At 39.4% G+C, this 537,889-nt stretch overlaps 3 protein-coding genes across 6 annotated transcripts; 2 read left to right on the forward strand and 1 right to left on the reverse strand.

Moving 5' to 3' along the window:
• Positions 1–37,117: 37,117 nt before the first annotated feature.
• Positions 37,118–110,319, reverse strand: SHPRH (SNF2 histone linker PHD RING helicase). Of its 2 annotated transcripts, none has more exons than XM_024551945.4 (30): positions 110,120–110,319; positions 102,485–103,264; positions 99,953–100,082; positions 97,822–98,040; positions 95,238–95,316; positions 94,230–94,380; positions 93,012–93,117; positions 92,141–92,397; positions 90,057–90,716; positions 88,508–88,759; positions 87,681–87,759; positions 83,202–83,365; positions 82,839–83,095; positions 82,177–82,298; positions 77,645–77,733; positions 75,193–75,285; positions 73,367–73,474; positions 72,284–72,426; positions 68,955–69,128; positions 68,603–68,665; positions 67,359–67,584; positions 65,202–65,345; positions 62,715–62,816; positions 60,454–60,525; positions 57,426–57,614; positions 48,239–48,331; positions 47,245–47,331; positions 46,376–46,554; positions 41,891–41,971; positions 37,118–40,531 (listed from the first exon to the last, which is right to left on the reverse strand). In XM_024551945.4, the coding sequence occupies exons 2-30, from the start codon at positions 103,121–103,123 to the stop codon at positions 40,435–40,437; spliced, it is 5,055 nt and encodes a 1,684-aa protein (XP_024407713.2). In that variant the 5' UTR covers positions 103,124–103,264; positions 110,120–110,319; the 3' UTR covers positions 37,118–40,434. The 2 variants fall into 2 exon arrangements, with proteins under 2 accessions (XP_024407713.2, XP_053769800.1); XM_053913825.2 differs by lacking the exon at positions 110,120–110,319 and adding an exon at positions 104,881–105,008.
• A 35,842-nt stretch (positions 110,320–146,161) lies between these two features.
• GRM1 (glutamate metabotropic receptor 1) lies at positions 146,162–458,148 on the forward strand. 3 transcript variants are annotated; one of them, XM_045189049.3, is made up of 10 exons: positions 146,162–146,203; positions 147,562–148,580; positions 249,939–250,188; positions 378,497–378,732; positions 405,100–405,346; positions 409,288–409,456; positions 419,621–419,747; positions 426,603–427,533; positions 449,871–449,955; positions 457,176–457,355. In XM_045189049.3, exons 2-9 carry the CDS (start codon positions 147,881–147,883, stop codon positions 449,929–449,931), a joined length of 2,721 nt encoding a protein of 906 aa, XP_045044984.2. In that variant the 5' UTR covers positions 146,162–146,203; positions 147,562–147,880; the 3' UTR covers positions 449,932–449,955; positions 457,176–457,355. The 3 variants fall into 3 exon arrangements, with proteins under 3 accessions (XP_045044984.2, XP_024407976.2, XP_024407977.2); XM_024552208.2 differs by lacking the exons at positions 146,162–146,203; positions 449,871–449,955 and having other exon boundaries at positions 147,881–148,580; positions 457,176–458,148; XM_024552209.2 differs by lacking the exons at positions 146,162–146,203; positions 449,871–449,955 and having other exon boundaries at positions 147,881–148,580; positions 457,211–457,355.
• Positions 458,149–498,906: 40,758 nt separating this feature from the next.
• Positions 498,907–515,453, forward strand: RAB32 (RAB32, member RAS oncogene family). Its single transcript, XM_024552092.4, has 3 exons — positions 498,907–499,304; positions 510,014–510,291; positions 514,197–515,453. Exons 1-3 carry the CDS (start codon positions 499,055–499,057, stop codon positions 514,344–514,346), a joined length of 678 nt encoding a protein of 225 aa, XP_024407860.2. The 5' UTR covers positions 498,907–499,054; the 3' UTR covers positions 514,347–515,453.
• Positions 515,454–537,889: the final 22,436 nt, after the last annotated feature.

The following is a 537,889-nucleotide window of genomic DNA, read 5'->3' on the forward strand; positions in this document are numbered from 1 at the left end:
GGTCGTATGTAGGGGGAAACCAGGCAGCTTTCCCTGAGTCTTCAGTGCTGCCTGCTAAACTCAAAGCGCCCAGGTCCCGTGGCTCAGCGCCATGACCCTTGTGGGTTCAACCTCGCCTGGGACTGAGCTCAGCTGAGAGGATTCAGGCATCTGGAAGCTTTTCTGGAGCCCTGGCAGGGCAGCCCACCAAGGTCTGCTGTGAAGGTCTGAGGACTCTCCACACAGACCACAGCAGTGAGGTTATCCACACGGACAAGGCGACGCAATCTAGCTGAAAAGATGGCGTGAAGCTGCTTTTGCAGGATAGTATACAAACCACTGCGGACTGAAGAAATATCACGTGGCCATATCAAACAGTTGGGTCCATTTACCCCACCACCGCCACCAAGCCTTTGTCGATGGTCGAGGAACGGAAAGGACAGTGATTCAAAGTGCAGGGTGATGAGTGACCCTTATTCCCTCACCCGTACCTCAGTGCCCTTCGCTTAGACTCCTGCCCAGCCCTAGCCCAAGAGAATTATGATGGAGAGGATAGCTGTAATCCTGGGGGGCAGAGACAGGAAACCTGTTATGTAATCCTATTTGGGGGTACATTTTTACCCCCAACTGATGTGTCTGGGGAAAGATAGATTTGCCATCCTTCAGAGAAATGACTCTGAGACTTTTAGATTTTAAAAACCAGTTTAAAATAAAAGAAAGCTTAAGAAGGCACTTAGATTAATAGCTGCTTCTTGTGCTAAGAAAGACAACATCGTACCACTCACATAAATACCGCAGTTCGTAAACCAAAGGAGGTTTTCACACCATTTATTAGGTAGGACATACAGATTAAAGGTCAGTTCTTTAAACGAATAAATTTAGCCTTTTGAAAAATTCAGTCTTAATTTCCTCATTTTGTCTAATTGGGCTGCGTATGGGCTGTGGTCCGCAGTCTAGAGTTTCAGACAGACTGTCCAGAGAACTGGCCAGAAAGAACAGGGAAGCAGGCGAGATGTCCTGGTGGGAGAAGATGTGAGTGTTGCTGTACTTTTGCCATAGTCTGCTCACTGTCCTGGACTGAGTCACTACTGTCCTGCATTGAGTTACACATCTTCCTCTGGCCTCACTCGCCCTCCTAAAGATGAAGAGGCTACCACAGATGATCTCTAAAGCCCTTTCCAGCTTTAAAAATCTCACGATTCTGTGATTATACTTACTGAAATCTGGGGCTTTCCCCTTTATGAGGTCTTCTGACACTGGGCCACCACTGCCCACTCCCTCCAGTTGAATCTGTCTGTGAACCTCACAGTCTTCCTTGCCCTTTCCATTTCAATAATTCCATATCCAGACACTCAAAGTCCTTTCTTCTTGTCTTTCACGTTTATTCCTAGTTACTATCCTAGACAAATCTGAATTTCTGCCATTGCCTAACCAGTCTTTCCTCCTCCCCTGGTTCCTGCTTCAAACCCACCACCGACATAGTTCTTCCAACGACATCCATTTCATCTTGTTATTTCTCTATTCACATATTTGTATATGTGGTGGCTATCTCATGTTCATGGGGTGAAGTCTCAACTCCGTCTTCCATTGCTCAAAGTAAATCTTTCATCCTTTGTTTCTCCAGAACATGCTGTGCACAGTCTAATTCCAAGTTGCCTGTGCTCATATAATGATAGTGTCTGAACTTCCTCCCTCAAAATTATACAGCTCTAATCTCATTACCTCTCTGAGGGACTTCCGTAGCGCATCCTATCTGTGTTGGGCACTTTGACAGGCGTGTCCTACCACTGTTACCTGTATGTCAGATTAGAGGTCATCCCCAAACCCATGGAAGCGTATTTGCATTGCTCTTATGTCTCCCCTTAGTATTTACTATACCACTGTGTATATGATAATGAATATTTGTCACTTCAAAAACAAAATGTGTATTTCTCCCATTTTATCCTATCCCCATTTTCATTTTCTGTCTTATATCCTAACTCAGAGAACCTTTTCTTGGTGACTTTTCAAGGAAATGTATCAGTGGCAAGCAGAGAGTATGTCAGGGATCATAAGCTTGTGCAAATATGCCCTCCTCTCTAATGCGCATGTATTTGACATAGGCTTCTAGAGCAAAGCTACCATCTGTGTGCCTGAACTATCCAGAGGGGTGGCAGGGATCCTGGGAATTTAGAGTCAAAGAGGAGGACAGGTCAGTAACGGGTTTGACTTTAAAGGGGAGGGTCTTGCATCTCCTCAGATTACCCCCTGCAGGCCGTCTCACGCAGACTTAGTTAAGGCAGAGCTCCTAGCAGCTTTTTCTAGAGGCCATTCTCAAGTTGGGGGAGGTACAAGAACCAAAAGAATAAAACCCACAAATAGAAGCATAAAGCCTAGACAGATTGTTAAAGAGAAAAGTTGTCAGAGAATGCAAATTCAGTTGATAAAGAAAGCAAATTCAACAACCAGACAAATTGCTCTTCCCTTCGTTCAATGTCAGAACAAATGGCATCAATGTTCGAGTAGGTTTTCTTTCCCAATTAGACCAGCCTGCACTCAGGTAGCCCAGCGACCGACGGACCGAGGCAACAGATAAGTCAGGACTAAAGCTTAAGTCATGTGCTAATTAAGGAAAGCATCATTAGCCAGAGACAAGTGTGAGAGGGTGATTTGCAGCTGTGGAATCATGGGACAATCAGAATTACCAACTGGGACTGCGGTGGGAAATACCATTCCCCTTTTATAATATGTTCCTAAGGACTTAGAAGAGAGAAAGAGCCAGTTTGAATCATCTAATTGCCAGAGCTCAGAATGTAGTAGCTGTAATTATATTTCCTATGTAAGTTTATTTGAGGTATGAAGAATATGACAATTAACACAATTATATATAGTAACTTAGAAACAGCCTGCCTAGGATAATATTCATAACCACAAATCAACCTTGCAATTTTATATAAATAATGAAGGAAATTTGAACCAAGGCAGCCTGGACTGTTGGGTAAGGTAGAAGACCCAGGTTTTGTTCCTGTATACCACAAGCTTGCTATAGGGCATTGTTAAAATGATCTATTGTGTGTGTTCCAATGTTTCACAACTTGAGCCACTATAATTAGATTCATTAACATAGTGCCTAGCAATAAGAATATATATCCACTGACCAAAATAAAGGAACAAATGAATAATTCTATTCCCAGAAATGCTGTTGAGTGCCTCTACGATGTTGTGTTTTCAATTCAGATACTATCCCTAGGCAGAACTAGTTAGTGCACACTCGGATAAGCAAGCAGCCTTCTCTCTGGTGGGGTAATAAAGATGTCTTCTTAATCATTTACTTTGCTATGCTAATAGCATATTCGGGGGTCCCATCCAATTTCTATGTATAAATTTCACATTATTCTAAGAAATTTGATATGTCAGATATCTGGGAGAAACCACTTTTAATTTACCCCATAAATGAGCTCATGATTCAGTTCTCAGTACTACTGTACTCTCTGCTCAATTGCAGTGGCAACAAAGTCAAATGCCTACAGCTAAATGCCATTCAAGTACAAAAAGTGAGTTGCAATCAGAAAGCACATTGTTACTAAGCTGTTACTTAGCTCTAGTCAACATCTGTTGCCACAGAAGTATGGGGAAGATAGTGTCACCATATCTTCTAATTAGTTAAAGCCACATAATGTTGTTTTCAAACTTTTCGAAAACATGTGTGGGGATTAAAATTAACAACCACAAAAAAAAAGCCTACATTTTCAGCAATCCTTATTTTAGTGGTGCATCCAAGAGATGATAAAATAGAAGTACATGCTTGTTTCTGTGGATAGCCTAGTTTCCAAAAGCATTTGATTCTTACTTTCCTTTAGAGCTAGATTTCTGGTGCTAAATACTGGCTTATTTGTCTGTTAGCTTCTAATCCTTGGGTGAGTGTTACAGATTGAATGGTTTTGTTTCCCCCCAATTTGTATGTTGAGACCTAATCCCCAATACGATGGCATTGGGAGGTGGGGCCATCAGGAGGTGTTATGGTTTGAAGGCAGAGCCCCTCATGAGTGGGATTAGTGTTCATACAGACGAGACCCCATAGCATCCCTTACTATTTCTGCCATGTAAGGTTATAGGAAAGCCAGCTCTTACCAAACACTGAATCTGCTGGTGCAATGATCTGGGACTTCCCAGCCTTCAGAACTATGAGAAAAAAAAATCCATTATTTACAAGCCACCAGTCTGGTATTTTGTTATAGCCACCCGGACAGGCTAAGACAGTAAATGACATACCCTCTCTGCATGAGGCATACAGACTCTAAGTGGCCCCCAATGACACATGTCTCCTAATATGCACACTTTTGCCTAATCTTTTCCCCTTGAGTGTGAGCAGAAGCTGTGACTTGCTGCTGACCAACAGGATATGTCAGAGGTATTGTGCTATCACTTTCATAATTAGGTTGCAAAAGACTGTGACTTTTGTCCTGCTGGTAAATCTCCCTCTTGTAGGCTGGATGAAACAAGTTGTCATTTTGGGGATGCCCACATGACATGGAGCTTAGGGTGTCCACTGGATGACAGCCAGCTCGGAACTGAGGCCTTCGATTCAACATCCCAAAGGAGCTGAATGTTGCCCACGATCACAGTTATGAGATTGGAGGCAGATTTTTTTCCACTTGGGCCTTCAGATGAGATCTGGCCCCTACACAACCCATTGATTGCAGACTCATGGGAGACCTTGAAGCAGAGGCCCACTAAGCCATGCTTCATAGAAAATGTGACATAATAACTGTTTGTTGTTTTAAGTCACTAAGTTTGCGGTCATTTGCTGTCTAGTAATAGATAACTAATACAGCGCAACTTAATTCTTGCATCTCTAAAATGGGGAAGATAATAGTACTGCCCACCCATCCCCACCCCCACCCCTAACACAGGTCATTGCGAGACTTAAATGAGTTAATTCACATAAAGTGCTTAGAACGGTGCCCGGCACATACACAGCTCATTAGTGTTGGCAACTTCTCAGTCTGATCCCAGAAGTGAAGTTGGGCATCGTAGCAAGAAATGTGTAGTAAGCAGAAGCTGAGAGAGCTATTTCAGTGCTGCTTCAAGCTCAGGTGACAAATTGTGACGTTGTGTTGGGCAGAGGGACATTCATCCCCACTTGGGAACTGTCACTGGGCAACTTAGCAGAAGAGCCTGACAGAGCTGCAGGGGTTCCCACGGGAGCCATGTCCTTCCTCATGGAGGGCAGAGGCTTGGCCTTTCTCTCAGCCTTTCTCTCAAGGCTCTGGGCAAAGAGGTAAAAGCCAGAGCAGAAGAACATCAGCAGATTTATTCCTGCGCACATGTGACAAATGCCTTCTGGGAAACCCCAGGAAGAACTGAGCCAGTCTCTGAGGTGAGACTGTGCTGGGTGGTGAGTCCTACCATTAAGATTTGCAGCTGAATCATTTCACTAAGCTTCGTAGTACCCATCTGGTTACCCCCAAAGGCATAGGGGCAGTTTGTTTCTTCCTGTTTCCCCAGAGCAGAGGGGAGTATGATGTAGTCGGTGTTGAATACATTTTTGTTAAATGACGTTTATGTTACACTGATAATTATAAATTGTTATTGCTTTGAAATGGAAGCACAGTTTTCACAGACCTTCCTGTTGCCTGACCTTGGCACATTTCCGGGAGCAGGGGCAAGCGGATCCTCAGTTTATTTTCCGCTCCAGTGAAGTATCTGAAGTAACAAGCTAACTTGTCATGATGCTAAGACAGAATAGTTTCTGAATGAGTAAGTTAACCAGTATCCCTTCAATTTCTCTTTAGTTATACAAACAATGTAGGATGTAGACACGTGTAAGCAAATCAGTGATTATGAGTTTATATTAATGATCCCGCAAGGTGCACCTTTGTAGTAGGAAAGCCTGTATCACGTAAACCTTGAACATAAAATGCAGCCTTAGGGCACTTTTCTGTACAAAAGGAGAATTAGAGAACCATAAGACCTAGAAAGCAAGAGTGGGCCTTTCTAATTCTCTTCCCAGGATCCAAAGGATTAAGGGATAAGAACGCTCTCTCGATTTTTATCAGCTTACATAGCAAAACGAGGGCCAGGCAAACGGCCCTGTGGTTCCTCTCTGGACTGGTCCCCTTGGAGGAGAACAAAACTCTAGGAGAGCCGTGAGTCTTCTTCCCTCCCTCCAGGTTGGGAAGTGTGAAGTCGAATCAGCTGAGTGAAAGAGAAGTCCTCTGGGTGGGAATCCAAGCCATCAGTGTGCTCCTTTGATGATTATGAGGACTTCTAGAATCAGTATTAAAAGGCAGATAATCCTGGAATAAGTACTTTAGTTAGTTACAAAGATTTATTAGAAGGATTATGGGTACTGGTTAGCAGAAGAAGATCGGAAGCATGCAAATAAGAGAGTTTCAGGGCCACCTGATGGTGAAAGGACTGAAGGGGCGGTGGAGGTCCCCAAAGTTAGATCTGAAGGGTTACCTTCCCCTTCCACTGTTCCCATGTATACACTGAAGAGAGGAGCTACATCTACCCAACAATCCTCAATCTCAGTCTGCATCTGTTTCTTTTCTTTTTTTTAATATGCGTTGCACATTAAGGTGGGGTAGAATCAGATCTGCATAGGATACAGTTCTGACATCACCATCTTTAATTTGCTGTGATATTCCTGAGCAAATTTTGTTCCATGTAGAAATTTTATTGCGCTTCTGGACACAAAGAAAGAACCCAAAGGCATTATGACTTTTCACATCACCCGTATTTTTTAAGTAGAAATGACAGTAAAACCAATTTCTGGTCCAGGATCGGAGTCGAAGACCGGACTCCCACACACTGTGATTTAATTAACAATTTATTGAAAACAAATGCAGTCATACAAAAACTAAATTAACCCTAAATTGACTTGCAGTTCACTTATGGGATACTTAATTTGATTTCCAACCTGAAATGGAATGATCCGAAGCAGGCCTACCTAGGACATTTGTTAAAGCCTAAGTCACCACAGCCCAAATGCCTCGTCATCCTTTCTGGGTGCTTCATCCATCCCCAAGTCTGTCTCAGAGTTGAACAAGCTTGCCACACTCCGATTCTGCAAGCCCACTTCTCGGTCCATCTTATGCAGAGAAATATCATAGACAACATATACTTCTACTTCTTCCCTTCTTCAGTGAGGTCACAGTAATGTCCCCTGGAGAAACCGAGCTGACCGATGCCCCAACACTAAAACAACTTTCCGTTGCTGCCCACATTTGGTTAAGTGTTTTTAATATAAGCATTCGTGAAACAGGGGAAAGCAGGCTTCAGAAAGAGACAGAAGGCAAACTGCACTTTTCAGGACTGGTCTCAATGCCAAGTATGACAAAAGCCAAGCACTTGATCTAACTGTTGTAGAAATGCATGGTTAAGAGGGCCCTGACTCTGCGGAGGAGAACAGCAACATCAAAGCAACCCGGAGAGGTCTGAAAAGATAAGGATCTCAGCATCAGGGATGGAGAGGAGGTGGTAAAAGAATTGACCAGCAGAGGGATCTGCTCTAGAAAGTCCTCTTCCCTCCCTATGGACCCCTGAGGCATAAGCAAACCTGGAAATAACCAAAATGACTTCCAGCCCTGAGCCAAAAGAATGGGACTGGCCCACACTCCAGGTCAGAAAAAAATATTCACTTTTTTTTTTTTTTTAAATTTTGCGTTCTTTCCATCCAATCCCCAAAATATTCTTAGTTTTGACTCTCTGTTCTTGAAATCCTGTCTTGGACACCATTGTTTTGCTTTGCTATTTTCACTAGCAGAGGCAAGTTCTTCCTCCCAAAATGTCAGGTGTTGAATTTATTTTGATAAGCACAGTGATCCTGATAAGCTACTTTTAGATGGAGAGCCCCAGCCCTCCCCCACATCATACAATACATTTTAAATTATTTCAAATTGTTTTATAACCCATTACTGTAACATCACTATGCATCTCTTAAGTTACCTCTATTAGCATTTGGGGAAATGGGGACAAAGAACATTTTAACGAGCTCTGCCCCCAGGGCCCACAGCTCAGAACTAGAGTAGAGCTGGGATTTGTCCTGTTTTGGGAACAGTGTGAGCAAATCAGTGGCACCCACAACACTTTGACGCAGCATCTTGCATTAAAAAGAGTGGTGCACCACGTGGAACCAATACCTCCTTTTTCAGTGTTTAAAGTGTTTTCTTTCTGAAGTAGTAAAGCTCACAACTAGCAATTCCAGATGAGGTGGCCCAGTATGCCTTATATCTGTATAAATACTACATATATGTATATATATGAGCTAACAAAAAGTCACGTTTTCCTGTTTGTAACTGAAATTATACCTTCTCAGAGTTACAATGAAATCGTTTAAATCTGGAGTCTCTGCATATGGAGAGAAGAAGAAAGGGGATGATGGATAATTACAGAGGACTGTGGTGATGAAAAGATTGGGAACTAGATCCTGAACCCACCCTAAAGGCTTCAGGGATTTGTGGGTCAAGGCCAAGGGGATTGAGTGGAATAGAAAAGGCATCCACACTGTTTGGGGGGTAAGTAGGTCCTAGAAGGGAAACAAGCAAAAACACTTTCTTGTATTTTTACAGCAGTGCTCAGATTAAGGTGGGTTAGAAAGATAGTTTAGAGTTAAGTGTTAGATTGAAAGGCACCTCATCCAGTCATCTATGGTATAATAATATTTTGCTGTATGTATGATTTAGAGAACACTGCCTTTATGGGCCCTACTTCATTCACAAATCCATTTCAAAAGCAAAGCATGTCACAAGGGGTTGTACTATAAACCACACAAGAAAGAAACACAGCTTACTACATTTTTTAAAAGGTTCTATTTATTTATTTTTAGAAAGAGGGGAAAGGAGGGAGAAAGAAAGGGAGAGAAACATCAATGGGTGGTTGCCTCTCACGTGCCCCCTAGTGGGGACCTGGCCTGCAACCCAGGCATGTGCCTTGACTGGGAATCGAACCAGAGACCCTTTGGTTTGGAGGCCTGCACTCAGTCCACTGAGCAACACTAGCCAGGGCCAGATTACTACTTGTCAATAAAAGGAACAAAATTCTTTAAGATCATATTTAGAGAGAAGACATTTAAGCTTAAAAAAAAATCCCACATCTCTCACAGAAGTTAGTCCAAAATGTTTACTGATTGTGTTTCTGCATTTTCCCCAATTAACAGTAGTTAAATATTTCCTTAATATTAATGTCAACTTTAGACTCAGAAGGAGCTGCTGAAGGGGCAGAAACTAAGGAATCTACTGTCATTCAGAAGCAGTGGAGGCAGGGAAGGAAAGGCAATGCAATTGGAGTCCGCAACTTGAAATACAACCCCTTTAAGAATGCCTGGTCACGGGGAAAGGCAGGGCCAGGGCCAAGCCTGCTGTCCTGTGAACTCTGAGAAACCGCATTCTGCTTTGACCTCCCCCAACCTGTTTGCCTCTGGCTGCATGACCCAAGCTCCCATGCCAGCTTTCTGGCATGGCTATTGCTGGCTGCCTCCCGCTCTGGCTGAGCCAGCTTGGCCCAAGTGCACTGGTTTGGTCATGACCCTCTGCCTGTGGCCCTGGCTCCCTCGTTCAGCCTCTTGTCTTCCCTGCTTCTCTTGGGAATCAGGAACAGAAGCATTTAAAAAGCGGCAGGACTTGTATATCCTGGGAGCATTCTTCTTCTTTTTTTTTTTTCCACTGATATACGTGACTCCATTATAAGGACCCTGTAGGATAAAATCATTAAGTACTCTGTAATAAGGTACTGTGCAAGTGTCTGCTGTGTTCCCCTCTGAATAAGTTCGAATGTTCAAGATTTTGAAGCAAGGTTGCATGAAATAAAATTCATACAACAGGTAATGTCATACTGAAGAGAAGAGAAGGACATAAAATCAAAAGGCAGTGAACATTTCTAAGAACAGACAGCAATACATGACAGAAATTTTCAGAAGTCTATGATTTGTATTGGAGACTTTGAGTTGTTTAGGTTATTGGGAGACTGTATGGTAATTCGGTGTTAATGATGGCTCAGACGCTCGGGACTACATACCCTAATATCAAGCTAAAACTAGCTTGGTGGTGGATCAAGTATCTGGAAGTCTGAACTGATGCCAGACATGCTGGAGCTCCAATTAAGATGTCAGCGGGTGTGCTCCAAACCATCTGGGAATTCAAAAAGCGGCTCATGCTGAGTTTCCATATTTGCCTTGGCTTCCCTAACAACGATATTTGTCCTGAATTAAAATTTTTTTCTATAAAATGAGGGACTTCTATTTTTAAAAAGATCATTGTATCTACAATTGAAATTTTTTTTCACTCTCTTGGACACTCCATGTAAACGGAATCACGCAGTGTTTGCACTGCAGCTGGCTTCTCTCACTTAGCATAGTGTCCGCCAGATTCACCCACGTTGTTGCGAATGGCAGGACTTTCTTCTTCTTTCTTAAGGATGAAAAGTATCTTGTTCTATGTATCTACCCCATCTTCTTTATCCATCCATCTGTCAATGGACAGGTTGTTTCTATGTCTTGGTTATTATGAATAATGCTGTAATGAACATGGAAATGTAGATATCTCTTCAAGATCCCAATGTCGATTCTTTCGGGTATATACTCAGACGTGGCTGCTGGGTGCTGTGAGAGTGGGAAATGACGAGTGGGTACCCAACAGATATTCAAGGTCAGTTATACAAGACGAGTAAGTCGCAGAGAACTGCTGTGAACATTGGTTAACACTACTGCACTGCGCACTTCAAATTCTGTTATAAAGCAGATCTCATGTTAAATGTTCATATTGCAAAACTAAACAAAAAGCCACCAAAATTGGAGTTCCACCTCTGCAAAGGAGTCAGTCCATGATTCTTGCGTTTCCTCGCCTTGGGCAGCAGGGCTCAGAGCGTGGGCAGAAAGGTCACACGTGAGTGTTATAAAAGTGATAGGTGGGATTGTTACTCGATAGTTAGTAAAAATCACTAGCCGTGGAAAGTAGCAAAATTTAAATTCTTTTAAATTAGTGTACTTATTTATGTTAACCAATATACAATGTACACCTGCATTTGTAAGAATTGCTAAACTATTAGACTAATTGGTATAGATAAAAAAGATTTTAAAAAATAAATGTTTTATTAGGGAAAATTTCAAACCCTCTCCTACCCTTCTCCCCAATAACTGTAACCTTGTGGACAGTCTTGTTCATCAGTGACCCCGCTCTACGCACCTAGATTGTTTAGAAGCCAACCCCAGCATTGTATCATTTCCCTATGTGTTATGAAAAGATACAGGCTATTTATGTATATACAGTCGTAATATTCTCACACCTTAAAAATTCAGTATCATCATGAAACATTAGGTTGGTGTTCAAATACTCACAATTAACTTATACAAACATTTTAAGGATTTTTTAAATATTAGAAACACACTAAGTGTATACATTGACATTAATTGGTATGTCCCCTAGATTTCTTTCTTTTTATTCTGAAATGGTGCTGAAATTTACCTATAACACAATTCACTATTCCATGGGTTTCAACAAATACACACAGTCTTATAATCACCATCACAACAAAGATTGAGAATATTTGCATTATTCCCAAAACTTTCCTTACCCAAATTGATTGTCAGTTCCTCCCCTCCCCTTCAATCTTTGGCTACCACTTACCTGCATTATATCCCTGCAAGTTTGCCTTTTCCCACACTTCACACAAATGGATTCACAACGCAGAGCCTTTTGAGTCTGGCTTCCTCCACTTAGTGTAATGAATTCGAGGCTTTCAGGCTTTGACAATTATGACTTTGAATGTGGCTTTCAGTATCTTAACCTCCCACAGAACAGAGGCCACAAGTTGAAATACGGAGAGAGGATCTCAGTGAGCACATACACTAAAAGCAACAAGAAATAATTGCCCTAGAGTCTGGTGAAAAGAGAAAGGGAGAAAAATTCAGGCAGAAAAACTAAAAAAAAAAAAATCTGTCTTGCAATTACACGCTGATGGGTCCTGAGAATAGTACTATAACTGATGTTCACAATAATGTCCTTTAGCATGTACAAAAGGGGGATATATTCAGTGACTTCTGTTTAAGAAAATAAAAGCATGTACATTTATTAAAATTTCTATTTACATGATTAAAATAAAACAAAAAACACAGCCATATCATGTTCAAGCTAAAAAAGAAGTAACCCCACTTTCCTGTACTATTAGGCTTTTTAGAATGTTTATTTGCCAGAGGTTTCTGGGTAGTCACATTTTCACTGGAAATTTTTAATAGAATTATCTGTAAACAGAACCAACAGTAATTTTTAGGTCACTTGATTAATCAACACAGGTTGACACAGATCCCTGGTGCCACTCTCAATCCAAAGTCAAAGTCACCTTTCTCAACTCACCTCTACGTCTGCACAAGGGCCCAGAAAGGCTCTTGAAGAAAAAAAACCTGTGTATGGTGTGAGCATGTTGTACGCGGGAGCCGTTATCACTGCGCTGGCTCCTCCAGAAGGACCTTTCGAGAGATTTGACAATTAGCCTTCAGCTTTTATAAGGCAGGAGTGTGAACACACACAATGCAACACACACAACACAACACAAGCTGCATGTGTGTGTGTCCGCACCCTTAGTAGACACATACATAGAAACAATTATTTACTACCAGGAACAAAATGTAAATAGGAATCATTCACCACAAATGGAATTTTGCTGTCATTTCCAAGAATCAGCTTTACTTCATTCGTAAAGAACGCGTCGCCTCAAGATAGGTCTTGCATTTTTTAAAGGGACGCAATTTATACAAGAATAAAGTTCACTTTATAAATGTCTTGATATATCTCTTTTCTCCAAAATGTTTTCCTCTGCTATTTTTCTCTGAAAGAAAGATAAAAGCCAGAAAGGTTTTCTGAGATAGGTTTCAAGTTTTGACTTAAACTAACCTGTGCCGTAGTCAGCCCGCAGGGCAGCCTAGGAGCCTCTCTTTGCGGTTCAGACCCTCTGGCCCCTGGAGAGCTTCTTGGGACATTCAGTGTCTGGTCCCCGTTTGACTCCAGGCTCACCCTGGGGCTATACACAATACTGAGGGGTAGGGAACTACTCTTGATTAAAAATAGAAAGTATATTCTGGTGGTGACACATATTTTCATATCCTTTTAAGTATGGTTTATAGAAAACATTTTGCATTTCCAAATTCCAGAAATTGTTTTCTGACAATTTTCTGAGGAAAATCAACCACACATTATCTCATCTCCTCCAGAATCAGCAAGCCTGAATGAGTCAATATAACTTTCTTGTTTATTTATCTACATCTCATTATTGTATACCTCAGTTGCAAGGAATGAATGGGCATGAATACTTTCCTAGAAGTGGTATCCTCTAAACTTGGACTAAACTTAAGGGAATTAATTTCTTTATGCTTTTTACTATTTTCGGAAAAAATTCTTCTCCGTGTTACTAATTTCAAATAATTTTTCATGGGTGTTTTGTTTTTATTTATATTACAAATATACTCTCAGCTACAAATACTTCCTGGCCTACGGCAATTAACTGTTAGCTGGGCTCTGAAAATCGAAACAAGACCAGAGCTGCATTAGGCTGGGGACCGAGGCTGCGAGGGAGAACTTCACACGCCGGCACTGCCCAGGTCTCTGGTGGAACAGGATTCTAGCTTAGCGCCTTTCAGCCTTTTTCATCCCATGGCACACATAAATTAGTTACTAAAATTCTGTGGCGCACCAAAAAATATGCTATGTTTTTTGACAATCTGACCCCCAAAACAGGTGTATTTTGATTTATTCACACCGGATGGCTATTGTCGTGTTGGCTGTTGTCATCTTCCGTTTTAATTCGCCAATCTCCGGGAAAAGAGGTCAAGTGCCCCTGACTGAACAGTCAAGTATTGCATGTTTTTAAAAAATTCTGTGGCATACCGGATGAAAGTTGCTGTTCTAGGTGTTTTGGGGAAGGTATTTTTTCGATTAAATTAACATTTAAATGAGTAGACTTTGAATAAAGCATATTGCTCTCCTTAAGATAGGTGGACCTTCCTCGTTCAGTGAGTTGAAGACCTTACTGACCTTTCAGCGGACGGCCTTTGGGTTTTAACTGCACCTTCTGCTTGGGTCTCCAGCCTACCAGCCTGCTTTGCAGATTTTGGACTTGCCAGCACAACTGTGTGCTTCAGTTCTTTAAAACCTCTCTCTCTCTTTCTGATTATATATCAAAATAGATATACATCATAAGAGATTTTATACATATTTAAATTTTATATATTATATAAAAATAATGTACTTTTATAATAAATTTGTATATGTAAATAGGAGGTCGGTCCAGAAAGTATCCATCCAAGTAATATGAAAAATAGAGACATTTATTGAAGGAGATACGAGATACAAGAGACATTGTATCTTGTATCATAGGACAATGATGCCTCAGTCCTCTTCAAAGTAGGCACCTTGGGACCTCACACAGCTCTCCCAGCATCTCTTCCACTGTTCAAACACTCTATAATCTTGTTGGCATCACCATCAGTTGCCTCAGGTCAGCTTCTAGTTCTCGCACTGTCAGTCGCCGATCCTCGTTGTCTGCAGCCTGTACCCACTCAACATTCTCAGGTGTTTTGCTTGTTGCAGGCCTTCCAGAATGTGGATCAATTTCAACAGATTCTTGATCATCTTTGAAGCATCTGTGCCACACTTTTATTTGTGCTGCACTCATTGCATCATCCCCAAAAGCCTTCTGAATCATCCAAATAGTTTCTGTGGAGGAATGTTCAAGCTTAATGAAAAATTTGATGCAGATTCATTGCTCAACTCGTTCAGTCATTTTGAATTCAACAGCCACATGGTGAACTTGCTCACTCAATGGCGTCTATGGCCCCACTGACGAGTACAGTGAAGTCACCATTGTTCACACATGCACATTCCAGTCCATTCTCCTTGGCTGCCAGGTTACATCATGTCGCACAAACTGTTCTTGTTATATTAATAATGACTGGGATTTTTCTGGACAGACCTTGTATATATGTATGTGTGTGAGTGTGTGCGTATATATACATTTTGTTGGTTAAGTTTCTCTGAAGAATCCTAATAAATACTATGACTTTTTATTCTCTTTGGTCAGTGAAATCTGAGCAGCCTCACGCAGCGATGCCAGGTAGAGCTTTTGTTTTATTGCTCTCCTTTCATAATGTGTTATAACATATTAAACATTAAGGAAACTAGTTTGTTTTGAGCCCGGAACAATTATTTCTGTAGTCAAACAATTTGGCATTTCTGTTATGGAGAAGGTCACTGCCTGCATACTGACCAATGTTCTTTTCTTTAAATTAACAAGTGTTTAATAATCGCTTTTCTTTCCTCGCTGCAATTCAAGTGACGATCACAGTGTTGAAGGTTCTCATGGTTTCAGTTGTGACGCTGAGTGTCCCAGCTGCCATTTAGGGACAGGACAGATCCACTGAGACAACCACCGTTCCGCCAGGAACTCTTTCCCAGCCTTCTCACCTGCACACTGGTCCTTCAGTTTGCCTTCTACTCTTGGAAGAAAACAGACAGAGGGGGAAGGATGGGGACACCAGGGACAGCTAGTCTTCGACGATTGGTGGATGGTGGGCAGCTATGTATTAGGCTTTACTGAGGCAACACAAATGGTTTTAACTTCCTTATCCTTCACCGCAGAATGTGACAGAAGAGCCAGGAGCAGCTCTAGGCAAAGCCAATAGGGTGGATTTCCTATCACCCCACCCTGCTCATCACTTTTTAAAATAACCTCCGTGTTGAAAACTGTGAGTTCCCTCCCAGGGGCCGGTACTCACCCAGCTCCTGTGGTTGGTGCAGGCCTTTCCCCTGGATGCCAGCCAGCCCTGTCGTCCTGGAGCACCTATGTGCCCGTCACCCATGACAGTAAGCCTAGGAGAACGGACATGCAGGTTGAGGGGAAAAACTAGAACTGTGCAAGGTAACAGATCACTAATTATTTATATAAAATGTTCAGACTTTTGATTTGTTGCAATGCCACTAATCAGTTATTATCAAGAATCTTTTCGGTATGCGACTGTGTAGAACCATATCTACACAGCAACAGTACCTTTAAAAATAGAGCTTATTTGTGGGGTGACCATATACTTCATCATCTACACCAGAAAATCTTTTGATAGTAAAAGCGACACTAAATTATTCCAGGCAAACCAGTATGTGCTTACATCTAGTTATTAGGCATTTGCTTTTCCTGCTTTCTCCACCGTTGGCTACATTTCCCTCAATTATACCATGAGGCTGCTCTGTGAATAGGAGGGTATTGTGATTATTCTCTATCCAAGCACTGAACTGTCATCTGCTTGGAACTGTTCCGAATAAAAGACAAAATGTAATCATTAAAGCCTATATTTGCAAAACATCCTCGGAGAATGCAGTGGGATGCACAGACCATGTTTCTGATTCAGAAACCTGTCTTTGAGTAGAGAGATTCAGGGAGATGGGAAATAACACTTTAACATAATTAGGCCTGTCCAGACGGTGGGGGTGGATGGGAAGGCCCACCTTGCATGAGTCACTTTCTTTTCAGACAGCTCTCCTCTGCTAGCTCTGTGAACCTCACTTTCTGTTTGGAAAGTGTCCACAGTGCAGCCCAATTAAATCAAAAAATAGAATAAAATGTGCTAAAAAATAAAATCCCCTTTAGTATCCTAAGAAATAGATAGTATATTGCAATTCTAACAAGAATTGGGGGGGCGCGTGGTTGAAGAGGATGCCACAGAATCAAACTCATGATAAGATTGACCCTGAGCCTCAAAGACACTGGGACTTTCTCCCTTAACCAACACCTCAAGAAGGGACACTGCTTCCTTTTTTAGTGTCTGGTCTCTTTCACTACGTGGACCATTAGGGGATTGTTTAACTTGTAAAATGCCTCTTACACAATCTGCTCTGGAAGGCCTTTGTTTATGGTTTGATACTCTGCCAGCTTCCTCAAATTCCTTTTTTTCCTTCCTTCCCTTCCCCCTTCCCTCCCTCCCCCCCTTCTCCTCGCCTTCTCTTGTTCCTTCTCATCTAACATGAAATCTTGGCTACTCTCTGTCCTTACAGCCTTTTCTCTTTCCACCCCTGCTTCTCCACTCCTCAAGGTGGCTACAAGGAAAATAGATTAAGAGTAAACACATATTTATTTAATGGTGATGGAATAAAGGGATGCTCCCCCTAGATAATGCATAAAGATACATTTGTCAGTATTTTATTGAAACTAGCTTATGTAAAGAAAGTGTTGATAATCCTAAGGATTTTCAGCAATAATCTACTGGGTTTTGGTCATATCACAAAAAAATGTATTTCAGAAACAGAGACTAGCCTTGTAATTTACCAAAAGGTCATTCTGATTCCTATTTGATTTATTTTATTTGCTTGCTATGTCAGCCAGTTAACTTCCATTAAAATGCTTTCTGAGCAAAGAGTTTTGGTTTTGCTTTTACTGGGAATAATATGTCAATTGATAATCATTTGAATTTATATTAAGCCAATTGTAAAATATGTTTTAATTCTTATACAGTACTGGGAATTTATTTGTGTTATTTTAAACCATATTTGTTGGTAGAAGGAGGAACAAATACTTTTTTTCCTTCTTACAGCATTATAACATATTCTTCAAGTATATGGGAAGTATTGTGGGAAATTATTTTCTAAAGATGCTTTGTTTTGGTCATCAATAAAGAAAGTTATTCTTTATTTGATTTGCCTGTGTAGAAGACATCTGCAACTTATTTTTGCATTTATTTATCTTTGCTTCTTCTGTATATTTCCTTCTGGAAAAACAGCCCATCCCCCACTCCCCATTCACTGAAATTCAAGGTGGTATGTTCTTAGACTAGATCAGTCAAGGGTCCTTCGCTGCCACGCACACAGTGATTGGTTTAAGGATAGGCAGGTAATTCAAGCTAGGTTGTTGATCGTAAGTCTGATGGTCAAGATGAAAGGTGCTCCCATTTCCTGGGACCTGCAGCCCTATGGATAAGGGAGCCTGGAGTGGCCAGGCACCGTCTTTGCCCGCACTTGGAAAGAGCCTGGCTAAGAATGAGGACAATGCAAAGGCGAGGACAGGCGGGGATGAAGAAAAGAGCCTGGTGACACTGCATGGTTTTCTGAATCTGTTCACAGCTCACCTGAGAGGGACTATCCAGGTTAAGACTCTAAGCCCCCCTCCCCCTTTTTTTGCTTACGATGGTTTAAGATAGATTTCTAACTTAGCTTTGAGAAAGTTCCAATATGCCCTTCAAAGTATAACTGAAATTCAGTATCACATAATTATATTTATTCTAAGACAGAATGATTTTTATTTCTTTTTGCATTCCCAACCCTAACCTTTTCTAGGTGAGAGGCTTACCAACAGCAGAACTGTGATATGTTTGAACTGTGATTTGGAAGACAGGTCAGTATAAGAGATTTCACCAAATCTGAATATTTGTTTTCTAGATTTTTTAATTCATCATTTTCTGTAATGTTTTATCCTTCTCAACTTAGGTACACATAGAAAAAGTGAGAAGACACCCTGCTGTTACTACATACTAACTTAGCAGAGTCTTAGACAATGTTTCATAAGGCCAAAGCAAGAATCCTTCGGCAAATGAGCAATAAATGCAAAGACTGAGACAGAGTTCATGTTATTTTTATATTACCTAAAAGGCTCTTTTATTTAGATTTAGCATATGTCCCATTTGGTGACGGGTCCCTCATATGGACAGGATAGCCAGCTCACCGCACCACTCATCGTACAAACGTTGTCCCTAACTTTCCAAACCTGTTGTGACTACACAGCTTGCACTCTGGGGAAAATTTGGTTTGTCATTCTTACTCAGTTAACTTCCCCATGAAGTGTCCGGATCTAATACGTTTGAAAATAGAAGCAAGAATTCCAGGACCCTAATTCTGTCGCATGAGTCACTTTTTATTTCTGCCAACGACCCCTTCGGGAATCATTCTAAAGTCTAAATCCTACAAGAGCCATGGATGAACTTCCTAATGGGTTAGGCAGAAGGGCGTGGAAATCTGTGGCTTAGGAACAAGTTGCTGGGTGCAGAATGAAAGGCGAAAGAACACCTGCTCCCGGCACTCCTCCCCCAGCCGCCTAGCATTTCAGTAGCAGGGGGCAGGCTCCTGAGCAGCAGACTGCACACATTTGCTCAATAAATGTTAGCAAGTCACTCTACTTTGAGCCTAAATTCCTCTTCTATAAACAACGATACCCTTTCTGACCATGGTTGTTTGGGGTTTTTTGTAGAAAATAAATGAAGATCCAATATATATGAGGAAAATATTTAGAAATTAAAGCGCAACAAACATATCCTTCCTTTACTATCTTCCTTCACTTCCTTCACCCCCTTGCCTCTGCAATCTTACCTTTTGCCATGTTCTGCCCTCAGTCCTCTAGACTCTTTACTTAGCCCTAAATACTGTCTGATTCCTCTTGCCTCTGAAACCTTTCCAAACACTATTCCTTCTGACCCAGAATTCCCCTGTCTCCCCTAACTCTTGCCAAAATTTCGCTAATCCTCACTCGTTGTTCAGGTTCCAGTTCATATCGTACTTTCCTAATCTCCCCAAACTGGATGTAGGTATTTCTTCTATGACTGTGCTTCATGTATGATGTGGTACTTGTCCTTTTTCCTATTTGTCCCTTCACTAGTGTTTCCCTCCAACAAGTTGAAGTGATAACCCCCCACATCTCAAAATGGGACCGTATTTGAAAAGAGGATCTTCAAGAGATGATAAAGTTAAAACGAAATCAATGGGGCGGGTGGGCCCTAATCAGATATGACTCGTGTCCTTGTAAGAAGAGATTTGGGCATCAACACCTACAGATGATGGCCATCGATAAGACAATGGGAGTGGCCTAGAGATCTTTTCCTCACAGTGCTCATGAGAAACCAACTTTGCCAACACGTTAATCTCAGACTTCTCACACACAGAACTATGAGAAAATAAATTTATGTTGTTAAGCCAACCAGTTTGTATTACTTTGTTATGGCAGCCCTAGCAGACTAATACACCATGTCAACAAACTCAAATGGAAAAACTGTGATTATCTCAATAGGCATAGAAAAATATTTGGACAAAATTCCACATTCATTCCTGATAAAAACTCTCAGAAAACTCTAAATAGAAGGAAATTTCAACTTCATAAAAAGTCTCTGCAAAAATGTTAGCGATAACATCAAACTTAATGATAAAAATGGAATGCTTTCCTTCTAGGTTTGGGAAAAAGACAAGGATGTACAATCTTAACACTTGTAGTTGATTTTATACTAGAACTTGTAGCCAATGCATTAAGACCAAAAAAAAAAAAGCATTGCCTTTATCTGAACACAACATGATCATTTATGTAGAATATCTTGTGGAATTTTTTTTAAAAAGCTCTGAGAATTAGTGAGTTCAGAAAAGCTGCAGGTACCATACCAATATGTAGACATCAATGGTGTTCCTATATACTAACGAAACAATTTGAACTTAAAATTTAAAAAGCAATAGCACTTGTAATAGCATCAAATAAGACCTAGGGGCAAATCTGACAAAAGATGTTCAAATCTAAACACTGGAAAAAACAACACAAAGCTGAAATTTAAGAAGACCTAAATGGATGAGAGCTATATGTTATTCATGGGTAGACATACTTAATACTGTTAAAATTGCAGTTCCTCCTCAATTTTTTATAGATTCAACATAATCACAATAAAAAATTGCAGCAAGCTTTTTCATAGAAATTGGTAAGTTGATTGTAAAATTCATATGGGATTGCAAAGAGTCTATTATAGCCTAAATGACTTTGACAGAAAAGAACAAAGTTGAGGGAACACAACCAGAAATGAAAATGAATTATAAATCTATAATTAGCAAGACGATGTGGTGTTGGTATGATAACTCATAAATAGATCAATGAAACAGAGTAGAGTTCAGAAATGTACTTACATATATATGCACAACTAATTTTTCACAACGATGAAAGACAATTTAGTGGCAAAATAGTCTTTCAGCAAGTGGAATTGGACAAATTAAATGTCCATATGCAAAAAGAAAAAAAAAAGAACTTTGGAAGGTAATCTATGAAAGCACAGGAAAAGGGGTAAAGTTTTTGAGATAAAGTGCTAGTTGTGTTGGGGCTTGAAAATAAGAGAAACGAATGGAGAAGTTTTGATTAAAGTTAACCAAGGAAGAAATCTTTAGAATAACATTTTAACATAACCAAGACTAGCCCAAAGAAATGCATGGACCAATGTGCTGTCTGGTGTGCTCAGTGGATTGAACGCCTGCCTGTGAACAAAAGGGTCACAGGTTTGATTCCCAGTCAGGGCACAGGCCTGGGTTGTGGGCCAGGTCCCCAGTTGTGGGTGCGCAAGAGGCAAGCACACATTGATGTTTCTCGCCCTCTCTATCTCCCTCCCTTCCCCTCTCCAGAAATAAATAAATAAAATCTAAAAAAAAATGTGTGGACCAATGCAAATAAATTGAGGTGCTTCTCCAGAGTTTAAGTTGTATAGGTCCTTCAAAAAGCAACAAATATTTTAAGCCACCTGGATGAAAATGACAGTGGCGGTTTGCCATTTTTCAACAGCCTTTTTTGTTCCAAACCCAGAGAAGGTGAGGAGAGCAGTCTGGGTAAAGAAGACAGTGTGTGCCATGGCAGTCGGGTATGAGGGGCTAGTGGGTTTAGTGTGAGTAGTTTTGCCAGGGCTATCACCTTAGTTTGCTTGGCATGCTATAACAAAATACCATAGACTGGAGGCTTAAACCAAAGAAATGTATTTCTCACAGTTCTGGAGCATAAAACCCAGATCCAGGCGCCAGCCAATTCAGTTTCTGGTGAGGGCTCTCCTCCTGGCTTCAAGACAGCTGCCTTTTCACTGTGTCCTCACATGACCTTTCCTTGGTGAGAAAAGGCATGTGTGTATGTGTGCATGTGTGTGTGTGTGTGAGAGAGAGAGAGAGAGAAAGAGAGAGAGAGAAGAGAAAGAGCTCTCTAGTGTCTCTTCTTATAAGGACAGTAATTCCATGATGAGGCCCCCAACCTCATGATCTCATCTACAACCCTAATTTCTCCTCAAAGATCCCATCTCCAAATATCATCATGTTGGGGGTTCAGGTTTAACATATGAATTATGTGTGGGGGGCACAATTTAGTTCATAGCAGTGGCTGAAGTGGGACTGGAAATGCGGAACTGGGCGTTAATAAGGGACAAAGGGGTCCTGTTCAGGACTACAGGACATGACCAGTGTCAACAAGGAGCTGGCTGCCTTTAGTGGCTGCTTGGGAGGAAGCAGGACCTACACTCAGTAGAAGGTGGCGTGTTAAAGAATTGTAAATATTCATGAAGTGTTATTGGGAAATTGTCGCTAAACAAATTGTGTTAAAATTTTTTGCGACAATCTTTTTGTTTTTACCTATTCTTTATTCACATGAGTAATTTGAATCATAAAAATGCTCGTCAGTAGTTCCATAAACCTACAAGCATTTCTTTATATGAGCAGTTTATTCTTTTATCTTGTTGAGAAATTAGATCACCTCTTCTCCTTTCCTAGTTGTGTGACTATAATTTAAGACAAATTCCTTAAAGCCATCATCTATAGGCCCAAGTCCTGTTTCTTTTCTTTTCCTTGTTTTAAGATTTATTTGACTATTTATTTCTAGAGAGAGGGGAAGGGAGGGAGAAAGAGGGAGAGAGACATCAAGGTGTGGTTGCCTCTTGCACGCCCCCTACTGGGGACCTGGCCCTCACCCAGGCATGGGCCCTGACTGGGAATTGAACCAGAGACCCTTTGGTTCCGAGGCCTGCACTCAGTCCACTGAGCCACACCAGCTAAGGCCCAACTCCTGCTTCTTTACTCTGTTTATTTTTTATCCTTCCTTGCTTTGGACCTTAATTTGGGGTTCTTCACACTTATTCCTTAAAACATGTATTATTGAATAAACACTATTTTTACTTGTGCCAAACATCTTTAAACTGAAAAATGTCCTTAAAAAAGAAATGGAGTATTTTTAATAATCAACAAAAGAAAAAAGCAAACAAAATATAACCAGAGACATTGTAGTTAAGAACAATCTAACAATAGCCAGAGGGGAATGGTGAGGGGACAGTGGGGAGAACGGATTACAGGAACTACTATAAAGGACACATAGACAAAAACAAGGGGGAGGGTGGAGGTGGGGGAGGGAGGTGGGTTTGGCTGGGGTGGGGTGGAGGGATGGGGAGAAAAGGCAGACAACTGTAATTGAATAACAATAAAAAGTTAAAAAAAAAGATACATAACTCCAAACAGTAAAAGCATGTTATAGTGGAGCTAAAGAGATTCATTTAAAAAAAAAGTAAAAACACAATTACAACAACGAACCCCCCCTACCCCCAAGAGTATCCTCTGTAAAGAGGTAGCGTTTGGCTGTCTGGTACAAAGATAGGTGTGGTTTTTAAGTCAGTTAGCTTATGAACAAGATTTTTAAAGACTTGGAGCATAGGGAAAGTAAAAAAATAAAAAAGGCACAGCATTCTTTCCAAGTGAAAAGCCCAAGGGGAACAAGGTTTGATGATGTCCTAGATTTCTGAGACAGTCTGCATTGAAATAACTATTTGTTTCTTTTTGAGTTGCCACATTTTTTAGGTCATTAGTGGAAGGCAAACTTGCTAATGCCCCCCTCTCTTTTTTTTTGTTAACGCCCCCCCCCCCCAGCCTGCCCCCTTTCAAAATTTAAAACCCAAACACAAAACCTGGGACTGCGGTGCCTTTGTATTTATTTCTAGTATGGAACGTTCAAAACGATAAACTGCCACGTTTTTGGAAACTACTATAATTTCATCATTCTGGGCTGCATATTTCCTTCCCCATAGTTAAAACCTTCCCAGGTCCCTGACTTAGCCCCTGTTTGGGTTCCCATACTGGTGCCTTTGACCCCTCTTATGCTCTTCCTGCCCGAATGTGAAAGGAAGCAGAGGGTTACTTTTCATTCCGATTCCAGCTTCTGTTGCAACCACAGTGAGAAGCAACACATATCTGAGCAGATTCCAAAGCTGCTCATTTCAGGATTTGTGCCCTGGTGTGAGGAGAGATTTGGGAACCCTCCCCCAGGGCCAGGTTCAGCTGCATCTTGGCTTGTTGGCTGCTTCAGTGAGCATTTTAAGACAAAACAGGACTGCGTGGGAATAGCAGGAAGTCTCTAACTTGTTTCTCTCTCACACTCTCACTTGCAATTTCAGGGGGTAACTTTATTTCACCAAATCAAGGCAACAAAGGAGTACCTCTCTCAGGAGCTGGGACCACTCTGGAGTGAAGTGGAACAAATTCTGAATTAGGTGCCAGATTGTCTAAGATTTACTTCCAGACTCTATCTGGGAAGCCCAATATATTGCCTATACATCTCTCCTTGAGTTATTTTATTTTGATTCCATGGGAGCTATTTTATACCCCCATACATTGTAACGGATGGGCATACCAATTCTCTCCTGCCTGCTGTGAGGGTTATGGATTTCCCTTCGCCTGTGCCCCAGAGTGTATGTGGTGGGGGGATTGCTTCCGTTTGCAATTCCCTTCAACCTTCCTTTATTCTATCTGTATCCATGCTATTAACATCTGCTTGCTTCCCTCATTGAATGAGTTAAAAACAATCTCTAACCCATGTCCGACTTTTTTTTTATCTTCATGAAAGTCACAATTTTACCTTTTCTTGAAAATGAGGATAATAATACCTCCCTCCTCTTTCTCCATGAGTTTGTGGGGCTGGATGAGTTATGAATAACTGGGTTGAAATGATCCCTAAGGGCTGAAAATGTGTCTTATTTCCCTTTGTAATTCTAGTATGTGGGCAAGAGAATCCGCACCAAAGTGCTCTTTATTATAAAGTACTAGACTAATAGGAGGTATTGTTAATACTATCAGATCTCATTGGCAGCAAAGGAGCCAACTACCTCTGACCTCATTTTGAAAGTGGCCGGAGAGTTCATCTTAGGTAGCTCTCAAAGAGCCTAAGGTTCAGAGCTCACGTGCTGGGCAAACGGGGACATGGACACGGTGGCTTCCGATTCCAGTGGAGAGGCCACTGGTGGCAGAAGAGGGTTAAAGGAGACTCTAAGAGTCGCCTCTTCTTTTCTGGGCACTTAGGCACCAGGGATTTGGAGGTCAAAGGTGCTTCCTCACACAAATGTCAGCTAGCCTATTACTTGTCACTTCTCTTGGCCTTTGCCTGTGCTGGCTGAGGTGGGACAGTAGATGGAGGAGATCTACTGCTGAGATGGAGGAGACAGCAGAGTTTCCAGTATGCAAAATCTTGCAGGGAGTATAAAATTTTATCAGAGCACTTAAAGGTTGCCAACACTTACTTGCCTAGGTCGGTCTCCTACTTCTTACATTCAAACCACCTATTTCACTTCCAAAATATAAACTCTAAAACTTTTAAATTAGGAAACTGAATTTTAAATTATAGGTATCTCTAGAACACATGTGGCAAACACAAGGCCCGTGGGCCAAATCTAGCCCTCCCCCTTGTTTTATCCAGCCCGGCACCTTGTTTCTACCTGGCAGCAGCGCCGAGCTCCTTGCCCCTGGTTAAAGAGTCATTACATTCATACAGTCCTAAAATTACATTCGGCCCTTTGAAGGCAACTGCGAGGCTGATGTGGCCCCTGGTGAAAATGAGTTTGACACCCCTGCTCTAGAAATATTCTGTGATGGTATTAAAGTTTCAACACTTTTAGCTTTTTATCTTTCTCTGATTGCAAACTGAACAGGTACAGTGAAATCTTGTTCATCAGGCATTACTAACTCACAGGTTCACTGGAAGGCAGCTTGCGTTTACTAAGTGAGTACTGGAACGCATCTTTCTAATACCTACTGACTGTATCAAGCTAAAGATTGGCTCCCAAAGATATCAGTTCCTAATCACTAGAATCTGTAACTCTTACCTTAAATGAAAAAAAGGTCTTTATAAAAGTGATTAAGTGAAGAATCAAGACAAGGGAAGATTATCTAGATTAACTGAGCAGACCCGAAGGCAATCACAAGTGACATTGTAAAACAGAGGTGGAGGGAGATTTGACACAGACGGAAGAGGAGAAGGTTCTGTGACCAAGGAGGCAGAGACTGGAGGGACAGAACTGTGAGCCAATGAACACCAGCAGCCCCACTGGCTGGAGGAGACGAGGAAGGACTTTCCCCCTAGACCTTCTGGAATGAGTGCAGCCCTGCCAGCACCTCGATTTCACCCCTGGGAAGGTGATTTCAAACGTCTGGCCTTCAGACTGGGAGTGAATCAACTTCCGTGGTTTTAAGCCGCTGAGTCTGTGGTAATGTGGTACAGCAGCCACAGGAAACTAATACAGATAATTAATTGTACACAGACTCTCTTATAGAGTCTTTAAAAAAAAGCCTCCCAACTTTGCCCCGTGTATTTGTTTGCTAGGGCTGCTATATCAAAGTACCACAGACTGGGTACTTAATGTCATAAATTTATTTTCCCATAACTTTGGAGGCGAAAATTTGAAGATCAAGGTGTGAGCAGGCTGGATTTCTTCTGAGAACTCTTTCTTCAGTGTGTCAGGGGCCGTTTTCCCGTGTTGTTCCTTCTGTGCACGCTCGCCACGTCTGTGTCCTGATCTCCTCTTACACGGACGCCAGGCACGTCGAATTGAGGCCAAACCATATGACCTCATTACACCTGAATTCTTTCTTTAAACACCTTCTTGTTACCTGACTAAAGGGTTCTGTTCTCCAGTGCACGTCGAAGTCCAACCAAATGCTAACAGAAGTTTGCACCCAAAAAGTGAGGGTTTATTATTACAATGGTTGAGGAAAAGGCAGTGAGCCTGAGTCGCATGTAAGCAGCACTCTAAGACCTGGCTGCTGCTGGCTTCAGGGGACAGGTCACAGAGGGGAAATCATTCGTATGGCGGCTAACGGAGTGGGGGTCCTGAGCTCTACTGATTGGCTGGGACCAGGGTAGGGAGTAGCTGATGATTGTATCAGGTCGTGATGTCAGCCTGACATCAAGATGTTACCTTTAGTGTGACTGAAACTCTCTTCCTGTGGTCCACAGACTGACGCTTTGTTTTAAGACAGTTCAGTACTGACCAGAATATGACCTGCTAGGGGCTTACTGATTCAGCAAGGGAATGGATGGAGAGACAGGAGAAAGGGTCGTGTTAAAGAACTGGACACTCTGCAGGGTTCCATTACATACAGATGCAGTCACATTCTGAGGTGTGGAGGGTTAGGACTTTGACAAAGACATGAATTTTGAGGGGGAACATAATTCAGTATGTGACACCAAGTAACATCATTATCTCCATTTCAACTCATGAGGAAAGCCCAGAGTCCAAAACTCTGCTTAACACCACACGGCTAAGTCCAGGAACTTGAATTTGAAATCATGTTGCTCTGACTTAATTACTGAGTTCTTAATAATAATAAGAAGAAGAATGAGAAGAAGGAGAAGAAGGAGGAGGAGGAGGAGGAGGAGGAGGAGGAGGAGGAGGAGGAGGAGGAGGAGGAGGAGGAGGAGGAGGGGGAGGAGAAGTCATTGTCTGGGATACAATTAACTTCTGTTGCACTTTAGTTCTCACTTGGAAAGCTTTGATAAGGTGACCGATTCTCAGTCAGGCTGAGATGATATCAAAGTTAACTTGGGACACAGAAAATCAACAGAAATGAGAGAACCACTGGTTTGCATGATTAAATTAAAGGCAGAACGACGTACATGAACTTCTAATATTTGTCCTTCAGAATATAAAGAGTCGAATGAAAAGTAAAAAAATCAGAAAAGGATAACGTAGCTGTCTTGGAAGAGCCTGGATTCCATACATCACTGCTCTAGCTTCTTGTCCAGTGAATTCGATGTGAAGCTGAAGAAGAAGCTGGAGGAGAGGCAGTCAGGATCACGACGATACCTTAGAAAGTCTGCTATGAACAATCACTCCTACAGCTGATATCTTGAAATATTATTTTTGAGACAAACATAAGTATCTGCAATAAATTATCACTTATTTTTAGGAGAAAGAAAAAAATCTTGCATTGTAATAGTTTGTATTCTTCCTAAGTAATGGCTGTCATATATACTATTTCTTGAGACATCTTCCTTTTTCTTAAAAAATTGGATCAAGTTCTAAAATGTTGCTTTTCAGTGGGGGTGAATTTCCAAACAAGACATCATTTGTTGAACAAATATTTATTAAAGACCACCTGCCAGATATTGTTCTAAATATTGGGAGTAAAGACCAACAACAATGACAAACAACATGGAAAAGTCCTTAATGAAGGTGGAGGAGCGAGGAGAAGGAACAGTTCTGGGGAAGAGGAAAGGGTTGGGTGGGAGATGTGGCCTCTGGTAGAGGAACATTGCTAACCCGTGTGAACCCCGCGGGGAGAGCGCTGGGGGAAGAAATCATTCTCCCAGAGGGAGGACCTGCTCTCGGTCCACCTCCAGTCTCCTGCTAGGGCTCTCCATGGGCCACACCCAGTGAGCGGCTAGAAGAGCAGGGAGCTCACCGATGAGAATGGAGCTGCAGAGACAGATGGAAAATGTTGAACACCATGGGTTAACTGGTTGGAAGGGCAGCCTGGGATCATGTCACTGAGGACTTTGAACCCTATACTGAGGATTTTAAACTTTATCCTTTAGGCAAAAAGGAATCATTGATTATGTTTGGAGCCATAATTGAGAAGGAATTCGGTCACGGGAAGAATGGAGGAAGTTGCGATGAGAGGAAATGAAGATGTGAATTTGACTAATGATTATTCAAGAGACATCTTTTGTACATAAAATTAACAGAATTTCTGTATGGAGTGAGGAATAAAGAAATTTATGAAGAGCCTGGTACCTTGATAAATGGTGAGAGAGAAAGAGAATTCTACAAGCAAGGAGGAAGATGGCTTTGTCTGGAATGGTGGAGTCATGGAATTCTAATGTTGGAATGGAGAGAAATGGTGAGAAATGGTCTATTCCAGGGAGTTTTCCCACCTGAGATGAATGTTTGCACTCACATGCAGCTGTAGACTGTCCAGATGGAGCGTAGACAATAAAAGGTTTGGGCTGGATGTTCCTCTGATCCCACCCGCACTCTCTCTTGGCTGATCAGAAAACACCGACATGCTGTTGAGGGCTGTTGAGCTAACCTCACTCTCTGGTTTACACGTGAGGAAGCTGAGAGAATAAACGTTTTGTTCAAGGAGGCCAGCTTGTTAGTGGTAAAGTCAGATCAAGTCAGATGGCCTTACTCTAAACTGAGGAGCTGCTGGATCCATTTAAAGGCAAGTTGGAATTAAGAGTTTGGGGCTGAAAAGGAAATAAAGAAGTAGAAATAAGCATTAGGGGATCATTTATAAATGTCATAGCTGAAGCTGAAACCATGACTATATAAGGCACAGCCTTGCTTAGCAGCAGCCAGTCCCACACCTGAAATCCACAGCTATCTAAAATGTAGGTCCTGAGCGTGCTAACTTCTCAGTATCAGCTGAGGCTTTAATATGAGATGAGGGTGATAACACATGATGTTGGTATCTCAAAAAATGTATTCTACATTATACTTTATGGAAAAATGAGATAAATTACAATGTTTTAATATTAAAAAGAACAATTTCATGGGCAGTCTTTAGAACCGTACTAACCCTTACTCCATCTATAATTTGGTTAGGGTAGGATCTTATTCTTTCAACAAGTATCTACTGAGTTCCTACTGTTTGCCAGGTGCTGGGCTACATAGTAAACAAGCAAAAGTTCAGCTCTTATGGAGTTTATTTCTGTTGAAGAAGACAGAAAAATGTATACAATAAAAGTCAGATCGTGATAAGAGCTCGGAGAAAATAAGGTAATAAGGGGGATAGAATGACAGTGGTGGGAAGGAAGGGCGCAGTTTTGCGTGACGTGTGATAAAGCCTCGCTGATAAGTTGACATTGGAGCGGAGGCTCCGGCGGAGTGAGGCAGTGGGCCAGGGCAGCATCCGGGGAAACCCTAGCAGAGGGAACACCCGTTTCTTTCTTTTTTATTATATTTTATTGATTGTGCTATTACAGTTGTCCTGGTTTTTCCCCCTTTGCCCCTGTCCACCCAGCACTCCCTCTCCCTCAGGTAATTCCCCTGCCATTGTTCATGCCCATGGGTCATGCGTGTAAGTTCTTTGGCTGCTCCATTTCCTATACTGTACTGTACATCCCCATCCATGGCTATTCTGTAACTACCTGTTTGTTCTTCTTAATCCCCTCACCTCTTCAAAGGCCCTGAATAAGCATGCCTGGCCATGTTCTAGGTACAAGAAGTACCCTGAGGAAGCAACAGAGGGATACAGAGGAGGGTAGGTAGGTGATGAGGACAGAGAGGCCAAGAAGCCCAGATCAGCTGAGGCCAACAGGCCGTCAGGAGCACTTGGTTTCCCTGAGTGCCTTGAGTAACCGTGGGAGGATTTTGTACAGAGGTAGGACATCACCTGCCGTGCATCTTACAAGGCTCACAGTGGCGGTTGTGTTGGGGAGACTCTAGGAGGCTGTCACAGTGACCCCGCTGACAGTGACCATGGCAGGGCCACCGTGGGAACTGCAGGGGCGGAGAAAAGTGGTTGGAGTCCAGATTATTCTGAGGGCGGCCTTGGCTGCTGGATTAGATGTGAGAGCTGAAAGAAGGAAAAGGCCTTACGATGAGCCCAAGGTGTTTGGCTTGAGCAAGGGAGGGATGGAGAGTGTCATTTATTGAGATACAGAAAATAGGCAGTAGGTTTATTCTTACACCATTAGTTAATGAAACCTCCAATTAACAAATGCATTTCATTCTTTTTAAGTTCTGGGAGAAAAACTTTTCTGTTGTTTATAATCTTATATTCCTTTAGTGGGCACCGGTAGCCAATACACGGACTTGAACTCCAGGGAATGGCTCTTAGCAGAAGCTCCCATCCTGTCACTAAGAGTGACTGGCTGCTCCACACTTCCCTGGAGTGTAATTGCAACGGGTGGGCGGGGATGTTAGCGTTGGTGCCTTAGCGATGCTCATTAAAGGGAGAAAGGAAAGGTAGGGCCATTTAACTCCATCTTCCACAGAGCAGAGGCATCAGGTCTCCTTAAGGTCCTTTTGGGGCAGGTGAAGGTTGCAGTGGGAAAATAGTCACAAAGTGATATCATATTCCTGTAAAGACATATCACAATCTGTGGGCAGATGCCATCTACACCATGATTTCGGAATGCAGTACATCCACAGCTAAAAACCTTCAGGTACAATGTATCAAAGCTTAAAATGATTACATCCTTCATTCTTAGGTGATTTAAATGATACTAGAAAGACAATGAAGGTGAACCCTACCACGCGCAGTTGGTGTGCTTAATGATAAATATATGTAGTGTATTTGCAAACTCTTTGTCAATAGATAGCAAATCCTTTACTATGTGGCAAAATTGATTAGAAAATTACCTTTCTATTCCTTTGAAATGTTTTCATTTATAAGTGTCCAAGGGCAGTCTATTACTATAATATAAACAGCTCATTTCTTCTGTTGCTCCAAGCTGGCATTTCAGCATTGGGTTCCAATTTTAGAGTAAAATATGAAAATCTTCCAAATAAACTTGGCAAAGAATATGCTCACCTAAATTTACTAACACAATGAAACTGCTTTTTACACGATACTCTATTTCAAATCAACAGAGCTCACACAAGTGAATTAGATCAAACGTGGATTTTTCCTTTTGTTGGGTTACTGGAAAATGGCTAAGTCCTCTTTGACTTACACCAGTGGTTCTCAATTGTTCCCACCAGGACACATTTGGTAATCTTTGGAAACCTTTTTGGTTGTCATAACTTGGGAGGTGGAGTGTGCTCTTGGCATCTACTGGGTAGTGGCCCGGGATACTGTTAAACATCTGAATGAACAGGACAGTTCCCACACAGAAGAGTTATCTGCCTAAAATGTCAAGAGTGCTGAGACTGTGAATCTGACTTATGCCACACCTCACAGTTCATTCCACAGCTCACGTCACAACTGCATTCTTTTAACTGAGCCTTGAAGTTCAATTGCTCAACTCGGTATTGGAGTGCATGAGGAGGATGGACACTATACTGTATTTCCAGGATGGGAAGAATGCACTACTTTGAGGTTACACGGTTTATAGTTAGGCATTCCTTGAGTTGGCAGACCACGTGATTCATTATTAGAAACTGGTAGGTGTGCCAGATTAGGGTTTTACGTAAGAGTATCATGGGGATTAATGATTTTAGAAAGATAATAGTGATCTTTGTTTTAGGCCTGAGAGCTCCAAGCACAGAAAGTCACTCCGGACCCAGGGCTCTATTCGGCTGAGTGTCAGTTAAAGCCAGCAGTTCCAGATGCTGCAACATTGTAGCTGTGGCTGCAGGACATCGGTGAGGGTCACAGGCCCGGAGTGCAATATTCTCAGCAATGTGTGACTGATTTTGAAGACCATCTGTCTCATTTTCATATGGAACAGGCTCTGCCAAAGATTCTGCGTGCCAAATGAATTTTAAAGAAACCAACCATAAAACCATGCTATGTCAAAAAAATGTTTTCAAATATTTTTATTGAAATACAATTCACATACCAAAAACCCAGCCATTCAATGTTTTTTTTTTTTTCCTATAGTCACAGAATCGTGCAACTATTACTGCAATCTAAGGTGAGAGAGTTTTCATCATTCCAGGAAGACACCTGATCCCCATCAGCAGCCACTCCACACAACCCAGCTTCGCTCCTCGGCCCAGGCAACCACTAGTGCGCCTTTGCCTCTATTGATCTGACTAATCTAGACCCTTCACATAAATAGCAGCACACGGTGTTTTGTTACGGTTTTTTTCTCTTAGACTGTTTGCAAGATTCATTCTTTGTAGCATGTATCAGTACTTCATTTTTTATGTCCAAGTAGTATTCCATTGTAAGTATAGACCACCTCTTGTTTATCCATTTACCCTTTGATGGGCATTTGGGTCATTTCCACTTCTGTCTGTTGTAAATGTTGCTGATAGGAACGAGTTTCAGGATGAGGCCCTAATCCAATGTGACGATGTTGTGGACAAAAGGGGACCACATTTTAAACCTGACAAGGTCAGGGGAGGCCTGTGTGGTGGGACTTACGAACTCAGAGACATAGAGTTAACAGATAGGATGGTCTGAACACAAAAATGCCTGCCTTAAAAGCAAGTTGGGCAGGTAGTCACGCCCTAGGCCTGCAGCTTTCTTGACAAAGGTCAAACTTTACCTTAAGCGAGCCTGTTTTCCTGTTGCATTTAAGATAACTTACCTCTGGAGTGTCAGAGGGATCTTTTCTAGAACCCTCAGGGCACCAGACCACAGAACCCTGGGTGTTATCTTGTTCCCCACATACCATCTGTGTCCAAAATGTTGATTATTAACTACCCTGCACAGTAAGAAAAGTAGGTGTCTGTCCATTTTACTTTTTATACAATCGCAGAGATCTCCCACCCCCAATTTTGCTTTCTCCCACCCTCTTAACCTGCCACCAATGGTTTTGATGTAATCTAACCCTCCTTACATCTCCTCCTTTGATTCTAACATATAAAACAAGTGGCAAAACTGCCATTTTCTGAATCCTTTGAGATTTTGCTTCCTGGCAATCGTTCAGTTTGGCTCATATAAACTCATAAAAATTCTCTACAGGTTTGGACGTTTCTTAAGAAGCGAGACACCTTGGGGAGGGAACACAGGAGAGGCTGTGTGAGGACACAGGGAGAAGGCAGCTGCCTGCACGCCAAGGAGGGAAGACTCGTAAAAACCAGACCTGCCGACACCCTGATCTTCAGCTTCACCTCCAGAGTTGTGAGAAATACATTTCTGTTGCTTTAGCCACCCAGTCTGTGGTATTTCCTATGAGAGTCTGAGCTGACCAATAGAGGTATGTGCCTAGGAGTGGAACTGCTGGGCCCTCCGGTGACTGTTTGACAATTTGTGGAACTGCAGGACTATTCACAGTCCTTATATGGATATAGGTTGCCTTTTCTTTTTAGTAGATACAGAGGAGGGGCAGAGCTAAGTGTATGTTTAACTTTTTAAGAAACGTGCAAAATGCTTTACAAAGAAAGTACCATTTTACATTCCACCATCAGTGTGAGGAGGGTTCCAGGTTTCTATATCCTTGCCCAAACACGTCATTGTCTTTTGGTTACAGTCTGGTGGGTATGAAGTAGTATCTCATTGTTATTATTATTTTTTTTAATAGACTTAACTTTTTGAGCTGCTTTAGGTTCACAGCAAAACCGAGCAGAAAGTCCAGAGTTCCTATATAGCTCCTACATGCCCCACCCTATCAGAATCCTGCACCAGAGTGGTAAACTTGTTATTTTACAACTGATTAAGCCTATAGTGATGACGTCATTATTATTCAAAGTCTACAGTCTATGTAGGGGTGCACTCTTGTGTGGTACACTCTATGGGTTTGACAATGTTTAACAATACATACCTACCATCATATCATCATACAGAAGTTCCGCTGCTCTAAAAACCCTGTCCTGCTTATTCATCCCTCTCTCCCCTCCCCCAGTCCCTCTGATGATGGCTTTGCTTTACCTTCCCCCAGTGACTAATGCTGCTGATCATCCTTTCATGTGCTTATTGGACACCTGTGCATCTTTTTCGGACAGGAGATACGGGTCAGAGGGAACACGCTTTTACTTGTATGTCCCGAGGTTATACTGTACGGCACGCGCCTGTGGTTAATCACACAGTACTATACATTTGCAACCTGCTAAGACCCTAAGATGTTTTACTGTGCACAGAAAAAAAGTGTTAACTGTGTGAGGTGATGGATGTGTTCATTATTTTGATGTTGGTAGTCACTTCATAATGTATAAATCATGTTGTACACCTTAAATATATAGAATTACATTTGTCAATTATTCCTCATTAAAGCAAGATTAAAATGGCTACTATTTTCCTGACTACCTGAACATCATTTTTTAAAGATTTTATTTATTTATTTTTAGACAGAAGGGAAGGGTGAGAAAATGGGAGGGAGAGAAACATCAATGTGTGGTGGTCTCTCACATGCCCCCAACTGGGCACCTGGCCCACAACCCAGGCCTGTGCCCTGACTGGGAATCGAACTGGCGACCCTTCGGTTCGCAGACTGGTGCTCAGTCCACTGAGCCACACCAGCCAGGGCAGGACAATCATTTTTGGAGGCACATACTAAATACAAAATACACACAATTTTTGGAAGTCCTATCATAAATTTCTAGATTTCCTATGCTTTTGACATTTTCATTTGCAAATAAAAATATTTCTACTGAAAACACCTACATCCTTTTATTGCATTGGGTTGTCTTTTTGTTGTTAAGTATCAGCACTTCCTAACGTTGAATTTGCCTCCAGCTGGAGGGAAACAACCCCCAATTTTGTCTCATATGAGAGAAACACAGTGACATCAGGCAATTATTCTGCAGCGTGGCCTGCTCAACAGGTCCACTGCCCCCTTAGATCTGGGATCCACGTCACTGAGGATGCCTCGTGATTTCAGGGCAGAACCACCCAATTTCTTGGTCGCTGGAGTCACAGGTGTCCAAAAGAAACAGCTTTAGGCAATATTAAATAAATCTTGGAGATAAAAGTTGTTCGGTTTGTTTAACAACTAGGTTCTAATAACCAAGTCCAAGAATAGGAATCAAACGGCACTTACTACTAAATATGAAACACATTTAGCACAGCTATGGGAGAATTTTGAGTGACTTCTCAGTGTTTATAAGCTAGGTCTCTTTAGTGGACAGGATGTTTGCAAATGTTCCACTAACCCACACAACTCTGCTCTGATGTGAGCCCTGTTGGCTAGTTGTCCCAACCAATGAAGTCCGACAAGTATTAACTGCACACGCAAGGGAAGACTATCCCTTTCTACTGAATTAACTGAAATCCTTACTAAATTTTAAGAAATAGTTGTATTTTCTTCGCTTACTTAACTTTTTAGAAAAGGAAATAGCTGCTCGCTTTTTTGGTATTTGTTATTCACATGGCAGAAGAGACTCTAGAACTTTACAATCGTGTATTTTGGGAAAGAGGGAAAAAAGCCTAAAATGGGACATACCATAGGTTTTTTTTTTATAGGACTCAAAAGAGCCTTAATGTTTACTTGCACTTGAAAAAAATCCTAGATTTCTTAAAATCTTTCAGAAACAATTTTGTTCTCCCCTTTGAGAACTCATTTTGCATTCTAAAATTCCTTTCTTATGGGATAATCAGAATTGTACTGGATACTGTAGGCTCCTGCTCACTGGCATCCTGAAACGAGTAGGAAATTCTTCATCACACCTTCTTTGCCTGATTGAGTAGCTCCTATATCCACTTACCTAGTTGACATGTGACTATTATCTCAGTGGATGGGAATGAAGGTGTTAGTGTTGACTGAAAAAAAATTCTCATGCCAAAAATATGTCCTTGCACAAAACTGTTCCTCAGATAGGCTCTATCAGGGGTGTGGAGCGTAAGAGGAGGTTTCCGAGAGAGAAGTTGCCAAATGGGTTTAAAGAGAAAGACCTTTGCAAGAAGGCTGAAGGGTTGGAATACTTGATAGGCAGAAAGAAAGCTACTGAGCCATTTAATAAACAACAGTCACCTGTATGACAAATAATCACCCAGATCATGGCGGTTACATTTTATTTCTATTTTGCAAGGAAAAGAAGCATAAGCTGCAGTACAAAAAGTTTGGTTTCAATAAACCAGTTCAGTTGCAATGAACAAAATCAGTCTCGAGAGTCACTGATATTAAATAACGGAATAAGATACAACGGATGGTGCAGGACCTTCAAAGGCAAGATATGGAGACAGCCTCCGAGACGCTGATGAAGGCACGGGAAGGCTAGAGATGGCGATCGCCCATGCCAAGTTCTTGTGCTGCCGCATTTTCTGCCTGGGACTCTTCTGTCGTATAACCTGGTGACAGCGTGAAATGCTCGGTCTCTCTGATGTCACCTTGTTGGGGCCTGAGCGCTTTCCATGGCCTTTGCGCTAACAGCTCTTGCTTTACACTTGATAATCATTACAAGAATTCAGCTTTGGACTTGAGTTTTTACAAAAACAGCCTCTCCTATTTTTCCTTCCCTGGATTTAAAGGAAGCCTGGACTTTGTGCTTCCTAAAGATAGATTTGAGGAACCTCTGAGTCCCCCATCTTCTTGATCAGGGAACTTCTTGACCAATAAACCTTTCCTTACTCCAAACTCTCACGTGTTGAATATTGGCCTTTTTGAAGTGTTGCATACACGAACTTTTGCACGGGGAACAACCTACTGTGAGAGCTGAATTCCCTCTGGGGTTATCAATCATTTGCAAGATCGGCTCTCTAAAGCAGCAATTTTCAACTGGTGGCTGCAAGAAATTTTAAAACATGCAACACCTGACTATTTAATCAGGGGCACTGACTGCTTTTTTCTTAGATTGTTAAATAACAAAAAACTGACAACAGCCAACACAATAACTATCTGGTGTGAATGAATCAAAATTATACCTATCTTTTGTCAGATCAGCAAAAACTATTTTTGGTGTGCCGCGGAATTTGAGGAGTTCGTGTATGTGCCGCGAGATGGACAAGGTGGAGGGTCGCCACTCTAAAGGAAGGCCTGCAAGAGGTCCACACGCTGTGCAATGCAGCCAAAGGATATGGAGATTCTCATGAAGTTTAAAAAATGTAGAGTTAATCTATCCTACTTGGAAGAAACACCATGGAAGATGAGCTTTCCTTTATCAGTGTAGCCAGGATTAAAATGCGTGGCTTGTACTGTACTGTTTTAATGACATTTCATTTTTATACTGGCGTGCCAGTTCAGATCCTGAAATGGCATGTTACTGTGGGACTCTGTTTAAAGTCTGGAAAAACAGTTGAAGATGATGCTTTGAGTTTAATAAACATCAAGAACTCCCACACACTCAGTCTTGGGACAACTAGTAAAGTGAGAGCAGGGGACGATTTCAGAGACATCACTTCTTCCTTTGTCCGAGGTGATGTTTAAATTTGCATCGCTAACTTCGGTTCCTAAACATTTTGCTAAGTACTGTTAGGCTCACTAATTACTTGTAAAGTACTGGTGGTTTGCACGGTGAATTATCATGCCTAGAGTATTTTTGGTTTGTTGTTACTGATGTGATATGCAAGGGGCCAATCACTGAAATCAAAGGATGGGCCATTCTGCAAGAACAGAAAGAGAGAAGTTGGAGCTGCAGTAAAACTGCAGCAAGGCTATCGGGGATGAAGCAAAGGATTATGGAATTAGGTACATGTATTCTGCATTGCATATAAATGCCTCTTCAGTATTATAAGCTCACCTGACTCAATAGAAAATGCTTCCCGACAACCAAACACATTTAAGCTCTCTTAAGGATTGGAACTATCTCACTATTGCTCACGTTTCATCAGCACAACACCCAGTTCAGACCAACGGTTTATAAGCAAAGTGGTATTTCAGAGAGTATGAAATGATGGAAGAAGGGAACAAAAAATCCGTTGTTTGCAGCTGAGAAGACCCATTTTTCTGTCTTCCTGGGTTAGATCTGTATTTGTTTTGAACAGTTATTTGGAAGAACTGTCACAACTATTTTAAGAAGTAACAAATGTCTGTAACATACGGGATTCTGTAGTATAGACAATTGTGACATCTTTTGTTCAGACCAAACCAAACCAAAAAACCAAACAAACATAAAAACCACCCCACACTGCATGTATTACAGTTCAGAATTTAAATAAATCTCCAAATTTCAACTTCCACTAAAATATGTATTTAATTGATGACATCTTACAGAAATGACTAAGAGCTGTTTCCCCCTAATACAGATAGGTATACTTGTATGTGTACATAGTTTTTTACAAAATTGAAGCATATCAAATTGCTTCCCCTATAACTGCAGCTCAAAAGATATACTAGGAAACAAACAGAAACACTAAAATATGCTCATCAGTAAATTCTAACACCACGGGCTTTCTGAATCTCAGCAACAAAAGTGAGTGAGAGAAAGAACATGAGCTCGGGAGCCAGAGCTGGGGACCTGAGCTCCACGCTCTCACCTGTATGTGTCACACACACGTTTCTCGGTATTTTTGAACCTCAGTTCTCTACCTTCAAAACAGGAGAGGTATGAATTATACCAACTTCACGGGGTCGTTGGCCAAATTAAACACATGAATGCACAGGAAAGCTCTTTATAGTATGTAAAGAGCTATAAAAATAATAGTTCTGCTTCATCTCATACAAAAGAATCAATGCATATCTCTCTTCGACTGAAGAATAAGCACCATAAGTGTGTGTGTGTTCTCTTCAGCTGTTTATGTCAAACCTAGAGGAAGAAAGTGCACCTTAACTAAGCACCAAAGCCTCTCGGACACGTGTGACCCAGGGGACATTTCTGTTAGGATTTGCAGGGTAGCCGAGCAGAAGCTAATGAGTCCTGAGGGTCATTTAAAACTTTGAGGGCTCACAGAAAACAGAACAAGAACAAGTGTATTACATCAAATGACTAGGATATAAGCTACTACTCCTTAGTTACCAATTTCGAAGTCCATTAATTCTTCACAGAAGAAGAAACACTACGTAATTAGCACTTGCAGTTATTTGCTTATGTAAATATGACATTCTCTTGCTTCGAGGATAAAATACTAGTCATGGACACGAGTACCAGTGGGATACGGTAAGGAGCCCGATCGCAAATCTATGTCTGTGGGTACAGCCTGCTTACACAGAGCATGGGAAGGGAGGGCTGCAGGGCGTCCATATCATACTGATTTCCACGTCATAATAAGAACTAGTGTTACAAAAACTGCAATATTTACAATCTTAAAACCTGTAAGAACTTAACAGTAAGAACAAATAAAAGTAGAGAAAGCAGGTTAGATAATTTTAAGGTAAACATCAATATGCTTAAAAACCCTATTTAAAGTTAACTGTTTATCCTCACACTAATCAACATGTAACAGCAGTGGGAAAAAGGCTCAGTATTTTGATTTTTCACACAAGACACAGAAAAAAATAATGGCCTAATACTAACATTGTTGGAATGGTATTAACTGTAATGTTACTATGTATGGAGTTACAGTCTGGACCTACCTAAGTTAACTAGGAGTCGGTGTAATTCATCATCTACTTAAAACATTTCTAACAAGATATTGCTGAATTATGTGCTAAAGATACTGAAGGCCCTTCCAAAAATGAGATTCATGTTGGTTGAAGAACCAGGTCATATAAAACTAGGCTAGCTTACTTTCTCTTAATCCATCTCTTTGTAAGACTAACCGTATGGAAAGAAAAGTACATACTACCTGTCTTAACTCCCTCAGATATAGATATTCTTTAGAACAAAAATAAATGTTTTATTAGGAGTGAAAAATTAAACATCTTTATAGATCTTCTGGAAACAGTATATTGAAAAGGGCCCAACAACTACTAGGGCACTGTACAACTGAAAAAGAAATTAATTCACTAAGAATAGTGTGTACTGACATCTGCTGGATACTTATAACTTTACTCTACAAGCTATGAAAGCTCTTAAATACGTTGAAGTTTGCAGACTGAGTCAAGGGTACTTCATTCAAGGTCTTCCGTTTCTTTGGTAAATAGGTCTGCTAGATCCGCCACGGTCAAGACGGAGGCCTCGGAATGCTTCGCCGATGAGTTCGTGTGACTGCAGCGTTTCCCAGTGAGCAAGGTCGGAAAGAAACCCCAAGGGATAAATTATTTTATTTGTATTATATGCTGTTTTAGTCTTACGAAATTAAGAATATAAAAATATTATATTCTTATAATAATATAAGGACATTATTTCTTCCTAAGTTTTTGTAACTGAGTCACATAAGAAACTCCCAGAAGAAAGTAAAGGGTGGGATCATTATGACATCTTGTTAAAATTAGTGAAGACTTCGGCATATTATTTTCAGGCTTTGTCATAAAATGCCTTTTCTCTGTACAACTAATAAGAAAAAGAACAACCCCCTGCCCACAACTGTTACTAATGCTCTCACCTTACAATTTATCTTACTATCCAAACTCAATTTGTTTCAAGAGAATTTCAACAGCAATTCTAATCATTTTATTCAGGCAGCTTAAATATAATCACTGAATTCTGTTACGTATAGAAACCACCACCACAAAAAGCCTTCATGTTTGGGGCAAAAGCTCTTGTGGTAGCCTCTTCCCTTCCCATAAACCATGGATGGAAGACAATTTCTGGTTTCGAATTGCTTCTCTGCTCACTCTGCGAAGTCCCCCAGAGACACGTTCCTGTGAACGAAACCTCTCTCCTGGGCATCCCTCACAAGGATGCAGTAAAGGCATTTGTTTGTTTGCAAAAGGACTTAAGGGAAAACAAGTTATGAAATAATTATTGGGAAGTTTTAGGGTTCCAAAGTTGATGTTTTAAAATTAAGGCTGCTCTGGTCTCTGCTGCTGTTCCGCCTTTGGAGTTAACGTTACAATTACCAGCGGAGTTTTAAGTCAAGACCTTCCTATCTGCGTGTGACTAACAAGGGAAGGTCACAACAGCACTCACTCGTATTTTTGCTGTGTGTAATGCACACCCACGTTTTAGCACTAATTTCCATGTATAATTCATTGTACAGGGGAATCAGTACTGCCCATGTATAATAATGTGCACCCTTAGTTTTCCCTGAAAAATCAGGGCAAAAAAGTGTGCATTATACATGACAAAAATAGCTAAGTTTCAGTTTGCAGATATCAGACCAAGGCTTTTGGGTTGGGCATGAAGATAGATTTCATTTAAAAATCCAATGTGGCAAAGAAATATAGGACAGTTTATATATTTTTACACATTACAATCCCTATTAATATGTCAGGTCGAACACAGAATGAGCATTAACTGGAAATTCTGAATGGGTGAAATGCTGTACCCTGCTTCCAAAAAGCATTTGCACTTACACCTTTTGGCTGACCAAGTGGCTGTCTCGGTGAAGAAGCTCTAAACACTCACACAACTTTATATACAAACAGAAAAACTTCCCCATCCACCAAGTGAGCTGTTACCCACCTCCTCTCGGCGGTTTTCAGCATCGCTTGCATTCTTTCTTCTATTGTCGCTTTAATTAAGAATCTGTGTACGATGGTAGGTCTAGGAGGTACGTAATAATTACAAGGTTAAAAACATCTTAAAGCTAATGAGAACAAACACACTTCATTTTGTATATGCTGTATGTCATCAGCCCGTTGGCAGGTACTAACGAAGGTGCTGGCAGGGGTGGGGGTTCAGCATTGAATAACACACTACTCATCCCCACGAACTAACATTCTAGGGAGGGGAGACAAAATACACACATCGACATTTACGGTACTTTCAGGTTCAGATAACGCCAGGAGGCTGGCGTGAGTTGAAACATGACTGATGGGAATGAGGCTGCTAAGCAGAGGAGGCGTGGGAAGGCTGTCTGCACAGAAGAAACAGTAAGTAAGAGCCCAGTCATGGAAAGACAGCACGCGTGGCACGGGCTTAAACCGTTCGAGGGGCAGAAAGGCGGCCAGCGTGGCAGAAGCACATTGTAATGTGGGGCAGGGAGGTGAGAATGAGACCGGAGGGGTGGCCACAGGTCACCATATAGGGTCTGGCAGGACATGGCAGGAGTCTGGGTTATGTTGTGGGTTTTATGCATGATCTGAGTTACACTTGATCACATTTTAGAAATCCCTTCGGCTGATGTGTGGAGTTGGACTGCTGGGCAGCAGAAGTGGAGACAGAGAAGCCCATTAAGGAGTTCTGCAGTCAGCCAGGGAAGAGGGTGGGTTGTACATGGGTCACATCAGCAAAGGCAGTAAGCAGTCAGTAGGTCTGGAATATTTTTAGGAGGTAGAGCTGACAAGACCTACCTAGATGATGGCTTGGATATGCGGCATGGAAAGGGAAATATGGAAGAGTCCTAGATTTCCGGTTTAAGAAACTATAGAGATGACAGTGCCACATTCTCAGATGGGGCAGCCTTGGGGTGGGGTAAGTTTTATGTTGTCCATGTTAATCTCGAGTTTTCTATCAGGCTTCCAAGGGAGCTGTAGAGTCTAAAGATACAGGTGCAGAGATCGAAGCAGGCATATGCACCTGGGGCGGGAGCTAAAGGGACACGTCTGCAATACATTGAGCCTCCCTACATGCGGCCACAGATGGCCTGTGCTTCTGCCTGAAGCTAGACTCTGCCCTGAGTATTAGTCGGCTCAAGGGCATTGTTCCGGCCTTCTTCCCACCTCCTGCTTCATTAGTGTCTGTTGCTAATGAATCATTCTATTATTTCTCCTGTACGAAAAGGAAGAAACCACCTCTCTTCATCCCACTCTCTTCTTTTTCTCTGCTCTCTGCAGCAAAACTCACGACTCCGGTCCTACGAGCTCCATAGAGGCAGCAGTGCATTGTGGTTAAAAGCATGGGCTGCCGAGGCAGAACGGCTATGTTTGAAACCTGCCACCCCCTTTACTAGCCATGTGACCCTGGGCAAGTTACTTAACCCTCTCTGTTATGTGTTTCTTAATAAATAAATAAACAAAATCCTATCCTATCTTACACGCCCATCAGGCCATTGCCTCCACCTCTCCACCCAAACTGGTTTTGATCTCCACGCTGCTACACCTAATGATCAATCCTCCATCCTTCCCTTACACGACACAGCTGGTCACACCCTCCTTCTCGAGTTCTAGGCTTTACTTGGCTCCAAGGACAGCTCTCCCCTCCAGTGTTCTTCCTAATCCACTGTTTGATCCTTATTTGTCCTCTTTGCTTTACTTGTCCTTTCTCCTCTTCACCCGGAGCTTAACTTTGGGGTGCTCTGGAGTTTCATCCTTGGTCCTCCTCTCTACCTATGCTCTCTCCCTTAACAATCACATGTAGTCTTGACTTAAAAATACTACCATTATATGCTGGTAACTTTCAGATTTTTCTCCGAACTCCAGACATCTTTACGGAATAGACATCTCCATTTGGGTGTCTTAATAAACATCTCAAACTTGTATCTAAAAGGAAGTTCTGCCCTTCCCCCCCCCCAAATCTGCTCTGCCTGATGGTCTTCCTCTGGTCAACTGAAAGCTGCTTCATCCTTCAGCTGTCCAGGCCGAACACCATGGCGCTAACCTGGACTCTTTCACAGACCATGTCCAGTCTGTCCCCAAACACTACTGATTCTACCTTTGAAATATATCCAGACCCTGACCACGTCTCACCATTTCCACTGTCGCTGACGTGGCCAGGTCAACTGCAAGGCCCACCAGGATCACCGCAGTCGCCTTCTTTCTACGTGCCCTGCGTCTAGTCGCCCTTGTTTCCCTCTCCCCGCGGCCCGAACACGGCATTCAGATGACTGTTTCAACACTGACATCACGTCACTCCTCTGCTCAAGGCCTCCCAACGGCGCTGGGCCCCGTAACCCCCCCCCCCCCAACACGCACACACCACTCCAGCCGAGCTCTGTGACTTCATCCCTATTTCTTTCCGCTTTGCTTACTCTACTTCAGCAACTCTGGCTCCTTCCTATTCCTGAAGCACACCAGGTACACTCCTGCCTTTAGGCCTTTCCACTAAGCGTTCTATCTACACGAACATTCTTCTTTACGGTATACCTCCTCAGCTTTCTTTATCTCACTTCTCACCTCTCTGCTCAAATACTACCTTCACCATAACAGCCTCCCCGGCCAGCCACCTGCACTCTTAACCCTCCTCACCACTCTACTTTTCTAACTCCCAACACAGCACACACTTTACTTACTATGTTTACTGTTTACCATCTGTCTCTCTACCAACTCCTTATAACCACAGTTTAAGCCCCATGAGGGCTTCTCAAATGCCTAGAACAGTGCCTGGCAGACGGGCGCTCAGTACAGACTGAGTGATGTGGTATCAGTACGGGAGGCTGTCCAAGTGGGTGATGGAAAGAAGAGGTACTTCTGACCTGATTGTATCTGTCTGCCCGTGTGAGGCAAGACCATCGTCAATGGGGAGGAGGAAGATGTAGAAGACTTAAGATAGTCTCCTTGGAAAAAAGGACAATATATTTACAATGGAAGCACAGAACTGTCAAGTAGTGTTAAATGTGTTTTTAGGCTTGTAGCCTTTCATCTGAGAAGGGTCCAATGCATGCTTTAGAAACACTGACAAGTCAAGAAGTATGTTTAAAAATGTAAGACAAAAAAAAAAGTAAAAAACCCCAAACGAACAACACATAGCTGCATTTTAAATGAGAAGTGGTAGCCTGTAAAGCAGGCTGCATATACTCCGTTACTTTGCCATAGAGTGCTGGGGGTCTGTTAGATGAACATGGGTCTTTCCTGCTTAAAAGCCAGCCATCATGTGTCCTCTCGGCTGTGGCTTGCGGAGCAGTCCACGTTTTGAGCGTGGCACGCAAGAGCTCACCCCTGCCATTCCAGCCTCGACACTCCATGCCCCGCAACTGCAGGCCCTTACAGTCACTAGAAAGACCATGTTGCTTATGTCCCCTGTGCTTCTGAAGAAGGAACTCTTTGGCTGCGTCAACAGCCCTTTTTAGCCCAACTTCCTTCAAGACTCAACCTGACAAAGTGCTTTCTGACTCTCCAGCACACAGTGATCACTCCCTTCCTTTGTTACCAGGTACTTCTATTGTACTTTTGCACATTCTACTACATTATGTTCTACTGCATGGTAACCTTGCTGGGGCAATACATTGTCTTATCCGACTTACCCTTCAGCATCCGGCACAATGCTGACATATAGTAGGTACTCAATCAATATTTACTTAAGAAGTTCTTCATATGGATGCATTTCTTTGAATAAAAGTAGTATACACTATGTAATATATACTATTTGGTTGCTTTGGGCCTTATAACTATATCTAATTATCTCTTAGAGTAGACCTATCTTAGAGTGGGGCTCTCTTTTCATAAGGTGACGAATTTAAAAAGGAGGTGTTTGTTTTTAGTCATGCATGAAACATGCCTTCTTTTAAAAATATGAGCTACCTGAGACAATAAAAAATCAATTCTTCCCAATGGTATGATGGATGACTCCATCTTTGCATTTGTCTTAAGTATTTTAAGAAGCTGCTTTGATGAAGCAGCATAGTTTGTGAAAGAGAAACGAAGAAAATCTAGAATTTGGGGGTTTGTTACTCGGAGGAGGGAGGGTTGGAAATCACTCAAAATGTTTTCTTAAAAAATAGATTTCATTTATTTATTTTTAAAGAGAGGAGAAGGGGGGGGGGAAAGAGAGGGAGAGAAACATCCATGTCACTGAGAAACACTGACCAGCTGCCCCTCCCGCACCCAACCGGGGACCTGCCAGGAATTGAACCAGGGACCTTTTGCTTGGCAGGACAATGCCCAACAAACCGAACCACCACACTGGTCAGGGCTCAAAATGTCTCTTGGTCAGATACTAGTACTTGAAAATTTAAAAAACGAGGAGGAGATGAGGAATGAACAGGTCATGCTGCACAGAAATGAGTTTAAACACGGACTGGTACCTTAGGAACTTGAAGCAATTGTGACCGACACTAATTTAAGTCCTTACTTTGTCTGTCCGATTCGGTGCACCCTTCCTATGGCCTGAAGCTCATGGGCAGGGTTCAGTATGGGCTCCACCAACAGAACGTGAGTAGCTTCAATGATAGTTAATCCATTAGAACCTGTGTGCAGGGGCAGCAGCAAAATATTGATTTGGGGATCATGTTTAAATGCTGAAAGGTTCTCCTAAAAAAGAAAGGTACATTTAAATTTTAGCTGGATCAGTTAAAAATAAGAGCAATACATTACAGCTAATGTTAAAATATGCCTAATGGCATCCATTTCATTGTGAAATGCAATAGCTAAGAAAATTCAATGTAAAATTACCAATTTTAGGAAATGTAAGCTTGTTGTGTGACTTTATGAGGATGTGTCCCATCAGCTTGAGTGGTATCACAAGATACACATATGTGATGTGTGCACATCAAACTACATGAGCCAAGAGAAAGGGAAGAGTGTGGTGGGCTGAGTCAGACTCAGTATGAGGTGAGAGCACGAATCCGCTCGATTTTCACTGGATCATTTTCTGTGTGTCTCTTTGGGTGCGCCCGGCGTTGTGCTGGGAGTGGCGGAAGGACATCTGACCACATGTAGTTCTGCCTGACGCAGTGTCTTTAGAACCTAACCCCAGGGACGCGAGGCCCCTGCCCGCTCCGAAGGTTTGTCAGAGGCCAGCTCTTGCTATACTGAAGAAATGTACCTCAGGTCAGAAATAACTGAACAGGAAGAAAATTACTACAGTTTCTCTACTTTGCTTTTTAACATTTTATAATTAATCAAGAAACAAGGCAATAAATAAGAATAACATGGTTAACAGAAGTTTCAATTTGCAACTGAATCCACTTCTACAAACATGAGAAAATCTTGCTGACGTACCTGAAATGTCTTAACACGACTGATCTGTGCGAACTCCATGTTGTTGTCGGCGAGGGCTTTGGAGATGATGTCCAGGACGTCCTGCCACTGAGAACACAGGAGACAGTAAGGAGGTGTCTGCACGCGGCTGTCACATAAAGAGAATCTGAAAAGAACCTAAGTCAAAACAGGACTCAGAATTAAGTAAACACAAAACCACAGAGTACCATTCATACTTAGTTACATCTTGAAGCGGTAGTGTCTGTGTATGTTTTAAATCAAATGCTGGTTAAAAATAGGGTAAAAAAAATAAGCATCTGTGAGAACTGAATTAAGATAAATATAAATAGAAAATAAATAATGGGGAGCTTAATAAATGTGGTTACTTACCTCTCCACAATGAAAACTAGAATTTTTATTCAATATGTTATTTAGTTGTTTTTCTTTTTATTTTCTTTTTAAAAAATTTTTTTTAAAAGATTTTATTTAATTATTTTCAGAGAGGGCAAAGGAAGGAGAAAGGGAAAGAAACATCAATGTGTGGTTGCCTCTTGGGTGCCCCTACCAGGGACCTGGCTCACAACCCAGGCATGTGCCCTGGCTGGGAATCGAACTGGCGACCCTTCGGTTCACAGGCCAGCACTCAGTCCACTGAGCCACACCAGCCAGGGCTGTTTTCCTTTTTCTTAAACAATCACGTTCATTTGTGAAATGAGACTTTCAAGGTTATTTATTCCAATTTTAAAAAGTATTAATATAGGAAAATTTCTAAGTAAAACTAATATAAAAACATGAAGTGCAGCTGTAGGAACTATCTTGTGAAACCATCACAAAATTCTATCAAAATAATTCTCTTGCATGGACATAGAAAAAAATCTGACATGGAGAAATCTATCAGTAATTCTAAACCTCACCTATACCATGGTCAACATTAAAAATTAGCTCTCAGATATACACTGATCAGGGACAGAAGGCCAGTCTGAGTTAACCCTGAGGGTGAAAAGGCTGGCTGTACCGTTGAAAAAACGAGGGCTTTAGCTCCTGGATCTCTCAGCTGGATTCTCATCAGAGTTCTGACCACAGCTTCCACTTTCGTAGAATGACTGCCCTTTGAACACAAAGAAGAAAACACATTACTACCAAATAAAATTTAGCGAACAGTGGAATGGAAAACAACATGAAGTACTTTTGTTATCAAAACTATATGATAGGTGCATATGTGTTTAACCTTTTAAATACTGTGCTTGTTGGAAATTTTCTTTAGTGTCAAAGTGTAAAAGTTACGGAATTTATACTCTGAGAGAACTGAATAGGAAAGCACACCAAAAATTCATACAGTGATATGACCTTGAAGATAAGATACTTTAGCTAAGTGGTTAGGTTTGGAATTACACAATTTTGTTACTTTGGATAAGCACAATTTATATCCCAAAACTCTACTCACTTCAGATATTATGGCACTGGAAATACTGAAAGTACAGTGACTCAAAACTCTAACGTAAGCAAACTGTGGAGCATGCAACCCACGAAAAACCCTTTCTTACAACGGCAGTGCAAAGGACAATGACAGCGGCACCAATGAGGTCCCCTCGGACGAGCCTTAAAGGAAGCGAGGTGAACACAAAGAGTGCTTTTTGCATAGCCATTTCCACCATCAGAGTATGACAGTGAGGAAAAAAAGGGAGAAACCGGACAATGAAGAAAGTAAGCAAGTGTTTTTATAGCCTCCACTGAGAAAGTTTTTCTCCTGGAATGCTCTGGGAGACGGTAAGACATGGAGGTTAAGGGCGTGGGACTTCAAGCAAGGCAAATCTAAATTCCACTGCCAGTTCTGCATCTCACTCTTTCCGGACTCTCGCCTTTCTAAGCCTCGGTTTCCTCCTCGTCCAACAGGGACGATCACTGTGTCTGTTCCCAAAGGTGGCTGTGATGGTTACATGAGAAATACATACCAAGCGTTTAGCTTGATACCTGGCAAACAACAGACACTCTGTAATTTCTCTCTCTGAGCCTTTAAGTAGGAGCACTATCATGGGAGTCTACCTTCATAAGAATCCGTAATTTGTTGTTAAATGAAAAGAAAAGTTTATACACAACAAAGGACGGCTGGTCTACAAAGGCAGGACAGAAAATGTAGTAAAAAACTGAATAGAAGTTAGATAAGGATCTAGTTTCTGTCCTATTTGCTAGATAGATCACGAGCACTTTCCCCACAACTTAAAAAATTACCAGAGGGCAATATACGTTAATTGGACAACTAAGCTAATAGAAGTACCTAGGATTAAAAATTTAAAAATGTTCATGTCCTAGTCCCTCTCAACACCACTAAGAATTTGGCACTGATTGTTAAACCTTCTTTGGCACTTTAGACGCCTACATAAAAGTGTATACGCCACCCACAAATATCCTTTAACATGGCCTTTCATTTGACATTGTGTCTTAGAAACCTTTGCATGTAGGAGTGGTTGAACAATACTTAGGGCATATTTTCTTATTAATATAGATTTAGCTTGATTTCTCATTATTTGCTGACTGTGCTTGCACGTGCAGCTTTGGAAATGTGCAAATATCAAAGTCGATGTAGGCACATCCAAGTAGAGCTGTTGTCAAAGGTGAAAGGAACTTTTCAGATATTTGGGTTTTGATAGATTCCCTATCAAACTGCCCTCTAAGATGCTAGAACTTTTAGCTATTAACAGTTAAATTGGTAACATGTGTACACTTGTTAAAATTTAACTTTTTGCCAACCTGATAGGAGAAATGAGGAACCAAATTTTTACCCAGTCTGCATGTTTCTGAGAGTGAGCTACATGTTATTTACAGGACATTTAGTATGTCTCTTCTGTGAACTGTCTATTCACATCCTTTGCCAATTTGTAAAAACTGGGTTATCTTATTTATTTCTAGGGCCTCTCATATGCTGTACACGTTAAGCCTTTGTAAGAGGTTTACACGTTGTAAATATTTTCCTGCGCCTTTGTATGTAGGTCACATTTAATGCGTTAAATGCAATAATGTAAGCCAAGGTACTGCATTAAATACATTGTTACAGTGACTCACAAATACTTGACGAATGACATCTGGGCTTAAAAACTAAGTGTTTTTCAAGTTTACTATTATATTCCATTTTTTTTGAGCTTGACATTTAAATTTGTCTTGCATAAGGGAAAGATGAGAAATTTATTTGGAAAAGACAGCTTTTTCCTCAATTGATTGCCCTGCCATGCTTCAACCTAGAATGATTTCATATGATGATTATAAAATATCACACCCCAGAGTCATTCATCAGTCCACATATTGTTTCAAAACAATGATCAAATAGCATTTACTTTTGTATCACCTAGAGCCTAGGTTTTAAATAGTACACATAATCAGTGTATTTAATGCAAAAAATTAGTATTTACATTTAGCCTTCTCAAACTCAAACATGACTGAATAAAACAAATAAGCGAAATATAAATAAAAGGGGGTTAGAATACAATTTAAAATTTTCACCATGCTTCTTATTCATTGAGAATGATCAACAAGGGACAAATAAAATCTTGTGATTAACCTTTAGCTTTCCCACTTAGAAAAGCTCGCGTGGCTCAGAGAAGCACCCACAGCCAACAACGGGACTTAATCCGACACAAAGCTGGTTCTCAGTGGGTTGTTAGGTGTCATGTAAGGAAATCATTGGAACTGGTCTTCAAAGAGGCCACCAAGGGGAGGGTGGTGTCATCTCACTCAGCTGATCCGCAGGGATGGTTCCCACCTCCCTACCTGTAAGCAGCTCTAGGGAAGCTTAGCCAACTCAGCAAACGCTGTGGGTCTTACAGGGAACATCAGAATGCAACTTTGTATATACCATTGACTGACTTTCTCTAGATATGGAAGGCATGTCTGTAATTAGGTAACAAAAGTGAATGTTTAAAAATTATAATATAAAAACGATACCACAACACAAATTAGCATGTGGAGAGAAGATTTCCTCATAATTTAAAGTGAGGAGTTGACATATACTGTCTAAAGCTAGTATTTCAAGAAACAAAACTTATTTATATTAATGAAAGTCACATAAAAGATCTCTATAACTAAAAATATAAATTGGTCATAGTGGCAAGGCAAAGAAAGAATGGAGGAAAGCATTACTTTTCATTGTGCACTTTTTGTGAATTATTTCTACTAAAAATAAATACAGGGTGGGGCAAATAGTGTGAGTACATGAAGGAGTTTATTCTTGTGTTATTGTTTATTAATTACTGTATTATTTTCCATTTGAACAACCGTAAACCTACTTTTGCCCCACCCTGTATTACACTTTTTGTCTACTCTTATTTCTTACAGATGAACAGGGTTTTAGGGGCATGAGAGGGAGGCCAGTAATTCTGGGACTTTTCAAACTTAGTACCTCCATGGGGATTGTGTTTATCACAAGAGAACTGCTCTTCTGAACTCTGCGAAGAGCCTGGTGCTCACGCTATTGTGTCTGCAGCATCTCTGGCTGCTCTAGGGTCAAGTGGACGTCTAGTCTGCGCCACCTGCCACGGATGGTGGGTTCAGCTTTGTTAGAGGTGGGGTGGTCACATCTAAAACGGAGCACAGATAATACTTCAATTTTCCAATTATTACTTTGATTTTTGCAATCTTTTAAACACTACAAGAATCAAAGGTCTTGAGACTAGAGATATTTTGAAGATTCATCTTACTGAAGAGCATCACTTTAAAGAAGGTAAATTTATACAACTTATCTCCCCTTCCCCAAAGAGAACTATGTTCCCCAATCAGTAATATGACCAATTGGATTATGACTTGGTGACAGGTAACTGATTTTTCCTTAGGTTTCCGTTGGTGGTTTGTAACTTGCAAATAGCAGGAATGTTTCCCACTATTGTTCAGTTGGGAGGAAGTCATTTCCTTTCGTGGTATTTTATTACTTTCATTACTTTTATTCTGGACGTCTCTTTTTGAGGCAGAGCTCTTCCCATGTGCCTGTGCTATCCATAGTAGTTTCAGCTAAGGCCAGTTAACATTGCTTTATTTCTGGTTGCACCTGTTCACCATGCTAAAAACCCATGCTAGCAGTGGCAGACACAACTCGGTGCTCTTATGCAGCTTGTACAACTGGTCTCCCAAAATGGGAGCACTTTCCCAGTAAAGGCCTGGGGCAAGTGCTGGGCTCTTTAGGCACCCACAGCTTACTTGAATGAAGTTCAACGGGAACACCGCTGAGGCTGTGGGAAATCCTCACACGTGCACAAGGACACCAAAATATTACCCTGTTCTTTTAAATACTTTGCATGATGATTTTTCAAGTTACCAACTGCAAAAAAATTAAAATTTTATTTGGACTCAAAGGGTCTTAGGGATATTATATGAAATACTATTCAATCGTCTGTCCGTCCACCCATGCACCCGTCTATCCATTGAGTCCCTGTTACACGCCAAGCATGACTCTAGACGTCGGGGACACTCTACTGAGTAAGACAAAGTCCTCACCTCAGAAACAATGTCTTTTCCACATTTTAATGAAGTTTACACTCCACAGAGTGTAAGTTCTTCATAAAGGCAATTTAATAAAGATACTTTATGGCTTAAATTGTAGAAGTCGCCATTGCAGGTTCAAGTTATCGCAGGCTGCTGTTCCCTTCGACACCACACTAACAACAGTTCAGAACTGCAAGTGCTAATTTGTCCAGTGATAGAAACTGGTTTTGTAATTATTAATATATCTACCCATGGCATTTATAACAAAAACACACAACTGCATTCTAAAGTTACCAGTTAATGTTCAAGTATAACTATATTTAAATAGAATCATTTGTGGATTGTATTTACCCAAATATCCTGCCAACTTTAAACTCAGTCAAAATTTTACAGTGTTTTTTCCACATAGATGTTTATTTTAATTATGTTTAGAATGTACAAGACTTCTTTTTCACAAGTCACCTCTGAACCAACTGAACAGAACCACCCCCCAACCAAAAAAAAAACAAAAAACAAAAAACAAAAGGAAAGGAAGCAACATGATTCTACACATAGAGTCTGACATATGGTATTTCTAGGTTTCTCTGGGAGTCTGAAGGCAGAAATACAGTATTTTGTTCCCCTACAGAAAAGGCTGCATAAAACATATCAATTGTCAGTAGATTTACCTGTTAAAAATGAATCCCCTATCAACTAAGGCAAAACCTGTGGGAATGGGCCTGAAAAAACATTTATTCTAAAAAGCAGGCCAGTGAATTATTAGACACTCCAAAGTGTGAGAAGGTGAAGCCCTGGGCACGGGGGTGGGATGGTGGGAAGGCGGCTGCTTGTGGTGACTACATCCCTGTAGTGTATTTTCTCCTGGGCAGAAACTTCTTACGACATAAAAACCTCATCTATTACAGGGTCAGGGATGCCACTCAGAAAATGCTTCACATGAAACCTAGCCAAGCTCAGGACACAGGGAACATGCCACGTGGGCACATGTTCTGCCAGGAGGCCTACTTCAGCGTCCAGAATGCTGGCCGTTGTCAGAACTTGCAAGGGGAATTTTGTTGACTCCGTGAAATGCCCGGTGTGTTCCAAGGGTCATTTAGGAATACTGTCACACTGCCGTTAGGGCAGGTACAGTCTCTCACTTCCATGTATCCACTAAAGAGAACACTTGTGACCTCAGTGTTCCATTTATTTCTATGGTCAATCAACGGAATTCCTTACACTATAAATTACCAGTAGAAAAAATGTCTTATGTTATTTAATACTACTTTTATGTTTTTTCAAATATCTATTATCTGAAATCAGCCACATAATTAAGCACTATGTATGACATATGATATATTATATTATTTATTATGTCCAAGAGTCTCAACTGTTGGTGTACAGTGAAATAAACATTTTAGATAATACAAAAACTGTAATGAAATAAAAAAAATTACTTCTCAGGGTTGTTTAATAAAAAGATCAGGAATTTGATAATCAATAATAAATAAAACCCTAAATTTAGAAATAGTTGGATCTAATAGTTACAAAATTTGAAAACAATGCCTAGATTATTCACCCAGAGCCATCTTTTTAAATACCTGATCACACCCTCAACTCCACGGCAGACGATGCGACCGTCCAGTGGGAGAGCGTTAGACAGAAGAGTGCAGTCAGTCTGGGAGAGCACTAAGCTGACGCTGCAAGCAGAGGTGGCAGACACCAGGGCCGAAATGTGGCAGGAGAAAAGGGGACAAGTGGCAGAAGTGGCAGACAGAAATGATGACAGGAAAGACATGAGAAGCAAAAGTAAAGGCAGCAAAGGGCAAGGCGAGGATGTGGGAGAGGGGTAAACCTTGCTTGCGTGACAGGTACGATATTCAGTCATGTTACACAATGGGAAGGAAATACAAGTATATACGCATCTATGACAGAAGAGAAATTAACTTTAGTGAGTCCTGCAGTCTTCTAACTTTTTACAAGAGGCTTCTACGAATTCGTGTGTTCATCAATACCCATGAAAGACAGGAAGAAGTCCGAGCACAATAAACACATTTGTACACGGATGTTCCTGTCCCAACAGGACAACACGTGGCACTGTCCTGTCCGAAGGACAGGTGTCTAGGAAAGCTGCCACAGGACAAGCAGCTGTGAGGCTTGATGGGCTCCATGGTTCAGTTTCACAGAGACTGGGCTGTTTACTGGTAGCCAGAGCAATCGCTTCCTGACCCTCAGTGCATTAGGCCTGACACAGCAGTTCTTTCCTATGCCGTTCCCTGTCCCGGGAATGCTTTCATCTACGAGTCAGCAGCCCTTCTTAGCCACAGATGCCATCTGTGGCCCTTGGGATGCCTGAGGCCAGAGGAAGAGATAGAGAGAGAGAGGGCTAGGGAAGACTATTTTTATGACCAGGCAAGGGAGGGAGAAACCGCAGGAGTGGGAAGAAAGGAAGAGCAGGCGACAGACAGAGAAGGAGGGCAGTTCTCCGAGTGGTGAGTAGCATGAGGTAGCCAACTTGAGATATTGTATAATGCCCACTTGGACGACCCTTCAGCACTCAGTCTTACCGCTTCGTCTTCCAGAACTCTTTTCCTGCACTTCACTTGGGTCACCCACGTCTACAGTCACATCTGAGTGCTGAATACCTGTCCTCTCTGAAAATGACTAATTAAGATCATCTATCCTCTGAAAAGAACATATTCGCTTATAGCTTATTTGCTCGAGAGTCCAACCTACACCTGTTACTTGGTTTCAATAAGTAACCTCTCTTCTCTTTCTACATCAACACTCTCCCTGTCTTTTTACAGATTATCCCTTCTCTCTCCCATATGTTCAAATCTATCCTTCTTTACTGCAGATTAAACACGCTCAAGAATCTTTCCTCTTAAACAAAATAAAAACAACACAGAGTCTGTCTGTACTTAATATCTGCTATGGTTACAACTCTCATTCTTCCACTCCTCAGCTACATTTGTGAAAGAGCTGGGCATTTTCTCTTCCTACTTACTCACTTCCTGTTCACTTCTCATTCCATACCAATCTGCTCTTGGCCCCTCCATTTCCACCGACAGAGCTCCTTCTGACGTTATTAATGACCTTCATTAGCTAAATTAGTATATATTGTGTTCAGCCCCCTTCAGCATCATTGGATAGTTCTGATAATTGCCTCCTTATTAAAGCTGGCAGCATATTCTCTTGGATTATGTCTCTAGTTGCTCCTTCTTAGCCCTCTCCCGCCCCCGCCCCCCAGCTCTGCTCCCTTTATTCCACCTTTAAAAAGTTATGGAGCTCTGCAGGACCTGATCTAAAGCTCACTTCTACACTCCCTTCCAGAAGTAATCTCATTCACTCTTGTGGTGGCAAAGATCACCTATGCCAATGACCGCAGTTTGTTTGCTTAATCTCTAGCTCCACATATTAACACTGCGTTGGATTGTTCTTACTTGAATATCTTAGGCACCTCAGAGACAGTATGTCTAAATGTACTTTTCTTCCAAGTACCCCAATATAGTAGCTGCCCCATTACCCACCTGATTTTTCACATCAGATACCAGGAGGTCACCTATGAAATCTCCTTCTTCATCAACCCCTTCAACATTCTATCTTACTAATCAACTTTCCTCTAAATATCTTTTGAATATATCCACTTCTTTCCTTCTCTGCTGACACCAACATAATCAAGCCACCATCACTACTGCTGTAGCCTCCGAAACCAAATTCTGCCTCCGAATTTTCTCTACACTGTTATTTTCTAGGGAGCAACAAGACTGGTATTTTCAGGTTTTACTCAAGTAACAGTAGGAATAAACAGCAATGAGATATTCTTTAATTCAGCTATAGTTTTCTCAGGAGGGGGCATCTTAATAACTGCCTAATATACTAGTATCCTAACTGAAACTGCCTAAGAGGCAGTTTCGAGTTGTAGTTAATTCTGCTACAAAATACAACCCTTAAACCTAAGTGAGAAGAGACCATCAAAGACCAGAGGAGGAGGAATTAAGGAAAAAGAATCTTCCACCTCTTGCTTAAGAGCACGCTCCACGCTTCTCTCGATTCCTTCTGACCTATGTCCTGTGCTATCTCCATACATTCACGTATTTATTAGTCTTTCATCTAAGTTTGGTTAGCGGAAAAAGAACACATTTAAGAAAAATAAAGAACAAAAATGTCTAGTACAGGCTTTTCATTAATAAATGTCCCTCAGGGAGGAAGTCTCGTTACAGATCCTGTTTGGATTGCAAATTATAGTCACTTTCTTAAAATTCTGAAGGAAGCCTGGGAGAAAAAAGTCGGGAAAATGAAGCCAAGTTTCAGCTGCACCCTGAAATAGTATCCGTGCCATGCGAAAGAGCACTAACTTTGGCCACCAATCTGTTTTCTCCTTCAGCCTGGTCAGGCACATCCTTTTCCCCTGATATCCAAGCCTACATGAAAAATGAGGAAGAAGCTTTCTTTAAATAAAGCTCTACACTACCCAGAGCTCTATTTGTAGAAATACTAGAGCAAATAGCAGGGAACTGGAATTCTAAGAAGTTCCTTTTTTGCCACAGTGGGCAGGACTATTGCTAACTGTGATGGAGAACGTGTTCTTGTGCTCCTCCCGCAGGAGAAGGGAGAGGGGAGACGGGGAAGTGGCGGCTTTCGGGCGGTGTGTCCATGGCCAGACAACAGTGGTTTGCACACATTCCCAGCCCTGTTCTGATCTTTACTTCCTGACTGCTCTGACTACGCCACTACATGTTCTTAACCAACTTCACCTTCACAGGGATGTCCTCTTCCTGGCTGGCTTTCTCTGAGGTGAAGACATAGGAGATTTCTTTGTGAGAGGTGGTCTGGCGGCAGATGGCACACTTGATGGAGCTTCTGTGAGACCCCACGCTGTACTGCTCGATGATAATAGAAGTGCATTCGTTGCAGAAGCAGTGCCCGCAGGTCAGGACCGCCCACTGCAAAAGGAAGCACAGAACCCGCCCCAGTGAGATGCTGCCAAAGACGCCTTCCACTCTGTACACACGCCAAAAGGAGGAGGGAGTCGTAATTTCAGTTCCTAAATATTTCATGATATTAATATTCTTTAAGTCATAAAAGCTAAGTTGTACGTTTAAATGAACGATTTTTAAATCCAACCAGAGTACACTTTCATGGTCTTTAGTTCTGCTCACCCTAATAGTAAGCACAATAGTCAGAGGGTCACTGTTATTTTATTAGTTGGGGTTCTCGTTTCAGTAGTTAGGAAGAATTTGAACCACCCCTTCAGTACTCCAATGGTAGACATATAGGGACTAAGAAGAACATTAATTTGAATATCATACTCAATACAGTCTATGCAACTTATTAAACAGATTTAGACTTTCACATGTTAAAGCACTTATTATATAGGGAATCAGACAGGCCGGTAACTCAATTTAGTTTAAAAGTGATCTGGATACGTTAAAAAAAATTCCCAAGTAAACAAATAAAAAGTTATTTTTGAAAATCCCCTTGTTGTATTTCAAGGACGGTACAATAATACATTCTGGAGCATATTCTGGGGACTCCTCCCCTTTTCGGCAGTGGGAGGGGGTGTAAAAGGGCATTACATTTAATTGAGTTGTCAGTTCTAAAAGCTCTGACATCTTCTGCTAATTATTTAACCTTTTTACCTGGTGAAAACCAATGACGATAATACAAACGGAGAGGTACTTTGAGTGAAATGCTCCTAAGGCCTAAGCTACGATGTGTATGAACTTGTATGGAATGATGGTGTGCACCTGGCCTTCCCGAGGTACTTTGCGGGATAGACTAGGAAGCCCCTTGGAAAAGAACCCAAACTAAGGTAGAGAAAACTTGGTCTATACGCTTGGTTTTAAAACAGTGACTGGGAATGAGAAGGGGTTATTCAAGATTCACAGCTGATGCCATTCAGGCTGCTCTCCAGCTGCACCTCTGCTCCCAAGGAACTGTGCCAGAGTCCCCAAGAGTTGAGGCTGACGGAAGTGAAAGGGCTGTGTCACTGGCGTTTCCACAGACGGAGAAGCACTGTTCTGTACCCTGTGCACCTGCAGTGCCGCTGGGGACGAAGGGCATGTCCTCTACTTGAGAGGACCTGTACAGACGTAAGGGCTCAGATGGACAAGCTGAAGAGCAGGACAGGTCCATCTGCACAGGAGGAGAAACCAGAGACATCTGGCACCAGAGCCTGAGGAGTGCCGAGAAGTTGATTGAAATGGCCCACCCAGAGGAACAGGAATGGCACTGTCCCGGGGCAGTAGCCTGTGCCTGTGAGTTATCTCCAACAGGCTCTTCGAGGGAGGAGGGGGGAGAACTGGAGCGCTAAATGGAAAGGTTCTGGAGTTCCTACAGATCTGGGATATAAACAGAGTTAGAAAAGGGATATTTTGTTGTTGTAATCCAGTATGAACTCCTAAGTCTAGGAGACCTGGGTTCTGCTATAATTAAATGTATATAAAAGAACTTTAAAAACTGGAAATGTTTAGGACAAAAATTAAATAAAATTTCTGAGACAATTTGGTCACATGAATCTCACCAAAACTAAAATCAAAGAAACTATACTTATACCACGATCCTTTCCATTTTAACCAGAAGTTATATCACATTTTTATCACTGACTTTTATCAGAAATTACCAGTATATGTACATCACTATTCTTCCACTCAGTTTCCAATGTAGTATCTGTCCCTTTAACATTTATTACCAATAAAGTATCCTTTAAAAATCTTACCTACTTCATAAATCATGGAAACTAAAGACAAAAGGTCTTTTTTTAAGTCCTCACCTGAGGACATGCTGATTGACTTTAGAGAGAGGGGAAGGGAAGCAGAGCGGAAGACCAACATCGATGGGTTGCCTCTCGCCTGCGCCCCAACCTGGGACTGAACTCACAATCCAGGTGTGTGCCCTGACCAGGGATAGCACCGGTGACCTTCTGGTTTACATTCCAACTCACAGGCGCCCCCTCCTCCTCCCCGGCCAGGGCTAAAGGTACTTTCTTTCTGGTTATTGCTGGTCAGACTGTGGAACTCGTGTATTCAACTTCCCACTCTCCGTTTCAGAGGAAAAAACTCCCAAGAACACTTACTGATTTAATAGTAATAAACTTACCTTTCAAATTTTGAAAAGCAATGAATATCCTGATATCATAGATACTGACCATACAAAGCTGGAATTTGTAGTTTCAAAGATCAAAGTTGGTAGGGTAAAACTAAGAACTTTTTCCTCTCACTGAGGAGAATAACATGCCATCGAATTTACAGACCTCTGTATACTAACATACAAAGAAATACACTTAACTGTCATAATGGTCTCAATTCGCCTAGGATTGCTATTATTTGTACTTTAAATCCTGGTATTACTAGATTTTAATAATGCTAAGTAAAAGCTATGTTACTGTACCTTTGAAATACTTTCTTAAGTAAATCAGTGTGTGCTATATTACATTTCTGTATAATTACCAAATAACCATGTTAAACTGACAAAGTCAAATGATCTAGACCCAATCTTGTGACTGGAAACAGTATTCAAAGCTATGCATCTTTAATCAAAAAGATGGAGTTATCCTAGAAGTATGTTTTCACCTCACTTACGGAAAACATCGCTCAAACATATGCTGGCACTAAACAGGTCAGTGCAACTTCGGCCCCGACTTTAAGACAAAGATACTATTTGCCTTGCATACAAAGTCGTCGAGAGAGAGGTGGCTGGGCAGGTGGGGAGAGGATGAAGGTGTAAGTCTTTGAGAACCGTAAAGTGTTTTAGAAAGGCAAGTGATGTCTATTATAGCTGTACCTGTTTTCCCAGCTGCCGAGCACAGATTGGACAAGGCTCTGGATTAATACCTCCTGACGTTTTGTCTTGAGACTATCCAAAAAAGAGAAGAATTTGAAAATATGTTAGTTTCATTTTAAAACTTGATACATATTTTACAATTCATTTATAGAAGTAATTTCTGGCAACTGCAATTTTAATAGCTTGATAATTGAGATGACCTAATAATTTACATATTATTACCTAATACTATCATTCCTGGGATTTACAAGTAATATTCACTCAAGAAGTGAACAAAAAAAGTGAAGCAATTTTTACCACAGGACTTTAAAGTTATAGTACTGCAGTTGTGATCACCACAGTAGGCAAAATGAAAAGTATAACTTAGCTAAATTCTCAAATTTTATTTTCAAACTAGATTTTGTTGTAAAGAAATTATATATTCTGCATGTCTGCTTAGCATGGGCTCGCAGACACGGGGAGAGGCAGCATTCATTTACGTAACTCCTCATTAATGCTGGTTTCTTCTCAGTGCTCTTCCTAATCTCATTGAGGCAAAGCCAATAACTAGAAATTAGAAATATCACTGATTTGAGACCTATCTAAGTCTGGGAATTATGGTGAAGTGTCGCAGTGTCTCAAAATTTCCTTAAAACTATTTCAAAAATTAGAAGGGCTTCAAAAAAGTCATCGAATGGACAGGTTTTAAAACTGAAGAAAACATAAAGGGAAGTAAATTAGACTGATAGATCACTGAACTTTTTAAGTCTGTGGTTTCACTAACCAAATAGTTTTTTAAAACGATTGTTCCTGATTATCCTTGACTCTCTTAGCACCTTTCACATATGGGACACAGTATTAATTACAGTCTCAGGCAGTACATTATGTCCCAAGACTTATTCTTCATGTTCTGTTGTTATTTTTATTAGATTCCACATAAAGGTGAGATTAGATGGTATTTGTTTTTCTGCCTTATTTTACTTCCCATAATGCCCTCAAGGCCCACCCACTGTGTCAAAAATGGCAAGATCTCATTCTTTTTAATGGCTGAACAGTATTTCAATATATACATACCACGCCTGCTTTATCTATGCGTCTGTCCGTGGACACTTAGGTTGTTTTCACATTTTGGCTACTAGGAGCGATAGCTTGCCAATACCTGTTTCTTCTATAAAGAAGTGGGATCCCCAGCAAGCAGTAGACTCTCCATAAAAGAGTCTATGTGGTTGCCTAATAGAGTTCAGAGAACTTCTTCTGGTGACCTTCTTTAAGATTTGAGTCCCACTGGAGCTTTCCCAGCCCCTGACATTGAAAAAAGCTGACTGCCAACACAACATGTTAACCTTCAAGTTTCTGCTGCACTCTTAAGCGCAGTCCATTCTGCTCCAAGTGACTTATTTGCCTTTAATCTGTCAAGTTTGGTTGAACTGCTAATACCTCATTAACCACTACTTGTTCTAGTCCCTATGATATGCCCAAATCAAATTACTTAAAATTCCTTGAGGCCAGGAACCGAATCTATTTCAAACTCCTAGCACAATGCATAATTATATAGCAGGTGCTGAGTACTATTTGTTGAATACCAGAAAAATTAAATGTCAAAAACTTATTTTCATTATTCTTTATTTACTTCAAATAAACATAATCACAAAAAATGAAATTATGTTCCATTTATAATTTTAGTTATTTTTTTTGTCTCAACTCTTTAACATGAGCATTTTCTTATCTCATTCACAGGAAACACCATTAAAAATATTTATATGTCACAAGAATAATCCATGATTTATTTATTTTAAAGATTTTATTTATTTATTTCTACATAGAGGGGAAGTGAGGGAGGAGAGGGAAAGAAACACCAATGTGTGGTTGCCTCTCATGTGGCCCCCACTGGGGACCTGGCCTGCAACCCTGGCATGTGCCCTGACTGGGAATCGAATTGGCGACCCTTCAGTTTCGCAGACTGGTGCTCAATCCACTGAGCTACACCAGCCAGGGCTAATCCATGATTTATATAACTGTAATTTTTGTTGGACCTGTTTACACTGTTCTATACTACAGAGCACACACCTTCATATTAAGTGTATCATATTTTTTATAGATCTTCATCATCTTCTGTGATATTTGTAGCTATTGCAGATGTAGGTAGTATTCTGACTCATATAACTAACAAAAACAAATAAAACACTGATTTAAAAAATCCAGTACCGTTAATTATGGGACTAAAAGATTAAATGGAGTCACTAAAGTGGTTTATTGATATACAGTATCTTTTAAAATGATACCTTTTCCAAGTTCGTTAGGTAAAGAAGTTGCCCAAGTTTTTTTTGAAGCTGTGATGTAGCAACAGCTTTATCATTTAGTAGCTTTATCCGATTTTGTTCCACCTAAAAAAAACAAACAACTTTATTCTCTACCAGAACAATGATTAAAATTATATTAAACACGCATAATCCTTCAATAACATAAATGTGTCCTCTTTTAAGAAAACCCATTGACATATGAAAACTCAAATTAGCAAAATGTATGTGAGATAATATATTTCAAAAGGAAATGTAGATATTTTTTGCTTTATAGAAAATTCAATGTAGAATTGACTTGTATGTCTATTTTCTTCACCAAATTAGGTAAGTTTTCTTTAATTATTTTTTCAAATAAGTTTTCAATTTCTTGCCCTTTCTCTTCTCCTTCCGAAACCCCTATGATTCAAATGTTGGTACATTTTAGGTTATCCGAGGCTCCTTAGCCCATCTCTGTTTTTTTGGATTCTTTTTTCTTCTTGCTGCTCTGATTGAATGTTTTTTATTTCCTTATGTTACCACACCGATTAAATCCTGGCTTCCTCCACTCCACTGTTGGATCCCTATAAATTTTTCTTTATTTCACTTAGTGTAACCTTTATTTCTGCCTATGTCTTTTTTATGCTGTTGAAGTACCTAATGAGTTCCTTGAGCAGGCTAATAACCGGTATTTTGAACTCTGCCTCTGAGAGATTGCTTATCTCCATTCTGTTTAGTTCATTTTCTGGAGTTTTCTCCTTTTCTTTCATTTAGGCCATATTTCTTCGTCTCCTCATTTTGGCAGCCTCCTTGTGTTTGCTTCCATATATTAGATAGAGCTGCTTTGACTCCCCAACTTAGTAGTGTGGCCTACTGTAGGAAAGTACACCAGTAAGTTGGATGGAGTGGAGCCTTAGGTAATCGCCAGGGCGGGACAATCTGTGAGAACCAGGTTGATGCCAGTCTCGACATGGTGTTGCCACTCTGTGGCTCTGTTTGGGCAAGAGCTCAGAAAGGGGACAATGCCACTGCCTGGCCTCTGGAGTTTTGTCTGGGAGGAAGCTGTCCCCTGGCACTTGCCCTGATGTCAGATACTTCAATTTCTCTCTGTATGTCACTGGTGACCTTCCAGCTGCTGCCCAGTGCTGAAGCCAAGATTGAGTGAGTCTTTGTAAGTCCTAAGTCCACTGTGGGCCTTTTAAGAGGAGACTCCTGAGAATTCCAGAGTTTCTTCCACCACCCCAACCACCACTGGTTTTTATAGCCAGAACTTATGGGGACTTATCTTCCTGGCCCTGGAACCCTGCGCTGGGTGGTCTAGTGTAGGGCTGGGGTCCCTCACTCCCAAGGTATCCCCCCCGATTTTTACCCACCACACATGGGTGTGGGACAGCCCGTTCCACATTTCTGCGCCTCTCTGCTTCTCTGCCCCTCCTACCCAGCCAGATGAAAGTGATTCTTTAATTCCTTGGTTACTGGACTTCCATTTGACTTGATTTTCTGATGATTCTGGTTGGTACTTGTTTTGTAGTCTAGTTGTAATTTTTTCTGTGGTGGTGTGAGGAGGTGAGCTGTGTTCACCCACACCTCCATCTTGACCCAAAGTCTAGAACTGCTTCACACAGGAAGCTTTCCTACTTGAAGTCAGATTAAAACAGAAATCAACCAAAATTCTATTTGTGTACCATTCTTCAGTAATACATCCATGGGATAAAGAAAAATGAGATAATATGCTACTCAGGCCACAGTGATTTCAGGAAATCCAGAGAAGAATCTCCACGCCCCCACCCTCTCTATGGCCTCCCTCAGGAGAATATAATAGCCTAATAAATAAATAAGTAAAATAAAGAGGAATTTGTTTTCATAGAAAACACTTATTCTCAATTCTATTTTAAAAGTAAAGTAGTATATCATGAATATTACCAATTTTTCCAAGTTACAGTCTCCAAACTTTATTGAAGAAAAAGTTTAAAAGATTAAACACACAAAAGGAATAAAAATAAATTATTAATGAAAATTAATATTGTCAATATGGAAGAGAAAAGGTTGGTGGGGTTATTTTTTAACCCTGAGAAATAAAGGGACTCATTAGAAGGTAAGTTGTCAATGTCTACTCTTCATTAGCAAAGGCAAACACTGACGCGGGTTTGGTTGTCCTTTGGGAAGATTTTTCTAGTTCTGATAAAACCGATGTAATAGAACGCATGCCTCACAACTGCCCAAGAATATCTTTTAGCTTTTGGCACATAGGAGGTGTTCAAACATAGATGAATATGCAATCTGGAGAGAGACAAATGCACCAAAATGGTGAATTTTGAGCGAGTATTCGATATAAAATTGCTCATCGTTGACCACTTTTGGCCTGGGTCAAGCTGAGAGAGTGATTAAATACATACTTGTTGAAGAGACCGCTGCCCTGACTCTCTCTCCTGTGAATGCTGAATTTGTGTGACGCCTATGTGCTGTGCCCTCTGTGGTTTCCGTGCACATTACCTCATGCGGTTCGATGATGTGAAGAACGGGCGGACTGGGCTTTGGCTCCCTGGGGTCCCGAACCCTTAGACGCTCTGTCGCCATGGCCAGTTCATCAATGGCAGACACACGATTCCTCAGAGCCATCCAATACTCATGAAGCAACTGGAGGGACAGAAAAGACAAAGACACTGGTAACGCACACAACTGAAACTGGTTAAAACCACCAAGACGTGCCTTGGTGAAAAGTCTTCAGTGAGGTCTTATGACATATCCACTTTTTTATTGTGTCTAAAGTACCAGCAAGTCTTAGGCCATTTTTAGGATAAGAAAGTACAACTGCCAGTATCCACAGGACACTGCAGAATGCTGCCTTTTTAGATTCTTAGAACAGAGTACCCTACCACTGACCTAAGATCTTTATAGCTCAATACTAGGCTGGTGGAATCTCTGCTTTGTTTTTAAAGAACTATTTTTTATTATAAAGTATTTCACATATTTAAAATGACATGTACATATGAAAATGAGAATACTAAAATACACGAGTGAGTGCCATCATCCAATTTAAGAAAGAAAACAATACCAATTTCTTAGAAAAAGCCTCTGTGTTCCTTTCTCAACTGTATTACCCTTTCCTCACACATTTTTCCTTCGACCCCTCAAAATGGGGTGACCATCATTCTGAGTTGGGCTTATTATTCCACACTTTTCATTGCCGTATACTAAGCTACACACCCTTAATAACCTGGATGTATATGTTTTTGAAATTTACAGAAGTGGCATCAATTACTTTAAAAGTTTTGATACGCCTTCTTCACTAACATCCTACCTTGCGGCAGACGCTGGCCTACGCGTGCGGCAGTAGCTCACTCGTTTATATTGCTGCGAAAGAGCTGCCTGCAATGCTGTGGGGAAGGAAAGCACGCAGTTCTGGGAGAACTACACGATAAACGTCTCTCTGACACGGAACCTGTGGCCAAACTGGACCCCACGGAAGAACACAAGGCCAAGTGGACACCATACAGTAGTAGCTTCTTTCATGGCTTGGTGTAATTAATCTTGTTAATGTGCTTTTGCATTAAAATAGTAATGTGAAAAAAAAATGATTACAAACCAATGATTTCAACACTACAGAAGTGTTGAAATTTATCAAACATATGAACTGGTATTATAGACAGCATGCTTTCTTTTTCTGTATAGATATTTTTATCCAGCTTTAAAATGCAAGAACTTGCCCTGGCTGGTGTAGCTCAGTGGACTGAGCATGGGCCTGCAAATCAAAGGGATGCCAGTTCGATTCCCAGTCAGGGCACATGCCTGGGTTGTGGGCCAGGTCCCCAGCAGGGGGGTGTTTGAGAGGCAACCACACCTTGATGTTTCTCTCCCTCTTTCTCCTTCCCGTCCACTCTCTCTAAAAATAAATAAATAAAGTCTTTTCTAAAAATCAAGAACTTTAGATTAAAAAAGATACTAAATGGAATTATAAATAAAACACTTCTTTCACTCCCTCACCCATTTCACCTTCAAAGTAGGATAATAAATCAATAAATTCAAATATATAAGAAAAATTCATAATGAGTTCTAGAATCTCATCTCAAAGACATAGTTACAATATAACAAAATTATTAAAGTATTACTATGAAGGGTCACTTTGTACATTATTAATTACAATGGTTTCTAGTCTCGTATAATGAGAAATATTATATTCTCCAATCTTCATTCAAAGTTGTTGATGGTTGGTTGTTATTTACAGAGCAAAGCAAAACAAAATGAAAAATGAAAAAAAAATCCCTACTCTAATTTCACAGACTAGCAATATAAGATCAACCTGAGAACAGAATGACTATTTTGACAGCTAAATAAAAAGTTTCATATATTTTAACTTTAAAAATAACTTTCTTTGAGCAATTTAATAAATAAAAGTTCCTTATCTGTTCAGTATTACTGTATTTATTTTTCATCACTACAATCATCAGATCTCAGGGAAATAGAAATTATAATACCTCAAGTCTCTAAGCAGATTTTTAAAAACTAAAGAGAGAAAATGAAAAGTAGCCATTAAAATGAAGGTAAAGGAGAACTTTTAATATTGGTAAAAGGCGAAAGATTTATACGATCTGAAGAGAAGCCAGAGTATGAGGACTTTTAATATTGGATGAACGTTTCAAAATACTGGACCTTATATTCCTTCTTCCAAGCTTCAAAGAGATCCATCGAAGTGCTTCCTTCATCAATGAATGGAATATCAAATCTATGTGATTTTGCAAACGACAGCAGAGCTTTCATAGATCGCTCTGTCTCACTTATTGCCCACAGACCCCGGCTGGTGGTAGGTATTCGATCATCCACCAGTCCTTCTTCGTCTTCTATCATCTCCTCAAATATTGCAGTCTGGCCTTTGACTCTGAAGACATGTAAGAACAAAATAACAGTAACTACTGTCCGCAGGTAGAAAAGCACCACAAAAGTCACACTGGCAGAGCCAATAGAGAAACAAGGTCAGTAATGAAAATTTCAACAGTTTTTACAAATATAAAGCCTATATTATATGAGCCTATAAGCTCCTATTTGCAAGCCTTTGGAAAAAATTATAGCAACTCTGAAAATGCTTGAGTCATCATAAATTTGACCCATGTTTCTTGAGAACCATCTAGAAAAGGCTATAAATTCCAGGCTGAAATCTTACTCTGAGAATTAAAACAATACAAAACACAGACTATCATCACTATCAACCATGCAAAAAAAAGAAAAAAGAAAAAAAAATCTAAAAAACCCCAAACCACAGGATGATCTAAAAATACACTGTCAATCTCTCTTTTTTTGAGGCAATCAGAACTTGGTCTTTTCTCAATTTCCATTTTTGTAAAACAGAAATAATTTTGCCAACATCATGGCTGTATGTACTTACTAAGTAGCTTAATTCCTTACACAGGATGAATAATTCAAATTTGTGTTGGATAAAGTATATTAATAATGAGAGCTGACATTTTATAGGACATTAACCATGTATCAAACACTATGCTAGGCAATAACAAGCATTTTCCTATTTAATGTTCAAAAAAATTCAGTGAGGCACATGTTGTTATTGTATGTGTTTCATAAATGCAATTACCGAGGCTTAGAGAAGCGATTTGCTCACACCAGCGGGCAGGGATCTGAGTTCAAACACGTTGGACTCGAGAGCCTGTTACTCCCCTAAACGATCTCTGTTAGACATCGCTACTCGACACGAGCATCTGAGGCTAAGCCTGCTCATGGGTAAAACTGAGCATGTTAAGTGATCAAATGCCAAAGTCTAGTGAACTGACTTAATAAGAGAAAAAATATATAAGATTACGGTAAGGAAAATATAGTCTTCTAATTTAAGACATCACTCTTGTAAATGTCTCACTGTCCTGATGGGAAATAATCAGGGAACTTACGTGTGAGAAAACAGCTTCGATTCGTACTCTGTGAACAATTCATCAGCCTTGCAAAAGACACAGCTGGAAAAGGAGAAACTGTCAGTGAAATGTTCACAAACATAAGCAGCAATCAGGTAATTTCTAAGAAAGGCTTAGTATTCTACACCTTACTTTTTCTTTTTAACAGACATGCCATTTTAGGGGAAAAAATAGGTTTTCAGTATGTGGTCACTGAGTTTTTTCTTTTTTCAAGTTATATCAATAATACATCTCTACTTCTGTTTGAATTCGAATGAAAAAACTTTTATTATGGGAAATCTAGCTTAATGGAATGATGCCAATCTATTGACTGATTTCCCCTAGTACCTACCAGTTGAGAGGAAGCCTGGCTGGTCGGAGGTGGCAGAGTGTTGCAGACTCAATAACGCTACGAGACGGAGGTGCCTCCAGGCTTTTTACAGCCTCTCTTACTAGCTTCTGGAATTTAGTTAGTTCTTCCATTTGTGTCGTCAGTAAGAACTGAAGACCTCTGCAATCTCGGAACCTAATTCCATATCAGCACCAAACACAACACAAAGAAATGAAATGAATCGTAGGTCAGTATCTTCAAAATCAGAAAATGGTTGCTAAACAAACAATGTAACATTTTACCTAGTCACACTTTAGTGAGTTTACCTTAAGAGTGTATTCTACAGGTATCTACTGGTAGACAAGGAAAAATAACATTGGATTGTCTACTATAGAAAGTCTGATAGTCCTTGCTCCCAGGAACTAGAAAACAGTACCCCAAATCTTCTGTCTCTGCCTCAGATGTCTTTGAAAGATCACGATCCCATGTTCTTTCTTTTTAATGCTGACTGACTACAGGTGTCCCTCTGGACATCCTGGCTCTATGTGGGGAGGTGACTGCAGGAGGAAAGATAAAGACAGAAAACTGGGAAGAAAGCAAAATAGCCAAGAGATATGTTAATTGTTACAAGATTGTATGCATATGTATAGTTTATTAAGCATTTACTATATATCAGGGCAATCTGCCAAGCACTTCTTCTATATAATACCAATGAACACTATGCCCACATTATGGAAAAAGCTTAAGAAATTAATTTGTTACTATGTGGCAGAGTTAGGAGTTAAACCCAAACAATGATCTTAACTATTTTGATAAACTATGGGTGAAAGGGCTAAGAAAAAAATTTATGGATATGTGCATACAGATTTATGAAAGGAAAAAGAAAGCCCAGAATAACAAGAAATTAGAAAATGGAAAATACAAACAATCTGTTTGCTTTTTAAGAGTATATCTTTCTCCTTAAAACGCCATATGCTTTTCTGTTCAAATTATTCACGAGAGCTCGCTGTTCTTCCTGAAGGCTCCACCATTTCACAACATAGGTCTGTTCCTTTCTGTCCATGGAATTTATTACAAATATAATTCATTTTATACTTTGTTATGTTCAGTTTTTATCCATACTCACTTTTCTCAAATTATTCATGGGTATTGTCTTATTAAACTAAATTTTAGAAGGTAAGAATTAGATCATATCGCTCATAGCCTTTTTTTAAAGAAGCGTATGTAACAGACACAAACTAGCTGTTGAGTAATTTCTAAAAGAATTTGCGTAGTGATAATTGAACAAAGCTCACACAAAGAAAGCAACTGTTTTTCTTTCTAACTTATTAAAAATTTAAATCACTCTTCAGTAATTAACTTTTGAACCAAAGGAAAGAAGTGGCTTTGAAAAGATTTCTCTTTACTAACTCATGTCTGAGCCATGTGACTAGGGCCTGAAAACTATCACAGATCAGCATTTAACAAGTCTTAGCAATGTTCTCTCTTGCAGGCCCTTTAAATGAAAGAGCAGAACACACAGCAATAGAAGGTAACTCTTAAGCACCATACCAAACAGTAGGTACCATTTTAAGTAGCACTTGATGAATATTAATTTTCGAATCCTTACAACAATGTTGTGTGGTTTTACAGATGAAAAACTAAGGCACAGAGATTATATTTCTTTCCCAAGGTCACAGAGCCAGTAAGTGATGGAGTTGAGACATGAACACGAGCAATCTGACTTGAGAACCTACCTGTGCTCTTAATCACTAAGCTATGTAGCCTTTCCCAAGATTCATTAACAAGCAAACACAAATAGTCTGGCTTTTGAGATACCTTAATGTGTTTTATTACTTTCTATTTATGTCTAACTTTTTTGTTTGTTTTTAAAGGATGCTTATATAATATTAATGGTTCATTTTACATCTCCTATTGGTCCTTTTACAGCCCTGGGACCTCAAAGAATAGGAGATATGTTCTAATATGGGATTTACAACTTTTAAGTAATTTCTGTATGATTTAAGAAAAACAAGTTCAAGATATTTTATGTGTTCTTATCAGCTGATTCTACACTGTTGGCAGAACATTTTAGGATGCAGTTGTGTGTGTGTGTTTTAAGACAAAGGGGAAGGGAGGGAGAAAAGAGAGGAAGACAAACACTGACGTGAGAGGGAAGCATCAATGGGTGGCCTCTTGTATGTGTCCTGACCAGGGACCAAACCTGCAACCTAGGCATGTGCCCTGACCTTTGAACCAGTGAACCAGTGACCTTTCACTTTGCAGGACGACCTCCAACCTACTGAGCCACACTGGTCAGGGCAGGATACAGTGTTTCAACTGGATAAAATGAACCACGCCATGAATGACAACTTATTCTGGAGCAGTGATTCTTGAGCTTAACACGGAAAGAAGAAGTGCACTCAGAATCTAACGCACTGCGCGTATTTCAGAAAGCAGCAGCCCAGCAGGTTCTGTGTGGGGAAGAGGTAATTGCAATAAATTACATCCAAGTGATAATGACGTGTGGAAAATGTAGCATATCTCTTCAGGGTTTTAGCAGACATCCGGAACAATTTTTAGAAGAGTAAATTAGAACACTTTAAAACATTTCAAAGATATTCTAGCGCTGAGTTCTTCACTGCAAACTAACGTTAACCCCAAGGCTGATCTTACTGCTGGGACGTGATCTAAGACTTGGTAAGTGCTCTCTCTGGTCCCCCACCTAGAATCAGCAGTTCTGCCACAACACCTGGACTCCCCACAGCAGGCAGAGATTCCTTGGGGTCATGCCACCGACAGTACTTCTGATTTAAAGAATAAATCCGTCCTTTGGGAATACTTATTCACTGTTTCTACATCTAGATCAACAATCACTTTACCTATGAATGCTGAAGAACGGTATGTGTTGATGAGAAGAAAGCTGGGGAAGAGAGAGCAGGGAACTCTACAATGTAAAACCCGCCCCTGTGGCACCATGACGCTTAGAACTTAGGGAATGGACTATACAGGGAAGTATGAATGCCTTACTTTCTTATCCCAAGGACAAAATTCTCCAAAGCAAAGTCTATTTCAAATATTTGCTTAAGAAACTAGTCCAACAAAGATACAAAGAAAATACTTCAAATTTTTTTTAAAAGAAAAGCAGTAAAAAAGAGAATATTTTTAAATGACTAATACATGGGGAAAAAGGTTTCTCTTTTAGACTTATACCTAATATTGTGGTTTGAAGTGTACTCTTAATGGCATATAAAATCCAGATGTTCATAATCACAGTATGTTCCTACATTTAATTGTGCCTCTTAATCCCAAATGAGCTGAGTATCTGGGGTGCTACTCCTACAGTATTCTACTTTGCACTACGTTCTTACTTCTCTGCCATAGAAAGCTTGCTAGTTTGTTGCTTGTAGTTGCTGGTTATTTCATTTCGCACTCGTTGAACAAGCTCCTCATCAATAGAAAATTCTATTGCTCTGTGGATCACGTTTAGCCACCAAGGAGAATTAGAATAAATCTGTAAAATAGACAAGTGCTCATCAATTAATGTTGCAGGGCTCACTATGTTGCCAGCACTGTTTCTACCATTTCTATCTGCTGTGAAAAACGCAAAGGCAGTGATAAACGCTCCTCCAAAGGGAGTTGTATACATTTCTCTATATTCAGTAGGTGAGTACAACTTTTGCATCATACAATTACAGAGAAAACCTGCTTCCTCACTGCTCTGGATGCATGGGAACTTGCTGTGCACACTTGTGTAACAAAGCTGTGCTAAAAATACTTTACCGAAACGAAAATTCCGTACTCACTCCACACGTGTGAAAAGGTAACAGGTTTCTTTCTCAATATAAAGACATGCTAATACTCAACTAACTGAACTAGATTCTACTCTATGAATAGTCTGTGATAACTAAGAAAATTTTATGCCTGAATATTAAATAATTAATGAATTAGGAAGAACAAAATGAGGAGTATTTGGTAAAAATAAAAAAGGAAATGAGAATGTATTTTTTGTGGCCTCCTCTTTAGACTTTGCTACTAATTTCATAAAAGGAAATTTTAGAAATGGCAAATAGCTTGTATTTCATAATAAAAATACCTGTGGTTCTAATGTTCTGACATCTTAATAGAAAAGATTTTGGCAACGCATACATTTAAGATCAAAAGAAGGTTATAAAAGTCTTTACTTTCTTCAACAGACAACCCAAGGTAAAAGAAACCCCTTAGAGCTTAAATGAAAAAGCGTAACTATACAAATAGGTGATTTATCTATATATCTGTTCATTCAATAAAAGAACACTGCTAACAAATAAGTTTTTCCTGTGGGACAGGTGCTGTACGAGGGGCTCAGAATTCCAAGGTGATTACATACACGCAAGCTTCCCCCCACACCGGAACAAAAGCCAAAATGCTCTGCGGAGACCAAGACCAGTGAGGGAGTCAGCCTGGGGACACACCTTCCTCTGGAGCTCGCGGATGGTCTGCTGCACCGGCAGGAGGGCCTGCTGCGCTTCCGCGACCTCGGTGTTGCACTTGCTCATGTAATGCTCCCGCAGCTGCCTGGCCTGGGTGACAACAGCAAACAGCGTCAGCTCTCACCGCAGGTCCAGAAAACCATTTCATGTGATGTGTCAATAACAAGGCGCTGATTTTTACATATTTAAAGCTACTTTACTCCACTTAAGCATAAAACTCTACAAGTATACTGCAGAGGAAATAAAAGCCATGCCAGAAAGTATCAGGATACATATATTCAGGAAAACACATTCATCTGTGAAGTCATAAAATTTAAGAAATCCCAAGTGTTTGCTCTCTGAATTTTTAATTAAAAAACAAAAAAGGAAGGGAGAAGAACAGTGTCATTTAAAATTATGACACCTTTTAGAATCTGTTGTCTGATTACGTGATTTCAATTTCTTGGAATTTATTCAGTTTGGAAATAATACTCGAGAATACACAGTAACACAGGTGTTACAGAATGACTTGTGATCTCCCAAAATCCATACGGCGAAGCTCTCACCCCCAATGGGCCTACATTTGGAGACGGGGCTTTTAAGGAGGCAAGTAAATGTGTAAATGTGTTAAATGAGACCATAGTTGTGAAGCCCTAATAAATATAATAACTGGTCTCCTTAAAAGAAAAGAGAGACAACAGGGATTCAAGCAAGGAAAAGGCCTGGGGAGGACACAGTGAGAAGGTGGCCATGTTGAGGCTGAAGAGTCTTCAGGAGAACCCAACCCTGCTGACCCCTTGATCTTAGCCCGCCAGACTCCAGGGCGTTAAGAAATGCGTTTCTGCTGGTTACGCCGCCCAGTCTGCGGCGTTTTGTTATGGAAGTCCTGGCAGATTAATGCGCTGACGCGTGGAAGCACGTCCACGTACATAGTGTGAACCCTCCTCCTCACGCTGCACGCTTCCTTTTCTTGTCACGAACTTCCAATTAACTTTTTAAAGTTAATAATTAGTTGGTCACTAAAGCTGCCTACTAACAGGCTGGACTGTCTCCCAGAGTTTCCCGTCACTAAAGGCACTGATACAAAGAGTGACTGAATATACGCAAAGACCGGACGCAACGGGGGTGACAGCTCACTGGGAAATTTCTAACAGACGGCCACCTGACACTCAGAAAGGGCCTCGCAGGCTTCACAGTCTCATTTTTCACCTTGCTGATTCAGATAAAGGCTCCACGTACAAGTTCAATACATTTCAAACATAGCTACTACTTTTTACATTTAGGCTTTGCATCTCTGTTTAACCTTGGAAAAGGTAAAACTCGATGGGGAAATTAGCATAATAAGCTTATTAACAATTTATAGTGAATTAATTTATAATGTCACTCTTTCCAGAGAGAATCAGTACTCGTTGCAGAGGGAACTTCTCTGAGAACATAAGAAATTCTACTGAATCTGAATTTCCTGCCATAAATAATAAATAGAAAGGTGTCCGAAGTATAACATTTTTTTTATTTCTACTAAACTACGCCTTCTGCAGATCTGTCAAAAGATCAACAGGGTCTCCTTTTCGAATGGTTTTCATTTACATCGTGTGCTGCTGACTGTCAGCAACCACTCTACAACAAGCCGTATCCTACAGCTACGGGCAGATCACCAGAGAGCACAGTAAGCATCGCCATTCTCCACCTCCCAAGTCTCCACAGCGAAGTCTGAACCGTCCAAGCAGCAGGGAAACACTGCTACCTTTACTGAAATAGCAATTAGGTGGAGCATGAAGTCTGAAAAACATATTCTTCTTTTAAAGACAGAATGAAAAAGTAATAATTACCTCTTCCTCAAGTCTGCTGTCTCGCAAGGTAGGAGGTATCCCTGGGTGCTTGGCTACCAACAGTTCCATCAGATTATGAGTAGCATGAAGTCTCTACAAACACAGGAGAGGCAGTAATTATGAGCCATGCAGGGAATTCCAGGAGAGAAGCTACTGTTGATATGGCACGCAGAGCATTTCCACCACATACTCACACCACTGATTTGAGGACTCCTTTCTCGGAGAAAAAACAAAGTCAGTTTTACAGTAAACGTCTTAATTCACGACATAAATTTTCTTCAATTAAAAGTCTTATGAAACATATCTACATAGTTAGCAGAGTATGTAATATTTTTTCTATTTTTCTCTTTTTTCTATTTCTAGATGTATGTTTTCTATTATATATGCATTTGTCTGTATGAGGAAGAAGGAGCATGCCAAGTTAAGTGCAGTCAAATAAAAATGCAGACCGCAGAGACTTGATTCCTCTTTTGGGAAATGATCCTAGCAATTATATTATGATAAAAATAGGGATAATTAAATACATAAGAAAACAGGGCTGGGACCTGGACCTGCCGAACTTAAGGGCTGAACAGGGGACGGCTGGAGGTGAAGATGGTACAGGAAAACTCTATCATATATCTCTGTATTCAATGTAAGCCAAGCTCCTCACTGTGGCATTAAGTCTGCAACTGGTGAGAGACTCCTGCAGTGAAAGGTTATGAGAAGAAATAATGTGAAAGTAATTTCTATCTGTTAACTTGGGAAAATAGGTAAGGGCTAAAGGATCAGGCAATGGTTTTCTGGAAAGATCTGATTTGGGGCCAGTGATTTGCGACCCTAAAGGATTACTCTGTTTGGCTACAGATTGAGCCGTGGTACAGATCTTTGTAGAGTTAACCTTTGAAAAGTTAACTCAACTGTTCTAAGGTCTTTTCAGTTCGGCTTCAGAGGTAATACAGTCGGTCACTAACACTACGGGATGTAATAACAACAACAAAGGTGCAACTGACAGTAGAGAAACCACGGGGCAGATGGGTGGCTCTGTCTGTGTGTGCTAACAGAAGAGGGCTTCTGGGGCTTTCTGCACAAGGCTGTGGAATGGATGGGAGAAATGCCTGTCTCTCTCCATCCTTTACACATTTTATTCCAAGGGAACAGAGGGGCCACTCTGACTGGACAGGGCAAAGTATCCAGTGGGCCGAGCTTTCCCAGTACGTGGGGTTGTTATGATAAACGGGGAACAACCCCAGGGGTGGCCTGTTCTTGCCCTTAGGCATTCTGGACTTTTGTCTTGCTTATTGTTCTACCTTCCTTTCCTTTGTTCGGGAGCAAGACACCTTTGCATTTCCTCCTTCTGGCAGGAGGCAAACACATTTGCTTAAGGTCAAGGGCCTGCCTCCTGTACTCCTTATCCATGAAGAACATAAGCAGACTTGTATTTAATTTCCCCTCTTCTTCTCTCTCCCCCAAACACACCTCCTACCATCTGCTGAAGCACATGGGAACATGTAGGTCCCAGAGTCTAGATTCTGAATGGTGAAGAAGTCTCACCAGGGACTCAAGCCTAAACTTACCATGATTAATAAAAGTGGTCCTTATTCACCATTCAGACAGCCCTGTCTATATAACCCACCTGACATAACCAAGAACGGGGAAAGACGCAATGCTTAAATGTTATAATTCAAATATCCAAATACCCAAATATTCCTAAAAGACCTCCAAAAATTAAATTACAAGATCACTGGATAATATTTATTGTTACTTAGTTACATTGCTGACTTTAAGTCATTTTCTCTACTTTTTGGTGAAAACCACATGAATAAATATGTTGATATACATATGCAAAAAGTGATAAAAGTGCTCTCACTCTTTGAAGCACAGGTAATTCAAGCTATTTTTCTAATGTAGGTTAGATTTAGCTGGTCAGCCTTGTGCCAATATGAGCCTGAGCATGTGGGATAGTGGTGATTCTCAAACTCTCATGTACAGTCAGCCCTCCACATCTGAGGGTTCCGAATTTGCAGATTCAACCACAGACCAAAAATATTAAAAAAGAATTCCAGAGAATTTCACAAGGCAACACTTGAATTTGCCACGCACCGAGCACTATGCTGAATACACAATATGCTGAATGAAGCGATGTGTCGGCATACCCTGTGGTCGCCTATGTGCAAATACGGGTTATAGGCAAAATGACACCATTTCATGTAACAGACTGGGGCATCTGCAGCTTTCGGTCCTTGAGGCAGGGGTAGCGGGCTGTCCCGAACCAGTCCCCCGAGGACACGGAGGCAAGGCTGGATGTGCAAATCATCTTGGGTGCTTATTAAAAGCACTGAATCCCAAGCTCCATCCCCAGACATCATGACTCAGTCCATTTGTTACCCTTCACCTTCTTAAATATTCAGAAAAACTATTTCATAAAAAAACAAACAAAACATGTGCTTGGAACTGTTTAGTCTGGACTCACTTGGAGCGAATCGGTTTTGAGTTTCCCTTTGTGCTCCTCAGACGAGCGCAGCACTTCTCTGTACAGTTCAGCGGCCAGCGCGTACTCGCCTAAGGATTAAAGCGCACCCAAAGCATAAGGAAGTCAAGTGTTGGGCTCCTAATGTGATCTAGTCACCTATAATTACAAATGTCTGTAAAAATACGACTTAGAGATCATAACTCGCTATTTTTTAAAGAAAAGAAATTAGACTTGAAATGAACATACTGCCCCAATAAAAAAGCTGATGACAGGTCTTTTGTTAATTTCACAGAACAGAACAATGATCAAATGCATTTACGATGTTTTAAAATTATACTGAAAAACAAACTCTGAATTAACTTCTAATTTAAACACATGTTTTTCCTCTCACCGAAGTCAGAGTACCAATTAATAGTTATTATGTTTGAAATCAGGACAAGTGACATAGGTATTTATATTTTAAACAAATATTAAAAACACTATGACCAACCAACACATAATTCTCAGAAAATTAATATAGTCTTCTTGATAGATGATGTTCTTCTTGGTGGTTAGAGTAATTTGCAATTAAAAACTACATTTCAAAAACTAAGAGATTCTTCTTTCCACTTCTGGTCACACAAATCACAATTAGTCTGAGATTTATGCTGCTTTATATTGTTCCTAATTAGCAACTCATTCAAATAACATAATTCAAAAAGTATCAATTAAAGGTACAGGTTGGCAAACTATGGCCCAGGGGTCATATCTGACCCTCTGTATTTTTGTAAGGACCTTGAGCTAAGAATGGTTTTTACAATTTTAAATAGTTGAAAAGAATTCAAAGGAGTAGTACTTGGTGACATGTAAAAAATGTGACACTAAATTTCGGGGTCCACAAAGACAGTTCTGTTGGACCTCAGCCTGGTCATCTGTTCATGTCTGCTCTGCACGGTAACGGCAGAGCTGACTAGTTGCAACAGGGCTGTGGCTTGCGAAGCCTAAGTATTTATTATCTGGTTCTTTCAGAAAGAGTTTGATGACACCTCAATGAAAGGAGAGATGAGATGTTTTTCGTGGCATAAGTAATGAAACCCTTGTAAACCAAGTAATCTTACTTGCCGCCTAGGGAAAAACCTTAATCCGGTAACTTATAAATACAATTGAAGTGAAAATCTACAAGTGGCAGAATCATGAAAATAAGGCACAGAAATGTTCTAGTTTCAGTTTATTGAAAAAAAAAACAACCTTTGTGTCCTGTTCGTTACATGTACTTGCTTTCTGTCCCTTTAACTTCCACCTAGTTTTATTACTATTGTAGATTTAGAACTTTGCTCAGAACCACCGCGAGTTTTCTCTCTCTGTGTACACGGCTTTGTAAATGTTGTCATTAGTTCTCTCTCGTTAGTGCTGATTATGTATAAATATATATTTTCACTGTAAAACACACGTAACACGAAATTTACCCTTTCGACCATTTCTAAGTGTGCAGCCCAGGGGCGTCGGGCACAGCCACACTGCTGCTCTACACTGAATTCTGCCAGTCACTGAGCACAGAGCTTCACCAAGCACTCATTTTCACACCGCGTTACCGTCAACCAATTTTGATTCCCTTCGACAAAAAAGATTATTTTCACAAATCACACTATAATGTAGGAGTAACCCTCAACTGTCATCACATAATGAGCCCGCTTTTTTTAGTTTTGAAGATTTTTGTGAAGCTCTTCAAATGACTTATGCATTCTCTTGGTATTTATGCTGTCACTGATAGAGAATAATTCACTTGAAAATTTTCCCTTTATAATTACTATACCTTTTAAAGGAGGTATAATGACTAAAATATAATGTAAGCAGTTGAATTTGAACTGTTCAACATAATACCTATTTTTTATGCTTATTAAAAAAAAGACAGCTTTCTTGGGAAGGCACAAAAACATGCGTATTTATAAGTTACGTAAGTTTAAGTCAAATTTGGAAATACCCACCCCTGGCCACTCGAGGGCAGTGACATTTTCCAGTAAACAAACTATACTGCCTTTGATACTGCCAACCCGATTTTCTCCAAAACATATGCGCAGTAAACATACTATACAAAACTATAATAATACCATGTTTTTAATGTAGTCAGTGAGGACTTAGAAAAAATGTACGCCGTTTAACACAGTACTGTGAAGTTAAACAATGGAAACTAAAAGCAGTAAATTCATCACAATTAGGTTTATAATTACAATTAAGAACGGACATGTCCTCTCCTAATGGACTTTCTGATAGAAGTTTCCATTAACAGAAGCACCGTGGGAAGGCAGTGGAAACTGTCTGGAAGGAGCAGCGATGCCCCTCCTGCGGGGCCGCACCACGGTATTTTGCCCCCCAGGAGCCGCCGCCTCCAGGCTGATCCCCCCGGAGTGCGACAGCGTCTGGACATGGTCAGGGAAAACCCTTTCCCCCGGTGCCCACGGCATGTATAACAACCTCACAGGAGACAAAGGAGACAATAAGTCTGAGGAGACTAGAGAAACAGGGCAAGTGAAGAAATTCATTAACTGCCTAAACTTCTGGGTAATAACAATGCAGACTAAAATCAGAAATGCAGTTTTAGAACCAAAAGGGGAAATGTGAATTTTACTTTTCTTATCACGACACACTACAAGTGATATATTACTCCATTTCATAAGTTTTGATGGTGAGTTTTAACCTACTATAGGTAGCATAATATTGAGGTTTATAAATGTGTATTTGATGAAGAAGCAGATATACTATAATAAAAACATTAAAATTTGATCTGAAATCCAAAGATCCAGGGCAAATTCTCTGCCATTTATTAGCTACAATCTTGAGAAAGCAACTAAGCTTTCTGAATTCCAGTGTTCTTATACAAAATGGGGATAATAATACCTCAATCACCGGGTAATTACGAGGATAAACTGGAATATATACATGCAAGTGTAATATAATATGTTTGTAGTATAATGATAATAATACAATAATACAATAATATAATATGTTTGTAGTAATATGATCACTTCTCAGATGTGATGCTGGATTTAATGACCTAAATATTTTAAGGAGTGGATTATTCATGTATCTCAAAGACCAAGCACACCCATTTTTTACCTGCGGTAGTCAAGTGTGCTGTAGATTTTCAGCATTAACTATCCCCCTCCATCAGTGTGGGGCTGTGACACGTTGGTATAAATATGATATATCATTGCTCAATTTCTGCCTGATTATTTCCCAGTCAAAATAATTTACAAAGTTTAATTAAAAAATAATTTCTACTAAAAAGTTTCCTTACTTAGTTGTTCGCTTTGGCTTATAAAGCACAGACCGCTTTAGCCTGCGGACAGGTGCCTGGAATGCTCCCGAGTCTCAGGCACACCCGGCAGGCGAGAGGCAGTGACGATGACGGGGATGGTTAAGAATTACTGGAGCAAATCCAAGCTGGCCAGCACTGCTAGTAAACTGCAGGTTTCCAAGGGGATGTCTTCAGGGACAATTTGCTCACAAAAGTGCATGTGTTAAATAATTTGTCAAGTTTATGTAATAATATGCCCCTTTCTCCTACTATTAGTTATTAATAAAGTTTGCATTGTGAGCAAGTGGTAAGCATTTGAGGTCACTCCACATTACCACAATCGACAACACTGTACTCTACCTATACGTTTCTATCAAGTTTTCAATGGGCACCACACTTCTAAGAACACTTCAAGGCACATGGGATTATCTCTATTTTATTGCTAAGGAAACAGATTCAGAAACCTTGAAGAAGATCCTCAAGTTCACAGGACTACAACTATAGCAAACAAGAAGCCTCATCTTTATTAGTTCTTGTCTAGAGTTACTTCTCAGCATCTGTGAGTCTTTCTAATGCTACCCAAGTATCCAGGATTGTAAGAGACACTTTCTAGTTCCAGTTCTGTTATGCTTAAGAGCTAGCAACTAAAGATATGCCACTGCATTTATGGAGACCTGGAATATTTCCTTGGATTCCACAAAAGCACAAATTTTTTCTGGGCAACTGATTTATTTAAAGTCTTATTATGCAAATGAGAATGGTAAATTTTCTCCACGACAGTGGACCCAAATAAACTAATGGATTAGTAATCTCTGTGGGAAGGTTAAAGGGACTGAACTTTATCATAAAATGTCTTTCCAACTCAAATGTCTTTCCTGGCCTAAAACTATAATCATGAGCTACTTCACAGTTTTTTATAAGAAATGCAGAAACAAAGAAGCATTAGTATATCTTAAATTATCAAAATGCTTAAAGTTATATATTATTCCACCTTACGAATACTTATGCAACTTTAAGGACTATATTCTACTTAGCTTTAGAGGGAATAAGAAAGCTCCTAAGCGTCACTACGGTTTATTATAAAGGCTACAAAACTGCACAATCTCTTATTGAATTAGGAATGCGGTAATGGATTGAAGCAGTTGTTGAAGACAGCACTCGATGACTCATTACAGTTGCCGAAAGCAATGCTTGAGTGTGAACAGTCAGAAGTGTCACGGGAAGAAGAATCAGACACAGCCGAGCGATCACCCCCTACCTTTAATGATGTGGATGCCAGCCAGGCCGTTGAGAGCGCAGACTAGCTGCCGATGCGCCTCCTCACACTCAGTCGCGCATTTCTTCTGCAGGGACGTGAGAAGCTCCTCCATGGTCATGGTGCTGCAAGGAGAGGCAGGCTGCTCAGAACCGGGAAGAAGACCCGGGTGACAGCAGCGCGTCACGTAAAACCATCAGACTCCTACGGAGTCTCTGTGGCACCTTCAGCCCCTTTCTCTTCGCCTCCACTTTTATCACGATCACTTTGAACTCTATTACAGTCATCCTCTCTTCTCTGTGAGGATACATTCCCAGACCCTAAGCAGATGCCTGAAACCATGGGCAGTACTCAACCCTACAAGCCCAAATATGTAAGAACAAAAAAGCCTTTCACACCTGGAAGGAAGCAAAAAACCCCAAACAACAAAACTCTACAAAACCCCAAGTTTGAAAAGAAATGTTCAAAACCATAAAAATAATTTTGATGATGTGATTCTCTTTCACAAATGGGATTCCATACCAAAGAAAAACCACCACACTGCTAAAAATAACTGAGAACTCAGGGACAAGGCCGTGAAACTCTGGGCTAGGGAGTTAATTGCTTAAGTATCATCTATTGCTACTATATTCTCAGTTGCAGCAGAAAGAATTGGATAGTAAAACCTCTTTTGGAGTGGCAGGAACTCCCCTCGAACCGCCTGTGGGTGGCAGCAGGCCTGTCTGAGCCTCAGCAGCGGGTAGAGGATGGAGGTGACAGTCCTTCTGTCCAGGCTGCTGAGCTTCAGAGCCCAGTCGGAAATCTTCCTGAGTTTGACGACGGCGTCCTGGCAGCACACCTCATGCTGCCGGTGATAGAAATGTCTCTCCACTGGAGAAAAGTGGAGCCAGTGGGTTTCTTCTGTCTGAGGAGGTATCTGAATCTGCAGACGGGGAAAAGAAAAGATTTCACCTGGAAATTTAACTGTCCATCCCATCCCTTCTTTTCCCTTTGAATACCACGAATCAACAGAAACTTAGTGTACTGACTTGGTCAATCACATCTTTCTTTGCAGACCTCCACAGAATCTTGGCAATGAAGCTGTAGAGGGGCTGAGGATTTTTCTTGCAGTAAGGGTGATAGAGAAGTCGAACCCACCAGTGTCTGACACAGAAAGGTTCAACCCCAAGAAAGACCACTAATCCAAAAAGATCTGAAAGCAAGAAAAAAAGTACATTGAGAATAACTTCTATATTTCTGCATTGCTATTTTGAATAACCACCTGCATAGACATTACATAGCACATAGTACTTTCCAGGAACTAACAGGCAGATTGTGCAGGCTCTTGATCTGAAAGTCAATTCCAATTCAACTTACATTTGTTAAGGATTTATTTTGCTGTACATTTTGTGCTAGGAGCTAGTTTTAAACACACACACACACACACGTATCATGCACTAAAACTTATAGATATAACGTTTGCTAGATCAGAAAAAAAGATAATTACTAAGGTGGCATGGAAAATATTCTCTGATCTAATAATCTTCAAACTCTTTGATCTAATTATTCTACTCCCAGGAAATAAGTTTAAGACAATGATAGAAGATACAGACAAGATATATCTACATAGTGACAGTTACACTAACAATATATAGAGTAAAAATCAGTCAAATAAAGGAAATGACTAAATAAACTATGGTCTCCCCGCCACCACCATAACATAGAACTGCCCCCAAACCCCGATCCAGCAGGTCTTGTGTTTGTTAGTTGTACAGCACGGTATTTCTTACGTATTTCTTGATGAGACAATATTATATTAGCCCCTTTTGCCCATTTAACATTATACTCTAAGCAGTTTTTCAGATACTCATGATGAATTTTTAAACATGGAAAACATCTTAGGATACATTAAGTAAAAAAATAAAATAAATGGAATAGAGAATTATGCATGCAGTATTAAGTGCAAATACATAAACATTTAAAAGACTGGAAGAGTGGTTATGTTGTCAAATGAAGACTATAGCTAAGTGTAATTTTCTTTATATTTTTCTGCATTGTTAAGTATGTTCATAACCGGCATATATTCTCTTTTAGAAGCCATACAAAGATGACCAACAAATACTTAGGTTGAATTAAACTACTCTGATGGTTGCTGAGACTTAGTAATATCTGAACCAAACCACTGCCTAGATGCAGGTATCCACAGATCTCCATTTCCTGCTCAAATCAATCCAACTGCCTACGTGTACCTCTTCTTTGAGGTCCCAGAGATACCTCAAACTCAACCTACCAGAATCAAATCCATAATTTTTCTACCCAAACATGCTTCTCTTCTAGCGCTATTCACTGGTGAGGATTTCCACTATCCTTGGAGTCACGCAAATCAGAAACCTCGGCATTTCCTGGTCTATCAGCAAGTCTTGTCTGTTTTTCCTTATCCACTTTGTTGTATTTCCTCCAGACAGCCTGGTCCAAATCCAAACCGCCCGCACTGCTTGCCTAGATTACTTACTGTACCCAGTCAATGCAGCGTCCTATCCACGGTGCCCACTTGTAAACCGTTCTCCACATTGCAACTAGTGATCTTTTGAAATATAAGTCTAACCATCAGATGATCCCTAACCACTTTGTTTAAAACCTTTCAATATCTCCTACTGTTCTTAAGAAAATTAATACACAGAAACCTTTATCATGACCTGCAACACCCTCCATGGTGCAATGTGTATCTGTCTATTCAATCTCTCCCCCTCCCAAGCTTCCCCAGCGGTTTGTGCCCCAGCCACACCGCTACTCTTGTGGTCTCCACCTGCCATAGGATCTTTAGATTTTCTGTTTCCTCTCCAAAGAGAATTATTGCCCCCTCTTTACCTAGCTCATGTCACTGGTTCAGACCTTCACGCAGTTTTCACCTCCTTCTGCATCCCTTTGATGTGATGTCATGGAAACAGATGTCTTTTTTGGAAACTGTTATAGCTAGAATTATTTGCTTATCTCATGTATGAAAGTTATCTGGATTGCAATCTTATCTTTGTCTAGGTAGTTAATAAGTATATCTTCTCCCCTAACCTGCAGGCTTCATGTCACGGATGTTGTAAATCTTTTTGTACATCTCTACATCTCAAAAAGAATAAATGAAGCAATGAACCATACAGTACTTAAATTATAGTATATATTTTTAGGAAAACTAAAATAAATCAACAGATAGATGGAAAATAAGAATAACACAAGCAGCCATCATCATTGAATATTTATTATCTGCCAGGAACTCTGCTAAATGCTTTGCAAACTGTGTTAAAATTAATCTCTAAAATACCTTATTTTACAAATAAGAATTTGAATAATTAGGCAATTTGTTTATGGACATACAACAAATACGTCAGGATGTAAACCTAGGTTCATGTACCTCCCCAAGCCAAAACTTGGTACAAAACTATACAAACAAGCATGTTACATGGACATGGGGTGTGGCGGGTGGGCAGGGGACAGTGCTCTTGCTTGTCTGACTTTCCAAGGGTAGTCTGACCTTCTATCAGCCCGCCTGTAGAAACAGACAAAAGGCCTGGCAAACTATGGAATGAAAATATCCTAGCCTCATTTTCTTGCTCAATATGTGGCCAATCTGGAAGTCACAAGACCTCTGGGTTGTTGTTAATTAATATACTATCAAGTCTGATTTATCTCTATCAGTCCAACAAACTGGTTCTCAACTGAGGGGGAGGTAGAAGGGGTGAAATTTTGCCCTGCAGGGGACATTTGGCAATGTTTGAATCCATCTGTGGGTGTCACAACTGCAGGAGTGCAAACAGCATCTAGTGGGTAGAAGCTAAGTATCCTAAAATGCACAGGACAGCAGCCAAAAAGAGAGAGGGGGAAAAAAAAAGAACTATCTGGCCCAAAATGTCAATGGGGCCAAGGATGAAAAAACGCTGATCTAACACAAAAAGAAAACGAATGAGCTTCCGCTTCCAAGTGCAACGTAGTAACTCACAGCAGGCCACCACAACCACAGAAAGAACAGACGTACCACCAGAGCCAGAGCGTTAAAGGCATCACAGACCTACGAGAGCAAGGAGGAGATATAAGCTAAAATCCCAGGCAGTCTGGGAAAGCTCTTCTTTTAGGTAAGGTGGGCAGGAGGAAACTTTTAGAAGTGATTATCTTGATCACGGGAATAGATTCATGTGTATACACATATTTTGAAGGTTTCTAAATTTTACATTTAAGTATTTACAGTTTTACGATATATCATTTATAACTTAATGAAGCTGGTTTTAAAAACGTCACTCAAGAATTTGCTGAATGGTGACACGTGTCCAAAGCACCTGCCAACATCTCATGTATCTGAAATAACCTACCCAGGGAACGAGGAGTTTGCTCACATTCTTTCAAAAAATTGAGATTAGAAAAAAACAGTCATTTTCTTTTTTCTGTACCATCTAAGCTAACTTCTGAGCTCAGTGAGATCTTAGTAACACCTAAACATCTACAATTTGAGCAGTTTCCAAATGTAACATCAGACCACGAAATCAGGCCTTTTAATTACTCTGATATTATAATATAAATATATTTTTTATGTAAGTTACTAAAATTATTCAAATACTTAAGTAGGTATTTATAAAATCTCCCTAGGTAACCTTCTCCTTCCTAAAAATAATTTTCAAAAAACATACTATTTCTCAGGTCACAGTAATGGATGTTGGTATTTTTACTTTAGCAGAGTGATAAGTTTCCTGATGAACACAAATACACAAAAACTTAAATTTTCAGGATGATAATTTTTGAGGATGGTATTTGCCATAGGACTACAAGAATATTTATGTTTTATAATTTAACTACATTTTAATGACAGCTTTTTAGGAAATTTCTTTAAGAACATTTAAACTTTTAGTTTTAAATATTCACAACTTGAATAAAAGTTTAAAAAATTCATGTCTACTCTTGGGAAAAGTTAAGTTATACAGATGAAATTATGCAGAAACCTGAGTTATAATGTGTGTGTGGGAGGGAGGGCGAACTACACAATCTAAATGTCTGAGGAACAGTTGAAGGAATAATGGTGTGACCATACGGTAGAATATTACAGAGCTATTAATGCTTTATACTTTCACAATTAATAAATTATAGTCCACTGCGGATTCAGACAATGAAAATTATGATCCTATTTTTATAGATACAGCCAATTAAAATTAAATGCCCCCCACCCCCCGACCAGGCTCTTTGTGTTTTCCACCCACTACTGGGGAACTCTGAGTTCAGCTCTGACCTGTATCTGCCCTGTTGAGACAGCACAGTAACTGTTCAACTTAGGGCAACGGGACTTCTCACTACACATTAGTCCTCCCGTCTGCAAACAAAACCACCCAATTCCATTTAAAAAGATACATGCTTGAACGTACTAGCAGTCAAGTATAAACACATGTATCATCACTTCAGTAAGGATTTTAGCAAGGGTTAAACATAACAATACTTTTTCTTCAAAAACCTAAGCTTCTCACATACACGCCCAGCGTGAGGAACCCATACGTTACCCTCCAGTCCTCTCTGTACCGGAGTGCCGCTGATGCACCAGCGATTGATCCCACTCAAGCGCTGAGCCATTTCTGCAGCCTGACCGGACAGACACATGGAATAAGAAAGAAAAAATGCAGAAGTCAGACGTTAGCTCATGAAAGCAGCCCGTGGAACGCTGCACTTCGGGTCAGGTGCACTTGTTCTCACTGAGCGGTTTTCACGCTCAGTGTCCACTGCCCTGTTCCACGGGCCAACATACAGCAGAGTGTTTCTCATTAGATGCCACGTGCCCCCCCACGAAAGGAAGGGTAGTTCAAGTATACGCAGAATGAAAAGGTTCCCTGAATGACTGACACATCACAGCCTTCAGATGGGAACCACTGTAAAAACAGATGTGATTCGCAAATTTAGGACAGGTTACAAACTGGCCAAAAGAGACAGAATAAAGACACGTATGACAAAGGCTAAATCAAAATTCTACCTTCTAAGGTGGCATTATCATTACCATCTAGTCTCTTTGATAAAACTGCCAAAGTCAGCTTCGGCCCAAAGCTATCAAAGACTACGTGATGCTTACTGAAGTCCCCAAGTACAGTTTACTGTTAGAGCCGTGTACATAGCCATGTACAATGCTTCACAGAGTACCGAAATAATTCCTGAGGGTTACGCGGTTCACAGCATAAGAGAAAAGTAAATGTAAGAGTATTTAATAACAGCAAACTCTGGCAACAGCAATACTGTGGCTTAATTACGCTGAAATTATTAAATTTTCTATGGACAGCTTCTCCCAATCCCTGCCCCCCGTCTCTTCCCCAGTCTCAAAAGATTCTGCAGAAATTCTCACCTTTACAGCAGGACATTCAACCATCTGAGCTTCATCGAGGCAGATCCTCCACCACTCCACAGCTACGAGGGGGCTGGGAATGGCCATGTAACGCTTCTGGTTGCGTAAGCGACGCCCATCCTCGCTATTGCTGTGTGGGATATCTACGTAATTTAGCTCTGAACGAAGGACATCATAGGTAATGATAACTATATCCTGTTCCGCCAAAAAATGAGGCTGTAAAAAGCCATCTTTCTTCACTCCTTGATATACCTAAGGAAATAATCAGCATAGACACAGAGAGTTAACTGCAGAAGGGCTCTTGACAATAACTGCAATAACCATTCACTTATACCCTCACTGAGCCCTCTCCCCTTGTTTGGGAACAAAGATGCTTTGAGATACATTCCATTCCTGTCTAGAGAAAGACACATTTTAGTGTGGAAGACTAATAACAGAAGCAACGGAAAAGGAACTGTAAAAGAAGTAAACGTGACAGCATCTCTGTGGAAGGACCAGTTCTGTGGCTGAGAAGGTAAATTTGGAGCGGAGTTAAAATTGGAGGTGGATCTTGAAGAACACTTCGGAGTTCTCAAGGGGAAGAAAACGGGACAAGGACATGACACAGGTGGGCAGGCGGATGGAATCAACAGCATGTGCAAAAGCACAGGGGCATGAAAAACTAGGAGAGTGAGAGCTATTACTTATGGAACACCTTTTATGTTTCAGACACTGTGCTAAGCTTTGGCTATCTTCAACAACAATCCTGTTAGGGGTTGTTACTCTTCCCACCCCACACGTAAGAAACAGGAAGTGACCTGCTCACAACTGGCAGAGCCATGATTCAAACTAAGGTCTGTTTACCCCACAGGAGAGAGCTCCTCAATCGCAAAGATGGTGTTTTGCTTATTACTGCATTCTCGCTCCCTGCCTATGGTAGAGACTGAAATATACAAAACCTGCAATATGTTTGAATGGAAAGAAGCAAAGAAGAACTGAGTGTAGAACACTAATGCCAGTAAACAATAACACTGAATGACCATATACCATGTGCCAGCACTGTAACAAACAATTTAATCTTCACAGTAAGTTTGTGAGGAATACTGTTTTCAGAACTTGCACAGATCCTGGTACAAAACAGGTGCTCAATAAATTTTTGTTGAAAAAGGAAATTCTTATTTTACAGGTGAGGTAACTGAGGCTTCAGGGGATGGCTCTGGAGCTAAGCGATGGTGGATCAGACAAGTAGCTGCCATCACAGAACGCCGCTGTTGAATTGCATTTCTCTCTGAGTACAAATGCTCAAAGACTTCTCCATTTACATGATAAAGAATTTTTTCAGAAGCTTTCATATCTTTCTGCTCAAGTACTTTAATTTCTGAACTTCTGATATCAGAAAAAAATAGTCCACTGTTCTATTCATATTCTCAATTTCCCCTTCAAGTTCTGATTTAATATTATCTCGTTAATTTCTGAGATGGACAATAAAGAGACCAATACCATAAAAACTATCCTAAAGAAGCAAAAATCCACACTTTCATATTCCCTGAAAGAGCCCAAACGGCCTTACCAAGACTCGAAGGGACGAGGACCTCACGTGCCTGTTGATCTCATCCACCCACTGGTGGCAGATGGAACTGGGCGAGATGATCAGGGTGGCTCTCGTTGACACCGGCTCCATTGCAACGAGGCAGTGGGGGCAGTAGAAAGGCTTAATCTTCAGATCCTTCTCCTCATAATTCACACACTCTGCATGCTGCCACAGGTGGCAGTTCAGGCACTGAACACGAGGCTTCCGGTCCACGTGGTCGAGTTCACCACATATACACTCAAAGCGATAATCAGATGAATTACAGACACTCGTGACATTAGAATGTGGTGCGTCACCGCCTGCAGGGTTGAGAGGTTCAGCCTGGTCCTCTGTTGCACGTTCTTGTTGGACTTCAAGGACACATGTGCTTTCGGACGTGGTAACATCAGTAATACCAGAGTCACCAGTGGCTGGACCGTGGTCTTGTGAACTGAGATCGACGCCAGGCGGACTTTTCCCCTTCTTCGTGGACGAAGCAAGCTTTTTCTTCATCTTACTACGATTTCTCCTGGGCTTATCGTAGTAATAGTAGGGGTCCTCGTCATCATCAGAGGTGTTTGATGGCAAGTACTCGGAGTCCGTGTCCTTGCCCACTGACTTCCTGGGTTCTTTCTGGATTTTCCTTGGGCTCCACACTGCCTATGAAAACCATTATTTAATCAATTTATTTCAACAAGTTACAGTTCTGAAATTGAATTCCCAACTTTATTTATGCGCTTTACATAAAAATCCTGCTATTCTTCGTCCTGAGGAGAACCACTCCTGATCAGTGGCTTTCAAAGTGCCCTCTGTGAGAACCCTCCCCACAGCCTGCAGGTCAACAAGAAAAGGAAGGCTTACTGTGTGAGTAAGATTTGGAGAAAACCAAAATTACAAAGATAAAGGGAGCTACTAATACTTAGGTCTTAACTGTTTCTCATTTATGGTCTACCTAAAACAATAAAAAACTGGTAGTTTATAATATATAAATATAGAAACTAGGGCAATTATAAAAATACCAAGAACAAAAATACAGCATTTGTAAAAAGGGAAAGTGAATTTACCAGTTACTGCACTTAGCAAACAAAGCCAGCCTTTCCTTTCTACGTGTGTCACCTCCTGCAATTACTCACTGAATGACAGTTCTGTGTGAGGTTGGGGACACTCACGTGAGGCCCCTGCTCGCAAAGGGGTGTGTTGGGAAAGAGGGGACAGTAAAAAGTAAAATGACTCCACAGGAATGTGTAAGAGGGGCGCATCACTGCAAGGAGCTGTGATGCACAGGCAGGTGCCAGCAATGGCTTCCTAAGAGGGATGTCAGAGCCAGGGTGGACAGAGGAGTTGGGATACTTCACGCGGAGTGAGTGATATCGATGGAAGCAGACTGTCTCTTTTTGGTGACAGAAGAATTAGTAAAAGCACAGAAGTTCAATGCGGTCTTCTTCTACCCTGGCTGAGGGAAAACTGTCAAGAGTCCGAAGAACTGTCGGAGACTCCCTACTCAAGGAAATGAACTTTCTTTATGTAACATTCTTCATGGTAGCCGAGCCAGTAGCTCCACACTTGGACTTGTCATTAGTCTTTCCTTAGTTAATGTTTACAAATTTGTAACTATCTTCTTAGGAGCAAACTGAAATTAACTGCCCCAAAGAAGCAGTTTTATAACAAAATGTAAAAGTTTTATAAGATGATGGATATGGAAAAAGTGAGAATTTCTTTAAAAGATTCAAAATGTACATAAAGAGCTATGTACATGTAAGGTATCATTAACATTTTAAAAATACAAAACAAACTTATACTGCAGACAAAAGCACAGAGAAGTTAAACTTCATAATATGCTTAACCAACTAATTTTATAATTCAGCCAATAAATATCTGAGTACTTGCTGTCTCTGGGCTTAATGGTAACCAAAATAGTTTTTACTCTGATGGAACTTACACTCAGGAAGCAGAAAACATAAGCCATAGCCCAAAGTGATGTTCCTACTGGTTTGTTTCAGACTGTGAGAGCTACACTGTCAACATGGGATCTGCCAATTCATTCTGCAAGGCCTCACATATAGCTACTTAATAAATGCTGTTACCTGCTTTTTCGTTTTATCATGTATATCCTCTTCCTTGTAATTCTTCCCCAGTGTAAAAGTCCCAGAAAAACCATGGCCTTTGATCTGTTTCACAAGACCTTCAAAAATTAAACACTTGAGCATCCGTTTCAGAAGACTCCTGTTACGCTGAACATCGTATCGGTATATGGAACTGACATACTTATAGATGGAAAGGATGGAAACGCCCTTTTTCCCATTCATTTCTTTCACAGCTGTCAGGATCATCACACGTGTAGCTAAATGCAAAAAGATATGCTAACTCAGTCAAAACAGTTAAAAAGAAAAGAAAACTTGGTTCATCTTATTGTACATTGAGGACCAAGTTAACAGAAAATAAATCAAAGATCTGTTGAAGGTATGCTATCTATACACCGTCATTTTGAAGGTAATAAAAATTTATCTCAACACATTAAGAAATAAATGTCTATAGTGGAAATAACTTAAGAATTACCCATGAATTTGTTAATCTTTCAAAGCAACTATTGTTTAAGATTATAAAACAAAACCTCTTAAACTTATCTATGTACATGCTATTATTACTAAGGGAAACTTCATTCGCTAGCAGAAATTAAAGTAGCTATGCTTGAGAAATACAGTCTGGTTTAAAATGTAAGTTAAAGAAATTTAAATATAATTGTAAGCAAAAACTACTTAGACCAAGGTGAACAAAAAAAAAACTTTACTTTTGTTAAGATACTATGATGTGTAACTGAACCCATTTACGCGAAGTATAAACAACTATATAAAAACAATTACTTATAATAATTACAAGATATCTATCTAAAGATGACAAGAACTACATCAGAGAACACTGTAAAAAGATATTTTCTTTAAGAGACTTCATACTTACGGGGGCACTGAACCTTTTCTTTTGGTTCAATATCCGTATTTTGAGTGTCTGTGTTTTTTACTTTTCCTCCAGAATGTGATGGAATGAAATAATTCACCACTTTTCCCTGATATAAACAACATTCAGTAGTCACACAGTGTTTTGCTTTCAGTATTCTGAGTTGTTTATTAAAGTTAACCTTCCTTCTATTAAGAAGAAGCCAAAGAGTTGTAAAATGTTATGAAAAAAAGGGGTCTAAATATTCTATTCATACATACAAAACTTATGTTTTATTTCAGGGCTTATAGCTAGCTATCACTTTTTTAAACTGTTCATATTATCTTAAGTTATCTAAATGTTAAGTGTGGACTTCAGCAATTAAGTTTTTAAGGCTTATTTAAATAAAGAATTAGCCCACTGAATTTATAATAATGCTAAAAATAACTTAGAATAGAAGAAAATGCCAGAAACAAGTCACTGATAGTTACAACTGTATACTCCAACTCATTTTTGTACAAAGAAAATAGACATTTTCTATTATCTTCTCAAATTGGAAAGGCTAACTTCCCAAACTTGACCCCATCAAAAGATAATACAATCACTAAGGTTGAGGGCATGGTGAGCCTTACAGGTAATTACAGTTGTACCCTTAATTAACAGCCTAATTTCAGGATATTTAATTTTAGTTTAGATTTCATTATGGAAAAATACGAACTCTATTTCCTCAGTGGAATTTTTTTAAAACTCAAAAATTTACACTTTGACACACGTATGTATTTTGGAACAAGGACTTAAAAGAGTTTATTTCATCTAGCACTCTAATTACTAGCTATACATCCTGTAAACAGTTCTAATTATTATATTCTTGATTTACATATCTGAGATTTGTACAAATTTTAAAAAACAGTTCTCAAAAGTATTTAGTGGCAATATGGAGACTTGTGGTAGCGAAAGAATAATTAACAGCATTTTCCTAAGGGAGTTTCCGTGGCAACTAAAACAAAGCTTGTTAAGTGACAGAACATCCCCCTTCCCAGTTGGCCAACATCACTTAGAAAAACCCTGCCAGGTCACAAACATCCCATTCTCTGTGCCCACTTGAAGTTAACTAACAACTAATATGTCCCTAGTTGCAGCATAAATTGTACGTGTTGACTTAAGTGCCAAGCGAACGTTCAACATATGATGATTCATGAGAACGTAAGTCCCCATCTTTCCCAAGCCCTACAGCAGTCCTACCTCAGGCACAGTCAGAGCATCTTGTTTGACATCTTGTCGAGTATGTGTCAGAATCAGCGCCAAAACCTCCACTGTCTTTCCAAGACCCATCTCATCTGCTAAGATTCCCCCAAACAACTGTGGCCCAGCACTTGGGTACTCACGGATAATGCTAACAGAAGAAAACAAGAAAAACACATCACAGGATGACAAATAAAAATACTGTTCTTAAAGAGAACAGGCTAAAATGCATAACTTTTTTTTAAACTACATTTTAGGGTGAAGCAATTCAAATCCCTATTTCATGAATATAAGAACTGTGATAATCAAAAAAACTGTCTGAGCAGTTAACTAAGTCCGCAGAAACAAGAGGGGTATTGGTAAATAGCCATCATTTTCCTCTTCTAAAGTAGAAGGTAGCATGCCTGCCTTCTTTCTATGACCTTTATGAATTTGGGGAAAAAAAAATAAGACCGGCATTAACTACTGATTCACTAATCATGTTTAGTGATTCCTAAAACTCTTTTATAATAGGCACTGAAAAATTTAATGAAAAATATAAAAACTGATCCCTAATAAGATGACTTTTTACTTAGAATTATAATCTATTTATGTATCAATAACTAAGCTCCTTAAGTCTCTTGTATTACATTCATTTACTAAAAAATGACAAGTGTTATTAACTCTATAGCTATTCCATCTATAAAAATGTCTAGTAAGATTTTAACTTAGTATTCCTTCTTGAGATACTGCCAAGGCTAGAGACATACATGACCAAACTCATCTAGATTTTCATAATATTCATTCATTCATTTATTAGAGAGAGGGGTAGAAAGGGAGAGAAATATCAATGTGTGGTTGCCTCTCATGTGCCCCCCACTGGGGACCTGGCCCGCAACCTAGGCATGTGCCCTGCCTGACTGGGAATTGAACCGGTGACTCTGGTTTACAGGCTGGTTCTCAATCCACTGAGCCACACCAGCCAGGGCCATAATTTTTTTTTACCAAGCACATAAAGTTTTGCCTTACCAGCCTGTGTATGGATTGTAGTAGAGTTTCAAACCCTCAGATGTAATGATCTCTCGCCATAGGAAGTGCAGGCCATTTTCTAAAAAAAAAAAAAAAAAAAAAAAAAAAAAAAAAAAAAAATTACACACACACACACACATATATATAAGTATATATATATATATATATAAAACCATAAAACAAGTTTTGTTTTTTTTTTCTTTTCTGCTAGATCCATGATATTAAAGTAAAAATAAGTTAATAGACAGTCTAGTCTGGTAAGCCACATACACATGGGAAAAAGACTAGGTAGGATCCCCTTTAGTCTTTCTTCAGATATTCTTTAGCTTCCTTTGCTTTGGGCACAAATATTTTCAATATAAGCAAGTGGTAAGACAGAAAAAACAAAGAATAGCAAATAACAGAGGATTAACAGTAAAAGAGACCTAGTACATGTAATCAACTCCTACCCAATAAAGAAAAGCAGTGTATCTTTTATAAATCCTTCAAAAAGTGGCCTAAAGTCTTTAACTCAACAGACAGATGCTACTAGGACAATCCATTAATCCAAATCAGATCTCGCCTTTTATATGGGCCTAAGGGTGAGAGGAAAGGCTTACTTAACTAAGAAAAAACATCTAAAACTGTAATACTGGTTTCAACCAGAATTTTCCACTATCCTTTCCTTTAATATTTTAAGTTGTTTAAACCAAATGCCAAATAGGAAGTATGTCTCCACCAACCAGTGAAACACAAGTAATTTTGTTGCCTTCATTAGGGATTAATAGAGGAAATAGGAATATAGATACACAGGGTTTAAAAACTGGAACAATTAAAAGATAAAAGCTTCAATTTATGGGAACCATAGGGAACAGAACTACTAAATAGCACATGAGATTTAATCCACGAAATCCAGTCGGTGGACAAAAAAGAATGAATTACTTATACATGGAGCATGGGCGAATCTCAAAAACATTATGTTGAAGGATGTCAACTCCCCCTCCACCCCAGGGGTTCCTTTTATTGTTTCAAAAGCAGGCAAACTACTCCATGGTGACAGAGGTGGTCTCCTGAAGGGGGTGAAGTATGAGACCTGACTGGGCCATGAGGGAACTTTCTAGGGTGTTAGAAATATTTTATGTCAGCACTGTATGACATAAATAGAAAAAGAAACAGGTGACCAATTTTAACAGTCTGCTTTACTTAGCCCAATAGGACCAAAATAGTATTTCAAATGTAATCAATATAAAAATTATTAAGGAGATATTTCACACTTTTTTGCACTGCTTGAAATCTGGTGCCTTTTAAACTTAGAGCACATAATTCAGATGACCACCTACCAAGTCTCCACAGGCATGTGTGGCTGGTGGCTACTGTTGGCAAAGTCCAGTTCTATGTCTTAACTGGATTGATGGTTACAGAGATGCATCGATTTGTCAAAACTTATCAAACTATGCCTTTAAGATCTGTATATTTTTTATGTAAGTTATACCTTAATAAAATTAATGAAAAATGATTTTATTTTGGAGAAAAAAAATAATCCAGTCTGTGGGAAACTCTATAGAGCTAACAATTTCTTCAACACCAAGTTATATGAAAAAAAAAATAGAATGAGGGAGAGGAGATAAAATCTAGGTATTAAAAGAAACTTGTGAGGCAGCAATTAATTCCAATGTACACATGTTATTTGGGTTCAGAGCTGAACAAACTGTAAGAAGGAGAGAAAGGGGGGCATGAAAGGATGGGAAGGGAGAAGAGAGAGTTGGGGTTATTTAGGAATTACTGGGTTTTAAAACTCATCATTATACATGTATTTTATGTGTTTAAAAGAACCCTTATCTTTTACTGAAATAAACTGAAATATTAACAGATGAAATGATACGATCATTAATACTTCAAAATAACTTAAAGTATGGGAGGAAGAGAAATGGGAAGAAATGACATTGGCCATGAAGTTTAAACAAATGAAGTTTGTTGGATAAAAAAATTGTAAGCGTAAACTCATGGTATAAACAAGAGCTGTTCATCGTTAACTAAAATAAATCTGTAGAGGAAGACTGAGAAATAGTCATGTAAAGACCTCACATTACGCCCATCCCTTTGGGTGACAATGAAGTAATGTTTTATTTTGTTGTTCACTTTGTGTAGTAAATAAAGTAAATGCACACCTAGGAAAATGAGATTAGTCCCACGTCTCCCTCTTTTGTAAATTTGCTGTCACTAATATTCAGCATCAAATTGTGAAGCCTCTTTCAGATGATTAGCAAGATTCCCATCTGATCCAGTTCTAAAAGCAGTTCTTAGTTGTAAAGACGTGTAAAAAATTGCTATGTTTTTAAAAATTCCCATCAAGGAGGTCTTTATTTTGCCTGGAGAAACCAGCTCGAACATTTAAGGATAAGAGGACTCACAGATAAATTTCTTTAGACTTCAACTTGAGGGATAGCTCAGAAAATCATTCTGTTCACAGTAACACCCATTTTACCCTATCGTTTAAATATGAATTTTTCAGTGATCAACTCCCCCTCCCCTGCCTAACTATCTCCCACATAATCCCTCTGATCAATACGCCTTTCTCCAAACATCTTATACATCTTATACTTGCCACTGGCGGGAGCGCTTCGGAAATGCTCTTGCTGCAGCATCCAGTTGACAGCCTCCCTCTGGTACGGTCTCAACACCGGAATCAGTGCAGGGTGCTGGACATCCACTTGGATGGACTGTGTTTCTTGCTGATGTGTTTGCTTCACAAAGTGATAGAGCCCGTCAATGTCCTGTCCCTCTGGCTCGCTATCGGACTCTTCCTCATCCTCTTCCAGCACATCTGTATATCCAACAACAAGGCACTCAGAACAACCTGATCCACTGATTGTAACTACAAAGAATTCTTATTTCAAAAATATACCACGCACTCTCTCAACTCTGGGGAGTTAATCAGTTTTTTGTGACTGGAGGACCCTACCCTTAATTCACTGATCAAAAATCTACCCATCTGACCCCAACTGGTGTGGCTCAGTGGATTGGGTGTCAGCTTGCAAACCAAAAATCTACCCATCCATCGTTCAACTGCCACTTTTTCTATGGCATCTCCCCCCATTGGTTAGAATTAATGTTCTCCTCTGTGTTCACTTGGTATCTTTATACTTTGGATACAGCACTGCACTGTGTTCTGCCTGAAAGTGCAGTCACCTCTGTGCGTTGTCCCTTCTACACTGAACTGTGATGTCCTTGGAGGGCAAAGGCTGTCCTTTGTTTGTATAGCTCCTTAGAGCGGGAACATGCTTTGCCCATGGTAGATATTTAATAAACATTTGAGGAACTAAATGTAAATATCTACTGCAGTTTATAAAAGGATCATTTATTCCACTTTTATATCTTCATATAAAAATATCCATACACTGACATAATTTCTCTATATCTAACAAGGTAAGGGCTCCCACTGTATATCTGATGCTAAAAAAAGGCTTTGGGATCAGCTGTAGCCAGTTAGGAGATAAATGTGTAAACTGGTAACACAAGTTTGTAAGAATATCTTGTTCATTTGTTGGGCACAACTGCCATGGGCAAGATTTGTGTCCTTCTATAACATGAAAAACAATTCAAGATCTTGAACAAGTTAACAAGCCCGCATTAGCTAATGATTTATTTTTGAATTGTTTCTAAAGGCCTATAAACTGTTACAAGACATAACGTTATATCCGCTACAATGAAGAGAGTGTGCCACAAAACACATAATTTACTTTTCTCAATAAAAAATATGTCATGTAAGGTTTTAAAACTTTAAAATATATAATTTTTTATTGTATTTGCTAAACATTAATTAATATTTAGTTACATGCTCGGCTATTTCAGACTGTTATACTATAGTCGTATAATCTAGTATGGAACTAAATTGAAGTTTTCCTTTGAAATCCTTTGAAGTTTTCCTTTGAAAAGTTCATATTGTATTAGTTTTAAAAAATGAAATAATGAATTTCTTAACTTTTGGAAGTCTAGATGTATTTAAATCATTCCTTCCAATTCTGAAACCAGAGATTTTTCCTTTTAAGTTTTTAATATGCAAAATGATTTCCCTTTATTAGCATTGTGGAGCTTTACAAAGCATGTCCTGCCGAAGCAACTCAACAACCAAGCTAGAGACTTATTTTCCGAATATTTCAGTATGAAGATTTGCTTCCGAAACAACACTGTCCCACCGCGGGCAGAGCTTGGAGAACCGGCCGTTTCCCCCTAGTGCTGACGGGCTGCACCACACCATCCGCACTCTCCCTTGGGAACCGACGGCAGACAACTCTGAAGCTGTAGTCCTGACCCAGGATGCAACACCTCGCCAAGAAACGGTAGCAAAATTAACTGGTCTTTTGGGAAGCAGACTCTTGAGACTATTTGTCAGACTGTGGAGAAGTGGAAGAAAGGCCAGCCAAAAATCTCTGGCCACAGCAACACAAAAGCACAGGAATAGTGAAAAAATTCCAATCAGCTCAGATCCCTTTAGACTCTGCCTATCAACTCGGCAAACATCTCTTGACTATTTACTATAAGCTAAGCACAGTATTAAGCAAGTAAAATCACAAATTATATTAGAGGAGTCATTTCAAAAAAGTATAATTTTGTCACACAGAGATTTTTATGGAGGTTTTTAAATTCTTACTATGGTTTTATTAGCTGTTTTAGAGTTGGGGGGGAACCCACAACACTTAAGTAACAGCAACGTTTAAGTTTATTTTAAAAATTACCTGGAATAATAAAATTATATAACTTTTCCATCACTCTCTTCATGAGTTGATTGAATTTTTTCATTCTTGAACTTGCATCACTCAAAAAGTCTAGTTTCGCTAGGCCATCTTCCAAAAGATAAATTCCAACCTACAGAGAATTGATCAACATAAAAACATTTTAATTGTACTAAGCCACTCTTTATGAGGATATAAGAAAAACAATTTTTACCATCAGCGTTTTAAAAACAGCCACAATATTTGCCCCACGACCACCAAATATATGCTTACTAAATCTCCCTCACCTACTTTCACTTTCAGTAACAAACTCATTCCACAAATGCAGCGCCTACTATGTGCAATGCACCATTCAATTTGCTAGAAAAAAAAAATACTTAACTGGAACCAAACCTGGGGCATGTGATGAGAAGACCAACTCTGCCCACCAAGTCAGTGACTTCCGAACTTGATGAGCATCAGCAGAATCAGTGAGACTGGCTAAGAAGGCAGATTCTCCCAGATGATTCGGACACACAGGACGGGAGTTAGATTTTGGAATCCCTGTTACTAGATCAAACATTAAATGTATGGGAAAACTGAACCTGATTAATGTTTTATGTCTTGATTCCGGTGAAGGAATGCAGGATGAAAGTTTATAGTCAAAATACTTGAATTTGACAAATGACATTGGCATTTAGGAGCTAACTCAACAGCAAAATAATACATTGGTTTTGGATCTAAATGTTCTCATTTGCAACATGGATAGAAGCCTCTATGACGTAGCCTAGCTGATATAATTTAAAAACTTCCTAATTGTAGATACCCAGTTAAGTGAAGTTTCCCACATTTCCCCCTATTTTCCTGGGCCTGATTCCCTACTCATTGAGATTCTCATATTCTTCACTAAAGAACAAGAATCCAATCCAACATTATGTAGGAATGTGTGGCAAAGATTATACTTCATTAACATTTTTACTCTGGCTTGTGTTCGCTTAGAGATGGCTTACTATAGTAGCAATAAATGTTTAAATAGTTATAAAAAATCAAGATCGAGGAACAAAGAATAGATCAAAACTTGACGGTGAAGGAGATGGACAGAACACAGAGGCAAATCCACGAATTCTTACTTGTTATCGCTGGGCCACAATTTGGACACTCACAATCTACAAGGGGAGAGAACGCTAGGCTGCAGACTTTCATTGTCTAGGGAAGAATTAATTATATTTTAATGCTTCTGAGTTTTCTCCTTTCTTACTGTCAATTCTGAAACTAAAATAGGGCTACAATGTAATTGCTTTTCAATGTGAGAAATGCCTAAGACACAGTTTTCATTGAACAAAGGTGAATTCAACATATTAGAATTTCAAGTTTAAGCATGAAGGAATATTGACCTGCTTCACAGTTTACAAAGTATAATTACTTACATTATCTTACCTGATTCTCAACACAATGGTATGAGGTAAAAAAAAAAAGGGGGGGGTATTTTTTATATTTCATACAGAAAGAGGCTACAATTAGAGCATCTAAATGATTCACAGTGCGACTTATCTAGTGACTAGCAGAGCCTGAAATGAATAATAAATGTATTCACTCATTTACTGAAAATCTCTTCAGTATCAGGCATTTTACTAGGCTGTGAAAAGACTTCAGAGTCCAATGAATAAGAAAGGTCTAAAATGTAATTTTGCTGTAAGAGACCAAAGCCACATTAAACATACGCATCAGGCACGAAGGGAAAGAGCACACTAACACCATCCATGGAGTTTAAGAGAAGTTCTACCTAGATGAAGTAAACTCTAGGCTGAATATTAAGTAGTAACTAGGAACTATCAAAGAAGAGGAAGGGGACAACCTGGACAGAGGGAACAGCGAAAGCAAAAGCAAAGATGCAGAAAGACGGCAGGGAACAAAGCAAGTCAGAACTTCTGGGACACACTAAAGAGCAGAGTGATAAAAGATGAGGCTGGAGAAGAAGATGAGAGTTTATCAAAGGAAGGGCTTACATGCCAGATTATACTTAATTTTATAAGTAGTAAAGAATAGAATTCCACTTGCATTTGGTATTACACTATTCCAGAGATAAATAGAGTGGAAAAGGCAAGCAGGGAAATGGTTAAAGGATTTCTACAGGAAGACAAAGACATAATGAGGAACCACACAAAAGTCATTAAGAGTAGAGCTGGAGCCCTGGCTGGTGTAGCTCAGTGGATTGAGTGCAGGCTTGAGAACCAAGGGGCCGCCTGTTTGATTCCCAGTCAGGGCACATGCCTAGGTTGTGGGCCAGGTCCCCAGTAGGGGGCATGTGAGAGGCAACCACACACTGATGTTTCTCTCCCTCTCTCCTTCCCTTCCCCTCTCTAAAAATAAATAAATAAAATCTTAAAAGAAAAAAAAAAAAGACAGCCTGAAAATAATTAGGCTATAATATAGATATAAAAGTGTACTTTGAGACTTAATGATAGGTTTATTGCTGCCTTTTCAAATCTTCCTTCTAAAGTGACTTCAGAAAACAGTGCATGAAGACCCTGAAAAGACACCACAAAAATTGAGTACCTTAATAATGTCATTTCCTTCTGGTTTCTGGTAAAGTTTTATTCTTCTCTTCTTTTGCAGCCACCCCAAATCCTCTAACATTTCACCACTGAAGGATGATTCCACTCGGATACCCTTGTGGCAAAGACTGACTGGCTCCTTGAGTCCTTTTCCTTGTTTCTCTACATCGATGCCTTCTGGATGAACATACATCAGGAACTGACTGCTGGACTCGGAACTCATCAGTGTAAAACTCCTTTTGGAAAAATTTTCAGCTAAACTCTGTTCAGAAAGAAGCCGAAGAGCGAACTCTCCTAGAAATGCTTTCCAAGAATTATCAAAGTGACAGGGGAAAATCACGATATTCAGCTTTGCAGATGAAGGAGAAAAACTGTCAGCAGTCTCTTGTCTATCGATTGATTTTGAGATGTTCTCTGTCTCTGAACACCTCCTTTTGTCTCTGTGAGCCACTTCTTCTGTTGGACCATCATCCAGGATGATGCACTGAGCAGAGGAGGGATCTGGACCTGCGTCGGGCTGTTCATCGTCAGTGAAGATGAGAGGCTCGTTTCTTCTGTCCTCGTGCATGTTCCAGCAAAGCTGCTGCTGCTTTTCCTCATCTACTCTCACCGGAGGAGCACGTTTCCGTCGGCTGCTCATCTTCACGTTGTCTTGGCTGGTAAATGTGAACTCTAGAAGACCAATGCAACAGTAGGCCTTCCGAGAGAGGAGTTTAGTGTGAAAGTGCTCCCAGATGAGAAATTCAGCACAAACCAATAGTCCATACACATTACATGAAATCTGCAGAGATACAAAAAGCAATGGATAATATTTTAAAATAAGTCAAACACAGCTAAGGAACACACTGACGATACATAATCTCATGTAGTATATGAATTCTGATGGCCTTACTGGTCATTAATGTATAAATTTAATAATAGCAATTTGTTACATAAAATAATACATCCTAAAAATACATTTGATGAGCAGCATGACAGTAAAGTAAATCTCAAATATTCTAGAAATGCATATTTAAAGAATTTTAGTAACACATAAACTCTTTTTTTCTTTCATTTTATTTTTTTTATTTTTTATTTTTTTTAAATATATTTATTGATTATGCTATTACAGTTGTCCCATTCCCCCCCCCCTCACTCCACTCCATCCTGCCCACCCCCTCCCTCCCACATTCCCCCCTATAGTTCATGTCCATGGGTCATGTATATAAGTTCTTTGGCTTCTACATTTCCTATACTATTCTTACCCTCCCCCTGTCTATTTTCTACCTACCATTTATGCTACTTATTCTCTGTACCTTTCCCCCCTCTCCCCCTCCCACTCCCCTAGTAACACAGAAACTCTTATCATTACTACAGTATTTCAAATTTGTTTTTGTGTTAAAATCCCAAACGGTTGACAAAACTTCACTTGATCCTAATGTATCTGAAAAGTCCCTAAAAATATACCCTTTCTTTCAAAAGATGAAGACAAAAATATAGACATATATGTCTTTTTGTGGATTAGCAGAAAAAAGGGATGAGGGATACCAGGGCAAGGCACAAGGCCGTGACAGCAACCAGGGGGAATGAGCAGACAAAATAAGTGACACTGAGAATGTATGGAAAAAAGGAAAAGAAAGCTTTGCTAGCTCAAAAGAGAAAAATGGTCTGAAAGCAGCCTATGTGAGGTAGGCCCCAAAAGTGCACTTTTTCCAAAATAATAGCCAATACCTACATAAAACACAGAACAACTCAGAGATTAAATCATAAAGTTGTAATGATGGTTGGTACCTATTTCAACCTATTCCAGCCACGTAGCTGGAAAAAAAAAGATGTATAAATGATTAAAAACTGGCTTCAAGGGCAGTTTTAGAAAGGTTTCTGACAATTCCATTTTTCGATAAAATCCAATCAGGTATTTGCAGAGCCCACATTATATATTCAACACTGTGCTGTATTTCAGGAGAAGACTCAGGGGTTTTAATTCAGAACAGACAATCGACTGTGCTCTGGTTTCTTCAATCTGAGCACACAGTGCAGTCCACACCCCTCTACCTCCACCAAGCCCCCAACCCTAACTACTCCATTCCAAATCTAGGAGAGAATGAGAAACATGTTTTAAAGAAACAATACGGAAATACGCAGCCCCATTTAAAACTACAACAACAATAAGCAAGAACAACAACAAACCACCAGGGAAAGTCCCAGTTGATCAGAAACTTAGAGCAATCATTAAGAACAATGCACGGGGCATCAGACTGAAAAGCTAAGTGGTGGTGTAAATTAGCACCAAAGAGGGAGCATCACCAAGAGGGCTTCCACATGCTATGGTGGCAGATCTGGTACTAAACCCAAAGTGGGCCCAGGGCTAACACAGTTAATAATGGAGCAACAGAGTGGGAACTGGCAGGTCCTTACCTGCCCTCTATCTCACAAAGGCAAGGCGGTGTGGTGCAGGTATCTGTTTTCTGGGAGGCCAATGCCTAAACTAGAAAGATACCCATTGTTACTGAGTATAGAAGAAAAAGCTTGTGACAGTGGACTCTGCCTAGAAGAGAGCTTTTCCACATTATCTCTGAAAAGAATAGAAAACAATTCCCTTCTGACCATCCCCTTAAGCAAACTGTACAAGCCGAAACAATGAAAACAAGGCAGGGAATCTGAAACTGCAAAGATGAGCTCATAATGAACAATCAAACATTAAACGATCTTCAACAGGAAAATAAATCAACAAACTTTCGCTCAAGGAAACAGATGAAGAAACCTAAACAGGACTTTATAATTCATAAAATCACCATATCACATCCTTAGGGAGGTAACACACTGTTATCTTAGGAATGATTTGTATGATGAATATATAAAGAACTCTGGCAAATCAGCAGTAAGACAAATAACCTTATAAAAAATGGACAAAAAATTTAACACATCAACAAAGATGATGTGCAAGTAGCAGGAAAGCATATAAAAATATCTGGACCATCATTAGTCATTAAGCAATGCAAATTAAACCCACAAATTACTCGAGAAATTACACATCCACTAGGATAGTCAAAATAAAAGACTGAGGGTGTAGAACAACCAGAATCGAACTCTCATATATCCCAACAGGAAAAGTTTGTCAATTTGTTATAAAATTAAACATACACTTCCTGCACAGACTGGTAATCCTATTCCTAGGTATTTGCTGAAGAGAAATAAAAACACAGATTCACCAGTAAGACCCAAACTTGAATGTTAACAGCAGTCTCATTACTGAAAGCCCCACATTGGAAAACTCCAAACGTCCATCACCCGGTGACTGGATAAACAATGGAAAACTACTGTGATAAACTGCTGATACAACATGCAACAACATGGATGGATTTTTAACACATCATGCTAAGTGAAGGAAGCTAGATGTGAAGGACTACATACTGTATGATTCTACTAATTCTAGAAAAGCAAAAACCAAGTGATAAAAAAAGCTGATTAGAGGTTACTTGCAGCCAGGAAGTAGGAAGAGGTGATTAACAGGCAAGAAGCAGAAAACTTTGGGGTGACAGAAATGATCTAATGTGTTTGTCAAAACTCATGAAACTGTATACCTAAAATTGATGAATTTTATTGTATGTAAATTACACCTTAATAAAGCTGACTTTAAAAAGCAAAAAAAAAATGCATGAGGGATTAAAAAATTATGAGAATATTAAGAACAGCTTTATTCTAATAAACTAGAAAAATCTAAATAAAAGGGGTAGTTTACTTACGAAATATAAATGGATAAAGCTGGCTCAAGAAATAGAAAATCTGTGTAGAACAATAACCATAAAAGAAACTGAGATAACAGCACTCACCTACCTAAGATCTACCCTACTTCCTTGCTCTTGCTGACGGAATCCTTCCTTTACTTGGGAACATGGTGGACTTGTGACTTAAAAGGACGGTTTCCCTGGCAGCCCCAAGGAAGTTGCTCTGTCTGTGCAGTCCCATAAGGTTGCCCTAGCAGCATGTGGCTATTTAACCATAAGAGTAAATACTATAAACTCAGCTCCTGAGTCTCAGTAGCGACACTTTCAGCCCTCAATAGCCATGTGTGACTAAAGGCTACTTTATTAGTGCAAATATAGAACATTCTCAAAAGTGCCAAAAGCCTATCGAAAAGTGCTGGTCTGTGTCAATTATGAGAAGCCCACTCTGTACTCAGTGCCTGGCTTGTGAGTGTGTAGGTGATAAGAGTATAATCAATCCCTGACTTCAGTTAACTACTTTCGAGCACCATCTCCCCTTTTACCTTGGCAAAACAGTATGGCAAGCCTCGCATAACCTAAGTGTTCATCTGTCCAGTTCTCCGCAGAGCACAGGCAAGAATACCGGAATTTGGTAATTCTGCTGGAACTTCGAGAATGTGGGCTATATCAGCTATCAGTTAACTACAGCCACAGGTACGCTGTGTACACACCGCACCGAAGCTCAATGCTGGAAACAGAGCAATCATTTATTCCCACAGATACACAGGCGAGCTGAGGGTCGGCTGATCTGGGTTGGTTTCTGGATGAGCAGTTTGGCACAGCTTAGTGTAGTTTTCATTCTCCTTGTGGCATTGGCAAAGCAACCCACGTTTGTTCTTATTGCCGATGGCTGAGGTATGACACTGCAGACCCAGTCGCACATGTATTTTCACAAAGGTCGGTCATAGCAGAACCACTGAGTTTCCATGGGCCAAAGTAAGTCACATGGATGAACCCCAGTCCAGAGGTGGGAAAAGGCACATGCTTTTTTTACTGGGTGGAACTGCTCAAGGCAAAGAGCGTAAATGTGACATAAGGGGTGGAGAGGGAACTGGGCCAGTGATACAATCTATTACTTCAACCACAAAGTAACACGGTAGTTATGGAATCATTAACTCTAAAAACCCAAAAAGCAACGGGCTATACAGTCTCACCTCTGCAAAGAAATGTGGTTTGCAGGAGATTCTAATTCTAGCTTTGGTATTTACTGTGTGGCCTCGGAATAGTTACTTAACCTCTCTGCGCCAGTTTTCTCATTTGTAAAACGGGGATAATAGCAGAATTGTGCTTACAAATAAAGCATATCACGGGGATAATAGCAGAATTGTGCTTACAAATAAAGCGTATCAGGGTAATAGGAATTTAGCATATACTCACTAAGTGGTAGTTGTTATCACTAACATCCTAAGAGTACTATCAACTACGTTTTACAACAGCCAAACTTCCATGTGGCGGGACGGCAGACCATAGATCAGTGTGTCTCCAACTTGACTGCACATTAGAATCACCTGTGGAAATTTTTAAAAATCCCAATGCCCTGGTACCACCCCAGCCAATTAAGCCAGAACTGAGCATACATTTATAAGTTAAAAAAAAAAAAGTCTCATTTTGGTTGAATCTTTTCCTAATGGATATCTATCCAGGGCTAAGCTATTTATAACCATTATGTTAACTGGAGGTAATAAATTGAGTACTGGTACATCTCTGATCACATTCCAAATCCTTCTCCTGGTTTTCTTCATACCACATGAATTCCCAATCCCCCCTTGAAGGTTCTACTTCTTCTGTCCCCTTAAATATTGGTGTTTATGTAAAATATATGCAGTTTTCTATAGGGACCAAACTTTTACTGTCCTGCATTTAAATGCAAATTCCTTTTGCCTGAAATGCTCTTTCACACTTTTCTGACTCTTACCACCCAGTCTTCCCCCCAAACCCTCCATGACAGGCCTGCTGAGTTGAGCGCCTCTCCTCCTGGATCCCAGCCGCTCCGGTGTTCCCAACTACATGACTATGAACTACTTGAAAGCTGCGCAGGAATGGTACCCTATTCAGCGCTGTGCCTCCAAGTCAGTGCCAGGATGGAAATGATATACAAAATAAGGGGAAGCAAAGATCTCGAACTCCATGAATACCCTCCCTTATTTAAGGACCTAATAGTACTTTACTCATATTTCTTTTTGGATAAGAGTCTCTTAACCACATTCTAGAAGACTATAGGTAATGCGAAACTATTCTTTACTATTTCTGGCCAAGAATGAGACAGACTAAACTGACTGACCTGTATCTTTAATAGAAAACAAAGATAAACTGCTAGGATAATAAACAAAATCTTAAGTTAGTAAGATAATAAAACAAACGAATATCAATTAGACTTATACTTGTATTTTTTTCCCACCAAATTATAGTCTCATTAAATGACACAAATCCTGAATTCCAATAACTCTACGGGAGACCTGGGTTCCGGCTGTTAAGGGCACAGGAATATACATTTGCTACATGTGTAGGTCCAAGGTGAGCTCTATACAAGGAAAGCCCAGTCACTACTTACGACTGAAAAGCTCTCAACAATCCAACACTACCACGATCCTTTTCTGTTTTATATCTCCAGCAGGATGAGAGTATTTTCATCTGTTGAACCTTAAAATGTTAGTCACATAAACTTGAAAAATGCCTTACTAAGTCAATTTTTTCACCAGCAGATTGTTTCCTCCCGATCTTCCTAGCCTAAACTCTTTATGAGTTGAAAAAAAAAATCTGTATTACAGTTCTTTTAGGCTGAGCAAAAAGGTGATACACACACATATATATGTAAACTTTCTTTCAAAGTAAACTATTTTATTCTCAACTGCCAGTTAATTGGCTAACTGGTCCTCCAAAGCTCCAGGAAGCACAGGCTACCCAGTAAAGGCCCACCTATCCCACTACTGCTCATTACTGTTCTGTTTTCAGCGTGGTCCCTGATCATAAACCAACTAGTCTTTTTGGTGACAGTACAGATAATATCATGGGTCGTTTTTATTCACAGGAATTTCATCATTCTTGCTATTACCCAACAGAATAATTAAAAATAGCTGTAATGACTAAAACATTGTTTTATTTTGTTCAGTTAGAGCCTTAAGTTAATTTAAATACAAGTTGGAAAACACCAAACATCTAGGATTTCTACCTCGTGGCTAATGTGAAGTCACTTAGGAAAAAAAAGGCCCAAGCTTAACAGTCATTATTTAATAACACTGCGTATCTGACAGTGATCATCAATCATCAGATAATACATCTTCGTTCATAAAACCCACCAAGTACCGCGGAGTCAACGTGCAAGGGTGGTTTTCAATGCGAATGTAATTAATCTGACTCCAAACGTAACCGAGAACTTGCAGACTAACTTAGAAGCCTCAGCCTCCCCTTTCACAGCATTACAACCTCGCGCCCAAGCAGCTTAGGCAGCTGCCCAGTTCCAAGCCTCCAGGGGCATGTCTGCGGCGCACAGTGATACCCACTCAGTTTGCTTCCCAGAGACCCGAAGGCAGTGCGAGGAGTCAGAGCAGGGCTGTCAGCCCCGATCGCTCCCAGCAGCAGTCCGAGCAAACAAGCTACCACGAGGCCGAGGGGCACGACAATACCCCTCAGACGCTCAAACAAAACACTGCACGCCCAAGTCTCCATGGAGTACAGCCTCCTTTCCCACCATCCCATCTCTTCCCGGGAAGCGGTGGCGGTCCAGAGGCCCGCACGTCCGGGACTGAGATGGGCCAGGGGAACTCGGGCTGCGGCTCCATCTTAGCCCTTTAGCTTTCAGGGATCCAGAACAACCGAATTCTCTTTGGGGCTTCCCTCTCTGTCCAGGGTCGTTTTCCAAACCCGACCTCTGACCCCTGACCCTCCATCACCTGAGCGCCTTCCTAGAGAGGTTCTCCAAGCATCTTGAGCCTCTCTGCACCAAGGCCCTCTAATGTTGTCGCAGGTCCCAGGCACGCAGTCACCACCCACCGAACACCCGCGTGAAGTGGACACGCGCGATTTATGCTGGTTTTTGTCGGAGTTCCCGGGGGAGCCAGACACCCCAACTCCTAGCTGCCCGGAGCGCGCTGGAGCGTGGGGTCAATGTGAACGAGCACGTCAAGTTGCCCCGCCCCCTTACTCCGGCAGTGGCTTCAAGAGCCCCTTCTACGCAAGTCCACACAATTAAAAGACTGAGAGAGGTTACAGTTGGAGTCTCGCGATAGTTCTGTCCACAAGAGGTGTTATACGATTGGCTGGAGCCGCTGAGGAGGCGGGCTCTAAACAAATATAAATACGGCCACGCTCGGTGAGGAAGGTCGTTTTGAGACGGGCGGCCGAAGTGTTTTGCGGCTTAAATGAAAAGGCAGAACAGAATTCTGCAAGCGCACTTTTTTTTTTCATTGCTTCCAGAAAGTAGATACTAATTAGCTTATCTTCCTCCAAAAAGTTACTTTAAAAGAATTTCCAGGGAAATATGAGTAAATATTTTAAGTTGAGAGAAAAACTACATGTACTGAAGGTGGCCTTCGAATATCTTGTCATTTTCCCTTCTCTTCAGTGAAAGGTAGCCTTTCTCCTGACATAGGCTGACGCTTAGTCAAGTTTGGAAAGCTCCGAGAGGCTTCAGCGCTAAGAGCCTATAAAATAACCCCCAGGAATCAGTGGGCACTGGGTGATTGAGTACCCGATAAGGACTCCGTGTTATGCTTAGAGGGGCAAGCCAGCAGGTGTGATCACAGAAGCACGAAAGGAAGTTCTTGTCCGGGGGAACATTCTTTGCAGTTGCAGAGACAATCTAAAGTAGTTTCATATCCTACTTTGTATGAACCTTCATCACAAACCTCTAGGAGTCTGAAAGAGGTCATTTGCATAAACTAAACCTTGTAAAATTGGATGCAAATCAGTTACCTTATCCCAGGTTTCAAGAGGCAAGTTGAGAAAGTAGTGCTAATGCTGGAGCAGTGGGCAAGCAGAGTCCTTGTGCATTGAAGAACCAATGATTTTATTAAGTACAAGACACTGTGTTATTGGACAAGGGTCTGGCCCTGAGTGGGTCTGCCCAGGGGCAGCTGTAGAGTGTGGGTTTTTGACTTTAGGGAGGAAAGATTTCACAACACAAGTCCAGGTGACAATGAGGATACATTTATCAAAGCTGGGGACAGTGACGCAAGGAAGGTCCTAGCATAGAAGCAGCAACAGGAGAGCCTAGGCTGGGCTGCTTTGGCTCACTGGGAAATCAAGAGAAAACACAGTTTTAGGGACAGGTTCAGGGGACTAGCCTGGGACAAGCTGCCAGCTTCCCATGGCCTTACAGTTGAGGAGACAGGTACCTGTGAAGAAAGAAGTAGGGGAAGAAGGGATTGGCCTGGTACTCCCCAGAAAAAGAGCCATGTGCTGGGTCCTCTGTCTTGAGGCTTTTATCTCTTTCTTGCGGGTGAGAATCTCAGTGGAGGTCGCAGGGGAGGGCTTCAGTAGAACATTCATCAGTTTTCCATGTGTGCCCTTTCAGGGTCATGGTCTCCACAGACTGATTGATGGGTCAGTGACAGGGCAGGGAGTCTTGGTCATAGCAATTGGTTCTGGTAACCCACCTGGTTTTGCTGCTTTTCTGGGCCTGGAGCAGAAATACAACTGAGGTCTAGATGTTATCTCCAGCGAAGAGTGGTTAGCCTGCGGGTGAGGTTCTTGTCTGCCCAGGTTTGCCCCCAGGCATGCATGGCCTTCAGCCCTGGTGACCACCTGCACCTGGCCGTAAATTGCCCAGGGGTGGTGTTCGGCTGTCTGTCTCCGTTTTCCTATTCTACTTACCAAGAAATTTTTCTAGCTTCTCATATCCTGTCTCAATGGAAACTTTCTTTTGGAAATGTGTGTAATTTGAAACTTGGTATTTAAATGTGTATTGTGCTGTAAAAGGTTATCTTTGATAGTTTTATATCATTTCTCATCATTGGAGCAGAGATTTAAACTCAATATTTTGACTGAGTCTGGGTGGTGCCAGGCAGAAATATCTAAAAAAAGATATTTCCTTTGTTCACCTTGACTGGTAGAATCAAGCTCTATAGATATACTTATTATTATCCTGTGTGAAATGTCAAACTACAGGTCCAGCTGTATTTGGAGATGTAATTTCAGCTAGAGAGGTGGAATTCTGTACAGTATCATTCGGTGGTTACAATGAAAGAAAATTCTTTCTCTTCAATTACCAATGGTATGTTTAATCCTGTATTTGCAAAGAGCCCTATAAAATTTCTCTATGGAGTGATATTTTAAAATATTAGATTTATCAGAGTTACAGTAATTTAAGAAAAAGGTTCATTTTCGTACCTTAGGTCTCTAGAAGCTCCCATCTGTGAAATACCTGTTTATCCCTGACAACACTGACTGAGTTCATCCACCTAGCAGATTCTAATGATCTAAAAGCATTCCACAAGTGAGCATTAATTTATTAGACATACACCATTCAGTTCAACTGTTTCTTCTTGAAACTTTAAGCTTCACAACAGACCACATGCTTCTTTGTGTGGTCTCACTAGGCCAAGGCTATAGCTCCAGCTCCTTTGGGGGACCTTTAGCTCTATTCTAGCCATAGCCTAACTCAGGTCATCTGTTTTAGAAATGAATGTTATAAATTGTTTTCAAGGAGATGAACCGGTTGAGAGGAGGTAGACGAGTTAATGCACATTTAGGTCCCTTTGAGGGCAGACACAGTGTAACTGGTGATTTATGAGAACTTTATATCTTGTAAAGCCCTTTAATGTTCACTTGCTTTTCATTTTTACAGTGACAGTGTTAGATATTTAAAATTTTCATTTTACTGTAGAAGGATATGAGACTCAGAGAAATTTGGTGATTTGCCACAGTTTAATTCTAAGAGAACAGGAGAAACTAGAAGTCCTACAGACTCCTCCTTACAGGCTGTTGCCTCTTGTTACTAAGCCATGTTCTCTATCACGTAAAAACAAACAACATATCACCAACCATCCTAGCTTGTATGGGAAAAATGGAGGCAAGAGGTGTGTAATTATTTCATGAACCAGGGCTGTGTATATCAATAATAAGGATCATTCAGGCCCAGCACTATTTTTTCCCTTAAAAATCTCATTAATAAAATTGCTTGTGAAATTTATTCTGTATTCTACTTACGTTTACCTGCTTTCTGGAGTTGAAGTTGACGGCCACTCAGTATAACTGAGGCTTTCCCAAGATGAATCTTTGTTGGCGCTTGCTCCACTCCCAACTTGTTTTGGGACTGCTTTCCCTCCTTCTGACAAATTGAAAATATGAGGGTCAGGGTTACTATTCCAGAATGAAACCCAGTGTCTGAATCCATTGTTAAAATATGTGTAGTACTCACAGAGAGTAGGAAGAAGAAAATGGTCTTCAAAAATTGGTGCTGGCAGATATAATCAGCTGTGTTAAAGGGAGTGATTCTAGGTCAGACAAACAAGAAATGGTATCAGAGGGTTGGGCATGCTTTGCTAAAGCATGAGCAGGCCATTTTGAGGGTAGGAGGTGTGTAACCTGAATATATATCTTCTTTTTTTCCCTTTAAACCCTTACCCAAGGATATGTTCACTGGTTGTAGAGAGAAGAATGGAGAGAAAGAGACATCAATTGGTTGCCTCCCCTACACACCCCAACCAGGGTTCGAAACCGCAACCTAGGTTCAAATTGCCCCAACTCACAGCTTTTTGGTGTAGAGGGCTGATCCTCCGACCAACTGAGCCTCCTGGCCAGGGCCTGAATACAAATATTTAAGTTTAGAATTCACAGCTTTTCCTCAGGCTAACCATGGATAGGTTTAATTATTGCCTTTTAATTTTTATTTTTCCTTGGTGATCTGCAGGTCAGATTTATTTCAAAGTCCAAAGTTTGTTCTATCTCCCTACTGCAAGCTAACCCTGCAAATGGTAAACTCAATGTGTCCCTTCTACCTCTCATATCTGTAAAGCAAAATTTGTAATCTGTACCCAAAATGCTGCATCAAACATGAACTCATGTCGTTAGAAGGGGATTCACCATTTCTTTCTAAGTGTTTGTTTTGGCTGTCAATAAAACAATGCTTGTAAATCAGGTAAAAGCAAGGCTAAGGTTGAAGCTGAATCTGTTGGGTGAGGAAAGATGTGAGATTATATTCAGTGTTTATCAGTGAAGATAACAATTTGTATCCTTGGTCTTCTTCCCAGCCTCTCCCCTCCCTCTATTCCCAAATGTTACATTTTCTAATGGAATATTATTTTCCAACTAATTTTGTGAATATGGTCTTTCAGTATTAAGGAGCAGGAATTTGTAGATGAGTCATTTAATGCTTGTGACTTAAGTTATATTTATTATGCAGTTTTGAGAAAAACACAAGTAAAATATTTTTGAATATTTCAAGTGTCTGATGTATCATTTTAATGTACAAAAATAGTGATGTAACACTTTCAAATTAATCTAAAATCTCAAGGAAGCTTAGTCATACTAGCATTAGCATAAAATGAAGCTTGCCAGAGAGTAAGAACCTTCCCAAAGCTACATGTACTAGCAGGACAGCTCTATGCCCACTCAGACTTGAGCATTGGTCTACTGTTCAGGTCAATTCTCTGGACAATGGCAAAATTAGAGCTCAGTTCCACTTTCTTCAAACCCTGGTAAACTTTCAAATTCCTCTTTGTGTCACAGGTGGGCATAGGTAACCAGGTTCTTGGTGATCAGGACAAAGAATTGAACTGAACACACAGAGTTTATAGCAGAGAACATGGGAGCAGGCCAGCTCCAAGCAGAGACTGACCCTATGGGCTGGAGGGATTCCATTCTTATAGGGCGGATCCTTCCTGGCTAGTTTTGGCGGGCTTTTACTGTTCATGTACAAGTAGTTGTATTACTTTAAAGCTACTGTGCATGTGGTCTCCCATGATTTTCCCTGATTGGCCACTGGAGGAGGGGTTGCACAATGTTACTGAATGGACCCCCCCCAGTTCTCCTGGGGTCCCCCGTACTAGGTTCACCTTGCCCACTGCCAGGAAATTATAGCTCTCCATGTCAGAGATTGGTGAAAAGGAAAGGAATTACTTATTCAAAAGTTATACAGACTTAAGAGTAATGACTTAATGTCTTCATTAAAATCCCAAAGTCCCTTAAAACACCCACAAACACACACAGTCCTTCCTTCCCCACTTTGCCCGGTCCAGGGTACCGTATCTTAGGAAAAGAAATGGAAGTCTGTGGCTCTGGTGGTCCCCGGTTCTTCCCAATAATCGGTGCTCAGGTGGCTGGCCTCCCTCAGTTCCCAGCACCATCAGCTGTGTCGCCACCCTGATCTTCAGTTCTTAATCCAAACCCACATGGTACCTTCTCCTGGTCCATCAGCAAGAGTTCCTTTCACCCGTTTCCTTCCCTCAGCGTCTCTCCTGCGTTCTTCCTGCTAAGAAAGAGTTCTGTATCGCTGCTAATCTTGCTTTCTGGCTTCCTAAGCAGCATGGCAAAGGGAGACCCAAAGCCGCGTGGTCCTCCTCTGCCAAAGCCGCATGGTGATACTTGTCATGGCCGCCATGCCTGGGTTTAAATCCTAGAGCCAATCTTCCTCTGTAGCCCCATTTCCGACTCCTCCCACAATTGGCTACACTTGCCAGCATTCCCATATTTTCCCAGCTTTTCTGGGCCATAGTAAGTCCAGGCAGGTGTGGCCCTGTGGTGTGGACCAATCATCTCCAAGCCCTCATGCAGGTGTTGTAACCAGGGGGAGTTGCCTCCCAGTTGTATCCTGGGTGGAAGTCACTCACTTCTCCCTGGCTTAAAGCATGGCCACAGCTATTTAACATATCTATGAAACCAGTTAAAGGTTATAGATATATTAAATGACCGTCCTAGAAGTTATCTTCAAAACTGTTGCCATGCAAAACCACTCAATGGCCCTGCTCCATGTGTTCCATCCCCCAGTTCAGACTTGTGGGGGTGCGGACATCCCATATTTTTAATATTTCCTGGACACCCTGAGTTCTGGATCCTATTACAAATCCTTCTTTTGGGGGACCCTGGCTGCACCCTCCTACATTTGGGCCCTTAAATAAACTTAAACACCTTAAATACTACACTTCAATATATAATAATCAATTTTGTTCATATGCCACAACATCCCTATCGTAACTATTAGCTTCGGAGAATTAATGTATAAAAACCAAAGCGGACCATTTAATCATTACAGATAATTCTAGTGAATTCCATTTAAAGACAGATGTTTGGGAACCACTTGAATAGATGATCTCCAATTTATGACCTAAAAGATTAAAAGTCAGCGATTAAAAGGCAAGCTCATATAAATCAAGCCATTATTTTCTATAGCAACTGTAATAAACTGGGGCTGCAAGCTTGGAAACCCATTTCATACCTTAAAAATAACAAAATTACCTTCAAAAAACGAACTCAAATGGATTGCAGACCTAAATGTAAAATGAAAAACTATAAAACTTTTATAATGTAAAAGAAAATCTAGATGATCTTGGGAATAGTGATTGTGGGGGAGCTTTGCCCGCAGAGACCCCCATCCGCCACAGATGAGAGTAAGTCTACCAAGACATGATCTGCTTGGGGAGGAAAGGTGGCCGATCTCTCAAAGGAGAAGGGCCAGGAGCCTTTTCCTCAATGGGCTTTTAGTGGGTTCAGTTTGCACAGGAATACAGGTAAAGCTCATCAATCATTGTCAGGCAGTAAAAGATACCATACAAAGAACTATAGGGGCTTTTTCTGAAAAGGGTCAGTTAGTTAAAGGGCTATAAGACTTTGGGAAACAAACTCATTTCCTGCTTGGACCCTTATCAGAAAATTGAGGGCATTCTTAGCAAAGCCGGTTTCACAGGATTTTATCTATTCTTTCTGAGGCCTGATTGCCCCAGGGACCACCCATTCCTGCCCAGGGCTGCACCTTCCTCTGTCAATGTTTCAGGCTTAAATCAGGCAGGGGAAGTAAGGCAGCCAAGAGATTAGGAGACTTCTCGCAGGCAGAATGAGGACTCAGGCTGTGTCAAAGCTGAAGGGGAAGGGCCCATCACCCCCTTCTTCTATAGCCCCCCAAGTCCTTCCCTGAGGGCCCCTTCACGACCATGCCTGTCTTAGGTCATCCCTCCTTTGAGGAATCTTACCCATCATTGGCTAACCCATCACCCACCTGGGCCAAGCAGGGTGAAGTAAAAGGGGGCAGAACAGCACCCCTGCCAGGGAGATAAGCTTTGTCTCCTTAGCGGCTTAGGGTCCCAGGGTCTCTCACTCAGCCTTAGCCATGGGGGGTTACATCTTCTGTAACCAGGCAGGGTGGTTCCCAACAAGTGATGACTTTTTATATGCAACACGAAAAAGCATGATCCATGAAATAAATAATTAATAAGTTGGACTTCACTGAAATTGAAATCTTCTGCTTTGCAAAAGTAGAGCTTTAGAATGCAATCAAACAAGTTATTATTAACTTAAAATAGACTGTTATAGATATCAATTATTACATATAAGCCTGCTTTTAACCACAAAACAAAAACAAATATTAGATATAGAAAGCTAAAAAAAATGAATTTAAGTGTACCACTAACAAATGTCATCAAGTCAGAGAGGAAGAGAGCAAGAGAAGAAAAAGGAGCAAAAACAGCCATAAAACAATTAACAAAATGTCAATAAATACACACATATCAAAAATTCCTTTAAATGTAAATGGACTAAATTCTCCAACCAAAACACATAATGTGGCTGAATGGACAAAAAACAAGTCCCATTCATATGACGCCTGTCAGGAACTCACTTCAGATGTAAGAAGACACACAGGCTGAAAGTAAGGGGATGGAAAAGGTACTCTTTGCAAACAGAAATCAAAAGAAAGCTGAGGGAGCTATACTCGTATCAGACAAAATAGACTTTAAGACAAAGACTGTCATGAGAGACAAAGAAGGGTGAACAATGATAAAGGGGTCAATCCAACAAGGGGATATACATTTGTAGGTAATTATACACCCAACATAGGAGCACCTGAATATATAAAGATATATAAAGCAAATATTAACGTACCTAAAGTAAGAAATGTACAGAAGTACAATAATGGAAAAGGACTTTAATATCTCATTTACATTATGGATACATCATCCAGAAAGAAAAAGTAAATAGCCTTAAATGACACATTAGATCAAATAAAGTTAAAAGCTATGTAGAGAACATTTCATCCAAAAGCAACAGAATATACATTCTTTTCAAGTGCACATGGAGCAATCTTCAGGATAGGTCATATGTTAGGTCACAAAACAAGTCTTAATAAATTTCAGAAGGTTGAAACCATATCAAGCATATTTTCTGAACATATGTGAAACTAGAAATAAATTAAAAGGGGAAATCTCAAATATTTGCAAATGTATGGAGATTAAACAACATGCTCCAGAATAAGCAATTGGTTAAAAAAATAAATCAAAAGAGAAATAAAAAAATACCTCGAGACAAATCAGATTGGAAATACAATATACCACAATTTATGGGATGCAGCAAAAGTAGTTCTAAGGGGGAAGATCACAGCAATAAGTGCCTTACAAACTCTCAAATAAACAAAAATAAGCAAATAATATATAATAATAATTTATAATCGTACAATAAATATATTATAATTATAAAATAATCTTAATAGATGCAAAAAAGCATTTGACAGTCCATGTATAATTAAAGCTCTCAAAGAAATAGGTACTGAAGGTACTTAACCTCAACTCAATAAGGCTATTTATGAAATGCCCACAGCTAACATTATAGTCAATGAGGAAAAACTGAAAGCTTTCCTTTGAAGATCCAGCATAAGGCAAGAATGCCCACTCTCACTAGTTCTATTCAACATTGCACTGGAAGTCCTGGACAGAGCAATTAGTTAAAATAAATAAATAAATAAATAAATGGCATCCAAATTGAAAAGGAAGAAGTAAAATTATATCTGTTTGAAGGTTGCATGATCATTTATGTAGAAAACTTTACAAAGACTTACCAACTACAAAAAACTGTTAAATTAATAAATTTAATATAGTTGATTGATACAAAATTGACATAAACCAATCACATTTCTATATACACACAACGAACTACCCAAAATAGAAATTAAGGAGACAATTGCATTTGCAATAGCAACAAAAGAATAAACCACTTGGGAATAAAATTAACCAAAAAGCTAAAAGACATTGAAAATTACAAAACATTGATGAAATAAATCAAAGGAGACACAGATAAATGGAAAGACATCCTGTGTTCATCAGTTAGAAGAATTAACATTGTTAAAGTGCCCATACTACCAAAAGCCATCTATGGATTCAACACAATCCCTGTCAAAATCCCAATGTCATTCTTTATAGAAATAGTAAAAACAATCCTAAAATTCATATGGAGCTACCAAAGACCCTGTATAACCAAAGCAATCTTGAGAAGAAAAGCAAAGATGGAGGCATCACACTTCCTGATTTCAAAGTATATTACAAAACTATATCAAAACAGTATGATACAGTCATAAAAAACATATAGACCAATGTAACAGAATAGAGAGCACAGAAATAATCCGTGCATCCAATGTCAGCTGATCATTGGCAAGGGTGCTCAGAACACAGATGAGGAAAATATAGTCTCTTCAATACATGATGTTGGGAATAGTGGATATTCGTGTGCAGAAGAATGAAATTGGACACCTTTCTCATACGTTATCCAAAAATCAACTCAAAATGGATTAAATAAACATATAACATAAAACTATCAAATTATTAGATGATAACATGAGAAAAAGCTTCTTTACATTGTTCTGAGCAATGATATTTTTGAATAGGACACGAAAAGCATAGGCAATAAAGCAAAAATAGGAAATGGGATTTTCTACTTATTTATGGGATCACATCAAACTAAAAATGTTTCTGCAGAGCAAAGGAAACAGTCAACAGATTGAAAAAGAAACCTACAGAATGAGAGAAAATATTTGCAAATGATATATGTGATAAAGGCTTAATATCCAAAATACATAAGGAACTCAAACAACTGAGTAGCAAACAAACAAACAAAACCCAAAATAACCTGATTAAAAACTGAGCTAAGGACCCAAACAGATGCTTCTCAAAAGAGAACATAAAAATGGCCTACAAGTATATGGAAAGGTGTTCAAAATCACTAATTACCAGAGAAATGCAAATCAAATCCACAATGAGATATCACCTCACACTAGTTAGAACGGCTATTATAAAAAAAAAGGACAAAGATAACAAGTGTTGGTGAGGATGTGGGGATAGAAAAGAACCCTGATATACCATGGGTGCAATGGTATAGCCATTTATGGAAAATAGTAAGGAAGTTTCTAAGAAAATTAAAAATAGAACTACTATATGATTTCATCTCTGGGTGTATATCCAAAAGAAATGAAATCAGCATAGATTATATCTTGTAGAGATATCTACACCTCTATGTTCATTGCAGTATCATGCACAATGTCCAATATATAGAAAAAACCCTAAATTTTCATTAGCAGATGAGTATTATTTAGCCTCACAAAAATCCTGCCATTTGTGACAACATAGATGAATGGATGAACCTGGAGGACATCGTGCTAAGTAAAATAAGCCAGACGTCGAAAGACAAATACAACACAATCTCATTTCATGGAATCTAAACACATTTGAACTCATAAATAGAGAATAGAAAGGTGTTTGCCAGGGTCTGGGGGATGGGAGAAATGGGAAGGTATTGTTCAAAGGGTATACAGATTCACTTATGTAGAGTGAATAAGTTCTGGAGATCTAACTTGCAGCATGGTGGCTATACTTAATATTGTATTGTATACTTAAATTTGCTAATAGAGTTGATCTTAGGTGGTCCCACTACAAAAATATAGTAACTATGTGAGGTGATGGGTATGTCAATTAACTTAATTTTGGTAATTATTTCACAATGCATATGTGTATTTGTAAATGCACTGTAAATATATACAAGTTGTATTTGTCAAAATCACAGTAAAGCTGAGAAAGCGTGATAATTGAGAAATTTTAACAGTTTGAACTGCCCTCATCAAAAAGTGATTCATTTATAATCAAGTATTATAGTATATATTACATTGTATTTTGATCCTTTGAAAGGTTATTATTCATGTAGAAGAAATTCTTAGCCAAATAATATGCCAGAGATAGAACATTTGCTTACCCAAATATTTTTAACAAAGAGGTGGGAGGTAACAGTTTTCCTGTTCCACCAGAAGCCAATGAAGGAGTACTGTTGCTTTAAGTCTATTTTTTCCTGTGCAGAATATTTGTTAAGCTTCTTTCAGCTAAATGTGATATATTAAAATTAACCTGAAAAGCACAAATTTGTATCATTAAGGAAGGTAATTTGTAATGAATATATTGGTGAAATGAAATATTTAATCAAGTATTTAAAATAAATTCAAATCATTGGTGATTATTACCTTGATTATAAAAGAGGCATCTTCTTATGTAAATAGAATATTTATGAATGTCTGTTTCCAGTCATTTTGAATACAGAGTTGCATTTAAAAAAGTCAGACTTAAGGAAGTTCTTCTGCTTTAAAGTTAAGTTTTTCATCATCCTCATCCTTTTTGTAATGCAAGCTTAATGGAGATGCAGTAGAATGTTTCTTTAGTGACTATTAACCATAGGATCATCAGAAAATTCAAAATATTGAAACGAATAATGGAGAAAATCTGTTCAGATGTAAATACATCTTGCTTTTCGATTCTCTGCACTACATTATTTTCTAATTAAATGTAAATGTAACTGTGGAAGCAACAACAAAATGTTTCATTGCGATTGTTTTGTATGGGCTCCTTTACTATTTCAGAGTGTTCTTTTCTAAACTGGTACTAGAAATAAACCCACATGAATATGGGCAAATAATTTTTGACAAAGGAGCCAAAAACATACAATGGAGGAAAGAAACCTCTTCAATAAATGGTGCTGGGAAAATTGGAAAGCCACATGCAAAAGGATGAAACTAGACTACAGTTTGTCCCCATGTACAAAATTAACTCATAATGGGTCAAAGACCTAAATATGATATCTGAAACAATAAACTACATAGAAGAAAACATAGCTACTAAATATATGAACCTTGGTCTTAGAGAATATTTCATGCATTTGACCCCAAAGGCAAGGGACATAAGGGCACAAATAAATGAATGGGACTATACTGAACTAAAAAGTCTTCTGCACAAAAGAAACCGGCAACAACAACAAAAAAGGCAACTGAACAAATGGGAGAAGATATTTGCAAACAGCTCTGACAAGGGGATAAGATACAAAATATACAAAGAATTCATACAAAACAATGCCAAACCAACCATTAATCCAATTTTAAAAAATGGGCAGAGGACCTGAACAGACATTTCTCCCAAGAAGACATACAAATGGACAACAGATATATGAAAATGTGTTCAAATTCACTAGCTATTAGGGAAATGCAAATCAAAACTACAACGAGATACCACCTCACACCTGCTAGAGTGGCTATTTTCAACAAAACAAGAAATAATAAGTGTTAGAGGGATTGTAGATAAAAAGAACCCTCATTCACTGCTGGTGGAAATGTAGACTGGTACAGCCACTATGGAAAACAGTATGGAGGTTCCTAAAAAAATTAAAAATAGAGTTACCATATGACCCAGCAATCCCTCTTCTGGTTATCTACCTGAAAAATTTGAAAACATTTATTCGCAAAGATATATTCACCCCTATGTTCACTGTAGCATTATTCATGGTTCCAAGATATAGAAATAGCCAAAGTGTCCTTCAATAGATGCTTGGGTAAAGAAGATGTGGTACAGCAGATCCAAGATGGCGGAGGAGTAAATGGAAGCTACACTAACCTTCTCCCAGGACCAATCTGGAATTACAACTAAATTATAGAGGAATCATCCAGAATAACCAACTGAACACTACCTGGAGAAAAGCCTTATAACCACGGACAGACAGAAGAAACCACTGCACCACAATGTAACTGGTAGGGAGTGTGGAGACATGAGAGGGCTGGCTGGGTTCTCATGGATGGCAGCTGAAGTTCCAGAAGGATATTTCAGCAGCTGGGGAGTTCCCCTTGAAAGTTGGGTCTAATCTCCAAGCTAAGTTCCACAGACTTCAGCACCAGAGCCAGAAAGGAACCCAGATAACATCCAGCTGTGAAAAGCAGCAATGTTTCTGTCTGCCAGGGAGAGATGGCTGTAGATACAGAGAACCTCTCAAAGGTCCAACACACAAAATTTTGTTTGCAGCCACCTAGCCTGGACACTGGCAGGGGGAGACCAGAGTGGACTAGAGATGCTTGAGGAGGGCCTGGGGCTGTGGCTCTGGGGAGAGAACGGAAGGAATAGCTATGAGGATCCCTGCGCTAAGTCATTCCCCATACTGCAAGAGCTATCTTAGGCAGAGCACTCCTGTCTGAATGGCAGGAATTACTCTGCCCCTACCTGTCTTGCTTAGGCCTAGTTGTTGATCACAGCCTGATTAAATTAACAATGGATCAGCTTGATGGCTGATTAGTTTAGAAAATAAGGTGGAAAATACAAAGTAGCCAAAATGGGAAGACAAAGAAACAGACCCCAAATGAAAGAACAAGAGAATTCTTCAGAAGAACTCGATGAAATGGAGGCAATCAATTTACCAGAGAGAGTTTGCCACTGTGGAAAGCAGTACGGAGATACCTCAAAAAATTAAAAATGGATCTGCATTTTGACCCAGCAATTCCACTTCTAGGAATATATCTGAAGGAACCCCAAAACACTAATTCTAAAGAACATAAGCACCCCTATATTCATTGCAGTGTTATTTACAATCACCAAGATATGGAAGGAGCCCAAGTGTCCCTCAATAGATGAATGGATAAAATAATTGTGGGATATTTACACAATGGAATTCTACTCAGCTATAAAAAAGAAGACAATTTATGGAAGCATATACTATGTTATTGGATTGGAAGAATTCACATCATCAAAATGGCCATACTACACAAAACAATTTGCACATTCAATGCAATCCCTATTAAAATACCAATGACATATTTCACGGATACAGAACAAACATTTCAAAAATTTGAATGGAACCATAAACAACCCCAAATAGCCTCAGCAATTTTGGGAAAGAAGAACAAGTAGGAGGAATCACAATACCTGATTTAAACTATATTAAAAGGCCACTGTAATCAAAACAGTCTGTTTCTGGCATAAGAACAGACTCATACATCAATGGAACAGAATAGAGAGCCCAGAAATAAACCCAAATCTCTATGGTCAATTAATATTTGGCAAAGGGGGCAGGAGCATAAAATGGAGTAAAAATAGCCTCTTCAACAAATTGTGTTGGTACATCTGGACAGGTGCGTGCAAAAAAATGAAACTTAACTACCAACTTACACCATACACAAAAATAAACTCAAGACAGATAAAAGACTTAAATATAAGTCATGACACCATAAAAGTTCTAAAGGAGAAGGTAGGCAGGAGAATTTCAGATATTCCATGAAGCAACATCTTCACCAACATGTCCCCTAAAAGAAAGAATAAACAAATGGGACTACATCAAATTGAAAACCTTCTGCATGGCTAAAGAAAACATCAGCAAAATGAAAAGGGAACCAACTGTATGGGAAAAAATATTTGCCAAATATACCTTGGACAAGAATTTGATCTCCAAAATATATAAAGAACTCACACAACTCCACACCAGGAAGACAAACAATCCAATTAAAAAATGGGCAAAGGACCTGAACAGGCACTTCTCCAAGGAGGACATACAGAGAGCCCAGAAACATATGAAAGGATGCTCAGCATCATTAGCCATCAGAGAGATGCAAATTAAAACCACAGGGAGATACCACTTCATACTGGTCAGACTGCCCCTCATAAAGAAATCAAACAAGTGTTGGTGAGGTTGTGGAGAAAAGGGAACCCTAGTGCACTGTTGGTGGAAATCCAGACTAGTGTAGCCACTGTTGAAAACAGTATGGAAATTCCTCAAAAAACTAAAAATGGAACTGCCTTTTGGCCTGCCAATTCCATGCTGGTATTATACCCTAAGAATCCTGAAACACCAATTCAAATGAACCCTGAAACACCAATCCAAAAGAACCTATGCACCCCAATGTTCATAGCAGCACAGTTTACAATAATCAAGTGCTGGAAGCAACCTAAATGCCCATCAGTAAATGAATGGATAAAAAAACTGGTACATTTACACAATGGAATTCTACACAACAGAGAGAAAGAAGGAGCTCCTACCCTTTGCAACAGCATGGATGGAACTGGAGAGCATTATGCTAAGTGAAATAATCCAGGTGGTGAGGGACAAATACCATATGATCTCACCTTTAACTGGAACCTAATCAACAAAAGAAAAAAAGGAAGCAAAATTAACTAGAGACATTGAAATTAAGAACAATCTGACAGTAAGCAAAGGGGAGGTAGGAGAGGATAAGGGGGAAAGGGGGGAGGGTTTTCAGGAACAACTATAAAGGACACATGTACAAAAAAAAGGGCAGGGAAGCAAGGGAGGGAGGAGGATTTGGGTGGGGTGGGGGGGAGTGGTGGAGAGTAAATGCAGACAACTGTAATTGAACAACCATAAAATAATTTTTAAAATGTAAATAAAAGAACCTATGAACCCCAATGTATATAGCAGCTCTATGTACAACAGCCAAGTATTAGAAACAGCCTAAGTGCCCATCAGTAAATAAGTGGATCAAAAAACTGTGGTACATTTACAGAATGGAATGCAATGCAGCAGAGAGAAAGAAGGAACTTGTGACAGCATGGATGGAACTGGAGAGCTTTATGCTAAGTGAAATAAGCCAGGTGGTGAGGGACAAATACCATATGATTTCACTTATAAGTGGAACCTAATCAACAAAACAAACAAGTGAGTAAAACAGAATCAGAGACATGAAAATAAAGAACAAACTGACAGTAACCAGAGGGGAGTGGCAGGAAGGATAATGGTACAAAGAAGGGGACGGGTCAGGTCATCAAGGAACATGTATAAAGGACCCATGGGCAAAGACAGCGGGTCGGGTGAGGGTTGAATGTGGGAGTTGAGGGGTGGGTAGGGTGGGGGAGAGTAATGGTGGGGCAAATGGGGACAACTATATTTGAACAACAATAAAAAACAGAAGAAGAAAATTTTACCCTTTGCAACAGTATGGGTGGACCTGGAGAACATGCTAAGTGAAATAAGCCAGTCAGGGAAAGACAAATATCATATGATTTCAATCATATGTGGAATCTGGTGAACAAAGTGAACTAACAGGGAAAACAGAGACAGACTCACAGATGGAGAGTAGATGACAGTTAGTGGTGGGCAGCAGGGGGGAGGTTAAGGCATGGAGGGATTAAGCAAAAAGGAAAAAGGACTCATGGGCATGGACAACAGTGTGGTGATTGCTGGGTGGCAGGGGGTATAAAGGGACTAAATGGTAATGGAAATAAAAAGGATTTTATATTTTGAATTTCAGTTTGTGAAAATACGACTGGTTTCTCTAAAGAATAACCAAATATAAAATAAATACATCTTTGCTTCCTGGGCTGGGGCAAGATGTGGTACATATATACAGTGGAATACTACTCAGCCATAAGAAAAGATGAAATACTGCTGGTATGGCAACATAGATGGACCTTGAGAATGTCACATGGAGCAAAATGTCAGACAGAAAAAATTAAGAACTGTATGATTTCACTCACATGTGGGATATAAAACTGAAAGAAGAGATGAGCAAACAAAACAAACGAACAGAAACTCACAGACACAGACAACAGTACGGTGGTTACCAGACGGAAGGGGTGGGGTAGGAGGTTATTAAAGGGTAAAGGGGGTCAAATATACGGTGACAGAAGATGATTTGACTTTGGTGGTGAGCACACAATGCAAAATGAAGATCATGTGTTATAGAAATGTACACTTGAAACCTATATAATCTTATTAACCAGTGCCACCCCAATAATTTAATAAAACATAATCTGTGGTAGTTATCAAAATATAAACCTAGACAAGTTTTCTAGCTTAGTTTGAACTTCTCCTTATAATTTAACATACTTCCATTTCTTGGGTAATCATGAGTGCCTGCTACTGTGGGATCATGTGTCATGGAAAAATGTTCATTACCTACATTTAGAATGAAAATGCTATGGCTTGGTAGAGACCCTGCCTGGAAGTTATGGGAAGCTTTGCTAGTTTGAATGAGGTTTTCAATAATACACAGAAGAGGTAAAAATAGAGACCAATTTCTATACGGAATTGACTTCTCTCCTACCTTATTGTTAATAAAAGATATATCAACGTAGGTTTAGACTTGTTCATATGAAAAGTGATATAATAATTAATAAATAATAATATAAAAATAAATTCTGTTTCACATACTCACAATGTAAACCTACTTTTGCTCAACCCTGTATAATGAGAAAAAAGTTATGAAGCCCGTGAGGCAGACACAGTAGGAGTACTAGCAATGTGAGAATAAATAAGGGTTACAGAAATCAACTTCCCACTCCTCCATCTCTAAAATATCCTCTCATATGCCTTGGTACTTGAAAGTATATAATTAGGTATTTATTTCTTTGGATAAATATGTCACACATATAGGAATCCTTTTTTAAACTTTACATATGGCAAATTCTGTTCAGTAAATGTTTCATAAAATCTTTGGTCAAACACTTCCCCATTTGAATGAGGTAGAATCATTGTCAATTTGTCACTGTCTAGTTAGAAAAGATAGACATGTTAAAAATAGTATAACAAAGTTTTGTTTTGTATTTGCTATGATAGAAGTGAAAATTGTTGCGAGGGCACAAATGAGCAAATGAAAAACTATTTGTTAGGATGCTTAAAAACTGCTTCATAGAGGAAAGAATAGTTGAATATTGAAGGCTCAATGGGTATGTTCCAGGTAGAGAAAAAGAAAAGGTATCTTTGTTTAAACAAATCTCTTAAGCGCAAAGTCCTAGAGAGTTAAAGCAGACTGGATTATTTGAAGACAGTGTAGACTGTTGGATGTGGGTGGAATAAAGAGGGAAAGTGAAAAAGTGGCGAGGAAAGAGCAAGAAGTGAAATCAAAAGGGGAAGTAGCCAAGAGTTTGATTATGGGGAACATTTAATACTTTGATAAGGCATTTGACATTTATTTCATTAGGAATATAGGGGGCATAGAGTGATTTTAATCAGGGAAATGAATGCTCAGATTGTGTTTCAGGTGATCTAGTCATGCTATGGAGGATGGAATGGATGGGGAGATTCTGGAGACAGAGACACCATTAGAACACCACTGCAGCCGGTGAGCTCAGATACAAAAAGGATTAAAAGAGTATCCAGAGGAATGGAGAGGAGGGAGCAACCTGTGGGTCATGTAGTGACTTTTATAGAACTAAGGAGTACATCAGCAGGTACAATTTGGAGAAAAGATGGTTTCTGTTTGGGTCTTGTTGAGTGTCAGATGCCTGTGTGCAGATGTGCACCTAAAGGGCACTTGTTTAGATGAGCTGAAAGAGTGTATGAATGACTGCAGGAGAATGAGGCTAAGGACAACATCTGGCCCGGAGATAGGAATGATAGATAGGCGGTAGATGAAGTTAAAAGAAAGGATAAAATTCCCCAGAGGCAGTCATAATGGAGGAATAGATGAGGGGTGAGAATAGGACTCTGGGGAACACTACCATTTAAAGAGCAAATATAGGAGTCAGTGCTGAAAAGGAGGCTGAGACATGTGGGCTGAGTGTGAAGACGGGAAACCTATAAAGCATAAAGGCGCAGAAACCAAGTGCAAAGAGGGTTTTAATGTTGAGGGAGCATTTGGCACTTAAATACTGGAGAGAAGTTAAATATGCAGAGATCTTAAAAAATCCCATCAGTCTTTTAGGAGATCGTCAATGCCTTTAGCTTGAGGAATTTAAGTAGTGGTAAAGGGGAACTTGCCAGCAGAAGCTTGAAGAAGTGAAGAGAAGCGGTCATCCAGTGCAGTTTCCTTCTCAGAGTTGGTCGTGAGTGGAGAGAGATGCAGGAGGAAGAGAAGAAGAATCTAGGGTCAAGGGAGAAATTTTTATTAATTTTTTAAATTGTTTATTTTATTTGTTTTTTGACAGTTTCATTGAGGAATAATTGACCTATGAACACTGTATGTGTCTGAGGTGTATAAGTTTCTTGTTCCTGCCTTGTGTTTGATGTCCATCCCTGCCTTCAGCACCACTGGCTTCTCAAATAGGGACCCATTCTGTATTACCCATTCTGTTCCCCCATCAAATCTTCCCCCGAAAAGCACTGAACTAGGAACGAGACTTAGATTCTAGTTTCATGTCTTGTCCCGAATTTCATGATCATGGGCAGTCACTTAATTTTTATGACTTTCAGCTTACTCAGTTTTAAACTATAACATTTGAGACAGCCCTTTCCAGCTCCTCCTTTCTATGTTTCTTTGACCATTCTGGCATACAGTGGTGTAAACATAATTTGTTTTTTTTTTTTATTTTTGTTCAATTACACTTGTCCCCATTTCCCCCCATAACTCTCCCCCTCCTTGCTCACCTCCCACCTTCCACCATCAATCCTCCCCCCACCCCACAGATAACCACTTAAGCTGCATCTGTCTTCAGGGTCATTTGTGTTATAATAGTATTCAAATCTTTTAAGACACATTCTAACAATTTAGATGTCCGATACAAACAAGAGGTGGGGGATTTTGGAGAGCACGTACCTTCCTAGTATCTGGAAGTCATGCCACATAGACACCTTTTCCATGTCTAGAACTGACCCTTCCTGATTATGTTATTTAAGGTGAGAAGCTAGCTAAGAAATAGTCAAAAAAATTTTAAGACCCTGTTAAGGAGGCAACTTTTAAAGCTGCTGTACAATGTAGTAACAGTCGACAGCAATTCCAACCTTTTAAGACCTCCTTGTTAAACCAAATATCTTGCAGTAATCCTAGATTAATGTATATATTTTAAAAATTCCACTACACATTCATTCCTTCAAAAAGACTTGTTGGCTCTACCAAATAATCCTTTGGTTCTTACCAGAGCCTGACCATTTCTCACTATTTCTGCTGTTACCAGCCTGGTTTCACCCAGCTATGATTCTGTTTTTCTGATTTATTGAAATAGTCTCCTAGCTAGTAGTCTCAGTGCTTCCACTCTTACCTCCCTGTAGCCTATTGCCAGAGTAGTCTTAAAGCATAAGTCATATCATGTCACTTTTCTGCTCAAAACTGTTTAAATGACTTCCCATTTCATGCAGAATAAAACCCAAATTCCTTTCAATGGCCTAAAAGGTTTCTAAACAAACTGGTTCGCCCTTTGTTCTCTGACTGCTTCCCCTGCTGCTCTCTCCCTCACTCACTTTGTTCCAGCCAGGATGATGTTCTTATGTGTCTTCAATTATACCATGAACTCTCAAACCTCAGGACTTTTCCTGGGTGTTTCCTTTGCTTGGAACACTCCTATATACGTTCAAGGCTCATTCTCTCACTTCTTCAAATCTTTGTTCCAAGTTCACCCTCTTACTGAGCCCTGAGTATCCAATTTAAAATCAATTCCCACTCTCTAGTCTCCAACTTACACTTATGTTTCCTAATTTGCAGTTCTTATTTTCAATAGGGAGCTTGTGACATATATAATTTACTTGTTTATTATGTTTAATTTTTTTTGTTTCTTCCTAGTGGAAAGAAATCAGAGATTTTGTGTGTGTGGTTAGATGACTGATGCATTCCAATCACTTTGAAAAGTGCCCGCCTCACAGGAGGCACTCTATGAGTATTGATCGTTGTTGAATGGACAAGAGCAACAAGAACAGCAAGAACAGCTGTTATGGCCTGAATATTTGTGTCACTCCCCCTCCCCAAGGTCATATGTTGAAACCTAACCCAAAAGGTGATGAATGATCTTAGGAGGGTGGGGCTTTCAGTAGGGGATTAGATCAGAAGGGTAGAGATCCCATGAATAGAATTCACCTTTTAGAAACGAGGTTCTATTTTGAGCTTGCACTGCTCCTACTGTGTGAGGAGGATACAAGCCTATATCACCTGGAAGAGGCTTCTCACCAGACTATGCTAGAACCTCAAGTTTGGACTCCACCAACCTCCAGAACTGCGAGAGAGAAATTTTTGTTGTTTAGAAGCTAACCTATCTCTTGTATTTTGTTAGAGTATCCTGAAAGGATTAAGACAATAGATGCTTACATTTACATAGCAATTTAGAGTTTTCAAAATATATTTACTTTTTTTTAGGAGTCTCTAATAAATATGGACTCTGTGGGGGCCCTCCCAATAAAACGGTTGTCAGGCAGTTTACTAGGAGATTTGCTACCACCTGTGGGACTGGGTGAGAGCACACACAGATGATAAGCAATGACCCCACAAAATCCATTGTACTCAGGTGCTTTTGTGAGAATGGCCAGCTGGGTTAATGATTTATTGGCTGAGGCTATATAAAATAGAAAGTATGTTTCCAGAGATGAGGTTTAAAAAAAGAGGTATTTAAAAATAAGCATTACCTAAGATGCAATTTCATCTGTATTTATTTGTTCCTTTTGGAACATTATAATCAGAGAACATTGTGTTGGACTGGTTAAGACATCAATTAAGGAACAGAAAATTTGGTTCTCTTATCAAGGTATGCCCAGATTTATGCACCTGTGGTCTATGCACTGAGAGTAAAATAGGGAAAATACCATGCGAGCAATGTGATAATTATCAATGAACAGGCCTAGATATACTGGAAGACTAGGGCCTTCCTTTTGGAACATGCACATTTATTTGTGAAGCACAGCCTAATGATTCCTTAGCAGTAACAGAAGAAAATCCAAATCCAATTTTATTTTTGAAATATTAGCAAACTCAGCTTTAGAATAGTAGCATAAAAAGTATCTCATGTGTCCTGTGGGAAGCAGAGCTGCTCAACCCTGTATAAGCAAGCAAATGTTTTACTAGTCTATGGAGTAAATGAAGGGTTAGGATAGCTCCCTATGATGGTGAGAGAAGGAGGTTGTGTTTTTTAAGTTTGACCTATGGTTACCTGACACATTTAGCCAATTTAGTAAAGTTAAACAAACATGACTTTTAAACTAAAACACGTTGTGAATGGGAGATTCAATATGAAATAATTGGATTTCAGGATATGGGAATATGCTACTGTCTCTAAAGTAAATCTGGATATAGAAAATATATGTTTTGTTAGAAAGATATTAATTATATATTTATGTAATGAGAATATGGAAAATAAACTGAAAATATATGACTAATATCATGAGTTAATAACTCTATTGTTCTCTTCACATACATGATAGACTAAATTTAATTTATAAAACTTTTGCTTGCAAAAATATGTTACATGAAACTGTTTTTCCAAGCTATTTTGAAATACTGTAGAATTTACCTGTAGAGCAAATAATAGTAACAATCGAAGTCATGTAGCAGTTTCTTCCAAGTTTTACTACCCATATCTCTGCAAGGACAGATGTTCAAATTATAGGTGGGTTTTAATGTGATATATTTACTTTAAATCTAAAAGTCTAACTCTTATTTTTCCATTTGTAACACCCTTTAGAACTTTATTTCAATCTTTTTCATTATCTAGCTTGAACCATAGGAACTAGATGTTCAATAACTTAGGAACTAGATGTTCAATAACTTGATAATGAGCCTTTATTTTTAAAGAAAAATAGTTATTTTCAATCTCTTAAAATCACAGCCATCGAAGATAATGATACCAATGAGTAATTGTTCCAAAAAGTAGTATTTAGCCTCACACTGGTAGGGATATTGTCAAGACAGAGTGTGTTTGTATGCTGTAATATTTGGGAGGAAATTACCTGGAGGTAAATATAATTTTTTAATGAAAACTGCATGGCCATTAATAATTTAACTGTGCATTATTAAAGCAATACTTTTATCAGCTGGGAAAGATTTTATATGCAATTAACAGAATTCCTGGTGAATTATGGCTTAAATAATAAAGGCAAGAAATCTGGGCAGAGGTGATTACAGGTTGGCTACAGCAGCTCAGTGATAACATTTCACTTTGTTAGCATCTTTGTGTTTTCACTGGGCTTCCCTTCATGGTCTCAAGATGGTTACACCAACTCTATAGACAGCAGCACCACACAACCAGTATCGTGAGTAGAGACAAAGAGGAATGGACAAAAAACTTTCTTCTTGCAAGGACTATATCCATCAGATTACCTAGAGAAGCATCTTCCAATCTCCTGCACAGAAGACACAAAACTGAATGCCAATTTTTGAAGAGATGAGTAGTGGAGAAGGGCAGGGGATTGGGTCTCATCATTCAGATCTCTACCTCCTCGCCTGCAAGGGGAGGGAGGAGGACCAGTTACTTGTCTAAGTGGACCACAGAAAGGGTCCTGAGGTTCCATCTGCTCCTTACACTTTTAACTAATTCTTTTATTTTTAGCTTCACCCTCTACTTTTAGAGATAGCCAGGGCCTCTAAATTCTGAATGTGGGTTCTGTGGTATAACTGAAAATTGCTTATGGATTTTCTCACAGCCAATTTAGGATTCAATTTGTTTAAATCTTCTCAATCAGTTGCCTTTCTTCCATACACTTTTTTAGATAAGTTTTATTTCTGTTTTCTCATTTTCTGTTCTTATTGCCTTATAGATTTTCACCTTAATTTTTTCTTTATTGTCACTTTAATAAGATTTATTGAGCGAACAGTAGTAAATTAATGAGTTCAGTTTGCCTTCTTTGCTTAGATCTAAATAACATTTTTTCCACTTATTCTTTTTGTTACTTGTTAGTATCTAGGAATAAGTTTGGTTTTGGTATATTGGTTTTATATACAGCAGCTTTGCAAAACTCTCTTATTAATGCTAAAAACTAATCTGTAAATTCCCTTGGCTTATTCTATGTCTAATTAACTATTCAAACCACTCCATTTGGCTTCTGCTCCCAAATACTTGACCAAATTGCTCTTGCTAGGGCTACTAATTTCCTCCATATTGCTAAATTCAGGTGATAGTTTTCTGTTCTATTTTTAACTTGTGTGTTTCTGTGACATTTTCCATGATTTACCCATTCCTCCTTCTTGAGGTACTCTTCCTTTTCTAAGCTTCTTTAACATATTATTCTTCCAGATTTTCTCTTACTGCTCTGGATGCTCTTCCCCTTTAATGGGTTCCCCTCCTTCAGCCACTTAGAGTTTCTTATAGTTTATACCTGGGCTCTTTACTGCTACTATTATTATCATCACTATCATCACCAACAACCATCATTGTTATCAATACTACCACATATTTAGCTTTCACAACTCTCACAAGTCTTTTAAAATTAAAAAAAAATTCATTGTTTATGCTATTACAGTTGTTCCATTTTTTTCTCCTTTGCCCCACCTCCATTGAGCCCACCCCCATTCTCTCAAACAATCCATGGTTCATGTATATATGTTCTTTGTCTAATCCCTTTACCTTTTTTTCAACCAGGCCCCACTGCCCTCTTTCCTCTTATAGCTATCAGTCTGTTCCATGTTTCTATGCCTCTGATTGTATTTTGCTCATTAGCTTTTTTTTTTAATCAGATTCCACATATAAGTGAGATCATGTGCTATTTGCCTTTCACTGACTGGCTTAGAATAATAGTCTCCAGGTCCATCCATGCTGTTGCAAAAGTTAAGAATTGCTTCTTTTTACTGCTGCATAGTATTCCATTGAGTAAATGCACCACAGTTTTTATCCACTCATCTACTGATGGGCCCTTAGGCTGTTTCCAGATCTTGGCTATTGTAAATAACACTGCTATGAACATCGGGCGCATATATTCTTTTGAATTGGTGTTTCAGGATTCTTAGCTGCATTTTGACCCAGTGATTCTACTTCTAGAAATAAATCCCAAGCATCCCAAAACACCACAAGACTTTTAGAACAGCAGGTTTCTAAACCTGCTTGAAAAATCAAGACTCTATAAATTTTCTACATGTTAAAACAATTGACAAATCCATAAGCATGTCATGCCTTGTAGGGTAGAAAAAAATGAAGTGTAAGCAGGAAAAACGATTAATTACAACAAATGCAGAAATTTTCTAAGAAATACTTGTACTTCAACCTTCGAGAACTTGGCAATAATAAGCTTACTTCTAAGTTCTAATCTGGCTTTATAGGTGGCCAACCAAATTAGACAGTATATTTTGCTGGGGCCAGATACCAGGATTGATCTGACTATCCCCAACTCTATGAATTATATAGCATAGTATAGTGATTGTTAAACATTTGAAAGGTGAACTAGATTTATAGATTGGTATATATGAAGGATTTATATATTGGTATAAATCCAATGAATCTAACTGGCTTAAAGGATCTTACTCAAGTACGAAAATGGCTTTATTATTAAGCCTACAAAACAATTGTTTTCATGAAAATGTTGAACTTTAGTTAATTACTCATGCTCAAAGAATAGACCTGTTTCAACCAAATGTTACCTTGATTAGCACCAAAGGACATTTTTATTAAGAAAAATAATCCTATTTGTCCTTATATAATAGTAATAATAATAATAATAAAATATCTATCATTTATTAATATATTGAAAACTATTAGTCTACTAAGCAATTTCATTTAATTTTCAAAACAACTTTACTAGTACAAACATGAATATATTATTTTCTTGAAAAGGAAACTGGGTTTTGGAAATGTCCCTTTATTATGGTCTCAAAGTTAATAAAGAATGGACCTAGAATTTAAATGTAGATCTTCTTGGTGTACAAATCCTTCTAATTTGTCAACTATATTGCTTTCCCTTCTTTTACATGTAGCAGCAGAAAAATACTTGTGTATTCAATATTTCCTCTAGGTACTCTTTGTTTATAGTTAAATTTTATATTAGGGGACCCATTTGCTTTTTTTCTGAATTCATATCTGTAATTTGACCTGAAATTTGCATTTAGAAAAATAATTCTGGCTCACTTTTTCCCTTAGTATGAATGTTTTTCTCTTTTGGTGTTATTTATAGGAGTATAATTCTAAATCTCAAATAACTATCACTTATGTGTAGACTTCTCTTTGTGTATGCAGTTATTCTTGTTGTAGTTCAGTTGTTGGTAAATAAACATAAAGGCATTCAGACACTGAACACAGTTTGACTCACCTTCTGTTTCCTCAGTCCCACACCCCACAACCTGACGCCATTCCTTCTCATCACACTGATAATATCACCATGGAGTTACTTTTTAATAAATCCAATGAACTATTTTTGGTTCTTTGCCTTCTCATCTCTCTCCTCAGTTCTTAGCACTCCTGTCTGCTCCCTCCTTCTTGAAGGACTCTTTCTAAAGTACTCTTTGATCTTACTTTTTTTAAAATATCTGTTTCTGCTGCTCCTTCTCAATCAGCTTTGTGGGCTCTAATTTCTCTACTTTTACCGTAACTAGCATTTTTTCTTACTCTGGATATTCTGTAAGTCGCCATTATCAACTCTTGTGATTTAATTTATACCAGGTTTCCCCATAGATATTTCCTTGGCACATATATATCATTTCTTATCCCCATACTTGTATACACAATTGCTTATGAGATCTTTCCCCTGCAATGTCTAAAGGCACTTAAATGGATCTCAATTGGAACTCATCATCTCCTCCTACTCCACAATTCTTCTTTCTCCTGTTTTCTTTTTTTTTTTTAAGGTTTTATTTACTAATTTTTAGAGAGGAGGGAAAGGAGAGAAAAAGAGAGAGAAAGAAACATCAACATGGGGTTGCCTCTTGCTCGCCCCCTACTGGGGACCTGGTCTGCAACCCAGGCACATGCCTTGTCTGGGAATCAAACAGGTGACCTTTTGGTTTGCAGGCCTCCACTTAATCCACTGAGCCACACCAGCCAAGGCTCCTCTGTTTCCTATTTCAGTAAATGGCGCCACTCTGTGTTAAATTGGACTGAACTTCAAAGTGGGGAATCACTCTTCTTTCTCGTACCCCATTTTCACAACATCCTCTTTCTATTGCCATCCCTCCAATGTTGTCCTTCTATCCATGCTCACTGTCAATGCCTTAGCTTGGTTCATCATCACCTCTCACTTTGATTACTTGTAATAACTTTTTAAGTTAACTAATTTGATTGACATGTAATTTATATACAACAAAATACACAGATCTTAAGTATATAATTACAGATTTTACAAATGTATTACAAATGTATATACCTGTGTAAGCAACAACTTTGTCAAAATATGGAACATTTCTATCACTCCAGGAAATTTCTCCTTTCTCATTTGCAGTTAATTTCCTGCCTTACTCCAAAGGTAATTACTCTTCTAATTTCTGTTTGTGTAGATGAGTGTGACTGTGTTTGAACTTTATACAAAAGGAATAAAACAGTGTGTACTCTGGTGTTTTTTACTCCAAACACTGTTTTTGAGATCCATCCATGTTGCTTCATGTGTCTGTAATCTGCTCTTTTTCACTGTGGGCTAGTGTTCTACTACTGTGTGAAGACACTACAGTTTGTTTATTCATTCTCTTGTTGATAGATATTTGAGTTGTTTCCAGTTGTCTAATGTGAATAAAGCTTCTGGGAACATTGCTATAATTTGGAGACATATGTTTTATTTCCTTTGGATATATATCTAGGAGTGAAGTTGCTCAGTCAAGACAGGTGTACATTTAAATTTATAAGAAATTGTCAAACATTTTCTAAATTTTCTGAATCATTTAACACTTCCTTCAGTGACTGACAATATTTCTGTTTGATTCATATTCTTACCACCATTTGGTGGTTTCCATTTTTATAATTTGTACCACTTCAAGTGTGTGAGGTGGTGTCTTCCTGGGGCTATAATTTGTATTTCCCTGGTGACTCATCAGTGATGTCATGTACCTTTTTATGTACCTCCTGACCACTTGGATATGTTGGTGTGTGTGAAGTGGCTGTTCAAACCTTTTCTCACTTAAAAAATTGGATTATTAGTCATTTTATTATAGATTTGTGAGAGTTTAGATATAAGACTTTTGTCATATGCATCTCTATTTCTATATCTGGTACACAGTTTCCATCTGTTACCTGCATTTTCATTTTCTTAGTGATGTCTTTTGAGGAGAAAAAGGTTTTAATTTTGATGAAGTAAAATTTGTTATTTTTTCTTTTATGGTTAGTGCAATTTTTTGTGTCCTGTCTGAGATTTCTTTTCATACCTCCAATTTACAAAACTACTATTCTCCGTTCTTTTCTTAAAAACAATATAGTCCACCAGCTTTTAAACTGTCCTCCTTGCTTTTCACATTGGTCAGGTCCGTACTTTCTTTTCATTGTAGTCAGAGTCACTTTTCTAAATCTTAATTATAATGTCGTTACTTGCCTTTCCCTCACTAATTTCAACCTTCTTAGCGCTATTTGATGCCATTTTTGCAAACTCTGTGACATGGTTTATAAAGCCTTTCATCATGTCTTTCTCTCTCAAAAGACCTGCCTACCCTTACCTCCCTCCTCCACTCTCACCCCACTGTTTTCTGCATTAGCTTCACCAAACCATTTATATTTCCCTCCAAGTACTGCACTTTCTTTTACTTCTGGACTATGGCAGTTTCTAGGCCTAGGCTGTCTTTTTCCTACTCATTCCCCCTCTTCACCTAAATTACTACCAGTCTCTCAGTCTTCATTTCAATGTCACTTTCCCCGGGGAAGCCTTTCCTGATCTGTGAGGATTGGTGCCCCTCCCACATGGTCCCATATACTTTAGGGTTTCTTCTATCATGGTAGTTTCAATGCTAGTCTGTACTGGCTGTGTACCAGCTGTGTTTCTTACTAGGCTCCGTTTCTGGAAGGCTAAGGTTGTATATTGTTCACTCTGTTGCCAACAGAGTTCTTATTGCATTAAAAAGGCAAAGAATCTCTTGTATGGTGGATAAACCTGGTGAAGTTAGCAGCTGTGACCTAATAAACTTTGATTCCTTGAATTCATCGTCATTTATAGAAGATATTTGATAACTATTTGATTTGTTTTCCATCTTAGTATACCATTTTAATACCTTAACATATGTTTATTGAAGAAATGTTAGAAAAGGTACAGAGAAAATGAAATTATTCTATCTTCTATAGCTAACAACTGTTAATATTTTGATGTAATTTCCTTCCAGTCATTTTTTAGTTGTATATGTGCTTTGAATGCTATTTTAAAATAAAACTTAAATCAAATAATATGTGCAGTTTCAAATTTTAATACCTATTTATTAAATTACCACCAAAATAAATCCATACATGAGCACTGATGATTTAAAAAATACACTTATATACTATATCCAAGTGATTGTTCTTCCCTTCCAAAAGACAATAATTTTTCAGTTACTTAGATGTTTAAGATTTGTCTGCAGAGCCAAAGAAATATAAATTTTTCAGAATCACATCTTATTTTTGATCCAAAACATCCAGATATTCAACAAGTAACTATTGAGTTCTAGGTACTATTTTTTTGGTTCTGGAGGTTCAATTGTGAGCAAGACACAGTTGTCATTCTATAATACAAGAATTTTGATTACTTTTTATTAGTTAAGAATTTTGGTGATAATTGTCCATTCCCAGAAAATTAAAGTTATACTGAAAGGGTGATGATTTGCTATGATGAATAAAATTAAAAATAATGCATTGCTATATATTAAAGAATTTCATAACTATTCTAAAATATGTTTATTAGTGGCAACATAGTTGACATAAGTTATCATTTTGAAAGTAACTACAGCAGTTGTGAGTGAGGCTGGGTAAAAATAGAAATTAGTAAAGAATCAGTAATGTTATTGCACAGTAAGTGTCATCTGAAATTAAAGTGCCAAATAACACTTTTTTTCATGATTTCTTTCAGAACTGGAAACTTTCATAAATAAGGTGAATTTGAAATGAATTTTGAAGATGGGCAAATAAACATAAAAGAAACAAAAGATGGGTGACTTTTTTTTCAGAGTGAGAGTTATGAGCTGAGGCATGAAAAAATGCAAGGCTTATTTGGTTAGAAAAAAAGCATGAATAGGAGAACAGGATGACATTGTATTAGTGACTTTCAGTTAAGGGTACATCAGAACTACCTAGGAGACTTTTCCAATGTGCCTTCTCTATTTTGATAACTCCTTTGACATTTTTGAATCAGAGTTCTCTTACTCCGGTCAGCTCCTCATCTCTGGCTTTCCCCACTTTAGAGAATGGAAGGGTAGGATATGAACAGTTACCCTGTTTGTTTGCACAAAACCTCTCCCCAGTCACTGGTCTTTGGGTGCCAGATTAAGGCCTTTAACTTTATTCTGTTAACAACTGAGATATATTGTAGATTTTTGAACCATGGAATCAAAAGAATAAGGGCTATCTTTTAGATTAATATTTTGGTGGTGTGCTGGATGATTAATAATCATGTTGTAGATATTTTTGTTACAGTGAGGCAATATATTGTTGTTTTAACAGGACTAAGAATTCAATTTGTTGTGCAGCTGAAACTGTAGTAAGATAATCCTTTTCTAATGAAAGCTTTTATTGGATCTGAAAATTTAGATACTTTTTTTTTGCCTAATTGTTTAAAAGTTGACTGTGAGACTGTGCAAGTAGGTTACTGCCATTATTAGAACTGTTATAAAAGATGTCTATTTTAAGCAAATAGAACAATCACCTGTAATGCTTATGCCCTCAACAGATAAAAGGCCCAAAGGAGAGGATTTCAAATTCATGTTCTTTCTTTATTACTTCAGTATTTTCTGATGAAAGCATCAGTTCAAAGCTTAAGGAAAAATAAAAATAAATAACACAACTCAGTTCATATGACCAGTTTTCATGAACTTATACATTTGGAATTAAAGGTAGTATAATGTGTCAGTGCCCCTAATTTGTTCCCTAAGCTCAGGCAAGGAACAGATTCTTTGGTGTCTCAGTTTCTCCATCTATTGGGTTGATATTATATGTATATTATGCATATGATGATTCTGAAAATCTTTTCAAATGGTTATTTCCAAATTATATAGCCAAACATTGGATAAAGGTGAGCTTGCATTTATGTATTATCTTCTTGTTTCCTTTGTAAAATATCTGTTCTATTTGTTATTGGTCAGCACAGTAATAAATTATACCCTATGAATCCTGAACCACCAATTCAAAAGAACCTATGCACCCCAATGTTCATAGCAGCACTATTAACAATAGACAAGTACAGGAAACAGCCTAAGTGCCCATCAGGAAATGAGTGGATCACAAAATGGTACATTTACACAATGGAATACTACACAGCAGAGGGAAAGAAGGAACTCCTACCCTTAGTGACAGCATGGATGGAACTGGAGAGCATTATGCTAAGTGAAATAAGCCATGCGGTGAAAGACAAATACCATATGATCTCACTGATAAGTGGAACATAATCAACAAAACAAACAAGCAAAAAAAAAAAAAAAGAACCAGAGACATGGAAATAAAGAACAAACTGGCAGTACCCAGAGGGAGGGAGGAAGGGAATAACAAGGGAAAGAAGGGGAAGGGTTGTCAAGGAACACGTATAAAGGACCCATGGACAAACACAAGAGGGGGGGGGACTGAATGTGGCAGATGGGGTAAGTAGGGCAGTGGGAGAGTAATAGGGGGAAAATGGGGACAACTGTATTCAAACAACAATAAAAAAAATTAAAAAATGGTTTCTTGACATTTGGAACAAATTAAATACTTTAAGTGTAATACAGTTTGTAGTATAACTATGTTCTGAATGGTTTAATACTAACTAGTTACTTGCACTTGAGAAACAGTTATAACATAATTACTCTCCCTACATTATTAAAAATGCAAATTAAAAATGCAAACTTCTTGGCTTTGATCTTCTTAAAGGAACATTAAAATAAGATGGTATTTTTAATGTTCAAGGAGAATATCCATTCATTCATTTAACAAATATTAATATTTTAGCATCTACCATTGTTTTAGATACTGGGGACAGCAGGGAATAACACAGACAGTAACTGTGGGCCTCACTATGCTGTCAGAATAATTGTGTTTGCTGCATTCTCCTCAATTATATTTTAATGCTTCAGAAACAAAAGTTCGGACAGTTACAGCTGAACAGTATGTGGCCAGCTGTATAATTTCCAGTCCATCTGCCTGAGTCCATGGAGCCACTGATGAGTTGCAGTTGCTAATGGAATTTGATGCTTTTCATTCAATCTCTGCCTATATGGTTATAGCCTAATTAATCAAACCAACTATATATGTAAATATTATATAAATATTATATACATATTTGGTTTCTTTTTATTTAAAATATTTGGTTTACTTTATTAATCAACCATGTTTCATAAAAATGTTTTGAGTTTCTGAAAGGAAGACATTTCATTTTATTTTAAATTTTTTGTTGCCTTTGGTTCAGGGCATAAAGATATGGTAATTTCCACCTTGATTTAAGCAATGTGGATAACCAAACTGGATAAATACACTAAGATTTCACACTGGGGCTTAATTTATCCTACTGAACCCATGAGTTAAGTACATGAATGTAAGAAATGTCACACTAGATTAACTCAATTGTCCATAGAGCAAGTAGTTTATGGAAAAGCAAAATATTCACTTCCCACGACATTGGTCTACCTTGAATATTCATTAGTGATACATTGCATATCAATTCTCCACAAGTCACTTTTCTTCAAAGACCTTTGATCTCATTTCTATTTTCAGTCAGTAATACCTCTCCATTCATGAGTTTTTACCTCTTGTACATACTTCACTTCCATATTTCAATGACTGTGTAAACTTTATTTTTCAAAACATCCTGTAGAGTACGCTGAAATTTGGAATATATGCTTAGCTTATACATTCCTTTATTTTTTCAAAACATATTCTCTATCATGTCTTAGCTGTCTCATTCAGAGTTTGAATTTTCAACTGATGTTATGTGGAAAACATTACATCCTTTTGCTCATGTATAATCTAAACTAGTTTCTCTATGATGTCCTTTATGACAAAGACCAATGAAAATTGTACACATATTTCTAAAGAGAGTGATCACAATTTACAGATAATATTTAATTTATTACCATATAAGGACGATGAGCATTTTGTTGCCCTCATTGTCACAGCAGCATAATTTAAATTGTCTTGAGATAATATATTGGGTATTCTCTTGCTTTATCGCCACTTTATTTTGTTTTAAATGGGTTTCCAAAATCAAAATACTCCTAACACTTCTGACCCCACTGTAAATCACATAGTGAATTGTAATGCACTACCCTCCCAGCACAGATTCCTACTGGCAGTGCTTCTGAGCTTATGCACTTTTAACATTCTTTATATTCTTATAGATTAATGTATTGACTTATATTTGTTAATTTGTATGTAATTTATCCTTTTAGCAATTCTCTTCAATCCTGCTAATAAAGCTTTCCTTAGATGTCCACACATGTGTTACATCCTACCTGTCTTGGTAGAGTCTTAATTCCCAGAAATATAAAGTATATATTGAATGATCTTGTCTTCTCCTTTCTCAATGCCTTCTTCTTGCCTTACTTTTGTCCTTGTGACTTTTAAAGTTTTGTTTGAAATAATTATCAATAAACTTAATTGATAATTCCAAATTGATGCATTTAAAATTAATTTTTCTCCTAACACATGTAATATATAATTTATGCATATGAATAAATCTTCCATTATAATACCCAAGTTCATCCCCCTCTTTAAAATTATTTGTTTCAGCCAACCTGAACATGTAGTTTTTACTTGGACTATATTGAGAACAAGCAAATCTTTTTCTAAATTGTGTCATTTTGATATATTGAAATATTTAGTTTCAAGGAGCACATATTGAAGCTAATGAGGACTGAGGAGACATTACATTCTTTTATCCTGCAAATCATATTTAATGGTCTATATATGCACAGAACTCTTTGTACACTTACTATGTGTATAAAATATGCCAAGAAAATCTTATTTAGGACTTATACAAGATCTGTCCAGAAAAAAGTCCAGCCATTGTTAATATAACAATGAGAACTGTTTGTGTGACTACGATGTAACCTGTAAGCTAAGAAGAGTGGACTGGAATGCACGTGTGTGAACAGTGGTGACTTCACTGTACTAGTCAGTGGGGGTGATAGATGCCTAAGTGATCCTGTGTACTGTCTGGCCATTGTATCAGAATGACTGAGTGAGTAGAGCAATGAATCTGCATGAAATTTTGCCTTACCTTGAACATTCCTCTGTGGAAACTATTCGAATGACTCAGAAGGCTTTTGAGGACAATGCAAGGAGTGATTGGCAGCTTCATCACAGTAATGCATCTGCTCATGCATCACGTCTCGTGCAGAGTTTTCTGGTGAAACATCAAATCACCCTGGTGACTCAGCCCCCTTACAGCTGAGATTTGGTGCCCTGTGACTTCTGGTTTTTCCCAAAACTAAAATCATCTTTGAAAGGGAAGATATTTCAGACTATTGATGAGATTCAAGAAAATATGACTGGTGAGCTGGTGGCGATTGGGAGAACTGTGTGAGGTCCCAAGGTGCCTACTTTGAAGGGGACTGAAGCATCATTGTCCTAATTACAATGTTTCTTGGATATTGTATCTTCTTCAATAAATGTCTCTATTTTTCATAGTACATGGATGGATACTTTCTGGACAGGCCTGGTATTATTAGAATAGTATTATCTAAAATGGAAGTTAAATGGCTAATAAAGAAGTGAGATGGGACACTGTGAACAGCTGTGGCTTGCTCTTAGAACAGACATCTTCCTTAGGGTACATACAGAGAACCATTTTACCATATGCACGAAGACAGGAACTTACCTTCTGTTTTCCTTGAGTAAATATATGGTTACTTCCTAGTGAGAGTTGTTTTAGGACTAGAGGGTGTGTAGCTAGTTCAGTGCATTATTAATGGAAAAAGAAAAAAATCCTATTCTTTCTACATTGTCTAAGAAAAATACAGAAAATATGACATGGGGAAAAAGACCAGAACCAAATAAGAATTAGCTCCTGTTCTTGACTGGAGACATTGTTTCCCTTTCTAAGTTTCATGGAACTTACTAAAGAGTGTTTAAAGCTATCTCATGTGGTTTGTCCCCTCCAGGCTGGCATGGCATTATGTCATAGCATAATGATGATACGATCTCTCATTTCTTTCTACAGACGACACAAACAGAAAGCTTTGAGCAAGAGTGGAAATGCACACTGTCACTTGTCTGTCCCCTCCGAAGACACTGGGACACATTCTGCTCAGCCAACATGTTCCCAGGGGAATGTGACTTAACTTCCACTTCTCACACAGTAGTAAGAAGCAACACTGTAGACCTGTCGGGAGGGTGATGGCAGCCTGGGAGGAATTTGGCTGTTTTTCACTCCAGTGTTTTCATGTGACCTGACTCTCATTCTCAATTTAGTTACATCTTGACCTGGAAAATGTAGACACGGTTTGCCTCTCCTCATTTGGCTTACCTTGATCATGGTGTGCATCCACCTTTTCCTCTCACCCCCACCGGATGCAGCCTCTCCTCCTTCCCCTTGACACCTACTCATAAAGACTTTTTCTAGCTGTCTACACATGTATTTACTGCTTCTCTCAGAAGGTGCTTTACTTCCAGGGAGAAAGAATGCATTTGGGTCCTTCAAATACAAACAAGGAATGACCACCCAAAGCAGCCCAAGCCTTTCCCCACTCCTTTCGTCAGATCTGACTGTCCATATATCTAGCAGCTTGCTTAAGAACGCTGTTGTAGTAAAGAAGTTAATATTCCTCACTTTTCCCTAGCTTCCCTTCCCCCCATTAAACGACTGATTTTTATGCCTGAGCTTATAGACAAGCCTTGGGTGACCTGTTTTTTAATTTTTTCCCTCCCTCCTCCCTCTTTTTCCCTTGCGGTAAAATAGTGCTGAAGAAAGAGGGCACTAGAGTACAGCCCAGATAGCAGCCTTGCACCGTCTGGATTGGAGCTGAGGCGTCTGCTTGTCGAGTGTGGCCGCGGTCCTCTGGCCTGGGGACCACAGCGCTGTCTACCCAGACTCAGGTACGTCTCAAGTCCAAATTCTCCAAGCAGGCTCAGGTGAGCAGAAACCTCTCAGCGGTGAAACCCACCCCCAGTGGCAGACAGTATCAATCTATGGGATTTTCCTCCTGGTCCCAGGGGCACCCTCGCTTATTTATTTTAGTCCCGCATCCCGGGAAGCGTCGGAACCTATGGATGCCTGGCTTGTTTTGCTGCTTTTGCCTTCCTCACCCCACACGCGTCTTTAGCTCTTTCCTCCACCGACTCTCACCTTGAGAAAGGGAGCCGAAGAGGGACGAGAAAGGGAGCCAACTTCAGCCCCTCGGGCGCCTGGAATTTGGCGCCTCTGATCCCCGAAGCGGTCGGGTTTGAATATACTTGCAAGAGCACTGACTGCAAGGGAGAGAGAATGAGGACGGAAGGATGGTGAGGAGGCGAGGGGAGGTGTGTGTGTGTGTGTGTGTGTGTGTGTGTGTGTGTGTGTGTGTGTAAAGAATGCAGGGGGTGGTGGTTGAAAGAGCGGAGTCGGGGGCGGAGGGTGTGGGTTATCAAACAATGGCAACTCCCGGGTCAAAGCGTCCTCTCCAGGCTCTGCAGGGGCACGTCTGGGTCTAGGGACCGAGCACTGTCCAGGGTGCTGAAGGCGGCGGGGCTCGGCTGCAACCCGGAAGCTCCGTTTCCTTTCTAACAACTGTGCACAGCCAAAGATCCCAATTTAGGCAAGTGCAGGGCCCCCTCCACCTCTCCCTCCACCTCCCCCATCTCGGGAAACAAGTTACCTTATGCGCACCCTTTCTCCCTCACTCTCTACTGTAAACCCGACTTGTTGGGAGGAGGTTAGGAGGGGGCGTACCAAACTCCGACGTGCAGGACTACCAGGCATTGCCTTAGTAACTAAGATGGAGTTCCTCAAGCTGGCACATTTATATTTACTACTTGGATTGTACGTTAGGGTGTCTGCAACCCCTCAAACTAAAGTAAAAAGGTGCATTCTTTGTTCGCATTCATTTTGAAGTAGCGCTTTATAATGAGTTTCCAAATTGCTTCTGGGAAAAAGTTGATCTTTTCAAACCCTGAAAGTTCTCTTAGGGTGAAAGATCTAGCTCCCCCTCCCCTGTCTCCCTCCTCCCTCCCAAATCCGCCAGTGTGCTGTGGACTGGGGACTGGGAAGAAACATGTGGCCGGAGGAGGGGGCGGGTCGGCTGGGCTCCCGAACCTCCCCGGACAGATGGGGGCACTGGCGACGGGACCCATCACTTTCCTCCTGGACCAGAGCTGCCTCCCAAGCTATCTCTCCAGCCGACGTCCTCAAGTGCTGAAATGAGCTGGACCGGACATCTATTAACATCACTGACCCCTGAGTTTTGACACATGTGATAACGGAGCTTTGATTTTTTTTCCTCTCTTGTCGGCAGCTTCCTGCTCACCATTGTGATCAGGACGTCCACTGTACCCTTGAACAGTTTACCTTGGTGCGCCGGTGAAGCAGGAGGACTCGAATTCCCCTAGAAACGCCTCCTGGGAGTGGAGGTGGTCGTGGAGGACCAGGGGGAGGAGGCGGAGCTGAAGGAGGCGGTGGTGCAGGCGGTGACAGCGTTGGAAGAGCGGTGTTGGCGAGCGGGACCGAGCCGGGAGAGACAGGCGTGGGGCCGCCCCGCGGTGCGCGCCCACAGCCGGCTGGTGGGACTTGCGTGGAAACGTGGCTGGCGGGCTGTAGATCGCGTCCTCATCACAATGGTCCGGCTCCTGTTGGTTTTCTTCCCAGCGATATTTTTGGAGATGTCCCTTCTCCCCAGAAGCCCCAGCAGGAAAGCGCTGCTGGCGGGAGCCTCATCTCAGCGCTCGGTGGCCAGAATGGACGGAGATGTCATCATTGGGGCGCTCTTCTCAGTCCACCACCAGCCTCCAGCGGAGAAGGTGCCCGAGAGGAAGTGCGGGGAGATCAGGGAGCAGTATGGCATCCAGAGGGTGGAGGCTATGTTCCACACGTTGGATAAGATCAACGCGGACCCGGTCCTCCTGCCCAACATCACCCTGGGCAGTGAGATCCGGGACTCGTGCTGGCACTCATCCGTGGCTCTGGAGCAGAGCATTGAGTTCATCAGGGACTCTTTGATTTCCATTCGAGATGAGAAGGATGGACTCAACCGGTGCCTGCCTGACGGGCAGCCCCTCCCCCCAGGCAGGACTAAGAAGCCCATTGCCGGCGTGATCGGCCCGGGCTCCAGCTCCGTAGCCATTCAAGTGCAGAACCTGCTCCAGCTCTTTGACATCCCCCAGATTGCATATTCCGCCACAAGTATCGACCTGAGTGACAAAACTTTGTATAAATACTTCCTGAGGGTTGTCCCTTCTGACACTTTGCAGGCAAGGGCGATGCTTGATATAGTCAAGCGTTACAATTGGACCTATGTCTCTGCAGTCCACACGGAAGGTAGGCATTGCATCTGGGAAAAAAAGGTACCGAGGAAGTCAGGACATTGCATGATGCGTGCTTGGGATCGTAGTGTCTTCCCTTTTTCTTTCTAGCTCTGTGGGGAACAGACTTTGCCCCTCTCAGCACACGACCGCGCAGGTATTGCCTTTTATCCCCATTCCGGTATAATTATAGTTTAGGAAAAGTGTCCCATCGTGTTTCTGGGGATAGCAGGAGCCTTAAAGATGCCAAACTCTCCATGAACAGTGTCCTATGTAGATTTCGTGTGTACATGCTTGTTAGCCCTCATTTTCTGAGTTTGTGTTTGGAAGGCTTATTTGCCCAAGGTGGCATCCCATTCTTAAATGATTGGCTCCAATTTTCTTAGCTTAACAGAATAATCCAATGTGAGCAATTAGGAAAAACACACACAAAATCTCTGTACCCTGAACTGGGACTGAAAGCTTTATCTTGTCTTGAACAGCTGAAGCTGCTACTGGTGTCTCCTTTTACACACACGAGCCTTACCTATGAATGGGGGATCAATGCAGTCATCTCCCCAGTATGTCAGATACTTATATTTTAAATTTGGGTTGCCTAGATACAAAGGAAAAGGAAATAATTTAAATCATTTAATTATTTTCTTCCTACTACCTATGTTAAGATTGTCCATATGTCCTCAGTCCACCCCCACCCCCTGCCCCAAGAATGAGCTTGTTTTATGACAAACAGCACTGATGACCTCTTTTATTTGAGTTTTGGTTTCTAGTCTTTTTCTTTTTCTTTTTTTTTTTTTTCTAGTCTTTTTCTTTTAACACAATGGCTTTGGTCATTAGAATTTAAAGTTAGACCAGTTATAAATTATGAATAAAATGATAGTAGATATTAAGTTTAAAATGGCTCGGATATTTAGAGTCTTATAGACATGAATTCTTCAAGAACTTCTTTAAATAAAGAGTTACTTTATTCTCTTCATCCTAGCCTATATAAATTTTTGGATAAAGTGAGATTTTTGAGTTATCTGCTCTTAAATCCCTTATTAGTTTATGAAGAAAATGAAAGCCTTGTTCTACATTCATGTCTAGGACACTTCACATGTATGTGCTGGCATATGAAGAGGATCTTCAGGAGATTGCTGCATCCATATTTCTTAATATAAAGTTATCAAAAGAAAGTCCACTGACATGATTTCATAGTCTTATAACAGTCACATGACATTCAGTTATGAGTGTGAAGTCTGATGATAGAAATTGGTAATCATTCCTACTGATGTGGTTATGTGGTTATTGTTAATGGAAACTGATGCTTTAGAATGGGAACAGAGTTTTCACAACAAACATTCAAAAAATAATGTAGAATTATGCATCATAAATTCAGACTTTGCTTTTGGAAAAAAATTTCTGCTGCAATATTATGACTTTTAACAACTGACTCATGTTTCTGAATCTTGATTTTTTACTAGTGAACTGCATACCTCTTTATCAGCAAAAATCTCACTTTTTTGAGATGGCAAATTTATCCCCTATATTTTAATGTTTGATATAGTTTCCTCTAGTGCTTAGATGAAACATCTTGAAAGCACAAGTTAGAAATTGTTAATTATCAGTATTAAAGTGATCTCTAAGGGAATGGGAAACCTAGATTGAATGTGGTTTAATTAAATATTTAATAATTCTCCCTTCATTGAACTAGGTAATTGATTATAGAGTTTAGAAGTGTAATTTGCTCCTTCAAGAAGAAATAATACTTCCTCATTTTTATACAGTAGTTTTATTTCCCACACTTTATTATCATCTCATTTTGGGGAATGGAGAAGAGTTGAGAAAAGATCTCTTTCCTTTTTTTCAATCTGTTTTCCAGTTGCATAACTTTGCTAAAAATAATTGTTAATAGTGGGTTGCCTTCTGACAACTAGAATTATGTTTTTGAAAAAATTAATTGGACTTGTGCTCGCCAATTCTCTTGAGGAAGGCCTTACATTAAAATTTCACCCTTGCATTAGCTTGGACTTCGTTTACTTCCTATCTTCTGACTGGTGTTGTGTGGAGAGATAATGTCTCTATACTATTACAGTAGTTGATTCCAGACTAGACTGTGTTCCTAGATCATAGATCTCATTTTGGTGACTGCTATATTACCATAAGATCATGCCATTTGCCTTGTCTTTTATATATGATGTCTTATTTTTCTCAGACAGAATTTGTTTCTTTTCTTACTAGACCTAATATCTGTGGAAACCAAATTGCTTTTATTTTTTCTATCTGCAAAGAAATATCGCAGCCTGCTTGTGTAACCTCCAAATGGAAATTTGTTTTTCCTGAGGCTCTGCCCTCTTGTTTCTCAGGGACCCATGGTATACTGGCCTGCAGGCATTTTCTTGCATCATTTAGTAATTTTCCTGCTTTCAGGCCGACGGGGTCACCTACTGGTGACATTCTCTGTCAAAAACCAGTGAAGACCACATATCAGTGTTATCTCTGCCATCTGGGCACATTCAGGGAGGAAGTCAGTTTGTCTGGATATTAGCCACTTGGATCTTAGAAATTCTGGAACCTCCAGTGACCTTCACCTCTCCTTCCCAAATTAGCCATTCTCTAGTCAATTTACCATCATCATTTCTTTTATTAGAAGTTAGTTTAGTACAGATAACATCAAAATAATTAAGTGACTAGACTAGTCTACTTTATTTTTAGAGTTACTTTTGATATACTTTAAAGTGATAAATGGAGCAACCCTATCCCTCAAATGCCCCAGTTGTTTTTTTATCCCTGTATTATTTCATTTATGTCAAAGTTGAGCTTGGAGGTATTTTCTGGTCTTGCTTTTTAATGCGCTAGAATTCAGTTGTTATATTTTTTTGCATACTTTCAAGTCTTCTGTCATGTCATTTGTTTTATCTTTGTCTTCTGGTCATGACAACTGTCAAGGTTACCTGACATAAAGGTTACCTGCCATAGGCTCTCTATAAATTTTTTCAGATTCGTTTCTGAGGAGAATATTGAAATAAGATCTGCCAAAGGGCGGGGGTACTAAATCAATATTGCTTTAACCACAAACAAAAATTGAATGTGCTTTGGAGAAAGCTGCTCACCTAGAATGTGTATCTTTAAATATGCAAATTTCCTTTTTCTGTGAAGGACATCTTAGCCAAGGACACTGTATTCCAACCTTCTGGTAAAATGCGCATTCCCTATCAAACATGAAATTTATCATTCTGAAGGATTGTAAAAAACAGTACTTAAAAATAATTCTAGTTGATTAAATTCAGAGCTTTGGACAAGTCCCATAAAAATATCCTTTGAATTTGTAGCTTCAAAAAGTTTTTTGAGGGATTGGGTACATTTTCAATCATTTTAAGGTTTTCTCTCTTAATATTTTGTCTTGTAGTGTCTGATGAGTACTGATATGATAAAGGCTTTAGTGAAGTTATTTCTCTTTTGAAAGTATCCACTATAAAGTGCCCTTTTGTTTATAATTGTTTGCATTGTGATGCACCTTTTTTGGACATTTGCTTACATTTTATATGAAATTGGCTTTTTGGGGTTTCTTTTTAAAATCCAATCATTTTCTTCTGAGAAGCTTTCTTTTTTACTATTTTACATAAAAACTTATTTAAAAAGTATAATGGCATCAGAGGAAAATCCTTCTAAGTCAAAAAATACACTGGGTTAACTATGACTTTAACTAATGAACTTACATATAAGAATTTTATTTCTAACATATATTTTTCCTATTTATGCACCAGTAACTTTCTTAGCTTGATTTAAACCTGTTTTACAGTAAGTTGTCTTAATGAATTGTTGCATTTTATCACAAAATAAGGGATTAGAGTACTTTGAAAAGTTCTTTAGGCCAATCAGTTAAAGGTACTTAAAACACCATTATTACATCTTTGCCAAGAAGTAGTTCCCATTTGCTCTAAATTGTGACTAGGGTTTCTAATGAGAGGGGAAGAATATAGGACTTAAATTCAGAAGCAGATTTTTCACCTGACTATTAGTAAGTTTTGCTATATAATGAACTATCTCCCTGAAATTTTGACCAACTCTCCAGCAGCCACTGGGAATCGTCCCTCTTCTGTATGATACTTGCATCAATGAATCTTCTCTCTCTCGTGCCATACCTCACCACTTCCCTCACCCCTATACTTCAGTTTTTAGTTTCTTCATCATCACGGAAAACTCAAGTGCACCTTAGACCAATGATTATCCATAAGCTCTTTTAAAAATGTGGGCTGCTACTAGGCCATATCTCCTTTTTTTAAATGCTTGAACCATTATTATTATTATTATTATTATTATTATCATCATCATCATCTAAGAGCAAGACTTTGTTTTTTATTTCCTTTTAAATGTAAAATTATTAGCTTAAAACTGCCTTATCATTAGTTCTGGGATTTTGATTATTTAATTTACCTTAGCTTTCCAGCCTTGTGTTCTCAGGATTTAATTGTATACATTAAAGCTGAGTAAGAGAGGGTCAGGTGTGAGTCCCATAGCCCATCAACAGCAGACTACTCCCTGGCTAACTCCGATGGCCATTCAGCCTGCTGTAATGGTTATACTGCTGCTTGGTAGTATGATTTTCCATCACCTTTTGTACCTCTTTCTAAATAAATAAATAAATGAAATTAAATTAAAAGCCATCACAACAGATGTTCAATTCTAATGGAAAATTTACTATGCCAAACATGGTATATAAGAAATTTGAAAACTTGTTCTTAGTTACTAAGTACTTTACACTCTAAAGGGAATGTAGTTAATGGACACCTATAAAACAAATAAAAACAAGTAAAAATGAATTATTGGAATATAAACATTTAAAAACATGACTTTATCTAATTTAGAGAATACTGAAAGAAATATCAGTGAGTATAATTAGCTAGAAAGATGCTAGTGAAAGAGGAATTTTGATTAGATTTTTTGACTGTGGAATTTGTAAAAGTTAGACGCTATAGTAAGAATGCCCCCATTGGGGATAAAATAAGCAGGTGTGCTTGGCTGGAGTAGAGAGTATAGGCCAGGAACTAATAATAAAGATATCAACTCAAATATGGGTGCTTATAATTAGTTATTTTGTGACTCTTTATTGATATGAAAGGCAAATTAATGGAGAATCTTGAAGCATATGTCAAAGAGCTTTAGTTTCAATAATGATATGTCCAAGCAGAGCTTGATGTGATTCAAAGATAATTAGAAGAGAGTGAACTCTTACTGAAATGTGTAAGGGAGGTACATTAAATGACAAGGGGGAAAACTAACTTTGAAAAGCTTAATTACTGTGAAATTCTAGGTACTGGCTTATTAAAGTAATTGGGAAGAATAAAAGGTGTTCCAAAGGAATATTTTACAGGAGAATTTATTGCAGCAAAGAGTTAGGGACAAAAAGGGGATGAAGCTTCCTTCATTGTTGCAATTCTGAAGCAACAGGAGGACTTTGGTGCACTTTACAGACCTGTGATAAGTAGGTTTCCAAACCATGATCTCTAGGTTTAAACAGCATGGACATAAGAGTTGTTATGTTAAATTTGATGTGAACTTTGGCTAAGAGCACATTCATGATTAGCAAGGGTGGGTGTGTGGACAGAAGAAAAGCCAAAGATAGTTGTGAGATTCTATATTTGTAATTAAAAAAAAAGTGTTCACCTCCAAGTAAACCTTGTTTACCCAGAACCTTGATTCTGTAACTGACTTACCAGGGAACTTGAGAGTTGGTCTCTCTAAACTCCAACCTTTTACATTTTAAACGTTTTACAAGGTGATTTTTGCAAACTATATTATATAGTTTCCTAACTTTTAAAAAAGAGATTGTTGAATTTAATAGATACTTTTCTTGCATATATAAAGTCATCATTATGGATATCAACTATTACATGTTCTGGGGTATAGGGATAATCTTGAAGCAGTTGAAAAATTTAAAGCTGTTTATTTCTACCACAAATTACCCCAGATTGCCATACTTTTGAGGTTTTATATTTATTTTATCCTATATTGTCTAGACTTATTAAGCCCATTTCCTAAATTATATAATTGATATTTAGTGAAGAGCTACTATGTGCAAAGGATTAAGGTGAAAAGCAAAGATAAGAAAAGAGACAACTTCATTATTATGAAAGAGCTTGAACTTTCTGAATTCTTTTGCTCTACCATCACTCCCTCCGTGACTTCATTTGCCTGGGAACAAATGGCCTGCGTGGGGTAGATGGTGGTGGCAACATCTATTTTATGTTTCTATCGTGTGGCTTGCCAGCTGCCATTCTTCTTCAGGCACTAAATTTTTTTTCCTAGTGATCTATGGAACTAATCCACAATGACTGTTTTATGGCTTTTTCACAAGTCTCTGGACAGTGGCCGGGTTGGTGTCATCATAAAGAGATTTTTCGGAAGCCATATTTCCAGCACGACCTTTACTAAGACCATAGAGGGTGGGGAAGCCGTTGGCGAGGACAGAATAGTTTAATGAGCACCTTACAACCACTGCAAAAACAACTCATACTGCACACGGTTCCGATATTAGATTGGAAGCAGTATCTCAGTAGGAGAAGGTTGTCAGTTTTCAGGGAAGCTCTAGTTGAAAACCAGAGTCAAGCTGAGACATGAAGCCTTGTCAAAGTGATGTGCTGTCTTACCCATCAAAGAGCTACCATTAGGTTTTGAATTTTATGTAGAAACATTCATGTAATTTATGTGTGCAAGTTCTACTTATTTTTTACCCCTCATTGTTCTCTTTGAATGTCTACAGCATTTTACATTTAGTATAAATGAAAAATTATCATTTAAATTTTCTTCAGTCTCAAACTTAAGGCATTATGTTACCAAATATAGCATTGATGTTTTTATGAAGAGAATTTGTTGGCTCAAGCAGAAACTTGGTGATCAGAGATCCTCATTTATCAATTTTAACATTATCTATTTTAGTCACTTTCTGGCCAAGAAATTGAAGATTCAAAGCAGTTATCTGAAGGATTCAGATAATCAGCCTTAACTGTCAATTGAAATACAAACAGATTTGGGGGAGCAGTTCTTTCATCACCATGTGATTTATTTTGCTTTCTGACGAAGACATACCAATTATTTATTGATAAACACACATGTCTGCTATGTGTCAGACTCTGGTTTGGTGTTAAGGTCACGTAAATTAAAAGAATAACAGCTATTATCAGTAGTAGTACTTTTATTATTATTATCTTCAAGGATCCCCTAGTCTGTTGGAAGAAATATAGAACTATAGAGGTAGTTATGGGCTCATGGGTTACAAAAAGTACACTTGTTCACTTTTTAAAATAAATGCAATGCACAAAAGACTCTGGGAAATACTCTTTTTTCATCTTAGTTTTATTTGTAAAATGTGAATCATAATTCTTACCATATGTTTTACCTAACAGCAGTGTTTCAGAGAACAAGGAGATGGTATGTGTAAGTAGCTTTCATCTGCTTTTGTTAAACTGTCACCAAAAGAGATGAATTCTTAAGGTATTAGCCCTCCTTAACTGATGAGTATTGAGCAAATTCATGAAATCACTTAATCAGGTATAGTTTTTTTTTTACCCTAAAATCTAGTAACATAAGATAAAAATAAAATGTATGGTTAAAATAAAAATGCTGTTTGCCATAGGTTTTAGAAAGCTTTCTCATGTTGCCAATGAGAAAACAAAGATCCAGGGAAATAAAAATGACTTGTCCAAGACCATAATATTCCTTTGTAGCAAAGGCAGGACCAGTACAGCTTTCTGTTAGATACTTCTTAAACCAAGGTTGGTTGGTTTGTTTTTAATCACATGATCCACCCTCATGCTTTCCTCTCTCCTGCGAAGTTTTATCAACTGCTCAACTATGTTCTTCCCAACTTTGCTGCAGTCATTTAGCAGCTTCCAAGAGACTCTTCTGTCACTGAAAATGCATTCTTATTGCTGGCAGTCTTCCTTTTCATTTCAACTCTTGCCATACATTTGGGTGATTTTAACGTTCAAGTGTGTGACCCATTGATACCTATCCTCATAGTTCGTTCATCTCAGTTGTGAGTCCTTTTCCTCCTCTTCAACAGCCCACCTACTCTGATCATGGTCTGGCATCTTGGCAGGGTCAAGAACTGTTCTGTCTCTGAACTTGCAAACACCAAAAAGCCTTTGAACAATAGAAGCTTCTTCCCTTCCACTTCCACTCTCAACTTACCTGCTCTCCACATTTTTCCGGGAAGTCTGGAAAAAGACATTTTCTTACTTGATCTAATTTCTGCTGTGGATCTGAGCAACTCTACCCCGACCTTTGTGCTTGTTACCAGGTTGTAATAAAGCTCCTTCTGCAGAGAAAATGAACTTCCCACTAAAAGTGGCTACTCCACATGAAGGTCTAGTTGAGGAGATTGTTTGTCATTTCTCCCCAGCCCTGTCCGTGCAGAAAAATGAAGATCAGAAAGGAGCACTTTTTTTTTTTTTTTAATGAAAGAGTGGCTGGGTAGTGAACCCCTGTGGGGGCATGGAAGTCCGGAAGGGCAGGTCATTTTGCTCAGAGAGCCTTGTGGTGCCCTCTCAACAAGCAGGGTGCCGTGTGGTGGGTGAGGATAAAACATTAGAAAAGAATGGCTATGGTTGAATTTCAGTGGTCAGGGGTAAGATTGACCCAAAGGGTTAAGGGAGTCAGCCATGCTTAGAGAGCCACCAGGGTAAAGTGTACAAAAACGGGCCCTTAAGTTTATTGTAAAGATGAGATTATATGGAACTGTGTATAAAGTTAGAGAAATGTAAGGTGTTTTTATTGTTGTCAGGCTATTCTAGTCTTAATTAAGAAGATGTCTAGGTGGGCCTGCAAGAAATAAATACAGAAATGTTCTGGGGCAAGGGTGTGCAAATGAAAAGAGAAGATGTATACAGTGCATGTTTGCTGGTTTGAAGAGCACATTTGGGTTCCCATTCTCTCCTGTAATGACAATGGCACTCACAGCACGTGGCCCTAAGTGAAAGCTCTTTGGCTGGACAGCTTATTGTACAGTTATTGCTGGACACTCCGAGGCAGTTCCCTCTGTTCTCTGTGGTGTTCTAACACATTTTAAAATTTGTATGTTATAAAGAGTAGAACAAAAAAATCAATAAACAAATTGCTGACAGTATGTTCAAAAGGAGAAACTGTTTACAGTAGAATTTAAAAGGTAGTATGAGGATATTGAAGCAGTGGGAACAACTTGCCACAGACAAATAATAGCTTCTTTCCCCAAATAAATATACTACTATGTTTTCACTTTTTGTTCAACAGGTATTATTAATTTGTTGGTAAGGAAGAAGATATATTCAGATCTCTATCTTTTTTCTTTTATCATTTTTATTGTTATTCTATTACAGTTCAGATCTCTATCTTAATTAAATAAATATTTAGTGAGCACCTTCTCTGGGCCAGACTCTCTGCTATAGTTATTGATGACCAGACATAGACGAACTATAATCCCTCTATCAGGAATGTTTACTGCCTAATGATTACCAGTCAGTTTGATAAATGTAACCATAGGAATAGATATGACTTAGAGAGATAGCCGAGAAATGTGACTAGCTCTCTCTGGAACAAGGAAAGAAGTGATACAAATTCATAGAAGCCTCTGGACGGAGGCGACATTTGAAGTTCACTCCATTGGAGGGACAAGAGGAAGACACAGAGAGGAGGATGTGAGTAAAAGTCCTGACATAGAAAGTAAAGAATGAGCTCTACATACAGCACCGATTCTGAGATGTATGTTCAGGGATGAGCGGTGGGGAAACCAACCTGAAAAGGAGACGGTCTGGGCTACGAAGGGGCAATCTTGTCAAGCCAAGGAGTTTAGATTCTATTCTATAAGCATTGTGATCCACTGAGGAATTTTAAACAGTGAAGAAACACGATAGATTTATACTCATATTTTAGAAAGGGAACTCAGAATACTTTGGAGAGGACAGATTAAAGAAAAGAGATTCGAAGCTAAGACACAAGTTGACAGGCCATTGATGGTTGTGGGAATGGTGGGAAAAAGGTCAATTTAATACCCAATTTAGTCAAGGGTCAATGGGGAAGGAAAGGAAAGGATGGGTTTGACAGACGTTTAGCAGGGGAATTGGGCTTTAGTGACTGATTGGCTATAAGAATCAAAAAGAAATAGAAGTTGAGGATGACTGTCAGGTTTCCATTTCATAGAACAAAACAGGGAATAAAAGAGGAAGCACAGGTCATGGAAAGAGGAGTTTTAGACTGGTTGAATTTGAGGTACCTGTGGAGCAATGAAGTTGAGAGATCCCATAGGTCAAAATCTAGAAAGGAAGGTCAGTTTGAGATTTATCAGCAAAGAGCTGTGGTTAAGACCACAATAGTGGGTGAGATTGCCAAGGCAGAGGGGATAGCATGAAAACAATGGGACATGCTTGCATAGGAGAAGGCTTTCCTTGGGGTGGTGATGAGTTTGGGGAAGAGGAAAAAAGAGGTTTAAAAATAACACTTGGTACTCTTTGGTTTCTCAATTATTTAATGAGAGGGATGGAAAGGGAGAGGGTCTGTCTGGTCAAATACAAATACAGCAAATATTCAGAGAGCCCAAGTGAGATTGGAAACCATATATTTCTACTAGGCCAGTTCATATTATTTTGATATTTTCTTGAATGGTGTACAATGCCATCAACAAATGAGAAGTCTCAGCTTTCATAGCAGTTCATTAACTTGGCCACCTGCTGGCCTGATGTCTCAAGCCCTAGGATGTTTCTTTAATGAATTACATGGGATACCAGGCGCTCTCCAGAAATGATAGCCTAGAATTATCCTTCACCCAGCTTTTGTACCAAGGCCTGATGAGGAACTGATATTTAAGAGTATCTTCTAGGAGATCATTAACAACCAGTTAGCATAACTAACTACATACCTGACTTTTTTCATATTTTTGTTAATAATTGCCTATTGTGTTGTTCAGTGCCCCTTGTATAAAGCCCATTGTTAAAAGTTCTTTTTAGACTTCAATACTATAAAATTGTTTATCTCTTTTGAAAAACTGACATGTTTCATCTTAATTGGTAATGAGAGTATAGTGTTTTCCATTTTTCTCTTTGCTTACGAGGAAGCTCAAAGCTAAATTGAATGCTCAACCATAGAAAAAGTTTAGATTACATGCGTAGACGTTTGCTTCTCCCCCTTTACTTGGAGAGCATTCCTTCATACTTTTCATACTTATCAAATTTCTCAACCCTGTTTTAGGAGGAGATAGGATATTAATATTCATGTCAATGGAAGTGGCCCCATTGTAGGTATAGATCCCTACTGAAGTTTTATTTTTTTTTAATGAGGGTCATGGACAAGCTTAGGGGTTTTTGCTTTTTAAACTATGAGAAGTAGGGATATGGAGAGGTTACCTTATACTCACAGTTGAAAATGGTAAGCATGGAAAAAATATTTCTAGGTATTTGATGTGTAGAGAAAAATCTTTGAGCATTGAACATGTACTAGAGGAGAGTCATGCTCCTGCAGTTAGTGAAAAAGCCCACCCTCTGGCTCAGAGATGCTCTGCTTGCTGCTGTCTTCTTCTGTGCATTCTGAGGTGTACCATGTGGCTGCTCTGGGATATTTTGCCTGCTTTGGCTGCATGTGCGTGTGGATGAAACATTCTCCTCCATGGTCAACACTGAGCAGGGCTGGTCTGCTTCTGTAGTTCATCACTGCCTCTTTTCCTGTTTTCCCTCTTCTTATACACAGGGAAAAATGAATCTGTTTGTACAATGCCTGTTCAGTGACTAATGGAGAAAGACCTGGCTTTGTACCAACTTCCCAACTTTTCTTGATATTCTCATCATGTACCTTCCAGACCATCATTGCTTGTAGGTTGGTAGCTGGTTTTGCTGAGTGTTCTAGGTGGCTCCACACCCACGATGATGTCCTCTGCTACATTCTCCTTTGAGCTAAGGTCAAGATGATTTAACTTGGGAAACTGAGATTGATGCAGGATGAGACATCCAAAACACCCAATGTTTCTACTCCTGTTAGTATAGATAATCTTTAAATCAGACAGTAGAAGGAGACCAGATACATTGATATATGTGAAGGATGAATTACCCTTTGTTTTCAGCTAGAAATGCCAGATTAGAAACTGTGAAATGCAAATTTCACTTGTTCTTCTATGTTGGTATATGCTGAAGCAAAGCTTAACATGCAATTTCCTTGATATGTCATTTTAAAAGTAAAATTTTACTTGAAACAACTTTTTAAAATTGAAAAATATTGAGTGAGTGATTAATTTTTGAAGTACTTATATTCTCCCTTTCAGGAGATTATTTTTAGGCTCTCCTAGAACAATGCTCTTCAAACTTCAGATGCATACGGATCACCCAGGAAACTGGTTAAATGACAGAGTCTGATTTGGTAGGCCTAGGAAGGACCCAAGAGTCTGCATTTTTACTAGGTACTGAGGTCATATGGATGCTTATGGACCACAATAAGGGCAGAACCTCTGCAAGACCCTTCTGATAATGTACATTTTATGATGGTGCATTGCACACATTTTCTCATACATTTATGAATTATTTCCTTCTGAGTCATTTGTATATGTCTCAAGGCAATGTTCTATGCTCCTGAAATAGGTGAAGAATGGCTTTCAAAATGTGCATATTTAGAAAATTAGACTACAGATGTTTAACTATTCATTTCTTACATTCAATGACTTTTTAAAATATGCATTAACTAGCCTGAATGATTGCTGAATGTAGTAGCATTGTAGTTAATTAGATTTCTCATACAGGTGCACCTTTTCCTTCTGGAATACTCTGTCCCAGTAGAACATCTCCCCTAACGGGAAATAAATTTCTGGAGGGTGGGATCTTTGTTTTGATTTGTTCACTAATGGACCCCTAGCAATTAGGAGAGTGCCTTGCACATAGTAGACACTCAATAATTACTTGCTTAATTGATGTAAGTTAGAAAGGCTTTTGTTTCAATGTCTTTTTTTCTGCCTGAGTAAGGGGTTTGATGATTTAAGAGTTTGCAGGCTTCTCATCAATTCTCATTGCCTAGCACTATACATGTAAATGAAGCAAGATAGCTGACTTATTATTCAAATTCCAAGAACCAACAACCTTGGAAGTCTTTGACTTTTTACTAAATTATTCATAAATAATTCTTCTTTTTATTTTCTTCTTTCTTGTAGTAGAATAAAACAAAGAAAATATTTAATTAATTTCAAGTTTCATGGGTAGACTCCTCTTAATTAAAATCCTTCCTCACCTTTTACCTTTCTAATAATTGAGGGAAAAAGTCACTACATTTATAGTCAGTTAAAACTGTCAAGTTGTTATATTTTTCTCACTTTCTTCCTTTTTATGAATATTGGTGTCCAGCACCGTTTCTCCTCCCTTAGACTTTAGCGCCCCTGTGAAGTGGGAAGTGCACTGGGTGGGAGAACCTCGGTTTGATCTCACTTCCTCCATCAGCTACCCCTGTGACTCTAGACCAGACACTGACCCACTTTAAGTCTGTCTTCTCATCTGTAAGGGGTCTGTCATGTCTTCCTTCCAGACCGCCGTTAAAAACCGATGTGGTACTCCTAGTTGTATCGTTGCATTCTACTGTAGCTTACATTATTTTCTCATTTTGGTTATTCATAACTGCCTCCTGGACTCTGCTTTTTCCAAAAGTTATAAGCAACCATTTCTACTTAGCATTTACTTAAAATGATGGATTTTGTATTGAAAAAACATTTATTTAAGTCCATGACTTGAAAGCAAAAATTAGAGATTTGGCGACTTGCCTGAGTTTGCACACAGACAGTTCCTACAAGAGCAAGGACTCCTACTGCAGCCCAGCTTTTCCGCTCTGTCACCCACGAAGCATCTCTAGGTCATTCACCTTCATCTCTTCAAGACCTTTGTCGACTCTCTGATTTTCTGTCACCCTTAATCTCATCTATGTTGGCTTGAAGGGCAAGCCTTAGCTTAATATCAGTGAGCCAACCAGTTAATTCATTTATTCAACAAACACAGATTCTACTAATCATGCAGCAGTGTGCTGGACATCAGATATTAAGATATGTCAATGAAGTTTGGTAATATAGGCAAATATCTGTAAGAAATTATAAAGATATTATAGTTAGAGTAAAAATATTCTCATACATGAGAATATATAAAATATTATTATATAGTAAAATTATATTACCTATGCCCCTAGACTTTATGGAAATTCCATAATCTCTGAAATTGCTTATTGTCCAGAAAGAGAGATAGAAAAATAATTATTGCCACATCAACATGTGGATGAGGAGAGGGTGTGGAGATTCAAGAAGGGGAAGATTAGGTATATTCTAGGAGGGGACACGGGTAGATACCTTGGGATAAGTGGCATTAGAGCAGGCCTTGGATATTAGCTAGCCTTGGAAATGAAAATATTGATGCAACAGGAATTTCCCATGAAGGTGATTATGTAATCAGGACTCTGACTAAAATGCTAACAGACGTACAGATTGGTAAACTGTTTACTTTGTCCGAAGCAGAAGTTACCTCAAAAGGGGTTGTGGAAAAATTGACTGGAAAAGTAGACCCAGATGTCAGAATTCTGAGAATGTCAGAGTTTGAATTTGTGTTCTATTTGATAATTTAGTCAAAATAGAGTAGACCCTCTTTTGTAAATTTCTTCCAATGACTGGTAAATAGGGAGTTATTTTTACCTTTCCCCGCCCACTCGTTTAGTTTTCTTCTTTTCTTTTTTCTTGCTCCTTTTAGCATTTGTGCTAGAAAGTGACACCTTTGTGGGAAAGCCACCTTTTTTGTTTGTCTGGCAAAATGTCATAAACCTGCCCATTTCCATTTCCATAGTAATATAAATATTTGATTATAAGAAGGATACTGGAGAATGTGTGGCAATGTTTTGCAGCTAGAGTGGCAGCCTCTGTGGACATGTGGCCCACCTCTCAGCAAAGCAAAAGGCATATTACAAGCTGGTTTTTCAGCTGTGAAATGCCACTACTTAGGTCACATGCCTCTGTTAATGAAACTGCCAGGAGCAACGCCTTCTCCTTGGCAGAGAGGCATGCCACCTGTCACCCAAAGCTGCCGTCCCCTCTGGCATCATGCAGGGATAACTTTGATTCACTTCTGCATATGGGGAGGTTGTGTTCTCTGCCTTTTGCAGCGTGTTCCTCCATGGTATTTATCCAGTGTGGAGTTCATTCTGGAATTCATCTAATGGGGAATTATCACCCATACTTATTGGGGGTCAAATCTTAATCTGGCAGAATTGTTGTAACCTTGGGGATAGCAGTTGAATAAAGTGTGAATTGTCTTACACATGAAAGATGGCATATGACAGGTGTATTTCCACTCAACACCTAGCCTTGAAACCGCCCTTGGTGACATGACAAGATCACACCTTATGTCACTCCTTACTAGCATACAAGGATTCCTGGAAATCAGCCTTAGAGAGCACACACTTTGGAACCATTACAGACCATGTCATGTAAACTTTAAAGGCATACAAAACAGGAAATATAATTCATATCTTCACAGAGGTGGGTAAAAAATTCCTTACAGTATCTACCTTACTGTAGATTTTCCCTATATCTGTGAAGTAGAACAAGGTGTTAAGCACCAAGTTAGTGCTTAATTAACACAAGTAAATAAATAACCAAATAACAGTGCAATGAAAAGGTAATCTAAAAGGCTTTTGGGCTGAGCATGATATTAGAATCCTTTGGGATTCTACTTCTCTACAAAGGATAAATTCAAAAACCAATAATGCACTACCTTCATGAAGAGATACAGGTTTCTCCTGCTATAATAATGTCGTCTTGGCACAAGTGCTGTACATAAGAGCTTATAGCATGTTTTCTGTTGCATTTGTGCATCTGTTGACTGGCTCAAGACAAAACTATATCAAAATGCATACACTCGAAAATTTCAAATGTTATTCTCATTTTTTCCATTTGTTCTTGTCCTCTGTTGAATCTTGTTCCACCAAAAAGGTTTGAATTTTAATGCTCAGTCCCTCAGAATGTGACCTTAATTGGAGATAGGGTCTTTGCAGAGAAGATCAAGTTAAAATGAAGTCATCAGGGTGGGCCTGAATTCAGTGTGACCGATGTTCTTAGATAAAGAGGAAATTAGCATATACAGACATGCATACAGGGGAAACACCATATGAAGATGAAGGTAGAGATTGGATGATGCATTTATAAGCCAAGAATGCCAAAGATTGCCCGCAAAGCACCAGAAGCTAGGAGAGAGGCATGGAACAGATGCCGTCTCACGGTCTACAGAAGGAATCAACCCTGTTGACACCTTGATCTTGGACTTCTAGCCTACAGAATTCTGAGACAATAAAAATTTATGTTATTTAAGCCACCTATTTGTATTTTGTTACAGCAGCCCTAGGAAACGAATGCAGTTCTTCTCAGGTCATCATATTGCTGAGAAAAATCAGTCTTTACGGCACACCTGATGCTCACCTGTTCAGGAACAGTTGCTTAATCTTAACCTTCCCCCATGTCTGACCCACCACCTTCTACTCAGAACCAGTAATTTGATGCAGATGTCTGTTATTGTTATTGAAAAGTAATAACAATGACAGCAGCATTGAATGAGCATTTATTGTTTGCCAGGCACTGTGCTGAGTGTTTCATGTAAAGTTATTCTGGAAAGATTAAAGATGTCTTTCTAAGTAACAAAGGTAAAAAATGACAGACACAGGGTCAAAATGAATCAGTCTCATTCCAAAGTCCACGCCTCTGGCCACTACATAATCTGCGTAAAGAGGCACTACCATACTTGTTACCAGGCTTATGACTTTGGGGCTAGATAGTGTTGGAATCTGAATGCCTATTTCAATGTGTAAGAGAAATGTAAATTACCAAGACAAAGACTATATTACTATGAGTCGCCATTTTGTGCTGGTCTCTCAGCCTATCAATAACCATCATTGTGGTTAGACCAGCCTTTGTGATTCTTGCTATGGTTGCAAGAATCTCTCAGCAATAATCATCAGGAAACTTTGAAAAGGTAGTTTTATTACTTACATCACCTGGAAATTACACAACACAATAAGGCCGCACAGTGAGGTCATGGAGAGAGAGAGAGAGACAGAGAGAGCAGGGGCCTGGAGTTCTGTTTTTATTGGAGTGGAGGGTGGAGGTCTAGGGCTTCTCAGGTTCACTCACTGTTGGTGAATTTAAAACACAAGAGTGGGAATTTAAAATGCGGGAAGAGAAATAATCAAGTAGCCCGAATGGCAAGTTGTTGAAGTCAGTCAAGATCTCTAAAGCAAAGGAGCCTCAGTGGAGGAGAGGCATCCTGGCCATGTCTGTAGTGCAGGGGCTGCATTGTGGATGCCTTTTGAAATAGATGTCTCAGGCAATCAAAGCTGAAGTGAGGCATTTGTATTACAAAAACAAACCAACCAACCAACAAAAAAAACACCCACCACTTTCAGGTTTTACCCTACAGTCAGACACTATCTTAAAAAAAATCAGGTCTTTGAGTCATATTGTATCCAATATGTATTGGATAGCATTATATCCAATATCTGTCCTTGTCGACCAGGAGTACCACTTAGCCTAGTTCATCACCACTTCAGAAAAGGATAAAATAAATTTAGACTGGGTCTTCCTTTTCAGTTCTCTTTATGTTCTGAGATATGTATCTCTCTAGAAAAGGTGGTCTACCCTAAAGCTTGCTCCTTTTGGCTGTAAGAAAACATACAGAGGGACATACTGTCCGAGCAGTAAGACAGCTGCATATTGATTAAAGAATACCTGAAAAACCTTCAAGTTTGCAACTCCGGAAATGAGGATAAAACGACATGCCTTCTTTCTTCTGTGTTCAGAAAAAGCTTGTAATTAAGAAGGAAACAAACACATCTATATTTCTAAAACAAAGGAGATTTCTTGGTGGGCTAAAGGGAAGAAAGTCTTTATCCTCTTTCTGGAAGTTTCTAAGGCTTTAATACTGGGGAGTTTACTCCATTTAAAAAATTTGACAGTACTCTGAACAGACTCATTTTCAAAAGCAGAATGTGTGCCCTGCTGATAGATTTTCCTGCGGAGTGTTAGTTCATGTAGAAGCCAGCGCCCTTGCTTGGGTCCCAGTGTGATTATGGGCATGTGTTTATGCGGTTCTTGGATTATTGCAAAAGGAATTCAGATGTTAGATGTGGTTGGACTGAATGAGCCCCCAAACCTCAGAAGCTATAATTCTATGAGTAGGGGTTCACAGAGTCTATGGCTTTGTAACAGGGCAGTGTTTTACTGAACAAAACAGAGATTCTGCTGCCTATTGCCCCAAAAATCCAAACTCGTGAGGCAGGTGTTGGTGCAAAAAGGAAAGAAGTTAATTCAAGTGCTGCACAACCTGGGAAAATGGTGGACTCCCCGTCGCAAAGACCATCTCCATCCTCCTGCTCCAGCCCACAGTTCTTATAGAGATAGGGAGGGGAAGGCTTTTTTCCTAATCCAATTCTCTCTCTAGCTTTTGGCATGCTGGGGGCCCTATCCACTGAGCTTTCTAGCTTTTAGCATGCTCAGGCCTTCTCCATTCCTTTCTCTTGCTTTCTGTACACTTCATGTAAGAACCTCCCTCTGCCACCATCTTGGCCAAAGCGTGGAGACTCCCCTGGCACTGAAACTGACTGTTTATGGTGACGGTGTGACCATTCTTTTCCAGGAGAGGTCTGCCAATGACTGGCTTACCAGTGAAGCTATCAGCCTTTTCAATTTGGCTCCTCCATTTGTGGTTAGTGTTCAAGCAGATGCACAATAAGCAGCGTGGGTATAAGGAAGGAGATTAACGGTTAAGGGGGTGGGTTTTGGAGTAGGATCTGGCTTCTTATCCCATCTCTGTCATATTTGAGCTGTGTGACTTTAGGCAAGTCACTTAACTTCTCTAAGTCTCATTCCTCAAATCCATAAATGGGAGATTTTGATTGGACCAACTTCTCATGGGATTAAATAACATTTGGCATAAAATCAGATCTCAATAAAATTCATACATACATATATATATATTTATGTATGCTAATAAAGTGGTGGTGTGATGTGGTTTATTCTACTTTGGTTAGTTTCTGTTGAGAAGACCTTTCCTCCTTTTGTAAAAATGATACCTTTAAGGGGTAGCATGTAATTTATTGGGAGACCTAAAAAAGGATGTATATATATTCCTCATCTGGAAAATTTTGAGTGCTGAATAAACTTCTGTTTAAAGGCAGTACCTTTGGAAAGTGTAGCACTTAAAACTCTTTTCAGTTATTATCTCAGGGTTATCGGATAAATTTTTAGAGTGGGCGTGGCACAGTGGCCAGGAAGCGAGAGCCAATCCTGTACAGGCCGCTTGGAGGACATCAAGGTCATTCCTATTTCATCATTTTTGGTTGGTTCTAGCTGTGATAGAGCATGTGTTTCCTGAAGGTCCCTGCTGGTCATCTTTAATCATCATCACTATCATTTCCTAAGCGCCCTTACATAATCTTGGTTTATAGAAAGTAATGGCTTCTATTCTCTAAGAGGTTGAGATATAAAATGGATGGTGCCAGGAAGAACGCCGTGGCTGCACAGGTGTGGGGTTCAAGACCTGCCCATAAGGTCATGTGGCTGAAAGCAGACACGTATAGTCCTGCTTATGGCTTTCTTGAGGGTAGGATCCATTCTAATCATTTTTGTGATTCTTGTAGCATCTATTTCAACTCTTTCCACAGAGACGGCAAATGTTCGTTGAAATAAATTCACCTTTGTAAAGTAGGAATTGTTTCTCAGAATTGTGAGGCAGTGAGGAGAAGATCTTCTTTATTTGTCTTAGGAAGGGAGGTAGGGATTTGAGGGTGTTTTTTTAATACCTAAACTTTCCTAGACATATTTACTATATTACATTCCTTTTTCCTACTATTTTCTGGGCCATAAACTCAGCTATATCTTAACTCTTCACGTTTTGCCTAGTGCAATGTTTTTCACTTCTGCTTGTGCATTATGATCACCTGTGGTGCTTTAAAACCTATAGATGCCCAATTTTACCTGTAAGAGATGATTTCTGATGGAGCCTGGAGAGCCCTGAACATGGAAAAGGTGAGCCTGTTCTGGTGTCATCTGGTACCACCTGTCTCACCTTTCTTCACACTCGAGCCTTGGGCCTTCCTGCAGTCCTCAAGCACTTAGAGGGCCCCCTCTTGGAGGGCTGCATCAGTTGTTTCCTTGGCTGGAATCTACTTCCCTCAGGCCTGGGAGTGGCTTGCTGCTGCTTTTCACTCAGCCATTGCTTGGTTGACATGTTATTTCCTCAGGGAAGCCTTCTCTACCGAATAAATGTATCACCCTTCTCCTCTTAGTTGTTATCCTATTACTTCATTTTATGTATATAATTCCATTTATGGTTATTGGAAATTATCTCATTTATGCAAATTTTTTCTCATTAGTCTCACCTGCTAACAGTATGCTGTTGTATTGGCAGAGCCTTGAACAGTGTCTGGAACTCAAAAGTCTAGACATTAATTTTTTTTTGAATAAATAAACCCAAGAGTTTATTTTTACAATAGGAATGACAAATACTGGCCTAAGCACTACTGATTGACCGTAGTATCTTTTCTCCTGGATTTAGTAGCGTAGTTCTCAACAGAGTTCTCAATTACCCGCAGATAGCTTTAAGATAAAAAACCTGTTTTATATCCTTGGTTTAATAAGTAATTTCTGTATATATCTTTTTTATTTGAGAAAACCGAGGCTCAACTAGTGAGCAACTTCTACTTGTCCATTTAGTCTTTCACTCATTTATTCAAAAATAGTTATTAAAAATTTGGAATACAGGAAGCAAGATTTGTTTTTCTCCCCAACATGCGTCCAATGTTTGGATCTTTTTGCTATGCTTGGTTACAACATATTTTTCAATATATATTGCTGAAATTAATTCAAAAGGAGTCTCAAACAGGTAATATAAGGCTGCATATGACAAATGCAAGAGGTATGATTTTAGTGCAGATTAAATGGTAGAGTTAGAGGGTGAAGGGATTTCAGATCATCGGTTCCAATAGCCTAATTTAAGACAAGGAATTGAAAGCCAGACAGGACAATAGTTTGTTTTCCATGAATGCTTGTAGGAGAAATAGAGGACAGGCAGATTGAGTGGTTTGTGCTCAAGGCCAAGTGATTATTTTGTGATGCAGCATACACGAGAAGCCAGTTTTCAGTCGAGGACTCTTTTGTCCCTTCCAGTGATCACCAAATATGTGCGCTTAGTACCACGTGGGGATGTGGCTAAACACGCTGGGGATAGGGTTCTGGGACTTCACTTTTTACCACCCCCCCAGGCAATTCTGTTGTACAGCCAGATTTGGGGTCTGTGTATACCACAAGAATAATACATGAATTTCCTTCACCTGTAACTGCATATATAAAGCCTGGGGAATGCCATTGATAGGACTTTCAAAAAAACTCTTCTAACTTTTGCTTAGATTCACAGTATCTGTCTTTGAGCTAAATTTCAATAAACTAATGACTTGCTTCTGACATTTAATTAAATTCAACAATTATTGAGCGTGAAAATGAGATATAAAAATGAGTAAGAAATGTTTCTTAATATAGACTCTTTAGATCCTACTTAAACAGAGAGAAATAAATCAAAGAATCCTGATATTCCCTTGAATTTTAGATGATCATCATTTGCCTGGCTATTGGTAACTTCTTATACGTTGCAAGGTACATAGGAATACTTAAATTATTCTGATTTGCTGTTCAATGAAAGCATCAGCTTTTTACTTAGCCAAAATTTGTTGAATTATCTACCATGTTATAAGTACTCCAAGTACTCTCTCATTATTTACAATCTGTGGGTGACTGCAGGAGGGAATGGGAAGGAAGCACTGTATTTTGTCCCGCCCATACTTTCTGATTGAACAATAACATAGTAGATTTAATTATATCATACATGTAATGATTATATAACAAATGTCCATTTTTTATGAAGGCAAAACCTCCATAACAAGCGCTACCTTTCCTAACCAGTTTTTACTTTCTGTGCCTTGTATTTTGTCCTAAGGGGTCTGTCAGCTGTAAAACATCCTATCTGTAATCACTTCTCTGTATGCATGGCACAGAAGGTTGGGCCTGGCATGTTTTATGTTAGGGGATAGAGAAATTCAGTTCCCACATTTGAAAAAAGAAAGGTGAAAAAGACATTAGAGATAGTCATTCGACTCAAAGAGGCATTGGGAAATTCAATGTACACTGGAGGGCAATAAGTGTTTTAATATTTGTTTTTTTTTAATGATCTCCCAGGAATGTTTCATAGCAAGAGTAGGACAAGGAACCAACTACCAAACCAGTGAATATGTGTGTGTGTATACACATATATAGTCTGTCCAGAAGGTATCCAGCCTCCAGCCATGTAATATGAAAAATAGAGACATTTATTGAAGAAGACACAAATACAAGAAATGTTGTACATAAGACATTGACACCTTAGTCCCCTTCAAAGTAGGCACCTTGGAACCTCACACAGTTCTCCCAATTGCCATCAGCTGCCCCATTGTATTTTCCTGAATCTCATAGACAGTCTGAAATTTCTTCCCTTTCAAATGTGATTTTAGCTTTGGAAAAAGCCAGAAGTCTTAGGCCACCAAATCTGGGGCTGAGTCACTTGGGTGATTCGATGTTTCACCAAAAAACTCTGCATGAGATGTGATGCATGAGCAGGTGCATTGTCATGATGAAGCTGCCACTCACCAGTTGCCCATAGCTGCAGCCTTCTGAGTCATCCGAATAGTTTCTGGGGAGGACCGTTCAAACTTAATGCAAAATATGATGCAGATTTGTTGCTCTACTCGCTCAGTCATTTTGATGCGATGGCTACACAGTACACATGCTCCCTCAATGACCTCACTGACTAGTACAATGAAGTCATCATTGTCCACACACGCGCATTCCAGTCTTCTCTTCTTGGCTGCCAGGTTACATTGATGTCGTGCAAACCGTTTCCAGACAGACCTCATATGTATATTTTTTGCCAAAGGCTTACAAGACTAGGGAGTTGAAAGAGAAGGATGTCTGTATGTCTGGGTTGTTATTAGTGTCACCAACAGTCCTCTTCCTGATCTACTATGACAGGGAAGATGTGAGGGTAGGTGTGGAAGCAGAGTGACCAGTGGAGATGATTGTGATGGGTGGGTGAATGGAGAGAGGTGAGCACTGGCTAAGTGAAAAGATAGGAATGAGAAGGAAAAGACTTGCCTTGGGTCTAGACTAGGCTTTCAATACAGGTAAGAACCTGCCTGTCCATCTTCTTTATGCTTTATTCCTGGAGACCAATACAAGTGCCTGGCACTTATCAGCATTTTTAAAAACATGTTAAATAAATGTATATATAAATAAGTATTTGCATAATTTTGTCAACTATTTTGAAAAGTTGAGATGTAATGAATAGAATTAGTAATGTCTAGATGAGTTTCTTTAGATGGTTCTAGCATAATATCTTGCACATCTCAGGCACATAAGGAAGCTTATGGTCAAGCCTCCAGCACTGATGTTGAGATAAGCTCTATAAATTTTAATACTTTCTAGGCAGTAGAGAGGACTGAGAATGTGGATTTAAAAACTATTTTAGGAAAGCGTATTTCTGTTTACATTTTTTATTTTAAAAATAATAATTTTCCTGAGGAAAAGAGCTCATTTCATTCAAAAGTAAAATTAATCTAAAAGCACGATTCCCAGTTCCTAAAATAAATGGCTTATTTCTTCTTTCGTAAACACCGACTTTTGAATTAAAACTCACGGTATGAATCTAGGGAGCCTGTCATGGCGTGGTGTGTGAGTGTGCTTTGTGGGGACAGAATTTAAGAGTGGGCTAGGTGTGCTTATTTTCTGACAGCATGTAGAGCAATAAATAATTTCCTGCAGCAACTGTAAAGGTGGATAATCTTTGATTTTGCATTTTTAAATAACATAAAGTAAGGTGATTGCCAACAAAAATGGGAACACAACTGTAAGAAAATAACTTAGGAAAATGGATGCTGGATTGGCAATGGTAAAAGAAATGCTTGTTTATTTAGTGAATTTTAATGATTTTTATTTATGCATACAGCTCACTACATAAACAAGGCAAAATGATTGAATTTAGTCAATTACTAAATTTATTTCAAGGGAAACAGACTGATCAGTGACAAAAACCTTCCTAGTGATTAATTAGTTATTAACATATTTACTGTTTACATGAATTTAGCCTCACTCAAAGCCATTCAAAGAATGCTTCCAAACAAATAGGCTGTTGTAGTTATAGTTGTCCCCTTTTATCCAGTTTTGCTCTCTGCAATTTCAGTTACCTGTGGTCAACCATAGTCCAAAATACCAAATGAAAACTTTCAGAAATAAATAATTTATAAGTTTGAATTGCACGCCGATCTGAGTAGCACGATGAAATCTTGTGTTGTCTTGCTCCGTCCCTGTCCGAGATGTGAATCATCCCTTTGTCCAGCGTCTCCACGCACGATATACCCTCCTTGCTCATCCATAAGTCACGTAGTAACTGGCTGGGTTGTCAGAACTACTGTTGTGGATGGTAGCCCTTGTGTTCAAGGAAGCCTTACTTTACTTAACAATGGCTCCAAAGCGCAGAAATAGTGACGTTAGTATGTTAAAGTCATGGCTCTGCGATCCAGGATCAACTGAGGCAGAGGATCCTTCTTCAGACCTATTGTCACAGCATCAGTGCTAGTGCAAGGCTACGTTACATGTATGTCATTCACCTTTGTCATCTCGGCACATAGGCACTGCATCATCTCACATCGTCTCCAGGAAGGGTGAGTGCAGCATGATGAGATATCTTCAGAGAGACCACATTCACATGACTTATAGTTGTTCTATTTTCATTATTGTTGTTCATCTCTTACTGTGTTTAACTTACAAATAAAACTTTATTGGAGGCATGTAGAGTATAGGAAAAAGTATATGAAACCACTCTCTGTAGTTTCAGGCATCTACTGTGGGTCTTGCACCATATGCCCTGCTGATAAGGGGGGCGATAGCAGTCCATTTTCTCCCCAAACTAGCTTTTGTGTGTATAATCACCATTAGATTAGAACTCCTATTTCTCGTCTTTGTGGAATAATGGAAAAGTTGATAGGTTGGGAATGTAGTATCTTTCTGTAAAATAAATTTTTAATTTTGTTTCCTAAAATCATCTTGCATGGCATCAAGGACCACAAAGAGGGGACAGACAGGCAGGTGAGGTTAAAAGGGTGAGGCTGACCACGTGGGAACCAGAGGCAGCAGAGAGCAGGAGCCATATCATTTCCAGCTGAAGTGTTAGCAGCCGTGGAGGGCGTGGGCCTGCTGGTGCCTTGTCTAGTATCTCAAGAAAAGCTAGAGATTGAAAATTCTATGTGAAATGTTCTTATCTTTAAATTTGGGCAACCAGCTCATTTTTTAAAACATCACATGGACCAAACAAAGCCCCACTGTGCCCTGGCTGCCCGTCTGTGACTCTCTTTGGATAATCAGGCATAGAGGGAAAAGCACCACCCCAAGGTCTGGGTACTCTGGGTTCTAACAAAGCAAGAACCATATGTGAGGCCTTGGGCAAGTCACTGTCATTTTTAACATCAGGGATTTGGGCCAAGTGATATGGAATTGAGTGTCTTTTCAAGTTTCACCACCTCTATGATTTTAAGGAACAGTAACTGTTCTTCACATTCATTACCATTCTTATTTTCACTGTGACTTATGTGATTTCCCCAAATATTTGAAATCTTACTACTGTTAGCCTCTCTGAGAGTTGTTTATGAACATTTGTTGAAACTGACCAGAGAAAATTCTGTTAAGTTGTCTCTTGGTTTAAGCAAATTATTAACAGAGTTCCGGAACTTGGCTTTCTCCTGCGGTAGTAAACACATTAATAAGCTCCCACCAGAAGAACTGCGAACAGATGCAGTTTTTGAAAACCCGGTGTCCTTGTCACATTTACTTGTCTGTCTCGCCTAGTGAAGCAAGACTTGCTTGTGGGATCCTAGTAAGTACCCTCCTATTTGTCATGGCCAAACCACAGTTCACGATAAGGGAAGATACACAGTGACAGAAAATGTCCACTTTTTCCTTCTTATTCTATCACATAATTTCTTTTATTCTGTTATACAATTCCTTGGAGCAAGACATAAAAATAGTACGATGCCTTTGTAACCGCTTTTCAGTCTGGAACTTTAGGAGTCTTGAATACAATCAATATATCCACGCAACATCTTCTGTGGTGACCTGGGAACCATCTCCAGTGTCGTGAAACAGTTTAATCTTCACACTGAAGCACCTCTATCTTTGCTGATAACCAGCTGGGTAACCTTGAAAATGGCATACCTTTCTGAAATTTCCATTTCCTCACCTATAAAGTTGCTGTTTAAAAAAAAAATCCCCATCATGTAGAGGTGCGAGGATCACAGGAAAGCAATTAGATGTAAAAGTGCCACGCAAAACGTCAAGTGCTGTGTGTCGGTGAGATAACATGCTAATCAATCACTCGCCTCATTCAAACGTGAGACAGGGAAGTACAAGTGGAAGACAGCAGCGGGCTGGATATTGTGTGCTGCAGCTCTCATTCTCTGGGGTCTGGGATGGGCCTCCCAGCTCTCTCCTACCAGTCCTGCTTTCTTCCATTGAAACCGTCTCAACAATGTAATTACTTTGTGTCGCAGGAGAGATGGAATCAAACCTGGGATCTTAGAGAGAAAAGATCTTGCCTGTCGCTTGAAGTACCTTGAAAATAATCCTCTGGGTTTATTCTTTAAAGAGAGTTATATGTTTAAGGTCTGTTCCCTGCTCCCCAACCCCCAGGCTTCTTCCATTTTTTTCCACATTAGCGTTAGAATTGAGGACCTTGGGTGATAGATAGTACACAAGTTTTTAAAGAACACATTATCATCCTCTTTTTACTTAATCTTACATAATAAACAGTTTTCTAAGTTTCTACCTGGTGTCAATACCTATGATTGAAAATGATGGCATGATACTCAAAGCTGTATGTGCTAAAATTTCCCCCATTTAAACATTTAGGACTGTTTCTGGTCTGTTTTGTTCTTGTTTTTCCTCAAATGCATTTAGTAGTGTGCTGCTCTCCAGAAAACTCATCAAAACCCCTGATTTGTAGCATTTATTGACCTGACGGTGTAAATACTCCCCTTGTGTTTGATTTCTAGCTAATGGTTTTACGTCATTAGTCACAGAGCCGAACCTGGAGTTGGGAAGAGGCAGGTCTAACGGGGGCTTCCGGGGCGGTATGAGCAGCACCAGCCCACCACCACACGGAACACTGATCAGCCCTGCTCGTTTAAGAAGGGCTGGCCTTCGGCAGGCCTCGCGTTTCATTAGTGAACACAGAGAGAAAGAGGTCTAAGTATTATTTTATTCTTGACTACTTATTTTTAATATTCTACTTACTGCTTATATAATATTTATGCAGTATGATATATACTTATTAGTACTCTGTAATAATTCTACATGGTTATTATAAGAAGAATAAAATAAATATATCACTAGACTTTCAAGATTAACTTTTTCATTTGACCTTTTCCGTCATTACAAAAATTATATTCACCAGTTTCAATCTTTGTCTAAGTGACTTGTTACATCTTTAAAATATCGCCAAGCTTACTTCACTCATGTTCAATCATCCGTTTCTTTTTAAAGTGGTCCTTTCTTCATTTCATGGTGTACATCGATGAGCAATTTTTTTTCAGCAGAAAACACATTTTGGTATATAGCTTCTGAAATGTCACACATCAAAGAGCCCCCCAGACCTCTGAACGTGGGGCCTCATTGTCCTTTGGTAGATATCGTCATAGGAGAAGTGCCAATCCCAATGCGAATTCTTTTGAAGGTGAGTGTGTCTCCAGCCCGCATGAGGGTAGCATTCTTTATCTCTGAGCTAAGACTAGAATTTAGCAGTGTATTTCCACATTGTCAATTCCCACCCCCCACGTTTTGTGCATAACCTTGTAAATCCTCTCAGCTCCTGCGTCTCCCATGAACTGTGGGTTTTGCCCTTCCTTCATGACCATTTCTACTGCCCTGTTCCCTTCCCTGTGGGCAGCGATGGTTATTCTATGTCTTGTTCTGCATACATCTTTTAACTTTTGTGCTTTATTTTTTCAACTCTCTTGATTTATTTTTGTTCTATATTTTGGTTTGTCCACTGTATCACCAATGTAGTTATACATTTTGTCTGTTTTGCATTTTTCCATCCAATGTGATTTTTTTTGATCTGTTACTCTATTTTTTATTTGGCTATAATCTGTTCCCATCCTGGCCTATTCGCTTACCTCCAGTCTATTCTTATTTAAGAGATGATGTCCTTTTAAAATACCTCTTTTTATTTTTATATTTTATTTAAAAATTATCTTTCAATTAGAGTTGATGTTTAATATTATTTTATTTTAGAGTCCAGTGTACAGCATAGTGGTTAGACAGTTATATAATTTGTGGAGTGACCCCCTGATGATTGTAGTACTCACCTGGCACCATGTATCGTTATTATAACATTACAGACTACATTCCCTGTACCGTACTTTACAGCCCCATGACTATAAAGTCTTAATTCTTAAACATCGGGTAAATATTTTCTTTCTTTTTTTACTGTTGTTTGATTGGTTGTCCCCATTTTCCTCCCATTACTCTCCCCTGCCCTACCCACCCCCCCAAATCCCACATTTAATCCTCCCTACCTCCACTGTCTTTGTCCATGGGTCCTTTATACATGTTCCTTGATGACCCTTCCCTTTTTCTTCCCCATTATCCCCTTCTCTCCTCTCCTCTGGTTAATGTCAGATTGTTCTTTATTTCCATGTCTCTGGTTATATTTTGATTACATGTTAGTTTTATTGATTAGGTTCCACTTATAGGTGAGATCATATGGTGTTTTCCTTTCACGACTTGGCTAATTTCACTTAGTATAATGCTCTCCAGTTCCATCCATGCTGTCACAAAGGGTATAAGCTCCTTTCTTTCTGCTGCATAGAATTCCATTGTGTAAATGTACCAGTTTTTTGGTCCACTCATTTACTGATGGGAACTTAGGCTGTTTCCAGCACTTGGCTATTGTAAATAATGCTCCTATGAACTTTGGGGTGCACAGGTTCTTTTGAATTGGTGTTTCAGGATTCTTAGGGTATACAATTGCTGTAGTGGAATTGCTGGGTCAAAAGGCAGTTCCATTTTTAGTTTTCTGAGGAAATTCCATACTGTTTTCCACAGCAGCTGCACCAGTCTGCACTCCCACCAACAGTGTACTAGTGTTCCTTTTTTCCACAACCTTGCTACAGCACTTGTTGTTTGTTGATTTGGTTATGATGGCCATTCTGACCAGTGTGAAGTGGTATCTCATTGTGGTTTTAATTTGCATCTCTCTGGTGGCTAGTGATACTGAGCATCCTTTCATATGTCTCTGGGCCCTCTGTAAGTCCTGCTTAGAGAAGTGTCTGTTCAGGTCCTCTGACAATTTTTCAGTTGGGTTGTTTGTCTTCCTGGTGTGGAAATCATGTGAGTTCTTTATATATTTTGGAGATCAAACCCTTGTCCAGAGTATCTTTGGCAAATATACTTTCCCATATGGTTGTTTCCCTTTTCATTTTGCCTATGCTTTCTTTAGCCATGAAGAAGCATTCTAATTTGATGTAGTCCAATTTGTTTATTCTTTCCTTTACATCTCTTGCTCTAGAAGACATTGTGGTGAAAATATTGCTGTGTGAAATATCCGAAATTTCCCTGCCTATGTTTTCCTCTAGGACTTTTATGGTTTTGTAACTTATATTTAAGTCTTTTATCCATCTTCAGTTTATTTTTGTGCGTGGTGCAATTTGGTGGTAGAGTTTCATTTGTTTTGGTGGTCATTTCATTTTTTTAAAAACATCAAGTAAATATTTTCTAAAATTACCTTACATTTTTGCAAAAAGAAAAAAAAAACACCTGTTTTTGAGGCTGCCTACCCTCTGCCGTGACTGTGGGGAGTTGTTCCTTTTCTTTCTGTGCTACAAATTTTATTTCACGGACTCCTTTCCCTATTGCCTGTCTTTGAGTTCAGCTAAGTCTAGCCAGGTCCGAGAGCAAGGCAACCAACAGTTCCTTTAGAACTGCTACTGTCTGCTTCTCTGTTGGCAACTTCCAGGTGCAGACCTGAAATTGGAGGGCAGGCTGCTGGCAGGGTACCTGCACAGCCTCCAGCTCAAAGCACCGACAGAGCAAGCATCCAACAAATGTTAATTTCTTCTCCTAGTTACGAAATGAATGATTGGAATTCAAGTTGAGGGGAAAATTCTTTGAAACGAATGAAAAGGCTTCAGATTGCTACTTAGGCTGTTTTCTAATCCAGTTCCATCAATCTGAGTTTGTAGAAATGTTGACTGGATTCTAGGAGACCAATTTCTTTGTGTTAGTTGGTTTCCGAACTTATTAAGAATTTTTTCTTCATTTGGACATTTTCTTGGATATTTTAATGGACATTTGGAAAGGGTATTTTCTGTTACTTTTATTTTCTCATCTATATAACCTCTGTTCTTAGTTTCTACTTAGAAAAAAAATCACTGAATTTTGTTTGTTCTGTTTTCTTCCTCACAATATTTTATTTTCTTAGCTTCACATACACCGTGAAGCCAGATGATTTTTCTCAAAGCTATATTTTAAGCTTTTATTTCTGCACAACAGCCACTTGTAAACCGTGAAACTTTACATAAGTCATGTATCAACATTATAGATCCTTATTTTACCTTTTATGTTGCAAGCTAAGGTCAAGAACAGTCAAACATACCACACTGGATGCATTGCAAATCGTGTATTAATAAGATAGAGTTAATGATATTTAAATACATGGCATCCTCAAGTGCAGTCAACCTATTACCTGTGCCAGTTAGGAGGTGCCCTGTCACAGAAATATAAAGCAATCCTAAAACAGTTTATGCATTACTTTGAATTCATATGCATTACAACTTTCCCGTTTCATATTTAAATAATTACAACCTCACCTGAAGTTGTATGCAAATTAGCTTGGATTCTTTGAGAACATACCAATTGCCTAGATTAGAATGATGGGTAATAACCAAAAAGAAAAAAAATACAAAATTTGAAGTGGATAATTTTTAAAATGTGTAATCTGCACTTAGTTAAGAACTGGCAAACCTTTCTCAGAAAGCTCTTCATAGTGCCGGAATGATATACACATGTGCGCCCATGGATGTGTTTATGTTTGTCAGTAATGAAGGTGTAATTAAAATTATACTTATCGCCCTGGCTGGTGTAGCTCAGTGGATTGAGAACCAAGGGGTTGTCTGTTTGATTCCCATGCCGGGCACATGCCTGGGTGTGGGCCAGGTCCCCAGTAGGGGGCATGCAAGAGGCAACCACACATTGATGTTTCTCTCCCTCTCTTTCTCTTTCCCTTTTCCTAAAAATAAATAAAATCTTTAAAAAAATTTAAAATTATAGTTATATACTAAAATAGTTAATATTAGAACTAATTGTAATAATTATAATTAATTAACATGAAAATTGGAACTACGTATTTTTCCCATAGTGTCAAATCGAATGATAGAGTTGTTACATGGTTTTCATTTAAATTTATGAAGTCTATTTTTATATGTTACTTTGATCTTATTTAAAGATCTTTGATTAATAAAACATTAAGTGATATAATGTTTAACACTAAACTGTAATTCTGTACTAATGTTCTTTCCATTCTTTTTCCACTTTCAAAAAATATTCAAACACACGACACTGTGTCCAAATCCATTAGAAGGTTTTTTTTACTAAAATGCGATACTTTTTCTGATTCTTAGTGCATAATATCTATTCAGTTGCTAAATCTCTCTTTAAGCTCCTATCATCTGGGGAAAAAAATATTTCAGTTCTGGACTCTTCCTTGATCTTGAAATAACTAAATGCAGAAAAGAACATTCTTAATGTGAACCCTGTAAAAATATCTTCGAAATTTTCTTTATAATAATAAACTATTCAGAGTTAATTTTGGAGGAGAAAGTAAAGGTGCTGGTATGGACCCAGGCTGCATAGAAACCGCATGCGGATGGGGCGGCACTCTGTCCCAGGGTGGGAGTGGCGAGGCAGCTCTGCACAGCAGTGAAAAGCGCAGTTCAGAAGCCAGGTTGCCTTCGGTCTAAACTCGACTCTGCCACTTATTGGGCAGAGTCTTTAACCTCCTGTGCTTCCATTTCCTTATCTATATAGTAGAGATTATAATCATTTTACCTGTAAGGATAATTAACTGACAATTAAATAAGATAGTGCTTGGCACGTAGGCATTGTTGTAGAGTTTGTTCCACTAGCCATTCCGTAGAAGTGAGATACTCTGCGTAAATTATGTAGCAAAAGAAAAAAAAAAAGGCACTTATTAACTCTTGCTGCTGGGGCTGGCAAGAGAAGCAGTGGAGTCTACCACTCCTGATCCGCAGGGAATGGGATTCCCAAAGGTAAGAAGGGAGTCGTCCAGCCAGGAGAAGGCAGAAGGAATGTTGGGCCAGAAGAAGTAACAGGTTTCCATTCCTTGTAGGGAAACGCTATCGGACTCAGAAAGGAAAAGAAGAAAGAATAGTTGTCTTTGTTATCAGAGCTACTGTTCTGTGAGAGATACGACAGTCTTGTTCTATGTGGTTTTAGAGGGCAAGTAGAGGTCAAGAATAGGACATATGGATGGCAGTTTTAGGACATCAGATTTCTCTAATTCATAGCAGTGGTGGGGAGACCAATTAGAATTTTGAAATGGAATGAACTGTATTGTAAGGCTGTGAGAAGCCTATTGCCGGTAAAGACTTTTAAACAGAAGTCTAAAATCACTTGCTAAAGAAAGGGTTGTGTATAATAACAGAAAGGAAGGGAGAGATAACAGTAAATATGTCTAATTCTATGAGTTCTACAAATGTGGAACATTAAAGGAACAATCATTCTTTGAGACTTTGTTCTGTCAATTATGGTTGTATGATGCTCGGTCCTCCGAATTTATAATGAAAATGTTGATGCTCTCATTAACATTTGATTTCTGTGAGCTATAGTTTAGATGTAATTTCATTTTTGTTTTTTATATTTAATCATGAACAGTTTAATCCTTGGTAATCCATGTTACTGGAGATTGGGAGGGCCCAGAAATGTTATTTCTCAAAGCCCATTTTGCCTAATAATGGCAACTGGACTAGTGAATGAATAAATTTCTGCCAGGATTCCCCTGACTCTGGCATTAATGAATTTCACTGAAAGGGTAATTTGATTAATTAATTGATCTCATGTTAGTGAAATAATCAAATTTGCTCATCAGCAAAGAGAATGAAGTCCTTACAGAGTGTAATATGAGTAGGAAATTTGGTTATTTGTCCATTCATTGCTTAACTATGTGTTCAGTATGATCCATGCTTTAAGTCTGTGAAAGGAGGCAGTGTATGCACTAAATTTGCATTTCATTTGAGACATATTTCAGCCACTATTGTGATAAAGGTGTTACAGACATATTTAATTTTTATCTTGGTAATACTTTGACTATAAATTAGACAGTCAGTTACCAAATATAGAAATGTCCTTTTGGAATGTTTAAAATTTATTTGAATGGGAAAGAAGTTAATAGAATAGCTATTATCCAAGTAGGAAAGAGTTAAATAAGCAATCAAACAATCCTTAGTAAATTATTTCAAATCATCTTAACCTAGTTATATGGTTTCAAAATAGGTTATAATTAACCAATCTACTACAAGTTCTTTTTATAAAAACAAAAGCATAAAGTAAGGACTAACTTTTGATTTTCCTTACTAAATAAAATTCCTGTTAAATTCTTTAAAAACAAACAGACAATCAAACAAAACAACCCCCTCTCCCCAAAACAAAAAGCTTCTAAAGATGAAAGGCTTGGAAAGAGAATCCCATAGGTAACTCTGCAAATAATTTTTAAAGGGCTGTTTAAAACAGTTCACCAAACCTTGTATGTTTATATATAATTACATAATAAAATGAAAATGAAGCATGACTTTAAAATTTTAATAATAGGGAAATGATCTGGTTTTACCTCTCGTTTCAGTGATTTGAGTTTTACTCCACTGTGGTCACACTGTCCAGGGTGTGAAGGGGAGAAGTAGTGAAGCTGTTTGTGTTTAAAAGATGGTTTGTAGCTTCCCTGCAAAACCACTCTTAATTATGGACAATGATTGAAAGGATTCATGGAACATGAGATTTAAACACCTTTGAATCTCCAGATAACTTTTTTAGATTGTGATAAATGATATCACTGCACCCAGTTTTTCTGTTTTCACCTCTTCCTCCTGAGGCAGAGATTATAATTTGTAAGATTGTGAGGAAAGACCCAGGAATGTGACAAGTAGTGAGGAATGTCCATTTAGAGTTAAAATTTAGGCCACAGCTAACCTACAAAATGGATTATTTGTTTGAAAAATACAATTGTAGTGAGCCCATGATGCAGCCCACCCAGCTGAGAGCATTCCGGAAGAGGATGATCTGCATCGCGAACGAGTGAATTTAAAACATACGGTAGTAAAGGCAAATAATTGGTTTGAATATCTTGAGATTCTAATTCTATTTTGTGATTATAATTACTTACCTGAACAAAATATGATTTTTACCCAACAGCACTTCCTTATTTAAAGTTACCTATTTAATCCATTTAATCAAACAATTCTTAAACATTAATTGACAATTACATATTTAAAAATTGTACTTTGAAAATGTAGGCCACACTTTGTTTTAAAATTTTAATATAAAAATTTATATAAAAAGCTTCTAATTTTCTAAAAGTCTTTGAACACTTGAATTTATGATCTTTCTGTATTAGTGGGTTCCACACACCAAAATCATGTGAAATTTTAAAATGTAGAGATTATCCGACATTTTTGTTGACCTCTTGAAGGAAGGTATCCAAAAGTAGAGTCACAAATTCTATTGTTTTGTTTTAATAACTTTCTGGTAAATATTATCACTTCTTACATTTCAGAACTCTTGATCCTATCCAACTGTTAGGGCATTTACCATAGCTTAATTTAGTGGTTATTATTGGGCATTTTATTACACCTCTATCAGACTGAAGATTCTGAATCTGGTAGTAGTCATATTACATAACATTAATACTGAATTGCTTTTTTATTGAATTTATTGGGGTGACATTGATTAATAAAATCATATAGGTTTCCAGTGTACAATTTTCTAATACATCATTTGTATATTGCATTGTGTGTTCACCATCCAAGTTAAATCTCCTTCCATCACCCTCTGTCCCCCCCAAACCCTCTTTTACTGTCCACCACATTTTCTAAAATAACTTTTACATAATAAACATTAGAAATATTGTATGACTGATTCTACATTGCTTTGAATCATAAGGATAGGAAAGTGTTTTTTTTTAAATATGCAGACAAGAATCTAATGTTAAAATGTCTCCTATTCCACTTTTAATTGTTAACACATTTTATTCAGATTCCCTGGAAGCCAGTTATAGTTCAACTGGGTTTCCTGGTAGTCAGTACCCAACCCATTGAATTCTTTTAATGAAGTCCGTGAGTCAAATTTCTTTCTACCCTTAGTTGTATTTAAATAACAGCTATGATTCCATGTTAATTAAAAATGTGGACTCAGCAACGTCATATGATGAAAGAGTTTTAACAATGTCTTATCCCAGTTGTGGAAACTTGGGAGGCCAATGAAGCAATCTGCATTGAGGTTTAGTGTGCTTTTTTATTTTTTATTTTGGTATCACCATCATCATTACTGCCACTGTCTCCCCTACCACCATTCTTGACTATATGTGCAATGCCATGCAAGGTGCTTAAATAGATAAGCTCATTTAGTCTTTGTAACAACTCTAGGAGGAGGAGGATATTGAAGATTGGAGACTTTAACTAGCTTGCTCAAGTTCATGGGGCAATAAAGCAGGGGCATTGGGATTTGACCCATCATCTCCAAAGCCCATCTTCACCCTACGTGTTCTGTCATCATAATCAAACCCCAAACTTAGTAAAAATGTCTTGTGCTATGTTCCAGTTTCTGGGTTTGGCCTTGGAAAACCAAGATAAATAGGATCTCATGGCCAATCTTGAGGAGAAGTTTGTCAAAATACTTTTCCAACTTTCCCCCAGTGTTCTTAAAATTATTATTATTTTCTCTAATGAGTTTATTTCATTGTAGTCACCATGACCAACCTTTACACCCATTAAAAAACAAAAGAACTCTCATAAAGTTTAAAGCATAAAAGATTTAAGTGAGAGAATACAGTAGGAAGAGAATAGGCACATTTTGAGTACTTGATACATGTGATTTTATTTAATATTTAGAAAAATCGTGTGGTGAGTATGTTATATAAGATTTATAAAGGGGAAAATGAGATTCAAAGAGGTTAACAGAAACAGTGAAGGTCACTTAACTTGCAAGTAGAAATGCCGGGATTTTAATCTTGTCTGGCAGCATCCAAAGTCTTTGTGTTTTCTTTGGAATCACGCCATCTCTGTCCCCCTTGGGGTTTTGGTGCCTGATTTCTAGTCTGGCAACCACAAAAAGGGAGGGTTCCTCAGGGGATCTAAGATTTGTAAAGCAGCAGCATGTTTGCTGTTATACCAGGGAGATTAGTAAAATCTGTGTTTAAACAATTTTTAGATAGAAAAATAAGAGGTAGCATAACCAGCCTTAAACCTGGTTTGACACCCATCCAGAAATTCTTGGTAGCAGAATCCTGACTTTACTAGTCATTCAGGGATACAGTTGGTTCAAATCTCTCTCTAAATGATTCTCAGGAAGGACTTACTGGCTTGAGGCCTTATAATTTAAATAGTAGTTGGAAATGCCCAAACCTACACCATGTAATGAGAACCATATACCTTAACTGAAGTGTAAGTATATGCAGCAATTGTAAGTACTATAAAGCAGGATTTGACATAAATTTCTAGTTCTAAATCACTGTAGCTATTGAAATATTTAGTTTCATGGGCCTGGAGAATCACCTGCTTTTGGTCTATCAGGATTTCTCTTCCAAATTGGCAAGTCTTTGTTTTGTTAATGCTGCTCTTGTCTTATCCTCATTGGCTTCTTTGCATGAAGGTTATTATTACATTGACAGGAAATTCTTGGACTCTGTCCATGTGATTATTATTCAGAGGTCACTTTAAATATAGAGTCTTTATTATTTTAAAGGACATTGCTTCTCCTAACGTATTTTCTGTTAGGTAACTCCCTCTCAGTTCTTCTTTCCAGTATAGTGCTGTAGAGCTACCCTGGGCCGTCACCAACTGCCTCCCCACTGCCCCCTCCCCATTCTTTTCTCTGGCAGAAGGATGGGATGCTACTGTGTGTATTTTCTGGCAGAAAAAATTCCAAATAGAAATCTAAGCTAGAAATGGATTTCATGTTACACAGAACCAAGGATTCCACAGCCCTTTATGCTTCATATTGTTCAATGCCTTTGTTCACTTTGGCAGGTCAAAGTTTTATTTTATTTTAATCATATTTATCTTAAAATCACTTGGACTAAAAAAGTAAGACTTTTTGGGAAAAGATAGCATCACTTTTAAAAGAGGAATAAAGTATTACTAAGATCTATTTCTTTTTAGTTGTCACATGTTGGATTCCCAGGAAGCAGACTCTGATTACCTGCAGAAAGTTTATGACAAATTCTTTTGGGATCCACACCTATGGGGGAAGTGAAGGAAGGAAACAGGATTGAGTAGAGGGATGCAGTGCAGCCACAGCAAAGCCCTGGTCAACTGGACAGAAGGCTCTGCAGCTGTGGTATGGTACCCATCAATGGCATTCAGTTGGGGCGAGGGCCTGGACCTCCATAGCTCTGAGCTGTTATTGGTTGCATGCTGCCCTTGAAGTTCCATGACCTTAGGTGAGGAAACTCTTTCAGTGGAGGCAATTCTGGAAAAAGGTTGACAGCTGTGAGCTGTCTCAGTAGCTGAGGAATAAATCTGTCATTGCTAATGACAGGAACTTGGCAGCAGAATGCGGCATCCGTGACACTAGTTTTTTCATGGAGAGGAAATAATGACATCTTTCCCAACCTTTTCAAAACCGTTCCAACTTTTCATAAACATAGAATGTGATTCTGATATATTTACCCAAGGGAGCTGTGGCACGGCTCCTGGTTGATAATCTGCACACTTTGCATATTTACACTGAGCAAGAGTGTATCCTGAGCCCTGCTGTTTATCAGGAGATACTTTTCTTTTGATTTCCTCATCCCCAACCTCCCTTTACAGCCTTTTGTATGCAGGAGCCTGAACTGTAATGTCTGATATTTTCTGCAAAACATCAGGCTCAAATGTGCTCAGCTCTGTTGTGATATTCCTCCTTTCTTTTGTGCATTACTCTGTAATATCCTGCCAGGACCATACCATATGCTCACAAAAGACCAAGTGATTGAAATAAAAAGGAAAAACCAATGGATAGTATTTGTTTTGACTTCCAAAATTTTTAGCAAGGGTCCACATCAGAAGCAAAGTAATTGAATATACATAACCTAAATTGATTTTTTTGGTTCAAAAACATTGAATTAATACTAATAGTGAAGTCAAATGGCATATATGGCTACCAGGTACATACCATGTCTCAACAAGAATCCATGTTGAAATGTGGGGATTACTCATTTGTCTTAAAGAGAGGAAGAAGAGGTTGTGTGGGTGAAAGAATATTAATTCTAAGCAAAAGACAATGACTGTTGAGGAATCAAAAGCAGTATTGATGAAGACACTTGACACTTTCACCAGTGAGCATCGATTCAGTGTTTACCATATGCTGGGTCATATGCCGGGTGCCTAGGTTACACAGATGAGTAAGGGATACATACTGTCAACCAAACTGCTGTCTGGGAGCACTGCACAGTGAAGATGCGTGCACGGGTCTCTGTGGCCACCTGAATATGTATGTCCAGGTGATTGCTCCCTTCCCTAATACTCCTCCAGATCTCTCACCTCCTCCTCTGTCCATCTTTGAGATTATTATTTTTTCTAGGTCATTTAGATACTTATAGAGTAAATGCAATTATCTATTACATAATAAGTATATTTACAGATCTCAGGGTGTGCTTTCTAGGACTGAGGATATTTGTTACTGTGACTGGAGAAACTGGGGAGAAATTGATGGATCTGTAGCAGAGATTAACTAATCGATGAGCATGCCAAGTGCTTTGTTAATTTGCTGACCTTAGTGGCTAGAATGGGATATTTGGCACTAAAGCTTAAGAAGTTAAGATGTTTTAACAATGGGTTAGAACATTATAAAGGTTTAGAAGAGAACATTTCAAAGTATCCTTTCTTATAAAGGAAAGGCTTGCATTTTTTAATAAGGCACAGTGTAATAAAATGTGGAAGTGGGATAAGGGTCAAAAGACGCCACCACTTATTAGCTGTGTGAGTGACCAGGTTGTTGAACTTCACTTTTCATTTGTATTTAGGGGCCAATATTCGGCTGATTTATATCACAGGATCAAAGGACATGACATACATGAGTACACTTTGAAAACTGTAAAGCAACATAAAAATGTAGTAAGTTATTATAAAGTGAACTTTTAGCTATCACATGTGAGCTAAAAAGGAAATCTGAGAGTCATTGTAGTTTGTTGCCAGTAAAACTGGTGATGACAGGGGGAAATGCAACTGAAAATTTTTACAGATATTATAAATAATTTTAATTTGCTACAAGAATATTAACTACCATATGGAAAGGCACTGGGAAAATAGCTATAACTGAACAAAATCTTATGTATTTGCACCTGGAATGGTGAAATTCTAGAATTAAATTTTGAGAAAAAAAAATAAACATGACTGGATTGCAACAGGAACCAACCTTGGAGACAGTCAGTCAGGTGTGTCCAGGGATCTCCATCCATGAAGTGAGTACAGATATGGATACATTTAGTGTTGGAAAGTTGATGGTTAGTATAACCTATGAATTAAAATATGTAAAAGTCATCATGATTAAGGATCATATGAAATCTGATCAGAAACTTATTGCAATATTCCGGGTGAAATAAATGGCGGCTTGAATGGCTGCCTGGAAGCCTTCACACAGGTTCAGCCCTGCCTACATCCTTGCAAGGATGGTGTCCAGTGGGCCGTTTCTCCTTTCCCTTCTTCAAAGCAGAGGCAGATTCTTATTTTTTTACTCCTCTCAGTCAGAATGACCTTGAACAAGGTGTGCAGAATGTGGGAATGTCAAGGCAGAGAAAGAAAGGGACTGATAGTAGCACATTCTTTCTAGGGAGGCAGAGGTGGGGAGAGGTTCCCCGTGGCTGGGGGACTGGTTCAAACAGCAAATCTTTTCTTTGTTGGAGTCTGCCAATGACACCCACAGTTCCAGATACTCTCATTTTCAAAATTATGACTGAAAGATATTTACTGGTTTCTTACAAAATGTCACGGTTACTAAGTTTTGGTGATAAACTGAAGCAAGCGCATCTCCAGGCTTATCGAGAACATACTAAAGAGTGTTGTGGCTGGGCAACACTTGGCAGCTTCCCAAGCCTCTTCTAAGGAAGTTCTTGCATGCCTTACTGGGCTTTAATGCAGATTTCAAGGAGGGATCTTTGCTCTGAATGCATTATCAGTATCGTCCCGAGTTGGTCGTGCTTGTCAATTGCTGTTCTTTTGGCATGGTGATAAAAAAAATCATCGTTGGTTTACCTTTCTCATTTTCAGTTAAATTTGTTATGATTAGTTTTGTGATTTAAACCACGGTATGGAAGGAGTGATACTTATTTAAGAGAAAAATATTTGGAGTCCAATTTTCCAACCGCTGCGCTAAAAGACTGCTGAGCATCGTGGTTGAGGTAGAAATATGACTTTTCCACACCAGCGTTGCTGAGGCATGCATAGACAGGCACACAATGCATCTCTTCCTTCCTTCTTTTCTTTATCTTATTTGGATAGTGGCGTTTACGGTACAGGGGATGGGAGAAGACAGCAGGATATTTTGCTTGTACCCACGTGGGTTTCAGTTAGCTGCTGCCTTGATCCAGAGGCCACTCTCATCCTTCTCTTCCTTCCCGCCTCTCCTTTCCCACCTCCTCCAGCACTGCTGTTCCAACCCAGCCCGGAGGAGACAGGCATGTCCCCCAACACAGAGGCAACCTTAAGAAGCAGAGTGGTGCAGGGGAATGGGCACTGTCTGGATTGAGCATCAGCGATACCAACAGATACCTACTATGTTTCAGAGGAACAGAAATAATTGCCAATTATCTACTGCTTATAAAAATTCGAAAATTAATTGCATATCTACACAGTGAAGGGTCCAAATCTTACTTCACTTAAATTTTCAGTAGGAAATTCAGAAGAACGCTCCTCCATTTCAGAAATTATTTCTAAATTATCTGCCTCATGTTGTATATCCGCAAGTGCTTACTGAATGCTTTCATGTACCCAGCACCAGTGTGGACACAGAGCTGGTTTTCTGCTTCACTTTGTCAGAAGAGCTTAACTAAGGGGTCAGAACGAGGCAGAGAGACTCCGCGCTTGCTGTGCTGCTTGCAGGAGCCTTTCAGGCAGCTGGAGAAGAGCTGGGGACCGAGCTGGGGATACTAAGCTGGGGATGGGGGAAAAATGCAGAGAGTCTGACAAAGGTGTTCATATTAAAATGAGGCACTGAGTTTTGCTTTTATTCCTTTGACAAAGCAGATGCTAGTTTGGCTGACACACTCAACAAAATATAGGCAAATGAACATTATTAGGGAAAAGATTTCCTTTTCTGTTCTGTATTATGAGAGGAGGAGGCATTGTCAGCGAAAACTTTACACAGGCTGGAAATGTTTCCTGGGGTTTAGTGCCACATCACATCTAAAGGGTCTTCATTGTCATTCAGGTGGCAATCTGCCGCTAGGATGGGAGATGAAAGACAGGATTGTTGCTGCTCAACTCTTCCCCGTGCCATCTCTGAACTGGCTACTCCGTGTGTTGTTTTGAGCGGCAGTCTGAAAGACCTCCAGATGAATAACTCATTTGAGATAGCAGCTGTGAAAATATACACTGTTTAAAAAAAAGGATTCAGGCTGTTCAGCACAAGTGCCAACTAGGACTGGCATGTGTTGGTTTAGCCAATGTCTTCAGCGAGTCACTGATAGCTCTAAAATGCTGGCACAGAGAATTTAGAGAAAACGAAGCGAGCGTATTGATCACCATTTCCCTGGCATACATTATGGGTAGAGAGGTAAAGGAAGACTTTTGTTACCACTAGGTTTAATATAGTTGTATGAACCATGGGGCAAAATTATCTTACAATTTACAGACTATTTTACAGTATTTAAAATGAAATATTTCATTCAGAAACTAGAAAACCAATGCGGTTGGAGCACTTTAATATTTCAAATCACACATTTGGTTCCCTAGAGCCTTTTGCATGACTGAGAACATGGTACCGGAGCAATTATCATAGGTGTTGCATATAAACGCTTGTTGGAAAGCCCATGTGCTGGAAATCAGGATGAGTAGCATGCAGTTCCAGAGGCAAATTTTTGTTTAAAAGACACACCCATTCAGTGTCTTAGATTTGAGCTTTGTGCAACTTTGAGGTGACGGGTGGGATGGGAAGGCAGGTCATCTATGGATAAAATAGGAGATAAGAAAGGGGGAAAGGAAAAAAGGAGGCAACTTCCTCAAAGACTCAAAATTAATCTTCCTTATTGGAGCATGCTGTTGGAGAATAGCTTTCATGGTTTTTTTGTTGTTGTTGATGTTTTTAAGTTGTTGAAACTTTGTAAGAAACACTCCCGTTCTTAAGAACTTATTATCTTGTTCTCACTGTTTAAAAGATAAATAATATTTTTTATCTCTATGAGGGAAAACTTAAGCACAAAGAAGGAATCTGTCCAGTGCCCCCTTCCCTTCTGTACTGGAAACACAGCGTCCCTCTGGAGTTCCAAAAGCATTGAAATGTCCTTCTCTTCTTACGTAATCGACAAAAGAATCATGAGTTCTCAATTGTGGAGAGGCATAACGTTGATAAATCATTGGTTATCAAAAACCAAAAGCAGACTGACATTGTCTTTTAAAGCCAAGAATTAACTGGCTCTGACAGCTGGAATTTTCTGTGTCATTACTCTCGGTGCACATTCATCACATCTCAGCTGTGGATAGGTTGAGAGCTGGTTCCGGGGTTAAACAGATGCCCGGGTACCGCTCTGTCCTTTGTTCTCATTCTCTTCATTCAGAATAAGACTTCAGAGACTTGCAGAATTCTTCATTACAGATTCACCACAATGCCTCATTGTCAAGTGAGCATGGCACTGGGTGACTGTCACCAATAACTAGGTAAATGTGATTCTGGTGGCTCAAAGAGCCACAGTATCTTCCAGAAACTACTAGTCAGAGACAGTTGTAGCTTCCCCTGGGGGTGGAGATTTTGCTTTGTTAGTATGTGTAAGAAGCTGATGTTGACGTCTACGCAGAGATTAAGTTTACTCATGATTTTATACATTTTGCTAATATGAGAATTTTATGTATACTATGGTATAGGTGGTGTGATAACACTTTGAAATATCAACTAATTACTTTCTCTCTTCTGCTGAGCGTACAAGCATCTGCTTCACTGCTCCAAGGACGAAAACATTAAACCAAAAGTGAAAACAAAGAAATCAGATCTGACCTTTTGCGGTTCCAAAGCTTAGGTCCTGAGGGGACACATGATGCAGAATTACATGTGGTCTAAGGGAAGCCAGTTTTTCTCTCCTAAAACTAAAAAAAAAAAAAAAGGCTTTTTTTGCGTCGCGACAGAAGGGAGAATGCTACAAGGTAAACAAAAGTTAGCTATGGATGATTTCTGAGTAGGGCCCCTTACCATCCCCCGACCCCAAACCTGTGGCTCTCAGATGGTTTGGGGGGATCTGAGAACAGAGAGGATCTAGGCCTTGGTGAGGTTTGCAAGGATGGGGGCTGGACACAGGGGGTGGGAGGAATGGGGAAGTGCAGGCAGCAAGACAACTCTCTTTTCAGTGTTTGCAACCGTGGCTCAGAAGCAATAGACCAGAAATGGCCACATAGTGTCCGGACCTACGGGGCCGAGACAATTTCACAGTTCTCTGTACCTCAGTGAGGGTGAGGACAGCGCACTTTTATCTGTGAGCTCAAACATAGTAAGGAACTGCCTTCTACATTGTCCCGGGATTTCCCACAACCCTCAATGGAGCGGGAGCTGCTCAATGTTTCCCAAGTGCACAGGAGGGATGTAGGGATGGCTGAGGGAGCCGCACCCCTGCGACCTTGCTGCTGGTCCTGACGCAAGAGCATCCCACGAGAACCTACACCCGAGGCCGGCTGGGGCACTGTCTATGTCAGCAAAGCGTCATCTAAAACACGTGGAACTGCTAAAGTACTTTGACCTAAAGGGACATCGGTCTTCAACGTGCTCAAAAATATTTGGAGGTGAGGGCAGGAAAGTGATAAAGCAGTGTGATATAATAGTAACATTTAGGAAATCAGAGGAAAAACTTCTTTCTATGTTTCTTACGTCTGAAATTACTTCAAAATGAAAAGTTAAAAACCTAAAGAGACAGAAGGAGAAAGAGCTAGAGAAGAGTTAAGAAGTACAAATTAAAGCTAGTAGAGAGGTCTGGGACATGTTAAAGATCTGCAGGACGTCATTTATTGAAAAACACTAGCAATGCGTCACTGAATTAATAATAGCCCACGGCCTACCTCTTTACATCCTAAAAAAGAAATGAAGTACCTACAGACTCACAGAAGTCTGAGGATAAATAGTGCTAAGAGTTGAATAAGTGTTCATTTCTCTTAAGTTCAAGTTAATATAAAGTGAATTGAAGGTGGCCTGAGGCAGCCCATAGTTTGCAGAAAGATAAAATTTAGAAAAATGGGAAAGTTTGGTGAGTCAGATGAAAAAAATGCCTGATTTTATCTGGAAACACTTATTTAAAATGAAACTAATTTTTTAAATTAGTACCAAACTCGTTGATAAACTATGTATTAAGTCCTCTGTGCTAAGTGTTGCAGGGACTACAGGGAACATGCCTTGGTAGTAGCTATGAAGGTGTGATGTTTTCCAGGTGATTATGAGTCTTTTCGGAATGGTATATAATTATATATGGATATCCATGGAACGATCAAATGTAAGAATTACTATACAAACTGTTTAAGTAAAATGCTGTGTCAGTAAATATAACTTATTTCCATTGGAGAGCCAGAAAAGGTTTTGTGGAGGAGGTGGCATTGCAGTTGGATTTTGAAGGACCAGTAGGATTGTAGTAGCTGGAGATGCAATGTTACGGGTGGCCTTCTGAAAAGATGAATATGAATTAAAGTGTAGGCACAGGTGAGGGGTGCTGGGTGGATGGGTGCTCTACGTGCTACTTGGGGACTGGAAAATAGGTATAATGGAGCAGGTAGGTGTATCGGCAGATTGGAGCACAAGCTAGAGGTCCTTGATTCCTTAGGGTATTTCTGTGCTTTCATCTTTTCAAACATTTAACTCCTTCTCCCAGCTGGAAGTTCTTTTGATATCTCCTTTTAAGCAATGATCCAATGTAACACTCTATCTATAACCTACCCCCCACCCTGGCATAGCTAGTCTATTGTCCTAAACATCATTTATTATGTAATTTTCTTTGACTCTATCCTTTCTCTACTCTTTTACACTCCCACTAAGTCACCAAGCTCTAAATATTCCTCAAATAGTTCCACTTCCTTCATTCTCATTTTCAACCCTTCAAACCTCAATTGTCTCTTACCCAAATTACTCCATCAGCCTTCCAAACATTCTCTGGCATCCCTTCTCCTTCTGATCCATTCAAAAAGGAGAAAATATGACCAAGTCATTGCCTGTTTAAAATTCTTCAGTAGCTTCCCACTGCTCTTAGATACAATTCAAACTCTAACAGATCACACAAAGCTTGTGTGATCTGGCTCCTGCTCACTTCTACAGAGCCGTGTCTCATCACATTCCCATTATTCTCGATGTTCCAGCCGCAGGGAGTTTCTCTCTGATCTCCTGCCCGTCTCTCTGCCAGGACGACTCTTCACCTAGCTGCTGAATCAGATCTCTGCTTGTAAGTCGGTTTCTCACAGTAGCTTCTTCAGATTCCTGAATATAGGTTAATTTGTCCTCTAAAATACTCCCCGAGTGTCCCACACATCTCCTTTATCATGAGTATAATTACTTATTTTATAGGACTGTCTTCCCCACTAGACTACAGACTCTACAAGGGCAGGACCTTGACTGTGTTCTCCTCCCAGCACCTAGTACACGTCCTGGTATGTAGAGATGATACAGATGTACTTACTGAGTGATCAAATCCTTCCCTTCCCCTAAAGTCTGTTTCTGGGCCATTATTCTATTGCAGTGGTAGAATAGATCTCAGTGTTCACCCATACCCTCCTTCTCTATCATCTATCTATCTATCTATCATTTATCTATCTATCTATTATCTATCTATCATCTATCTATTATCTATTTATCATCTATCTATCATCTATTTATCTATCATCTGTCATCTCTCTATCATCATCTCTCTATTCTACCATCTATCAATCATCATTAATCTATTTTTATTAATATTAATATCCTCTATTTCAACTATTACAATTTTAAATTGTTTTGATATCTTATTTAAAAGTAATTATTTTGTCAATTCTTTTCTGCTTACTTTTTCTATGTGAGCCACAAATCCTTAGGATTTTGAGTAGAAATATGTAAAACTATACTTTGGAGTAGAAATATGTAAAGCCAACACCTTTGTAATAGTGTTAGCACTTTATAATACTTTCTGCATCAGAGGCGTGTTCAGCTTCTCATGTAGTCATATCATTCCTTAAGTCTCTAAGGAATGTTTGTAATTTCTCGTAACTATAAAAAACCTGGAAGAAAATACAAGTGCATGCTTATTTCATATCTGGGCAGAAAATGATTTTTGAAACATTAAAGCAATAGAAGAGCTAACGATGGAAAAGGCTGATTGATATAACTATATAACAATGAAAACAATAGCATATGTTTAAGCACATTATAAATAAAATTAAAAGACAAGTGAGAAACCAAAAGAACAATTGCAACAGAGATGCCAAATGGCTTCTACCATTACCAGATAAAGAAATGACACTAACTGATAGGAAAAATGTTAAATTTTCACAGAAAAATGGACAAAGAACCTGAGCAGTTTTCAGAAAAGGAATTGAAAATGGCATAGACTATTCTTTTTTAACTAATTCTAAATTCGACAGATTACTGTTTGCCTCAGCTATTTTTAGACCACACGGAAGGCTCTTAGTTGACTGATACTTCTTACCAGCTAAAGTCACTAGAGCCTTTGTTAAATATACATTACAAGATTTAAAATTTTATTTGAATATCTTCTTAGTGTTTTTCAATTTAGATATTCAGGTAAAAAGACATAAGGGAAAGTGGCATTTCCTATATTTCATAAAGAAAGGAGAAAGGCTTTGGTACTCGATTGCCTATGGACATATGCAAACCAGGGTTCTTTTCAGGCATGTGTTGATTTCAATACCCTACGGTGGTTATTAGCATTTTACTTTATTGTCATTGATCCAAGTATTATGCATTTTGTTGCTCTGAGGAATTAGGATCTGAGTTTTCTCAGATAATTTCTTTTGTTATGTACTTTTAAAGGTGAGAATGATGCTTTGCAGTAAATGCTGAAAATTCATCATGGAATTGGTGAGTTTATTCCACAAAAATCAACAAGGTAATAACTTTGCGCTGCCGCGGTCTCCATTCTGAGGATCCAGAAGTCGAAGACTGCGCCAGCCACTGAGACCACACCGGAGTGTGTGAATGCTGCATCTTGTGTTGCTATAATGCTACAATAGGTGATACATACTAGGTTTGAAAGGAGGCAGCATGTCATACCCCTTTTCTCTTTCCGGTCCAGGAATGATCATGAAGGAATCAGAGAGCTAGTAATCAAAGTGTCACTTATTTTTTCTATTCACACCTTTGTGTAATCCTCCCTTCCCCCACCTTGAGGGTGTAGAGGACCCATGACTTGTGTCTAACCAACAGAATACAGTAAAGGTGATGGAAAGTCACCCCCATGATCATCTTGCTTTATATAAGACTCTCTTGCTCAGAAATTCACTCTAGAGACTCTCTTTCCTGGCTTGACGAGTAAGTGACCTGTTGAAAAAGCCCATCTGGTAAGGAGCTGTGGGTGTATTACAGGTGGCCTTTCAGAGTTGAGGGCAGTGTCTAGCCAAGAACTAGCAGGAAGCCCGAGACCTCAGCCAGCAAGTTGAGTGAGACAGGAAGCAGACTGTTTTCCCCGGTCAAACCGCCACATGAGAATGCAGCCTCAATCGCAACTTCATAAAACCCTGAGCAGAGGACCCAGTGAAGCTGTGCCTCCAGGTCTGATCCATTATTCTGTGAAATAACAAATGTGTGTTCTTTCAAGTCACAACATTTGTGGTAGTTTGTTACATAGCATAGAAAATGATACAGCTTTTCTTCTCTTAGATTTTATTTATTTATTTTGCCACTGAAAACAGTGCTCAAATGAATATTTTTGTTCACATATCCTTATATGATGATGCTTTTTTTTATAGGACAGATTTTTCAGGAGTGCGATTGCTGTTTAAGTTTTTTTTAATTTTAATAAATGATGCCAGGTTGCTTTCTCAAGAAGCTCTAACAAGTCATATTTTACCAGTAGTGTGTGAGAGTATGTCTTTTGCAGTATATCTTCAATAGTAATGGGCCTTAACCAAGGTTTATAATTCTTTCCAGTTGCCTAGGTATAAAGAGATTTTCATTTTTACTTTAATTTACATTTCATTGCCTTTCAGTGAGTTTGAATAAAACTTCATGTTTCTTCATCACAGGGACTAGCCCTTTTGTGAATTTCTCATATTCTTTGCCAATTTTCCCCTCTAGCTTTTTGTTTTGTTTTCTTTTGTTTTTGTCTCCTTTTCATTTTGTAATAGCTGTTTGTATATTGTAGATACTAACTTCAGTCCTGTATGTTGCAGATTTTTTTACCCTAATCTGTTTTTTTGTTGATTTTTTTTTTTTAGTGGATTTTCATGGTAAAAATTACAAGTTTTGCTAAAGCAGACATTTTTGTTTTCATTAATAATTGCTGTTTCCAGTTTCAGCTTTGCTTAATGAGATCTTCTGTTCTTACCCCTTCCACCCAAGATGTTTGTACTTTTAGGCCTTTATTCTAGCTGAAATTTCTTTCCATACCTGGAGTATTTAAGGTTGAGATTTATTTTCTTCATGGTGTGTAGCCAGTCGTACCAGCAAAATATCAATTGCCAAATTAACCGCCCAAAACATAAAAAAATTAGAGTAAACTAGTTGCCATAAAAGACATTGAAAACATTAAAAAATTTACTTTTGGAAAGGGTATCTGTCAGTGGATTTATAACTAACTGTGTTTTAACAAAATCCCAGGTGATACATGCATCCATTAGTGTTTGAGAAGTACTCATTTAAACCATTGCAGGCAGTGGAAGTTTTGAGAAGCCTCCTGTAAGTTTCAAAGTTGTTGCTGGGGAGTTTTTCATGCAGCGTCCACTTACACAGTTTTAATTGCTCCTGCGTCCCTGGTATGTTTCCTTTCTCTTTTCACACTTTCTGACTATTTTGTTTGCTATCATCTCCCCTTAATTGTGATTATAATAGACATATCTATTTTCTTAGTCTTTTGTAAAACAAACATTTTTTTATTCTGCTATTGTGTTTTTTCATTAATTTCAGCTTTAGCTTAACTAATTATTCTTGTACCTTTTGATTTAGTTTTTGTCTAATTTCTAAATAAGTATTGTTCTCTTTTTTCCACCATGAAAGCATATAATTTATACTTTTTATTGAGTATAGCTTTTTGTGTGTTCCTTAGGTTTTGACCAGAGTTTTATTTTTCAATTTGTTATTTTTGTTTTTATATAAATGTAATCTAGAACTATGATTTTTAATGTGTAAGTAACATTTTTATCTAACACAATTGTTTTATGATTAAAATTTTTATCATAAATTAAAATTTTAAAGTTTTTTAAAATTAAAGCTTAAAGATTTTATTTGTGTCCATTTATATATTTGAATTTTGTACATGTTGCCAGGGCACACAAAGATTATGCATTCTGTATTTCCATTGAAATGACAACTCTTAATTCCTCTGTGCTTTTACTTTTAATTTTATTTTTGTTTCAGATCTGTACTGAAAGAGGTCCTTATTCAGAACTGTGGTTAAAGACATAGACAGGTCAAAGATGTTTTTATGTTTTCTAATCTAGCACACTCGAAGACACTTGTTGTTCTTCAAATATCCCCTTTATGAACAGTTGCACCCAGGTTTGCTTTTTTATTTCATATCTTTCTAACTGGCCTTCAAGATTTTATTTTTTCTTTGATAATTTTTTAGCCTATACTCTAAGAACTCAGCATTCTGTCTAAAGAAAACACATTTCCTCCCTGTATTCAACATCATTTCTTTCACTCTCCCATTGCATCTGTTCCCACACTAACTGAAGTGCAATAAGCCAATGCAGCCCCTCCCGGGCTTCCTCAGTAAACACGATTCTTAACAATATGTTCCAGGCACTTAAAATTGGCTCTTAGTCTCTGAGTTTGCAGTCATTTCACTTGTGGTTTGGTTTTCTTCATTTCCTGAAACCCTGGTTCCATTTAGTTTTTGTTAAGAGTATCCCTATCCCTTCCGTGTGTGAAGCCTTAGTAAACCTCTGAAATGCAAACCCAGGTTCCTGTCATTTCAATAGCAAATTACAGCCTCTTTGAGGCCATGGGTTTGGAGAATGACTTAAGAACCTGTGAAAAGACTACATGAAGCCAATAGGTCCGTTTTTCCATAATTTTCTTTCTAAATCTTGCATTTCGAAACAACGGACACAAATGCAATCTGGGCAGCCTGTTGAGTGCTATTTGCCTGGGCCTGGTGGGAGAACTCCTTTAGAACTCCGAGGCCTGTAGATTAGCTGCTTTTGCACTTCAGGGACCAGCCAGCCGATCTGACTGACAAACAATAAAACAAACTAAGCCTGAACTACCTACAAGTGCCTAAAAATCTTGGACACTAGAGCTCTGCCTACTCTAGGGATAACCTTTATTGGAACCAAGGAGACTCTCTTACCTGTAATGTAATTCCTGGCCCATTGGCCTGTTTTAAACCTTAGCCGTGCCTGGATAAGTCAGGTCAAATTTAGCCACAGAGAACCACACAGGCCATGATTACTAAGCCCCACATTCCCTCCACAATTTAAATCCAGCCACACGATGATACTAAAAGTCACAGAAAACCACTGGGGTTAAAACCCAGGTGGCTTAGGGCTCCTGAGGCATTCAAGCTTTCAAACCCCCTTCCCCACCTTCCTATGCACTGCACATTGTAGCCCAGCATTTGTCACTCTGTATCTCTAGCCCATGGGTTGGCGAGTTAGGGCTAGAGAGGGTAAATCCATACCATTTCTCTTCATTTTCTGAGTTTGGGAAAAACCTACATTCAAAAATTCAAACATATTTTAGAAGAAATTTCTGCTTTTTAAAGAATGTCGCTTGACCTATAGCCACACTCTGTCTCTCTCATATGCTCTCCCAACCTGTGAATTGAACCTATCTACTCCTAACTCCAGGCCTTGCAAAGACAGAACCTCTCTGGTAAAGTGACTAATAGATGAGAAGGAAAGATGGGTGCCCTGAAGAGTCTGCATTCTGGAACAGAGAGAGGAACTGCTCTCTTTGCCTCTGTTCCTTCTTTCCACAATCAGGGTGAGAAAAGTGTTTCAGCCTTTGGGAAAGTACAGGTGAGGGGCAGAGATGCTCTCCTGAGAGGCAGAGCTCCCTTTCCACTATGGAAATGGAGAGTGGGAGGCAGGGACGTGCCCCTTCTGTGTTTATGATAGTGTACTTACATGAAAGGCTTCTCCTAACTGATGAGGTTCTTAGCTCTGATTGGGATTTGGGTTGGAAGACAGGAGTGGGATATAGTAGCTGAACTTTAATAGATGAGTAGATTTTTTAGTAGCAGGAAAGGCATTTTAGACAGAGGAACAGCATTAGTAAGGAGGAGAGCTGTACAATTGCAGGGTGTGTTCAGGGAGCAGGGAGGAGTCCAGTGTGGTGAGAACACTGGAGAAGGAGGGTAGAGAGAAGGGTGGGTAGTCATGCTGGACCTAGGTTTTGAAGTACTTTTTTTCATGCTAATAACTTTGGAATTTATCCCTTAAGGAGTCATGTAAAGTTTTAAGTAGGGAAATGGTTCCGATATTTACATTTTTGAACGATAGTTCAATCAGTAGCTAGAATGGTGAAGGGACAGCTTTGAAAACTCACAGAAAATCAGACAAAAGGGACTCAAATGTGGTGGCATCTCTGTGCCATTGAGACTCCAAGCTGCGCCTGTCCGTTCAGTCCGTTTCATTGATCGCCCAGGCTAGGAGGCTAGGAATTTTTCTTTGAAATAATTCCAAGGCCCGTGATTCACTTTTCCACTTCCCAACCTTCTTCACCTTTATTGGGCCCTCATTACCTCACATTTTGGTGATTATCGTCTGAAGTAACCAATTGGCCATCCTAATGTCAAATAATTGTGGTTCTGTATTAATTTTAGGGGTTAGATTCATGATGCAATCTCCCTCCCCTCCATGGATCTGCTTGAGAGTTCACACAAACAGAGCCACAAAGGCATGGGGAATTGGCTTTATCCAGGTGTGTGCGTGGATTGAGGACACGTGCTGATAGAATTTATTCATGATGTCACAAGTGAGATGCTGTGATGCGTGACCAAGGAGGCTTACTGCGAGGAAACCGGGAGCCCAAGGTCTCATGCACCTGAAGCAGCAGAACCAAGAAAAGCAAAGGAAGAGGGTACACCCTCCTTCTAACTTCTCAGCCAAAGTGACTCCCTCTGGAAACATTGCCTAGTGAGTTAGGCTCTTACCAATTTCACCAAATTGATTTATTTTTTTTCTGTCCGAGGAGAGAAATAGCTTACAGAGTCTGAAACATCATTCCTCTTCCCAGAGATTGTTTCATATTCTTCTATGAGTCCCCCTCTTTTTTCCCACTTTGTTTTCCATGTCCACCTTCCCATAGATCCCTAAAAATTTTAAATAATTCCATTTCACTTTGCTAAAATGTTCAGCTTTCTCCAGCTTCTTTTCCAAGCACACATAAATCCACTAAGGTACCTAATAAAGGACTGGCAGGGAGCACAGTCCACACTCCTTAGGAGCAATGTGTTATATATTAATGCATCTCAGGGTTTTTTCTCCCTGGTAGACTTAGGGTAACATCCCTTCATTTCTATGCTGACTTTTCGTACTTGAATAACAGAGGAATGAATGAGAGAACTAGATCTCAGTGTTCACACCATAGCAAGACTCCTAAAAGTAAAATTTTGCAGAATTTGATTTTTTTATTTTTAAAGATTTTCTTTATTTTATTTTTAGATAGAAGGGAAGGGAGGGAGAAAGACAGGGAGAGAAACACCAATGTGTGGTTGCCTGTCATGAGCCCCATATTGGGGACCTGGCCCACAACCCAGGCATGTGCCCTAGGCTGGGAATCAAACCTTCAACCTTTTGGTTTGCAGGCCTGTGCTCAATCCACTGAGCCACACCAGCCAGGGAAAATTTTGCAGAATTTTATTTAGGGACCCAAAATTTAAATGTTTGTCTCTGCTGACATTATTTCAGAAAAAACAAAGTGACAGAACCCCAAACTTTTTTGATACTGATTGGTCACATGCCATAATTTGATACTGATACATGAAGATACAACTAGAGATGAAAAAGTCGTTAACAGAACAGATCAACTATAAACCTCATTAAGTTACTATTAAACACAATGAATGCCAGGTCTCCATAAACAGAAGTATTCAAACTGTTAAGGCAGTGTGAGTGCTGGAATAGTAAATCTGTGGTCATTGTCCCTTTGCCTGACATGGGGAACCTGCTCCTTCCAGGTAAAAAGCAGCCCACAGTGTTTATTATTAGTATTTCTATGTCATAAGTTCCTGGAATCAATCATAATACAATCTTTGACAGCCTCAGGACATATTGCTATATTTTCTATGCTATATTAATCATTTCATAAGTTTGGTACCACCAGGAGATCTGCATTTTAAACAAGATACTTAGGTAAGCATAATTAATGATTTCATTGTTAATGGTATCATGCTAAACATGGAAAAAATTACTTGCAATGGCAGGTGCTCCAGCATAGCAAAGATCTGGAGACTGATTTTAAACGATAACCACTTTCACAGTTTCATGGAGGTATGTTGTTGAGGACCTACTAGACGCATGACCGAACTCTCAGATTTTAGAAGATGTGCTAAGAATCCTGTACTAATTTAAAAAGGGACCCGGGGCTTTGCTAATACAAAAAAAGGATGACGTGTCATATGAGCTGCTACTGGACAATTCCTCCAAGGAGCCAAAGGTGAAGTTTCATTGGTAATCAAAATTAACTGAATGCTGATGTTCAGATAGTAGTACATTATCCAACTGAATGATCTGCCTGATCAAGGGGATAAAAATGCACATAAGCTCAGCACTATATTGCATGTGTGTTCACCACTGGAACCAAAATTTCAAAAACCAGTGTACATGGAGCAAAAGTCTTATGTAATCTGATGTCTTTTTAGACTGTGGTCTTGTCATTAAAATTGCATGTGATGCCATCAGTTTGCTGGACGCCCAGTGAAACCACAATGTGCTTCTGATTCCACATGCAATGTAAACCTGTTAGAACTGTTTGGTCTAACTTCTCAGGTGGCAGGCTCCAGCCTGATTCGCTTAATGGGTCAAATAAATCTGCCGAATTAGCACTTTAAGGTAGGGGAAATGATTTATCTGTGCTCATTGTCATGGTATCCTCAGCTACTTAGGGAAGCACTTGGAATCTCAGTAATGGAAGTGTCTTTGAAGTCATTTATTTCCTCTTTTGCACCCTGCCTTTCTTCAGGGTGATGCGTCTTCCATAAACTCTTCATTAGTGCTCATCTTTGCTCTGCAAACTTGGAGGTCATCTCTCTTTCTCCTTTGATCTTTCTTGGTATTTTTTCCCTGCATTACTTCTATGTCACATATCACTGCCTACCTGGTAGCTATCATGTTCCTGTCTTATCCTTCAGTAGGGCAGTGTAATATCTGCATTACCTTTGGACTTGCACAGTGCCTGGCCCAGGGCAGGGCTCAATAGGTGTGTGGGATGAGTGACGAGATGCAATTCTACTGTAGGATCCATGAGAGAAAAGGACACTGGATTCTGGCAAGGCCGCTTACATTGACATTTTATACTCTAAGGTTAGAGTTAATCTCGATTGACCAGCTTCTCAGCCTCCCTGAAAAATGATCTTCTAGCCTCACCTTGAGTACCCGTAGTGGTGGTGAACTCATTTCTTCCAGAGGTAGTCCATTCCATTTCCAACAGCTCCAAGTGTGAATCCCTTTCCCTCTCTCCTGATGGTAGTCTGATCCCAAGACTCAGATTTATGATCAGCCCAGCTAAGGCTACTTTAACTTAACTATGCTAAAAATATTCTCTTGTTTAATCAACCTAAAGCCCAGAGCTATTCCCATTCTGCCTGAGTTCCCTGGAATTTTCAGCAGCTACTGTATTTTGAGTTGTTATCTCTTTCACGGATTGAGAGGGCCGGCAATGACCTAGAGCCTGGCTAGTTGACCTTACTTAACTTTCGGAGGGTCAGATTAAAGAAGGGGCTTCAGCAGCCCTAGGTCGTTGTGATCAGTCACACAGGGAGGGAGGCTCATTCTCAGCTTCTGGCCTGCTTCACGGCGCCGGTAGCTATATATTCCCACATATTTCACATAGGCAGTAAACCATATGCTGCAACAGAAGCTTCCCACTTTTGAGCTACAATATGAATGGCATGAACTTAATCACGAGCATAAAATACCGCCTCTCACCTCTCAACCCTTTACGTGTTCACTTGTTGGCTTATCACCCATGACCAGGCAGACAATTGTTGGTCTTCTGTCAACTGACCGCGGAGTGATGTTGAGTGTGTATTAATTCACATGAAGAGGAGAGGCTCAGAATTTCACCATAGAAACATGCTTGAGCAATAAATTTGATGATATAATTTTTAGCAATGAGACAGTTTTGATTCTCAAAAAGGGATAATTTGTTATAATGCTAAGTAGCATTTAATGTTATCCACTGAAATGCATTTGGGTTTCGCACAGGAAACAGATGATATTTGGTCTGAAAACACTATGTGAATTTACTTTTTTACACAGATTGTTGCTTACTTTAAAAAATTTTCATGTTCTGCTCTGCCAGGGAACGACTGTTATATTAGATTATATAACTAGCAATAGTAAACTAGGGAAATAAATGGTTTAAGTTAAAGGCGGCTCTGTTTATGGAAAATATACTCAAAAATTGTTATTTTACATGTTTTAACTGTGTTCTAGAACTAAAATGTAGGCAATATGTAGGATGAAATGCTAAATTTTAGGGAGACTTTTGCCTAAAATGGGTTTTCCAAAGTAAATTCTGATTTTAGTTTTTGTTCATCCCTCTGACATGCCATTTCTATATCTGTGTTTTAAATATTGTTATATTATATATTCAAGTTCTGACTAAATTAGTTGATTTTTAATAATTCCAAAATTTTTAGTAGAGGAGTTTTAATACCGTGTAATAAAATAAATCTATGAAACTGTACGACAGGTATTTGCTAGTATAGGAAGTACCTCAAGTACCAAGTGAATATGGTTAAGGAAAAGGTCTTCAATAGAATTTTATAAAAATTTGTAATTCTAGAATGTATTTGTAAAACTGAGTGATGGGTCATATTTTACTGTCTTGCATTAGAGCCAATTTAACCCGTTTACTCTATAAAAGCTATAGCCATTTTTGTATTCTCAAAAGTGGGCTCCAAATTGCCTATCCAGTCTTCCTTTCATCCATATCCCTACGTAAAATGAATGGCCCAGCTTCATCAGTCTCCTTTTTGAAATTCGAGCATATCTGGAACTTTCATCCTGTGCTCCTACAGTTTCCTCATACTGGAACGCCCAAGGAACTTGCTTGGATTCACGCATCGGTAAAGGTCAAACAAACCTGATTATGTGTCAGTTTCTATCAAATGACAATCCATCCTGATTTACCCAGTCTGAATGAAATATTTCTACAGAATATTATTTGGGCCTCTATTTTGCATTTAAATCAGCATCATTTCATGGTTAGTTTATTTCATATCGATCTATTGAACTTAATTTTTGTGACTTACCAGTTGGCCATGCATTATTCTTTATTATTTACATATATTGTATACAGGATGGCACAAAAGTAAGTTTATAGTTTTGAGTACATGAGTTTATTTTTGTTATTTATTAAATATTGTATTATTTTTCCATATGAACAACTGTAAACTTACTTTTGCCCCACCCTGTATATTTAGATTACAGAATGTGACTTTTAAAAGATGCATAAAGTGATGTTAACATACCTATATATTGTGAAATAATTATTTCATTTTTTACAGTCTTTAGCATAATTCAGTGAATTTTATGTGTCTGTTAGACTTATTCAGAGGCACTTAATATTTTTGATATAGTTATAAATTCACCTTTGCTCTTAACCATAGTCGCTCTGAATTTTCCAAGACCTAATTCATTATTTTTTCTCTTTAACTTGTATCCTCACTATCTTCCTCCACTGAGCTAATTCCCTTGTAATATGAACATAATAAATGTTCTCTACTCATTAAAAAAATTCCCTAGTAGCTCCTTGTCTATTCTCCTCTCTCTTTTCATTTATGACCAACAATATAGACATGACAGCCTGTATAACTGTCTCTTCCTTCTTCCTTCTGAGTCAGCACTTCCCCACCCGCTGAGGTCCAGTTCATCGCCGCCACCACTGAATCTGCTGTCAGAAGACCTCTGAGAGTTAAAGCCAGGGACCATTTTTCCAAGTCCTTATGTTGACGTTTCTGTATTATAGGACACTGTTGATAATGATAATAGCCACAATAGTTATAATATAGTAATAACAATATGTGATAAAATTTCCCAAGAGAATTTTTCATGGGGTGGTACTCTATATCAATTATATTTTTCAAAACAGATTATTATTATCACAGATGAGGTGGCAAAATCCATTGTTCAAGGTCATGGTGAATGAGTCGTACAGGGAAGTCTGCCTAATGTGACAGTTCAAACTCTGTCCAGTTCTTGCCTCTCCCTTAAATTTTGGGCTCTAACTCTCCTCTGGTTTACTTCATAAAAAATCCAGCCTCTTTTTCTTAATACTTTCAGGTTTCCCTACCATGGCACATGTCCTCAATCCGGCTCCACCCTGGGCCCTGTCATTTGTCGTCTTCTTATGCTTTCTGTCTTTCCTCGTATGATGTTATTCATGCTCATGGCATTAGCTGTCATTCATCATCCTGACTTCTTTATATCCAGAAAAAAGCACGGCGCTTGTCTCACAAGTTGTCACAAGTTGAATGACAAACGAGTGAATGGATGAGTCTATAAACTCATGTCTACCAAATTCATATTCCTGACCCAGACCTTAGCAGAGTGAGAGACTAAAACAGTCTCGTATCTTTACTGGTTGGCGTCCAGGCAATTCAGCTCAATATTTACAAAAACGAACTTGTAAGCTTTTTATCCCAGACCTGCTCCCCCTCCTTTCTACCTGATCCAGATTAAAACCACCATCCTTCATCTACTTGCTCACTACAGAAACCTGGCAGCCACAGGCCTCTCTCATGCCAGCTTCAGAAACCAGTAGTCAAAATCTAGCAATGCAGATTTCTTGCATTCATTTCTCTGCTGTGCATCAATATTGGTGATTTGATTGACTCTTCTAGAAGGAATAGAATACTTACAGATGTTATCTTTTCTGGGGCAAATTGAGTTCCTATTTTCCATGGGAAGAAAAAGAATCTTTCTAGTTTGGCACCTTATTTTTTTAGATTGCAAAAAAGAGAAATATCTATTCCTCATCCCCCAACCCTTTTTAAGACTTTTAGGTATGTAAAATATTGAAAGAAAAAATTTTGAAGAAACTAAAATATCCCCTGCAAGTTAGGTATTTTGGCACTTATTTGAGATTTTCAAAATTTTCATTTCTAACATTCAAAAAATGTGGCTGCAAATAATAAACCGTGCACTCCATTAAAGTCCTAACTGGTGAATAAACAAATGTCATTTTTTTCTCACTTCAGTCTTCCGAAATAAAGTCACAGTATATTCTCACAGCAAAGGTCTGTGTGCAGCTTCTGTGATGTCCTTCTGTGGTGACTGTCCTGTTGGAATGCCAGCACAGGCCAGAGCGAGCAAAATAAAGCTAGTAATGTTAGACCAGAATATTTTATGCCAAATGTGGTATAATTGGCAATTACCAATTTTTCATAATCATATAGGTACATCTAGAGCCATTGGAAATCCTACCTAATAGACATTATATGTAACTTAAGAGATGGATTTATAAAACTCTTTTTAACGACATTTTATATTCTGATGGACCCTGTGGTGTTTGCAGCTGGCAGTGCCACATTTAATGGTCAGAGACCTTCCCGGGTTGGCCAGGCTGGAGGTCATGCCCCCTTCTGGTATAGATGAGGGAATATAGGGGTCCAGCCCTCCTCCCCTACCTTGGGACATCGCTGCGTCAGAATTCCTTGTGGTGTAAACTAAGGATTCCATTGAGACAGCAACACAGCTTGACATCTTTCTCTTGCTCAGTCTTCCTTCTTTCTGCTTCTTTTCCTTCCACAGGTGTAGTCCCCAAAAGCATGTTGTAATACGCATCCTGCATGTTAATCTCCATCTCAGAGTTTGCTTCCGAAGGAACCCAACCTGCAACACCCCTAAATAAAAGTCTGACGCAGCTCTGGCAGAGTAGCCCAGCGGTATGTGAGTGCCGTGAGGCTTTCCCTAGCGTAGGAAATTTGCAAAGGTCACCAAGTAAACGGATTCCTTTGTCCTGGCAACGTTTACCCGTCGAGCACTCTCCAGCGTGTGGAGATGAATAAGACACGATTTCTCGTTCTCTGGTGAGGGAGCTAGACACACAGGCGTTCACAGAATGACATCGAGGCCCGTAGGAGGTGCTTGTGGGACACCGAGCAGGACCACTGAAAACTGCTGGAGTGCTCCTGAGGACTTCACAGGAGAAAATATTTGACCTGGAAATAAACATAAAGATGGGAAAGAATCTGGGCAGGAGGAGCAGCACGTGAAAAGGCACAAAGGCAAGCAGGAGGCAGCTTAAGCTGGCAGCGGTGTAAGATGTCAGGGGAGAGATGAGCCAGGCTGGGATGAGGCTGAAGGAAGGCAGGAATCATGGAAAATCATCCTAGAGAAGTAGTTGGGGCCAGAGCTAAGGGAGGAGTGGTTGCCTAGTAATAACGTGTACAGTGAGGAGATAAAGAAACCTACTGAAGACCGACATTTCCTATGGGGAGTGTTGAGACAGAGAAGTTAGCGAAAAGCACAGAACCATCAGCGAGGTAAAGGAAACCTAGAGAGTGTTGATGTAAAAGGTGGGAGACAGGGGAACTTCAAAGAAGCTGTGGTCAACATCCTTACATCCTCCAGAGATGTTCCAAGGCCCAAGGACTTCGAAATAAGCCACAGAGTCCCTAGCAGAATGAGAAAACCAATGGTGGTGTATTCATCAATGGAATTCATGCAAGAAAAAAGGACAAATTTCGCAAACACAATGCTGAGTGATAAAAGGCTGATAAATTACAAAGACATATAGTGAAGCCCATAGTGTTTAGGAACACTGACCTTGGTGGTAAAAATAGAAAACAAAGCTAGAAGGATGAAGACTCTAAGTTAGAATGATGGTAACATGGAAGGGACAGAGGGGTCATGACCTGAAGCAGCTTGAAGGACCTGCCAGGGTCTTGTACTATTCTATTTCTTCATCTGAGTGATGTTTCGAATGGGTATTTCCCTTGGGATAAACCTTTGGGCTTTGCATTTCTGTTTTATAAGCTTTTCTGTAAAGCAGTTTATATTTTGCAATAGATGGGGTTAGAAAGTAAGCGACCAGAATGATTAATTTTAGAGTCATGGTGGCTTTCGGTGACTAGTTTCGGGGTCGCGGTGGGTGGTGAAGGTCTGACAGTACTGGGGTGAGGAGGGACTAACAGAACAAAATCTGGAGATGTGGATGTTCTCCTTCATAGATGCTGGGAAAGAGAATTATATAGTCTGGCATTTTGAAGTAAGTAACGTTTAAGTTAGTAAAACTCCTAAGCCAAATGCCTGTAGTGAAACTTTGTAACATATACAAGTAGACAAGACAGGTATAAATAACTGAATAAAACCTTGCAATCAATGGTTAAAAGCTCACGGTGACCAGCAAATAACTGCAACAACAACAACAACCACTGTCACCTCATACTAACCCATTTTTTCCCAAATCTGGCTTTGAAAGCATTATACCTAGTTGTTATTTAATGTGACTCTAATGAATGATTCTTAGAAACTTAGAATTATAAAAGAGACTACTTGATTAAAAAAGATGAGTGGACCATTTCAAAGGGCAAGCAACTCACAAACATACATCATTAATAATTTGACTTTCAGGGATTGGAATCTTTGGTATATTAATATTTTTTAGCTTTATCATAATATTTGTGCATTGTAATATGTTTGATACAGCAAGTTACAATATATTTAATTTCAAGAACACCAGAATTTTGAAGTCTGCCCTAATGTGACTCCCTTAAGAGTCAGAAATATTAAGAATAAGAGGGCACTTTGAAGATAACTCATTTAATTTGATTATGTGACAGATTGAGACTCTGAGACTTGGAGACTGGATGTCAGCATGCAGGGCGCACAGCGGTCAGACAGCGCAGCTGAAGTCCAGGCCTCTCGTTGCTCATTCCAATGATCATTTCCCCACAGCACCCTTGAGCAACAGCTCATAGATCAAATCTCCTTGCAACACAAGATTCCAAACAGGCTGTAGGGTTTTGTTATAATGGCATTTAGCCTGCACTAAGTAATGAAATGTTCTGTGGAAATTGTTTTCTTTCAAGTCATAGTTTGATAAGATTTAATACTGGGTTAAGTGTTATTTGTATTTGGTCCTTGGGTGGTATCATTTATTCAGGGAGAACCCATTTTCTTTGCAGAATGTGATCGGGAAATGATTTGATTAATGAGAACTCACGGTAAACACACCTCCTAATGCAAACCTGAGTCCTCAGGCAGAAGGCCAGCTGTGTGATCTTGCGAGCTTCCAGTGCAGAACGAGCCAAGTGAGGTCGCCTCATTACAGAGCCTCGGATATTTTTGTGGATGGCCAATGTTTCTGTCCTCCTGGCAGAGGGAGAAAGAGCTTCCTGGCTGATTAAGTTGTGGGTCCAGGGCTATATTCTCATACAAACCCTGGCCTTCAGGGAGCTTATTCTTAGTCTGCCCTTATTTTAGTTACGTAAAAATTACCCTTCTTACACAGTAGTGTCCCTTGTGACATACCATATAATAAAGGGAAACGATTTTAATTTAGTTCTCATCAGGATTTTTTACTTTTTTTAACCACTGAGCAGTCATAAGAGCTACGTCTCCCCAAACCAGAACTTTGTATCCAGGGGGCCTCCAGATCGTTCCTGTCATTGACTTTCTCAGAGACGGTTAACAAACTCTGCTAGTTTATTACTTCACTAAGTGGCTTTCTCATCTGTAATTCTCAACTCACTTAAGTCTAGCCAGCCTTGTGGGATTACTACTTAATATACAAGAACTAACTCCTCTACCGGATTCTAGGTGACTGGGAGGCAGTTAAAGAGGCTGGGTAATTTCTGTGCACCCCAATGCACCTAGAATGGTGTTATGTTTAGAGTAAGTTCTCAATAACTATTAGTTCACCAAAGATAAGTGCTTTCCAGCCTTACAAGTTTTCTTACTCCATGCTTCCAAGGGTAGCAAACCTGCTTTTTGACCTCTGGGCAGCATTAGACAGTATCACTGAGTGCTTTCCCCTCTCCTGGTCCTGGTGGGCGGTGGCCTGCTAATGTGCTTTCCCTCCAGGCATTTGAATTTGTAAGGTTTCCCTCGGCGCCATTCCTACAATGTCCTGTCTCTGACACCAGGAGATGACCTTCTACTATTCCTCTGCTTCTAAAATTAAAAAGCATTTAGCACGTTCTTGAAAATTATTCTGTATATATTTACCTTAAATAGTGTTACTATTCTAGGAAACGAAAATACAGAAGTATAACAAAGGAGCAATAGGTAAAAATAAATAAAAACATTCAGGCAAAATGTAGTAGTATGCTAGCTTAAACACATTTTCTGTTGATACTTTGTACATTGTTTTTGTCTGGCTTTAATGTTCACTTACCTACAATGCTTTCAGGCGCTGAAAGAGCCCCAGGATTCAACTAGGCTGCGACCACTTAACAGGCTTTTATCCTGCAACTGCAGCTTGGCCTCCTACTAGCCTGAGGTGGATGTTCTCACTGGGGCCTCCGCCCTTCCACTGGGAAATGGAATGGAAGTTGCCCTCAGGCACTCCGAGCACCCTGGGAGCTCAGGGAGCCCCTTTCAGTGCTTGCTGATTTTGCTCCCTTTAATCACCTAGGTTTCATTTATCTTACAAAACAATGGGTATTTATACATTTGACTGGTAGGTTTGGGGGAAGTGGATAAAGCATATCTGTGGGTTCAGGGAAGCGGGTCTCCCATCCCTCTTACCTGCGACCCTCATTTTCAAATCAGGCCTTGGTTATCTGGGTGGCTGCTTTACTCACGTAAGTCTCCTTATAAGTCGTTCTCCTCGATTTTATAATTACTAGTTCGTAATCATAAAGTTTCTTATGTAATAGTTTACTTATAAAATTGGCATTAGTTTTCTGCTATTTAATTTGCTTTCTTCATTTTATGCGGCTGTCATCTTTGATTTTCAGAGAGCTTTACATTTCTCAAGTGCTTTCAAATATATTTATACACATATATATGAATATACAACTATACATAAATATAATATGCATTTATTGCATTATATTATGAATATATTATATATATTCTTCACATATATGAATGTTTTCATTACTTACATTAACACTGCAAAGTAGGTAGAGCAAATGTTACAAATGGGGAACTTGAGTCAGAGAAGTTATATGCTAGCTAAGTCATCTAGCTGATAAATGCCAATGTTCATACTGAAATATGGGTGTTACGATTCAAAACTCAGAGGACTTCCATCATCTAATGGAATGTGCTCCCTACCCCCCAAAGGTGACATGTGCTTCCCCTCTGTCTGTTACCCAGTTACTTCTCTCTAGCAACAATCATGAGACGCCCATTTTCCAAGGCTCTGTTCAGTTCACCTCCTTCTGGAAAGCTGTCTCTGACAGAGCCAGTCTGGAGTTATTTTCCTATAAATACTTGTTATTTATGCCATTTATTTTGTATTTACTCATACGCTGTTTGGTGTCCGTATTCGACTATGCCAGATTAGATATTTAGAGATAAGGAATAAAATTATTTTGTAATTATTTTGCTTTAGCTCCAAAGCCTACAAATTATTTTGTAGGCTTTGGAGCTACATTGACTTGAGTTCAAATCATGTTAGAAATGATTTTTAAAATCATGTTAACATGATTTTAAAAATTAAAACAGGTGATGAAGAAGCGACTGTGAGAAAGGTGCATGTTAGATAGGGTGGTGGTCATGGAAGGTCGCTCTGAAGAAGGCGGGAAGGTGGCACTTTACCCGAGACCTGAATGGTGTGCAGAATCCACCTGTAAAGACCCGATGAGGAGCTCCCTGGGCAGGCTTGAAAGTGCGTGGTCCCTACGGTTGGAGATAGGGAGACTCACTAGAAGAACAGAAGGAAGGCTCACTGGGCAGAGGAATAGTGAGCAGTACTGTGATTGTACTGGCAGGGGTGAGGAGTTTGGGTTTTCTAATCGCTCTAAGAAGGCAATGGGGAAAGTAACAAGCCCCCCCTTAAAAATAGGGGTGCTGAATGGGTTGACACAGAAAAGCACTTAGCACAATGTCTGACAGTTAGTGTCTAACTTATTTTTATTCCACTTCTATATATACATTTCATGATTACAACTACACTGTAAGCTCCTAAATGCAGGGGTTGTGTGCTGTATTACTGTGCTCCCTGCACCACAAGACGCACAAAACCTCATGTTTCTTAGACGTGAGTGTCAGCGAGAGTGCCACTTGGCGACAGCCTTCCACGTAGGAACTTGTCCTGTTCTGAGTAACTCAATCACGCTCCTGATGCTGCCTACGCAACATCACCTCCTGCACAGCAGGTTACCTGATTGACAGCCTGGCCTGGGCTTGCGTGGAGGAACCCAGGCCAGCAAGGCGGGATGTCAGAGCAGGCAGACCAGGGTGCGGCAACACCCACGTGGATGGTTGGGAGGCAGGTTCCAGGGGCTGGATGGCGCCGTTTAGAGACACCCAATCAGGGAGGGTGGAGGCCGCACTCCCCCAAGGTGCAGTTTAGAGACACCCAATCTGAGAAAGATAACACTACTTCCCCATAGAGCTTTTTTTTTTTTCTTTGAACACCTCCCTCCCCTCACCCTCCCCCCACACACCGAACCACCCGGGTGGGAACTGATTTCAGCTCGACTACTTCCTCACTCGCTCCCAAGAGACCCCTCTTTCAACAATCCCTTTGCTTTGCTATTAGCTGGCTGTCTTCTCAAGGTTTCTCAGTGGCTCCGATCTCACACTGATGAGTTCTGTAGTAGCAGCTCCTGTATAGTGGGAAACGAAAGTATGCATAATTCTCACCTCGATCTATATTTAATTGCCTTTCTGGAAAAATATTGACTTTTATGTAATTACCCAAAACAAAAGGGAGGGAGAACAATACAAATATAAGGGATGAAGGTTCCTGTAGCCTTTTAGAAAGGGAGTGTCTTCAGGAAAGGCTTTTTATTTGCCACACCACCTGCTTTCAGATAAGGAGAACTAGTGAGTTTTTTACTGAGATATACACTGCTATTTAGACCTTGAACATTTCTTTTGGAAATACTGAAGCTTTTGAATTTTTCTGTGTTTCAGAGCATGAATTCCTTTTCTTTCTGACAAAAGAGAGATCAAGATAGAAACCCCCTCTACCTGGCCTTTCTTGGTGAAGGTTTATTTCTGAAGGCTAGCTCCCCAAGAGTCATTTGTCACTGTTTCTGCGCATCAGAAGTGGGGAGAGTCTGCTGTTTTTCCTTTGCATGTTGACATTCAGATCACTCACTCAGGGACATGCACTGGTTTTTAAACTGTCTGCTGTATGGAATTAGAGACACCCCTTGGGTTTTATGCAACTCCAAAACTGAGCCAATTTAGCTCTCTCCTGAATTGGTGGCCTTTTTTGGTGTTTCTCCTCATTTTCTTCATAGAGGGTCACCTTCAGATGATTAATAAGTGCAATGGCTTCAGCTTCATATGCTTAAACACACTAGTTTGACTTTCAGCCACCTAGCTAGCTTTAGAAATAATCAGTAGAGAAGACCAACGTTTACTAAGGTGAAAGCAAACCATTACTCGATGATTTTTCTTTTTATCGCTGTAAGTTTTCAAGATCCGAATTTCTTTTTGACAAAAACTTCAAATAAAATCTCACAAGAAAGACAGGCAAAATCATGAAATCAAACATACTTTTATTCCTTTGATTTGCTAAGTCTTTGTTTTAAGTGGGATTTCGCTTTTGTTTCCTAACCCGAATTGAAATTTCTTGAGAGCACAGATCTCCGTAAGTGCCCAAATCTTGTTGGGTACTCAACGTGTAGACAGTAAATTCGATAGAATATTTTGAGCCACTAGACTTGTATTGTTGTTTGATGACTTCCTCCTGCAGTTTAAAACCTTACAATATCCCACTTACGGCAGTGACTGAACTATATTTAACTTCCGAGCCCTTGAATTTGACTCAACGTAAGAAAAGATAGTGTCCATCTTATGCTAAGTACGCTTTTGTGCTGTCAGTTCGGGCCCTGCAGAAAGAAGCATATGCACTCTTTTTATTTTTTTCCAATGAAAGACTTTCAAGGGAAGAATTCAAATGAGGGTAACGTAATTTCTTTCTCTCTCTTAAATCTGTGAAACACAGAGAAAACATTCTTTGAAGTTGTTTAGAGAGGCTCATGCTTTGATGTCTAGAATATTGCAAACTTTCCTCTCCAATTTTTGGCAACAAAGCTTATGAAACAAATGATACTTTTCAGAGTAAGGTCTTATGAAAACAAAAAATATGAGATTCATTTCTTTCAGGTTTGTTGTGAAGAATTTGACGGTAAACCATTAACCTGTAGCCATTTCTTATAAAAATGGGAAAGAGATGGTCTGGGCCAGGTGTTTTGAGCCATTAGTCCTGAGTCTTCAGCCTGGACTGAGAAATTCTTTGTATTGAACATGCTTTCTTGCCACACATCTCAAAAGCTCTGTGCTCCACCCAAATCTCAGCTATCCTTCGTACATTTTTGGAACGGTATGTATGAACTTACATATTGAAGTGGAAAGGAGGATGTGTATTTAACACTGAACTGATGTGGACTCTGCTGATGAATTTTATTAACTCAAGAATTTGGAAAGGAAAATCTGACCAAAACCAGCTAGCAGTTAGGCACGTTGTTTTAAAATTTAACTGTAATAGCAATTGTTTAAGGGCAAAAGTAACTTTAAATCATGAACGCTCAGACTTGCAGAGTTTGAAAGTTGTATTCCTGTATGTTGGTGCTAAATTAGTTTCCTACTGGAAATGGGAAACGCACGTCTCATATGCATTAAAGTAAAATTATTTATAATGTTTTCCCAGGAATTCCATTTTCTATGGAAACATGGAGAAAACTATATGCACAACTTATTGAGATGTTATGTGTAAGTACAGAAACAGAACAAAACAAACACAAAGTAAATGAACAGTAGTTGTAGTTGTGGAATGCTTATGTAAATTAGCCTACCGCTCAGAACATTATGTGGCTTGCAAAATCATGGTTGAATCGAACCATAAACATGGTAAAAATGCTTATTATACAATAGTAAGTACAAGCAGAGCGTCTTCTAACTTATCCTACTATTATAACTAACAAGCTGGTTGAAAAGGAATGTATTAAAATTACAATATTAGTGATGTTTGGGTGACAAGATTATTCATGTATTCATCCAACAAATAGCGTGTATCAGTCATATATATTCTCATGTAATCCTTGCAGTAGCTGCAAATTTTGCACTGTAATTCCCATTTTAAAGATTAGAAAATACATTAATGATAAGGTACTTTAGACCAGAAACTTAGTGTTCAAGTTTGTTGGTCAATCATCATTCTGATACTTTGGTTGCTGAAAATACGCTAGGGTCTTTATTTTTCCTTAAAAACTTACCAGTTTTATCAGTTGCATGATTAAGGACTAAAGCACGTGAAGATTTTTTTTCAAGAGCTGCTCTTCAGATGCTAGGACTGTAGTTCTGGTCAAAAACCTGATTGAGAAAATTGCTATTTGACAGAGAAAACTGAGCAACTTCCCTCAATTCTATAGATTTTTAAGGCATTATCTGTGTCACATTAGGGGTGTTACTTAACCTCTCTGTGGTTCAATTTCCTCATCTTAAAATGGTGATGACGTTCACGGGCTTCTTTTTAGGGTTAAATGATTGCTTATGTGTCCGTGTGAATAGATAGATACTTAGGTGGATGGATGGATAGGCAGGTATGTATATGTATTTCACACTGAGAGCCGTACTGGGCACATGGTGCGTTCTCAGTGTGTGGCAGCCAGTCCTGTAGCTCTGTCCATCAAGTTGTAGCTTTCAGTGTAATATGCCATCCCTCCCTATTATTTATTCTCCGTATTTTCAGTTATATTGTTTGCTTATTTTTCAAAGGAATCTCAGCACTGACTTTCAAATTTCAGTTGAACAAAGCAGTGAAAATTAAAATATAATCTTTAATACTATCTTCCCATTCATATAGGTCTGGCATGTTTCTTGTTTAATTTATTCCTAGTATTTTTAGATTGGTTACTTCAGTTGTGAATTAGTTTTTATAATATTTCTTAGTTGGTTATTAGAACAGTTATTGATTTTGGTTGGATCATCTGTATCTGGTCAACATTATGTGGTTTCATTTTCATTGTTTTTCTAGTTTATCTCCAGTATTAACTAGTAGATAAACATATACTCTACAAAATGACCTTTGTTGCTTTTCTGCTAATATTTTATGATTCATCTCTTTTATTGTCTTATTACTTTAGCTATGCATAATTTATTTTCTTGTCTTTTGCAATGACTATGAACAGTGCTACCTAATTACACTGTTAGTAGATATCTCTGTTTTATTTAAATTTTTTTCATTGTTTACCTCTTACTACGTTTTTAAATTTATATTTGGTACCATTCATCAACTCGAAAGATTTCATCTATCTTTAACACAACCTTAAATTTCTATCAAATACTTTTAAGTTAAATTTTATGAAATACTTTTCCTTCATGTTAGGATGATCATGTAATTAAATAGTTAACACATTAATTCATTTGAAAAATTAATGTTGAATAATACTTCAACATCTAGACTAAAACAAGCATGGTAATTGAATATTATATATTATTTGAATATTCTTCTATATTTTTATTTTGTCTTATACTATATCTAGGAATAATAGCTAGGTATCCATGATATAGTGTGTGTTTGTGCACATATGTTTCTCCAATTTTGTGATTAGTTTTGAATTATTTTCTAGTATTGAATAAAATGTTTACTGACATTTACTTTGTACTATTATTTGAAGCTTGTAGCTTTAACAAAATTTACCTGGAAAGTTATCTGACCTTAGTACATTTTGGGGGAAGATCTTTGAATTTTAAAAATATTTTTGTATAGTTATTGATGTATTAAAAATTTTAACTCTTGTTAGGTCAAGGTGGAAATTTATTATTATTTTCCATTCAATATGGATTTTAAGATTTTGGCTTAAGACCATATTTTATATTTAAAAATCTTCCCTCTATCTATCACTATATCTTTTACTGCCCACTTTGATTCCCATGAAGTTGAGTTTTTTTGGTTTTTTCCCTTGATCAAATCAGAAAGAGATTGATCCATCTTTCCTATTTTAAGTATGCTATTGGTTGTATTTTTGTTGTGTTTATTTTGTTATGTTTTCTATTTAATTATTATCTGTTACTTTGTTCCTTTTTTCAATTTTTCTTTGGCTTATTTTATTCTATATTTTTTAGCTTTTTGAATTAGATGCTTATCTATTAATATTTTGATGGCATTGGATTTGGATCAAAAATGATGTTTATTATAACCTCTTTTACATTCTAAAGAGGAATATAAAATACTCCTCTTTTCCCATATAATTCATTTTGCTGTAAACTTACTTTGCTATTAGCGTAGTGCTATTACTCCTTTTAAAGTCGTTGTTATTGGCATTTGCCTAGTGGATACATCTAGCTTTTCATTTTTATTTTTCTGTGACATTATATTTATTTCCTTTTGTAACTTGAATCTCTGTTGATTCAATCAGAATGTTTCTGTATTAAAAAATTTAATTTACATATTTTATTGTGATTACTTCTATATTATGTATTCTTTAGTTTTTCATTTTATATTTTTTTATTATTTTCTTGCTTATTTAATTTTTTAATATGTTAAGTCACATGATTACATTGTGTTTATTCATCCAAAAATGTTTTAATATCTTCTATTTCAGTTCTACTAATTAATATATTTATGTAAACATATTTAACTTCTGTTTTTCTGTCACTTTCGAGTCTCAGTCAGTATCTACAGCCTCTGTATCTCCCCCCCTCACATTTATTTTCTTTTCCCTTCCCCCTCTTCAGTGTTCTGTTAAAAATCAAAAATTCAATTTCTTCATTGTCTTTTTATATATATCTGAATTATAGATTACACATAATATATTTATAACACTCTTAAATTATTTATCAATAATTATGTGGCTTTTGTACATTTTGCTCAATTTTTGCTTTTAACACTGTTACCTGTATCTTATATTTTTTTTCTTGAACTCATTTTTAATTTTGCTATAATGTAGCCTAAAGGAGTTGTTTTAAGTTTTTTCCCAGAAAACATGTGTGTGTAGCAAACTGTATGTATCTTATATATACCTCATATAGCTTTATTTTACTTTTTGAATTGAATTATTTGGATCAAATGTGTTTTCCATCATCAGCTTGTAGACATTATTCTTCCTCACTCGGACTCTTACTTTATATAGATAACATAATAATTCTGATGAGAGCCTGAATTTAGCTTTAAGCCTGTTAGCCTGATAAGCCAATTTTTCAGATTGCCATTCAGTATTACGCAATTGTGTGTCCAGTTCCTGCTCTCTCTGATCTTGGGGTTCTTCTTGGATTCCAAGAGGAACATTCACTTCTTTCAGTAGCCTTCTCTTATGCCTTTTCAGTGCTACAAGTTCAGCTCTATTAGACTGTACCACCAAACTAATCCTATCTTCTCTTATGTTCTAGAAATTCTCCAACTGTTCTAGTCTGTGGCTGGCACCCTTCCCAGGTTCCTAGTGCCATCATGGATTCATTCTTATTTTTAAATCTCTTGTGTTATTTAAGCGACATCATGGGGTGTAGAAATTATTCAGATATCCATCACAAAGCAGAAAAACTCAGTTTTTAGGATTAGCAATGTTTTTTCTTTTTTCTAAGCAATCAGCACAGCTTATTTTACAAAACTCATTATTTGTCTTTTAGTTTAAGCTCTGAGTAACTGTTTCAAATGTTAAGTGCTAGGTAATGTGCCACATGCTTTGCACACTTTTTTCTTTCTCCTCTTGACCATAGAAATTCAATAGTATTTTCTCATTTTGCAAATTTAAAAGCAAATGCCTTACTATTTGAAATAGTAAGTGGTTTTAATCAATACTATGCAAATCCCTATTTAAAAAACAAATTGATTTAAATATGGAACACTACAGACTTTGTAGCATAATTTAAAATACTAAATTTTACCATTTGGTAATTTGGGTCGAGACTACTTATGTATGTAATATTTTCCTCATTGTAGATTTCAAAGAGGACATTGGATATTTGCATTGATGTTGGAAAATATTGTCTCTAAATACACTAAATATTTAATTTCTCCAGATTATATTATTCTATTATTCATTTTCCTTATCTCTTTGGAAATAGTAATCACTATATTACATCAGTAAATGTGTATATGTGTATCAACATTTATATTTATATCACTTGTTGCAACAATTATTTCCATGATCTAAGTATCAACTATATCCATTTCTGTGCATTTCTGTGGCATACAGATTGGCCATGTACAACAATAATTAGGAACAAAACCCTACAACAACTAAATGATAGTATTTGTGAACAGGAATAAAACTGAGAGCATTTTGGTCCCCTCATAACTTGAAATACCTGCTTATCTTTTAAACAAATCATCTTTGGTCATTTATAATTTAGGGAGTCTAGTCCAGTGGACTACTTCAGGTTGCATTAATGACCACAGGACTCTGGGGAGGTGAAACTGCTTAGGTTTCTTGAAATTAGAAATTTTTAAGAAATTCAGTTCATTACTTAAACAAAAAGGTAAAACTCTCTATTATTGATGTGAGTAAAGTTACATTAATAATGTAGTGTAATGACATCCTTTAGTGACAAAATGATTCTTTAAAGTGCTTTAACATTGGCATAACTTGCTGTCTGTCTATAAGTCTGCACTTTAAGAATGCTTCAGGCTACTTTCTGTATTCCTTCTGTAACTTACCTTTGGTTGTTTCCACTCACCAAATCCTGGAATTAAATTAGATGCTGTTATTATCTTCTATAAGAAAGAAACAGGAGATAAAAATACATCTTTACCACTCCCTAGTCTGAAACAGTTAACTTTATTTTTAACTGGTATTATTTCCATTGAAGCAATTAAATTTGCACAGAGAACATTGTCTGTATCTTAACTGTCATTACCTTCTTGGTTGAATTTATTCCTAAGTACTTTATTTATTTATTTTTTTGCTGCTATAAGAAATGGGATTTTTTTCTTAGTTTCTCTTTCTGATAGTTCATTGTTGGTGTACAAAAAGGCCTTCGATTTCTGAGTATTGACTTTGTATCCTACTAATTTGCTGAATTCACTTATATTAGGTCGTTTTTTGATAGAGCCTATAGGATTTTGTATGTACACTATCATGTTGTCTGCAAATAATGACAGTTTTACTTCCTCCTTTCCAATTTAGATGCCTTTTATTTCTTCTTCTTGTCTGACCGCTGTGGCTAGAACCTCCAGTACTATGCTGAATAGGAATGGTGAAAGCGGACCCACTTGTCTACTTCCTGGTCTTAAGGGAAACATTTTAGTTTTTGCCCATTGAGTATGCTGTTGGCAGTAGGTTTTTTGTATATGGCCTTTATTATGTTGAAGTATGCTCCCTCTATTCCCACTTTGCTGCACGTTTTTATCATAAATGGATGCTGGAGTTTTCCAAATGTTTTTTCAGCATCTATGGATATGATCACGTGATTTTGTCTTTCATTTTATTTACATTATGTATCACATTTATTGATTTGCAAATATTGTACCATCCTTGCATCCCTGGAATAAATCCCACTTGATCAGGGTGTATGATATTTTTAATGTATTATTGAATTCAGTTTGCTAGTATTTTTTTTGAGAATTTTAGCATCTACGTTTAGCATCAGATATTGGCCTATAATTTTCTTTCTTTCTTATGTCTTTACCTTTTTTGAGGATTAGGATAATACTGGCCTTGTAAAAAGAGTTTGGATGTCTTCCCTCTTCTTGAATTTTTTGGAATAGTTTGAGGAGAGGTGTTAGTTCTTCTTTGAATGTTTGGCAAAATTTGCCTGTGAAGCCATCTGGTCCAGGGCTTTTGTGTGTTGGTATTTTTTTTATTGCTGCTTCAATTTTGCTAGTTGTTATCAGTCTATTTAGGTTTTCTGCTTCTTCCTGATTCAGTTTTAGAAGATTGTATGTTTCTAGAAATTTATCCATTTTGCTTAGGTTGTCCAATTTCATGGCATATAGTTGTTCATAGTAATTTACAATCCTTTCTTTTTGTTTCTGTGGTATCTGTTTATTTCTGTTGTTATTTCTCCACTTTCATTTCTGATTTTATTTATTTGGGTCATCTTTCTTTTTTTCTTGATGAGTCTGGTTAATGGTTTTTCAATTTTGTTTATTTTTTCAAAGAACCAGCTCCTGTATTCAGTGATCCTTTGATTTTTTTTTTAAAAATCTCTTTGTCATGGTTTTGACCTTGATTATTTCCTTCCTTCTGCTTTCTCTGGGCTTTGTTTGTTGTTTTTCCTCTGATTCTTTTAGAAGTAAGGCTAGGTTGTTTATTTGAGATTTTTCTATCTTCTTTAGGTAGGTCTGAATTGCTAGGAACTTTCTCTCAGGACGGCCTTCATTGAGTCCCATAGGTTTTGGGTTGCTGTGTGTTCATTTTCATTTGTTTCCAGATAGTTTTTGATTTCTTCCTTGATCTCATTAATAACCCATTGATTTTATAAGAACATGTTATTCAGCCTCCATGTATTTGAATATTTTTTATTTTTTTTCTTGAGGTTGTTCTCCAGTTTCAAGCCATTATGATCTGAGAAGGTGATTGGCATAATTTCAATTTTCTTGAATTTGTTAAGGCTTGTTTTGTGTCCTACCACATGGTCTATCTTTGAGACTGATCCATATGCATTTGAGAAGAACGTGTATTTTGCTTCTTTGGGGTGAAATGTTCTATAAACATCTATTAAGTCCATTTGACCTAGAGTGTCATTCAGTTCTGCAATATTTTTATAAATTTTTGTTCGGAAGATCTATCCATTGTTGTTGACAGGGATGTGTTAAAATCTCCTACAATGATTATTGCTGTCTATCTCTTTCCTAAAGTCCTCCAGCATTTTCTTTATATATGTAAGTGTACCTATATTGGGTGCATATATATTTACAATAAAATTATACCATCTTGTTGGACCACTCCCTTAAATATTATGGAGTTACCTTCATTGTCTCTTGTTATGACCTTGTTTTAAAGTCTATTTTGTCTGATACAAGTATTGCTACTCAGGTTTTTTTCATGTCCATTTACATGTAATATTTTTTCCATCACTTCACTTTCAGTTTGTGTATACCTTTTGTTCTGAGATTCGTCTCTTGGAGACAGCATATATGCAGGACATGTTTTCTTACCATTCAGCTACCCTATGTCTTTTGATTGGGACATTTAACCCGTTTACATTTAAGGTTATTATTGATAGGTACTTATTCACTGCCATTTTTCCCCTTTGTACCTGTGTTCCACACCCCTCTCTCTTTCTTCTTCTTCTTCTTCTTCTCCTCTTCCTCTTCCTCCTCCTCCTCCTTCTCCTTCTTCTAGCAGTCCCTTTAGTTTCTCTTGCAGTGCTGCCTTGTTGGTAATGTACTCTTGTAGACTTCTTTTGTCTGGGAAGCTCTTTATTTCACCTTCCATTTTAAATGACAGCATTGCTGGATAGAGTAGTCTTGGTTGCATGTCCTTGGTTTTCATTACTTGGTGTATGTAATGCCAATCACTTCTGGCTTGTGTTTCTGTTGAGAAATTAGCTGATAGCCTTATTGGAGTTCTGGTGTGTGTTGCTAGCTATTTCTCCCTTGTTGCCTTTAAGATTCTCTCCTTGTCTTTAAATTTTGCCATTTTGATTGTAATGTGTCTTTGAGTGTGCCTCTTTGGGTTCATTTTCATTGGGACCCTCTGTGGTTCATGGACTTGCATGACATTTTCCCTCCCCAATTTAGGGAAGTTTTCTGTTATTATTTTTTCAAACACATTTTCTATCCCTTGCTCCTTTTCTTCTCCTTCTGGTATCTCTATGGTGTGAATATTGTTACATTTCATGTTTTCCCAAAGCTCACTTAAGCTATCTTCATTCTTGTTGAGTCTTTTTTCTTTTGTTGCTCTGACTGTGTTTTTTTTTTTTTTCTACCTTATCTTCCAGCTTGCTGATTTGATTCTCTGGTTCATCTAGTCCGTTTTTAATTCCTTCTAGTATGTTCTTCATTTTAGATATTGCATTCTACATTTCCACCTGGTTCTTATTCAAGGTTTCTATGTCTTTTCTTGTCCTGATGTAGGTCCCACTAAGTTCCTTGTAGTTTCCACTAAATTCCTTCAACATCCTTATAATCATTACTTTGAACTCTATGTCTCATAAATTGCTTGTCTTGATTTTACTTAGCTCTTTTTCTGGAGATGCCTCGTCTTCTTTTGTCTGGGAGTTGTTTCCTTGTCTCCTCATTTTAGTTGTCTCTTTGTGTTTGTTTCTATGTAATAGATTGATTTGCTTTGACTCTCTGTCTTGTGGAGTGGTCTTGTGCATTAAGAGTCCTGTGGGCCCCAGTGGTTTAGACTTCTTGATCTTCTGATCTATATGCTCTAGGAATGTTCCCTGTGAGGGTTTTGTGGACTATCCTGTTGTATTTGGGTCCTGATTGCTATTGGCCTGTTTGTTAGTAGGAATTTCTCTTCATCTGGCTGAGTAAGTGGCTCAGGCTCCACCATGTGTTGTATGCTGTTGTGTAGGTGCTACAAGAACAAAGCAAAGCAATATAAAAACACCACTAAAACAAGCAACCCCTCCTTGATCACCACAGCAATATCAACAAGAAGAGAGCAAAGAATATTAAAAGCAGAAAGAGAAATTGAATAGCAGAGAAAGGAAAAAGGAAAATGAATATGAGAGAACCAAAGAATATAAAAGTGATTATGAGAAGGGAAGGGGAAGAGAACTACTACTCATTATGAATTCAAAGAGGCAAATGTGGAAAAGGAACACAGAAAAAGTAACAAATATAATAAAATGAGAGAAGAAGGGAACAGTGGAGTAGCCAAAGACAAGAGTAGAATAGGAGATATGAAAGAAAAATTAGAGCACCAAAAATACAAGAAAAATAGATTAAAAATAGTGAGTCTATAAAAAGAAAAAATAGCTAAGCTAATGAGAACAGAGCCAAGCATATTTTTCTAAGCACAGCTTAGATCTTGTTTTCCTGTTTCTCCCTTTGGATGCTGCTCCGACGTCTGAGTCTGGTTTAAGCCAATGACGGGAGCTGTCCATGTCTTGTCCTCAGAGTGAGCCAGGCTACTCTGTAAAGCTGGCTTTTATCAGCACTGGGTCCAGGGGTGTGTGTCAGCAAATGTCCCAGATTGCTACAGGAACCATCTCTGCCTGTTGCTGCCTGCTGGCCTGCTGTCAATCTTATACTAGTTGCAGACTTGACTATTTCTGAGATGGTTTCTGGTAGAAACAGGGGGCTGTGATTCCTGGATCTCCCAAGGCAGGTGCTTTTCAGATTTCAGGGAAGATGGTGGGTGTGTTCCCCCTCCTCTGAGCCACTAGTCTGAGTCTGTCCAGGATTATTTCCCTGTACTTGGCTGGGTGGGACCCTTAGTAGGCTTCCAGAACCCAGATTTTGGTCTGCCAGACACCAGAAGGGTATTTCTGTGGCTCTCCAGTGAGGGGGAAGCACCAGTCTATTTTCCAGGATGATGTATCGATTGGCTGTGCCCTAACCCCAGTCTCTGATGACCCCTGAGTCTGTTCATGTTGCTTTCTCCTCAGCAGGAAGGGAGAAAAGAAAACAAACAAACAAACAAACAAAACAGAATACCAAGACAGAATAAAACTGAAAAAAGAACACATAATAAGTTGCCGCGTGGAGCAAACAAGATTTCAGAGATTGTGCAAGGAGATTTCCAGAGGGTGGGCGGAGCAGTATCCCACAGGGTAAGGTAATTGATTTTCCCCTGGGAGGAGCTAGCTCTTCTCAAGAAAGATGGCTGCTATATAGCTCAGGCATATCTGGGCCCTCAAAATCCCACAGCCACACCCCCAAGACTGCCCCCCATGCCTCCCACTCCAGACTCTCCTCACCCAGCTTCACTCTGCACCGCCTTTCCTTTGATGGGACCCAATGTGGGTAGCCGGTGGGTAGCCGCAAACCACAACCTGGGCTTTGCCCTTTTAAGGGAAAAAAAGATTATGGGTTTATCCCCAGCAGTTTTCATCTCTCCCCAGGGTAGAGAGCCCCCACAGTGCAGACTCATTGATCTCCTGATCTGGGTGCTCTAGGAATGTCCTTTGTGTGGGTTATGTGGACTCTTCTATTTTATTTAAGTCCTGATTTTTCATTGGCCCATTTGGGAACTTTCCCCCACCTGGCTAAGGAGCTTGGCCCCTACCAAGCTGACCTCTGCCTTGAGAGGGCTTCCAGGTGTGGGTGGGTTCCAGGTGTGGGTTGGATCCCCAGTCAGGGCACATACAGGAGGCCGTCTATCCACTCTCCTCTCTCACACCAATGCCTCTCCTTTTCTCTTTCCAAATCAATAGAATATATCTTGTGTGCATCATCCTTTTTTAAGTCTCGTATTATCCTGATGGAATGGGGAAGGGGAGGGAAGGGAAGAGTCCAGCAACTGTAGCGCGGGACAGTGGTGGGGCACTTGTGCCGCTCCCTCCAGTGAGTCTCAGTCTAGGACTCCTGTCGCTGCATTCCTGCTGCTGCCTCTGCCACCCCAGCTGCCCCTCTCCATCCCTCCCTGGCACGCCTAGCTCCTCAGCCAATCCGCAGCCTCCTGAGTCAGACTGTCCCACTCCTGATTCCAGCAGGGCCCAGGGGTGGCTAGGCTACTGCCCCCTCCTGGGCAAGTACTGCAGTTCCCCTGGACCCTGGCTGTCAGCGGCGGTGAGGTGTGCAACTTAGCCTGGTGGGCACGGAGATCACAGACGCAAGTCCGGGGACCAAGGCGCAGCCGCTCTGACAGCTTCTCCCGAAATTCCACAAAATGGCTCCCTTTCAAAATCTGCGCAGCCAGAAGCACTGGGCTGCAGTGGTGGCAGCAGTAGCTCTTCCAGGAGAGTCTGGGCCACCCGTCCCTGAGTGCTCTGGTAGGAGCGCTAGTGCTTGCACACCTGCCCATTCATCACTCACACATGCTCTCACTCACACTCATCTGGATTTTCAAGTTGATTGCTCTGTGCTTTAGTTGCAAGCCTGGCCTGGGCTGGCAACAAGCGGATGGAGCTTCCAGCTTCGTAACCATCTTGGAACCCCTCTAATTGTCATTATATGTGACTTTATTTTCTCTCCTTTCTGGTCGTTTTTGGCCACTTGTAAATAATTTATGGTGGTACCACTGGTATTTAGACCATGGGGATAATTTTTCCTTCCTTCCTTCTTCCTTGCCTCCTTCCTTTCTCTCCCTCCCTTCCTTGCTTTCCTCTTCCAACCCCTCCCTTCTCCCTTTCTTCCTGTCCCTTCTCCTGTGTCTTCTTCAACTCTTCTCTTTTCATTATTGTATTTCTTTATTTTTGTCATCATTTTATTATTAGGGTGAACGTATAACTTACAAATTGAGAGTTTTGGTCTGTATTTTGAGCATACCCCAGGCTAAGAAAATACATTTGTCTTTATTGCCTTCAGTAGCTTCTTTAAGCAACTGGGCTCTTTTATTTTATTCCCTTTTTCTCAATTTTGAGTTGCTATTTATGTGACTGCTTATCATACTTGCATATGTTCCCAGTTTTTTTCTAATTCACTTACTCAGACTACTAATTAGCAGGAAATTACCCCTTCATTTTATCACCTGGTTCTTGAAGGAAGAAGACTATTCCGAAAATGTTTAAAAGTAATGGAAATCAAAACATTATGTGAAAGCAAACTCATGATTCCACTGAACTGATGAGACTACTTGTCCTAGCTTGTTAAAGTTCAGATTGTTTTCTAACCAGTTTTGTTTTAATTTTATTTTTCTTAATTTTGAAGAAATGATATATTTATATCCACCTCTAGTTATATTATAGCCAGAAATGAGAGAAGAATAAGCTTTATTTTCAAAAAGTTGCTACTTCATATTTTTGTGTAGATCCTTAGGAAGGCTTTTTAGAGTGGAGGGATCAAAAGGTGACCCAAATTGGGGAAACTACATTAACTTCAATGAAGCCTGAACTGAATGCAAACATAACTGTATTTGAAGCACACTTGACATAAAAGGCATTATTGACAACGAGTGTTTATTTTTTATTTCTGGTTATAAACATAGTTTGCATTCATTATAAAGCATTTATAAAATAGAAGGGAATATAAAGGAACGAAAATTCTCATCACTAAAAGGTATTTACTGTAAGTTTTTGGATATATTGCTTTCCCGTATCTTTTTGGCAATATTGCTTTCCTATTTCTTGTTGGCACATAGGTGTTTGTATACAAATATGCACATATTTTTCTAACGTAACGTGCATGCAGTTTAACCTTGAAACATTTGATCAGTTTCACTGGTTTAAATTGAATCCAAGCTCATTGTTTAAGATGAGTGGAACAGGGCATGAAAATATTCTCTGAACTAAAGAATTGTCTTATTTCATACTGTTCTATCACAGAACAGTGTTCCAATCCTTGAGTGTTCCTCTAAATCTCTCATTAGGTTAATTTGTCATAACACTTTAATTTGTAATCATGAAGGGAGAGAAGATAGATTCCCTTATGTATTTGGTTATTAAAATCCTAATTTTATTCCTTAATTTGAGAAGCTCCAATAAACTTTACTATTGAAGGAGGTTTTAAACTCACCCTGAAGAAACTATTAAATTTGCTTTCATCAAACTATTTTAGATCTGAAGTTAATGCAATAACTATTCCTACAGAAATAAAAGTTAATAGCTGCAGAGTGTGATCCATTTTGCTAAGCCACTCTCTGGAGTAGGGGCAGATTCAAGGGTGTGGGGTCTGATGTGAAGGTCCTTCTTTAGGAAAAAGAAAAACAAAATTATATTGTGCTTGGGAAATTTAATAAAAAGCTATGTTTGTAAGTGCGCTGCTGTGGTCCCTCCCAGAGCCTTGGAAGGGGCCGTAGAAACGAGCAGCCCTGATGCTTAAAGCTCCATTAGCTTCATATTCAATTTTTGTCGGCATAGGGATTAACATTAATTTTCATTTGAGTAGCATAGTGATATTTCTCAACATTGTGTTACTGAATGTGGATTTATTGTTACTAATTTCCATGGAGAGAAATGGTGGGAGAACTAGGGGCTCTACTGAAGCTTCTGCAGGCCAGAACTAACAGAGAGGCTCTGGTGTACCTGGAACTTCAGGGGACGGCCTCTTGAGTGGCACATTATTGGTGCATGATGAGCCCAGCTTCAGAAGTCACAAAAGAGAGTCTATGCTGGTAGCTACATGAGGAGAGGATCAGCACAGAAACAAAAACCCCTATCTCAGGAGTCCCGGTGGATGCAGGTGCTGTTGTCCCTGGCTGGTGTTTGGTCCGGTGATGTGGTGGGTGAGAGGGCTGTCTGGGTTCAAATGATCAGACACGGGATGCGATTGACCTATGGTGTGACAATGGGCCAGACATATGCTCAGAACTTTCTTGAGGAAGACAGCATTCCAAATTTTAATTTGTGGAAGGAGAACATGATATGGATCAGAAAATCTATATCTGAGTGCATTTGCTCCCTCTTTAAGGTATGTGATCTTGGGCAAGATTCAGTGCCCTGGAAGTTAGTGGCTGGGACAACTCCGACGCCCTGTCCGTGTGTCGGATGGCCTTCCTAATGGTGCAGTAGCTGGTCTTCAAGGGCAGGCGTCCCCAGATGGCCAGGTCGAGCTTCATCACATGTATGGCATAGCTTCAGAAGTCTTTCAGGGTCAGGTCAAGGGGAGAGAACAGAGATTCTTTCTCAGTGGAGGGGTGACAATGACACATTTTCAGAAGAAGACATGATGCAATGTATTGATGTTACCAAATTTGGAAAATGCAATCTTCCACAAGGATAATAATAGCACACACTTACCGAACGCTTAATAGGCAACAAGTGCTAAGTGGTTTGCATACATATATTGCCTCATTTAATTTCTCACCATGACACTCGGGTAGTTATTGCTATTGTCTCTGTTTCACAGCTGAGAAAAATGAGGCAAAATGAGTTTCAGATCACCAAGAATTCTGCTAAGTTGCGATTTGCACCCAGGTCCCTAGAGCCCATACATACTCTTAATCCCTAATAGCAGAATTGTTTTCAGGACCAAATGAGATCATATACATGAAAGCGCTTTGTGAATTATAAATTCCCTATGCAAACGTAAGTCTTTTTGAAGACAACTTTGGGGAACTTTTTATGAATACTAATACCTCAGATATAGCACAGTTCATGTGTGTCTGGGTAGTCTGCAAAACTGATTTAATAAATGACCTTGCAAATGGAGTTATCTGATGTTTCTGGAGGTAACTTCTGAGAGCCTTTTTTTCATTTACACTCTCTGTTCCCTGCCATTCCCTACCCCTGCATCTTTGGCCATGCCCTGCATTTCCATGATGGAATCAGAGAATGTTGAAGCTGTGACGAACCTTAGATATATTATATAGCCCAACTTCCTTGCATATTCATAGAGTCTTTAGTTGTGGCTCCTTGAAACTTAGTGAATTTTGAGAATAAATGTTGATGTGAAGAGCTTTTCCTTTATGGTTTCATGCAAATATAAAATATTGTGCCATTTATACTCCCCTCAGAAGTGACAGACTTAAAGTGACAGACTTTGTACCTTGCTTTAGAGGTTAAATATTTGGGTATTTTTATTGGAATTTTCCTTTTGCCATCTATTGATATTAAACAAAATAACAGTATGTGTGTAGTGCAGGAAGAAAGGCAGATGATAAGATTCCCCATGTTCATAGAATTTGCACTGCATGAGAAGCAGCCTCCAGAAACAGTGACTGGTTTCAAATTAACAATGGCATCATCCAGGATGTATGGCTTCCTTTCTAGAAGTGTTGTTTTGTCATTAAACAAGACAAAGAAAGCCCTGGTGTATATGTGTGGGTTTGTGGCAAGGAAATCAATGTCAGCTTTTCTATGAAGCATCGCTCAGTAGCTACTCTATGAAACATCACTCACTATCTGTTCTATATGAGGCCTGCTAAGAACAGGTTGTGGGCAGAACAAAGCCAGAACCTTTCTTGAGGCATTTCTGTAGTTCATTGAGAGGCTGCAGAGTAACTTGGGGAGATGACAAGGATGTGGCCTCTGCTTCAGCTTGAGCTTAGCTTCAAAATCAGTTCTTAGTTAAGGTAGGCCACTCCATGCCTATTTGAGTTAGGAGGTGATGTTTGGTCACAGCAGTATGTTGTTAAAAATCTTAAACTCTACTTAGCCCAGGCCTATTCTGTGTAGTTAGTACAAGGGTTGTCATATTGCAGAGTCGTCTTCTATAACAGAAAAGATCCAGCTTGATTTTCTGAGTGGGTAGGGCTTTCTGACAGTCTGGAGAACTTTGGTTATAAGCTCAGAATCACGGCCTGGCCAGAGCCCAGACCCTTAAGGCTGGAGTCTCAGATGTCAAAAGCTCTTATTCCCCCATCCGGAACAAAAAGATCACTCAGAGCATAGACATTCATTTTGCACGCTAGACACTTCGAGTGGTCAAATTATAAGATTTCACAAGGCAATTTTAGGAAGGGAAATGTCACTTGTTAATGCTCAACCCTGATGCTGCTTCTGTGTATAATTAGGATGACAGATGCCATTGAGAATTCTACCACAATAAAGTTTCAGTTACCACTACTGTGGCTCAAAAGTTTGAAAATTGGTTTTAAAAAGTATTAATTTTGTTCACACTGTTGTTTCCTGAGGGTCTACAATATAATTTTTTCTCCCTTCCCCATCCCTCTCCCCCTCCCTTCCTTTCTTCCTTCCTTCCTTCCTTTTTATTCTATTTCTAAGAACAATTCAAATAACTTCATAAGGCATCATATTAGTCAATGTACTCACGAGTTGTGATATTTATTAAATTTAGTAATCATGAAAGTAAGTAATAAAATTTCTTAAGAATAATAGGTGGATGATATCATAACATCAAGAGAGAGTAAATGTTGAATAGTTGAAAGTTAGTTAGGTTTTATTGTTTTTTTAAGTTTCGAGTATTATTTTTTAAGTTTTCACAGTAGATAAAACAATACGGTGCCAAGATTTAAAGACAACTTGATGATAAGCTTTTTCTTGCCTCAGTGAACTCATCTTTTAATATATCTTATTTAAAATAAAGTTATTTTTGGAGTGCTGGCCAAGATGGAGGTGTAGGTAGAAACCCTTCACTTCCACGCACAACCAAAAGGAGGATGACAACCAATCTAAAATCGGTAAACAACCAGAAGTGCCAGAAAATCAAACTGCATGGAACTCTGACAACCAAGGAATTAAAGAAACAGTCAATCAGACCAACCAGACCGGTGCACCGAGACAAAGAAATATGACCCAAATGAAAGAACAGAGCAAAACTCCAGAAAAGGAGCTAAGTGATGAGGAGATTGCCAATCTATCTGATGGAGAGTTCAAAACCCTGGTAAATCAAAATGCTCACAGAACTGATTGACCTTGGTCACAAAATGAAAGAGCAAATGAAAGATACCCAAAGTGAAATAAAGCAAAATATTCAGGGAACCAAAAGTGACAGGAAGGAAACCAGGACTCAAATCAGTGATTTGGAACAAAAGGAAGATATAATCATCCAACCAGAACAGAATGAAGAAACAAGAATTCAAAAAAATGAAGAGAAGCTTAGGAACCTTTGGGACAACTTTAAACACTCTAATATCCAAATTATAGGGGTGCCACAAGGAGAAGAAGAAGAGCAAGAACTTGAAAACTCCTTTGAACAAATAATGAAAGAGATAATGAAAGAGAACAAATAGTGAAGGAAATAGACTTCCAGGAAGCCAGGAGAGTCCCGAAGAAGTCGGAGCCAAAGTAGAACACACCAAGGCACATCATCATTAAGTTATCCAAGATTAAAGATGAGGAGAGAATCTTAAAAGCAGCAAGGGAAAAGGAGCGAGTTACTACAAAGGAGTGCCCACAAGACTCTCAGCTGATTTCTCAAAAGAAACCTTACAAGAAAGAAGGGGCTGGAAAGAAGTATTTGAAGTCATGAAAGGCAATGAAAGGCAAGGGCCTACATCCAAGAATACTCTATCCAGCAAAGCTCTCAGTTAGAATGGAAAGGCAGATAAAGTGCTTCCCAGATAAGGTCAAGTTAAAGGAGTTCATCATCACCAAACCATTATTATATGAAACGTTAAAGGGACTTATCTAAGGAAAAAAAGAAGACCAAAAACTATGAACAGTAAAATGACAACAAACTTACAACTATCAACAAATGAACCTAAAAAAAGAAAAACAATGAAAACAAAAACTAAGCAAACAACTATAACAGGAATAGAATCAGAGAAATGGACATCACATGGAGGGTTTTCAGCGGGGAGGGGAAGGGAAGGAATAGGAGGGAAAGGTACAGGGAATAAGAAGCATAATTGGTCGGCATCAAATAGATGGGGAGAGGTCAAAAATAGTGTAGGAAACAGAGAATTCAAATAACTTATAAGTACAACCCATAGACATGAACTAAGGGGGGGATGCTGCAGGATTGGGGGGTGCAGGGTGAGAGGGGATAAAGGGGGAAAATTAGGAAAACTGTAATAGCATAATCAATAAAATATACTTTTAAAAAGTTATTTTATTCATAATAAAGTTATTTTCACAAGGTACAGCTTTACAGAATCTCATTTTCTGTATTAAACATCATTAGTTCCACCAAGAAAACCCTTAAAAAAGGCAACTAATTTCTGAGGAGTTCAATATTAAGAAGCAAGGGATTGTATCCAAGCTCAGGCTGTATTATGTGTGTGAGCGTACGGAGAGGTGTGTTTGTTGAGCTAGATACCCTCTGAACTAGCTTCTAATTACAAGAAGGAAATGAACATATGCACAAAAATGTATCTACCCTCAGTGATCTTCAACTTTCTTTGTTAAGTAACACTCCTTGTAATGAAATTCAATTAGCGCTACTGAGGCACCTCAGATAGAAGTTCTTGCACTTTTCCTGCCAACCCAACAAAAGTAAATTGGAAGATATTAGTGAGCTCTGGCTCCCTCCAGGTTTACTGTTTTTCCCGGAGGATAGTTAGCTCCGTAATAACTCAATGCATTAAGACATTACATAATGTTTCCTGAGTTGGAAAAGTTAAACACTGTCTACTTTTCGAGATGCCTCTTTAATCAATCAGAACTTGGGAACGGAGAGGACAACATGCTTTTTTAAAAATCATTTTATTGAGCAGTGGCTGAGAACAAATTTGTCCCTGCTGACCCAGAATGTTGTAATCTCAAAGTAGATTTCAAGACTGGTTTTTCCTGCTATATATCTCTTCTTGTGTGTGTGTGGAGAGTGCTGGATAGTAACCTAGAATTCTATTTTTTGTGGTTATGTAGTGGAGAGGGTGCAGTCCCCAAAGTTAGGAGCCCTAGGTTTCCACATGGCACTGTCACTAACTTCTTTTTTTTTGTGACTTCGGCCAGGCTTCTCTATTTTTTTTGGACATCATTTATAAATGAGAGTCATAGAAGATAATATCTAAGATCCCTCAAGTTTGAATGTTACATATAAAGTATTATATATAGAATGTTATACACAATCAACATTTCCAAATCAAATGCAGAAAACACAACCAACCACTTACCCAGCCTGTGAAAGGGCAGGATGCATACCTCTTGAATTCTCCCAGTACTTGAAATTCAGTATAATCACTTTCCAATAGGAGAAAGATTTTGTTAGGCAGACTGACCATGTATTTGCTGCCTGAGTTGGTCAGGGATTACTCATGAGTCGACTATAGAGTGATGGAGTTGAAACATCACGCAGGCACTGCAATGGACACAGGTGATGTAGACATGGCCCTTACCTTCCCTAAGTGCACTCACTCATGCCGTACACAGACATTAGTCGAATCACCACATTAATAAATGCATGACTACATGTTTATCCATATCTCACCATAAGTCCCATGAGGGGAATAAATGGAGTGTAGGGATGGAGCCAAGGTCAGGGCCACTTTATATATAATGGTTAGGGAAGACCTCCATGAGTAAGAGGCAGAGCTGAGAAGGAGAAACCCAAATGATGAATTGATATAAGTCTGGCAAAAGCAGAGGGAAGCAAATGAGTGAAGGCTCGGAACAAGCAAAGAGCTTTCCACATTTGAAAATGCAAAGGAGTCCAGTTGGCTGCAGAGGTGAACTGGTGAAGTGGCAAGAAACGAGACTGGCATAGCAGGGAGGATGGAGGTCACTGGCAACATATGCCTTTTGGATTCTATCCTAAGTGTAGGGGACACCGCTAAAGAGATCTGAGCCAGTATATAAATTGATCCAATTATGTTCAAGGTAAACATAATAGAGAGTGGGTTGAGAATAATTTGGAGAGGAATAAGAACGGACGTGGCGAGAACACATAGGAGACTGGTTCCAATAGTCAAAGAGAGAGAGAGAAAATGAAGACTTGGATGGAGGTAATGGCGGTGGATAAATCAACACACATTAAGGAGCCAATAGGTTGTAGGTGAGAAAGAGTAAGGAAATAAAATAGTTTCATTTTTTTAATGGACATATAGAATAGATCTAAATTAGCTTCCATACAGACAGCTTTTTTTATTTTCATGTATCACACACAGGTATATGCATGTATGTGCCTGTATATGTGTAAGTGTGTATTTGAAATTGTCACACATTTTATTGTTTATTTTTTCTTCCCTTTTTTAAAATAGCAAAGGCTGAAAATTGCTCCCATATTAGTGTGGGTCCAGGGAACAGGCATATATGTAAGATATAGTTTAAATGTGCTTACTTTCTGATCATTTAGAATCAAGAGACCTAGCTTCTTTAAAATCTAGTTCAATTTTCCCTCCTTAGGGAAGACTTGCTTCTCCTTCCCAGCTGTGTGCAGATAGCCCCTCCTCTAGTCTGCGTGTGAGCACCGCCTGTGACTGTTCCTTTGCATGTCTGACTCTTCCAGAAACTTGAGTTTATTTAGCGCATAGACTCTCTTGCACTCATTTGCCCACAAGCGCTTAGCTCTACCTGGGGTGTGTGTACTGGAAGGTATTGAATGACAAAGAGATCACATTCACTCACAGGATATAATACTTATATTTCTATGTTTCCTCACGATAGTGGGAAAACTGGAAACTGGAGAGCTGCTTAGTTGAGTTTCTACATTTCTGCTCTTATTTCTCTGTAATGAATCAGAGATATTGGAGGTCTCTGATTTAGCAGTCACAGAGCTTGGCAAGGTGTCACAAGAGCTTAATCAACAGTTCCTGTGTGGTCCATCAATGTAAAGCTCTTGGAATTGGAAGGAAGCTAAGAGGAAATGTCATCCTGCAATGTCATGGCCCAAGCTTATCTGAAATGCTGGCTTCCCAATATTGGGCTTTTCAGAAATAATGTTTTCTGTCTTAGTTTTTATTAGTAAAAACAAATAATAACTTAATGCCAACATGGGAAACTGGACCATTCTTAGTTTTGAGCTATTAATCAAATTATATATTTTATTAATTATAGTGATGAAGAAACAGATACCATATAGAGGTGAGGGAAATTTCCTATGGATGATTTTTACTTAGGTTCTTTGGGAACTCTTCCTTTGTATTTCATTTATACATATTTTAACCCAAGCATTATCATTAATTGTACCATCATCATTTATGATCGTATTAAGTGCCCACTTTCCTCTCCGTGGTCCTCTTGTCGAAGTGTACTGTGAAGGTTTTGAAACCATAGGCATAAGGAACTACTCACCATTGGAAGGTGGTTGTAAATGACCCAAGGATGAAAGTACCCAGGACCCAGTATGTTGTGGAATCGACAAACTCTTGTCCTCTGTGCTCTGCTCAGCTTTGCAGAATGACAGCTCCATGGGTCAGGACTCCCCAGGTGTCCTCTGCTTTCAGAAAGTTCTGCTAAACCAAAAGAGATTAAGATGTCAGGGCTTTAATGGGCTACTTCTCTCAAGGGCATTTTCCTTTTCTGTAGAAAGAGAAAAGTCATGTCTCGCTAGTGGCAGGATTGGTAAAGCAGGCATCTTGGGCGAGAGAGGTCTTTGCCAGCATTGTTAACAGCATCGTATTTAAGCTTATTTCAATCACCTTGGCCTGAGGAGCAAATTAAATGTCCCGTGACATTTTGTTGGTTGTGTTCTTGGTTGACACTTCATTGACTTTGCCTCACTCATCCTCACACATAGACACAGCCTCTCACCCTTCCCTGTGATCTTCCTGACCTGTCTGACTCATCCCTACAGGCTCACACTCCTGTGCCTGGACCCTATAGCATGTCAAATGGAACTGTGGGCTCTGGACTTAGACTGTCTGGGCTGAGTTTCCTTGTCTCCTATTTGCTGTGTGTGGGAATGTATGCAAACTTCCCTTTTGATCACATGAGAAAGGGCATGTGTGGGTTTCTCAGAATAAAAAGGAGACACGGATATGAAGTCTCCTCTGGTCCCTAGCACACAGTGCTCAAGAAATGTTTAGTTCAATAAATAACAGACTCTCATATAGTACTGACAATATACTAATATTTACATATAGTAAATCATTTAATTCTTACAACTCTAAGAGGTGATTAATACTATTATTTCCATTTTACAGATGAATCAAAACACAGAGAGGTTAACTGACTTACCTAAGTCCCACAGCTAACTAGTAAGGGAGCCAGAATTTTAGCAAATCCAAGCTCTCGGGTTCCAGAGGGCCTTCTTCTCACTATTCTGCAATGCTACCTGTACTATAAACAAATGGTATTACTCCAGGAGTATTGGCAAAGCCATTGGAAGACTCAGCATAACCTGAATTCAGGTGAAACACAGGTCAAACTAAGGCTCTGTAAGGCAAAAGGGCATGGGATGAACCTCCCACCATGATTCAGAAAACCAGGGCTAGCCTTACAGCCCCAGAGTAAGAGACCTCATTTATTATCCAGTAAAGCAATCCCTTCACTTTACACATAAGGAAACGGGAAACCAGAGCAGTCCAAAAACTTGTACATGGTCACAGAGTGAGGGAGAACCAAGCCCCGGTTGGATTTCACAGGTCAAAATCCAAGGGCTTTTAATGCACTGCATTTATTGCCAGCGACTCTCATGTCCTTTGAATTAAAGGCAATCTTTTCTCTATAGACTAATTTCCTTTTGACCCAGATAAAATCTATTTTGACTTGATTAAATAGATTTTTTTACTGATGATATAAAAGATGTAAACTTGGGGTTAAATAGGGAGAGACCAAGAGCTTAGTAACGGGGTTGGATTAATTCCACTGAGCAAAATGTGGCTAAAACCGGCCACTGGAGGGGTAAGAAAAGAGCTGGCTTCTGCTGAGTGTCTGTCCAATGATGCTGGACGGTGTGTCTTTCTATAAGTTCAGGCTCACCTAATGAATTTGCTCTGTAAGTGGCCTTCTTTTCTCTTATGTTGCCTGTGTCTGTAGCACAGTGTCTTGTTCCCTTCTTTCAGTAACTGTAACCCTAAAAGTTAGTATGGCTAAAAATAACCCTGCAGGCAAGATACATTTTAAATGGTTATACAACAAATGCTTTCTCCTCCCCTACAGTAATACACTTGTACAAAATCAGATGGGGGAAGGAAAAAGCTGTTGAAAAAAAATATTGCTAAGCAGATGCTTACTCTGAGTTCTGAGAATATATGTTTTGACATGAAGCTCTAGATTATGAAAGAGTGCTGATTCATATTGTTCTAGAATCACCAAATGCTCATGCTATAAGGAAATTTAAAAGATCTCCTAGTATAAACCCCATACAAAGAAGACAATGATAGCTCGAGGTCACAGCTAGTTAGAGACAGTCAAGACTTCAGGCTCTCACTATGGAATTCTTATGGTAAAATGTCTTATACAGGGTCAAGAATATGTTCATCTGAAAATAGTGGGGAACCATCCTAATGGTGGCTTAGCAGGCAGGGATTCACTTATTTCATGCAGCTCAGCTCTAGACCACAGAATGGTGATGCTACCAGGTGTCTGGACTGTTTTGTATTCTGCTCCGTCAGCCTTCATGTGTCTTCATCCTCATATTCATCCTCAGTGTGTAACAATGTGGCTGGCTGTTGCACTGCCAGGCCCAGGTACATGTAATGGTGTAACGAAAAAAGAGACAAAGGCCAAAGAAGCGTTCTTGCCATCTGACCTTTTCAAAGTTTTCCAAGAAGCTTCACCTGGCAACTTTTGCTTAGATCTTATTGTCTGGATCTGGGTCACTTCCACCCTTGCATCTCACCCTTGCATCTCTAGCTGCAAGGGAGTCTGGGAAAGTAGGTGCTTTTGGCTATGCACAGACAATCCAATCAAAATTGAGTATTTTTTAATAAGGGAAGATGGGAGAATGGATAATGCATTGGAAACTACTACAATTCGAAGCAAAATATGCTGTATGTAAGTAATTAAGGGCAATGAGCTTCAGGGTCAGACACATCTGAGTTCAAATTTTGGTGCAAGATACATTACTTGCTTAGGTCTCAGTTTCCTTTGTACATGGAGATAATTATGGCAAAATGAGGCAACAAGGTTGTAGTGAATTTAAAAGAAGATAATTTAAACATAGTAAGATTTCCATAAAATTTCCCATTAAACTACTGCTTTAGAATCTGTAAGAGTCATGTTACTCACCCTTCCTGAACCAAGTTATACTTTGATTTTTTAACTTCAATGAGATAATGTTCATGATATCAAGACATAGAAACTGGTTAAACAGGTATTATGCACCTTTATTCCCTATTAGAAATAATGCCCAAATGATATTTGGACAGCGTTTCACTACTTTGAGTCCTTTGCTTAAAGGGGAAAAACTTCAATGGGCCAACCATCTTGACCTTAACTTGAAATGCTTCCTTGTCATTGAGAAGAGATGGCCAGGCCTGCAGCCCAGGCTTGTCGGAAATTTACAGCAAATGGAGAGGGTGTTCTGAACCATTTTTGTCATTTTGTAGGGCAGAAGCTCAATAAATGATAATATTTACATCTCTCAGAATAAATATCATCAATAAAAAAAGCAGACTATCTGCCTCTTTAATAAATTAGGGTGAATCAATCAGATTTCAAGATTTCAAAGAAGAAATCTGTATGCATTACACAAGCTTTCTCCATCCAAGTATGTAAACATCACAAGAAATGGTGGGTGGCCTATGGTCAACTTTGCTTAAGGACAGCCACTATAATATTACTATTTATCATTCTCTTTTTGAAGAAAATTGTTACATAGTCACTATGAGAGGTTCACTTCCTTTCTGGAAGACTTTCCCTAACAATCCATAATATTTGCATGATATTCAGATAAAAATTATATTTTTACTTCAAATATTTTTATTAACAACACAGTATATGATTATTATAGATAAATTGGAAAACAAAGATAAAATATAAAAACATAATTATATATAATTTTACTGTCTAAAGAAACCGCTGTAATGTTTTCATGCATATTCTTTAAAGTTTTTATATAAGTAAATATATAAATGTACATTAAAAATTAGCTTTATAATTTACATACTATTTTTAACCTTTTTGTATTTAACATTATGGCATAAATATATTCTATGGCATTGAATACAATTTTACATTATTCATGAAAGTGTTTGCATGTATTTTTATATAAATAAATAATGACTATTTACCCAGTTGCCTGCTGTACAACATAACATAGTTGTTTTTTGTTTGTTTCTATTATATTTTCCAACATACTGTGGTGAAGATCCTTGTAACTGGAACTTGGTAAATAATGAAATTGCTTTTTGAAAACTAAATTTCTAAGTCAAACATGTAACTGTAAAGTGAAGCATTAATATTACAAATTTTCTACTAAAAAGATGGGAACATTTTACACTAGCATTAGTAGTACATGAGAATGCTTATTTTAATGAACTCTTACCAGCACAGGTGTTATCATTAAAAAGTATATACAGTTTGTGTGTGTGTGTGTGTGTGTTAAAGTACATTTTCTGAACTTGTTGCTAGATACTACCTTCCCAGTTTTGATTGTGTAGTCCATGCCACATAGGTAGAGAAGAGTGAACAGGTGTGCTAGGGGCTTCCTCTATGAACCTATTCCCTCCGTGAGAAAATTGAAATTGGAAAACGCTGCTTTCTGAAAGAATGATGATCTCCTTTTGTATTTTTATATGACCTACATTTTGCCTTCTCTTAACGTTTTCTCCACATCAGAAAGTATTTGAGGTAGAGAAACAACAAACTGGGGTAATGCATAAAGCTCTAAAATTGATAGGAGTCATTGATGGCTGATGCATAAGGAAGGCTCAGTGACAGAGACTCAATATAGGCCAACCTGGACTCTTGGATGCATTGGGTAAACACCAACAGTCCACAAGTAAAATAGGAAAGCAGTTGCTTTGTGCAGCTGCGGCAAAAAAAGTAATCTAGGGACCACCTGGGAATGAGGTGACCATGAGTGGAGAATGAAGCACTGTAGTGAGAGAAATAGTCATGAGCTTGAGTTTTATAAATAGGAACATAGGGAAAATGGAATGTAAAGTTCTTAGGTCAAGCTAAAGCCTCATGGTCAGTTTTATATCCTACAACTCTAGACAGAGATGGAGAGTAAAAATAGGCCCTGTTCCCTGATTTTTCCATGATCTGGGGACTTTGCGATCATTAACACATATGATTTAATGATCATGAGAAGTCTTTGAGATGCACATTATGGTCACTGTTTTATACCAGAGGAAATCAAAGCTTAAATAAAAACACTTAGAGGCTATTTATTTCCTTATCAAGGATCCAGGATTCAGACAAGGTTGTTTGCCCCTGAGGCTCATTCTCTCACCCACTCAGCTTCAAGGCATACCTGTGAATGTGATGAGACAAAAGACAACGATGACTGATCCCAATTCTATTGCAAAGATGTCAATCATTTTCGGTAAATTTCCTTCATCATATTTGTTTTTATATCTGTCCAAATTGGGATAATTATAAGTAGGATTGGGGAATTGCTGACAAAGTGATTTCTTTTTATTGTCTATGACTGCTCTGAGCGAGGCAGGTCCTTCACCGACCTTGCATATGACTTCCCTTCCGTGCCCCTAAGGGTGTTGGTGACTCACTCTCCTCTGACTGACCGGAGGGACGCATAAAGCTGACTGCAGGTATGTGGATGGAGGCGGGGGAGCCATCACATTTTCTATGCATTAAGTGGGAGAAACAAACAAATTAAAAGATTGCCCCAAAATGTTAAAGTATAAAAAATGTTAAAGTTGTTTCTCTTGAAGAGAAAGCTGAATGGTGGCTTCCAGAAGGACTGCCCGCCCCCCCGCCCCACACCCCCCATAAAAAAAAAAAAAAAGAACTCAAACCGGCTCAGTCTGTACTGAGAATGAAGACGAAATAGATTTAGATTTTATTGCAAAGGATTTAGGTTAAAAAGAAGACTTCTTTATAGTGTCAGTTGTTGAATATTGCAGTAGGTTTCCAGAGGGCACTGTGAGAGCAACTTTCCTTATTATAATTTGTTTAAAAATAGGTATTATCTGATTTGCCCAAAATGTCCCAGGAGGCAGAGTAGTCAGTTTTCAGACCTTGGACAGAGACGGTTCCACGGCCCTAAGGATTTCATTACTGGGTAGCCAGCCTGAGAACACTAAGGAAGCAATGTAAGCATGAAATAAAGGAAGGATGAAAGAAGTTTAGAGCATAAGACGAGTGGATCTTTCAAAGTGAAAGCTTTCCTTCTTTAAGGAAAGTTAACAAATATCTATGTATTTTCCTTGCATGAATGTTTCCCTTCATATAATTGATGTATAAATATGTAGGGATGAGCTATGTTGAATGCCATTGTTTGAACAGGATAATATGTGAATATGCAATTATAGGATTTAAACTTGGTTCGATATGATGGCTTTAGCCATCAAAAGGAGCTCAGATTTTTTCTTAAATATATCCTCAATAGTTTAAGAGTAGAAGCATTAAGAACTGGTCTCCAGTGCCTGATTTTGACACAATGGTAGTTCTTACAGGTGATTATGAGATCTAAGAAATTTTTAGTTCATAGCTTGCTCACTGAAATTTTACTACTAAATACTACAAATGAATCTTCCATGAATGAAAATCTGTGGATTTGGCTGGATAATAATCACATCTAATTTCTTCAAAATGATACGTAGCTTGGAAAATTCAGAGTTGTAGCCATTGTTTTGTCTCTCCTGAGATAGTTCTCTTTTTTTACCTCCATTTTCAGTACCTTTCTTAACTTTGTCCTGGTACGGACAATAATGTCCATTTCTATTGTGTTTAAACACCTTCATTATTATAAACAATGGAGTTCTTTGTAACCACTATGTTCTCTCTCATAAATCTTCCCACAAGACTTAGTTAAGAAGCCTAGTTTTATAGAAGATCTTGATTTACTCTCTGTAAATCTTTTGGTTACATAAGATAGAAATTAAGATTTTTAGACATATTTTAATTTCGTATTTGATAAGCTTTTCCAGATGTTATTCTTCCCTATCCCTCTTACTCTCTGTGGCTTAGGCAACATTGTAACAGTGAAGAAGTCTGTTATAAAATCTGTTACAACACAGCAACATATAGCACATTTCCGTGTTGCAATCTTGTAAGTGCTGTGCCAGATGCTTTACTAGAATCCGTTATATAGAGTGTCGTTCTATAAACCATGAACCTTCTGTTCTATTGGGATGGCTCTACTCAATGCCTCTAAAAATACCTTTGTGGATTCTCATTCACTCCCATTCACCCTGAATACCAATCCCTTGCACACACTCTTCAAGGCCAAGTTTCATTCCTATTTTTCCCAAGAGTTATTCTCTGATCCTCCCTGATCTCTTACCCTAAAATTTAGTATTATGGTGTTTTCCATTTCACATGTAGCTTGTGTGGCTTATTATTGTTGCCGTGTTTTGTACGCTGATGCCATGCCTTCACCGCTGTAAGACAATGTAGGGGGCAGTACAACAGTTAGATGTTAAGTCCCAGTTCTACCCCTGTATGACCTTGGGCAAGTTATTTACCTCTTTGAGCTTTCATATCTTTGTCTGTAGAAGAGGAGTTATAACTTTCATATGGCGGTGTTGTGATGAATAAATGAAATATGAGCTATTTCAGCACAGAGCCAGACACATGGTAAATATTCATCAAATTGAAGGCAGAGCCAGTGTCCGATATTTCTTGGCAACGCTCGAAGTGCAGAGCCCAGGCATTTTTTTCAAGCTGAGAACTCAATGAACTGTTTGCTAATTGAGTGTAAATATGCAGCTCTCTATCAGGTCTGAGTGTTTACAATTTCGTGGCTCTTTTATTGTTTAAGAGGTTTATTGAAAGCCAGTTCTTTATTTATTTATTAAAAGCCAGTTTTTCATATATCTTCCGGGGCTGCAAAGAGAAGACTCTAAATAAATATTTCAATGCCAGGGAAGGCAAGAGAAAACCCGAGTAGCAGAATGAAAGTGGGATGCAAGGCAGAGAGGGTGGGCCCTTCGCTGCCTGTTTTATTTTGAGTCTGGTATGATTTACTCACGACCTGGTAGACGGCCAAAGAATACATGTCCTCTAACTTTTTATCTATCTCTGGAAAATCTGTTCATATCTGAAGACCCAGAATAAAGACACTGTCTTCTATTCCCCAGATTTATTGAGGTATGAGTGACAAATACAATGTTATAGATTTAAGGTATACAAGGTAATTGTTTGATATACATATACACTGTGAAATGATTGTCCCAGTCAAGTTAATCCCACATCCATTACCTCACATAGACAGCTTTATTTATGGTGAGAACATTTAAGATCTGCTGTCTTAGCAAGGTTTAAGAATACAATGTAAATTAGTAACTGTGCACTGTTACACGCAGTATGTATCATGACTATGCAGTCGTGGTGCTGCACATCAGGTCCCCAGAGTCAACTCATCTTGTAACCAGAAGTCTGGAGCCTCTGACCAACATCTCCCCATTTTCTCTACTCCTCAACCCCTGCTAACCGCTCTTCTACTCCCAGGCTCTATAAGTTTGACTTTTTTAACTTCCACATATAAGTAAGATTATACAGTATTTGTCTTTCTCTGTGTGGCTTATTTCACTTAGTATAAGGTCCTCTAGGCTGATTCATGTTGTTGCACATGGTTATGTTTTATGGCTAATATTCCACTGTGTGTCTGTGCGTACATGTCCATATTGATGGCGCATTTTCTTTATCCATTCATCCACTGATGGACACTTAGGTGGTTTTCATATATTAGCTACTGCAAACAATGCTGCAATGGACATGGGAGTGCAGGTATTTCTTTGAGATACTGATTTTATTTCCTTTGTATATGTACCTAGTAGTGGGATTACTGGTTCATGTGGTACTTCTTTTTTTAAAATTTGAAAGAATCTCAGTGTTTTCCATGATGGCCATACCAATTTGCATTCTTACCAAGACTACATAAGAGTTCCCTTTTCTCTGCATCCTCATCAACAAATGGAACTTTCTTTAGGTGGCTTTTTCTGATTCCTAACCCCTAGCACCTCTATTAGAATTTAAATTAGTCCTTGTCATACCATTAGTTCTGCCACTATTAAATGTAAGTAACATAATTTTAAGCTTCCTGAAGGCAATTTTCTTCCAATATTGTATGGTATTTGTATCTAGCACTATTATCACTAGAATGAGTACAATATGATTTTTGTAAGAGTTGAATAAGATAATGTTAATGAATGCAATTTTTAAAGTATAAAGATTTGTAAAAGTACAGTTGTTATGGTTGTTCTTCCTATATGAGAGCTTCTCTCATGAAAATTTTATATATCAGTTTGGGGTCTTTGAGGAATCATGAGAGAAATAGTTTAAATATGTTCCAATGATACCTATGAATTTGTGTAATAAAAGTTGCTATCTGAACAAAAATATAAATGAAGAAATTGGGATTAATATTCATAGAATGAATTGACCTATGCAAACCTCTTTTGTCATAGGAAAATATACATGTTTAGTTGCTCTTTGCTATTAAGAGAAGCAAATAGCAACCTTGGAGTCAAGTTACGTAGAGGTGTTCCGGCCCTGACAGGAACAAGCTTCATGCCTACTGGCGAGCCACTGCCCCACTCGGTGGCCCTGTTTCTTTGACTATGACCTGAGGGGGTTGGATGTGGGATTTTGACTAAATCCTGTTTCTGTTTCTTGTCTGCTTATGTCTAAGGTTTTTGGTAGATTTAAAAATGAAGATTTTCTTGTTTGTATGAGATATTCTTGCTCATTTATGTATTCTGTGTGCATTTTGATAAAGGAACAGAATGGTTTTCTGTGCCCGAAGTCCCAGGGTGACACATTAGCAGTCAAATTATTCCCCTTGTAACACCGTCATGAGAGACTGACAGCCCCTTTTGCTGGGTGAGTTGGCCGGTGCAGCCTGCCTGTGTACCTTGCACGTAGCTTCCTGAACCTGCATTCATCGCGAGCAGGAGGCATCTGACTTCCTTCCTCACGCCCGTCTCTGCAGACAGATGAGGCACTCACCTGGCAGCTGCAGTTTTCTCCCTTATAATCGTCAATTCCTCTTATTTGAACTCTGATCTATTTCCACAGTCCTTGGAGCCGAAGATTTTGTGATGTGTTAATGCCTCCTTTTGGGCTTTACTGGACTGGGTTAGGCACCATAAAGGTGATTAAATTAAAAAAAAACAAATATGTTGATTGATCACATATATTATAAACAAGATACGAGGAAATTTTATTTTCAAAGATATAGGAGAATCTTATTAGGTTATTTTACAATGCTAGGAAACTTTTATAGATGCTGAGATTTAAGTCCTAAGGGTTGTTTTGGATATTTTTTTTGAAAATTGTTTTGATTTAACAATTGTTGTATTTATATGATATTTACCTTGACAAATTTTGAAAACTGCTCCCAAGTTGTTCACCAATACTTTGAACGGCTTTCACCAAAAGTGAATGTATTTGTATTTTGCCAACACTGTGTATTATTAATTTGTGCTCTAGGACTTTCTTGTGGAATCAGGCTGAAGCTAATCTCTTGCTGAGGTGACATTTTTTCTTGGCGTCCCTCTCCTGTCATTGTCTTGTTGCTCTTCTCTTCAGTAATAACTTGAACAAGAATTTTCATCTCAGCTCTGTTTTTAGGGAACCTGACCTAAGACACTTGGTTTAAAGTGACAAAGATTGAAACACAGACATGAGACTTGTGGATTGAAAACGTTTTAGAGATAGAGTCCACAGAAATGAATCTGCAATAGAAGAGAAAGTTCCTAAATTTTGTTATTGAACAACTTGTTGGCTAATGGTATATGTGCTAATAGGAGATGTCTAAAAGGAGCAGGTTTGCAAGGTCAAGAAGGAAAAAATTCTATTTCAGATATAAGTTTGAGATATCTCTGAGTACATACATATGTCAGCTAAGTAATTTAATGTACTAATCCTTTGCTCCAAAGGGCAGTCCAGTCTGAAGATCTATATTTAAGATTCAACCATGGTATTCAAATGGTGTTTAAAAGAATGTGACTGAATGAGGGTAACTTGTGGGACTGTAGAGGAAAAAGAGGAAGTTTCCCAGGGCTGCGTACTGGCATGACAATATTTAGAGGTTTAGCAGAAAAAGACTATCTAGCAAATACATTGATGAGTAGTCAGTGAAGGGTGAGAAAACCACTAGAGGTCTGTGTCACAGAAACCAAGAGAATCAGTTGCTTCATGAAGGGTGTGGCCCACTGTTGAATGCAGCCTGCGTGGTGGATGAAGATGAAGACAGAGAACAGGTCATAAAATATGGTAACAGGGAAATTATTGGTGACTTTGATGAGAGTTTGAAAAGAAAAGACTCTGAGGTGATGGAAATAAAGGTAAAGAAGAGATTGAGAGATGATGAAGCAAGCCCGTTGATGTAGGCAACTATTATTGCTGTGAACAGTGGTGAACAGGTAGTAAGTCAAGTGGAACAAAGAGTCCATGAGTATTTTTGGATTAATACCATCAGAAGGGGAAATTTATTTTCCAAAAGATAGGGTGCAATTGCAAGAGAAAGGCTCTTAATAGATAAGAAATGATGGGACTCAGTTCATGAGCAAGAGTTGGCTCTACCCTGAAGCAGAAGCACTCGGGGCTTACAACAGGAGGGGTGGTAGTGACTGTGAGTGGAGACAGTTTCATGGATGTTGTGGTGTATGGCTGAATTAGTTTTTGTCTGATTGTTTCTGTTCTTACTGAAACATGAAATGAAGATCCCAGCTGTGATGAAGGTCAGAGGTAGGGTCAGTTGTTTGGAGATTTGCAGAGAGAAAAGTAAGAATAAAATAATCATGTTAGAGACTAGGAAAGTTTATTTACATTGGACATGTAGTATAATTTCCTTGCGCTGTTGAATGCCTCTTTGGAATGTATGCTCATGAATTTTAAATAAAACCAGTCATCAAGTTTATGAGTTTTTTTCTAGCCATGTTCATGTGCAAACATGGAATAGATGATTGGTTGGGTTTAACTAGCATTAGGGTGTTGTCAGGAAAACACGTGGAGTTAAAATAATTTTCAAGGGAGTGATGATGAACATAGGCTATGAAATCTAAGCTGGGCTCTTAGGCAAATGAGAGGGAGGATAGAAAGAAAAATAGGGAGGTACATGGATTTGAGATTTCTGTGAGGTAGAATGAATGCTGGAGTATAGGTATTAGAATATAGGAGTTTGAAACATAAGAAGGTATAAACAGAGACTGGGATGTTTGACATCCACATTCAGAGATATTAGTAACATTTGTGATAACAAAGTCAAAAGTATAAGTAAGTGGGTTATAGGAAATACCACTGAGTATTTCCATTGGAAGGGAGAAACTGTGGGAACATAGTATTGAATCATCTACCTGGGTGTTAAAATTCCCAAACTTGGGGAAAGGAGTAGAGTTATAAAGGAAGCTAAGTCATCCAGTGCAACAGAGAAGGGGAGTTGGCACAATGTGATATTGGTTTTATGTAATTGATTTCTATGAATTCTTAGTTTTTAAACTATGTTTTATTATAGGGATGACATTGAAGTAAAAATTAAACCATAAAGCCATAAGCCAAATCTCCCATAACCCTACCACTTCATCAGAGGGTGTTGGATGTTGACTAGACTCTGTACTTGTTTCTTGTCTGCTTATTGCAGACTGGCCAGGTGCTTTATTTGCTTCCTACTCCCTCTTCATGGAAATGTGGCAGGGCGTGCTATCACCAGGAGTGTCTGCCTCCTAACCAGGGCCTGCTGAAGCAAGCCTCAAATGAACGGGCCTACTTGTCCTGCGGCTTGACTTCTACCCCAATGTGCTGATCTCCTCCACACAGCTAGGCGTTGGGACAACCACTCTTCATCATGGCTCTAAAACAGGGCGCTGGTCCTTCACTTAAACACTTGTTTCTCTGTGAATGCCCTAGTTAGATAGGCACTCATATTTTCAGAGTTGATCATTTGATTACTCTCCTTAATCCATCCAGATCTTCCTTCTGTCCTAATTATATTTCCAAATTACTTGGCAAGTCTGTTCTCTCCATTCCCTGTGACAAATGAATCCGTATTCCAGGTTGTGGGTGCTGCTGCCGCCAGGTTGTCTTGACATATCTCCTGATTGTTTTTGGACAGGGAATTATGGGGAGAGTGGAATGGATGCTTTCAAAGAGCTGGCTGCCCAGGAAGGCCTCTGCATCGCCCATTCGGACAAAATCTACAGCAATGCCGGGGAGAAGAGCTTCGACCGACTCCTGCGCAAGCTCCGAGAGCGGCTTCCCAAAGCCAGAGTGGTGGTCTGCTTCTGCGAAGGCATGACTGTGCGAGGCCTCCTGAGCGCTATGCGGCGCCTGGGCGTCGTGGGCGAGTTCTCACTCATTGGAAGGTAAATTCTTTCTCTCTCCCCCTCCTCATCTCTCCCCCCCCTCACACATACACACAAATTTTGGCACACACAAGCTTGATTTCACAAAACTGGACTCTAAAGGGGATGCGATGTGCTGCGCTGTGCTGAACATTCGTTCTGGATCTCATTGAGGGTGGGGCTATCGTCATTTTCCTGCTAGACAAGAGCAGAGCGGTAGATGATGAGATTACACGACTATTTCAGAAAAAGGTGGGAAATTGTTGCCAGACTGTTTAATCCTGGAGGGTTATTCTTTTCCTTTGTTCCCCTCCCCTTTCACCCCACCCCCAACACACACACACACTTATGTCTTCATACATCGTAAGCATAGAAATCTTAACAAATATTGGTGACTAGGGATCGGCAGTGAATATGAAAATATGTGTTAAGATTTAAAATTTAAAGGGTTGGCTAAATGCAAATGAAAATGTGTAGCTGAACTTTGGAACTCGATGATATATAATTTCTTATATTTATGGGATGGCTAATAGTAATTCTTTCGGTATGCAATTTCTGGAATTGCAGGCAGTGGGTTCCAAAATCTCTGCTGTTCCTTAAATCTAGACCATATCTATTTGTGTGGGAGTAAAGTTTCCATATCCTTGTAGTTTTCATAGGATTTTTGACCTAAAAGGTGTCTTGTTAAATATGTCGTCTTCTACTACTGCACAAAGGAGCTGGTACATTTTTTCAAGGAACCTACTGAGTGTACTTGCAGGAAAGGCTCCTGTGATCTCCGACTCCATGACACTCATCTTCCAGATCTCTTTTTACCCCTCTCCTCTTCTCTGCCGGCTGGAGCACAATCATATCTCACTTGCTCAAGTACCTCAACCACTGACCCTCTTCTTTAGGAAATTGGTAGTATCGGTGTGCACATCTTCCCTGGACCTTTCCCTTCCATCCTGGTGCTTATTGTAATGACTGCAATACTAGTGACATCAATCTCACCCTCATCTGGAACTAGAGGCACAGGTCACTTCAAAGACTTTTAGAAGAAGGTAGGATAGAAATAAAACTAAATGAATAAAGTAACAGAGAGTACCCATTAGGTATGAGGACATACGGAGTCAAGGTCAAAATGTAAATCAAGATGAAGAAAATTATTGAATTTGGGTAAAATTTTCACACTGCCACTAAGTGTCATTTTGGCAGCTTTAACATGATATGAATGCGAAGCCATTTAAGGAAGCAGGTCTTTTAAGAGGGTGTATTTAAAGGAGGAACGTTATTCCCTTTATGAGTGAAAAGGACATAAGTAGCATTGTTGAAGTGTTACGAGAAATAAGTTTCTTAATATATGCACCAGGGAAGATTGCCTCCAGATACTCAGTCTTTCTAACTGATTTGGTGCAATGACTGCTTTAAGAAGGGTGCCTATTTAAAAAAAATTCTCATGTTTACCATTTTCAAAAGAACAAGAGTCTGTTTTGCAGAATCCATTCTTTTTAATATCCCTGAAGAGGCTATCTCCCTGGGTTCGGGGATCTTGAACAGATGTGCCAAGTACGTGAGCTTTGGAGTATATAGACTGCCTAATTGTGAAACAGAATTATACAAAATGCTGTGTGAGTAATCAGAGTATAAGGAACTCGTTTCATTAGTATTATTTAAAAGCTGGACAAGCATGGTGATATAAAGTTACCTCTCCTGCTAATAATGTAACTGAGCTGATGCGAGTAGTTCTGAGAGTCTCACAGGTGCTTGCTCATAAAGAAGTCAGCGACATGGGATATCTATCTACTTCTTTTATTCCTCTTTTTCTCTGCGCCACCTCTGCTGGGTTGTACTGACACGTCCTAGGGAACTGTCAACACAATGAATGTCGGAGTTTCTGAGGATACTGCTCCCTACACCGATGGCTCCTATCAGTGATGCATGCAGCCCTTGAGATGCCAAAGTTATGCTGCACTTGGTGCTTCTCTGCCTTTCTGGGCTACATTCCAGGAGGGCCTCTCAGAATTCCCTTTCATATTCAAGGATCAGTACATTTTAGCTAGTGTGCTAAAGCCTGATGTACCTTTAATCAGCCTGTACCTCTAGAATTCATCTGTAAACCTGAAATTAATGTTTTTCTGCCTCTCAGTCTGTTGTATTTGTCTAATCACAAAGTGCCTACTTGCCTCTTAAACCACAGCAGAGCATCAGTGGGAGGTCCTCTGTGGGCCCCTCTGCTCCCCTAAAGACAGTCTTCTCTGAGGGTAAGTGAAAGCTTTCTGGCTTTAGTTCTGTGCTTGGTGTTGGCATTGTCCTGGCCTTTGAATCTGGTTTCCTTATCTTGGAAAACCCTTATTGTATGTTTACAGTCTGCCTTGTTAGAAGACTTTGACTTTACATACTAGGTATAACATATTTAATTATGTATTTCCTAGCCCCTTTTATTAGGAGTACATCTTCTAATTTCTCCATTATACAAACTAAACATCCCACAAAGATAATAAGGTCAACAACTTTTTATTTTATTCCCTCTCTCTACTATATCCTGGCCAATCAAATTATAAATACACGGACGGTTCTTACTTTCCAATGCTTATCCCTGATTGGTGTGTATTGTTTTATCAGTCATGTCTCCTAACTCTGTTAGCTTTTTACCCATTAGACACACTCTCCATTATCTGTCACTGCAGAGAAATAACCTCTGGCATCCAAAACCTGATCCATTGCAACCCTAACACCATGATTTTTTATTGGAAACAACCACTAAACGTAAACACATTTAAAAAATGGGTGGAATGAAATAATTGTTTTTAGCAGGGAAAAAAGGCTACAGTTTTACTTTAAATGAAGGAAATACTTTGTTTTTAAATGTAATTTTTTTGGTCTTTTTCTTCTGGAACCTAAATACACATTTGGAAAAGTGACCTCTATCCTCTCGAAACCTAAGTTGATAGACCATGGCGTTATATTTCACACATTTTTAAATTAAAATGAGTTATTTTAGATCCCATCTTTTCATTATGAAAATAAATGGGCAAATATGTCTGAAGTTTGCAGCTTTCAGGCAGAATTGCAAAGGTTATGTACTATTAAGCGAATGTGGAGTTTCAGTAAAGTGTGACACCCCCGAAAGTGAATTATAATCAAGAGGTTAACAAAGCTGATGAGTGTGACTGTCACAACTCACAGATGCATAACCTAGTTTTCCCTGCATTCCCAAGGGCCAAAACTATTTATTAACCTGCCTTAAAACATGCCTGCCCCACAAGCAGGTTCATGAGAGCTTGTGGAAGAGTACACTGTTAGAAAAGGACTATGAGAACTGTGTGCTAGGGAGGGAGAAGGATTTAGTTTAGGTACTGTGGAGAATAAATATTATTTGTAGGATATTGACGGGTATTTTGAGTGTAGCTCTCAGCCACAGAAATGCTCAGGATTGCCATAGTAATGGGAGTGGCTGGTTAAATATCTTTTTGTATTTTTAAATAGAATTTATTGGAGTGACATTGGTTAATGAAATTATGTAGGTTTTAGGTGTATGATGCTATAATACAACATTTGTAATGGATGGTTTGCCTTCAGTGTAGTCCTGATTAGCCCTTCCTTCATACCAACACCTATTTCCTTGTTTCAGATAATGAATGTCTGAAAGCTGAGACTGTTCTCAGGGTCTCCACTTGCCACTCGGGTGTTAGAAACACTGACTGATGGGAGGGCTTGCATGTGTCCTCTGCGGTGGCTGGCTTAGTTTGGATGGAAAAGGAGGTCATTATGAGTTAGCCCAGTTTGTTTTTGAGACTGATCGAAGACGACAGGGAATTTATCTTAGTAATACATTTTCATAGTTCCCACGACAGTCCATTCCCAGCCACAGCACACCAGAAGCTGTGGGGAGGAGCATTTCAATCACAGATTTCTGGATCTTCACCCCAGGCCATTGGTAGACTTTCTCGATGAGGGACTTTGCACCTTCTTCCTAGTCTTTGTTCTTTAAAGCCCTGAAGATGGGCTAGGTTTCCTCACCGTGACCCGGGAAGCCTACCTCAGTGCTCAGATGGCTTCACTCTGAATGAATTGCTGACAGGACAGATCTGAAAGGGAAGATGAAAAGGAACTTTAACCCTACTTCTACTTATTGGAATTTATTTCCCATCAAGATTTTCTTTTAACAGTAAAGACACATCTGAGATAAGTAAAATTAATAGTCAAAACAGCACAGCAGGAGTAGTCATAATAACAAACGCTGTGGGCAACTCTGCTTCCTGTCTTCTGCTGATACCCAGACTGGGCTATCGACCTGTCCCCTGAAAACATAGTCATGCCCAGTTTTCAGACGAATCAAGATGCAGAGTAGGAAGCATTAAACATGTGACAGGTTTAGCCTCGGCCGTCTCCGAGTCTAAGATTACCCCAGGTGACCAACTGCTAAGTCTCGCTAATTGCCAGCATTGGGGTCTGATGGCTGAGTTGCTCCGTAAACCTATCAGCCCATATCATAAACCTGGGGGGCTTTAAAAACTGTTCAGCTTCCTCGGCCTTACCTCCTTTAGATTCTGATTCAGTATTGGGATGGATCAAGGAGTTTATATGTAAATTTTTACATCAGACTTATTGAAATTCACCAATTTTAAATATATAATTTGATGATTTTTTTGTAACTATGTAGTGATGCAAGCACCAGAAAAATCACGATATAGAACATTTCCATCACCGCAGAATGTCCCTGAGTGCCCTTGGCAGTCATGCCCGCCAACCCCTGGCAACCAGTGATTTGCTTTCTGTTGTTGTTGCACTTTTGCCTTTTCTAGAATTTTATTAAGTAGAGAACCACATAGAATGTAGTCTTTTATATCTGAATTTTTTAGAATTGGCAAAATGCTTTCGAGATGCAATCATGCTGTTGTACATATTAGTAGCATCTTTGTTGCTGAGCTGTATTCCATGACATAACATTCCTGTATTAGTCTCTGCATGGACACATTTAATTCTCTTTAAGAAATATTTAGAAGTGAGGTTACGGGTCACAGGGCAGTTGTATATTTAACTTTATAAATTAAACTTCATAAGAACCTGCTGAACTATCTTCCGAAGTTGCACCAGCAATGCTTTCGAGTTCTGATTCCTCCACATCTTTACCGAAACAGTATTGTCAGTCTTTTCACTGTGAGCTGTTCTGGTGGGTGTGTGGTGGCATCTCTTTGGGGTTTTCACTTGCATTTTCCTAATGACTAATAATGTTGAATATTTTTGTGTACTTATTTGCCATTTTATCTATTAAGTTGATCATGTCATTAATAAAATTATATTAAATTAATTGATTTTTGAATGTTAAACTGATTTTTGGGATAAATCCTACTTGATTTTTATGAAATAGCAATATTCCTATCTATATATCACTATATTTTGCTAGTAATTGTTGAACATATTTGTGCTTATATTTATGAGAATATTGTCATGTAGCTTTTTTTCCTTCTTATTCCTTTATATGATTTTGATATCTGGGTGATAGTAATCTCAGAATAACTATTCTCTCTTTTTTCACTTTTTGGAAGAATTTTTGAAAAATTGGTATTCTTTTAAAAATCCTTCCTGGATTTCATCAGAGAAGTCACGTGTTCCTTGGCTTTTCTTTGTGGATAATATTTTTATTACAAATTCAATCTCTTCACTCATTATAGGTTTATTCGAAATGCCTATTTCTTCTTGAGTCAGTTTTGACAGTTGGGTCTATCTAGGAGTTTGTCCACATTATCTAAGTTTCCTAATTTTTCGGCATGCAGTTGTTTGTAATATTTCTTTATAATTCTTTTTATTTATTAAGGTCATTAGCAATGTTTCCTTTTTAATTGCTGATTTTTGTAATTTGAGTTTCTCTACTTTTATACTGGTCAGTTTAGCTAAATATTTGTCAGTTTTGTTGTTCTTTCCAAAGAATCAACTTTTAGATTTCTTGATTTTCTCTATTGTTTTTCTATTCTCATTTTTATTAAAATCAACTCCAATCTTTATTATTTTCCTCCTTCTGCTTGTCTTAATTTCAAAGTGCTCCTCTCTTTCTAGGGTCTAAAGGCAGAAGGCTAAGTTGTTGATTTGATATTCTTTTTAAATGTAGGTGGTTATAGATACACAATTTCTTCAAGCATTGCTTTATCTGTACCCCATGTTATATTATATATTTTCATTTATCTCAAAGTATTTTCTGTTTTCTCTTTTGATTTCTTTTTAACACCTTGGTTATTTGGTATTGTGGTGTTTAATTTTCACATATGATTAATTCCCTAAATTGTTAATTTACAATATTCTTTCATTGCTATTGAGAATACTTTTTGGTGACTTTATTTCTTCTAAGTTTATTGAGGCTTGTTTTGTTACCTTGTATATGGACTATCCTGAAGAATATTCTGAGTGCATTAGGGAAGAATGTGCATTCTGTTGTTGTTGGGTTGAGTGTTTTGTAAATGCCTATTAGGTTCAGGTTGTTTATAGTGTTTTAAAAATCTATTTCCTGTTCACATCGCTTACGTGTTCTATCCGTTATGACAACCGTGGTATTGCAGTCTCCAACTACAGTCCCGTGCTCTTAACTATGAGGGTACGTCCTGAGATATATGTCCATAAGCTATTTCCTCACTGTGCGAACATCGGAGTACGTTGACACAAACATAGATGTTATGGTCTACTACCATAATTGTGTGTGCTACACTTCTATTCAACTGGCAGTGGAGTAGGTTTGTTTACACCAGTATCATCATGAAGACATAAAGAATGCACTGTGCCACAATATCATGACAGCTATGACATCATTAGGCAATTGGAATCTTTCAGTTCCATCATAAGCTTGCGAGACCACTGCCATACACCCGGCTTGTTGTTCACTGAAACACCATTGTGCGGCTCATAACTGTATCACTGTTGAACTGTCTTTTCCCCTTGAGCTCAGGTTTTGCTTCATATATATATATGAATTTCTGTTGCTATGTGTATATAGAGGGTGTGGCAAATGTAGGTTCACAGTTGTTCTTGTGGAAAATAATACAGTAATTGGTAAATAATAATATAGGAATGAACTCTGTTTTGGGTACTCGTACCTGTAAACCTACATTTGCCACACCCTGTATTATGTGTTTATAACAGTTATAACTTCTTGATGGGTTGACATTTTTATCATCAGAAGTGTTCTTTATGTCTTCTTTAAGTGTTCTTTTTATATTAAAGCTACTTTCTTCCTGTTGTGAGTACAGATACTCCAGCCTTTTATGACTACTCTTTATATGATACATCTTATTCCGTCCTTTCACTTTCAACATATTTGTGCCTTTGTATCTGAAACGTCTCCTGTAGACAGCTTTCAGTTGGATCTTGCTTTTTCTAAAATCTAGCCTTATAGTCTCTGCCTTTTTATTGTATTATTTAATGCTTTCACATATAATATGATGATTGATGTAGTTACACTGACATTTTACATTTTGTTTTCCAGATATTTTATGTCCTTTTGTTTCTGTATTCCTTCTTTAATATTTTTCACTATATTAAAAAATTTAGCGGTTGTTCCAGGGCTTGCCATATACAGTTGACTGTTGAACAAGATGGGGGGTTGGGGCATGGACCTCCCAAGCAGTTGAAAATTCACATACAAACACAGTCAACTTTCTGCGTATGTGGATTTTCATCCATGGAGTTGACCCTTGAGTAACGTGGGATTAAATTGCACAGGTCAGTTGGACTATCAATTGAAAAAAATCCACATGAAGGTGGACCTGTGTATTTCAAATCCATGTTGTTGAAGAGTCAACTGTATTTTCAACCTCTGGTCAGGGATCCATGTGTGTGGATGGCCAACTGAAGTTATATTTGGATTTTTGATGGTGAAAGGGGTTGGCTCTCCTAAGCCGCACATTGTTCAAGGAGCAATTGTAATTTTCAACTCCAGAGTTTCCTTTTAATTCTTTTCTAGTAATTCTATCTTGTTATTGATATTTTAGACATTGCTATTATATCCTCCTTTACTTCTTTAAGCATGGTTTCCGTAGCTCCCTGAATACATTTATAGCAGACTTTGAAGTCTTTGTTACAGCTGACATCTGGTTCATTTCCCAGGTAGTTTTTGTTGCCTGCTTGCTTTTATCTTCATGAATGTGTCACACTTTTCTCTTTCATTGAATATCTCAAAAGTTTTTATTGCAAACCTCACATTGTAGGTAACATTTTGTAGCAAATCTAGAACCTGCTTCCACTCTCTGGAGCCTGCTTTTGCTCTTTTTATTTATTTATTTGTTTGTTTGTTTATTTGTTTATTTGTGGCTTGACTAGGCTCTTTTGGTGAAGTCTGTTCCCCTTGCAGTGTGAAGTATTTGGTCTCACTCCTCAGAGGGTGTGGCCTTGGGCTCATGAATATACACCCCGGTATGGCAGTGGTTTGAGCAAGGATCTGTCGACTGTCTCTTTCCTTGCCCTCTTTGGGAGGTGCATACAACATCTGTTATTAAATTCAGGTGATAAAGTTCATTAATTACTGACTGATTATTCTGTTGTTTTAGCCAATGCCTAGGGCGTAAATTCTCCATTTTCTGATTCACTTAAATTAAGGCATAGGAAATCTTTGAGGCCAATCTTTGGCTTGTTCTGACTTTAGGAGGTGAAAGAGTTGAGAAGGAGAGTAGCTATATTCTGTGAAAAGTTGACAGTTGCATTAAAGAAATTTATGGGTTTTTTCCTGAGGTATTTATCCAGAGACCTAGTTCTAGTTATATTCAATGTCAGATGTGTTCATATATTTGGGAACATTTGGATCTTTGCTTTATATCTGACATTCTTTAGCAATGAGCATGGTTTGTACACATTTTTAAGATAACGTTGAAAGTTGAAAAAAGTGTGCTCTGAACATTTCTTTTAGTAATTTTTGCATTTTTATAATAGTAATTGAAAATACAACAGGCAAATTTTCAAAATGTAGATGCCCCTTCAGAGATTTGTGGAAATGCTACACAGTCACTAGACAATCTGACCTACAGGGCTTCTGGCTTTGACGTTCATCTCTAATAAAGAGATGAACAAGTATATTTTCCCTTCCTTGCTTATCAAATGAAGCGCATTGTATAGTAATTAAAATTCACTCCAGTTAATGCCTATCGGGATTGCAAACCTAAATAAAACCCAAGGGTGCTGGAACTGCAAAATTGTCTCAGTAACAAAGTACAGAAGAGTAGCTTGCATGTGTGTTTTGCCAACATAAAATAAAATATTAAAAATTTTTAGGGTCACTCTTCCTCTCTCTGAAGCAAGCCTGTGCCTTCCCCCTTCTCCTTTTCCTTTTCTGCCTTTCTTTTTTCCTAAGTTCTAAAGGTTCTTCTTTTGCCTCTGTAACTTGTTTCCTGAGCCCACACAGCCCAGCTGGCTCACCTTTTCTACCTCTGTGACTTTCTAAATAACTTTCTTTTTATAATTTGAAAAAAAAGTTAAACCCATTTACTGTTTTCAGTCACTACATCTTACTGGAAAAATTTACGTTGTTATGAAATCCTTCAGTGAAGCTTGCTTCTAGTTTTAAAAGGATAATCTTGAGTTTATTAAATATATTTCAGGTTATTAAATTATTGATGTTTGTCATTGTATCCCTAAGGCCTCATGTTTTGAGTTTTCTGTGAAGAGGGAAAGGTGTTTGCTGAGCCTGCTTTTCTGTAGAGGAAGACTGGTGAAGTGCAAACAGTTTTCATCCAGCCAAGACCTGGTTATCTCAAAGCTCAACTGGGAAAGAATCTGCCTCTGAGCTCACTCACCTTGCTGTTGCCAGACCAGGTTCTTGCTGCTCATAATTTATGACCATGTGGGCCTTCCATAAGGGCAGCTCACATGAGAGAGAGAGGCAGAGAGAGAGGCAGGGAGAGAGAGAGGGAGAGAGAGAGAGAGAGGGAGAGAGATTATGGTTTATTTATAACCTAATCATGGAAGTGACACCCCATTGTTTTTGTCATACTCTATTTTTCAGAAGCATATCGCTAGGTCCCATGGTTTGAGGGGAATGCACGAGAGATCGAATACCAGAACGTAGAATGACCCTAGCGGCTGTCTATTACAGAAGTATAAACATGACTATCGTACTTGCATTTGTAATTTACTTTCTTTAAACATAAGAGTTTGGCCTGTAGTAATTTTATGGTCTTGTATTTAAAACTATCACACTAATAAGGCTAAAGCAAGAATCATAGTGAAGCTTTTGCAGTGATACCATTAAAGGACATAAGTACCCTCTGCTAGTATTATCACTTTAGTTTTCTGAGATTTTTAGGAGAAACTTATTGTCCTCTACTTTTCTCTGAATGTCATTCATTTAAATAGCTTTAGGAAAGGCTGTCACCATTAGTGTGAATATACCTATATATGAGATGTTTCTTGGTTTGATTTATTATATTATCCATAGGACCAGTATATTAAAAACAGAGGCATTTTACTTTACAGAAGTTGGTTTGACTTTGTAAGTTTTTCTTCAAAATGGTAAATGGTAAAAATAAAACAATACGATACATGTAAATACAAATGTAGACTCTATCTCATAAATACAAAATATCTTCTGGCTCATTGAGATTTTTATTGTTTTAAGTATCGCAAGCTGGAGTTTTCCAATCTTTATTTGAAAACTTAATTTTCTTCAAACCATGTTTACTGTCATAAGAAAACTAACAAATGAATGGTTTGTCCTCCTAGTGGGATAAGAAAGCCGTGATGTCTTCCCTAAAGATAGTGAGTTATGTTGGATTTGAAAATATACTGTTTTATTTAGCAGATCATATGTAACACTTGGTATGTACATATATGTTATAATATCTTTGTGGCTTTGGATAAGCCTCTAACCTTCTTTCCTCACTTATGAAAGGGAGACAAGTAACAGTACTAAATATCCGTCTTGAAAGTTATTTTGTTGATTAAATGATAAAACATAAGCACAATAACTGCAGGGCTTATGTTTAGCTCATTGCTGGATTCCTCGTACCTATATAACAGTGTCTGAAACTTAGTGGTTTTCAATACATACTTGATGTTAAGTAAATCTGACCTGTTTACTACCTGACACACAGTAAGTACTCAGTAAATGTTGACAATTGTGATGATGCATTCAACAATAAAATAGATTTTTCTCTGGTCAGGGAGGATCCTTTACCTGGAGATAGTCAATCAGAAGATGTAGGATCACCTATCGGGAACTGGAAGAGATTGGCATATTAGTAAATTTATTGGTTTGCATGGTTTTAAGTCATGATATGTTGTAATTGCTGTTTTAGAATTGATGGATCAATGGGTTTACTTCCATTTTGCAGATTAAAGAAAATACTTACAGTTTTAATGTCTCCCCATGGGCTTCTCCCATCAATTAGAGTGAGGTAGTCAGCACTGAAGACTATGAGATCCTGACTGAATTTTTGGTCTAGATTACTTGGGTTTATCATCTCCAGAATCATCAGCTCCAAAATATGAAAAAATATCTGTTAGTTTTCCTTCAAGATAAATTAAATGTTATAGTTCTTTCATGCTTCTTATGCAATAAAATGGTATATAATATATACCAAAGTAATTAATTTTGTAATTTTTAGAAGAGATAATTTAGTCTATAATTAACTTACTTTTCTAAATGGGCTAGTAAATTACATGAAATAATTGCTCTAATAGAATAGTTTGTGATCAGCAGCCGCAAGAGTTAGAAATCCTTGCATTCTGATCCAAGATTCCCCACTTATCGCTAAGAGACCTTGAGTAAGTTCTGTAATCATTCTACAAACAAGCACCAATACTAATGTCCACCATTAGGGCTATCGTAACCGTGAATGGAGACAATGACATTTAAATGCTTAACGAAATTCCCCTGCATGTCATTAAACCAATGCATGCTGGCTGTAAATTTTTGTCACATTACTAAATGGACTTAGTCTGAACTTTCTTTGTTTTTGAAGCATTTGGCCTCAAGTCTGTGTGTTAATTTTCAAATGCAGCACCAGGGGAGGAAGCAACCAAATAAGTGAGCCCTCTATGTCTGACCTTTAGACCATTGTTCCAAAGTGTGATTTTCTACTCCCAATCCAGTGGAGTAACAAGAACTGGCATGTATTCCCACTGTGACTTTCTCTGACAACTCTTGGCAGGTTGGGATAGAATAGAACAAAATAGGCTGAGCTACTTTTTAATCTTAAAAAATTTAGATTCTCTTTCTGCTTGATATGTTCTGAAAAGAGATTGCACAAGTTAAATTCCATCTCCTTCCTCTAAGATACTATTAAAATGTGTACTTAAAAATCTGGTTCTCTTTTCTTTTCTACAAAAGCTCAATGTCTATATATTTTCATATCTGTCTCTTCCTAAATTTCTGTTTCAGAATTTTTATAGCATATTAAAATTTGATATCAACATATTTGCATTTATTCTAAGTTGATAACTTATGAGTGATATTTATATAACATTAATTTTATCACTTTATTGGTTATCATTATTTATATTGCATCCTTTCCCTTCACTAGATTTTTTTCCATTGATACACTCATTAAATGTTAAAAAAGTGTTTTTTTGCAATTTCAGCTTGACCATTTCTAGCTCTTGTCTTGAAAATACTTTTTAAAGCAGAGTTGTAGCCAAGAAAAATGACTGTGAAAGACCACTTTCTCATAGTCGTATAAGTATTGATCTTTTTAGGTCCACAGATAAAATATTTTTATTGCAGACCTACAGATTCTTCCAATTTGGGTATTATTTTGATAAACTTTTCTTTTTAGAATGGTTTTACTGTTTTTTAGAACAGATTTCCAAAAAATATGCTAATAGTACAAATAGTTTCTACTACCCAACATTTACTTTCCCTTCTTGGTATCTCGTATTTCATTATAATTAATGAATTATTATTAATGCATTACTGGGACTGTTAACCAAAGTCCATACTTTATTCAGAGTTTTAAAGTTTTTACCTAATGTCCATTTTCTGTTCTAGGATACACATTACATTTGGCTGTCATATCTATTTAGCATCCTCTTGGCTGTGACAGTTTTTCTGACTTAATATGTGATGCCATTGGCAGATTTGAAGAGTACCAGTCAGGTATTTTGTAGGATGTTCTTCATCCAGGATTTGTCCGATGTATTTTCTCATGATTTGACTGGAGTTATATGTCTTTGGGAGTAAGACCACAGAGGTAAAGTACCATTCTAATTGTATCATATCAAGGGTAAAAATTAACATCAATAAAATGTCCATACTACCCAAAGCAATCTATAGATTCAATGTAATTCCTACTAAAATACCAATGGCACATTTCACAGATCTAAAGCAAACATTCCAAAAATTTTTATGGAACCAAAAACCCTGAATAGCCTCAGCAATCCTGAGAAAGAAGAACAAAGTTGGAGGGATCACAATGCCTGCTGTCACACCATACTACAAGGCCACTGTATTCAAGACAGTCTGGTATGACATGAACAGACACATAGACCAATGGAACAGAACAGAGAGCCCAGAAATAACCCAGGTGTCTACGGTCAATTAATGTTTGACAAAGGGGGCATGAACATACAATGGAGTAAAGACAGTCTGTTCAATAAATGGTGTTGGGAGAACTGGACTGGTACATGCAAAAAGATGAAACTAGACCACCAACTTACACCATACACCAGAATAAACTCAAAATGGATAAAGGACGTAAATATAAGTCATGATACCATAAAAGTCCTGGCGGAAAACATAGAGAGTAAAATTTTGGACATCCCAAGCAGTGGTATTATTGCTGAAATATCTCCTAGGGCAAGGGAAATAAAGACAAAAAATAAACAAATGGGACTGCATCAAATTAAAAAAAATTTCTGTACAGCTAAAGAAACCATCCTCAAAATGAAAAGGGAACCAACTGTATGAGAGTATGTTTTGTGTTTTTTCTTTAAGACATATCTATTTGATTGAAATATTCTATTTTAACTGATTTTTTACAGTATAGGACCAAATTTTATGAGGGCTTTATTAGACTTTGTTTCTGCTTATATCAGGCATCAGATTTTCTAATTATGCATTAATTTATTTTCATTGATCATGAAAGGGAAAAACTAAACTTTTGTCTATTTCCACTGATTATGTAGAAAATAAAAATAGTCTTCACTGATTAGCAAAAAGGAAAAAGGATTCTTGGATGTGGACAACAGGGTGGTGACGGCTGGTGGGAGGGGAGTATAAGGAGCCTAAATGGCAATGGAAAAATATAATAAATATTATATATTTAAAAATAAATAAAATAAAAACAGAAGAAACAATATATTTTGCTTTTACACACAAAGCAGATTAGATGTTGGAGCCTTTGGGGGAATAAATGTGAAATACGTATTGTGTGGGATGATATCAACTGAAGAAATTACTTTCAACTTCTATTTTAAGAAAGAACTAACATTTTTCTTTTGTTTTTGTCCTATAGGTTTTACAACTTTAATAATTCTCAAATTTTTCTTTCTTAAAATCTAAATAGACTGTAGCATCCCGATGTCATGAATTTAAAGTTTATTAAAATTGGCTTTCTTCATAGGACCTTTACAAGCTTTTTATGATTTTTTCTTTCTAGTGCACAGCCTAGTTATTCTCCTAACACACTGAACTTTAGCTAGAAATGATCAAAAAATAATAGTATCCTAATATGTGACCCAGAGCAAAATTGATTCTTGAGTTAGAATCCACTTTCCATGAATATTTTAAAAAGTAGAATGTTTGAGTAGTTCTAGTTATCATAGCATAAGATATATAATCCTGGTCTAACTAGAAATAATCTCACATGATAACATGCTTAAAACCCATAGGTTATGAAATACAAAATTGTAATAAAACATCTCCTGAGAAGCATTTAGACCAAGAAAAAAATGACACTGTTTTCACTGCTTATCACCTGAGGATATGTGTGTGTGTGTGTATTTTTACCTTTTCTCCATTTATAGAATCAACGTGCTGCTCAGTGTGTGTTTTGTGGCTGTGTCACTGGTGACACATGCATCAATCAATAATATTTAATGTAAAAACAACAAACCTAGGTGCAAAGCTTCCCTGAAAAATCATCATGTTTTTATTAATCTTGGTAGCAAATGTCACTGGTTTTTGTCCCAGGGTCATGAGCAAAGACTTAAGCTTGAATTAACCATATTCTTTGTTCAGTGATCTTGGGCTTTTGGTGCATTGCTGACATCTTGTTCTATAAATTAACAGCCTTCTGTGCTTAATGGCCCCCATCCCCATGAAGGCTGAGCTCTGGTTTTGCTCCTGCTGTCTTGCCAGTAAGGAAGCAGCAGCGGTAGAGAAGATATTTTCTTCTCTGTCAAAAGCCCGAGACATGAGAACAAAAACTCATTTCCCTTTGGTGATAAATGTAGTCCACCTGACAAAGAGGATGAAAAGTCCTGACTGTCCTACATCAGGGACCACAGGTCAACCACCAGTTTGTCAGCCAGTGATGCAACCCATCCCCCTGCTGGAGAGAAAACTCTTGCTTGGCTTGGACGTGGGTGTCTGGCAGGAGATGGGCTGGAGCAGGAGAGGTAGGTAGGGTGATCAGCTGAGGATAATTTGCATTAATGCATCTCAGGTACACAAATAGACGTGGGGTGCGCATGGATAGCAAACAAGTTTCAGCAAGAGATCGCAATGAATACAAAATCATCTTAGAAGGAGGCTAGGAAATTTGAAATGTTCGCACATAATTTGCCACCTCTTAAAAACAAAACAAAATGAAATAGAAATCCACAAACTCTCCAAAGAGTAATGGTGAGAAATGAAGTGTTTGAGACACCGAATAATGAAATTTTCACGATAGCTTCAGTTCACTAAACAAAATGTGATTTATGTCCTCCCCCTAAATTATGAACATGGTCAGAATCAAGAAGAAAACCCAAATTCACTGTTAGTTTTCACACGAGAAAAGAAAAGGGTAAAGGGGATGCATATCCTTAACTCATCACTGTGTTGAACTTGTTGAACACAAGTTCACTCCGTCATACTTGCCATCGTTCCCAGTGCATCCATAGTATTTGTTATGTAGTAACCACTTAATATATTTTTGTTGACTGACTCCTGAGGGAAAAATATTGGTACAAATAAAAATAACAGCAGAATATTAGAAATTCATATGTTGACTCACAATATTATTATAGCGTAAACTGTCAATTTCTCCTTTCTTCCAACTCATTTAGCAAATAGAGTAGTTTTGTCACCTTGTCCCTTCTTGGTCAAATATGCTATGGACTAAATTTCTGACTCTACTAACAGGTGACAAGAGAAGGTGAATCAATATTGGGTCAGGATGATTGACAATAATGATCAATTTGTAATCTTTTTGAGAAGTTACTTATTAAATAAAAGTGGAGGAAAGAATACAGTTAGTAAGAGTAAATGAAAGATTGTTTTTAGAACAGTTGTAAAATTATAGAGAAATAAGAAAAGAGGTCATTAAAAGGGAAAAGTGATTGAGAAGTAGGAGTTTTAAAAACAAAATGTGATCGAGACACAGGTGTTTTAGTCCCAAAAGTTGTGAAAAGTTGTATCAGGCATTTCCATTAACTTATGCAAAGAGTTCTCTTTTGATTGAAACTAAACTGATTGTACATATGAAAAATTACTGGTCTATTTTGTTACTGTGAACTTTAACCTTTTCACTCACATCTCATTTTCACAGGATATACTTTAAAAATTCTTTTGTGGTAAACCATAAAGTTTTACAACCTAGGGTTTAAAAACAAATTCATTTCATTAATAAGCAGAAAAGACAAGAAGCTTGATTGCTCGAGTGGATTTTTTTCCTCTAGGAAATTGTTTCTCTCTGAAATATGTTTTCTATAGTTCTCTTCAGTAGAATTTCCAAACAACAGGTGGATGAAACTTTTCCTCTTTTGAATTCATCTTGATTGCAAGAAATTACCTAATTTCATCCTTCAGTTCTCCCTAAGGCAGTTACAGCTGTACTTGCAACATTATCTGAATTAAAAATGTAGTTCAAAAAAAGCTTCATTTGCATGTCCTATTGGAAGAACAGGCACAACTCTCATGGTGGTGATTATTTGCCCGTTCTTTTTGCTCTTTAAAGAAGATACTTGGCAAACTCGACACAACTGTGCTTTAAACTTTTGGATATTAGCTCATCCATGTAGGATCCATTCTCAGAAAAACTTTTTCTTAGCTTTGCTAATTGGAGTACCCATTTTTAGCATCACAAATTTGCATATAAGATTTTTTTTCTGAACCAAAATGAGACATGATAGTTGACAATATAAAACTAGTTGTACATGAGGGTTAAGCAGTAAAACATTTTACTCTTATTATTTCTTTGTAGAGTTACTAACCAGGGACCAAGTATTTTAGGCAAACCAGGTATCAATATTGCCTCATAAAAATTGGTAATAAAAATACTTGTTTTGCCTTATTTAACTAGAGTAAGAGTTTGGTTACTACAATAAAAATGAAACTAACCATCTGGATGAAGGCACTTCAAGGCTACAAAGGCAGCTCTACCCCATGAAGTCTTCTAGAGATTCAGGTTGCTTTCCTTTTTTGCTCAGTCATTCCCTCAGATGTGCTCACCTGCAAGGTTCAAGAGGGCTCACTAGAGCCCTAAGAGGGCTCCATATCCGGTTTGGCAAAGAGAAAAGAAGGCAAACAGAGACCTTTTTCCTTTAAGAGCAGATATGGAAGTTCTACCATCCATCACTTTCCTCCTATCTCACTGACAAGAACTTTGTCACAATGCCATAGTTAGTTCGATGAGAGACTGAGAAGTTTTTTTGGGTTTTTTTTTTTTTTGGTTGGGCATGTGCCCAACTAGGAACTTATTATGAAAAAAGGAGAAAATGGATTTTAGAAGACGGCTATCATTTTCGGCCCCACTTCTCAGCTCTTAGGGGTGCATTGAAGGTCAAATAAAGTGATGGTTGGGGAGGATATGAATATTAACTGATACAACTGGCCTTGAAGTCAGCTACTAGAACCTGGGTGGGAATATAGCTAAATGACCTGAAATAAATGTTCAATTTTGTATTTTATGTATAAGAAGAAGTAATAATCTCTGTGTTACTTTTCTATAGCTTGTATTGTGGTCTTAAAATTGTTCTTTTTATCTTCCTTATGAAATTTTGTAATCCTCCTGTAGAATTTTTGTGCTTCAGGTCATTGCATGGTGTTATCTTGTTTAATTTGGATACTTTTCTCTCCTTAGTCAATTTCCTTCCTTAGTCTCACTCCTGTTGTTGGCACTTGCAATTATTACCTTCAGTTATGTCTCTCGTTTGCGGCATAAATATTTACATTTTGTTAAGTTTTTTTGTGGTTTCTACAAAACTAGGAACAAAGTTGAAAACGGAAGTATATACCTCAGGAAGTATGACAGTAATCAGGCCATCCAGTCTGTAAATCACAGTTGGAGTGGACCATTAAATAGGTCTCCTCCCCACTGAGAACCCTGCAGCATTGTAAAATGTAGGACCTGGAACATGGCAGGGTTTAGCCAGGACTTCAGTATTAAAGTGGGTCACCTCAGACATACAATAACACTTGTCAGGTGATAAAGTTTAATAGGATCATCATAAATCTTGGGTTCAGCCTATTCGCTTAGCTTCTACCTGTGTTGTTTTAAATTAGTCTGAAAGTGACAGGGAGGGAGATAATTGCAATCACACAATCTTTGAATCAGAGGAAATGTAAAGGTCATTTTATTCAAGCTCCCTTCCAAAGCAGACCTCTTTTCAATTTCTCAAACATTTTCACTCGCTTTTTGCTCGATTGGAAACTCGCTGCTTTCTGAGGCAGCTTATTGTTCTGTTGTTTACAATCCTGAGAAATCCTGTAGTCTTGCACTGGTATCTCTTTTCTGCTTTTGAATTATCTGGGGATTATCTGGTGGACCTCATTAAATGCTATGGGAAACTACTCAACTGCCTTCTCCTGGACTTGGAGTTTTGTTATTTAACCCCCAAATGCCTGCACAGATTTAGTTCCATTAACTAAATCTCTATTAAGTGCCTGTGGTAAGCAAATCATTGATTTCCTATACCTATGCATCTTGAATCAGTCAGATGGGCTTGTCATGATGTAACAAGTCAAGATCATAGTGGCTTAAGACAACACAGGTTTGGGGCTCACGTCACATGTCATCTCAGGCTGGGGAGTTCTGCTTCACGTTGTTTTCATTCAGGGATGTGTAGCCTGATGAACTTTCATGACCTGTATGTTTTCTGGTTGACATGGCAACAGGGACAGAATGCATTAATCAGAGCACCTCCCTCGAAAACTTTCACCCTGAAGAGACCACACAGCTTCCACTCACATTTCACTGCATGAACTTTGTCTTATGAAAGGGACACACAGTCCTACCACGTGCCTGAAAGAAGACAAACCAGTCATATTTATGCTCCAATGAAATAGTAATAACAACATGTAATATTCAGTAAATGGTCAATTTTTGAGTTAAGTTTATTGAGTGGCATCGGTTAATAAAATTACAGGTTTCAAGTGTACGATTCTTTGATACGTTATCTGTATATTGCATTGTGTGCCCACCTCCCAGTCAAATCTTTTGTCACTATACGTTTGACCCCCTTCGCCCTTTACTACCCCAATCCCCTTCCCACTGGTGCCTGTGTCTATGAGTTTCTTTGTTTATTTTTCTTGTTTGCTCATTTGTTACTTTCGGTTTTTTACCCCATTATGAGTGAAATCATATGATTCCTTACTTTTTCTCTCTTATTTATTTCGCTTAGCATGAAATTCTCAAGACCCATCCATGTTGTCACAAATGGAAGTATTTCATTTTTTCTTTAGGCTGAGTAGTATTGCACAAAATACACTTAACTCTTCCCAAGGGAGACAACCTGAAAGTCCCATTCAGCGATACTTAAGTATCACAGACAAAGCTCTCTGGATGATAAGCAGTATCCTGTACATCAGGTCTGAATGTGGCTCCTTTGGATCTGGAGCATATGAATTTAAAATATAAGATCATTTCTCTTCACAGTCCATCATGCACTGGTGGAAGTAGAACAGGATGACTTCATCAAACATTCCTATCTGGAAAGACGATAATAAAAGGCACACAGCAGATACTGGTCTGGTTCAGAGCATCTGTTATCCCATAGAACCCAAACTGCGAAGGCTGTCTGCCTTGGGGTTGGGGAACATTCCTTGCGTAAGCCTGTGCCACTGCCTCAGAGTAACCTCCTTGCCCACAGTTCTCTGTGGCCCTCTGGGAGATTCCTCATTTTCTGAGATTCTTTGTGAACACATCTGAAGACTTGGTGTAGGAGTTTATGTCATCTTTCAGGCCTGAGCAGCTTCCTAACTCCACTTTCTGTCTGCAGGTGGTTGGCAGTTCAATTATCGATTTAAGCCTAGATCGGTAGCAGTCTTTTTCACTCAAGAGTGGTGATTCTTAATGGCAATAAAATTCTCTGAAAACTTTGAGGATGTCGTATCCACTTGGTTCTAGTCAGCACATTGTGCTAACGATTCCACCCATGGTTCTTTGTAAAACATGGTTTTCAGGGTAGCTATAATTTTTACCTTTCTCATTCGCATATATCTAAATCTTGACTTACTGCAGACACTTTATACCAACGATGCTTGGTAGAAAAAATGTCACTAAGCTCATTTTCTTGGAAGTATACCTTTAGCTAGTTAGGTGTCACTCTGAGACAATTAGTCCATTCAGAGAGTTATACAAGGACTATAGTCATACCCTTAATATGATTCTTGCTTGCGGGCTGAATTTTATTTGATCTCTGTTGCTCAGCGACTATGAATGTTATCTTGGATTGTGAAATAGTTGCCTCTTCTCTATATTCTTGAATTCAGGGTCTCTAGATTCCTTTTTCATTCTTGTTTCCAAACCAGTTAATTTTTTCCTGACCAAATATCTTTCTTATAATGCTTTGTCGAATTCACCCAATACCTACCTACCTATGCCACAGATACTATTTCTCCAACCTCTTTTCTAAGAGTTTGTGGTTCACTGGGTATGTGATCTACCTACCAAATTAATTTAGGTAACAAATTTGCCAGAAGTTCTCCTACTACTTACCGGATAACAGCCTCTTCTGCCTCATTGCTACACTTGTGCCACATTCCTCCCTCCTTCCCCCCCCCTTCCTTCCTTCCTTCCTTCCTTCCTTCTTTATATCTGTCTCCTCTTTTTGTTCGAATGTTTATATCAATCAAAATGTGCCAGATTATGCTTTTGCAAAGAAAAGACCCACAAAATTTTAGTGATTTAAAACTACAAGAACTTATTTATTGTTCACATTATATGTACTTTGGGTTATAGGGGTTATAATCTACATCATCCTCACTTGAGAATTAAGTGCAAGAACCTCTACTATTTGGGATATCACTGGGTAGTGTGGCAAACAGATGAGAATTTTATAGGCTTCTGTGCAGAAAAAAAAGTCAGTTTTGTAACATTCTATCAGTCAAAACTTGCTTTGTGACTACATCTAATTTAAAAGAGAGGAGAACCCAAAATATTGGTCATCGGCATAATGCTTGCCCTGCTTTAAAAAAATTTCTAGCCCTGGCTGGTGTAGCTCAGTGGATTCAGCATGGGCCTGTGAACCAAGGAGTTGCTGGTTCGATTCCCAGTCAGGGCACATGCCTGTGTTGCAGGCCAGGTCCTCAGTAGGACCTGCAGGTGGTTGGCACATGAGAGGCAACCACACATTGATGTTTCTCTCTCTTTCTCTTTCCCTTCCCCTCTCTCTAAAAATAAAAAAATTAAATCTTAAAAAAATAAAAATAAAAACATTTCTATGAAAGATTGGTTGATTGAGTTTCTAGAAGGCCTGAAGTTCTAAATGTGCTAGGTTTTGCACTTGTAACGTATGAATGTGATTTAGTTATTCAAAGATTTGTAGATCAAGATATACAATCAACTAACCATAATAAAGTTTTTTCATTGATGCTAGCTACATTTCTGAAAAAAGAAAAAAAATAAAGGAATTATAAAATAAATCAAGATTCTGCAGCAAGAATATTTATTTACTGATAGGGATCTAGAAGGTATGGTAGTTTCCAAATGAAGGCATTTACCAATTTATGAAATCTTTGATCAAGTAGAATTTGTTTTGAATTTTCTGTTACTCCCTTACTTGTGTGAAGTATGCATTAGAGTACATTTGTGAGGGTGTTTAAGGGCCTTAGGGTTTTGCTAGTTTGATAGTGCGTAAGACCATCTTCTTTTACAAGATCTATGGAACCCAGTAATATTCATTAACTACCCAGAAAGTAGAGACATATTTCATGAGTAACAACACAGAAAATGACCTTTTAGTACTGGGGTTAATTTTGTTGAAATGTGATTAATATTCACTAAGAAACAAGAAGAAAAATATCTGCAACACTAAGCACAAATGGTATAAATGATGAGCTGTTTTGCTTTAAAAAACAACAACATGAAACAAAACAAAGGCCAAATAAATATAAAAGTTTTGCAACAATTATTTTATGTAATTACCAAGGGAAACTAGGCGAATATGACATCATGTTGGGTTTAGTAGGGTAGTTGCTTTCTTATAGTTATTTACTTTCTTATTTTACTATTTCAAAAAAACTCCCCAGACTGCATATGCGGTTGGTTAAATAGCAAGCCTGCTGTCTTATGCAGGGTGCCTTCTTTGTGCTGTATCTTGGCCCATAATTATCATAGTCATATAAAGTATTTTGAAGAAACAAAAGATTAGTGTTTCTCTTAGAACTACCATAGGTGATCGAATTAATGGGAATCTCAAAAACCCTTGTAACTACTATACCACCAAAATGATTGCAATAGCATTTTTCTGGGTTTCTTTATTTCCAAACATCTCTTTCAAATCCATCCTGCACCCCACTGTTGAATCCATCTTTCTAAAAACACTTCATTGTTCATGTCAGTGCAAGACACAAACAACTTTGATTATCAGACAAAGTCCAAATTTCTTGCACTAGCATTCAGGGTCCTTACTGATCTTTACAACTGCTTGTTTTTTCTTCCAAGAGAGTAGAAATTCTCTTTTCAATTCAGGGTGCCACAGACATCCTCATTTCTGAGCCTGAAATGTTCTCCCTTCCATGACAATTTGTACTCAGACTCTAAATCCAAGTGACTTTCTCACAAAGACTTTCTCTTATTCTCCTACATTTAAAATTTCTGTTTGTATAAAGAAGTAAAATTATCAAATAATGAGATGATTTCATGAACCAAGCAATATATTTTTAAATTCCTCACAAGACGAAGCTTATAGACGTGTTTCATTTTGGCAGCTGTAAGACTGGAGGGCGGGAATATCGAGTCCGGGTAGGACCTTAGTGTTAATGAGTGGAGCTCAGTGCTTGAGATAAAGTAAATGCAATAATTACTGTAATATTAAAATAATGAAAATATCAAAAAGACAAACCAATTTATAAAAAATAAGAAAAAGCTATGAGAAAATAGCGTGCAGATTTGACACAGAACAAAAATTTAAAAATCTATCAATGAAGAAAGTAGTCCCTGAAACTGAAATTCATAAAGAGTGCTTGAGCATAATATTATACAACTGAAGGAATTTCCAGAGAAAAATCAGAGAGAAATGCCCAGAATGAAGCTCAGAAAATAAAGATAGGGGATATATGAAACTGAGGGTAAGAGATATGGAGGGTACAATGAGAATGTGATGGCCAAGGTAAACCACCTCTAAGATGAAAATGTAGACATGATTTGCTGTGAACATTCAAATACATAGAATGAGCCTTCTGTCTCAGATTCCAAGGTCATAATGCAATCTTCATCTGGTGAAGCATTGTGCTGAAGGATGGGAACTCAGGATGAGAGTTTATGTGCATTCAATATCTAGGAACAGGATGGGGGAGGGGGGTTTAAAGAAGGTCTGTAAATTGGATCATTTTATTTTCTTTCTGCAAACCTTAATAGCTCTAATATTTTTAATTCTCATCTAAACCAATTCTCTCTCTCTCTCTGTTTCTGTCTTTATAGTTAACTAAGGTCTGACTATTGACAAGTTGTCTGGCTAGTCATTACATTTGGGATATGATATTTGAAAACCAATAGTTAATGTGCCCAATAATTAAAACTTCTTTTCCTTCCAGTCAGGCATGCTTGGCTATCACAGTAAGGCAAAAGTTCCTCTCACTCTTGACCTGAGCTTTTAAAGTATTTTTTCTCAAAAAAATTTTGCAGAATCTGAATATATAAAACAACTATTAACAGACCTGTGTCGATCTGTAGGCATCAATACAATGATAGCAGGAGGCAGGAGGAGGATGGATGAAAAAGGTGAAGGGATTGAGAAGTACAAATAGGTAATTACAGAGCAGTCATGGGGATGTAAAGTACAGCATAGGAAATGGAGGAGCCAAAGACTTTATACGCATGAGCCATGGACATGAACAGCGGGGGGTGGGGGGGGGGAGATTTCCTGAGGGAGTAGGGGATGCTGCATAAAGGGAAGCAAAGAGGGAAAAATCAGGACAACTGTAATAGCATAATCAATGAAATATACTTGAAAAAATATTCTTTCTTTATTTTTAACTTTTAGCATTTTAATTATGTTGTGTCTTAGAGTGGGCCTCTTTGTATTCATCTTACTTGGGACTTTGTGCTTTATGGTCTTGTAAGTCTATCCCGTTCACCAAATTGGGGAAGTTTTTCATTATTTTTCAAATAGATTTACAATTTCTTGCTCTTCGCTTCTCCTGGCACCCCCATGATGTGAGTGTTAAAATGCTTGAAGTTTTCCTAGAGGCTGCTTGTATTATCCTCATTTTGGGGGAGGGATTCTTTTTTCTTCTTGTTATTCTGATTGGTTGTCTTTTGCTTCCTTATGTTCCAAATCATTGATTTGATTTTCGGCTTCATCCACCCTACTGTTGTTTCCATATAAATTGTTCTTTATTTTAATTACTGTGTCCTTTGCTTCTGACTATATCTTTTTTATGCTGTTGAGGTCCTCACTAATTTCCCGAGCATCTGTATAACCAGTGTTTTGAACTCTGCATCTGATAGATTGCTTATCTTCATTTTGTTTAGATCTTTTCCTGGAGTTTTGATCTCTTCTCTCATTTGGGCCATGTTTCTTTGTTTCCTCATTTTGGCAGTCTCCTTGTGCTTGTTTCTATGTATTAGGTAGAGCTGCTATGACTCCCTGTCTTGGTAGTGTGGCCTAATGTAGTAGGTGTCCTGTAGGGTCCAGTGGCACAGCCTCCCCTATGACCCAAGCTGGGTGTTGAAAGTGCTACCTTCGTGTGGGCTGAGTACACACTCCTCTTGTAGTTGAGCCTTGATTGTTGTTGGCAGATCAATGGGAGGGATTTAGCCAGGCTAGTCAGCTGCAAGGACTGGCTGTGACCACTGACCACCAACCTCCACCCTCTGTGGAGGATCAACTGTGTGGGAGCCAAGTGGTGGTGCTGCGACATGGTCTGTAGCTGTTCACTGGGTGCTCAGCCTTTGGGGTTTCCTGGGTGATTCAGGTAAAGGTCAATCTCCGCCTGTGTTCTGCCCAGGGCCACCTGCCTGAGTTATAAAACAGTCTTAGAAGGTTGCTACTTGTGCTGAGTTTGGAGATTCCAGGGAAATCAAGCTGTGAATCTAGGCTGGCTGATGCTAGTGCCAGGCCTTGGGCCACTTAGCAATTGGTATGGGGGCTGAGGGCTTCCTGAGGCCAGGTGTTGCATGTTTGATAGGATTTAGATAGGTGTGTAGCTGAGTGAAGACTAACCATTCATTTGGAAAAGTTTCAGTTAACAGTGGGCCTGTTAGTGGGGTGGAAAAGACTCTCAGGGGATCTCCAGGGCAGGGCAAACAGGGTAGCCAGGTTGATGGAGTCTCAATATGGCACCCATCTTCCAGCTCTGTAGCTCTGTGGGGGAAGGGCTCAGAAAAAGAACAATGGCCTCTGCCCACCTTTATGTCCAGGAGAAAGCTGTCCCCCAATTCCCATCTCGATACCAGACACTTCAGTTCCTTCCCATACACCACTGGTGCCTTTCAAGCTGCTACCCTGGTGCTGGAGCTGAGTGCTGGAGTGATTGAGTCTGAGTAAGTCCATATGTGGGTTCTTTAAGGAGAACTGCTTGGACTCCAGATGATTCTTCCATCAACTCAGTCCCCACTGGAATTGCATCCAGAAATTATGGGGACATATTTCTTTGGCACTAGTACCCTGGGCTGGGGGCCCTGGTATGGGGCTGGGACTCCTCACTCTCCAGATAGCCCTCCCAAATTTTTATCCACCAAATGTTGATGTGGGACCAGCCTGTTCCGTGTCTCCACCCTGCCTACCAGTCTGGACAGATGTGGTTTCTTTAATTTCATATTTGTCAGACTTCTATTCAACTCAATTTCTGAGGGTTCTGAGTAATGGTTTTCCTTTATTTAAGTTGTAATTTTGATGTGGTTGTGGAGGAGGTGAGCTGTGTTTACCCTATGCCATTGTCTTGACCAGAAGTCTGATTTGCTTCTAATAACTCTTCCATTTCAGGGACTGTACATGTGGTCAAGCCTGATATTTTTATTTAAATTGGAGGGAGAAGACATTGAATTCTCTTTTTTATTTTTTATTATTTAGCTTTTTGGTTCAGCATTACCTCTCCCACTTGCTCTCACTTCTGCTCTTTTTCAGGTGTTTTATTCATTCCTCTATGCTCCCTTCCTTAAGTTAGCTCCATTTTCTCCTTTCTTTCTCTTGTGCTGAAACTGAAAGCTGTCTGTCACTTTTTGTTTTTTCCTGTCAATCAGTCTCTGGTCCATGACAAATTAATGTTTACAAGCTTTCATACTGTATCTATAATGGTTTCTCTCTGTGCTTAAAAAGGAACACAAAGCACACAAACAAGTTGGGGAACAGACTGTCACAAAAGAGATTGGAGAAATTGAAATACATATATTGATCCATCACTTTCTTTTAATTGTGCTAAAATAAGACCAAATAGCTAATCATCTGGAATAGTTGCTAACATCTTTACACATAAAATTACTTAACTTCCAGCATAAATAATATTTATTTCTTTCCAAGTATTATGTTAAGTGAAATAAGCTAGTCATGGAAAGACAAATATCATATGACTTCACTTTGGATGTGGAATCTGATGAATAAAATAAACTAACAAACAAAATAGAAATGGACTCATGGTTGTGAGAAGGAAGGGGGGTGGGCAGCTGGGTGAAAAAGGTGAAGAGATTAAGCAAAACAAAAATAAAAACAAAAACAACCCTCATATACAGATAACAGTATGGTCATTACCAGAGGGAAATGGGTGAGGGGAGACAGAAGAGGGTAAAAGGGAGATAAATAGTAATGGAAAGAGGCATAACTTGGGGTGGTGAGCACACAATATAATATATAGGTGATGTATTATAGAATTGTACACCTTAAACCTACATAATTCTACTAACCGATGTCACCTCAATAAATTCAAATAAGTAAGTAAGTAAATAAATAAATAAGATTTATTGCCCTCCAAGACAATCTCCAAATGCTAGCATTCTCCTACTGAAAAGGAGAAATCTATAGAATGATAATGTTCTGAAATACTCCTTGTAATGCAAATACAAGGGTGGGCAAAAATAGGTTTACAGTTTAGTACAATAATTAATAAATAATACAAGAATAAACTCTGTTTTGCATATTCACCGCTGTAAACCAACTTTTATCCACCCTGGTATTTATGTAACACTTTGAAACAAATACCAGTCATACCAACTGCATGACAACAAATTGAATTAGGAACAATGGGGTAATTATATGGTCTTTTATTTAGCACAAACGATTTATAAAATAATAAGGGGACATACATAAAGCAAATATGTTATCCTGGTTATGGAGGATAATGTTTGTACTGAATGGAAGGACATTGAAATCATACAGAGCTGGGTTAGAATTCTGGCTGTGCAACTTGCTTGTCCTTTGACCTTGGGCAGAATCTCAAGTCATATGTCAATCTGTCTAAAACTAAAAAGGAAAATGACATTATTGTCATAAAGAGAGGTAATGACATATATCATTGGGACAGTGCCTGGCATATAGAAAATATCCAACATATGTAAGCAAATCATTAATATGATTATCATTGTTTTTCTCATCCTCTTGTTCTTTTCATTCTTATTATACAACTTACCTACCTACAAGTATTCTCAAAACTCACTGTTCTTACCTCTTTGATCTTCAGTACTTTTCAAAATGTGGTATGACCCATTAGTGGGCCATGAAGCCAAATTAATGGGTTGTGACCTACATCAAAATGCAATAGAATAGAAAATATTAGAGTGAATTACATGTACTGAAAATTAGTATTCTGAAAATTTTCAGTCATACATATGATTTGGCTGATAACTTAAAAGGGCTTGCCTGGCTGCCGTGTGTAGAATGGACTGCAAGTGGGCACGGATGGAAGCAGGAGCCTAGTGCAGTCATCCAGAGAAGAGGAAATGAGGGATTGGACCATGTGGAAGGAGTAGTGGAGGTGAAAAGTGGCCAGATTATGGGTATATGTATAATAGAGGCAACAGGTTTTGTTAACATATTGGATGTAATGTATGAAAAAGCTGGACAAAGCAACAGGGAGAATGAATTTCCCACTTTCTAAGATGAAAAAGCCTATAGGAGTGGTAGGTTTTGGGGGTTCAGGGGGAGGTAAGACAGAAAGATAATGTTTTATTTTGGATAAACATTGAGATGCTTATATTTTGGATGCAGAGATATTAAGTGTGCAGTTGTATATACAAGACCAAATTCAGAGGCAAGTACTCAGCTGGGAATGCAAAATTTGGAAGCCGTTAGGATATGTATGCTCTTTATAGTCAGGAGTCTGCATGAAATAAGCAAGAATAAGAGTTGTAGTTAAAGAAGGGAGAGACCTGAGGTCTGAATACTGAGGCAATGTGACAAATAGAACTTGGGAAAGTAAGTAACTGCAAACAACCTAAGACAATGAGACACTGCAGCCAGTGGAGGGAGATACCCAGGAGAGTACAGTATTAGGGAGCCAAGGGAGGAAAGTGCAAGGAGGGAATGATCACCTGTGTCAAAGGTTTTCAGTAGGTCATCCTGGAGGTAGAGTGGAGGTGGTGCATGTACCAGCTGGGGGTCATGGATGGCTCTTACAAGCGCCATTTTTCTTGAAGTGGAGGCAAAAGCCCATGGTAGGTCTTTTGTGCGCATACCAGCTTTAATTACATGTAGTTGTTATTATCCTATAATCTTTTTGTTCTTAATTTTTATTTCAATATCTTGCTTTAAAAATTTATTCTACATTGTATATCTAGGTTGTTGTTTTTTACTTGTTCATTCTACCACAATTTTTTAAATTTACTTTTTATTATTTTATTTATTTTATTTTATTTTATTTTTGTTCAATTACAGTTGTCTGCATTTTCTCCCCACCCCTCTACCCCACCCCAGCCAAACCCACCTCCCTCCCCTGCTTCCACCCTTCCCCTTGGTTTTGTCCATGTGTCCTTTATAGTAGTTTCTGAAAACCCTTCTCTCCACTGTCCCTTCCCCTCTCCCCTCTGGCTATTGTTAGATTGTTCTTAACTTCAATGTCTCTGGTCATGTTTTGTTTGCTTTTTTCTTCTGTTGATTATGTTCCAGTTAAAGGTGAGATCATATGGTATTTGTCCCTCACTGCCTGGCTTACTTCACTTAGCATAATGCTCTCCAGTTCCATCCATGCCATTGCAAAGGGTATAAGCTCCTTCTTTCTCCCTGCTGCATAGAATTCCACTGTGTAAATGTACCATAGTTTTTTGATCCACTCATTTGCTGATGGGCACTTAGGTTGCTTCCAGTACTCGGCTATTGTAAATTGTGCTGCTATGAACATTGGGGTGCATAGGTTCTTTTGGATTGGTGTTTCAGGGCTCTTAAGGTATAATCCCAGCAGTGGAATTACTGGGTCAAAAGGCAGTTCCATTTTTAGTTTTCTGAGGGGATTCCATACTGTTTTCCACAGTGGCCATACCAGTTCGCATTCCCACCAACGGTGCACTAGGGTTCCCTTTTCTCTGCATCCTCTCCAGCGTTTGTTTGTTGATTTGTTTATGTTGGCCACTCTGACCGGTGTGCGATGGTACCTCATTGTGGCTTTAATTTGCATCTCTCTGATGGCTAGTGATGCTGAGCATCTTTTCATATGTCTCTGGACCCTCTGTATGTCTTTCTTGTAGAAGTGTCTGTGCAAGTCCTTTGCCCATTTTTTAATTTGGTTGTTTGTCTTCCTGGAGTAGAGTCATGTGAATTCTTTATATATTTTGGAGATCAGACCCTTGTTTGAGGTATCATTGGCAAATATGTTTTCCCATACTGTTGGTTCTCTTTTCATTTTAATGCTGTTTTCTTTGGCCATGCAGAAGCTTTTTATTTTGATGAGGTCCCATTTGTTTATTCCTCCCTTTATGTCCCTTGCTCTAGTGGACATGTCTGTGAGGATGTTGCTGTGTGGAATGTCTGAGATTTTCCTGCCAATGTTTTCCTCTAGGACTTTTGTGGTGTTATGACTTATGAAACCCAAGTCTCTATGGTCAATTAATATTTGACAAAGGAGGCAGGAGCACAAAATGAAGCAAAAATAGCCTCTTCAACAAATAGTATTGGGAGATCTGGACAGCTACGTGCAAAAAAACGAAACTCAATCACCAACTTACACCATACACAAAAATAAATTCAAGGTGGATAAAAGACTTAAATATAAGTTGTAACACCATTCTACCACAATTTAAACTCCTTTTACCTAGTGATGGAGACCTAAGTAGTTTCTAAGGCACTGCTATAATAAATATCCCTGTCCCTTCCTGGACCTGTGAAAGTATATCTCTGAGAAAGATATCTTGGACTGTAATTACCAGGTCAGAGGGTATTCACATACTTGATTTTCACAAAATATTGCCGACTTGCTTTCTTGGGGAGCTGACCCAGTTTACCTTCCTACCAGCAGTATATAGGACTTCAATCTCTTCAGAACTTCTTTTTACACTTGGTTTTAACCCCTTTTCTCATTTTTGTCATTCCAATCTGTATTCTGTGATTCTCTCAATGTTTTAATTTGCATATCTCTCATCATTAGTGGCTTAAAAATACTTTTGTGGTGATGCTAGCAATTTGAGCTTCTTTTTTGCATTTAGCTATTCATGTACCTTTGTTCAGTTTTATGCTTTTTCCACTAAACCACGTGTTTTCTTTTTTGATGTCTACATTATCCACTAGTAACATCTTTTTTGTCATTATTTGCCAGCTTCCATAGATATGTCTACCTCTCTTTATGCCTTTGGAGTCTCTGTTTTAGTTTTCTTCTTCATTATATTTTGAGCCTTCGAATCAATGATTTAAAACCCAACTGACACTTTGAGCTTACATTTTCTTATTTTTCTCAGCTCCATTGACCAGGTCTTCAATGCGGTCAATGAATAGATCATTTTTGTTTTGATTTTTAGAATTTTCTATCTCTAATCTTTCAACATAAGAGCTTCTCTCTTTTACTACAACTATTCTATCTTCCAGTTGTCTCACTACTTAACCACCTCCTGAACTTTCCAACACATTGACTAACATCCTTCAGTTCCTCTTTGGCACCTAGATGCATACAGGGAGGAATTAATAAGCTCTGAGACAAATGCTTCTCTCTTCAAGAGACCACAGTCCTACACTGAACTGATGTGACATTAAGTTGATATTTTCCTACATGTCACTGTTTCCGGGCTTCAGTGTCCTCTCAGGTTGTAAGTTGTTCAAGGGCAAGCCCGTTACCATGTGCCAAGGTAGCAGGGAGGGTTAGGATGTGGGCCTGCTGGTCTTAGTTCAAGTCTTGGCTCTGCCACTTAATAGTTGCATAGTTTGGGCAATGTTACCTAACCTCAGTATGCCTTTGATTTTTATACCATTGCTGTGAGAATTAAATGAATTACTCCATGTAAAGCTCTTAGAAAAAATGCTTGAAGGCTGGTAAATAAATGTTAAGCATTGCTATAAACATTGTTATTTCCTCTACTTCCATCCCAGTAACATGTTGAATATGTTAACAGTGTGTTTTTTTTTTAAATGACTTCAATATGAATGTAATACTATACTGTAAGTACTAGTTGACAGGAGAGTTGGGAGTAACACTGGGAAGAGGCAACCATTTTCTATCAGTCTTTCTTTGTACTTTTATCTTGGCTCATAAAATGGGAACTTCACGGTATCGAGAAGAAACTTTACCTATCTCTCAACCCCCTCAGGACTACCTTCCAGGCTCTATGGATTGGTGAGATAGAGAGGATCACCAAGTATGCCTTTCCATGAAGCCCCCTCAAAATTCAACCCCAGGAGTAATTCCCTGACTCCTTGAAGTCTTTTCTAACCAGTTCTTGTAGCTCCTTCATTGTATAATCTCTTTCCTTGCTTATCAGACCCAGCACTTCCCCAGCAGACTTATGCTGTGATTTAACTTCAGTTGCTGCCCAAAGGCTGGGGGGTGGAGGTGGGGCATCTCCTGATGGGGTGTCTACTGCTTTCTGGGACAGCGATTTCTACAGCATTTTAAACCATGAGGGGCATGCTAGCTTATTCTGTGGAAGAGTGGGCCACCTCAGGAAGCATTGAGGGTAGCGGAGCCCGCATGCTTAGAGGCATTCATCTAGATGTCTTCATCCGGTGTTCTGGGTCCCAGATTTTCCCATTCAGGGCCCTGACCTTAACATAGCAGACTTTACTTGGTGGGCATTGAAGCATTTCTGCAGCTCTGAGAATCTGACAATTAGGTCCTCAGCCTGCTGCTCATCTGTATATGCCTTCCATTGAAAGAGGTAAGGGGCTCTTTGCAAACTAACAACAACGCTTCCATGATCACACATTTTACTGTTAAACTGATTGTTATGGCCCTCAGTTCCTCATTGTCCTTTTGCATGGCATTAATCCAACTTAGCAATAGTAACCACACAGCTCTCTGTACTTGACATTGTTCCCTTCATGTCTTTTAAATGCCTGAATGTTATTCCAGGAGCATTCCTCCCAGTCACCACTAATAGTCTTTAACCATGGGGTATCACCTCTAGCAGGGACTCTCACAGCCCACATATCACACAGGGTGACATTTTCTTTTTCTGCTCGGCAGTGCGGGAGTAGGTCACCAAACTCCTTGTTTCTATGTTTCTATTCGTGTTCTGATATCATGGCTGCCCCCCCTAATGACAGTTCATATCCTCTAAGAAGTAAATGCCAAGGAGAAATAGATTTTCAGGAGAGTTTCTTTGGGGTCAGGTGTGAAAGCTCATGAAAGAAAAAGGAGAAGGAAGAAGAGAGGGCGGAAGGCCTCCTCTCTTCGGTGCAGCCTGAAGTTTGTAAAGGAGGGAGAGCAGAGAGGCATAGAAGGAACCTCAGATTGCACTGCAGTTTTGAGAACATTTTTATCAGGTTGATGGGATGTTTCAGGTTAAAATTGTCCATCAGAAGGGTCCTGTGTCCTGCATCAGTGCACTTTCTGTGTTCAGTTATTGGCCACGAGCAACTTGTGGGCAGCATCCCCTCTGCGCACACATGGTGGTGGGTCTGTGCTCCCACAACAGATCTTTTAAAAAAATTTTATTGAATTTATTGGAGTGACATTGGTTAATAAAATTATATAGGTTTCAAGTGTACAATTCTATAACACATCATCTGTATGTTGTCTTGTGCATTCACCACCCACAGTCAAGCCTCCTTCCATCACTATTTATCCCTCCTAGCCCCACACCCTTCTCTCCCTCCGATAATCACCATACTTTTGTCTGTCTCAATAAGTTTTTTTGCATGCTTACTTCCTTCATCTTTTTCACCCAGTGCCCTAACCCCCCACCCTCTAACATTTGTCAGTCTGTTTTCTGTATCTGAGTCTTTTTCTATTTTGTTTGTTTATTTTTCTTTTATTAGATTTCACATATAAGTGAAACTAAAAAGTTTTGCACAGCAAAGGAAAACATCAACAAAATGAAAAGACAGCCCACTGAATGGGAGAACATATTCACGAATGATACATCTGATAAGGAGTTAATATCCAAAATTTATAAAGAACTTACACAACTCAATACCAAAAAAAAAAGAAAAAAGAAAAATCTAATTAAAAACTGACCAAAAGACCTGAAGACACTTCTCCAAAGAGGACATACAGATGGCCAATAGACATATGAAAAAATGCTTAATGTCAGTAATCATTAGAGAAATTCAAATTAAAACCACAATGAGATGTCACTTCATACCGGTCAGAATGGCTACCATCAATAAATCAAAAAACAAGAGTTGGGAGGATGTATAGAAAAGGGAACCCTTATTCACTGGTGGTAGGAATGCAGATTGGTGCAGCCACTGTGGAAAGCAGTATGGAGTTTCCTCAAAAAATTACAAATAGAATTACCTTATGACCCAGTGATTCCGCTTCTTGGAAAATATCTGAAGAAACCTGAAACACTGATTTGAAAGAACAGATGCATCTCTATGTTCACTTTAGCATTATTTACAATAACCAAGATTTGGAAGCAGTCAAGTGTCCATGAGTAGATAAGTGGATAAAAAAGCTGTGGTACATTTACGCAATGGAATACTACATGGTAGTAAAGAGAAGGAAACGTTACCTTTTGCCACAGCATGGATAGATTTGGAGAGTATTATGCTAAGTGAAATTAGCCAATCAGACCTCGGTAGTGCATTTCATAGCTGCCAATGATTCTTATTCGGTCATTGGCTTTCCTTATAAAACATCTTCAGGAAATGTTTTATGTGATATACCTTAATAACCTCTGGGCTTTGTATTTGTGCTAAAATTTGAGTTACTGATCTAAACCGTTCTAGAAATGCATGTGACACCTCTTTAATATCTTTGGTTTTCATTGTTTATGTATGTATTTATTTATTTTTTGTTTGAGAGAATGCCTTGCATTGTTATTATGTTTTTAAACAATTGTCTCTATAGCTGATTACCATGTGCCAGGCACTGCCCATTTAAGATAGATGCTATTATTATCTTTTTATTTACTTACTTATCTTGCAAGGTCAATTTTGCCAAGACTTTGCAAGCCCCAACATTTTAATTAATTATTTTATTTCTAATTTATTTTTTATTCTTGTTCAGTTAAAATTGTCCCCGTTCCCCCGCTCCTTTCATTGCTCTCCCCTGCCCCATACAACCCCTGCTCCCAAAGACAGTACCCACACTATCGTCCTTGTCAACGGGTCCTTTGTACATGTTCCCCTTGTTTCTCCCGTTATCTCTCTCCTCCACCCTTCTGGTCACTGTCTGTTTATTCTTTATTTCCATGTCTCTCATTCTATTTTGCTTGTTTGTTTGTTTTGTTGATTAGGTTCCATTTATAGGTGAGATCATATGGTATTTGTTTTTCACTGCTTGGCTTATTTCACTTAACATAAAGCTCTTCCGTTCCATCCATGCTGTTGCGAAGGAAGGGTAGGAGTTCTTTCTTTCTTTCTGCTGCATAGCATTTTTATTATTATCTTTATTTCACCAATCAGAAAAACTGAGATTCAGAGAACACACGCCACTTGCCCAAGATCATTTAACTAGGAAGTGGCTGTGCCAGAAGTTGAACCAACAGAGTCTGGCTTCAGAGTGTGTTCTCTCAGCCACCGAGTAACGCTGCCACGTGGGCATTCCACTGTGTCTGAGGCCTACAAAAGAGCCTTTGGAAGCTGCTGATAAACTGCACCTAGCAGGTCATTGTTAATGAAGGACTTTCAGGGGCCAGTGTAATAGAGCTGAAATGACCCAGATACGCAGGACTCTGATAGCCAGAGAGTGCATTCCCCAGGGAACATTCACACAAACAGGTGCACTCTGGAGGACACATTATTTGTACCACGGACCACTACATGCACAAACCTGCACACACAAGCCCCCGACAAAAAGGGAGCATGCGGCTATGCTACACCTCATAATTTATGTTCCCTGTAACTATCCACATCAATAGCTGGTTCGTGTGTGGTCTGTGGTATCTGCAGTTGTACAGACCTTCAGTCTGACTGCCAGTGGGGTCTGGAGCCAGGTTCTTTCCTTCTTTGAACGTCCGTTGTCTCATCAGCAACAGCAGCTATCATAATGCCTGTCTCACAGGATTGCTCCGAAGGTGACATAAGAAAAGTTAAACTGCTTAGCACAGCCCCCATACTCAGGAGCACAGTGAAAGTTCTGTTAAAGTGAATTAAGTATTATCGACAATTCTGAACACAGTATGAGTTTCTAGTGATTATTAATGAAAGGAGCACGTATCAGGTTAACCTGAGTTGGCTTCAACGTATGTCTTGCTGGTTCTACTACAAAATCCAGTCTTGTTTTTATGTAGGCCGAAATATCCAGGGGCCCGAATGATCTTCCTAGCTCTCCTACTGTTAGGCTGTGTAATTCTAGACAAGTAGCTTTCTTCTCTGGGCGCTAATTCCTCTTGATTCTGGGTTGAGAGTTACAGATTCAGGACCACGGACAGGTGTTGGCAGGCTGCAGGAGAGTCAAGAGTTTTTAAAATGTCATAGACTTTCTCTTGGTGATTCTGTTGTGTAGCATTTTTTTTTTCATCAGGGTCACAGTAACTACTAAATCCCTGAATTTTAGTGGTTTAATACAAAGGAATTTATTTCCTGGTCATGTAAGAGTCTGATGTAGGGGTTCCTGGTAGTTGTACTGCTCTCCCCTCTATGGATATTTCATCTTCTTTCTTCCTGCTTCTCTGTTATCCACTAGGACATGGAATCAAGCTAGCCATCAGAGAAATGCACGCAGGGGTGCATTCAGGGAGCACACGTGCCTTTCTCTTAGACCCACAGGGACTAGAACTTGTCCAATGGCACACCTAGATTCAAGGGGCTGTGAGAACTATGGCTCCTACTAGATAGCCACGTCCCAGTGGCTGCTTTAGGTTGGATGAAGAGTGCTTGTTCCCCTTGTGGACAGCCCAGCTCTGTCTACCGTAGCCAAGTTTGGGAATCAATGGACTTGATGGCGGCAGAACTTCTTTCCAGATAAGATCATCTGACCACAGGTCTGATGCATAGTATGTACAGAGGAGTAGTAGTTAACATTTCTTCAACAGGGTCCTTAAGACTTTTTGGAATTCTGAAACTTGAATCTATACCCTGAATTTGAATTCCATAGGAAGAGGAGAGTCAAAAGAAAAAAAACTTTACATTACACCTAAATTCCCCCAAATTTGGATGTGGGAGCATGAATTGCCCCAGGGTTTGTTAATTTTTTATCCTGTAGGTATGTGAACAGCAAAAATATTTCCAATGAAAGGAAGTGTATCATTTTCAATCATTATTTATGCCAAACTTTTTTATCACAATGAACTCCCTTTTTCTTCAACACATGCAGATTATGTGTTATTTTGAATATAATGTTCTTGTTGAGTGTTAATTGCGTGCACCTACAGCTTTCAAAGAGGTGATAACTAGACACTGTCATACCGATCACAGCCATTATGCATGTGATAATTTATAAGGTGGATTAGCAGGAGCTTTGCAAACCCCTTATTTTTGGATTGCTTGAGACTGTAAGTGAAGAAAGATAACTGTAGCTGTCCTGGCCCCACTTAAAATGCTAGAATGAGGCAGGGGACAGGAGCGCTCTAGCACAGAGGATTTTACTGGTGAAAGCTTTCACCAATCTCCTCGAACTTCCTGAGCTGTCAGAGTTAGCACAGAAAGCGTGTGTAAGCCCAGAAATACCTCTGGCTGGACATATATCCCTTTTATTTCCTGAATATACACATTCTCATTTGGAAAAGATCCCATGTCACTGTAATTAATAAATGCAGTTTACTGTTTAAATTTTGTGAAACCTCACGTCGTCCTATGAGGAAGGGGTGACTAATGTGGCCAAGGGCTTCGCGTTTACAGCCAGGTCTAATACAGCAGTGTGTAGTGTCCCTGTTGAGAACTTCGTCTTTATAATAAATTTCATTCATTTTGGGGGTAATTCAGCAACAATTAAATATTAATTTAAATGTTTCTTATAAAAGAAGAGTTTACCAAATAAATAATGCAAAAAAGTTATAAAATAAACCCTCAGTTTATTACTAATTAAGAAAATCGGACATGAAAACAATTTAGAACCTTGTTTATGTGCCCTTTGAGAATGCTCACTCGCCATCACAAACAATCAGCAGGGGCCTGTGCTCAGAGCTCTGGAAAAGGCCTAAGGACCCAGAGCCAGGTATCAGGCAGCAGCCCTGTTTTTATCAGCTCTGCAGCTTGAAGTTCACGTAACACTGTAAGACAGAGTCTCATATCCTGTGAGGATGGAGCTCTGTCTTTATAGGGTTCTTGCCTCCTAGCTCATAAAACAGAGTCCTCCCCTTCACATCATGTTACGTGATATTCTCTGATGAATGAATGAACACATGACAAATACATACATTAAAAATATCTAGTGATTCCACATGCAAACTATTTCTAACTAGTGATGTTTTAAGAAATGTGGAAAGTCGTTTTAGAATGCTTTGCAGTTCCATTCAGGATGTATTTAAAAGTTTAAAGTGTTAATGTGTTTATAATGTTCTAAGATTTTGTTTAAAAATGACAAAAGAGGCTATGGAGCTATGGTTCCTTTTTCTGAGAAGCGAATTCTTTTTATTTTCTTTTGAACTGCTGTTTTAAATTCTTTCATAGCATAGAAAATTTATTTCAAAAGGTAACATTTACTTTATGGGAAACTTTAGTGTTCTGCTTTTTTTCCTTTGTTCTTTTTTGAGGATTCATTTTACCCAGCATGTGTACTTCAGGTGAGTGAAAATCTAGGAAGCAAACGCTTAATGGCTGGCTGATCTGACAGCTGATTCAAAAGGTTGGAGCAACAAAAATAGCATGAGGATAGTTACAAAAGGTCAGTGAATTCTTATGCTGAAATTATTTTAAACTTTATATTTTAGTTAAGTAAGTCGGAACCGGAATTGTTATCATCATGTAACAGTAAATTCTTCTCTCTGACAAGTTAATGCAGAAAGACAAAAAATGTACCAGTTTTTTGATCAACTCATCCACCAATGGGCACTGAGGCTGCTTCCAACACTTGGCTATTGTATATAGCACGCTATGAACATGGGGAGTGCATAGGTTCTTTTGAATGGGTGTTTCAGAATCCTCAGGCTATATTCCCAGCAGTGGAAACCCTGGGTCAAAAGACAGTTTCAATTTTAGTCTTTTGAGGAAATTCCAGATTGTTTTCCGCTGTGGCTGCACCAGTCTGCATTCCCACCAACAGTGCACAAGGGTTCCCTTTTCTCAACGTCCTTGCCAGTACTTGTTGTTTATTGATTTATCATTGATGACCATTCTGACTGGTGTGAGGTGATATCTCATTGTGGTTTTAATTTGCATCTCTCTGATAGCTAGTGATGTTGAGAATTTTTTCATATGCTAAGGACCATCTGTATTTACACAATGGAATCTACACAGCAGAAAGAAAGAAAGAACTCCTACCTTTTGTGACAGCATGGATAGAACTGGAGAATATTATGCTAAGTGAAATAAGCCAATCAGTGGAAGTTAAATACCTCATGAGCTCATCTATAAGAGGAATCCAATAAACAAACTAATGAATGAAATAGAACCATAGACATGGAAACATGGAACAGACTGACAGTGACCAAAGTGGGGGTGGAAATGGTGGGCAGAAGGGGAAGGGACTAGACAAAGAACGTGCATGAATGACCCATGGACATGGACAGCAGTGTGGGGATTGACTGTGGGAGTTGGGGTGGATGGGCAGAAGAGGTTAAAGGGGGAAAATTGGGACAACTGTAATAGAATAACAATAAAAAACTTTAAAAAAGAGAGGCAAAAAAAAAATCCCCCACACCCAATAACTAGTTAGAAATGCTGCATTAACATTAAGTTTCTTTCTTTATTTTTTCTGTTTGCAAGTTAGATCTGTCCTTTTGTCTGCTTTGACTGCTTTTCTGGGATATGTAGATTTTGTAAGGGCATCCTGAGAGCACTGTACAATCCTGGAATTGTAACAGAAGTGGGGGTCAGCTTCGCGTTCCCCCAGTCAATATTTATCCACTTATCCACTTATCCTCCCACACGCTGCACACACAAACATGCAGTCATGCCCACAGACAGGGCGTGATTTCCCAGGGCCGTGGGAGCACAGGCGCCTTCGTGGGCAGCATCATCATGTGTGTCTGATCTCTCTCCGATGTCCTGTGGATGGAGCTCAGTGGGAGGAGGGACCACAGTTTGTGTCATGGGGAAGAACAGGGTCGCTTGCAAAGTATCCTTAGTGTGGTGGTCTCTGTCCTACGAAGTCAGGATTATCAGTCTAGGACCTTATCCTGGGGGTCTTTTTTGCTGTTGATTATAACACAGGAGAATGTGCTCAGGAGTAGTAGGTAGGAATAGAAGGTAACATCAGTGCTCCGTGGGAGAAGGTAAGGTTCCCATGGGCACCTGACAGAAGGACAATTTTATTTCTGCCTTCCCAGGTGAGTCCCCCTTCTAGCCCTTACCTTCTTTGTTCTTACTCTCTCCCTAAAATATGCCTTACTCCTATTGATCCTAAGGTAAAGACTTGAAATTTGTTAGCTATTTCAGATAATCTCTTTACCAGAGCTCTATTTTAAGTACTTACAATATAAGTATTAGTCAAGTAGCACTTCAATTCCTATTTCATGCAGAGAGAAAAAATAATGGGCAGTACAAGATACAGGCATTTCTAGATACCTGGCCATATTATTGTCAGCCACCACTCAAAAGTCATCTATTCAAAATAAAAGGCAACTCAAAATATAGACAGCTTGTTTCGGTGAGGGGATGGGGAGGAAGGAGGGAGACAGAGAGAGAGAGAGAGAGAGAGAGAGAGAGAGAGAAAGAGAGAGAGAGACAACATTTGGGGTCATGAAGATGCATGTGGGCTTACATTGTAGCCCAAACATTAGTTCCTCCTATGGGACCACGGCAAAATAAATATTTATCAGATTCTAAGTTGTATGTTTGAGCTTATTTTCTTAGCTGTAAGGTAGAACCCAGAATGTTTTCTCTGAAGAATTCTTACAAAAGTGAGAAATAATGCACAGTCTTTGACATACAGCAGAGACTCAATATATAGGAACTTTTAATTTAATTAGCTTCTGATGGTGTTTCTTTCCTCTGTCCCAAATGACTTTGTCCTCTGTTTCACACACAGTCCCTCAGGTTCCCTGCCATTCTTCTGTGACTTCTTTTTCTTTCTTGAAGTTTATCCTGATTTACTGTCTTCAGACATCACCTGGGTAGAATTATGGGTGGTTGAAGGTTGAATAAAGAGGAACGATACCAGTTCTGTGGGGTAACCGGGACAGATTCTGCAGGCATATTGAATATGTAGCCTCCCCATCCAGCAGCTTGACGCTCCACGTTGGTAACCCAGGAAAGCTAATAATGCGACCTACTTCCAATCTGATACTCCTTAAATACTTTTTCAACATTGTTTTAGAAGGAACAGAGTTTCTATTTTTAAAAAGTATATATTTTTTTGTGTGTTGAAGATGAAAGATTTGTTATATGTACTGAAAATAGTATAAAATGTTAGCTCATTGGAATGATCTTTCTTTTTCACAACTTTAAGTTACTCATAAACAGGGAACATTGGTTATTCACATAGGAAAACAGTTAATAAGCATAATAGCCTCTAAGTAAGTTTTCTTTCCTTTTGCCTGCTTGGTGAATGAAAATAGCACCTAAATAAAAATTTACCCTGTCCCTACTCTTGCCAGTTTTTCACCACTAGACTCATTTTGGAGTAACAGTTGACTGTCATTGGTTTTTATGTTGTTGCTGTTGTTATGCATTTTGAAGTTAAGGTATGACTTTAATATTTTTATTATATACATAAAGCACATACACATATGTATTATATTAATATGTGTTTATCCTTAGAAAAAAGAAATTACCGCCAGTATTTTGTTAGTAATAGTTATTCATTTTGTGTTTTAATTTTGCGTAGTCTCTAGCTCTCGGTTTAATATTGTTTTTCCTCTTAAATTTTTATAGCTGCCAATGATAACTTGTCTAAAACAATACAATTTTGAAAGATTGTAAAATGACATCAAACTATCATGTACAGGTAAAAAAAATCTTAATTTAATCTTTACATATTATTTAAATTTAATCTTCATATTTTATTTCCTTACAGTTTATAAAATAATCTTATATATATTACTTTACTTCTGACAGTAATGCCATAAATTAGGTATTAATAATACTTAACCAAAAATAGAGACTCAAATTAATCCATTTACCCTGGATATGAAGCTAGAAGTTGGCATAATGAGAGTTCAAATATGAATCCTTCCGATCCACATCCTGTGCTCTAGCCTGTGACCATGTTGCAGTTAACAGATATTTTTATTTTTAGAAAACTGAGCAAATGCTCCAAATCTTAGGTTAAGAGTCAGAGATCAAGAATAGAAAATCACCCACCTGGGACAATTTGGCCTAGAGAGTGCAATTAACTTGGTCCCTAACATGCTTTAAAGATCTGGGACATTTTTTGATTAAGTAGGTGAAGGTTGGTAAAATTTGCCAACTTTTTCCACTCTGACTTCATTCACTTCTTTGTACTTTAAATGTGGTTTCATAAAATAAAGGAGAAAGGGAGCACCGCATGAAAGGTTGAGAGTCCATGGCTCCAGGCTTTGAGATACCTTTTGTCCCACTACGTATGCTTTTAGGAAACGAATATAGGTATAGAGTTCATGGAAAATGGGTTGGAGGCAAGTTGTACAAAGCAGAGCGACAGTGTGGGCTGCAAGGGCGTGCTTCATTCCCGGAAGAAAGGTGTTAGGAATGCCTCAGCCATTAGCTTGGACATGTGAGTATCCATTGATAAGGATTTTGTTCAATTACATTATTAATCCAACTGGGATTATTAATTTGGATTCCACGTTTCACTTAAGCCTGGTATTGCTGATGTTTGTAGATACTTTACTCTCAAAATATTTTATAATGTCAGGAGGCAGGAGGCGGGAGTGTAGGGAGGGTAAATGTTAAAATAAACGTTTCAGCTTTATGGGTCTTGTTGAGCTTAAAAAATGTACTGCACTGATATTAAAATAATGTTTTCAATAGAAAGGAATCTTGAGGAGTGGAACATTGCCATTTTGTACAATGTCATTATATGCAAAGAACAGCCATGCTGTATTTTCCAAAGGTTACTGTTATTTTGAGATAAAATCTTAGGGTAGAATTGTAAACAATTACATGTTTAGCTACAGTATCATAGAAGTCCTCTTGGGTTTTCTATGTTCAGATTTTTGTTTCTTTCACTGACTTAAAGCATATTGAGTTGGAATATTGGGGAAGAAATAAAAAGGAAGGAGCTTAGATTTAGAATCAAGGCCTTAAGATGTAACAGGAAGAAAATCAAATCACAGAAGCTTTGTAATTTGTCCAAAATTTCACAGCTTCTAAATCTATGTTCTTGAACTCTATGTTCTCAGAATTCAACAAAATCTATGAAATAGGGGAAATAATAACCTTAATCCATAATGTTACTATAGTATTAAGCTGGAAATTAAGTGTTAAGTGCTTAACACAGTATGAAGCAGATACATTGCAAGACACTATAAGATTGTAATGATAACACGAATAGTAATAATTCTACATGTTACACTTTTTTTTTACCGTGCCACACAGTAGTAACGCAAGATGACTCAGCGGTGGCACCAGAGTTGGCAGAAAGGCTGCCGTTGCTCAGTTCAGATAGTGCCGGGATGAAGCGGTACTAGGGATAGGTGTGTCCAGGACAGGGAGGGGCATTGAGGGGGAAGAGAGAGGACCCAGGAGCCTCCTCTGGCATTGTTGTGCAAGTTAGCACCCTTTTACCAGATGCTCCGAGTTCACCTCCCACCTCACCGCTGGGGAAAGCACTAGGAAAAAAAGGGCTATTCACTTACCAATTCTTTATTGTCAAAAGATCTACAAAATAAAAGAGACCCATTTCAGGGCAACCTGACAATTCACCAAATGCAGGGGTTACTTGCTTGGTGCGGGGAACTATGCTTCTAGCTCCTGCGGAGACACACAGGCCTGTGTGTGCTGAAGAATGGAGATTGGTAGCCGGAATGAGGAAGAACATTTTTAGCCTCAGAGTAAGTTCAGCATATGGGGTAAAACAGAGTGCCTGTTTCATATACCCCCTCTCTGATGTCACTCTTTCAGAAATAAACTTCTCAATATAAAGTAATTATGACCTTCTCAAACCAGTCTTCCCCCTTCTTTCAGCTCCATTGGCTCATTCAGCTTCTATCAGTGCTGCTTGCTGTTTGAGCTGGATAGGGGCAAACACTGAAAGTTGCTACAGCGTTTTTCAAATCCAAGCGCCACTAGACTTCTTGGAAGGTGATGACTTGAATTTATCTTTGGCCCAGAGAGTTTTTATCTCTGTTCTTGGCAGAAGTTGACAGTTCTGATATTTGGTGGTAAGTATTTGGTGGCCTATGTGTCTCCAGTTAAACTTGAAGACACAACCCAGTCTCTGATGATAAAAAAAAAACAAAGTAAAGCAAAGGAATATTTATTTTATTACTTGCTAGAGCAGATGGACAATATTTCCTTTAAGATAAAAGATAAAAATTTTTAGTAAATGAAATTTTTCTTGGGTCTCTTAAATGAGAGCCATCTGGTATTACTTAATCAGGGTAGAATTATGATACAATAAAATCAATTTGGTTGTTAGGAAACTTTTTATTGTGAAATCCATTTAAGGCTTTGGTTTATTTGCTCAGTAGTATGTCAAGGTGCTAGAACTGAGTATATTAAAGTTTTTTTTTTAAGTTTCCACAAACTTTTATCAAATATCTCAAATTAGATCTTTCAAAAAGCTATGGCTATACTCAACTTTCTATGAGCTAGTAGCTCAGATAATAAATAGCAGACTATGAACAAAAGTATTTGTTTTTTTAACTTTTCCTACATGTTGATTATACATTTCTTTTTTTTTCCAATTTTATTTTTGCATTCTACCAGCTAGCCTGGCTCCCAGGAAACTCCCCAGGCACCCTGAGGACAATGTATGATTCAGTCAGGGCTCTCCTAGAGAAACTGCGCCATTAGGGTACATACATATTAAAAGATTTTATTGCAAGGAATTGGCTTACTCAGTTGTGGCAGCTGGCTGTACTTCTCAAAGTTTGTTTTTCCATAATTGTTACTATTTTCTGTGATGTTTCGTTTGTGCAAACCTTCTTTTCTGCCTTTATCTAGTTGTCTGTTTTTCCAGAAGGCCAACGTAATAAAGATGTCCCTAAGTTCTGAGAGTTAATGGTTTCAATTCAGTCCTAAGAGAACAAACGGAACTCAAGGCCTTCTAATGAGATCCCCTTCTTTAGTGACAGCTAGTCTTAGAACAACCAAACGAGTTTGTTTTTTCCCCATCTAGACAGAATAACATATGTGGGGCCTCTTTTTATATTTTCTCTCTCCGGCCCCTGCCTCATTTTTCTCAGTTATTTTTCACCTCCTTTTGTCTATGATTTTTCTCCATCGTAATTCTCATGATACAAATTTATACCTGTCTTCCCCCCAGTACACTTGGCCTTCAAATAAGCAATAAATCTATGTAAATAATGTTGTAGAATCACCCAAATTTTGTGTCCTGATTCTGACATCTCATTAGGATGCCCTTCCTTTAAGCAATGACCTTTTTAAAAAATAAAAACAGCTGCTATTACTGATATTCTTAAAAATGTTTTTCCACTGAAAAAATTCACAACAAAAACAGTAAGCCTCCTTATCCCCATATTACTGAAAATTTATTCTAATACTGTTTTGTAATCTGACTCTAGTATGTATTAGATTTTTCCATATGAAAAATGTACTAATACCATTGTACCTTAAACTTGTTTTATTTTTTTATGTAAACACAACAAACTCTACAGACTGAAAATTAGGAATATACCTACCACTATTAAGAATTTTAATATTTATTTATTTATTGACTGATTTTAGAGAGAGAAGAAAGGAGGGAGAGAGAGAGAGAGAGAGAGGAAGATTTGTTTTTTTCACTTTATTAACACACTCATTGGTTGATTCTTACATGTGACCTGACCAGGGATCGAACCTGCAACCTTAGCCTACTGGGACAACACTGTAATCAACTGAGCTACCCGGCCAGGGTGAGCATTTTAATGTTTCACAAAAAGAATTTTAATGTTTTTTCTTTTTTAAAATTTAATTTTTAATAAACTAATATCCATAAACAGCTATTTATAAACCTGGATGGGATAATTTAGTGGCACAAAAACACAGTAGGCTGAAACTTTGAGAACAGTATCAAACATTCCCGTCTCAAAAATGCCACTTAAAATCATCTGGTCCACACTGTAATCTTCTTTTGAATGGTGAAAGCTTTTGTTGCCATGTCAACAGCTTGATGTGAATTTCACTCTTCCTGGCCTCCAGTGAAACGATATGCTTCAGCTCCCTTAAAGAGGTTTATTAAAAACTGGCTAGACAGTTTCACAGTGTAAGAGGACCTGGGACGAATGGAACAGTGGCTTGAAGGTGTAGTGCTTCACACGGAGGAGACTGTTCCTCTAAGCTGTAAAACGGTCGCAGCAGAGTTACCACACTCTCAGGAGCTGCTTCACACACTTCAGTCAAGTTGTCACTCAGCAAATTGTTGAGCATATATTGTTGGCCGTGGAACTTTTAAGAAACCTTTTCCAATGAACCATCACCTGCTGGAGGTCTTCTGTGTTCTGAGCAATGTGATCATCAGGAAAGAACCCACTCGATTTTAGTTTCTAAGGTGTCTTCCCAGAGCCTATGGCTCTGTAAGGCTAGAGAGGATTTGGTGCTGAGAAAGTGTAAATATTCTGATCAACTATCGTTCTGAGGAGTGTATGTGTATGTCAGATACTGTGCAAGGCACTGGTTGTTAAAACTAAATTAAACTGGGGAGTCTTACAGGTGTCCGTGCTTCAGTTCAGAAGGCAAGTTCGTGTAATTACCTGTGATAGGAGTTTTTATGTTTCACGAGTGTAAATGAACCAGGGACCAGAGAAGTAAGGAAGGAGAAAGAGAAGTAACAAAAACCTCTCTCATTCATTGTGACACAGAGAACACCTACTAGAATAAGTTAACTTTGTGTATATTCTTGTTGAAAATCTCCGCAGTGTGGCCAGTAAATGGTAGCCTGTTCACTGCCTGACTTTCCACCCAAGGCGCAGTAGTTCCAGTGGGTACATATACTTCCTTAATCAAGATGTCTTTGGAGCATTCTGTTCAGAATCCCTGTCTTTAAAGACTTTGATAAATTGAGATGATTCTTCTTTGGCAGTTATTTAAATTGAAAATGAGTGGGATGTTCCCTGATTGAAGACCTAACATATAGTGATGGCTGTTTTTTTCAGTGTTGTGGCTAATCCCATAATGCTTCCATACAAAGGTGAAAAACTACGGCAGTTACTGTTATCCACCTGAGGATTAATTAGCGTCTGTATTTCATTTGAGTCACAATGCCAGTACCACTTGATAGCCAACTTCCAGGTTGCGAAGCATGTTGGTATTGTGGCACAACTCTTCATAAATAGGACTTAGTGAATCCTCCTCAGCTGATCACGTTGTTACACTCACAGATAAGATCATAATTCACAAACATTAGCTCAGGTGCAATCACTAATTATTAATATTTTAAGACATCCCCAATTACTAATTAACATTCATCTGAGCACCTAGACAGTGCCATGACCCGTCACGAAAGGTCATTGATATTTGTTACACTGTCATAACTTCTAGAGTAAGAGACAGCTCATGCCAACAATAGTCATTCTTTTATTCAATCAGAAGAGTAATATAAGTACCTACTGTGTGCCAAATGCTATAGGAGAGCATATAAAGCAATATTCACTGCAATATGGCCTCTACCTTTAAAGAACCCGCAATCTATATGAAGAAACAGACACATTCCCAATAATTACAATATATGATGAAAGTACTAACAGAGGCGAGTAAAACATGTTTTGGGAACATCAAGGATAGAGGAATATTTGCAAGGTGAAGGCTTCATGGAGAAAGTGACTTTTAAGCTTAATCTTAAAGGAAGAATAGATTTTTAAAGACAGATAAGGTATCTGGCAATACTAGCAAAATTCTTTTTTCATTCACATTTTACCAAGTATTTTGCCTTACATCTCTTATTTCTTTGTAATACATATTTATTATCATAATAACCCTGTGAGCCAGCACTATTAAAATCTCCATCTTAGAGATTTAAAAATTACCAAGTTTAGAGAATTCGATGATTTGTTAAGGTCCCCAGCCAGGGTGTGGAAGGAGTCACTTCTCAATCTGAGTTCTTATTCATGAAAACTAAACCATTTCTCACGGTGGTTGTGAGATAGTGAACAGATACAATGGTCAGGGAGAACTTCACATCCCTCTATGGCCAGGTGAGTGAAGTTCACCCCACAGCTTTCTATATTTGATTAAAGACCCCGAGAATAAGGTCCAGTGTATATATTCCTTTTCTATGCCTTATAGTACCCTGGATGGACTTCCTAGGTAATAATAGACACAAACTCATTTTTGTGTGTGTGAAATATTCAAACCAGAATGTTATTTGCAAATGCTGGATACTACTTTTAAAATATGTGGAATAATGTTGTTCTCTGGAGCAAGTATGCTGCCCCTGATTCATGAGCATGGAGTCTTAACTTTCCTAAGGAAACTTCGAGAAACCATAAATGAGGCATAAACCAGGGATGTGCTTGCAAGATTCTGACAAAGTCAGTTAGTATCAGAACAGACATAAATAGATCAGTCCCTTGATGAATAAAACATAAACAAATCAGAAGAACGAAACTGAAAGAATCCAGATCTTGCTTTAATTATCCAGCACGTAGAATATACCTCGCATAAAACATTGGCATCACTGAAAACGTCCACAGTTGCAGATGTAACATCTCACCTTTAGCTAAGACATTGTGTGCCAATTTCTGGAGCTTCACTAGGTAAATTTAACATTTAAATACCAGTGCAGCTGAGAAGAGGAGACATGAGTATGGTTGTAACATATCTTTCTAGAAATAATATTATAAGGACAACATCATGGCTACAATCAGATTTAAATCTGTTCTCTTATCTTTAGTGGAAAGATTTGGATCCACTTACCCACAGATTGCCTGATTTCTCCAGCTTTGAAGAACTAAATTACATTATATTTTAGAAATAATTCTGTGGCTCCTTTTTTCTCTAATTCTCTTGATTGCTCAAGCCTTGGTTATTTTTAAGAAACCTTTAGATTTCCTTTGCACTCATTTTCTCATTTAGAGTTTGAAATGATTTGATCATTAAGAAATAGCGTTAGAACCAGAATCTGGGTGGATGAGTTTGAATTTTTTTTTTTAAGTAGCAGGCATTTTATTAACTGAAGGTTTTGCTCATGGGTATATTTTAAATGTGTGAGGAGAAAGGGAATACACTATTTTTATAGCAGCTGGTGTGAGAAAATCTTTGGAGGAAGAAATCAGCTTTGTTAAGAAGAGGATTTGATAAAGCCACCAGAGGGTAGGAACAAGAGTTTGGAGTCTCAGGTAGACGTGATGCCTGAATTTTTAAACAAAACCAAAAAGAGAAGTAAAGAAAGAGTAACACTGAAAAAATAAAGAGCGAATGAGATGTAAGGGAGAATGATCTGCTGGGGGTGGGGGAGCATGGAGCGCTGGTTTTCAAACTATACATCGCATTACATGAATGGGTCACAGACTCAATGAATCGATAGTGCCCAGTATCTTAAAAAAATAGAAGAGAATAGAATACAAAATATAATTTACCAGGTACTAAGATTAAGTATCGTTTTTAGGAAATGTAGACACACATCGTAACTGCTTTGTAAAATGTATGTTCAATTTTATGTGTGTGTAGAGTGGGCAAATACATTTCCTGCACAATCTTTGTAAAAATGAATTATGAACAATAATCTGAAGAGAAGAAGGACTAATTGTGGGCTAGAGTTTTCTGTGGGAAGAATAAACCCGGGTTTGCAAATCTCCATCTCCCTTGCTAAAACTTGAGGAAATTCTACTTTGTTTACGAATACTTTCATGTAAATGAAGCTTTTTTGTGGTCGTTTGTGGACGTGCGTGTGTGCACCTGCGCCTGCACACCCATGCAGGTGTGTAGGTTGTAGGTAGGGTTTCAAGGACTTAAGAAAAACATTTAATGAATCAATATGTATTATTATGTATGACGTATAATAACATTAATAATTATACATTATGTGTTATAATTATATATAATATAACACCATGTTAACATATATACCCTAAGTATATATTCATATTTAAGTGTTTTACATATATTAATATATAATAGCTACTTAATTTACATTTTGGGGTACATTTAAATAATACCATCCTGAGGGAAGAAGCTAAAAAATTCAAATAGCTATATGAGGAAGAGAAAGCAGCATTGGCACACACGACTTCTTTAAATCATTTGCTTTGATTTTGAATTTCCTCACCTGAACTGAGATGTGTAATTAATTGAATGTGTAATATCAGGCCCAATGCCAGAAATCACTTTATTTTCAGTGAGTTTTTTTCACATTGCTGAATTTTAATGTGCTATCGGAAAGTTTGCTTTTTAAAATATTTTTTCACTAAAACTTTAGTCTGAAAAGTTTTACTTGTGTTAGTGTGTGTGACTTTCTCTGTACTACCCTGGTATTTTCTTGCAGTTTTAGCATTAGGTTTTATCTGTTTTCTATAATTTATAGCCTTTGATTAAACTATTTTAGAAGCAATTCAGAAACAGTCTGTTTTTAGTATCTTAATAAAAACAATTATTTTTTCTTCTTTTCAACATTTCTCTCTTCCTTTCTTCTTTCTTTTTTCTGTAACTATATCAGGTGGCAGATACTGAAAATTGTAGTGAGTAAGGGAGACACTATCCCTGGACTCATAAAGTTTCCAGTAAAGGGGAAGGACAAGATTTAAGAGTGCACATAAAAGGGACATGTAGCCTAGACTGAGGGGCTTGGAGAACATCTCTGGACCTAAGATGCCACCTGAAGCATGAGAAACCCATGGCCAGGCAAGTTGGAGCTGGAATGAGAGGCAGAGAGTCACAGGCAAAAGAAATAACATGTTCATAGAATAGGAGGCAAGACGAACATGGGAGGGAGAGGTGAGAGGTGACCCCAAAGAGGTAGGAAGGGGCTCCATCTCATCACGAAAACTGCTGAAGCCGGGAGTCTGATAGCCTTTCTACAGGTTGCATCTGATTTCTGCTGAGAAGGAGAATCTTTGTGAAAACAGCCCAAGGACACTCCAAGTCCAGTGTGGACTCTAGACCAGAGCCAACAAACATCTTCTGTGAAGAAGTGGATATTAAGTGTCTTAGAGTTTGTGGGCCATATGGTCTCCGTTGCAACTACTCAACTCTGTTAGAGTGTGAACAGGGCCGTAGGCAACATGTGAACGAATGGGTCTGATGGTGTTCTTTATTTAAGGACACAGACTTTTTTTTCATATACTTTTTATACACTGCAACTTAGAAATTTTTTTCAAGACTTTAAAGTGATTCTTAGCTTGTAAGTGATAGGTAAACAAGGCTCTGGGCTAGATTTGGCCCCCAGGCTCACCATGCTGACCCGTGTCTGAGAGAACGAGGCGGGTTTGTAAACCAGGGAGTAACACTTGGGTAGCGAAAGAGGATAGCTACAGAGTAAGGGACACGGGGTTAATTTTTGCCACTGGCTGATTCTAATGGCAGAATACAAAGATATTTTAAGCATTCGGTACACCTGTAAAGGCTCTTAAGTTGAAGCTTTTGAGGAGCAATGCATATTTATATTTATACTATCTGATATATTTGAGGGGAATTAGTGCTTTTTACCTGCAAGGTCCTCACAAGCTAATAATGGAACAGGTATTAAATATATAAATTTATTTAATAATGTACTGTATGTAATGACACATTGTAACAAAGAAATATATGTCTAGTTTCTCCAAAGAAACAAACCAGTAGGAGATCTTTGTATGCAGCTCATGCACACGGCCTTCCAACGCCCTCTCAGCTGCGTAAGAACGAGCCCTGGGCCCGCAACACTTCCTCGTGACAATATGCAGTCCTTACAGTCAGCGCTTGACTTACCACTTATCTTTTCCCGTTTCAGACTGAACGTGTACGTTTTTGTTCTGCTTAGGCATATTTGTCATATGGCACCTGGCCCACTCCACTACTGCATCTGTCCCCTGTGGTGAACGGATGTGGTCCTTCTGCGTCAGCACGAGTGGCACGCTGACAGCAGAGACCTGCCGGCCCTGGGGACCTGCTGGCCATGTGGACTGACCATTCCTGAAGCCGATCGTGCTCCGCCTCTTCTCTATGTGGATAAAGTGTGGTTTCATCTAGTGCTTGATTACATTGTGTTTTCTTTGGTGACTCATAGACCAAGATGCAGTGGGCAGAAGTGTTTGGACTTTTATTTTTCTTAACAGGCAACAGATGCTACTTGCCTGAATATGTATATGTTCATATCTATATATTCATATCTATATTTATATACTCATATATGTGAAAATATACATAGGAATGTATAAAAATGAGAGAGAATGAGAAACATTGATTTATTATGAGAAATCATCAGTTCACACAGTTTTGGAGGCTGAGAAGTCCAAAGATTTACAGTCAGCAAATTGGAGAACCAGGAGAACTGATGATTTAAGTTTCCATTGGCGACCAAGTCCAAGGGCAGAAGAAGTCCAGTTCCCAACTTGAAGACAGACAGGCAGAGAGAGAGAATTTCTTTACTTTATTTTATTTTTAATCATTTTTATTGTTATTCTATTACAGTTGTTCCAATTTTCCTCCCTTTGCCTGCCTCTGCCCATCCCACCCCCCACTCCCACAGGCAATCCCCACACTGCCGTCCATGTCCATGGGTCATTCATACATGTTCTTTGACTAGTCCCTTCTCCTTCTTTCCACCATTATCCCCCTCTCCCCTCCCCTCTGGTCACTTCCAGTCTGTTCCATGTTTCCATGCCTGTGGTTCTATTCTGTTCATTCATTTTGTTCATTAGATTTCTCTTTTATGTGAGATCATATGGTATTTGTCTTCCTGAACATTTAATTCTATTCGAGTCTTCAGTGGATTGGATATGATCTCCCCACACTAGGGAGAGCAATCTGCTTTACTCAGTCTATGGATTTAAATGTTAATCTCATCCAGAAACGTCCTTACAGACACACTCAGGAATAATATTTAATCAAATATCTGAGGACTCATAACATAAAATTAACCATCACAGGAAGGAAGGGAGTTTGTAGGCTGGAATGACATACCTGGAGGGGGTGGGTAAACTCCTTTGAAGACCAATGTTAAACTGGGACCAGAGATGAGTTAGCAAAACAATACAGCATTTGGGAATGTTGAGGGTGGAGAAGAAAATTTTATGTCGGGAAACAAGACATATTAGAGTCTAGAAAGAATAGGAATGTGGAAAAGACCAGAAAAGCACTTTATTTCCACCTAGAGTTTGCTGGCTGTCCCTTAGGAGCAGAGCTAAGCAGTGTAGAAACCCCAGGAACCCTTTATCCCCCAGGGTGGCACCAGCTTGGAGCAGCCACATATCAGTATTATTATTCAATTGTCCAAGACCAAGCACTCTTCTTAAGAAGGGGCTCCCTGCACCAGAGAAAGAAAGAAAGAGCTCCTACCCTTTATGACAGCATGGGTGGACCTGGAGAGCATTATGCTAAGTGAAATAAGCCAGGCAGTAAAAGAAAAATACCAAATGATCTCATCTGTGGAACCTAATCAACAAAACAAGGAAGCAAAATATAACAGAGACATCAAAATAAAGAACAAACTGACGGTAACCAGAGGGGAGGGGGGAGGGAGATAATGGGGGAAAGAAAGGGAAGGGTCATCAAGGAACATGTATAAAGGACCCATGGACAAGCCAAAGGGGGGAAGGATTGAGGGTGGGAGGTGGGGGTGGGCGGGAAGGGGGAAAGCTGTGGCAGGAAAATGGAGACAACTGTACTTGAACAACACTAAAAAAAGATTAAAAAAAAAGAAAAGAAAAAACATGGGCCCCCTGCTTCCTGTACCATTTCCCTCTTCTACCATATCTAAACAACCTGTAGAAAAAAAAAAAGACTGAGCTACAAGAAAATCTTCCAATCTTCGGAAAAGGCTGTATTTTATGTCTTTGACTTTGTCCTTGGCTCCACAAAGCCCTTCTTCATGAGGGGAGGCTCTCAGCTGGACACTATGATGCTCCCTGCACATCGCCCTCGGCATCAGGAGGAATGCAACGTGTATTGTGATTCTAGACTTACATATATAATCTTTGCGTACAACATGCACATTCTGAAATCCTTTTATCTATCGTATACCCCTGTCCGACTACACAAAAATGAGTTTTCATTATTTTAACTAGGGTGAAGGTCATAGTTTATTGTTCCGATGTAGTTTTAGTTGTATACTTAAGGCTCAGGCATATAGTGAAGATTCCTAACATTATGGCAGATTCATTTTTAAGGGTTAAAAAAAAATACTCTACTATCTTCATCACTCAGGAGTAGTTTGGGCTTGCCAGAATTCCAGCTGTGTTACCATAGAAACCTCATTGGCCCAAGTCTGATGTCATCACTCAACAAAAGTTAAAATTCAACCATTCTATTATAGGTTGTTAATACAAATAAATATTGAACCATCTAATTATTGGTTACAGATAACACTTCCCCAGTGCTTTACTCTAAGTAGTTAAAAATTCATTAAATATGATTTGTTAGTAATGAAATACCAGATTGGAGGTAGGGAAATTGGTTGAAATTTAACTATTTTTTAAAAAGCAATGCAGTAAGTGACTTCTGAAAATATATCCTAGTGACAAAACTATCTTAATGATGTTTTAAAGAGCTAAGCACAACTTGCTAAATGAGTTCTACTTTTCTCTTCCTAATGACAGAAGGAGCTCACAGCCATTATGTTCAAGCAGCAAGGCTCCAAGGGTGCCATCATAAAGCAACTTCATTTTGCTCTACCATCCTCCCTTTAATCTTGCACTAAAGGATGTTTGTTTGTCTCTGCCTGTCAATTATATTCAGGGTAGGTTTCATAACTTAGATAACAAGGAGTCCCATATTCACTTCTCATCTCAAAAGAGTCCCTGTCTAGTAATTACTATGTCCAGTCCAGTGTGATAATAAACAACTCTTGAATTTTGATTAAGCTGAAAGCATCTCTCTGCCTGTCTTTACAGAGACTGATAAAGGTTGGAGTCTGCACTCTGGCTAGGGGAGAACTTAGACAGCATTTCCCTCTGCCAACAATATCTCCTCAACTAACTGTTTCTTGGGGCCAGAGAAAGGGTGGGGGAAAGACAACAGAACAGGTCTTTTTTGACTGATACTGGTGAATTAGTATCAATGCTCCAGAGGGGCTACCAGGGATCAAAGCTGACATTTATTTTGGGGGCACTTTCATGGGTCCTATGGAGACCCCCCCAGCCCCCGAAGCAGAGGCATCTTCTCCAACTTGTTTCCTCCATAATCCCTGGGTGTCTGGGTCCATTTCTAATCTCTCTCTGCTAAAATCACTTAACCTTCCAGGCAGTGCTTCTAGGAAGACCTAAAAATATTCCAGCCTTGTTTCCTCTGTTTTGTGACTGATGTCTGGTCTGCAGAAGTCATTGTGCCTTTGACACAATGATTTACACTTTCTTCTTTTTCCAGCTCCTTCACAGGAAGCTACAGCCTTTTACCTATTGGATGGCTCAGACATGGCATCCAACAAGTTCCAGGGACATATATGAACTGTCCTGTAGGGAAAGACCAGAAAGTTAGGGGAGGTGCTCACAGTATAATAATCTCTGGGAAGTATTTCTTCTGGTGGTCGTTCTTCTCTGGCCAATTCAACTTCAACCATATCAGATTCCTGATATGAGAGAAGGGTAAGGGTAACAAAATTGTTTATATTTTTAAAAACTCATTTGAAAATACTACATAGATCATATGTACTTCACTTTAGTATCTTGTGGTATTTCACATCTATTTTCTTGGGACCTCAGTCAGAAATAAAATTTTCCTGTTTTAACATCCAAGTATAGTAACCATAATAGTCTCTTTGAAAAAAAAGTAAAATGATACCCTAATAAAATAACACACAAATGTAATAGTAAAACATGAAATAAAATTCTGTGTCACACTCCACATTTTTATAAGTGAGTACTAAGTACATTCATATGTTATATTATTAGAGTATTTGATTGTTTACCAAAATATTAGGAATTATATGTGATGGAATCAACTATACTCACTAAAACACATGAATAAAAGATTATTCTTTAAAAGTGTTTTTTGTTATGGTTTGGTTTTCTTTTTATTTAAATATTTTATTGTTTTATTACAATTGTCCCAATTTTTCCTGCTTTGCTCCCCCCCGCCCAGCCCACCTCTCTCTTCCAGTCAATCCCCACACTGTTGTCCATGTTCATGGGCTATTCATACATGATGCTTGACTAGTCCCTTTCCCTTCTTTCCACCCTTACCTCCCTACCTCCTCCCCTCTGGTCGCTGTCAGTCTGTTCCTTGTTTTCATGCCTCTGGTTCTATTATGCTCATTTGTTTGTTTTGTTCATCAGGTTCCTTTTTTCCCCATCATCATTTAGTCCCTTTATACCCCCTCCCCCCACAATCACCACACTGCTGTCCATGTTCATGAGTCTTTTTTCCTTTTTGCTCCATCCCTCCACACCCCGACCTCCTCCCCACCCCACTTATCTGTCATCCTGCTCTCTATTTCTGAGTCTGTCTCTATTTTGCTTCTTAGTTCAGTTCAGTTCTAATGTTCATTAGATTCCACATATGAGTGAGATCATGCGGTATTTGTCTTTGTCTGACTGGCTTATTTCACTTAGCATAACGTTCTCCAGGTCCATCCATACTGGAAGATTATTCTTTAAGCATACAATATATTAGTATAAATGAGTAGTGGCAAGTCTGAACCACCTGGTAAATTCTTTTCTTTTGCTGGAATGACTCAGCCAGATGTCTGTTTGTATCTTGTTATAACCTGGAACACACCTGTTTTGTTTCCAAATGTCTTCATGCTATCTGGTTTCAAAATATCCTTTGTGGAATGTGAATTGGGTAAGAAATGCTCCATCTTGAGCACCAAGGGCAAGTTCTGATTTATTTAAGCCAAATTAGTAAAGTCATTTCCTAAGTTCATGATTGGTTCGGAGATAAAGATATAAAACAAAATTTGGGTAAATGAGGCAAAATAAAAAGATATGAGTTTTGGGAATATCACTTCTTCCTTTCCAGAGAACAATTCAGAGAGATAATCTCTCTTGCTAATAGACTTGTACTGAGGAAAAATGTAGCTTTAATACTTATAGGAAGGCATATTGAAATCTCAGAAAACACTAGCTAAAATGATAATGATACTATGAGAAACAGAGGAGAGATGGAAAGTAACTCGGGTTTCTGTCACCTTTGAGTCACTGGAACAAAACTCACCCAAAGTCTGCCCTACCTTTGGATTTTCTAGTTATCTGAGTTATTTGGCTATAAATTGTCTTTGTTCTTTAGAACAGATGTAGTAGATTTTCCATTGCTTGATAAAATAACCTGTTTAGAACATAATCTTTGTATCACTAGCAATCCAGCTTCTGGGAGTATACTTGGGTGTTCATTGTTACCACCAAGGGCACTTGGGCTTTCTTAATTAAAGTGGCTACTGTATTGATGTTGCGATCTTGTATTTGCCCTACAATTGATCTGTAGGTGATTGGTTCGACCAATTACTGCTCATGCTAGTTCTCCTTTTACAGTCATGGTTAAAATGCTCTAATAGACTTGCAATTTGTTCACCTGTGATTCTACGCTAACTTTGTGGTCGACTTCTGGACATAGGTCCTAACTGATTCTTTTTCACTGGCTCTACAGGCTCTGGCACAGATTCTGTTACTGCAATTGCTCCTTTCCCCGAACATTACACCATCAAGAGATGAAGTAAACCCTGAATAAATAAGAAACTTGTTTTTATAAGGATGCATAGCCTGAGGTTTTATACAAATAATCTTGTACAAACAAAACATTTTAAAGGGTTTACTTTTATTTTAATATGTATTGATTTTATTTCTATGCTAATAGAATATTGAGTGAGAAACTTACTCCATTATAAACATGAAATCCTTTAAAATAAATTTTCCTTCCCTCTATAAGTGTATAAAAAATTTCAAGGGAAGTCACAAAATTAGCTCTGTCACAATTCCTTTTCCTCCCCTTAAGGATGTATCTTAGTTTGGATCACCCATAAAGCAGAGTCTAAAACAAATACTTGGTTATTGGTGGTTTATGTGGGATATTGTTCAAAAAGCTGGGTGCAGGAGCAAAGAGAGTGAGAGAGAGGAGAAGAAGTCAACAAAATGTATGTTATTGATATGGCTAATACTGTGGACTACTGAGACTTAATATTAGCAGGACTGTCTAAAGAACCATGTAGAATGGCCTAAATTAGGTTCCATATCCCTATTCCTGCACTGTTCACATCCATTACAACTTTTTCACCTGGTGCAGGTTTTTTACCAAGAAAAAAGTCACTACACATCACTTCGAAAATGGCTTCAAGAGATCGGTCCAGTTATCTTGAATTCTTCATTTCAGAAATAATGGTTAATAGTACTATTAATGTTAAGTAAAATTAATTATACATACATATTTATTTTGCATTTAAAATTAAAAAGACCCCCCCAAATAGTAAATTGCTTATCAAGGTTCACCCTAAAGCACAGCCTTAAGTTCGATAAAATTAAATTTTTAAAGACTAATTGTTCTGAGAAACTATTTTGGTTTGTTAAAAGGTATGCAGAAGAAGTTTATTCAGAGACAACCATTTTTGTTTTTATGACTTTTGGCAATTTGGACTGGCTGTATAGATATGCTTTTAGTCATCAACTCTTTGCAAAGAGGTTGCTCTCCTAATATAGCAGGAAAACTTTTGAACTCTTAGATAAATGTGTTTTGTGGTAAAAGCATGTTTTTAAAAAATAAAAACTCAGCCCTGGCTAGTGTGGCTCAGTGGATTGAGTGCCAGCCTGTGAACCAAGGGGTCACTAGTTTGATTCCCAGTCAGGGTACATGCCTGGGTTGTGGGCCAGGTCCCCAGTAGGGGGCATGTGAGAGGCAACCACACATTGTTGTTTCCCTTTCTTTGTCTCTCCCATCACCTCTCTCAAAAAAAATAATAAAATAAAATATGTAAAAAAAAGAATAAGTAAAAAAAAAACCCTAAGGTTTTCTAAATGCCACAAATGAGAAGCCCTAAGTATTTTTTTTATTATTTAATATCAAAGAGAATTGCAGTTTATGGTTTAATTACCATGGTTAAATACTAAATTTTACCAATTTGGGCCGAATAGTTCTCCCTGCACACAGATAGGAAAGTAATCTTGGCAGTGGGATTTTTAGTGCTGCTGGTATGAATAGACCATTTCTGTTCTTGGTTCAGAACTATAGGAAGAATAGTAATAGCTGCAAAATTATCAAAACCTAAACAATACCTTACCTTAAAGAAAAGCAAATAACAATAGCAAAAACAATAGCAGTTAACACAGCGTCAAAGACTTGTTGAGTAGATGCATTTCAACATACGTCAGGGGAAGACTTCTGCTTTCTGCCTCCACTGCCATAGTGAGGTCTGGGGGAGTGCCCAGGCCAGGCTTCTGTGAGTGGGGTTATAGAAGGACTACCTAATCTCTGATGAATGGAGGGGCTAGCAGCCCAACACCCCGGTCTCCTTACAGTCTCTTAGATCTTCACAGATTACAGACTCTGATCAAATATCAGACCAATAAGATCATGTAATTTAAAATATGATAAAATTCACATATCACAGTATTTATAGATAGATTTAAAATCTGTACTGACTGCTGAGTTTTATATTTTCCTTGTCAAAAGCATTACAGTAGCCACCAATCATAGCTAGGCACATTTATGTATTTTATCTCTACATCTAATAACAAGAACAATGTTGTTAATCATTTATTGGACAATCATAATGTACCTTAAAATGTCATTTGATTGAATTCTTCCAGTAATCACCTGAGCAGATATCATTACTTTCATCTTATGCAATAGATGAGAAAATGAAGTCTTGAAGAAGTTATTTTTCTAAGGTCATAAAATTAGAGAAAGAACTTGGAAGTGTTACCAAGGTTTTCAGAATCTAAAGCCCAGATCATTACATTATTATCTTTAAGTCACAAATTGATGACCTTATTTGGAATTTTGTAAAATCAATTTGCCATACTTCTCTGCAAAAAATAGCAGGGGTAAGCTTTAGCAAGATTATGTATTCTAGGAAGACAAAGCAATGTTAAGGTATAATTGTCTGTATTGATTAACATTATATTTTGTTTCACTTGGAACAACATATTTTCCCTTTTAATCAGGCTTCATTTTTTAGATTAGGTTCATGTTCACAGAAAAATTGAGCAAAAAGTACAGAGAGTTCTCATAGCCCTCCTGTCCTCTCACCCTAAAGCACAGCCTTCCTCGCTGTTGACACAGAGCTGTGTATGTTAACAAACATTGGCATACGCCTACATTAGACTGGTATATCTGTTAGGACAGATGAGCTGCAAGGACACACCATGATCACCTAAAGCCCATAGTTTACATTAAGGTTGTTCATTCTACGGGTTGTACATCAATAATGTATGACTATGTTTTTTGATAAATATATAATCATGTATTTGCCATTATAGCATCATGTAAAGTAGTTTCACAACAATATTATTAAATGGTATTCATTGTATTATTTAGTTTATCTTCAATTTTTTTATCCAATGAATAGGAACCAATGAATTTTAGAAGAGACCATAGGATACCATTAACTGAATATGGCCCATCCATGCATGCTTAATACATTACCAATGTATCAATGTTGTGTTGGGCCAGTCTCAGCAATAAAATATATCTAATGACCAGAGAAGACAATTAGGTGAATTGCAACTGTGGCTTCTCATGAAAGGAAACAGAAATATGGGCAGCCTCCTTTAAATGGCGAGGAATTATTTTATTTGGAAGAAAACGCATCTTACGCAGAAGGAAGCACAATCTAATACTTATTGCATCCAAAATGAAGTCATTGTAAAAGGAAGTTTTGCACTGTCATTCAGTTTGAAGGTACTGGATATTTTATTTGGCATGATAGTTTAATCAGTTTTAGAGTGCTGTCTTAAATGTCTAGCACACTTTGGAAAGCTGTACTTCTTAAGGATATATTTTTCTTTTTCTTTTTTTGTTATCAGGGAGACTGAGAATTAAAAAAAAAATAACCTAACCCTAAAAGTTTTCTTCGACATTCATCTCTTGCACAGTAAACTTTACAACATTTTAGGGCTTCATATAATTCTGTAAGCACTTAACTATCAACTAAAACCCAAAACTAGTGTTGGGTCTTTCTTGCACCACTTCTCTTGCCCCCACTTTTGTTGAAGAAGGCTGGTATTTAATCGGGAAACTCCATTTGGTTATTAAACTTGAACAATGGAATGACAGCTGTAACTCTAAAGGATACAGCTTTCCTTCAACCAACAACATGGATAAATAGCGTTATAGGTGCCTAACAACCCACAACATGGATAAATAGCGTTATAGGTGCATAACTCAATCAAGAGTTTACTGCCCTCCACACACTGACAAAGGCTCTCTTGAGATGTCTTATATTTGACAGTGTACCAGGCATATGAACTATTAATTCCCAGAGCTTCTTTAATTTGTCTTTATGTTCAATTACATCATCTATAAACACAGCATCTAAACTTTATTATCTTTATGCCAATCTTATACTCCTCTCCTGGCTCCATTATCATCTACTTCCTTTCCTTTTCAAATCTAGCAAATATCTGTACTTGTAATTTTTGCCTTTTAATCTAGAACACTCATTTATTATTTAGAACTTGGGAAAGGAGGTTTTCCTATGGGGTTAGTGTGTAGAGAGCCTATAGACATCTCTTGTAATTGTAAGCTTACCCTTGTTAGTCCTCGAGGGAGGAGATGCATTTTAATAACAAGAGAAGATCAACTCTACAGTTTTATTTATTTTTAGTTTTTGGAAAGCTGTGTTCCCGTGACACTAATGTTTAATGATGGAGTTACTCTTTCAGGGATGAGCAATGAGGGGGTTATTTGAGATTCCTAAAATGCATCCTTATGCTAATACACAGGGATAAGTCTTTGCTAGACAGTGTTATGGCCTACCTGAAAGAGTTTTTAAAATTACAGTTGAACCCAGTATAGCTCCTTTTACAGGAAGTATTTATAATGAACATTTTGCATTCATGGGAGTCTTGAAGGGAGGCTGGGCTCCACCTTCTACTGAAGGCATCTCAGGGGCCCAGGTGGTCCTGTTCTCTGCCCCCAGTAGTGGAGGGTCAGGTAGTGACAGGTGCGGATGGAGACAGAGATTCCCATCCGACTGTTCTGGGGAATGACTGCTTGCTCACTGGCCTCCCTTGACTCCAGCCCACTCCTGAGGTTGTTTCTAAACTCCTTTGTTAATACGAGATCCACCAGGTGGTATCTATAAAATACTTCTCTGCTCAGTGTAGCAGACCAGAGTCTGTTGTTTGGCACCAAAAACTCTGGCTGATGCAGTATTTAACAATTCTCTGTAAGCTTTGACATGGCTTCATGTTGAGGAAATTCCAAATTTAGGTACCATATCATATAAAAACTTCCTGGAGAGCAATTGCATTTTTTGAATTAACCTCTAATGTTCTGAATGGTGGGGCGCAGGTTGACTTTTATGTTCACAAGCGTTCTGGTTTATAAAATAAAAAATAAGGCTAGTGATGATTTTCATACCAGATCAGTGACCTTTGTGCCTCTTGGAGCCCTGGCGATTTAAAGGAGTCCTTCTTGGCTAGTAAGAGAGAGCAGACTGAGAGAGGCCTTGATCAGGAAGTGCTGGGGAACTTTATTTCCTTCCTACCTTCTTCAATGTGTAACCAAAGTCATACGCGGTTTTAGCCACTAGGTTCTTTTAAAGGTTGCTTTAGCATAAGGGATTCCTCAGTATTTTAAAAAATGTTATAAAAGAAGTCCTCTAGCTCCTTCACTCTATAAATCTGTTTGGTCCTGGGAATCTCTTCTTCATAGTATTCTTCAAAAATAATGGGAGGAAGCAAAATGTTATAAGTATGAGCCTACCACAATAGTGCACATTTCCAAGAAGAATGTTTGTCATTTATTGAGTGCTCACGGTATAAAAAGCTGGTGTTACAAATGCTTTAAATGAATAACTTCTTTTAATATAACTACTCTATATGTTTGGCCCTATTCCTAAAATCTTGTACATATAGAAGGTAGGATTTGAACCCAGGTAGACTTACTCCAGAACCCATACTCTTAACTACAAATCTATAGCTTTTCTGCTTAGTGAGAAGACATTAGAAGCTCAGGGCAACATACCAGTTTCTCTCCAGAAGAAATGAATGAAGAGGAATCTTTGGGAAAGTTATAACAATGCTTATAATGAAGTTCCACAGTATGCATTTATCAGATATAATGTGAATGGAATCACCAGACTGAAAAGTGGTTGAGACATTGTTTTCAGAAGTTTGCATAAATTATTTTCTGCTAATTGGCTGACATGGAAAAACACATTGCTTCAAGAACATCACTTTAAGTATCTTTCCAACAGCAATGCCAACTCAAATTCCTCTGGCTGACTTCCAGGACTAAACTGAAAAGAAGTGATGAGAATGGACAACTTTACCTTGCTCCCGATCTTGGGAGGATAGATAACATTTCAACAAAGAGATGAAAACTCTAAAAAGTCAAGTGAAAATGTGAAAAACCAAAATGACAGAGAGATTCAATTTTTATTATTAAGTATGATATTACTTGTGGCCTTTTCATATACCCTCTTTATTAGATGAATAAAGTTACTTTCCCCCCCCTAGTTTCTTATGATTTTTTTGCCACGTATAGATGCTGAATTTTGTTGAAGGCACTTTTTGGCCTCTATAGAAATGATCATATGTATTTTTTCTTTTGTTTGTTGATGCGGTGAATTAGAGTGGTCAATATTTGAATGGTGAATTAGCCTTTATGATTTTATATTATACCCCACTTTGTCCATAATGTATTCTTGGTTTGCATTTGCTGGCATTTTACTGAAATTTGCATCTATATTTGAGAGAAATTGGTCTGTAATTTTGTTTTCTTGTAATGCCTTTCTCTGTTTCTTCTGTCAGGATACTCCTGGACTCATAAAATGAATTAGATATTGTTCCCTTATAAAGTATTCACTTTTTAAGAGGATTAGAAAGTGAATTATAGTGTTTTTCAATATTCTGGGAGAGTTTGTATAGAGCTGATATTATTTTTCTACTTAAATGTTTAGTAAAATTCACTGGTAAAGCTATGTGTTCCTGGAATGTTCTTTATTGGAGTTTATTAATGTCAAATCAACTACTTTAAATAGGGATCAGACAACTTAAGTTATCTATTGAGTGAGTTTTGGCAGTTTGTGTCTGTATTGGTTTGCTGGGTCCATTGTATATTTCTGCTCCTCCCTCGGGATTAGAAACTATTATTTGTTCCCTTCTCCCGAATATGCTCTGTTGTTACCAGTGCCTTAGGTGTGGTGGTATTTCCTCCATTCCTCCAGGAACTCAAGGTTTTTATTCCATAGGACAGACTATGCAGAAGGATGCAGGCAGGGCTTTGTGTCTTTTCCCCAAGGCTGCTGTTCACTCCCCGAGCCTCTGAGCCACAGTGGAGACTTTCTCAATACTCTTGTCCTGCCCTTGATCAATTAGGTAGCATCCAGTGAGGTTTATGGAGGAGAATCTGACAGTGGATGCAGTTTCCTCGTGTTTTGGTTCCCAAGAGCCATACACTGCCACAATAGTTCACATTCTATCTTTAGCAAGCCGATCAATTTTACTAGAATTCCTCCCACTGGCTTGTATAGCATTGCTCTTCAGGGTCTGCCTTGGGTTAATCAGGGTCTGTGGGCCACTTCTCCTTGGAAACTTTTGATTTTCTTTAGGTTGAAGGTTACTTGCTTGCCCTGTGACTCTGTTATCTTATGGATTGAAGAAAAAAATTCTGATTTTTCAGATTTTTTTCTCTTTTTAATGTAGAGGGGGAAGTGACAATGTTTTCAGCTGTCTGCATCCCAAGCAGGAACTTTAATTCCTGATGCTTTCTTTTGATAACTATAACTCTTATTCCCATGGAATCTTTAATGCATATCCCTGATAGTCACTGATATGTAGAGAGTAGAGGCTTGATTTTATAGAACTCTTAAGTCATATTTTATTATACTTCAGTTTGTATTGAGAACAAGTGGATTTTAGTTTTTTTCCAAATGTAAATTATAGTATCTTGTTAAATATCTTTTTTCATGTATATGTTTCTTGGTATATGGAGAAATGAGCATTGATTGGTGCCATGGAGAGCAAGCAAGTAAGACTGGGCAGTGGCGATCTTTCCATCTTCTCAGGCATGTAGAGCCATGTTGTATGATAGGGTGATTTTGATTCAATGTTCAAGGTTGATGCAATTCCATTGTTTTATAAGGAAATGAGCTCAGACTGTCTCCTGAAGATTTCTGTAGCCAGCTACGCTGGGCACTAAACATACATGTCCAAAAGCATTTGGAATCAATTGTTTCTAATCTGACACCCTTAACTTCAGGTATGGATTCTTGCAATGACCTTAGGTTACAAATCACAGCTACTAACTAATGGACTCATAACTTCATTGACACCCATCATTCTTCCCGTGCATTTCATGTTGTTTTTTGCTGGAGCTTGCTGTGACAAGTTAGATCCCATCTGTCTGTTCAGTGACAAGCAAAATGACAAACACAACCCAGAAAACATTGTTCAGAATTCAAAATTGTTTTCTACCATTTGGTTTCCCTAATATGTTAACATTTAGAGTTGATAAATAAATGGAAATTGGATAGGACTTTGAAATTGGGATGATCTTTGTGAGAACTGCAAGATGACAGCAATGTTTTTAAAAGGGCATTTGTTCACATTTACAATCACATGCATTTTATATTCAAGCCACTTACCTTTCTCCAAAAGGATCCGATGCTGTGGGATAAATTAGCTGTCGTATTTTATACAAGTAAGGAATTAAGGAAGGAATCGGCCTTCCTCTTTGGAGCTGGGTTTTTATAGGAAGATGTAGACATGTGGTATGACCGGTATTTTGTTTCCAGATCTAAAAACATTTTAAAGAAAAAAGCCCAGTCTTCAATGGACACTTTTTTCTACTAGAGTTTCTGAGATATGTTGGTAGAAACATTTCTTTCTCAGTTAAAGGTAGTTTTGAGGTAATTTTATATCCCTAGTTATTCCTATGAGGAGGTAGAACATTTTTTCCCTATGACGGCCCATTCCTTTTTCTGTGGTGGTACAGCTATAATTGGAAGATGCTCTGCATTTTTTTTCTTTCAGGTAAAGTCAACTGGAAATATTTTAGAATTTTATGAAACATATTAATCAAAGAGGGTATGCATTTGACACATTTTATGCTTCTTCCCTAGCATACATGTTTGTCTCTCCCCAGCTTTCACAAAATACCTTGTATAGAGAGGTTAAGCGTAAAAAATATACTCAATAGAAGCACAGTGGATCCACAAAACCAGGTCAGCTGACTCACTGTTGGATACTCTATCAATGATAGTATTTGGCTATGATACACTCCCTCACCCTTCTTCTTACTCTTCCCAAAACTGCCTAACTTGGACTCCAAAGCATGCATGAACTAAAATATTATGCAGTTCTTACATCTAACACAAAAGACTTATAAATACCGACTATCATTGCTGTTATTAATATTCTTTTGTTTTAAAGAGAGAAGTACCAGCTTCTCTCATTTCAGAGCAAATAACACAATGGTGAAAGCTGTTGCCAAGCAACCTGCATTCACAGCTCAGATGGGCTGAATTGTTTATATTCATATGTGGATAAAATTGACCCACTCCTTCTCTGAAAAGTCTTTGAGATTTTTCTACTAAGATTTTAAGGTATAGATCATAGCACTATTGTTTTGTAGAAGCGTCCAAAACTGACACACTCGAGGTGTATCGCCTTCACTCCTCTTGCCAACATTACAGTACATGTGTCTGGTTTGGGGTTTGTTTCCCCATCAGACTGTGTGTTCCTTGAGGACAAGCCTTGTACTCTACTCATCACACAGGGAAAGATCCTATACAGAGCTAGCATCCCATAGTGTATGAGAGGTTCTCTGAAAACATTGTATACAAGTGCCTTCCTGTATGATTTCTGCAATAATATTTTCTTATTAGAACTTAGAAGGAAAAAAACCTGTTAAAGAACACAGCAATATTAATTTATGATTAGCCAAAATTAAAACAATACATTTAAAAGATATATTTTCAATTTAGAAGAAACTTTCTGGGACATTCATTCCAGTGGTGTCAACCTTAGTTCTCATTTGATTTACATAAGAAACTTACCAATTTAACTGGTCTAGGATGGTGACTTGAATTTGGATAAATTTTTTAAGTTTCCTAGGTGATTCAACTGTAGGATTGAGAACCTCTAATATGGTTCAGCAGTCTCATTTTATGGTGGAGAAATCAGCCCCAGAGCAGTGAAACATGTGGGGTTGTGGAAAACACACAAGGCCCAGAGTCACCTGCCATCCACCAGCCAATGTTTCATTTAGTTCCTCATTGTAAAATAGAGATGGTAATATCTACCGGTGGAACTTCTGGGGAGATGGAATGGGATGAGTTATAGTGAAGCTAGAACCATGCTTGGTGGAAGCCAGGCAAGGACAGACCCTTCTCTTAACAATTTTTCTAATTCACAACCATGATGTGACTAGAAGCCCGATCTGCTGACTTGCAGACCCTTCAGTACCGTGTGAAGCAGCGCAGGAGGCCTCTGGCTGGAATACGTATACTGGATTGGAGTAAGCATTAACATGTCTGTCAAGACCTTTGCAAGAAACACAACAGGCACCCAAAAGGTTAGGTGAAGAGAATTTAATGAAAGGACTTTTGTCAAAAAGTGGGGCAAAGTTAAAGGACCACCAAGGCACTGTGAAACAAGGCAAGGCCTACCAGATCAAGGTATTGACTGCTAGAAATAGGCCACCTGGCAGAAGCTGCATCCTGGTAAAAGGAACAACAGAGCTAGTGGCCAAACCACAGCCTGGCCAAAAGGAGCCTGGAATGAATCCCTCTGTCTTCATATGCTAATCTTCTGGCGATCACATGCGCCAGGACAGAGGACAAGGAAGCCCAGTTGATGCAATTCATAAAGGTCAGTCTCCTGGGGCCCAGAGTGGGCAAAGGAGGAAGAAGAAGGGTCTGGAAGGGCAATCAGAAGATATCCAGGTAATTACTGGTCTTCTGTTCTATGCTGGGTACTTGATGTGAATGGTGTCTTTAGAGCTTGTGTTGCTTTGGAGCTAACTCGACTGAGCATAAATTGCCCCCAATTACTGACATTGTGACACAGCATTCAATGCCATGCGCACATGTGTCTATGTCTGTGTGTGTGTGTGTGTGTGTGTGTGTGTAAAATACTCTCTCAGGCAGTGAAACCCGAACTTGACTGCTGAGTGTGGGTCCACTGTAGAGGGGGCACAGCTTCTGCTCTGGCAAATGGCTGCTTGGAGTCAGTTCAGCTAGAAAACCGGCATGGAAAGCCTGCTAACCAGAGACACAGAATAACCAAAATCAGCTCCTACCTCAGCAGCTGCCTGTTTCTCCTGAGCCTCTGTTCACCTCTTTGTTCTGTAATTTATCCAGCTAACAAGTGAGAACACCTGCTTCTCATTAGCAGATTGAGATGTTTTGAGGGAAATGAGAGTCACTCTTATGAAAGGAAGATGCTGTCTTCTTAGATACAAGGTTAAAGGGGGAGACACTATCAGCATAATTTTCATCAACAAATAGGACACATAATAAGACACTTGACATTTTATTTTTTTTTAACAAACCTTTATTTGAGAACCACCTGGAAAATCAGAGAAAAATAAGGCAGCCTCTGCCTTTGAGTAGTCCATTATCTTATAGGAGAAATGAAATATAAAACATTTCTTAAAAAGGAATAATAATAGATTAGATAGAGGTTTCTGTACTTCTTTAAAATCTGATATGTATGCATTAATCTAGTAAAAATATCTACCTATTTATATATCATCTCTATCATCAATCTATTTAAATTTTTTTCATAAGCTGTGATGCACATATATCCCTTCAACTCTTCCTACCTGATATGGTTTTCCCTTAGATTTGCAGAGTTCTCTACACATTGACATTGGTTCTTTCCTCACCCCCAGGCGATTCCCCATTGGTTTGCAGTTTTGTTCTGAATAATTTATCCTGACTCGGTTTTTTATTGTTTTATGGTAAATTTCTCTCTACATCCTTATACCTGTCCCCACGTGGCAGGAGAGAGATTTTATTTCATAACTTTATAAAATACCTACTGAGGACCTGTAGAGAGTAACTGTTCTGTTGCTCTTTTCTCTTTATCTTATGCTAAAGGTCCAGCTTGTTCAGTAACCTGGATGTTGGGACAAGAAATCCAGAAAAAACTTAGGCTTATGAAAACACTGTCAGCTAGGTTTATTACAATTTATTTATTTATTTTTATTGCATTTATTGGGGTAACACTGGTTCATGATATAGGTTATAGGTTTCAAGTGTGCATTTCTATGACACATGATCTGTATATTTCACCGCGTGCCCACCACCCAAAGTCAAATCACCTTCAGTCACATACATTTGACCCCTTTTACCCTTTAATAACCTCCTGCCCCCTTCTCTCAGGTAACCACCATTCTGCTGTTTGTGTCTATGAGTGTTTGTTTATCTCGTTCATTCATGTGTTGCTTTCAGTTTTATATGCCGCATATAAGTAAAATCATATGGTTCTTAACGTTTTCTGTCTGACTTATTTCACTTAGCATATCATTCTCAAGGTTCGCCCATGGTGTCACAAATGGCAGTATCTCCTCTTTTCTTATGGCTGGTTAGTGTTCCATTGTATATATGCACCATATCTTCTTTAGCCAATCATCTATCAAGGGACACTGGTTGTTTCGATGTCTTGGTCACTGTGAATAATGCTGCAATGAACATAGGGCTGGATATATCTTTGTGAATAAATGTTTTCAATTTTGGGGGGTTGATACCCAGAAGAGGGGTGGCTGGGTCATATGGTACGCTATTCTTAATTTTTTTAAGAACCTCCATATTGTTTATTGTAGTAGCTGTATCAGTTTGCATTCTCACCAGTGGTGAATGAAGGTTCCTTTTCCTCCACAACCTTTCCAACACTTTTTATTACTTGTTGATTACAGCCGTTCTGACAAGTACGAAGTGATCTCTCTTTGTAATTTTGATTTTCATTTGCTTGATAGCTAGTGAGCATCTTTTGATCATTTTTTCTTATATCTGTTAGCCATTTGTATGTCTTCTTGGGAGAAGTGTCTGTTCAGGTTCTCTGTCCAATTTTTAATTGGATTGTTTGTTGGGTTGGTGTTGATTAGTACGAATTCTTTATATATTTTGGATATTAACTTCTTGCTGGACCTGTTGTTTGCAAATATCTTCTCCCATTCAGTTGGTTGCCTTTTTGTTTTGTTGGCATATTTTGTTTCTTTCTTTGTTTGTTTTTCTGTGCAGAACTTCTTTAGTTTGATATAGTCTTATTCATTGATTTTTTTTTTTACCTCCCTTGCCTTTGGGAATTAAATTCATAAATATTTCCAATGACTAAGGTCCATAAGTTTAGTACCTCTGTTTTCTTCTATATAATTTATTATTTCAGATCTTATATTTAGATTTTTTATCCAGTTTGAATAAATTTTTGTATATGGGACTAAACTGTACTCTAGTTACATTCTATTGCATGTGGCTTTCCAATTTTCCCAGCACCATTTATTGGAGATTTTATATTCTCCATTGTTTGTTTTTAGCTTCCTTGTCAAAAATTATTTGCCCTTATACATGTGCGTTTATTTCTGGGTTCTCAATTCTTTTCCACTGGTCTATCTGTCTATTTTTCTACCAATACTATACTGTTTTGATTATCAGCACTTTGTAGTATAATTTGAAAGCAGGGAGTGTGTTACCTTTGACTTCATTCTTTTTTCTGAGGATTGTTTTGTTTATTCAGGATCTTTTGAGGTTCCATATAAATCTGATAATTTTTGCCCTATTTCTTTAAAAAATATCATTGGGATTTTGAATGTGATTGCATTAAATCTGTATATTGCTTTGGCTAACATGGACATTTTAACTATGTTGATTCTTCCAATTCATGAACATGAAATATTTTTCCACTTCATTGTGTCTTTTTCAATTTTTTTTAATAATGATTTGTAGTTTTAAGTACATGGGTCCTTCACATTCTTTGTTAAGTTTATTCCTAGGTATTTTATTAGGTTTATGACAATTTAGATAAGAAGTATTTCATAACAGTATTGAGGGGGATGGAGAACCTCATAGTTGACTTGAAAATGAGATGGATGTGAGAAGCGGTTACATTGTTAGAAACAGCTTGAGTAAAGTTTCAGGGTTCGGGTGGGTTTGTTGCACTCAGGGGCACAGTGTCAACACCAGTGTGTCTAACGTGAAGAGCTCCTGATGAGATATGATTATATCACCTAGGTACTACGGTGTACCTACTGTGTGTGTGGGACTGTGACAAATTGATTACATAGGCGACCTCTCCTATGCACTGAATGTTTGTGTCCTCCTCCAAATTTGTACTTTAAAACACTAACCCTGCTCCAATATAGTGAAATTGAGAGGTGTACCTTTGGGAGGTAATTAGGTCATGAGGGCAAAGCCTTTTTGAATTGGATTAGTGCCCTTGTAAAAGATACCAAGGGGGCACCCTCATCCTCCCTTTACAGAGTGAGGCTACAACAAGAAAAAGCCATTTGCAACCTGGAAGATGGCCCTCATCAGAACCCAATTATACTGTCACCCTGATCTCAGACTTCCAGCCCCCGAACTGTGAGAAACAAGTGTCGGTTGTTTGTAAGCCACCCAGTCTATGGTTCTATGTTAGAGCAGCCTGAGCAGACTAAGACAAGATTAAGTCCTCACAGCACAGAAACTTGTCACCCAGCTAGCAAGCAGAAGAACCCTGGTTAAGTACTCAGCTCTGTCTGCCTTCAAAACCTATGATCTCTCCATGGCAGTATGCTGCCTCATTTGATAACGCAGGATCGGTGAACAAGGATCAGATGTTGAGAACTAGAAATAAGGAGTATGAAAAAGATCTGATGGACATTAGACAGCAATTTTCATGTGCATCGCTTACAGAAGAAAACTTTCTAAAATGATCACAGAATCCCCAAAGATTTTCAAGGATATTAAAAAATTTTTTGAAAATCTTCAAACATTTTTTCATCAGCCAGTATAAAGTCATTTGCATGGAATTCCTGAGTTCTTTTCAAACCCTCCTGAGGCTGGTTATTATTCTTCCCTCCTTGTTGCTAGAGAGGTCAAAGGGATAATGAGATGAATGAGTGATGGTCAGCTTCTACTGTGTATACCTCTGTCTTGCAAGCACTCTGTTAAAATGGCCCTGTGGCTCAAGGCTTAGAATATTGTTCCTTCCCAATCTCCACTCTTTCATAAAAAATTTACAGCACACAGAACATGAGAGGCTTTGAAATGATGCCATCTGAGATACAGAAATTGTTTGACACAGAGTAGAGAATTTTTTTTTAATTTATTTTTATTCAGTTACAATTGTCTGCATTTTCTCCCCATCCCTCAGCCCCACCCCAGCCACACTAACACTTTTCATCTATGGAGAATATGTATGATGTTGTTTATGTGTGTTTTTCAGTTTATATTATATCCCATCTACTTTAAGCATTCAAAACAGTCATGCTCCATGGTGGGAAGGTCGGCTGTCCTTCAGACATAGAGCCGGGGTAACCCAGAGGTAATCTAGAGGCAATCCAGAGACAGTGACAACAAGCCTTTCTGAATTAATGTTGAAAGGCATATTGAATGCCAGCAGTGGATTTGTATTAGTGAAGGTGTTGTCTTAAATGGCACTATGAGTGTTAGTAATGAGGTTTTATTGGTGAAATAAAATATATTCAAGATACATGCATTGGCTAAATTACTTTAGAGATGCTCTAAATAGGGAATGTGAATCAAGTATTGGCTGTGATCTGTAGCTAAGAAAGTTACTGGTCTCAAATCCTAAATGGTACTCTCTTCAGCCATTGGCTTAGGTGGGTTTCTGTTTTCATAATGGAAACTATAAGGAGAATAGGATCTTATTTCTGGAATCTTCTTGTGTCTGCCTTGAGCAATCTTTTCAGGCCAACTGTACTTAGAACCTAAAAGGGGACAAAAAGCTGGGGAATCCTTTGACTTAAAGAATGCGATGTATGAACTATTTTGTGCATCCCTCCTAACAAACATTTATTCAATAAATACCTATTTGTTTGGCAATAGAAGCTAATCCTTAAACACATCAGATCTTTAAGGGCTACTGTTGAAAGTAAAGAGAGCCCAGTAGATCTTAGATCAGGTGGCCACAGTTAACTTACCTTATACTGCAACGGCATTGTCACTATGCAGGTTTTTCTGTGTGGCTTGGTAATTGGACCAGCGCTTATAACTACTTTTGTGTGTGCAGATTTGCTCTAAGTTCTAATCAACCATTGTAATAATAGGATGCTTGGCTCAAGCTCCTTGCTATGTTGGAGATGTCCTATATTGGCAAATTTTTTATTTCCTAACTGCTCGACTGGTCCTGGGGAGTGCTCATTTATTTACTCAGTTTGGGAATAGGAACAGATCCGGGAAGGTAGCCATGAATTCACTAATTATTCTTCTGTGCTGTAGGCATGCATACCTTTGGGCATATATTAGCTATCACTAATAATTTAGAGCAGCTAGTAATTGCAAATCTGAAGACGGTGCATGTTTTGCCATTTCTGTTCTCAGCCTGATTTATTTTATTTATTTTTTAAATTTGATAGCTGCTATCTTTCTTATGAACTATTAACAGTAAAAGTGAGCTTTGTTGTTTGGCGAAGCAATAAATTATTCTTCTGTTCTTAAGGTTAATTGAAGTTCTTTGTGTCTCATTCATGCTGTAACATTTTCTAATGGACATAAGTAAACAAACTATTGAAAACAAACATAATTGTGTAGAAATATAGTCTAAATGAAAGGGAACAAATTAATTTGTATTGGGGGGCAGGAATGGTGATATGAATGTGCAAGAGGTAGGTGTAAGGAGACAGAGAAGAGAGGAACTGTGGCTTCCCTGAAAACACATTTGCAATTCTTCTCTTCCTGAGCTGTTTACATAAAACTGACTGCTGGGACCAAGGGGTCACATTTGCCAAACAAAACATCAGGCATTAAATCAATGCTTTCCTTGTTTTTATGCTTCAGAGTATATTTTATTGATTATGCAATTATAGGCGTTCCATTTTTTCTCCTTTGTCCCCCTCCACCCTGCACCCACCCTCCCTCCAGCATTCCCCACTTAGTTCATGGCCATGGGCTGTACATATAAGTTCTTTGGCTTCTCCGTTTCATACACTATTCTTAACATCCCCCCCTCTATTTTGTACCTACCAACTAGGTTTTTACAAATAAATGTCTTGAAGAAATTGATACTCTATATGCTTTAAAAATATTTGTCATTATTACTATTTATATTGCTACTAAAAATGATATAAAGATTGGGCTAGGTGGTTTCCAATATCCAGAGAATATGACCAGATTTTAAACAGATTGAGATAATTATAGCAAGATCATGGAGACTGGTTAAATACTCAAAAGTTCCATTTTTTTCTGTTGCAGACATAGTGCATACATTCATTTTGCTAGAATGCCTATGTTATATAATCTCAAAATTAATGTTCATATGACAATTAGTTGTTACAGCTAAAAGTAAAATATAACTGAGAAATCTCTAAGAAACAAAACGCTTTTCTAATATAAGCCAAGCATACAAAGCTTACAGAAAAGTACCTTCATCTTCAACTGTTTAATATTTATGGTCTTAGTGCCTTCAAAGGATGTGCCTGTGAAAATTTACCTTAGTGATATAAAAGATATACAGTGGCCGTCTCACTGAACTGTGTTCTTCAAGCTCAGTTTTAATAGTTCAACTTTTCTCAGTCTCCCAGAGCTCCTGCTATTAAAAACATTTAGCTTCTGATGTTGACTTTTCATTTTAAACATGGCTGAATTACATTATATTTATAATATTTTTATTCTAGAAATAAAGTCAACAGCAACAACAACAAACGAGCAGGGCAGTTTCGTTGTGCTTGGAACCTTATTCCATAACATTCCAGAAGAAAAGTCTCAGTCAGGAGGAAATATGCTCTAGTGAGTGGAAATATGAGGTCTGTCCAGAAAAAGTCCAATGTTAATATATTGAAACTGACTTGCACAACATTAATGTAACCTGGCAGCCAAGGAGAGTTCACCGGAATGTGCATGTGTGAACAGTGATGACTTCACTGTACTAGTCAGTGGGGGCAGTAGAAGCCATTGAGTGAGCATGTGTCCTGTGTGGCCGTCATATTCAAAATGACTGAGTGAGTAGAGCAATGATTCTGCATCAAATTTTGCATTCAGCTTGAACAGTCCTCCATGGAAACTATTCAGATGACTCAGAAGGCTTTCGGGGACAATGTAATGAGGGCAGCGCAAATAAAAGTGTGGCACAAATACTTCACAGATGGTCAAGAATCCGTTGACAGTGATCCACGTTCTGGAAGGACTGCAACAAGCAGAACACCTGAGAATGTTGAGCGTGTACGGGCTGCAGTCAACAAAGGTTGGCGACTGACAGTGCGAGACCCAGAAGCTGATCTGGGGATTCCAAAAACTAGCGTGTCTGAGATTTTGATTCAGGATCCTGGCATGAAATGTTGTCTAGAAATATTTGTTCCACGGCTTCTGCTACCAGAGCAGAAGGAACATCATGCTGCAGTTGCCAGTGATGCTGGGAGAACTGTGTGAGGTCCCAAGGTGCCTACTTTGAAGGGGACTGAGGTGTCATTGTCCTATACACAACATTTCTTCTATCTTGTATCTTCTTCAATAAATGTCTCTATTTTTCCTATTACATGGCTGGATACTTTCTGAACAGACCTTGTCTATGGACCAATCTGCCTTCAACAACTCTGTAATATAAGCATCTGTAGGTGATTCCGCCAGAGTTGGAACAGAGTAGTTGACTCTAGCTGAGAGCAAAAGTTTTCACGACAGATTCTTTGGCTTGGAAAGTCGGTAGTATTCTGTTCCCAGATCAGGCTTCTGTGAAGGGTGAGGGTTGAATGGGTAGCTCAGCAGCCACATGGAAAAAGTGACTCTGCAATGGCTTTGGAAGGTAGAGCTGATGTTCCGTGGGAATCAGTTCCTGGATGTACACCCTCAAAAGAGAGGAGAATGAGGAAAAAATTGCTGAGGAACCAAGGGTTAGTGTTTGTTAATAAGTATACCTAGAATACATTCCACAGAAGGGTCTCAGCTTACTACGTTCCATCACAGTTTACGTACTTTGTTTTTGTTGTTTTGTCATCAATATGTCTAAAATGCCAGAATGATATTTTTTTCATTTTGTATACCCAATACATGCAACATAGATGTACTTGATATATTTTATACTTTGATTAAATGAGGCATATTAATAAAGGCTTTTTTGGTTATAAGGCACAGAAACCTATTTGAGCAAACTTCAGCAAAAAAGATAGATTTATAACAGGGTGGAGACTACATCCGGATATCAGAAAAATAATCGGTACTAGCACATAAATGTCAATAGGGTGTTCTCCCATTTCTGACCCTCTACAAAATAGTTTCCTCTCCCTCCATGGTCCAGCTTCCTCTTTGCCTTCAGCTCATACAGTGGAACCCATGGCGGTCAATATGCACCCGCATTTACATGATATGAGATCAGCCTCCTGGTGAGAAGAGACAACTCTTTATCAGCCCCAATTCTAAATTCTCCAGGAAGGGAAGCTGTTAGTCACAGCTGGAGATCTGGTGCCTGTTTATCTCTGGCAAGGATCTTGGAGTCACCTGGTTACCTGTAAACCAATGATACAGCCTTGACAGTGGAGGAGGAAGGCTTTAGGAAAAGTAGGTGGCCCACTACCTTAGAGGAATCAACGTTAAAGCATCTTAAGACATACATAACCTATAACACACATGCATACAATTATATGTTATATATTATGTGATACATTATGTACCATATATTATACAGTATATAATTATTTATTATATATAGTATATATTCTATATTATATAAATTATAGTATCAATGTAAGAAATGTCCAAACCTGTAGTAATTTTTATGTTTATCTGAGCCAAAATAATGACAATTGTTGGGAAGCAAAATCTCAATGAATTGAGTAAATGCTATGGAAAATGGCAGCTTTACCACTTATTTTATACTTCAGAATCAAAAAGGAAGAGGGAAGGGGGGCTGCAAGAAATTCATTGGTGATAGATTAGGGAGGCGGGAGAAAGCAGAAGGGGAGATCTCTGGGACTGAATAAAAACTAAGAGGAATAGACACATACTTTCATTTCTCTTTTACAAGGGTGGGTACAGGATAGTTAAAAGTCAACACTTAACATGATAGTAATAACAATGAGGGGACTTGTGGTCTCTGCTCGGCCCAGGGGTTGTGCTTTGAGGGGCATTCCAAAGACATGTTATCTTAGCTACAAAAAGAGAGTGGACAGTTAAGGTAAAGATTGACCTTTGTTAAGGGAAATACTGGCCTAGGATATGACTACCTGCCATGAACAGCTTTTAGGTGAAAGTTTTCAGACCATCCTACGTGGTTACTCTAGGTCTCTGAGTTTGTAAGGCCACCAGGCAGGCTTCCCCTGAGCTTGTCAGGTTTAGTATATGCCCCCCTTTTTTTGTCCAGAAAGGGAACCCACAGCAGGTTGGCTTCTTCCATTCTAAAGTGCCCTGTTGGTGATAAAAAAGTTAGGCCTCATGAACAAAAAGATTTGTAAAGCTATGAGAAGAGCTGTATAAATTACTGCCAACATAGGGAAATTGTATTGGTGGTAAATATTATAACAGAGGCAGGCAGATGTAAAAAGGATTCAATGTATTTATTTAAATTGTTTTTAGACATTAAAGGCTTTGTCTGAACATTTATGACATTTCACAGGTATTTTGGTATATATTTTGTACATAGTCAACATTATGATTGAGCTCATATTTTGTCCTAGGCACTGTTCTAACCATTGTACTTGTTATCCCATTTAATTGACATAATAACTTAGACAGTACATTGTTGGCCTCAGTTTAGTGATTAAACTGAGTCACAGAGAAGTTGAGTAACTTGACCAACATACACAGAGTATGGTAGAGCAGAACTGGGCCAGCTTGTCTTCAAGCTTACTGTGTTGTGCACTTCGTATAAACCTCGCCGAACTTTTCTGTGTGTGTACGCTGGCAATAAGTTATGTAGCTGATAAAGCTAAGGAATGTACTACTGGAAATAGTTTCATGAGTGAGAACTAAGAAATTATCTAAAGGTGAGGAAAAGCATAGCATAATTTCCTGTACTTCTCTTAGCTCAAAGGTGACAGATGGGACTATTTTAGTATGACAAATGTCACAAAAACTTCAGAGGTTCTAACATTTTACTTTTCAGTCAAGATGAACTCATTGGATTCGTGATGTTTCCCTAATTTTTAGGCTTAAAAACAAGATCTTTGGAAGAATATACACGGAGTCTAAGTGGAAACATTAGCAGCCATCTATTTCTTTCAAATAGGACCATTTAAATGATCAAAGATAGAGAATTTTCTACATTAAAACTATTAAAAAATGTTGAAGTTCCCCTTTCACCCTCACACAACCAGGCATCTTAAATATCAACTATACAATCGTCCTTTCTGCTCCCAGTCTATTTTTAATTGTCTTAAATCCCTAAAGCTCCATTAGTCAAATAACTTCCCAATTAGCTTCCCAATCCTCTTTGCATAGTGCTTTTCAGTCCCTAAGATTCTTTGATGTTTGTCCTTGTATTGATTTAATTTTCGGATGTGAGTACCATACTCACAAATAGACAGCCCTAGAGAAATTAGATCATACTGTATTCTCCTTTGAATTATTTGTGACCTAAAATTCAAATAGTTGAGTGAGGGACAGATTTACTCTGTGTGTGTGTGTATGTCAGGCTTTAGTTGGAAATTGCCTTAGACCAAAGCAACAGATGATGTTTTCACAGTTGTTTAAAAGCACCCCATGAAAGGAAAGATACCTTGTCTGTCTAATCTGGTTTCAGCATTTGATTTGGGCAGATTTTGTGCACAGTGATCTTTATAAATCAACTCAGATCATTTATCCACTTTGATCCCTCCGATGGCTTTGCATCTCATTCAAAGCTCATGCCTAAGCCTCCATGATCCGGTCCCCTTTGACCACATCTTTAACTCTGATTCCAGTTGCTCTTTTTGATTTTGCCCAGCACATTTCTACCTGGGCACCCTTGCGTTTATAGTTCTCTCTGCATGAAACATTCTTCCTCAGACATTTTCAAAGCTCACGCCTTCATCTCCTTTAAGTCCGACCTCAAATGCATCTCAGGGAAGCTTTCCCCACCACACACTCACAATCGTTGCTCTGTTCCTGGTACTTCCTTTGTTTTTCTAAGTTATATTTTTCATATGTTTGATATAGTTTATTTACTTTTTTTCTTGATTATTTTGCCTTGTGAAGGTAGCTACTTTTGTCTGTTTTGTTCACTGATCTACCCCCAGAGTCTAGAACAGTACCTTGATAAACTATTTGTTGAATAAATGAATGAGCAATAGTCTATACTCAAGAAATAGAAATAGTGACGGTAGTGAGATGAACTCTTTGATGGTGTTAGAAAGCATTTGGAAAGACTTCCTGATGGAGGTAACATCCAAACTGGGTTTTTTAAGGTCCACAGAATTTTTCCGGGAGGATAATGTGGAAGGGGGCATTCTAACCCATTGAAATGGCGTGTGCAATGGCAGAGACGCAAAACCATATAATGTGTTTGGAAAACTTGAGGCTTTAAAATGTTGATGAGCTTCACTGTGTATTGAAATGAGGATATTGTAATTTATTCTTCAAATAATGGAAAGCCCATGAGGAGTTTTAAGCATAAATGATAGAAAAATCATGCTCTGTGCTGGCAGCAATGGGAAAAATTGAGGCCTAACTTAGGGATACAATTTGAAAGCCTTAGCAATAGTGCAGGCTAAAAGAAAAGAAGGGATTATACTATTGGTTATGTGTGGAAGGGTGGTAACCAAAAGGATTAACAGGAACAAATGATTGATTGCATGTATGTGAGTGTGTTTGTATAGGGAAGGTTTAGAGGGATGGAGAAACTAAACTTATAATGTTGATGAAAATAGGGTGATTCAGCTGAATACTTCTCTCTATCTCTTGCCTGTGGACACTGATTCATTACTTGGGATAATTACTGAGCTGCTCATTTTCATTTGATAGATACTAAGAGTTCCAGAATGCTGGTTTATTGCTAAGGGGATGCAGTTAATAGGATGATATACTTCCTTAAAAATCAATGAAAGTAACAGCAAAACAATCTAGGCTGTATTTTCTCTCCACATGCATAATCTTAAAAGCTATAAAACCTCAACACTTCTGAACTTTATCTTGAAGTTAATAGAAAGCCATTGATCTTGATTCACTCAAATAAAATGAGAACTATTCCCTGACAAATCCTCTGCATAAAATTATTCCACATGTGAAATATATCACACTCTGCTGTTGCCAGCTCAGTGTACATTATTTAATAGAAAAGACTTAAACTTTAAGTCAGTGTGGCCTGGTTTGAATGCTTTACCTGCAGGATGACCTTTGGCAAAATTACTGGCTCAGCATGAATCTTACTTTTCCCATTAGTGAAATAAAAGTAATGATGATATCACAGGATAGTTTTGAGGTTTAAATGAGATGATACATATGTATAAGTCTAGAGTGTTTTGATTAGAATAACAAAAACGAATTCTAGCTCAGGAGCCAAAAAGGATATATCAGAAGGAAGTCAGGACTTAAAATACTGACATGGAGCTAGTGAGTGGGTGGCAATGGGCAGGCACTAAGGCAGCAGGAACCACAGAAAGGGCCTCATAGCCTACACAGAGTGGTCTGGATGTTATCTAGAAAAGGCGGGTGCAAATGACATATTTATGTTTTCCATCCTTGTGTTACCTGCTCAAGATTCTAAGTGTTCAGTTGGCTGATATGGCCCCTCCAGCTTCCATAGCAGGCCAGTCTGAGAATTTCCACCCCAACATGAACTCCCAAGGAAATTGAGCTGCTGTAGAAAGTGGAACAGACTCTTGCTAGCCTAAAACATCAAACTGATGACTTTTAAGTAAGCAACTACATTGATGGCCTTGGTGCTGTTTTGATTATAATCCATAGCAACAAACACAGTTTACATCATGACCTAGGATTCACACATATATGTATGCATTTACATATTCAGTATAACCAAGGCAAAAGTTTCTCTAAGCCAAACTTACTCTTAATGTATGTGTTGCTCCCTGTTTTGTTTTATTGTATTCAATTTCACATTTTAAAAGCCTGGTCGTGGCCCACCAACTTGATTTCATGACTTCTGAATGGGTGTAATAATGCACAGGCTGAAAAAATTTTATTACAGTGGGTATAATATTAGCAAAGTGCGGGCACTCTATAAATGTCAAGTTCTCTTATACCATCTTTCCCCCTTTATTCTGCCTCCCACTCTCCCATCAAATAAAATTGCAAGCAGTAGCTGAATAACCAAGATATCTGAAGTCTCTTTCATTATATTGGTCTAATGACATAGTGTTAATCATATTTTCCTGAAGAGTGGAACTGTGTTTAAAAATAAGCATCTTTAAGATATGTGGAATATAAAGAACAACAGTATTAAAGAATAAATAATAAAATGAAGAGAATAAGATATGACTTAAGCCTCAACAAAACTAAGATTTCCTACTTGAAATAGAATAGAATAATTTTCCATTTCACATACAACATCTGTTGCTGTTCTCTGGAAAAAAAAAGACTTAGAAGACTAAGTATACTTTTACTCAATTTTCCCTGAATTAAAAGAGCTATCTGGCATTTTTTCAGTGTGAAAATATATTTTGGTCTAAGATAGTGAATTAATTGGTTTGGGGTACCGGGGCTTGGATTAGCAAAATTATTGGCTCAATTCTTTATTGTGTGTATGTGTGTGTGTGTGTCTGTGGTCAGTCTATCACAAAAGCATGAGGCTCATGATAAGTTTGGCCTAAAGGACTTGAATCTGACTGTTTCTGTGCTTCAAGTGCAAGGTCATTAGAGAATTTCTTGCTTTAAAATATTATGTATTACTTTTTGTTCATGTATATTCTTTAAACCATCTCAAAAGGGCCTCTTTACCCTAATTGATTGGGTCCACTACATACCCATATTAACTTGACTCTGCTGGTCCTTATTGCTCAGCAATCTTTTACTCATTGACTTTTCTTATTGATTCCCTATCCCGTTTTCAGGGTGAACTGTGACAATCCCCTTATATTCAAGCCTTTGGTGCTGAATCTATCTTGTCAAACCCTAGAGTGACTTCTCTAGCTTGTACTTGAGTCTTACCTAATGGAGACTGCTGTCTTTCTTTCTCTTCAAATAACTCTGTTTCTCCACCAGAAAACGCCTCTGATTTTAAGGTATATCATTTCTTCCTATTCATTCCTTCTTGCCTCTTTTAGAACCCAAGTCCCTTAATTTTGTCCCTTCCCATTTACATCTTTAAATTCTTCTCCATTGGAAGTTTCTTGTCTTTTTATAAACCTTCTCAGAAACCCTAACAAACTACTCAAAACACCTTTGCTCAACTTTCCTATCCTCACAAGCTTTCACGTTGTAACTTCCCTCTCCTTCAAATGCTACATTTCTTGAAAACGTATACTTGTTGCTTCCAATTCTTCTTCCTCCTTCCTTTGTGGGTCTCTCTAACCAAGCTTTCAGCTCCACTATTCTACTGAAACTCTTCCCTGGCTCCTATGATAAGAGATCCAATGGCTGTTGGTTCTTTAGTTGGTTTCCTGGGTGTTGCACTATTCCAGTTCTTTGATGTCATCCCAGGAACCTTGTCCTTAAGCTGTGCCCTAAGGAGCAGGCACTTTTCCAAAGTCCTCTCCTGACACCTTCTCTTGGCTAGAAGTTAGGTACATGACTATGGAACGGCACAGCCTTGGAACTGAGGGTCTGCAACTATGGGCTGTGCCATTGTGTTCAATTCGCTTATCCTTTTCAATCCTGTAAAATGGAAATGATGACCATACTACATCCTAGGGTTTTTTGGATATTAGATGTGACAGTAAAGTGCTTAAGGAGTACATGGCCAGTAGCAAATGTCAGCTCTCCTTTTGTTGTTGTTGTTGTTCCAAGTCAATAGAAACTCTTCTTTTGGGAATGGGGATAACTTTTTGCCAGCTTCCTATAGAGAGAGCCTCTCCACTATTCCACTCTAGGCCTCTGACTAGCCCTTCACTGTCTCCTTCCTGGTGTGTCTGGGGACAGGGCGTCAACACCCAGTGTAACCCCTTCTATCTTTCTTTTTCCCTGCTTTCCTCCTTTTCATCCTAGTTTTTGCAGGGCAGTCTGTGTGTACATGAGTCTACCTAATGGTAGGGTTCCATGTTAAGAAGTCTGTTGTGGCTGCATTTCAACACTTTTTATATTCAGTGTCCATCTCCTTTATTAATTTCAGTTGATCCAGAACCTGACCAGAGAATAAAGGGTGGCACCTCACTGGGGCCCCTGGAACCTTAACTCTTCCTGCTTTGTTTTTGTCTATTACTCTCAATTCTAAACTCCAGCCTTCTCCCTAGTACCCTTTTCTTGCGTGTATTTTTAAATTCTCTTATTACATATATATCTCCTCGTTTTTACATTTATAATGGGACTGTTTTATTTTCCTTGTACAATGAGACCACAACCTGCCTCAGGGCAGGAGCTAGAGCCTCCCCTTCTTTCTTAAACTCTTTAGTGTCTACTGAGCATTTAACATGGGACCCTGTAGTCAGTAAGGGCTCAATAAATATTTTGTCATTTAAATTGAAGTTTATAAGTTATATAGGATACCCATGGAACACATTTTCTATCTGTTTTTCTTTTGTTAAAATAGTTTTCTTTTCCCCAAGAAGATAACTGTGGTTTTAGTTGCAGTAATGATCCCTTTCTTAACAAAATGGTACAGAGGTTACAGTTGTGTCAATTATTTTTTTTTCTTGAGATTTTCAGGATACAGAAGTTGATTTAAGGTCTTAAAACTTATAGTGCAATTAGAGGCAGAGGTGGCATTGAAATGCTGGTTTGAAGGCAGATGGTTTTCATGGCAACAGTAAGATACATGAAAAATTTTCTTTGAAAATGAGCTCCTAAGCACTCAAAAATGCCCCAGGCTGCTATTTTCTTTGATCCATCCCATACACATTTGGCATGCACCTATGCCTAAGGCACTGATGGAGGCAGTCAGACTAGTTCTTGAAAGCCTTATTTAGAAAGACTATCATATCAAAGGTAGGCAACCTGCTGTACCTGAAAAACCTTTTCATGGCACTTTGCTTTTCTCCATCATTAATGTATTTACTTCTGTTCTCTTTCTCCCTTTCCTTCTTTCCCTTAACTCAGTTCTCTTTCCTCATTTTGTTTCTCAGTCTTTTAGTATGTCCTGCCCTGTTTTGTTCCTACATATTTTATTTTATTCTTGACTTACCTACCTGTGGGTTTGTTTCACCAAATTGACTTCAGAGAAATTGCTAGAACAAAATAGCCTAGAAGTAGACCTCACTATGTGCCAGGCAGTAGTAAAATCCAGGAGAGCAGGGGTTATACTTCTCATACTTTGTATCCTAGTCCAGCATCTTGTCTGCATTGAAATAGCAGACTGTGTTTCTGAATGAATAGATGAACAATAATGCTAACACATGAAGTAGGCTTCTCGATCACATTTAGTATAATGAAGGCTTCTTATCCCATCTGTATCCTGAGATCTGATGAAAAATTTTCATTCCAAGCTCCCCGTAGCTCTTTGTCCAGCAAAGTTGTACTGTTCTCATTATCTGGGCATGCTCAAGGTTAAAGGTTAATGCTTCTAGAAAACTCTTTCCTTCCCATCACTTTATTTTGCTCACACTCCTATTCAATTCACCCCTCAGTTCCTAGTTTGGACAATTGCTTTTCATAAAACTCAAATCTGGGATGGGTGCTGATCTCAGCTAATACTGCATTTCTTAAAAATCACTGTGCTGATCGTATCTCTTTAAAATTGTTAGTTGACTTGTCTATTTCTCCCTGCACTACTACTTCTCTGAGAGCAGGCATATTTTCTGCATTGCTCACTGCTATATGTTCAATATCTAAACACTCTGTTTTGCAATGGCCATGGTAGAGACACTGAGAAAAAACCATGTGTTAAAATATTCAGATGGGACCTCTGGCTTAATTTGGCACCTTTGAACTCCTCTAAACAAGTGGAATTCCAGTGTGCTTGGACAAGTCAGCTGCACTGGACTGATTTGAGTGAGAGAGTCAGGAAGGCTTGATTGGCAGGTGACATGGTACGGGATTATGGAAGAAATGAAGGTCAACATCCAGGGATGAAGTCAGAATAAGGTGCCAAGGGCACAGTTTGATTAAAACATCTATCAGAAGAAGATGGACAGAAGTGAGTTCAATGCAATAGGCAATAAAAGTCACATAGTAACATTAAAAATGAGCAGGAAAAGAGGGAGGATGAAGAGGCTGAGGCCTTAGAACATAGCCCGAGCTTCCGACCTAGAGCACAGAAAGAAGGGAACTGTTGAAGCACGCTGCTCCAGTTTGGACAGATATTACTATTCTGAATTTCCCACAAAATGCCCTTTGACATGGACAAGAATTTCCCAAAGAAATCTGTCTCTAAAGTCTTTGTCAGTCTTGGATAAATTTTCTTTAATATAACATTTTGGGCTGAATTGAGAGCTAGCTAGCCATTGATATATATGATCTCACTTGGAATAGACCAAGTCCTAGGGGTCTAAAATGGTCTTTCTGTCAAAGAGGTTCTGGCTGTGTACCGAGCAGAAAATTGGGCAACTATTCTATCGCAAACATCTTCCAGGGTAGACAGAGTAATGTCTCCTGTGTATCCACTTAATAACTTATCATGGCCTAGAAATATCAGGGCAAAGTACTGGCAGTGGCCCTTTGAATTCCAAGAAATCTATTTCCAGGAAGTGAATATTGCTCCCCTCCAGACCCTTTCCTACTATCCAGTTTCTTTTCCTCATGTGACATAGTTCTATTTAATATGGTTTTGTTTATGTGTTTAATTATTTGTTTTCTGCTTCCAGCTCTAACATGTAAATTCCATGAGAGCAGGTGTGTAGTATAACCTGCTCACCCCCATATTCCTAAACACATAGAATATTACCCAATAAGAGGTAGCATTCCATAAGTATTTGTTGAATGAAAACTTAAGAAGAATGGATGGAGTTGGAATATTTATGTTTTCAGTATATGTTGTATAGAGTACTTCCTCTGTTCAGACAGTCAGAGAACCAGGGAAATGTGATAATGGACAAGCTCCCCCAACTCAGCTGAGCCCTGCTCGAGAACCTGTGCATGCTGGTCCACACTCCAGCTGGAGGTGGGATGAGATTTTTCTCAGCAGTCCATGGGGCAACCGTACACCTTGTCCATTAGCAAAGCTGAGCTTCAATAAAGCTCTTATTTTTAAAAATTACATACAAATTAGAAAATAAGTTTAGAAATTCTCTGACATCCTTAATAGAACAAAGAATACACGATCTTCATGGAACAGGGTAGAGAGCCAAAAGGTGAGACTATGAGGCACCCAGAAGGATGAGTAAGGAAGAAATAAGAAAATGGAACAGCAAACATAGATTAAAATCTGTGCCATAGAATTAAATTGACACCGGATAATTAAATGATGACAGTGCCATTGTCAGAGCTGAGGGTATCTAACATTAAGCACTGACATATCTCAGAATTTGTGCTAAGCCCTGGTCACATGCCATCGGCTCTCCACTTTTAGAACAGAAGTGATGATTTAGAGCATACTTTAAAAAGGTCTCAGTTACAAAGAAAAGACCCACCAAAAGGACATGCCGTACTAGATAAAATTAATGACAAAGAAGCATGCTTGCAATATCTATGCATTTCAAAAGTATAAAATTTTTTTTGAGTCAACAAGGATCAGGAAACAAAAACAGAACCAAAAACACATGCCACAAAAATATAGCTTCAGATTCGTGTGATAGAAGACAAATGACAAAAGCGTCTGTAAGTCTCGTGGAAGATGGTTCGTTATCTGAGACCAGCCAACATGTTGTCTTCTTGTGAAGGCAGGAGAAAAAACATTTTCATTTAAGATCTCATTTTAACAACCTGCTGAAAATTTATACAAATATATTCTCCATCTGACTAGATTTAGTAGTCATTAGATTTTTCTCACAGCATAAACCAAATACATCTGAGATAGATTAAATCATATGTGTGTGTCTGTATCTATTTATAATTTACTTTATATAAGCTATATTAAAAGTGTACTAGAAGATAATATAGATAAATATTTTGAAGCAATGGTATGAATCAAAAAAAGAAGGTACTTACAAAACTGGGTCTTTAAACATCTTTTGCCAACCGAAATCAAGTTAAACCAAATTCTAAAAGAAAACAAACTAGAAATATAGTCTCAACATATATATTAAACTCCGCGTGTATACATACATACATATACATATGCATATCAATATATGTGCATATATATACACACTATAATGATGTAACAAATATAAAACATGCATGAAACAAATATCAAACAGATATCAGCAAATGACATAAATAAAAATAATTGCAAAATAAAGATAAATTTGTTTAATAGATTTTTGAGTGAATCTGTAAGTCAAAACTATTATTTATTGTTTATGTATTGAGATAGAACTGATATGTAATATTGTATAAGCTTCAGGTGTACAGTGAATTGATTTGATGCACTCATAATTTCAAAATGAGTAGTACAGTAGGATTAATTAGCACCTCTATTACCTCACATAATTATCACTTCTTTTTTGTGAGAACATTTAAGATCCACTGTTTCAGCAACTTTTAACTGTATAATTCAGTACTGTTAACTACAATTACCATGCTGTACATTAGACCCCCGGAACTTATTCATCCTGTAACTGGACGTTTTCCCCCTTTAACCAGAACTTTCCCATTCTCCCCATCCCCTAGCCACTGGCAACCACCAGTCTGCTCTTTGTATCTATGAGTTTGGCTCTTTTAGATTACACATGTAAGTGAAATCTTACATGTCTTTCTCTGATTTATTTCACTTAGCATAATGCGCTCCAGGTCCATCCATACTGTTACAAGTGGCGATATTTTCTATGGCCGAGTAATAGTCCATTGTATATATTCACCACATTTTTTTGTCCATTCATCCATGTACAAGCATTCAGGTTACTTTCATATGTTGGCTATTGTGAATAAATGCTGCAATGAACACGGGAATGCAGATGTCTCTGAGTTGCTAATTTCATTTCCTTTGGATTGCTCCTCTGAACTAGGACTGCTAAATCATATGATAGTTCTACTTCTAATTTTCCGACAAACCTCCATACTGTTTTCCATAGTGGCAGCACCAATTTTCATTCACACCAGTAGTGCACAGTGGTTCTTTTTCTACACACCCATTCCAACACCATGTTTCTCGTCTTTTTGATAATAGCCATTGTGACAGGCGTGAATTGATCTGTCATTGAGATTTTGATTTGCATTTCCCTGATGATTAGTGATGTTGAGCACTTTTTCATGTACTTCTTGGCCATTTGTATGACTTACATGAAAAAAAAACTATTCAGTTTCTCTGCCCATTGTTTACTCAGATTGTTCATTTGCCCTTGAGCTGTATCAGTTCCTCATATTCTCATATTCTGGATACTAACCCCTTATCAGATATATGATTTGCAAGTATTTTTTCTTATGTTGTGTGGTTCCTTATTATCTGATGATTGTTTCTTTTGCTGTGCAGACGCTTTTTAGTTTGATGTTGTCCCACCTGATTTTGTATTTCATTCATGCGCTTTGGTGTCACATCCAAAAAATCTTTGCCAAGCCTGACGGAGAAATGGCCTCTTTGGCAGCATCGTGTAGAGCTGGGGGCCGGATTCTCAGTCATACCCTCTTACTTATCCTCTGAGGGAGGAATCATATGGTGAGAAGGTCTCTTCTGGCCCTGAGCTGTGCCACCCTGGAACAGGGCTGATTTAGGTAAAGTCAAATTGTTCATCTTACTCTTTCAATGCATCCAACTTTGTAATTTTTTTTCTCTCCATACGTGGGCTAGAACTCTCTGCCAGAAACCTGGAGTGCCCAAAAAAGGATCTCTTATCCATGGGTTATTTTCCAAGACAGTATCCTGAACCTCAGCTTCGTGGGGCAGCTTCACGCACCACTACAGGGTCCACAGCTGGAACTAAGGTCTGTGCCTGTTTCCCGATCCACAGGTGGGCAAGGCTCCTTGGAGGCTCCTCGGGCCGGTAGTGTGGGGCTGCACAGTTCTCACGAGGGCACTTCTGTTCATTGGTGGGTGCCGAAGTGGTGGTGTCGAGGGGTGGACATGAGCAAGGTACACTTAATTCAGCTGTGATGCGGTCCAAACATAGAAATGAATTGTCTAATAATAAACAAAGACAGATTAAATAAGTTATCAATGCGATGTGTCACTTACCAAACTACCAAAAATAGAAGGGAATGATTGCCTATTTCTCCATGCAGTAGACTGTGAACAATCAGAAACTGCTGAATGCAGACAGGTATCATACCTTGGAAAACAAACTAGTAGTGTATATTAAGAACATTTACATTTTTTCTTTCTTTTAACTCAGTATTTCCTCATCTTGACTCTATTCTTAGAAAATTTTTGAAGGGTACTGATCAAGATTGAAAAAGAAGTTTAGGTCAGTGTTATTTGTAATAGAAAAAATCTTAGAACTACTAAAATGTCTGATAGCTACTAAGTAGTAGAGACTATTCCTGATACAGTTATAAAATTTTTCATCAAGTGCAGAACATTTCATTATATATATTATCATAAGTAAAACACTGAATATGAAATTACTAGTATAATTTAAGTTTTATTAAAACAGGCAAACTTAGATTGGAAAAACTGAAACAAACAATACCACTATTCTCTAGGCAGTGGAGTTATACGTAATTTATATATTTATAACTTTGAATTATAAATATATGATGAAAAATTACAACATAGTGGAAAAGAATTATTCAGTAAATAGTGTGCTGATAAATAGCAACTTAGAAACAATCCAAATTAGATCCTTATCTTTCACAAGGCAAGAATTTATTGATTGCTTTAACACAATAATTTCTATGTCTATCTGTATACCAGCAATATAATCTTTTATATCCTGAATTTTTGCATCTCAATGACTGAAATCTCTATAAAATTTCAAAAACAAAATATTCAAACAGTTAGTTTATTACATAAAATTAAGTATACTTTTATAGAAAATCAAGCATCATTTGTATTTGAATCTTTAATTTTGTCATGAGAAAAAAGTAGGCTAATGCGTAAGTTCTTAGCCTTTTGCTTTAATGCCATGATAAATCAATTTGAAAAATGTGCGTAATTCTTATACTCTTGGGAATATTCAGCAATTGTATTACTTTAGTATGCTATTCTTTATAGAATGTGTACTCACTGGAGAGTTAAGTAATGTTAAATAAATTAGCATCTTAATGAAAATCGTGTATTAATACTGTTCCTGTTCCTAAGTAGCAATTTAATCCTAATAAATCAAGGAGTTCAATGTATCTAAATAAACATCATTGTCTTGGAAAGTCCTGCACTGCGGCTGAACATTGGCTGGGCTCCCTGGCTGTTATTAAAAGGAAAATGTATTCACTTTAAGGATAATGTGGTGTGGCAATTTTGCTTACTGTTGTGTGGAGCAAATCAGATAAGCATATTCAATGCCTTCAATTAGTCATTAGATGACCTAGTCTAATTATTGAATGTGATAGTTATATACTGTATTGCTCAGGTACCAGAACTTTAATAATAGTTCTATTATAAATTGATTTTCTTTAAAAAATTCAGCCTGGCCACAATCAACAACAGTAAGATTCTTACCATACAGTATAATGTTTAGAGAGTATGTTTAAATGAAATTTTTAATCCAAATGAACTTCCATTTTCAATGAAATTTAGACTTTAGCGTGATTTAAACAAATAATTCATAGTTAACTTTTAAAATACCATATATACTGGTAAACATGAAAGTCCAGCATAAAGTGAACAAAACAATCTTTAAAATAAAATGTCAAAGTTTGCATGTAATGTTTAATCTTGAATTGCAATTTATATGGGGCATTAGATTATGTTAAAAATGGCTACACAAACCACTTTGTGTTATGGAGTAGAACACATGTGTGCACATGTGTGTGTATCAGGATCACGTGGTCTACCAGGTCAGTCACACAGGTTTAGCCTTCAGAGGCCCTTGAGCCCTATTCTCCTGTTCATTTTTCTCCAACTCTTGAAATCCCAGGACTTCCCTTGATCTTTATCAGTGCCGTGCATTTTGCCGGCTGCCCTTGGTCTGCCCTCATTACCTCGGAATGCAGAAGACACGGCACACAGGAATATGTGCAGAATCATGTGCGAATGGTACTTACTCGGTGCGTATTATGTGCCAAGTTCTGTCCTAGTCGTTTTGTATATGTTAGTACTCAGAGCCAAATACTTTCACAGATGGACAAGTTGAAACTCAAAGAGGTTAAGTCGCTTTCCCAAGATGAGAAACTATAAATAATTAGTGATGGATTTGAAATTTGTTCTTAGATATGCCTGACTCCAAAGCCTATAACCTGAAGAAAAGAGAATGAGAAAGTTGAATAGTACACCACATTCTCAAAAACGTGCTGGACTCTGTCTGGGAGTTATCCATATCTTATGGTTTGGGATCGCCAAGCTGAGGCACCCTCAAGTCTACTTTATCCAGATTCATTGGGTTTTCATTTCTGGCAACTGATGGCCCCAGCTTCAAGATAAACTTGAAGAGTATGAACCAAGAACAAGGAACCTACCTTGTTTGTTATTGCCATTGGACTTGTTCGGCCAGGCTGCCCCGCATTTCTTCAGGTTCTCTCAGGCTGTTTCAACTGAATGTGCTCTGATCCCAGCTCTGTAGGGAGTTCCTAGAGACCAGTACCACCAGGTTCAATGACTTGCCAGGAGCAGTCATAGGACACAGGACCTAGGGACACTCATGGCGATGATATTTTACAATGAAAGAATACTTGAGCAAAATTAGCAAAGGGAAAAAGCATGGGAGGTAAAATCGGGTGAAACCAGATGAGTGCTGCTCATTAATATAACAAATATTCATGTAAGCCTCATTTACATTTAACTAATATGAACTAATTGCCATTTTTGTTTTAGTTTTTTTAAAGATTTTATTTACTTAGAGAGAGGGTGAGGGAGAGAGAAAAAGAGGCAGAGGAACACCGATGTGTGAGAGATACATGGATCATCAGTTGTTTTTAAAGCTACTGATTTATTTGTGAGCTACCAGTTCAGTTTCTATTCCCCCAGAGCACCTCCAAGGGCACTATTCACGAAAAAGCACAATGCAAATGGCTCCATCCAGATGCGCAATGCTGCAGTTCTGCCCTTGAGTTGGCCAGTATCGGAGAGGTGGTCTGGACCTTTTCTGAGAATGCTTCTATACTTATACTATACATATACATACATATGTATATACTATATATGATATATATAGTGTATATATATGGGTCTGCAAATAATATATAGTGTTATTTCAGAATTTTTAAAGATATACAGAAATGCTACTGGTCTCTTTGTAGTTAAATCCCAGGAGACGTTTGCAGGGCTCATCTCACGTGAGCTCTCCATCGCATTTGACTAAGGACGACTTCCTTCCCAATACTCTCTTTTTCTCAAGCCTCTTCGGCACCAGTCTTTCTGGTTCTCTTCTCCCATCCTCTTGACACTCAATTAAGACTCCTTCCTTGTCCCTCACCATATGATCTCACCTTTAACTGGAACATAATCAACCAAAAAAAAAAAAAAAGCAAACAAAATACAACCAGAGACATTGAAGTTGGGAACAGTCTAGCAGTGGCCAGGGGGGAGTGGGGTGCGGACAGTGGGAAGAGGGGATTGCAGGAACTATTATGAAGGATACATGGACAAAATCGGGGGGGATGGTGGGGGTGGGGGAGGGAGGTGGGTTCAGCAGGGGTGGGGGGGAGGGAGGGGGAGAGGGGGCATGCAACTGTAATTGAATAACAATAAAAAATAAATTTAAAAAAACCTGATCAATTAAACAGTTTGACAGTATTTGGGCTATACTTCAAGAATATATTTTAAAACATACACTTTAGTAAGACTATCATGTTTGCATCAATGCAATTAAAGAATTTTAGTGCTGCCCTGGTCAATAAAAATTGAAAGAAAAAGAAAAAAAAAAGGCTCCTTCCTTGACTCTTCTGAAATCTTTTGTGTCCTTTTCACAAAGCCCAATTGCATGGGGATTATATTCACACCCGTATTTCCTAGAAGTAGCTCTATGCTGATGACTGCCTCATTGGGACCTTCCTTCCAGACTTGACCTTCACTGATATGCTTATGAGATTTAACATTGACTGTATGAATTGTGATCAAGTCTATATCAGACTTGTTCTCCATGCTTTATTTTAAGCCATAGATTCGGTGATCAGTTGAGTAATAAAATTAACCTATACCTAAACTTTACTTTCATTTTGGTGCTATCTCCTTCCAGTTAATAAAGCATTTTTCAGTTTGCAAGATTATAAATTTACCATCATTCCTCTCGGATATGCTTCTTTTTCTGGATTTTTTAAAATCAGGGAATGGCATTAATCATCCAACTAGAATGAACTAGTTGTCATTCTTGACTTTTTTCTTTACATAACTACCAAAATCTACTAGAACCTCCTTTCACACCTTTTCAATTGTTCACTTATTCCTAGCCACTTTCACTGACCTAGTAAAGAACCTTGTCAAGTCTCATGGACCACTCTCTCTTTGTAACCGATTTTCCTTGCACTAGTCCCACAGCATGCTCCCGCCAACGATGCTGCCAGAGGGATCTTGTTTGAGTACAACTCTGCTCACGTCACCCCTGCTTACCTTCTTTCTTGTCTCCCTTTTCATGTCTCTCCATTGAATAGCTTCCCAAGTGTTCAAGATAAAGAGAAAACTCTAACAGGACTTTTGAAGCACTTGGCATTCTGACCCATTTGTACAATTCACTCCTTCCTTTGACTACTTCTCTCACCATTTTGCTTCCAGCCATATGAAACTAACAGCATTTCTCAGGGTTTCTCATGTTTACTTGTAGCTCAAGCCTTTTCATACTCAGTGAGGTGTAAGTAATCTACAAATAGTTTTGATGATTGATGCCACCACCCCCTCCCAGCACGTCACTGCCTGAGTAGTATAATGACCACTTGTCTTAAACCAGTTGACTCATCACTTCTTCCCCAAAGGCTTTTTCAATCCCCGGTTCCTCCTTGCCTTAGGTAGAGGGAATGCTGCATCTCCACAGACCACATTGTATTGTCCATTGTTCTCGCTCTCCTTGATGAAAGTACTTATTCACATTTATATCTTCAATGACAACCAGGTAATTAATAATTATGGCACCAAGGAAATATTTATTAAATATTGGGATATGTGATATTTATCATAGAGATCTATATTTTTAAAAGTCTATTGAAATTACCCTTGATCATCAAGGCTTAGCTCACAGACTAACTCCTACAGTGAGCTTTTGGGATCCTTCCCATTCTATCAACTGATGATGACCTTTTTTATGTTTTTTAGTTATTCCTCTGATAGCCTGTCTTGTATAATCTATGTGTGTCTTTGTCTGAACCTCCCCACTTCAACACTAAGCTTCTGGGGGAATCTCCTAGGCCCTTCTCCTCTGCATCCCTAGCCCCAAGCTATGTTCTCTGCAGCAGCAAATCGACATGGGCCCGTTTGATTCTGAATTTATTTGACGGCCATGTCGTGGTTAGGCTACAGGGACATGGCCCGGACCACATGCCAGTCATATTCAACTCCGCTGAAAAATAACAAATCAACTTGCTGTTTAAACTATTCTGAACTTAAAATGAACTCACCATATAAAACAGTGGATCGTATTCTCTAGGAAACAGAAGTGTGAGGTCAGAGTGATGTAATGAAGTCTCTCTCTCTCTCTCTCTCTCTCTCTCTCTCTCTCTCTCATCTCGGTCTAATCTCTCTTCATCTCCTGGAACAATGTCAGCAACAGAATGCTCAGTACAGTGTAATTATTTTATTTTATGACATTTAAGTAATCCATGTGGACTTTCTGGAATGCTTTCAAACACTATTTATAATTTATAATTTTCTGATGGGTGTGCTAATTACACAGTTATACAGCAGATGTTCCTCATTGAAACCACTGTACTAAATTTTGAAATTTTCTCAGAAACTTCTCTCAAGATTCCATTGCATGCCATCTTAGGTGATTTCAGTCAAAGATATCACAGACAGTCTGAGTAGTAGGAGTTCCGTTATATAGGAAGGCCGCTTCCTAGGAAAAATAGTCTTTGAATGAATTTTTTAAAATTTATTTGAAAGAATAGATGATACCCATTAGCACAATAAGAGTCACCACAGTGGAACATTTAATGTATACTCTTTTCAACACCATAATGAAGACTTTTGTTATACTTAGCACACATTGAACACCTACCAGCATGCAGCACAAGGCTGAGTATTTAAAAGCAGAATCTATGAGCATGGTATCTTATAATAACATTTATAAAGTGTTACACTTGAAAAATTTAAACTTTATTCTTCTCTGTTGAAATGGTGGTTGCCAGGGCCTGAAGGGAGGGGGGATGGGGAAATATTGGTCATGGTGTACAAATTTCCAGCCGTGTGGGGTAAGTTCTGGAGAGCTAGCGTAGGGCAACGCGACTATAGTGAACAACACTGCATTGTATACTAGAGGTTTGCTGAACAGGTAGATCCTAAAATGTTCTCACCACAAATGCAATTGTGTGGTGATTATACATATTATATATATACATGAAATAAGGTACAACTTATATAAAATATTTGTCAATTATACTTCAATAAACCTGGGAAAAATAAAAAACACATTATAAAATAAGGCCAGAATTGCTCTGGCAGATAGTACAAATTCATATTCCCTCCAGAATCATTACCAAAAAAAATGTTCTATGTACTTTCTAATGTGAACATGTAAACAGGTATCTTTCCTACACTTTCTAAATGAGCAACTAGGAGATAATAATATAATAATTACTTCTTTTGTTAAGTGAATGTTCTTTGGTGCTTTAAATACACCACCTAATTTACATATGGGGTGCGGAAAAATTAAATGAGCTGGGAAATAACAGTAGAGATTTCAACCTAGAGAAGCTGACTTAAGAGCCTTTGATTTTAGCCACTATGCAATATTGGCATAATGATTTATTTTACAAGAGCAACCTCATATATTGAAAATGCACTCTGGGCAGCTGCCAATTTGTCATTTTCGAGAGAAAAAAATTTTATTTGCTCTGAAAGTTTTTTAATAGCAATTAAAATGCAGCCGGCCATGACATAGTATCTGCCACACAGTTCTAAGTGACTACTTCTGCATTATTTTACACAGTAGTTGAGATGTTTTGTTACCCATATTTTAAAATATTATAGTGCATTACATAATAACAGTACATCCATAACCTCACAAATGTATTAAATCTTCACCCATAGTGAGGCTATATTACTAAAATAAATGTAACATTCATCTCATTCTGATACAGCTACTTGACAAATAGCTGAAATTAAAATCTGAAACACAGGCCTGTCCCAGACTGCCGTAGCCAATGTACTCTGTAGCGATTTTCAGCGGGATATTCAAGGCACTCTGAAAGGTCCAAGGGGGTAGTGAGGAACAGATAAGAAACATCACGTCATCATTCGCCCAAAAAGATGCAATAGAGTTCTAATTGTTTTTGAACCTTATAAAAGGTCTTTAAGACCAGTAAGTGTAGGAGAAAAAAATACAAATTCATGTTCCTTAAGAAAAGAAACTTTTCTTCTACCACCCAGACTCTTTCTAAAGCAGGCCAGATGAAATAAGTACTTGAGATATTAAGTAAATAATCATTGTATGATGCTGTCAATTAACCCATCAGATATAAACTCCCCCCAACCCAGATTCTGAAAGAAACATCAAGCCAGATTCTGTAAGTTACCATTGCCTCAAAATACAATTAGCAATGTATAATCCGCATGTTCTTTTATAATTCAAAGTGGGCTCATGCCTCATGTTATTTTATCATCACAATAACCCTATGAGTTGTCATAGAATTAAAAAGCGAAGAAACAGTGGAGGTCATGTAATACATAGTCACTTGGCAGATGAAGAAACCAGAATCCAAGCTCACATTTCAGAGGACAATCACCAGGATGGTGTGAGAACTCAAACCCAGGAGAAATGGTTCGAGCTAATAATTGCTAAACTGGATTAAACAGAACAACGTAGTGGAGGCCACTGACCTTAAGTATTAATTAAGAAATGGTGGATAAGCAATTTACTTGTGATTCAGACACAAATTAATATTGAAGAAGCCTAAATTTACATATTCTTTCCACACAGTAAATTAAGGTTTTAGGTGTTAGTTCATCACAAGAACTTGATAGCTGAAAATTTATATTTAAGTGGATGAACTCTTTTCTGAATAGCATATGATTTCAAGAACTCAACAAATTTTAAAAAAAGAGAGGCACTTATAAAAATGGTTTTCTTAACAAGAGACCCATGACGCAACATATTTTTTCATTTTTAAAAAGATATGTTCTGCATACAAAGTATTTGGAAAACAAAATGAAACAATGCAGAATTCAGTAAGTATTTTTTATTTGGTTCAAAAATTTTAAATCCTTCATTAAAACTTTGTTTACTTCTGGCAGAACACCCTTCCATATCATGTCAACATTTTAAGAACAACGGTGGAAAAAAAATGTTGCTTTTCAGTGATTTTTCTCCCTGAGTTTAGTGGAAAAGAATCCCAGAACAAAGGAAGACAAATAGCACGGAAGGACATGCCGTCCTCTGGACTGAGAGCAGGGCTTCCTGGTGACCTACCTGCTGACGAGGTTCCTCCACTTCCCTTCTTCCACTTCCTCCTGGTGACACCTAAGAGCACCCGTCACAGTCTTGGTCCAGAAGAAACTGAACTGTTCTATACCTCATTGGAACTGAACCTACAAACTCAGCTTTGTGAGCACCATTTTGGGGAAGAACATACTTATTGGTTCCCTGAAATGCTAAGTTCTTAATATTCTACCTCCTAAAGATTTTTTTTAAAGTGTAGCTCTTTATACTACCCAGTTGAGAGGTTGTTATCCAGTGATATCCAGTTGAGAGGTTGCTAGGGCTCCCTGGCCAAGAGCGTGGAGCCAGACTGTGAGTAATAAGGAGGAAAGGACTTATGCTGGCTCTGGAAAGAGCCTTGCCGGGAAGCTGGTGGAGGAGGAGAACAGAGGAGACTGTGGAAAGGAGGAAGGAGCCACTTTGGGAATCCTGGAAGGTGGGGGAGAATAAGATTTTTGAAAGGCTTTTGACAAGCAGGTGGTCTTGAACATTTATCTTAATGACACTAAATTTCTAAGTCTCTTGAGTTTTGTCTGTCATTAAGTTTTGTAAGCATAGTATTTTATTTTCCTGAATGTAGGCTATTTGTCACCTTAAAAAATCGCTGGTCCTGCTTGTAGGAAGGAACGAAGCTGACCAAGTATGAGACCTCATTTGCTCTGTGTGTGAGTATAGTCCATTAAATGGCCATTTTCAAATGAATCTCATAATTCACAGGTACTGCTGCTTTATGATTTTTAAGCCAAATCACCCATCAGAAGAATGTTTTCAATGGACAGATAAGGCATTATAAATTTTATAGCTTAACTATAAAATTTAGTGCTTCTTTATTGAGCTAATAATTTGCAACTTCTGTCAGGGTGTATATTCCTGCATGTGGCTATAATTGTGAAGAAAATGTTCATTTCTTTTCATTTTTATCCAGTGATCCTCCATATTCCTTCATCTTATCAGTAGTTGTAGAGTTCTCAGGCTATATTCCAATATACAGTAAAGTCAGCTCTACCTTGTAGATACATATGAATACATCCCCTGTGGATATGCTGGATGCATGAAGTAGGCACTTGGCCATTTTCTGCAATTTGAGGAGCTTTAAGAAAGCCCATCTTCCCAAAATTGTATCACTGGAGGATACCTGGGGATCTCTTTGAGCTCATTATCTTTAAAAATGTAAATTTTCTTTAGTAAACTAATACAACAATTTCCTAATACTTTAGCTGGGATTGATTTTAATTCAGCAAACATTTATTGGCCACATTTTATGTTTTAAATACAAAGTTATTTACTTTATGTTATACAAATATAAATAAAGAATTATCCTTGAACTTGGAGAGCTTTTAGACCACCAGAATGAGTTTCTTACAGGTGGAGTATCTTTCAGAGCACCTAGAGTGGTAGAATTAATGAATAGTATTTGTTGAATGACACATTACTGGATGATTCCAGTAGATTCCTCGTGTACACAAATATCTATGATCCATACAGTACAGTATGAGCAGCATGGGAATCCAAATTTTTTTTTTGGCAAAGGAAATAGGCAGAAGCTAATAAATAGAATCTTCATAGAGGGTATTTGATATGCCTTGATTGTCGGGTAGAATAAATCTTGTGGGACAGAGTCATGGAATTTCTATTAGCATAAATAGACTAAAACTAAAACTGTGGATCCCATTTGGGAAACTGACTGGGGTGTCTAGGGGCAGAAGTGGGAAACAAGACTTCTGACCATGAATGGAGTCCTGTGAATGAACTGCTTGTAAGGAACCTGGACCTTGCTCTTAACATAAGCGATACCGAGCTATTTGATCACAGTAACAAAATGAGATCGTAGAGCACCTGAGAAGAAATGCAACATGGTTTGGGGCAAAAGGCATGTCTTCCTTACAGTACGAGTTCATAAAATTGGCCTGGAACTTGGTGAATCCAGGAAGAATGTTGTGTAAGTTGTTTAAAAGCTAATTGTCTACATAAAAAGATATTTCTGTGTCAAATTTACTCTTTCATCAAAATCTAATGCCCTGCTTTGCTTGGTCCTGTGGCATTTTTATTAGATAAGGTAGCTGGTAAATATATTCAGATGGTCCAGTGAATAGTATGGGACTTTCTTAGTGTAGAATCATACCCAGTAGAGAAGGAGAAAAAAATTCACAGAGTTTATTTATGTGAGAAAATAAGTCACTTGAAGGAGGTGTTCTTCAAACATAAAGCAAAAGAACCTGTGATTATATCTTAAATATCTTTATTGTTAACACTGTTCCCTGTGTCTTCTAAACTCTCAGTTAAATGCTTTCAAATCTGGGCTTACTGTGAAAAAGCAGAAACACCCACTCAGTTGATTCTTGCCCTTACAAATTCTAAGTGGTGCTCAGGGCTTAAGATGCACCAACCATTCTCATAGATTTTTACTGCTGGTCACATGATCTCTGTTTGATTCCCTCTGATGGAGTCTTAGAAAGGGCTCCTTTCTCAAATCATAGGGTAAATGCAAAATGTCCCCTTCAAAGGAGGCTGCTCAGCGGTACAAAGGATTTAGTTCCATGTTTTGGAACTTGTCCCACTTTTTTTCCAGATAGATAATTGTTAAAAGGTTATTAGAAGTAGTTAAATGGGAAGGCAATTATGAGGAGACTTGGGACAAATCTGCTTTCATTTTAATTTGAATGTTGAAACATTCACTGTGTTTGTTGTGTGTTCCTAGTAATGGAATTCAACCCTTTATCTTTTTGTTAAAATGTTCTTCAATAATATATGATTATGCAGATGTACAGCAAGAAAGCATGTATTACAGTCAGTCTCTCTGCAATTGTTCTCCTGGTATAACAAATGTAAAGCCTCTTCCATTATGTAGCTATAATAAGGATGTGGCTTTTGAATTGCTTAAAAAATACATATACATGCTTTTAATTTCAGCCATTCAAATAAGAGGGACCAAACACGGGAATCTTACCACGTTATCTTTGAAAAGTCAAAACTTATGGAAAAATAATGGCAAATAATCTATGTCGGTATGTTTTTTAATATTCTAGCTGAATGTTTTCCATTCAATTAACATCAAAATACTTTTTTAACTACATGCCTACAATATATATTGTCCAGATATGTGAGCCATTTTTAATCGATCCGTCTATAAAGGCTATTTTCTGGCAATATTGCAAAGACTATAACCTCCACAACCCTAGGAAATGGAACAATTTGTGAAAGTGATGTGTCATTTTATTTTATGCACATGGTGTGTAGCGGGTCGACAAGACCTTCTCTGCCTAGGACAAGTCTCATCAACTGTTGCTAATCATTTCTATTCTTCCAGTACTTTAGAGGTATTTTTGCAAAAGAGGGAGATGTTTTCCCACAGGCCTCACACGGAGTCTTGCCTCGTGCACTTCCAGTTTAGCATTTGGCCAAAGGCTCAGGTGGACTTCTCTGCAGATTTCTGGAGCAGCTTCTGAGTGCAGCTCCCTCATCTATGTTACTCTGCCTGGCAAATTCCACCCACGCCTGCTACCCTCAACTCTCTGTTTTATTTTTTCAGCTCTCTGTTTGGGCCCTACTGCCCAGTGCAGTGATTTGGATGACGCTCCTGGCAGAAAGCTGAGGGTAATGTGCAGAGCACCGTCTGTTTCCCTGTGTCAATAATCACATTAACCTGAGCTTTCTGCTTGAAAACAGAAGTTCATGTGTCTGTCCATTTTTTCTTAGAACTCAACACAGGATGACTGTTTCATCACTTGTTCTCATGGCCGTCACTCTGTTTAGAACCCGAATGTTTCTAGTTCACTCACATGGTCTCGAGTCCCCTCCTATTTGTTAGTTAGTTGTCAGGGTGGGGACGTCTCACATCACGGCATTGACTGTGTTGCTCTGCCAGCCCTACTGGCTTAACAGTTGCTTCCCTTGATAGACGCAGATAATCACGGGCCCAGAATTATATTATTTCCTTTGTCAAAGATGTGAACATTTTCTGTGTAATGGATTGAATCTCCTTTCTCTTAGAGTTACCAAGTAGTCCCTTTACATTTTTGTGTCCTATACTTATTTATTTTTAGTACCACCCTCAGCCACTTTTTCTTGCCTGTGGGAAATAACTTTACATTGAGAATGCTACTTTCTTTGACTATAGGTGTTTTATGACCTAGGTAAGGATTAACTAACATTGTAAATAGTGCCCAATTTTTTTTTTAAATGCAGCAACAACAACAAAACCTTGGAAGAATTCATTCCTGATCGGCACTGTTTTTTCCACATTCTTTTTGCTTGTAATTTCTTTTGAGCCTGATGTTTGTGATCGCTAACTTCATCATAAACCATGTTCTCAACCTCTTTTTGGCTAGTGTAATAGGACGTTAACTAAACGGGGACTCGGGGAATAGGGTTCCATGCACAGCTCTGCTCCTGACTAGCTATATGATATTTTGCAAATTACTTCACATATTTGATCTGTGTCCAAATCCTTAATGAGATAGCTGCTCTCACATGTGCCTTTCAACTCTAAATTCTATCTTGTGTCTTAAAAGCACCTAAAATGGCTCTCTTTTCCCAAGCTGGACTCTAAAAGAAATTATAGTTATTGAAAATGGCCTTAGATAGTCAACAAAAGAGAAAATGTGATTATAAATATGTAAACATTTTGAAAATATTTAAAGTGCTTTAGTAATATAATTTTGTAATGTAGTCATTATCATTTGAGGAGGGCAGAGTATAGTCTTGTTTATTTTTTTATGTTTCTATGTTATCTTATGCTTGGTAGATCTTGAAGTCTTTCTTATTTTTATATCTCTGGAAAGGGAGAATGAGGGCTGAAATCCCTTCATGTGTTCAAGAAATATATAGCTCTCCTCTTTTCAAAATGTAGCCTTTTCTGGGTAGCTCATGGCCTGTTTAGCCCATTTCATCTGGATGGTGAGTTGACTGCATCCTGGGCCTACACCGTGACTGATCCTTAGACCACAGAAGTCTGGCACTTGAGCATGGGTGTGTTGTACATCCAGCTTGTGTTGGATGAAGCTCTGCACTAGGTTCTGTGCATTAAAAAACTGCTGACATACAGATATTCATACCAAAAGAGCTCAAGTTCCAGTGGACGAGATTGTAGGGCAGCCAATAATTATAAAACCAGGTGATCAGTGCGCAAGAGACCAGAGAATCAACTAGAGGCCAGAAATCAAATTTAAGAAATCTGAATGGGTTTTGCACTTTAAGATTAAAGTTTTCTTTCAGCAGTGACTTCTTTCCAAACTCTTTCCTATCTCAGAATCTCTGCTCATGCCGTACCTTGTAACTAGAATGCTCTTTCTCTGTATTACTTGGTTGACTCTTCCCATCATCCAAGTTTCAGCTCAAATATCACTTTTTAAGGCCTTCCCTGTTTGCTTTATGCAAAAATAGTCTCACATCTGTAATTTGATTTCTCTAATACTTTACTTTTTAGCTGCTTCCCATTATCCAAGACTAACATTATGTCATTGTTTATTGTCTGTCTCCCCAAATGATAGGGACCTATTTTGATCCCTACGACTTAGAATATGCCTGGTTCACAGCAGCCACTCAAGGAACATTTGTTGGTTGAAAAAAAGGCTGAATGAATGAAGTAATCAGAGACTAAAAGTTCCTCCTTCCACCTATTTCCCTCACCCCCCTAACCCCCCCAAAAAAGTTGGGCTATTAGTACAAAAAATTACCCTTAGTATTCCATGTTTATTAATTCAGAAAATATTTATTGAGTCAAGTTTTGTTCTAGACAAGAGTTCATGATATATAATAAAGTATATTCTTGTCTAGAGAAACATTGTGTATTATGTATTTATTCCTATAGATGGTCAGTAAGCTTGAACTATACGAAGTAGTAGGTCTCGAAATGAATCGTTTAAATGTAAGCACACACAATATGTGCAGTCATGATTGTAGCATTACTAACGGCATGATCTGGTGGGATGGATAGATAGCCAACAGCCATGCTCACTTACCTCCCTCCTTCTCCAGCACTTCCCTGTCTCTTGACTTGGGGATCAGCCACGTTACTTGTTCAGGCTGATGAAACATTAGCAAACAGAACACAAGAAGAGATGTTAAGTTTGTTGCACAGTTGGGCTTGTCCTCTTGTGCTTCTGCCATCACTGCAACCAGATCTTCCCTGAATAGCTGCTGCTCCTGTACCCCCAGACCACGTCCAAGATGAACACATAAGGAGCAGACCCGAGCCTGGTGCATAGCAAGGCCAGTCTGAAGCAGAACATCCCAAGAGAGCCCAGTCTAGATCAGCCAAAGCCGTCCCATCTGCAGATGAGGGAATGAGGGTGAACAGTTACAGTATCACACCACTGATTTCAGGGGTGGCTGGCTATAGTTCATGAATAATCCATACTTACAAGAATGTAAAAATCAGCCAGATGCAAACTCCCAAGTCACTGTTAAAATCTGGGATTAAGACATTTAAATGTGCATGTGGACCCTTGGTCTTAAGCTCTTGGATATATGAAAGTTCTTCAGGAAAACATCAAATGAGCCTGTGAGCTAGAAAGGAACAAGAAGTGGGCTTTTGCAGCATGCTTATGCAAGAAAAGAAGCAGATTCTGCCCTCACTAGTCATATTGGCCTTGAAATTTACAGCCAGGTTAGCATGTTATACAAGCGCTTTGAGTCGGCCTGTGGTTTTTATCTTCTGTGTTAAATCATGTGTCCTTAGGAAAAGACTGGGGGAAAATTCTAACTCACATTTATTGAGCGCTTGTTATGACAGGCACAGTTCCCGGAGCTCCTCATTCATTTAGGGCTCTGCAGACATGAGATAGAAATATTATTCTCATTTAATAGATGAGAATTCTTAGGCACCGATCCCTTAAGTGACTTGCCCATGGTCACAGGGCTGGACCGTGGCGTAGATGAATCCCCACCCAAACAACAAGGCTCCAGGATCCACATGCTTAGCCATGGGCAGTGTTGGAACGTTTCTGGCATATGATTCTTATACTATTCACATATGATACGGAAACATCTGGCTCCTCATTACTGTGTCTTTCAAAAATTCCAAATAGCTCAAAACTGATTTTAAATACTATCGTTCTGGCAATTTGAATTTTGCTAAATGCAGGTATCCTGAGCATATCCCCCTGCATCGAATATTTGTAGACTACCTGCTTGGGCTTCTTCTGTTCAGCAGTGTCCAAGATCAGCCCAAAGCAGATGGGAAAGGAAATGTTGGCTTAAAAATACTACTAATAGTAAAAATGTGAACACGCCACTTCACGAATGAAGATGATTATTGACATATTTGAAGTTATTTTTAAAAAGAAAGAAAGAAAACTGGTCTGCAAATCTGTTACTTTTCCATAGTTAATAAGTACAGCTGTTCTCATCTACAAATGTACATATTAAAGAGAGTATCTATACATAATTGAGTGTTCTTTGTCCTGGATACTGAAGTTATAGTTGGTGCTTTATTATAACAGCAATGCAAAGAGAAGTTTTTTAAAATTGACTGCCGTGAATTTGAAGTTATGCAAATATTGGAAATTTTAACTTTAGCCAATCTGCTTTTTTACTTAGTGATAGCTAAATCCATGGGAGCAAATAAAATGTAAAATGAACAGATCCCTGTCCTGAACACCTCACCCAATGAGAACAAATTTAATATTCATGACATTCCCTTCGGGTCACTCTCTTTTCCTCTTTGCATAAAATCACAGAATTTTAAAGATTGCGGAGACTTTCATGTCATCTGGACAAATGTCTACTCGAGGCTTGAATTTCCTCTGATGGAGGAATGTACCACGTCTGGGGTATGTCCAATCTGATGCACTTACTAGGCTATTGCAAAATTAACATTGTCCCAAAACAAACTCTTGACTTCTTTCTCTGTGTGTGTGTGTGTGTATTCCTTATACATTTATGATACCTTGTACAGAGCTAGATCCATAGCAGATTCCCAATAAACATTCATGAATAAAATATACAGAAAAGTCAGGTTGCAGCTGCCCCTGAAGTTTGTGATTGCCTCAGGAAAGAATACCCACAATTATTAATACTGTTACTTCCTTAGTGTCTATTTGTGCTGGGCACTGTACTAGGAGTTTTATGTAGCATGATCTCATTTGATTTCTCCTTCCTTGACTTTCCCCATTGTGAATGTCTCTGCCATCCACCTGTTGCTTGAGTCATAAATAAATAATCATTGTTGCTTCACCTCCTTCATCCTTCAAAACTAGTTGATCACCAAGTCATTCTAAGTCTAACTCCAAATATCTTTTTGATGTCCCAGCTTTCCTCTCTGTCTGCTTCCCTGTGTGTCACAAACTGAGTCCCAGGCACTGTCATCTGTCATCCGCACTGATTCGACAGCCTCTGAATTATTTCTGTGGTTGTCTTAAATAAGCCCGGTGGTGAGGGACAAATACCAGATGATCTCACCTCTAAGTGGCACCTAATCAACAAAACAAACAAGCAAGCGAAACAGAATCAGAGACATTGACATTAATAACAATCTTACAGTAACCAGGGGAGGTGGGAAGGGATAATGGAAGGAACAGGGGAATGGTTTTCAGGAACAACTATAAAGGACACATGGACAAAATTAAGGGGGGTTGGAATCAGGGGAGGGAGGTGGGGATGGCTGGGGTGGGGGGAGTTGTGGGGGGTAAATGCAGACAACAGTACTTGAACACCAATAAAATAATTTTTAAAAATAATAAAATAAAAAAATTCTGTGGTCATGTCCTTCCACTTTTTAAATCTGTACTCTTGGCAAGGCAGAGTGGCTGTGTTCCCTCAGTGTAAATCTGATCCTTTATTTCCTTCTGTAAAGCCCTTTCCCTTCAATAGGTTCATACTGTGATTAGAAATAACCATAATCTTTGGCCCTGCATCCTTTGCTGTCCTCATCTCTTCGCCTGGTACATACCTGTGATGACCTTATTTGATTGCTTTATGTAGCGATCCCATTACCACTTTAGGTTGTTTAGGAATTAAATGGTATATATGTAAAGCACTTAAAATTGCACCTAGCTAATAACACTTCATAGGTACATACTGTTTATTACAAGCCCTCCTGTTTTAGAATCTGAGGTCAGGGCTGTATCTGATTTGTTCAACACTTCATAGAAACAATACCTGAAAGATGTATTTTTTAAATATATGTTGAATGAAATCTATATGTAGAAAGTTCTAACCTATAAAAAATTATTGTTTGTATTGAGCTGAAATTCATCTCCCATCTAAACATCAGTCCTATTACAACTTTCGGCCATTCAAACTAAGTTATATTCTCTTATACAATTATTGCTATAGCTAGCTTTATCTATCTTTTCTATCACACCTTAACCAACATTTAATTTATTATGATCTTTTATAAAAATATTGCATTTAAATAATTTTATATGCTAAAAATTCTATAAATTCTAATGATTTAAAAAGTCACAGTTATAATCTAAATATATGATAACTAAGCATTTAAAATTTCCTCCAAATTTCCAAAAGTTGTCTAATCTAAGAAAACTCAATATACAAAAAAGGTACAAAATGGGAAAGAGCTAAGTGATGATGCACTTTTTTATTTATCAAATGATACTTTGCTTTAAAGGGGTTTTATTTTTAAAGAGCACGTTACTGCAACATAGCATCTCTACTTGCTAATTTTTTTTTAAACTTAATTCATTGATAAAATTTTAGGACTTTATCTATAAACTCAATCAGAGTGCTCTTGTTTCATTAATTCCGTAAATTCCAGTTCTTAAATGAATCACTGGAATCCGGGAGAATAAGTGGCTTAGGTGTCGCCAGTGGGTCAGCAGAGGAGTCGCTTTCAGTTGGGATTTCAATGCACTGACTCAGAGGGCTTCGTGCTTAGACAGAGGGAAGGAGTGGAAGCATTGGAAAGCTCAGTTTTTCACAGTTTTTGCTGGAAGGGACTTGAAAATCAACTTTAAAAAAAAGCCTAATTCAACTGTCATTAATGGCCTCTGCTGGTTGCAAAAAAAAAAAATCATAAAAATTCCCGACAGAATGCACTGCTCCTGAAAAAAAGCCTAAAACCCGACAGGCTCGTGTGTACACTTTTGAGAATTAGTAAAGAAACTCAAAGGAAAACATTGTTAAGTGGCAAGCATATTATCCCTCTAGGGACAACTACAGTGAAAATCAAATATTTTAGTGATGTGTAAACACTAAATGAGATGATAAGATAAACAACTATTCTTTATGTTTGATTAGTGTAGACACGTAATCCAATAATTTAACTCAGAAGAAAATGACAGCTTCAGAGGTGTTGAGGGAAATCTTTGCTTACATATCTAGATTATTGCTTTAATTTTGCTCTAAAGCTATTGGCGATTGGCCAAGAAATAGATTTTTTTTTTTTTAATATAAGGGCTTGTATCCTCTTCCCCAAATTTTGGCTGGGGGCTTTATGAAACAATTTCAGTACAACCTCCTGGCTTTTTCTACAGTTTATTACTGTATGAAATAATTTGGCATGAAATTATTTACCACATTTAAGAGGGTCTTAAGGTACGCATACAAAATCATATTACTTGTTAGTTCAACTCATAAATCAAATATTTATGGCTACTTGTATAGGCTTTCATACTCTATCCATCTTCTGCACGGCCACCAGAGCTATCTCTAAAATAGATTTTATGATGTTGCTCTTTTCTTTAAAATAATTATCCACTGTACCCAGCATAAAGTGTGAGCTTCGTAGCCTAAGGTGGCACCCCTTGATAATGGGGACCTAGACCATGTTTACAGTATGACTTTGGCCTCTCTGCTGTACAGCCTCTAGTGCCTCATTCTCCAGGAATGTGATCCCTTATGTAATTTCCTTATTTTATGACACCTCATTCTGACTTGCACGACCCTTGAGTTGTCTGACTGGACAACACTTACTCCAACACTCACCTCGACAGTTACCTCCTCTCACTTACTCTCCGTGGTAGGCAGAAAACATAAACAAACAAATGAAGAGATGACCATGTCCTAATCTCTAAAACCTGGGAGTATGTTATCTTGCCAAAAGGGACTTTGCAGATGTAGTTAGATGGAGGATAGGGGAGATTATCCTGGACTGTCTGTGTGGGCTGATCAAGGGTCCTTATAAGGGAAAGGGTGGCAGGGATTTGGAGAAGGAGTAATAATGGTGGGAGAAGAGGTCAGAGGGATGAGATTTCTGGCTCTGAAAATAAAAGAGTGTCACAAGCCAAGGAATGAAGACAGCCGGGAGAATCTGGAAAAAAGAGGAATAGATGTTTTCCAATTGTCTCCAGAAGGAATAGAACCCTGTTAACACTTTGATTTTATCTCAATAAGACCCATTTTGGAGTTCTTACATCTAGAACCGTATTATGATGAATCACATGCAAATAACTTAATTTATGTAACTAACATATAATTATGTAAGCAGATAATGAATTTGTATTGTCTTAAACCATCAACATTGTGATAATTTGTTACATCAGAAGTAAAAAACTAATACATATCTTAGTACCTAGGATTGCAGTTCTGATGTCTAAACACATAAAAATATGGAATGAACTTGGAATTGGCAATGGACAGAGGCTGGAGAATTTTAAGGAGCATGATAGTAAAAGCATAGATTGCTTTGAGTAGAATGTTAGTAGAAATATGGGTATTAATGATTTTGCCCGTAAGGACTCAGAAGAATGTGAGGGGGAGCCGGATAGAAGAAACATATCGTCTGTCTTAGACTTAGAGGATACATAAGTCATTGTGAGCAGACAGTTGGTGGAGATAAGGATGTTAAAGGCACTGCTGGGGAAGGCTTACATGGGAATGTAGAGCATGTTATTAGAAAGTGAAGGAGAGAGGGTTCTTGTTATATAGTGGCAGGAGACTCAGCTAAATAGTGTCCTACAGTTATATGGAGAGCAAAACTTATAAATTATAAATTTGGATATATAGCTGAGGAGATGTCCAAGCAAAGTGTTAAAGGTGCATCCTACTTTCTTTTGGCTGCTTTTATAGTAAAATGTGAGAGGAAGGAGATACTTTGAGGAAGGAAGATACGTTGGGCAAAAATGAATGAATTGAGAAATCCTCAACCTGTCTGGATTGTGAATATGCTAAAATTAGGATTTCCACTGTCAGGGAAGAGTGCTGTGGAAAGAAAGCCAAGACTGTGGCTGGACAACCTTTTGCTAGTGCGTCAAAATGGTCAAAGGTCAGAGTATTCAGTCTTACACTAAGCTCTTTGAGGAGATTAGACATTCTATGCACAGATCCCCTCAGCCGTCTCTCGAGAAGGCAAAGTAGAGTCAAGATTATCTAAGAAAGATTTTTGTGTCTAATGGGACAAATTTCCTTGACATATACATGAGACCTGCAGCGTTTTTGAGTGTGTCCTACCAACATGAAGCATGGGCAGCTTTGACTACGAGGGACAATGAGAGTGTGAAATAAAACGGTCAGACTCACAAAATGTACAGGTAGGAAATTGGCTGATCTACTATTCCACTGAAAACAAGTGCTGTAATTCCTAGAAATGGAAATCTATCACTATGGGCAGAGAGCCTTGCCCCAAAAGGCAGGGCCTGGAGCATGGAAGATGATTCCAGGCCTTGAAACCTATGTTGCTTGCCCAGCTAGATTTTGAAATTGCTTGGGATTGGTGACTCTATTTTTTCTTCCATTCTGTGTCTTTTTGGCATGGGAATATTTCTATCTGGCATCCAATGTCTCTGGGAGCAGACAACTTGTTTCCTAATTTCACGGGTTCACAGGTGGAGAGGAGTTTTGCCCCAAGATGGATGGGGTCTTACCCATACCTGATATAGATAATTTAAATGATGAAACTTGGAAATTTTGAGATGATGAGATTTTGGACTTAAATGAATGTTGTAATGGGTTGACGCTTTTTGAGATGATAGAGTAGATGCATTTTGCATGTGGATTGATGTGAATATTTGTGTCCCAGAAGGCAGAGTGTGATAGTCAGAATGATGGCCCCCTAAAGATGCTCACATCTAAATCCCCTGGACCTGTATATTGTTACCTGACAGCGGGGAATTCATGTTTCAGATGAATTTAAAGTGGCTGATCAGCGGAACTTCAGACAGGCTTTTTCCCTTGAATTTTTTCTTCTCTGATATTAGCATTGGCATTACCTGGTTTCTGTTCATTCTTTCCTTTATTTTTTATTGTTCAAGTACAGTTGTCTCCATTTTCCCGCTACCACTTTCCCCTGCCCCATCCCCCCACCTCCCACCCTCAATCCTACCCACCTTTGGCTTTGTGCATAGGTCCTTTATACATGTTCCTTGATGAACCTTCCCTTTCTTTCCCCCATTATCCCCTTCACCCTCCCCTCTGATTACTGTCAGTTTGTTCTTTATTTCAGTGTTTCTGGTTCTATTTTGCTTGCCTGTTTGTTTTGTTGACTAGGTTCCACTTATACATGAGATCATATGGTATTTAAATACATATCTACTGTACTCTTATACATCTTTTTATTTTCAACTTTTATGTTAGTTTAATAATCTGGTGTGTGTGTGTGTTACTATGAGCTTACTGAGACAAGGTTTATTTTTTGATGAGCATTCAGAGCTCCCTAGATTTTCAAAGTATATTTAAATATTGGATTCCAATGGCATTTCATTTGTATTCTAGGGATTTTCAATAATCTTAGAGCAGTTTTTTAAAAATACTTTCTGTAATACTGTATAGGTTATGTAAATTTCAGAACCATACAAGTGTTTGTGACTTTCTTTTATGTTTTTTCAATCTTAACTCCTGGACCTACTACAAGTCTCCTCAGTCTGGTGGGCAAACTTTCAGCTCCACACTATTGGATTCTGTAGCCTGTCAAGCCTCCTAGCTTTATGCCAGGGTGTTAGCTTCAACAGCCTGACTTCGTGGTTTATGAAACCATCTGTCACATCACAGATGGATGTTAGAACCCATTTCCAATTCTCTAGGGCCCCCCTTTGTGGAGGCCAAACTTGTGTGGGCTGCTGTTTCATTACTTCATGCTTATTGTTTGGATTTGATTCCTTTCACCATTTCTAGCTCCTGGAATTACTTTTCGTGTTTTGATTACATTTTACTCTGTAGTTCTAGGTAATTGTAGTAACAGTGATATTTGTATCAACTTAGTTGACCTCATTTTGAGACATTTGAGCAATTTTAAGAAAAACCCTTCTTTTAATGAAAAAAAATCAGTAGTTTGAACAATTAAGATGATATAAATTAGAGAGCAGAATAATTTGCATTGGGTTTGTTAAAAGAGTTCATTTATGAAGTTACTAAACCATTGGCTTCACTTCTGAAAAGCCCCAAATTGTTGTGCTTTGACCTTTTGTTCGAATAAGAAAAATAAGTCACTTTAATAAAAATAAATGCAAAAGAGCCTGAAAGCTTGGTTGGCACCTCAGAGTACACGAGTGGGACAGCAGCACTGGAAGGTTAACTCTCTGTATATGTACTGCTGAGTCCCCACCACTGTGGGCATCACGTGCTCATTTCTTAGCCCTTCTTTGCCTCTTCCTCCCTCTCTTCCTTTCTTCCTCCCTTCCTTCCACAGTATTTACTGAGGACAGAAGTTATGTTACCTGCAGCACTGATGAATCGTTCTTGGTGCCTACGGCCTCTCATCTGGAAGTTCCACCCTAACCACCTGCTGACCCTGCAATGCTAGAAATTGTCCAAACATCATTTCTGAGAATAACTCAACATCTTCATCACTCCCTCATTTTCTAGTGTCATTTTATAAACTACTCACTGAGTGTTACTCATGACCCCGATTTCCCTGCTTCCATGTACTTAGATACCTTTTCCCACGTGGCATTAAATCAACTGGGTATACATTGTCTTCCCTCAAGGACTTTGCATAGGTCTCGCTTCCAGTCCATGGTCTCTAAGTGGAGCCCTCATTTCAACCCCTGGGCTGCTTTAGAACCCAAGGTCCCTAAAAGATAAATGGTAATGGAAGTTTTAGTGACGAGATAGGACCTGTTGGATAAGCTTACTTTTAATTCTAGTGCAGTCAAAAGCTACAGCTTCAATTTCATTCACACCTTCAAGAATTATGTTCCAAAAGGGTCCGTTATGACCTAGTGTATGTAGAATCCTATAGCCAATAGTTTACTATAACACAAGATGATTGTGGAGCCATACTGAGTTCCCTCGGAACAAGATTTTAAGATTTTTCTGAGTAGCACTTGGGATATCTCTGCCACGCGATCAGTGAGGTATATCTGGGCTCGTAACTACACGGAAAATAGGGTGCGCAGCTCGAGGGAAAAGCAAGGGCTGTGCCCGCTCCTGAGCTCTGCTGGCCTCACTGAGTTCCACAGGGCCACTCGCTCATCAGGCTAGGTAACTAAAATGAGACCACCTTCTCGTTCAAACATAGTTCTTTTCTTAAAAAACTTTAAAAACACTGAAAGCACTTAAAAATTTAAGGTATGTTAGAGAATATCCAATATATGGTAGACAGCTGAAAACCAGAAAATTATTCAAATATTTTTTCTGTTCTGATAAATGTAAATAAAGGTTCTGAGCCTACATTTCTGCGGAAGTGGGTGACCTTCAGCCGCAGCTGCTGCTTCCTACTTCAGGACCTTTGCGTGGGCTGCCTAAAACCCTCTTCCCTGTGACGCTCGCACGGTGCTTGTGTTTACACAGCTCAGGTCTCAGGTTAAGTGTCATCTTTTCAGAGATGCTTCCCTGACTGTCCAGGGCTCTCCCCAGCCACCTGACGTAAAATACGCTCCTCTTTAACCATATCACATGGTTCTTTGATAAATTCTCTACCTAATCTGCGTCAGCATGTGATCATCCTTTATTATCCGCTACTTTAATATCTCTTTTCCTCCCTCATTCTTCATAGGAATTTATATGTCTGGTAATATTTACTGGATTCCAGAAATTGTGTATTTTACCTTGATGAGTACTGGATATTTTGTATTTCTAAAAATATTCTTGAGCTAGTTCTTGGAGCAGGTGAAGATAGAAATAATTTGGTCCTTTCCCATTTTGCTTTTAGCTTTGCTAGACAGCACCAGAGTCACAGTTAGTCTAGGGCTAATTTTTCCTAACTATTGAGACAAGACCCTCTCAGGACTTTAGCCAGTACCTTGGAGAACCTTAGCTTTTCCATTCTGGCTTTTGGACATAGTTACTACGCTCAGCTCCCTTTGTCCTCCAGGCAGTATTCCCTCATGTTCTTTTGGTTGGTTGTTTCCCCAGCCTTAGGTAACTTCATCACATGCGTGGGCTGGGTAATAAATATCCAACTGAATTTGTTAGGGAGAAGCACTGTAGATGGTTCACTCTTTGCAGCTCTCCTCACTCCAGTATTTTGCCTTCTGAGCTCTGGCCAATAATTGGTTTCCCCTGATGCTCAGCTCCATCCACTTGACTCAGTGAATCCACAGCACTGTGCCTGAGTCATTTCTTCCTCCTCCTCCTCCCACTGTGGTGCTATGATCTGAAAACATCTAGGCAGTGGGCTCAAAAAGTTGTAGGGCTCACCCAACGGAGATCGCCGTCCTTCATGGTCTGATGTAAAGTGTCTCGGGAGCCTTTGTTTGATATATTTTGTCCAGTGTTTTAGTTGTTTCACACTGAAGAGTAAATTTGGTACTTGTTACTGTGTCTTGGCTAGAAGTGGAAACCCAGCTAATGAATTTAAATGAGACTAGGGACATTTCCAATCTCATTCATTAATGTATTCTCAGGACCTGGCTATGCTTGGCCCTAAGTAGGATGTCAGTGAAATCTGATATTTATTAAGTGAAAGAATGTAAAGATTAGAATCAGTTAATGTTGGAGGATGTAGAAATGGAAAAAATATCATTAAAATGTAACATGGTTAAAAATATGTACTCTAAATGAATTACATGAAATGTAAAGTCAAAGTACCATGCAGATATATGGTATGTTTGTATTCATTTTCTTACATTATTAGAATAATTTAATAAGTCCCAGATACAACTTAGCTTATCACTTTATTATGAACAACTCAAAGCTAAGGGTCCTAAAGTATACATAAGTACATATGTCTGATTCTAATGCAAAAGCTTTGAATTATTGTTTAAAAATTCAAATAACTGCAGGATAAACTATACATGTGTTTTTTTCAAATTAATGGTATCTGTTAGACAATGAGTGTTACTGTCAGTTTTTTGGTGGTATTTTATAATTTTTGATCTTTCTTATGTAATTACCTATTCTTGAGGAAGAAAGGTAAAATAATCTAAATGTATTAATTATGTAACAATATCTTTCACAAAGAATAACTGCTTATTTTTTAAACAATAGCTCTTAATTTTTATGAGAGATATTTTAGGCTAAACAAACATCATTTAAATCATGTTAGGTCATCTAATGTGTCAGAAGTTCACAGCTAATCTCACATTTCAGAGAAAACGTCGCAGCCCGTTAAAGCTAGTGTTAAACTGTTTATGTTTAACCACCGACTCTGGACAAAATGAAACAGACCAATGAAGCTTAACCAGAAGTGTTTGCTCATTGTTACAGACTGAATTGTGTCCTTTCAAAAGATATGTTGAATTCCTAATCCTCAGCACCTCAGAATGTGGCCTTATTTGGAAATGGAATTGTTACAGTGTAATTAGTTCAAATGCAGTTAGCTTGGAGTAGGGCAGGCCTTTGATCCAATGTAACTGATATCTTAATAAGTAGAGAAGAGACACAGTCACTGACACACACAGGGGAACACCGTGTGACAACAGAGGCAAGGACTGGACAGACGCAGTGGCAAGCTGTGGAGAGCCAGGGATCAATGGCCACCAAGAGCTCAGAGAAGCCAGGGATCCTCCCTGGACTCAGAGATGGCAGGGCCCTGCTGGCTGCCTGATTTCAGCCTTTCAGCCTCCAGAGCCATGAGAGAGTAAACGTCTATTATTCTAAGCCACCCAGATTGTGGAGCTTTGTTATGGAATCTGATATACCCATAAAGTAAATGTCCTCATGATGGTCATTTTCAACCCACCCACAGGAGGTGACAACCCTAACAGGGAGCTCTTTCCAGCTGATATGGGCCACCTCCTGCATACACCGATTATAGTATTCTACATGAATTTTTGAGCACAAATTAGTTCACAGAGGGTTTTTTTATCCACTAATTCATTAATTCACCTAAAAACTTTATAATGAGCACCTACTTTGAGGCGAGAACTATTATAAATTCTGGGGTTGTGTAAGAGAACAAAGAAGACAAGAACCTCTCTGTTTATGTGGAACTTTAATTGTACTGGAAAGATATAGAAAATATATTTATATGCAACGTCAGATAGTGACAAGTTTTAAAGGAAAAAAGAGGAGTAGAGAAAAGGAATAGAGAGAAGGGACACAATTTTAAATAGGAGTACCATTCCTGAGAATGTGATATTTTAGCAGACATGAAGGAAGGAAAAGAATGAGCCATGTAACTATCCAAGTGAAGAGAATTCCAGAATGTCAGGCACTGTGAATAGCCAGGGCAAAGTCCCTGAGGCCAGGGTCTCCCTGACTCATTGTGGGTGGCAGGTAGCCAGTCTGCTGGGGCAGATCAGAAGGTAGCAGGGGAGGGAGAAGAGAAGCAATTAGGGTGGGGTGGGTGGACCCTTTAAAGCTCACTGAAAGGCTTGGGGTGGGGTGGAAACACACTGGTGGGTTTTAAGCAGAGGAGCACCAGGATCTGATTTATGCTTTAATCAGAATCACTCCAGCTCCTTATTGCATTCTTTTTCTAATGGGTCTCTTGCCTCCCTTCAGCTGGTTCGTACCAATTATCTGGTATAATGCAGCCTTTCCCTCCGATGACATAGGGACTTGAAAGATAAAGGTTCAACAGCAATAAAACAGCCAGGGATTTAAAATGAAGAGCAAAAAGAGTGATAATTTAGATCTGTACAATGTTGCCCGAAGGAATGAAGCCACCACTGCCTTCCAGGAAAATGAAAGTTTCTACTTGGTGGCCAGGGCTTCGTTTATCATAAGCACTAAGATGCGGTTTCTGAAGGATCCCTTTTTTGAACTGGTGTGATGGCATCATCTTCACCTTAACAATTTCTAACTCACAAAGGCTAGAGAGATCTTCTAGAACGGTGCTTCTCGAACTTGCTCTTTTCATTTTCTTTTTCTTAAAAAATTTCCAATCTAGTGTGGAGTTGTGCAATACTTTGGTAAAATACAATAAAAATAAATTACTAAGAAATCAAATATAGTATAAAGAAATGCAAAATACAAGCCCAAATTTGTATTATCAGATTCAACATAAAATCTCACTTCAGTAAAAATAATGAAAACAAGACAAAAGAGGAAAGAATCACAGAAACTGTACCTATTGCTCATTGAAAGTATGAGTGTAGGTGATTGGTAGAGAAAATTCCTAATATATGCACGAATTTAGATGTTCTGTAATTGTAAATAAAAAGTTGTAAGTAAAGTAGGCATTCCCTATGTTAAATACCCGTAGGCACACTTTGAATAAACACCATACATATGAATATTTACATATTACATTATGACAAATGAGTTTATTAAATTCTCTAATTTGGGTTGGATTAACAATGACATTTGCACATATGTAAATTGCTTCGTTACTTTGTTTTTTATAACATTCCTCATAAAATAACCAGCCTCACATAAATCTGTTGATGAAAATGAAAGCAGAAATTTTACGACTGTTTCAACAAGCAGGGGGTCTTCATTTTAACTTTTGACCCCGACCAAGTAAAGCAAATGATGCTATATTTTCAAAAGTCATCTTCAATATTTTATCAGTAGCCAGTTCCAACAATATATCCCATGAGGTTTTAGTTCAATTTAAATTATCTTTTGATGAAATAAATGAATTATGGATACATTAATTTCTTACATAAGAATTTTTAAAATGAGTAACAAATTTAATAACATTCCATCTGCTATGGATTGAATTGTGGCCCCCACCCCTAAATGCACACATTGAAGTCCTAACCTCCGACATGGCTATTTGGAAATAAGACCTTTAGATAAGGTAAGTAAGGTTAAATAGAACCATAAGGGTGGGTGATCCTGATCAACTAGGATTAGTGCCTTTATTAAGAAAAAAAGCAAGAGAGAGTTTGTTCTCCCTCTCTCCCTCTCTCCCTCTGTGTGTGTGTGTGTATGTGTGTGTGTGTGTGTGTGTGTGTGTGTGTGAGAGAGAGAGAGAGAGAGAGAGAGAGAGAGAGAGAGAGCGAGCTCGAGCCAAGGAAAGGCCATGTAAGGACAAAGTCTGCAAGCCAGGAAGAGAACACTCACCAGAAACAGGCAGTTGGAACCTTGATCTTGGACACTCCCCGGAACTGTGAGAAAATAAATTTCTGTTAATAAAGCCACCAGTCTACCGTACTTTGTAATGGCAGCCCAAGGAGACTAATGCAATCAAATTCATAAAGTATTTGCTGACAACACTTCACAGATGATAATACCAAGACCTTGTTTTACTCATTAATGGTTATTTGTAATTAAAATTGTGATTTAACTATCTATTAAAATTTTGGTTTTTGGAGTTTCTAACTTTTAATTTTGTCCTTTGATACAGCTTCCATTTGAAGAAAAATTGAATTCTTTCTTCTCCTGGAAATATAAAGATCATTGAATATATCAGAGATATCAGTCAAAAGAGCAAGTCAGTCTTTCCTAATGATATGTTTCAATGCTGGGGCCTAACTGAGCTCCCATCTGCAAAGGACTGAGAGTTCGGTCGGTAGTACAAACACTCTTGACATAACCTCTCCCCTCAATACCAATAGTAGCTGTTTGTGGTCAGGCTCCATATCAATAACTGGCTCTACGGAGGGAAGAAAAATGACAAAGATGCCCTAATTTGTAGTATTTACTGATGTCTTTGAAGTACATATCCATCTTGGTTAATTTCAACCTCCCAATGTGAACTCACTGAGCACAGAATTCTGAGAAATGCTAACCATCAGTTCTGATGAACCCATGACTGCTGCCTCCTATACGTTGTTTCTTACATAATTCAAAATTGGTATGGTGTCACTAGGCGTTGTTCACTTCAGCTGACGTCTCTTTTTAAACCAAGCCATTCTCAGTAAGGGAGGCATCGCGGAAATGGAAAAATTGATTTCTATTTTTTCACAAGCTACTTAACTTGGGTAACTATTCAAGAACATTTTCTTGACGTTAGCAGTGGCGACAGCAGAACATAGCCTTATACAAACTGTCAACCACATTTGTTGGCATGTCCTCCATTATTTTATAAAATTTAGGGCTAATTATGTTTCTCAGCCATGAAGCTAAAATATTTAAATTACAGCAGCGATCTGTTCCTTCAACTCTCATTATTTTCAAATTGCACGGATACTACTGGAAGTACCGCAGGAGCAAAATATGCACATTTATCCAGTTACAGTGAACGAATGCCTTGCCAGCTTTATTTATTCAATGAGTTGGTTTGACACATTAGGCAGCTCTGGAAGTCATCGAGCTGTGATGGCATCAGAAAGTAGCACTTGACCTACCTGCTTTACCAGTCACCGAATGTTTCCAAGAGGATATCTTTGATGCAGCAATTCACTATTGTCTCGGCAACTCTACGTCTATGAGTCTTAGCCCAAAATGCCGCTTCACGCAAAACTCACGAGACACTAGTATCTATGTGTAGAATATTGAACATATGCTTCTATCTGCTTTTTAATGCAACACTTTTTCTTTCAAAGATTTATTTATTTAAATTATTTAAATTTAATCCTTTATTATTTGTGTAAATAATTGATGAATTTTGATAATTTCATGAATTTATCAGCTAAAATGGCTCTGCAAATAATATCTTATGGTCTTTAGCACATTGCCATCAATTAGGGATAAATACCAAATTCAATATGTGAGCTGATATATTTTTAGGTAAATTTCATTGCCCTCATTTCTATGGAATTACTTTCATTCGCACATTTGTATACTACTGTTGCCACATTCAGCATATCCGTTATTTTCTTGTAAAAAATAAAAAAGCCTGGTGAAGCTAATGTGGCCATACATAATTTGAATTAATAAATAATGAAAATTTTATTTTTCTAATTTAGAATGTAATCTTATGCCAAGTTATAAAATAGGCTTGATTAAAATTTAAAGTAATTATAAATATAAATTTATAAAAATAACTGTGTATATATTCGCAGATATTTAGATCCTTTTGGATTACCCTTGGCAAAGTAACCTCAAAATATCACACTTTGTAACAGAGTTCTACTGCATTTGATATACACACAGCTTTTATCCACAGGCAACTCACCATGTGAATTAAAAAACTAAATGTTTATACTGTATTTAGTGATGTGAGTTTACCAGTCATAGTCTCAGGTTTTACAACCATGTCTGCCTGCTATCAATTTTTCTAAATGCTTATTCTAAGTCTCTGTATACTTACCACCTCACCCACTGGTAACAAATAATTCATGAGCTGGCAACCAATCCCTGGACCACAAAGTAGCACTTTTGTAGAGAAGTCTTTCCCAAATGTACATCTAGCTTAGTTCATTGGTTGGATCATGAGGAGATTGATGATGAAGTACATTTAACATCTAGTAAGACTAATCATGTGCTAGACATTGTGCTAAGTTTTTTACACGGATTATCTGATTTAGTTCTTACATAGCTCTAAGGGGTTCATACCATTTCCATCCATGTTTTATAGGTGAGGAAACTGAGGTTTAGAAAGTTTATGTAATCAATTCTTTTTTGTCTTTTATTTATTTATATTTTTTAAAACAATTTTTAGAAAGTTAAACATTTTTTATTATTTATATTATTACACTTGTCCTACTTTTCCCCTCCCCTTGCCTCCCTCCACCCAGCCCACACAGTCCATCCCCACACTGTTGTCCATGTCCGTGGGTCGTTCATACATGCTCGTTGTCTAGCCCCTTCCCCTTCTTTCAACCAGACCCTACTTGCCCTCCTGCAGCCATCAGTCTGTTCCATGTGTCTGTGTCTCTGATTCCATTGCATTTTAGTTTATTTTGTTCATTAGATTTCAGTTATAGGTGAGATCATATGCTATTCACCTTTCATTGACTGGCTTATTTCACTTAGTATAATAGTCTCCAGTTCCATCCATGCTGTCACAAAAGTAAGAATTCCTTCTTTTTCACTGTTGTATAGTATTCCACTGTGTAAATGTACCACAGCTCTTTCATCCACTCATCTACTGATGGCACTTAAACTGTTTCCAAATTTTGGCTGTTGTATTAATAAATAATGTTGCTCTGAACATAGAGGTGCATATATTCTTTTGAACTGGTGTTTGGGGATTCTCTGGACATATTCACAGAAGTAGAATCATTGGGTCTTTTTCATATTGTACTACAGGGTTAGCTGAATGAAAGACAAAATAGGATGCTACCTTGGCAGTAGAATTTGAAGGAAGGAAAAGACCTTGAGTAGTGTCCCCTTCTCCATGGTTTTGCTTTCCCTGGTTTCCATTACCCAGTCAACGCAGTCTGAAAATATTAAATGGAAAACTTTAGAAATAAGCAATTCATAAGTTTTGAATAACATGGTGAAATCTTGCACTGCCCCGCCCTGTCCCACTCAGGGTGCGAGTCTCCCCTTTGTCCGGTGTATCCATGCTGCATATGCCACCCAAACGCTAGTCACTTTGTAGTGGTTATCAGACTGCCCACTCTGTAATCACAGTTCTTGTGTTCATGCAACTTCATTTATCCTTTTAATTGTTCTATTTTATTAGAAGTAATTGTTACTCTCGCACCATGCCAAATTTATAAACTAAACTTTATCATAGGTGGCATAGGAATGGCAAAGAAAATACAGTGCTGTGTATATCAGGGTTGGCACTGTCCTTGGTTTCAGACATTCACTGTGGGTCTTAGAATGCATACCCCATGGAGAAGGGGGAACTATTGAACTTGCCCACAAGTAATTCCCTGCATTGGCCCGCACTTCTATCACACTGGCTTGAGATTGTCATTGATAAGTGAAAATTGCTCTGTAGATTTAGGAACTAGCCTTCACATTTGTATGGTTACGTGCAATATTTATTAGCATATGCCGTTGCCCTGCATTTCTGCTAGGAGAGCAGGAAGGTTACAGGGTGGTAGATGATTGCAGGCTCAAGATGCCAGAGGTAGACTGGGGGGTAGGGGTGAGAACCCATAAGAAAGTAAGAATAAATGATCTCACCTTGATCTCTACCTGGAGGTTCAGCTCCTTCTCTTCATTTTTTCTCTTTCACAGTGACACCTTCCCATCTCCTCCTCCCCCTTGGTTACATTTTTACCACTACAGGGGTAGAAGTGAAACTCTGAGTTCTAATTCTAAAAAGACAGCACAATCAAAGGTGAAGATAACCCCTCATACTCTCTCTGCTTTCCAGTGGACTGAGTGACTTCTAAGTGCCTGTTCTGGATAATTAAATAAATAGGTCTACATTTCGAACCAGTTCTATATTCATGTTGGAATAGCAGCAGCTAATTTTAAAGTTGAATATAAAGTAATTGTGACCACTGCCCCAGTTCCTGGTGCATCAGCTCCTCCCCTGTGCCTTCATATTATGATGTAATGAGCTAGTGCACACGTGTTCATATGTGTGTGCACCTGTGTGCAAACACATCTATGGGTGTTTCCACAGTTTTTGTCTGAGGATTAATGAATGAAAGAACCTTCACAAGTACATTCTGGGTATTTTTCTAGAATAATCTTTCTAAAATGAACAAATCTAATTGCATCATATCCCTGCTTAAAATTTGAGTAGTTTATCACCGGCATAAAAATGAAATCCCAATACCTTAACAAAGATGTTAAGGTGCTAGCCACCACCCATGCTTGTCCTAGCAGGTAATACCTGGCACACTGTAAGTTAAAGCGATGGCCGTGCTGCAGTCTGAGAGCTTTGCCTCCTCTTCAGCGGCTCCCTCTCTCTTCTCCCTCTTTACCTGTGTAACTGCAACTCATCCTTTCAGTCTCATCTTCCGTGTCCCTTGTCGAAGAGAATCTCCTTTGACATGACCCTCGCCCCTGCTCTGTGCTCCTGTAGCCTGTCTCCCTTACCTTTTAGTCTTTGCAACTTTCTATGGCTATTGCGTATTCAGTGGCCAGACTTCCTCACTCTGTAATTGCCTTGGGCAAGGGGCCTTGCCTGCACTTTTTAGCAATGTATCCTCAACAGTAAGTAAGATGAACAAGAGTCTTGGTGAAGAAATGTTGAATGAATAAAGCCAGTCTGAGTTATTATTAAGAAAGCTGCCATTCCCTCCATAAAATTTCCCACAAGTGGCATTGCTTAATTTAAATTACATTATGCTACATTTCTTCACCCTTTGTAAATATAGCTAGCATTGTAATTTATAGAATTTTGTGCTTGATTACATGTTTTTTAAAAATATGTTACAGAACAGACCCCGGAGAGGTGAACAATATACTATTACAGAAAGGACCCCCCATTCGCCCTGGGGGTGCCCCCCACCTACTAGGTTCGCCTTGCCTGCCGCCAGAGGAAAGACGTCTCTCAATACCAGAGACTAGTGAAAAGGAAAGGAATTATTTATTTAAAAGTTATACAGACTTAAGGGTAATGACTTAATGTCTTCATTAAAATACTAATGTCCTTTAGAACACCCACAGACGCACACAGTCCTTCCTTCTCCCTCTGCCCAGCCTGGGGTACCGTATCTCAGGAAAAAGAGTAGAAGTCCGTGATTCAGGATCCTGGCTCCATCAGCTGTGTAGCCACCAGGGGGTCCCCACTCTGCCAAAGCAGCTTGGTCCTCTCTCCCTTCTCTGCCAAAGCCGTGCGGTCCTCACCCTGGTATGGCTGCTGAGCCTGGGTTTAAATCCCAGTGCCAGTCTTCCTCTGCAGCCCCATTTCTGACTCCTCCTACAATCAGTTACACCTGCCAGCATTCCCGTATTCTTCCAGCTTTCCTGGGCTGCCACAGTAATTCTCGGCAGGTGTGACCCCATGGCAGGTGTGGCCCCATGGCATGGAGCCAATCTTCTCCAAGCTCTCACAGGCACTGCAACCTGGAGGAGTTGCTTCCCAGCTACATTTTGGGTGGAAGTCACTCGCTTGTCCCTGGCTCAAAGCATGAGAACAGCTATTTCACATACCTATGAAACCAGTTAAAGGTTATAGATATGTTAAATGACCATGCCAGAGGCTAGCTGCACAGCTTTGCTACACAAAACAGCTCTGAATGGCCCTGCTCCATGTGTCCCTTCCCCTGGCTCAGGCTTGTGGGGGTGAGGACATCCTATATCTATTTTTCTAATATTTCCTGGGCACCTTGAGCTCTGGACCCCCATTACAAATCCCTATTTTGGGCCCCCTCTTGGCTGCACCCTCTTACCATATTATTTTTATTGTGCTTTTATTTGTTTCCTAGTTAGATGGGAAACACTAGAATACTTTTAAAGAACTATAGTTTTATTATCAGGGAAACGCAATTACTTGAATTCATAACACAAATCAAATTGCTTTACTCCCTAGATTGTAATTATTTTAATTGAATGTAGATATTTTTTAAATGCTTTTGAATAATTTTTAAATGAATGCCATTGTATTTCTTTTTTTTACTGTTGATTTGCCTATTAGATTGTTTTAACTGATATGATACACAAGTAACACTCATGCGTCTTCTGTCAAGTTATAATTGGTAGAGTTAGGAATAAATATTTCCTGTTGCTAATGTAAAACTGTACTAAGTAGAACAAATATTATTATTCATGTTTAGATTGTGACATTTCACAGGCACTAGAAAAATGATTTTTTGGGAAGGGAAGAACAGCCTTGTGAAGGAATTGCCCCATATAAATGTTGAGCAGGGAGGGACAAGAAATAAAGATTCTTGTACTTAGGACATGCAGCTTTCTAATCACTGTTCACCCTGTTCATCCACATTGTGCAGTTTTATTTCCACACCCCAGAAAGGAAGGGGAACTCATAACGGGGAACCAGAGGGAGCAGCAGAAGCTGCTAGAGGCCGTGAATGTGCCTCATAGAGAGATCAGCACCACCTGAGGCTGGTGGGCCCCCAGCACAGCAGGACTCACCACACACACTTGGGGTGAGCGGGTGCCTGCAGGCCATCTCCGGTCAGGCGCAGTCTGCAACCACTGTCACTGTTAACAGCAATGGAGAACACCTGCACCAGGTATCAGGCAAGGTGCTGGCTCTGTCTTTTCCAGTGGGCTTGGCAGGGAATTCACACACAGGAAACAACCCTAGTAAAAAATTGCAGCACAGCTAAACAACAAGAATCTTTCAAAATTCTCTGTAAATACATATGACAAGTGCTTGGTAGACAAAATAATTGAAATATATAAAATCCAGGAGTTGCTTTACGGATGTTTTCCAGCTACTTTTCATTTGTTAGCATTTCCTAACACTTTACCAGTGATAGATTAACGATCTCACACAAAACTTTAGCAACTCACACTTCAAAAGATGTTAACCAAGTTATCCTAGTTGAAGAATTTCTCTATCACATCTGGTTCTCCTTGATTTTGTGACCTCTTGGATTTAACACCAACTCTAACTTTGGAAAGGGGTCATTCAAAGTGAGGGGGCGGGGCCTTGACCTACAGCAAAGGGGACTTATGGCCCCATGCCACTCAATCATGTGACTTCTATAATCATCTGTATTCATAGACGAAGGTTTATTCCTACGATGTGCTTCTCTGTGCGGGTGGGGAAAAGGCAGGAAATCACACTTTCTCTGCTTCCAGCACTCACATATGATACTTGCATCTATAAACTGAGATTAAAAAAATGAAATGCAAATAAACATTTTATCAGGCTCATTTCACTGTAAAAAATTGTAGGTTCCTTTTCAGGCTACACAAACACATTTCTCACATAATATTAAACCCTGAGGAGAAACACATTTCAAGCCTAAACTTTATGTCAAAAAAGTAATTCTTTTCTTTAAGTTAGAAACCGTTTTGATTTTAAATATATACTCCCAGGCAGAATTTCTTGAAAGCCCGACTGGTTTTATTTTTACCTTTCTTTTCAGTGGGACAGGAACTGTGGCTCAGGCCTTCAAATGGCTTTAGATGTAGTTGTGACGTGAATGCGGATAAATCTAAATAATTAAACCAGTCCGGGCTTTTCTGAGCAGAGAGAACATATAGAAAGATAAATGAGTTCGTGTTCTTTTTCTTTGATCAGTGTGCCGGGCCATCCATAGTAAATGATTAGAGAAGGACTTGCCAGAATCTGCTCAAGTCACTTAGGACCCGGGAGCAGAGCTGAATGGCCTCATTAAAAATTGGTTTAGGGCACTAGGAGGACTTCCTGTAGCCCTGAGGCTAACAGTTCCTAGGGTAGGATTTATGCCTGTCCCCCATCTCCTGCCATGGCTCTCTCTGTGCTCCAGCTTCAACACCTCTCTGAAGTCCTTGAATGAGCTGTGGGTTAGATAATCTACGAGGAATTTTCTACATCCCTCCCCCCTCTCTTCACCTGACTAAACCTTTGAATCTGAGATCAGACATTTCTTTCTTAGGAAAGCTGTTTCTAATCATCCCTCTCTCACCCACACTCACATACATAGTATACACCAGACTAAGTTAAACCCTCAAGCCCTTCCCCCTGGTACTGGACACTTCTCCTATATCTTTATAGCTTTTAAAATTCTTGTTTAGTGTTTGTTTTCCCTTCAAGTCTGTAACAGTAGGGGCAAAGGGTAGCGTGTCTCAATTGAATTCTGAGCATAGCAGAGCACCTGGCACATAGTGGGTGTTATTCTGAAGGAGGAAAAATGGAAGGAAGGAAGAAAGGAAGGAAGGAAGGAAGGAAGGAAAAACTCATTTCCTTCTTAGAATATTTACTTCCCAAAACATGCCATTATAATTCTTTCTCCATACCTTTGAGGTATGAATTGTCCCCCAGCCTTTTGCAAGTTTTGTAACAGAGAAATTTCTTTCTCAGGGAATTGGGAGCCATCCTTACAAAATGGAATCACCGAAAATGATAGCAAACCTCTATCCCCAGTTTCTGTGGGAAGGTGGGCGTAACTTAGACAAAGGATAATTACCGAACACAAATGTTGACCAAGACATACCCCCTGCCCAGTGTCCCCCAACATGTTCTTACTAGCTCATCGCAGCACTTAGAAGCCCTCCCACCTTTTGTTCTAGAAGATTATGTTCAGCCTTTGGCCTATTGGAATAGTCTTGAATAAAGTCTTCTTTGCCTGTTCAATTCTCTTGAGTGCACTTTTTCTTTGCCACTTTCTTGGGGAGGGGTCACAACCACTCACTCACATAAGGGTTAGCCTGGCATATATGTATGCTTGAATTAAACTGGAGCTACATCATTCATGGAAGGTATGAATGTTCTAGAAGGGGACCAAATAATAAAACTTCAAATCCACTGAATAAAATAACAGTGATCTCCCACTCAGTGAACAGGAGGATTATTTTATTTTGGGGAATGAAATTGTTTCCTTTCACTGCTGCTGATTTGAAATAGCATTAGAAGAAGGAAAAGCCTCTGGTCATTACTAAGCAATGCAAATTGAACAATGAGTAGGAGCAAAATCTGTGGTTGTCCTGTTTCTGAGCTAAAGCGATGCTCTCCCTCATGCAATGCAACTTGTAGGATGGTCTCAATTGCAACCTCGAAACCTTGCTGAGCTCTAATTGTGAAGACCCCGAGTACCCTAGTCTTATTTTCTCCTGGCCTGGGTGGGAACTGATAGGCTTTGTGGTCTGGTTGTAAAGGGCACTGGACTTCAGAGCCAGACTGCCTGGGTCCATGCCCCAGTTTTGCCTGGATCCAGAGCATCTTATTCAGTACAAAGTTGAGAAGCACAGGATCTGATGGCTAGTAAATGCTCAATGGGTGTTAGCTCTTATAATTCTCACTATCATCATCTTCGCCACCACTTTCACTACTGTGAAAGTCAAACAGGATTATTACTATTTCACAGCCTTTTTACTCTCCACCATAAGAAGTCACTCATGGGTAGCGATGCTGGCTTAACATGGACTTCATTCAGCCTTGCTGAATTGCTTCATTCATGCACAACCCTGAGCTCTATTTTGAGATGTTTATCTTTCTCTCTCCCCACCTCAACCCTGAGTTTTCTTTCTCTTTTCTTTTTTCTAGTGATGGATGGGCAGACAGAGATGAAGTCATTGAAGGTTATGAGGTGGAAGCCAATGGGGGAATCACAATAAAGCTGCAGTCTCCAGAGGTCAGGTCATTTGACGATTATTTCCTGAAACTAAGGCTGGACACTAATACGAGGAATCCCTGGTTCCCTGAGTTCTGGCAACATCGATTCCAGTGCCGCCTACCAGGACACCTTCTGGAAAACCCGAACTTTAAAAGAATCTGCACAGGTAACTCATGTTCACAAAATCACAATTGCAAGGTTTGGTTATCTCCTACAACCTCACTACAGCTTGCTGAGTGAGAGTGGAGGGTGCTGAAGCTGGAGATTAAAAAAAGACTAAATTGCCATCTTAATTTATAAACTAGCTGTAGTGAGGAGGGAGTGTGCATTGCCCCTTGGATTTGTGTTCTACATTCTGGAAAGACCACTTAGGTCTTTGGTGGACCAAATGGTAAGAGGAAATAACACCAGTAATGGAAAAGCAAACCGAGAATTCAGGTATCTCAGAGGGAAGAAATTTTATTGCAGGCATGCTTAGTAAGTGCTAGCCACAGACATAAGTAAGCAGCTCTGGTTTGATCCCCTCCCCGCTTTTTTTTGTGTGACTTGCTTCAATATACAAGTCAGGAGAAGATGAGATCATGTCACCCAGGACTGCACCACCAACATGGGTATATGTGGGCTTTGGTGGCAAGAACCTCTGCTGTCATCTATAAACTAGGATACCAGCTCCCAGTGAGTTGGGGGCTGCCCATGCCTCACTTACTAGCACATTGTTCCAGGTCTTTGAGGGGCTCGGTCAACTCTGCAGGATGTCCTCTCCATCCCTGCCCTCCTCTTCTTCCCGAGGTAACTTTTGTGAGTATTATCATCAGTGCATGGAGATGTTGCTGTCCCTGGTCCGTGCTGCAGATTTGGATCATCCTTGGTCTACCATGGTGCCATGCAAAGACAGTTGTCCACACTAGGTTGACAACATAGTGTGATGTACAGGCATTAAGGACTCTATCCGTGACCAAATTTATCTGCAGCACAGTTGTGTGACATGAATTTCCTGTAACTAGGCTGAGTAGATACTATTTAGAAAAGTCTGGAACCCATCTATTGGTACGACACTCACGTATAACACTGCACACAGTGAGAGAGAGAGAAGTGTGAGTATGCTCATATAATGCATGACACCAGAACGAGAGAAACTTGGCTCTGTGGACAAATCAAAACACATCATACACATGACGTAAATACCAACCAAAGACAGTGAGACTTTATAAGACAAGAAAAGAAGATGGTTAATTCCACGAACGACTTCTAGTTTTAATAATATTCACACTTTGATGTTAGGAATTATTTAAAATGCCGCTATATTTAAATGTAGTCGTATAGGTCTGACTTGATAAACTTGAACGGCTCACTGAGAAGTTGCCTGGTGTGAATGTATTTTCGACCAATCAAGGTTTTTAGAGCTTCCGCAGAGTGGCTGCTCGGGAGACTGAGAGTCAGAAGAGGGGAGGAGAGGTGCCGACAGCTAACCCGTTTTCACATAGGTGTCTCAACTGATACTCCCTTCTCTCAAATAATAGGTCAACAGACATGAAAAGCTCTAATGAACCAATAAACTACCCAGTGCTTTCATCTAGTTTACAAAATAAAGGCATTGATGGTGGAGAGGCAGGAGTTTCTTTAGGCAGAAGACAGTTCACAGCAGCGATGGGATTAGAACACACACCTCCTGCGTACCACAACGCTTGGCTGCATTTAGTAATATATAAGCTTTTATTGCTCTGGAATTGTTCCCTAATGGAGTTTGTTCTCTAAATTCTGAGATCTTTAAAGATATAGAGCACCGGCAGCCCTCCCAGAACCCCGTACCACGTGGATTCTGGAATCTCAGTCACTCCTTAGAAACCAATTGAGGAGTTAATTGATATTCTTTTACTGTAGCTAGGCGATGCATGTTCCTTTTTTTAAAAAGAAAAGTTAAGGACTTTTATGTTTAGATAAAATACATTTTATTGAACATAATTTATTGAGTAGTTACTATGTGCAAGGCTTTATTCTAGGAGATGGAAATACAGCAGAAAACAAAAAAAAAGTGCAAAAGCGATGTTCTCAATAATATTACACTTAAGGGCTGGGAAATAAAGAGTGAACAAAAATAAGTTAAATAGCATGTATTCTCACTCAGTTGTTCCAAAGAGCATTGGAGAAAGGGTGAGGATAGGAAAATGGGGTAGAGGGATTGCAGTTGGAAAGACAAAGACCACCCACAGTCTCACGGAGAAGGTGACATGAAAGAGGGGGAGACTGTGAGGGAGCGAACCGCAGAAACCCTGGGGAAGGGCGTTCCAAGCAGAGGCGACGGGGAGTAAGGAGCAGCACCGTGGGCCTGGAGCCACAGCCAGGAGCCCAGGCCGCCAGTGAGGGGCGGTAAAGAAGTGGATGAACCAGAGAGGCACAAGGGTGCAGCTGTGCAGGACATAACCGGCTTTTGTGAGGTCGTGGCTTTGTTCTGAGGGACAGACACCCCTGGGACCTTCAAGCACGGCAGAAATGTGGTTGCCTGACTTTTTCTGAAAACTAAAAATCACCCTTTCTGCAGTGTTTAAGCTTTGGCAGAGGGGAAAGGCCCAAGGCAGCAGGTCAGAGAGAAGGCCACTGTGGCCCTGCAGGGGAGAGTGTGGCCCTGCGGCCAGGGCAGCTGCAGGCACGTGGGAGAGAAGTGGCTGGATTCTGAGTCTGTTCTGAACTAGGGCTGAGGGGATGTGCTGACGGAATTGACAAAATGACTCTGGTCTGCAACTGCCTAGGTGGTGTCACTGTTTACTGAGTTGGCGGAGACTCCAGAAAAGCAGGTTGGGGAAGAATCAGGAGCTAGATTTTGGACAAGTTTGAGATGTTGATGTGTGATGCTGCTATTAATGCCACCTTGTCATTGTGGTTCATTAGAAAATTTCAGAAGCACACTTATTAAACACGTTTGAATGTTTTTATGTGAGGATTTCCAAGAAAATACTTGTGACAGCCCTGGCTGGTGTGGCTCAGTGGATTGAGTGCCGGCCTGCTAACCAAAAGGTTGCTGGTTCGATTCCCAGTCAGGGCACATGCCTGGGTTGTGGGTCAGGTTCCCAGTTGGGGATGTGTGAGAGGCAACTGATGGATGTTTCTCTCCCTCTCTTTCTCTCCTGTTTCCCCTCTCTCTAAAAATAAATAAATAAAATCTAAAAAAGAAAATACTTGTGATATGAGCTCTCAAACAAAAATGAGAACTCTGCAGCCTTGTGCAGTATTATATGTCACTGGACATGCAAATGCCAAGGTTAAAGTCTGAACTTGGTTATCATTCACAGCAGGAAATAACAATTTTAAAATTTATATATTTCTCTTATGTTTGTCTCTCAAAGCTGTTTTTAACAGCCTCTTATGTGATTACAACCATTAATAGACATGCATTTTATTCTGGAGTCAAGTTCAGCAAATATTTTCCATTGTTCTTATTTCTAAGGAAGGCAGGAAGCTTATTTAACTTTTTCTATTTGAAAGTAATTCATAAAATGTATTGATCTTTTCTGTTGCAGAAATCCTAGAATTTTACCTTTAGTACACACATATGTAACACTTGTCTCTGCTACATATATGTGTACACATTCATGTAAACTTACCTTGTTCTTCAGTGTTCATCTCTGTACTTCTGTGAAATTAGCTTCTGTGCTATGGAAGAACAATATAAACATTCCCAACATCATGCTTATCTGGTTGAGATCCTTGATTATCAAATAAATTTCATAGTCTTCAAATTAATATGCAGGCACATTTATGAAAACTCGTGTGAGGAAGTAGAATTAACCTTTCCATACTGTTGATAGCTACCGTTTCTGTCACTCATTTGATTTCTTCCAATTGGGTCACTTTGTGTGTTTTGAAAAGTTTGATATCACGGTAAGTTTCCATAGAAATCTTTTTGGGCTTAATGTCAGGTGTCACTATTTAAGTAAAGAGCTCATGTATACTAGATTGTCAGTTTGAATATTAAGAGTCCCAAACCCAGGCTGAACAATTTGGGAGTCACTGCTTAATTAAAAAGTACTGCGTGCAGACTGCATCACTGTTTCATTAGCTGAGAATATCAAGGGAGTGGAGGTGTGTGTCGGAAAAGCACTAACTGGAACACCAAAGCCCGGCTTCTAAAACAATAATCATTACGGGGGCAGTGGAAAGAGTAGTCACAAAGCACATCAAAGTCGTTCTCTCCCCGGACACATCTTAGTTGCTTACAGCACTTGTGTCGTGTCTGCAGGGACGTAGTGCGTTATCAGTCCAGAGGAGAACTGCGGGGCGTCGGTGGGAGCTGAGAGAGTACTGCCTCTGGAAGCACAGCCGCTGGGCCCCTCACTGGTCCAGTGCGGTGTCTGCCACACGACCCGGCAGACCTCCGGGCCTCAGTTTCTGCAACTGTGGCGTGCTAGTTTCTACTTCACACCAGTGTTCCGACAATCAAATGAAATAGAACAAGTAATAGATGTCGCTACTTGTCAATTCTTACATAAATCTGAAGTGTTATTATTAGTGTAATACTCACCAGAAAATAAATAAGGCATGACATAGGTCATCTCATTAAAATTTATAGTTTCTTTTTTACAGTCTTACTAGAAACACTGAATTACAGAATCAAACTTATAGTTTTTGAAATTATAAATTTAATGTAACTACAGTCCAGAATGTGAAAATTAGAAAAAACAAGTATACAATCCCTAATCAATCACCCTAACTTAATGCTAATATTTTCTTTTATTTTTTCTACGTAGGCTTTTGTAATTGTTTTCTGATTACCAAGGCAATATATACTATACTTCACGATATGCAAATTGGAAATATAGGAAAGAATAATAAAGAGGAAGAGCATTCAGAAATTGCCATTATGTAACCACTGATAATCACTGTTAAGTTTTTTATATATCTCTACTAAATACACTATTAAGTTTTGGTGTACTTTTATCTTTCTCTATATAGTTTTAAATCAAATAGCAATATTATCTTACAGACTGCTTTTTAAAGTCATTTTTATTGCATATATTGCTTTTTAAAATGAATACTGCCTTTTCTTTTAAATTTATACATTTATTTTTTGTCATTACATTTATAAATTTATTTTTTGTCATTACATTTTTATATTTTTAATAGCTATGTAACATTTTGCAAATAGGCAAGCTATAATTTATTTAACCATTGTATTCTTCCTACACATTTAGGCTGTTTTGAGTACTTTACAAATGAAAGAAAGAAAAGCTTCAGTAGTGTAATAACTTCTTCTTTCTAAAACTTTTCATTTCAGATAATTTTTTAGATATAGTTTTAGAAGTTGAATAGATCAACTTCTCAATCAAAAGATAGAAACATTCTAAGGCTCTGAAAAATAAGGAGTTCCAAAAGGCCGCTCCTACTAGCACTGCATGAAATTCTACACATTTTATCATTTTGTTCTGCATAGTTATAATCATAGTGTGCATATAATTCTGCATCTTATTTTCAGTTAGGAATATACTTTACTTGTCTGATGTCGATGCACGGCCTTTATAAACACCATTTCTGGTTCCACAATACTGTACCCAATGAAAATACTATAATTACTTAGCTATTGATGTTGTTCGACATTTCATTTGCTTCCAATTTCCTTCTTATAATAAAATACTGAATATGGTACAGAAGGTTTTGTGGTTGTTTTTATTACTATGTTTGGATGTTTCCCTTTAGAATCTCTTAAAAACATATATTACAATTATCTTGCAATATGGCAATATTAATATTTGCTGAGGCTAGCAGTGTATTACCTGTATGGGTTTCCCGGGCTACGTCCTCATGCATGTTTTCCAAAATCCAGTGAATTTACAGGCTAATTTTACTTTCTCCCCTTATTCTTTGGACCAACTAGGAACAGATGGGCACAATGCTTTTTAAAGCTACTATGCCCTTGTATGTCATTATCACAGAAGATGTAATAAAAAGTTTGGATGGCATCTGCAGTGTTTACCAGCTCGGGACTTGTAAGATAAGGACAGGCAGTCTGACTGCTGTGACAGAGTTTTAGGACTTCCAAGCATGAGCACTCTTGCTCCAGTAGCGTGGAGACCGCCCTTTACAACTCTTAGGTGGTACTAATTTTTTAATATATGTTCTTCATTATTAGATTTCAAACTTCATGGCATTTCCATTTTGAATTACTTTGTTAGGTAAGATTGGATATTATTGGCCCATTACTATTTGATCCCAATTAAGGTCATCTATAACCTGAGATAGGTTCCAACTTATTTCAGCCCAGTAGGTCCTAGAATAATAACTTCTCTTTTACTTTGTAAGTTTGGCCCAAATGCCAGTATCCATTCTTGGATAATATTATTTGAATTCAATGTGGAAATTAGTACTTTTAATTAGAGGTTATGGAAAACTTCACAATTCTCTACCTCTCCCTATGTCTATGCTCTTTGAAATATGACTTTACAGTTCCTTGAATTATAAAGTAGAGTTTTGTTCCCTACATCTTGAATTTGGATTGACCTTATAGCTCATTAGTTCCAATTCTAGGCTTTAATAGGTTTGACCTACTGCCATTCTCTTTCTTGGAATCCTCCCTCAGCTATATGCATAAGCTTGAGTTAACCTTCTATTATATGAGCAATAACATGGAGTCTAAATAGGGTGACCTTTCAGTAGAGGTCATCCTGGATAAGCCAGTCCCCAGCCAGTCCACTAGCTGACTGTTGACACACAAGCAAGCCCAGCTGAGATGAGTCACGTCCAACCCAGAATAGCAGAACTTCCCTGCTGACCCCTTAATTTATGACCTAAATAAGTACTTTTTATTTTAAGCCACTAAGCCTGAGGGTGGTTTGTTATGCAGCATTATTGTAGCAAAAATAACTGATAAGAGGTATTCATAGCCTTATAATTCATGACTATTGTATGGAAAAATATAGTTGGTTTAATTTAAGTAAATCTTTTAATTGATTTAATTTAGTTTAATTATATTCTTAACTCAATGCTATAGTCTCTCCCCCCATAAGAAGAATGGTACAACACTGCACCCTGTATCTCATGGAACAAAGAGAAGGATTTTTATAGACCCTACAGTGCAGAAGATTTAAAGCCCCCTTATCCAGGCAGTAAAAAACTTCATACTTAGGAATTCCGGTGTGTACACAGGAAGTGCTGACAAACAGGTTTGTTTGTGTTGAGCCAAACAAACGCCCTAAAAACAAAATAGTCACAGGCTCTCTTGTACAATGCTGGTGGAAATTGCTTTATGGAAAGATGTTTCAAAAGCTTTGAATGATGTCTTAGTCAGTTTGAGTGGCTATAACAAATCACCATAGACTGGGTGGCTTAAGCAGCAAACAGTTGTTTGGCATACTTCTGGAGGCTGGGAGGTCTGAGGCCAGAGTGACAGCGTGGTTGGATTTGGGTGAGGGTCATTGTCATTTCCTCACCTGGTGGGGAAAGAGAGGAAGGAGGCAAGCCCTCTTGCAATGGCACTAATCCCACCAGGAGGGCTCCACTCTCAAGACCAAAGTAGGGTACCTCCCAAAGCCCTGTTTCCAAATATTATCACATTAGGGGCTAGGGCTTAAACGTGAGTTCTTAGGGGACACAAACATTCAGTCGATAGCAACTATGTTTATATCTCTTGGTTGGGAGAGTGAAAAGGAGCTATTCTGGTGTCACATCTGGACACTATTTCTCAGACAAACCACATTTATTATCATACATGGATGAAGCTCTGAAAATAACATCATACTATAAGTACAGTCTTGGTCTGCCTATCTCTTATTAGTTCTCTTGACCTGATATGATAGCAACTAGCCATCTGTACCTGTTTATATTTAAATTTAAATTAATTAAAATGTGATGAAATTGGACATCACAGCTCCTCAGTCTCACTAACTACATGTCATGTGTCAGTAGCCACACGTGGCTAGTGGCTGCGTGTTGGACAGCACAGATGCAAAAACTTTCCGTCCTTATAGAAAGTGTTACTGAACAGTGCTGCATGCTATGCTTCCAACCCCGTAGAGCAAGGTTATTTGCTCTATGATCGCTTCTATGGTTATTTCAATTTAATTCACAAGTTAGTGTTTCGAGCATGATCACTTGTTGAGTATCTTGACCGACTATAACAGCAGAAAGATGTTATGAGACATCTTCCACTCTGCTTTGTGATTCCCATACAACAGCCACCCTAAATAAGGCAGGCTGGGCCTTACAAAGACCAGGCCTGTCTGTCTTCACTCACCTGTTTAAATCCAGTGCAGTTCCTTATCCCATGCCATGTCAATGAGTAGATGGGTTTATAGCAAGATGTGCATATTCTATCATTTAAAACTCAAAGGTAGATGCAAGGATATAGGATTCACATTCTTCATTGTATATACATCTTGACTCTGTTCTCAAAGACCTTGAATGATGTTTAGCATAAAGGAGATGCACACTTGTGCTATGAAAATGAAAATTCAGGCCTCCAACACAGTGCAGTAGTGGCCAGTTACTGTTTCATCTTTTAATAGAAACAATTTACACCTGTATAACATTGGATGTGCTAGTAAACTCTGTTAACGAGACTTGCAATATAGTTACCTGGTGATTGGCCTAAGGTTCATATACCCATGGTTACTAAAATTTGGTTCAATCCACTAAAAAAATTCTTCAGTTAGATCACTTTTCTCCATATTAAACAGTTTATATATTTCCAATGTTGAATGCTTCCTTATATGGTACAGCCTACCTTCTGAACAAATTTAAGATTGAGCATTTTTAATGATTAACATCTATAGCTGTTCTTCATGAAGAGTTTACCCTGGCACGAGAGGCTAGTAGATATTTAGGTTGTCCCAAAAGTCTACATATGGGATCACTCCACATCTTATATGTTTTGTTACTTCTGTTGACCTTAAACTAATAGATATTTCTCCAGCAAAAATGGGTTTATTCAAGAATAACAAGGAATTGCATTTCAGGACATATGATAATGGTGAACCATGCCCAAGTCTAGATAAACAAAGGACTTGGGAGGGGCTATTGTAAACAAATAGTTTATTGGAGGAAACTGAAATTTCAAAGTATAGTGATTTTGCACTGGCTGAGTTATGGCAGTCTCCCCTTGGCTGAGCTGCTGTTACTGAGCAAGAAGGAATCTTTTCTTCTTCCTGCCGAGGTAGTAAGGTAGTGTCACTTCCTGTCAGAGATGCAAGGTGTCACTTTTGGTTGGTTGGTGTCAATAGTGCGTGTTGAATAATATGTGGGTGAAAAATTTCTCTTTAAGCCTCCTGACTCCATTTTAAATGAGGTTTTTGTTTATTAATTTTTACTTCTTACCAGGAGTATAGTTTTGCATTCCATGTCTTATACCCAGTTGCTGCTAAGGAATCTCACATGAAGTAAAAACAACTATAATTTCAGCTATCATAAAAAGTTACAGTCCTCCTTTGATGGCTATGAACAAATATACTTGGAGTCTGGCTCTTTTACTCTTTTTATTTTATTTTTATTGTTTTATTGAGGCGCACTTGCCATGTAGTAAACTTCACATGTTTAAAACGCACAATTTAATAAATGCTGACATACGTACAGGACATATGTAGGTGCCCTAAGAGCAATCACGATTATGAAGATAATGAACATACCGCTCCCGCGATTCCTTTTGTGTCACAGTGAAAATTGCTCCCTCCCAACTCTCCCCAGCCTTCCCCATCCCAATCCACAGGCAAGCATTTACTGGCTTCCTGTCACTATGCTTAATTTACAGTTTCTATGCTTTAATATGAATGAAACTATACAACATAAACTCTTTTCTATCTGCCTTTTTCTACTCAACATAATAATTATGAGATTTAACATTATATTGCATGTAGCAACAGTTTATTCCTTTTAATTGCTGAGTAGTGTTCTATCATATGAATATGTCACAATTTGTTTATTCATTCACCTGGTGATAGGCATTTAAGTTGTTCTCAGTTTTTGTTTATTACACATCAAGTGGTGATGAACATCCATGTACAAGTATTCGCATAGAAATGTGCTTTCATTTCTTTTGGGTCAAGTCCTAGGAGTAGAATGGCTGGATGTAGTAGTGGTTTAGGTTTATGAAGATGACTTTGAGCTGGTGGTAAATGGCAGTAAAAAAATATAGTCTGGACCACAGTTTTCTTTGAGGGATGGCCTTCATGTCAGCTGGTTGGTTGAAAAATGGGCTTTCAAAGTATATGGTAGCTTAGAAGTCAGAAAAAGTCATAGGACTGGAATGGAGAGCATGCTACCCATTTATCATTTGAAGGACATGAAAATTTCTTTATGTCCTAAATCTATCCTTAGATTACTGCAGTATTTATTGTGAAGGTCAATTTCATGAAATATAAAAGCAGGTTGGTTTCTCCACGGGGATCTCTTAATATCGACTTTCTGTACTGGTCTGGAGGCTGACACACCTTGCATTTCAGCCAATGAGAGGTGAGTTAGCTTTCCACTGCTGCCTTAACAAATGATCACGAAGTTCGCCCCTTCAAATAACACCCATTTACTGTCTCGTAGTCCTCTAGGTCAGAAATCTCAGTATAACATGGCTCTGGTGAGTCTTGTGGAGTGTCTCAGGAGGCTCTGTGGATGAATCCTTCCTAAACTCATTTTGGTTGTTGCTTGGCTCTGCTCTTTGCAGCTATAGTAAAGGAGTCCTTGTTTCTTTGCTGCCTGCCAGCCCGTGGCTGTTTCTATGCTTCCCACATGCTTTTTCATGCTTCTGATACATCTGCCTCAGCAAGGGTGGGCCGAGTCTCTCTCACGCTTCCATCCTCTTCAATTTGTCCTCTGCTGCCTTTTTCTGGCTCCAGCTGGATAATACAGAGAAATCTTCATATTTTTGAGGGGGGGAGGCGGGCTCAACCTTAATTATATCTGCAAAATCCTTTTGCCAAGTAACATAACATTCAGTTTCCAGAGGCTTGGGCTTCTGTAGGGACCATTTTGCCTACCACAAAAAGTCAAATGCTGTTGGTTCTTATCTATTTTCAGAGCACAGTGTCTCCCCCAAAGACCCTTTCTTATTTTAGTTAAGTGATCTTGGCAACCCCTGCCATCTAGTAGGCCTGGAATATCATCACTCAGAGGAGTATTTGCTGGCATTTAGCAGACACTGATTTGCCTCAAATATGTGCTTGCTTTTTTTTTTTTTTTTTTTGGTGGGGGGCTCCTAACATGAGTACCAAGTCTTTCCCCCGCACCGTCCCTGCTATGCTCCTGAATCGTAAGCTCTGCTTTTTAGATTACCAAAATGACAAAAAGGGTTCGTCATTGATAGCTGTGCTTCACTAAACTGAAATACTTGTCTGTGCATATTATCTGGGACAATGGTCACCAAAGGAATTAGAAGTCAATTTGCTGCATTTCCTTGTAGTAACATGGGCAAACATAGATGGTGAGTCATCTGTCATCATTTGGTAGGATTTATCTGTTCAGAGACACTCGGGTTCCCTGATAAGAGAAGTTTCCTCTCTCTGGGAGAGAGTTAAGCTCCTCTTCATAGGGGTGCAAACAATGGCAGTAATGGCTACCAGGGCTTACAAAACCCAGACTTTGTTTCCTGAGGTGCTGATTTTCTGGTGCTCTCTCTCTCTCTTTCTCTCACTCTCCAATATTTATTTCCTTTAAGTCTAGGAAGCTACAATGGAGAAAAGTTAAACTGCACATTATTATTATAAAATCCTTGTTCTTCAGGCTGATGTTCTGTTCTTCCCCCTTTTGCCTTTCTCGCCCTTCAACGATTTCGCTGCTAATTAAAATTTCTAACAGGAATGAACAGTGGTAGAAAAATAAAATGTGGGTACATTAAACCTAATTACTAGTTCCAGTGTGAGGTCTGGGTAATGAGGAGGTGGAAACCAGTGACCAGAAAGAGTGGGGGCTCTTCAGTCATCCTTGTTAGTCCCCTGAATGCCTGTGACAGTCATGAGTAACTGCATGGCTTCGTTCTCAGCTTACAGATGACATTTAACATAAAGATCGAGGCATAATTGGAACCCAAGTTACTTTACAAGCTAAAGAAACTGGACCCAGACAGATTTACTGTCTAATGCATAGCCACACAACCCAAGTGCCACATAAATTTTATCATATAATGCATAGAAAGTTGACTCTACTATCTTCCAGGATACACATGGGGAAGCCAAGGCCAGAATTCATTACTGACTCACAGAATTTGTTACTGGTCTATATGAATAAACTAAGACCAGAATGGAAGTCGGCTGTTCTCTCTCCCAGCAGTTTATGTCCGGCAGGTATGGAACAGTCGTAGGGAAGGCAGAGATGCTGCACTGGAGCGGTACGTGGGGTGGGAAGCGCCCGACATGTCATGATCTGCAGCTTCACAGGCTACTGGTACGCCATGGTGCCTCGTTTCCCACTAATAAATCACCGTAAGCTGGAGGTCCTTGTCTTGACAACCTCTCCGCCCAAGAGTATTCCGTGGCTTTAGTGATATATGACTGGACCTCACCCTTGCATGACTTCCTGTGTAAAGAAATTTTTTTCACTTAGAAGCCTTTTTCCTTTGAAATTCGGCCAAAATTTAATGGGGAAAAATATCTATTGTGCAGTCTCCCTCTTAAAGCTAATAGAAGTCTCCAGCTGCAGATGTTTTGTAGTGAACTACTTGCCTTCAGTTAGGAATACTCAAATAAGACATTCCTCTCACTGACTGGCATTTTGCAGATTAAATCTGAAGCATCTTGAACTTGCTTCATTCATATTGTGAAACTTGGCTGTGGTGTTGCAACTTAGCCAGGAACATATTGATAGTGTTGTAACTTGTATTTATGTAATGTACTGTTTTCAACTCCTTAAAGCACCTAGACATTGTTTTAGTCTATCTCCGTAACATAAATATAAGTGGTCAAGTGAAAGGCCTCACATTTTATAAGTAGGAGCTCTACGGGTCAACGAAGTGGCACAAACTCACGAAGGATGCAGAATTCTCCAGTAGATATTTCCCAGCTCTGCTTGGTAAATTATGAGCTGCCTTTTTCAATGGTAGTGTAATCCAAGCTCAGAGTTTGGAGGCTTGGAGAACGGGAGGGTTTGGATTTGGGTGGGCAGGACAAAGATGGAGTAGTGCTGACATTCTCTGGGTCTAACAAGGCTTCTATGTGGCTCCTCCCTGTCTGTTTTTATTCTGAATTTGGGTTGGGGCGCAAGCTCTGACTAACAGGAGAACGTTAACTTTGCTTTCTTTGCTTGTCTAGTTCGCTCATCTTCCTCAGGACCTCATGAGTGTCTACAGGTTAGAAGAAGACTCATGAGTTTATGCATGTTTAGAAAAGTCACTGTAGACTGGACAGCTATCAGAGAAATTAGGACTAAAAAGGCTCCAGGAAGAAACCTGAGCCTTCTATGCTGAAAGACTATAGGAACTCCCTTTGGCTTATTACTTCAAGTCTAAAACCCTCAGAGAGACTATTTAAAATTGAACAAATAATAATATTATTACTGTTTTCTTTATTAAGTTAATAGAGGATCTTCCCTTTATACTTGGTATTTCCTTTCTCCTTTGTGGCTCATCCAGTGATTCTACTACATAGAAATTCTCTTCCTCTTCCTTCTCCTTTCTTTACTCCATGGCCTATGCTTGCTTAATGGCCGTCTAATGTTCGTCCTCCCGCATGAAGCTCCCCTGGCATTCCGCAGTGATTGATGCCTCTCCTAAAGCCTTGTACTAAGAGTTGGACCCGCACAATTTCACCCTACAATATTTAAACAGCACAGTGTTCAACATATGAGGGGGCACCCCCCTCAAAGTGGGATTTATTTGTAAAAATTGTGTATTTACTCTTACTTGTTTATACTCAGTCACCTCAAGGAACACTCCATTTGATGTAATACGCCTATTGAGATGTTTTTCTACTGCTCAAAACAGTTTTTGAACTTGTTGATTTTGATGCCTTGTACTGTTTCTGCCATTTTCCCCACCTCTTCCACATTGGCACAATGTTTCTCTTTGAGGAATTTTTTCATCCAGAAAAACAAAACTGCAGCTTGGGGCAAGATCTGGTGAATAGGGATGATGGGGCATGGGGGTCACGCTGTTTGGGGTCAAAAACTGCTGAACACTCAGTGTGGTGTGGGCAGGGGAGCTCTTAAATCACCTATCATTAACTGGGCAAATGTGTTAAAAGGGTCCTCAAAAAAATTTCGCTGAAGCCAAACACAGCCTCTCAGAACAATGCCAGCTGGTACAATGATACAGATAGGTTCCTGGAACACTCACCTAGTGGGGGAAGCCCGTGCTACAAAGGGCCCGCCCTCCAGAAGATAGTTCTTATTCTTCTTGGGTCCTCCCTCATATGGAACATGCACCATCGATGACCGAGTGAGCGACTTTCAAAATGAGAAAGCAATCAATACAATATTCAATTCTTATTCTGTTGAATAGCCTAAATGAGTGAGCTGGCATTCTCGTTTAGTTTTATTCTAAGAGCTGTTAATTTCTACTGTTATTATCATATAAATCTCCATTATTCTAGGTCCTGACATCTTCATCCCTCTTTATCCCATCAGAGAACTGAATAGGTGTGAGTCTTGAACAACTTTCCTCCAACAACACTCCATTCACAAGCTCAAAAAACCCCCATAACTTTAACTCTATCTTTTAAAAAAAATTTGAAGAACATTCTCCCTGCTTCAGACTGAAATAATTGCCTGAACTTCCCCCTTCATTTATTACATTTATACATAGCTTATTGTATTTCTGCAGACATGAAGAGCTCCTAATTTGACTAATATATTAAATAGACACTCTATTTTATATCAGTCTTTATTCAATAATCTCAAGTAATAGCTTATAGTCATCATATCAGGTTTCCTTTTGAGTGTTCTTAAATGTATTCTAGTCACCATCAATAATAATCAAGCCTCAGTGAGATCATTATCTCATTCCTGAGCTGTCAGTCATTCACTATGTGCACAATTAAGATGATGTAGAAGACAGTTGTCTAAGAACTCTTACGGCTGCAGGAAAACAAGCAAGCTGTGCTTCCATTGCCGGCGGGGTCTATTCTGACAATGTGATGGGGTTTTGCAGTGAGCAGTAGGATCAGGGGATGTGTTATGGTGGGTTCCTGGCAGCAAAGTGGCCCTCAGTTAACCTTGCCCTCTACATCCTTATCTACTCTGGGCTTGAAAAACACGTCTCTACCACACATTCAAGGAAGCCGAAGACAACAGAAACTTAACAGTAAGCCGTAACATTCCTCAGTACACAAGACAATCTTTTCTTCCTGGATTAATATAATTTAAACAATCCACCAAGGCAATTTTACGGAGTTCCAGTCTACGTGAGCAGTTCTAGAAATACCTGGTGATTCTGATTCAGTAGTTGTTGAGGCAAAGGGAAGCCATCGCTGCCTTCACTTTATAGTCCTTTGAGCTTTCGGGGGCACTACTGAAAAATCAATGCCCAGCATTTTTAGAGAAGATGCTTTTAATGGTTTTCCTGTTGACCTCACCACGAGAAGTTGTCATATTTGATCAATGTGGCAGTGTTGTGCTGATCAATCTGGTTCCCCAACCCCCCAAATATTTCTGAGCACATACAGGGTGAATATACAAACCTTGGTTCCAGTGCCATTTCTCAGCAAACTAATCTCTACATTGACCTTCTAGTTAATGGCAGAATTCATCTATGCCGCTGCCTTTGTGTTCCTAGCTGTGTAAGAAATCAGCGCAGCGGGACCAACGCCATATCTCTAACCTCGTCAGAGAGCTATGGCAGCTCCCATGCCCTGTGTCAATGAGAAAGAACCTTCCTCTTCTACATCAAGCTCACTCGAAGAATTTTGCAAGATACCAAGGCTCAAAATAGCAGTTCTTTGAGTGCACACACACACAGAAGTATTACACCCAAAGATTGTACAAGTGAACACAAACACGGGGTATAAAGAGTTATGCCATCCCTGAGTTTTACAGCTGGAACCAGCATGGCCCCCAAACAACACAGGCTTTGGTCTAGGTCTTCATCTATCCAGACTCCCACCTTTATGATGAGCTACAGGTATTTATTGTTTGTTCCTTTAATGTAGCCTTAGTTATGACTCACCATGTCCTTTCTGCTGTCTCAATTTTGAACCTTTAGTGCTTTGTGGGTTTTAAGGTCTCTGGGCTCCTCCTTCTCTCTACTGTTGTATACTTGTTTTGTGTTGAAAATCAAGTAAATACTTTGAGGGGTGGGAGGCACAACTATTTCATGCACGTTCCAAGACTTAATTGAAGGTAATTGCCTTTGTTACACTTGAAAACGTCCACTTTGGATACGAAAAATGAACAAGGAATAAATGCAAAGAATCATCTTGACCACTTTTATGTTTGTCTCATATATCGTCCTCTAAGAATAACTAGAAGCCATCAGGGAAAAATCTTGATGTGTTGCCCAGTTATTTCAGTCAGACTGAATCCCATGATTGAAGCATCATCCAAAAAGGGTGTAACACCTGGCATCCTAGAAAGCAAAGTTCCCATAAGGCATTAAAAAGTCCCACAGTCAACAGAAATATTGGCCCAGAGATGCTAAATTCCATATGTTCCTCAAGCACATTTTTGATGAGTGTGTTTTGATAATCTCTGGCAAGGTTAGTTTGTAAAGGCCTGACCCCAAACACAGGTGGCAAATACAAGGCCCACGGGCCAAATCCAGCCCTCCACCTTGTTTTATCCAGCCCGGCACCTTGTTTCTACCTCATGGCAGTGCCCAGTTCTCGCTTAACTATTAAGGAGTAGTTACATTTACACAGTCCTAAAATTACATTCGGCCCTTTAAAGGCAACCGCGAGGCTAATGTGGCCCCTGGTGAAAATGAGTTTGACACCCCTGGTCTAGGATAATTATAGGCCTAGAACATGGGTGCCGATTGAAAGTCCCTTGTGGTATACTTTTGAGCCTCCTCATAGTTCTTTCTTATCAAGTGGCTTTCAAAGTGATATTTCCAACCAAGATTGTATGCCTGCCAGGGCCACTCTTTAATTAGCTTCTTAAGTTAACCGTCAGTGAGTATTTCCCCCTGGAACAGGAGGGGCACTTCCAGCTTTTTAAGTGCATGGACAACAATTGTGTCTAAAGAAATGACCCTGGAGCATTCTGGGAACTCAGATCAAACCTCGGGAAATCAATGAATAGTTTCCTATAGCAAGGTAAGTCTGAGGGTCATAGAATATAGAATATTGATTTTTAGTGCTGTGTTTCTTTCCAAATGATTTTTGTCTATTGGTTTTAACCTTTTCCACGTAGTAATAAGTGGAGCATTAATATGAAAGGGCATGTAAAACATTCTGCCTCTGTGTCAGCCTCATCCACTGAAATAAGTCAAGGTGGCCTCGCCAGGTGATGAAATGTGTGCGAGTCCTCTTTATAGATGGTACAGAACCACAGTCAAGGGCAAAGTTCATTTTGCACATGCAAACGTTTCTTAATGTGGTCTCCAATGCCACATCTCTCCATGAGCCTGCTGAGTATGATGTCACTCTTGGGCTGTGACTAAGCAAGAGACAGAGCACTATAGTACTTAACAGCCAAAGTTCTGGAGTCCAACCAGGTGGCGGTTGGGCTAGTCACCACCACTATCCAGCTGGATGCTCTTGAACAAGTCATTTGACCCGCTAGTCCTTGGATTTTCCACCAGGAAGCTGGATGTAACATAGTACCCATTCCGTAAGTCATGGTGACGTGAATAATACTTGTAAGGCACCTAATTAAGTTCTTGCACGTACCAAGCATGTGATCATATTATCTCTTATTACATAATGCTGGGGTAGGTTTGATGCTAATTATTGTATATTTAAAAAATAAAGTTTGCATTTTAAAATAGTTTTAAAGAAAAGTTGCAAATGTATGCCAGAGTTCTCATTTGCTCTGCACCCAGTTTCCCCTGTCGCTAACATCTTTCTGCTATGTTACATTTGCCACAATTAATGAGCCAACATCAGCACACTATTATTAACTAAACTTCATGGTTGTTCGTGGTTCATCAGTTTTCTTTTTCTGTTCTAGCATCCCATCCAGGACATTACACATTATATTTATTTTCATGTCCCCTTGACATAGCTCCATTGTTTTGTTTTTTAAGTACCTTCCTACTTCCTGGTACTCTAAGATTTTCCAGATTTATCTTGTATATTTCCTACCTCAGCCCTAGAATTGGTTATTTTCCCCAAAGAGTCCTAATCCCTTTTATTAGAGAATGGCATTAGAAACCAAGATCTGGGCACTGGGTGTGCTTGTTGCTATTGTGTTGTTGCTTCAGTAGATGGACCTGGGAAGTACATGCATACTACTCTGCATGCAAGTGTACATGCATGCAGACTATGTACAGTTATTTCTGTATGGATCCATTACACGTATTAAGCTAGACTTAAATTCATGATGATGCCTTCACCTTGATGCCAGCATCACATGGTTTATTCTAGCTTTCCCCCTTTGCTTATCTGTAACCTCCCACTTCAACTATGATAAACTTGGCTTCTATCATATGCCTTCCATTCATTTATTTGTTCAGCATTGATATGCATGTGCAGATATTTCAGAATTGTTAACTCATACCCCATGAGAACAACTGGACCAACTAGAGTGTAATGCGTATGTTCCATTCCTTAATATAATTTTAATAGATTTGAATTAGCCTTGCAAGCTCTCAAGTACCACCTTATAGAATCAACATTTGGCATTCTTGTCTCTGTAAATATGCCCTTCACAGCATGAAGAGAGGGGTTGACATATCCAAGCAAATTTGGATAGAGTCTGGGCCCTGTATTAGAACTCTGCCTATAAGTTCTTGACAACATAAATCTTAGGAACTACGCTTTTAATTTTCATGACAGATATTAACTAAAGCCTTGAGTTACTAAACCCTTAGGAATTCCTAAGTCTAATCTCTTGAGAGATGCTGTTGAGAGACACCACATAATAGGCAATATGCCATTCAAGAAATCCCAACAACTGCAATGTTGAGACCGATAGTAATGTGGTCTACGTGGGCTGTCAAGTGCACACAAAATATCAATGTAAAATATCACCTGCTAGTGCCCTGGAGAAACAAGCTCCAAAAGAAAATTCACGGTGTGTCCCATTCTTAGGTGATGCCGGCATGGTTAGGAACCTTACGGCCTGTATTTAAATCTCAGAGTCTGCCTGGGATTCTCTTCCAGACTCCCATGTAATCCTATTGGCATCCAAATTTCAGGGAAAGGGCTGAAAGATATAAAATGCTTTACTATCTCACAAAGTAGACTCTTTTATGTACAGCATTCTGTTGAGCTATAGATACCATATTGTATTAATCAGAAGTTGATCATAAAAGTAGATTTACAATGCTAATGCATACAGCTTTTATTATTTTATTTTTGTAATAAACAGGACTCTATATTGGTTGTTAGAAGATGCTATGTTAGATGCTAATTAAATAGGTAAGAGATAAATAGCAGCAATTTTCAACTGGTGTGCTGCACGAATTTTTAAAACATGCAATACCCGACTAGTCAGGGGACTGACCTATTTTATCTTAGGTTGTCAAATAAAAACAGCAACAGCCAACACAACAATAGCTGTCTGGTGTGAATAAATCAAAATTATATCTATTTTTTTGTCAGACCAACAACAAAAATTTTTTTTTGACGTGCCACAGAATTTTAGTAATTAGTTTATATGTACCATGAGATGAGAAAGGTTGGAAATAGCTGATAGAATTCTCACAAATTGCTCTTGGATTTCTGCACAATCCACTCTACCTATTATTAAATCTAAACACAGCAGCATGAAACTAGAGATAATAAAGAGAAACAAACCATTGACAAGAACTCAGAATGGACTACAATTGAATTAAACCAGGAAAATCCTGTACATGTAGAAAAGAAAGCATGTTTCCTATTATGCATAAATAAATAGAAATGGTGCTATTAGCATCGACATGCCTGTTTAGAGTTTGGAAGGGTCTAAGAGGAAGAGGCTTGGCAAGGATTCGGACCCAGCACACAGGTTGTTGAGAATGGCGTTAGTTCCTGATGAATTTTAGCAACACTCTAACTTCCCACACTGTCTGAAGCAGCCAGCTCTCTGTAACATACGCCATCTCTACGATTACCTGCCAAATGCTTACTGCAGACCTGCAAGGATTAGTTCCCCAGGGGGGTGGTTTCTAACTCCATGGCAGGGTTTTATGCCAGATCAATAATAAAAGCGAAGGCACACGTCAAGCTGCCCTTGTTTTCCCTTTATGAAGAAACAAAGGGCCCCACAGTTCAACTGAACGTTCCGGGCTGATCCTCAGCATCACTCCAACATATCAGTGATTGTCCTCATTTGTTTTTTGCACGCACCGTAATTTTTTGAAAGACACAATTGCTACAATGTGATTGTATTGTCAGGGAATTGAAAGCTTACCATAATTATCATCAATTTGCAGGGCACATGCTGTGAGTGTGTTTTATAACTGGGGCATTTCTCCCTTAACAATAGATTGTGACGGTGCATTTAGAAAAAAAGTCTATATTGTTCACAAGTGTTAAAACCAGGTGGATTTAGGCCATAGAAATTCAACTAATAGCAGTGGTAATAACATGTGTTCAATGAAATGATCATTTTTTTCTTCTCTTCAGTCTTACATAGGAGTTAATTTACATTTTTTTACTACATACATTTTATTTTTTTAAATTTTTTTATTGTATTTTTCCATTACTGTTTAGCCCCCTTTATACCCCACCTGCCACAAGCACCACACTGCTGTCCGTGTCCACGAGCCCTTTTTCCATTTTGCTCGGTCTCTCCACCCCCTAACCTCCCACCCCAAGGGCTTTCTTAAAATTTTGGATATTAACGCCATATCAAATATATCATTGGCGAAGATGTTCTCCCATTCCGTGGGTTGTCTTCCTATTTTGTTGATGGTTTACTTGGCTGTGCAAAAACATTTTAGTTTGAGGTAGCCCCATTAATTTACATTTTAATAAATACAAACACAAATAATGGAGAGGTCCTATTTTTCTGTGATGTGAGAAGAGAAAACCTTATAGGGAAAGAAGAAAACACAGAGTTAGAGGAAACAAAAAACCCTACAGATTCTAGACAAGCACATACAAGCCTAGCCTATTGTGAGTCTTATCACAAATTCTCCCTGGAAAAGGATAAAAGAAAAGATTTAGCAGCTCAGGCCTTCAAGAAAAATTGAGGGCATTTTTGTTCTTTGAGATCACTATTTAAAAAATGACCCAGTTCAATTTCCTTCAGTTAATTTAACACTTAGTCTTTTAAAGGAGTGTGAATCTTATTTTCTTTCTTTGCTTGATATTTTAGCAATATAAAATCATTACAGCCCTTTCTATTTCGATATGAATTGAGAGTGTGTCAAATTATTTATTGAGTGTGTTGTGCTCTCAGATAAAAACAGGCAGTGGACAGCTACAAATGCCAAAAAATCAGGAGAATATTTTCTGCAGGAACAGTTACGTTTACCAGTGTTCCCATGATACTTCTGTGTTTTAAGGAATGTCCTGTCTGTGGCGGAACTGCTCTGGTACTTGGGTAGGGCTGCTTCTTGCATGCACAGTGCTGCTTGGCAGGGGCCCGGCCCTGCTCCCGAGGCTGCTGCCCCTGTCCTTGCTAGCTGTGTGACCCCGAATTCGTGACCCGTGAGATTTCAGTGGGGCAGCCAGTGTACTTCCTTTCCAAATTTGGATCCACCCAAGAAGTAGACCCAGGAGTCAACTGAGGATACAATGCTTTATTAGCAATGTGATTGTGTACATAGAAAACAAAGGAATTTATATTAAAAATAGATTAATAAAAATTGGGTACAAGTCCAAAATACAAATATCAATAGTGTTTCTACATACTGGCAACAAATAATTTAAAAGAATTCACTAATTGTAGCAGTACCACAAGAACCAAATACTTAAGATCCGCACAGGGAAACATCGCAAAACATTGCTGGGATAAGTTGAGGAAAACCTGAATAAATGAAAGCCCCTGCCCACAATTACCAAGTGCCAGAGAACCGACTGGAACCTTTGAGTTCTGTGGCTGGCTCCAGATGAGAGAGGGTGGGGCTGAGCTGAGCATGTACAGTTTCTTTTTCTTAATACGCCAATAAGAGGAATCCTCTTCTCTTCTTCTCATTAGGTGAGACAAGAGGCCTAAGGTGTTCCTCAGTAGAAGTCTCTTCAAAAAAATAAAGCATTCATTGAAGAAAAAGGAGAGCATAGCTCCTTAATCCTGACTTAACCTCTCTGTACGTCAGTCTCCTCTCATTTGTGTGACAATGGAGCCTATGCTTACACAGTTGTACAAGGGTTAAAAAAGATAATATATGTGAATGGGCTTGTTAAGTACCAACAGATGTTGAACTGGAGAAGCAAAGTGTAAAAACTTTAGAGGGGAAAGAGCTTCAGGAAGACAATCTCACCCATGTGTGGTACTTTTTAAATTAGGAAGCTGAGACCCAGGGATGCACAAACCCTCGCTCAAGCTCCATTGCCCTTTGGAAATGTATTGTTGACATATTATCGCAAAACGGCCTCTGAGCCCCAGGGGTTCACGTGCCTAGCCCCGAGTCTTTCTTCTCTACGGCTCCGCAGAACAGCCACCCTAAATGTTAGTGGGTGGAATCGCTGACCCTTTCCCCAACCACCACGAATGTCCTGTTTTTCCAAGGTACACAGCCAACCCCTCCCTCTGTGGAAGCCCCGCCTGCCAGTGCTTCTAGGCAGTAATTTAGAGCCCTTGGTGTGCGTTCACAAAAGGAACGAGATTACTGTTTTAGAATCAAGGTAGCTATTTTCACAATCCACTATGGAGTTGTTAGGCAGGTATTCTTTTGAAGGTAAATAAACAGAGGCGACTCCAATTATTTGATTCCATTTAGTGTATTAGAAAAGGTAATGCTTTAATGATACCCTCGTGGTCTATAACAGTTAATGCACCACAGAAAATGAATCATAAAATCCCCTTTTCCCTAATAGCACTGAGATTAGTGTTATGAAAAGGCACTAAACCCAGGGAATTGAAATGTTTTCACCTTCTTACCAAGTGACAGTATTATTAGTTTGGATATTCTATTCACTACTCATGAAAATAGAGGATCTTTGGGGAATAGGAAAACCTGTAATGTCTGTTGCTTTGATGACAGGTCCTGGCAACACTATCTGTTGGCAGTTGCTCTGGGGAAGCGAGCGGTCCTGTGAAGGCCAGGTGATTTTCTAACTCACTGTCACTCCTTCCCGATTGTTAGTTTCTGCTGAGCTGGGGCAGCATATTCCTCACCTGCAGACCCGCTGGGCTGGCAGGGTCGGGAGGTTCATGGGCTCACATCAGACGGACACACACGCAAGCTCTTTGTGTTTATTTTGGAAATGGTGGGAGTTACAAGTATGTCCTAAAAACATGTGCCTGGCCTCCTGGCTGTCTGTATGACATATATGGACAGGAGGGGCTTCTTTTTCATAGCTGGCTGTTGATAAATTGGACACCAGCGCTTCTTGTCAGAGAGACAGCTGTGCACATCTGGCACAATCCCAGGGACAAATCTCAAACCAGCTTGACAGCCATAATGGCGACAGCAGGAAGCCCTGTCCTCTGTCACCAGAAAAGCACCACCTCTGTGGATTTCTGTATCTGCACTTGCATTGCTGCCGAGAGTAACAGAAGCACCAAGGGCCAAGGGGGCACCTGCATGCCAGCACCACCTGCCCCGCACGTGTAAGTGGTGAGATAAAGGACTCGTTGGCAGGATTATCATGAACTCATTATGTGAGTATTGTATCTAACAAACACACATAGTAGCTAGTATTGTTATGTACGTGTTCATTTCTCTTTAAAATTAGATAAGTGTAAATTGGTTAAAACTAATAATACTCTACTAATTATTTATTGTATTCATATGCATATACGTGTATATGCATATGGATACACTTACGTATACATGTTTACATTTATGGATGTTATTATACATTATTACATACACATATAATATAGTTAGACATACATCACACCCATAATTACATCAAGAAATACGTACATTTAGAGGGTGGCATGGCTCAAAAAACATGTCACCTTCTGGCTCACTGGCCTTGTGTACCTCTGTGATTCCAGAACACAATTATCACTTACTTCACTTTCAAAAGTGACTCGGTTTGGACAATAAGTTATGTAAGCATCCTAAATAAGGATCAAAAGGAAAACTGACCTCAGAGAAAGCCAAGAATTCTTACCATCTCAATGCTGTTGAATAACACTTCCACTAGACAACCACGGCTCAGGAAATTGGCACTGGGGACACCAACATAATTTTTTAAAAATATATAACAACTTAATAGCAGTTATCAAAGCAAAAACAGAAGCAAGCTCAGTGTCCATAGGCTTATCCAAAATAGAGAATTTTCCATTTGGTAAAAAACTCCATGTGTTTATTCTCATATTTTCTTATAGTTTGCTCCTGGATTGACATTAATAGCTGCAGCTTGAAGGAGGCGGTTTTAGTATTGACCAGAACCCTTTAAGTGGCTGCTGCCTTGAAGGTTATTTTGCCACTCAATTTTTGTCTATATTTTTCCTTTCTTTTTTTAAGTCCTGCTAATTTCCCTAATTCTACCAGCTTTGACAGTTCGCTCTAGCACTTGGAGTTTTTGGTCTATCTTTCAAGGCTTGTTGAAAATTTGTCAAACACAAGGCATCAATTTATCTCTTTTATATCCTAGTATAAAAGAGAGGGAAAGTAAAATAACACTGAGAACCAGGGTTCTGGGTGACAGACATAAGTTACCCTATTTCTATGACTTCATACAATTTTTGCAGGAAGAATGTTTGTGTTTTGTTTTACAGAACTTTCTATATTTATTTTGTATGGTTTGATTTAAAAATGTCCTTTCTGTCTCTCTTACTCCTTATTTTATCTCAGAAAATGTCCTTTTCCCAACTGGAAAAATAATACTTTAGCAAATCACACTTTTAACAATTTCTTATTAAGCAATGGCTGAAGATGGGTTAAAATTAAAATTGTTCGCCCTTTCAATCTGGCCTGTGCATTTTGGGTATATCACTCTTAGATAGGTTAACATGTATCTTTTTCACATTTTGAACTATATCTAAATAGATTAGCTTTTAAATAGAATTTTTTAGAAATGTCGTATTTCATTTCAAGCTCAACAACCAGGTCAAAACTCTTTACCATTTCTCCCAAACACTCCAAGCTCTCTAACTTCCTTTATACTTTATGCTACTCTCCAGTCCAGGAACCACAGTGTCCGGTGATGTGTCCAGCCCAGAACAGAAAGGTCAGCCGGCCAGGGTGCCAGGAGCCTCACAGTGTTCTCAACCCCACACGCAGGTGAACTCGCTGTCTTTCCCAACGTCGAGCACCTGGACCACACATTTCATAGACCCCTCCTCACTATCTCTCAGCCAAGTGGATGAGGGAAAGCCTTCTGCAGAGAGAAGGAAATTTCTGGAACTAAGTACAAAATCTCTGAATTATGCCAGTGGTGTGTTCCATCCAAATCTATTTTATTTTCCAAACCTGTTACTCTTATTTCAGCAAACCCAATTGGCCCCAGAATTCCCATCCATATGTTAAGTGTTGAGGTTGAGACGTCTGTGGTGGAGTCATATACAGTGTCTGGCAGAAGTGACGCCTGCTTGGGCCTGCTTGGTAGGGTAATAATATGGGTGGAAGAATTTATAGTTTTAATTTGAACATTTCACCTGAAATGTCACATGGTGTGCTTGAGTGTGATTTTGTCATGTTACAGAATTACATGCTTATGATTTTGTAATAAAAGATTTTGTAATACAAAAGGGGAGTTTTTTTGTCAGACCCTGTACAACGCAATACTGTTCTTGTGAAACTGCTTGGCAATTGGGGAACCTTTGATCACCTGTGACATAGGTAGAAATGACTGCAGTGTTTTTCAGATTCACTGGCAAAAGCTAAAGGCTAACACGTGTAGTATGGCTCTTCCATCAAGAAACATTTTACCTGAGTTTCTAACAATTAGTAAATCTGATTCTAATATTTTTACTGCCAGTCATATATAAAAAGAGATTCATACTACCTAGCTCTTCTTCTTACTCTGGGCTTTTGTGGCCCTGAATATCACCCAGAGAAAATATCAAGGTTTAAGTAATGCACTACTTGATTTACCATGGATTGTCGATTTTTATAGTGGATATCAACAATATTTTTCCAGTACTGCAGTAGAGGGAGAATTTTAATATAAGTCTCTGTGAGCCGAGAGGTAATAAGAGTTATTCCCATTGCCCCTCAAGGATTTCCTTGCAATATTTGAAAAGTAAAGTGTCTGGGGTTTTTTTTAGTTTTCAACTCTATGGAGTCTGTTTTATGTGTTATAAAACCATTATTGAATTTAGAAAATAAAACTGAACGAACTATTTGCAGGCAGAATCTACTAGAGCTAGTCATGAGGCTTGAATAGGTGGACTCGGCTTTCCTGTCTTGAAAAGCTTTTGGGAAATACACACGCAGGCCTGGACTCCATTATTGCAACCTGGGCAGCGGTTTGTTTTTGTGTTGCAGGCAATGAAAGCTTAGAAGAAAACTACGTCCAGGACAGTAAGATGGGCTTTGTCATCAACGCCATCTACGCCATGGCCCACGGGCTGCAGAACATGCACCATGCACTCTGCCCCGGCCACGTGGGCCTCTGCGACGCCATGAAGCCCATCGACGGCAGCAAGCTCCTGGACTTCCTCATCAAGTCCACGTTCATCGGCGTGTCTGGAGAGGAGGTGTGGTTTGACGAGAAAGGGGATGCTCCTGGAAGGTAAAGCCCTTTCCCATAATGGATTTGAATAGTCTGTGAGCCTCCCTGAGCCGGATGGATGGTGACTCTGGCTCCCTTTGGTTCCTTGGTTTCTGGGTGTTATGAACATGGATACAACTAGAAAGCTGAACACACAGGGCTAATATTAGATGAAAATTCACTTTAAAATATGGGAAAGCTTATTGCAAACACGCACAGTCCTGCATCCTGCCAGTGCTACACCCCTACCCAGCTCTCACTCTGCCCTTTCCACAGAACCCCTGGGAGCACCCTGCCAGCCCAGGAAACTCAGGAGATTACACCTCACCAGCGGAGCCCTCCTTGGCCCTGCCACGGCCAGGCCAGAGCTGCTTTCTGACTGCTTGCTACAAGGCCATACTGGCTGTAAACTATTTTAATATTACCCCTGCTTACAGAGCTTAATATATAAAGAGAACACAGTCATACACAGGTCTCCTTTATTCTCAGGCTAACTTGTGTTCTGCCTGGAACAAGAAAGGAAAGAATTTTCTTTCTGGTATTGAGTTGCTATGGCTTCCAAAGCATTAATGGAGAAGCAGGGGAAAATTAAATCTATTTAGTATGTACGTTTTTTCCTAAGTCATTTTATAGTGAGTCTGTTCTGCGACACTTGCTTTTATAACACCAGTTAGCTCATGTTTCATTGGTATGTGGAGAATGATGTCAGCATGAAGAGTAGTTATGTGTGTTTATATGAATTTTCTGAGACCGGGCGTAATCAGAAGAGTTAAACAGGGATTCAAACTTGCAACAGGAAGGAAAAAGGCTCTCAGCTTGGCTGCTGCACAGTGTGCCCACAATCTTTCCTTTTGCTCTTAAGCACTATCTTGCAGTAGATGATTTTGCAGAAAGAGAGATTTTAGGAAAGCATATGCTGTGTTAAAACGGAACATTAAGTCATTTAATCCTCACTGCTATAAGCATAGCATTTCTGTTTTTTCACAGCGGATAACACTCAGTGTCAGAGAAACTAAGAAACTTCCCTAAAAGCACTCCAAGAGGAGCTGATGGAGGCCGCGCCGCCTGAATCTGAGGCTTGTAGTCTTTTTGCCACATCACTCTGCCTTTTAGCTCATCCTAAAATTAGGCAAGGCTGCTGGCAGTGTTCTTAATGTCATTTCAAAGGAACTGTAAGAGACTATTTGGGAGAGACTACTGTAAGAGACCCTATATAATTCTCTACATGTCTCTTCTTTTCATGTAAGCTTTAAGTTCTACATTTAGAGCGTGTGTTGTGGGGCCCAAGCGGATTCTGCCTGTTAAAATCCTACAGCTCTAGGAAGATAAATTTTATAGGCAATTGTCAGCAATTAAACAATGCATTTATTAGATTCCTTCCAAGCTTCCACTGGGTGGGAGCAGGTTTAGGGAAAAACATGACTGAGATGGATGGAATGAAAGAGGGTCTGAACATGTGGAAAGCCTGCAGGTGCGGAGCAGCTTAGGAGGTGACACCAGAAGGAAGCAGCGGGTCTGAGATTCAGACCACCCCTCTCCCCTTTAAGCCAATGGTTGTAATGCTGGGTTCCACCGGGAACTAAGCTCTGTGAAAGATCGGATTTGGAATGGAAACCTCCCTTCGCGGTTCTATAGGATAACATACACAATGTGCCCGGCAGGGGGCCAGATGCATTTTAGATACTCAAAAGGTAAGTCATCCAAAACATTGGCTCACAATTTGAGCTTGTTTCTTCTCCATCTTTAATTACCTGTTATTAAATCATGAGGCTTCCCTGGGTCTCTTTTCAAGGATCATTTCCTGGTGTTTGAAATTGATCATCTTCACCTCTGATCAGTTTCTGTTTCAACCACCAGTCTCCGTCTGCTTCTGTCTCCTGTCATAACACCATCCAAGCTTTTCAGGTCCTCCTGTCACTATTTGAATGAGTCATCACGTAGCATACACGGGATGACTGAGAGGATGTTGTAAAGTTGTAATTTACGGCATGAGGATACTCCAAGTCAATGGCGACATGCTGAGAAGGGACTCGGGCCAGCAGAGAAGAGCTGGGTCCCGGGTCTGTTGCTCACACAGCCAAGGGGACGGCCTCTCTGCATTAAGTCAGCACTTCTCCCTTGGTGATTTTCAGTATTTTCTTCCTATGGCTTTTGGGACGTTTTCAAAATATGTTTTCATACCTAAATATTGTGAGTTTTTCACTTTCTACATGCTAATGAAGTGTGAACGGGTTTCTTTTTTTTGAAGAGCAAATGAGGAAGTTGAAATAAAGGTCTTAGAAAACTAATTTATAGGAAAAAGGTACTCTTAAGCTAGCATCACATTCAAGCCTTCGTTGAAAGTACGTAAGGAGATTTAGTGATGTAATAATGAGAAAAACATAAAAATTAAAGGAAATGAAGAAGGAAAATATTCTTAGTGAACATTCCCAGCAGGTGCTATAACCATGAGTTTAAAACGGGAAACTATTGGAGGTGTAGATTAGTATCATTGATCAGTAGGAGGGGTGTGAACTGTCAGCCCACAGTTAATAGCCACGTGGATATTACTTAGCCAGCCACTCTCAAGAGCATCCTGGTATGTCTTAGCAACCAGGAGAATAAGAACCCGCCAGTAGCCAAAAGTCAGAACAAGCAAGAGATGTAACTCTAGGTAAGTTTTGTTCACCTGGAAAAGTAGAGAAAAAACATCCTTCATTCTCTCAAAGTCTCCCCTTTCCATTTAGGGGGCTGCTATTTATGGAAGTTGCCAGAATCTGGATGTGAAGAAACCACCAGCTACCCTGTGGGTGACAAGATGCATTTGCACATTAAGAGCAGGAACTAGGCCAGATGTAGCCAAAGGTTTCAGATACCAACTAAGGCGGATCAGTAGTCGCTTCCTGGAGTGTTGGGCTGAGGAGGATTCTGAGTCTGAATCAGGTTTAGAAAGAATTTCAGGATGAATGAGGTAGAGGAATTGGGGGGAGGAGCAAGAGAGCTAAAGAAGAGAAATACGTGTTGGTTAATGGCCATCTATTTCTTTGGGTCAAGGGCAAAGAGCCAGAGACAATGCCTCTGATATCCTAGTGTAGGGGGGTAAATGCCCTGCACAGGCCCCTCAGAAAACAGTCCCACTTTGCAGAGTCCAGGGAGGGCCAGGCCTTTGTTTCTGGGCAACTGCCACATGAGATATAATTTACTTGGAGTAAATAGCAACATGCAGAGAAGATTGAAGGGTGCCAGAGAATTTTCAATGACTGAGAGATAAAAGGCTATGCCAATTCAAAGATGTTCTCCAGTTTTCTTATGATAATGGAAATATTATCATTATTTCCAGCAAAGATCTCTATATGTAGATTTGTCTGTGCATAGCATTGCAGCATTTGAAATTACTGAAATGTTTGCTCTAACCCAGGAAGAGACCAGTTTAAATGTCAAGATGTTAAATCCCCAACATCCTTAATTAAAGATGCATTTCTCAGACTTCTTGCTCTAATAGCATTTAAAATAGGCTCCAAACTTGAGAAAATTCACCTCTATCAATCCAGTGTAATAAAAATGGCAACTGAATGTAAAAAAGAAAATTGGAATGAAAGAAATCAAGTTACGAAATTAATATTCTCAAGACTTGTTACTGGTTCAAATAAAAACTTAGTGAACAATAATTTGGAGGAGATGATTAACTCAGCACACATAGACACATGGGATTATTTTCTGGAAAATAAGCATAGAGAAAGCATAAGAGTCCTATATTCTTTAGCAAATATGGGTGATACACAGCATCTAAGACTGGAATACACATTTTGGAAAATCAGAGGAAACACGACAAATACATTAAAATGTCCACAGTAGCTGGTATTAGGACATGGGATGATTCTAGCTTTTGTCTCCCTTCTCTCTATTATTTTGTATTTACCAAGTGTCTTTGTTGTCTACATTAGTCCATGTTCTCCCAGCCACCCATGCTGTTTTCTTCGCAGATATGATATCATGAATCTGCAGTACACTGAAGCCAATCGCTATGACTACGTACACGTGGGGACCTGGCACGAAGGGGTGTTGAACATCGATGACTACAAAATCCAGATGAACAAGAGTGGGATGGTGCGGTCCGTGTGCAGTGAGCCTTGCTGGAAGGGCCAGATCAAGGTGAGCCGGCCACAGATGCGTTCTCGGACGGTGTTCATGAGGAAGCCTTCTACCCGGACATAAATAAAGAAACACAGACATTTTTCTTAGACAAGGCTGTCCAGAAAGAAGGGAGCAGGCTTACTCTTGTTATGCTTGTGGTTAGCTAAATTGGAAAAAAAAAAAACCCAAAAAACAAAGAAAGATTAGCACATGGAATAGGGAAACCATTTGAATACTTAGAATAATCTTTAATTAAATCACTATGATGAGGCAGGATTTTAAATACAATATAGAAGGCAAGGGGATGAATAATCCGATTTAAAAACTGAAGCAGAAGTAAACCTGGAAACCCAAACCAATGGTCCTGCTTAGTCATAGTTCTAGCTGTTGTTAAAGAAAGCAGAAGCTGAACAATGCTAAATAAGCATTTCACTAAAATAAAAGAAGTTGAAATGAGGTAACACAGAAGCACAGCTTATCATTTCTCCACCGAGTTCTTTGATTTTTCCTGAAACTGGTATTTGCTAGTCAAGAGAGAGTCCTCACTTTCTAATTATTCTCAAGTGGGTTGTTTTCTTTTTTTGTTTTTTTGGTTTTTTTTTTTTTACAGCTTGGGGCAAATGAGTAACCATAATATTACTGTGTCCATCAAACTAGAGTAAATAAACATCAAACAGTGAGCATGCAGCTGGACGTGCTAGGAAGAATTCTCGGTGGAGAAGCCAAAGGAGCAGCCCTCTCTGTACACCCTGCCATTGGAACCAAACTGGATGATGCACTAGGAAGTGGAGTGTAGGGCAGTGACTGTGAGCTGGCAAGAGTATAGATTAAATGGCCTAATGGGTCTTTCCATCTCTAAATTTCTGTGATTCATCTCTGGTAAAAGACAAGGCTGTCACATAAATGTCACCCAGCATAGCTGGGTCTGGAGTAGATGCTGCGTGTGGCTCTGGCCCTGTTGCCGTGTGGCTATGTCACCGTGTGGCTGTGCCATCTGGGGAGGTGTGGGACTACTCACACAGGGGCAAAGGACACTTAAGAGTCTTAGGGCAATAATTTAGTCATGCATAGAAGCGTTGGTATGGAACCTGGAAAAGCTTTATCACTCCTGTCACAGAAGGTGGATGATGTGCCACCTGCAACATCTTACAGCAGCTGAGCAAGGCTCTCCTGTTGGACTCAGCCTCTCAGGGACACCAGCCACTTCGAGATGAAGCAAACTGCTGAGACAATTCACCCTATAAGTAGCTTGTGCCTTCTCTGCAGAAGTGATGTTAAAAATATTTAATAATTGTCATGACAACTCACCAACCAGAATCAGCTCCATTCTAGTGCTGTGACAGGGTGCTGGTGGCCACCTGCATGTTTACAGTTAATCCTTAAATTGTTTGATTATGGGGAGATTTAGGCAAGGAGTCCTGAAAAGCTCACATAGTGTGGGATATTCAGGAGGCTTAAGTGGAAACCATTAGTTTCCACTCGGAGCCCAAGTATTTCTGTTGTGTAACATGGCTCCAGCCAAACCACTGTGCGTGAGCGTAATGTCAGCACTGCTTCTCCCCAATGCATTTTCGATTCTTGCCCTGATGACATTCGTTCACGCAAGACCATCGTGTGGTATGTAGGAGCATATCCACTGACATCCAGAGGCCCCGCCTCCCATTGACTGCTGCCACCAGATACCAGAGAACTGGATTCTGCCTTCATCATCTCTTCTGGATGGTGGAGAAAACAGGACACCAGAGCCCTAAAGTCAAATGATGAGGACAGTACAGAAGCCCTGATCTCATGGATTTCTGTGACCCAAACAATGTCACATGTTCGACGCAGGCCCCCTTTCCAGCGTGGGCGGTCGAGCAGAGTCTGTCTTGCAGACAACTTCTGTGAAACTGTTTATGGAACTACAAAGTTGAGTTTTTCAGAGTATAAGGTGGGCGGGGACCCTGGCGAAGGAAAACAAATGGTCCTAAAGGTTCACAGCGCTCCAGCTCCCCCTCACGATTCCCTCCTGTTCCACTGGTTGCTGGCAGGCCATGAATGGTGGCTCCTACCCGGTGCACGTTCCCGAGGAGAGGCCTTTCCCCACGCGGGTTCAGAGGAGAGGCTAGCTGTGTGCATCTGCGCCTCGACACCGAAGTATTTCTGGCATCACGTTTGCATTACGCCCATGCAGTGTTATTCAGGGAGATTCCACAAATCATCGCTCAGCTGTTACAGAGCTTTCTCTATAGATGCAAATGTTCTGGGGGCCAATTTTAGAAATATTGTTTGCCCTGCAGGAGGAAAGTAGCACCTGGAGTGGAGATGAATCTCATTTTCTGAATAATAGCACTTACATCCTTTCTTATACCACCAATTAGCCTCCTACTAGGCCCCAAATGCACACAGTCAGGTCTCTTGCTAACCACTGCAAAGATGAGAGACAGGCAACTTACAAGGTGACTGAAAGACCTCGACTTGTATTAACTGGGAAACAGAGCCTTTAGGAAAGGAGTATTTATGTTATTAACAAATGCCATTTAAAGTGCTAGAATGATCATTTGACTTCTTTTATGATCGCCCATAGAACTGTCTTAAGGTAATTGCCCTTGGTTCACTCAATCCACTGAGCCACACCAGCCAGGGCTGGTAATTCTCTCTGAAGCAGTTAAAATTCCAGTTTACTTATGTTATTTTTAGAAACATAAATAAAATATCTTATAGAAGCAGAAGCTGACTTTAGCTACACCACAAACACAGGTTAATAAAATCAAACTTTGCATTGTCTCATGTTATATTAAGTTATATTAGGGTTCAGTAAGAAAAAATAATAGAGCCCATGCCAGGTGGTTTGATATAGAGGGAATTTAATATAAGAAGGAGTTATAAAAGTAGGAGAGGACTCCGAGGCACCTCACAGATGAGAAACAGCAAGAATCATTCCTACCTCCAGGCCAGAAGGACTTGGAGAAACCTCAGCTGCTACCCGTGACACCCTCCGAACTGGAGCGGGAGAGGCTACCTGGGCCTCTACTTTCCCCTTCTCTTCACTGTCCCATCGGGTCCTTCTATGTTGCTAACCTTATCCAGAAGACAGGTGGCCAGACAGCCTGATCAATGTCATTCACAGGTACTTAGCTCCGGTTCCCTTGAACCCTTGAAACCGAGCAAGGCTTAAGGGCTAACACTTTATGGGGAGGTAGAATCCCCGAGAAGCAGCTGTGAGGGGAAAAGTGAAGTGAGACAGGAGGGATGGGAAAACACCACAGCCAATAAGAATGTGATGCATTACTGAGTGGGATGCTGTTTGTCTGAGCATCACTAGTCTGTCAGTCCCACAAAGATCTCTGGGAAGGCTACTCGGACTACCTACTGAAGTGAAGAGGACAGAAGCATGCATGCACCCATGCCACCTATTTTCTGCTTCCTGTGGTCAAAGTTTGCTCACTGGAAGCAGCATCCCCTGACCCCACAGGCAGCTCCTGGGGAAGCCAGAGCCCATGTGCTGTTACATGGAAGCAGTAAGGGGAGAGAAGGCCTCTGTGGGTCCCGTGTAGTCTGGTCCAGGCACCTGCTGGGGTGAATGCAATGTGGGATTGAATGCAGTTCTAGAACCCAGTGACTGTTTCGTGGGAGAGACAGCTGGAGAGGGCAGAAGATGCGGCCACAGTGAGGGAGGCTGATGTAGGGCCACGGAAGTGTCCAGAACTCTCCAAGGGTCCGTGGCAATGGGCCTAAGAGACAGATTAGGTGAAGAGAATCTGAAGCAGCACATAAAATGCAGACAGTGGATCTGCAAGGGAACAGCAAGTGTCGGCACATGTGTCCTTCCCCCACACCAAGCCTGCTGCTGTTTTCCGTGGTGTGCAGAAGGGGCAGGAAGGCAAAGGAGGGGACCCTGGAGATTAGGGACCACATTTCACAAGCATATTCTTGTGCAGATACAATAATGTTTTACAGATATCATCATTCCAATTATCCCTTGAGACAACCCTTTTAAAGCAGGTTCTACAGCCCCCGTTGTATAGGTGAGGAGTTGGAGGCCCAGAGGGGTTGAGTCACTTGCTCCAAGCTTTCTCAGCAGGAAGTGCCAGCACTGGGCTCAGAGCCCACCCAAAGCTCTGATGGTCCCACAGCCACGTGCTGTTCCACTGTCTTTCGTGATAGGAACTGGCGTGTTTCCTACACATGCAAATTTTAATCGCAAAGCCTTATGTTTTCAATAATTCACAATAAAATTACAAGCAGAGATCCCCATTTAAAATGCTGCGGGAACAGAGTCTAGAGCTAAGGAAGCAATATTTGTAGATGTGGCAGAGGGTGTTTGATAGAGACAGGGTGACAGGCCGAGAAGTGGAGGAAGAGGACCCTGCAGGTTGCTGTCACCCCCTCTTATTCTTGCTTTTCCCCTCTCTCCTCTTCTATACTCTCCCCCCTAATTTGTCTTTGGATTCTTCACTCCAAAGCTGATGGTTTTGGGGCTGAGGATTTGGGCATGGAAAGTGGAGAAAATCACTACTTTCTGCTATTCTCACCTGACCATTCTCACAGAACTTTGGAGACATTAGGTAAACATGGAATATATCAGAAACCGGTCCTTGTTGCAGATGTTATATTGTTATGTAGTAAAATAAACCTTATTATACATGTGGGAGAAAGCCCATTACACATATCTTATAAACTCTAGACTTTGGAATTGGGTTAACTATTTTTCCCTGAATCATTTAAAAGATGAAGTACAAATATCGTGATGCTTCATACCGTCACACCTCAACTTCTGTTTTTTAAGAATAAAGACAATTGTCACATAGCCATCAGACCAGCTAAGGAAGTTAGCAGTAACATCATCAGCTCTCACTGTCCCAAACACCACCACTTTCTCTTTTGTGAATTAAAGCAAACTACTCATTTAAATCGTGCATAGTTAATGTAACCATTTTGGCAACCAGTGAAACAATAAGGTTCCCCCGTTATGAAATGTTTTCTAAACTCCGCACCAGCATGGCAGGTTCTCAGTATAAATTGTCCACAGGAAAGTTAAAAAAAAAAATCCTTATTTGAGAAGTCTATCATTACGTAATGATGATGTGATCTGCCCCAGCTACTAAAAACATATTGGTTAAAATTTTGAAAAAAGTAGAAGACTAAACACTGCTCTTTGTGTTTTGCTGTGCATATGAAAACCATAGTTTTTCTGGATGAGGGGGAAACTTTGCAAGTACCGGTCATAATGAGAAGTTCTATGGAATTATCATTGATTTCTCCATAAGCACTCAGTAATACCTACATTTTCACTTCTCGGGCTTTGGTCTCTTGGTTACTGAACTTTTGGGGGATTGCTGTAGCCTCATGCCCGACCTGTCCCCAATCACATGAGAGTGGACAGGAGTGCAGCAGGGCTGCTGTGCGTTGAGGGTGGCAGTCACAGAAGCAGAACCCATTTGTTTTTCTAAGGAAACATTTTGAGGTATAACATGCAGACAGAAAAGTAGAGGAGAAAGGCAAGGGTGTGGCTGCACAAGGAGTTTTATGCCTGATCTTTGCTCCAGCAGTTCCTGCTGCCTAGGACACTCTCCCACCAGATGCATTCCGGGCATGCATACTCTCTCTCCCTCTCTCAAGCCTTTATTCAAATGGCAGCGTCTTAGTGGGTGGGACCTTATCTGACCACCATATGCAAAATTGCAATCCCCTATTCCAGGTGCCTCCCTATCAGGACTAGGACAGTCCCCAAAGTGGGGCGAGTGAGGTACCTGTGGTGCAGACTTTAAAGAGGCACTCACTCTCAAGGTCCTGCAAATGCAAAGTTGGTACTTGCTCAACCTGAAACGTGCATGCCTCTTTAAATGTGGTCCCTAGGTGCTGTCCTTGCCTCACCTGGGTCCCTGGCCTGAACCCTACTCCTCATTCTTGCTGCACTTTTCTCAAAGTCTTTCTCTAGAATGATAGCTCCTTAAGGATGGAGATATGATTAATTTTGTTCACGGATTACTTCTACTCTTTACCTAGTTCCTAGCACACTGTAGGCTCTCTAACACACACTGCAAAAGAATGAGTGAATGATTAAATCAATGAGTAAGGGCATGCTTTCTGAATAAGCATCTCATTTCTCCTTCTAACAGTGCACTTAACCCATTATGTCAGATTTTGGGCTTTTTAACCTCAGTGACCAGGTCTTTTCATGTATTTGTCCCCATGCACAGTACCACGTCTGGCACACCGGCCACTGAACAGAGGTTGGTTAAGTGAGTACACAGGGTCCAGCACAAATAATGTCCCTTATTATTACAAAATCTTTTATTACAAAATCATAAGTATGTAATTCTGTAACATAACAATGTCACACTCAAGCACACCATATGACATTTTAGGTATAATGTTCAAATTAAAACTATACATTATTATACCCATATTATTACCCTACCAACCACACTCAAGCAGACCTTACTTCTGCTGGACCCTGTATATCTGCAAGTTCTCAGCATAACATATCATCACCCTGACAGCCATTATTACACTAGGAAGAGACTAACTCTTGGAAATAACGAGATAATGTGGCTGCAATTTGCATAAGGTACTAATCCCTTATGAAGCTGTTTTCTAGCTGAAGAATGCAAATGATTAACTTCATCCCACAGAGGGAATTCTGTGTCATTCTGTACAGGGTGCAGAATGCGCATAGCCAGTTGAGATATGTCTACTCTCGTGATCCTTTGACTCATACCATCATTATTATTTTTTCCTATAATAAATTACAAGGCAGGATTTCCCTAAGTTGATATTTTTATTTAGTTCTTACAAGGCTCTCTTCAGTTCCCTCTTATTTTTTATTCTCTTTGAATTCTTTATTTCCATCTCTTCTCTTTACATCATATTCTATATTATTTCCCTCTTGTCTCTCATCTACCTTATTGAGTAATAAATATGTGCCGAGAACTATGCCAGCACTGTGACTGCAAAGGAAGCTTAAACATGGCCCCTTTTTCTGAGCAACTCGTAGTGAAGCTGGAGAAAAACACGCCAGCAATTAGAGTTGATTGTTTTCCCAGCTCTCATACAGGGGTTTGTGGGATGCAGGAGAGCAGGGCTGCCTCCTCCTGCAGCTGATTCTCCTGCAGCCCTAATTAGGGGAGACCCAGTTTCTGTATCCTGTACAGTCTCTCAGGTATTTCCCTTTAAGAAAATTTTTCCTGTTTCCTTTGATTTACAGTTACCTTTCCTTCATTACATTCTCTTGATGCTGTTTCCTTTCCTCCTTTTTTCTAAATAAAGCCTTGATTGAAAAAAATCCATTACAAATCACTTCGGAAACTTAGTCATAAAGCGAACACTTGATTTCCCATGGCATAAATACTTCAAGGCTACTACAGTGCATGTGTAATTGATCATCGCATTGTGCGGGCCAAAGGCCTCCTGGTCTCACTAACAATGAGGATGGATCCAGGTACACTGGATGCAAAAAGAATCAACAGATCCTGTGCCTTAATGAGCCTTGATCCTTAAAAAGCAGCTTCCATGAAATATCAAAGCTTTTATCATGATTCAGAGCTTCATTTTCAGTGTTTTCCTATGGAGGAGAAAGGAAAAAGTACTCTATTCAGTTATTGAATGTATACTACAAAAAATGTCTGTATGACTGATATAAAAATATAAAAATAATCACAATTTTGGGGTGGTTAAAGCACAAGTTAAAGATAGAATTATTCAAAATGTCCAGGTAAAGAACAACAACTATGGAGCTGGATTCCTAGAGCCCGCATGGAGCAAGGAATGGTCCCAGTCTTCACAAGCCAGAGTGGAGACACCTTGCTGAGTGCCCAAGAATTTAGTTAGGTAGAGACCCCAGAGCGGTCACACCTTAGTAATGAGGCTACACCATTCACAATATAGAGACCATTATAGACTCACCCCAAAAGGTTAAAAACAAGACTCAAACTGAGCCACAAGTAACGTAGCTGCCTGCCAGAACAAAGGGCAATACTTCTTCAAGAAAAATAGTCCAGCACTCTGTACCTTGTGTATATCACGGTCGTCATCGGGTCAAAAAAAACTTAGACATATGACACAGTGAGAAAAAGTGACATATTACCAAAATAAAAATGAAGCAATAGAAATAGTCCCAGAAATTATATTGAGGATGGAATTAGCAGTCAAAGATATTAAAATACCTACTTTAAGTATATACTAAAGGATTTAAAATAAGCGTAATATCATGAGAAGGCAAATAGAAATATAAAAAAATGCAAAATGAAAGCTAAAATTTATAAGAAATAATATTTCAATGAATGGTATTAACAGATACTAGACAGTATAGAAGTAAAATTCGGTAAATTTAAAAACACAGCAATAGAAAATAGGCCAATGAGATACACAGAGGGAAAACAAAGTTCAAGAAATGAACAGACTCACAGCGACTTGCAGAGTACAGTTGAAAGGGATGTTACAAATGTAATCAGAGACCCAAAAGGACAGGAGACAGGCCAGAAAATTTTTTTTAAAGAAATAATGACTTGAAAAATATCCAGATATAATGAAAATGTAAACCCAAATCCATGAAGCTCAAGAAATGCCAAAGAATTTGAACACAAAGAAGATATGAAGTTACTAAAAGCCAGTAACAAAAAGAGACTCTTAATATAAGCCACAGTAAAGCGTTCTGTTGGATACAGAAAACCAGAGGCAGGATTACGGCGGGCTGCTCGGAAACCGTGTGCAAGGTGAGGAAGGAATGCCATCTCTAAAGTGTTGAAAGAACAAACATCTCTCACCCTGGATCTATTGCCAAGGTCAACGGAATGGCATAAAGTGCTAAAAGAAAGGGAAAATGATCAACTTCAACTTTCCTACCAAGTGAATTTTTCCAAAAATTAAGCCAAAAACAAGGCTTTCTGAATAAATATAGGGCAAAAGCAGTCATAATTCTCACACCAGCACTACAATAAATGGTAAATAATAATCTTCAGAATGAAGAAAAGTATAGCATATAAAATTTGGATAAATATGAAAAATAACATTTTTTCTTATTTCAAAAGTGTGTTTCAAAAAGGATTGCTTAAAGCAAAAATAATTCTCATAGGAGCTTATAAAATATGTATAGTAAAAGGTACTAAAACAATACCCCATAGGAGGGGAAAATGGAAAAATATTGTTGTCTGGATCTTGCAGTGGACGTGAAGTTGAATAATACACTTCTATTAACATGAAGTTAATAACGCACAGTTTCAAATCTACAACCACCATGAAAACAACACAGAGGTTTAGCAAGTGTATCAACTTTAGGGATAAAATGGAACGCTAAAAAATTCTCAACCCAAAAGAAGGCAGAGTAAAAGAGAAGGAAACAAAGGGAAGACGAGATGGACAGAAAAGAGCGATGATTGATTCACATCCAACCACACCCATGATTATAATAAATGTAAACATGCTGAACGCATCCATGGAAAGGCAGAAGTTGTCAGACTGAAGATGAAAGCAAGATCCAATTATGTGCTGTTTGCGAGAAACTCTTTAAATGCAGTGTGTTTTGATGTTTATTTTTGCATTGTGTAAGTGAAAAAGTGCTTACCAAACAATTTGAAAATGGGAGAAAGTTTAAACTGCTCAGATAATAAGCAATTCTTCAGGAATTTTGGACTAGTAATTTTTCTTCCAACAATTTATGCGATCTTTTTAAGTAACAAGGCCAGTAACAGGGCTATACTTTCTTAGCCATCATTCTGTTTTTTGTATATAAATTTGCTCATACTTTCATAATATAACAAAAAAATCCATAATTCCTCAATTTTTATGAATTAATAAGGTTTTATCACATAGAAACTTTTATGTATAAATACTTCTTTTTCTTTCAGAGAAGAAAAATTTTTGTATTGTTATTGTACTTTCTGAGAATAATTAGTACATAATAATAAAAATAAGGATAAAATTCAACTGTTTCATTTTTAACTATGTAAGAGATAGTATATTCAATTCTCTTTATGAAAAAATTGTTATTGAAAAACCTCCAAATCCACCATGAACTGATTCAAAATTCACATCTGAACTCTAAGGTAATTGGGTATATTTCAATCCACGTACTTAATTGTCGTCAGCAAATAGAATTTTTTGAAAAGTTACTCTTTCATGATAGTGTGCAAACCAGTCCTCATCTGCAAGAGAACTTTCTGGAGAAACTGTCTTCAGGAGTATGACCTCTCTCTGTTGCAGGTCATCCGGAAAGGGGAAGTCAGCTGCTGCTGGATTTGCACGGCCTGTAAAGAGAACGAGTATGTGCAAGATGAGTTCACCTGCAAAGCCTGTGACTTGGGCTGGTGGCCCAATGCAGAGCTCACAGGTAGGAAACTTTGTGTCTCTGACTGTTGGCCTTTCCAACGTGCCCACTGTTTAAAATGTGAGCAGTCAGCTCCTGTCCTTTTTGATGTCCATGTACAGCGTGCACTCTCTAACACTCCTGTCAAAGAGCACACACAAACCTCTTACAGATTCCCCATGACCTACACTAAGAGGGAATTTTATTTACATCTAAACAAAAATGTATTGAAAGGGATTCTGGTGGGGGAGGAGGTTAGGGGGTGGAGGGGCTGAGCGAAAAGGGAAAAGGACTCAGGGACATGGACAACAGAGTGGTGATTGCTGGGGGGAGGGGGATATAAGGTAATGAGAAAAATATAATAAAGATTAGATCTAAAAAACAAAACAAAACAAAAAAGGTATTATGGTATACCAGTAGTTTTGTCTCTGGTTTTAAAATTTTATTTGAAGCTACTTCTAGTCGCTTGAATTCGTATTTGCACATGAGAAGATGATGAGTAAATCAGTGGGACTCATACGGATGGACTATGTGAGTTTACTTGTTTCCTAAGAGCGATGCTCAGGTATCTGTGTTTTGTTTTCCACAGCCCCTGGCTTACAATGGGAGACATATGTCACAGAGACTTTGCCCAGGTTTTAAGAGTAATAGGGCCATGGAAAGTTTGTCCTCTTAGTAATCTGACCCCTCATTTGAGAAAGAGGAAACTGAGGCCTAGGGAGGTGTATTTGTGTGCCCAAGTCATGCAAATAGTTAGAAGCAGAGCCCAGTTCACGGACTGCTGACCCTGTGCCTTCCTGGCTACTAATGAAAATCATCAGAGAGGATAACATTCCTGATTCTCATTCCCTTTTTTCTTGTTTCCCAATAAGAATAGAAAACTAAGAAATTATGTAGCTTATTCAAAGCACATTGAAAATGGCTGGGTTAATAGAACTAGGTCACATAATTAAAGTGATACTTATTAAGTAAGAGTACTTTGTAAAATGTTAATCCTGTTAGAAGGAAGTAAACTAAAATGAGTACCAGAAATTTTTTAGAAATCACCTAGTACAAAGGCCTTTTTAAAGAAAAGGAAATTATATCAGGATATGGTTGAAGGTACAAACTGTATCTCACTCATCTTTTTATTCTCTAGCTGAAAACTGGTTTTCAACTTTAATGAGCCTAAAAATTACCCAGGAATTACCTACCTGCAGAGATTCTTATGCACTTGTTCTGAGAGGAGACCCAGCAGATTCGGAGGCACTTAATTCCTGTCCCATCATTACAGAAACATTGCTGTCTGGCTCATAGCCTGGTGCCTTGACTATTGTAGCTTCTTAGTAAATGTTTGTTCTGTTGAGAGAATTAAAAAGAAGAAGGGACTCAACCAAATTCAACTAGATCAATGCAGTTGAGTAAGAAAGAAGCCACTATGAAGGTCCACAGCTTTTTGTCCCTGGTCCTAACGCTCTCTCACTGTGCCTCTTATCTCATGGTTGCAGGAAATGCACTGGCTTGGAAAAACTTACCCAACCTCTCTTTGGACACAGGCCACCCCTTCCACTCATTCTGTGTCTGTCCACACCTTTATCCTCCTTCATAGTGTGCGCTTCCTGCTAGGGCTTTTTGTCTTGAGTAAGCAGGTCCCCTTAGATCACCACTGTGCTTGGGACTGGGTTTGACTCCTAGTCAGTTGCTCCTGCTACCTGACTGAGACCACAGCTGACTAGGAAGGGGCTCAAACACAAAACGAGCCTCTTCCTCAGGTTGGCCTGAGATATCAGAGGTCCAGGCTTTGGGGTACAACAGTTTTTTCTGTTGTGTACGTTTTGTGCAGCTTCCCCAATCTCTTCCTACTACTCTGTTTTCACATTCATTGGGGCTTCACTCATAAATGAGAAAGAATTTCTATCTTATTTTAAAACATTAAAATACAAAACAATCTAGTATGTCATAATAGTGAACTCAAAGTCATATTTTTATGCTGTAGAGATCTTCCATTGGGGGTATCTTGTAGGCCCACTGACAAATGATCACCACCATGGATCAGGGCACTTTGACTTAGCAAATAAAACAATATTCTCCTGGCCCGTAAACAGATGAATCTGATGCAGTCACCCTTCCAAAGAATGTAATGCACCACCACCTGTCGCATGTACAATGGTCACGTTCCTATTCAAATGAGTTGAGCCAAGCAGCAGCTCAGACGGCCTTCCTGTAACGAGAGGCAAGTGTCTCATCTGTCCAGGTTGCTTCGCAAATCTGACGTGCAGGATGTTTTAGCATACCTCACATACGAATTTATACTTCCTGTTAATTGCCACCTGTGGTTTCTTATCCCTTTGCTCTCATCCACGATGGAACACGAGATCTCACTGGCCACTTATTTTGTGCCGTGTCAGGCTCGGAGAAAAGGTGCAGCACGTGGTGATGTGGTGGCAATATGGTGTTGGTGGTTGCCATGGGAACGGTAGTTTAAAAAAAAACCTGCAACAAATACCAAAAATCAGTAGAAAAACTCAGAGGAATAAATGCATTGCCTTCAACTAGGTATTTTATTTTTGTAGGTAGATTTTATTTTTTTAATAAATTTCAGTGAAGATGAGAAATTATTCTTTCTGGGAAATGGTGTTTTTTGTTGAAGATAGAGTTTGTTAAAATATGTTTAAAATTATGAGATAGCTATTCTCCATTTATGTTCCAAAGACTCTAATATAGTGAATAAAAACATGTTTAGAAGTGAGTTTTTATTTTTATTAGCATATGGTTTTTGCTTAGGAAGAAAAATTGGTATATTTCCTAGAGGAAGTGATTTCTAAATCTGTTAATAAGTTTCTCATATTTTCTTTTGGGGAAAAATGCACATATTAATTCAGCATTTAAATGTTATACTTAATTTTTTTATGATGCATAAACAGGGACCTCCTCTGCCATAATATGTAAATTGACAGTAGTTTAACAATTCATGGGCCAATTATATATAATTCAATGCTACTTATTTCTTTTAAAAAGCCAAATAGTGTAAGAGAGTTCTTCAGAAAGCCAGACTACACTAAATTTAATCATCAAAAATATAAAATACTAAATTATAAAAATTAACTAATTTTAACTATTTTTCTTCATTGCAATAGTTGTTGTGACCTCTTATACTACCTACTCATTCATTTAATTTTATATTATACCCTACCATCTGCTTAATACCAGGCTTTTTTTTTCTTTTTGAGCAACTGGGGATATATGGGTAAATAAAATAAGGTTTATATCATGGTGGATGAGCTTCATAAAAAACTACATATGTAAACAGTTAATTATGATATAAGTCCTATAATAAGAATATGTGAAAAATGTCATGTGAACACAGAATAAAAAAGCCACTATTTTTCCCAAGGAAGAGAAAAACCTTTAGAGGGGAAGAGACATTTGAGTTGAGCATTGAATAATAAATAGAATTTTACCTTGTAGGTAATTCATGTTAATGTAATAAGATTAAAGAAAGCATTTCAATGAAGCCTTAGGTAATCACAAAGTATTACTGTAAATATTATTAAATGCCCAAGATACTTTGAAGAGAATAATTATGGCCTTTATTTTTTTATTCATATTAAATTTGTCTTCACCTGATTGAAAAGAAGTCCAATAGTAAATTTTAGCTTCTTCCAATGCATTTGGATCTTATGGATGAGACTTATGGATTTTCTTATGGAAAATTTGTTTAGAAAATTAGAAATAATCCCTGGTCATCAGGTCAGTCATGACCACTTCTCTTAGATTTTGCTCAGTGATTTGTAGTCTGCTTGAAGAAAACTGACTTGTTGGACAGCTCTGGATTCTCGGGGTTCACTCTAACCATGGAAACTGTCAGGTTCTTAAGTTCTCAGGTCTTTAAGCATAGTGTGCCCCGCTCCTATAATATCTTCTCCATTTGGAGACTGAGGGTCAGGTAGGCTCCTCACCACATTTTAAAGGTTACCTCCACCTCTTCTGGACCTGGGATTTTCAAATACACCTGGAAGTTGGGCAACTCCTCTTTAAACCTCAAAACAAGACAACAAACTACATTACATTACATATTACATTACATATATGGACAAGATGGATATTACAGCTAATTCCCTAAAGATATCAAAGCTAGTGATTCTCAAATTCAGAATGTCTAAGAAATATAAAAAAGAAAAGAAGGATAAGAAGAAGGAGGAGGAGAAGAAAAAGAAGGAGAAATACTTTAAGAAGCTTATTCAAAATGTTGATGTTCAGTTCTAATCCCTAGGGGATGCTATTTTGGGTTGTCCTGGATTGGCATTGAAAAACCCAGTTTCTACATAAGGAAAATAATTGAGAATCTTCACAAGAGGTAAAACAATCATAGGGGAGTCATAGGCATATTGTTTTGAGGTATTGTTATGACAAACTGCTACTGTTACAAACAAGCATACTTGTATTCCCTTTTGCACGTTAAAATTTTTTTCACTGTTTGGGTGGTTTTATTAAACCAAGTCATCTGATGTTCTGTCCATAGTGAGATTACTTGTGACATAAAGGCACTTCTATCAAGAGGAAAGTGTTGCTTCCCTTAGAAGTTCAGAGGAAGGACAGGGGGTTGTTTGGTGCCAATGTTTTCCATCAAGTTAAGTCATTGGGCAAATTTTAAGTAGCTGCCCTTCTGAGCTTTGGTTAATGTGGAACATTGGTTCTTTAAATGACACTTTTGTTTACAGTTTTATAGTTTTTTTTTGTCTATAGGCTCCCAAATCACAGGGAATAGAAGTCCTTTTTTATTGTTTTACCTAAAGATTCATAATTACACTAATTTCCAGTTTATTTAATTTTATACTCTATCAAAATGTCTAGTCACATATAGAATATTTATGAATCAGTAATTATTTATTTTAATATTATTTTCTGGTTTAATTTCCCTAATTCAGGTTTGAGCTTATTCATAGAAAGAGAAGATATGGTCCTTCCCATTTCAGTTGTTGAATCCACCCCAGAATTTTTCAAAGGTTTCCCAAAGTCTATCTTTCATCTTTATTTAGTTTATAATTTTGAATCTTTACTTGAAAAAGCTTCTGAAATTACCTTATGTAATGCATTTTCTACTTTTATCTTTAACATTTTACGCTACTGGATTATTTAAATCTTCTCCTTTCTAATCTGCTGCTTTTAAACATTTTCTTCCACGAGACTAACAATTAATTGAATTAATTGGTATAAATCTGTAATGTGAGACAATAAGTATCTAATAAAACTCCTGAGTTTTGCAGAAAATGTTTTGCTTCTATCTCTGAAGTTTAGGAAAACCATTAATTATAGCTCTTAATTTGGCTCAGGGTCTTAATTCAACTTTCACAGATCTGAGTTGTGTTCTATAAACTTAAAATGTGGTATTCTTTTCTAATGAAAACTCTGAGGACAGAATAGTTTATTTAAAAATCCAGGTGAAGTTACATAGAAAAGGAGAGATGCAAAGAGGGTTGCTTTCAGAAGGTTACCAAGGCCCCGACAAGGACTACTTTGGAATTTGAATTTTATTTTACAATCTCGGTATGCCAATTAAAAACCGGATATTTACTATTTTATTTCCTAATTTGTCTACAAACCCTTTCGAATACTTTAACTTTTTAAATTGTGTTATATCAAAAGTTCTCCTTAATGGTCGTTGTTATTCTATCTATCTATCTACTCATCTTTCTAAATGTTACCAAGGAAATGAGAAGATTTAAAATTAAAATGTGACTTTTTATAGGAAGCAGAAGTTATTCCAGGAAGAGATTGAGACTTGGACATAAACAAACCCCTGACAGACAAGATAGAGAGGCCACTATGATCAGCCAAGAGTTTGTGCTTGTGAATGGTTGGCTTTCATTTATTAAATGTGAGTCTGTTCCTGATTGGATGATTATCAGAAGTAAGTGCTGACACTGATTGGTCGGCATGCAAAAACCTGTTCACTCAGAGGTGCTGTTGTTGATCTACCGAACAGGCTTAAAGCAGTGGTTCCTGGTTACCATGACTCCAGAACAGTGTCTTCTCCTAAATTTATGGAAATATTTTTATTCTCACAACTTGGAAAATACAGGCATAGACCAAACACAGAACTCTGTTAAGGAGTTGTCTCCAGGACCTGAGACATTTTTCTCAGTGTGTGAAATACAAACAGATTTTATTCTCCATCTCAAAGGCAAAGATTAGCCAGGCATTTAGGAACACATCTTTGTCTCTCTTTTCAAGAGCTGGGTGAGGGGAGATGTCATTGTTCCTTGGTATGTCTACCAGAAGCTGATAACTAAGAGGTGCTCAGAGTTCACACACAGATCATACATAACTAAAGGGTGAGACTTAAGATGAATAATATAGTACGTGGTAAATAGAATATGAATGCTTCTAGAGAATTGAAGTGTATGTTTAAAACATGCTTCTGGCCAAGAAAATGCTTGTCTGTGAGCTGGACTTACTTCTAGACAATACCACATAAAAATAAAAATCTTACTAGTTGATTTCTTACTAACTTATCTAATGCATCCTCACCATTTACCCTTCCCTGGAAACATAGTTGAACCCCCTTCATTTTCTTTCTCTTTCTGAAAGTGTAGAACCAAATAGCACCCATGGAGTGTCATCCTTTTAGGAGGCTGAGGTTGGAAGAAAAAGATTATTTTTACAGGCTCAGGCAGGTCACGTTAGGGCTGTGACACAATTAGGTTTGGAAACATGATTTTCCAGAGAAAACAATGGTGTATTTTTATTTGTACAACAGTAAAGCGTTTTTAAAAGCATTAAGATAACATAAGCCATGGAAGATGTGAATTTAGCTCTGCCTCTGGTAATTAGAAAGCCCTATGATCGTCAATCAGTGGAAATCTTGGATACATTTTGAAACTGTTTGTCCCCTCACAGGCTGTGAACCCATTCCTGTCCGCTACCTTGAGTGGAGCAATATAGAATCCATCATAGCCATCGCCTTTTCCTGCCTGGGCATCCTTGTCACCGTGTTTGTCACGCTCATCTTCGTGCTGTACCGGGACACACCAGTGGTCAAGTCTTCTAGCCGAGAGCTCTGCTACATTATCCTCGCTGGCATCTTCCTGGGTTACGTGTGCCCTTTCACTCTCATTGCCAAACCAACCACCACATCCTGCTACCTCCAGCGCCTCCTGGTGGGCCTCTCCTCCGCCATGTGCTACTCTGCTTTAGTGACCAAGACCAATCGCATTGCGCGCATCCTCGCTGGCAGCAAGAAGAAGATCTGCACCCGGAAGCCCAGGTTCATGAGTGCCTGGGCCCAGGTGATCATTGCCTCCATTCTGATTAGTGTGCAGCTAACCCTGGTGGTCACCCTGATCATCATGGAGCCCCCCATGCCCATTCTGTCATACCCAAGTATCAAGGAAGTCTACCTTATCTGCAATACCAGCAACCTGGGTGTGGTGGCCCCCTTGGGCTACAACGGACTCCTCATCATGAGCTGTACCTACTATGCCTTCAAGACCCGCAACGTGCCCGCCAACTTCAATGAGGCCAAATATATCGCCTTCACCATGTACACCACCTGCATCATCTGGCTGGCTTTTGTGCCCATATACTTTGGGAGCAACTACAAGATCATCACTACCTGCTTTGCAGTGAGCCTCAGTGTAACGGTGGCCCTGGGGTGCATGTTCACTCCCAAGATGTACATCATTATTGCCAAGCCCGAGAGGAACGTCCGCAGTGCCTTCACCACCTCTGACGTAGTCCGCATGCACGTCGGGGACGGCAAGCTGCCCTGCCGCTCCAACACCTTCCTCAACATTTTCCGCAGAAAGAAGCCAGGGGCAGGGAGTGCCAAGTGAGTAATCCGACCGGGTTTGTTCTCTCTCTCTCTCTCTCCCCCTCTCTCTCTCTTTCTATTTGACTAAATCGTGTCTTCATTTTCCCCAGTGTTTTCTACATTTTCTTACTCTTTTTTCTTTTTCTCTAATCTTACCTTCTGTTGGAGTAGAAATGTCTTCTTGTTTTCATTCCTTTGAAAGAGCCAGGAGCAATCAGGAAGCAACAACCCACTTGCTGATCATGTCCTTATTCTGACCTAGAATCCACAGCCTCTGTTCTGCCAATAATTTTCCTTTCACATGGGCCCTCTCTCTATGGAGCATCAACACCTCTCTCAGATCTGGGTCAGAGATGCAAACTCTCCTCCTGATTTTTAGTTTAGACCACAGTGAAGCTATGTACAATTTATTATCACTCTAGGGCCACATCGTTACTAATCTGGGATGAGTGGAAGGAAACTAAACACTTGGGGAAATTTTTCAAAATTTGACTGAAACTGAGCACCAAATATATCCTGAAATAATTCCCCTTAAGCAACTGTCATGACATGTCCCTTTTATTTATTGAACTTTGATGCATGTTATAATAAAGATGTTCTATAACGCTACACATGAACTGAGCAATCTCTACTACAAGGCCACTATCAAAGTGGTTTCCTAGACATAAAGTACCAAAAGAAATAAGAACCAGATAAAGGAGATAAGGCCTGAACTTGAGAATCAGTGTGAACATCAAAGTCCAGATTATTCCATTCTGTTAATTTTTTGACAGAATTGTATATGCTTTCCTATCTTCTTCATGACTCTGTACTGCAAAGAAACACACGTTAAATTTTCTATGAGTCATCTTCTTCTGAGACCCATGGACAAATTCCATGTAACATTTATAATTTTGAAAATGACATGGATGCTTGAAGTTCTAGAGAAAATTGAATGGTCTAAAAATAAGCAATTTCCCCATTAACAGTGTTAATTATACTTTTTGAAACAATCCTTTAAAATAAAGAATTATAGTAGTAATTTTTATAACATATACATTGCTTTATAACTATTCTACTTGCCCGAACAAGTCAGCAAGATAAGGGGAATGGCTGTCATTTTTCTCTCTATTGTAGCTGAGGAAACTGAGCCTCTGTGAATTCGTGTGACTCACAAGTATAATTTCACTTAGTCATCCTTTTTTTGTGTCTTAGCTGGCATGAAATTTCTCTTAAAATATGTCAAAAAATCTATATGCCTTAGTTTTGGGTCTTTACTTGCCAAAGAGCGCCAGGCCTCTTTAAAGAAATCATATTATTGGTTCCCTGATAAGATGAGAGAGTCCATGGGAAAATATGTTTTTGAAATCCATGGTTATTTCAAATGAGGACATCCCTAATTTTTTTCAGCATTAAAGATGAAGCAATAATTTACACCTCCTTCTCACTGTATCAACCTCAGTTCTTCAGAGGATGCTGATCATCAAAGTTGCTTAGTCTTTCTCCCCCTTGCTATGGCTTTTTATGCTGGCCAGCATCCCCTTAGCAGCCTCCTGCAGAGAACTGTCAGCAAGCGTGAGAGCAAACCAACAGTGCCATTAAATGAGAAAACAAAAAACAAAAAACACAGGCCATAAGCACAGAGTCCAGATGTGAAACAGCGTAATAGTTTTCATTAGAGGAAGAGAACAAGAGGAAACAAACCGAAAAGAAGGATAAAAAACACTCTTTGAACGGGAATGTTCAGAGGAATTAAGAGACGTTCGTTTTTGCATCCCATGTGGCTTTATGAGCATTCTGTCCCACCATCCAGCGTGACCTGGCTCCATGTTCCTTACTCTCCTGCCTTCATCATGGTCCTTCAGACACCTTCATTTGATTTTGGTCATGGGTCATTCATGAAAGTTGTTCTTCTAACCGCTTTAATGAAAAGAGAGAGCCTATGCACTGCTGGGAGCTCTCCCAGTGATTCTGGGTGCAGACAGTACTCGGACCTGCCTGGGAGAAGAGTGGCAATCAGAGAGCACACAGTGCTTGCTGCTGGGAGACGATGAGCTAGCTGGATGTTGGATGAACAAGGCGTAGCATCTCTGTAGCATCCAGGCATTGCTGTACATTCTGATAGCTTTCTTACACCTGCAGATGCTTTCCTTATAAGCTGACAATACCCCTTTCATTATTATGAATCAAGGAATTAGTTTCATTTGGGATCCTGCTTTTGAGAGAAAAATCAGCTTGGTCTAAATTGGATTGGTTCTCTAGGAAGTGCTGGTTTCATCAGTAAGTTGCATATTTATTGGCTGTAATTGATCAAGCACTATGAAATTATTACAGTAACAAAAATACTTCTAATTAATAATTATAACATTCAGCTTTCTTCGTAGAATCTGTAGCTTCTCCGAGGTATACAACACAGCTAAGCTGACCCACAGGGGGTATTTGAGGCTAAACTTCCAGGGAAAACAACATTCATTTATTCATTTTTCTCATTTATTATTCTACTGTTGCTTATCTTATAACTCTCTCTGAGACTATAATTTTCAAATATAACAATAATCTCAGTGCCTATGTTTTCACTTTTTCATTGCTGTTATATTTTCCTTGTTTGTCACTGAAGTTATAAAAACTACAAACAATTTAATATTTTCTACAGCAACAAAAATCCAGCAGTCTTGCCAACAGAAGCAAGGGGCTGAAAAACTGTAGAGAACAAACACATCCCCGAATGAGTTTATTGCCATTCTGGACGTGTAATTTCTGCATTGATGGTGTACCGAGGGTGTTCAGCAGTCTGCAGACAGAGCTATAAACACAGAACAGATGCTGTAATGAAGGGCTTCCAACTCTCTATCTGTTAGAATATTATTCTGAGGAGTTACAAGTCCGACTATGTTCTCTTAACAGGCTGTTTCTGAGATACAGGCTGTTTCTGGGTGGGGTGACATTGTAGGTCTGTTTTTGCAAAGTTTACCTCAATTTTTAAAATTTCATTCACAGACAAATATCTGACTCATCCAAAGGTTTGGGCACTTGTTTAACATATTCCAAAATGCCAAGTCAGAAGAGTTTAATAATAAATCAGTCGTTTGAGTTACTTGAGTTACTTAGAGTTAGAAGTTTTATTAAACATAATCCTACCCTGGAATACCAACTGAATACTATATTTACCTTGAAATTTCTTATTTCTTTAGCTGCTAAGCTAATGTATTAGAATGGAAAAATATCCAGGCTTAACCTAATATAAAGATATTGGTAAAATTCTCTTTTTGGCAATAAAAGAAAGATAGAGATCCATAGATATTCATAATTAAATAAATTATTTAGACCCAAGTTACTTATCACTTCTTTTTAAAGCCAAAATGAGTAAATATTATGCAACTAAAAAAATATTATGTAAATCATACATGTCCTTTAAAAAGTATATCAATGACTAAATGTCAAACTAACATTTCTAGTTATTTTCTAGATAAATAACCTCATTGAGTGTCAAACAATTCTATGGCATGTGGAGCTAAACTGTGACCTTTGACAATAACAACACTATGCAAAACTAAAACAACTGCAACCACAAAAAAGGTTTTAGTTTGATGCAAGCAACTAATTTTAAAATATAGGTTTCCGAGTAAATAGAAAGTTGCTGTGTTCCCGCAATTGCTTCTCGAGCATTTGGATCTATGTTTATACTGAGAACAAGATGTAAATGAAATGCTACATAGGATGATGATGCGATGAGGGAATTTGACTCCTGTTCTCCTAGAAACATTTTTTTTTGTCCACAAGTACAGGTAAATAAGCCTACAGTCCTGGTGATTATGCCCTCAGTAAGCATTTTAATTCATCTTTCTTCCTTTGATTATGACGAGGAATATGAGAGTGAGCCAACAGACATTGCAATCAAATAGAGATAGCAGGCTCTCTCTCGTAGCAAATCTCCCTCACTCTTCTAGCTTGTATATGAAAAACATCTGTCACTTTGAAGTTATTTTTCCTTTAATAATACAATAAATGGCTTTAAAAGTTATTGCAATCCTTAACTTGCTTTTATAGTAAATATCAGAAGATTTTATCAAAAGAAAGTATCGTCATAGAATTTAACTATTTCATAGTAACATTTATGAAGGACCTACTGTTTATTCATTCACTTATTCAATCAGTCATTTTTTTCACTCATTGTAAGCTTAAAAGCACTTAGGTACTTGAGTGGTGCTAAATAATATTCAAGATAAAAAAAAGATAAGGGCAGGGACTGACTGCACCAACCTCGCAATAATACTAGTAAGGGGGACTTTCAAATCTACGACAGCGTATACTGGATTAGGTGCCATAATAGAGGACCAATAGAACATTATGAGTGTTCAGGGAAGAGAGAGATTAAGTTCAGCTGATAAAGCAGTATCTGTGGAAAGATGGGAAACGATTTCTTACTAAGAGTGGAATTTGAACTTAAATGATGTTTTTCAACAGGAGACACTATGCTATGATGAGACCATCTCACATGGAAAACATGCCAGTGAAAATTCAGTGCACTTCCAGGCCACAGTGTGGAATGTGGTATGAGTTGAGGACATGGAGCCGTGTAGTGGTGGGTAAATTTGTGCCTGCAGAAAGAGGACGGATTACAGATAAAGATCAATGTTCTAAGATGAACTTTAGGTATTTTTTTTAATATAAAACACAGGATGCAGTAAAGATTTTTGTGAAGTTTGATGATCATGTGTAAGCTTTTTGGGAAGAGGTTGACTATAGAAAGACTAGTTCATAGAGTGCTATAATAATGCAAATGACACGTTAAAAACAAAAGTCTTAAACTAGAGTGGTAAATGAAAGTCAAAGCCAAAGCATGCCTGTGAATAAGTTTTCTGGGCTTAATTTATTAGAGCTGAAATATCAGTTTGTGAAGAGGAAGGAATGAACAAAAATGGAATACAAGTCTCATGATTTGAGCCTGGGGGGCTGGAAAAAATATAGCTACTACAAAACCACATCAGGACCAGAGAGGAGTAAGACTGAGGAGATATCTCGTTGGTGAGTTAGGTTACAGACTTATCCATTGAAAATGCTATAAAAGCTTCCAAATAGAGACATTTTTAAGTTCTTTAGAAATTTAAGTCAGGTGCTCAAGAGAGAAGTCTGAGCCAGAGCTATAGATTTGAAAGCTCAATTATCAGAATATTTGAAGACTCCAAAACAGTGATTATGACATAAGAAAGAAAGTAAGAGGAAGAACATTAGGAAACACACTGAAGAGATTAGGAAAATCAGAAGGTAACATAAAAAGGGGGATGAATCAAAAAGAATGAAGAAAACAGAGGGATTGCAGTATTATGGAAAACAAAGAGGAAACTGTGTCTTAGGCAGCTTGGGTTGCCATAGTAAAATCCCACAGACTGGGTGGCTTAAAGAGCAGACACTTATTTTTTTACATTTCTGGAGGCTGGAAGTCCACACAAGGGAGCCAGCATGATTGATTTCTGGTCCGACCTCTCCGATTGGGTTGCAGACAGCTGCCCTCTAGTTGTGCGGTCAGATAATCTCTCATCTGTGTAGGCATGGGAGAAGAGAGAGAGGGAGAGAGAGCTGTCTAGTATCTCTTCCTGTAAGAATACTAATCCCATAGGAGGCCCTCACTCCTGTGACTTCATCTAACCCTGTTTACCTCCCAAAGGTTTATCTCTTAATGCTATTACATTGGGGTTAGGACTTGACATGTGAATTTGGGGATGGGGTGGGCACAACCATTCAGTCCATAATGAAAGATAAGACTTGGGATCCTTGAGATACTCAAGGATGGAGACACTATGGTTATTTTTGAATGGTTTTAAGGGTATGATGTGGGTAGAATTTCTATTGCAGTAAGTTGAGGAGTTTGCTTTAAAGGAATTAAGAAGTTTAGATAGTATTTAAGGAGGCCAAAGAAGAGAGAGGAGTGGTATAACAGAGGAGAAATTTAAGCTTGTTTATAATATTTGAGAAAGGAGCCATCAGAGAAAGAAAAATTGAAAATATACAAGAGATCATATGTTTATGCTGGGCAGCCTGGCCCATTAATAGGAAGTTCATGTATTAACATAAAACTGCATTACATTTTCATGCAAAGAGAGTTCTGAAAACCAAGGTCATGCATTACCATTATCAGCTCATAATACCCATGCTGTGTGGAATGGAAGAGCTGTGTATCGGCTGAAAGTGGAGGCATGCAAGTGTTACTCAGTATGAGATGCGGGTGAGGAAGGACACCCTGTTGGACATGGCTTGGCAACCTGTCCGGGCTTGGCCACAGCTAAAGAAAGATGAGGTCATTTGCATTCCATCTGTTAGCCTTAGTGTTTAGTGTAAAGTGCTACGTACTTGAAAGGGAAGCAGGCCTTGTGAACAACGTGTTTCTAAAGCTAATTCAATAGTAAAAGCGTTGAAAGCTTGCAAAAGGAAGAAAATAAGAAGCGAGTACCTGTAATTAGAAAGTTTCAGATCATGAGAATGGAGCCTGCGGGCTCACTAATTGGCATCCTTTATCTGCAAGTTATAGAAGCTTATTAAACTAGCCTAAGCCAAAGGGGGGTGGAGTATGTAATAGGAAGGATATCAGGAACAATTTCAGGGATCTCATGGTAACAAGGTTTGGAATGTTTCTGGGCCACGTCAGGGACTGGATTTCAGAGGAGAAAAGTTCCAGGCCTCTATGTCATCTTCTATTTCTTTGCACCCCTCCTCACTTTCTCCTCATAGGTCTGCTGTGTTCATTTCATGGGCCCTCCCAGTGAGTCCAAGGACAACCATCCCAATTCTTCTGAGTTTACATGTTATTAAAGGTCTAGCTACCCGAAGAGATTGCTTCGATTCCTCTACCCAGGAGGTCCTACATAACACTGAGAGGAACTGATTGGTTCAGCTGAACTCAGGGGTCGATCTCAGGTCCAGTTTGTGATGGACAAAGGGTGGAGTCACTGAGGATAAAACTGTCTTCCAGAAACTCATCACTCCATCCCCCACGGGTAGGATCGGGGGGGCAGTTTGCGGAGAAGAAGGTGTGATTTCACATAGGCAGAAACCCAGAATGGGTCTGCACCAAGATAATACCATCCCAACCAACCCCCATTCTTTCTTCCTTGCCATCTAAACAAGTCACTTCTAAATACCAACATTTTATATTTAGAAACATGGACCAAAAAGAAACTACAAAACCTACATACAGGTGACTAGCCAACCAGCCACATTATTAATCACCTATCCTTGCAGGATAGGCGTGCCTCTTCCGAATGCCAGTGCATAAGCCAGCGGAGGGAAAACACCACAGCGCTGACACACCATTAACTATGAAAGTATGGGGCGTGGAAGCAAACAAATTTAATGACTAGACCTTGTTTTTGCTACTTTTCTGGAGATTCCTGGCTATCAAATACTTCTCAGGTACCTCAAAACGAAAAAAAAAATGAATAAAGAAGAGGAAAAAACGGTGTATAATTATGTTTTTTTAAAGGAAAATAGGCCATTATGACAATGACTTTTGAATGAGTTAAATTATATCACAAATTACAGGCTAACAATAAAACATTACTTATTTTTAATGTTCATCAACAGAATAGAAAAATAAAATCATTCATATTTAATCAAGTTAACTAAAAATGTGTCTGTGATTTTATTTTATTTCAAAGGGGTGAGTGCCTGTAATTGAAGGCAAGTTAACAATTCTGTCTGTGCAGATTACCTTTAAGGTAAATGGGGAGTCAACCGCTAACAAAATTAGGCCAAGTCCCTGGCGATACCGCTAAACATATTGGAAAACCACTGCTGAAAAGAAATCAATAACAGTAAGAAATAGTTTTCTCTCCCTGATTTTCCAGTTATGAAAGTGTATGCTGTTATTTTGCTCCTAGTAAATGTTGTCAAACACTGTGAGAATTAGCACCATTTTCTACTTGATCAGACTCTGCACTGTTCATGATATTTGGCTTCAGTGGATATGGGGTGGGGAGTAGAAAAAGTATGAACAACAAAACGAAGACCTACATGATCGAGTAGAATAAAAGAAATATGACAAGGAGGCAAGGGAACAGAAGGCGTGGCTGTGACTGTCACCAGCCAGGTCTGTTACCTAGACCATGGATTCTGTCTCTTCTTGCAAGTGATAATATTTCAGGTGATTTTAGTGAGATTTCCATAATTCAGTCCTTTGTTTAAACAATATATGGAGGGACTGCTCTTCCACAAATTGTGGGCAATTTCCGGGGAAGATGTATTGCACGGTCCATGACCTCACAAAACTTCAGGTGGAGTTGAGGCACCAGCAAGAAACCTGACAATGACAATGACACAGGGTGAAGCCTTAAGACAGATGAAGGCATATGGCAGAGGCCTCTAGCATTGACCTTCCGATCAGGGAGGGTCTCAGAGGTCAATACTAAATCAAAGAAGAGCTATGACCATGGTTTCTTTAGCTGAAAGCTACACCAAGCAGTGGGTTAAGTTAGGGAATGACACAAAGAGTATTCCAGGCTGAGGGACCATTATGTGAGGGGATATGGAGGCAAGAGAGACCACAGCATGTTAGGAAAGTGAAAAAAAAGTTTTCAGTAAGGCTGAGTAATTTCTTCTTTAAAAACGTTTGTTTAGCTTCGAATGTTTAAAGTCAAAAGTTATCCTACAGCTGATCCTAGTACGAAATCAGTTTTGCTCTGATGGTTGGAATGGCTTCAGGGCCTGACGCCACCTTGTAAGTCTGGGAAGAGAGGCACCGATGACACATTCACTCAGCAAATGACTTTTAAACACCTACTGTGAGCCAGGCATTGATGCAAGTGCAGGAAAAACAGTGGTGAACAAATTAGACCTGGTCCCTGCTTTGTAGAAGTTGAAATGTAGCCAAGAGACTAGACATTGAAAGAGTAACCACAAGTGTGGTGAGTCCGTTTAAGGATGAGGAGGATCTGACCAGTCTTAGTGCATGGAGGCTGGCAACATTCCCAAGAAGAAGTCTTATTTCAGCTAAAACTTGTGAAGGAGAAATGGGGTTAGCTAAGGAAGGGGGCCTTATGGTAGATAAGTCAAGGAATCAAAGCGTAAAGGTTCTGAGCAGGAAAAAACACTGATGGCTGAAGGAAATGAAGCAATTCCAGGAAGGATGCTGGGAGGTGAGAAGAAAGGCATGTGTGATGAGAAGAGACTGGAAGGGTCAGCTGAGACCAGGTTACCCTGGGCCTTGTCACAGGGCTTAGGAGCTTGGATCTCGTCTTCTGGACAATGGAAAGCTGGGGGTGCACTGTGATCAGTGGGAAGTGTGTGGCGGAACCAGCACCCCACCCTCAGTGTGGAGGATGCATGTGAGAGTAACTGGGGCTCTGGAAGGAGGCTGTTGCAGGGTCTGGGTGGGAGATTATAGTGGCCTGATCCAAGGCTTTGACAGCTGGAGTGAAGGGAGTGAGCAGACGGCAATTCTTAAAAGGTAAAAATAAAAGTAAAAGGAAGTTTGCTTTACAAAATTCTATTTTAAGATCTGCATAGAGTAATCAGAGATATGCATTCACCTCAGGGTTGCTTGGCTCCAATGCTATAATTTTTGAATCGTGACCAGATTGAATGTGTTCACACATGTAAATCATGACTGATCTAAAAGAGGGTGAGCCTGATCGGACTCAAAAAGGGAAGAGCAGTTGCTGAAACAGACAATGGAAATGACCATAGACCTCTCTGACATGAAGTGGGGTGAAGGGGCTTATGCCCCCTGGGCGTTTTGAAAATTTAAGTCCAAATGACAAGATGATCCTCAGGACTAAAAGGATGAAGCAAACTATCTTGACTTCATGCCATCAAATGTTTAAATATTGAAACTTGCTGTCCTCCACCCTTTCTTCTGATTCACTGAGGAAAGTCACCATGCCGTCTTCCCCTACCTATAGGTCTGCTTATGTACAGTTTAGTATCCTGAATTCTGTACATTATTTCCCATTGCAAATGAGAACTGGGATTCTGGTATATAACACTCTTATTACATGAATGTGTTTAATGTAAGTCTTACCCTGAATGATGTATCATTCTTACCAGGCAGACAAAATAAGTTCTGCTGCTGAACCTACCTGGGGGGTGAGTGTTGACAGCAGTGACTGCCAGGCTGAGAAGCAGATCCTGGTTAGATGCCCCGAAGACCTTTCCTTAGGGATGCGTGCTCGTGTGATCGATAGGAGCACAGCCTGTTTCTCACAGTTAGGTTTCTTCCAATCTCAGTTTCCGTGTCTACTTGCATTGTACTGACCACACCTTACCAGTGAACATGCCATATTCGTACAACCTGGTATTGTCTAAGGTAGTGAATTATACAGTTGGTAGGTTTTAAAAATTAGTGTCCATGGACTATGTATTACATCTGTTTTCAGTCTTTCTGATGCAGAAATTCATAGAACCCTCACGGGTTATCATGTATTACATACTCTTCTTTCCTTTGTTCTACAATGAGAACCCTAGTTCCCAAGGAAATCAGAGATGATAGAATCAGAATAACATGTATGTATGTGTATATGTGTATACATGTAGTATAGATGTGTATATATGCACATATACATTATTCAATGTAGCCATGCAAATGTCTTAGAATAATTACTAATATTACTGCTACCAACTGATTACTGAGAAGAGTCAAAACAAATTGCTTGCCAGAGATTGTCTCATCTCCCCCCCTTTAAATAGTTTTACTGTATCTACATTATCTGAATATTGTCTTCAATGTGTAGTTATAAATCTTTTTAAATTTCAAGAACATATTTTCTTGAACTGTAGTCTTCAGTATTTCCTTGCTTTTTTTTTTCTTCAAGGATTCCTAACTTCTGTATATTATATCTTCTTTGCCTAGCTTCAATATTTATACTGTCTCTCTAATCCCATTTGTTCTTTCATTTCATATACTTTTTTATTGAAACATAATTGCAATATTATGTATAGATGTTAAAGGCAGTTCGATACAATCATACAGTTCTGCAACACATCCATGCAACCAACACATGACCAAGATAGAGAGCACTGTTATCGCCCTAAAATGTTTGCTCAGAGCCCTTTCTCACCTGTCCTACTCTCTCTCCACCTAGAGGCAACCCCAATTCTGATTCTATATGGTGTGAGGGATGGCTGATTTTTCTTTTACTGGAAATCCAGTTTGCCCAGCTCAATTTTGACAGGACTTTCTCTCCCCCATTGAATGACACGGGTGCTCTGCCAACTCACCGCACATGTGCAGCCCCAACTACAGGCCCTCCACTCTGTTCTGCTGATGTATTTGTCTCTCCTTAGGCAAACACCCTACTGTCCAGATTTCCGAATCTGTATGTTAAGTCTTAAAATCAAGCAGTTTAAGTCTTCCAACTTTGTTTTTTCCCCATTATTGTTTTGGCCATGCTAGGTCTAGAACGTTGTTGTCATTATTCAAACGTTCATTATTATATGTGTATTACCTCTAAGCTTTTAATAGATGCCCTTTATCAGGTTGAGGATATTCCCTTAAGTTCCCAGTTTGTTGAAAAATTTATCACAAACAAGCATCAAATTGTGTCAAATTCCTTTTCTACGTGTTTTTCTACTTTACTCTGCTAACACGGAGAAGCGTGTTAAATTATTATCAAACGCTAATCCAGCATTGAATTTCTGATATAAATTCCCCTTTGTCCTTCTCTGTATAATCCCCAGGAGTAGAGTCAGCTCTGTTCGTAGTGTAGCGAACAGCTTACATTCCGAGTTAGTGTCTGTGTGTCACACCTTCTTCCATTCTTCAGTGTTCAGCTTTTTGTGTGTGTGTCCTTTTATGTAAGGGATATCTCCCATAAGGTGCACAAAGTTAGATTTAGATGTAGCTTTTTAGTAAGTCTGATATCGCTGCCTTTTAATTAGGATATTGAGTTTGTTTACAATTGATAAAATAGCTGACAATCATATTTATACCTGTCATTTCACTATTTTCTAATTGTTTCTGAAGTGATTATGTTCATATGTCTTATATCTTTTCTCTTGCTTTCTTTAGATTAGTCTAGTATTTTAATATTTAATTTTCCAATCCATTAATTTGTTAGTTTGATATTCTTTTATTATTCATTTTATGGTTACCCTAGAGACTACAATAAGTACCCCCTAACCTTTTATTACCTCAAATAAGTTACTATAGTAGTTTTATCACTTTCAAACAGGGTACCATGAAACACTTTAACTGCATTTAATGTCAACTTTTGTGCTTTTATGTAGTGAATTTTAATTTTGAATATATTTTACATTCCTATTGTTGTTTTGCATAATCAATACCTTCTTATATATTTCCATATGTTTTTCCTTATGTTGTATTTCAGTTAGGGACTGAAGTGATTTGAATGTGTATTATAGTTTTACAAAGCTTGCTGCGCTTCACCTGGTGCCTCTTGGCCAAAGGTACAGCTATCCAGAAGTCCTGAATGGGAACTTGGGTCCCAGCTCTTTAATCGTGTCTCTGATTCTTTAAAATGTTATGAACTCCTATTTTGATTCTTCAGTGCTATGAGACTTCTAAAAACACTGAGCTTTTAGCAACTTTCTGCTTAGCTTTGTATTCTTTCCTTTGCACAGCATAAAATTTGCAAAATTTTCTAGAGGAAACACATGAACTGTTGGTCCCACTTTTCTTGACCTTCTTTTTCTCCGGGATCTTGGCTCCTCAATTTCTGGCTGCCGCGGGAGACTTGAACTCAAGTTTCTGTGTCCATAGTCCTGTGAATGGATCGAGATTTTCTTGCTTCCTTATCCCTTACTTAAGACCCTCTGTCTGAATTCTCTGTTCTCCTACACCCAAAATCATCAGCTATCCCAAGGGAAATTATAACTTGTAGATTATTCACTTCTCCAAAGTTCTCTTCTTTCTTTGTATTGGTCCTTTGGATTCTGGTGTCCATGACAGTTTCCCGATATCTTTAAGGAGATTTTAAAAATATACTTTCTCTTTTTTTCTAGTTGTTCTCAGAAGGAGAGTTTGGTTTACCCAAAAGGTATCACATCTTAGCTGGAACAGAAGTGCTTTTACACTAGTTATATTTATACCAATTGTATTATCTCCCATGCCTCTTTCTCAATAGGCTGTGATAAGACTAAGATTTCCTTTGGGGGTAGGATGGCTAGTCTGCTACTATGAGATAAATTGTATGATAATTGCCTATTCAGTTCTGTATCAAGTTTGACAGGTAGTGATGTGAGTATAAACTAAACCTCAGTAGAAACATGTATCTAATATTGATATTAGTGTTTTAGTCAACAACATCAGAAGTCTCACAACATTTTATTGTATTTTTTCCATTACCGTTTAGTCCCCTTACGCTGCACCCTGTCTGTAATCACCATACCATTGTCCACGCCCCTGAGTCCTTTTTCTTTTTTGCTCAATCCCTCCACTCCCCACCCCCGCTTAGCTATCATCTTGCTCTCTATGTGCATGTCTCGATTTTCCTTGTTAGTTCAGTTTGTTCATTAGATCCCACATATGGGATGTTTACACAATGGAATACCACGCGGCCATAAAAAAAGAAACTTTTACCCATTGTGACAGTGTGGATGGACCCGGAGAACATCATGCTGGGTGAAATAAGCCCGTCAGAGAAAGGCAAACATCACAACATTTTAGAATCCAGTGATCTAACTTATTTTTGTTATCATTACAACTTCAAATTTAAACTTCACTCCCAAAGTAATCATTTCTCTTTAACATTCAGAGGTGAAGATTTTAGCTTTGGACAGGTGTTTCCATCATTTTTCTTTTCCAGACTTTGGCAAATCAGAGTAAAATAACAAGAAGACTCACTTTAGTAGTATGGTACTTGAAGTCTACCTGGAAACATGGCAGGAGAGTTTTTCTTTCATGAAATTTGTCTTTTTTCTAATTTTGAGCTTCTACTTTCTCACTAGTAAAGATGTCTATACGAATAAACATTTTAAAATACATGTACAATAAAACAATTTGTTAATAGCATAAAGGCTAAATTTTCTCTACTATAGAATTCTGAAATAAGAAAGACTTCAGTACTTCAATTCATACTAGTATGAATTTCCTGATTATATGATTTCTATTGATTTTTTAGTAGATCCTTAATATACATTTTTAGAATTTTTACTTAATTTCTTTTTTAAGCAAGAGAAAATATATCATAACCCCCATATAATACCTTAGTTTGTTGGGTGAAACTAAAAAAGAGAGGGAATTTTACTCCTGATTTATGTCTTATAATAAATTTTTTGTAATAACAGTCACTATTTATTTTTCATATAAAACATGATAAATATTTACTGTGGACAATTTTTATAATGTAGGAAAGCACAAAAGAGCTAATAAAAATTGCCTACAGTTCTACCAATACACAGCGAAGATCACCATTAACATTTTTATGGATATCCTGGCTTTTACACACACACAGACACACATTACTTTTATGACTTAAGTTTAAATTTTGAGGATGTTTTGATGACATTCTATGTGATTATTAGAATTAATTTAGGAATTAGTAACAAAAATAATAAGTGATTTTGATATCCTTGTAATCACCAAAGTGATAAAGAAGATCAGAGTACTTCAGGCTTATTTTCATATTAAGTATGTTTCTCCAGTCTGTTTTGATTTAATCAATCATTCATTCAATATTTACATTAATAAGTGACCATGTATCTTTGTAAGTCCAGGAAAGTCTCAGTTTATGCCTTTTGTCGTGACATAATTTTTAAAAGCACTTCCTTTATTTTCAAAGGTAATTGGTGTCCATGAGAAACTATGCAGTTTCCTTTTATTTCCAAAAATTGAGACAGGTAAAGGGGGACGAGGCGGCAGACACAATAGTAGAACTGGTACAGAGCTTGCCTTCCAGAAGATATGGACCACTTACTGTAGGAGACAGGGACTAACATCAATGTGATAAGAATTGAAAAGGATCATAGGAGAGGTGCAAAGATATAATATACATTGAAATGTAAGAACTTAATAAACATCCTTGAATTCTGAAGGAAATATGTGCAGAACTGTGAAAAGTAAGAATTCTTTAGGTTCAGGAAACATCATGAACCAAGAAGAGAGGTAGGGAAAAATATTGTTACCATTTTACAACCATCGGCGTGGCAAAAATTAAGAAATCTGGCAAGACTTTTGGTTCTTGGTAGAATAAAATACATAGTAGTGGAACAGCTCCCAAGAAGAATACATGGGAAAGCAATATGACAGACAAAAGCTACCTTTTCATAGTATCAGGAAGCTGCTGACGCAGGGAAGATTAGGGAGGCTCAAACTTCGGAGGCAGTGGCAGAAGACCTACAGCTGCTTTACCCTGCGGCATCCGCCAGTTCCCAGCATGGGCTAGAGACTGAGTACCCATCCAGGCGTGGCCCAAGCAGAGCATTGATGGAAGGAGTAGAGAAAGGCAGAGAGATGTTGTGTCCCTGTGAAGCTGGAGTGATAAACAAAAGCATGAAAGGTTTTAACACACGTGCAGCTTTTCTCTGAAAACATTTGCTGACGTCAGTACTTGGGTGAGTCACAAAGATTAAAAGATAAGCCAAACAGCTCTGGCATACAGAGTCAATTTTCATAGCGTTTCAATGCTGAGGAGACAGATTCGCCTGTGGACACATTCAGCAATCGCACCAGGCTGGACTGACAAGCTGGATAGTCCCAAGCACTCTAACCAGTGGTCAAGGTCCCCGGTCAAGACGTCTGTCTAATTCTAAAGTTGTGTGTGGCAGGAAGCTAAGAATCTAAATGGAAAATCCTTGAAAAGTAGGATGTGATGTCCCGCAGTTTCTTAACACATAGGGCCCCACCTGATGCAGAGTGCTGGCACACAGCCAGGCGCTCTCCTACAAGTCCCAAAGACAGCGTGCTAAGGAAAATAAGTCAGACAGAAAAAGGTAGAACCATATGACTTTACTCATATGTGGGATATAAAACTGAAAGCAACAAACAAGGAAAACAAACAAAAACTCATAGACACAGGCAACAGTACAGTGGTTACCAGAGGGAAGGGGGTTGGGGGTGTAAAAGGTGAAGGGGGCCAAATATGTGGTGACGGAAGATGATTTGACTTTGGGTGGTGGGCACAAAATGCAATATGCAGATCAATTATCCGAAATGTACACTTGAAACCTATGTAATCTTATTAACCAATGTCACATCAAAAAATTTAATAGAGAGAAAGAAAATGTCCTATCCAAATTGGACTGCTTCTTATATCCGAATTGCAAAATAACTTGGACTCGACTGAGTTGCTGATTGGGTTAAGTTGATCCGTCTCCCTGTACTTAGCAGACAAAGCAGTGAAGCAACGCTGGTTGCAATAACACCATCCAGAGCCTCTGCATAATCATAGTTTAAATACACATATATACAATGTATTATCTGATATAAATATGGTTAGGCATGCAAGAGTTAGGACCATACAACCAAAACTCCAGTAGAAACAACTAGATCTTAGACAATAGAACAGACCCGCAGGTGGCATACTGATCACTGTCGGAGAATATTAGAAAACCAAATCATTATTCTGGAGGTCGATAAATAAAGGGGGGAAAGTGTCCATTTGGCTTGCATCTTCTGTTTGAATTTTACCTCAAACGATTCAAATAGCTGATGAGGGAAAGTCTTTTAGTAAAGAAATCTAGTTAATAAATACAGAAGGGGTAATAGACTTATTATATCACCATTCTGTACTTTTGTAATAAAATAATCGATCCACATAATGATTATCGATGACTGTTCAAACCGTCAGCTGAAAGGCTGTTGGGGAGTTTTTTAATGTGTGCATCAGGCTGACCACACCTGAACCCACTGATCTATTTTAGTGTGATTAATAGACAATCCAATTTTTATGTGCTTCCTAGTCTTGTATCATAGGAAATTAATACCTCTTTGTATAAACTATTCTCCCCATACAATCAATCTTGAATCTGACCAAGACTTCAGATCTAATTTTCAATTTATAGAAAATATAGGTGACAGAAATACACGTCACAGGGGCTTAATCAGTCAAATCTATAAACTGAGAAATAGCCAATGATTCTTCTACAAATAAATAACAAGCAAAAATGAAGGAGGAAATATCTACAGACTTAAAAAGATTCTAGAGACTCCACAAAAACAATATGCAGGTCTTATTTGGATGCTGATTTAAAAATCAAAGGAAAATAAAAATACAGGAATCAATCAGGGAAATTTAAATACTGACTGGATATTTGATTATATTAAGGAATCACTGTGAATGTAACTAATAGTAATGATAAATAATAATGACATTATTTTTCCTTTTATTATAAAAATGTATACCTATATTATGAACATATGTACTGAACTACTTACGGATAAAATGACATAATGTTTTAGATTTATTCTAAAATAAATAATTTTGGAGCATATAAATGAAATGAGATGCACCTATACACTGGTTATTATTGAAGCTAGATAATACAGATATGAAAGTTTAGTTTAACACTTTTTCTATGTTTATATATTTTTGAACTTTTTTAAAATAAAAAGTCAATTTTAAAAGTGTCTAAAAAACAGAATTGGAAATAATAATATGAATTCTACCATATTAGTGTAAGTTGTGAGAGCACTTTGCAAAGCCATTTGGCAATATTTAAGAAAAATAAATGTACATGCACACCAATTCACCAATTCTAAATCTGGGTCCACACCATAGCGAGCCTCCCGTGTGCGTGCAAGCAGACTTGGCCAAGAATGGTCACTGCAGCATCGCTGAAAGTAGAAAAATGCAGGAAATAACCTAAATGACTATCAGCATCAGAATTATTCTTTATAATGTGATAAATGTGACGTATTGGCTTGGAAATCTTTATAATTAAGAACTTTACGAATAGAGCAATCTTTTACACCTCTATGGAGAAACCACACTGTGTGTGTCAACAAAGAGCCTGAACGGACTGCGTAGGATGTGCGTGCTAATGGGAAGAGCGGAGGGCATTGCCATTCAGAGAGAACCTGCACACACAGTCAGAACTCCATTCTCCTCTCTGACGAATGGATGCTGAGAAACGTTTAAATTCCGATAACAGAGAAAATACACTTGACTTTTGAAAACAATCGGAGCTACAAATTATTCTATTTATCTGTAAACAATATAAAACCGTAGTCTGCTAAAATGGTTTTGAGGGGTTGCTGTCATTCTTTCTGATGGCTTTGGACAGCTGCCACATTATTATTGCCATGGTGAGCTGACCATCTGGAACGGTGTAGACCGTTTTATCTGTGCTAAAAGTAGACTCACCTCCAAACCCATCACAGACATGCAACTTCAGACACAGACAGCTACCCTGACTGTGTACCTGGCCTGTACCGGCTCCTGACACATCCATTCAACATCACCGATGCTGCCTGCAAAAAAAAAAAAAAAAGGGGAAGAAATGCAAGAAAGAAAAAAGAAAAAAAATCCAGAGAGCAAACAGAATTCAGCTTATTTTCTACTAGATGTTAAATAAGGAAAGTAGCTAAAGGCCATGAATAAAGTAAGGTTTGAGATGCTATGAATGAGCCTCATCTCAATACGCACTGAGATGTAATACCTCTGGGCCTTTCGTCTCTGCTTTGCTTCCATCCTTCACAGGAAGGGCATCAATAGTGATGGCTTAAGCTGTGATAGCATTTTGCTATTTGGAGGTTTTATATGTCCTATTTCAACGACCCCTCTTTACGGATGATAAAACTGAGTCTGAAAGGGGAAAATACACAGCCGGAGAGTGCCTGGTCTCCTGAGTCCTGTCCCGAGATCTTACTGCTGTGCTATGATGAGTAAAACTTGTTCGTAACACTTCAAGTTCATGTAAAAAATAATTCCTAGCATAGAAAATGATGTAAGGGTAACCTGCGGGGGGGACAGGAGGGCAGGGGGCAGGGAAGAAAAAACGCACTAAAACAGAGTACACCCAAAGTGTGTACTTAAAAAAAAAAAGATTATTTAGACAATAGGATTAGAGGGAAAAGCTATGCACAATCCATCAGTTTATAACAAGCCGTGACTCTTTATTAAATAAAGAGCAAGCAAGCAAGCAAGAACAAACTTTGTGCTTTCAGGAGAAACTGAAGAGGAATCTTTCTAACTAAGCTTCTGGGGTTTCTTTAAATCCACATTTTCTGCAAAAAAGATTCAAGCACAGATTTGGAACTTATATTTGACAAGCCCCCATATGCTCCATTTTCCCTCCAAGCTTTTACTCTGGCTTATGGAATCTGTGGTTGGTTAAATATGTGGTTTTACAGATGCTAAAAATACCCTGAAGTCAAACTCTTTCTCCCAGTTTTTATGCAGTTGGCCACTCTGCCATCGGATCTTGTAAAGCCTGGTCTGTAATCTTTAATAAACCACTTCTTTCATTAAAGCACTCTCTGCAAGCACAGGCCATTTACGTCTCACTTCCACACAAAGTGAAAAGTCAGAGACCAAAGAAATGGCACCATGAACGAGATGCTATAGTTTTCCAACAGTTTCAATCCAGAGTTAAGGTGGCTGTGGGATTGCTTAGAGTTACTCTGTGGAGTTCTGTGGTCAATACGGCTGAGCTTCCCTAGGGAACCACGGAACTCTTCATCCACTGCAGGGGCGATTCCAGATCAGCTGCACAGGCCATAGAGTTCCCTGCCGCACTCTGCTGCCCGAACCGTTCCTGAATGGTTTTTACCATCTTACATCCCAGCTACATCATTTGCAGAGACCAGTGCAAAATGAAAACATGGAGCCCCCATTCAAACCGCAGAGGGAAAAGCATTAAAAATACTAAAATAAGAAGCTTTTCCCTTTTTTCTGTGGTCTTCCTCTTGACCTACCAGGGTGTTTTCTATTTGCCATGTACAAGTCCAGCTCCCTTGTGGGGTAAGTGGAGACCCTGCTGGGAGCCGCATCCTCCATGATGCAACTCTATGCACCCAACAGTTCTCCCACTGCCAGGACCCCTCCAGCCAATCACTAGGCAGAAGCCACTGGGAAATTGAACCAGGGACCTCCCCTTCTCTTCCAGTGAGCCTCTTGCTTCAGTCAGTGGTAGAGAGGCAACTCCTATGGGAATTCCAACAACAGCTCAAGGACCTGCAAGATACCAGCCTTGAGGACGGAAGAGAGGCTTGCCCTGTGGTGTGGCCAGCCAAAGGCACCGTGGCCCTGCCAGTGGAGGGAGAGGGCCTTGGCCATTTGCTGCCTCCAGATTCTACAGGGCACGTGAACCTGACCCCGATCTTCCCCGCTGGTGCCCAGGGACTTCTGCCAGCAGGGAGGGTGGCAGTGATCCCAGGGCAGGAGAAGGTAGTGGGAGACCAGGCTGACTCAAGTCCCAATGGGGCAAGAAACGGAAAATCTGTTTGGGGAACTCAGGGGCACACTACAGTGTCGGAGCTGAGGCTCCAAGTCCCAAATGCATGCTCCATTTTCCCTTCCAACATCACTTACAAAATACAAATTGCGAGATAAAATTATTATGAATTTCAAAAGGATCACTATGGAGCACTAAACCTCAAGACCAGGGCTCTTCTGATGAGGGACCAGGTGTCTGCATTAGTCACAGGGCCATGAAGCCAGCCTTGCCACGGCCCTAGCTCCCCAGGCCATTGGACCAGGCCACATGCACACATCATCTAAAGGTAAAATTTGAGGACTCAGGGAGATGCAGGCAGCATAGGAAGGCAAAGCCAAATGCCTTGAGTATATTTTCTGCCTCTTTCATGAAAAATGAAGTTGTTTTAATATTATTTTACAGGTTAAATGCTCTTTCTCACTGATAATTTTCTTTACATATTCAAACATCATAGTTTTATTACTGGTCCTCTACTTGCTATTGTTTTTATTGTTTGTATGAGATTTCTTTGTAAGTTCAGGTGGGCATATTAAAGGTCAGAAGCATATTACTTTCACAAGTTCAATAGCAAACAATACCTCTTTGTCTAATTACCTTAAATAAATGGATCGCTGCAGAAGTAAAGAAGTTACCCCAAGGTATCTCAAGTTCTAATCTCTAGATGAGGATTTCCAATTGTTCCAGGTAGATCACATGCTCGCCAATGGTTAATTGAATGGCCCAACCTGGAAATACACCTATTGATCAATTTTATTGTTTTCCCTGTTAACTTCAGCTGTGCTGTGGAAAATATTTTTTTCCCACCTTGTACATTCAGATCAGTTTCCTTTTCTTTAGGTATTAAAAAGCTATTCTAGTGTATACTTGTGTCAAATTTCAAACTGACATCTCTCCTTGCCAGCATGTCAGGCCACAGCCTGAACACCTTGGAATGGGAAGGGGCATGGTCTGTTCAGACAATATCTCTGCCTCCCACCCTTCTGAGTGTCTCCTCTTCCTTCTTCCCTCCCCTCTCTCTCTTTGATGGGAAAAAGAGATTGGAGAGATGACAAAGGTCTTTGACTTGCTTGGAGGCGTTTTGGTCCTCTTCTGATTCACACTGGACCATTGTCACCAAGAACATGGGGTAGGTGGCCCAGTGCTGATGCATAGAGAACATCTGTGGGTGTGGGGGGAGCCCTAGAGGGCACCTCATCCTTGCAGAGTTCCCTGATAGGGGAGATTCTCCCCAGTTCAACCAACCTCATCCACATAACCACAGTGCCTGCCAGTGTTTACCTTGAGCATCCTGTTTCTGAAATTCTTTTCTGTGACTGGCAGCCCTCCTACATGGAGTGACAAGAAGATGGCTTTACCCCACCACCTAACTCGTGGGAAACCCGCTTCTTCTCATGCTGACAAATGATGGGAAGGGGAACCGTCTGGGCCTGCCCTTTCATCCCTGTCCTGTCCAGTCGGTGCTCCTCCCACTTGCCAGGTCACCCTCCATACTCTGTAGGAGACATCCAACCAAGGAAGGAGGTAATGACCACCCCTTGTGACAGGCGCCTCCAGTCTCTTGCCACTCTCCTCCACTAGGCACATTGTGAAGGCCAGAAGACAAAAGGGACTTTATATAAAGTGTCAGAAACGCTTTAATGATTCCATAATATGAAGGCAAATTAGCAGTTGCAATGTACAATATAAATCCATGAGCCACCACTGGGAATAAAGAGAGGTGTCAAGAGGCGGGGAAGGAGCTCATTCAGGGCAGACATAAACACAGGAGAATAACGTCAGCCACTGGGGAAGCTCTAGTCCCACAAGGTGAAGAAAGGAATGCACTCCACTGATGGGGCTTTCAGAACGGGCCTGGCCGTAAGGCAGAGTCCTTTGTAAGGAAGCTACAGACGCGGAGGTAGAGATGACGCGCAGGAAGGCTCTCGGGCCAGTCCAGGCCCAGGCCTAGGCCCTGCCACGGGTCCCAGCACCGCCTGAGCGGTGTAATCGCCTTATCTAGACACGTGTATAACCACTCACTCACTGAGTGTCTTTTTCTTTTCCATCTTCAGGAAGAGGCAGCCAGAATTCTCGCCCACCAGCCAGTGTCCGTCGGCACATGTGCAGCTTTGAAAACCCCCACACTGCAGTGAATGTGTAAGAGAAGCTGCATGGAAAAGAGAGTGGTTTGCCCTTGCTTTCTCTCTCCTGGGTTTTCCCACTTTCTAACATGGAAACAGATGTGGTGCATGCCATTCCGAAGGAGGAACCATTTACGTGCCATGGTCTGCACGACTGCCTTAATTTGATTGCCCATCGTTCTTAAAAGGACACTGTCAAGTTGTTAGTCTTTTCGCTTTTTTTCTGTTTCGGCGCAAGATGCAACACTTTTTCCGATCCTGGAGATTCGCTTTTGTTTGTGACTCCCACTCACAAGCTCGAAAGTGAATGTTCCCCCTTCACAAAGTTGTCAGCTTCTCCTTGGCAAACAGAGCTTTTTCGTTTCATTTTCTTTTTCTGCCTTTTTGCTCTTGCACTAATGTTTTAAATGGCCCTGTCTGCATTAAAGTAACAGCCCTGCTTGAACTAATGGAAGAGGCCCATGATGCCCGTTTCAGGGGCTGGGCACCCACGGGAGCCTGCCTGAGGTGTCTGCCATGCCCTGGGGAGCACAAAACAAACGTTTTGTGAGCCCCACAGAAAGGGAGTTTTACAAAAAGCAAAGTAGTTGTTTTCCTAGAATTTTGAGTGCTTTTATCAGATCTTCCCTATCTGATAAAAACGGTGCATGTTTGGTCCAATTTTTTGACTTTTAGACCTTGACAGTGTCTCTTTAAGTTAACAAAAGAACATAGACCATACTCAATCCATCGTGCACGGAGTCTGTGGTCATTTTCAGCTGTTCCTTTACAGCCCTTCAAACTCCTGGGAGAGTCAAAGGTACACATTCCTGCAGCAGGAGGGAGCCCCTTGATGAGCTGTCTGTGGCTCGCATTGCTCTGCAGAGGAGAAGGGCCCAATTTATTCAAATGATCGCTACCGAGCCTGGCCTTGGAGGCTGGTGAATGGGGCCCCTGTGTCTCTTCTTTTCGCTCAGTGGAGTGCATTGGGAAGTCTGTGTTCTGCTAGTCCCTTAATAAGCCCAAGTAGAAAGAGTGTGGTCTCAACCAAATTATACTGACTGTTAGAGGGAAAAATATGGCAGCCACGTCGGTATGTTGCAGGTGGTGGTTTGGAGGCTCCTGCATTTGTGGTTCAAAGCCACTGCAGTCAGCTTGGATTCATTCCCTGTCATTCTTCCCAGTCAAAGGCATTGAGTGTTTCTTGTACCAGGGGTTGAGTCTGGCCAAGGACACGGCAAGGAGGTTCTGATTATGACAACTGCTGGCTGCCTGTCAAAAGGGATTGATGGGAAGAGTAGATGTGCTTGTCCTGTCGTGACAGCAGGGCCAGAGAGAGAGGAGAGTCACCTAACATTTCATGACATAAAGGTGAGTGCCTAACAGCAAAGGCTGAACGTGGATACATCCTTGGTAGGTGACAAATGAGAATGCAACAATCGGCAAAGCTAACAGATTGGTTGCTAAGAACTTTCAAATCAGGATCTATTCAAGCTTTCTTTCTGGAGACGATATAGCATAAGGAGGATCCTGATAGCTTTGAAGCTGTGCACCGTAGGCTAAGACTGGCTATTTTTAGCCTTGGTGGTTCCTGCAAAGAAAAATTTTCTAAAAAAGAAAAATATGCTCTCTCTGTGACCTTTAGTTGCTGCAGCTTCTGTAAACAAGGGAGGCAAAGGGACTAGGGATGGAAATAAAGCTGCCTACTGGACCATTACAGTCTGCCTAGAGCTGTCCTGCCTCTAAGGAATAATCTCAGCAGAGCAATGTAACTGCCCTATAGTCCCAGCGCAAACTGTGCTGGCTCCAGGTAGAGCTGACGAGCATCAGATGGCTTGCTATTTAAATTACAGGTTTGGTAGCGTGGACCACAGAAGCAATGATCACACTTGACCTGACGTTCCTTCATCTAGGCTCGTCCAGACTTCCCGGTGGACTAAGATTACACTTGGCGTACCACCGGCAAAACAGCGCTCCTGTACCAATCTGATGTCTTCAACTAACCCTGGCCTGAGAATTTCCTCCATCGGCCAGTAGTCATGATTATGTTGAGCCAAGGGGTGTTTAAAATGAGCTTAGGAAAAGTTTAGTAACCATCTGAATCCTGCTCTTTATTCAAAATTAGTTCGTCAGTTTTCTTAAGACAGAGGACCCTAGGACCAAAGTTTAGGGGCCCTCCCCTACTTTGTTGCCTTCGATGAGGTAATTTCACTTGTGGGTGTCTTTTTCTTTATTAATGCATTAAAGAAAGTACAGGCTTAATAAAGGCAAACCGATTTCCTTTGGGTTGTCTTTTATCCTGTATCCTAAATCTTTAGGATATTGAGTGTGATTGATCTAAAAATTCTTAAAGGAGAACTGTACATTTAGACTGTAATATGGTAAATTTCAGCAAGCCAAGTAGCTCTCTGGCCAGTGTATAGTGAGGTTAGAATCAAAGAGGAGAGGGATAAAATTCACAATGCTGTTTAAGATTTAATATTGCAGAAACTCCAAGTTCCCATGTAGTCAAAAAGCATTTGTCTTCAATAATACATTCAGAGATTCTCTGCCTTCCAACTACTGGTGAGTCAAAAGGTGAGAAATTTTAATTACCTTCAGATGGGCTCCCAGAGAATACATACTGAGTCTGCAGGTTTTTCTGGAAAGCCTTCACCCCGTGGAACTGGAATCCATGGGAGTTGTTTGCCCTGAAGATGAACCTGAGGTTGCCTGGGAAAACAGTTGTCTGTAGCTGAGATTCTTTAGGCAGCACCGCTCACACAGCACTTTGGTACCAGCGGGCTGAACAGGTGGAGGGGAGATCATGGGAGGGAGGGTCTCCGCTGAGGCAGCGCCACCCCTTCCTCCAAAGGCCTCCTGTTCCCCGCCACAGCTGCAAGGCTACAGCAGACCTGCAGCCTGTGGCTTTGGTTTGTTTTCCTAATGTGGCGACCCATCCTCTCCACTCTGTGACTCAATAACATTTTCTATTTCCGTCTTCATTTCCAGAGGAAACAAATGCTACCCTCCTTGGTTAGTGTCTTCCCTCCTTAGGGGAATGCCTTCCCTTGTCTGTGGGCTCTCTGGATGCCATCCTTCTGTCTATCGGGAAGCTATTAAGCCTAGCAGCAAAGACTTGAATCGGCCATAAGGGAGACAGGTGTTGCGTGAGCTTCCCCCTCAGGCAGCTTGTTCAGGATGCTTTCCTCCTGATCGCAAACACCCACCCACTGTTATTCCTGTTTTAGACCTTTCTGGAGCAGAGAGCAGCAGTACCCAGCAGATGTAACTAGTACTTACTGAAACAAACGAAACAGTATCACTCTGAACGCCAGAGATACACTAATCTGTTTACACCACCCACTTCCAACTATTCTCTACAGCGCTGTAAATATTGTGTTTTCTGTTTGGGGGGATTGTAATACTTATCTAATGAAAGGGAAACCAAAGTAAGGCCCCAAGCCTGCTGCAGCTGAAACTGCACACACCAGTGAATAAGTCCCCTCCTTCCTCTCAGGCTTAACTGGGGTTTCCTCTGCTAACTTGAGTATCAATAAAAATATGAAGCCACCCGAGGCAGTTAACGCCAAATGCTGCTGCGGTCAGTATTCAGATATGAGAGTAGTTTAGGCAGGTATTTGTCCTTTGAAGTTAGAACAAGAAGGATGGGATGCTTTGTGTCAAACATGGTGCTTCTGGGCCAGGGTTGCTTTTCCTACGATCAAGAAGCTGAGTGAAGTCTAATAGTAGAAGGACGAAGTTGGTGACTGAAACGCAAGGTATTGAAGTGATCTGGAATTCAAATCAAAGTCTTATTTATGGTAACATTTTATTTTTATACTGCATTTATTCCTTATTCCTGCCCCGCATTTTATACATTTTCCTCCCCTTGATATCACAGCAATGGCTTTCCAACCTTTTCAAATTAAGATAATTGCTTTACACACCAAAATGATTATTAACCCTTCACCCCAACTTTTGATAGGAATTGTACCTTTATTAATGTCCCTACATGAATGCAGAATACAAAAAAAAGCTCCTCAGAATTTAGGTACGCTTGTATCTAACAGTACATATTGTCATAAGAGTCTTTGCATGCATTTAAAAATAACAGTGCCTAATCTACGAAAACAAATTATTGATTCAGGCTAAAAACAATACTTTTTTTTTTGATCCACAGATATGTTCTTTATAAGATTTTTATTTATTTATTTTGTATTGTTGACACTAATACAGATGTCCCCCATTTTCCTCCTCCAGATCCCCCATCCCTCCACTAGGCTCCCCCAACCCTGCCTTCACCCCATTGTGTCCATGGGCTATGCATATATGTTCTTTGGCTTCTCTGCTCGAGCAACGAGGAAAACAACCCGTGTGAGTGAGTAGTCCCAGGCACACAAGGACGCGTTTTTGTTGGCACATGTGGAGGCCGGGGCAATGTTTTGTCAAGGTTGGTGAGCCTGCAGGTCGGAGTTGCAGCCTTGCTCTTAAGGGCCTTCTTTGTGTTTGTTTGCTTTTTAATCTATTTATTTTCCTCAAAGCCTTTATATCTTTTTGCAAGTTTTTTATTCCCATCCTCCTGCCCCCCCCCCCCTTTGGCAACTACCAGCTTGTTTTCTATACCTATGCGTCTGTTTCTATTTTGTTTGTGTGTGTTTGTTTTAGATTCCACGATATAAGTGAAATCATACAATACTTAGCTTTTTCTGAGCATTTCACTCATTTCTCTTAGTGAAACCCCTCTAGGTTCATTCATGTTGTCACAAATGGCAAGATTTCATACTTCTTCATTGCTGAATAGTATCTCATTGTGTATATTCCACCTCTTCTCTATCTATTCACCTACGGATAGACACCTAGGTTGCTTTCCTATCTGGGCTACTGCTAGCAATTCTGCTATGAGCGTAGCGGTGTGTGTATCTTTTCAAGTTAGTGTTTTTGTCTTCTATAACACACACACATTACTAAATGAAGACACAACGCTCCTTCTTAGTTTACAGAATTTCCAGGTGAGCACTGAGAGGCAAGCATTTGGGGAAGGAAAAAAGTGCTTCTATTGCAGTTGGAAAAAATGCAACTCATCGAGTTTGGATGAAACGTGAAATAAAGCATATTTAAGCAAGACAAGAGGCGAATATGAAGTTTTGTACTTTCCAGAAGATGCACACTCTCTGTATACAGAGAGGAACAGCGTGCGTGGAGGGAGGGTGGTGAGGATTGAGAAGCAGGAAAGTGGGAGGCGAACTTACCTAGAGGTTCCGATTCAGAGGATGGACTGGGGACTCTGGCCTTGTCTTTGGCTGGCTGGTTGGCTGCCTGTTCTTGCCAAGAACCCCCCCCCCCGTTCTCCAGTTTGCTCAGCTCAGAAGACACTCAGCTGTTCTAACAAGACATGGGAATGGATGAGTCAGTCATTTTGCATTTACAAGCACTTAGACATCCTCAGGGAATATATGAAACATATATTTGAGGGAAATATTGATTTTTATATCATAGTTTGGAGATAAGATTTTTTTTCTTAGACAATGAAAAATACAGCATAATACTCACATATATGGAGAAACTACCCTTTCCCTGAATAATGAGATCAAAATTTTAGCTATTACATCTATTTTAGAATCTTTATATCCAGAATTTCTACAGTAGATATCAGATTTTTTTGTAAGAATGTGTGCTTATGTGGCTCACTTCACTTTTTAAAATAATAAAATATAAAAATGTAGAAATGCTACCTTCATCATAAATGTGACATTCACATATATTTTTTAAATATTCATTCCTCTATTTTCAAAATGATTAAATAAGCCATTATAGTAACTACTGATCATTTCTTACTTTTTTCAAACAAAAGACTGTAATATGGAATAACCTATGTTTTACACATCCACCTAAAATATTCATTTTACCTATTCCTTTTAATGTCTCAAATGTGTTATTATTGTGCTACTTTCTTGTTTCCTTGAATATAGAAAAAATACTCCTAAAAACCAGAAGAGACAATATTTCCTGATTTAAGTATTAAGACTGTTGGTATTAATAGTATGCTATGGTAAGTTACCACCATCCGCCAAACAGTTATGCAGAGAATAAGCTAAGCATCCAAAAGTAAACCCAGAGCTATTACAACATGAAGAACAGAACTTGCAGTGGGCACACACAGCAAATCTCACTGGTTCCCCTTCTTCTCTTCAGTTGGCTTTCTGAGGGTCCCAAGAAGAGGGGAGTCTACAAGGCTGGGGGCTGCTGTTGCCCCAGGATTTTCCTTCAGCAAGTTTCAGGGAGAAAAAGGTCAGGGAGGGGTCTTTGTTACTGTAGGTTCTGCTTTGTCTGAATCTTAATTTTATCTCATTTGTATCAAACTATGCCAGAGGACTAAAGCAGCATCTGGGTGTCTGTATTTTCCCGGGCGTCTCAGTTCCATCTCTTTTCCAACACACCTGGTTACAAGTCCCCAGTGTGAGAATCTCACACCAGCCGCTGTGAATCTGGGCCTTATGTGAGTGGTGATCCCTTACATGTGCCAGGAGCAACGTTTGGAAATAAAAAGAAAATCAAAAGTTATGAAACACTTAAATGGAGCCTGGGGGTTTCTGTCATCTGCTTTTTTGTCATCTCTTCTGTCCAGGTGCCAGGCGTGTGAGCGTGCCGCTCTGGTAACAGGAAGTCCCTGCATGTCAGCGTGGGCCACTTGGGGGGATGTATGTTATAGCCCGCAGGACCACGAGAGTAGCTTTACCTGTGGGTTTTAATTTGTTCCAGGAGGAACTAAGAAGGAAGGGAGGCAAGATCTGTGGTCTCTGTGTTCTGTTATTCACGTGTAACTAAGCTTTTATTCATTTGTTTCTTCCATCAGTTTGGGAATCTTTCAAAGTCTTGCATTGAGCCATAATTCTATCACCGCCTTACAGGGCGTATGTGTATGTTTGTGTGTGAGAGAGATTGGGTAACAACTGTGTGCAAACTTACACCCAAAAGAGAAAAAAAAAGCTGCTTCTACAACAGGCTGCCATTCTCCCCTACAATTTTTCTCAGGGTCAAAATTTCCTGCCCCGTCTTGGGCCGGAGGGACGCACTAACTGCAGTTTCAGAAGCGAACTGTGGCCATTGCAACTTTTAACATTGAATCTGCCATAAGGGGAGTTTGGGGGTGTGGAAGCCAGTGGAGGAGCAAGTCGCATTGCATCGTGCTGAGCTTGCAAAAATGATTGTGTATCTGTATTCTCTCCCGTGCGCACGATGTATCTGCAAGTAAATCTGTCTCTGTTTTATTCATAGCTCGAACGGCAAGTCTGTGTCATGGTCTGAACCAGGTGGAAGACAGGTGCCCAAGGGACAGCACATGTGGCACCGCCTCTCTGTGCACGTGAAGACCAACGAGACGGCCTGCAACCAAACAGCCGTCATCAAGCCCCTCACTAAAAGCCACCAAGGCTCTGGCAAGAGCCTGACCTTTTCAGATACCAGCACCAAGACCCTTTACAACGTGGAGGAGGAGGACGCCCAGCCGGTTGGCTTCAGCCCTCCCGGCAGTCCTTCTATGCTGGTGCACCAACACGTGCCAACGGCGAGCACCCCGCCTCTGCTGCCCCACCTGACAGCAGAGGAGACCCCCCTGTTTCTGGCCGACCCGGCCATCCCCAAGGGCTTGCCCCCTTCCCTCCAGCAGCCGCCGCAGCCGCCGCAGCCACCGCAGCCACAGCAGCTGCCGCCGCAGCAGCAGCCACAGCAGCCGCAGAAATCCTTCATGGACCAGCTCCAGGGAGTGGTCAACAATTTCAGCACCGGGATCCCGGATTTCAACGCTGTGCTCGCCATCCCCGGGGGGCCCGGGAACGGGGTGCGGTCCCTGTACCCGCCCCCAGCGCCCCCGCAGCACCTGCAAATGCTCCCGCTGCAGTTGAGCACCTTCGGGGAGGAGCCCGCCTCCCCCGCAGGGGAGGACGAGGACGACGACGAGGACGACAGCGAGAGGTTTAAGCTCCTGCAGGAGTACCTGTACGAGCGGGAGGGGAACACGGAGGAAGACGAGCTGGAAGAGGAGGAGGAGGACCCCCCGGCGGCGGCCAGCAAACCCACCCCGGAGGATTCGCCCGCCCTGACGCCTCCGTCGCCTTTCCGCGACTCCGTGGCCTCGGGCAGCTCGGTGCCCAGCTCCCCCGTGTCCGAGTCGGTGCTGTGTACCCCTCCCAACGTGACCTACGCCTCGGTCATTCTGAGGGACTACAAGCAAAGCTCTTCCACCCTGTAGGGGAGCAGGTGTCCACACGGAGACACAGAAGAAGTGGGCGAGCACCGGCGCCTCCCGGGAGGTGCGGGAAGCTGGGGGAAGCCTGCGAGTGGGGGGCGCGGTCAGAAGGGGAGACAGAGGGCTGCTGCCGCCGCCGAAAGGGAGACCGGAGCGAACTGTCCAAAAGTGATCCAGGCGAGGATTCGGGTTATTGAACTATTCAAAGCCTTTTCTGGGAAGAAAGGGAATTCTGACAAAGCACAATCCCATGTAGTATGTAACTTTTATCACAAAAGTAAGTCAATAAAATAAAATCGACAAAAACCATCTCCCTGGTTGGGACAACTGTGCATAGCCACGCATGCCCACATACACTTGGCCCGTTCGGAAGAGGGCAGCACTTGAGGACGGTCCAGTGTAATCAGGAGTTCACCTCGTGGTGTTTCTGGTACTGCCGGTGAGCCTGGTGGAGGCAGGCAGAGCAGGGGGGCGAAGGAGGGGCACGCAGGGAACCTCCCAGACAGCCCATGGTGGGACCACAGACTCCTGGTCTTCTGGAGACTCCGGGACTGGCCCAGAAAGGGGCGTCTCTTGTCTCCCACTGCACCTGGCGCCCTGCCACCCTGCTGTCGCACTTTGAGAAGGGTGCACGGCCGCCCTGCTGCTCCGTGATTTCCCTCTATTTAGGAAAACAGAAATATGCGCAAAATTATCACCAGAAAGTGCTACATCCAGAGCGCTAGAAAAGGATGCAATGAGAAGCAGGACAAAAAGTACATAAGCATGGGGCTTTGAACAAAACCAACACAATCCCCTTCCCATACTTGATACTCGCATATTGATGATTTGGGGGAAAGACCAGAACGAGAGATTGTTTTAAAGTGGCTGAAGATCTTTTGTGGATTAACTTGTGTTTGTGCCAAGGGGCTCTCCTTTGCCCTTCAGTTACAGAGAACAAACCATGTGGCAAAATTGTTACCTTCCATTTACTGTAGCAAATAATACTTACCAGTTGAACTTTGAAGATGCAGTATGTGTATTTGGTGCCAATGTTTCTCCTATGTACTAAAGAAACAAATCCATCTTTGAATTTAATGGTGTACTCATAACAACTAATACTGGCGAATTAAATGTTTAATGACAAAGAATTCTTTCATATCGTCACGGAAGTCCCTGTAACTATAAAGTGAATGTGTTCTCGTGTCTTCGTATACATGTGATAATAAAATTCGTGCAATGTAATGCCCATCTACCTGCAACTAGAAGAGTGTCTTTCAGATACAACATAGATATTTTTATGTTCCAATGATGTTTTATATACCATCGTCGCCAATATCTATGGGAACTCTTTGATGGTTTGAGTGCTGTGGTCCAATGTTTTTCATATGCTACTCAGACAGTCCTTCCTCTTCTAAGAGGAAACTTATTTTTCAGATATTTTATGATGTGGAAATACATTATTAATGGTTTGAAAATTACATTATTAGTGGTTTGAAAATTTGTTATTATTGAAAGTTTACAAGAACTAGGGGTAACAATAAAAAGGTATGTTTTATAAACCTGCACATGTCATTATTAAAACATACGATTGAAATGACAGTATTTAGATTATTTCAGGATATTTTAGAGTTTTTTAAAAAGATTTTCCATAGCTACTTGAGCTTTCTGTGCTGAAAGCATATAATAACTTCTAAGACTCATCATAATTTTTAAATTATTTATTCATCACTTTTTGCTTTCTTTTCATTTTTATTTCAATGTATTCTTATTCTTATATCCCTATTGTCATAACTTTTCTTTACATTTTTGTTATTTGCTGCGTGTAATATCCATGCATGTACAATCCAATTGTTTCATTTCTGCCTTCCCTTTCTTGCCCCAAATAAAGAGCTTAATCTTGCTGTTTTGATTTCTGTAATTTGTAGAATGAATCTTTCTCCCTTACATATCTCTGTTTATGCCTGACGTGCAGTCATATTTTAATATGCTTTCTTCCTGTTGAAGCTGCCGATTCTGAGCCCAGACTCATGTGAGAATTGTTAAATACACACAGCATCACTCATTCAGAATTGAACCTCAAGTGCAGTGTTCGAGGCTCACGCTTCTCCCGTCTTCCCCATATTCTACTGCCAAGTCTAGTCAGCTCCACTTCAAGAACGGACTGCCTTTCTTTTAAAAAATTATTTTATAACACCTTTGGTAGAAAGACTTCATGATAGAAACATGGATTTCAGCTCCAGATTTTCAATGTAACGAAGCAGAATGAGGAAAATGATGGTTCCTATGGTTACTAGGTGGTCTACTGGCCGGCCCACTAGCAAGGGAAAGCATTCTATCTAATATTAGTGAAACATGGCATTTTATCTTAATGCCACTAACATGTGTCCTTAGGATTATAGGACTTGCGCATTCGGTTTTTTTAAGTACTGCTTCTACTCTTCAAATAATATGAATTGTCACTTTGTTCCGAGGTTGGCCAGACACTTGGTGAGCACGCTCAACAGTGATCAGATTACTGCTCTGAATCGTGATTGAAAGTTTTCCTGGATACAATAGAATATTAGGTCTTCTATCATAAATGTTCAAAAGTAGAAATGTACACATACAGACCTGACACCAAAAGGGCAGGATCTCTTCCCCTTAATGTATGTGCCTGTGCAAGTTGTCTAGCTTCGCGGAAACGTGTTTTTGTTTGGCTTGTTACTGCCTTTTGTCAAATAATCTTGACAATGCTGTAAAATAAATATTTTCTATTTATGAAATGTGTATGTTCCTCCTCTGTAGCCTGTAAAAGTTACAGTGATAGACTGGTATAAGAAAGAATTCCAGTGGTTTGATTTGGCTCAGAACCTGTCTTCTAGGTGAAAGGTGGAAAGACTCACACGAAATTTACAGACAGGGTGGGTGACAAAGTACAGTACAGTTTGATTATGAGTAAGGTGGTAACTCAAGTTCTAATAATTAAAAAGGAAATCCAAACTCTAAATTTCCAACACCACGGCAGACATTTCTTTGGGCTTTCTGACAGAATGGGTGAGGCATGACAAATTCCCGATTCTTCAGCGGAACTCTAGAGTCAGAAGCATCTAGAGGCCCCCATCTTTGTTTCATTTGTGCCCTACAAGGCTTTTCTCTCCTTGGCTCACACTCTAGGGGGGCTGGTGTCATACTCTGTTGTCCTCTTGCTCACCCCAAGTTCTATTCCTCTACAATTTAATGGAGACTTCTCTGGCCCTCAAAACAAGGGGGCTTCTGTCACTCACATCCGCAGCCATAAAATGCCTGCACAGTAAGACATCAAGCAAGTATCATTCAAAGGGAGCCCGTGGTGGTACATGGACCACATTCATGAGATCATGATGTGTTTAGATGGAGCGAGCTCTATGCAGGAAGAATTACCAGAATCAGGGCTGCGCCAACGAGCATTTCTTCAGAACGGTGCCCAGAAAACAGCATCAAAGATCACGAAACGGGAGCTTGGTGTTTCAGGAGGAAAGGGCATACGAGAGCAAATAAGGAACCAGAAGATGGAGAAGATGAAGGAGAAGGAGAAAAAGAAGGAGAAGGAGAAGGAGGAAGAGAGGAGGAGGAGGGAAAGAAGAAGAAAAATGGAAGTGTTTCAGGTGTGTAGTCCAAAGATACACTCTATATCATCGTAGGTCACGAAGGCCTCCCCTTGAAGAGCCCAGAAGTTTTGATCATAAGGAAGGTATTTGGAGAGGCTGGATTTGGGATCCAGATACCACAAATAGTATATGAGTAACTGCCCCAGTAATTTCTACAGAGAACACCCTGAGAGGAAACCAAAGAGAAAGGAAACAAGATTTTATTACTACTTTGTGCCAGACATTTTGATAGTTCTTTGCATTAATTCTCATTTAATCTTCCCAGTACTACTGCCACATGGCAATTTTAGAGGACTGATATAACTCGCCCAAAGTCTTCCGGCTAGTAAGTGGCCCAGCAGGGATTTGCCCCCACCCTAAGCCACTACAGAGCCTGTGAACTGATCTTTCTCTCCAGATCCCAGGGTGGTATACAGGAGTTACTATCTGTTATGACTGCACCCCTTATGTGTTCTCACAGACTTTATTCTCATCCCTGACAACGTTACACTTTATGTGTCTCTCTCTCTCAATAGACTGTAAGCTCCTGTTAGCTCAGCATCCAGCTTTCTTTCTAATTTCTGAACCTTCAAGACAAAACAGTTACTCAGTAAATGCTTGTTGAGAAAGTTAATGAGTATGTAACCCCATCTAGTTGTTCCTAACCACCTCTCTGAAGATTTATTTCAAGATATTTAGAGGGTCCAGGGCTCTAAATTTCCACTAGTCCTAACTCTGCCAACTGGAAGAACACATGTTTCCTTCATGAAAAACAAGCTTTCCTTCTGACATCAGAGAGAGCTGTCCCACTGGGCAGCCGGTCTGAGTGCCTGCAGAAGAGGGTAGCAATATTCAGTACCCACTGAGCCCAGCCAGAGGTTTGGTAAGGCAGGAGTAGGTGAGGGGAACAGCGCCCTCTGCGGGTAAACTCCAGGTGAGACGATTGCTACAGAGGAGCTCTGGTTAAGATGAAGACAAATCAGTCACTCTTGGGGAAAGCTTAGGCTGGGGCGTTCCTTCTCTGCAGAAGTACATACTTTCAGGCAAAATGAAAGGCAAGATCAGTCACCAAGGTCAGGGAGGACATGGAGCCTTGTTAGGAAATTGAAGCAATAACACCATTAAACAAAACACCAGCTTAATTTTCTCAGGGTAGCTTGAGAAGCAATATTTATAAATTAATAAGCAAGGGAAACAAAATGAAACAGGAAAGGATAACAAAGGCTGAAAAGGAAAATAGTCATAGAATCATAAAGTTGGAAGTATATTTAGAAGTCACTTAAAATACGGTCTCACCCCATTAGAGGTTCTATTCCCATTGCTCTTGTTTCTCTTCCTGGGTCAGGCAGGGGTCAGGTGAGAAGCTGCCCCTTTAGTGGGTAGGGCAGCGGGGCCAGGAGTTATAATGCCCATCAACTGCAGTTCTGCAGTGAAAGAAAGCAGGTTGTCCTGGACACTGGGAGAGCAAGTCCAAAATGACATCGTTAGTAATTCACAAGACTGGTGAGAGGACAGAACCAATAAGGCACAAATTCAGGATGGAGGCATCCGAGGGCCCAGACACTGAGGGGTCGGACCAGCAAGGCACAGAGCAGGGCGGTAGTCTGATGGAATTCCAGACTCCAGTGGTGTCCAGAGTTCTGCCCTCTGGAGAAATACTGAGCAAACTGAGTCCAGTGTGTGCATGACTTCCCTTTAGCCACTTGAATGCAGTGATTCTGCCCTTAGTGGTTCGTCCTCCCCAACAGGTAGCTTCACTTCCTTTAACTGTTGTCTTTGTTATTGGGATCCCACACTCCTAATCAGGTCATGGTCATATTCCAATTTTGGAATTTCCTTTCACAAAGTTGCATCCAGAACTAGACATAATACCGCACAAATACTTTGACTCTCATTCACCATGATTCTAGTATGGCTGCCTAAGATTATGTTCATTGTGTTAGCAGTCTTGCTGCATTTTGAACACACAGTTAGCTCAGAGTCAGCTCCAACCCTTAAACCATTTTCATATAAATGGGAGGAAATGGATGTGAATTGAGACTATTTTATTAAGTTGGGTTTCTCCAGAAACAGGCCCTGAGAGGAGGGTTTGAGAGCAACTTGTGTGTTGGGAGATGATCGCGGAGCACCAACAGGGCGGTGGGGAAAGAGGCAGCAAGTGATACGCAGCCAATATGCAAGTCTCCCTGGGGGAGCTTAGTCTTGCTAGAGACAGTGGAGAACGTGCCTCATAATTGCCCCCACTCCCCAAAGGGCAAGGGCGTTGGGAGCATTTGGTCACCAATAGCTGCCTTGGTGGAAGGCTGCTGGGGAGGGAGGTGTATGTTAATTCCAATTATTTCCAGTGTTTCCCATAGGCAGGTTTCTGTCTCTGAAGAAAGCCTTCAGGGGAAGAGCTGCAGATGCTGGCAGCTGGACACTAAGAGCTGGGTGGTGTGGGGGAGGTGTCAGGAGGGAGCAGGGCACCAGTAGTATCTGCTATAGACATTATAGGCTCTGATTGATAGATAGATAATAAAATACATATACACGGATACAGATACAGCACAGAGAAGGATATGAAAACAAGGAGCTGGAAGAGACAAAGCAAAGGTGCATGAGTCTTCCAGCCTCCACTCTCCCACCCCCACGTATAAAATTTAGAATGAGCGGTAAGAGAGGGCAGGAGTATCCTTGTAAGCCAGCAGAAAAGATAAGCCCTGCAGATCACGAGGGTCAGAACTCCTGCTCTGGGACAGCTGAGCAGAAGGCTGGCCTATAGCAGGGTAGTAAAAAGATGCAGGTGACATCAAAACAGAGGCGAGGAGCAGGTGGTACTGCACTCTTAGCAACAGCAGGAGAAAGAGCCTCAGAGGATGTGAGAGGTCAAGGGTGGGTCAATGTCACCATGTGGGCGGTCCAAGCCAGGAAGACACATAGACAGGTGGCTGTGGAGAGAACAGGTCTCATCCACAGGGACAAATAAAGTAACTGCAGGCAACAGCCCAAACAGAAGCTGAAAGAGAGGAGGTTGGAGGTGCAGGCAACACACAAAATGTACAAAGGTGATGCTCTCTCTTCAAAGACTGGCAGAGTTGGGCATTGCCATGGTATTTGCCATGTGGCATGTCGGGGCTCAAGGTAAAGCATCAAAGTGAACTTCCTAGTATTCGCAAGGTAAAACCATTAAAGGCATTTGTTACTGGCATTAGCAAAAATACTCCATCAACTTCATATTGTGAGTATTTTGTAATTTATTTAACCATCCCCATATTGTCAGACACTTAAATATTGTTTATGATTTTTCGACTCCTAGGTAGTATGAGGAATTATTTCACACCAAAGGTTTGTTTTATATATATGTATAAAGTGTTTTATTTATATACACTTAGTTTGAATAGCAAATTAATGAAAATTGCATATTGCCACTTGGGAGGCAGGTGAGTTATGTCCCAAAAGGCTCTGGATTCCAGGGAGTTGGGGAAGTTTGCCGAATTCCACAAGCAGAGTCACTGCCAGATACGGACTCACAATGGAAAGCTACAAAGTGAAAAAATCATAACTCACAAATCACTGATTACTTGTAGTAATTTATAAAGATCTTAGAAAAATACTTGAAGTGCCCTGGCTGGCGTAGCTCAGTGGATTGAGCATGGGCTGCAAACCAAAAGGTTGCCAGTTCGATTCCCAGTCAGGGCACAGGCCTGGGTTGCTGGGCCAGGTCCCCAGTGGGGACCACATGAGAGGCAACCACACATTGATGTTTCTCTCTCTTTCTCCCTCTCTTCCCCTCTCTCTGAAAATAAATGAATAAAATCTTAAAAAAAAGAAAAATACTTGAAGTAAAAAATATTTATGGTAATTATTGTATTCTATGCCTCTGCAATTTAATAAATAACATGTTATTCAAAGTAATATGTTTACTGGGAATTTCTCAAAGAATCACTTCTGTATAAAAGAGGTCAATAGTACTTCCAGAATATTTACTAAAAGAATTTAGAGTTAAAAAAATGTTAGAAAAGGAACAATCCCTCTCCTCAAAAATGTGAAAAATTCACAAGTGGATGTAAAGATAGTCACCTAAGTTCTTAATAAGTGTCACTTAACCATTACAAAATTGAGATCAACACTGTTTAGTTATCTCTAAAGTTACAACATAGTAGCTGCATTCTTTAAATAAATTCAGCTCCCATTTTTAAGACTAAGCTCAACAGATTCTACGTACCTAAATGTTTCACTGAGAAGTACATCTAGTCTAGGGGGAGATCCTCATATATTTGAAAGAAGTCTAGATTGAAAATTTGCAGCCATACCCCAAATTAGCTGTTTAGTGGAAGACAAATCAATGGACTCTTTAAGCCCAAGCATTTTTAAGTTGATGAGTTTAAGATGAGTTTGGAGCACATGAAATGATAATAAATATATTAAAAGATTTATGTGTCTCTATGTCCCTAGTATTATATTCTTGAAGTAGTTTAGTCTATATACTGTATAAAGTGTGCACTGTCCAGGATATACTATGTGCTATATATCAGGAAGGAAGGAAGGAAGGAAGGAAGGAAGGAAGGAAGGGGGGAGGGAGGGGAGGAAAAATGGGAGTCAAGGACAGAGGGAAGAAAGGAGAGAAGAAGGAAAGGAGGAAGGGAGGAAGGGACAGAAAGAAAGAAGAAAGAATAAGGGGGGATGAGATGAGAAAAAGGGAGAGGAGGGCAAGGAAGGGAGGAAGGAGAAAGGAAAGGATAAGGGGAGGGTGAAAGCCTGAACTACAAGTTCAGTGCCTTACTAAAATAACATTTATTTCATGCCACATAAAATCACACACAGGTTGAACCACCACCCCTCCTCCTGGGGGCAACCCTAGGTGCAACGTGAGGTCTCTGAGCCACTGCAGTGAGGGAAACATGTGACGGGAGGTTTGTGCCAGATGTTTGTTAAGAGCCAGATGGAAAGTGGGTGTCTTCCTTCTCCCCACACTCCTGGGCTCTAGAGCTTGTCATGGGTGCCCTGAAATCTAACTGCAGTGGAGGCGGGGGAGTGAAGTCAGCCTAATGCCTGAGGAAGACAATGGTGAACACATTTCATTGCCTCCGCTAAAGTTATCCTCGATCTACAGAGAAGAAAAGGGGAGCTTAGATATCACAGGGTCCACAGCTCCTAAGTGATGAGGACAAAATGAACAGGACGGCCAGAATCCAGGGTTTATGGGAGGGAACACCAAATCATGCTACCCTCTAGTCTGCTTTACCCCCGGACTGCTCACAGTAACCGGAGTAACTGTGAGTGCAGATTCTGTTGGTTTCTTTTCCTTTTTCAGGTTTTTATTACTATGCATGATTTGCTTCTATGTAGCCACATAGCCTAGCTCATGGCAGGAATTCTTTGTAGATTCTGTGACCGATCCCTTTGTCAAAACCTACTCTGATGATGAAGAGTGCCACCCGGACTTCAGGGAAGGTTCTGACACCCCAAGTCACTGGATGTGACTTAAAATAATCTTAACTCTCCCACAATGAGATATTTGAGTTACCATAGGTAGTGGTCCTGCATGGGAGAGGCAGTTTTCAATGAAAACCATTCATGTTCCTAATTTTCTTATAATTTTTAATCAAATGCAAATATACTTCTTACTGCCTACCCTGTTAAATAACTAGTTAAACGTGATGAGATTGGGGAGTGGGAATTCATCCCACCGCAGGATTATTGTGGAACCCCAGGGCTGGAATGAAATCCCTCTCCAGGAGGACAAGCAGTCTGTGCTTCTTCAGGCTGGTAATATCTGATGTGATAGAATACACTCTATTTCTCCTGGAGAAATAGGTAGCATTTATGACTTGATTCGATACATTTTATTTCTCTGTGAAAGCATACTCTTTAATGGAGAGCATGGTGCAGCCTCCCAGGCAAAAGAGAGCCTCAGCTGAGCAGTAGGGCTTGAGACCCAGAGAGATGGGAGTTAGGAGGGGCTCTGACCACTGACCCACATTCTGGATGCTTAGTGATCTTGTAGGCTGACGTGAGGTTGCCAAGATACGAGGAAGACATAATTTAAGGCATTATTTGCAGTCACTCTTTTGAAAACCTCTGCTGCACTGATTTTCAGGCAATTCCTATGCATTCTAACAAGTAGTAAAATACTGGTCTGCTGGTCAAATGCTGTCTTGTTTCCATCTGCTCTACCTTCAGAAAGACTGTTGATTCTCACGGCTCCTTTCTACCCCTGGCTCCCAGTTTAAACCTTTATATCTGGGGTCTGAAACCCCACGAGGCTGTAAATACTATCCACTTTCCCTTTACTATTCAACCACTCTAAATTTGCCTAAAAATAAAAGCTAAGCTAAAGGGAAAACAGGCATGCATGAAAGATTTAGTTTTCCCTGATTATCATTTTGCTGTTTACCATTTCTGTTGGCTTAGGCAGGTAAAAGAGAAGGACAAGTTTAATTTTCTCTGGCTCGTGTGTGTGTTAAAATTATGAAACCACAGAGCATTATGTAGAATGTAGAAAGCGGTTTCACTTCAAACCATAAGTATCTGTATTCCTCATCTTCACACAGAACGTAAACATGAGAGAGGTTTTAATTTTTGTCTCCAAAATGTTTAACAAAAGCTTTACAAATACCATCTCTGTATATTTAAAACAAACCAAGAAAAAAATATTTCCAAGCTGATTCTCCTTAAGCTGCAGTCCAGAAAGAGTCCTGAAACATTGCTGAATATTAAAAATAAACTTCACCTCCATTGCCAAACTTAGAGGAAGAATAAGAACATTTTTTTCCCATTTGGAAACCACAGGCTCATGCCAGATATTGGAAATAAAGCCTGAGATGTCAGTGAATGTAATTCCTTCGCAAAAACCATTGCCCTTTATATTAACAGTAAAGTTACAAAGGGTATTTGTACCAACACCCCCACCCCATTTGATCATACAACGGCTCAGAGAGTTGTGGGAGGTCCATCCAGAGATTTTAAATAGAATGCCAAGAGCTTCTTCGTTGTATCACCAGGTCAAAGGCAGTGTTGGGGTTCGTTTCTTTCCTGATACCAAAGAATAGCATAATGTTTGACATATTTAGTAGTTTGTTGCAGAGAATTATGGGTCAGGATGGGAACCTCCTGGCCTGATGATTTCAGCAATGCTCTTCCTGTAGAAGTAAGCTCTCCTTGTTGGAAAGAGACAGCTAGTATCCTAGGAGTCTTTCGAGCCCCCAGGTTTTAGATAAATCACTTAACAATAATGAATGTGAAAAATATAGCGGGTTCCCTCTTACACAGCACTTCTCCACCTGGGCTGCACTTTAGAGGACTCCAGAAAACTTACAAATAAATTAAGCAAACATGGGTCTGGTCTCCTGGTATTTGTATTATGCAGCCTCATGTGAAAATCATTGTCTTAAAAGCATAAGTAGAGACACTGGATTTGAAAAAGAAGAAGAAAAAGGAACTCTCAAGAGTTGCAGAAGTCTGTATTTTAAAAGTGCCCTGTTCCTTCCTACCTATAATCCTGGCTCCCATTTAGTATGGTGAGCAATCTAAGAGTCCCCCAGGGAATCTGCTGAATGGGGGGAGAAAAGCTACATTCAACAACAACTCGGAAGAAAATCGAGAACTTCCGTTTCGGTCTTCGTTCCTGTTCATCGTCCCACTGGAAGCAGTGTCCCTCAGTAAGAGCTGGATTTGGACCGAAGACCAAACAGGCAGGGGGATGCACCAGGCAGTGCTGGAAGATGAACTCTGTGTGCTGTCAACAGCGACGACATCCCTGGTTTTATTCCTTATATGTTTTTTCCACATAGACGTGGACATACTTTTCTCTTAATCTGAATCCCATCACACTCCTTGTGGTTCTTGTGTCTGTAAGAAAAATCCACAGTGGGTTCACTAAGGAGCAAGTTGTAAAGAATGGACGGAGAACTAGGAATGTGCGCTTCTCTAAAGTTCACGGATACCCAAAAACTAGACACGTAGACAAAACGTGCAGGAACGCAAAGGTGGGAGTGGCAGGACCTGGTGCAGTTCTGAGCCCTCCCCTGCGCAGCAAGTGAGCCCACCACTGCCAGTATCCGTGGCATCAACAAAATATTATAAGTATTTTATATTCAAATAATTTTGAAAAACCCCAGTTAAATGAAATTAAAGATATTTCCTTACCACAGGACATCTTAGAGTTTTTAAATGCAATATTCATTGGAACTAAGAGAGCAATATGTGTAAACTGCGAACTAAAGTGATTAAATCAAAATGCAAACCTTTCTTTTCAATGACCTCTCTTGGGGACACTGCCTGGGGAGAGACCTTTTGTGACTTTTTTAAACACTCTACTGCCCTCAGAAGTTACAGGCTCTCAAGAGGTTGAGTAAAGCCCCAAATATCCATCTCAAAGGCAGAATGTGGTCACTGTTCTTAGAGAGCTAGAGAGATAAGCCAGGGCAGTTCAGACAGAAAGGAAAAATGCCTCCGGCAGCCAGGATACACTGCCAGGAAATGGGACGTTTGGACCCTCTCATCAGTGCCTCCCATTTCCTCCCAGGACTCCCACTCCAGACCAGTGATTAGCAATGTCAGTCAGTCGCTTAGAGAAAGATTTGTTGGCAGCATGATGGGAGCTGGGAGCTCCTTAGGGATTCAGAATCTCAGGCTCCACTCCACACCTGCGTTTTTTTCAGGTGAGTTGTACGCACATTTAAGTTAGAGAGACACTGCTTTCAGTTCATTGGTTCTCATCTTTGCTGCATATTAGAATCAACTAAAGAGTTTTTACAAAATTTACTCCAGACCAAATAAGTCGGAATTTCTGGGTAATGGGACCCAGGCATCACTATTTATACCATGTCGTGGTGATTCCAGAATGCAGCTAAAGTTGAAAAACTGTGGTTTAGATCTGGGGATTACCAATACCTCCCAACCCCCCAAGGTCCTAATTCTAGATTAGTCTCTCCACCACCCCCTCTCCTCTCTCCTCCCCTTCTTTCCCTTACCTCTATTTCTATTTAACTGTTTCAATATGCCTCTCTCTTTCCTTTTCCCTTTCTCTAGTATTAAAAGGGCCAACTATCCAAGAAGACAAAACAATCTTTAATGTGTGTGCACCTAACAACAGATCATCAAACTACACAAAGCAAAAACTGATAGAATTTTAAGGAGAAATAAGTAATCCTACTGTCATAGTTGGAGACCGCAACACGCCTCTGTCAGAAGCAGACAGATCCAGGAGGCAGAAAATCAGTAAGAACTTAGGTGAACTCAACACCACCATCAATCAGCTGGGTATAATTGACGCTATAGGCTCCTCATCTAACAAGAGTAGAATACACATTCTTCTCAAGCTCACACAAATAGGCCACATTCTCAGTCATTAAACATATCTTAAAATTTTTTAGAGTATAGAAATCATACATTGCTCACTGTCAGGTCACAATGGAATTAAACTAGAAACAACAACAGAAACATAACTGGAAAATTCTAAAACGTACAGAAGTTAAACAATGCACTTATAAATAACAAACAGGTCAAAGAGGGAATCTCAAAAGAAATGAAAACTATTTTGAACTAAATGAAAATAAATACACAAATTATCAAAATTTGTGGGATGAAGCAAAAAGAATCCTAAAAGAGAAATTCATAACATTATATGCATATATTAGAAAAGAAAAAAGATCTAAAATTCTCACCAGGGAGCTGGAAAATGAAGAGCAAATAAAACCCAAAGGAAACAGAAGAAAAAAATAAGAATTCGAACAGAAAACAATGAAATTGAAGATAGAAAATCAATATCATAAACGACAGTGAGGCTATCATGACAGATTCCAGGAAACTAACTTCAAGACTTATTATGAATCAAGATACTGTGATATTGACAAAGGAATAGACAAATAGATCAGTGGGAAAGAATAGAGGGCCCAGAAACAGACCCAGATAAATATAGTCAATGGGTCTTTGACAAAGGAGCAAAGGTAACATAATAGAGAAAGGCCATTTTTTCAACAAATGGTGTTGTGGAAACAATTAGATATCCATATTTTTTTAAAAAAATGATTCTAGGTACAGACCTTTTGCCTTTCACAAAAATTAACTCACAATGGATCATAGACCTGGATGTAAAGTGCCAAACTATGAAACTCTGAAAAGATAACAAGAGAAAATCTATATAATTTTGAAGTTTGGCAATGACTTTTTGATACATCACCAAAGGCATGATCCATGGAAAAAATGCTTAATAAGCGGACTCGGTTTAAATTAAAAATTTCTGCCCTAAGACAAATGTTGAAAAAAATTAGAAGAGGAGCCATAAACTAGGAGAAAATAGTTGCAAAAGGCACATCTGAGACAGAATATTTATATTTATCCAAAATATACAAAGAACCCTTAAAACTTGACAATAAGAAAACAAACAAACCAATTTTAGACATTGAGCCAAATAAAGGCCACAGACCAAAAGAGACACCTCACGGAAGAAGACATACAGATGGCAAATAAGCACATGAAAGATGCTGCGTGTCATAGGTCATCAGAGAAATGCAAATTAAAACAACGAGATATCACTGCTCATCAATCAGAACGACCAAAATGTGAAACACTGGAAAAATCTCAGTGGAGGTCAGGATGTGGAGAAATGGGAACTGTCATTTATTACTGGTGGGGATTAAAAATGGTACAGCCGCTTGGGAAGGCAATTCAGCAGTTTCTTACAAAATTAAATGTATCTCAATTTTTCTCTAAAAAAATAAAATGTTAAGTAAAAGTTATTGTTAATTGTATTAGGAAAGAAAGAATTGTGGATGTGCAAATAAAAAAATCTGTATATCTTTAGCAATGTGCGTTGAAGTACTTACAGATGAAATGATATGTTTAGAAAAATACATTAAAATAATTCAAAAATAAAATAGGAAAAAGAAACAAAATAAGAAGCAAATGTGGAATATTCTGATAACCATCAATATGAATGATGAATATTAAAGGATTATTATATTTCTCTCTATACTTTCATGTTGCATTTTATTTAATGTTACAATTTAACAACAACAAGAAAATGGCACCCAGTGAAAGCTGAGCCCAGAGTTTCAATTCTCCCTGAAAGGCGACCTATTTAACCTGGATCTTGTTATCTCTGAAGAATTACTCGGCATATCAATAAGTATAGTATTTTATATTCTACTTATGAGACCATCCCACCTACTCCATTTTGTGCTTTGTTTTTTTACTTATTTTGAGAAATTGCCTAACATTATGTATAGAGCTGTACGGGGCCTCCTATGCCTGCATGTGATTGCATCTCACCAACAGTTTTAACGAATGTTGTTTTATTCATTCGCATGCATGATGGAGAAAATGACTTTGGGGTTAAAAAAAATCAGTGGAAACACTTTCCCCCACTCTCCAATGATGCATGCTTGGTCAGGGCAGCCATGGGGATGTGGCCTCCACTAATGGGAAAACTGGCACGTTTTTAGCCCTTCCTAGTCTTTCCTGTCCCATACAGAACCCCAAGTGCCATGACATAGGTTTTACCCAGAAAACTGTAGATACAGAATAACTTGCAGAATGAAATGCAGATTTTCCAGAAATTTGAAGCCAAAATAAAACAAAAGCAAATAAACTATTATTTTAGTTTAACTTTCTCTTTCCCTCTGTGTTATTCTAAGGTAACAGCAATCATTGTTAAACTATTCTAAAATATTACATTATTAAATATTATATATTATAATTGTCAAGGTTATTTTCAAGAAAGAAGGTGAGATATTTAACTGTAAAGGCAACTTACACTTTATAGTTAGAGTATTTGAATTTAATTAGGAAAATGATTAAATGGCATCTAGGAATTCAACCAGAAATAATAAATTGTGAAACAGTATTTTCTTACTATCTCCTAGCACACTGCTATATGGAATGATAAAACTGTTCCTTACTATAAAGTAAAGAAAAACCAATTTTGTTTTTCCTGTTCAAAGCCATAGATAATATTACTTGTGATCCCATACATATGCACATAAAAATCAGAAAAAATCTATACATCTTGTATTTTTCTACTGTTTATCCAGTAACTAATAGGCATTATTATGTAAAGAAGAAAAATATGACAATTTTAATACTTGTATATCTCTTACATTTCCTCTTCCCAACAGTCCTTCCCCTCAACAAATATAATGTGCTTTGTGACCTTTATGGCACTGTGCTGAGAACTTTTCCTGCATTGCTTCGTTTAATTACATTAACTGAGAATGGGGTATATGTGATAGGCTCCTTAAAGAAAAATGGAGGTATGAGAAGAAAGACAATTAAATACCAAGGAGACAAAATTAACTAGTTCCTACAGTGAGCTTGAACAAGACACTTTTAACATTCGTGAACCACTCTATCCTCATCATTAATTGGAGACAATTATTGGATCTATTGCAGAGAGTTGTGATGATTCAGATGAAGCGGACCCTTCCCTGGCTCCAGGAGAGGCAATCTGCCCGAGGCCAGGCCAACCGGAAACATTCACTGGTTCCAGGGTAGGCTCTTGTCCTAAACTGCAACGATTCGAGTAAATCCCAGGGCCAATGGTGGTGCCCTCGTTCTGGGGGGGTTGCTGAACTGGTGAGGGCTGAACTGGAGCTGATGGTGGCCGTCTGGCCACCACGCAGGCTCAAGTCAAAAGGAATGAGACAAATTCCCAGTGGCATCGGGAATGTCTTACGTTGGAGCTACTCCTGGATTTGGAGTCACATAAGTGAACAATTGCCCTCTTTAGAGGCTGTTTGAGTTGATTTGCACTGTTGCTTGGGAAAGAGTGATGAAGGGCCCAGTCAATAACTGGATGCACAGCAGAGCCAGGAATTAAACCCCTGCTTCCCAGTCTCTTTCCTTTACATCACTGCACTGGGATTTAATTTCATCTTTTTTACCTCTAAAGAACTGAAAAAAAGCTAGAACAAGATTGAGCCTCAGACGGTGACTTAGCCACAGAATGTGACTCAGAATCAAACCCTAAGCCAAAGATTTATCTGCAAGTAATTAAGTAAGGTCATGCTACCCAGGAAACTAACAAGGCAGGGGGAAGCCAGAGCCAGAAGGGAGAAGTCAAACCAGGGTGGTGAAATTTTTAGCAAAACCCGAGCCTCAACCTGATTTCTGAGCGAGCTCTTAAAAGAGTAAATCACACTGCTGAGTTTATCCAGCCAGTGGGACTATATCAGGCAGGGGACTGTGGCAAATGGGCCACCCTGGGCAGAGGGAACTTACATTAGTGGGCACTCGCCCTTTCTGCACACGGAGTAGACATAGCTCCAGGAACCCTCCGACTGAGGACGACTACAGAAAACAGGTCTGAAGGACGGGGACCTTTCCTGGATATCTGGCATGATCAGCTTTTCTGGAGTGGGATCCTGGATCAGTCAAAACCACAGAAAAGTCTCAGGAAGACAATGTGGAACTGAAGTTCAACTTCTTCCTTTCTTCCTTAGACTCTTCCTTAATCCATGGACAGAAACTCCTCCAAGTCTATGATTTTCTCACATTTCTTTTCGTGCCAGAGAACATTTCCCTGTCCACAAAGCCTAGACCCCATCAAATATTCTTAAATTTACTTAGCATGAATTTTCTCACATTTACAGTGGGGGAAATGATAGAGACAGTATCAATAAATTGTTTTAAAATTAAATAACAAAACACATTATCACAATACCTCTTCCTGAGTATTTACATGCTGTAGCAAATAGGGATGCATTGTGTCCCTTCGAAATTCACTTGTTAAAGCTCTAACCTTCGATACCTTTGGATGTGGCTTTTTACAGAGACAGGGCCTTTAAAGAGGAGATTAAGTTAAAATGAGCCCCTTAGGGTGGGCCTTAATCCAATCAGACCAGTGTATTTACGTAAGAGGAAATTTGAACACACGAGGAGACCCCAGGCTTGCCTGCATGCAGAGGGAAGACCATTTGCAGAAACTGCCAGAAGGCAGCCATCTGCAAGACAAGGAGAGGGGCCTCAGAAGAAACCGAACCTGCTAACACCTTGATTTTGGACTTCTAGCCTCCAGGAATGCAAGAAAATAAACTTCTGTTGTGTAAGCCAACCAGGCTGTAATATTTTATTATGATAGCACTAGCAAACTAATCCAGAAAACTGCCCTTCCCTAGTTTCTCATGCCAGTATCTCAGCTTTCCTGGGTCGGTATGATTGGATGGCTATACGTGAGGAAAAAGAAAATGTGTTCTCTGCAGTGTTTTGAGTCTATCGAGTCGAGCATTTCAGAAACAATTCTTAGAAGAAAAGGGAATAGATTTTACAGAAGGAATTATTAAATAGACTCAGATTCCACATAATCTGACATGGTAATCTCAGCAGGCAGGAAATTATTCTCACGGCTATAGCCCAGAAATCACAGTAATGTCAGCATGAGGACCAGCTGGAATAAAACCAGGACCCAGGGTCCCAGTGTGTTTATTTTCAGAGCATTAGTAAAGGATGAGGTGAAATGAAGGTGAGATCTCCCTTTGGTCTCTCAAGTCTAATTTTGGCTCACCAGCTCCATAAAAGCTACTTCAGAACACTAGGTACTTCATAGAAGCTAAACAATCTTTCCATATCATATCCATGCTCCTGAAAAATGAAGCTAGGAAATCAAAGCCATAAAGTTCTTTCTAACTGCTTTCCAAAGCAAACAATTTCTTGAATGATTTTTATTGGAATAGTATGCCCAACAAATAAATACAGAGATGCAATAAGGCTTTTCAAGATGGAAATAGAAAAATGGCTTAAGCCTTGGCTGGTGTGTGTCAGTGGCTTGAGTGCCAGCTTGCAACTCAAAAGGTTGCTGGTTTGATTCCCAGTCTAGGACACATGCCTGGGTGGTGGGCCAGGTCCCCAGCAGGGGGCGCATGAGGAGCAACCACACCTTGATGTTTCTCTCCCTCTCTTGTTGCCTCCCTTCCCCTCTATAAAAACAATTAAAATCTGTAAAAATAAAAGAAAAAGAAAAATAGGTTAAAATACCAGAGCAGACAGACCAGAACTATGTGCTCCTCTTTTTGAAATCCTAGTTGATGTTCCTGGAGCTAAGGGAATCCCTGCCAGTGTCCAGAAGGCATCTCCATGTACAGTACCCCATTCGAACCTCAAAATCACACAAGAGATCAACAAGGAGGGTAGCTTAAGGCCAAAGAACTGATATTTTGCCTGATATCAAAACAATAAGCGAATGGGAAAATAATCAAGCTGTATAGCATTTCCTATGTGTAGGCATCTAATGCAACACTCAGACGAAGGTAAAGAGCTCAGGAGCTGAATACTGGGACAATGATAACATAAAATAAACACCTACCTACTATTACCAGGCAGACTCCAGCAAGTGACATAAAAACTGAACGACAACAATTTACAGCGTGCGGAAAACACAGACTGAGAGGCATATACTTTGGAATCTTTAGATTGCAAGTGATGGAAAACAGGACTCAAACTATCTCAAATGATACAAGAAAATTATTGAATACACAACTTCAAATGTTTGCAGGAGTGCAGGCACCATCTAAAACCAGGTGGTCATTGATGAGTCATGTCATTTAAGTCGGTACTATGACAAAGTCTTCAAAACCAAAGTTTGTCAATGGAGAAAAGGATCTTGTGAAGTGTGATAGTTTCTCTTATACCAGCAATTTCAACCGTTTGCATCTCAAGGCACATCTAAACTAACTCCTAAAATTCTGCAGCACACCAAAAATATATTTTTCGTTATCTGACAAAAAATAGATATAATTTTGATTCATTCACACCAGGCAGCTACTGTTGTGTTGACTGTTGTCATTTTTTTTATTTGACAATCTAAGGGGTAAAAGGTCAGTGCCCCTGACCTTTTTGGTATTGCATGTTTTTTAATATGCATGTTTATAAATATTGCATGTTTTTTCACACAGTAGGAGGAAACAGTTTCATCGTCAACACAGACTTTTAGCATAATTCATAGGTAGAAAAAACCAAAAATGAAGTATAGGGGAATTCACAGTCATCTAGGAAGACAGTAGAGAGTGGGAGTTTTTGTAAGGAAAAGAGGAGAATTTGGAAGGAAACCAGGGTCTGATGCTCATGGATTCACTTCCTCCCCAGTGGCCAGGTTCTCAGTCCCAATGGGGCTGGTGTTAGGGCAAATGGGCTCAGTGTAAATTAAAAAAAGAAAAGTAAACAAAAGAAAACAAACAAAAGGAAGAAAAGGATCTGATATAAGGTCCAATATTCTGAGAGTTGTTGTTTTAAAGGACTTCCTTTGCAAATGAGCTACACACACCTTCACTGAAAGACCTACAGGAGGAGCGTGAAGAGAGAGCAGGGTAGAGACCGAGTTACTCAGGCTTCACTGGAGGGCGGGAGACCAGCGGAGAGGGCAGCAGAGACATGGGCTCCCTCTCTAACACCCCGAGGAACTATTACCTGTCCTTTCCTGACCCCTTGGGAAGGGTTTCGGGGAAGGAAAGCAGGATGGTGAAGGCAGGAAATTTACATTTTTGATTCACTGACTTATTTTTTAAATTTCACTTAAAAAAGTAAACCCTAGTTTTATAATGGTTTTAGACTGGCGGTATAACTTGAAGGACTGTACGCAGAGTTCTCACATACCTTGTATCTAGTTTTCCCTCTCAGGAACGCCTGGCCTTAGTACTGTGCATTCGCTACAGTTAATGAACCGATCGTGATACGTAAGTATTAGTGAAGGTCCGTACTTCTTCAGATTTTCTTAGTTTTCACCTAAGGTCCTTTTTCTGTTCTAAGAGACTATGTTACATTTAGTCATCATGTCTCTACTTAACTTTTTGAATACATAGAATATATTTGTAGTAATTTATATTTTTATTGAATTTATTGGGGTTACATTGGTTAATAAAAGTATATAGGTTTCAAGTGTAGAATCCTATAACACATCATCTACATACCACATTGTGTGCCCACCACCCAAAGCTCAGCCCCTCCATCGCCATTTACCCCCTCTTATCCTCTCCTCCCTCCCCCACCCCATTTCCCTCTGGCTCAATCCCTTTGCATCTCTCACCCAGCCCTACAGCCCCCCACCCTGATATCCATCAGTCTGTTCTCTCTCTCTGAGTCTGTTTCAGTTTTGTTCATTAGATTTTACATGTGAATGAAATTATACTATTTGTTATTTTTTGAGGAAATTCCATACTGCTTTCCACAGTGGCTGCACCGGTCTGCATTCCCACCAACAGTGCACAAGGGTTCTCTTTTCTTTACATTCTCTTCAACACTTGTCATTTGTTGATTTATTGATGATAGATATTCTGATAGGTGTGAGATGATATTTCATGGTGGTTTTAATTTGTATTTCTCTGATGATTAGTGACATTGAGCATCTTTTTATATGTCCATTGGCCATCTGTATGTCCTCTTTGGAGAAGTGTCTTTTTGCTCAGGTCTTTTGCTCATTTTTTAAATTGGATTTTTTTAATGTTGAGTTGCCTGAGTTCTTTATAAGTTTTCAATATTAACCCCTTATCAGATATAAGCTCTTCCACTCAGTGGGTTGTCTTTTCATTTTGTTGATGGTTTCTTTTGCTGTGCAAAAAGTTTTTAGTTTGATATAGGCTTTATTTTAATATCCTTATCTGTTAATTCTACCATATGTTTCAGTTCTTGGTAGATTTTGTATTAATGTATTTAATTCTTAGAATAACCCTATGGAACAGGTAACTATTATTATTCCTGTTCACGGATAAAGAAACAGAGGTCAAGAGAAATAAGGTAACTTGCCCAAAGGCCCACAACAGCCAGTGATGGAGCCAGTACACGATCCCAGGGTGTCTGATCAAATAGAAGCAAAACGTATTAGTTCAAATGTTAAAGGTCTTAATGAGCTTCTGAAGTTTCCCATTCTCATGGTTCAGAGAGTCAGAATTCCTGGGCCCCTATACAGAAATGAAGAAAAATCAGCCTCTTGGCCATGGTGTCTGACGTGAGCAGCAATCCAGGCTCTAGCTTGAGCCTGGCATTTCACTTCGAGCTTACTGTCTCCAGCGTTCTGTCTCATGAGGGGATGGACTAGTCTGTCAACAAGGTCACATCCAGCCACAGCCTTGTGCAGGTCAGTGATAAATGAAATGCGATTCTATTGTTTTGCGCACTCTGGGGCACACTCAGCTTGGACTATGGCAACTCAGAGATTCGTGTTGGTCTTTGTCTCCAAAGAATTTTGAACAAATTACTTAATTTCTCTGAGTTCAGTTTGGGTAAAGATGAGGTGACCATCAAACCTACCTTGCGTGGTTATTATAAGGATGAAAGGAAATACATACAAAGCATTTAACATGTTAGTTTCTTCTTGTCCATCCTCATTGTACACAGAGTAATCAGAAAACAGAGAAGATTCCTCCTCAGCCTGTGACTTCATTAAAACAGAATCCCAAAATGGTGATTTCTCTAAAAATTTTGCAGTAATGAACCATAGTAAATGCAGTGGCTCCGGCAAGAACACCCACTTAGAAACATTGTCCTCCTTAGCCGTTCATTCTGTTTACTGGAAATCCTCTAAATGGTCATGCCATCTGCCACGGCATTGACGCTCTGAGGGTTCACAGTGCAAGTGCGATTCTTTCCAGGGCTAGCCTTTAGAATGTAAGAGCCACCCTTCTATGTCGCAAACAATTCTAGGCTGGGTTAAATCTCCTTGTTAGTCACATATTAGCACAACCATGTTAATGTATCACTGTCCACCCCAAGGAAGTGGTTTTTAACAGATGCAGGGAGTAAGAGAGGAAAAGAATGTGGGGCATTGAGGACAGAAAAAGCTATGCACGCAGGGGCCAGGCTTCCCAGTCTCTCGTGACCTCTGACATTACATCTCCAAAGTACTCCCGCATCTTTATTACTGACGTTGCAGGAGTCCTTGTCTTTGGAAAGTTCTAGAGACCCTCATCCCATGAATTCTGAAGGCAGTTGCTGGCAGTGATCCATCTGCATCACATGGAAAACATGGATTCTAAGTTTTCTGATATTTGTTATCTGAAATAAAACTACTGTTTTATTATCTAGATGATAGATACGGGATTTTCTTCAAAGGCGGGTAATGAAAAAGTAGATCTTTTTGACTGCCCCTGAAACTGAGATGGCAGCACTACCCCATCATCTTTAGGTATCAGTTTGAGGGCACACAAATGCTTGGGCTGAGCACTATAAGAAGTTAGATCAATCTGATCCATTTGTCTTCCTCCGGGGTGTCAGGAGGAAGTGATTTCAAAACACTGTTTAGTGGTAAACAGAACTACTCCCCAAGAATTTGAGAGAAGAAAAATCTTTGCTTTTTACTTTGGAAGAACGTTGATGTTATATTAAGAATAAATGTGATCTACTATACAAAGGTTAGTGGTTATAATTTTTCACTGCGGGGTATTTAATTCTCATCAGTCATCAGGAGTAGGGGAAGAGAACAAAAAGAATGCAGGGGCTTAGGAAGGAAGTCCAGATAATGAAAGTAGATCTCACTTCCATTCAGAATCAGAATCATTAAAATTACTTTGCTGTGTTTTGACCCTGCATGAGGCAGCAATAGGGTATTTCATCTGCTTGAAATAATCAGGCTCTGAATGTATTAATTCACATAGATTTCAAATAGCAATCAGATTTATTAAACTTACAGTTATGCTCCAGTGGAGATTGTATAATATTTTAAGATCTACTGTTTAAATGCCAGGCAACATGTGGAAGGGAAGGGATTGATCTAATGCTAGAATTTTGCACCTAGTTCAGCAGAAGTAATTTTTTCATAAGACAAGCATTGAAAATTGTATCAAAGGAACTGGGTAGCATGAAACATCATTTGAAATAAAACTACTTGGTGAAACATCAGAGCTACACATAGAAAAAGAAAAAAAAAATCCCTGGGCAGAGCAGATGGCTCAGTGCACACTACCAGGGGATTTGTGTGCACACAGTTGAAATGACAGTCTTCATTGTTCCCTGAACACGGTTTCTGATGCCAGAAGCAAAGTCAACAGGCTTAAAAATATGCAGACATGTTAATACAACTTTATAAATGAAGACTGTACTTTATCTCAAAAAGTCAAGGTCACTCCTTACCATGTGCCATGCAGATACTGGCTTTCCGGGTTGATAAGAAATACAGTCTGGAAGGGGCTGTGAGACAGCAGTCACCAGCTTCCAAAACAGAGTCATAAAAAATGAAAACACCGAGGGATATTTATCTTTAAAAAAAAACTATGGTTACCATTAAAATGGATCAGGCCCAGCAAACTCATTTCAATTTGAAGTGACAAAACAAAAAAAATGTTAAAAAGTTAAAATAATTAGAAAACAAAAACAAAAAAAAACATACAGCACAAGATAGCTGGCAGAGTAATTTTTAAAAGTGACAATTCAATAGAAGATTGTAGAAGTATTTAGAGGAAAAAGCCAAGTTTAAGATGGAAGTGACTAAGCTCCAGGGGCCTTTCTTTTGCTTGGTTCCTGAGGCCATGCAACCCAGCTGCTCACTTCTCTCCACCTCTGTGACTTTCTAAATAAACCTCCTCTTATAACTTGAGTTCGTGACTCTGAATTCTTCTCTTAGCGAAACTCACGAACCAAGGTTGCTGAACTGAGGGCCCATGTAACTACTGCTTAGCACCTGGTGCCGTTTAACCGCTAACACAAGGCGCCGTGACTCAGATTATCCCCTTGTGGTGCAGTGCAACAGGGTGCCAGGGAGGCCCGGCCAGGACCACCTTGCAGACCCAGCTGCACTCTAGGTACCAGCAGGGGCCTGTTGTGCCCCATTGGTGCCTCGCTTTGCACCGGGTGAGTCTTCCTTGAAATTTTGGACCTCCCTCTTTTAAGGGGCAAGTGTGCAGCCTGCTCCAGGCCTGCCACAGTTTACCTGACCATGTCGATCAGGTGCTACCGGGAGATGGGCACCCAGGGCTTCTTACCGTGGGTGAAAACCACTCCCCTGTTGATGTAGATGATGATGTGGCCAAAGATGTAGAGCTGTTTCCCTTTGTGTCACCTCCCAATGACAAGCACGAAGACCATGCTGTTCCTCTTGGCCCTAGTCTCAACGAAGTCCTTAAAGGCACAGAAAAGGGATTTATTTATATTTAATTAAAGTAGAAAGCCTTGTTTTGGAAAGTATATGTACGTGTGTGTTTATACAGAGAGAGAGGAGAGGAAGGCAGAGGGAGACTTTACCAAGCCATACAATAGCTCTGGGGATAATAGAGACCCTGTAGTACTGGACATGGTTTTGTCTTAGTTCGTTGGGGCTGCTAACAGCACCGGGTGGCTTGTAAACAGAACTTACTTCTCACAGTTGAGGAGCCTGGGAAATCCACATCAACCTATCGACACACACAGTGTCCTTCTCACATGGCAGAAGTTGACTCTCCTGTGGGGTCCCTTTTGTAAGAACACTAATCCCATTCACCAGGCTGCACCCTCATGACCTAATCACTCCCCAAAGTCCCCATTGCCTAATCAGAATGGGGCCAGGACTTCAACATAACGGAAATTTCATTTATAACAGTCTCCTTCCCAACAGACACAACAGCCACTGCACGTCAGGCTGTGGGGGATCTGCATGTTCTAGCTGCAGTCATGGGTTTATACTCCCTGGATGAACAGTAGTCCTCCGTTGCCCCTCTCTCCATCATCCTTACGGAGCCTCTGCTCCACTCGTTATCCATTCTCTTAAGTAGAAGATTTGGGGGAAATCCCTGGCGTGGGTTATAAGAGGTTGCCAAAGGAAATGTTCCTATTTTAAAAGAAAATGCAAGAAGAAGAAGATTATACTGGCTTTATGATATACCAGACAAGCTGCTGTTTAGAAGGCAGATCTGTTACTCTTGTCACCTCCAAGCATCTCTGGGAGGAAGTTGTGGGGGAAAACCCTGTGTTGAAGATATTTTTTTTCTGGAGATACGTGGTGTGGGGAGTGGTCAAACTTCTATAAGGAAAATGAGAGGAGGGGCCCATGAAAAACACTTTTGTAAGGGACCCAGTAAAACAGAAGGTTCAGGAACCCGTTGGGGTCCTAAATGACTGGGTAGATTCACATCGCTTTTTTTGCCCATGCTTCTCTGCTGCAGTCAGAAGCCAGAAACCTGATAGTGAGGGTTTTCTTTATTTAAATTGTAGCATTTGTTCAAAATGTATCCCTGAACCCCTGACTGAGCTACTAAAAATAATATGACTCCTGAGACAAATCGCGAGTAATCCTCTGAACAGAGATAAGAGAGGCAGGAGAATGTTTGCAGCTGAGATTGGAAAGAGAAAAATCAGCGAGGGAGAAAGACCCAAAACGACCACAGGAGGTGATGTAGCAACACCCATCTCCCTTCTGATTGTCCCCCACGTTGTCTATGTAAAAGAAATATTCGAAGACATTGAAGAGATTCTCAGAGTGATGCTTTTGGATAGTTCAAAATTAACAAAAAAAAAATGTGAAATAATCCTTAAAACAGAAAGATCATTTCCAGGGGAATTACACAAGACCATATCTGATTAAACCACAATTTATTCTTGTGAATAGGAAAAGCAGATTAAGTACAAAAGGTTTAGTTTCAATTTGAACACTCTGATGATGTTAATGCTGTAAACAAAAACAAAAAAACAAAACATTTGCCCCGGGACTTAGTTTCACACCTTCTGAGAATCAGGAATTGTCTAAATATACCCCGGGCTAGGTTCTGTACACAGAGACATAACAGACAGCTCTCAGCTTCTCAGCACATTGAGACAGTTCAGAAGCTACAGTGCCTCCCTATGTCCCTTGTGGGTCAATCTATATGAAACTCTAAAGAGCCCTAACCATCCTTAGCCAGGCGTAACCTAAATCAATTAAAATAGATGAGGTTACTTTAGCAATGGAATGAGGTACCACGATGTCAGTTCCTACCTAAATTCTTCCAGGGGGACTAATTCAGGTGATACTCTATCAAATGAATAATCTCCATAAAGTTAATTTAATTTTGTTAGCTGAGAAAAGTGCAGAAGAATTCTAGGTGAACGACACTGACTTTGAGGGCAGCTGTCTTTGGATTTTAAAACAGAAAAATGAGGGCCTCCCACCCTGACTCCATACATCAGTGGCCATTCTAACTTCCTAACCAAAAATCTACTCTGATTATTGTGCCAGCTGTCCCAGAACATCCTGCAAGGCTTTATTATTCATTTTTAAACCATCTAATATTAAGGTTTGAATTTGATGTAATTGTAGGAACCCTTCTCCATTTTCCACTTCACAGGACACTCCATGGATCACCTGTCCACATTGCTATCATTATTATTGCTATTCACAGAGGGGGAGACACCCACATTCCTGTAAACCATGAAGATTGTTCTTAAATCTGTGATCTACTAGGAAGGGATGAGTGGAATTCTCTTCTCTTAAAGCATCAAGTGAGAGATGCAAAGATCATCACAGTGTAGTCTGTCACTGACAGACTTTGATAGTGTTGCCCAAATCCAGTCGCCTCAATGGCCCCGTTTCAACAGCAGAACCGGGGGTACAACCAGTTTAAGGACACACTATATTAAAAGTTAGACTTTGGGGGAATGACCGTTTTCTACACAGCCCAAGATGTGGTTCTCTGGAATTCCGGTAAACGGGGGGTGAAGGGCTAGCTCTGGCCCAATGGAGAGCACCTGTCTCAAGCAATGGTATTAAATACTGTCTAGTGGTGAGAACCCAGCGAGCATTTTTTCCATTTAAAAATAACCTAGGTCTCCCTAGAATTATGGCCCGTGAGGTGAGCCTAGTCTTGTTTTACCCATTTGCCAGACTACATTAAGATGTGGGGTCCAGCTTCACACAGTTTTATCTGCTGTGGGAAACCAGGACAAAATTAAAAGGTCAACAGTTTTCCAAAATGCATCCAGACATTCAGATGGTGTGGATGTCCAGGGCAGGGCGGGAGCCCTGAGACATGCCACTGGCTTCTGGGGGAGTAGTTTCTGCAAGGTAAAGAATAGGTAATTTTTTGCGTAGGCTGAAATGCAAATCACAATAAAGTCAGAATCTATGATCCGTTGTGAAACAGTTCATGCCAAAAAATCATATGGAGCATATGTAAATCACAGGCATCAATTTCAGCAGCTCTTTAGAAAAGGCAACCCAAATTTTATTTAACAAACCTCTCTATAAACCCCTGAGCTGGGTACTGTGGTAAACTCAGTGCTGTGCTAACCTGAGAAGTAGAGATGAGCAAAGGCATGCAAAGACTAATATTTTAATTCTATTAATATGTATCAAGTGCTCCATTAGGGAGATGCCGTGGGAAATGCCTGACCTGAGACCTTACCCCCTGCCGGGCGACAATTGACTTTCTCAGAGGAATGCAGAAGGTTAGCAGGTACTGTCTGAGTGCCCCTCCCTGCCGCCAGGAAAGGAAAAGGAATGTCCACAGAGCTGTTTGAAGAGCATAGTTGCGAAATCGTGCTTGCTGGTACTTTATATGCCTGCAAATGTTGGGGAAAGCTTGTGCCTTTGTGGATCAGACTAGACAATAGACACTGAGACCTGGATGCTGCCACCGATGGCCAGCTTCTATCCAGGGGAATGTAAATAGAAGTAAGGAGACCACCTCTTCCTGCTGAAACTGCTTCTAGTGGGCTATGGGGGCCTGCCTGCAGACCGAGGACAAAACAACCGCTTTTCACAAAGCAGCTTCGCCTGCCCTGATGTGGTGAAGAGTGTGAGCGCTGAAGACTGTCATTGCTGGAGTGGGCTGAATACATGGCAGGCACTGGCTGTGGAGGATTTAGCAACGTGGTTAATGGGGAATAAAGGGGGAGTATAAGCTTTTGGTTTCTCTTTAATGTCCTGAAATTTCTGTCTCATTAAGATCCAAAAGAGTCCAAGGATGGTCTCACCCACAGGTAGCACTTACCAGGGTAAAACTCCTAGGATTAGGGTTTACAAAAATGAATGAAAGTCCTTGTTTCTAAAGCACTATTTTCCAGGGACAGAATCAATCAACATTGAAAAATAAGGCCAGATAGAAATGTAAGAGTTGAAAATCTAGTAATAATACAAAGCAAAACTTGGCCAATAATAATAAAACAGCAGAATAATACAAACAAAATTTTGGTTAAGTAAAAGGAAAAAAAAAACATTAGTCTCTTAGAACAAAAAGAAGGGAGAAATTATTTGGGAGTCATTTGAGGAATAATTAATGAACACTCACTCAGTTGGGGAATTAAATTTTTTTCAATGCCTAGATATTATCAAAAGAAGTACAAAAACTAGGAATGAGTTTCTAAAGGCTGTCATTTTCTATCTGTACTTTAGTAACTGAGTGAGCTATTCCGGCACTCAGTGCTTTAGGCCTCTCATCTATAAATCCAAAGTAAGAAGGAAAACGAACTGGAATTAGCCATTTCCTTCCTATTTGATGGAGAATCTCAGGAAGATGACTCAATTGCTCCCAACATAGTGTTTCAGACTCTTCAGCAGAAAAAGAGATGAAAAGGCCTGATATTATTGATCCTTTTGTAAACAGGTTGCTTAAGGAGGCATTAACATTAAAAAATGTTATAATACACTAATCTGTGTATCTGAGATAGGAAACTAGATTACTCTGATGTATCCTGTTTCTTATAAACACCTTTGCCTTATATATTATATTCTTGAATCTTGAAAGTTAAAAAAATCACTATAGAAGGCATAACACTTAAGGCCTTTAATTTCAGCAGACAACATTATGAGAAGGTACTTTACAATAAGAAGACAATGGGTTAGGGGCTGGAGATACAATAGCAAAAATAATTCTTATCCTCAAAGAGCCAGCAGACACGAGGTGAAGGATGTCCCAAGCCAATTAATGCAAGGACATTCTGTAGTAGACACATGCGCAAATGGACATGACAACAGAGGAGGAAAAGCAACTAAATCGATGAAATGATTCCGAAAAGACTTTACCAAGAAGGTGATATTGGAACCGGATCTTACAGACAGAATTTGCAGTTTGTGAGCTGGAAGCAGGAGCAAACCAGACACGTGACAGCACGTGCAAACTTCAGAGCTATGAAGACCCGGCATGGACAACAGCCCGCGTGGCTGGAGCCTAGGTGGCGCTGCTGGGTCGGGCCACAGTGCTAAATAAGGCACCAGTGCTCTTAACGGCCCGGACACCCTGTCTTTTGTTTAATTGTTCTTTTTGGTGCCCTGGTGTTATTTTTTTCTGGGAATATCTGCGTATGGACTATTTTTAGCCATGATTTGTCATCTGCTTTAGCCTTTGTGATAGATTGAAATGGTGCCCTACATAGCTCACCATCTAAGGATGGGAGTGCATGTGCTTATTTCCCTCATACATAGTTCACCTGACTGCACGGCTCACCCACAGGCCGGATTGCAAGTTGATTCATTTGACATAGCCAAAGCTAATTACTTGTCCTGCCTCCCAGGGGCTTTGTAACTGCATATTTACAGCAGCATTTCTACTTAATGGTTTAGCAAATATGGAAAACTAGTCACAACAAAAAGAAGGGGTACTTAATCTTTGACTTGAAGGTGTATACTTAATTTGGATAGAACAGAATGTTAATCAGTTCACAGGGAAGCTGAGCTTCCCTGTTCTTGAGCCGTGAAGGGGACACTTATCTGCTGTGAGGTGGCTCAGAATGCAGACTCTTGATCAAAAAGGACGTTTTAACACACTTATAAATTAACATATTGTAAAAATCTAGGATGGAAGACAACTCAATAAACATTTGTTGAGTGCATATTTCCCAGGTGCTGCTCTAGGAGATGGAGACATATAGCAGTGAGCAGAACAACGTCTTAGCTTTCAAAGGCTTACATTCCAGATGGAAGCGACTGCAAAGGTGTACAGACATACAAACATACACGCACACATTACATACATACATTCATATGTGTACATGCGCATGCATACATAAAACAGGGTAAGGGGAATAGAGAGTGACGAAGGCATCATGAATGCTTTTTAATATTAAAGCTCAGGGAAGGCCTCCAGCGTAAGGTGATGTTTTAGGGAAGATCTGAGGTGCAGGATGTGACTGGTAGCAACAACTAAGGTCATGGGCTGTGCGCTTTTTGTGGTGTTGGGAGAAGAGCAAGGAGGCTGATGTGACTGGAGCGATGTCAGGCAAGCAGAGGGTGCTAGAGGGGCTGTGGGAGCGATAGCAGGGCTCGGACTGTATAGAACCTTGTGGGTTTAGTTAAAGACTTCGGATTTAGCTGTGTGTGAAATGAGAGGTCATTGGAGAGTTATAAGCAGAGAATAGGCATTTGATTTTCTTTTTTAAATAACCACTGAGACTGGTATGGAGGGAAGAGACATTGGGGGGCAATGGTGGAAGCATGGGTCTATTGCAGTCATTCAAGGAGGTGTGAGTGGTTCCATGTGGGGTAACAGTCGTGAGCATGTGTAAGGGGCAGAAGCTGTCTTGACTGTAGATCTATTTTAAAGTTGTCAGAATGCAAGTCCAGGGCTTTTGGCTGCTTTATTCTCTCCTGTATCTGCAGCCTCCAGAACAGTACCAGATGCATGGGGGGCACGTAGTAGTTTAAAAACATTGGGTAAAGGCAATGGCTGGTGGGCTAGACATGGGGAATGAGGGCAAGAATGGAGGTAAAGTGGCTCTGAGACTGGGAGCTGAACATCAGCCAAGTGGAGATGACCCTTGAGATGGTGAAAACTTTGGAAGGACAAATTCTGGGGTGGGAAGTGAGAGTCTGATTTTGGCCATGGTAAGTAGGTGGAAAAAAGTCTGGAGTTCAGGGCACAAGTCAGAGGTGAACATTTACAAGCTAATAAAATACAGACAATATGTAAAACCATAAGACTGATGATTGCAGCCAGGGAGTAATGTAGACAAAGAAGAGAGCTGGGGTCCCTGAGAAACACCACCATGTCATGGCACCAAGGATGATAGAAAAATCACAAAGAAGTCTGAGAAAGAGCAGCCAAAGATGGTGCAGGAGGAGCAGAGAGCGATGGTCCAGCAGGCAGAGAGGAGAATATTAGTGAGCAGGGGTGTGCCAACACAGTGAGGGGTCCAGTGAGGGCAGAGGCGACTGGTGGGCAGTCACGGAAAGGCCACCGTTATCCTTACGGCCGAGAATGGGAGAAGCACAAGTGGAAGGACTGAGTGGAGAGGGCTTGTGTAAACTATCTTCTGTAAATGGGGGGTGGGGAGGGCAAGGTGGTAGCTGGAGAAGACTGTGGGGTCAAGGGAACTGTCCGGTAGTGAGAAAAACAAACAAACAAACAATCATTTAAGGGCGAGCTACATAAAATTCCAGGCCAACAGACACCACAATATTTTTCTTTGTTTAAAAAATTATTTTACTGTTGTTCAATTACAGTTGTCTGCATTTTCCCCCCACCCCAGCCACACCCACCTCCCCCTTGCTTCCCTCCTCCTTGGTTTTGTCCCTGTGTCCCTTACAGTTGTTCCTGAAAACCCTTCCACAATATTTCATGAACGATACAAAGTAAACATTGAATGAATAATCCTTTGAATCTCATAATTCGTTTTTTTTTTATTTGCTTACGTTCTTATGGAACCAAAATTAACTTCACAGACACGTGAGGATTGGGTCCCTCCAGCATCACCCCTAGTTCTAAACCATGCCCTGGCCGGTGCAACACCCACAGCAAACAGCGTGGCGGCGCCCTCCTTCTCTTCCCCTCGTTCTTCCTCCCTCTTCCTCTTCGTTCAGAAGTAGGTCACAACGGAACAGCCCAGCTGAGTTCATTTGATGCGGATGCTGGTCCCCAGTGCTCCACTCATTCCTGTTTCAGCTTTCCTGCGTCTCTGGGTCATCTGGGTCCTGTCCCTGGACCTTGTCTCCAGACGTGCCTCCAGGAGCTTTCTCTCAAAGAGGCAGAGGAAGCTTTCCTTTACTCCTTCCCCTTGAAGAAAAGAAACCTCACAAGCGTCAGCCAGAATCTAAAGCCTGGGTCGTGGCTAGTTATGAGTTTTACAGAACCTGGTATGAAGGATGCATTATTTAAAGCCAAGTAAATTGCTATGAAAATTTAAAAAATAATCATACCATTATTATTTCTGAAACACTGTCAGCAGAGACATCTAAGCATATTCATGGGAATGGTGTTATCAAATAAATGGATCATGCAAGAAAAGGCAATATACATTAGGGTACTGGGGAAATTAAAATCTAATGAGAAAGCATCTTTAATTTATTTACTGAAGCTTACCTCGTGCAATCTCTCTTACACTAGAGAGATTGTGTGAAATAGATAATCGAATAAGAAATAGTTCCCATGATTAGAAAAGCCAAAAACAAGAATCAAGTATGTAATTGTGTGTAGCTACCTGCCACACAAACGCATACACACATTCACACTAGCTTTGCGTTAGTTATTCCACAAACGCATCAAACATTTTCCTATCTAGTATTTCTGCACAGCCATTCCAACTCCCCAAGGCAGCCTTCCTCCAATTCTCTGCGTTCGCAACGCTGTTTCAAGATCCGGCTTCCCGGGGATTCGTGGACTTCTACGACAAGAATCAACCTCTTCTTCCCGCATGTCGCGCGGCTGCCCGTTTCTACTGATACATACATGTCTGTTCCCCCCATCGGACCGTGAGCACTTTGAAGACAGACACCAGCTTGTGTTCTTTGGACGCCATCAGTGTCTAGCTCGGTGCCTTGTCCATAGTAAGAAGGCAATATATGTATTTGTGGAGTTAAATCGTTTCACACATCATCAGCCTGAGAAAGCTCAATCAGGGACAAAAAGCCTGTGAAATTATTGGAGTCCTGGGAACACCGGCTGGGATTTATTGCACTTAGTCTATGCCAGGAACTATGCTAAGAGCTACATATACAACATGTCTAATCCTTACTTTAATCCTTATACGACCTCTTTGAGATATGTTTTATTAAGCTGTTTCTAAAAATGAGAAAACTGAGGGTCTTAAATTTTACCTAGTGTCTCGATCAAGATAACCCAGTTGCAAGGGGAAGGTCTGAATCTAGTCTAAATCAAACTAAATTTGAATTTACTTTTACCTGACTCTACGTCTGAGCTTGCAGCCGCTGTTCAAGCTGTCCTGGCACCAGCCCACAGCCATCTGCCCGGTTACTGGGAGAGGCAGGAGGAGCTCATCATTTATCGAGTACTGCCCTGTGCCAGGCATGGTGCCATTGCTTAACACGCTTTATCTCACTGGATGTTCACGAAACCTGTGTGTGGTAGACTTAAAGAGGCTTAAAGAGTTGAAGTGAATTTTCCAAAACGCACAGCCAGACGCAGCAGAGCTGAGATCTCTACCCTAGCATTTGCTTCTCACCAGGATATTATAATAAACCTTTCAGACATTAAGGCCTGGCTACGCCAGAGGCCTCATTGCTCACTGAGCCCCTTTGCCTTCCTAAGTGACTTTAAAATTTTTTTTTCAGTTATAGTTTGCATTCAATGTTATTCTGTATTAGTTTTAGGAGTAGAGCATGGTGGTTAAGGCAACCATGTACTTTACAGAGTGGTTCTCCTGATACTTGAAGTGCCCACCTGGCCCCATGCAGAGTTATTACAATATTATTGACTGGGTTCCCTACGCTGTGCTTTACATGTCTGTGGCTCTTCTGTAACTGCCAATTTGTACGTTTTAATCCCTTTACCTTTTGCACCCAGCCCTCCAGGCCCCCCTTCCTTCTGGCAACCATCAGCCTGTTCTCTATTTTAAAATTGTAGTTGACCTACAATATGATATTAGTTTCAGGTGTAGCGCATAGTGGTTACACATTGTATAACTTGGGAAGAGATCGTCACGATAAGTCTAGTACCCATATGTCACTGTACAAAGTCATTATATTATTGACTATAGTCCCTGTGCTCTGCTGTAATACCCCTGTGACTTATTCGTTTTATCTGGCAGTTTGTACCTGATGCCAACTCCTCTCTCTTCCCTCTTTTCCTCTTTTTAGAGATTGCTGTTTTCCAGTCCTTGTGTCTGTAAGTGGGAGACATTCTTTGCCCTGTCCCTCCCCATGGCCCAAGGTCCCCCTTCTCCGGAAGCAGAGGAACCTGTCTGCTGGGAAGTCTCCAGCACTCGTGGGCACACCTGGGGGAGTCAGCCCAGAGGAGGTTGTCCCTCTTGTGCTACTTACCTTGACCTCCTCCCTCCCCCAAGTCAAAAGGACCCGAAACTTTCTCCCTTATTTTCTCCCTAAATTCACCTACTTTCTCTTTAAATTCACCCTAAACTCCCTGCCATCTGCCCATAGATATTTTTCCAATGTTTCACTCTTGCAAGATTTATCAAGTTGACTTTGGAGCTGCTGCTCCTCCCACTGTATGCTTTGTTTGCAGGGGGCAAGTGTGGAAATTGGGCGGGATGAATTGCCCGATTTCCAGGGAGGGTTGAATTATTGCCCTCAACCAAACCGAGGAATGCTGTACCTGCCAATAGCGACCCACACATCCAGGACAGGACGCCAGAAGTGGGACTACTTTGATGCCTCCAATCAGGAAAAGTTGGGTGGAGAAGCAAGGGTTTAATCGGGACAACAGAAGCGAAGCAAGCCTTCAAACTAGGTGACAGGTAGGACATGCCTGGTGGGTAGAGTGGGCGAGAGGTGGTCAGATAGTACAGGGCCCGGAAAGGGAATGAGCCACTATTTGCTAGTCGCAAAGGTTGATGATAAAAGGAACAGCACGTTATGAGTAAAGGCTGAGAGAGAAATGAAGTGATTTATATCGAAGAATAAGGAACACCATGGCCTACATGCCCCTGTTTGAGGAAACAATCTTCGCACTCTCTCTGGTGTCCAGACGTGGAACTGGAAACGTGGCTGACTCAATAGCAACCCCGTCCTGTGAGTGGGCGTGGAAAGAACGAAGCCCTGCTCCTGCGCTTTGTGTAGCCGAGAGTCACTGAATTGGCCACCTCATTAAAGTGCACATGGACAGAGAATCACACTCATGCTAATGCATCTCCAACATGTAAAATCTTCCTTACACCGCAAAATAATTGAGATATTTAAATATGAAGACATGGTCAAATCAAAAGGCAAATCAAGTTGGTTCCAGATGAGCACAGTTCAAGCCTTGTTTAAACCAGCTGCTCAGTGAGCTTCCGGCAGGCTTCATTTTCAGAAATTATATGGCTTGTTATTTACATGAAAATGACTTTCTTTAACCTGTTCTTATTCATTCACTTTTGTTTTCTGTGTTAGAGGCATACGATTTGAGCTTTTAACATTTTCAAAAATGATTTTCCCTAGTAGAATCTTTCTCTTGAGCCCAGTGTGACTCGTCTGCCTCAACACCATAGACCACCAGTGGAGTGAGGGGTGTTTCTGTCTTTGCAACTGTGCAGGCACCTCCTGCCTGTGTGTTTAGGGCTCAGTAGCATGTCTTATGATTCTTCCCTCATGCAGCGTAGAATATCATTAAAAACATTTTTGACCTTGATCTGCTCTGCAATTGTCTACATGTCAGTTTCTTTTCTCCTGCGGTGACTCAGAAATAAAACTCAACATTCTGCGTCCTGTTGCTTCCTATCATTCCCTCCTTTCCACTCTAGTGTTTCTGCTGCTTTTCTGATAGCGCGGTGCGAGAGGTGCCTCACTCTGAGGGCTGGAAGCCCTTCTATCAGAGCACTTAATCACTCCAGTGTAATTTTATGTTCGTTTGTCTCTTTACCTGCTAGTCTAGGAGTCTCCTGAGAGCAGGAACCAGATCTTCTGTCTTTGTATCCTCTGTAACTAGAACAGTGCCTGTCACATGGGAGGTCTTCAGTAAAACTTATGAATATTTATGAATCTGGAGTGAGACGAGTTAGATTAGGTTGGCTCCCTGTCATTTACTTGGCTTGTGATACAGACAAAGCATTTCCTCTTTTGAACTTGTTCCCTCCTATGTTAAATATAACACCACCTTTCTCTTAATCATGTCATTAATTGAGATGAAGCCATGTACAGTGCTTTAGATATTATGGAGTCTATAGTTCCATATATGCTGCTGTGTGAACACCGAGGCTGGGTGTTGAAAGGGATAGAGAGGATAATTCTAGCCAGTGGCTCCCAACGTAGGGCGATTTTGCCCTCTAAGGGCATTTGGCAATATCTGGGGGTACATTTGCTCATCACATAGGGGTGGAGGAGATGTGTTAGCTACTGGCATATAGTGGGTAAGGACCAAGAATGCTGCTAAACGTCGTAGGATGCCCTGAAAAGCCCCTACGACAGAGCTATCCAACTCAAATTGCCAATAGTGCCGAGGTGAGGAAATCCTGGTTCGAACCTGAAAACATACCATAGATAAATCACTTACCTTAATAGACTTGCCAGTAGACAATTGTCTTGAGTTTCAACTTTTGTATATATAAGTAAGGGCCATCATATTAATGTACTTATACTACTGGGATAACTCCCTGTCTTTCATAATGCAGTGTGTTTGTTTACTATCTGTTTAGTCTTCTAGAAAGAGTAATCTACAAATGAGAGAAAGTTCTGGAGTACTCTCCTTTATGGCACACACAGGCTTATTCTTTCCTAACCCCCAAACGTAGACAGGCTTTCGTGACTAGCTTTAACCAATGCCTTTTAAATAGAAGTTGCGTGTGTTGCTTCAGGCCCAAAGCATTTAATGGCTGGTGCAAGACCGTCCAGCCCTTCTTGTCCTGCCTGGTTCAGTGTGACTACAGAGGCAGCCACTGAGCTGGTGACACCGCCAGCAAGGATGGAATCTGGAATCTACTAGGATGCAAGCAGTGTAGTAGATTCCAGAGCATCACATGTGAGCCAGCTGCCTGGAGACGCACCCATGCCCACATCAGATTTTACACGAGCAAAAGATCAACCTTTTCTAGGAAAAGCCACTGCAATTTAAGGGTTGTTTGTTAATGGAGTTTAACATAGAACTTACCTGACCACTACACTAATGAAAGTGAGAACAACTCTGGTTGCGTTGAGTACTTTATACTCAACCCGAACAATTCCTGGAATAGAATAGTCTGCCCTGCCATAAGTATTTTTGTGTGGGATTGGCGGAAGAAAGAAAAAAATTATTGACCTAGTAACTTGCTTTTCAGAGTATCTCTGCCCAGTTGTGACAAGTATGCTGGTTCTGGTCTCATGGTTTTGTTTTCAAAGGGCCAGAGACTGGAAATTTTGACTAAGGCATTTTGTAACGTATAATCCTCCAATATTAACTCATATGGAAATAACGGGTAGCACATCTTGAAACCCCTTGATATTTTATCTGACTGATGGTTATGGTTATGATGCCATAACCACATACACTGCACAGCCCACTGCTGAGACGCCATGGTCTTTGGTTTCAAGGAAATTTCTTGGTAAATTTGAGTTCCAGGGCATTTTTCTGTCACCACTCGGCAGGACTGAATTTGCAAAGCTTGCCCTCTTGCGTTCAAACAGCCCCAATCCAATCCACACATTGTTACACCGACAGGATGAAGAGAGAATAGTCTACTTGCCCCCTTGAAGCCACTAACTGCTGAGGGCTGGAATTTGCAGCACGACAGAGAGCGCAGCAGGGCCTGGGTTTGTGGCTGGGGCCTCTGCTCTCTCCGTGTCATCTCTTACCCGTTCCCTCATCTGTAATGAGTGGATAATAAACGTGCCCATATTGTAGGACTGTTCAGCTAAATGTATTAATACCTGCACAGAGCTGAAAATATTGTTTGTCGCAGAGCCATTGTTCAGGTAAACTTATGTTATCTGTGGTGACTCTGAACTAGTATCTGCACAAAATTACTTCAAAGCGCTGTTTACGTTAACTGGGCAAACAGTTGCTGTTCCCAAAGGGGCAACATGCTTTACCGACTGAACATTTCAAAGTATGTGCAAAACAGGTCAGATTACGAATTTAAAAACGTGATATAATCTATGTCAAACGTGCCTGCCAAGCCATGTTTCACTGGCGTTTGCATCAAACCAAGACGGCATTCCTGTAAAAACACGGGAATCCAGGTTTTGTAAATATTCATAGATTTTCAAGTAATGTCCTTGAATGGTTCAGAGAAAAAGAGGCATTTGGTAAATATTCTTTCTCCGAGCTTTTCCATTTCCTTTTAAAATCCCCAGGCCATTGAATAAGCATTGCAATGACTAGTTTAGACATGAGAATCATATTGCAGATAAAAAGTAGATAGATTGATTTAAAAATGTTTTTTGATGGACTCAAAGAGGATATTCAATTTAGTATAGGAATCAGACATAAATTTGATTACTGTGCATTCTCTGGAAGATTGTGCCAACTAGCTCCATGAAGAAATAGTTAAAAGTGACAACTATGGGGCCGCCACACAAATTCTGCAACATGAAACACAAAATCCTTTTAACTGGGAAGAGATTGTCATTGTATTTGGCTCTGTGATCTCATGAATATTAGATTATCCTGCACAATATAGAAACAGAAAGCAATAAAGACAATTGTCCAAGCAGGCTAGAATTTCATTTATATTTTGCCAAGCTGTTCTACATTAACTGTTGAAAATCATATGAAATAAAAGTGGAATTATAATGGTGAATAGCAATATGTAACCTATAGGAAAACATCGCAAAATTTAAGTTTTGATCTTTTAAAAATATTTGATACATTTATGATTACTTAAAATTATGTTAAAATAGGGGCACTTTATGCTTTTTTTTCTTAATCATATGACATTACTACAGGCACAGAAAGATGAGAGGCTGATTATTTAAACCGAAGGGCACCCCAAAACACACTTACACACGCACAGGAAAGAACGTGGCAGTGAACACAGTACTAGATAGTAAACAGCTCCTTAAAGTGAGACTGTTTTTTAGCATATTTCACATTCATAAAATATACTGTATACTTGTGAATATTATCTTTATATTGCTTTGTACAGACAATAGAGCCTATATTCTCACTCTATTTAAAACTGAGAAAATGGAGATTGGAAGGGTTGTGATCTCCTAATATCATAAAAGAAATGGCAGAGTTGGAAATTGACCTCATCACTTCTACATCCTATGCTCTTATTCTATTCAAAGATCACAAAGTTAGCCAAAGGGTAAAGCTCAGTTGTGAACTCAGGTCTTGGAATAGAGTTCTAATTCAATATTCACTTATCACATTTTTATTGAGTACCGGCTACATAAACACTGAATGTTGATGTTCTTATAGCAAAGAAGACCAAGTCCCTGCTTAGCCTTCATAATGCAGAGTGGGACACAGCGTTCTAAAGTGACTAACCCGGCACAGGGTGCTATTGCAGAGGGAAATAGTGGGCATCCATCCCATGCTTGGGCGAAGTGGAAAGAGAAGGTGATGTCTGAGCTGAGAGCTGAAGACTAGTAGGAGCTAGACAAAGGAAGAGAGAGGAAAGGGGAGTTGAGAGCCAACAACCCAAGATAAAAGAAAAGCCCAGCATCTCAGGAAAAGAGGGGGGACTTCAGTAATGAGCAGCGGAGCTCATCTGAGTGACAGCGAGGCTGCTGAGAAGCACTCAGTGCCCTCTTACGAAGTGTACACTTCCGACGCGGGTTTTTGATTTTGTTTGAGCCACTGATGGTTTTTTAAACAGGGTTGACAAATATTTTGATTTGAAACTTTATATATACCACTATGAATTCTGGTTAAACATGCCAAATTGAACACATGCGTCTATTGGCATTTGCTCCTAAAATTCCAGTAACATGACAACAGAGGAATTTTAAAAGTTTAGAAACCCAAAAGATGAAATAGACCAAGAACAGAGACAATGGGAAGTGAGACATAGCTACAAATATTTGAAGATGTAAAGCATGCAGAGTGGAAACTGACATAACACACGAGAATGTGAAATCTAGGCACTTGCAAAAGAGAAACAACAGTTCATAGTGTAAACATAGAAAAACAGGCACTGGAGATAGATTCCCTCGCTCAGGAAATGATCTTCAGGTGTCAAACCTTCTCAGGGCAGATAGAGCCAGGGAAGGAGCTTATTCCCAGGCCAGCGCCGCCCCTCCATTCTGAGTTCGGGCTTTCGAGAGGTGGCTCAGGGGCCTCAGCCGTTTGTCAGGCTGACCTTGACCCTAATGGGCTCTCCTGGGCCCTCGGGGGGTTCCCAGTCGGCCCCTGGCCACTAGGGGGCGTGCGGGATCCGCGCCGCCCAGCGAAGGAAGTGCAGAGGGTCTGGCCGGGCCAGCCAGAGCGCGGGCGGGGACGTGGGCAGGGGGCGGCCTCCGAGCCCGGACCTCCCCCGCCGGGCCAGCCCCCGTCCTTTCCCCGCCCCTCAGAGGGTGTGAGCGACGGGCGGTTCCGGGTCCTGTGACGATCAGGCGGTGTCGCGGGCGCGGGCACGGCCTCGGGGAAGTTTCGACGGCCCGCGGGAGTCCGGCGCGGGGCCGGAGCTCGCCCGGGAGCAGCCGCCCGGCTGGAGCGGGGCTGGAGGCGCTCATGGCGGGCGGTGGGGCCGGGGACCTGGGACGGGGGGCGGCCGCCACCGCCGTGCCCGAGACCCGCGAGCACCTCTTCAAGGTGCTGGTCATCGGCGAACTCGGAGTGGGCAAGACCAGCATCATCAAGCGCTACGTTCACCAGCTCTTCTCCCAGCACTACCGGGCCACCATCGGGGTGGACTTCGCACTCAAAGTCCTTAACTGGGACAGCAGGACGCTGGTGCGCCTGCAGCTGTGGGACATCGCGGGTAAGCCACTGGCCCGAGCCGCGGACACGCGGGAACCCCGCGGCGAGTGGGCGACGGCCTCCGGGAAGGGGCGTCCACCTGGTTCCCCAACCGTCGGGAGCCAGTGGCCACGCGACTCCGCTCGGTCTTCTCTCTTCTTTCTCTGTCCTCATCGTGAACACGCGTGTGCAGGTTTAGAAGGGACTAAATCACAGGGGATGATGGAAAGGGAGTGGATTCCAGTGGATCGGGGCAGTGGAACGGGCAGTAGTTGAAGAATTTAACAGCAGGACAAAATAAGTAAATGCATAAATAAATAACCCTGGTTAGATAGATCCTTCTGCTAAGTATGTGGAAAGCCTTTTATACTGTTTAAGGGATGGAAAGGAGCCCTGTACTCCAGCGCTCTCTCACCTGCCGGTAGAGGGGCCTTTCCAGAAGTTTTAATTCTGAATGTTAACTATCTTATAATAAATACACCGGGTAGAGTAGAGGCAGGGGGTTGGCTGCTCTCATTCAGTTTTATCATTCACAGATGGGAGCTGAAGTTCATGACTTACCCAAAGTTACACTTGCAGTTTGTGACATAACCAAAATAGAAATCAGGTTCCTTTGCAGCACGTTTTTCATCCACCTGCCTGGGATCTGAGACCTTTCTTTGTGAGGGAGTGCTTTTCACACACCATGCTCATTCCCAGGTCAGACCACCCAGGTGAGGATTTGGGAAACCTTCTCTGGAAACTTTATGCCCCTTCTTCACTCTCTAAACCAACACTCCTGTCGCTCACCTCTGACCCCCCTTCTATGCTTTCCTGGCATTTGCTTTCATTTGTCATTTTGGAGCATAATAACCCTGTTTGAGGGGGTACATATTCTCCTTGCTCTAATTTGTGAAAACTTGAACTCTGGGTGGTGTGATGGGGTGGGATGTGGGCATTAACAAAGATGTTAACTTTTGGAATTTCGGTACCCAAAGTTGCCCTGTATGGTTATTACCAGTGTTAAGAAGCTCAGTATTTGGCTAGGAGCGTATTCAGGGTTGGAGAGACTACCCTTCGTCCTACGTTTGCATAAACTGAAGTGCATCCAGCTGGTAGTGGAGGGTGGGGAGACACAGGCCTGTGAACTAGGTAGTGTTCTTCTCACCCAAAGCTTATTACATATGGGAAAGTATTGAAGAATTATAACCTATATACCCATTTCTTTAAAACAGACTTCTCTACCTCGGATATGAGAATATATATATATCAATACCTCAGAGAAAGGGGGATAGTCAGCTTTTTTTTTTTTCTTTCAGAAAACCAAAAGTCCGTTTGAAAAGTCATCTTTTGAAGCCAGAGGCTTCTTTCGAAACACTTCCTGCTATTTCATAGAGCACTTATGAACAGTGGTATTGCTTTATGACAAAGTCATGGATTCTAACGGCCGCCTTATCGTGTGCTTATCACTCTCCAGGAATCTTCAGTGTAGCTGTGAATTTCCATGAGGATGATTTTAAACCTCTGCTTAAGAGGCTTGTTGACTTTGCATGAGTCTTCATGGAAAATAATGTAGTATTTAGCTATTAAATTATGATTGGGTCCCCTTGCAGGTAAATGAAAGATTTTTATGGCACAGATGTGTCTTTATGCTTAAAGGGGAAATGCTGATATTTGGAGACTTGGGAAAGCAAAAACATCAGTAAGAGTTTTCTTCCCGGACATCACCTCTTCATTTTTCATTCCTCTTGAACAGCCCTATAGAGCTGGGAAGGGGGCATAGTCTTTATCGGACTCTGGTACATATCCAGATGGAATATCCTTACTCTTCTGCCTTAAAAAATAAATAAAAAATAAAAACTTGAGCTTCGCCAGGAAGGAAAGCAGAACTTTAAGATTTCCCCAAGGCATTCCTGGATGTTAGATACTGTTCAGCCCACACACCCCAGCCATGAACAAGATTAGAGATAAACTTATGAGGTGATTGGAGATTATCAGGGTTACCTTATAAATAAGGTTTTCAGAGATGGAGTCTTAAACTGAGAGACAAAAATAACTTGGCTTTAAGGTTTAAGAGCTACATCGTTAACTATGGACTTGGGTATTTGAGCTTCTAGCGAGTCCTAGTTCATACCATTGGAATTAAGTAGTAATGATGTAAGAAGGCAAACTGGAGGCCACTCCAAAAAGTTCCCCTGTGGCTAAGCGTATTTGCCTTATGTGGTAACAAAATTGAACCATATTTAAATCTCAAAGGGTAGAAATATTCCTTAATTTCAAAATCGTTGGTAGAGCGGGCCACTTGATATGATTTAACCTAAGGTGTGGTGTTATTACTAGATTTTTTTCTGTTGTTTTAGAGGCAGGAAAGGTGGTAAAGGAATTGTACTCAGTCTCTGTTTTGAAAGCTTTGGCAAGCGTGGCAGGCAGGAATTGTCCAAATGTTTTCCACAAGTGTGGCCAAGCAATTTGACCAAAACTCTCCAAGTTAAGAAAAATAGTCTCTTGCGTGAAGGCCTTACAAATACTTTCTTTTTGCATCAGATGTATGTGGCTTTAAATTACAGACGTTATTTAATACAATTTTTGTGTAACGCGATTGCTGTCTCTTAATTCCTACTTGCTTTGAGACTGCGTCTCAGCACATACTGAAATATATTAAACTATTGAAGTCTCTGGTAAGATTTTAAAGTGAGTTTAATAATTGCATAATAAATTTAAGGTGTAGCAAGAGATATCTCTTATCTACATTTATGATGTATTGTAGGTGAAATAGTATTTGGCTTACTACTTATTATAAGTTATTAGCAACTGTAGAATTTTCCATGTAGGTTGAATGGCTGGTATAGGCTAAATCTTTACAAGATAAAAGTTTGTCCACGTAGTGCTAATATAATTTAGCCTTCGTGCATTCATTGAAGTGATTTGCATTTGTAGAAGAGAGAAATTTTTATCTTTACCCTCTTAGTGTTTTCAGCTGGGCCTGAGAATTGAACTCATGTAAGACGTGTTAGCAGCAGAAAGTTACTCAACATGAGTTTTACGTGACCCAAGAGCCCTCATGAGGAAATGAAGACCCGAGTGGCAAAACCTAAGTACTTTTGTCCTAGGTCCAACAAAAGGGGCCTTTAGTTCAAAACAATCCTTATGCCAAGTAGCATATTTGGGGGGGGGGGTTGCCTATTCTGCTACCATTTACTTTTTTGGATGAAAATTTCTTTATAAAAATCTGAGTAACACTCCTTTGGGCCATGGAAGAAATCAGAAACAACTTACTCCGAAGTTCATGTAAATATTATTTACCAAAGCGTAACATTCATGCTTGGAAGACATTTTAAATGATATGAACCGTACTTAGAGTCACTTTTTAAAATTTCCATCCTAGTTTAGAATGTTGACCCTGATTTCTGTGTTCCATCTTGCATATTGCCAATTACTATCCCTAGTGGTCTCTTCTGGTCTTATTTAACAACTTTCCTTTAACCCTTCATGAGCAGGAATCTGGAATATTACCTGTAATGCTTTCTTGACCTCCAAATTATCTAACCGTCAGGGATTATTAATGATCAAGTTTCTTCTAAATAGGAAGAAGCAGGGCTCCACAGAAGAGACAGTGGAACACTGATAAGAAGTACTAAAACCTGACTTTATTCCCAACCATACGCCTCATCATTCTCTTGTTTGAAATGACTTATGAACTTTTAGAGATCCATAGTCTCAATAGAGTGAGGTACAGGAACTTGACCAAGAAAACGTAGGTAATCAGTGGCACTGTACAGAGGCAGGTCTTAAGACTCTGAGATATGGAAACAGTAAGCTATTAATAGCAAAGCCCATTGCGGGTTTGCTGATATCAAACAGTAGTGCGAACTCTCATCTGTATTTGCAAATGTTCTGATCATTCCTGTACTTAGAGCATGTGACTCATATTTTATATCCATTGTCATAATTATCATCCCTTTATGTTATCAGTCCAGAACTTTCCGTTGTTATAATTCTCTTAATTATGCAGCACTGCACTTACCAGGCAGACTGGTTTTGTTTGGCTCCATCTTTTTTGGGTGTGCATTTTGAAAGACTGTTTCCAAACTGTGGACTTTTCTGAAGATAACAAGGCCGTTTGATGGTGTAGGGTTGCAGAGCACACCCAGGAAAGCAGGGTGATCATCACAGGTGTTTGCCTGATCTGCTCTGCGACGTCACTGATGACACCTGCAGCCGTGCATTACTCTAGAGATGCAGCATTAGTTTCAAGTGTACTTCAGAACTTTTATCCATCTTGTACGTGTTATTCCGAGCTCCCAATTTTCTTAAGCTTTTGATAAGGGAATTTCGAGGATTCTTGTTCTATTTTATAATGTTCCCAGACTTGTTTTTATTCAGGTGTGATGCAATCAACACAGCAGGAGACGATAGCCACTGAAAACAGACTTGGCTACTTACAGTTCCCAGGGGGAGGGAGCAGGCCACCCCACGCAGGACCTCTTAGGGAGGCTGGTTGGGTGGCAGAAGGAGCAAGGGGAAAGCATGGGCAAGAACTTTGGTTGTGGTTTCTGCAGGAAGAAATGGGCAAGGCAGCGTAGACAAGCTGAGCAAACTTAGGTTTGGGTACTTTGAAAGATTTTAGTGACTCTGGGCTGTAGGGTGGTCCCTAGTTGTCTAATACCCGGCCACAGGGTGATTTAGGGCCCAAGGACAGAGTCCTGGAGTGCAGAGACCTGAAAACAGGAGGCAGATGGAGGCTGTGCACTGTGGATTGGTTGGTTTACAACATCAAAGACATGCTCTCAGCAGGCTGTCTGCTATCTCTAAGAAGGAGCTAACCCTGGGAGGGTGAGACAAGGCCCCAAGATGTCAAAGCTTCATAAAATATAGAAAAATTTTTTAAAGATTAATACATATGTCTAGGCATTTACAAAAATAAATTGAGAGAAAGTACACTTGCAGAGAAGACTCTGGAGGCCTTAGATTTGTAACCCCAAAATAGCATATCCTTAAAATAGTGAGAATCTCACGTTTAAACAACACTTAACTAATAGAGAGTGGGTTAAGTCGACGAGTCTAAGTTGTATTATGGTTCTAGAGATCTTCTCTCGGATGATGAAAAAGTGAAGACATACATGTCGGGGGATTTCTGGAGGGACATAAAAATTCAAGAAAAAACATTCTTGGGAATTCTATTCAATTATATTTTCAAAAAAGCCTTATGACTTTTTGCAATCCAGCAGGCCAGAAATCTGTAACTTCTTCACTTTTCTTTTGAGAGAGATGAACCACATGAAAATAAGTGGGTAGCAGGGTTAGTTTAAGGATCTCCGTTGGACTTTCTAACTGATAGATGACCCTACATTCTCTTCTTCCCCATTCTTTACATTTACTTCTCTCCAGATGTTTGCCTTAAGTGTCTTGTGCAGTGAATTTTGGTTATTTCTTGAAATTAAGCTAAACATGTTTGGTTGTTTTGGTGTGATTCTATGGCACTTCCTCTCCATCACACTCATCTGAGGTGCTTAAAATGCAGATTCTTTAGCATCGACTATACCAACAGACTTGGCCTCATCTGACAAACATCCCATCCTCCTGGATTTATCAAGAGAGAAGTCAGTCCTCCCGCCTAGCCGGTGTGCGGTTGGGCTGTCCAAGGCTGGTGAGCAGAACCATAAAGTTTTCATGGACTAGACCTGCCATTTCTCCACTCAGGTATTCCTTGGCTATATTCTATGTCTTTATGGTCCAGTCAAATGTACAGGCCTTGCTACAAGGCCAGGTAGGAAATCTAGGTTTCTTTATTTTAAAGATTTCTTAAATTCATTTTTAGAGAGAGGGGAAGGAAGAGAGAAAGAGGGGAAGATTAACATTAATGTGTGGTTGCCCCTCATAGGCCCCCAACTAGGAACCTGGCCTGCAACCTAAGCACGTGCCCTGACTGGGAATCGAACCAGCAACCCCTTGGTTCCCAGGCCAGCACTCAATCCACTGAGCCACACCAGACAGGGCATAGGCCTTTCTTTTTCTTAATTGAATGTATTGCTTCCCCAAATGAAATTCTGGGAAGGGATATTGGAGTAGGCAACCAGCAACCCTCCATACGTAGCAGATTAGAATTGCCAGAGGTGGGGCCTGGAAGTTTGCAGTTTTCCAAGCCCCCTGGGTACTCTGATTTATACTCAAGTTGAGAACAGTTGTTCTGGTCATTGGCTTTGCTGCACCCTTCCAAAAGACCCGCCCTGTCACTGTACCCCGAGAGTTCTCTTCACAGGACAAAGCTGCTGCTCCCCAGGCTCCCCCGCACCCACCTCCCATGACCCATACATTCCTTTCTGTCTCACATCACCTCCTCCTTGTGTGTGGCTCTCTCAGAAGCCCCGACGAGGGCACTGTGTGGAGAGGAGGATTTACAGGACAGATATGGTCCATTTCTTGATGCTGTTGAATAAATTAGTTAAGAGAGGAAAAAGCCCATACCTTAAACTTTTAAAACTATTTGACTTTGGCCCTAGCTAGTGTAGCTCATTGGATTGAGCATGGGCCTGCGAAGCAAAGGATCACCAGTTCGATTCCCAGTCAGGGCACATTCCTGGATTGCAGGCCAGGTCCCCAGTAAGGGGTACATGAGAGAAAACCACATATTGATGCTTCTCTCCCCTTCTTTCTCCTTCCCTTCCCCTCTCTCTAAAAATAAATAAATAAAATCTTTTAAAAAATAACCATTATGACTTGGGACACATATCAAAAAAATGTTTTGATTTTACTCCCTACTTTAAATTGATTAGAGTTGGATGTTCTTTTTACAGTCACCACAGGAGATGTAAATAGTTGGATAAGGCAGACCTAACACAGTGACTAAAGACCACCGAAGCCCAGCCCTCTCAGAGAGCAAAAGGGACGGCCCAGAGTCCGCATTGACATGTTTCTGGGAACTGGTGATGTTGAGGGCTACTTAGTGATAATGCTGCTCCACCTCAGAAGCAGTTCGTTTTCCTTTTAGTTTAGGTATTGTCCAACTTTTTCCGAGTTCAGTTTTGTTATTCTGCTTGACACATAGGTTCCATCTCAATTGCAAAAGGTGACGGTCTGAGCAAAAACAGTGCTGTGCGTGTCACTTAACGAGCAACTGTGCCTGTCTTTCCTACCATGCTTACTTTTCCAAGTGGAGCTGCATTTCCGAATGCACGCGTGGAATCTCAGATTGAAACTGTGGGTCATTGGCCCTCTCACATAATAATGGTTCGCATTTATTAAACGCTGTCTTCTAGTCCCTGTCGTTCAGTTTACTGCCATTCTCGTTTGTACTGAGAATGATCTGGAAAATGGGAATTGTTTACAGTTTACGGGCGGATATACTGAGACTTAGGGAGGTTTGGGGACTCTCCCAGGGTCTGCGCACCTACGACTTGCAGAGAAGGGGCGTTGATCCAGATGTGTCTGACATTGGAGGTTTCACTGACACCTGGTCCCCCTCTCACTTCATGTACAGTGAAAAGAAAAACCAGAGCAGTAAATGGAATTGTGTAATGTCATGGGACCCCTTTTACCTTCTTAGTAGTATGGTAATGAACTATCAAGTCTAAGCTCAGATGGTGCTAATTTGATGCATTAACTTTTAAACTTCTCTTACTGAGCATAATACAGCCACGTTTTATGGAAAATTGTGCAGACTAGTGTGGGGGACGGGGGAATGTGCAAGTAGCATTACAGTCTGTTCTTACTTACACTGCGTTATTGATTAATGCTACGGTAGTACTTTACGAAATTGTTTTACTTTTAACAATGCCTGTAATTCTAGCATATTTAATATCAAAGTGTAATGTGGGGCAAGCTTATAATAGCTCGATAAAGTAGTGATGCAATGAGTCATAAACTGGATGCCCAAGACATATTACGACATCACACTATTAGCTATATCAAACCATGAAAGTTTTAATGGACGTGCAACTATCCTTTTAGAACCAATGACTGGACCTCAAACTTTGCCTGGGTCTTGACCTAAGAGCCACCAGCCACACCAGCTTGTTGGAAGAGCTTCATCTCTGAAATGCACAGTGATATTTCAGGACTTCTGTAAAGGATTTTGCATGCACTAAGTAGAAACTCTCCACTTTCAGCCAGTCGCCTTGAGCAGGAATATGTAGCTCAGTGATTCTCCGTGTGCGAGGGGGGGAGGGGAGGTAAGCATTAGTACTCGGGAAACCAAGCACCAGTTGTCCTATTGCTTTGATTTGTTTGTTGTTATGACATTTATATTTTGAGTTTCAAAGAACATTAAGACACATTTAGATTATCTATCTGACAGGGACATGAACATAAAATATTGAGACAAACCACTGATTAAAATCACAATCATGTCTGGCCCGTGTGTCTGGTAACAGTTCAGAATGCAGTATTTCCCGTTTCAAATACAAGGGGAAACACTATCCTGTTGAAAATCGGCCTTAGTTATAAAGAGGTAAGGCAGAGTATCTTGTGGTTTTCTTTTCCTTAATGGATCATGTGTTCTTGGAAATATATTACTTATGTTGGCTCAACTCCTGTCAAAGTTACTGGTATTTGATGCTCGTGACTATGTATTAGATAAGCATTTAACATCTTTTGCCACCATGTGTCCTTTGGGGTTCAGCCCTCTGGGTATGTAAGTTGTGCCCCTTTAAATACCCTTGACCCTGGATGGCTAGCACTGTGTTCTTTTTCTCCTTTCTCAGTGCCAGGGTATGCGGTTATAATAAAGGTTTCCTCATCTGTAAAAGGCAGCAACTTATTGTTTTAGAGGATTAAACACTGCAGAGCCATGTGGAATATGCCGGCAGTGTGTGCACAGCGATCTGGATGAGAAGGCTGTCCCCTGTGTGGGGCTACTCGGGCGCTCAGCAGCGGGACACTCCCCGTGGCTGCCCTGGTAGAGTGCTGGGGGACAGAGCAGGGCGTTAACTTCTGTGGTAGGGCTTCCTGTCCTTCAGGGAAACCTCTCCTTGGCTAATGGTACTGCCTCGGGTCTGTCTGGAAACACAGGGACATGTGGAGCCGTGTATATACTCCCGGGAATATTTGGTTCACACATCAGGCAGCACATGAGACAACCAGTCCGTCTAGGAAAACTGAGTAACTTTCCCTGGGATTTTATTTTCTCATCTGTAAAATAAGAGATGTTTATAACTGGAAGGTTGTCGCCTTCCAGTTATAAAAATGTCCTTTTTAAGTGTTTTGTCAAGAAAGCCTGCAAGTGTTCTCCCCCTTCCAGCAAGAAATGGCCACAGCACTGGTCAAAGAAGGTGGTGTTGCTCAGAGTTCTCCCACCCCCTGAACCACTTCCGCAGACCCGTGAAGAGGAGGGAGATCTCCCGGGTTCTGCTGAGTTTCCATATTGCTGTAAGCTTTAATTCTTAACGTAACACACTACACAAAACAAAACTCGTGCAGCTGTCTCTGTAGTTAGTAACTGCAGACCTCTCTACCCAGTGCTTTCCTCTCAGCGTGGCCGGGACTTCCTGCATTTTATTTATGTATTTGTGGGAAATATCATCCCAGAATAATAAAGACTTTTCTGGACTAAACCTGATTATTTTATTTTTTTCATTACTCCATTAAGCAGTATCTAAAATTGTATGGTGGCATAGTAGAATTTGGAGGAGAAAAATATTAATTTGGGAGTAGCTTTGCATTTGTTCCTATCAATCAAATGTAATTAAAGTGTGTTTTTCATTGTGTGTTTTAATAGGAAAGTGTGCTATTATAGTGTTTTTAATCATTGGTCAGAGTTGTTCATCTTTAATTAACATTGATTGCCACTTATTTTTCCTTAGACCTCTACTCTGTAACCTGACCTATTGAAAGTATAAACTTTATATATCAAGCCACTGCGAAATAGTTCACAATGGGTGGCATCGTATTTCTATAGGTGCGTGGGAGTCAGAAGGCCTGGGTTCAAGTCCGTTCTTCTTCATTCATTGCCACTGGAATCCCGCTCAGAGAGCTCTTTGCTTGTTTTTTCATCTGACAGGTTAAGATGAGGATCCCTCCTATGTCAGAGAAGAGTATGACATCGGATAGTAACAGCATGCTTTTCAAAGTCCTATATGATAGGTTAAGCAGTAGATTTTTCCCAGTTTTTCACCTATTAAGTTATTTTAAAAATACAGTATTTGAAGAACTCTGTAATTGATCTTTCTTTTAATAACACATCCATTATGCCCCGTTTCATTCTAAAAGAGCAGGTTTGCATGTGTCTGCCTTTGTAGGGAAGATCAGTCGTGCATATCGAGTCAGAAGCGGGTGGAGAGGTGAAGGAAAGATGAGTAAAGTACAGCAGCGTCTTTATCTCCTGTCCAGTCCTAATCTTTTTAGCTAACATTTAACCTACTACACTTATCTTCTTCCTGCAAGCTTCATTTTCTTCTACTCTTATCTCTTCTTCCTCTACCCCCAGCTTTCTTTTTTTACTTTAGAACCTCTCTTGTCTTAGACCAAGGGAAGAGGAAATGGTGGATTCTGTAGCTTTAAGTACTGTCATACATATTGGTGGTTATGGAGAATCTGCTGTGGGGCGCAGAACAAAAACTAGTTACTTGTGTACCCAGACCACATGATCAGCCACTTCCACTTTGTGAGTCTGTACTGTGTATATGTCCTTAATCTCGCCAGTCTGTGTTGCTGTGGATTGGAAGATACGGATTTCTTCTTAGGGTCAAAGGTGTTATATTGAAGAGAGACTTTGTCTCAACTGGGAGTGTTTAACTTCTCATTATATTTTATTTCCAGGGCAGGAGCGGTTTGGCAACATGACCCGAGTCTACTACAAAGAAGCTGTTGGTGCTTTTGTAGTCTTCGATATATCGAGAGGTTCCACGTTTGAGGCCGTCTTAAAATGGAAAAATGATCTGGATAGTAAAGTCCATCTTCCAAGTGGCGGCCCTATTCCTGCTGTTCTCTTAGCTAATAAATGTGACCAGAAGAAGGATGGTGGGCAGAACCCTTCCCAGATAGACCAGTTCTGCAAAGAGCATGGCTTCACGGGATGGTTTGAAACCTCCGCAAAGGTGAGATCCGCTTTGCCTCTGGATACGCTCTCGCTCTGCTGTCAGCTTGTAGGTCTGAGCAGTAACCCTGGAGTCTGTGGGTGGGTTGATGGGAGTGGGTGCTGGAAGCCCAGGAAAAAGTGCAGTGTGGCCTGGATAGGTTACAGCTTCTCTCAGTCCACAGCAGGAACGCTTTCAGAATTGGTCAGTGGGCAGGTGATTACAAGGACAGATTTCACATTAAAATAAAAATGAGCGATTATTTAGAGCAAATAACAAATGGTATTTTCTGTGCGTTTGAGTCTTTAAATGAAGTCTTGTGCACTTAGAGTGTATGAGATGAAGCACAAACTTTTTTTATTTTTACAGAAAGCTTGGAAATACACAGGGCCATATCCCTTGTAAAGATGTAGTTCACATGCAAGACTAAGCAAGGCATTGAAGAGAAGATGTATTTGGGTGATGCTTGAAGAGTTGTATATTAACTCTGTATGAAAGAATTTGAACAAGAGGAAAGTGTCACTATTTGTGACATAATTCTTTCATGAGTAGTAGAGTGAGCATTTTTCTTCGACCCATTATGTGAAGCTAGATAAAATGGTTTTTTTGAAGAAAAACAAAAACACATTGAGTGTTGAAAATCTTCACAGCCTCGACCTGCAAGAAAGTGAGTGTGGAAATCACAGGCACCAGTATTGGAGGGCGGAGGGCGCTTGGTTGCTGTGTGTGGCAGTTTCACTTCAGAGGTCGAATAGCAGTCAGACTCGTGTACGAATGATGAGATGTTTGAGAGATTCTGCAATGAGAGGCAAACTCAAAGCCGTAAGTTTGGTGTAACCCTAACAGTTCCAGGTTTTCGTAGGCTTTCTCTGACTTCCGTATATATATATGTGTGTGTGTTTAAAAGCATTGTTCCTCCCCATCACTTATGCACTACCAGGTTGTTTTTAGCTTTTAGAAACTCATCCTAAAAGTGGAAGAGAAGTGCCCCCGATGATCAGAATCACAAAAGCAAAGGCATGAGAGGCCGCACAAAAATGCTCCTCTGAAAATAGTGAGGATGGAGTCGTTGGGCAAACTCGCTTCTGCTGGAGGCAGAAGTGTTGCCTCCCAAGCTAAGGACTATTCGTTTAAGTAAATATATTCTAGAGTCTTGGCATTTAGTGTCATAAATAGAAAGTAGTGGCAGAAGAGAGATGAAGCCCAGGGAAGCAGGGGCATGAGCACTTGTCCAGACCGGAAGTAGGAAATTGCACGGAGGGGAAGGCTGCGTACAGAGGGGCATGTGCCCGAAGCCGTGCCCTCTGGCTCCTGGGTCAGAGGATTTGCTTGCTTCTTAATCTTTGTTGGAGAAGTTAATGGTATGTGTAAATGTTTAATACAGCGTGAGATTCAGTGGAGGGGATATACGTGTTACACATAAAAATGTCTGTTTAGGCTTTATTTGAATTGATCATTCGAACAGTAAATCCAGATTTATCCCCAGAATCGAAATGGAAGATTTGTAAACATTTGTGTCACCTAGCCTGTAGTGTGAGATGCATTAAGTCATTGGCTTTGTTTTACAGGGGTAGGCAAAAATAGGTTTACAGTTGTGAATACATGAAACAGTTTATTCTTGTATTATTAATTATTTTATTATTTTCCATACAAAACCCCTATAAATCTACTTTTTCCCACCGCTGTATTTATAGATGGCATCGCACAAAGGGATGAGGGGGAAAACATTGGTTAAGAGTAAAGTTCCAGGTATATCCTGTGCTTCCTACAAATACACGAGAGACACCGTCTGCGGAATTCAGTAGTAAACGGGGAGTGTTCCAAGGGAATAACAGTAACGTAAAATTCGGGTTAAAAACTCTAGCCAGGGCTTAAGGCCCTCTCCAAGTGTCATTAACACCTATGCTTCTGACCTGGCCAGAAGCTGCCTTCCAGTCTGATTTCTGCTTGAATTCCAGGGATCTGAATTCTAGTAGGAACATAGCCAAATGATTGCTTTGAGTTCATGAATTTCATCTTTTCACCTCTGTGGCCAATCATGCCTTCCCAATATGAAAATGTGTGACTAATTACACTGCAACCTGGGAGTTTTTTGTTCCTAATCAGTGGCCACTAACTGCACTTAGAAAACGTAATTACTTGATATACGGGGGATGGAGGGAACTGGAATGACATTTGGACATTCAGAGACCAATACTTTAATTAAAGTTAATACTTATCTTAGGAGTGGAAGTAACAAAGCTTGTGTTGATGCTGGAAAAGTTACTTTAATAAATAGCACAGGTCTTGCAGGTTTCTCAGTGTCTGAGAAAGGCCTAACAAATAACGGAGAGGGCTGGAATGAACCTCCACGTGTGTTGGATTGGAGTTGGAGAGATCAGTATTAACATAATGTTATATACATACATATATATACCTTACGTGTATATGCATACACTATATATGTATAAACAGAGGGGTAAACGTAGAAATAGATATGGTGTGTGTAGGGAGACACATGTATTTACTGGGTCTGTCTGCTGGGAGGGCTTAGAAGCAATGACACCGCAGAACCAATGATCTTATGAGTCCTCAGTAACTTTAAATACTACTGCTTTCCAGTAAAAAGAACTGGGTATCCTGGAGAAATGGCGATTTCAGGACTGGCACAAGCGCAGTAAAGATGTGCCTGAGATATTTATTTTGTGGTGCCAGAGAGTAAGGAACCCTTACAAGGTGTGGTGGAGACAGGTCAAAAAGACACAGGGACCTATTTATAGGAGCTCCAAAATGTAAGACAATTTGAGCAGCAAAGTAAAGAATATTGCGCCCTGGCTGGTGTGGCTCAGTGGATTGAGCACCGGCCTGCGAATGGAAGGTCGCAGGTTCAATTCCCGGTCAGGGCACATGCCTGGGTTGCAGGCCAGGTCTGCAGATGGGGCTGTGCAAGAGGCAACTGCTGGATATTTCTCTCACACATCAATGTTTCATCTCCCTCTCTTTCTATGCTCCTTGCCCTTTCTCTAAAAATAACTAAATAAAATCTTTACAAAAGAATATTATAATAGATTTAATCCATAGAATAAAATAATAGTCCATGAGATGAGTAAACAGATGAATAAATAAATGGGAGAGAAGAGAAAGATCTTCCTAACAGTAGGATCATAGCTAATAAATGTAGAAGGAATGATGAAAACAGAAAATCACCATTAAACACCGCTGTATAATTGTTTTAGGGAAGAATCAACCCTTTCCCTAGAAATTACAAACACATAGAAGCTCCACCTCTAGACACAGTTGGAGTCTCTCTTCCTCCTCTCGTGAGGTGAGTCCGCCACTCTGTCTGTGAAGTGGCTTTTCCGGCTTGTCCTCTCTGCTCAATAAAACCTGTTTCCACTTTCACCTCTTGTCTGTGTGGCTCGTGTCTTGAATTCCTTCCCATGCATCGTCAAGAACCCTGCTGGCATCACTCAGAGATGGGGGAGTGACGTGATGGATTTATGCCATTTTAGTGTGGTGTGAGCCCTTCGACATCTGTCTTCATAATGTATCCTGAACACTTGAGTTAGATGTCCAAGGTCAGGGTTAGTTTTTCATTTCAGTGCTTGCATTTGTGTGAGTGACAACCCAGAGCAGGGTGAAGATTCATTTGCAACCATCACAATAGTACCTTGACCCTCAGTGGCAGAAAATTTAAAGCAGGAACCTAAAAAGCATGATCTTTTGTAAAAAAAAACCAAAAAAAAACCAAAACAAACAAAAAAACCCCAAAGGTTTCACAGCCACATTACTCAATAGCATTGAACTCGTGGCAAAGACTTTAAACATCGGAGAAGAAGATGGTAGCTGGTGTATTTACAATGTCCCCTCCGAGGAATTTTTCTAGTTCCCATTAATATTCTTCATGCTTTCTTCTAAGAATCCTGCTCTGTATTTCTGCTTTCCAGGATAACATAAACATAGATGAAGCAGCGCGGTTTCTGGTGGAGAACATTCTTATGAACCAGCAGAGCTTTCCTAATGAAGAAAACGACGTGGACAAAATTAAACTGGAGCAGGAGGCCTTGCCCGCCGAGAGCAAATCCCAGTGCTGCTGACGCGGCGGCTCCAGTTCCTCTCCCAGCTCACGCCGGCGAGAGTCAGCCTGACTCGATTTCTCCATTGGGAGCAAATTCCTGAGAACGGAGTAAGGTGGTGGATGTGCTGCTCTGAGAATCTTCCCAGGGCTGTGCTTTCACAGGACTGTGCTGGGCCCGGGAGGCTGAGCTGAAATGGGGTGTCCTGTGACAGTCCCGACTGTGGCTCTGCACCTCGGGGCCAACACTTCAGGCTTCTGTTGTTGTTGCTGCGGGCGTTTTCAGGATAATGTTTACATCCTTCCTAATGTCTTCTCAAAAGACAGTGCTCAGGATTTGCTGAGAGTTCCAAATTGTGTATCATATTGTAAGCACTGGGGTGGTAATAAAACTTGCCCTGCCGTTTACAGTAATTGTATGAGTCCGTATTTTTGTGTTTCTGCTTCCCTTTTGAGGGAAGCTTTTCGACTGTCAGCCACAGAAGGCTTGAAGTTTCAGTTCAGCAGTTTGTGGGGGTTTTTTTCTCAAAATTTCTCCCTAACTGGAGCTAGTCTTTTCAAATTTATAGTAGTCACAGTCAAGGAGAGAATTTATTTCAAAGCACATAAAATTATAGCTGAGATTCTTTTAGTATGAATTGTGAGAGAAACTAAGGTGTGGTTTTATATAAGGTTTGGGGCATTTAAAGTATAATATATGAGGAATGTAAGTCTGGCTCACGATATTTGTATTACCATTCAATCCAATTAAGAACAGAACAAACATTTTGTCAGAATTCTTTGTTTTGAGTTAATGTAGTTCTACAAAGGTAATATAGGGTATACTTTTATGCCTTAAAAAACTTTGTGTCTATTCACTTCTGCTTTTATTATTAAGGAACTTAATGATATTAATGTGAAAGGTCCAACTTTTCAAAGGAGTGTTTAAAGAAGTTTGTGACATAATACAAAGCTAATGTGAAATGAGGCATTGACCAAATTGCCTTATATGTTGTTATGAACTTGGATAGGATGGATCCGTGTATTTATTAATAGCGGGGAAAAAGACCTAGCATAGAAATGCATTTGCTCTGACAGCTGTGTTCTGGAAATAAATAGTGGTCATGGTCCCGAAAATGTAGCTCACTCTTCTCATTAAAACAGCTTTGCCTAGGAATCACAAATATGTTTACATAGCATGTATTTAAGTAAATGAACTCTTGACCTTTTTTGACATGTATTCTACATAGAATTGGATTTTTCTAAGGTTGAAGAATAGAAAGAAGACCCTGATTTAAGTATCACTTATCATTTAATTAACAAAACACCTTTTATTTTTAAAAAACATTGCATGAAATCTTGCTTTCTAAGAAACATATGTGTTATATTCTAAAATATTTTTAGTCTAGGTACAAAACACAACTTTTTAACCTTTTTTAAAATTCCTGAAGCCCAGTAGTATAAGTAATATGAAATGTTGGTGCCAAATCAAAAATGTCACCAATATAAAGCTATTTCAAGTAGTCCCTGGAAGCGAGTAAATTCTGCTTGGAATTTTTATATAGGTATTGATTGTTACGTTGACTTAGCAGTGAACTCAAAATCAGAAGCAGTGCGCTTTCTTTGCCCATCGTAATACCCACGTTAGTTATCGTCTCTTTAAGCATAAGTTTAACAATTGGCAGTACCCTAAATAATGGTTTTGTGGCAAACACTCTGGGTTCCATATACCAGTGCTTGTTTATTCTATACATAATTCCTTATACTTTGGAAGTAAAACTGAGTAACTCTTTGCTTTACTCCTAAATTCTCACTAAATTTGTTCTTGTAACTTGAACATAAAGTTTGAATTTAGGGAAAGCAACATAAATGGCTAAAGGAAAGAGGAAAATAATTTGCGTTTTTCACTTACTTGCTTAATGAAAATCCCTGAGTCTCATTTCATACTTATTTAAATACCTTTCTGGGAGTGAGGTTCAGGAATCTGCTTTTAAAAAACCTGGTGATGTTCATTTTGAAATCTCCCTATAGTAAGTGACAATAGTTAAAGTGTTATTCAATTTGAAATCTATGGTATTACTCAAAACATGAGCATTCTTAAAATACAGCACTTTATTGTCACTTACAAATCAGTGTTATTAAAAAGTCTGGACACTAAAAAATGGACAAGCTTGTTTTCATCCACTGAAGAAAGCGGAGGCCTAAGGGTGCTGACAGGCTAGACGAATCCACAAGTGGAGTTGCCACCCTGCCTGGCCACTGGAGAGAAGGAACTCACATCTCTCTTGCACTGCACCAAAAATGATACAGTCTAGGGGTTAATGACCTAAATGCAAAAACAAGAACTAAAACTACAAAGACTTTAGTATTGTTCAAAATAGGACAACAGTCCCAAAATGGAGTCATTTATATTAAGCCCCGCATCATCAAAACCAAGATTTAATTGCTCTGTTGGCCTCTCCCAGAAATGGAATCTTCAACCAGTTGACCAGGAATCACCTGATCAGCTACTAGTTAGGTAATCTTCCTGACTGACCCTGGCCATGTCCTAAAGGACAGTCACCTTACCACAACCAGCATACTTGTTGCTACTCTCACAGCCTCGGTTGGCTGCCTCTGCCTTTAAAATTCTTGCCTTCTCTACAGCATCTCACAACTCCTTTCTGTCTGTTAGATGGGTTGCTGGTGGATTCATGTATCATTGGGTAAAGCCAAATAGATTTCTAAAATATACCTAGTTGAATTTCATTGTTTAATAGCATGAAAAGAAAAATTTTTGACATTGGACTAAGAAAATTCTTTTTACTCCTTCACATGCTTAAAGCCAAAGAGGAACAAATAGATACATTTGGGTATATGAGTATATTCTGTATAGCAAGAAATAGAAGCAAAATCATTACAAGCAAAAGACAAAAAATATATGCAACCCATTTCATTTAGTGAGGGTTAATAAGCAGGATAATAAAAACTATAAACAACAGTAAAAATGGGCAAAGAATGGAAAGCTAGCATTTTACAAAAGAGGCAATTCACGTGTCAAATCTCAGTAACCAGTAATAAAAAAAATAAAGCAAGGTGTTATCAGACTCACAAAGAAATGTATGACTTTAGCGGTGAACGTAGCAGAAAATAGGTGTGAATGATCTGCTGTTAGACTGTGTTTGTTTTGATAGCTTCCTCCAAGTTTCCGGCCCGCCCATGTTGCTGTTCATTTTCCACTCCTAGTCCGTGCCCGGCAAAGAGGTGGAATTGCGGTTGTTGGGGAAAATAATCAAAAACAAAATCTCCTCCTAACTCAGAAAAGCTCTCCACAAAGAAAGAGAGAGGAAGCAGTGTTATCACCGAGTAAGCATGAAACCAGAGTACATTACAGGCGATCCACCAAGAGGTTGGAGAGGCCCTTCCATAGTCCAGCAGATACAACGTATCCCATGCCTGTTCTCAAGAAAAACAATAATCCTCAGGTAAGAGGACTGACTGGTCAGCAGCATTTGTCACACACAGTTCATCCTAAATTCCCCTGGTACTTGGGGTGACTGTCTGTGTTAGCTAATTGGCTTTATCTAAAGGAAAAAGAGATTTCTATCTTTAGGGCGTGAGATAGTGTTACAAGTTGGTGGGAGGCTCCCCCAGAGGTTAGGCTCCTCCTCTTCCATGAACACTGAGAAATTGGGGTCCTATCTCCTTTGATAAGTACACTTCAAGGAGATGACTGCCAGGTCCTTGAGAAAGCTGGCAGAGGCTTGTATCAAAGACAGAAAGAACCTACAGGTTTCAAATTAAATACACTCAGAAAACATGGGGAGGAGGCAAGCATAGGTCTCCTCCTATTTTCAACAGGGAGAATTAAGCCCCTTATTTTTAATAAGTATTCATCCTAACTATCAACCTGGGAGGGAATAATGGACCTCTAACAATCAGTATGCTCAGAATATGTTAAACTAAAGTGATTTATAGTTTTAAAATAATAGGATGGGCAGAGACATATTGGGGCAATGCAAACAAACCCCAAAATGCACAAATTTCAAACAAGGTGGATGCCAAGCAAAAGCAAAAAGCATCAAATGTGAAACAGAAGAGCATGTTACTACAAAGAAAATAATCCACAATGAGAATTTAACAGTTATAAATACTGTTACACAAATAATCAATATTTGTAAACAAATTCTAGGAAGCATCAGGAAAAAAATGTAGTATAAGAATTTAGCCAAACTTTTCTCAATCACATATGAAATATAGCAGATTCTCTGCAAACACATATATACCTCCTCCCCAAAATATATATCTTATTTTCCAGTAACCGTGGCAAAACCAATCACAAAAGTCACCCTGGACTACCCATAAAGAAACCTCAAATTTCTAGAGAAACTGAGTTAACATTCATCATAAAGCAATAAGATCAGAAAACAACAGAAGACACACAATCAGACCAACTAAATAAAAAAACTAACCTGGACGTACATCTCAGGCCAGGGGAAAAAATCCAACATAAAATTACAGGATATCTGGAAAATAACTGTCACAAAGATACCATATGTAGAAACCTCGGAGCTGCAGATAGGAATGTCAGAATCAAAAGTTTACCTAAAAATGATTAAATAATATATGTGAATGGAATAAACCTCTAATGCAAGAATTTAGAAGACGAGTGAAGGAAAAAATTAATGTTAACAGCAGAAGTTAATTTACTAGAGAACATAGTAATTATTGTAAAATAATTTTGGAAGGAGAGGGTAAAATACGTAAGCCTGAAAATTGTGGTAAAAAGAAAATAATCACATTTCAATGAGGAGGTGAAAGAATCCCAATTGAAAACTTTGCTCAACACTATGCATATGAATTCAAAAGGAAACGTAAATTTCTTAAACTGCTCCAGGGAGAAAAGTAATCTAATTTTTATATTTGAGAAATAAGTGGTTAACCATCTAGACTTTACATAGCCCAGCCCTGCTTGTAACCATATAACCAAAAATACACAAGATTTGGAATATATCACAAGAATTCATCTTCCCAATGCCATTTTAACTGTTCCAAAGTAGAGAGCAAAGAAAACTGTCCATTGTAAAGGAAGCTAGTTTTGAAGAGTAACAAATACCTTGTGGCTTGCCTGCAGTGGAGCAGCCAAAGGCTGACAGTCCGGCCAGTTCCTGGGTAGTCTCTGTTACGGTGTAACTAGAGGATGACTAGTTACCAGTGGTTAAGGGATCCAAGAAGTACTGCAAGTTCAGCTGTTTTGGCAACAGCGAGAGAGTGAGTCCCAGGGGCTCTAAGGAACACTGACCTCGTGCACACCTGAACTTCCATGACTGTGTTGCAGGCAGAGGGAGGGAGTGGACTTTCTGTAGGTGGAGTGGGGAGGGCAGAGAAGCCAACTCTGAACATCACGACCTCAGTCTTGCTGCTGTTTTATTAGGATCCAGGCATGCTGTCAAGAATGAATCAACACACTGTTGTGAGCTCATGACTACAGAAATATTGAAACTATCAATGTGAAAAAAAAAAACATTACTTGCTGGAAAGAAAATGACCAAACCATGTAGCTTTATAATGAAAATGACCAAAATATGACATCTTTCGGGATTAAAATATATATATAAAGGAAGTTAGATGATATTTATACTGAAACCTGAAAAGGGTGCACCAAAATAGCACACTAGTTGCCAACTTTATAACAATGCAAAAATCTACATAAATAATTAGCTAATGAAATCAACAGCACAATAAAGACCAATGTAAGATATCCAGGACGGGTTTATACAGTTACTTACTATTAAGATTGTTAGGAAAGCTATTCCTGAAATGTACCACTAAAGCAAGTCAGAAGAGGACAACATGATTTTTCTGTAAATGCTGAAAAAGAATTTTATAAAAGTTAATTGCAACTTTTTTTTACAGTTAAGTATTTTTCTCTTTTTTAATTTTTATTGTTATTCGATTACAGTTGTATGCCTTTTCTCCCCATCCCTCCACCCCACCTCAGTAATTACAACTTTCAAAAAATAGGAATAAGTAGATACTTCCTGCATATGATCTTTAAAAAGTTTATCAGTTGTGCCCAAAAGTTAACATGCAAGGAAACACCGACATTCATGAGAATCCAACACATCTGAGGTGCTGATAAAATGTGAGTCAATTTTGTGATTTTGAAAAACATTGTTTTCCCTGGAATTGAATGATTAAATGATTGTTATAGCAAATATGTAAGAAATGTATGCACTCTCGGGCATATTAGTTTGATTACTTTCTCAGCAGTTTCCAGCAAACTGCAAATTCTCTATGAAAGCCACCAACCATTGAGTATTAACGAAACTAGATTACCTAATAACTAAAGATTTTTGCAGTTTTCCTCAAGGTACCCTTTTAAGCAGGTATTAACTTCTAACATACAACTAATGATTATGAAAATAATTTAATATACAAAATAATTACTAATAAATGTTTCTAAATGCAGAAATAGATTGACAGTGAATACCAATATTAGGAGAGTATGATTTATATAAAAGGGTTATGTTATTTTAAAGTAATAAGTATTTTTAAAATGTAATATATAAGGCATAATTATTATCAATGTAATGTTTATAAAAATTTCATATAAGACTGAATAGATTACTGGAAGGAAAGAATGACACTTGGTCAAATACTCAAGGAATTGTTGAGTGTGCCCAACAAAAAAGTGTAAGATTTGTACACTGAAAACCACAAAACACTATTAAAAGACATGAAAGATGATCTAAATAAATGTTTATGAGTTGGAAGACCTAATATTATTAAAATGACAATAATCCCCCAAATTATCTAGAGATTAAAAGCAGTCCCTGTCAAAGCCCAATTGCCTTTTTTGCAGAAAACGATAAAATGATCCTACATTTCTTCTGGAAATACAAAGGATACCAAATAGCCAAAACAATCTTGAAGAAGAACGAAGTGGAGGAACTTACAACTCCTGATTTCAAAACTTAAACCAGGTGGTGAAAGACAAATACCATATGATATTACCTATAAGACAAACCTAATGAAGAAAACAAACAAAAGAGAAAAGTAGAACCAGAGACATGGAAACAAGGAACAGACTGACAGCAACCAGAGGGGAGGAGGAGGCGGATAAGAGGGGAAAGGAGAAAGGCCTAGTCAAAGAACAAGTATAAATGACCCATGGACATGGACAACAGGGTGGGATTGACTGCGGGAGCGGGGTGTGGGTGTACAGGGCAGAGGAGGGCAATGGGAAAATTGGGACAACTGTGATAGAACAACAGTAAAAAAACTTCCTTCGCATTTATAGCAATCAAGACAATCATAGACTCCTGGCAGAGTCAAGTAGGTGCTTTGTAATATATAATAAGTAATTCTTCTACACTAAACACAGTAACATGTTTGATGAGACATTTAAAAAGTGAATTATCCAATAAGAAATAAATGCTAACGAAAGAGAAAACACTAAATCCCAAATTTAGATTTGTAACTTTGTATGTTGAGTTTGCTCCTATAGGATCATACCTGTTCTGACACTTGAACTGCTCATCTCTATGAAAAAGAAAAAGAAGTTATATCTGTAGATTGCAGAGCTCAGTGTTAAAACTGCAAGTATGACACTGTGGCTTCTTTCTGTTGCTATGGGCAAGTTACTTTAATGACTTCAACAGATCTTAAACTGAACAGAAATTGCTTCCCACACAGTTATAATTTTACCATGAAGAGCCTAGAAATTCAGAATAAATAATAGAAGAGGTCGTCCAGGTTCACATTTAATGCTCAGTGTGTATGATAGGAGAGGGGAAAAGGAACTAGTGGCAGAGAGATTCTGCTTTATGATGTGAAACTGATTCTAGCAGTACTGACCTTAATTTCATACAAGTAAATGGGGGCAAAAGCCTACTATGAAGGGACAGATACAGTTGTTAAGGTTGTGTCTTTAAAGTTGTACCCTATAGAAACAAGTAAGCAATCCCCAATCCCCCAATAAAAAAGAATGTAAAACGTGGGCTACAATCTGACTATAAATGTGGCATTATTTGCCATATAACTAGCATACCATTGAGATAAATATTGAAGAAATGCTAGACATATACAGGGCCCAGCACTTATAACACCAATTTTTTTATCACAAAACCTCTTATTACAAAATCATAAGCATGTAGTTCTGTAACATGACAGTATCCCACTCAAGCACACCATATGACATTGTAGGTGAAATGTTCAAATTAAAATCATAAATCATTACACCCATATTATTACCCTACCAAACACACTCAAGCAGGCGTCATTTCTGCCAGACCCTGTAGTTTCCCCCCCAAAAAAACTTTTATGTAATCCATAGCTCTATTTATTAACAAAAGACTTGGTGGATTAAACATGGCCACAATTTTTTTAACTCCTCCCTTGGAGAACCGGAGTTTCTTTTCTCCTCAGCTTGAGCTGGCTCAGCCCTGTAACTGCCTAAGTCAGAGATTGTAGCGATTCTAGGCTCAGCCCTTCCGAGGACTGACAGGCAGCTTTTGCCTCCGCCCATCAGAACACTTACTCCAAATTCCTGCCTCTCTGAACCCAGCTGCCGTCCTGTGAAAAGCCCAGGCGACACGAGGGGTTGTGTGCTGTGGCCATCTAGGCCAGCTGAGCTCCCAGCCAGCTGCCAGCCTCGTGTGCAGCGGTGTGAGGGAGCCATCATGGATGTTTCAGCCCCTTGGAGCCACCCAATTACTGCGGCCCCAGGGGACACCTCCGGACTAGAACAACGCAAGTAATCCATGCAACACGCACAACTTCGAGGGATAATAAATGCTTGTTTCAAGCTATTGTGCTTGGCTGGTTTGTTATGCAGCAATAGATAAAATTATCATCTTGCATAAAGATGTATATTCACATATATTGAAAGTTAGGCAGAATAAATAGGAAATGAGTCAGTTTAAACCATACCAACAATTGTGCCTGCAATCCAAGGGTCTCTTCAGAAGCTCTGCAGGGGAGTTTTAGGAATTCAGAAGATTGCCTTCAGACTTTCTTTTCTCCAAAAACACAGTTATATTCCACTGGGTCCGAGACAAAAAATACGTAAGAGGTGCTTTTGTCTAAAAGTACCTCCAATGTAGCAAAACAAAAGTGCTATCAATTCTTTAAACCTCAGGTAGAGTCAAGGTTTTTACTTAGAACTTGACATCAGTCAAGATTGTTATTTATTTTTAATATATGATGACAACAGAAAACTGTTAAGAGGTTAAATATTTAGGTTTCCATTGAACTTTATGTTGTCATTGATATATTTTTCAAAATGAATTAAAACAAACAAACAAAAACAAACCACCCCAAAAGACAATAAGCCTAGTTACTCTAAAAAATTTAGATTCAGTAAACTGAATAGAAATCATCATGTGATGGGTTAATATTAGAATTTGTTTCTGTTGGTACAGACAGACTCAGGGAGAGATCCGGAGGCTGAAAATCTACCTCAATAACCAGAGAGCAGGGAAGTGCAGAAGAAAACAGCTGGCCACCCCCGTCAGGTAATCAAATAGAGTTTATTGAAGGGAAACTTCCATATGAGGGGCATCTTGGGCAACTGAAAGACAATGGATTCCTGTGCCACTTGACAGACACCAACAAAAATTATATAAAGGGGGTTATAGTCCCGGGTACTAGTACGTGACAGCTGCCAGGTAGGTGAAATATTACACGTTTGACCAGGTCAGGGCAATGACTTATTCCAAGAACCAGCACATAGCAGGGGACCGGAGAGGGGTGCTGATTTATGGCGGAATGAACATCATTCCCACCAGTCTTACTGGCTGCAGGAAGCAACCTCCCCATTTTGGCCCTGGTCCCGCTCAGGGGTCAGGCAGGGGTCATGTCTTAGACGAGTCTGTCCTCCACAGTTTGGGAGGACAAATAGTTTTGGACTCTTTGTTCAGTATCTGGTCAGAATAAATTAGTGGTATACAATTGAATTGGTTTGGTCCTTTAGGTTGTTGGATTCTACCTCAGATCCCACAGTTGAGTTAAATCCCAACACGTGTTTCTGCGGATTGACAAAATTCGTCTTCCAGTAAAATCTACTGAGAGTCACCGGGCACTTGGAATTAGACCCAGGGTCCCGGGATGGCTTTGAGCAAAAAGTACTAGCTTTGCAATTTTGAGCAAGTTACCAACTCATTCTCTCCTCAATACCTGAATCAGTTAAAAAAAAAAAAAAAGATAACATTCTCTTCCCTTTTTACCAGGAAGGACTATTCTTCAAAATTAAGTGATCATATGCTTATGAGTATATTTAAGGAGAGGAAAGCTTTCTTTAAACTAAATTGTTTTATTGTTATTATTGATCATTATGTTTCTAGTAATTGTGTGTGTTTTTCCTGTTTATTCTGGAAACTATTTTATTACACTTATCTGAAGTCCAAAACTGATCATTGTTTTAGATTTAGGTGTTTTTGTCTGCTTTGTTCATTAAGGCCTCTGAAGTTAACTGATTTTTAGCAGGAACATAAACCATGGCAGAAATATTATGGAGAGGAAAGAAAAATAATCATAGAGGCAGAAAATAAAAACGAAGGTGATAATTTCAAGCATTTAAACTTCTACTAAAACTTTCTTTCCTTCTATCTCATGTCAACCCATCCAGGACCTGTAGCTTCTACCTCCAATTGACTGTTTATCAGCTCCTATGTCCTCAGTTTCTCTCCACAGCCAGCTTATACATCATGGTTTGTCATTATAACCACACTTTTGCATATACGGTGGCCCCCCTTATCCATGGTTTTGCTTTTCATGGTTTCAGTTACTCATAGTCAACTGCAGTCCGAAAATATTAAATTCCCCCAACTATCAATATCGCCTGCTCCTGACATCCAGCCCTTGACATAGTTGGGGCTCGATGGTCTGTGTTCGAACAAAGCAAATGATCCTCCTTCTAACCTGTTGTCAAAAGATCAACAGCAGCCTAACGCTATGTCACAATGCTTACCTTCATCACTCACCTCACTTCATCTCATCACACAGGCATTTGTCATCTGACATCATCGCTGACCACATTTACACAACTTTATTACAGTATATAATTATTCTGGTTTATTATTAGTTACTGTTAATCTCTTCATATGCCCACTTTATAAATTAGACTTTATCATGCCTGTTTTTTCCTGTGGGTATGTACAGAAAAAACCAGGATGTACAAGGTTTAGTACTATCTGCAGTTCCAGGCATCCTCTTGGAAAGTATCCCTCGTGGATAAAGGGGGACAAACTGTACTACTACTCCCTTCCTTCTCTTTCCTTATGGATTTCTGCTGCAACTTCATACAGATGGAATTACACAGTAAATACTTTCATATTTTTGTCCATTCACCAAACCTAATCCTTTTAGGATTTACCTATGTGTATATCTATAGTTCACTTCCTTTTTATTTCTGAATGGTATCACTAAGATCACATTTTTTTAATTCTCCTATTGATGGACAGTTAGGTTATTTCCAATCTTTGTTATCATGAATGAAGCTACTATGCACACTTTCTTAAACAAATCTTTGTGTGAACGTGTTTTCATTTCTCTTAGGTAAGTACCTAATTCTGGAATTGCTGAGTATTAAGGTAGAGGTGGGTTTAACTTTATAGGAAACTGCCAAATAATTTTCCAGAGTTATTTCCCATTGTCAGTGACTTGGAGTTGCAGTTGGTTGGCCTCCTCTCAACATGGAATATTTGTATTGGTTCATTTTTGCCTCATAATGAATGGCTACATAACTTAGAGCCATAAAATAACACTGCGCTAGCCAGCTTATTGGAACTGGGTGGCCTAGGAGAGCTTCACTTGCATATTTGCCTTGGCTTTGTGTGTTTCAGAGTCTAGCGAGGAGTCATCCGCAATGCAGCTGGGTTACAAAATATGCAAGAGGAAGCAAGCTCCAACACATTTTCGCTTTCCAATTCTCTCCTTGGTTCATGTTTGCTGATGTCCCAGTAGCCAAAGAAAGTCTCATGGCCAAGACCATATTTAATGGGTGAAGAAGCAGACTCTGCCTGTAATGAGAAGAACTGAAAGTTCATGTTGGAAAGAAGTACTGCTGCAGGGATGGAAAGTAGTGAAGGCCTTTTTGCAATCGATCACGGTCTTCCCTTTGGCCGCAAAGCATTTTTATTCTCTTCACATGAAAAATACAACCAGTCTCATTCCAGAACTCCGCAAAGTTTTATTTCAATGATGGCATCAGACTCAGAGTTGAGAATCTTTATGTAAATCAGATCCAGATGCAGATGAGGTGCGAAGAATTATAGTAATCAAGGGTTAGTCAGGGAAGCAGAGCCAACATGGGTGTTACTGGGATAAAGAATGTATTACAGAAATTAGACCATACGCAAAAGTGAGACGAGACAGAATAAGCCCTCAGCAGGCGAAAGGATCAGAAAAGGAGTCGCTAACGAGCCCACATGGAGTACTGGTGCAGGCAGACAAGTTAGCGCTTGGAGGGAGTTCTGAGAAACAAGCACATCCAGCCACCGCAGCGGGACCGAGAAGAGGGAGTTTATGGTGAGCTGTATAGGAAGTTGTTGTTTTCGTGTAGGTTGCCATTTTTGTAGGCCCACAGGCCAAGTCTGTCTGTAGAACTGGGACCACTGTTCTCATCATCAGCCTGGGCGCCGAGTTGGACAACGTGGCAAAATACGATCATACGATGACCCAGTGGACGCAGCTGTATCACTCCGGCACTAAATCTGACGCCAGCAAACTTTGAGAGTGATGGCCGCTGCTTCATTTGTATGTTCTAAATCATACATGGGGACCTCTTTTGGTCAAATTTAAAACAGAAAAGAAAATTCTGGGAAATATAATCCTCAATTTAATGAGGTTGACCTAGAATAACCCAGTATATTATTATAGTTTTACTTTTTAAATTTCAGCCCTGTAGAAGATCTGTATCTATTCACTGTGTCTCACTGAGTTTTACCTTACACTACCCTACTGACGATGCTCATTGTCCATTTATACACCTCAGTTTGTGGATGTCAGCATTTTGTGCCGATTTTTATTGTTCATTAGCTATTTGCTACTGAATTTTTAAAAAATATTTATATATTCTAAATACAAATGTTTTGTTGCATAAATATATATATATATATTGCAATGCATTTATCCCATTGAGGCTCACCTCGTGATTTTTTTAATAATGACTATTTTCGAACGTAAGTTTTTAATTTCAGTGAAGTTTAGTTTATCAAAATTTGTAATATGGTTAGTGACTTCTGTGCTCTAAAAAGTCTTTGAATACCTCAAGGTTGCAGGGATATTGTCCAATAGTTTCTTTAAGAAACCTGTTGGATGGAGTTTTTTGTTTAGATCTACATTCCATCTTTAATTCATTTTCGTGCATGGAGTGACGCATTGATCAAGTTCCGGTTTTCTCCATGAGGACACCCAGCCCTCATGGTACTACGTGTTGCAAACGCACACAGTCTTTGCCATCCACACTAAATTTAAGTGGTGCCTTTTAAAAAACAAATTTACCACCTTTCATTGTATATGTATGTATCTATTTCTGGAGTTCCTATTTTGATTATTAATCTATTTTTATGTTCCATATCATTAATGATTATGGATTTGTAGCAATTATTGAAATAAAATGAATCTTCCAATTGGTTCTATTTAAAATTTAAAAAAAAATTATTCTAGGCCATTGACATTTCTACATCAACATCAGTACTAGGTTGTCAATTTACACCAAAAAAATCTGCAATAGTTTTGATTGAATATGTATTGATTCTATAGAATTTAGAAGGAAATTGACATTTTTATAATATTGAGTCATCTAACCTATGAATATGATATATTCCTCCATTTATTTGGGTCTTCTTCAACTTTACCAATAAAAATTTCAGGTAGAAACCATGTACAGCTTTTGTTAAATTTATTACTATTTTTTTCTTGATAACATTGTAAATGGTACTGTTTTTAAGCTCCCCACCTCAATATATTTTCATTAGGGCAGCCAGATGATTATTATTAAAGTGAAAGTTAGATAATGTCACTCTTTGTTTCATAGTAACAAATGGCTTCTTTTATCAAGCATAGTAAGCCAAAATGATCTAGCAGCCTAAAAATTCCTCCATCATCCTGCCTCATCGCCTACAACAAATTCTTCCCCATGTTTCCTCTCTAGCAATGACCTTGACCTCCTTGCAATTTCTCCAAATGCCTCCCTCCTCAGAGACTTTTTGTTGTTTCCTTTGCCTACAACAGTCTCCTCTAAACCTATGGATGTCTCCTTTCTTCCCTGCCTTCAGGGATCTCCTTAGATGTCACCATACCACCTTACTCTTGACTGCTTCTGTGAAATAAACCCAACTCCCATCTCAGCACTCCCAATCCAGTTTATCTGGGTGACTTTACCTTTGCCTTAGTCCAGGCTAGACACTCCAGCTTATGCCTGCTGACCTGACATCCTATTCGGCTTTCAACTCCTTTTATTCTAAAAATTGTCCCAATTTGAACAGTAAGTTACTTATCACCCAATCATATCCTGATCCATTTTTCATCACTGCACTTATCAATTATGGGTCATAGTGTACATTTGCACATTTATTTGTGTTCTAGCTCTCCCTCAAGAGAAAGTAAATTCCACGTAACAGTCTGTTTTTACCCAAATGATGATGATGATGACCCAAATTTCAACCTCTAGTTCAGACTACTCCCCTGAAGTCCAGTCTCATATATCTGCCTCTGTGAACCCTCTGCTTGTGTTTCCCATGGGCAACTCAAATTGAGCATGTTCAAACCTGAGCTCCTCATTTTCTTTCAGAACCTACTGCTCTGAATTTCTCATCTCAGAGGATGGCAGCTCCATTTCTTTAGTTGCTCAGGCCAGAATCATTACGGTCGTCCTTTATTCTCCTTTTATCTCCTACTCCATATCAATCTATCCACGTGTTGTGTACCTATACCTTCAACTCACGGAGGATGAGACTGTTCTCACCAGTCTGCCCTTCGGCAGTGCAGGCGATATTGCGTTTCTCTGAATGGCCACAATAGCATTTTAACTACTTTCCCCAAACTTTTGCCCTCCTCGCCCTTCAATACCCATCCATGTCTATTTTCAACAAAGCATCCAAAAAGATTGCGCTTTTCTAAAGCCCAAATCAGATCATGTCACTTCTCTGTCCCCAGTCTTCTCATTGCTGCCATCTGACTCAGAACAAGGGCAATGTTCCTCAAGTGGTCCAGAGGATCTGCCACTGGCTGTCTGTCTTACTCCACGTTTCACAACTTTTCTCCTTGCATTGTTTGTTCTGCTTGTGGTGGCACAGGACACACCATATGCCTCCCACCTCAGGAAGTACTTGCTACTGGCCTTGCCTGAGATACTCTTCCCTCAGAGGTCTGCACGGCTCGGTCTCTTCCACACCAGGGCTCTCTCTTCAGAGTCATTTTCGGAGTGGCCATGCCTGTGTCCTCCATGTAAAATATCACCTTCCTCCCTAGTTCCCACATTTCCTATTTTCTTTACCCTAATTTCTTTTTCTTGCTTAGTCATTGGCGTCATCTGACATACTGTCACAACATAATGTATTTTGAGTGTGTTTACTGTCTGTCTCACCTACAATGTAAGTTCATGTGGTCTAGGTCTTTGTCTGTTTTACATCTCTCCATCCCCAGAAACGGGTACTGGGACATAATAGATGTTCAATAAATATTTCTTAAATGAAAGAAGGAGCGAATCTATTTATTAAACAGAACTTTTATTATCCAATGCTCTTCTTCCTCTTCTAGTCTTTAACTCCATTAAAAAAAAAAGGCCCAATGAAACGAATTTATTTTAAATAAGTTATCTTTAAATTAATGTGTATTTTTAATTGTGTCTGTCAAAAACTTGCTAATCGAGCTAAAATGTTTACAAATGCAAACACTGTAAAGTGCCCAGTCACACTTGTGAGTATCATCGTCCAGCTGATGACCCATGCTTGGAGTCTAGAGGCCGAGTGACAAGTCTCCTGAGCCTGCAGAGGAGAGGAAAGGGCCGGCATAGTCAGAGACGTGCTGATGATTTCACACTTGTCCCAGTGCAAAGGCTCACTTCTTGCTGTTTTCATTCTGCAAACAACCCACAACGTGTAGGCCCTTTTGCTGTCTTCAAGTTGCTCAGAGTTCTCCCCTGAAGCACTCTGCTAAGACCTCCCCCACTGAAGTGATTTTTAATCTTGGAAGTCAGGTGTCCGTCCATGTTTGCACTAACGGGGATCTGAACTTTGTCTAGTTCAGCCAGACGGTTTTCTAAGCGAGGATCTGGGAACTCAGAGAGGTGAAGTGACTTATCCAAAATCTCTCAGAGCTGTCCACAGAGCCTGGCCTCCAGCCCCCTACTCCTGCTAATGTCTACTGCACTGTATTTCATCAGCCTGTTATCCGTGTTACTGTTACTCATATTAACCTAAACCGTCAGCCACAAGACATCAAGATGATGATTAAGTATATCCAAATGATGGCCCATGACATGGCTATTAACAGTCATTAAATGACAAGGGTAAATGTTGGCAGCATAGCTAACTGAAAAAAATAAAATAGCATAAATCAATTTTATACAGTGGTTGTGTACATGATGAGAAGGCCCTATACATCAAAATGGTATTGGAGACTGTTTCTGGAATATGGGAGCAGAGACTTTTTTACTTGTCTTTATACTTTTATAATTCTAAAATTAATACTTTTATAATAAAAGAATATTTTAATCTTTTCCCCTGAACCATACTTTTGTTTAATTTTAAAGACTAGGACATATTTATAAATGTTAATTTTTCTTGTATAAATAACATGCATAACATGTACATGAAATACAAATGCGTAAAAAATTGAACAAGCTTCATAGACGTACAGAATTTCTGGAAATTAACTTGACAGAGCATAGCTTTCAATTATCTTAACCAGTTATGCAAAGTGGAGGGTTTTTGGAGGAAACATAAACTTTATTATCAACAAGCACCCTTTTATTTCCTTGTAATGCTCATGCTTTAAAATTATAGTTCAAATTATTTTTTTTACCCTCCCTAATTAAAAAAAAAAAATCAGAGCCCTCGTAGGTCATTACAACACAAAATTCTTTTAGTCCACTCTTCACAGTGACAGTTTTTGCCAAGTTATTTTAGAACTTTCACGTAGATAAACAATAGTGCTTAATAGGAGCATGGCTCTGCTCTTTTGTTTTGCCTTATTTTAAAAGTATCTCAATCAATGATCACAATAATCAGTCATGACCGTGTTTTAGACGCGTACAGTGAGGTTCAGAGAGTCTCGGTAGCTTGCCTAACATACTTCTGGTATGTGACAGTTGAAGCCCAAGTCTACATGCCGTTAAAGTCATGCCATGCCATCTCCAGAGAATCCTTTAAATTAATTTGGTGGCATTTCTGTGCACAAACCACAAAGTGAGGGTATTTGTCCTAGTGTTCTTTCATCTCCTCTTTCACTCTTCCTTAAGCCTCTCAAAGCACAGGCTGTCTCACTGTCCAGCCGTCACCCAGGGCTGCTCCATAACCCCAGGCTGAATTGTCACTCCCACCCCTCACTGTGCATCTATCCTGTGCTCATGTGTCCTTGACCTCAGCTAGATAATTTTTCCAGTCAAACATGCTGATGACACACCTTTGGATATTCTTATGTGGGGCTTCCAGAGGGCTGGATTCACGTCTTTTCTATACAAACCATTGCATTGTTTTGTGTCAGTTCTAGTTTCTTTCCGCCTCACAAGATTATGAGTTCTTCAGGGGCAGGGACCAAACCGTATTAATCCATTTAGGAATACCCAGTGCAGAAAATTAAATCTCCAGATAAACACCATTCAGTTGCAGTTACAAAAGAAACAAATATCATTATTCATAGTGTTTGATATCAGCATCATACAAGATAAAATTCATAATGTCTTGCAGCTAATAAAAAATGTAGCAAATAGGCATAAAAATACCTGCATTAGAAGGGGAAAATATAAATCACCTGAAAGTGACCCAGAAATGGCATAAGTGATAAATGTAATAGGTCGTTAAAAGTTATTGTAACTAGAGTTGATATTTTTAAGATGGCAACAGGCTTCCAGTTTCGTTATAATAACCATTTTCCCCAAACTGTCACAGGCCTGAGACATACCTGTCAGCGTATCCTCTCCCACTGATACCTGTCCTCATTTACTGCAGGTCAAAGTAGCACCTCGATCTCATGGCAGGGCCACCAATGTTCCATCCATCACCAGTGACAGACTCCTCATTACCTGTGGGTCAGCCCTGAAATTCTGTTTTAAGATTTTCCCTTTAACTGTGATTTTAATAAATTTGATTATGAACATCCTTGGGTGTAATTTTTCCCCATGTTTATTGGGCTCAGGGTTGATTGAGTTTCTGGAATTTATAGTTTCATAAAAGTTGGGAAAATTTCAATCATTATTTTTCCATATACTTTTCTGTATCTTCTTCTCCTGCCCGCCCACCTTCCCTGCCTGTGCAGGGACTCCAGCTGCACATATATTATTAGCCCATATGAAGTTGTTTCATAGTTCCTTTGGGCTCTATTCTTCTTTCTAAGTCTTTTTTTATCTGTTTCATTTAAAAATTGTTTCTATTGCTGTGTCTTCACATTTGCTAATCTGGTTTCTGGAATGTCTAATCTACCATTATTTCCGTCTCGTGTATTTTTTTCAACATCAACCTTGTATTTGCAGTTTTGGATGTTCTTAAGATGAACAACATATTCAATCTTTCTCCTAGACACATGGCATACAGTTATAACTATTTTAATGTCCTGTATGCTAACTCTACCATCCATGTTTTTTCTGAGTCATTTTCAATGGGTTAATTTTTTTTCCTTTTAATGGGGTGTATTTTTCTATTTCTTTTCATGCCTAATAATTTTTACTGGATACCATTCAGTGTGAGTTTTACTTGTTTGGGTGCTGGTTATTTTTGTATTCATATAAATACTCTTAAGGTTTGCTCAGGGAAGCTATTACCTTACTTGGAAACAGTTTGATCAGTTCAGGTCCTGTTCAAGGTTTGTTAAATGAGACCAGTGAAGATTTCATCTAGGATGAGACTTTTGATGCTACTGAGGGGCAAAACTCCACACCCCACTTCCCATGTGAGCTCAGAGAAGTTGCTCCTTTGAATCTTTTCATGTGGTCCTTTCTGCGGCCTCAGAGCATCTCCTCACATGCATGTGCAAACAGCACGCAGGTGGACACTGAGGGTGTGTGTCCCCTCTCTGCTACTGTCCCGTCCACGTACTCTGCTCTGGGAACTTGAGCTGCCTGCCCTCCCTGGACTCCAGCTCCATCTCCCCAAATCAGGCACACTGTCAGCCTCTGCCTGTGTCTCCCTGCCCCGCTCCAGAGGTGCACAGTAAGCTGGGACAACTGGGAAGCCCGCCTCCTCTGTTTTCCTCCTCTCAAAGGTCACTGCCTTTTATTGCCTGTTAACCAAAGTCTTCATAGATTTTATTTAGTTTATTAGGCACTGCAGATGAGAGGCTAAATTCACTCCTTGTTGTTTCATCTTGTTTGGAAGCAGAAGGCTTCCCAAATCTCATTTTAGATTCGGCTTCCTGCAGTCATCCCTGATATCAACTGTTCCAGGCCTGTTCCCAGAAGACAGATGGTAACACTGAGATTTGAATGGACAGTGCTCTCTGTAACGTCTCGGAGAGTGTAAGGCACACAGGATTGGACAGAAGGAGAAGTTAAGTGGCAATGTTGCACCAGATGTCTCCACCAATAACAAGGGAGATCTGGAAAGAAAACGACCTTTCAGAGTTGGCCCAGTTATGTCCATAATGAGATGCAGGAAGCTGTCAGGGAGATGGCATGACCATGGGTTGAGTGAGGTGGCTTCCTTTGATGCGGGAGTGAGTGCCTTTGCCTAGAAGGGGGGTTCTGGATTAGCACCACCGCATCCACTGCATGGGGGATCGTAACATTATCACACAGACGCAGGTTAGTTTGCACCCTGATGAAGTGTTTTATTACAGTCAGGGAAACTATTGCTTCTTACTTAAATAGCTTGAGAAAGTGGAAACTATGTTTCAGCTAGTGTCATAAAAATACCTTATTTCCTTATTATCCCATTATTAAGACTCTCTACTCAGAATTTCCTTTCAAAGATAGCTACACTGTAAGTTAAGAGTTGGCCAAAACAATGAAGCTTTCTCTGGCAGGGACAATTGGTTTAGTATCTGCAGGATCCAAATCCTCCATGACTAGTGGATTCTGCAGAGACTGAACATTAGGGAACAAGACCAAGTGGCAATTTATAATAATATTTTTAATGACATATAGTAAACACTTTTCTGTACTCCCACTGTGTGAAAGAGGCAGTGTAGCAAAGAGCTTAAGAGTGTTCACAGGTATAAAATTTTAGTTATGCAAAGTGACTATGTTCTAGAAATCTGTTGTACAACTTTGTACATGTAATTAACGATATTGTATTACACACTCAAACGTTTGTTAAGAGGGTAGATCTTGTGTTACATGTTCTTATAATAAAAACAACAACACAATACAATACAATACAGTACAATATGATACAGTACAATACGATACAGTACAATACGTGTGCACTCTGAAGCCAGACTGTTCACCTTGGCATCCTGCCTCCACTCCCTCTGTGTTTGGACTTTGGACAACTTGTCATGCTTATATTAAAGCTCACTTTGCTCCTCTATAAAACAGGCTGATTGTAACATCTCAGGTGATTGTGATCACCGAGAGAAGGTGGAATAATATGGTTATAAACAGGATGGGTCTGGAGCCCCAACTCATAGGCTTGAATCCTCACTAATTTAACCTCTCTGCCTGTTTCCTTATTTACAAAAGAGAGATTGTAATAATAACAAACTCCTAGGGTGTTTTTAAAAGGATTAAGTGAGTTAACAAGAAAAAAAGCTTAGTCGAATGCCAAACCTATAGCAAGCACTCAATAAATGTGAGCTCTGGTTACTGGATGTTGAAGGGGCATGCAAAGTTTGAACCGAATTCGGTGAAAAGTAGAACCAGGCCCTGCCTGAAGGCCCTTTAGCATCTAGTGAATGAAAAGGGCCAGGGCAAAAGTAACGATACTTTTCGAAAGTAACGAAAGCATGAAGAATTCAAGCTTTCCCATTTGGTTGGTTAAATTCTAGGCAGTTTTATAATTGACCTAATTGCAAACAGGTGGTTGAGCAGCACCATTTAGAATAATTTCCTCTAACTGAGGGTCCAAGGGTTTGAAGCTACTTAGTACTCTGGCTTTAAGGAACAGAAGTGCTTCCCCTCTCCCTGCCCTACTGGCCACCCTTTCGACTGCCCAGTCCCAGTCATCTAGGACTCCCAACAGTGGGTGGAGAAGTGGTTACCGGAGTTCACTTCCCCATTCTGGCAATCCCCAGGCAGTGGAGAGAGCGAGCCCCTGCCTGGCCTGTTTCTGCTGTCAGGGGGAAGTGAGCATTTCTAATCACTTCCCTGCAGAGCAGGAGTTACGGAAACCAAAGACTTCTTCCTCAAAAATTAAGTATAGATTGGAGAATGGCTCCACCCCTTAGTAGCTCTGACAAAGTATAAGCCTTGTTTCTCGGGCTTTGAAAGTTATTGAACAACCAGAGAACTCGGAAGTCCCTAAGCCGAGTTGCAGGGCAACCATCCGTGTTTGCTGTGCTCAGGAGCGACTCTGAGTCACAGTAGGGACAGTCAGCCCAGAGACCTGCAGAAAGCAAAGGCTGTGCAGTCAGGCTGCTCTGGCTCTGCCCCCTGCCCCATGCCAGGCAAGTCCCTTACCTGTCTGCATGTCAGGATTTTTACCTGTGAAATAGTGATAATATTAGCTATCTTTATCTGAGTGCTTATCATGTTACAAGCACAACATTTGAGGTAAGTACTATTCTTCCCTGTCCACAAATGATGAAAAAGGAATTCAGAGAGTTGAAAGAACTTACTCACGGTAAGAGTCAATATTTGCATTCAGGTCTATCTCTAAAGCCTATGCTCTAAGGAGCTAGAACCCCTCCCTAAGCCTGGAATGTAGCAGGAACTCAATAAATCACAGCTATTATTAACATTTCAAAATAACATGGAACATTATTAGTATCTACACTTAAGAATATGAAATTAAAAAAAAAATCTAGATGCAGGCCAGTTGTCTTTTTCACATTGTCACATACAAATACCACCTTAAGGTTTATTGGGGAAAATATTTGCCTTTTAGAATTATGGCTTGACCAGTGTTTAACTCCATAAAGAAAAGAAATTCCATTTATGTGAACTGCATATATAACATAACAAAAGCAAAAGAACATGGCACTAGAAATTAATAAGACTGTAATTAATAGGGACTGTTAAATTGGTGCAGACAAAATGGAAAACAGTATGGAGGTTGCTCAAAATATTAAAAATAGAGCTGGCATATGTCTCAGCAATTCTACTTCTGGGTATTTATCTGGGGACAACACTAATTCAAAAAGATATATGCACCTCTATGTTCATTGCAGCAAAGATATGGAAACAACCTAGGTGTCCATTGATGGATGAATAAAGAAGATTGGTACGTATATACAATGGAAAATTATTCAGCCATAATATATGAATGAAATCTTGTCACTTTTGACCACACGGATGGAACTGAAGAGCATTCAGACAAAGACAAATACTGTATGATTTCACTTCCATGTGGAATCTAAAAAATGAATAAATTAAATAAAATAGAAACAGACCCATAGATATAGGGAATAAGCTGATAGTTGCCAGAGGGGAGTAGAGGGTGAGAGGATGGGGGGGAAAAAAAAGAAAAGAAAGAGAGAGAGAGACTGGGGGGAAAAATAATAAGCACTTTATAACTTTTGAAAAAAATTATTATGTCTTTCCATCTTATGTCAACTCCCTTGTTTTTTATCCCAATATGAGAAAGTGGTCTCGAGTATAATAATGCTATGTTTGGCTTACACTGGTGTTCTTCCCTCTAACACCTCTCATCCAAACCTCTACTAAGCAGCTATTCAACTTTTGGCAAGACACTTCTCTTGGTCTGGAGGACCAACTTATAACCATTAACCATGGCTTCAGGGATGGCCTGGCTCAGGGTAACACTCACCTGTTCATGGGTTGATTGCTTATAATTGTGCTAATTTTACCCAGTTGTCTTTACATATGCTTATGGCTATGTGTTTGATAAGATTTTGTATTAACTGCTATTTGCTCAAATTTTGGTCCTCTGGATTTCAGGAGATTTCTCTGGAATCTGCAATCCTGGGATAAACAAGGTAGAGCTCTCAAGGTATCTTCATTGTCTTCACATATACAGATGTTTGTAGGGTACTTCTTCTGTTATAACATTAGCATTAACATTGTGTATAATACAATAAAGTTAAAGAAAGAAAGAAATACAATAAAGTTGCTGTGTGATTGGCATCTGTGTAACTATCAACAACAATTACATTGGGGTAGTCTAAGCAAGCAAAGGCTATGCTGAGTGGAGAGGGTTGGACATTCATTTGCCAAAGAAGTTGCAAGATTTGCTTTTCAGGAAGCTGCTTCTCCCCTCTAGAATTGGGCCTCTGAGCATGGCCCAGTCCCAAGAGCAGGGTATTTCTTTATTTAAATATGTTTAATTA

The sequence above is a fragment of the Desmodus rotundus genome, chromosome 11 (assembly GCF_022682495.2).
Source record: "Desmodus rotundus isolate HL8 chromosome 11, HLdesRot8A.1, whole genome shotgun sequence".
NCBI lineage: Eukaryota > Metazoa > Chordata > Mammalia > Chiroptera > Phyllostomidae > Desmodus > Desmodus rotundus.

Excerpts from the sequence above, each read along its gene's own strand:
- SHPRH (XM_024551945.4), bottom strand. The coding sequence starts at position 103,123 with ATGAGCAGCCGACGGAAACGTGCTCCTCCGGTGAGAGTAGATGAGGAA. Across the intron at positions 87,760-88,507 it reads TTGAATGTCCTGCTGTAAAG|GCTGCAGAAATGGCTCAGCG; the intron begins GTGAGAATTTCT and ends CTGTCCGGTCAG. Across the intron at positions 67,585-68,602 it reads TCGAAGCTGTTTTCTCACAC|AGTCAAAGGCCAGACTGCAA; the intron begins GTAAGTTCCCTG and ends ACATGTCTTCAG.
- GRM1 (XM_024552208.2), top strand. The coding sequence starts at position 147,881 with ATGGTCCGGCTCCTGTTGGTTTTCTTCCCAGCGATATTTTTGGAGATG. Across the intron at positions 148,581-249,938 it reads CTCTGCAGTCCACACGGAAG|GGAATTATGGGGAGAGTGGA; the intron begins GTAGGCATTGCA and ends GTTTTTGGACAG. Across the intron at positions 409,457-419,620 it reads GCTGGAAGGGCCAGATCAAG|GTCATCCGGAAAGGGGAAGT; the intron begins GTGAGCCGGCCA and ends TCTCTGTTGCAG.
- RAB32 (XM_024552092.4), top strand. The coding sequence starts at position 499,055 with ATGGCGGGCGGTGGGGCCGGGGACCTGGGACGGGGGGCGGCCGCCACC. Across the intron at positions 499,305-510,013 it reads GCAGCTGTGGGACATCGCGG|GGCAGGAGCGGTTTGGCAAC; the intron begins GTAAGCCACTGG and ends TTTTATTTCCAG. Across the intron at positions 510,292-514,196 it reads GGTTTGAAACCTCCGCAAAG|GATAACATAAACATAGATGA; the intron begins GTGAGATCCGCT and ends TCTGCTTTCCAG.